The sequence below is a fragment of the Lithobates pipiens genome, unplaced genomic scaffold, assembly GCF_037356315.1.
Source record: "Lithobates pipiens isolate NorthernLeopardFrog02 unplaced genomic scaffold, aLitPip1_a1.2 Scaffold_18, whole genome shotgun sequence".
NCBI classification, from domain to species: domain Eukaryota; kingdom Metazoa; phylum Chordata; class Amphibia; order Anura; family Ranidae; genus Lithobates; species Lithobates pipiens.
The window spans coordinates 366,388,224-366,889,908 of NW_027507758.1; the positions used below are offsets into that span (position 1 = coordinate 366,388,224).

The 501,685-nt window shown below is 42.1% G+C and overlaps 2 protein-coding genes and 1 long non-coding RNA gene across 3 annotated transcripts; all 3 read right to left on the reverse strand.

Moving 5' to 3' along the window:
• Positions 1–34,015: 34,015 nt before the first annotated feature.
• On the reverse strand, positions 34,016–170,937 carry LOC143986724 (uncharacterized). Its single transcript, XM_077485130.1, has 62 exons — positions 170,883–170,937; positions 166,164–170,459; positions 158,841–158,948; positions 156,180–156,293; positions 152,738–152,860; positions 150,850–150,963; positions 150,637–150,759; positions 143,374–143,402; positions 143,113–143,246; positions 142,869–142,987; positions 142,563–142,781; positions 141,465–141,584; positions 139,197–139,405; positions 139,051–139,120; positions 129,374–129,637; positions 126,875–127,006; positions 124,430–124,614; positions 124,000–124,180; positions 123,782–123,907; positions 122,607–122,729; positions 122,348–122,467; positions 115,523–115,648; positions 113,514–113,630; positions 102,690–110,759; positions 96,760–96,900; positions 95,317–95,424; positions 91,995–92,108; positions 90,958–91,080; positions 89,754–89,867; positions 86,994–87,107; positions 86,788–86,910; positions 84,301–84,434; positions 83,997–84,164; positions 80,655–80,843; positions 79,970–80,103; positions 79,728–79,846; positions 79,422–79,640; positions 78,486–78,707; positions 78,272–78,391; positions 75,582–75,790; positions 75,433–75,502; positions 74,624–74,791; positions 72,544–72,657; positions 70,725–70,988; positions 68,067–68,198; positions 65,462–65,646; positions 64,647–64,827; positions 64,429–64,554; positions 63,181–63,303; positions 62,764–62,883; positions 59,319–59,444; positions 58,045–58,164; positions 54,185–55,984; positions 53,548–53,721; positions 51,202–51,317; positions 48,737–48,795; positions 47,053–47,258; positions 46,420–46,585; positions 42,883–43,056; positions 38,592–38,629; positions 37,175–37,266; positions 34,016–34,519 (listed from the first exon to the last, which is right to left on the reverse strand). The coding sequence occupies exons 1-62, from the start codon at positions 170,935–170,937 to the stop codon at positions 34,466–34,468; spliced, it is 22,236 nt and encodes a 7,411-aa protein (XP_077341256.1). The 3' UTR covers positions 34,016–34,465.
• LOC143988217 (uncharacterized) lies at positions 144,999–148,444 on the reverse strand. Its single transcript, XR_013276792.1, has 3 exons — positions 148,358–148,444; positions 148,057–148,224; positions 144,999–145,181 (listed from the first exon to the last, which is right to left on the reverse strand). It is a non-coding gene; the product is annotated as an uncharacterized LOC143988217 (long non-coding RNA).
• Positions 170,938–172,091: 1,154 nt separating the features above from the next.
• Positions 172,092–319,241, reverse strand: LOC143986725 (uncharacterized). Its single transcript, XM_077485132.1, is given in 58 exon segments — positions 172,092–172,096; positions 172,952–173,071; positions 173,410–173,526; positions 174,584–174,709; positions 175,627–175,746; positions 176,067–176,189; positions 177,067–177,192; positions 177,285–177,465; positions 177,718–177,902; positions 180,269–180,400; positions 183,160–183,423; positions 186,160–186,273; positions 189,372–189,539; positions 190,991–191,060; positions 191,140–191,348; positions 193,386–193,505; positions 193,596–193,811; positions 194,500–194,718; positions 194,806–194,924; positions 195,050–195,183; positions 196,843–197,031; positions 199,274–199,441; positions 199,578–199,711; positions 201,863–201,985; positions 202,076–202,189; positions 203,017–203,130; positions 207,028–207,150; positions 208,047–208,160; positions 212,032–212,139; positions 217,302–221,003; positions 230,129–230,248; positions 232,376–232,501; positions 235,872–235,991; positions 236,320–236,442; positions 237,412–237,537; positions 237,630–237,810; positions 237,998–238,182; positions 241,217–241,348; positions 244,423–244,686; positions 265,688–265,801; positions 268,051–268,218; positions 270,491–270,560; positions 270,651–270,859; positions 276,090–276,209; positions 276,303–276,518; positions 285,170–285,388; positions 285,476–285,594; positions 285,718–285,851; positions 289,072–289,263; positions 292,666–292,833; positions 294,308–294,441; positions 296,413–296,535; positions 296,626–296,739; positions 297,614–297,727; positions 301,225–301,347; positions 306,156–306,290; positions 309,338–316,288; positions 319,196–319,241. Coding segments are annotated over 58 exon segments (18,603 nt in total).
• Positions 319,242–501,685: the final 182,444 nt, after the last annotated feature.

Consider the following 501,685-nt stretch of genomic DNA (forward strand, 5'->3'; position numbering starts at 1 on the left):
GTGCCCACTGTCATACTCTCCACACTTCTCTCCTGTACATACTGCTCACTGTCATACCCTCTACACTTCTCGCCTATACACACTCCTCTCCTGTACATAGTGCCCGCTGTCATACACTGCTCTCCTGTACATAGTGCCCACCGTCATTCCCTCCACACTCCTCTCCTGTACATACTACTCACTGTCATACCCTCCACACTCCTCTCCTATACATAGTGCCCACTGTCATACCTCCAACATGTCTCTCCTATACATAGTGCCCACTGTCATACCCTCCACACTCCTCTCCTGTACATACTACTCACTGTCATACCCTCCATACTCCTCTCCTCTAAATAGTGCCCACTGTCATACCATCCACACTTCTCTCCTATACATTGTGGCCACTGTCATACCCTCCACACTTCTCTCCTATACATATTGCCCACTGTCATACCCTCCACACTCCTCTCCTGTACATACTACTCACTGTCATACCCTCCATACTCCTCTCCTATACATAGTGCCCACCGTCATACCCTCCCTCCACACTCCTCTCCTGTAGTTACTGCTTACTGTCCTACTCTCCACACTTCTCTCCTGTACATAGTGCCCACTGTCATACCCTCCATACTCTTATCTTATACATAGTGCCCAATGTCATACCCTCTACACTCCTCTGCTGTGCACACTGCCCACTGTCATACCCTTCACACTCCTCTCCTGTACATAGTGCCTTCTGCCATACCCTCTGCACTCCTCTCATGTACATAGTGCCCACTGTTAGACCCTCCATATTCCTCTCCCTCACCTGCACATACTTCCCACTTATATACCATCCATACTCCTCCCCTATGCCTCATACCCACAAAAACTGTTCTTTAAAATTATACTGAATATCCTCAATGTTACCAGCTCTGGAATGGACACTTTTGTTAGTTCAACTAAAGGAAATCTCACAGTCCTCATATTTGTTCTGACCCATTATTAGTACTTATTTAATTTTGTAATTACGATTGTGATGTATAGAGGAACATAGGGGATGTCAGCTACTCTAAATATAGCACTTGTAAAAAAAAGGGTCCCTGAAAATATTTTTGAAATGTTGACAACTATGCACTTAGGCACTTCCCAAGGGCCACAGGGTCAGTAGGGGGCCCCATAAGAGGCTCCTGTGATATTAAAGCGGTAGTAAACTTTTCTAACATTACTACTTTTAAGAGGCCCTGGGGTAGGTTATGCCATAATGTACAAGAATGCCCAGCATTTTAGCACATTAGGGTACACCTAAATTGTCAGACTGAGCCCTCCAGTGCTGTGCTGTGATCAATCCGGCGGGGCCCGGGCACTTCCATCTTCACCCGGTCTTCCTTCTGGGTTCTGTGCCTTCGGTCACTTGCCTTGGCCAGGCTGCATTGATGTCATTCCCACACATGCTCATGTGCATCCTCTCTCTCCCATCCCCCCCTTTCTCTCTCATCCTCCCTCCCTTACCCCTCACACCTCTTTCATCTCCTTTCTCTCTCTCTCGCGCTCTCTCGCTCTCTCATCCCCCTCTCTCTCTTTAATTTAATTTGTTATAACAAAACATAGTTTGCATTTTTATTTATTTATTGTTTATAAAAGGCCCCACCAAAATCCTCAGCACCAGGCCCATTATGTGCTTAATCTGGCCATGCCTTTGCCCTGCATCCACAGCCTTCTCCAGTACTCTGCGCAGGCCCTACAACTAAGACTGGACCCAGGGTAGGTGATCGCTAAAGATGGCCCTAGATTGCCCTGTCAAAACATGACTGCCCCGGTCACTACGTACTGCTTACTGACTACCCTGCCACTACATGCTGACCTAGCCTGACTCCACATACTACTAATCGACTGCCATACCACCACATATTGTTTGATGATGGCCCTGACACTACATAATGCTCAGTGACTGCCCTGTCACCACATACTGCTCACTGACTGCCCTGTCACTACATAATGGTCACTGGCTGCCCTGTCACTACATACTGCTTACTGACTGCTGTACAACTACATACTGCCCTAGCCTGGCACTACATACTACTGACTGACTGCCCTGCCATTACATATTGTTAAGTGGTGGCCCTGACACTACATACTGCTCACTGACTTCCCTGATACTACATACTGCTCACTGACTGCCCTGACACTACATATTGCCCACTGACCATCCTGGCACTAAACACTGCTCACTTACCACCTTGCCACTAAATACTGTCTGTCAGGGAAGTACTGTCCGTAATGCAATTGAAGCTCTGAGGTGAACACAGATAAGCATGTGCTCGGTGCTAAGTGGACTATATAAGTGTAGCAGCTGTACTAGTTAGTTACTGTTTGATCTACAGCATTCCCTGTGTTCCTTTGCTTGTTCCTGTATTTCACTTCTGTGATTGACCTGGCTTATCTTGATCATGGTTGAATGCCTCCTGCCCTGACCTTGGCTTGTCTCTGGATCACTCTTTGCTTTCTTGCTGATCTGTCTGCTGTGACGATACTGACCTTGGCCTGTACCCTGACCACTCTTCTGCCTGGTGTCCATGCCTGATCTGACCGTCTGCTACTGACCCAGCTCGTCTGACCATGCATCCTGTCTTATCTGCCTGCTCAGCATCTCCTGACCAGCATGCTGCCACAATCCCATGATTAAGCTCCGTGGAGCACAACAAAACGTGTTGGGGGCGTGGCCTGGTTGGAGTCCAGGAGGAGGTTGCCATTCTCATACTGACCATAGGCCAACACAGATGTGGGGCTATAGGGATCGCCCCCTTTACCTTCTTTGAGTCATAGCAGGAACTGGAACATGCTACATCCCATGCACTTCTAGCAGCGGATGCAAAGAATTCCCACACAGAAGGATATAGCCTACAACCAATAAACACTCATTGACCCATTGAGTTAAATAATACTAAAATGGGTGCAACTAGAGACCGGGTAGGCAGCATGCTGCGACCTATTGCACACCACGGTGCAATAGGAAACACCAAGCTGCCTACCTGGTCTCTAGTTGCACTATTTTAGTATTATTCAACTCAATGAGTGTTTATCGATTGTAGTTCTCTTTAGTTCAAGTATCTGTTTACTAATGCTTGCCTTGTTTGATTGCAATATTGTTATATTGCCCTAATACATTTAATTTGTTTTCTTCCAAGTTATTGTGGCCTATTTCATGCTCGTTATTATACAGTAGTAGCTCACTAACTCCTAAGTCGCACATGGATAATGTTTTTTAGCTCACAGCCAAGTATGTCTGGGGTATCGAGTAGTTGAAAGAGTTGGGGCAGAACAGAGAACATGTCATCACCAGCAGCTTACTTCTTAGTAACTAATCACAGTGTGCCTATACATTATCTCCGACATCATAATAAGGACCCTAAAGGCAATCAGTTTCTTCTTATAGACAAAAATACTGTATATCCCCATGGAGGGGGGGGGGGTCCCAGTAATAGAGGTGTTTCACTGTTAGAAACTTTATGGATTTATGAACTCAAATCTTATTGGCCATGTGGCATGAATGGGACATTAAAGTGGAGTTCCACCGAAAAAAAATTTTTTAATCAGAAGCTACAGATACTGCAGCTACTGACTTTTAAAATAAGAACACTTACCTGTCCAGGGCGTCCACTATGTCCTCACCCGAAGCCAAGCTGTTTCTCGGCTCCTGGTTGCAGGTGCCTGCATCTTCAGTAAAGGACTCAGGAAGTGAAGGCTTTGCGGATTCACAGACTGGTTCCCTACTGCGCATGCGCAAGTCGCACTACGCCTTCTGATTGGTCGCTGCTGTCTTCTGGGACCTGTGTGTTTCCCAGAAGACAGTGGGGGTGGTGGATGAGGGGTCGGACATGGTGGGAGCAAATATCTGTATTAGACAGGTATATGCTCCCAATCCCTCCCTGGGAAAGGTGCCAAATGTGATGGGGGGGGGGCGGGGGGGATCTGAAAAGCGGAAAGTTCAATTTTTGGGTACATTCAGCAATGCAACCATGTCAGGTCGCTAGCAATGAGATAAAAGTCTTAGAAGCCCCACCAGGCAGTTTTTAGCCATGGATTAGAGCTAAGAGGGGAACGGTAGTGGGAGAGGAAAGGGGTCAGTCATCCCTGCCCCTGGCACCCCTAATGGGTCGCACGCTCTGAGGTTAGCATTAAATATCTAAGGGGAGCACCAGAGTGAGGAACACCACGGCATGTTCTGGATTTTATAATCGCATGAACTTTATTGCACTTAGCGGTTTTATATTCGCATGAACTTTATTACATCTGGATAGACTCTTTTTGTATACCATACACTTGTACAAGAGCACTTTTTTGAACAACCCAGTAATGCAATATTGATATACTATACAGGCATACCCCACTTTTAAGTACACAATGGGGTTTATTTATTTACTAAAGCTGGAAAGTGCAAAATCAGGGGCTCACTACTGCGTAGAAACCAATGAGCTTCTAACCCCAGCTTGTTCAATTAAGCTTTGGTAATTAAACCTGGAAGCTCATTGGTTTCTATGAGGAGTGAGCCTGATTTTGCACTTTCTAGCTTTAGTAAATAAACCCCATTGTGTACTTACAGTAAAAGTGGGTTATGCCTGTATAATGCTGGACATGCACAGGAGCACTTTTTTATGCATTAGTAGGTCACTGATAATCTATACAGAATCATAAAAGTGGGAATTGCACCTCTTTGTACAATAGCACTTTATATCTATTATCATCATTGTTTATGATTTTATATACACATCTTTTATTTTTAATATATGTGTAATATTTATATTTATGTTTAATATATGTGTTCATTTATTGCACTATTGTCACTTTCCACTGTTAGGAAAGACGATTTCTTTCACCATTGGAGGTTTTTTATATGTTTCTTTTTATATTGTGTATGACTTTGGAAACCACAGCGTATATATTTATTTATCCACATTTGCATGATATATGAGGCATTTTGAACGCTTGCAGCTGATTTTTGATAATTAAGGCATTTTGGATTAGTGATTGCTGCAAAAAATGACGAGCCAAGATATGGAGCATCTCCAGTAGACAAGCTATCTGAAATAAGGTGAGAAGAAGAGAGGAGAAGAGAATAGAAGAAAAATAAGAAGGAGAAGAATATTTGCAAATCACTAGGCTATGTATGAATGTTGGCTGGGGAGAATACCGGGGGTAATTGAAACACCTACGAAAAGGGCCCAAGGTTCCCATATACTTTCAAATGTCTGGGTTGTGTCTTCTAGAATATCTGATAATTTTTCTTGAGACATTATCCAAGAAATGTTACATTTTGCTGCTGCTATGGAAATCTTGGGCTGTTTCCAGGCCCTGGCAATGGTGAGCTTTGCTCTTAGCAGACTAAAGTCAATTCATTTTTGCTTAGGCTTGGGGGTCTGTGGGATGTGAGCATTGAGTAGGGCAACTGATGGGAACCTGGGGCCCGTGGATTTAGTAACCTTGGATATAAGATTATTTTCAATCTTATTTTATTTTATTGAGATAAGAAAAAAGACATGGTAGAGAAAAAAAAAGAAAAAAAGAGTACATAATAATCCAACATATTTGTTTCACTGTGATGCATAGACAGATAAACATAAAAATCCAACTCTGCTACAATGGGGTGGGACCATCTCTATGTTAATAGGAGTTCTTGGTGTTCGGTTTGTGTAGTATGATGTAAGAGCCTGTAAGCCCACAGTGTCTATTACAAGGTAAAGTGAATATGTGCGCACCACTATCCTCTCAACGAGTGATGCCCACTCATTACAGTTAGGCTAGGGCTGTTGTTCCTATTCTGTCCACGTCCCCTCTTGGGGGGAGCACTGTATGTGCCACCATCCCGGTCTAATGAACTGGAGGTCTTGAATTAATTTATCAGGTGTTGTTGCCCCATGTATAAGAGAGGGAAGAAAGGGGGAAGAGATTAAAGGGAGAGGGGTCAGGACAGTAAAGAGCGTTAGGGTTAAAGAAACAGACATTCCACCCTGGTCACACAGGTGTATCGGTAGAATCCTCTGTGGCCCACAAGATAAATTCTGAGGAATATCGAAACATAGACCACAAGGTCCAGGTCTTGGAGAATTGCTCCTCCCTACCCGTTTCCTGCGACAACATTTGTTCCAAACTCTTAATTCGGTCCACTTCAATTGCCCAATCCCCCAAGGAAGGCACGTCCGTTGACCGCCAATGTCTGGGCAACACCGTTCTAGCGGCCGCCAAAAAGTGGCGCAGAACGTCCTGTTTGATTGACTTAAGTGGTCCCGGAAGCAGAGATAGCAGAACTAGCTCAGGAGAGGGTGTGATTGAGGTCGCCATGAGTCTGCAGTACAATTCTAGGATCTTTTGCCAGAACTTCCTCATAGGGGGGCATACCCACCAAATGTGAATTAAGGTTCCCCTAGATGACAAGCAACGCCAGCAAGTATCTGGAAGCGCCGAGTTCATCCGGTGCAAAGTCGAAGGGCACCTGTACCAACGGGTCAACAGCTTAAACCCCTTTTCTTGAGAGTTGGAGGCTAGAGACATTTTATGAGTCAGTATGAAGCACTTCTGCCAGTCTACAGGTGAGATGGAATGGCCCAGGTCTTCCTTCCATGCCTGTGTGTAAGGGGGAAGGTCAGGATTGTAAGCCGTATGCGAAAGAGAATACAGTTGAGAGACTACATGTGCAGGAGGGGTGGCCTGGAGCAGCATGTTTTCCAAGTCTGTTAAGTCAGTGAGTATATTGGGTAGCGATGGGAAGGTGTGAATGAAGGATATCACCTGTTGCCTCTGCAACCAATGCATCGAGGTATGAGCAGATAAGTCGGGGGGAATGCCTTGAGTCAGAGAAGGGTCTGAGCATAGGACTTGAGCAAGTCGCCTATGGTCCTCCTTACACCAAGGTCCAAAATTCGCTCCCCTTAGGGCCGTTGGAAAAGCTGGTGTCCCAAACAAAGGAGTCATGGGTCCCTTCAGGGGAGATAGGGTCTTGGAGGAATTAATTCGGGTCCATATTTGTATGGTTTGTCGGGTGAGGTCGCTCAGGGGTTCCTCTCCTTTCAGGAATTCAGTAGGCATCCACGGCAAGGCACAGAGATCTATTGGGTTAATATGGCTCTCTATCTGCACCCACAATTTGGAGGAGGAATGATGAAACCAGTTAAGTATACACGTGAGCACAGCTGCTCTATAGTATATGGAGGCGTCTGGAGCTCCTGCTTCGCCACGAGACTTGGGGAGCGATAAAGTCTCGTAGCGTATCCGGGGACGAGCCCCTCCCCAGATGAAGGAGGAGAATAGTTGGCGGAGCTTCTTAAAAAACCAGGAGGGTATGGAAATGGGAATTGTTTGGAACAGATAGAGAAACCGAGGGAGGACGTCCATTTTTAGGGCGTTCACTCTTCCTAGCCACGATAGGCATTTTTTTGCGTAGCTCGAGAGATCAGTCTTGGTTCTAAGCAGGAGGGCTGCATAATTCAGAGAAAATAATTGGGATCTCTCCCTGGGTATTTGGATTCCGAGGTAGCGGATGGAGGTAGAGACAGTTTTAAATGGATATCTATCGGAGATCTGGTGGAGGACCTCCTGGGACAGTGAGATGTTCAGGATATCTGATTTAGTATGGTTTACTTTAAAATTGCTCAACATGCCAAACCTCGCGAATTCCTGCATTATATGTGGTAATGATATGTGGGGTTGGGTTACAAACAATAGCAGGTCATCCGCGAAGAGCGCCAGCTTAGAATGAGTGGGACCTATCGATACACCTGAGATGTTGGGGTTATTGCATAAGACTATTGCTAGGTGTTCCATGACAAGGACATAGAGAAGGGGGGATAAAGGACAGCCCTGTCGTGTCCCATTATGAATGGCAAATGTAGGAGACAGTGAACCATTTACCCGAATTCTGGCGGAAGTTGAGGAGTAAAGGGACATAATTTGGGAAAGCATTTTAGGACCCAGACCTATCTGTTGCAGGGACATCTGAAGGAATTTCCAATTGACCCGGTCAAATGCTTTCTCGGCGTCGACCGTCAAAAGGCATAGAGGGATTTCACGGGTGCGGGCATAGTCAGTAAGAAGCAGTGTTTTCAGGGTGTTATCCCTTGCCTTGCGCCCACTAACAAAACCCACCTGGTCCAGATGTATAAGGCGGGGGAGTAGCGGTTGGATCCTAGTAGCTAATATTTTGGCATATATTTTCAGGTCCACTCCAATTAACGATATGGGCCTATAATTTGAACACAAGGTAGGGTCTTTGTCTGGTTTTGGGATAATGGTAATGTGGGCTTCGAGCGTTTGTGGAGGAAACGCTGAGCCTTCCGATAGGGAGTTAAACACCTTAGCCATAAAGGGGGTCAGTAGAGGAGCAAATGTCTTGTAGAATTTAGGGGTAAAACCGTCGGGTCCTGGGCTTTTACCGGATGGGGTGGCCGCTATCGCCCCTACTACCTCATCCGCTGTGATTACTTGCTCTAGCTCTTCTATAGTATCACCATCTAATCTAGGGAGCTCAGTTTCCTTGATATAGGACTGTCCGTCAGGTGCAGGGGTGCAGGATGGGATAGAGGTGACGTCGGATGGTGTTTGGTAGAAATCTCTGAATGTTTGCGAGATCCTGGAGGGCTCGTTAAGCATTTCTCCAGAAGGGGCCCGAATATGGGGTATAAAAGTGGAAGACGTGTTTGGGTGAAGGGTGCGGGCCAATGGTCTACCGCATTTGTCTCGGAATCGGTACTGATGTAGAGCCAGTCTGTCCGTATAAGTACGAGCTGAGGCCTCATACAGGTCCTTGAGTTGGGACCGGGCCAACGAGACCTCCGTCAGAGTCACCAGCATAGGGGCTCGTTTATGTTGGGTCTCAAGGTCCCAAAGCTTTTGTGTTGCTGCGGTTATTGCAGCTGAACGAGTCTTTTTCAAGCGGGTCCCCTCCTGGATGAAGATTCCTCGCAGGACAGCTTTAAGTGCCTCCCATTGTAAAGGTGGTGAGGTGGTGTCTGAGGCATGATCCGATAAGAAATTAGAGATGGTTTCTGAGACCTTGTGGGAACACTCAGGGTTCACGAGAAGGGAATCATTCAGCCTCCATGTCCATTCCCTTACTGGAGTGGAAGGGATAGACAGTGTCAAATAAATAGGCGAGTGGTCAGACCAGACCATGGAGTCTATTTCACATTCAGGTGACCAATCTAAGCAGCTGTGGTCAAGAAGAAAGTAGTTGATACGACTATAGGAGTGATGGACCTGTGAGAAGTGGGTATAATTACAAGTTGTAGGAAACAGTACCCGCCAGACGTCAATTAAACGGAGGTCGTACATAGCCCGTTTAAAAGCCCTCAACTTAGTAAAGGATATGGATGAGCGAGAGGTGGATGAGTCTAGAAGAGGGTCTAGGGGGGTGTTAAAATCCCCGCCCATGATTAGTTTACCCTCTGCGAATTCTGACAAGATCTTCATGTATCGTAGAGCAGTTGAAATTTGGTTAGTGTTTAGTAGGTATAGGTTGGCTATAGTGAATTTGGTGCCCCATAAGGAGATCTTAACGAACACATACCTTCCCTGAGGGTCCAACAGCTGGTCTATCAGGGCAATCGGGAGCGTTTTGTGAAAGGCAATAGAAACACCTTTAGTTTTCTGAGAGGGGTTTGTGCTGTGGAACCATCTGTTAAAGTACCTGTTGGAGCAGGAAGGGGTGGGGAGGGGAAGTCTGCGTGGAAATGTGTTTCCTGTAACAGTAATACGTTGACCTGTTGTTTATGCATTTGGTACACGATTTGTCCTCTTTTTGGATGCAATATTGAGGCCACTTACATTGTACGAGCAACACTTCAGGCGAGGACGAGATATTACTGTGTGGGCCATCGTGGAATGAGGATAGGAAAATCAGGGCATAGGCTGAGGGGTGGGGGAGGGGGAGGAGGAGAATGGAAGGGGGAATTTAAAGGGTAGCAGAAAGTATCTTGGTACAGAATTAAAGAGAGAAAGAAGGAAAGAAAAAAAAAAACTAAACGAAGGAGGGCACCTAGAGAAAGGAGCCTGGCAAATCTAAAGGGTCCCCGAGAACAGGACACCAAGTGAAAATTCACGAAAACATGCACTATTCCTGCCCAGCCTATTGAGGGTGAGGGGTCGAAGAGGAGAATCTGAGCAGTGGGCCCAGTAGCACGACAGGCATGTAAAACTTCACTGAGGCACATCAGTAGAACAAAACATTAATACAGAGCACACACCGGGTCCTCCATGAGGGGGGGCACCAGACCACATGGGCAAATAGCTCCACGCCGGCCCAGTCCCCCCCCACAGAGGAGACATCAGTCTGTGTGACACCTCACGAGAAGGGAGCAAACATTTTTGACATATGTTAACCACTTACCCCAACAGGGGGCCCTGGAATCTATCCGTGTAATACTATTGAGAGCGTGGTAGGGTAAAATTATCCGGTGTATAAGAAACCGTGACTAGATACCTATGGAAGCCCATGTGGATATTGACATGAGACTGTGGACCCGGCCAGTCCATCTGTCGCCTCTCCATCCACATCCAGGTGGGCCTCGACCGCTAAACATTCAGCAAGTAGACCTGTACAGTGAAGTATATTAGAAACACAACCTTGACATAGCGAAACAAACATTAGCAACCTGCCGTTCTATTGCCTCTCCCGAACCCCAGTCAGATCCAATACACTAACAAAGGGCATGGAGAAGGTCCATCTCTTTGGTGCACCAGCTATATTGAGGCATTAATGTATGCAACCGACCCCCCATCTCCCATTGTGGCATATCCAACAGGTTATATGGAGGGACAAGTAAGATGAGGGGAGGGGAGAAACAGCAAAAAAAGGAAAAACTGCCCCAAAAAGGAAAAATGCGGCCTGTCCAGGAGACAAGGGGTAGGCATGAAATTGAGATGGTGCTAGTCATAGTATGGGCATGGAGATAAGTATGAAAGGTTCCTTGGGGTTACTTTAGTCTTCCGGAGAGGTAGGGTGACGTGGTCCAGGATCAACAAAGTGTGATACATACCTCGGAAGTCTGCAGCATTGCGGAAGAGGGTCACGTGCTTGTACCCTAGTGCGGTTGTCTGGCGGGTCCAGCCAGCTAGGTACATCAGTTGGATCTTGCTCCAAAAAATTGAAAAAGGCTGGAAGTTGATCCGGATCAGATAGGAAAAACTTATGCTCGGCCCTGGTCACCTTGATACTGAAGGGGTGTCCCAAGGTGTAGGTTGCTCCAGCTTGACGCATCAGGTCTAGCAGTGGGCGGACCATTCGGTGCATGTGGAGGGTGTTGCGAGAAAGGTCTGGGTATAGGTGGATAGCTGAACCGTCAAAGTCCACAGGGCCCAGATGCCATGCTTTGCGCATAATTTCTTCTTTCAGGGTGAAATAGTGAACCCTGCATAAGACGTCACGTGGGCGGTCGCTGTGTTCCCTCCTGGGCCCCCCCACTCTGTGCACCCGGTCTATCTCAATAGGGGACAAGGTTTCTCTCCCCAGGACTATGTTGAGGGTGGCAGTGACAGATGGCTTCAAGTCCGTACCCGCCGTGGCCTCAGGTATGCCTTGTAGTCGTATATTATTCCTGCGGCTCCTATTCTCCCCATCTTCTATGCGCAGTTGATGTTGACGAATACGGTGCAGGTGGTCCTTGGAGGCTCGCTCAAAGGATGTAATGTGGGCTGCATGATCAGATTGAGTATCAGTTAGGGCAGAGATTGCTGTCTGATAAGTGGAGACCTGCTGTTGGATGGCCTGAAGGTCCCTGTGGAGTGAGGACTCCATTTTGACCGCCCAGGACTCAAACTCCGCTCGGAAGGCCGCTAGAAGAGTCAAAGCTTTGGATCTAGGTAAGTCTCCTGTCGTTGGAGGGGCCACCGCTCCAGGGCCTGCATCTGGAAGCGGGACAGTAGATGTGCCAGATCTGGACGCTACTCTGGAAGGGTCCGAGTGCTGGGTCGGGGGGTCATCGGATACCTCGCCACTGTCCGTTGCCGGATGAGTAGGAGGAGGAAGTTTGCTCTTCCCTGGGTTTCGTGCAGGTGCCATCTTGTCTCTGGGAGTGCGGGGATCAGACTGAGATGTGCAGAGCAGGTATCGCTGTATTGTGCCCTGTTGTAGGTCTGCTGACTCAGTAGATCGAGAGCTGTGCATGGACATGCTTTTCATGGACATGTAATGGCTGAGGTATAGCCTGTCTGCTACGGGGCGGTCACGGGCTCAGCAGGACATTTCTTAGTTAAACATAATCAATCCGTTTTTCTGCTGAGAGGAATGGGTGGAGACCCCAGATGGGCACTTATCTGTTCGGGCTGCTTTCGTGTATGTAGAGATCCAGGCTCATAGAAATGTGGAAGCTCAGGATTATGCGTGCATACAGCCGCCTGGGTAAAGCAAGATGGCCGCCTTTCTTGTGTTCTGTGGCCGTACAGCAGCCCGTGCATTAACAGGGGGGGGGGGGCAGAACCATGAGGGTATCCCCATCTATGGTAACAGACCGCCAGGCCAGGAATTCCAGGGGGTGAGGGAGTCTATGGCGGGGCCCAGAAGAGATGGAGGTGTAGCAAGATGGCTGCCTCTCAGAGTCTCAGTAACCAGGGACCCGGCTGCAAATACTGTGCAACACAAGCAAATGCCCCCTTAACAACCCCTTGGGGGGTCTCCAGCGATAGGGCCAGGGTGCTCTTGAGGGTGGATGGGGGCAGATTGAGCCCAAGGGGGACAGAGAGGCTGCCGGGTGCACCAAGATGGCCGCCGTCACTTACCAGGACCCTCATGGGTGAACTGCGGGCGGCCCAGCAATATTTTCAGGCCCCAGGTGGCGTGCTGGATGTCCCCAGTACTCCAGGGGTGTAACGGCTGCCCCTGGGCCCCAAATTCCGCCGGGGCTCGGCCTCCAGGTGGAGCAAGATGGCCGCCGCTCTTCTGTGCAGGCCGAAGCCTCAGACTTTCCCGCTGGGCAGCCGGAGCTCCGCGGACAGCGCGCCTGCTCAGCCTGTGTGCCCCAGCTTCCGCCGGCGTATCTAGGGTCTCCGTTAAGGTCCGTTTCGCTCCGGTGGACGTCAAGGCTCTGGGTGTGTTCTCTAATAGCCGGAGCTCACCCCAGGCACGTCCACTCGGGTCCCCTGAAGCATAGTGGGTCTGCTGAGGGGTAAAATGATGCAAGTCTAGTGGAGGTTAGGTACCATCTAGTTAGAACCTTTCAACTGGCCGCAATCAGGGAAATGTTTAGGATTCCTTTGAAAGATTTGGCGGACGTGGCCTGCCAGGTCTCCGGGTACCACTTATATTGGAAGTCAGTCTCCCAGGTTGTCATGTAGGAGGATTTGTCAGTTGGGAGAGTAAGTGACAAATAGATTACAGAGCTGCCTCCTCTTTGCTCCATGGCCTGCCCACACTAGAGTTCATAAGCTGTAAATTTGGGTAGAAACGGTTTGTCCATCCATAATTTGTGATATTTGCCTGGATCTGAAACTTTCAGAGTCAGGGAGTTCTAATTTGCTAATGCAGTGGATAGGTCCCTTGAAGGTGTAAAAGTGTCCTATACGGTACAGGTCTTTATCCAGCCCCCACTTGAAAGATTTAATATCTAGACCAGAGGGAAAGTCCAGATTGTGAAATAGGTGAGCAAGAGGATGTCCTGTGGACACCAGAGCTGGCAGGTTTCGGAGGTTGTCCCATAAAGCGAAGGAGTGGGATAAGGTAGGGGCTAGAATTGGAGGTGGATTTTTCTGGGGACACCAAAGTAGGAAGTCCAAAGTGAAGCAAGAAACTGCCTGTCTTTCCATTTGGACCCAGTCTTGTTTTTCAAATCGGGAGTATACTGTGGAGAGTTGGACAAGCCTAGCAGCTAAGTAGTATTTATGCAAATGTGGTAGTCCAAGGCCTCCCTTTCGTCTGTGAAGGTATAAAGTGTGTTGGGGGATTCTCTATCCTGAGTTTCCCCAAATAAATTTGAGTATCTTACTTTGAAACAATTTTAAGTGTTTTTTTCCCAATGGTAATGGGGAGGGAATGAAATAAGTAATAATAATCTCTGGAGTAAAGTCCTTTTAATAGAGTTTATTATGCCTAGCCAGGTGAGTTAATTTTTGGACCAGTTCTTGAGGTCTAATTCCAGTTTTCAATATAAGGCCGGAAAGTTGTTAGTGTAAAGGGATTCTGTGCTGGCTGTCAAGGTAATCCCTAGGTATCTGATTAAGAATTCACCCCATTCAAATTTAAAGTACTTCTGTAGAAGGGAGACTGTTGTGGATGGAAGAGTGACACGTAGGGCTTGCAATTTGGAGTAATTAACTTGAAGACCTGAAATCCTGGAGAATTCTGCTAGGACTTGGCAGAGGTTGGGTAGAGAGGTAAGGGGGAAGTAAAAAAACAAGAGGATGTCATCTGCAAAGAGTCCGCATTTGTGGTTTTGGTCACCACATGATACACCTTTAATGTTAGGATTTTGGCAAATAGCTATGGCTAGGGTTTCAATGGCAATGTGGCAATGGCAAAGATGAGCGGGAAGAGAGGACAACCTTGTCTGGAGCCTCTGGCTATGTCAGTCAGTTTTGAGTAGTAACCTTGTAGACAAATTTGTGCTTTTGGCTGGGAATAGAGGAAAAACCCACCTGGTCTTAATGTATATATGTACTAATAAAGAGGTAAGACGGTTGGCCAGAATTTCGGTTAAGATTTTCAGGTCATTGTTAATGAGGGAAATTGGGCAGGAGTTGCTGACTTCTTCAGGGTTTTTGTCTGGTTTGGGTATGACTGTGATGTAGGCTGTGTTGAGTTGGGTGTCTAGAGGGTTCCCCTGGGTTTTGGCATTAAAAAACATTGTCATGGGGGCATGGTCTGGACATGGCCGCATAGGGCCTTGCATACTGTGAGCTCCTGAACTTCTCCTATCTACCCTGGCTAATATAGCTCTCTTCTCTACGGTATGCTCTCAGCAAATAAATGGCAAAGGACATCGGCAAGGCCACCCGGTCAGTCCGTTCACCCAGATCAGGAGGGGAAAAACACAGATTTTTCTCAAACTCTCAGGTGGCCTCCCGGACCTCAAGATGGCAGAGCCACTTGGCCTAGGTCGTGAGTCACTGGTCATGAGTCACTGGTCATGAGGAGTCCCCATGACTTTCCGACCGCTTCTTCAGCTTTTGATGCTTTTTCTGAGACACCAGTGGTCTTTCACCCTGCATCACAAAGCCCATCACTACACTCACTAACTCAACCCTGCAGATGGATGATGATCGGTCGCTCCTCCAGGCCGTACCAACTAAGGCAGACATTGAGAACATCCTTGGCAGAATGGAGGAGAAGCACAGCCAGGACATTCAAGAAGTCAGGACGGATGTGCAATCACTTACAGAACGCCTGTTGTCTGAAGAGTCTTCCCTTACTAAACTGGGGCAAAGAGTCACAGTCTTGAGTCCCTACAGCACTCTCACGTGGAAGCTGTGGTGTCCCTGCAGCTACATGTGGAGGATTTAGAGGACCAGTGCCGCTGCAATAATCTGTGGCTCTGGGGGCTTCCAGAAACTACAGGATCGGAGGATCTGTCCACAACCACCGCTGAAATATTCAGCAGAGTCTTGGGGGAAGCAGCTCAGACCGATATGGAGTTTGATCGGATCCATAGGGCTCTTGTTCTTGCTAGATCCAAATAGACCGTGGGATATCATCTGCAGACTACACAGGTATACTCATAAGGAACTGGTCATCCAAAGGGCGTGGGAATCAGGCCCTATAGACTTTGACGATGCCACAGTTCAGATCCTCCCTCACCTTTCCCAGGTAACCCTTCAATGATGGGCCATGCTGCGCCCACTTCAGGACCTTGCGCGCCAACTGGGCTATACTTACAGATGGGGTTACCCGCTTACCACTACCTTCCCCAAGGGCCAGCAGTCATTCACACCCCGCAATTGAAGATCTTACGGCTCTTTTTGCCTTACAAAGAATTACCGCTCTAAGGTAATGACTTCTCCCAAAACAGCTGTCTCCACAATCCCACAGGGTGCTGGCTCTGTTTGCAACAGGAACTGAAATAGAAAAGATGTAGCTGGATAGCCGCACTCCGAATTATTCAACTTTATTTCAAAAATATAATTAAAATCATAGCATCTAGGCTGGTAAACAGACTAATTGCACAGCCGCTGACATGTTTCACACCGAACATGGTGCTTAGTCATAGCTAATGAGCAGAACATACATACTATATACACACACACACAAGTAATAGGACAAATGAATAAAATACGTGTATAACAAGATAGCAATTAAGGAAACACCTGTGAACATCCAAAGTCTGAAGATTAACATTTAAATGGATGAAAGGAAAAAGCCTTTTTCACCCAAAACACCAAAATCAAGCTGACGCGTTGAAAGCATACATAATGGTAATAAATGAATGACATGATAAATCTTATCCTTAGGTGAAGAGGTATAGGTGTAACCTAAAAAAATAAAAAAATGACATAAGTAAAAACATTTTTCATTTTGTATGTAAAAAAATATATATTTTCACACGCATAGGCAGACACACAAAAAAAAAAGAGGGAAAGAAACAAGCTCTCAATGTGTGTGCATGCCGATGCATGGGGCTCATTGAATGTTAAGACCACCAGAGGAAAACACACAAAAAATATTCCCTAAAAATATTCCCTAAAAATGACACATCCCAAAAAAGGTTTCATAATAAAAAGATTACAAATATCTCATTATTGGATGTGTCTACTTAGGTCTTCTCCTATGATACAATGCATAGATATAAAAAATAAAAGTAAATATAGGAATAGACCAAATAAGCGATCGATATCGAATGTTCTAATATATAATTAGAGGGTACTAGTGCGCTTCACCTTACTAATCTATGTATAACAAACCAAAAAAAAAATTTAAATCATATTAAAGTGTGGAAGCAGCCTGCAAAAATAGTGATCTCCACACTACTAGTGATACAGTAAATAATAAATAAATTGCGGCGCTCACCATAAAAGAATATCTAATCAATAATACACTAAAAAATAAATAGAAAGTGCAATAAGTGTGAATCACCTCACAAAGTGCAAATAGTGCAATTAAATAAATGCAATTCAAGTAATTGCTGCGATAATATATGTGCTCATATACTATATATATGTCCAAAATGCAAAATCCGAGAACATAAAAAAATGTGCAAAAAACAATTTTAAAAGACACAGTAAATATATAAATCATAAATGTTCATAAATTCCCGTTCATGCAGATGCTTTGTGAGCTATAAACAAAGTCCATGCATAAAAAGTGCCTTCCACGGTGTGTACTGATCCAGTGAATCAATTCAGTGCCAAGCCAGTGCACCACCTGTTTCCCCCAGCCTCTCACCTCCAATACTTGATAAAGAAGCACAATTTAAAAGCCAGAGCTATTTCCTCCACAATCATCCAGTGGCTAGTATCCAGCTGACTTTTTCTTTCCCAGGTTCTCCACCTCTCACATAAGTAAAGAACAGAAGGACAAGGGGGCTCTCATGTGTAGTATCCAGAAGAAACGATTTTAATAACAAACAATAGTAACTTACAGTTCAGTAAAAGACAGCGAGTAGATGTAGTAACAATCCGAACTTCCGGTCTCGGCCGCGACCGGAAGTAACAAGTCCAATACCACAGCTCCTTCCCTGACGCGTTGCGTCACGATCACATGACTTTTTCAAAGGGTAATGGGAGTGTGGTAAGTACGGAGCTATCTACTCGCTGTCTTTTACTGAACTGTAAGTTACTATTGTTTGTTATTAAAATCGTTTCTTCTGGATACTACACATGAGAGCCCCCTTGTCCTTCTGTTCTTTACTTATGTGAGAGGTGGAGAACCTGGGAAAGAAAAAGTCAGCTGGATACTAGCCACTGGATGATTGTGGAGGAAATAGCTCTGGCTTTTAAATTGTGCTTCTTTATCAAGTATTGGAGGTGAGAGGCTGGGGGAAACAGGTGGTGCACTGGCTTGGCACTGAATTGATTCACTGGATCAGTACACACCGTGGAAGGCACTTTTTATGCATGGACTTTGTTTATAGCTCACAAAGCATCTGCATGAACGGGAATTTATGAACATTTATGATTTATATATTTACTGTGTCTTTTAAAATTGTTTTTTGCACATTTTTTATGTTCTCGGATTTTGCATTTTGGACATATATATAGTATATGAGCACATATATTATCGCAGCAATTACTTGAATTGCATTTATTTAATTGCACTATTTGCACTTTGTGAGGTGATTCACACTTATTGCACTTTCTATTTATTTTTTAGTGTATTATTGATTAGATATTCTTTTATGGTGAGCGCCGCAATTTATTTATTATTTACGATATCGAATGTTCTAAAACCAAGGGCAAATTCAATGCGAATATCATTATACCGTCAGGTATGAGGAGCTGATGCACAAACCCAGTTGATTAATCACACACCCAATATAATACATCAGCTGTGTGATCATCAAACGAATGACAAACATGTCTAATAGGATATTAGACATCTAATAGGATATTAATTAACAGTGATTATGAATATCAGTATTAAAAAATACTGATATTCATAATCACTGCAGAGAAAAATGCTGCAATATATGCATACAGCCCTATTCAAAAAACAGTCTCAATCGAATAATTGGCCTGTCCTCAATGTAAAGCAATTATAATAAATGGAAAATAGTGAATAAACTCTGGCAGAAACATGATAAAATGAGCCCAGCAGAACCAGATGAAAAAACCTGTCAGCACCAGACCGACAACCAGTGACATGGGAACCATACACATTAGCTTAGTAAATACTGGGCAATCAATATGTGCAAAATTCACTCATAAAAGAATGAAATGTCCCACTCAAAGTTAAGGCCCATAGGCTGCTTTGTATGGAGATGGGATATCCAATAAACCTCCCTCTAGCATAACAGACTAAACCTATCACCCCCTCTTTTAGATAAAGTGACTTTTTCCACCCCCTGAATGCGTAAGCCACTGACATCCTTATCATGACAAAGATTCCAATGTTTCGCCACATTAGTGGGATGGTTTTTGGAAATGTCATAGAGGTGGTCATATAATCTGTCTCTCAGTCTTTGTGTTGTGCGTCCAACGTATTGTATCACACGTAACCATGTAAATAACAAATTTAGTGTTAAAGTTAATGAAGGCCATGGCTTTAAAATCCTTATTTAGGGACCTAGAAAGGATGGTATTGCCTCGTAAAATGTGGGGGCAACATGGACAATTATTGCCCCACATCGAAATGATCCCTTAAACTGTACCCAATTGGGGCGCTGAATGCTACTCGAATAGAGACTGGGGGACAACATGCCACCAATAGTTGGGGCCCTGCGGGAGACTTCGATATAATTTGAGCATAGACAGGATCGTTGTAGATAATAGGTAAATATTTCTCCACGATCTCTTTAATCTTACTAAACTCTAAACTATAAGGCGTGGAGAACACCGGAATTTTTATGGATTTGTCAGATACCCGCCTTCTCGCCAGTAGTCAGTCACGCCCCGCAATTGAAGATCTTACAGCTCTTTTTGCCTTCCTGGAGACAGTTCCCATCTCTGTCCCAAACTGGCTGCAACTTCTCCCACGGCCTACTGGCTGCATGGGACCACCAGCATCAGGGACATACCCTCTTCCCGGGGCACAGAGATCCAGGTGACAATCCAGAGCCTCCTTGCCGGAGGGGTCCCACGAATCATAATACACTCTGCCCACATATCCTCTGAGACTCCACATGGATGATGGCTTAAATGTCATTATTCCTCTGTATCCCCATGGGTACCTGGAGAATTGACACTATGGGTCCTCCACCGGGTGCCTGTTGAAGTGAGTCCTTATTCTCAGTGCCCTATCTGTATGTTCTAGAACAACAGCTGCATCTTTTGAGTAGCGGGGGCATTTTGATTCCTACTATTGGCAGGGGCAGGGTAGTATCTAGCTGTACAGTGGACTGGGTATATACAGCAGCCCCCTCCCTGCTGTGCTCCTCCCACGGTCTGACTTCTGAACTCATCCTTAACTGCAGATATCATGCTTCTTCGTTTATGATCCATATGCAGAACAAAGGATTTACATAGCTTTACAAATGTGAATATATGTATCTTAGCTCCACTGTTGGGGCAATGTTGCGGGATGCGGTGGGGGATCAGGGAAGTGGGGTTGTGGGCTACATGTGCGGTGAGGTTGTGCCCCTCGATCCCCTCACCCTTTTTTCGGGGGGCAACGGGGCTGGCTGGATCTTGTGGGGACTTACTATTTGAGTAGCCGGGGTTGCGTGGGGACTAACTATAATGGGTCAACCTGGGAACTTTTCTCCTCCCTTACTCAGTGAGCTCTGCAACCTGGAACTTTACTAGAGGGCTTTCCCTCTGGGAAATTCATGAGATGTGTTTACCAGGTCTGCGGGGCTCCCCCAGAGATCGTATGATGGCAATACATTGAGCTGAATTCTCCTGATTTGGTAGGTGGGAGCATCATGGGATGTGGACTGCCTGCGCTGGTCAGACTGCTCTGTCATCCCCTTATTATTGTGGGTATTCCTATTTTTAATCTGCCCTCCACACAATACACAGATCTGGGCGAATTAAGGTCTTGCTATAATACCTGTTTTTTTCTTTTATTACCATCCTCATGACCTGCAGAATTTTCATAAGTTATGCAAATAGCAGTGATTTCTTTATTAGCCTCACCCACTGGACTGCTTTACAGCATGTTGGGGATGGTGAGCTGTGAATTCCCTGTGGGGTGCCGCTGTGCCACAAAGTCTCCTTTCCCCCCCTCTTGGAGCGGAGGTGTTGGAGGGTCCACTGGACCCTATGGGGACTCTCTCCATAGATGACGAGGAATGGGTGGGGATATAGCATCTGTCCCGAGGTGGTCTAGAGATTTTTTTCTCCCTTTGCCATGGAAGTTCCATGGGCTGGATACACACCGGAAGAACTAACCCTCGGGGAATTTTAGGTAATATGTTCACCAGGTCGGAGAGACCCCCCTGGGATTGATATACAGTGCCTAGCGAAAGTATTCGTCTCCCTTGAACTTTTCAACCTTTTGCCACATTTCAGGCTTCAAACATAAAGATATAAAAATTTTATTTTTTGTGAAGAATCACCAACAAGTGGGACACAATTGTGAAGTGGAACGAAATCTATTGGATTTTTGAAACTTTTTTAACTAATAAAAAAATGAAAAGTGGGGCGTGCAAAATCATTCGGCCCCTTGCGTTAATACTTTGTAGAGCCACCTTTTGCTGTGATTACAGCTGCAAGTCGCTTGGGGTATGTCTCTATCAGTTTTGCACATAGAGAGACTGAAATTCTTGCCCATTCTTCCTTGCAAAACAGCTTGAGCTCAGTGAGGTTGGATGGAGAGCGTTTGTGAACAGCAGTTTTCAGCTCTTTCCACAGATTCTCGGTTGGATTCAGGTCTGGACTTTGACTTGGCCATTCTAACACCTGGATACGTTTATTTGTGAACCATTCCTTTGTACATTTTGCTGTATGTTTGGGATCATTGTCTTGTTGGAAGATAAATCTCCGTCCCAGTTTCAGGTCTTTTGCAGACTCCAACAGGTTTTCATCCAGAATGGTCCTGTATTTGGCTGCATCCATCTTCCCCTTAATTTTAACCATCTTCCCTGTCCCTGCTGAAGAAAAGCAGGCCCAAACCATGATGCTGCCACCACCATGTTTGACAGTGGGGATGGTGTGTTGAGGGTGATGAGCTGTGTTGCTTTTACGCCAAACATATCGTTTGGCATTGTGGGCAAAAAGTTTGATTTTGGTTTCATCTGACCAGAGCACCTTCTTCATATTTGGTGTGTCTCTCAGGTGGCTTGTGGCAAACTTTAGACGAGACTTTTTATGGATATCTTTGAGAAATGGCTTTCTTCTTGCCACTCTTCCATAAAGGCCAGATTTGTGCAGTGTACGACTGATTGTTGTCCTATGGACAGACTCTCCCACCTCAGCTGTAGTTCTCTGCAGTTCATCCATAGTGATCATGGGCCTCTTGGCTGCATCTCTGATGAGTCTTCTCCTTGTCTGAGCTGAAAGTTTAGAGGGACGGCCAGGTCTTGGTAGATTTGCAGTGGTCTGATACTCCTTCAATTTCAAAATAATTGCTTGCACAGTGCTCCTTGGGATGTTTAAAGCTTGGGAAATCTTTTTGTATCCAAATCCGGCTTTAAACTTCTCCACAACAGTATTACGGACCTGCCTGGTGTGTTCCTTGGTCTTCATGATGCTCTCTGCACTTTCAACAGAACCCTGAGACTATCACAGAGCAGGTGCATTTATACAGAGACTTGATTACACACAGGTGGATTCTATTTATCACCATCAGTCATTTAGGACAACATTGGATCATTCAGAGATCCTCGCTGAACTTCTGGAGTGAGTTTGCTGCACTGAAAGTAAAGGGGCAGAATAATTTTGCACGCACCACTTTTCAGTTTTTTATTTGCTAAAAAAGTTTAAAATATCCAATAGATTTCGTTCCACTTCACAATTGTGTCCCACTTGTTGGTGATTCTTCACAAAAAATAAAAATTTTATATCTTTATGTTTGAAGCCTGAAATGTGGCAAAAGGTTGAAAAGTTCAAAGGGGGCGAATACTTTTGCAAGGCACTGTATAGCTAACATTTAATCTGGGCTCTATAATGGCCCCTCTTATATGTTTTGCTTTTATTTTGGCTGATAAAAGTTTATGAACCAGGTGGCCCTTACCTCCCTATTGGGGGGACTCCCTCCTCCTTGGGCTATCATGAAGGGAGGAGGGGGTAGGCCTGGTGGGGAGCTGGGAACTTATGCTATAAGATTTATGTTTTAATCAATTTTTTAGGCTGTTTTTGTTTCTACTTCCCCCCACTGAAGACCATGGATGCCATACGGATGGTATCACTTAATGCGAAGGGCCTTAACATCCCAGAGAAGAGACGTATGCTGCTACATGATCTTAAACGCCTATGCGCTGTTATGGCATTTCTGCAAGAAACCCACTTTAGACTGGGCAAACTTCCTTTCATTAAAAATAGGTTTTATTGCACTACCTATCATTCGACTAACTCTGCCACTAAGTCTAAAGGGTTGTCCATACTTTTGTCTGGCAGGGTCCCATGGACCTGTCACGAGATGGTATCGGATCCTAACAGACGATTTCTATTTCTCCAGGGCTTAACTGGTGACGTACCGGTGGCTCGCTGGCTCTGGCAACTTTATATGCTCCAAACGCTCATCAGGATCTCTTAATTAGAGATACTCTAGGAGAAGCTCACAACATTTGCTACAGGTCAACTGATTTTAGGTGCCGATTTTAATGTCCTCTTGATTCCATCTGTAAACACCTCCTCAAGTGTTTCATCTTTCCCTCCTGGCTCCAGAAATCCAGTAGCACAAGCCTTACAAAAGGCGAAATGGATGTGTGGCATTTGCAGCATTCAGGGTAAAGAGACTACACTTTTTTCTCTTCCCCTCATAAAATATACACTTGCATAGACTTCTTTCTGATCCCCCATTGTCAACTACACGCCGTAAAAGATACCTCTATAGGTAACATGACATGGTCGGACCATGCCCCTATAGTTTTGATGTGTATGTGCTCTCGGAAGTGCACTCCTCCGGGACCCGAATCTGGAGACTAAATGAGAGTCTTCTCCAGACTCCGGAGATTCTGGAGGAGGTGACCAGGGAATTGCAGTATTATTTCCAAACTAATGACCAACAAGACTGTGATCCAGGCATTCTCTGGGAAGCACATAAAGCGGTAATCAGAGGAGTACTCATCAAGCATGGGGCACGCATTAAAAAGCAATGGACAGAGAAACTTGTGTCTCTTCTTTCTGAAATCCACAATCTTGAGTCCCAGCATAAACAAGACCCTACTCTGGAGCTAGAGAGAGATATCATGGCTCTCCGCTGACAAGTAACAAACCTGCTGAGCTATAAAGCCAAGACAGAATTACAGAGATGCCGCAAGATATGCTTTGAATGGGGAGAGAAGTGTGGCAAAGTATTAGCTAAGACAGTGAGAGACCAAAAATTGGCTTCATATATACCTCAAATTGTATCCCTGTCTGGTAAAACAGTGACAATACCTAAACAAATCTCAGGTGAGTTCAGGGACTTCTATTCTTCCTTATATAATCTGCCAGATCAATCTCCTTCAGAGGCCCAACTTGCTGAATATATTATCTCATCCAAACTCCCTCAACTACCTTCTCACATAGGAGATGAGCTGGATAACCCCATAACCCTAGAGGAAGTCAAACAGGCAATAGGCTCATCCAAACTGGGAAAAGCCCCTGAAGCAGATGGCTTCACCCTACAATATTATAAGCTCCTTCTCCCAGAATTAGGCCCCCACATTATGAAACTGTTCAATGCGCCCAGGACAGACACCTCCTGCCCTCATAACACCTTAAAAGCTCACATCTCAGTCATCCCTAAGGAAGTAAAAGATCTCACGTCATGCTGCAGCTACAAAGCCATCACATTGTTGAATATTGATTTGAAGCTTTTCACAAAAATGTTGGCCACACAACTTGCAAACCACCTGCAAACATTAGTCCACTTGGATCAGGTTGGATTCATTCTAACTAGGGAAGCCCGGGACAATACAGTAAAAGTTTTGAACTTAATACACACAGCTAAAGTGACCCATACCCCCAGTGTCTTTCTAGGGACTGATGTGGAAAAGGCATTCGATCGGGTGAACTGGTGCTTCATGTTCGCATCACATTGCATCACATTGGCCTAGGCGATAAGATGATACACTGGATTGCCAGTATTTACTCTACCTCGTCAGCTCAGGTGAAAGCTAATGGGGTCCTCTCCGACCCTTTCCCTATATCCAATGGGACCAGGCAGGGGTGGCCCCTGTCCCCTCTCCTATTTGCGCTCTCTCTAGAACGTTTTTTGTGTAAAGTCCGTTTAAATCCAGATATCATGGGATTGACTGGGGGGAACTCACAACATAAAATATCAGTATATGCCGACGATATGCTCTTTTCCATCTTTTACCTTATTTAGTAAAAGTCTACGGCCAAATCTCCAATTTGAAAATTAATTTTGGTAAGTAGGAAGCCTTGGGAGTAATTGAGATACCCCCATCCCTTCTTGGGACCCTGAAGTCGAACTTTGGGTTTCGATGGACGGAGACAGCCCTGAAATAAATGGGGACGTTTGTTCCTGCTGACTTGTCCCACACATTTGATTTAAACGTCCCACCCTTACTGGCCAAAACACACTCCCTACTAGAGACATGACATCAAGGTTTGCACTCGTGGTTTGGTAGGTGTAACCTCCTCACGATGTGCATTCTACCAAGACCTACCGATCGTCATACCGCCACTTTTGTTTAAACTAGTCCATTCCCCTTTCCTTAAGCTCATCTGGGCACATAAACGTCCTCGTATTCCCGGACGTCATATTACATTATGAGGAACCCCTTGGTGTTATCAAGACCTACCACCTACATTAAAACTACACACCTTGATTGGACCCACACTGCAAACTTGCTTGCAACTTCTCTCAAAAAGCCTCTCTGTCTACGCGTGACTCTCCCCTATTTCTAGCACTAGAGAACCCCCAATTCCTGCCAGGCTCCCATGATCGATGACTCCAGCACTTACTCCAATCTGCACATCACCAAGCATCTCACTTTTTGGCAAATGGCAGTTGGCTTTCCATTACATCCTTAATGGCTGTTACAGGCCTCATGTGCCTTACTTTATGAACCGCTTTACAGTTGCACCACTTCCTACTTTCTCTAACAAGCCCGAGAAGCTTTAGTTGCCAGTTGACCCCTTTTGAAGAATTTTGCTCTGAGGAAGAAACTCTTTCAAGGGTCCTCTTCAAAGCCTACAATTTACTGAACTGTCCTATTGAACAACCAGATCGACCCTGTCTGAAACACTGGGAAACAGATCTATGGCACAGTTTCTCGGTAAAGCAAAAATGCAACATTATAAGTTTCGCCCTTAAATCATCCATTTGCACGAAAACCCCAAAAAACAATTACAAAATCCTAACAAGGTGGTACTGCATGCCAGACCTTTAACATAAGTTCTACCCTACCACCATCAGTGATCAAAAAAGTAAATTCCAACAAAGGGAAAAAGCAAGGTGGCGCAATGAGGTCAGAGCTAATCACCAGGAAAACAACACCCAGGAACCACCTGTGAATCAATGATCATGAGTGTCTAGGTATGATACTTTTAAACAGGGGATGTCATATCAAAGTGAATTCTGATAGAAAACCGGATATAACCATAGATTGTTCAAATCAGAAAATATAGGAATTCCTCAGTCAGAGGTAGCCACAGAATAAGAAATTTGGCTATATATCAAAAGTAAAGAATCCAGATCTGGGTTGTTATCCAAGATAGATAAAGATACGGCTATGTAAGGAAAATCCCCTGGGAGAGAGCAGGACACTCTTGTCCAGAGGATGGATTTCTCTGCTTTTGTCATATGGGTTAAGTTCCAGTCTGGCTTTGTCTATTTGGTCTACTGTGGTGCTGGAGGGATTCTTTTTGTGTTGAGCCCGCAGAGCTGCATAAGCCTTCTCTAAGCATTCAGTGTCAGCCTTCCGTTCCTTCTTGAATTGGGTGGCAATCTGGATAATGTTACCCCTGATAAAGGCCTTATCGGCATCTCATAAAGTTTCAACTGAGAGTCCATCTATGTTGTTAAGCTTGAAGTAATCCTGCAGTGATTTATTTATCTCCGTGGCTCTGATTGGGTTAGAGAGAATGGATTAATTCAATCTCCAATGACCCAGTTTTTTTTTGAGAGCGAAGAACAAGTGGGAGAAGGGGACCAAGATATGGTCAATCCTGGCATATGAATTGTGTGGGTGGGAGTAATGAGTGAAGTCTCATTTGGAGGGGTTTAGTTCTCGTCAGGTATCGGCAAGATCCTGGGCATGAATTAGTTTGGCTATTTTGTGGCTTGCCTTGGTTGGTCGGGTCAATTGAGCTTTAGGGCACTTGGATTTGTCCACCCCCTGATCAAATGCTACATTTGAGTCCCAGAGATGACTGCGTTCTCCAAAAGAGGATTAAATGTATTCAAGAGAAGTTGTTCCTTGTCTTTTATTGGGGGAGTAATGGGAGACTAGGGAGTATAGGTGCCCCTCGATTGTGCCCTTCACTAGAAGAAACCTGCCCTCTGGGTCTTTGAAGTCAGAAAGACAATCAAATTTAAAGGATTTAGAGATGAGAATTGCTACCCCTCTGGTTTTATTTTCAGCATTGCAGAAGTTGGGAAAGTGTGAGGGGATGAATTTGGGGCTGTACTGTATAGGAAAATTAGTCTCTTAGCATGAGAATGTCTATATATAGATATAGGGATTTGTAGCTGTCGAAAATGTTCCTTTGTTTCAGTGTAGAGTAGGCCCTGGACATTATGGGTTGCTATTTTAAGAGCGTTCTTTGTGGGGTTAGCAATAGAGGTCAGAAGGGGCGATCCTGCTGTCTCTACCGCCACTTACCCATAGAAGTCTTCTCTCAGAGTGACAGAGGAAGGTGCTACTTTAAGATTGCACTGAGTCCCGATGTACATCGCTGGAAAGATGTAGTGGTTGGCTGCAACAGATGAAAGAATTAGGCACATATAGAGTAAGGAAAGAACAGCAAGGGAGAAGTAGGCAAAAGGGAATAGAGTAGAGAGGTGAGGATCTCCTAGTGCAAGAGAACAGGACCTGGGGGGAGAGAAACCCCCCGATATCCACTTCAAGAAAAAAACAATAAGGGTCTGGCCTGTATAGGCACAGACAACCTTGCCCCCAGAGGCCTTTGGGTGTCTAAGGCATAAGCGGAGGCACATGGGGTCTTGTCAGAAACCATGAATCGGACCAAGACAGAAGTAAAGTTAAATCACGCATGTTTACTAATAAAAGTAAATAGAACAAACGTAGTCAAAACATAGCCAAAGTTCGGTAACTGGAATGGATAGTCAGACAAGCCAGAAAGCCAGGAAGCCAGGAATCAGCGTAGTGGAACAGCAAGCAGGAGGAATGTCAGCCAAGCAAATCTTTAACAGGAGCGCAGGAGAAAGTCTCTGGAGATGTTGACCAAGTGAAGGCAGAGATCAATTGGCCTGGATGGCTTAAGTAAGCATGACCGATGAGCAGGATATCATCAACAGGCGAGCTACTATGTGGAGAGATAGGAGCTGGCAATTAGCTGACAGCTAACCGGCCAGCTCAGAGAGAGCTGTGAGGGCTGAGCCCAGCCCTGACAGGTACACCCCTGGCCAGGACACCTTGGTATCGTTGCACAAGAACTATAAAAACAGCAACCAGTAAAGTAAATATATGGGTAGAAAAAGGTAGCAAGGTAGCAAAAGGTCACAAAACTTGTCTGGATGTTCTTTCCCTCCTCCTCCCCTGAGACTAGAAGAAGGGAAGAGGCCCAGAGCTTCTAATGCTGAACCTCCCACACCAGGAAAGGAAACCTGCAAAAGTTAATGTGTCTCTGGGTCTCTGAGGTAAGAATGAGGACGAATTACCCCATCCGGGGACATCGGCTTCTTGAGTTGAGATGGAGGAAACCCTCCTAGGAGGCCTGCAGAATCTCTTCAGGGAAGTCCAGATTCTCTGATCAGTCTAAAGTGCTATGAGCACCTCTATGATGGGGTGGTGAGGAACTCCTGACTCAAGCGGCCATCTTCAGAGCCCTGCACATGTGCCTGTGTCGCTTAATTTAAATTTTTGTCATAATATATTGGTCTTGGAATCTATGTAAAGCGATTTCCTCCCAAATAAACCCCTAACCATTCAGTTTTTTGTGGAGGCTTTCTGTTGTTTCATGGATGCTGTTAACCATAAACCTACCAATGGTTCTGTGGTGAGAAGAGGTTTTTTACCATCTGGGACATTGCCATCATGATCCATATTCTCACATGTCGGGTCGAGGTTGCCTGAGGTGGCTCAGTTGAGGAGGAGGAGGAGGAATTGCACCACTCACTGTCCAGAGCTTTTATATCACATGCCTGATTGATGCTACCTTCTGGTAAGCATATTTAATCTTCTCCCATGGGTGGTAGATGCAGAGACGGTGGTGACTCCTTTAGTTCTCCTGGATTCTTTCCTATCAATGTATACTAATGGATTCATGTTTTCATCACCAATCGGGACTATACTGCCAATGTTGATTTACAATTTGTACAGTGCACATTTTTTAGAGACACTATCAATCAGATGATGGTGTTAGAGTTTTTTGTACATGCTAATCACATTTTTTTTGTATATCATAGTAGGTTGATAAGTCAATACTCATCATTTGATTCTTAGCGCTGCACTGTTTTCACTGCACTGACAGGCACTGATAGGCTGCACTGATGAGCACTGATGAGGAGGCAATAATATGTAGCACTGATGGGCATTGATAGACAGCACTGATGGACACTGATAGGTGGGATTTATGAGCATTGATAGGTGGCATGGATAGAGGGCACTGATAGGTACTGATTGGCAGTACTGATGGGCACTAATAGGTACTGATAGGCAGCACTGATTAGCAGCCACTTTTGGGCACTGAAAGGTAGCACTCACCAGCATCAGTGATGGGCACTGATCAACATCACTGATGTAGACTGATTGGCATCACTGATGGAAACTGATTGGCACCAATTGGCATCACTGCTGGGCACTGGTGGGGCTGCCCTGAGACCTGTCAGCGTGGGGAGAGAAATTCCGATAACCAGCATTTCCATGTTTACAGTGGACACAACCGATTACATGGGTAAAGAGCCTCATGATCAGGTCTTTACCGGGATGTGTGATGTACTAAGTTCCAAGAACAGAGCGCACCACTGATTGTCATATGATATCCTCCCAGTATGAGCGTGCTCAACATTTTCCCTTGTAGGCAGGTGCCTATAAGAGGGTTAATGTGTCTTCCCATGTGAGTTCTTGCTTTTCCTCTCTGTGCTCATGCCCTGATCTTAATTGAGCCAGCTAGGTGCAAAATGTTACAATGTCTTGATGTTGCACTGTGCCCTTAGCTTAACCTGTGAGATGGACGTAACCAAGCAGGAAGGGTTTACATTTTTCGCACAATTTTTAGCGCGGGTACTGCCCTGTACAGGTTAAACCGTATAAAAAGGGTCTCACTCCTAGCCTCTTGGAGTGAGCCTCCAGGGATATTGCCAAAATGTAGCCTGTTACTCTGCTGGAGTGATCACCCCCATGCGGTCTAAAGCCTAGAGACCCTCGTGGACTTATAGCTGCCATTCATGAATCTGTTGCATTTATGTATTACTGCTAATCATGGACTTTAACCACTTGCCTACTGGGCACTTTGGCCCCCATGATGACTAGGCCAGTTTTCATCACAGTTTTGTCGTACTTTGAATGACAATTGTGCAGTTTTGCTAAACTAATGAAAACATAAAAAAAAAATGTTTTCATAGTTTGTTATGAAATTTAGCAACGGTTAATTTTCTCCTTTGCTGATGTGCGTTGATGAGTCTGCACTGATGAGTACTGATGAGGCGGCACTGATGGGCACCAATGAGGCGGCACTGATGGGCACTGATGAGACAGTACCGGTAGGCACTGATAGGTGGCACAGATGGCCACTGATAGGTGGCACTGATGGGCACTTTTTGGCAGAATTGGTGGGCACAGTTTGGCAGAACTGGTGGGCACTGTTGGGACTGCACTGATAATCAGGACGCTGATAATCAGTGCCCTAATTATCAGTGTAGATGTCCCTTTTATGCCGCGTACACATGACCAGACTTTTTGACAGCAAAGGTCAGACGGAAAGAATCTGTCCGACAATTTGATCGTGTGTGGGCTCCATCAGACCTTTGCTTGCCAATAATCCGACACATTTTGGAAATAGAACATGTCTTAAATTTTCTCGCTGGAACTCTTCTGGACCCAGTTCCTAGCGGGAAACCCATGCTGGTCTCATGGACCAAATACGACACGTGGGCAGCTGCAGCACCTGCCCGTCAGAATGTTGGTTCTCGGCGACAGGGTAGTGTACATCTCACGCTGGCTGCAATAGGAAAAACACATTTTCCTATCGCAGCGAGCGCAAGAGGGAATGCCCCTACAAGGGCTGGTATGGATTTTAAGGGGAAGCCCCTACGCCGAAAAAATGGTCCCCCCAAAATACATACCAGACCCTTATCCGAGCACGCAGCCCAGCCAGTCAGGAAAGGGAGTCGGAACGAGAGAGCGACCCCCCCTCCTAAGCCTCAACATGGGGGGGTGGGTGCTTTGGGTAAGGGGGTTGCCCTGCGGGCCCCCCACCCCAAAAGCACCTTGTCTCCATGTTGATGAGGACAAGGGCCTCTTCTCGATAACCCTGGCAGTTGGTTGTCGGGTCTGCGGGCGGGGTGCTTATCCGAATCCGGGAGCCCCCTTTAATAAGGGGCCCCCAGATCCCGGCCCCCACCCTATCTGAATAAGTATGGGGTAAATCGTACCCCTACTCATTCACCTGGGGGGAAAAGTGTCAATAAAAAAAACACTACACAGGTTTTTAAAGTAGTTTATTAGGCAGCTCCTGGGGTCTTCTTCCGACTTCAGGCGTCTCTTCCGACTTCTCTGTGCTTTCCGGTTCTTCTCCCGCTCTCTGGTTCATCTGCTGGGCTCCTCCACTATCTTCTGCTCTTTTGGCGCTCTTTTGCTAGCGGTGGCCCGGCCTTCTCCTTCGTCATCATCGCCGCCATTGTTGCCATCTTCTTCTTCTTCCTTCTTCTGTTCTTCTGATGTTGACACGATGCTCTCTCCTTCTGTAATGCTGTGGACACTGTGCACCACGACTTATATAGGCATGAGGGGGGGGTCACCGGGTAATGTCATTACCCGGTGACCCCACCCCTTGTGACGTCACAGTCCCCGCATGCCCACTCATGTGACGTCACAAGGGGCGGGGTCAGCGGGTGACATCACCTGGGACCTGCCCCTTATGCCTATATAAGTCGCTGCGCACAGTGTTCACAGCATTACAGCAGGAGAGAGCGTTGTGTCAACATCAGAAGAACAGAAGAAGACGGCGACGACGGAGGCGATGGCAATGAAGGAGAAACAGGGCCACCGCTAGCAAAAAAGCATCAAAAGAGCAGAAGATAGTGGAGGAGCCGGATAGCAGAACCGGAGAGTGGTAGAAGAGGCCAGAGAGCGGGAGAAGAACCCGAAAAGTGCAGAGAAGTCGGAAGAGACCCCCGAAGTTGGAAGAAGACCCCCGGGGCTCCCTAATAAACTACTTTAAAAACCTGTGTAGTTTGTTTTTTAAATTGACACTTTTCCCCCCAGGTGAATGGGTAGGGATACGATGTACCCCATACTTAATTACATAGGGTGGGGGTCGGGTTCTGGGGGCCCCCTTATTAAAGGGGGCTCCCGGATTCCGATAAGCCCCCCACCTGCAGACCCCAACAACCAATGGCCAGGGTTGTCGGGAAAAGGCCCTTGTCCTCATCAACATGGGACAAGGTGCTTTGGGGTGGGGGGCCCGCAGGGTGCCCCCCTTCTCTAAAGCACTCAACCCCCATGTTGAGGGCATGTGGCCTGGTACAGCTCAGGAGGGGGGCACTCGCTCTTCCCCACCCCTTTTCCTAACCAGCCAGGCTGCATGCACGGATAAGGGTCTGGTATGGATTCTGGGGGGACCCCCGCACCGTTTTTTCAGCGTAGGTGCTTTACTTTAAAATCCATACCAGACGACGGGGCTCGCAAGGTGCCAATCTCGCTGATAAAAGCGGCAGGATTGACTTCCTTTTCTAGTCCCGTCCTAACTCATCATGTTCAAAATGAACGGACTTTAGTCCGTGTGAGTGCAAGTCCATTCAATTGGAAGTCCGCCGGAACTCCATCGGGAAGTCTGGTGGACCTAGTCTGCCGGAAAGTCCGGTCATGTGTAGGCAAGTCAGTTTGTTCGGTAAGTCTGCTGGAACTCTGCCGGAATTCCGTCAGAAGTCCATCGGACCCTAGTCTGCTGGAAAGTCCGGTCATGTGTACAGGGCACTAGAGAAGCCGTCAGCATGAGGAAAGGAGTGCCGATAACCGATTTCTATTTACATCCGTGATCAGCTGTGATTGGACACAGCTGATCACGTGGTAAAGAGATGCTGATTGACGCTTTACCTCAATATGTGAGCAGCAGTATCCTCCAGACTCTTTAATAACAGAGCCTGCTGCCTGAGACCCGTGCCATATGATGGCCTTCCAGAACTAGCTGTCTGTGCTATAGCCATCATTCGGCCATCTCTATGACCTTCAGAGGGCAGAAGTAACGCCATGACGTCACTTCCGGCGGTGGCAGATTTAATCACTGCCGTTTTTTTAGCTGGAAAGCTTGAGATTGTGTTTTTCTTTTAAATCTCAGGCTTTCCAACCTAGAGGAGAGATGTGGGAACTTATAGACCCCAGCTCTCTCTGTAAAGAGGGAAGGTCATGCCTTATTCCTTTTCCTATGTAAACATCCCTTGTAATAGGAAAAAAAAATTGATCTAAATTTTTTTAAAGGGAAGTGTAAAAATTGAATTTTTTAAAATAAAATAAACAATTAAAAAAGTTTCTTAAAGCGCCCCCATCCTTGTGTGTTCGAATGCAGAAGCGAATGTAAACTGAGTTCAAACCACACATGTATGCTATCGCTGCAAACGTTAGAGTGAGAACAAGAATTCCAGCACAAGACCTCCTCTGTACCTTTAAACTGGTAGCCTTTACAAATTTTAAAGCGTAGCCTATGGAGATTTTTAAGTACCAAAAAAAATTTGGGCTAACTTTAGTGTTATCTTTTTTCTTTTTTAATTCCTAAAACTGTTTAAAAAAACAATTGCTGCGCAATTACCGTCTGACTACCACCATTTTATTCCCTAGGGTCTGCTAAAAAAATCTTTAATATTTGGGATTCTACGTTATTTTCTAGCAAAAAAATTTATGATTTTTACATGTAGAAAAGGAGTGCCAGAATTGGCTTAGGTTGGATGTGGTTAATGCCATCACTCTTCTGCTTCTTTGTTTCTGTGTTTCATTACATTTATGTGAAAAACTGAAGTAGACAACAACAATAAAATAATAACTGATGATAATATTTATTAAGACTTTGTCAATAATCGCTATGTTAACAATATAAAGTGCAAATATGTGACATAGAAGAAAAGGTCACATCAGAATGCCATTGAATTAAAATAACAATCATTTCATGCGTAATATTAATATAAACATTGTATTGCAAAATAAATTTGACAGTCCAACAGAATCCCACCTTACATTTAAAGATGCAAGTCTACATCAAAATATAAGTCATATAAAAATAAACCTTTTCACAAGAAAATAATATATTTTTTTTCGAAAAAACTGTTTATCAACATGGCATTGATCAGAAGTTTCCAGACCACAATAGATTGGTACAATCCATGTCCTCATTTCTCGTGCTCTGTTTGAACATTCTAATTTCGATTTGCCAAGAAATTCCGAGTGCTTTCTTCTCCAAATAGACTGAACAAAAAGTTATTGCCTCATGGATCTGTGCTTGTCTGATGTTTTTCGAGAGATGGCCTTTGGATTTTAATCTAAAAGGAAGAAAAAAATAAAAGGGCAACTTGAAAGGAGGGACCTGATTTTTCTCAAATTGGAAGCAGTGGTGTATCAGGTAAGTGCATGTCCCTGGTGCAGCCATCTGTAAGGTGCTATTATTCATGAACCTCCAATTTCTCCTGTACATTAACAAGGAGTCCCTGCAACGCCAAGAGTAATGTTGCTAATAGCTTGGGTAAATGGTCTGGTAAATGTTTTGGGGGAAATCTTTGCTATGAGGAGGGAGAAATTTATTTACTATGGGGGAGGGGGGGATTTTTGTTAGGTGAGATAAATCTTAGCTTGTGGAAAAGGGGGATTTTATGCTTGGGGAGAGAGGGTGGAGGAATTTTTCTTGGGAGGGAAGGGAGGCTAAATTGGAACACATGGTTACTCAATTCAGACATCATTTGGTCAGCGTGCAGAAATTGTGGACCCAGCTACTTTACATATCCACCTCAACTTGGGAGAAAGGGGAAGGATCTTGTAAGAAAAACTAATACAGACCTGTATGCGTGTAGAAGATAATGCCTTTTTACCTAGCACTTTCCTTTATTATTTCTATCTGAGCCATTTAGTTTAACCACTCAAGGACATAAAAAGAGGAGCTATGCCCGAACACACCTCAACAAAATTTCTAGGGCATATCTCTAATGTTCAGCTCCTCTACCCCGACACAGATCCCCCATCACTATTACTGGCAAATACCAGCTGCCAAAATTACAGCCTAAAATCTCTATGTATGTCAAAATGCAGTATGCATCAAAATACGGCAGCTCTTGTTTAAAATGACACTTGTAAATAGTTGGTAAATGTCAAAAGTAGTCTGCAAGTGAAATAATTCAGTGTATTAGAACATTGTGTTTACTATTAGATTTATATGTAGTTCAAATATGGCATATGGCAGTTAGAAAAATAAATCTTAGAACTACTACATTTTTTTAAATAGAAATGTATTACTCCTTGTACACACGGTCGGAGATTCCGACGGAATATGTCCTATCGGACCGTTTTGTCGGATATTCCGACTGTGTGTGGTATGCATCAGACTGTTTCTGTTGGAATATCCGTCGGACCAAATTTTCCAACTTGCTGGAAATATTTTCCGACAAACTGCTCCGATCGGACATACTCCGATCATGTGTAGAGAATTCCGATCGGACAAAGTGCACGCATGCTCAGATCAAATTCCTACATCAAAGCTATTGGCTACTAGCGTGAACGTAGTCCCATCATAACGAAATTACGTCATCACATTCTGAAAGATCGGATTTTACGACAACTTTGTCCGACCGTGTGTATGCACAAGATCCGTCGGACAAAATCCGACGGATTTGGTTGTCGGAATCTCCGACCGTGTGTATAAGGACTTACTGTTTTTTAACCACTTAATAATATCTAGATTTCCTGTTTTAAAAATAATATTTATACTTTATTAATATATTATATATATATATTATGTATTTTAATCAAATACTATTTAAGCATTTTTCAGTTTAGTTTCACTGTTAGAATTATTCTATTTACTAACAATATGAGTCAAGATTTTTTTGAATATTTTTATGTATTCCTATTTAACTCCTTATTAAAATTTAGATTACCTGATTTTTTAAATTCTATTTTTTTATATTTAATATATTGTAATATTTTATATTGTAGACATATGCACTCATCTCTTCCTTTGAAAACATAAGGAACGTACATTTCCGAAACATGTAGGGTTGCTCGGTGAACATCCACAAGAAGTTTGGCCCTTTACCGTATCAGGGCTAACATGATGTTCTAATCTGAGCTTTAGGGTTCTCTAAGTATATGTATCTTTGATTTCCTCATGCAATGGATTTTATGATGTGATGTAGTGTAGACCACGTTGTCAACCTTCTTTTATCAATTCCAATAAAATTTTGTGTACTTTTAAAAAATGTTGTTACATATATCTTAACTGTTCTTCACATTCTGCCTTAAAAGTTCCAAGTGGGGTAATAATTTTCTACAATTAAATGTGTTTGGGATGTTGGCAGAATCCCCTTTGTAAAAAAGACCCATACTACAGTGGCCAATCCCCTTTCCTCTTATATGTAATATTTAAACTTTTTTTCAGGATCATTTGTCTTGTTTGTTATTTTTTCACTGTTAGATGTATCCTGTTTACTAACCATTCTAGTTAATTTTTTAGGGTATTATTTCTATAGGGATTATGTATGAATTAGAAGGACCTTATATGACTGGTCTCGATAGTTTTAATTGTCCAGGTTGAGAAAACACATAAGCATTATATATATACTTTATTTTTAATTTTATACGTTATACTTTATTTTTATATTATATGCTATATTTTTTATATTTATCTCTAGATTACATATAAAATTAAATCATTTTTGCAACACAGTATTGCCAAAAGAAAGCCTAGTTTGTCCCCAAAGTTATATATCTATTATTTTGTTATCTTAAGTAGTGATAACGTTATTGTGGAATAACCAGGCCTATTGTGGAAATATGTAAAAACATTGTCCATAAGTCACCAAAGCTAAAGTGTTTAAAAATAAAAATGATCAATGTGGCATATTGATTCATTAGAATGAGTTCAAATCAAATGAGATTTCTCCATTTTTTCCCATACGTTTGGTTTACTGAAGCAAGGAATATGTTACCTGAGGACCAACTGGAACATTTTCCAAGCGAGGAGTAAAGCTCTTGAGCTCAGGCTTCCCAGCCATGTCAGTCTCCAGCAGCCTCCCAAAAGCTGTATAAAGACATATGTGGGTTTATTATGCAAAATTAAACCAATAATAAACCAAATTAATAACAACAATAATAATAACAATAGATTGCAAGAGCATAATAATAATAATAAATGTAGACAAAAAACAAGATATCTAAAGCAGTTATAAAGCCTAAACATGTAAACATGTTTTGATTTAATGCATTCCTTGCATTAAGGAAAAAATATTTAGGCAATTTGTAGCTCTTCTCTCCCCTCACTTCCTGGTATCACTGGCTTTGCGGAGGCGTGCTCCCATGTCCACTGCACAGTGGGGGTGCCGATGCAGAAAGGCATGAGAGCCAGAACAGGGACGAATATGTGTAAACACATACTTCACTGTTCTGTTCTTAAAAGCGTGACAGATCGTGACTTCCTATTAACTAGGAATCACAATGGTCACTTCCTCTAGGTCAGACCCCTCCCCCTTCAGTTAGAAAGACAAACAGGGAACACAGTTAACCCCTTGATTGCCTCCTAGTGTTAACCCCTTCCCTGCCAGGGACATTTTTACAGTAATCAGTGCATTTTTTTTATCACTGATCGCTGTATAGATGTCAATGGTCCCAAAAATGTGTCAAAAGTGTCCGATATGTCCACCACAATGTTGCAGTCCTGATAATAATCGCAGATCGCCAACATTACTAGTAAAAAAAATAATAATAATAAAAATGCAATAAATCTATCCCCTATATTGTAGACGCTATAACTTTTGCCCAAACCAATTAATATACACTTATTGTATTTACCAAATATATTTTTTACCAAAAATATATAGCAGAATACATATCAGCCTAAACTGAGAAAAAAATAGCTTTTTTATGGCAAAAAGTACAAAATATTGTGTTGTTTTTTTTTTTTCAAAATTGTCACTCTTTTTTTGTTTATAGAGCAAAAAATAAAAACCGCAGAGGCAATCAAATACCACCAAACGAAAGCTCTATTTGTAGGAAAAAAAGATCACCAATTTTGTTTGGGTGCAGCATTGCTCAACCACGGAATTGTCAGTTAAAAAGATGCAGTGCCAAATCACAAAAAATGGCCCGGTCATTCAGCAGCCAAATCTTCCGGGGCTGAAGTTTTTAAAACTACTATATTTTTATATATATATATATATAAATATATATATATATATATATATATATATATATATATATATATAGTAAGTACAAACACTTTTGTTAAGATATCTTAAAAATCTGAGACTGGAAAAATAAAACAAAATTTTAGTATTTGGTTTAAATGCAGGTGTTTAGGTTTGGCATAACTCTTGACTGTGCTGGAAAGTTAATTCAAAAATAACTCACATGTAATAGGTTTTGATCCCCAGGAGAATGTTAGATCCCTTTAAAACAAAAATATTAAAATACATAAGTATAGCAATATTTGTAAATGTAATAATAAGCAAAAACATTTATTTTTAGATCATATTTCTTTTGTCTCTAGTGGTATCTACACTTAAAATTACAAGTAGTATATAAAGTATAATATAGGAATGTTTTGTCCCAGGAAATAGCTCTAATCACCATTTATGGTGTCAGGGAAAGTTTCCCCCTGCAGATCAATTTGGAGACAATTACCTGATAGATCACTTGGGTTTCTAGTTTCTCTGGACAATTCATAGATTTTATAGGAGGCACCTAATGGCCTATTTAACATATCTCTGTAACTAAAAATGATCTTACATCAAACATAACTAACAGTCATAATCATTGCCTAATAATGCCTGCTAAACACGACAGTAAAGATATTTTTTGCAATTTTTGCATCGCACAGCATCACAGCCGTAGCATATACTGTACACACACCCCTCCACTACCTTTGCAGCCTCCCAACCCCTAATGTAAACGAGGCCACATTTATACTATCCAACAACTGTATGGCCTGCCTATAAAGACAGTCACACATTATAATACAGGCTTCTATTATGTGATCCGTTTTCCAGAATTCCTGATAAGATGGGATTGGATTTAAAAAAAAATATATACCGTATATACTCGAGTATAGGCCGACCCGAATATAAGCCGAGGCCCCCAATTTACCCCCAAAAAACTGGAAAAAATTATTGACTCGTGTATAAGCCGAGGGTGAGACATGGCTGTCCATCCCTGTGTGTCCGTCCATCCCTGTGGGTCCATCCATCCCTGTGTGTGTGTCCATCCATCCCTGTGTGTGTCCATGCATCCGTGTGTGTGTGTGTGTGTGTGTGTGTCCATGCATCCGTGTGTGTGTGTGTGTGTGTGTGTGTGTGTGTGTGTGTGTTCATGCATCCGTGTGTGTGTGTGTGTCCATCCATCCCTGTGTGTGTGTGTGTGTGTGTGTGTGTGTGTGTGTGTGTCCATGCATCCGTGTGTGTGTGTGTCCGTCCATCCATCCCTGTGTGTGTGTGTGTGTGTGTGTGTGTGTGTGTGTGTCCGTGCAGCCTACCTGTGTCCAGCCTGCCTGTGTCCGTCCAGCCTGTGTCCGTCCAGCCTGTGTCCGTCCAGCCTGTGTCCGTCCAGCCTGCGTCCGGTCCGGCCCGTCCCGTCCCGGCCCGGCCCGTCCCGTCCCGTCCCGTCCCGGCCCGTCCCGAGCCGAGCCTCCGTCCTTCAGCTCTTCGTCGGCGGCCATTCTAGGATTCAAAAGCCGCGCCTCCGTCGGTGATAGGCGGAACACTCAATTTCCCACTGACTGCTGGGAAATTGAGTGTTCCGCCTATCGGATGTCCGTGATAGGCGAAACACTCAATTTCCCAGCAGTCAGTGGTCCGCCTATCACGGACGTCCGCTCATCATCATACTACGGATGAGGATGAGAGGATGTCCGTGATAGGCGGAACACAGACTGCTGGGAAATTCAGTGTTCCGCCTATCACCGACGGAGGCGCGGCCTTTGAATCCTAGAATGGCCGCTGTCTGTCTGCTCGACACGCTGATCGGGCAGACAGACAGCGATGACTCGAGTATAAGCCGAGGGGGGCACTTTCAGCCTCAAAAAAGAGGCTGAAAATCTCGGCTTATACTCGAGTATATACGGTACTTGTCAGCACAGTTTGAATCCCAACCACGACACTACCTTCCTGGAGTTTGCATGGGTTTCTTCCAGGTATCAGGTTTCTTCCCACACTCCGAAGAAATACTGGTAGGTTAATTGGCCTGTGTATGTATGAATGTGATTTAGGGACCTTAAATTGAAAGCTTCTAGCAGGCAGGGACCGATGTGAATGTACAATATATATGTAAAGCACTGCGTACATTGATGGTGCTATATAGGTACCTGTAATAAAAAAATACATGTAGTTGTATGGTGAGACTGATAAACTGCCTATACTGCTGCTAGCACAGATATCGCTCACTGTCTCATTGTTACCTGGGCAGTAGCAGTATGCCATTATCTCTTTTTTGGAACATACTCATTGTATGTGTATGCAGGGTTTGGGAAGGGGCATTGATTTGCAGTGATTCGTTTTTGTGTTAACCATTAACCCTCAATCTAACCTACTCAGTACTGACTCCACACTTAATTACATTTAGAGACATTCACACCACATGCAGTCCAGGGTGTTTTTTTCTGCATCAAAAACGCATGAAAAGTAGGTTACTGTATATGGTTTCCAATGGCATAGTTCACACCAGTGTGGTCAGTTCTAGGGCGTTTCAGTTCCAGAAAAAAAGAGTTTATCATGCTGTATTTTTCCTGCACTAGATTGTACTGGATCATGGTAAAATGCATCAAAAACACACCAGAATTTACTGGATCGCATAAAAAAATGCACCAGACCCCAGTACAGTGAAACTAAAAATCATCCAGAAACACATCAAAAATGCAACAAATACACACCAGAAACACATCAAAAACATTCACATGCAGAAACACATGCAGAACAGATTTGGAGTGCCTTTTTATGTGGTGTGAGCCAGCCCTTAGCATATGGACCCTTTGTCTTTCGTACACTTTGTAAATATTGAAGGTGTCTGGTCGGCTATTAATCAGTCTTTGAACATGTTTGAATATTGTCAGGCTGAATATTTTGTCAGATTTATTTATAACACAATCTGAGTAACACTTGTGTCTATATCCTTATTTACTATTAACTGCTTAGCTAAGGCCTCAGTATAGTCATGGTTTAGACTCTTTGTAGAATTAAAATTGTGACAGGAGGGCCCGCGGAACCCAGAATCCCTTGGCGAGATTGAGAAACCCTTCTTTCAGCTCCCCAAAGAGCTGATCACATTGGTCTCTGTATGATGTAGGGGACGGTCTGACTCCTACTGGAGCTTCTGCTATTGTGAGAAGGTGTCCTGCTCGTGTGCTGGTCGGGACCCCAACGAGTCAGGTTGCGGGTATACCCGTGATCGTCTCACGGGGCAGCTGAATGGAGAGATGCCATTGTAAACAGCATCTCACCGTTCTGCCTAGCAACTAGTGATGCTGATCTCTGCTCCATGTGATTGGAGCAGAGATCAGTGTTCACTAAATGAAACCCAGCCCCCAACAGTTAGTAACACACGCCTAGGAACACTTAACCCCTACACTGCCACCCACTGGTTAACCCCTTAACTGCCAGTGTCATTTATACAGGAATTACTGCATTTATATAGCAGTGATTGCTGTATAAATGACAATGGTCCCAAAAATGTGTCAAAAATGTCCGATGTGTCCGCCATAATGTCGCAGTCACAATAAAAATCGCTGATCGCCGCCATTACTACCGGTAGTTAAAAAATATAATAAATAAAAAATAAAAATGCCATAAAACTATCCCCTATTTTGTAAACGCTATAACTTTTGCGCAAACCAATCAATAATCGCTTATTGCAATTTTTTTTACCAAAAATATGTAGAAGAATACGTATCGGCCTAAACTGAGGGAAACATTTTTTTTTATATATTTTTGGGGGATATTTATTATAACAAAAAGTAAAAAAAATTTTTTCAAAATTTTTGTTTATAGCGCAAAAAATAAAAACCGCAGGGGTGATCAAATACCACCAAAAGAAAGCTCTATTTGTGGGAAAAAAAGGATGTCAATTTTGTTTGGGAGCCACGTCGCACGACCGCGCAATTGTCAGTTAAAGTGACACCATGCCGAATCGCAAAAAGTGGTCTGGTCTTTGACCAGCAAAATGGTCCGGGCTGAAGTGGTTAAGGGACGAGTTAATTAGCTCATGTTAATTTTTGTTTCTTGTTACAAGTGTATTGTTAGAGTAATATGAGCAGGAGGTGGGGGGGAACCTCCTCCTTCAGTGTATATAAGACTGTATTCTTGGTTTAATAAACAGTTCATGGTGAGCAACCAAACGAGTATTGCCTTGTTTGTGGTTGTTAGCGGTTGGAATATCTGATCTCTATATTCAGACTGAAAGCACTCAAGCGGAGTGTGGGACATTTTGTTACAAAATGTTCTAAATCATTTTAGTAATGCCCCTCTCTTCCCAGTCCTCCTTCTCATTCTGATACAGATGTCTGATATTTTTCATGTAAGGACATTTATGGTTTGGCAGTCAATAATATAATGGTATTTAACTTCAAAAACTAAACAAATAACGATAATGGTAAGTCACATATGCATTTTTGATTTTATATCCATAGAATAAATACATTCTGCTCATGTAATACCTGGACTTAGAGCGTCTTCTTTTTCGACAGCAATACACAATCAAAATGGTAAAGGCAATAACAAGGATGACAAAGGCGATGGCACCAAAAAGTATTCCAAAGAAGGCATTCAGGTTCATAGAAAGGTGCTGACAATTCTCACCATATGAGGCATATATGGTAAATGTAGTACACCTGAAACATTAAAAAAACAAATTTGGGTTGTTTACTGGGATAATTAATAAAGGGATATTTTCATATTCTAATACTGCCTGGTCCCCAATAGTATAAACAAAATTACTAGTGCATGTTCTGTGGGAACCAGAAGAACTCTATTTCATCTATCTCTCATCTTAGGCTGGGTTTACATTTATGTGGGTACGGGACTGCATGTAAATCGCTTTCTTTCCTGCACTGTTAGCAAACGCATAGGGAGGCTGGGTGACATTAATTATTAATGGTACCCCAATGCATTGGAAACTGCATTGCATTTTCCGGTGCTGGGAAACGCATCGCACTATGTAGTTTCCCTGTCGTGACTCTTTCTTTTTGTTTCCCACAGGTAATGAGTAGGCACTGCATAGTAAGAATTCTGCACTTCATAAGTGTGAACCCAGCCTTATGCCACGTATACACGATCGGAATTTTGGCCAGCAAAAGACTGATGAGAGCTTTTTATCGGAAATTCCGATCGTGTCTATGCAATTCCGACGTGCAAAAACTCACGCATGCTCAGATTCAACTACGAGATGGAAGCTATTGGCTACTGGGTATTGAACTTCCTTTTTCTAGTTCCGTCGTACGCGTTGCACGCGTTGTACGTATTGTACATGTTGAACATCACCACGTTCTTGGCGGTCGGAATTTGGTGTGACTGTGTGTATGCAAGAGAGCTTGAGCGAAATCCCGTTGGAATTTTCCGTTGGGAAAACCATCAGAGCTTTTTCTGACCAAAATTCCAATTGTGTGTACGCGGCATTAGAGTGTATACATATAAAGGATGTATTGCAGTTTTTAATCAATTTTATTTACATGTTGTTTTCTACTGCTTACATGTTGAAAAACAATGTTTTCATTGTTTTCTTTCCAGTAAGAATGGGTGCTCACCTTCTGACTGTCTTTTTCTAACTGAGATTTTATGTAACCATAGGAGTTAGGGAGAGAAGACATGCAATTCTTCCACCATGGTAGTAAAGGAATTAGGCTGGCCATACATCAGTCATTTTTTTTTTATTCAACCAGTGGGTAAACAGAAGGAAATTACTTGATTCCCCCATCCACACATTTAATGTGAATGGGGGAATCCCTCCTGCTGCAGCTATTGCATTCTGATGGTGGGAAGAGACCATCAGAATACACATAGCCCTTGTACACACGGTCGGACATTCCGACAACAAAATCTGTAGGATTTTGTCCGAAACTGGTGTTGCATACACACAGTCGGACAAAGTTGTCGGAAAATCCGATCGTTTGGAACGTGATGACGTTATTTAGTTATGATGGGACTACGTTCAGGCTAGTAGCCAATAGCTTTGGTCTAGGAATTTGATCTGAGCATGCGTGGCACTTTGTCCGATCGGAATTCTCTACAAACGATCGGACAAAGTCTGATCGGATTATGTTGTCGGAAAATTTTTATATCCAGCTCTCAAACTTTGTTGGTCAGACATTCTGACGGAAAAAGTCAGATGAAGCCCACACACGGTCGGATTATCCGACAACACGGTCCAATCGGACATTTTCCACCTGAATGTCCGTCCATGTGTACAAGGGCATACAAGCACCTGTGGCTTTAGTTCAAGAGAAAATATTTCAATAGGTTTGTTGTAACATAAGTCGATCGATAGATTGACTTGTGTACAACCAGCCTGCTCATACATGGATTGAGTCTCTGTCAAACTGGCTAAAATTTTATTCATGCACAGCCGGCCTAAATCTTCAGTGCCAATCTATCTGCTTTAAAGCATAACTAAAGTAAAAAAAACACTAAAATTATGTATATGCTTCAAGTTCAACTGTCAATTGTCTGTCTTGTTTCTTTATAATTATGTGTGCATTTAATCCCTATAAACGCCTTAACATTGTTCTAGAGCTCCCCTCTGTATCCATTTCCTTTATGCCTGTGTCTACTGTTTATTCTGCTCTCTCAATATCTCCCTTTGTAGCCACTCATTCAGAGTGTGGGGAGTGTAAGCGACGATGAATGATGTGCCCAAGTAAAAGAACACATCCCCATCATTCATTTAGATAAGCATGTTTCTCCCTCATGGTGACTTGATGGTGCACATTATAGCTGTGCTGGTTTCTTTAGCTGTGCTTTATTTCTGTTCTAAACACAGGTCTGATATAATGTAATCAAGTAACTGAGGGGCTGACAGCATAGCTAAAGTCTACACCATGCAGTGGTCAGCTCCATCAATGGAAGATATACAGGTGTCTTCCTCCCCATTCCTTTTCCATTCGCATTTCAACAATACTAATATGTTTTGGGTCATCAGTGCTGCCTGTCAGTGCCCATTAGTGCCACCTATCAGTGCCCATCAGTGCTGGATACCAGTGCCGCCTATTGGTGCCTATCAGTGCTGCATATCATTGCCCATCAATTCTACACATCAGTGCCTCCTCATCAATGCCCATTAGTGCCACTTTATCAGTGCCAACTCATCAGTGCCCATCAGTGAAGGGGAAAACTAAATGTTATGATAGAAAGTAAGAAAAACTTTTTTTTAGTTTGTTTAGCAAAAAATAAAAACACCAGAGGTGATCAAATACCACCAAAAGAAAGCTCTATTTGTCAGAAGAAAATTATAAAAATATAGTCTGGATACAGTGTTGCATGACTGTGCAATTGTCATTCAAAGTGCGACAGCCCTGAAAGCTGAAAATGGTCATGGGCAGGAATGGCCGAAAGTGCCTAGTATTGAAGTGGTTAAGGGGATAAATTCTTCTGGGGCTGAAGTGGTTAAGTGGCACCCTGATGGGTACATTTACATTAAGGGGCATGCTAATAGGCACATTTTGTTGTGCCTGTCAGCGTGCCCCCTAATGTTAAATGGGCCCATCAGCCTGCCCCTTAACATAAAATATGTCCATCAAAATGCCCCTTATTTTATGTTAAGGGTCACTCTGATGGGCACAATCTTTTGTTGTGCCCATCAGAGTAAACCTTAAAGTGTGCCCATTATCTGGCCCTGTAAACACCCCACATACTTTGTGGCAGGTAGGGATCGGGAGGTAAAAAGCTGCAGGGAGCGAGGGCTGCGCCAGGAGTCTTCCTGAAGGGGACGGGGTGCGCATATCACATATCACACTGGCGGCCTGGTGGTCCGGACAGGAGGATTGATTGGTCCGTGTTCGGACTGCGGCCTGCCATTCAGTGACGGCTGTTGTATATATTAGTGGTAAAAAAAAAGACACTACACTATATGACTAAAAGTTTGGCATTCAGACTAATTTCCAAATCTCTGTTTGGACCAAACTGGAAGCTCATCTCGATCATTAAAGTGCTGTGTAATATTAATCAAAGTTTAATAATAAATAGGTACTCGTTCCTATTACCTGCAGATGGGTCCACTCTCAGTTTGTTCACATGTTGCATTATTCTGGCAGAAACCCTTATCACATTGAGACACACAGGTAAATTCATTAGCTAAATAGTCCAGGGTATAACCTGAGAATCCTGTGCTGTTACAGCTGAAGTAGCTTTGCAATTCAGCTATTGTTTCTAAGAAAAAGAACATAAAAAAAGATTAATGCACAAGTCTGAGATTTTCTAAATATAAATACAGATATACACCTAAGTCTCTTGATGTAGAAATCATAATAGGTGGGGAAAAGGTGCCAGTTCACAATGGTATGCACAGGTCCGACTCCCACAGTGCACAATTTACATGAGCCACTTATATATAAATGTGTGTACTGTAGATGTGAAAGATGTGCAGAAACATAGGAAGACGTAGCAAAGGAAAGATTTCCTTTCTATCCAGACTCAAATATGTGCTGAACTTGTGCGGTTCTATGTAGCCTACAAGCAGTAGTGCTCATATTTTTGTCTCTTGGCTAGTTTGCCTTGACTATTTTAGAACAAAATGATTAAATAATTGCAGTGCATCCACTGAAAAGTTTTAGGAAATGGTATACTGGACTTTTAACACATACTAGATTATTATTCTACTGTCAGAAAATACTTACTGATTTGTATATTGGTAATATTATCTGTACTCATGACTTCAAATGAGACTGGAGACAATTCTCGTCTCCTACGGCCAGGCAGTTTGGAATTAAACAGTTTGATTATAGTCTGCACCAGATTCTCATTTAAGAATGTTATGAGTGTTCCATTGTTACTATATGTAAACTCTGAAATAATACTGGTTTGTGCTCCTCCATCCACATTGCTGCAATGACATAGAAAAAATGAGTGCAATCATAATGACACACATTGCCAGTTACTGTTTCACTGAACAATTTTATGGTAACACACACATATAATCATATCCCACTTTTATGCTATTAGTTTTTAATTCTAAACAATCCAGTACATGAATAGAGCTTTATTTGGCTTTGCCTAATACAACAAGCCTCAGATTTGGCAAGGGTAGGGCAGCACAGTAAGCTAGTAACACAGAAATGTAAAATCACATCAAACAACATGACAAAAAAAAAAGCGGCATAGGGTTCCCCCTACAAGACTATACCAGACCAAAAAAAAAAACGTGTGGGGTCCCACCCAAAATCTATACCAGACCCTTATTCGAGCACACAGCCCCCCAGGTCAGGAAAAGGGGTGGGGATGAGCAAGCGCTCCCCCCTGCACCATACCAGTCCACATGCCCTCAACATGGGGGAGTGGGTGCTTTGGGGCAGGATGGGCCCAAAGCACCTTGTCCCCAGGGTCTTGGCAATCTTTTTATAGCCTAGGCCAGTGATGGTGAACCTTTTTGGGACAGAGTGACACAAAACCAGCCCCTGCACAGGAAGCCGCTCTCCAAGCCCTGCCCCATGGCTATATAAGTAATGGCACACGGCTGCCCTAGCATTAGACCGGGAGAGAGCGTCGAGAGGACATCGAAGGAAGAACAGAGGGAGAGAGGAGACTTGGCAGACGGAGAAGACAGTGGAGGAAGGAGAACCAGTAGTGGAAGAAAACATCAGCAGAGAGGGTAGAAGAACCAGAGGATGAAGACATCACCGCAGGGAGAAGAAATCAGAAGGAGAAGAGACTCCAGAGCTGCTTTAATAAATTACTTTGTCAAAAACCTGTGTGCTGTTTTTATTTTTGCCACTTATTTTAGGTGAATAGGTATGGGTACAATGTACCCCATACTCATTCACATAGGGTGGTGGGGCCAGGATCTAGGTCTGGTATGGTCTTGGAGGGGGGCCCTATGCCATTTTTCCTTTGCTGTGGGGCTCTCCGAAGATCATCAGAGCACTAGTAGCATGCCAAAGTCAGATCAGTTAAAACGATCCGACTTTAATTTGACTTCAATAAGATTCAATGGGCTGAAATCAGACCAAAGTAGTGCAGGAACCTTTTTTAAAGTTGGACCGACTTGTGTCAGACCAGTTAAGACGGCTCTCATGGGAACTCATGCACGTCATGTGACTTGTGCTCCCAATGTCGAAGCGTTTGTTGTACCAGTGTGAACCCAGTCTGAAAGTAGCATGCATTAAGGCAATCAGACTGCAGATATTATATACATATATATACCTTGTTTGTCATGAGAGAGTCTGCTATAATGCCATAGGCATTTGGGATTTCATTAACCGCTGTCATAAATAATTTGTAAAGGATATGATCAATTCTAACAGCAGTCTTAGTAACTATCTATTGTTTTGCTTTATACTAGATCTTTCTGGCATATTCACTCACCTGAGAGAAACGTTACTGTTCATATAAAAAGCCATGACTGATTGTAGGTATCCCGTAGTCTACAAATAAATATAGAAAAGCACTTTACTAAGTCATGATGTTGATGGTAAATTCAGACTCCAGACATCACTGGATGATTGTTATTAAGGAAACAGTATTTTGCTTTATTTCATTTACTTGGTCAGCAGTACAATTTGTGCACACATATCTGTATCAGTTGAAAGGCCAAAATATAGCTTAGTGGTGGATTTAATCTAAAAATCTACTGTGACATAATGAAAGGCAAGGTAGTTGAGGGGCACTCTAGGGTTGATTTAGTAAGACTGAACAGTGAAAAATCTAGTGCAGCTCTGCAGAGAAACCAATAAGCTTCCATTTTTTTTTGTCAAAGCTTAAAGTGATTGTAAAGCTTTGTTTTTTTTTTGTTTTTTTTTTAAATAACAAACATAAAATACTTACCTCCACTGTGCAGCTCGCTTTGTACAGAGTAGCCCCAATTTCTTAATTTATGGGGTCCTTCAGCAGCTCTCACGGCTCCTCCCCACATCAGATAACCCCCTAGGAGAAGCGCTCTCCCAAGGGGGTTACCTTGCAGGCATGCTCCCGAGTCCAGCATTGGCCCCGCCCCCAGCATCATTGGATTTGATTGACAGCAGAGGGAGCCAATGGCTGCCATCAGATCAATCTATCCAATCGAGTACCAAGGACCCCGGAGAGATGCACAGCACGTCCTTGCTGTTGGAAATTCCAGAGCTCAGTTAAGTAAAACGGGGGGCGGGGGACAGTGACTGACAGAAGTTTTTCACTTTAATGCATCCTATGTGTTAAGGTGAAAAAACATGAGGGTTTACAACCCCTTTAACTGAAAAAGCTGATGTTAGAAGCTGATTGGCTACCATGCAAAGCTGCACCAGAATTTGCACTCTCCAGTTTTAGTAAATCAATCCTTATGTTTCACCTTGCATACTTTCTCAAATGGGAAACTAAGGTGGAATCGGGTCTATGTTTTCCGGGTTACCATGGCAGTGTGAGATACTGTGTTTTGCTTCCCGTTTGTGACCAGTAGCAGGTGGGATAAATAAAGAAGGGCTGGAGCAATACAATGCTCTGGCCTGGGACTCTGAAAAGCTATCTAAGAGAGAGCAACATGTGAAACTGCTCTGTAAAAGACAGAAAGGGTTTGCAAAACGCTTGTTTTCTTGGTGACTGGGAGAAGCCCTTCACCTATCAGAGAGGAATCTGTCCTTTTTAGATCTTTCACACTCACAGCGCCTGGGCGTCAGCGGTAAAGCGCCGCTACCATCATTTAAGCTGCACTTTTCAGCTGCTAGCGGGTTGCTTTTAACCCCTGCTAGCGGCTGAAAAAGGGTTACAAGTGCCAGTGCTTCGGCAGCGCGTCCCATCAAATTCAATGGGCAGGAGCGCTTTAGGAGCGGTGTATACACTAAAGCATCTCAAAGAGGCTGCTAGCAGGACTTTTTCTGACATCCTGCCAGCGCACCGCTCCAGTGTGAAAGCCCTCAGGCTTTCACATTGGAGTGACAGGAGACATTGAGTGACAATGGAATGACAGGAGAGACACTTTACAGGCTCTTTTCTGGCGCTATTTTTAGCACTATAGCTCCTGTAAAGCTCCTCTGTGTGAAAGGGGTCTAAGGCCGCGTACACACGGGCGGACTGTTTGCCCAACTTTGTTCGTCAAACAATCCGACAAACAGTCCGCTCAAAATTTGCATGAACGGATTGACCACACACGATGAACGAACAGTCCGCTGAAAGCGTGCGCGATGACGTGAACGGCACGTACGACGGGACGAGAAATACGACGTCCAATACACTGCAATGCAACCTTCGCCGTGTAAATCCTTTATGAGCATGCGCGAAACTTAGTTTGTCGAACAAGCCTACACACGAGCGGACTGTCCGCTGAAACCAAGTTTCAGCAGACTGTCTTACGGAAATTCCGAAAAACTTTGTTCGTCAGACTGTCCGCTGAAACTGTCCGCTGAAGCCCACACACGAGCGGACTGTCTGCTGAAACACTGTTCAGCGGACAAAGTTGGGCGAACAGTCCGCCCGTGTGTACGCGGCCTTAGTGTTTGGATGGCAAGGATTTATTTTCTAATTTGTTCTATTTGTTGTGGGTGCAACCTTTAAAAAAATAAAACAGACTACAAGTCAGACTTTTAGGAAAGACTTGCCATTTGGACTACCTTTTTCCCAGGGAAGGTGATCCTCACATGAGGTAACCCCCACACTGCCTACTGTCTGATGCCTATAACAAACATTAGTACACAATTGGTACTCTGTATATTGTAAGCAATCAAGCAGGACATTTTTCTGTTTTTTGTCGCATAAAGTATATTACTAATTTCTCAAGTAAGGACCATTTTCATGTTAAAAAAAACATATCTTGTAAAAATAATAAATACATAGATCTTTGTAACATTCTCTGTGATAGTTACCGTGCTATTCACTGCTTGCTGAAGGCGGACATAGTTTGTTGAAGATGTATCACTTAGCCCAGAACCATTTTCACCTTTGATCCACAGCTTAATTTGAACTATTCTTTTAGGAAGTTCTATGGGGACCAAATAAGATGACTAGTGTTAATACTGATAACATAATAATAAACATGTGCTGCATTTATTTCAATATCTGATATGTTCCACATTATTTGCCACTTCATTCTCTGCAACGTGTTGCAAGTGAAGCTAAGTACGGAAGAATCCTCTTACATATGCACACCCCATTAAATTTAGGAAGAATGTTGGCAATTCAAATTGCAGATGTGAAAACAAACTTAAATTTTTTTTTTTGGATTGAGCTTATCCTGTAGCCTCCCTAGCGGTATGATTATGTCAGATTTTTTAATCTCAAAGCGTTACATTGTTTTGCATAGAAATTTGGCGTTTTATCTTACAGGCCTGTAATTCTTAGTAATAACACACTTAAATCTGTCCAAAAAAGAGCCTAGTAGACATCTTGGGTATGATAAAGTTTGAAACACTAAATCATAAATTGAAATATAATAAATAACTATAATTATAAAAAAAAAATAATATAATAAAACCCCTTTTGACGTAAATAGACACATTTTGGTTGCCATGGACCTTCTCGAACAGAAGCACCAGGGACCAAACTGAGGTGTAATGATTTGATACAGTAATGTAATCTGTAAGATTACAGTGTACTGTATGTGTTATGTATTTTGCACTTTTTTAATTTGCCCCCGGGCTCCGCCCCCAATCGTTGCGATGCGCGAAGAGAATGGAGCTAGACATACAGAGCATCGGACAGATGACATGGGGACACAGCGGGGGGACATTGCAGGATCCTGGGGACAAGGTAAATATGCTGTACCAGGATTCTGCAATGCAATCCCTAGTGTGGCTCGGGGGTTACTGCCAATGGTACTGAAATTTAACCCCCAAGCCACACTCGGGATTACCACCAGGAGCATTAAGGTACATCTAATCCAAAATGTTTCCTAAATTGCAGTGCACTAGTTTATATACTAGGTAACTGATGTAGTCACGTGACCCGTGACGATAAGCGTCGCGATTGGCTAACAGGCGCAACCAGAAGTGACACTGGTGAGGAGCTCAGCACTCCTGGAGTTTTTACTTCCTTTCTTAGAAACAAATGTGAGTGTTACCTTTACTGTGTTTTTATGAAATAAAACTTTTTACCCCATCTGGGGTGTATGTGGAAGCGGAGTATATCAACCACTACCATTTGCTGAATTTATACAAGGGGACCCCCCCCCCCAGGAGATATAATCTACCAGACATCCATGAAAGGACCCACAGATTATTTTTATTTTATTTTTATTGGATTATTTTTATTGAATCCAGAGAACACCATTATTGCATTTTACATACCTTTCAAGCACTTTGTGATTTCATAGACTGTGTCGATAGAGTCACATCATATTTTGTGTATTTACACTGGACGTTTGAGTTCACTATTGCACCTCAAGAAGTTTTATACAGTGGTCATTGTATTTTCACTGCCATCTTGTGTTCATTTTGAGTAATACACTGTTGCATTTCAGAAGCTTTATGTAGTTGATACAAGTGTTCATTTGCTTATATTTTACATAGTTTTTGTAGTTTATTACCTAGTTTTCAACAGTGCAGCAACATTTACAGCATATCACATTATTTTTGGTTTTGAATTCACCTATCAGTGTTTGCAGCAGTTGTACTATTTATCTATTTTCATGTCCTTTATTGTGGTAGCACGGGAGTACCCTCTTTCTACAGTACTTTTTGAATTTTCTGCCGATGATCCGGTGGGAGATACAGCAGAAGGGGACATCACAGGATCCTGGTGACAAGGTAAGTACGCTGTACCAGGATTCTGCAATGCAATCCTGAGAGTGGCTTAGGGTTACCACTAATGGTACTGAAATTTAACCCAGAGCCACACTCGGGATTACCCCCAGGAGGGTTAAGGTACAAATATTCCAAAATGTTTCCTAAATTGCAGTGTATACTAGGTGGAATGCATGCCATTTTGTGTAACTTTTCAATAAATATTTAATTGAAATGAAGGTAAATCTGTATTTTTCCCCTAGAATGCACCACAAACATAATGTACTTTCCTTCATCATATATCCTGTTACCCCAGTTTTTCCCTGGAACCCTCAGGCCACATGCATTCTCCCCAGTTTTATAACTAACATGAATTATTATGTTTTTCACGCATTTATATAATTCTTAAAATTATATATTATCCCTGCAGAAGTATCTTTTTTTTGCAACACTTGGTTGAGTTATTAGTTATTATCTATATGTTATACGTACCTTTGTAAGGCTGAGGACTGAAGGTGTACCCGACAGTAGTACATTTACTGCCTGTGTATGGTAAAGAACATTTGCATTCTGGGCTGCAAGTTACCGTATTATAGGTACATGTTCCTCCATTGCTACAATATCCTAATGGGCAGGATGCAGAGCCGCAGCTAGAGGTTGTAGTGCCTAAGCAGAAAAAAATGTATCAGCAAATGTAACATTACATATATTAAGTAACATGTTATAAGCAGGGTATACATTAAAGTTTATGTCAAGCCATTTTTTTCCTTTTTTTTTTTAGAACCTCTGTCTAACTTTTGATTTCTTTCCTTTCTTTGACAATGGTTTTACCTGACCTAAAGTGAGGAAAATTTTGCAAAAGGGACACAGACAGAAATATAAATCTCAGACAGATTGTAGCCTTCCCCTTCTTTACACAAGGGAGGTATTCATATATTCATATTTCTGTATGTGTTGCTGTTGGAGATTTCTGTTCACTCCCTGCATTGTAAATAGCTGCCATCAGGGCAGGAAGTGAACAGCCCCCTTGATAGCAAAACCCAACAGGGGTTCTATTGCTTTGCCACTCTATCCAGAACTAACTTGTTATACACATTAGCATGCACAACCATGTCTGGTAGCAGCTCACCTTTAGATGTAGAAGTTACAGTGCTTGGTACACTGGTGGAAGTCATATTGTTAGCACTGGTGGATGCACGCGAAGTTTTGATAGTAGTTAACATACTTGTAACATCTACTACTGCTGCTGCTGTTGTTGCTGTAGTACTATTATTAGCCTCTGAGCTCTTGGTTGAAGAGTTTATCACTGTATACTTCGCCTTTGTAGTCAGTGCGACTGAGCCACTTGTATGTGATGCTGCTTGTTGTGCGGTTGTTGTAGTTGCAGTACTGGATAGAGCAGTGTCAGCCTTGGAGGTAGAATTTAGAGATGTTGTGACATTGGTCTGAATGCCACCCTTGCTTGTTTGTGTTATTGATGAACTTCCCGTTGTTTTAGTATTAGATGCAGAGTTCATAATTACATAGTCAGTCTGTGTTACAGCAGACACTTTGTTTCCTGTTGTTGCAGTGCTGTTTACTCGTGATGTTACATCCTTGGGAGTTGTAGCGTGTGCACTTGCGGAGCTTTCAATATTAGATTTTTGTGTGCTGGCACTTGAATAAACAGGTTTTGTAAAATTAGATGTTATAGCTTCTGTGGTCTTTTCTGTGTTCATATTTGATGTAGTTGGTTCTCTAAAGCTGGTAGTTTGAGTTGTGCTTTTGGTGTTACCTGTGGTTGAAATAGAAATCTCTGTTGCATTTAATTTTGTGCTTGCGGATGACACAGTGGTACTTAGAGGTGATGATGTTGAATGTACAGCATTTTCAGTTGGTGTGGTTGTTGAACTGCTGGTGGTTACAGTCATATTGTGATTAGAAGTTGACTGGTCTGCTACATTTAGTTTTGTGTTTGCGGATGACCCAGTGGTACTTAGAGGTGATGATGCTGAATGTACAGCATTTTCAGTTGGTGTGGTTCTTGAACTGCTGGTGGTTACAATCATATTATCATTAGAGGTTGAATGGTCAGTTACATTTAGTTTTGTGTTTGCGGATGACCCAGTGGTACTTAGAGGTGATGATGTTGAATGTACAACATTTGCAGTTGGTGTGGCTGTTGAACTGCTGGTGGTTACAATCATATTATCATTAGAGGTTGAATGGTCAGTTACATTTAGTTTTGTGTTTGCGGATGACACAGTGGTACTTAGAGGTGATGATGTTGAATGTACAGCATTTTCAGTTGGTGTGGTTGTTGAACTGCTGGTGGTTACAGCCATATTGTAATTAGAAGTTGAATAGTCTGTTACATTTAGTTTTGTGTTTGCAGATGACACAGTGGTACTTAGAGGTGATGATGCTGAATGTACAACATTTTCAGTTGGTGTGGTTCTTGAACTGCTGGTGGTTACAATCATATTATCATTAGAGGTTGAATGGTCAGTTACATTTAGTTTTGTGTTTGCGGATGACACAGTGGTACTTAGAGGTGATGATGTTGAATGTACAACATTTGCAGTTGGTATGGTTGTTGAACTGCTGATGGTTACAGTCATATTGTGATTAGAAGTTGAATGTTCTGTTACATTCAATGTGCTTGCTGTGGATCCAGTGGTGGTTAATTCTGAGGTTAAGTGCTGTGAAGCAGTTGATGAATTTGTTGTGCTAGCTGTATTGCTTGTGACTGCTGCTATGGAAATTCCTGTGCTAACTTCTGTTTTAATATTGTTGAAGGCTGAGGTCATAGATGAATTCACAGTTTCTGTTACATTGTATTGTGTCCTTGCAGTGGATATATTGGCGGTTAAAGATAATGTTGTAGGTCTCCCAGAACTTGTGGTTGGCATGGTTGTTGAATATTCAGAGGTGGTTCCAGCTACATTGCCTTTAAAAAACAATTGAAAGCATCTGTTACAAAGCATATGTTACACCGATTGTTGCGTTTGTTGAGGACGCTGTTGTGTTTTAAGGTGGTGTTGTATAGTCTCTAGCAACAATAGATGACAATGTTGTTGAGCTTAAACTACTGAAACAAACAACCCTGACCATGGACAATATTGTGAAACTTGCACCAATATTATTATATTATTTAGGGAGTCCAGCATGGTAGAGGTGATGATGTTGAATGTAACAGTTTCTAGCCGTCAATAATTGCTAAGGGAGCAGCTGCTGTTTACCGCATCCTTCACTAACCACTGATGTCACCCAACCCATTGATGAGAAATGGGCTTGAAATCGAGCTGGTTACATAATTGCCTAAAACTGGCTACACAGCCATATTTGGACAGTACTGTCAATGGTCGTTAAGGAAGCAGTGGCTGCCTAAAGCTCTCTACCAACAACTAATGTCAACTGGCCCATTCACTTACATTGCTGGGAATCCCCAGCCACATAAGTAAAGGGGTGGGGAAAAAAAACCTTACACCATTGTCTTATGGTCACATCACCACCACCCTCTGCCCATCTCGCTTATATAGCCAATGGCCGTTGAGGATGGGTGCATGCTCATTTCCCCCCTTTTCTGGCCAGCCAGGCTGCATGCTTGGATAAGGGGTCTGGTATGGATTTTTAGGGGGGCCGCATACATGGAGCCCACTTTAAAATGTATACCAGACCTAAAGGGTCTGGTATGACTATCCTTTGATTATATGTGTGAGGTTCCCACTTAAAATCCAAGCCATTTTTTGTACATTTTGTTGTAGGATGTGCTAAATAAAAATCACATTTTCAAAGAAAAAAAATGAAAGTTTAAATTCCCGGCAAATAACATTTATTCTTAAAAAAATAAATATAAATGATACAAACCCCTCCAAAGATCCCTGAAAATATGTTGAAGACTCTTTAGGGGGGGTCTGAGTGATTTTTTAAACAGAATCTGCCAGCAACAATGCGACAGTGTCAAAGTAATTTGCCAGCAAATGTTAAAACTTTTTAATTTCTAAATGTCAGTGTTAAGAAAAAATCTCTGCTTCTGGCTGCATGGAATTTGTAAAAAAAAATATATATATATATATTGCATTGGTACATGTTTCACAGGACAGTGAACAAACACATTTAATTTATTTTTTTACATCTCCTTACATATTAGCTCAGAAAATAAGTATTTTTAATTTGACAGATTTGGCTTCCGTCGATTTCAATCGCCACTTGAGCATCTTTGTAATTTGGTGAACCCCTGCTGAATCTAACTCTGAGATTAGATTATTTAGATCATCACTACTCAGCATGGGGCCATTAACTGAACACATTGGGGGTTATTTACTAAAGGTAAATCCACTTTGCACTACAAGTGCACTGCAAGTGTACTTAGAAGTGCACTGCAAATGTACTTGGAAGTGCAGTCGTCGTAGATCTGAGGGGGTCATGCAAGGAAAATAAAATAAATTTTTGCTTGCACATGATTGGATGATAAAATCAGCAGAGCTTCACCTCATTTTAGAGCTTCCCCTCAGATCTACAGAGATCTACTGTGACTTATAGTGCAAAGTGATTTGCCTTTAGTAAATCAACCCCATTGTATTTTTTTCAGTGAATTCAAAATTCCTCCTTTTCCCATCAGAAAACACATTGTATTCAATGAAATTGTTCTTGGTACAGTATTGAGCAAGTGCCCCTCTGTGATCAGTGTGCATTGGGGAAGCTTCAAAACTTCAACTTCAAAACTACGGCAATCAATACAGTAGCATCGACTTCTATAGTTATTGTCAGTTTCCACATCCATCAGGTTTGAGATGGAGAAATGTAAGTATGCATATAAGATCACAACTGGTGTTCAGCTTTAAGTTTAATTAGGTTTACAGAATTTTGCATTATTTTGTAACGAATTTACAAAAAAAATTATATTTTTGAAATGTGACCTCAATTAATATAGGTTTAATTGGGTTTATTTTCCAAATGCTGTCACTATTACACCACACGCTGAGCTAGAAGAGGGCTTTCCCTTACCTGTACAGTTGGGGCCAGAATATCCTGGGAGGCACTCACAGTAATAAGAGCCATTTCTGTTTATACAAAGAGAATTGCTTGTACAATTGTTGAGAGAAGGTGTAGCACATTCATTGATATCTGGAACAGAAATACATGCAAATAATCAAGTAAATTAAAGGAAATCTATACCACAGGACAACAAAAGACACTGAAATGTTATATACTTTGCTCAAATTTGTTAAGTTATATGTGTATAATGTTTTTTTGCCCTATATCTAACAAGTGTAAGCAGTGGACACATCTTTTTAAATCCATTATTTTAGTAAATCGCTTGCTAAATAAATAAAGTCAAACTTGTTGTTGTAAAGTTATTGAAAATATATACCCATTGCATGAAACCCTGGTGTTTGTATGATTACATTATTATATCAAAATAATATTGTTAATATATGTGTGCATCTCCATTATAGTCATTGACACATTGACAGATACAACTTCCCAGTTTGTTGTTGTTGAAAACAGCATTCTCTATACTTGATACCATTAAGCATTCACCCCACCCCAGAATGGGGCTAGGCCCCTAATGTCATCACATACAATTCAAGACCAGTGGCTGGCTCCTGGTTCCACATTACACATAATTATGTTGATGAGGGGACAGCCATTTGATCAGAGAAGAGAAGGAGCTTGAGGGGATCTGTCATCTTGCAGAAAGGAAGTCTGGGGATTGCAGAGTAAGGTAATATGCCCTATTAGAGCCTGCTATTGATCTCTCCCCTCCCTCTTTTTATCTTCCCTAGAATGTGGGCAGGCCCTAATGTCATCACAAAAAATACAGGACCAAGGGTGGCTGATGGTCCTGTTTTAATTTTTTAAGTGTATGTTCACTTAACTTGGTGAATATTGCAAAGCTGTGTTCACTATGAATACTCAAAAAGAAATAAAAACAAATTATTGGATAATTGAAGTAAGCACAGCAACACCTTATTTACTTGAACATTTACTGCTATTTTAGTAAATCATCCTCAATAGTTTATTGAAACAATATAGAATAATCTCTCTACAATAAAGCTGATAAAAAAAAAAGAAAAAAAAAAAGCTTCAGCTAAAGTGGAGCTATTACCTAAAAAGAAAAACAGATTTTACTTTCTAGGAAAACAAAATATTTGATTGGCTAGTAAAGGCATTGGTCCACCTTTGCTGAAGTTCCCATATAATACCATTAAACTGTACTCAGATGGATAATAAAAATATATTATTAATGGAATATCTGGTGAAACATAAGTTCTTACCATCACATCGGTAAGGATTTTGTTGGTTAATTCTGTAACCTTCATTACATGAGCAGTTAAAACTAGCTGGTGTATTGATGCAAATTTGCTCACAAGCAGCGATTCCTGCAGAACACTCATTCATATCTGAAAGAAAGATGATTTTTTTTTTATGTTTGAGTATGTAACTAAAGTTTTATATAGAACATACAACCTTCTAATGATGGTGTTGAGTTTGAAAATAGTTATACAAAAAATGGAATATACTGTAAAACCCCTTGAACAGCAATGTTTTAGCAGACCCTCATGCTAAATTACACTTTACTGTATCTATGCAGATACAGTTTTAGAAAAGAAGTGACTGAATGCACTATGATTTGTCTCTCTAAGCAAACATTATGAGATCCATCCAGCACCATGCCTTCCAGTATCAGGCAGATAAAAAGATTCAGCTTAGATGTCAGTTTTTTTTTAAATAAGAGAAAGGTATGCTTTTCATATGAAAATCTGGAACTTTATAGATTGTTAGGAAAAGACAAAAGACAGGTAGGTTTTTTTTTTTTTTTTTTTTGCATTTAGTATAGATTTACCCCTTTATTACAGATCACTTCACTGACACAGTATATATTGTGAATATGAATGTAGATGAACTCTCTAGTGTATTTTATAAGTCCAGCAAGTGAAGCAGCAAGCATTAAAATACATGTATTTATTTTATTTATTTATTTCAGGTATTTATATAGCGCCATCAATGGAGCTTACAACCTAAGGTTCCTACACACATTCATACATATGCTAGGGCCAATTTAGACAGGATCTGATTAACCTACCAGCATGTCTTTAGAGTGTGGAAGGAAACCGGAGTACCTAGAGGAAACCCACGCAGGCACAGAGAGAGCATGCAAACTCCAGGCAGATGGTGTCATGGTCAGGATTTGAACCAGTGACCCTTTCTGCTGCTAGGTGAAAGTGCTGGACAATGATTGAAGGCACTCTTAATAATAATCTAATGAAATCTAGCTAAGGCATCCAACCATTCACTTCAGATTACTATAAATAAGTGGATTTGTAAAAAGTATTAAGTGTGGGGATTTAAAGCCTACCAACTGCAGCACCAGCTGTGTGGGCACTGACAGCTGATCACCCACAAATGTAAGTACAGAGGGAACCAGGGGGTGGATAGGGTGTACAGTGTTAGTTCACCTTTTTCATTTTTTTTCTGAGAAGGTGAACTCCCCCTTTAAAGTAAACCACGAAAGTGAAAAAAAAATCAGAGCTACCATTACTGACTTTTCCCTGAAAATGCTAGTTGCCTGAGTGTTATATTGACTTTCTGACTCTTTAAAACTTTCTGAGTCACAGATTTAGTACAAGTCAACATTTCTAATCTGCCCACTTGTTCTGGTAAGTGACTTATGTTATTAAAACAATGGACAGACAAGCAAGTAGAATTTTGTGAATGAGAGCTCAGGAATAGCTGCCTCTGTGTTTTCCTCATGAGAGGTTTCCTTTAAGATGGTTAACAAGTTATCCTGGGAGTACCTGAAGCTCTCCAGGGTCTTACTTTGTTGGCACCTTATGACCATAGTAAAATAAATCACTTAAATTCTTTTTTTTTTTCCCATTCTTCACTCACATATATTGTAAAGCCATAGAATATTTCTTTCTTTTTTTGTTCAGCCAGTGGGCTGAATGAAACAAAAAACCTAAAAAACAAATGGATTCCCAAAAACAAATGCATTCCCCATCCACACAATTGAGATAACATGGAGGAATCCTCCTCATTGGCATATTGTATTTTGACAGTGGGACTCCTCTGCTATCAAAATGCACTGATTAGTGGCTGCAGCTGGTGATTAGTAAATGTTTTCCATCATTCCCATTCAACAGAAGTTGTTCTAAAAATGTACTTCTGTTTAACAGGGCTATCCATAAATGGATCAAAATCTGGTCAATTCTGGGTGAAATTGACTCCATCTATGGCCAGCTTTACAGTACAATTCACAATAAAATGACACCCTGAATTCTGGGGAAACCATCAGTGGGGACACAAACAGCATTTATTTGTTAACAGGGGTTCTAGCCTTCTTCGACCACTCTGTTAAAAGGTGCTCTTCTAGCTATGTGTCCCTGTTAGAGACATTTCCCCTCAATTCCTGTCCTGGTGACAGCTGGGCTACAGACAGCAGAAAAAAAACAAAAAATAATTGTAACCAATACTAAATCCAAAGCTAAAAAAACTGGTTTGATTAGAGGTGTATTTTAGGTATACAGACCTTATGTAAAGTAAATCGACTGCAAAGTTCATAGACTATAATAATACTGTATTAGTTTAAACTAATTTACATAACATTTATCACAGTTCCATAACGATTTATTGAAACTGATATTGAACAAAAACAATGTATGTAGGAATTATAAGGCTCATTCTATAGCAAGAGAAGAGGACATAAGAGAGGAGTAAAAGAAAGGACAATGTACGTCATAAGATTAGGGAAAAAGCAGTCATAATTTCTTGTTTATAGGAAGAGTACAGATACATTGAAGAAACACAGGCAAGTAAATCCAAACAGACCTATTTTGGTATAAAGTCATGAGCGCTATGCAAAGAGTCGGGCATCTAGTGAGATGGAAAATAAGCTTGGGTGTCTAATAGGGCTCTTGTCATAGGTAGACTAGAAGGAGAGGTAGGTAAGGTAAGTCTATTCAAAATGGGGAAGTAGGAGGTATAGGACAGATTGTTAAAAAGGAGGTTAAGGTGAACATGTAACAAAAAGGGGGAAAGGAGAGAGAGAAAAAAATGGGGGGTGTTAAGGGGGAAGGAGGGGGGGAATGAAAGAAGGAAAGAGGAAGAGGGGATGGGTAGGGGCACATGGGTTGGAAGGGGGGATCAACAGGGGGTTAAGAGCAGAGGAGGGAAGGAGTCTGATGCTGGAATCCACCCGCTCGAGCTGTCAGCTGCACTTCAGAGACATGGATGTTTAGGAGAAAATCATCCCCAGATTTTGCTGCAGGATTACTATCATGCTTGTGTTTATGCTCCCTTTGTGAGTAGTTTGAATTTAGAATTATCATTAAATGGTTTACCAATATTGCGCTGTGTTTCTTTTCCTCTGATGCTGGTGGGGTGTAGGTTTGTAAGTCCCACCCCCCAGTACATAATCGGTCCTAGAAATCTGGGTAACAGTCATCAAAAAAGGCTAATGTATTTAGGATGGTTTGCCCTTGAGCTGTGCATACTCCACAGTAGTTTGAAATTGAATCCAGTTGGATCAAATTTCAGATATTCTGCCTAGTCACTCTTCTAACATCTTCACTAGTCTAGTGAACCATTCTGGGACAGTCAGGGCTTGCATAACATTTCATAATATGATAATGGCAACATCATTTAAGTTTAATTGGGTTTATCTTCCAAATGCTGTCTCTATTACTCCCCATGCAGAGCTAGAATTGAGATTTTCCTTACCTGTACAGTTGGGGCCAGAATATCCTTGGAGGCACTCACAGTAATAAGAGCTATTTGTGTTTATACAAAGAGAATTGCTTGTACAATTGTTGAGAGAAGGTGTAGCACATTCATTGATATCTAGAAAAGTAGTAATGCAAAAAAAATAAAAAATAGTAATTTAAGTCAGAACTATAACCCAAGAAAAAAAAAGACGTGTGTTAAATTATGTATGTATAATTGTTTTTTCTCCTACTGTATGCAGTGGGCAAATGTTTGTAAATCCTCCATTTTAGTAAATTAATCACTATCACAAAATCAAACTCGTTCTTGTAAAGACATTGAAAATAGAAAGAAACCCACTGCATTTTCTGCATGTGTACATGTTACTGTGTTTGTATGATTACATTATTTATCAAAATAATATAGTTAACATACCTGTGCAGTAGATATGTGGATCTCCATTGTAGCCACTGGCACATTGACAGTTATAGCTTCCAGGTGTGTTGGTGCAAACAGCATTCTCAGCACAAATTGATTTGTTTATACATTCATCAATGTCTGGAAGAGCAGATAAGGGTTTAATGGTGATACCTTAAAGAGTTTCCACAATTGATAAGCTATTATATAAAATTAAAACATAAGAATTTATAGTTGAAACTACTCTAAACGGCCAATGAGCAGAAATGTCGGCATCTTGATTTCTCTTCAAGTGTCCTTGGACAGAAGTGATATATTTGCAATAGCCTGCATGTTAAAAATGAAGTCTTTGCCATGCAGGCAGCTGTTAGGGTGAACTCAGCCAGGGAGAGGTGTGATGCGAATTTCAGCATATCACATTGCTTCATTAAAAAAAAAAAAAAAATGTTGACGTTTTAAAAGTAGGCCCTTCATTCATGTCTTGGCCCAGTAGTTTGCATGTTACCGCAGCTCACCACACTACACATCACATCAGTTGTGATGTGAATGGGGGCACATGGAGAGCAATTGTTTTCTATGTGCCTAAGCAGTGACCAGCATTTATCCAGTCCAGAAAAATCGTAGTCATTGCAGCCATCTTTCCCCACACTGGAATATGGACAGGTCCTTGACATCATCACGTACAATACAGGATCAGTGGTGGCTGCGGGTCCTGCATTGCACGTGATGATGTTAGAAAGGGGGAGCCACGTGACCAGAGAAGAGGCTGGCAGATAGGAAGCCTGGGAGACTGTGGGGTGAGGTAAGTAATACATGTTATTTGAGCTCCCTTATAATAAACATGCAGTAAAAAATGTATAAGCTTGGGAAGAGGGCCTTATAGTATTTATTTGTGTGGCTTTCTCACAGTTATACTTAAAAAATTCTGACGTCACTTGAATTTTCTGACCTGCATGCATAAGTCAGTGGTCAGAAATAGTTTAAGCCAGAGTCAGCAGGCAATCAGTGGGAGGTTATCTATGGCAGTTAACATATTTCTCTCATGCCGCACTAGGCACAGACTTACATATATCATTTGGTAACATGACAGGGCATGTGGTACATTCACTTTATGGGCCTGGTTATAACATCTACTAGACCAAAATTGGCATTACCTGATTCATATCCATAGCCAGGCACATAGTAAATGTATTCAAAATGCTTCATGCTACTTCTGGGTACTTATGAGAAAAACACTGCCAAGGCAGTAATATTCTTAACACTTACCATCACAACGGTATGTATCAGCTGGATCAATTCTGTAACCTGCATTACAGGAGCAGTTGTACCCCTCCCATGCATCAATACATATTTGCTCACATTTGGATATATTAGCAAAGCATTCATCAACACCTGTAAAAGACATGAATTAAGTAAATGATATGGTAATGCATGCTAACATTTGAACTATACATATTAATGGTAACCTGCTATCTTATTCTCACCATAGCATTTTATCCCATCGCCAGACAGTCCATCAGGACAAGGTGAACACGTGTAGTTATTACTAGGAGCGGGATTGTCTATACAGGATGATATATTAAAACAGCTGTTCTCTAGACAAGCATTTAAATCTTCAGTACAGAACTCTCCTGTCCATCCAGAGGAACAATTGCAGCCTGCAGTCTGAATAGAAAACATTCATTACAATTATCGTTATAGTACAGTTATCAATAATAGGGAGTTTTGTAAGTTTGTGAAATTGTTGTGTAGTACAGTATGTCAATAATAAAGGTGATATAACAAGTATCATATGGTGATCGTGATCCACTTTGTAAAACAAAATCTGTTGATTGAATTTACAAATGAGCTGTATACAAGAACCTAAGATATTATACAGTAATGTTACTTTCACACTGAGGCGTTTTTCATGTGCTAAAGGGCTAAAAATAGCGCCTGTAAAATGCCTCCCCTGCTGCCCTAGTGTGAAAGCCAGAGTGCTTTCACATTGGAGCAATGCGCTTTGCAGGACTGGAAAAAAAAGTCCTTTGAGGCACTGCGGGAGCGCTGTATACACCACTCCTAAAACACCCCTGTCATTGCAATCAGCAGCGATGCTTTGCAGACGCTTTTGACCCTTTTTTGGCAGCTAGCGGGGGTTAAAAGCGTTAGAGGCCAAAAAGTGCCACAAAAATGACGAGAAAAGTGCCGCTAGAAATAGCGGCAGTTTGCTGATGATGCCCATCCCCCCCACCCCAGCGTGAAAGTTTTCTAAAGAAAAGTGTCAAGTCCTAATAAGGTTTATAAAAACAGTCAATACCATGAACTTGGAGTTGTTCATCTGACCCCTCAGCACGGTGTTCTCATAGTCACAGGTGGCGTTGTTGCTACAGTTGCACAATATTAATGTGAGGCCTTGCTCTGCGATGGCTTGGGAGTTGTTGGCTATTACAGTTGCAAATACGGGTGTGGAAGATGAAGGCAACCATGTGAGAGTGCCATTTGCTGTAAACAATAACAAGGATTTTAAACAATAAAGTTTAGTTATTACTTTAATCATGAAACTAGAAATGACATGCCTTTTGGGCTGAAATATGAAGGTAATATTTAGCTGCAAAAGCTGTGCACATATGTTCTCAGTTCTGATTGTTTATATCATTCACAACAAATTAACTACATATAGCCACAACTATGTCAGTGGCAGCATTTCATGGCTTAATGAAAACATGTAGCTAGTTTCACAGGGCAATGCAATAGCTAACCACTTCACCCCCAGAAGATTTGGCTGCTCAATGACCAGGAAATTTTTTGCGATACAGCACTGCGTCGCTTTAACTGATAATTGCTTGGTCGTTTTTTCTGGATATTTTGCAGCGAACAAATTGGACAATTTTGACACATTTTTGGGACCATTGACAATTATACAGCGATCAGTGCTATAAAAATGCACTAGGGGGCGATCAAGGGGTTAACTGTGTTCCATAGGTGTGTTCTAACTGTAGGGGGGATTGGACTGACTAGGGGAAGAGAGAGATTGGTGTTCATACTAAGTATGACTACATGATCTGTCTCCTCTCCCCTGAGAGAACCGGGATCTGTGGCCAAAAGGTGAAGCGACATAATGTCGATTTTCCTAGCCGAGCCAACCAACTGTGGCAGTTGGTCCAGAAGTGGTTAAATTAATATTATCGGCTCTGTACACTAATATACAAAATATATATAGAGGGCATGCAGCTGAAGACTATAATTGGCCAACTTCCAAGTACTGATGGAAAAAGTCCCCAACTCAATCAGAGAATCATAGGAAGTGATAGTTCAGTATAAGGAAATGGTGTCATAGTCTTTTGACTAAATTTCATTTTAGTTTTAGCCATATTTTAGTCATCTGAATTGTTTAAGTTTTAGTCATATTTTAGTCAGCTAAAATCGAATTGGTTTAGTTAAATTGTAAAAGAGTAATTTAGGAAATTGGGCTTTAAATGGCAATACCCTGATGATATAGCGTAAATGTACATAAATATAAAACACACACATATATATATATATATATATATATATATATATATATATATATATATATATAAAGGGTTGCTGGTTCGAATCCCAACCACAACACTACCTGCCTGGAGTTTGCATGCTCTCCCTGTGCCTGTGTGGGTATCCTCTGGGTACTCCAGTTTCCTCCCACACTCCAAAGCCAAGCAGGTAGGTTAATTGGCTTCTGTCCAAAATTGGCCCTAGTATAAGAATGGGGGCCTTGGATTGTGGGCTCCTTGAGGGTAGGGGCCGATGTGAGTGTGCAATGTACAGGGATAGGAACAATTGTAGACACTCATTTAGGTTGAACTGGATGGACTGGTGTCTTTATTCAACCTTACTAATTATGTAATATATGTGTCTCTCAGCCAAAATAACTTGTCGATAGAATCAGGGGGATGGGGCTTTAACATACAGATGGATCTCTGAAGAAAGTGGAAGTTCAGGTGGGTAAATATCCCTCCCACAAATTCAGTTTTCCTTCGTTGCCGAAAATTGGAATCGTTTTCGTCAATCGACTTAATTCAAATTTTATTTTTGGTTAGTTTTCACAACTGAAAACATGCAGCTGACGAAAACTATGATGAAAATATTTTCACTGACGAAATTAACACTGCTGCCGAGTCTACCAATGAAGTCCACCAGAGCTGCTTTCTTTGATGGAATGGTGTGACAACAATGCTTCACTGCTCCTGAATTCAGTTGCCACTCTCATGTAGACTGTATCTGCTTGCACTACATTGGGGGGGGGGGGGGGGTAACTGTTGAAGGGGGTGTGGCTATCAACAACGCCACTGCTGATTCACAGATCTGTAGTCTAGCCACACCTAGTTCTGCCCATTGATTTCTGGGTTGGTAGAACTGTCTCTGTTCCTGAAACCCTCCACTGTGATCAGCAATGTCTGGGAGGAGAAGCATGGGAGACATAAATGAAGGAGGATTTGGCTCAGTCAGGGAAGGTAAAGGAAGTTCTTAGTTTACTTTATGAGGCGTTTGCATTGCATAGTAACTGGATTTGATACTAGTGTAGAATGTCATACAGGAAACTTTAGCTATACTTGAACTGTAAAGTAAAGAAAAGCCATGTGAAATGAAACCATTAACCAACCAATCATGTGCAGGGGAAAGTATTAAAAAGCTTTCCTTTTATCCAATTTAGTTTTTTATTGCAGCATATTTTACAGCAAATAACATCTATAAATATAGTGTTGCAATTTTTTGAAATCTTCCTATAGATGCTGCCACTCTCACATTGGCCATTGTAACGACGTCATTAGGGCGTTATGATAATAATCCCTATGGATTTAGTGTACACACATCCAGTATAATATGTCTAGTAATGTCAAAAGGCTGTAAGAGAATTATTAATGAGTATAAGGATGTCATACCTGAAATGATGAGGTCACTGGATTCTGTTTCCAGACTAAACACAGAGTCTGCAGCCAAGAAGCTAATCAGGACTTGTTCACCCAAGGAGCTCATGATAGTTGCAGGGCCGGAGATATTTGGAGGAAAAATGTCTATAAATAAAAAAACAACACAACTGAAGCACAAAATATTATTAACATTATGATCAATCATAGCTAAAGATTTCATGTAAGTAACATGTTTTTCAATAATTTAATTCCTTCCAATCGTTTTTTTTAAATAGGACTATGGTTTCCCCCCATAGGGCACATGTTTGCCTATATTACAGTGGGGTGAATAAAAAGTATGCATGGTCCGTGGCTATCAGCATTATCACTGTTGATTCAGAAACCTGTAGCTTGTCAATAGGCACCTGGCCAGAACTAGTCCTGTTCACTGCTGTCACACAAGGTCCTACATTTGCAATTTATTTGCAATTTAGATACCTCTTGAAACAGTGCTTTACTTTTTTAAGTCTGCCATATGGGTCCCTTGTTGTTGCTGTTTCTGTGTGAAGAGACCAGTAATCTAGCAGACATAGCTGATATGTCTATGCCAGCCAGTCCCTGGCAGTCCCTTTATGCTGATGTCATTGCCTACAGCAATCATAACATCATCAATGAACAGGCATTAGGGAGTGTCCATATCACACAGATGGTGATGTAACCTGAATGTCATGTGAACATTAAAGTAGAATTATAGGCAAGGTTATTTTTTTTTTCATTTTGGATAGTAAGGGAGAGTTATAACCCCTGTCAGATTTTTTTTGCCATCTCTGTCCCATTTTGGAAATTTCTCTTCGCTTCTTGTCCCATTGCCAAAACAGGAAGTGAGAGGAAATCCCTGCAAATTAGGAGAATCTCTTGGGGAACCCCAATTCACCAGAACTAGTGTCCCTATTGGAAGATTTTCAGTGCTGTCTGTACAGTTTTCATTGCACAGACAGCAATGAAAACTGACAGGTGTTCTAATCCCTATCCCCTCTATCCAGAAAAAAGACGCTTTAGCTTTACTTTAATATAGGCACGTAAAAGGAGTATTGTTTTCTATATTCATGCCGGAGATTAGTAAGTGAGGGCCAGACATTAGCTTTAAGATATTTTAAATTTTAATATTCTTGGTGGAAGGTCAATAAGCACAATGCATATCTAAAACATATACAGTATAACCCAGTGTTGCAAGGGGACTGCAGACTTGGCTTGGTCTTAGTTATGATACATATTGTCATTACTACAATCAGAAATGTAGCTTGCACCTTGTGGGCCCTAATGCAAAAGTGGACCTAGGGTCCCCCCACTACCATCCACCAATTCCATCATGCCCCAAGATACTCCCAAAGTGTGCCAAGATACTCTGAGTGGCTAAAGAGTTATTTCAGATCTATATTTACATATTGAGAGGGTGATTCAAAAGATTTTGAAGAAACTGTCCACATTTTGACATACCTTTCCAAATCCTTTAAATACCTGCACACAGAGTTTGCAGAGGCTCGGAGAGACTGTCCCTCTTAGGACAGACCCTCATTATAGACCCCCCTCTCAACTAAGTATAAACCCCCCTCCTAAGTACAGACTCCCCTTGCTCATTACAGACACCTGGCCCTGCCCCCCTAGTACAGCCCCCCTGCAAGCCCATCCTCCCTCTGCTCTAAGGGCTCTATGAGGCAGCCAGAGGCGGTGTTGCAGTGCACATATAACAGGCAATTGCAGTGCCATTCAACAAACACACAAAAAAAATATTGATGGGTAGTCACTGAATAATGATTGATTAAGCCATATTTTTTGCAGGCAGTCCTATAGCACCTCCCAAGAACCAGCACCCTGTGCAGATCGTGCCCCTAAAAACCCAATTGGCCAGCTAAATTGTAATATCTCCAGACCAGAAGAGCTGCAGCATACACCTTCATAGTGGCTGTAGGCAGAATGAGGCAAAAAGGAAGTTCTGGACAGCTGCACTCCAGAATAAAGCCTTTGTTTGCAAAAAGTCCAACAGATACAAGCCCCAGAAAAAAATTGGACAAAGGAACTGACGCGTTTCACACTTAACAGTGCTTAATCATAGCTGGTGTTCCACTTCTGAGGAGAGTTCAATATCCACATTTCCACCTGGAGTGGTGATCCCCTTTGCTTCTCCTGACTGTGTGTAATGTCACTGAATAAGGAGCCCGAGCTCTTAAGAGTGGAGGGGTGTGGAAGGCAAAGTGGAAGCCGGGTAGGTGGCTACAGTACACAAACCGGATCCGAGCCGGGGCTCTGGGGTTTTGTTGAGTTGGGGGGTAAGCTGATATTACAGGGAGGTTGCACGGGTCCCCTGGAGCATGGGCAGGGTCACAATTGTGACACTCATTATATTGTGCCTATGACTACAATGATTTTGTCATTAGATTGAAGCAACATATGATCTACAGTGCTGGCTTCTCTGTGTCTTTGTACCTGTTTGTTAATGCCCTCTTGTCACTAGTGCATTCATGCTTTCAGAATCTGATGTGAGCATGGGAAACAGCTATTCAATAATTCCCTAAAAACCCTTCACCTCAGGGTTTTAATTATGTATAGTCTGACAGTTACCTCCCATCTGTATCTTTTGGAAATTAAAGTAAAGAAACTTTCTCCCGAGGTTTGCTTGATTTTTACACTTACCAATCTGAGATCTCCTCTCACTGTATACAGAATTACTAGTCATAGTGGCGGATCCTATAGCAGTGTTTCCAGTGCTCAGAATATCATAGAGACAGTCTGTATTTCCACCACAAGTGCTGTTTGCTTTCTGGAGAAATGCAGGGTCACTGGACAAAAGCAGATCATCAAGGAACATTGGTAGAAAACTATTGTTGTTGTAAGTGTACCAGGTTTCTTCCATAGTTGCATTGTATAGGAATATCGTATCTCCAGGGGTTGTTTTCCCTAAAAAAAATCAAATGTGCATAAAGATAATCAATTAGAAAATATACAAACAAATTACAGCTATACCCTTATCACACCTCAATCTGCTTTAGTTACTCTGGCGATTGAAAATTTACAGATTATAATGATATTTTGTTCTACATTGTATCACCAGCCAGGTTTTTAGGAGTAAAATTGAAAGTTATATTTTATTTATTAAACATAGAACACTCACTAAAAATATTGTTGAAATGACATCTATCTATCTATCTATCTATCTATCTATATATATATATATATATATATATATATATATATATATATATATATATATATATATATATATATATATATATATATATATATATATATACACGGAGCAAAAATTATAAACACAACACTTTTGTGTTTGCCCCTATTTATCATGAGCTGAACTCAAAGATCTCAAATATTGTTCACAAATCTGTCTAAATCTGTGTTAGGGAGGACTTCTCTTTTGCTGAGATCATCCGTCGACCTCACAGATGTGACATATCAAGATGCTGATTAGATGCTGATTTTCTTTATATATATATATATATATATATATATATATATATATATATATATATATATATATATATATATATATATATATATATATATATATATATTTATTCACTTTTGCTGTTCTTCATCCTACGGCAAGAATGATGAAAACGTTAACTTGTTTTGGATTTTAAGTGGGTACCCCATGCAAAAAAGCCCATTAGCTGGCTAGGAAAGGGAAGGGTGTAAGCATGCGCCCCATCCCTTCCTTCTAAACCATACCAGGCCCCGTTCCCTTAATGTAGGGAGGGTACCTTGCCAGGGGGGACCTCTCTGTCACAGGGCCTCTTCAACACAATCCTGGCCCAGTGGTTGGTAGCGATCTGCGGCTAGGGGGATTATTGGAATCCAGAAATCCCAGATACCCCCTCCCTCATGTGAACGAGTAAGAGTTAATAGTACCCCTACTGATTCACAAAAAATATTAAAAGCAAATAAACACACCACACATTTTGTAAAAAAAAAGCCTGATGATGTAAATTCATGCATAATCTGCTGTAATGCAGATCCTCATGATCAATGATGCCCTATGGAAATAAAAGCATCCCGATTTACCTGTTCTCTACATAATCTAGTACCTAATGACAGAACTAAGGCTCACGGCTGAATTGCAAGCAAAGGGGCAAAGATGGTGGAGGGTGTCAATGACCAAATATGGCTATAGTCCTTAGTCAAATATAACCATGGCCAGTGATGTCAGTCCCCATCTCTGCCCTATTTGTTTACACTTAGCTGTCAGAAAATCCCCAGCTGGCAAATTAATGGCAGGTCAGTTATTCGTCACTGATTGCATAGAAGCTGGTGGCCACACACCCAGTGAGGGTCTCCCATCCACCTTGAAAATATATTTCCTGTTAGGAAAACAATACACAGAAAAAATAAATGAAATACACAAATGTTGTGAAGAAATTACAGTACTGGCATCCTGTCCCTTTAGTGCCACCTTCTGTGTAGAACAAACAGTTATGACAATTAAATATTCTCTTACATGTCATGCCAAAGTCGAAGATCTGTGAGTCGTTTGGCTTTGTATTGTCATTATATGGCAATGTGTAGCCATAAGCAGTCAGGAAGTCATCATTTGGATTTCCATTTAGTACCCCTGAAATAAAATAGAAGAGGTAAATATACATTTGACAAATCATGAAATAACAAGGTGACAACAAAAAGGCTGTTCCTCCTCATGTGACTTTGTTTTAAATGACTCAGCAAGTAGATTTCTGCAGTGTGTGGGAAGATTGAATAGTTACCTCCCTATCAATAAAAGCAGTAACATTTCTCTAGTTAATTGTCAACAAGCCCTAAATAGCAATATAGTTACTTGTCAATTGGACTGTAGTGTCTGTCTGTACTAGCAAACTAGAATGGATTGTTGCATAGGCTGTGATTACTGCTAGCTGTCTAACTTTAAAATTCTCTTAGTCACTGACCCTGAACAGTTATAGAGATTGTGAGTTCTGACTTTACTGAATGCATGCTTGTTTTCTAATGTGTGACTCAGAGGACACTGAGATAAAATACAGCCAGTCAATTAGCTATTCTGGAAAATGTGGTATCCAATGTACTTTTCACAAAACAGGGTCTCTTTAAAGCATATGTAAAAGTAAAAGAAATAAAAAGAAATTATTTGTATATTTCTGGAATACGTACGCATTCTGTGCTGCAAGTACAGAAAAATAACTGTAGATGTACCAGCAATATACCATATTATATGCCGACTTTTTTCTTTTACATGACAGAACAGTTCTAAATTCCTAAACACGTGGTGTCAGTCCTGCCTACTTTATTTCTTATGGATTACAAGAAAAACAATCCTCTCTTCATCTGCAGAACCCCTCCTTGAGTCCAAGCACAGAGAACAGAAACTTAAAGGATTTCTGACAAAATTAACAAGAATTTAATTGTTTATTGTTGCACATGTAGCATCATCTAATGTGCTAGAAGTATAGTGTAGGTACATTTCCAGGGTTTCTTGTCTGTGCTTTGATTTGGGTTGGGAGTGACTCAGAGCAGAGCTGATGACTCACAAGCAGCATCACCAAGACCTCCCACCTCTTTCCAGAGACTTCTAGAATATTCTGGAAAGAAAAGTGGAGAGGGGAGATGGAGCTGCTTGGGGTGGTTTGAGGAGCCCTGACCAATCCCCAACTTTGATTGGCAGGGGGGCAGGCCTCCTTAAATACCCAGGGTCAGCCCAGCTTGGGGAAAAGTTGGGGTGGAAACTGGAGATGGAGTGCTAGGCTGTCTTGGTCTTTAAGGGAGCTCCCCAGTCTGGGGGGTGACCATGGGCCTGGGCTTGGGTGCGGACAGGACCTTCAAAGAACACGTGGAGGGAGCAAGGAGAAGACAGCAGGTGAGAGCACTGCTGGACAAGTCTCCAGGGAGAAACAACAGGTCGCAGCCAAGAGGGCTGGTGAGTGACACAAAGTCAAGAAGGACTGGGGATGCACACCTGAGAGGACTGGGAGTGCAGTCTGAGATGGGTGCAGAGCCAGTGGAGTGGACTGTGGTGGCATGGCAAGTGGAGAGAGGCAGCTGCAGCCAGGATGGCTGGCAGGGCCTGAAGAGGTGGTACTGGTACTGGGAGCAGTAGCCACATAGACAACTAGTACTGGGATTACCTGTGCCAGGCCTACAGTTCAGTGCTAGTTGGTCTGAGATGTGCAAGCAAGTGATGTGCTGGAGGTGTTGAGTAGAGATAGTCTACAAGCAAGTGATGTGCTGGAGGAAGAGATTGTATATACCGGGAGTGTATACAGTTCAGTCTTAACATTGACTTTCAATCACCTGGGCATCTCATAATTTTCCTATCCCTATCCAAGTTAATCCCCCTAAATAAAAACAACAAAAACAGTTCAAGGACTGTTTGATGCTTGAAATTGTGTGCTTTCCTGGGCAGGGTGACAAACAGACTAAAACACTCAGCAGCCCTCACAAGGGTACCGCTACACATACACTTTAACTATCACATGTTAATTATTTACATATTGTAGTCATGACCCACTATTCTGCACTAAGCTGGTGTGGACATATATATCCGATGGTTCATATTAACGCAAGTCACTTACCCAGGAGGCCTTCAGTCCTGTTTTGATATGTTGATTGTAATGTCACCACAAAACTCAAGATGCCCAGGTTAGCAGAACAAGAAACAGAGATGCCATTGTCAAACAGGACTTTCACTTCCCCGGTTTTTGTCCTTCCAAATCCCACATGGTCGACATAAGTAAAATTGTCTAAAAAATAAAAAAAATATATATATTTCCATAATGGATCGGTGAAATCCCTAAAATTGCATTCATATAGTGACAAATTGTAAGAATACTCAAATGAAAATGGTTAGATGGCATTTTTTCTAAATCAGTAAAAGAAAGGCAGAGGCTGATTTAATAATGACTTTTACCCCCTTCCTGACCAGGCCATTGTATGCGTTACTTTAACTGACATTTGCGCAGTTGTGCGACGATGTACCCAAAATAAAATGAATGCCCTTTTTTCACACAAATAGAGCTTTCTTTTGGTGGTATTTGATCATTTGGTCTGATAAAGGACATTAAAAAAACAACAGACTCACTTTCTGGATCAACAGGTGAAAATAAACTGAAAAAGCATAAAAAGGAGACTAATACAGCCACTGCATCTTTAAAAAGGTAATCTACAATATAATAAATGTATGGGTTTAATACTACTTTATTGTTACAATCCCAGCTTTGCCATGTCTATGTAAATAGATCACTAATAGCATATTTTTCACCCCCTAACAGCATAGGCTGTTATGTTCAGATGATATTCCATTCATTTCCTTTTCCAAGACTACAACAACAATGTGAGCTGAACAATCACCCATAAAAGTGGAATGGAAACTCATTTTACCCACCTGAGAGTTCAATGACGGTCCCATTGTAGCTCACTGTGGTTTCATTAGCATTCTTTAAGCTCCATTGAATCTGAAATGCAAAGTTTAATAATCAGTTTACAGGGGTTATTAAACAATTTTTTTGTAAATTTTCTTCTTGTGTTCATTACCTGGTCACCATAGTGTGTAGAGGCTGCCAATGACACAAAGTTGGTTGCATAGCTGGTTCCATTGCCAGTGCGGGCCGTGCGTCCTTGAAGTCTGAAGATAACTGTGTCATTTTCATCCTTTGCGTTGGCCAATATGAATTCACCCAGACCATTAAATGTATAGCTCAAACCATCCAGAGTGTTAATATGAGGGTCCCCATAGAAAAATCCTTCCAGTGAAAAAAATAAAAATATTTATAACTTTAATTTTTTAAACTATGCATATCTTCTTTGGAAGCAAAGAAAACTTGAAAAGCTTTAGGCCCTTTTCACAAGTGCGCCTTCACTGGACGGAATCTACTGGCTCAGAGGGAGATCGATCCACTATTCCCCGCTGAGCAGGTGGATGACAGGTCCGTCTACACTCACTGCACAGAGCGGGCACGGACACAGTCCAGCTCTCCTCTATGGGGAGTATGGGTGAAAACGAATCACCTGTCTATTTTCATCCAATCAGATCCAGTCCGATCCGCCAGTTGGATGGAAAATAGGACCACCATCCATCTGAATTTTGCAGACAGGATCGGAAAGGTTATCGGTGAATGTCAGCAGACATGTCCGCACTGAGATCCACCGCTCCATAGGGGAGAATAGAGGGTCTGATCAGGTCCACCTGAAAAACTGACTGGTGGACCTGATTTGACAGCCTGTGTGAAAGGGCCCTTAAAGCAAAACTTTACCCATAACAACTTGATAAAAACATAGTGTTTTTTAGCAGGGAACATTCATACCGCATTAATAATTAGGCTACCAAAAATGGTGTGTGCTGTAAATTGCATTCAGCATTGTTCCGGCTTCTTGTTGGAGGCTGCCATTTTGCTGAAGATCAGAGCCCCTGAGCAGCTGTAAATATTTAAGCTGTCAGCAGAGTGGCTCTGATTTTAAACAGATTGCTATAAATAGAGAGCATGTGCAATTTAGGGTCAGAGAATGAGGGAGATTTTCTATTTTTTGGGGGAAGTATTATTATCAAGTAGCAGTTTGTAAACAATAATTTCATGTTTTTTAGCCCGGTGGAATACACATATCTAATATTAATACTAATACACATATCACATACTAAAACTGTATTGATTACTAACCAATAAGCATCTAACGTCATCATGTTCAATTAAGCTTTGACAATAACCCCCCCCCCCCCCCCACCCCATTCATACTGAATGAATGCACTACTTCAGCGTGATTTCAAAGCTGCCAGTCAGTGCGATTTGATGCATAGATGTCAAAGCAAGTTACACAAGAAATCTGCAAAAATAATGCAGGAACCTTTCTGAAATGAGTGCAAGTCGGAGCCGTACCGATTTGAATGGTTCCATAGGCGCAAATAGAGTGCAACTTGTCATGCAACTTTGAACTGTCCAATCGCATAACAAGTCCCACCATTGGGAACGGGGGCTAAAACCTAGAATCTGATTGGTTACTATGCACAGCTGCACCAGATTCTGTGTGAACCAGTTTTTATAAATCTCCCCCAGTGTAGTACCTGAAGTGATTTAACAGAACTTCATTTTCTGAGTAAAATTCCACTTTAATATGCACTTGCTACTGCTATTTTATAAAATCCTTCTGGAAATGTCAGTTCAGGCCATGAATAATTATTTATAGGAAGGATAAATCAATCCCATTATGAGTTAAAACAAGCTATATGGTGAACGATTTACTTATAATGATTAATGTGTTGGGGGAATTTCATGTTTGTATCCCTGCAAGAAGAAAGATAAACCAATCTTGTTATAGGTGGAGACCATCTCAATATCATAGACTGCCTGAAGGTGTTAAGTGGTGAATGAATAATGCTGCTTTCCACAATAAGCATGTTTAATACACCTTTGAATTGACTATTATGTTGAAATTTGGCAAAAAAGCACTTTTAGTTGATGCTGGTGCAGGTCATATTATACCTATATAAAAAAGTACAATTATTTGTTGAATTTATGAAATGATATATTGGTTACCTAGGTTATAGAACTGTTTTTATATGTATGTTTACATTGCCTTTGGTGTTTGTTCTTGGGCGCCTAGGGGTTGATTTACCAAAACTGGAGAGTGCAAAATCGGGTGCAGCTGTGCATGGCAGCCAATCAGCTTCTAACGTCAGCTTCTTCATTAAGGTTGTGTTTATACTAGTGTGGATTGGATGCCCACATCCAATTCGCATGACAGGAGACTGTGACCGTCTCTCTATGGAGCCGGTTCACATATCTCCAGGGATTGCACAAAGGTCCTGTGCATCTTTGGCTCAGTTTCAGGGCCGAATTCAGGCAAAATTCAGCCCTGAAAAGGAGAACAGGGATGCACCGGACCCCCGCTGCGAGCCACATGGGGCTTAGATGTGAACCCAGCCTTAAGCTTTGACTAAAAGAACTGGAAGCTGATTGGTTTCTATGCAGAGCTGCACAATATTTGCACTCAACAGTTTTAGTAAATCAACCCCATAGATTGTGTGGAGGTACTTGGTGTGGTGTTAAAAAATATGTTTATATAAAAAACTATATATTTTTTTTACATTTTAATAAAATCAGATTGTGCCCATCCAAGTTGAGGAGCGTTAGCATCTGATGGAGAGGGTCTATTGTAGAAGGTTTTGTCTTTATTTATTTTTGTTTACAAAATGGGAATGAGGTCTTTAAGAAATTAGTGCTTCTACATACCTAGGCGTGGAGGGATATAGTTGTCACAATAATCCAGAGGTCTTTTCTGTCTGTAAAGGTTACACAGGTAAGTGGATTCTGAATATATGCAACAAGTGTTGTAGGGGTCAATCTCCTCAACTGAAAAATAAAGACATCGTGTTTATTTGAACAATTGATTAGTAAATTTAGCTATGGTATATTGTTTCATTATTATGATTATATCATGCAATACCTTTATATAGTTGTCTTTGAGGAGGAAGAACTGTATTCCAGAAGTAGTTTCTATAAGCTTCTGGATTAGAGTAATAATTAAAGGTGTTAAAGGAGGTCCATGGAGTTGGGAGGTATCGCTCCTTCTCACCGTAAACAAGGGCTCCACTCCTACTACTATAGTAACATCTATTCCCAGCCCCCTTTCTGGAGGGGAACATATTTTGTGCTGTCAAGTATTGTTCTGAAACAGACCAATTAATAGAAATAAGTTACACTGGTTACATTAATGCTCATTAGCAGGTCTATGAAATTGATATAAGTTGTCTATTAGCAGATATATGAATACGCCATTAAACAGTTTCAGTGTATAGTAATTAAATGACCATCATCCTTTCAAAAAAATGTATAGAAATTATTAAGCATAATAATGAATAAATATTTATGGCACAACAGTATAATTGGTGCAGTGGGACTCACAGACTAATAGCCACAAAAAAGATTCCTCTAACACCTAAAAGTTCTTTACAGTCCCTTGTATTTTGACTCATCTTATACCTTTGAGTAGGTTGAGACTTGATAAATGTGAGTTCTTCCAATCAAACAAGTAAAACTGCAACCAACGTATGCATGTAAGGGACTTATATGATGTTAAGGTAGACATACTGCTATGGGGTATTGCAGGTATTGTAATGTTCTGTGCTTTGCAATTTTCCTTTTCTGTGTGAATATCTGAATAAAGCTTGATTTTTAAAATTCAGCATTAAATGAATCTCGTACTAGGTAATTGATAAAACTAGAACAAATGTTATGCAATTTTATCTTCTACACATAGTCATAACCGTAATGTCATTTTAATATGAGACACATATACAACAGTTTGTTGGGGATACAACATTGAATTATTATCCACTGATTTAAATCGTGTCACAATTGAAAGGCAATTATTAAACCTTACCAGATGCCTTCTTGATATCAAAGCCATAGTACAAAATGTTAAATCCATCAGTGAAAGAGGAGTCCCAAGTTGCCTGATTGTAAGTACATGGACATGGAGATGTGCTGGAGAGCCAGTATGGAATTTCCTCTTTATGATACCACTGCAGACATTGTAGCCTTGAATTGATTGTGCTCTGACTGTTGCTGTCTAGACGATATGCCCATCTTCCTTTTTTACCTTGAAAAGTAAGGTAAAATGATAGAAATAAAAACTGTATCTGTTAAACTTACAACATTTTACCTGAGCGATGTTTTGTCTTCTCACCTGTGTTGTAGCCGATGTACTGATCTGGACGGTATCTCTGCTTGATGCTTACAGATGTGTCTGTCTGTGGATCATTGAAAGCTGGGAAGTTGTTGACATTACGTGCACTAGGGATACCACTAAGAAAAGAGAATATTTCTAAATGTGTTTTTAATATTTACATTCAGTTACCAATACTACTGTAGAAAGTAAAATGAGCTGAAAGAAGAGGAAGAGCAAGGTACGCTACTGAAAGACTTTACCTGTGATAACCCATTTTTGGCAGATGGAATGTGGAAAGAGAGTTGAAGATCCACTTCATTCCTCCATCATCAAACAGGATTAGTGCAAACGAATATATTCCATCAGTAACCAAGACAACTTGGAAAGTGTTTGTCTAAAATGAAGAAAACCAAAGAGAAAAATATTAAATGTTCTGGACCTCTTATTGTGTATCCATTACTGTAGTACTGGATTTCATTATGTATATTTGGTAATTGTATAATGCAGCACCTATTGCCATTACCATATCACACAGCTCTAGGCTGTTGCAGTATGAATGTTATAGTAGTTAACTGTGCGGTAAAACACCGGTCCCTGCAATAGTGTCAATTGGCCCCTTATGCTTCTTTGTTTAAGGTTTTTTTGTATTGTATTAATTTAAAAACCATAACAAGCAATCAACAATCTGTTTGCTGCTTTTAGGTACTAACTGCAGTTCGAATTTTGTATGATATTGTGCTACTAGATTTCATATTTAGATGCCCACTGACAATAACACCTAATATGCCTTTTAGGCAAGGTTTTAAAAAGGCCATTTTGCTTTACAAAATAATAATAATATCAAAGGTACAAGAGCCAAGATCCATCTACACACAGAGATCTTTCTATACACAGGGAATTCAACTCTAACAGGATGGGTAAGCACGAGCACAGTGCAACACTTACATTGTTGATTTGGGTGTTCCAATAAGCCTTTGAGTTATAAATCCCAGACGTGAATGGGGGAACATTGTCCCATGTTATTTTGAGAGCCCATAAAGCTTTAAACTGAGTTGAGTTAAAATATGCAGCAACCGTGCTTTCTAGTGATTCTTTGAATGTTGTGTTCCCATTGGAGGACTGGAAGTCATAAGCCTGTGATCAGAGAGTAAAATGGCATAAAATAATTAGAAAGTTACATGTATATGCTGATAGGACAGCAACATATAAATAAATGAGCCTAACTCATGATATGATATTACATATTGATACTTATATGATATTTATTGCTATATGATGTATCAATATTTAAAGTAAATAGAAGTGAACATGTGCTATATATTCTCTCAATAATCATTTCTGCTGTTTCCTTCTTACTAAATTATGCCTGAGCACTTCTGTTAAAAAACTGGTCCTGTCTATAGGACTAGGGTATCAGGCTGTTCACCTTATTCAGGGGGTGCAGGATGACACTATTTTCTAGGCTTTTAAAGATGAGGGAACATCATGAAATGTATAATGCAAAGGTGTAAATTGTATATGTCTGAGGGTAGTTTTTGTTTTAATCCATGTTGATATTGCCTTCCAGAACTTCTGTATCTTAGGGCTGGATCACCAGAGATGCCCACAAGTCCTCTGGTGGGCACTCTCTCCATCACGAGAAGCCTGAAAAGATTTTTGCCAGTATCCTTGGGGTCCTATAACAGTATGATGAAAAATCTATACCACATCTCCTGAGTTTTTGAACTGATGACGGAGACGTGTGATAATTGAATATTTTTTTGTAAGTTAAGAGGGAGTCATTTCCAGATCTAGTTCTACCCGCTTTCTCTTACAAAATACAGGATTTTCTATGAAGAGCGAGACAACAGAATTTTATACATGTGAAACAGGAGGTGTTGGGACTGCCAGTTTAGAGCACATGTGGATTCGAATTCCATAAGAGAAGTTGCTGTCTGTAACAGTGATGTCAGTGGTCCACCCCCAATTTTTGCTGTAACTGCTCTATAGAGAGCATACCGTTTGAGGGGGCCAGGTAAAGGCAGCCCACATTCCTTTCTCTGCCCCAAGTTCTGAAAAATCCTATATCCTCCTCTGGTGGGAACCAATGATACCCCGGAAAAGGGCTAAAGGTGATGTGTGTGGTCATAAGTCTCCGGTTATGTTCAATTTGTCCCATATCCTAAGCGTGGTTGATATGAGTGGTGATTTTACAGCTTGACAGACCCCACTGTTTTTCTGCTATTCATGGCACTGGATACCAGCAAAGACAATAGCAAGGCACAATTGGTAAGTTACGCCCTGCTATTGTCCTTTCTAGGGACACCCAGAGTTTAAAACCTGTGTTATGGTGCCAAATGAGAAATAGCACCATTGCCATTGTTTTGTAATATTGGTTAATGTCAGGGAGGCCCAGGTCTTTGTTCATTTTACTTTTTCATAAGACAGAATAAACCAGGCAAGGTTGCCTTCCCTTGCCAGTCAAAACTCATTATCAATCTACAAAACTGTTTACAGAACTCCGGTAGCAGTTCAATGGACATACAACATTCCATTTGACATGACCTGAAACCTTCAAACAGCAGACCTGTGAACAATTTTCGAGAGAGGGACATAAAGGGACAGCAAGATTATGAATGACAAATATCTGTTAATTATACTCTTCTTTAGTCTCTTGCTTGCAAATCATAAGATCTATGCTCAAAATGGGATTAATTACTAAAGAGGTAGAAGCTGTTCACTTTGTAAAACAAATGTTTTCATCGCTTGGTAAATAACGTGAACCTCTGTGCTTAGTTGAAATTGCTATAACAAATACTAAGCATTCATTATTTTTGAATAAAGGTGCATCTAAAGTCGATGTTTTGTGGAAGCCTGAACCTGGCCGTTCATTTACTGATGATAAATGGGGACACATTTTCATAAATACCCATAAACTGTCCATGGCCTGAGACACCCAAGAACGTGACTTCAAATTACTCCCAAGATGGTACCCTTCCCCCTCCAGAGTGTACCGTATTTTCCAAGCCCACTTGGATTCTTGTTGTTGGCTCTGTCAAGCCTCCCAAGGCATTCTTCCTCATATTTGGTGGGCATGCCCCCCCCCCCCCATCCAAAAGCTTTGGGGCTCTGTTCTGTTGTTTCTGCTCTACAATCTAGTTACCCAAGAATTTGCAATTCCAATTTACCTGAACTTGCCCTCCTAACCCTTTTACCTCAATCTCTAACTTGAGAAGAAAATCTCTGTTTTGCTTTTTCTTTTCTTTTTTTTTTGCAGTTAGACAATTGATGCCTAGACACTGGAAAGTTTACTTTTTATTTTTGTCCCTCTTTTATATAATGACTAGAATAGACCATGACCACGAGTGAACAACGACTATATACCTGACAATATAACCGGTCTCAATTGGAGGTGCATGTTTAGTGGGGTCTCTTAATGCTCCAGCACTCACCCAAGGAGTGGTGATGCTGTTCCATATGCTTAAGGTGGGTCCTATGTAGTGAATGCAGGAATGTACCAAAGTTTAATACATATGGATAGTATGTAATATGTTATTGTTTTATCATTGATAATTGCTGTAATGTCTTCATAAGACCTGCTAAAGCAAGTCTGGTGAAACGCGTTGGCGTATGAGGACTTATGATATCAGTATTTTCTTCTGGTGTATACATATACACAATGATCTGTTAGCAATAGTATTGTTTTAATAAGTAATATGTACATTGAATACAACTATTAACTTTTGTTAATAATAAACTGCATGATTTTTCTAGAACATTGTTTACGCCTTGTTTTTGGAAAGCATCACCTTCATTCCCTGAATGGCTTGAGACCAGCTCTCATTATTCATATGGAAGAATTGGTGGCTGAAAATCATGACATCTATGAGAAGTTCAAAGGGGTCTAGCTGGTATGGATAATGTTTAATGACTCTCCCTATGTTTTATCTAAATTCAATGTCTTGTTTTTTTTATTGTCGAGCTCTCTGTGTTTTGGGTTCCTGGGTCTGCATTACTGTTGTAGCCATTATGAGGGGTCCCAGTCTGTTCGATTTTTTTCCATTTATTTTATAATATGGGAAATATTAAAGCGATACTAGAAAGGTCAAAAATGGGTGGGAACACTAAAGGTTCAGAGTTGGAAATAGTGGCAGGAAGATTTCTCTGTTGGAAAATCCAAGATGAATAAAAAAGCCTAGAGTTTACTCAGTCAACTACGCCTATAAATAAATATCACTTTTTGGTGGACCAACCTTTTAAAGAGTATTGAATTATTTTGAAACTGTCCAATAGCCTACATGACATTACCTGATAAAAGATATCCCCGAAACCAGAGACATCAACATCAGCCCAGAAGGCAGCTAGAATTGGGGGGGTATATGGGTCATTGCTTTCGAAGGTCGTGTAAGGATAACTCAGTGCATAGGTGCGGTCATATATGTTGCGTTGAAAAACAATAACACCATTATCTGTGAACTGGAAAACACAAAGAAAATGATCACATCTTAACATTATCTTATATGGCTTGAGTTAAATAGATACATACATATGATAGGTAATTAAACAGTTGTCAGCTTTCACAAATACATCTTACAATAGATTTCATACTTACATATAGGTTGTTATAAAATGCGGAGTCAAATGGAAAACCAACAGGGACATTAATCAAAGGAGAAACAAAGTCTCTGAGGCGTTTTGTTGCTTTGCTGTCCCCTGCTGAAGGGCCATAGCTGAATAAACGTATTTCTGAATAAAAGAAATCACAGTGGAATCTTATTTAGTATGAATCCCCAATTTTAATTCATTACAGGGATTATCTCTGCAAAAACCATCTGCAATCCACAATCATGTTTCTGGAATTAAAGTGTATCTAAGGTCAAAATATAAACCATATATTCATTTTCCCATCATATTTCATTTTTTCTGGCCAACTCCTACAAATCTGAAGAATCTTGAAGTTTTTATACTTACTTTGTGAAGATCCCTACACATTTAATTCCTTGAATTTGGTGACACATATTCATTATGCCCTGTGAGTAGGCATTGCTGTGTCACACATTTCAAAGAGCCTGTCTTCTGAACTACAGAGGTGCTCATAGAAGGAGTTTTAGGAGGTCAAGTCAGTACAGAAATCACAGCTTGCAGGCAGCAAGGTACCATGGAACATATAGTCCTTAGCAATTGAAAGTAAACAGCATAAGAGAAGCTGTAAAGCATGCATTGACTACAGGAAGTTGTGGAAAGATATGCCAGTAGAAAGGCAGCACTCATATAATGAAAATATATTTTTCAAGGAAGCTTATATTTGACTTTCAAAAATAACTATTATTTGTATTGCTGTTACAATGCTGATGTTAGAAAATGAAAGCGTATGCTGTGACCAGAGATTTTCTTTAACCACTTGCCGACCAGCGCACGACGATGTACGTCGACAGAATGGCACGGGCAGGCAAATGGGAGTACATGTACATCCCTTTAAATTTGCCGCCCTGCCATCGGGAGCGCGCCGCCGGCGCTGGTCGGGACCCCCGTGAGTCCGGTCGCGGGACCCGCGGACTCGATCGCCGCTGGCATCCCCGTGATCGTCTCACGGAGCGGCCGAATGGAGAAGTGCCGTTGTAAACAACATTTCTCCATTCTGCCTAGCAACTAGTGACGCTGATCTCTGCTCCATGTGATTGGAGCAGAGATCAGTGTTCACTAAATGAAAGCCCAACCCCCCCACAGATGTAACACATCCCTAGGAACACTTAACCCCTACACTGCCACCCACTGGTTAACCCCTTCACTGCCAGTGTCATTTACACAGGAATCACTGCATTTATATAGCAGTGATTACTGTATAAATGACAATGGTCCCAAAAATGTGTCAAAAATGTCCGATGGGTCCCCCACAATGTCGCAGTCACAATAAAAATCGCTGATCGCCGCCATTACTAGTAAAAAAAAAAATAATAAAAAATTATTAATAAAAATGCTATAAAACTATCCCTATTTTGTAAACGCTATAACTTTTGCGCAAACCAATCAATAATCGCTTATTGCGATTTTTTTTACCAAAAATATGTAGAAGAATACGTATCGGCCTAAACTGAGGGAAAAAAAAGTTTTTTTATATATTTTTGGGGGATATTTATTATAACAAAAAGTAAAAAATAATGCGTTTTTTTTCAAAATTGTCGCTCTATTTTTGTTTATAGCGCAAAAAATAAAAAACGCAGGGGTGATCAAATACCACCAAAACAAAGCTCTATTTGTGGGAAAAAAAGGACGTCAATTTTGTTTGGGAGCCACGTCGCACGACCGCGCAATTTTCAGTTAAAGTGACGCAGTGCCGAATCGCAAAAAGTGGTCTGGTCTTTGACCAGCAAATTGGTCCGGTCTGAAAGTGGTTAAACAGTAGCTTCATTTTTGTTGAGAAAAAAAAAACAATAAAACAAACATTCCCATCTGGGTGATCTATATACATTGCAAGGATTTTAACAAACTTTGTTGCAGATTCCTACCTTTTGTTATTCTGAAGAAATCGCTGTTTGTTTGTCTTTGTCCATGTGCATAGTGAATATAAATGGAAGTGACTGTAATTATCAATCAACTGCTGTACTTGTGGGTTTCTAGTGAGGAAATCCGCGGCGTTTTCCCACATCGCATGCCTCCCGCTGGCAGTTCACACTGCCCTATGCGGACTGCTGGGAGTGTCAGTGAAATGTTAATGACACCCCCCAGATCAGTCCGCATATCGCAGTGCGATCTGCAAACTCGGACAGAAATCGGATCGCATGGTGTGAACACCCATGCAATCCGATTCTGCTGCGGACCAAAAAAAGGGTCCCGTGCGAGTTTGCGACGGGTGCGATGCAAATTCAGCCATACTATCTGTATGGCTGAACTCGCATCGCACAGAGATCGGATGTGATTTGCACTGCAGTGCGGTGCGAATCACATCCGGTTCTTGCTGCCGCAGCGGTGTGAACCCAGCCTTAAGTAGTTAAGTAACATGTGCCAATTATAGGAAAAAAATGTAACTAGTAGAAAAAAAAAATATTTATTAAATAAAAAAGCTGCATGCCCAGGCCAAGTAGGTGATCAGTACACTTACCAGTACAGTTAAAGCCGTCTCCTCTATAGCCACTGTTACAAGTACATTTGTAGGATCCAGGTGTATTGGTGCACATTGCATGCTGGTCACAATTATTGAGCCCTTGGGAACATTCATCCACATCTGGAAGAAACAAATACAATATAATTCTTGCTGCACAGCTCATCTACAACTACAGGTGAATAGAACATTCAGTATTCCCTTACCTGTAGTACAGTTGCTGCCAGTCCAGCCTTTCTGGCACAGACAAGAGTAAGCATTCACTTTTTTTATACAGACTGCACCATTCTTACAAGGGGCACTTGCACAATCATCAATTTCTATAAAGATATAAAAAGAAATGGCATTCTAAACAACAGGCAAAGCCTAGATTGCATGGAGGACAATAGAAACAATCATCACATGGCAGATGTTCTAATCACATGACCAGATTTTCTCAAATAATACCTTTTTGAATTCCAGAATGACAGCAGCGCTCAGTGCATGCTATCAATAGTGTTGTAGTTTGCAATCTTATAATCTTATCTTGTATGGACTCATATGCAGGGCTGGACTTACCATTGGGCTTGACTGGGCTCAAGCCCATGGGCCCCACCCAATAGGGGGCCCCGCCAAGATACATAGCCAAGTGTACTCGGATCAGCTCTGCTCACAGTCACGCCCAGTCCCGCCCTATGATGGACATAACACAGGGACTGGGCGTGACTGTGAGCCAAGCCGAGTACACTCGGCTACTCTCGGCTCTGCTTTGGACTGCAAGAGGACCCTTAGCCGCCGAGAGGACCCTTAGCCACCGAGAGCCGACGAGAGGACCCGAGAAGCCGTCGACATACACAGGACTCTGTATCTTGGCGACGCCATTTTTAAACTTCAAGACTGCAATGACAAGGCTGAAAATGACAAGGCTGCAAATGACACTGGGGCAAGGCTGCAAATGACAAGGCTGCAATGACATTGGACAAGGCTGCAGATGGATGGCCAAGGCTGCAGATGGACACTGATAAGGCTGCATTGATGGGCATTTAAATGTAATTTTTTTCCTTAAATTTCCCTCCTAAAAGTTTTCTTCCTTAAATTCCCTCCTAAAACTCAGTGTTATAAGCCAATAAATACGGTAATGTATAGAAGGTAGGGCCGAAAGTGACTCAAGCCCAGGGGCCCCCACCACCCTAAGTCCTGCCCTGCTCATATGTGAATGTGTGAGATTGCCTTAAACAGCACCTTCACAGTGACCTCCTTAAATTTATTTTTAGAATGCATAGGTAACTCCAGACCATGGACACTGCTCCTCCTACCTTTTTTTAGGCCACCGCATTCAATAGGTAGCCTCATGGGCTATCAGTTTATTGATTTATCTGCAGAACACAACCTGAGCTTTGACAAGTCAGGTCACCCATTCCAATTGGTGATCAGTAGGAATATGTCAGATGTAGAAGCAAATGAGATCTGGATCACCAGAAAAATCTGTGGTTGATATATGCATATTAGTATGCCCAGGTTTTGGATATACCCGAGCACCTGAAAATTAACCATAAATGAAAGCAAGCATGTGAATATGCTTGTTCTATGAATCTGGGATGCCCATATTTGCAGTGAGCCCACAGGTTTGTAGCACCCTCTAGGTTGCTAGATGGATGTAAATAGGGTTTTTTGGCTGAATAGGTAAATTTAGGCAGGCCTAGCTGGTAGTTAGGCCTGTTTGTTTTGATTTGGGTTGGGATTGGCTTAGTGTAGAGCTGGTGACTCACAAGCAGCATCGTATTTGTTTTGACGCCCATAAAAAGTTCTGGTGCAACCAATTACCTTCAGACGTCATAAAATTAGTGAAATGATGTCCAGCTGTGTGCAATCTAAGTGTCACATGATCTGTCATTACATATACATACCTTTTTGAAAAGGCCCCAGAGGCTGCAACACCTAAGCAAGAGGCACCACTAACCAAACACTGCCCTGAAGACCAAGGAACTCTCCACACAAGTAAGGGACAATGTTGTTGAGAAGTCAGGGTTAGGTTATAAAAAATATCCAAATCTTCGATGATCCCTAGGAGCACCATCAAATCTATCATAACCAAATGGAAAGAACATGGCACAACAGCAAACCTGCCAAGAGACGGCTGCACACCAAAACTCACGGACCGGGCAAGGAGGACATTAATCAGAGAGACAACACAGAGACCTAAGCTAACCCTGGAGGAGCTGCCGAGTTCCACAGCAGAGACTGGAGTATCTGTACATAGGATGACAATAAGCCGTGCGCTCCATAGAGTTGGGCTTTATAGCAGGGTGGCCAGAAGAAAGCCATTACTTTCATCAAAAAACAGCAAAAAAACAAATGGGTATTTTTTGAGTTTGCGAAAAGGCACGTAGGAGACTCCCAAAATGTATGGAGGAAGGTGCTCTGGTCTGACTAGATAAAAATGTTACTTTTTGGCCATCAAAGAAAACCTTATGTCTGGAGCAAACCCAACATATCACTTCACCCAAAGAACACCATCCCCACAATGAAACATAGTGATGGCAGCATCATGCTGTGGGTGTAGGTGTATATACGTTGAGTTCTGTGTAAATTACATTTCAATCGAGTGGGCATCCCATATTCCCTTACCCTATCCAAGTTTAATACCCCTCAATAAAATTACAAAAAACAAGTGCAAGGACTGTTATATCTCTCTGGATGCTTGAAATCATGTGCTTGGTTGGGCAGGGTGACAGATGGACTGCTATACTCAGCAGCCCCTATGGGGGTACCACTACCCTTTTAATCTCTTTGGACTTTTTTTCTGAGCTAGGCATCATATACACATAAATTCAGATTAGTTATACTATAAGTACGGTAATCACTTTTTTCTATAAAATTAGATCTAGAGATATAAATTACAAATTTCCAGCAGAAATACATTCTTGGGTGTTTCTTGTGCAATAAATGACATAAATAACACATAAAGTATATTCTGATGTACTCACCAATTTCACATATTTTTCCACTGTATCCCATGGGGCATGAACAGGAATAGGAATTCAGAGAACTTATACAAGTTGCACCATTCAAACAAGGATTGCTGAGACACAAGTTTATAACTGCCGAGAGAAAAAGACATTTCATACATTTTGTGTATTACATAATTGTTTTAAATTCTAACAAACTCCTAGCTGATACTGCTGGTACTTTTTGTTTTGATGAGAAAATATGCAAACACTTTGAGCACACATGTATAATTCTCCAGCCTATTTCTTTACATCTAAATAGGGACACAGAATATCAAGTTTCCTTAGCTCATGTTTGGGTGGCCACCATTATTTTCCAGCACTGCCTTAACCCTCTTGGGCATGGAGTTCACCAGAGCTGCAGATTACCACTGTAGTCCTTTTCCACTCTTCAATGACATCATAGAGCTGGTGGATGTTAGAGACCTTGCGCTCCTTCACCTTCGATTCAAGGATGCCCCACAGATTCTCAATATGGATTAGGTCTGGAGACATGCTTGGCCAGCCCATCACCTTTACCCTCAGCTTCTTTAGCATGGCAGTGGTCATCTTGGAGGTGTTTTTGGGTCATTATCATGTTGGAATACTGCCCTGAGGCCCATTCTCTGAAGGGAGGGGATCATGCTCTGCTTCAGTATGTCACAGTACATGTTGGCATTTATGGTTCCCTCAATTAACCATAGCCCCCCCAGTGCCAGCAGCACTCATGCAGCAAAAAATATTTACAAAAATATGAGGGGTGTACTCACTTTTGTGACATACTGTATATTCTAGTTTCTGAGGAAGATGTCTAAATGTTTTTTGAAGTTATTGATACTCGCAGCTAGTGCCACTTCTTTTATACTCAAACAGGGTTAACTACCTCCCGCCCGCCATCCTTTTACTATCCCTTCTTGTTCAGTGCCCTGATTACCAGTGCAGCCCCAGCAGTGCCCATAAGTGACACCAATCAATGCCCATCAGTGTCACCAATCAGTGCTGCCTTTTAGTGCCCATCAGTGCCTGCTCATCAGTGCCGCTCATCCAGTTCATTGGATGTCCAATGAAAGTAAAGTGAGTGTGCTGAATGGCATGATAGAGCAGATTCAGGTATTAATTTATAGTCCTGGCAAATTTATTTTCTAAAGGATTTTTTTTTAAATACAAAATAATATGTAATTATTGCACTGAATCCCACACTTACATTGACAACTTTGTCCAGTTTCTCTATATCCTGTCTTGCAGGTACATGTGTAAGAACCTCTGGTGTTAGTGCATATAGCTTTGGGGTCACATTTTGCAATTCCCAGGGAGCATTCATCAACATCTGAAAAGCAAAAAAAATTTAGCGATATACAGTATATCCATAGGAAACATCCGGTATTATAAGATTTCAGAACTGCAATAAATAAAATGTAAAATGTAGATGTACTAGTGGTATTTAACAAAGAGTTGGGCACACACAATGCTCAAACAACTCTTCTGAACTTAGAACATGCAACAGATGCTGCTTCTAATTAATTAAAGGGGAGCGGGCTCCTTTGTTAATTGGGGATGATCTGTTGTCTGTTTTGTGGCTCTGACAGGCAAAGCACACAGCACAGAAAACAGAGAGAGCTGGCGTTGCAGGCCACAGTCTCTGCTTGTCCCCATCCCCGCTTGGCTCAGATTAAAGAGGAGTAGGGTGTTAACCCTGTGCATTTTCTGCTCGTGTTGTGTGCTCACTACAGTGGCAGAGTGAGGAATGTGAGTGGTTGCACTTGGCGGTGATCTGCGGCAGTTTTCTGTTAATCAAATGCAGACCTGCGCTAGTTTCTATTTTACTCTGAAAGACAAACTGGAGCAGATGGTGAAGATAGCCTTGAAACAGGTCTCTGTGATCTAATGAACGCCACATCATTATAATGGCACAGGAAGCTTAGTTAATTCCCTAGACAGACTCTAAAAGAGATTTTAGGATAATTTAACTTCTTCAAACAAAAATCAATAGGCTCCAACCAGTGCATTGTACAAAATTGAGTGGCTACCAGCATAAGAACATGAATGGCAAAGCAAGTTGTCTGTTGCATCCTATTATGTTCTGTGTTGCAGGTGAAAAAAAGTATTACGGTAGATTGATTGTTGGGTAACACTTTTTCTCCTTACAGTTCTTTGGAAGTTCATAATAAGTTCACTCACTGATAAAAACAGAATTAAGAGGCAGAAATGCAATAACACAAATATGTATGCACATTTTCTTACCCTCATTGCATGTGCTTCCCTGCCACCCAGCTGGACACAGACAGGAGAAAGTATAGTATCCATCAATACAGGTGCTGCGATTTGTACATGGGCTTGAGGCACAGTCATCAGGGTCTGTAAGGAAACATCTGTCTATCACAAAGGTATTCAATTGCAAGAAAAGGGGGGGGGGGCAGAAGGGGCCCATCCCAGTGTTGATATGTGGAGGGGGTGGGAGAGGAAAATGCTTGGAGCTTTGACTGCTTTGTTCATCTGTCAGAAGAAGCAGGTGCCTTGATAGCTGTTGAAGAGAGGATTCTACTCTCTCCTCCCTCCAATTGCAGCCTGGTAACAGGTACCTACTGAGAACTCCCCTCCATCTCAGTACAATACCGCCAAGGAGGGCAGATTGCTCTTTTTCCCGTTTACGTTTGTCATGTGACATATTACATGATCTGAGATAGGAAGAAGGGGAAGCTGCCTTCATTCCACTTGGGCGCAGAGCTGAGAAGGTCTGAACTGAGTGAGTATACAGAGGGTGGGGGATAGCTCAATCCTAGACTTCACCTCCCCTCCTCAAAACCCATCAAAAATGTACCACATGCCAAGAGAAATTACATTGTTTTCAATGGTGCCCTTCTTAATCAATTGGACTTAGCAAAGTGCGATTTTGGAAAGGGCCCTTGTACTATTTTTAGCGCCACTCCAGTGTGATTTCAGCACAATTGACTTCTATGTTATCTCATAGAAGTTACACCATGATTAGATAAGAAGTGATCCCTGTGGGACCTAAATATTTTTTTTAACCCTCACCCCTGCTCCCAAGTCATTGCTTTCTAAGAACTCTTTACCCAAGCACATTCCATTCACACCTGAGCATAGTGAAAATATGTGTTCCCACTCATTTTTCACTGCCCCACCCGTGGCACACATAGGGCAGCCCATTCACCTGTATGGGTTGCCCTACATGCAACAGATGCCCCAAAGTAGCACCAGAACCTTTTCGGCCATGGAAAGTCACATGGTTTTCAGTGCACTTTTTGGAGAGATTGTAGAGCTTTGTGTTGCGTAGCAAAACATGGGTCTACCAACCATGACTGGGGTGTCATCAACAATTAGGATCCATTCGCAGCTCACAAAATGTGCATTTTGCCTCATGTTTCCAAACACGCATTTAGCTTGCATTGAAAATTAAGGCTGCATTCGTATCTGCACATTTCCGAACACAAAAACACGCACTTTGCTGCACATTTCAGAAATACGCTGCAAATGCACTTCACACTTGTCCTGCCATTTAGACTGCATTTGCATCTAAACATTTCTGAATGTAAATATGCATGCTTCACCGTACATGTTGCTATTTAGGCTGCATATGCATCTCTGCATTTCCGATTGCAAAAAAGCGTGCTTTTCCACGCATTTCAGAAATGTGCTGCGAATGTTATGCTTGTGTTGTCATTGAACTGCAAGCATGATGTGTCACACAACACTGGGAAACCAAGAGTAAAAAGGAAAAGGATTTATGTCACACTAGCTATTGTTATAACAGTGGCCAAAACCAAAAATCAAAGTTGCATTAAGTTGCAAGAAAGTTACACTACATAGTCTTATCAAAGTTGCAAGCACGTTGCATCAAAATTGCATCAAGTCGCAAGCAGAAATGCATCTAGATCGCAAAAGTGTGTGGTGTACTGGCACTGATGCAGCAGTTTTCTTCTTAGTCATACTACTGATGCGACAGTTTGTTTCCTTCCAGTGACACTACCAACGCAGGGTAATTTTTCAGTGACAGCACTGATGTGGGGAGAATGTTTTCCTTCTGGTGACATCACTGACACAGGGACTTTTTTGTTTCTTTCAGTGAAACCACTGACGCTTTGACATTTTTTCTTCACTACTGTTTGCCCCATATTTGTGCACCAATTTTAAGGAAAAAAATTAAAACTGTTACTCTAACTGCTTAAAATGTGTTAGCTTTTGTTAGTCAAGTCCATCTAAATCTGCTAGTAAATGTAATGCCCTGTACACGCGAGCGGATTTTCGCTCAAGCTTGGTTTGCAAACATACGGTCACACAAAAGTTCTCTGAACTCTAGACCGTCAAAAATGTGGTGACGTACAACACTACGACAAGCCGAATTTTGCGTGTTGGAATTAGTACAGACAATCAAAATTTCCGATCTGAACTTTTTTCGACTGAAAAATTGAGCACATGCTCTCAATCTTTTGCTGGCTGAAATTACGCCAGCAAAAGTCCGATGGAGCATACACAGGATTGCATTTTCCGACCAAAAGCTCTCATCAGAGTTTTGCTGGCGGAATTTTCGATCATGTGTATGGGGCATTACACTACCCTACCCACAGACTGACGATACCCCATCCAGAATGGAGACACCTAAAGTGTTACTGGCCAGATTACCAAGTAAAAGGAAGAAAAACAAAAAACAAAAAAATTAATGCAGCCACCACATTCAGGATAAACTGCAATATATAGAATTTTTATTTTTCGGTTCATTTATGCTTCAGTTCATTTTGCTTAAGATGAGATGTGTGCCCATCCAAAACTTAGTTTTTCTTAGTTTTGGATAGATTGGACAAAGATTAGAACACCTGCCACTGCTATTCAGGACTCCATCAGATAGATTTCCCTTCACTTACTATCCTTTTGACAACATTTTCCCAGACAGGAACTAGGAAGTCTCCAACAGTAGCACACACAAATAAAAATACAGCACAGTAGGGATTAAATCAATTGGCAGGTCAATGTCCCCTTTTTAGATTTTCCCTCTTTGTATCTGGTGAAACCATTGTTAGCAGGAAAGTAAATGAGGTAAAATCTCTCCCTAAAAGAACCCTAGATAGAATATGTACCAGACTGGAGATCATCTCCTTTTTAAGAATATCCAAAATATTAGTTTTGCAAGCAACTTTTTGCTTTATTTTTATTTTTTAAGGTAATAGAGTTGCTTTATAGGGATACAGATATTCATTTGTAGACTAATGCCGTGTACACACGACCTGACTTTTCGAGAGCAAAGTTCAGACGGAACAAATCCGTCGGACAATTAGATCATGTGTGGGCTTCATCGGACCTTTTCTGGCTAAAATTCTGACGGACTTTAGAAATAGAACATGTTTCAAATCTTTCCACCGGAGCCAGTTCCTACAACGCAAGGGCCTTTTTCTAGTCCTGTCATACGTCATGGTGTTAAACGATCAGACTTTGTTGCAATGCAAAAAAGTCTGTCGGAGTTCATTCCGGCGGAAAGTCCGGTCGTGGGTACGCTGCATAAGACATAACTACATACATTATACTCTCCATGTTACTTTATAATTTACCATACCTGTTGTATTAGTGGAAAGGCTCTGAGTTGTTATTGTTGTAGTTGCAGAACTGAGGCTTGTAATGGCTTTGGTTGTTTTAAGTTGATAGGCAGTTGTTGGTTTATTATCTGTTAGAAGAAAGGTAAAAGTGACCCTGTTAAAGCTGTTGTTATAGCCTTTATTCTAAAATTACTGTTGCCGACTTCACAGAAGAGTGATGTCAAAAAAAGAACCAAGTGGTGCATTGAGTCTACCCCCTTTTTTTTTGTTTTTTTTATTATTTTTGTGTTATCTTTTGTATTATTTTTTTTTATTGTACGCTTGTCCTAAATGTGTCTGAAGCCACTTACTGTTGACTGACTCACCACCTTTTCTGGAATCAGCTACTGTTTCAGTAAAATTATAACTTTTACTCCTGCCAGTTTGAGGTCATGTCCCAGAGTTCCTGATCTTAGCTCCATATTGAAAATACTGCCCTCCTGTTAATTGCAAACATTTTTTTTGTCGCTTTTTTCTTCTAGGCTCTTGCTTAAAGCTGAACTCTGGGAGAACAAATATTGTGTGAAAATAATGCTCATGTGCAATTTGAATCTTGGTGGGCTTTGTGAATCTCTTCCAGATGTGTGCAGTAATCCAGTTCTCTGTGCAAGGATTTCCTGCTGTGCTTTCTTCTTGTACAGGGTGACTGGTCTCTCCCCTTCTTGCAGTTTTCTGCAAGCAGCCTGCAGAGGGTGGAGCCTGCTGGGTCCCTCCCACATCTCTGCTATGTTTAGCACAGTGATGATGTCATTACTATTTTACATGGTAATCGATGGGTTTGTAAGCTTAGCTATCTTTTTTAATGTGTACTGGAATCCTGAATCTGTTTAACTTCCTGACTATGAATAAACCACTTTGGTTAAATCACTATGAAACACACTTATATCCTGTAGTGACTTAGTGGCTGGCAGATGAAAGTACATCATTTGATGGAACGTAGGAATCCACCATGCTCAAAAATGTAATACTGAAGATTGTGACAGATGATGTACTGTAGCTCTTAAGGCCGAAGCACACAGTAAAGTGAACATGTTTTTTCGTGTTCCATTTTTGACAGTCCATTCACTTCAGTAGGCCTCCAGATGTGTGTGAATGTACAAAAAGTACACGACTTTTAGCAATTGTGATGTACCAAACCACATGGTACTGCAGTATTTTGCAGTTTGGTGGCCACAAATGTGCTACATTTGGGGTGCAATTAACATATAATGGAATTAACAAATTATGGTGTCTAACAAAGGCAGGGCTGTGTGAATTGGTTTTTTAAGACAGTGAAGTGAGGACTTGCTTTCTACTGAAGAGTCATTCCCTTTTGCGGGCACCTTTCTTGGCAATCTTTTTTTATAGGTATACAGATATTTATTTTTGGAAATGCATAAACTTTTAACTCTCTCCATATTTTATTGTTTTGGTATATACTATACCTGTTGTTTTAGTGGTAGGCTTCAGAGTTGTTGCTGTTGTTGCTGTTGTTGTAGTTGTTGTAGTTGAAGTTGTTGTTGTAGTAGTTGCACTTGTACTGGCTTTGGTTGATTCAAGCAGATTTATGCCTGTTGATTTACTACCTATTAGAAAAGAGGCAAAACAGACCTATGCCGTTATAGCCTTCATTCATAAATGTAATTCAAAATGTAATTGTTATTCTTAATTTCCCCTCATATATACAGTATACAGGATAGATAAATAGATAGATAGATAGATAGATAGATAGATAGATAGATAGATAGATAGATAGATAGATTTTAACTCCATCTTTTTCCCTCATATACATATATATATATATATATCTATGTATACTCTCACCTAGCAGTAAAAAGGGTCGCTAGTTCAAATCCCAACCATGACACCACCTGCCTGGAGTTTGCATGTTCTCCCTGTGCCTGCGTGGGTTTCCTCCGGGTACTCCGGTTTCCTCCCACACTCCAAAGACATGCTGGTAGGTTAATTGGCTTCTGTCTAAATTGGCCCTAGTATATGAATGTGAGTTAGGGACCTTAGATTGTAAGCTCCTTGAGGGTAGGGACAGATGTGAATGTACAATGTATATGTAAAGCGCTGCGTAAATTGACGACGCTATATGAATACCTTAAATAATAATAATAAATACATAAATAAATATATATGTATATATATATATATATATGTTGGCGGGTTGTAACCAACCTAGTTATATGCTGCCCAGGATGGGGGGGGGGGGGGGTTCTTGTTTTCCCAGTTCTTTTCAGGGTTTTTCTTTAGGTCCGACCCACTGTGTTATAAGAGAGAGACAGTGGTCTGGAACAGTGAGCCCAAAGGGGAGAGAGTAGGAGAGCCATGTTTATGTGGAGTAAGAGAATGTCATCTGCTGCTATGACCATGATGTAGGAGGTCATCGGGACCCAGGGTTCATCCCCATAGACACCAGCCATTGAGGAATGCCTTACACAAGGACTCTACCTTTGCTGGTATGCCGGGACGTATGCAGCACGTAGCCTGAGTTAGGATTAGGAATGTAGGAGGAAAGACTGTTCTCATTGGACTTTGTAATATGTTGCACTTTTTTTTTAAATAAAGCTTTTGAAACCTTGTTCCCACCTGGTCAGGGGGAAGTAATGCAAATAACCAGCACATTTCTATGACTAAGAACACTAAGTCACCTTGGGGTATGAACAAGACTGGCACAAGGGTTGGGCGGGAGGGTAGTCTACCCTGGGCGCAATGGTTTACTGTAGGGATGGGGGCACCTTCCTTCTTTTATAAGGCTGCCTGGAGTAATGACAACAACATCTCTACTCCTGTCAGTCCAGCACTGTGAGCAGCAAAGAGAGGAGGAGAGAACCGGGAGGTGGTGCAGGTATTCTCGCTCCCACTCATTCTTCCTGTCAGTGCAGTACTCCTGTATTAACAAGCAGGTGGGGGTGTTGACAGACACACAGGACCTGCACCAGGAGGAAGGATGAGAGTGAGAGAAATCACAGCCCGCACCACCGAGTACAGAAGTATCAAGAAGAGAGCTGCGAGTGGAGGAGAGAGCCACGAGTGAAGGAGGGAGCTATTAACACATGAATGTGCTCAATGTTAAAACTGTGCTGCACAGTGATTTTGACAAGCAATTTACTGCTGGTTTTAGGACCCCCTAAGCTTGCACATCATGAAGGATGGGAGCGCAGTTTGACATCTTTGGCCTGGGCACTGGATGACCTTGTCCGGCACTGGGTATGAAGACATCAGTACAAGACTCCATACAGTGTGGAGATACAAGTGGTTATCAAGGGTAACAGAGGTTTGCCAAGCAGCCTGTTGTGAATCATGTGCCTATTGCAGGAGGGATAGCCTCTTGCAGGAGGGAGCTATTGCCAACACCCTCACCGTGAGCTGTGTGTCTCCCATAGCAAAAGCAGCAGACTCGCACTTCAGAGGTTCCTGGCCTGTGCACAGGTATAGAAAAGAGGGATCTAAGTGCTCGTATGGAGTCCAGGCTAGGTGCACAGTAGGACTCCATCCTTTTACTGGGAGAGAGGTAGCGGTGATATGCAGGACGGGTGGATGTGGACAAAGCTCAGGGTTTCCCTCCTAAATGCAAGCTACAGTAAGGTGTACATTGTCAATGGGACCCAAGAGTTAATTGGAGAACATTTATACTGCAAGTGTACATAATATACATTCAGTTCTAAAAGCATAAGTCTACCCGAAAGCGGTTGTAAACCTTTACATATTGTCAGGGCTGGACTCTCAGCCCTACGTTCTCAGTGCTCAGGTTGCTCAGCTGTTGGTTAATTGACAGCACTCATCGTTCCACAGTGGCTCATCTGGTGATCATTTCCTGATCGTCAGTCCAGCCTACAGCCAGTAAAATGCCTAGTTCATTCCTTGGGTGCCTTTGCCTTGGTCAAACATATCTGGAAAATCTCTGCTGTGTTCCTGTTGAATACTTGCCTGGCTGATGTCCCTTCTGGTTCCTGATCCTGCCTGCTGCCTCGGACTACAATGATCTCTGGCTTCCTGCTTTAATGGCGTGTTCTGACTTTCCGCTTTGTCTACCATACCCTGGCTATGTTTTGACTACGTTTACTATTTGTACCATTTTTACTATTATATTAGGTGTGATTTTAACTGCATTTCCTGTCTCCGTCTGATTCATGGTTCCTGTCACAAATACCAAGTGAAGTGATTTGCCTCAGATGATACATAGAGATGAAACAAATTCTCATAAGTTTTAATTGTATATCTGCCGTCTTCCCCTTTCTACACTCTTTGGAAAGTACAGATCATGATAGAAATCTTTCTTCCTCTTTCAGCAGTGGGTGGGGAGTCTGGGCTTACACTGTGTGAGAGCTGATTGGAGGGAAGGGACACATCCCCTCCACATAGGCAGAGATACATAGAAACATGCAGAGCTGTAGTCTGAATAGATAACCTGTATGATTATTTGCCCTCCCCAACACAAATTTTCAGATACTGTTATCTCCTGTGTCGGATAACTTGTCAGAAATGACTCATACTGATAACATAGCAACAGAGCACCAGAGAGAAATGGCAGTTATGGCTTTGGAGAGAGATAAGTAAACACTACATATATATGTGCTTAGGTCAAATTTCATGAATGGGGTTTACAACCACTTTAAAGTTGAGTATTCCCCCATGGCAGCATTGATAAAAACAGCACAGAAGTAAAAAGGATCCCATGTGTAATTAAATGATCCTTTTACAGGCGTCTAGCATAGCAGGGAAGAACCCACCTTGGGGTAGACCTCTTTTGTGACCCACTCTTGGCACTCAATGAGGAGTGGAATATGGAGGAGGTACCACCCACCTACTCTAATATATATCTCTGCTCTCATGCTTCCAGATAGGCCCTCAGACAGACTAGAAGCCAGATGTACCCAGGATAGGCCAAAATGAACATACACCCACCCAGTCAGCCATCCAGGTAACACAGAACACTGATCACCGGACTCCACCCAAATATAGAGGTTCTCCCAGCAGGCTACAGGGCCCAGGAAAACACATGCCCATTGGGTGAGACACCCCTTATACGCCTAATCTGTCCTTGCATCGTCTTTGTCTTATCTAATGTCACCAGGTACCCGGCCACCCAGCGACAGAAGAGAGAAGTGCAGCAATTCCAAATCAATTGATCCCTAACAGTTGGCCAAGGCAACCATACCTGGCAGGTAAATTTAGGAGCAACCCTGCCTAAATTTAAGTGTGCTACACCAACTTAACACAGTGTGGACACATGGGAAGATGGCATGGAACCAGAGGGCACAAGAAATGGGAGGGTGACTCTTGGAAACAGGGGAATAGAAATTAGAGAGTGTGGCTAGTTGTTGCTGTCAGAGGAAGGAGGGTACCAGGTAAAAGGGTGAAAGTTAGAAATATCCCAATAAGTTAAGAAAAGCAGGGGGTAAATAGGATGGAAGGAAGATTTATATAAACACACATGTCCCTAGACAGGAAGGCAGGAGTGAGGTTGATCTATATAAGCTGTGGAGAAGAGAAGAGGAATACAGGTGTATCACCTTCTGTGTCAGGTGCTAGTTATGGGAGTTAGAGGAAAATTTACAGTTTAGGCTCTGCTGTAGACAGTGGAGCTTGTGGATTGCTTTTGTCTACTGGTTCTGCCACTGCAGGCTTACCTGTCTCCACCCAGCTTTCCAGAACTTTCAAGAAGCATGGTGAGCCGGAGAGGGTAGTGTCTGAGCTGGCCCTGTATACAGACTCAGCCAATCCCTGGTCAAGAAGAGTGGCCAGCAGGGGGCTGAGAGTAGCATGACCAAATTTCCTGGATTTCCCAGGACAGTCCCTCAATTGGCAGGTCTGTCCCAGGGCCTGGGCACCTTCATTCTGGGACAATACAGTGTGCCAGAATTGTCCCCTGCTCCTGGGATCTAATGCCCCCTAAAATAGCCCTCACATCACTGCTTTCACTCACTGCCAGCCTGTGGTGGACCCCTAGCTGGCCAGGACCCCTTTTACGATGAAGTATAAAAGGCAAGTAAAGTATAAAGCACTCACAGATTAGAAATCAGGGTTGAAATCATCAGTCAGGTCTCCCCAGCAAGCAGCGTTCTGTGCTGAACTGTCAGCACTTCACAGCTGAGCCCAGAGAGTGTGTGTGTGTGTGCCAGCCTGGAGCCACTAGCAAGCCTCTGCAGTGCAGTGTGCAGAGCGGATGATCAGCACATAAGGTTTGGCAGATAAGTATGCTGGGAGAAGAGAGGACAGTGACATATGAGATGACATCTTGGGAGGGATGGGAGGAAGACATCTCTTTAGATATCCGGGCAGGTTTCATGTTGGGACTTGTAATCCTTCACTTTTTGGGGATCTGACCCCCCAAAAGTGAAGGACTACAGGTCCCAGCATGAACCCCTCAGAGCTGAAGATGTGATGCCCCCCCCAATTAGTGAAGAACTACAGGTCCCAAAATGATACCATGAAATCTATGGGGTCACATCCTTATTTCTCAGGGGTTCATGCTGGGACTTTTAGTCCTTCAATTTTTTTGGGGGGGTACATCATTAGATTTCATGGGTTCATGCTGGGATTTGTAGTCCTTCCCTTTTGGGGGATTACGTGGCCTCCCCAAAAATGAAGGACTACAGATCCCAGTGTGGGGGGTGTCCCTGAATGGTAGTTTGAAAATGTGGTCACCCTAGCCGAGAGGTATATACTGTATAAGGGTGAGAGCAGAGAATAGCAGGGTGGAGATTGACCCAGCCTGGAAATGCTGTTAAGCTTTTCAAGTCTTTAAATAAGCTTTCCGAAGCCCTGATGGTTCTAGCTCACCAAGAAGCTGACATATCACCCCTAATGCCAAAGGAGCACTCAAGGCTCTGGTCTGTGTACTACACAGGAAGTAGAGATTAAGGAAAGAAGACACTACTGTGAGAAGGAAAGAGAGAGAACATATTCCACAGTGGTGAGATTAGTAATCAGACTGGGGAGGAATGAGCTGGATGGGGTTCACTTACAGTCTGTCAGATGCACTGTAGTTTGTAGATACGGTCTTGTATATGCTTTAGATAAAGTGCAGTGTAAAAGTGTCAAACTGTTTAGTCTAGACCAAATTGCTTGAGTTTATGAAGAGCTGACATAGATGTTCTTTTTTTCCCAATCAGTACTATGAGGTTTAGGACTGACATTAAAAACTAAACATGGACATATTCAAAATGAATAAATATTATTGACTCTTAATTATTTTCTTTGCTACAAAGGCTAATACTTTCCAGCAAAAGCAAATGAGAAATAAATTTGGTAATACAAATGTGAAGGATCTCTGAGAGAAGCAATCTCAATAGATCAGCTTCAGCAAGGTAACCAAATAGGTCATAATTTTTTATGCATTTATTACATGAAAAGGTAAATGTACCTGTTTGTGGCGCTGATAAAGATGAATAACTCTGAAATGCTGTTGAATTCAAACCAGCAGTTTGTTCAATCAACATAGTTGTTTGCAATTTGGATGATGACTCATAAGTAGTGATTTTCTCAGTAGACGAGGAAGGAGATATACTGCTGAAATCAGAGGTAAATATGGGAATTGGCCTGGGTTCCAATGTGGTTAGAATAGTAGAGGTACTAGAGGCATCAGTAAAAGAGGCTATAGACATGCCGGGTTCTGATGTAAATGTAGATAATGTAGTCATCGGCTTTGAAGATGTAAAGTCAAAGGTTGTTTGATGTTCAGAGGTCGATAGCCCAGATTTGCTTGTTACTTCTGAAGCTGAAATCGCATTTGTACTCAATGTTTCTATTATTGTTGCCATTGGCGATGTTAGATGTGAAAAATCAGATGGTTTGTTTGAGGTAGTCTCAGATGGGATAGAATGTAATTCAGTAGACTGTTTAGTTGTTAGAGAATCCGGGGCGCTTTCACTTTTAGCAGTTTTTTCAGTCAACGTGGTTGTTGCCAATTTGGATGCTGACTCATAGGTAGTGATTTTCTCAGTAGAGGAGGAAGCAGATATACTGGTGAAATCGGAGGTATAAATGGGAGTTGGTCTGGGTTCCAGTGTGGGTAGAATAGTAGAGGTACTGGGGGCTTCAGTAGACAAGGATAAAGACATGCTGGGTTCTGATGTAAATGTAGATAAAGTAGTCATTTGTTTTGTAGATGTAATATTAAAGGTTGTTTGATATTCAGAGGTCGATAACCCAGATCTGCTTATTACTTCTGAAGCTGAAATCATATTTGTACTCATTGATTCCATTATTGTTGTCTTTGGAGATGTTAAATGTGAAACATCAGATGGTTCCTTTGAGGTAGTCTCAAATGAAATAGAATGCAATTCAGTAGACTGTTCAGTTGTTAAGGAAGCAGGGGGACTATCACTTTCATCAGTTTTTTCAGTCAACATAGTTGTTTGGAATTTGGATGACGACTCATAAGTAGTGATTTTCTCAGTAGATGAAGGAGATATACTGCTGAAATCTGAGGTATATATGGGAGTTGACCTGGGTTCCAATGACGTTACAATAGTTGCGGTACTGGAGGCATCAGTAGATGAGGATAAAGACATCTGGGGCTCTGATGTAAATGTAGATAAAGTAGTCAATGGCTTTGTGGTTGTAATATCAAAGTTTGTTTGATATTCAGAGGTCAATTTGCTTGTAGCTTCTGAAACTGAAATCATATTTGTACTCAATGTTTCCATTATTGTTGTCTTTGGAGATGTTAAATGTGAAACATCAGATGGTTCCTTTGAGGTAGTCTCAGATGGGATATAATGTAATTCAGTAGACTGTTCAGTTGTTAGAGAAGCAGGGGAACTTTCACTTTCAGCTGTTTTATCAGTCAACATGGTTGTTGTCAATTTGGATGCTGACTCATAGGTAGTGATTTTCTCAGTAGAGGAGGAAGCAGATATACTGGTGAAATCGGAGGTATAAATGGGAGTTGGTCTGGGTTCCAGTGTGGATAGAATAGTAGAGGTACTGGGGGCTTCAGTAGACAAGGATAAAGACATGCTGGGTTCTGATGTAAATGTAGATAAAGTAGTCATTTGTTTTGTAGATGTAATATTAAAGGTTGTTTGATATTCAGAGGTCGATAACCCAGATCTGCTTGTTACTTCTGAAGCTGAAATCATATTTGTACTCAATGATTCCATTATTGTTGTCTTTGGAGATGTTAAATGTGAAACATCAGATGGTTCCTTTGAGGTAGTCTCAAATGATATAGAATGCAATTCAGTAGACTGTTCAGTTGTTAAGGAAGCAGGGGGACTATCACTTTCATCAGTTTTTTCAGTCAACATAGTTGTTTGGAATTTGGATGACGACTCATAAGTAGTGATTTTCTCAGTAGATGAAGGAGATATACTGCTGAAATCTGAGGTATATATGGGAGTTGACCTGGGTTCCAATGACGTTACTATAGTTGCGGTACTGGAGGCATCAGTAGATGAGGATAAAGACATCTGGGGCTCTGATGTAAATGTAAATAATGTAGTCAATGGCTTCGTGGTTGTAATATCAAAGTTTGTTTGATATTCAGAGGTCAATTTGCTTGTAGCTTCTGAAACTGAAATCATATTTGTACTCAATGTTTCCATTATTGTTGCCTTTGGTGATGTTAAACGTGAAAAATCAGATGGTTCCTTTGAGGTAGTCTCAAATGGGATAGAATGTAATTCAGTAGACTGTTCAGTTGTTAGAGAAGCAGGGGAACTTTCACTTTCAGCTGTTTTATCAGTCAACATGGTTGTTGTCAATTTGGATGCTGACTCATAGGTAGTGATTTTTTCAGTAGAGGAGGAAGCAGATATACTGGTGAAATCGGAGGTATAAATGGGAGTTGGTCTGGGTTCCAGTGTGGATAGAATAGTAAAGGTACTGGGGGCTTCAGTAGACAAGGATAAAGACATGCTGGGTTCTGATGTAAATGTAGATAAAGTAGTCATTTGTTTTGTAGATGTAATATTAAAGGTTGTTTGATATTCAGAGGTCGATAACCCAGATCTGCTTGCTACTTCTGAAGCTGAAATCATATTTGTACTCAATGATTCCATTATTGTTGTCTTTGGAGATGTTAAATGTGAAACATCAGATGGTTCCTTTGAGGTAGTCTCAGATGGGATATAATGTATTTCAGTAGACTGTTCAGTTGTTAGAGAAGCAGGGGAACTTTCACTTTCAGCTGCTTTTTCAGTCAACATGGTTGTTGCCAATTTGGATGCTGACTCATAGGTAGTGATTTTCTCAGTAGAGGAGGAAGCAGATATACTGGTGAAATCGGAGGTATAAATGGGAGTTGGTCTGGGTTCCAGTGTGGATAGAATAGTAGAGGTACTGGGGGCTTCAGTAGACAAGGATAAAGACATGCTGGGTTCTGATGTAAATGTAGATAAAGTAGTCATTTGTTTTGTAGATGTAATATTAAAGGTTGTTTGATATTCAGAGGTCGATAACCCAGATCTGCTTGCTACTTCTGAAGCTGAAATCATATTTGTACTCAATGATTCCATTATTGTTGTCTTTGGAGATGTTAAATGTGAAACATCAGATGGTTCCTTTGAGGTAGTCTCAAATGAGATAGAATGCAATTCAGTAGACTGTTCAGTTGTTAAGGAAGCAGGGGGACTATCACTTTCATCAGTTTTTTCAGTCAACATAGTTGTTTGGAATTTGGATGACGACTCATAAGTAGTGATTTTCTCAGTAGATGAAGGAGATATACTGCTGAAATCTGAGGTATATATGGGAGTTGACCTGGGTTCCAATGTCGTTACAATAGTTGCGGTACTGGAGGCATCAGTAGATGAGGATAAAGACATCTGGGGCTCTGTTGTAAATGTAGATAATGTAGTCAATGGCTTCGTGGTTGTAATATCAAAGTTTGTTTGATATTCAGAGGTCAATTTGCTTGTAGCTTCTGAAACTGAAATCATATTTGTACTCAATGTTTCCATTATTGTTGCCTTTGGTGATGTTAAACGTGAAAAATCAGATGGTTCATTTGAGGTAGTCTCAAATGGGATATAATGTAATTCAGTAGACTGTTCAGTTGTTAGAGAAGCAGGGGAACTTTCACTTTCAGCTGCTTTTTCAGTCAACATGGTTGTTGCCAATTTGGATGCTGACTCATAGGTAGTGATTTTCTCAGTAGAGGAGGAAGCAGATATACTGGTGAAATCGGAGGTATAAATGGGAGTTGGTCTGGGTTCCAGTGTGGATAGAATAGTAGAGGTACTGGGGGCTTCAGTAGACAAGGATAAAGACATGCTGGGTTCTGATGTAAATGTAGATAAAGTAGTCATTTGTTTTGTAGATGTAATATTAAAGGTTGTTTGATATTCAGAGGTCGATAACCCAGATCTGCTTGCTACTTCTGAAGCTGAAATCATATTTGTACTCAATGATTCCATTATTGTTGTCTTTGGAGATGTTAAATGTGAAACATCAGATGGTTCCTTTGAGGTAGTCTCAAATGAGATAGAATGCAATTCAGTAGACTGTTCAGTTGTTAAGGAAGCAGGGGGACTATCACTTTCATCAGTTTTTTCAGTCAACATAGTTGTTTGGAATTTGGATGACGACTCATAAGTAGTGATTTTCTCAGTAGATGAAGGAGATATACTGCTGAAATCTGAGGTATATATGGGAGTTGACCTGGGTTCCAATGTCGTTACAATAGTTGCGGTACTGGAGGCATCAGTAGATGAGGATAAAGACATCTGGGGCTCTGTTGTAAATGTAGATAATGTAGTCAATGGCTTTGTGGTTGTAATATCAAAGTTTGTTTGATATTCAGAGGTCAATTTGCTTGTAGCTTCTGAAACTGAAATCATATTTGTACTCAATGTTTCCATTATTGTTGCCTTTGGTGATGTTAAACGTGAAAAATCAGATGGTTCATTTGAGGTAGTCTCAAATGGGATAGAATGTAATTCAGTAGACTGTTCAGTTGTTAGAGAAGCAGGGGAACTTTCACTTTCAGCTGTTTTATCAGTCAACATGGTTGTTGTCAATTTGGATGCTGACTCATAGGTAGTGATTTTCTCAGTAGAGGAGGAAGCAGATATACTGGTGAAATCGGAGGTATAAATGGGAGTTGGTCTGGGTTCCAGTGTGGATAGAATAGTAAAGGTACTGGGGGCTTCAGTAGACAAGGATAAAGACATGCTGGGTTCTGATGTAAATGTAGATAAAGTAGTCATTTGTTTTGTAGATGTAATATTAAAGGTTGTTTGATATTCAGAGGTCGATAACCCAGATCTGCTTGCTACTTCTGAAGCTGAAATCATATTTGTACTCAATGATTCCATTATTGTTGTCTTTGGAGATGTTAAATGTGAAACATCAGATGGTTCCTTTGAGGTAGTCTCAAATGAGATAGAATGCAATTCAGTAGACTGTTCAGTTGTTAAGGAAGCAGGGGGACTATCACTTTCATCAGTTTTTTCAGTCAACATAGTTGTTTGGAATTTGGATGACGACTCATAAGTAGTGATTTTCTCAGTAGATGAAGGAGATATACTGCTGAAATCTGAGGTATATATGGGAGTTGACCTGGGTTCCAATGTCGTTACAATAGTTGCGGTACTGGAGGCATCAGTAGATGAGGATAAAGACATCTGGGGCTCTGTTGTAAATGTAGATAATGTAGTCAATGGCTTCGTGGTTGTAATATCAAAGTTTGTTTGATATTCAGAGGTCAATTTGCTTGTAGCTTCTGAAACTGAAATCATATTTGTACTCAATGTTTCCATTATTGTTGCCTTTGGTGATGTTAAACGTGAAAAATCAGATGGTTCATTTGAGGTAGTCTCAAATGGGATAGAATGTAATTCAGTAGACTGTTCAGTTGTTAGAGAAGCAGGGGAACTTTCACTTTCAGCTGTTTTATCAGTCAACATGGTTGTTGTCAATTTGGATGCTGACTCATAGGTAGTGATTTTCTCAGTAGAGGAGGAAGCAGATATACTGGTGAAATCGGAGGTATAAATGGGAGTTGGTCTGGGTTCCAGTGTGGATAGAATAGTAGAGGTACTGGGGGCTTCAGTAGACAAGGATAAAGACATGCTGGGTTCTGATGTAAATGTAGATAAAGTAGTCATTTGTTTTGTAGATGTAATATTAAAGGTTGTTTGATATTCAGAGGTCGATAACCCAGATCTGCTTGTTACTTCTGAAGCTGAAATCATATTTGTACTCAATGATTCCATTATTGTTGTCTTTGGAGATGTTAAATGTGAAACATCAGATGGTTCCTTTGAGGTAGTCTCAAATGAGATAGAATGCAATTCAGTAGACTGTTCAGTTGTTAAGGTAGCAGGGGGACTATCACTTTCATCAGTTTTTTCAGTCAACATAGTTGTTTGGAATTTGGATGACGACTCATAAGTTGTGATTTTCTCAGTAGATGAAGGAGATATACTGCTGAAATCTGAGGTATATATGGGAGTTGACCTGGGTTCCAATGTCGTTACAATAGTTGCGGTACTGGAGGCGTCAGTAGATGAGGATAAAGACATCTGGGGCTCTGATGTAAATGTAGATAATGTAGTCAATGGCTTTGTGGTTGTAATATCAAAGTTTGTTTGATATTCAGAGGTCAATTTGCTTGTAGCTTCTGAAACTGAAATCATATTTGTACTCAATGTTGCTATTATTGTTGTCTTTTGTGATGTTAGATGAGAAAAATCAGCTGGTTTATTTAAGGTAGTCTCAGATGGGATAGAATTTAATTCAGTAGCCTGTTCAGTTATTAGGGACGAAGGGGAACTTTCAGCAGTATTTTCAGTCAACATAGCTGTTTGCAATTTGGATGCTGACTGATAAGTAGTGATTTTCTCAGTAGATGAGGAAGCAGATATAGTGGTGTACTCTACGATAGGTATTGGACCTGTTCTGGGTTCTGGTGTCGAAAAAACAGCAGATGAACCATGGTCCTCAGTAGAATGGTATAGAGAAATGGTTAGTTCTGATGTGATTATAGATGGTGTACTTGGTGGTTCTGTAGATATAATGTCAATGGTTGTTTGATATTCAGAGGGTGATGGAGCAGATTGGCTTGATGCTGCTGAAGCTGAAATCGTGTTTGTACTCAATGTTTCCCTTGTTGTTGCCTTTGGTGAATTTAGATGTGAAGAAGCAGATGGTTCATTTGAAGTTGTCTCAGATGGGACAGAATGTAATTCAGTAGACTTTTTAGTTGTTGGGGACGCAGAGGCACTTTCACTTTCAGAAGTTGATTTAGTAAACAAAGATGTGAGCACTTTTGATGATGACTCATGAATATTACTTTCTTCAGTGAATGTGGAATCAAATGTGCTGGAAAATTGTGAAGTATGTTTAATAGCTGTGCTGGGTTCTGTTGAGAAAACAAAAGTGGCTTTACTGTGTAGCTCTGTAGATGAGGATAGAGAAATGTCAGTCTCTGATGTATTTAAAGAGGATGTGGACAGTGGTTCTGTAAAGCTGAAGGTTTTTTCATATTCAGGGGTTGACAGCTCTATACTGCTTGTTGCCTCGGAAGCTGAAGTCATAAATGTACTTATATTATTAGTAGTTGTTGAGCTCATTGCTGGTGTTGTAGAACTAGCAGTAGTTGCGCTGTCAGTATTATTTGATGGAGAACTTGCTGATCTAACATCTGTTACATCATTATTAGCTGTTGGTCTCACTGATGAAAGTGTGGTTTCTGTTACATCTTGTGTTTCACCTGCTGTGGCATCAATTGTGGTTAGTTCCGATTTTAAAGGACTACCAGAATTTGTAGCTTGTGTGCTTGTTGAGTATTTTTCAACAACAGTAGTTGGTGATGACAGGAAACTTACAGTAGTGGTGGTGTTAAAGGCATTTGTTGTTGATGTTGTTGTTGTTGTTGCTTCCGTCAAACTTGTGGCACTTACTGTTGTAGAATTAGTGGTACTCATTGAGTTCAAAGATGTATTGTCAGTCTCAGTGGAACTTTTTAGCTCTGTTCTTACTGTGGATACAGTGGTGGCCAGGTGAGATGTTGTAGGTTGCTCAGTTGAAAGTTCAGAATCTGACACTGCTGAACTTACTTCAAATCCATTGGTGGACATTTGTGATGTTGTGAACACTGCAGTATTTTTAATGGGTGAGGTTGTTAACCCTTTGGAGCTAATTCCTGTTATGGGGATATTTTCATCATTGGTACTTAATGCTGTTGTCACACTGTCATTGCTAGAAAATGTAGTACTAGAATGTGAGCCCTGGGTTGAATGAACATTGTCTGTTGTGCTAGCTACAATCATAGTGGTATTAAGATATAATGCTGTTGTTCCAGCAGATGGTGCTGTGGGTGATTCCACAGTTTTGTTGCTTGTGATCTCATTTGTAAGAGCTGAGCTGGAAGCTGTAGGGTTCACACCAGATGTTAATCTATCAGTAGATTCAGAGGAGAGAGAAACTGATGTTGCTTCTGGAATATACGATGCAGGTGTCTGTGTCATTGTTATCTGTAAGACATCTGAAACAAAAATACATACATGTAAGATTTATAGAGGAATCCTTTACGAATGAATTGTAGAAATGTATTCAGTTGGTAATAAGTGACCATAAAAATTCGATGCTACCCACAAAGATAGCAGAGATCTTTGTAGTAGTGCTGACTACTACAGTGATTGTCAGGTTTCACAATGGTCCCTCACGTGTGAAATATACACACTTATATTGTTCCAAGCTAAATCAATGTAGGTATGCAGTTAAGATCATACCTGGAGTTCAGTTCTAATAAACAGCAAATATTCTTTTAATTCTTTAGGTTTGTACTGTGAAAGAGGAATGTGAATTTCCAGTTCCAACACCCTGCTAGCCTGTACTTACAGTAGGGGAGATGTATATTGCAGTGGGGACTATATGGTGGTGGCATTTTCACAGGTTTTTCAAATTAAATTATTATTTTCTGATCCGAAAAATGATCCGATCCGTGACTCTGATCCGAGGAACAATCTGATCCGTGAATTTTTTGATCTGTTGCACCCCTAGGGTCTTTTATATTTGCCCAAAGTCCAGTTACTAATGTGGTCGAGGCTAACACTATAATAATTAAAATACTACCCTTCCAATAATCTGCAATACATACCCTGCCAATAATCTGCAATACGTACCCTGCCAATACTTACTCTGCAATACCCTGCCAATACTTACTCTGCAAAACCCTGCCAATACTCTGCAATACTTACCCTGCCAATACTCTGAAATACTTACCCTGCCAATACTCTACAATACTTACCCTGCCAATACCCTGCCAATACTTACCCTGCCAATTCTTACCCTGCCAATACTCTGCAATACTTGCCCTGCCAATACTCTGCAATACATACACTGCCAATACTCTGCAATACAAACCCTGCCAATACTCTGTAATACATACCCTGCCAATACTCTGCAATACATACCCAGCCAATACTCTGCAATACATACCCTGCCAATAATCTGCAATACTTACCCTGTCAATACACTGCCAATACGTATTCTGCAATACTTACCCTGCCAATACTCTGCAATACTTACCCTGCCCAAATCTCCAATAATCTGCAATACCCTGCCAATACTCTGCAATACCCTGCCAATACTTATCCTGCCAATATTCTGCAATACCCTGCCAATACTTACCCTGCCAATACCCTGCCAATACCCTGCCAATACCCAGCCATACCCATCCATGCTCAGCCAATATTACATTAAGAGAGATGATGTGGATATTATAGTGGGGGAGATGTATATTGCAGTGGGGACTATATGGTGGTGGCATTTTCACAGGTTTTTGCAAATTCAATTATTATTTGCTGATCCGAAAAATGATCCGATCCGTGACTCTGATCCGAGGAACGATCTGATCCGTGAGTTTTTTGATCTGTTGCACCCCTAGTGTCTTTTATATTTGCCCAAAGTCCAGTTACAAATGTGGTCGAGGCTAACACTATAATAATTAAAATACTAATTGCAAGATGGATTTCTTGTCATTTTTGGGTACTGTGTTTGATGAAGTTCTCTATAAAAGATCTCCTGGCATCACCTGCACATTAATGTTTGCACACAACAAATGCACCATACAGTCTTCACTTTTTCATTAGCTTACAATGAATTTCTCCATAAAAAAATCTAGAGACACGTTTGCATTGTAAACATGTTTAAATAGTGAATTTTAGGAAAATATTTAAAAATGTTATTGAATATCTTCAATAAAACCTACTGGGACAATCCATTAAGCTATAACAATATTAGTATTTCAATCATAACTCTTTTCTCTTTATTAAGTACTTTTTACAACTGAAACTGAGTTGTCTGTTCATTACAGATTTTATTGCGTGGATCAGCTATATTTGTGATGTGTATTACAGTACTTTGTGGTATTTTGTATTTAACCACTTCGATACTGGGCATATTCACCGCCTTCCTGCCCAGGCCAGTTTTCACCTTTCAGCGCTGTCATACATTGAATGATAATTGCACGGCCATGCAACACTGTACGCATAGGACATTTTTATATTTTTTTAAAAACAAGTAGAGCTTTCTTTTGGTGGTATTTAACCACCACTGGGTTTTTGTTTTTTTTGCTAAACATATGAAAAATAACAGAAAATTTTGAAAACAAACAGCAGTGATTAAATAACATCAAAAGAAAGCTCTATTTGTCTCAAAAAATATAAAAATATAATTTGGGTACAGTATGGCATGACTGAGTAATTGTTATTCAAAGTGTCAAAGCACTAAAAGCTGAAAATTTGCTGAAAGTGTCCAGTACTGAGGTGGTTAAAGAGACAGCGCACCCACCCTTAATGCGTTAATATAGTAGTGCTGACTACTACACTGATATCAGTAAAACAGGCATTAGATATGTACCAATGTGAGGGCTGGACCAATGTAAGTATACAATTAGCATCATACCTGGTGTTCAATTTTAAGTTTAATATGGTTTACATATTTTTTGATAATGGAATGTATTTTAAACAAAGTAGTAATTTTGAAAGGCAACATTGATCAGTTTCAATTTAATTGGGTTTATCTTCCAAATACTGTCATTGTTACTCCCTATGCAGAGTTAGAAGAGGACTTTTCCTTACCTGTACAGTTGGGCCATATCTACCAAATAATGTCATTATTATTCCCTATGCAGAGCTAGAAGAGGGCTTTCCCTTACCTTTACAGTTGGGGCCATATCTACCAAATACTGTCATTATTATTCCCTATACAGAGTTAGAAGAGGGCTTTCCCTTACCTGTACAGTTGGGGCCAGAATATCCTGGGAGGCACTCACAGTAATAAGATCCATTTGTGTTTATACAAAGAGAATTGCTTGTACAATTGTTGAGAGAAGTAGCACATTCATCAATATCTGGAACAGGAACAAATGCAAAAAAATAGAAAGGCACTGAAATGTTGTTTATTTTGCTCAAATGTGTTAAATATATGTGTACATTTTTTTTTTTATTCCCCTATATCAGATTAGTAAGTAGTGGACAAATGTTTGCAAATCCACTATTTTAGTAGATAACTTACTAAATATCAAAGTCAAACTCGTTTTTGTAAAATCGTTGAGAATATAAAGAAACGCACTCCATTTTCAGCATGTGTACATGACCCCGTGTTTGTATGATTATATTATTTATCAGAATAATATAGTTAATATACCTGTGTAGAAGATATGTGGATCTCCATTATAGCCACTGGCACATTGACAATTATATCTTCCTGGTGTGTTGGTGCATACAGTATTCTCTGCATAACTTGATATGTTCATGCATTTATCTCCCTCCTCAATCCAACATTTTGGCAGGTCTTTGACATCATTAAGTGCAATGCAATGCAAGACCAGTGGTGGATGCCGGTCTTGCATTACACATGATGATGGTCTGAATACCCCTCCCACTTGTCTATCACCTGTCTGTCTGTATTGGGAGTAGCGGCATATCCCCAGAGCACTCTCTAGTGTCCTGTGCCAGCCTTGTTATGCCTTCTCCACTATGCACACCACCTGTTCTTGGGCAGGGCTACCCAGATCCCAGCAAGATGGCAGAGGGTGAGAGTCTTGAAGCATCATTGAGCACAAAAGGATTCTGCAGGAGATTGAGCACATGGCCAGGGTGTGTGTAAAGCCCACCATGCGGTGAGATATGTGTGTGTGTGTGTGGGGGGGGGGGGGGGGGGCGTGTCAGGTGCTCAGATTTCCTCCACTGTCTCCTCTGTGCCATTCTCCCCCCTCTGATCTGATGGTCCTGGTGATACTAGCTGTTGTACACCACAGAGAGGAGGGTACTCTGGCCCAGTGTCTGTTCACTGCTGAGATTTGAGGTCCTGAACACTGCTGGTGATAACACAGAGGGCATGGTGTTATCTCCACTATTATTATTATTGATCAGCAGATGTCACAGGAGGGGGCTGAGGCTGTGCTATAACATTAGATTGTAAGCTCTGTAGTCCACCCAAGCTGACAGAAACATCCGCCAGAAGGTGTGCGCCCACCCCCCACATAAGGGAGAGGCCTCAGCACCCAGCTGATGAAGCAGTACCAGCATGGGGTGGCAGGAAGATAGGAAGGTGGGCTTTCAGTACCAGCATGGGGTGGCAGGAATATGGGAAGGTGGGCTAGCAGTACTAGCATGGGGTGGCAGGAATATGGGAAGGTGGGCTAGCAGTACCAGCATGGGGGGGGGGGGGGCTGGAGGCTGGGTGGAGGGGTTGTGGGAGTGGGGGTCTACAGCAGTACCAGTGGGGGTGGCTGGCATGTGGGGGGGTGACCTAGCAGTACCAGCAAGGGGTGGCTGGTAGACAGGGGTGGGCAAGCAGTACAAGTTTGTAAGTTGTATGTTCACTTAGTTTAGTGAATTTTGTGGACCTGTTTTTACTTTGAATACTCAAACATGTGCAAGGGACATCAATTAATTTGGCTGCACAAACTCAGATAATTAAAGTAAGCATAGCATCACCTTGTTTACTTTGAACATTTACTGTTCTTATATTACATCATCCCCAGTGGTTTCTTGAAAGAATGTAGAATAATCTCTCTGCAATTGGGCTGATTAAACTAAAGAGAAAAGCACTGGGGCAAAAGTGCAGCTATTACCTACAACAAAAAAGGTTTTAACTTGTAGGAAAACAAAACATCTCAATGGCTGGTTTGAACATTGGTCCATCTTTGCTACAGTTCTTATAAAACACCATTAAATTGTGTTGAGCTGGATAATGATATAATAATAATGGAATATCTGGTAAAATATAAGTTCTTACCGTCACATCGATAAGGATTTTGTTGGTTAATTCTGTAACCTGCATTACATGAGCAGTTAAAACCTTCTGGTGTATTGATGCAAATTTGCTCACAAGCAGAGAGTCCTATCCTACACGTATCAATATCTGTCAAGAAAGAAAGTTCATTATTCTTAATATAGTTAGTATAAGTTTGTGCACAGTAAAAACATAAAACCTTTTAGTGACAGTTTTGAGTTTGAAAATAATGGTGCTTTGAATCGCATATAAAAACCCACTGAATAAGTTACTTTTCCATGAAAATGCCAAACAGCTTTAGAACAGTGACTGAAGGCATTCGGTTTGCTCTCTAGACAAGCATAATATTAGGAGAACCATTCAGCATCATGGCTCACAATGTCAGACAGGTACGCAGATTCAGCTTTAATAGCAGTTCATAAAGAAAGAGGGGAGAAATCTATGTTTTCCATACAGCAAATTATTACATTTTTAGCATTTTTTAACCCACAACTGAAAAATTACAAAATGACAAATGGAACCCGTTGTTAGGACAAGACGAAGACAAATAGTACAATTTTTCTTTGTTTGCATTTAGCATAGATTCGCCCCTTGGTTACAGATCATTCCACTGACATGTATACTGAGAATAAGAATGGGGATGAGCCCTCTAGTGTGAATTATGAATACCTCTCAGTAAGTGGAGCAGCAAACATTTAAATTAATGGATAAAGACTAAAGTCATTCTTAAATTGTGTGTTAACCCCCCCCCCCCAACAAAAAAAATATAGAGATCCTGTTCCCTATAAAGCATATTAAACAGCACAGTGCTGTGTAATCTGCCCCTCTCTAAACTATAAAAAAAACCTGGCTGGTCCTGCCACTTCCCGTGTTCCGCTCTCTGCGCTAACCATGAAAATCAGGGCTGCTGAGCCCTGACCACCATGGTCAGTGTATGTCCCTCTCTCATCCGCAGCCCTGCTCTCAGCTCTTCTCTCTCCCCCTTCTCCCTGTCTCTGCCTGCTGCTATTAGTACAAATTAAATTTTATATATGGTAACCACCAGCTCCTCTATTATAGTTAGGCATAAGCACATAGTATAAAAACGAGGCTTGCAAAGCCTAATTGGGATTCTGGGAGCTAAGACCCTAGTAAGGCTCGCTCCTCGCTGGAGAGCCTGTTTTAGTTTTGATCATTGGTTCTATATACTCTTTATTGTTTTTCTAGTTGGACCTCTAACGGTCCAGTTTATGTCCAGACACTGGACGGTTATCTGGGACTGGGGTGGGTGAGATGGGGGTCTCGTGCCACAGCAAGTGCCCTTTTCGGGGTGGTGGGGGATCCTCTGTCCCACCTCCCTTGTTCTCCCGCAATAGGGTGTAGGTGTGAGATACACTCTCATCTGTCTATGAGATTCTGGACCGGTTAATATTTATGCCCTAAATAATCCACCAATTTTCCTTTATTTGGGGTCTTTAGTTCTTGTTATTAGCCTCAGTGTTTGTGTGTTCATTTTGGATACCGGCCTCATTTACTAACACTGTTTGAAGTATTTTTAATCCGGCTGGACTAGTCAATATCATATGTTACTTGAATGTACGGTGTACTCTGTTTCTAAACGCTGTTTTACCACGTATTGATGTCTGGTTGCTGTAACTTGATTATCTTTCTTTCAAATTAATCAAAATTTATTGAAAATAAAAAACGAGGCTTGTAAATACTGATTTAGCACGATCTTCAGGCCGGGCACGTGACTCTGGGCCAGTTTACAGAGCTACTGCAGGAGGGGCTGAGCGGCCATGTGATTTCCCTGGCTGATGTCAGAGGGAGATCTCTGCCTTTCCTTCAGTAGCCATGTATCGGAGCTGTATAATGGCCATGAGTCATGTGACCAGCATGAAGATCGCTCTAAATCGGTACAAGCCTCTATTTTATTAAAAACGTATACAGTGTTTTATGCCTAACTATAATAGAGGGGCTAGCAGTGCTTTACATTAGGGATGAGCCGAACACCCCCCGGTTCGGTTCGCACCAGAACTTTAGAACGGACCCCAAATTCGTACGAACTTTAGAACCCCATTGAAGTCTATGGGACTCGAACGTTCGAAATTAAAAGTGCTAATTTTAACAGCTAATATGCAAGATACTGTCCTAAAAAGGGTTTGGGGACCTGGCTCCTGCCCCAGGGGACTTGGGTCAATGCAAAAAAAAGTTTTAAAAAGGGCCGTTTTGGCGGCAGCACTGATTTTAATGACGATTAAAGTGAAAAAAAAAAAAGTGAAATATGCCTTTAAATATCGGGCCTGGGGGGGTGTCTGTAGTATGCCTGTGAAGTGCCACATGTTTCCCGTGTTTAGAACAGGCCCTGCACAAAATGACATTTAACAGAAATAACGTCATTTAAAACTGCTTGCGGTTTTAATGTTATATCTGGTTCCTGCAATATGGTTGAAAATCATTGAGAAAAATGGCATGGGTAGCCCTCCCTGCCCATTACCAACCCCTTTGGGTCTAGTACGCATATGAAGGGGAACCCCATACCCATATTAAAAAAAGGAAATACGTGTGGCCCCCAGGCCCTATATACTCAGAACAGCAGTATACAGGTGGTGCAAACAAGACAGGGACTGTGTAGGTTTGTTGTTATAAGTGGAATCTGTTTGTAATTTTCAACTGGTACATTTTTAAAGTGTTGCTCCAGTCAAAAAAACAATTTTTAAGCTTTTTGGAAAACATAGGGAAGGGTTATCACCCCTGTATAATTTGTTTTGCCGTCAGCACGCACAATCTCCTACCGCTGACTGTAAGCTCTATTTAAAACGAGTAAGATAGTTAGCTATATAGGTGGATATAGCGGTGTATACTGCGTTCAGAGCACACAGACAGCACGCACAATCTCCTAACACTGACTGAAAGCTCTATTTAAAACGAGCAAGATAGTTAGCTATATAGGTGGATATAGCGGTGTATACTGCGTTCAGAGCACGCAGACAGCACGCACAATCTCCTAACACTGACTGAAAGCTCTATTTAAAACGAGCAAGATAGTTAGCTATATAGGTGGATATAGCAGTGTATACTGCGTTCAGAGCATGCAGACAGCACGCACAATCTCCTAACACTGACATACAGCTCTACTTAAAACGAGCAAGATAGTTAGCTATATAGGTGGATATAGCAGTGTATACTGGGTTCAGAGCACGCAGACAGTACGCACAATCTCCTAACACTGACTGCAAGCTCTATTATAAAAGATAGATATATCGCTAGCTATATAGGTGAATATAGCGGTGTATACTGCGGTCAGGGCACGCAGACAACAACCACTACAGAAGAGCAAGAATGAAAAATCGTCCGATAGCGATCGGTGTATACTGTTTTGAAGGTACACAGAACACCCAATAACTGCTACAGATGCCAACACACAACACAAGGCCGCCGCTCTGGCGGCCTTATATAGTGTGGGGCGTGTACTACACAGCCTGAGCTATGATTGGCCACAGGCATCCTGCCTGTGGCCAATCATGGCTCTCCTCACTGCCGGCGCTGTGATTGGCCAAGCATGCGCGGTCACCTTGCATGCTTGGCCAATCATGAGCCAGCAATGCACTGCGCCATCGCAGTGCATTGTGGACCGTGAGCGCCACGTGAATTTGGAGCGAACGGCCCATAACGTTTGGAATTCGCCGAACAGGCGAACAGCAGATGTTCATCAATACTTTACATATTTGGGTTCACAAACACTTTAACATTAACAGTGGGAAGTGAATGATAATACCATATCCTACTAAAAACTAGCTAAAGCTTCCCACCATTCATCTGAAATTACTATAAATTAGTGGATTTGGAAAAAGTATCATTTAGATATCACTTTCTTCACTTCTTTTATATGTCCTTTTATTCTTGCTGTCAGGAATTAAAGAAAACTGGACAATAGGGAAATATCATGGCTGACTTTACTGACCTCTCCCTGAAATTCCAGCAATATTTTTTTAAAGTAAACTCAGCACGTGGCTGCCTCCATATTTTCCCCATGTTAGCTTTTCTTTGGGATGCATAAAGTGGAAGTAAACTCCCATATCGTTTTCAGCCAAGGAAGTTGCCATCTTTGCCTCTGTTTAATCTTCAACTGCTATGGTGCTGCACATGTGATTCGTTATGACACCAGCCATTGGATGGTTTGATAGTTTGGCAGAGAGCACAGCCAATGTGCAGTTAGCATTCCCGGCATGCCTTTTTTTTAACTGTTTAAATCCATGGGTTTTCTTCCACTTTAACTGGTTAGCCTGGAATTGAATAAAGCCCTCCAGGGTGTTGCCTTGTTGGCACCTCTCATTCACAGTATGAAAAATCACTTGATTAAAAGGTTTTATTCCATTCTTCACTCATTATATCCAGGAAAAAAGAAAACGTTTTTTGGTGTGGGAGTACCAGGGATAGTTGCTTATGCTAATCCTCAAGGCAGATCCCACCCAAAAAAAAATTGAAAATTGGACTATATCGGTACTATAAAAAAAAACAAATAACATTTAAAATATCAAAAATATCGTCTTATTTAATAGACATATAAAGAACACAAAGGACAAACATCACCCTTATTAAAATACAAATTATACATATCACAATAGTAGCGTCTTTAACAATTTCTCAGAAAAAATGGGGAATTCAAAAGCGCATAGGGATCTCCTCTACTAGTTTCGCGGTGTAAAGACCGCTTCCTCAGGAGGATATCTATACAAAATATAGTAATTAGTACAGAACAATTAACAAGCAACAGCAAAATATAATAAAACATAGTAGTCAACAATAAGTCATTTTATGCAAAGGGAACAAAAGAATCAGTTCACCGTGAATTCAGGATAATGGGTTACACACAACGGAATTCCCATATATATCTCCCCCTTTTTTTTCTTGAAAAACCTTTCTAGGAGTTTGTTTTCCTCTCCTCCCTTAGGACCGTTGGGCCAATCCCCCATGTCCGCCGTAGGGGAGATATATATGGGAATTCAGTTGTGTGTAACCCATCCTCCTGAATTCAGAGTGAGCTGATTCTTTTGTTCCCTTTGCATAAAATGACTTATTGTTGACTACTATGTTTTATTATATTTTGCTGTTGCTTGTTAATTGTTCTGTACTAATTACTATATTTTGTATAGATATCCTTCTGAGGAAGCGGTCTTTACACCGCAAAACTAGTAGAGGAGATCCCTATGCGGTTTTGAATTCCCCATTTTTTCTGAGAAATTGTTAAAGACGCTACTATTGTGATATGTATAATTTGTATTTTAATAAGGGTGATGTTTGTCCTTTGTGTTCTTTATATGTCTATTAAATAAGACGATATTTTTGATATTTTAAATGTTATTTTTTTTTTTTTTTATAGTACCGATATAGTCCAATTTTCAATTTTTTTGGGTGGGATCTGCCTTGAGGATTAGCATAAGCAACTATCCCTGGTACTCCCACACCAAAAAACTTTTTCTTTTTTCCTGGATATAATGACTTGTGGATGATGGTACTAACTATTAATAATACCAACCAGAGGCGATACTCTTAATTTGTGCATTCTTCACTCATATATATTGTTAGAGTACAGCTCACAATAAAATTACAACCTGATGCCGGAAAAAAACATCAGCAGGGACACAAACTGCATTTCAATGTTAAAAGAGGCTCTAGCCTTCTTCCACTACTCTAATAAACAGTGTTCTTGTTGCTAATGTGTCCCTGTTAGCTAGATTTCCCCTCACTTCCTGTTTTGGTGGCAGCTAGGCTAAATGTGAGGAGGTGCAGAGTGGTGTGGCAGCTGTAAACACTCAGAGTCCAGCAAGAAACAGTATTAACTTGTATTAAAGTTAAAGTTCGCAATTCACAACAAGCCTGGCAGGAAGTCAACCAACCGGGCACACTCACAGGAAATAAAAGTGATGTGCAGCAGATCAGGTCTCAGATGACCTAACAGAGTCTGTCTTGAGGGATGGAATGCAGCCTGGCTGGTCCGTACCCAAGAGGGGAGTTCCAAGAAGAATGGCATGTCCCCATCCTTTCCATAATGCTGTTCACTTTCCTTGACAAACTCTTCCTGACCCAAGATGGTCAATAAAGTCACATGGGATGACAGAAGCCAACAGGGTAGCTTCGCCAGTGACCCAGGAAACCATAGAGGAACCATGTTGTTCTTCTCTTCCTCTGCAATGCCGCTGCAATTGAGCGTCACATGCAGTGGAGAAAGTAAGCTGCACCTGCTTACATAAAGACAGCAAAAAGCAAGAATTTTACCCAGTACTTACTAAATTCAAAGCTAAAAACAGGCTTGATTATAGATGCATGGCTAAAACTGTTCTGGCCTTATTTCTCCTGTGGGTTCCAGGAGTACATTTTCTTTTGTTCCTCTGTGAACCAAAGTAAGCTGATAGTGGATATTGCTTGCTATTAGCTAATGAAGCAGAGCTGTGCCAGGCTTGGAAGGTTCTCAACAATATTGTTGATTGGCCGCTGGCTCTTCAAACAATGGTTGAGAGTCGAAGCCAGTAATGCATGCCCCTTGGAGCAGACTGAGAACTTGTGAAGAGATTGCTCAGTTCTCTGTGTTAGAGTCGGCATTGTGTGTGTGTTTTTTTTTTTTATGCATCACATACTTCTTCTTTAAGCAAATATAAACCTTACGTGAAGAAATTGAGCTGCAACATTCATAAATTATAATAATGCTGCATATACTGTATCTGATTACTAACTTATATAATATTGCATTATATAGGAATGATTTGTAAACAAAATACTATTTTTGAAAGGTAACACCAATTATTTGAATTACTCCTGATGCAGAGTTAGAAGTGGGCTTTCCCTTACCTGTACAGTTGGACCCAGAATATCCTTGGAGGCACTCACAGTAATAAGAACCATTTGTGTTTATACAAAGAGAATTGCTTGAACAATTGTTGAGAGAAGGTGTAGCACATTCATTGATATCTGGAAAAGTAATAAATGCAAATTCAAACTCAATTCCCAAAATCATCGAACATATAAAGAAACCCACTGCATTTTCTGGGTCCATGACCCCGATGCTTGCATGATTACATTATTTATCAAAATAATATAGTTAACATACCTGTGCAGTAGATATCTGGATCTCCATTATAGCCACTGGCACATTGACAGTTATAGCTTCCAGGTGTGTTGGTGCAAACAGCATTCTCAGCACAAATTGATTTGTTCATGCATTCATCAATGTCTGCAACAAGAGCAAATAAGGGTTTAATGGTGATACCTTAATAAGTTGGCACAAATAATAGGCTATTGTATAAAATGAAGACATGAGAATTTGTAGTTGAACCTACTCTAAACAGCCAATGAGCAGAAATGATTGCATCTTGATTTCTATCCAAGTGTCCTTGGATAGAAGTGATATATTCGCAATAGACTGCATGGTAGAAACGCAGTGTTTTGCCATGCAATCAGCTGTCAGGGAGAGGTGCAAAGTGCATTTCAGTGCATCACACTGCTTAATTTTTTATTAAAGTGGAAGTAAACATATCCATTAAACAGTTTAAAAAAACAGTTGCATTCCTGGAACTTGCCGGAAATGTACCACTCCCATTGGTGGTGCTCTCAACCAAACTGTCAAACTATTCAATGGCTGGTGTCATCACTGACATGTGCAACATCATGGCAGTTCATTAGACATAGGCCAAGATAGCAGCTCCCTTGGCTGAAAACGATAGGATGGTTTACTTCCACTTTAACGTTTTTCTATGTTTTAAATATGGCAAATGTCTTGGCACAACAGTTTGCATGTTACTGCAGCTCACCACACTACACATCACACCAGTGGTAATGTGAACGGGGGCACATGGAAAGCAGTTGTTTCGTATGTGACTTAGCAGTGACCAGCATTTATCTATTCCAAAAAATTGGTAGTCACTGCACTATGGGTGAATGAGTCCTTAAGGAAGCTATAGTTAGGAAGCATAGAAGCTGCCATTGCAGCCATCTTTCCCATCAATTACACCATTAGCATTTTCAGGGGGAGGTCATCTATGGCAGTTAACATATTTCTCTCATGCTGCACTAGGCACAGACCTACATATATCATTTGGTAACATGGCATGGCATGTGGTACATTCACTTTATGAGCCTGGCTATAACATCTACTATAACAAAATTGGCATTACCTGATTCATATCCATAGTCAGGCACATAGTAAATGTTTTCAAAATGCTTCATGCCACTTCTGGGTACTTATGAGAAAAACACTGCCACGGCAGTAATATTCAGAACACTTACCATCACAACGGTATGTATCAGCTGGATCAATTCTGTAACCTGTATTACAGGAGCAGTTGTACCCGTCCCATGTATCAATACATATTTGCTCACATTTGGATATATTAGCAAAGCATTCATCAACACCTACAGGAGACATGAGATAGGTAAATTGTATAGTAATGCATGCTAACATGTGACCTATACATATTAATGATAACCTGCTATCTTATTCTCACCATAGCATTTTATCCCATCGCCAGACAGTCCATCAGGACAAGGTGAACACGTGTAGCTATCATTAGGAGCGGGATTGTCTATACAGGATGATGTATTAAAACAGCTGTTCTCTAGACAAGCATTTAAATCTTCAGTACAGAACTCTCCTGTCCATCCAGAGGAACAATTGCAGCCTGCAGTCTGAATAGAAAACATTAATTACAAATATTATTATACTACAGTTATTAATAATAGCTAGTTATATAAGTTTGTGAAATTGTTGAATAGTATGTTAATAATAAAGGTGATATAAGTATCATATAGTAATTCACTTTGTAAAAATAATTATGTTAGTTCAATGTACAAATGAGCTGTATTCAAGAACCTAAGATATTATTCAGTAAAGGAAAAGTTACAAGTCCTAGTAAGTTTTATGAAAGCAGTCAATACCATGAACTTGGAGTTGTTCATCTGACCCCTCAGCGTGGTGTTCTCATAGTCACAGGTGGCGTTGTTGCTACAGTTGCACAATATTAATGTGAGGCCTTGCTCTGCGATGGCTTGGGAGTTGTTGGCTATTACAGTTGCAAATACGGGTGTGGAAGATGAAGGCAACCATGTGAGAGTGCCATTTACTGTAAATAACAAGGATTTGAAACAGTATTTATTTAGTTTTATTATTACTTTAATTATGAAACCAGAAATCCCTTTGGGCTCAAATATGAAGGTAATATTTAGCTGCAAAAGCTGTGCACATATGTCCTCAGTCCTGATTGACTGTCCTATATCATACACAACAACATAACTACATATTGCCACAGCTGTGTCAAATCAGTGGCAGTGTATAACGGCTTAATGCAAACATGTAGCTATTTTCACAGGGCAGTACAATAGTTCAATTAATATCATAGGCTCTGTACAGTAATATACAAAAAATATTCAGTATAGTGAGTTTGCAGCTGAAGACTATAATTGGCCAACTTCCATGTACTGATGGAGAAAGTCCCTAACTCAATCAGAGAATCATAGGAAGTGATAGTTAAAGTAGAACTATGGCCTCCCATTGAACAAATATATGCTGCAGCCGTGCATATGTACTTAGAGCTGTCTCCTAGTTCCTCTGCAAAGCAGTGTTCATTTTGACATCAGATCTTGATTGGTTTTATTAATAGTCTTTTGACTAAAATGCCATTTTAGTTGTAGCCGTATTTTAGTCATCTGAATTGTTTCAGTTTTAGTCGTATTTTAGTAGACTAAAATCTTCAGTACGTTTTAGTCGACTAAAATCCAATGGGTTTGGTTAATTTGTAATGCATTATTTAAGAATTTCTCTAGAATTGCCAAACTCATTACTTACTCCTGGAATAACAATCTAATAATGCGTTATTATTTATGGTATTAAGGTTTGAACGTGCACTACAGACAAAGATTTAGCCATTGTGATATATAACGTCTTTATAAATAAAACCAAGTTTCATAAAGAAACAAAAATATGTCTTTTTGACAAATAGAAATACAACTTTAAAAAAAAAAAAAAAAAAACTTGTAAACTCTATTGGCTGTAATGCCTTTGCACATATTATCTAAATATATTACCAACGTTAAATATTAAGAAAAAAATTAAGAACAGCATTTTTCTTATATTTTCTTTTCTTTCAGCAGCTTAGTACTTAGTAGATGCCCCATACTTATTCTTATGGAGTAGTGCAATACATGTTTATGTGCTATTACTATAGGCTGAGGATAGAATTGTGTTGCCAATTAAGAAAAGGCCAGCAGAGGGCGCCAACGAGATTGTGTGAATGAGTGTAATGTGTGGAACTGCATAGGAAAGGAAACAGATTGATGGGGCCTGAGCCTCTCAGCCAATACAGCTTGTCAATAGAATCAGGGGGCTTTAACAGAGAAGTGGAACTCCAAGGATGTGCAGATAGGTAAACGTCCCTCCCTCACATTTTCGTTTAGTTCTTGTTTGTTGCCGAAAATTGAAATTCATAGTTTTCAAATCAAATTTTATTTTCCTTTAGTTTTCATTACTGAAAACATGCAGTTTGATGAAAACTACGATGCAACTATTTTCATTGACAAAATTGACACTGCTGCAAAGTACCTGCCTAGTCTACCAATGACGTCCACCAGAGCTGCTTTCTTTGATGGAATGGTGTGACAACAATGCTTCACTGCTCCTGAATTCAGTTGCCACTCTGATGTAGACTGTATCTGCTTGCACTACATTGGGGGGGGGGGGGGGGGGTGTAACTGTTGAAGGAGGTGTGGCTATCAACAACGCCACTGCTGATTCACAGATCTGTAGTCTAGCCACACCTAGTTCTGCCCATTGATTTCTGGGTTGGTAGAACTGTCTCTGTTCCTGAAACCCTCCCACTGTGATCAGCAATGTCTGGGAGGAGAAGCATGGGAGACATAAATGAAGGAGGATTTGGCTCAGTCAGGGAAGGTAAAGGAAGTTCTTAGTTTACTTGATACTTAAGGCTTTTGCATCGCATAGTAACTGGATTTGATACTAATGTAGAATGTCATACGGGAAACTTTATCTGTAGCTGAACTATAAGGTAAAGTAAAGTCACGTGAAATGAAACCATCAACCAACCGATCATGTGCAGCAGAAATGTATAAATAAGCTTTCCTTTTATCCAATTTTGTTTTTTATTGCAGCATATTGTACAGCAAATAACATCTATACATATTGTGTTGTGCTATATTTAAATCTTCCTATATTTGCTGCCACTCTCACTTATGAACCATTGTAACCGACGTCATTAGGCTATTATGATAATAATCGCTATGGATTTAGTGTACACACATCCAGTATAATATGTCTAGTAATGTCAAAAGGCCGTAAGAGAATTATTAATGAGTATAAGGATGTCATACCTGAAATGATGAGGTCACTGGATTCTGTTTCGAGACTGAACACAGAGTCTGCAGCCGAGAAGCTAATCAGGACTTGTTCACCCAAGGAGCTCATGATAGTTGCAGGGCCGGAGATATTTGGAGGAAAAATGGCTATAAAGAAAAAATAAAAAAATACACAACTGAAGTACAAAATATTGTTAGCATTATGATCAATCATAGATAAAGAATTTATGCAAGTACCATGTCTTTCACTAATTCCACCCCTTCCTTTTTTTTTTTAAATAGGACTATGGATGGCTTCCTATAAAAAGTTCTTCAGCACTTAATTATATCTGCCCTTGATTTTTTGTACAAAGTCCTAACATAGGGACCCAAATATGCTTATACTACAGTGGGATGAAAAAAATGATAGCCCTGCCTCTGTTTTGGCTTAACTACGCTTCCCCCCTTCCTTAGAGGATTTGACAGACAGCAGAAGGGGCCTACGGGTCCCATTGCTCTCATAGTCTCCTGTGAGAAAAGGAAGAGGGAGTAGTGTTGCTTCAGAGAGGACAGCGCTGGATCGGTAGAGAAGTCATGTAAGTGTTTAGGTGGTGGAAACTTACTGAGGTGTTTTTTTTTTTACCTTAATGTAGGGAATGCACTAATATAAAAAACAATTAAACTTGTAACCACTTTATTATGGCTTGGGCATTGTTGGTCTAGTACTTTTTGAGATGGCCATAGATATGTCACACAAGGTCCTACATTTGCAATTTAAATTTGAAATAGTGCTTTACTCATTTAGGTCTGCCATATGGGTCTATCGCTGTTGCTGTTTCTGTATGCAGAGACCAGTGATCCAGCACAGCAGTTGTGCCTAGGCCAGCCAGTCCCTGGCAGTCCTGTTGTGCTAATGTCATTGCTTGCATACTCACTTCTGGATCATGAGATGGCTCCGGCACTGAACAGACAGAAGAAAGAAGTTTTGGGACCTAAATGTCATGTGAACGAGTAAAAGTATTGTTTTTTTATTTTCATTTTTCAGTGATTAGTAAGTGAGGGGAGGAGGAGGCAAGAGATTAGCTTTAAGATATTTCCAATTTTAGTATCCTTGGTGGAAGGTCAATTATTGAACATCTTGAAGTTATTCTGCCTGCACAATGTAAATCTAAAACATATATAGCTTGGTGTTGCAAGGGGACTGCAGACCTGGCTTGGTCTTACTTATTGTCATTACTACAATCAGAAGTGTAGCTTAACCTCCCCCATGGTATGCTGAATGCAGTACATTGTTTTGCATTGAAATTTGGCATTTTATATTGTAGGCCTGTAATTCTTAGGAATAACTCGCTTAAATCTGTCCAAAAACGTGTCTAGTAGACATAGTAAGGTGAATATTCCCACGCTTTTTTCTGTGAGTCTTCAGTTCAAAAGGACACCCGCAGGTGTACTAACTTCTTACCTTACTGCTGTAAGGTAAGCAGCATTCAAAGGAAACAAGGGAATGGATGGTTATCCTAGGTAGAGAGGGGAAACTCTCATCGGTTCCTCCTGGTGAGTTCCAGAGCCTGGGGAGTGATGACTTCCTCCATGGCCAAATGAATAGCCAAGCACCACTATTTACCCACCCCACCGGGTTTTGGTACATTCCATTCTAAGCAGTGCTTGGCTATTCATTTCAGGTACCCCCTTGATATAGACCCCTTTTCAGTATAGACCCTCCTCAGTACAGCCCCTCTTCCCCTTAAGAGACTGCCCTTCCTTGGTACATAACTCCCTCACCACCTTAGTACAGACTCAACTCCCTTCCTGCTCCTATTCCCTAACATATAACTGTACAGATCTCCAGAATGGGTCTCCCTTGGCTCTGTGAGGCAGCCAGAGGCAGTGCTGCAGTGAACATACAACAGGCACTTACAGTGCTGTGACACACACACACACACACACGCACACACGCACACACGCACACACGCACACACGCACACACACAAACATATTGGGTAGTCTCTAAATAATGATAGGTCCCCCATCAACATTTGTTTTCAGGAAGCCCCATAGCACCTCCCAAGACCCAACACCCTACCCAAGCCAATGAGAGTGTAGGGGTTTGGAAGGCAAAGTGGAAGCCAGCTACAGTACACAAGCCAGATCCAAGCAAGGCTCCAGGATTTTGCTGAATGGGGGGTATGCTGATATTACAGGGAGGCTGCACGGGCCCCCTGGAGCATGCGCAGGGTTGAATTGTGACACTTATTGTTACGCCCATGACTATAATGATTTTGTCACTGGATTGATGCAACATATGGTCTAAAGTGCTGGCTTCTCTGTGTCTCTGTACCTGTTTGTTAATGCCTTCCTGTCACTAGCACATTCATGCTTTCAGAATCTGATGTGAGCATGATAGGTAGCAGGGTTTTAATAAACCATGTTGTTGTTGTGAATTATGTATAGTCTGACAGTTACCTCCCATCTGTATCTTTTGGAAATTAAAGTAAAGAAACTTTCTCTCGAGGCTTGCTTGATTTTTACACTTACCCATCTGAGATCTCCTCTCACTGTATACAGAATTACTAGTCATAGTGGCGGATCCTATAGCGAAGTCTCCAGTGCTCAGAATATCATAGAGACAGTCTGTATTTCCACCACAAGTGCTGTTTGCTTTCTGGAGAAATGCAGGGTCACTGGACAAAAGCAGATCATCAAGGAACATTGGTACAAAACTATTGTTGTTGTAAGTGTACCAGGTTTCTTCCATAGTTGTGTTGTATAGGAATATCGTATCTTCGGGTGTTGTTTTCCCTAAAAAAAAAAATCAAATATGCATGACAATAATCTATTAGAAAATATACAAATTACAGCTATACTCTTATCACACCTCAATCTGCTTTAGTTACTCTCTGGCAATCACAATATTACAGATTATAATTATATTTTGTTCCACACTGTATCACCAGCCAGGTTTTCTAGTGGTAAAATTTTAAAAAAAGTAATTAACCACTTCAATACCAGGCAATTATACACCTTCCTGTCCAGATCAATTTTCAGCTCTGTCACACTTTGAATGACAATTGCGTGGTCATTGTCAGGACCTGTACTTGAACCTAGGACCTCAGCTGTGTCTGGCAATGAGTCTTCTCTCTGAGCTATCTGAGATGCTGGACAGTTCCTTGTCAGATCCTTTTGACAACCCTGCCTTGTACCTTGATTTCAGCTGAACCTTGAACTCTTTGCTCCTCCCATGAACTTCCTGATATAAGCCATGTCTCTGCACTTCCTCCTTGCCAGAATATTGTGCCATCTCCAGCCTGTATCTCGCTCCCGTCTTCTCTGCTGCCGCTTATTTTTGCTACTGCTCGTTATCGACCTTTGGCTTGTTCCACGACTACGCTTCTGCCTGATCCCAATCTGCAACAACTCGTTACCGACCTTTTGGCTTGCTTTCTGACCACGCTTCTGTTTGATCCTTACCTGCTCATCCGCTACTGAACCCCGGCTTGCTCACCTCCTGGTGGGGCGATCCTGAGGACCGCGACCTGGTACTAACACGCAGCTAAATCCATCTCTACCATCTGGAGCTCTGGTGAAAACCGGTTAGTACTTAGACTCCGCACCTCAGGTGAGCCTGTGTCTTCTGCCAGGGTGACGGCCTGTGTTCCTATACTGCTGGTTAGTGGTAATCCTGCAACTGCTATAGCAATTGGTCTTCGAGCCTGGCCCCTTGATCGTGACAGAATATTCTGGCCAAAAACATGGAGGCCGCTATAGCAAATGCCGTGGCTCCGTTCAGGCAGCAAATTGCTGAGCTGCAGCAAGAAGTCCGCTTGTTTAGATGCACAGTACACCCAACCCCAGAACCGGTATGTCCAGAACTGTTTGTCTTGATGCCTGAGAAGTTTGATGGTAATCGTGCATCCTTCTTTTGTTTTAAGATGGATTGTGAGCGGTTGTTTTCCCTTAAGCCTAGGACCTATGCCACTGACTATATTAAGATTTGTGCTTCCATCAACCTGCTCACTGGACAATGCAAAACATGGGCTCATCAGCTTTTACAGGAAAGGAGTCCAGTCTTGGATAGCTGGGAGGCATTCATGTTTGCTCTGGACTCTTACATTCCTGTTTCTAAGAAAACCAGAGTTCCCAAGTCTACTCTTTGCTCACGTGACCTGCGGGCATCCAGGGACAGGAGTACCCGGTACAGATACGACTCCATGCCATCACAGTATGTTCCAAGTCATGAAGCTAAAATCTTTACCCCACAAAGCCTAGACGCTCCTAAGGTCACACGCACACCTTCCCTGGGAGACGTGGCACCCATGGAGATCGGGGCCATCCGGCCCAAGCTATCTCAAGGTGAAAGAGAGCGGAGGAGAGACTGTGGTCTTTGTTTTTACTGTGGGGGGAGAGGGCATCTTATCTCTCTCTGTCCAATTCGCCCACCTCGGCCAAAGGTTCTCCAAGTGGGTACTTCTAGGATCCTTCCTGCTGTCCCTGAATCTCTGCCTGCTATCCAGCTTGAAGTGTCGGTGCCTGTTTCCCCAGTTGAAGTTCCAGTGTCGGTGTCCCCAGTCACAGTACCAGTGTCGGTGTCCCCAGTTGTAGTTCCTGTGTCGGTGTCCCCAGTTGCAGTTCCTGTGCGGGTGACCCCGCTTGAAGGTCCTGTGCCGGTGACCCCGCTACCTCCTGACTGTACGTATGCCTCAAATGGCACCATAGTCCGTAAGCAGGACCTGAAGACTTTCGAAAGAGCCTTGCGAGCGACGAAAGTCTCCCCAACTGGAACTTCTAAAACTAATAAAGCCCAAAGGAAATAGAATGTTCATGCTCCTAGATTAACAAGAGAATTCCACCAGAGGTTCCCTCACAAACCGGGCCCTAAGACGTCCAGTGGAGGTCCTGGGAGGAGGGGAGTACTGTCAGGACCTGGACTTGAACCTGGGACCTCGGCTGTGTCTGGCAATGAATCTTCTCTCTGAGCTATCTGAGATGCTGGACAGTTCCTTGTCAGATCCTTTTGACAACCCTGCCTTGTACCTTGATTTCAGCTGAACCTTTAATGCTTTGCTCCTCCCATGAACTTCCTGATATAAGCCATGTCTCTGCACTTCCTCCTTGCCAGAATATTGTGCCATCTCCAGCCTGAATCTCGCTCCCGTCTTCTCTGCTGCCGCTTATTTTTGCTACTGCTCGTTATCGACCTTTGGCTTTTTTCCACGACTACGCTTCTGCCTGATCCCAATCTGCAACAACTCGTTACCGACCTTTTGGCTTGCTTTCTGACCACGCTTCTGTTTGATCCTTACCTGCTCATCCGCTACTGAACCCCCGGCTTGCTCACCTCCTGGTGGGGCGATCCTGAGGACCGCGACCTGGTACTAACACGCAGCTAAATCCATCTCTACCATCTGGAGCTCTGGTGAAAACCGGTTAGTACTTAGACTCCGCACCTCAGGTGAGCCTGTGTCTTCTGCCAGGGTGACGGCCTGTGTTCCTATACTGTTGGTTAGTGGTAATCCTGCAACTGCTATAGCAATTGGTCTTCGAGCCTGGCCCCTTGATCGTGACAGTCATGCTACACCGTACCCAAACTACATTTTTTATCAGTTTGTTCCCACAAATAGAGATTTCTTTTGGTGGTATTTTGATCACCTCTGGGATTTTTATTTTCTGCTAAACAAATAAAAAAGACCCCAAATTTGGAAAAAAATATGTTTTTTTTTTGTCCAGCAGACCCAATCGCCGCTGGTGTCCCACAATCGAGTCACAGAGCTGATAAACAAGGAGAGGTCTGTGTAAACAAACCTCTCCCCGTGCTTCCTAGTGTGGCTGTCACCAATCGTCTGTTCCCTTTCATAGGGAAGGACGATCAGTGATGTCACATGCCAGGCCACGCCCCCTACAATAAAAAACACACATAACATCACACATAACCCCTACACTGCCCCTAGTGGTTAACTCCTTCACTGCCAGTGTCATTTACACAGGAATCAGTACATTAAAATAGCACTGATTGCTATATAAATGACAATGCTCCCAAAAATGTGTCAAAAATGTCAGATGTGTCCGCTAATAATGTTGCAGTGACAATAAAAATCTCTGATCGCCCCCATTACTAGTAAAAAAAAAAAAATTAATAAAAATGCTATAAAACTATCCCCTATTTTGTAAATGCTATAACTTTTGCGCAAACCAATCAATAATCGCTAATTGCGATTTTTATTTTTTATTTTTTATTTTTTTACCAAAAATATGTAGAAGAATACATTTTTCATAATAATTTTTTTTCATAATTGTCGCTCTATTTTTGTTTATAGCGCAAAAAATAAAAACCGCAGAGGTGATCAAATACCACCAAAAGAAATCTCTATTTGTGGGAAAAAAAAGGGCGCCAATTTTGTTTGGGAGCCACGTCGCACAACTGCGCAATTGTCAGTTAAAACGGCGCAGGGGCCTGGTCCTTTGGCTGCAAATTGGTCCGGGGCTTAAGTGGTTAAATACCTTTTTGCAGGGGTCAGCAATAATGCCTCATTCTTTTAAAAAACAAGCCAGAGGTAGGTCTTAAAGTAACATAAATGTTTTCTTTTTTTATAGAATGCATTAAGGTAAAAAACCTTCCGGTTTTAGATCCACTTTAAACTTGTCTATGAAGTGACAAACCTGTATAATGAATACAGTGTACTACAGCAAAACTTAAAGATAAAAACTGTTAAATTTCCAGTAAAAAATAGCTCCCTATCAACTTGGCTTTACTTGTAAAAAATACCACACAGATCCCCCAATGTATATACTAAACCCCTGCAGGTCTGCTATGTATTTTGGGCGGACCTTTGGTGGTCTCTTGCCATTTTGTTTTTTAACAAAGAAAATATTTAAAAAATACGTTCATAGAAAAAATTTAACTTACTGGCATTTTTTACTTTCTTAGCTATCACTATTGCTGTTCTACATTCTACAGCAAGAATTAGGAAAAAGTTAACAAAAATTGTGGGGTCTCCTCAAATCTATCCTTAATAATGGCCTGTTTTGGATTTTAAGGGGGTACCCCACACAAAGGGCCTCTTCCCCACACCCTGACCCAGGGGTTGATTATTGGAATCCAGAAATCTCAGATACTGAATCCAGATATCACCTCCCCCATGCGAATGAGAAAGAGTTAATAATATCCCTACTCATTCACAAAAAATATTAAAAGCAAATAAACCCACCACACATTCTGAGTCCTTTGTAAAAAAAAAAAAATATATATCCCATGAGGTAAATCCATCATAATTCAAATAAAAGCATGCCGATCCACCTGTTCTCATAACCGTTACCTAATGACAGATCTAAGGTTCGCAGTTGATTTGCAAAGAGGAAAAGATAGTGGATGATGTCAATGACCAATTATGTCTATATTACTTAGGCAATAATAGCCAGGGCCAGTGACTCCGTTCAGCTGGCCATGCATGGATCAAACTTCTGACAATTCAGCAGAGAACAGAACATTTCCGATCTATGCATGGGCACTGTGGCTGAACAGAATTTGTTGATTTATATAGAACTGTCCTTTCAAATGTTTAGCCACTGGCACTCAAGCAATGCTACAGGCTATAGCCTACAGTGCTGATCAGGGTATTCTGATGGCAGGGAAGTATTGTACTGGCATTCTGTCACTTCAGTGCCACCTTCTGCGTAGAGCAAACAGCTATGACAATTAAATATTCTCTTACATGTCTTGCCAAAGTCGAAGATCTGTGAGTCGTTTGGCTTTGTATTGTCATTATATGGCAATGTGTAGCCATAAGCAGTCAGGAAGTCATCATTTGGATTTCCATTTAATACCCCTGAAATAAAAAAGAAGAGGTAAATATACATTTGACAAATCATGAAACAACAATGTGACAACAATAAAGTCTGTTCCCCCTGGTGTGTCTTTGTTTCAAGTTATATAGCAATAAGTAGATTTCGCCAGTGTGTAGGAAGATTGAATAGTTACCTTCCTATCAATGAAAGCAGTAACATTTGATTTACTAAAACTGGAGAGTGAGAAAACTGGTGCAGCTCTATATAGAAAACCAATCAGATTCCAGGTTTTATTGTCAAAGCTTACTTGAACATGCTGAAGTTAGAAGCTGATGGACTACCATACAGAGCTGCACCAAATTTCGCACCTTCCATTTTTAATAAATCAACCCCATTGTGTAGTTACTTGTCAAAAGGCCCTAAATGACAACATGAATTGAACGCTAATGTCTGCCTGTATGTGCAAACTAGAATAAATTGCTGGGGGCTACTATTACCCATTTCGTCCCAGTTAAAGAAAAAAAAAAAAAGGTGTTAAAGTGGTTGTAAAGGTAAAAGTTTTTTTCACCTTAATGCATTCTATGCATTAAGGTGAAAAAACATCTGACAGTGCCGGCACCCCCAGCCCCCCGTTTTACTTGAACGTGAGAAATACTTGCGGGGGGGAAGCTGAGACAGCCGCCGAGGGACCCCAGAAGACCAAGTATAACATGTTTGTTATTTTAAAAATTAAAATTCCCTTTACAATCCCTTTAAGAGAAAATCATAGGCTGTGATTACTGCTAGCTCTTTGACTTTAAAATTCTCTTAGTCACTGACCCTGAACAGTTATAGAGATTGTGAGTTCTGACTTTACTGAATGCATGCTTGTTTTCTAATGTGTGACTCAGAAGGCACCGATATAAAAGACAGTCAATTAACATTCTAGAAGTAGATGCAAAAGGACAACCAGTGTATTTTTTACAAAACAGGGTCAAAGAAAAAAAAAAAGAAAAGTACATTTATGGAATATGTAGAAACAGGGCTTTATTTCTCAGAGAAAGGGTGCAGGAACTCAACCATGCCTGCCACACACACATACCTGTCAAATGGCATCAACTTGTAGCTCTTCCCTCTGCATAAAACCTCTCCCTCCACTGCCCTCATCTTCTCCCCCTTCTTAAAAGCTCCACCATCTGCCATATGTCTTACCTTTGTTGCAATATTAAGCTAAAGCACCTATCCGGCTGTAGTACCTCCCAGCAGACTATACTACAGTCACTTGCATGGGAGATCATGCAGTAGGAGCGTCAACAATAGGTCACCAGGGAAAAAATGGTGACCACCTAGGGTGCAGCCTACCACGCACCCTCTCCTGCCCATGACCTGCCCTGGGCACCTGTTCTGTATCTCCCTTGTCCCTGTCCGGCACTCAGTGGAATCTGCGCAGGAGATCTGACCTGTGGGAGCTGCTGGGAGATAAGCTATCACATGTAAACCCAGAAGCTGGACTTCAGTGTTACCAAGTGATAGTGGTAAGCAGGGAGCAGAAGACCTGAGCCAGAGCTGGTGGCACAGAGTTGCCCCTAGTTCCTGCTGAAAAAAAGCCCTGTGTACAAATTTCCATGCTGCAAGTACAGAAAAATGAATGTAGATGTGCCAGCAATATACCATATTATATTCCAACTTTTCTCTTTGACATGACAGCACGGTTCTAAATTACTAAACACGTGGTGTCAGCCCTGCCTACTTAAATTCTGGTGGATTACAGGAAAAACAGTCCTCTCCAGAACACCTCCTTGAGTATAGGCAAAGAGCATGGACATTTATTAGGTCACAGGATTTCTGCCAAAATCACATGTAAATTTTGTGCTCATTGAAAAGCTAGGAAAACATTCTCAATGGTATAGACCAAGTAAAGGAATTTCATTGTTAGTGTTTAGTGTTGGGCGAGCAGTTTGGACTGAGCATAACTTCGGCCTGAACATTGCTCATTTGTCAGTTTGGCAAACACCCGAATTTTGGGGGGGCTCAGGAGGATGTTTCCCCGCTGGGTGCCCCACAGTGCACTGCATGCTTCACTAAGCCCTGATTGGGTAAAGCTTTGCCCGATCAGGGCACAGTTAATAGCTGATGGTTTAAGGAGCTTGGGTCTGGTATAGATTTTAAGGGGAACCCCATGGTAAAATGTAAAAAAAAAAAAAAAACCTGTGGGGTGCACCCCAAAATCCATACCAAACCCTTATCCAAGCAGGCAGCCTGGCAGGCCAGGAAAGGGGGGGACAAGCAAGTGTCCCCAAAGCCATATCAGGGCACATGCCCTCAACATGGGGGGTGCTTTGGGGCAGGGGGCAGTTTTGTTGAAGCAGGTTCCATACACGTTACAGATTCACCATGTTACATGCAGACTAAGGGGACCCTCTAGGTACTATATTTAAAATGAAATTTTAATTGTTGTTGTTGCACTTTAAGCATCATTAATATTACTGTTTCTGTAAAAACAAACTAAAAAAACTAGAAAAAATTGTATTGATACATATCTCCCAGGGCAGTACCCAGGCAGCCATATCCTTTTAATATCCAATAACTTGAATATAAGCCTTTAAAATTAGGACTTTTGATATTTCAAGTTCGGGTGCCATATCGTTCACGGCTTGGGTCTGAACTTTTTACATGTTAGGTGTTTGGATCATCACTATTAGTGTTACATACACTTTAACTAACACATTTTAAATATTTACATATTGTACTCTTGACCCAATATTCTGCACTGACCTGATGTGGACATATATATTAGATGCTTCATATCAACACAAGTCACTTACCGAGGAGACCTTCAGTCCTGTTTTGATATGTTGATTGTAATGTCACCACAAAACTCAAGATGCCCAGGTTAGCAGAACAAGAAACAGAGATGCCATTGTCAAACAGAACTTTCGCTTCCCCAGTTTTTGTCCTTCCAAATCCCACATTGTTGATGTAAGTAAGATTGTCTAAAAATAAAATAACAACCCCATAATGTATCAGTGAACCCTAAACATATTGCATTTACATAGTGACAAATTCTAAGAATCTTCAAATGAAAATGGTTCGTATTAGGTGGCATTTTTTCAAAACCAGTAAAAGAGAGGTAGAGGCTGATTTACTAAAGGAGTTTATAATTTTAGCTCAGTAAATTGTGTGACTATTTATTTGAATTATACAACCGTGTGAAATGCAAATTCCTGTTCTCTCTGAATAACCAATCATGTGCAAATAATATAGGTAAACAGGAATTTGCTTTTCGCATGATTGGATAACTGATGTAAATATTCACATAATTTTGATTATTTGTGAAGATTATAAAATCCTTCAGTAAATCAGCCTCATGAAATCCACATTGCATTACGATGTATCCTTCTCACATCCACACAATGGAGAACACCTTGCAATATGCCATATGAAATTGTTGATTAAACTGTCTATCTTTATTTAATTTCCAGAATTATAAATATATAATAATTACACAGAAAAAAGTTTTACTAAGGGCAACCGTCATATGGCTGTGTACAAGAGTGGTGCCATTGTGAAACTAAGAGGCTTAAAAGCTAATTTACTATTTGTGGTGGCATTAAACCCAAAAACAAAAATGTGTTGTACAGGCATACCCCACTTTTAAATACACAATGGGGTTTATTTACTAAAGCTGGAAAATGCAAAATCAGGCTACTTCTGCGTAGAAACCAATGAGCTTCTAACCCCAGATTGTTCAATTAAACGTTGGTAAAATAACCTGGAAGATCATTGGTTTCTATGTAGAAGTGAGCCTGATTTTGCATTTTCCAGCTTTAGTAAATAAACCCCATTGTGTACTTAAAAGTGGGGTATGCCTGTATATTGCAGTTTACCAAACCTTGAATGCAGTAGTTGGCAGTGTTAGTTGTACTAGCAGAGTTAGATGGACTTTACTAAGACTAAAGCTGAACTCCAGCTAGCGCTTTAGAATCAGTTAAAGCAACAGTTTTCTTTTTCTTTAGGGATAAATGTCTTACATGAATGAATAAAAGCTGATCACTAAAGGCACCTCTGTCATGTTTGTCATGTTAAGTGTTTCGTTCTACTCTCTGCCACTTTTGCTAGACAACTTGCTCTGATAAAGAACATTGAAAAATAGTAGACTTACTTGCTGGATAAACAGATGAAAATAAATGGCAGAGCATAAAAAGCAGACTAATACAGTATATAATAATAATAAATGTTTGGGTTTAATACTACTTTTTTTGTTACAATCCCAGCTTTGCCATGTCTATGTAAATATATCACCATGACATCTTTTTCACCCCAAAAATCATAGGTTGTTATGTTCAGATGATGTTAGATGCATCTTCATTCACTTCCTTTTCCAAGACTACAACAACAGTGTGAACTGAACAATCACCCATAAAAGAGGAAAGTTTGAAACTAATTTTACCCACCTGAGAGTTCAATGACGGTCCCATTGTAGCTCACTGTGGTTTCATTAGCATTCTTTAAGCTCCATTGAATCTGAAATGCAAAGTTTAATCAGTTCACAGGGGTTATTAAACAAAGCCTTTGTATATTTCCTTCCTGTGTTCATTACCTGGTCACCGTAGGAGGTGGAAGCTGCCAATGCCACAAAGTTGGTTGCATAGCTGGTTCTATTGCCAGCGCGGGCCGTGCGTCCTTGAAGTCTGAAGACAACTGTGTCATTTTCATCCTTTGCGTTGGTCAAAATAAATTCACCCAGACCATTAAAAGTATAGCTCAAACCATCCAAAGTGTTAATATGAGGGTCCCCATAGAAAAATCCTTCCAGTAAAAATAGAAAAAAAAAATGATTTATAACTTTCTTTAAAACTGTGTATATCTTCTTTGGAAGCAAAGAAAACCTAAAAGCTTTAATGCAAAACTTTACCCATAACAACTTGATAAAAAAGAATGTTCTTTAGCAAGGAGCATACATTCCACAATAATAATGATGTTACCAAAATGAGAGTGCTGTAAATTGTATCCAGCATTGTTCCTGCTTCTTCTTGTTGGAGGCTGCCATTTTTCCAAAGCCCAGAGCCCCTGAGCAGCTGTAAATAGCTGTCAGCAGATTGGCCTCTAGTGGCTCTGATTGTTAGCAGATTGCTATAAATAGAGTGCAACTGAACATGTGCAAAGCAGGGTGAGACAATGAGGGGGATTTACTAAAATGGGCACACACAGAATCTGGTTTAAATTTGCATAGTAACTAATAATCTTCTAACTTCAGCTTGTTCAATTAGGCTTAGACAATAAGCCCTCGTTCACACTGAATGCGGTTTTGCATACCTGCAAAAGGGACCTGCCTGAAGTCCGATGTAGCAGAATGTAATTTTCTGCGTAAAGTTCAACTTTAATATGCACTTGGTACTGCTATTTTATACAATCCTTGTGGAAATGTCAGATCAAGCCATGAACGATTATTTGTATTATTTCAGTTTATTTATTTGCAGGAAGAACCATCAAGCCTGACACTTCTGACCTACCACTAGAATGTTTGTTGCCTGGCTATCATGCTGAAGCAGGCTATTTCTCTTTTTTTGTACAGACTTAACTGAAGTAATTGTAATCTAATGTCTATGCTGATTATTTTAATTGTTTATTTAGTCTTTTAGTATATAGTATACTGTATACAATTATGTAATTTACTAAGTAGACATACAAACACTGCAAACTGATGTCTGCTATTTGGTAATGTGTGGAAGAGTGATAATGATCCCTTTGTTTGGATACAAATGATTTGGTGGGGTTGTAACCCACACCAAAAATGCTTTAGGCCAGGGATATGCAATTGGCGGACTTCCAGCTGTTGCAGAACTACAAGTCCCATGAGGCATAGCAGGACTCTGACAGTCACAAGCATGAAACTCAGAGGCAGAGACATAATGGACCTTGTAGTTTTTCAACAGCTGGAGGTCCGCTAATTGCATATCCCTGCTTTAGGTGCTTAACAAGGGTGATTACGTATATACACCAGATTTCAGAGGCATGAAATGGCAGATTCTCACAGTTGAGATGACAGGTGTATGCGAATAGGGATGGCCAATTGGTAATTACCAGTAACCACTGCTATTTGCATACACCCGTCATCCCTGCCACAAGAATGTGATGATTTGATCATGTATTTTATTTTTACAGTACGAAGGATAGAACAATCCCATTATGGGTGGAGTTAAAACAAGCCATATGGTGAATAATTTACTTATAATGATTTATGAGTTGGGATAATTTCATGTTTTTTTTCCCTGCAATAAGAAAGATAATCTAATCCTGTTATGGGTGGAGAACATCTCAATATCACAGACTGCCTGAAGGTGATAAATTGTGAAAGAATAATTGTGAATTTCCAGAAAAATAATTGTGTCTTTGGTGTTGTTTTTTGGACACATAAGGGTTGATTTACTAAAACTGGAGAGTGCAAAATCCGGTGCAACAGTGCATGGTTTCCAATTAGTGTCTAACTTCAGCTTCTTCATATAAGCTTTGACAAAAAAAAAAAAAAAAAATGGAAGCTGATTGGTTTCTATGCACATCTGTACCTGATTTTGCACTCTCCAGTTTTAGTAAATCAACCCCATAGATGTTGTGGAGGTACTTTGGTGGTAAAAAATATGTTTTTATAATCCCAACATTTATAAAAAAAAAATAAAGATTGTTTATATTTTCTTAAAATCAGATGCCAAAAGTCTATTATTTTATCACTTTTCTTTTTACAAAAGAAAGTACCCACCCAATTTGAGGAGAGTTAGCATCTGATCTATAGTAAAAGGATTTGCCTTTATTTATTTTTTTGTTTATAATATGGGCACTAGAGTTTTAATAAATCAGATCTTCTACATACCTAGTTGTGGAGGTATATAGTTGTCACAATAATCCAGAGGTCTTTTCTGTCTGTAAAGGTTACACAGGTAAGTGGATTCTGAATATATGCAACAAGTGTTGTAGGGGTCAATCTCCTCAACTGAAAATAAAGAGTTTATTTTAACAATTAATTTGTAAATTAGTTAGATATTGTTTCATTTTATGATTATATAATTCAATACCTTTATATAGTTGTATTTGAGGAGAAAGAGCTGTATTCCAGGAGTAGTTACTATAAGCTGTTTGGTTATATTTGAAGGTGTTAAAGGAGGTCCATGGAGTTGGGAGGTATCGCTCCTTTTCACCGTAAACAAGGGCTCCACTCTTACTACTATAGTAACATCTACTCCCAGACCCATTTCTGGAGGGGAACATATTTTGTACTGTCGAGTATTGTTCTGAAACAGACAAATTAATAGAAACAAGTTAAACTGGTTACATTAATGTGCTTTAGCAAATGCATGAATATGCTATAAGTTGTCCATTGGAATGTGTATGAATATGCTATTAAATAGATACAGTGTATAATAATTAAATGACCATCATCCTTTCAGAAAGTTATATGGACAACAATGAATAAGTCTGATAATGTATAAATATGTATGGCACAACTGTATACTCAGTGCAGAGGGACTCCAGTGATTCAGAGACTATTAACCACAAAAAAGATCTTCCTAATACCTAACATTTCTTTACAGTCCCCTGTATTGTGACTCATCCTATACCTTTAAGGTAGGTTGGTACTTGATAAATGTGAGTTTTCCCCATTAAACAAGTATAACTGCATCCAACTTCTGCATGCAAGGAACTTATCTGATGTTAAGATAGACATATTGCTATGGGGTATTGCAATATTCTGTGCCTTGCAATTTTCATTTTCTGCATTGATATCTGTATAAAGCTTGATCATAATAGGTAACTGATGAACACTAGGACACATAGTATGCAGTTTTATTATCTACACATAGTAGTCATAACCTTAATGCAATTTTAATATAAGACACACATGCAGCAATTTGCATTATTATCCATTGATTTAAGCAGTGTTCCAAATAAAAATGCAAGTATTAAACCTTACCAGATGCCTTCTTGATATCAAAGCCATAGTACAAAATGTTAAATCCATTAGTGAAAGAGGAGTCCCATGTTGCCTGGTCGTAAGTACATGGACATGGAGATGTGCTGGAGAGCCAATAAGGAATTTCTTCTTTATAATACCACTGCAGACATTGCAGCCTTGAATTGATGGTGCTCTGACTGTTGCTGTCTAGACGATATGCCCATCTACCTTTTTTACCTTGAAAAGTAAGGTAAAATGATAGAAATAAATACGGTATCTGTTAAACTTACAACATTTTACCTGAGCGATGTTTTGTCTTCTCACCTGTGTTGTAGCCGATGTACTGATCTGGACGGTATCTCTGCTTGATGCTTACAGATTTGTCTGTCTGTGGATCATTGAAAGCTGGGAAGTTGTTGACATTACGTGCACTAGGGATACCGCTAGAAAGAGAGAATGGTTCTAAACGTGTTTGTCATATTTACATGCAGTTACCAATACTACTGTGGAAGGTAAAGGATAGGCTGAAAGAAGAGAAAGAGCAAGGTACTCTACTGAAAGTCTTTACCTGTGATAACCCATTTTTGGCAGATGCAATGTGGAAAGAGAGTTGAAGATCCACTTCATTCCTCCATCATCAAACAGGATTAGTGCAAACGAATATATTCCATCAGTAACCAAGACAACTTGGAAAGTGTTTGTCTAAAAGGAAAACCAAAGAGAAAAATATTAATTGTTCTAAATGTGCTTATTGAGTATCCATTACTGTAGTGCTGGATTTCATTATGTATAATTGTTAACCATATAATGCAACTCCTATTGCGTTTACCATATCACACAGCTTCAGGCTTTTGCGGTCTGAATAGGATACAATTGCTTTACTTGTGCCCTAATGGGGAACTGTGCAGTATAACATTGGTCACTGCAATAGTGTGAATTGACACTTTATTCTTCTTTGCTTTCTGCATGTTGCATTATAATAAAAATTGACTACTTTTTACAAAAAGTTAAAGTGGACTTAAGCTGTTCCTTTTTTACGTTTTGTTTTGTATTGTGCTAGATTAATCACTTCACACAAAATATTGTACCTGTACTTCATTTGTTAGTGGTTATATTGGGGTGATGCCTGGTACTGGTACTTGGTACTGTTTTTTTAGAGCTAGCAGTTGGCTAGCTCTTGATAACAACCAATACGGCTAATGGCTAGCTCGGCAGTTAAAATAATGAGTGGGGGGGATGCCCCCCCTCCCACAGCCTTCTGCCGCTCTGCCTGGGTCTCCCATTCGGCACGTCTGCCTGCTGTGTGGAGTCCCAAAGGCTTCAATCAGGTCTCCGATGTATAAACACGGTAAGTAAGTAACGTCACAGCGTTTTGAATACTTTGAAGTGCAAAGGAGGTGTTTTGGGTCTTTTAGACTCCTGATACCTCCTAAAGAGTACCCGTCACTACCTATGTTTACATCCCTTGTGACAGTAATAAAAGTGATCAGATGTTTTTTTTTTTTTTTTAAAGGGACAGTGTTAAATAAAAAATTATAAAACAAATAAGAAAAAAAAGAAAGAAATTTTAAAGCACCCTCATCCCCGTAAGCTCACACACCAAAGAAAATGCATACGCAAGTCGCATCCACTAATGTAAACAGTGTTCAAATAACACATGTGAGGTATTTCCGCCATCGTTAGAGGGAGAGAAATAATTCTAGAAAATTCTACCTCCTCTCTAATTCTGAACAGGTAACCGTTAAAAAAAATGTTGTCTACCATAGATTGTCGTCATTCCATGAGTGTGTGCAATTTTAAAGCGCAACATGTTAGGTATCTATTTACAATATGAAAAATAACTTGGGTTAACTTTACTGTTTTCTTATTTTTTAATTAAAAAAAGTGTATCTTTTCCAAAAAAAGTTGCATTTCAAAGACTGCTGCGCAAGTACCATGTGACAATAAATATTGTAATGACCGTTATGTTATTCTCTAGGGTCTTTGTTATATATATATATATATATATATATATATATATATATATATATATATATATATATATATATATATATATATATATATATATATATAACTTTGGGGTTCTAAGAAATTTTCTAGCAAAAAATACTGATTTTAACCTGTAAGCAAAAAATTACAAAAATAGGCTTGGGGCTGAAGTGGTTAAAAACCATAACAAGCAATCAAAGATCTGTTTGCTGTTTTTAAGTACTAACTGCACTTTGGATTTTGTATTATATGACTACTAGATTCATATTTAGATGTGCACTGACAATAACACCTGATACGCCTTTCAAGCAAGGTTTTAAAAAGGCCCCACTTTGCTTTCAAAATAATAATATCAAAGGTACAAGAGCTGAGATCCATATACACACACAGAGATTGTTCTATACACAGGGAATTCAGTTCTGACAGTATGGATAATCACTGGCACAGTGTAACACTCACATTGTTGACTTGGGTGCTCCAATAAGCGTTTGAGTTATAAATCCCGGACTTGAATGGAGGAACATTGTCCCATGTTATTTTGAGAGCCCATACAGCTTTAAACTGAGTTAAGTTAAAATATGCAGCAACCGTGCTTTCTAATGATTCTTTAAATGTTGTATTCACATTGGAGGACTGGAAGTCATAAGCCTGTGATAAGAGAGTAAAAATGTCATACAATAATTAGAAAAATACATGTATGTGTGTATATATATATTAACATTTCATCCTAATGGTAGACTCATAAAAATATTTTATGTAAACTATTTTAATCATACAACATTCCTTTTTTATATTCTGTTTTTATTTTTTGCGATGTCATAATATGAGCAGAAATAACATGCACTACATCATATGCATTGTGATGCCATCAGTAGTAGACAGAATGAGCACGTAGGTATATCAAGGGCCATAACTTTGTTGCGACAGCACTAAGGATTAGACAGGGGTTGATTTACTAAAACTGGACAGTGCAAAATCTGTTGCAGTTGTGCACAGAAACCAATCAGCTTCTAACTTCAACCAACTTTTGGGGTAACTGCTCTGAGCATACAGCCTGAGGGGGCCAGCTAATTGCAGCCCACATTCCCTTATCTTCTCCAAGTTCTGAAAAATCCTATATCCTCCACTGGTGGGAACCAAGGATATTCCCTGAAAAGGGGCTAAAGTTGATGTGTGTCTCCAGTAATGTTCAGTTTGTCCCATAACCATAAGCTTGGTTGATTTGAGTGGTGATGTCCAGCTTGATAGACCCCGCTGCTTTGCTGTCATCCATGGCACCCCTGCTAAGTTTTGTCCTACTGTTGTCTTTTCTAAGGACACCCAGAGTTTAATACCCTGTATTATGGTACCAATTGTGAATTAGCACCATTGCCATTGATTTGTAATATAGGTTAATGTCAGGGAGGCCCAGGCCTTTGTTCATTTTATTTCTGCGTAAGATAGAATAAGCCAGGCAAGGTTGCTTCACTTGCCAGACAAAACTCATTATTAATTTACAAAATTGTTTGAAGAACCGCAGTGGCAGTTCAATAGGCATACAACATTCCATTTGACATGACATGAGACCTGCCTTCTAGGTGCCATGGAAGTTAGCAATTATATTATTCAACTGAAGTCAATTAGACAAAACCCTCAAACAGAAGACCTGTGAGCAATTTTGGAGAGAGTGACATAAAGGGAGAGCAAGATTATGAGTGACAAATATCTGTTAATTATACTTTTCTTTGGTCTCTCTCTTGCAAATCATAAGATGACAGTAATAAAAGTGATCAGATGTTTTTTGTTTTTTTTAAAGGGACAGTGTTAAATAAAAAGTTATAAAATAAATAAGAAAAAAAAGAAAGAAATTTTAAAGCACCCTCGTCCCCGTGAGCTCGCTCACCAATGAAAATGCATGTGCAAGTGGCATCCACTAATGTAAACAGTGTTCAAATAACACATGTGAGGTATTTCCGCCATCGTTAGAGGGAGTGCAATGATTCTAGAAAATTCTACCTTCTCTCTAATTCTGAACAGATAACCATTAAAAAAAAATGTTGCCTACCATAGATTGTCGTCATTCCACGAGCGTGTGCAATTTAAAAGTGTAACATGTTAGGTATCTATTTACAATATGAAAAATAACTTGGGTTAACTTTACTGTTTTCTTATTTTTTTATTTAAAAAAGTGTATCTTTTCCAAAAAAAGTTGCATTTCAAAGATTACTGTGCAAGTACCATGTGACAATAAATATTGTAATGACCGTTATGTTATTATCTAGGGTCTTTGCTAAATAACCCTCAAACAGAAGACCTGTGAGCAATTTTGGAGAGAGTGACATAAAGGGAGAGCAAGATTATGAGTGACAAATATCTGTTAATTATACTTTTCTTTGGCATCTCTCTTGCAAATCATAAGATAGATGGGGTTAATTACTAAAGAGTTAGAGGCTGTGCACCCAAATTTTCCATCCCACCTGGATTCTTGTTGGCTTTGTCAAGCCTCCCATGGCACTCTTCTTCATATCTGGTGGGCATGCCCCCCCCCCCCACCCTAAAGCTTTGGGGCTCTGTTGTTTTTTCTCTACAATCTATTTGCCCAGGAATTGGTTTCCAATTCACTTGAACTTTTTTCTTTTTTCTGTGGTTGCTTTTATGTAGACCTTCGCTGAAGTCCATTGTTGTGACCCCATCCATTTTCTTACTGCTTTCATATCTGCTTTTATATCGCTGTCTTTTTTAGCACTTCTGCTGTCACTAGAGGTTCCCTCCTGACATTCCCCACGACTGCACGAGATCCACTGCCAACTTTTACTTACAGACCTACGCCCTATCCCTGCTCTCCACTCTCTCTTGCCTTGCCTCTTTATCTGTAATTTCTTCTTCTTACCTTGTCCCTTGGAGAATATGATATTTCAATAGAGATTCACGGTACATTTGTTATTTTCCATCCCTCAAGATTACTATGACTTACTCAATTACATGGAATGTCTCCCTTCTGCTACTACAGTTTTTTCTTCCTGTACCCTTATATTCTCCCTGCAGTATACACCTGAATTACCCTTCAGTGGAGATATGGTATGCTACCTTTGTTCTTCATTGTATTACCCTTTTAAAATAACAATAAACAGTTTGTCTAAGTTTGATGGTTAATTGCTAGATGCTGGAGGGTTAAATCACCTGACATTTTTTTCTATGCCTTTGGTTTTCTATTGTTTGCTCTCTGTGTTTTGTATTCTTGGGTCTTCATACCTGCTGTAACCATTATGAGGTGTCCCAGTCTGTTAGATTTTTTAATGTATTTGAAAATAGGAGAAATACTTATGGAGATACTAGAAAGGTCAAAGGTGGGTGGGGACAATCAAGGATCAGAGCTGGAAATATGGCAGGAAGATCTCTCTATTGGAGAATCCAAGATGAATAGAAAAGCCTACAGTTTACTCAGCCATGCTCTACCAATAAATAAATATCACTTTTCGGTGAACTGACCTTTCAAAGAGTATTGAATCATTTTGTAACTGTCCAATAGCCTACATGACATTACCTGATAAAAGATATCCCCGAAACCAGAGACATCAACATCAGCCCAGAAGGCAGCTAGAATTGGGGGTGTATATGGGTCATTGCTTTCGAAGGTCGTGTAAGGATAACTCAGTGCATAGGTGCGGTCATATATGTTGCGTTGAAAAACAATAACACCATTATCTGTGAACTGGAAAACACAACGAAAATGATCACTTAACATTATCTTACATGGCTTGAGTTAAATAGATACATACATATGATAGGTAATTGAACAGTTGTTAGCTTTCACAAATACATCTTACAATAGATTTCATACTTACATATAGGTTGTTATAAAATGCGGAGTCAAATGGAAAACCAACAGGGACATTTATCAAAGGAGAAACAAAGTCACTGAGGCGTTTTGTTGCTTTGCTGTCCCCTGCTGAAGGGCCATAGCTGAATAAACGTATTTCTGAATAAAAGAAATCACAGTGGAATCTTATTTAGTATGAATCCCCAATGTTAATTCATTACAGGGATTATCTCTGCAAAAACCATCTGTAACCCACAACCAAGTTTCCAGAATTAAATCTTATCTATGGTAAAAAGATGAACCATATATGAATTTCCACGTTGTAGATCAATCCCCACACATTTACTTCCTTGTATTCTGTGACATATATTCATTATGACCTGTGAGTAGGCATTGCTGTGTCACACATTTCAAAGAGCCTGTCTTCCTAACTACAGAGGTACTCGGAGGAGGAGTTTTAGGAGGTCAAGTCAGTAGAGGAATCACAGCATGCAGACATCAAGCTACCATGGAACATATAGTCCTTAGCAATTAAAATTGAACAGCAGAAGAGAAGCTGCAAAGCATCTAGAGACTACAGGAAGTTGTGGAAAGAGATGCCAGTAGAAATGCGGCACTCACATAATGAAAATATATTTTTCAAGGAAGCTTCAATTTGCTTGTCCAAAAAAGTATTGTTTGTATTGCTGTTACAATATTGATGTCAAAAAATGAAAGTGTATGCTGCGACCGTAGATTTTCTTTAAGCACTTGCCGACCTTGTCACGCAGATATACTGCGGCACAATGGCTCTCCTGGGCGAAATTCCGAAGGGGGTATGTCCTACCTGTTTTTGGCCGCCGGAGGCACACACGCGCTGTGCATGGCCAGTGTGCACGATCGTCGCTGACCATGCACAAACACACAAATCCCTTTACTGTTGGAGGAGAGGAGCCATATCGTTGCTTCCTACGAAGTAGGAAAAACGATATGGCTCCTATCCTAGTCATCCCCACACAGTTAGAACATTCTGAGGGAACACATATATAACCCCTTGATCGTTCCCTATTTTAACCCCTTCCCTTCCAGTGACATTTACACAATAATCAGTGTATTTTTATAGCACTGATCGCTGTATAAATGCCAATGGTCCCAAAAAAGTTTCAAAAGTCTCCAATCTTTCGGTTACAATGTCGCAATACCGCAGAAAATTGCAGACCATCGCCAATAGTAAAAAAAAAAAAAAAAAAGCCATAAAAATGCCATAAATCTTTCCCATAGTTTGCAGACACTATAACTTTTGCGCAAAGCAATCAATATACGCTTATTGCGATTTTCTTTTACCAAAAATATGTAGAAAAATATATAAAAACTGATAAAGAAATTCGTTTTTTTTTTTTTTTACTTTTGGGGGTATTTATTATAGCAAAAAGTAAAAAATATTGTTTTTTTTTTCAAAATTGTTGCTCTTTTTTTGTTTATAGCGCAAAAAATAAAAACCATACAGGTGATCAAATATCACCAAAAGAAAGCTCTATTTGTGAAAAAAAGGACGCAAATTTCCTTTGAGTACAGCGTTGAACGGCTGCGCAATTGTCAGTTAAAGCGAAGCAGTGCCAAATTGTAAAAAGTGCTGTGGTCAGGAAGGGGGTAAAATTTTCCAGAGCTGAAGCGGTTAAACAGTAACTTTAAAAAAAAAAAAAAAAGCATTCCCCTCTTGGTGATCTATATACATTGCAAGGATTTTAACAGATTCCTACCTTTTGTTATTCTGGAGGAATAGCTGTTTGTTTGTGGTTGTCCATGTGCAAAGTGAATGTGAAAAGAAGTGACTGTAATTATCAATCAACTGCTGTACTCGCAGGGTTCTAGTGAGGAAAGTGGCAGGGTCTGAACCCCTTTGGATGTGATTAAACTTTTGGGAGTATCTCACCAAAACAGAAATGTTTGTTGCAGAGAATGGCCAAAATATGATTTGAAACTTTGTGCAGACTTCTGGGAAAATCAGTCCGCCAATCACACAAGCAGGAAATTGCATATCTGGGGGGGCATTCCGTACGCTGTCTATGTACAGAAAGCCTCCAGGTTGCTATATTGCCTTGCATATTACAGAATTGCAGATTAAAAAGGAAAGGTAATTAGAATTATGTTATTATACAATATGGCTTATTTTGCAATTGTATATGCTATATTATTTTGGAGTGGAGTTACACTTTGAGTAATTAACATGTACCACTTATAGAGAAAAAAAATAAACTAGTATAAAAAAAATGTAAAATAAAAAAAGCTGCATACTTAGGCCAAGTAGGTGAACAGTACACTTACCAGTACAGGTAAAGCCGTCTCCCCTATAGCCATTGTTACAGGTACATTTGTAGGATCCAGGTGTATTGGTGCACATTGCATGCTGATCACAATTATTGAGCCCTTGAGAACATTCGTCCACATCTGGAAGAAACATTGACAATATAATTCTTGCTGTCATCTGCACAGCTCATCTACTTGCTGCAGATGAATAGAAATTCAGTATTCCCTTACCTGTAGTACAGTTGCTGCCAGTCCAGCCTTTCTGGCACAGACAAGAGTAAGCATTCACTTTGTTTACACAGACTGCACCATTCTTACAAGGGGCACTTGCGCAAACATCAATTTCTATAAAGGCATAAAAAGAAATGTCATTTTGAATAACAAGCAAAGCCTAGCTTGCATGGAGGACAATAGAAGCAATCATCACATGGCAGCAGATGCCCTAATCACATGTCCAGATTTTCCCAAATAATACCTTTTTAAATTTCAGAACAACTGCAGACAACAGCGCTCAGTGCACACTGTCAATAGCGCTGTAGTTTACCATCTTATAATCTTATCTTGTATGGACTCATATGTGAATGTGTGAGATTGGCTTGAGAAGCACCTTCACAGTGACCATCTTAAATGTATTTTTAGAATGTGTAGGTATCTACAGACCATGGTCACTGCCCCTCCTACCTTCTTTTAGACCACCACATTCAATAGGTAGCCTAATGGGCTACCAGTTTATTGATTTATCTGCAGAGCACAACCAGAGCTTTTGGCAAGTCAGGCCACCTATTCCAATTAGTGACCAATAGGAATCTGTCAGATGTGGAAGCAGATGAGATAGGGATCATCAGCAAAACCTGTGGCTGATATTTGCATATTAGTATGCCCAGGTTTTGGCTATACCTGAGCACCTGAAAATTAACCATGGATGAAAGCAAGCATGTAAATATGTTTGTTACTGAACCTGGGATGCCCATATATGCAATGAGCCCACAGGTTCCACCGCTTTGGACTTTTGTCTGCACCAGGCTTCATATAAATATAAATTCAGTTTAGTTATACTATAAGTAATCGCATTTCTCTATAACATGAGATCTAGGGTTGTAAATGACCAATTTCCAGCAGAAATACATTCTCAGGTATTTCTAGTGCAATAAATGACATAAATAACACATACAGTATATTCTCATGTACTCACCAATTTCACATAATTTTCCACTGTATCCCATGGGGCATGAACAGGAAAAGGAATTCAGGGAACTTATACAAGTTGCACCATTGAAACAAGAATTTCTGAGGCACAAGTTTATAACTGCCGAGGGAAAAAGACAATTTATACATTTTGTGTATTAGATAATTGTTTCAAATTCTAACAAGCTGCTTGCTAGCTGCTACTGCTGGTATTTCTTGTTTTGATGAGCAAATATTGAAACACTTGTACAATGTATAATTCTCCAACCTATTTCTTTATAGCTAAATAGGGATAAGGGATATCACTTAGCTCATGTTAGTGTTGTCAGCTTTAAAGTTCTTATAAACTAAAGATTGGGTTAACATGATTTAGTTAACTACTATAGTGATTTTTACTTAGATCGAAAAGTTCTGTTTTGATCTTATTGGACCAAACAACTTACATAGTTACATACACATAACAGTTACATAATTTATAAGACTCAAAAAGGGTACAGGTTCACACAGTTCAGTCTGAGTGTGTGTTTGCGTGTGTTATGTATTCTCTAACAATTCCCATAGACATGTATATGCTACTTTCTGAGGAAGATGTTAAAAAATTTTTTTTGAAGTTGTTGGTACTCATAGCTGGTACCACTTCCTGGGGGACCAAGTTCCACATTTTTCCTGCTCTAAAGGTATAGAACCCTTTTCACAATCTAAGGTTAAACCTCCTTTCTTCTAACCTCAACCACGTGGAAAGGATGCATGAAGTCTGGCATTGGGGTGATTTGGGGATTGTTTGTCAGTAGTGCTAACACCATGGCTACAGAAGTATATTATGCACACTATGTTATTTATTGCATAGTAATACACAATTATATTGACAGCGCAACATCATCACCATTTCTTATACAAAATAATATGTAATTATTGCACCAAATCCCACACTTACGTTCACAACTTTGGCCAGTTTCTCTATATCCTTTTTTGCAGGTACATGTGTAAGAACCTCTGGTGTTAGTGCATACAGTATTGGGGTCACATTTTGCAGTTCCCAGGGAGCATTCATCAACATCTGAAAAGCAAACAAAGTTTAGCTATATACAGTATATCCATAGGAAACATCCAGTATAAACATATTTCAGAACTGCAATAAACAAAATGTAAAATGTAGATGTACTAGTGGTAATTAACAAAGAGTTGGGCACACACAATGCTTAAACAACTCCTCTAAACTTAGAAAATGCAACAGATGCTGCTTCTAATTAATTGAAGGGGAGCACACCCCTTTCTTAATTGGGAATGATCTGTTTTGTGGCTCTGACAGGCAAAGCACACAGCACAGAGAACAGAGAAAGCTGGCGCTGCAGGCCACAGTCTCTGCCTGTCCCCATCCCTGCTTGGCTCAGATTGGAGAGCAGTGGGGTGTTAAGCATGTGCAGTCTCTGCTCAGGTTGTGTGTTCACTGCAGTGGCAGGGAGAGGGATCTGAGTGGCCGCACTTGGCTGGAATAGGAGGCAGTTTTTTTTTTAATCAGGTGCAGACCTGTGCTAGTTTCTATTTTACTCTGAAAGGAAAAAACTGGGGTGAAGATGAACTTCAAAAAGGTCTCTGTTAATGTGACACACACCACATCATTATAATGGCACAGGAAGCTTAGTTAATTCCCTGGAGATTTCAGGATGGTTTAACGACCTCAAACAAAAATCAATAGGCTCCAAGCAGTGTATAGTACACAATTGAGTGGCTATCAGCATAAGAACTTGAATGGCAAAACAAGTTGTCTGTTGCAACCAATTATAGTATATTCATGTTGCAGGTAAAAGTAAGTATTGGAATCGTATTTGGATTTTTCTTCTTACAGTTAATACTTAATTCACTTAGGCCGCGTACACACGCGCGGACTGTTCGCCCAACCTTGTTCGTCAAACAGTTTGGGCAAACAGTCCGCTCAAAATTTGCATGAGCGGACTTGCCCACACACGAGCGGACTGTTTGACGAACAAGGTTGGGCAAACAGTTCGCTCAACTTTTGAAATGAACGGACTCGCCCACGTAAGGAGGAGGCAAATCCGCCCATTTCGAGCGCGTGTACAGGTAGGCGGGGCCCGCGAAGGAGACGTCGCGGGCTCCGCCGCCTGGAATGGGCTTAAAGGGGAACCCCAACGCCGAAAAAAATCGGCGTGGGGGTTCCCCCCAAGTCCACACCAGACCCTTGTCCGAGCACGCTACCCGGCCGGCCAGGAAAGGGGGGCGAGCGAGCGCGCCCCCCCTCCTGAGCCGTACCAGGCCGCGTGCCCTCAACATGGGGGGGTGCCTTGGGGAAGGGGGGGCCGCGCGGCCCCCCCACCCCAAAGCACCTTGTCCCCATGTTGATGAGGACAAGGGCCTCTTCCCGACAACCCTGGCCGTTGGTTGTCGGGGTCTGCGGGCGGGGGGCTTATCGGAATCCGGGAGCCCCCTTTAAGAAGGGGGCCCCGGATACCGGCCCCCCACCCTATGTGAATGAGTATGGGGTACAATGTACCCCTACCCATTCACCTGTGAAATAAAGTACAAAAAAAAACACAACACAGGGGAAAAAAATATTTTATTGCACAGCCGGGGGTCTTCCGTCTTCGGGGGTCTTCTCGCCGGACTCCTCCGCTATGTGTGTGTAGCTCTTTTGCTAGCGGAGGAGTCCGGCTTTCTTCCTCCCCGCCGCCGGCCTCTTCTCCCGACTTCGGGGGTCTTGTCCCCCTCTTCGGTTCTTCTGCCGGGCCACCGCGCCTGGTCCGGTGGCCCGGTCTTCTGTCGCCGTCTTCCGTTCTTCTGTCGCCGCCTTCGGTTCTTCTGCCGGGCCACCGCGCCTTCTTGTAGCTCTTTTACAGGCGGTGGCCCGGTCTTCTGTCGCCGCTGTCGCCGCCGCCTTCCGTTCTTGTTCTTCTTGTTCTTCTTCTCCTGGAGATGTTGACTCGACGAGCTCTCCGGCCGGAATGCCAGGGACGCGCTCCGCTGCCACTTATATAGTGACAATGGGGCGGTGTCACATGGTATATGTCACATGGGTTGGTCACATGGGTTGATGTCACATGGGGACTATGACATCGTAAGGGGGCGGGGTCACCATGTGACCAACCCATGTGACATATACCATGTGACACCGCCCCATTGTCACTATATAAGTGACCGCACAGCGCGGCTCTGGCATTCCGGCCGGAGGGAGCGACGTGTCAACATCTCCTGGAGAAGAACAAGAAGAACAAGAAGAACACGAACGGAAGTCGGCGGCGACAGAAGACCGGGCCACCGCCTGTAAAAGAGCTACAAGAAGGCGCGGTGGCCCGGCAGAAGAACCGAAGGCGGCGACAGAAGAACGGAAGACGGCGACAGAAGACCGGGCCACCGGACCAGGCGCGGTGGCCCGGCAGAAGAACCGAAGAGGGGGACAAGACCCCCGAAGTCGGGAGAAGAGGCCGGCGGCGGGGAGGAAGAAAGCCGGACTCCTCCGCTAGCAAAAGAGCTACACACACATAGCGGAGGAGTCCGGCGAGAAGACCCCTGAAGACGGAAGACCCCCGGCTGTGCAATAAAATATTTTTTTCCCCTGTGTTGTGTTTTTTTTTGTACTTTATTTCACAGGTGAATGGGTAGGGGTACATTGTACCCCATACTCATTCACATAGGGTGGGGGGCCGGTATCCGGGGGCCCCCTTCTTAAAGGGGGCTCCCGGATTCCGATAAGCCCCCCGCCCGCAGACCCCGACAACCAACGGCCAGGGTTGTCGGGAAGAGGCCCTTGTCCTCATCAACATGGGGACAAGGTGCTTTGGGGTGGGGGGGCCGCGCGGCCCCCCCTTCCCCAAGGCACCCCCCCATGTTGAGGGCACGCGGCCTGGTACGGCTCAGGAGGGGGGGCGCGCTCGCCCCCCTTTCCTGGCCGGCCGGGTAGCGTGCTCGGACAAGGGTCTGGTGTGGACTTGGGGGGAACCCCCACGCCGATTTTTTTCGGCGTTGGGGTTCCCCTTTAAGCCCATTCCAGGCGGCGGAGCCCGCGACGTCTCCTTCGCGGGCCCCGCCTACCTGTACACGCGCTCGAAATGGGCGGACTTTCCGAGCGGGAACAGTCCGCTCATTTCGAAAGTACAGCGGACAGGCCCACACACGGGCGGACTGTTCGCTCAAACACAGTTTCAGCGGACAGTTTTTCGGAATTTCCGAAAGACTTTGTCCGTCCAACTGTCCGCTGAAACTGTCCGCTGAAAGCCCACACACGAGCGGACTGTCCGCCCAAACACTGTTCAGCGGACAAGGTTGGGCGAACAGTCCCCGCGTGTGTACGCGGCCTTACTGATAAAAACAGGAACTACGATTCACAAATGCATTACCACAGATGTATATGTACATTTTCTTACCTTCATTGCATGTGCTTCCCTGCCAACCACTTGCACACAGACAGGAGAAAGTATAGTATCCATCAATACAGGTACCATCATTTTTACATGGGCTTGAGGCACAGTCATCAGGGTCTGCAATGAAACACATCTATTTGTCAGAAAGGAATAAAAATGCAAGGTAGCCATATAACAATATAATCAGGTCTGGAGGGGGGGGGGGCAGAAGGGTGATGTGCCCCTGCCACAGTGTTGATATGTGGAGGGGGTGGGGGAGGAAAATGGTGGGAGCTTCAGCTGCTTTGTTCTTCTTTCAGAAGAAGCAGATGCTGCTGAGGAGTGAGGGTATGTTGTTCTTCTACCTGTTTACCTTTGTCATGTGACATATCACATGACATGAGACAGAAAGGAGGAGAAGCTGCCTTCATTCCCCTTGGGTGCAGAGCTAAGAAGGAGGTCTGAACTAAGTGAGTATACAGAGGGTGGGGGATAACTCAATCCTAGACTTCCCCTCTTCTCCCCAAAACCCGTCAAATGCCCCTAACCTTCTCCCTTAGAGCACTTAAGCCACTTTCCTCCCTCAGAGTCCCCAAGATCCCTTTAGATCTATCCATGTTACACGGTTTTTGAGTGCACTATTTAGAGAGTTTGTAGTGCATTGTGTTGCATGGAAAAACACGCATCTGCCAACCGTGATTAGGGTGTCATTAACAATTAGGATGCATTCGCAGCTGTACATTACTGAACGCATGGCAACCGGCTCAAAAAATGTGCATTTCACCTCGTGTTTCCAAAAACTCATTAGCTTGCATTGTCATTTAGGCTGCATTTGCATCTGCACATTTCCAAAGACTCAAAAACACTTGTACTTTGCTGCACATTTCAGAAATGCTCTGCAAAATGCACATCACACTTGCGTTGCAATTTAGGCTGCATTTGCACCTGCACATTTCTGAATGTAAACACGTGTGCTTCACCGCATGTTTAGTAAACGTGCTGCAAACATGCATTGTGATTGTGCTGCCATTTAGGCTACATTTGCATCTCCGTACTTCTGAATGCAAAAATACTTTGCCACATGTTTCAGAAGTGCACTGCAAACGCACGCCATGCTCGTGTTGTCATGGAACTGCAAGTGTGGCATGCCACACAACACAGAGAAACCAGAAAGCAAAAAAGAAAAGGATGTATATGTCACACAATTGTTATCAGTGGCCAAAACCAAAAACAGATAACATCAAGGTTTTATTAAGTCACACGAAAGTTGCACTATGTATTCTCATCAAAGTCACAAGCAAGTTGCATCAAAACCGCATCAAGTCACAAGTAGAAAAGCCTATGGATCGCAAAAGTGTGTTGTGAACTGGCCCTGACACTGAAGTAGCAACAGTTTTCTTCTTAGTCACACCTTGCGGAAATTTGTTTCCTTCCAGTGAAACTACCAATGCAGTGTCTTTTTTCAGTGACAGCACTGATACGAGGAGAATTTTTTTATTCCATTGAAACCACTGACGCAGTGACATTTTTCCTTCACCACCATTTGCCCCATATGTGTGCACCAATTTTAAGGGAAAAAAAACACCTGTTGCTCTAACTGCTTAAACTGTGTTAGCTGATATAAGGCCATCTAAATCTGCAAGTCTATCTAATGCCACGTACACACGACCGTTTTTTGCATCAGAATAAACTCTGACGGTCTTTCAGATGGAGTTCCGCTGAAACGGACTAGCCTACACACGATCACACCAAAGTCCGTTTGTTTAGAACGTGATGACATACGACGGGACTACAAAAAGGAAGTTCAATAGCCAGTAGCCAATAGTTGCCCTTGCGTCGTTTTTGGTCCGTTGGAATAGCATACAGACAAATGGTTTTCCCGATAGGAATTGATTCAGTTGGAAATATGTAAAACATGTTCTTTTTCTAGGTCGGTCAGAATTTTTGAAAAAAAAGTCAGATGAAGCCCACACACGATCGGAATATCCAATGAAATGATTCCATCTGACTTTTTTTTGCCGGAAAGTCCGGTTGTGTGTACATGGCATAACACTACCCTACCCACACACTGACAATGCTCCATCCAGAATGGAGACACCTAAAGTGCTAAAGGAAGAAAAAAAAGGAAATAAAAAGACAACTAATGCAGCCACCGCATTCAGGATTACTAAACTGCAATATATTGATTTTTTTTGGTTCAATTATACTTGAGTTCATTTTTATTAGGTGTGTGCTTTGGATAAATTGGACAAAGATTAGCATACCTGTCACTGCTATTCAGGACTCCATCAGATAGATGTGCCTTCACTTACTGTCATTTTGACAACTTTTTCCCAGACAGAAACTGGGAAGTTTCTAACAATAGCACAGACATAAATAAAAATATGTATTTTTTATAAAGTACAGTAGGGATTAGATCCATTGCCAGGTCAATCTCCCTGTTGCAGATTTTCCCTCAGTATTTATCATGTGAAACCATTGACATTAGGTAAATCTCTCTAAAAGAACCCTGGAAATGTATCAGACTGGAAATCCTCTCCTTTCCCACTATATCCAAAATTCTAGTTTTGCAAGCAACTTTTTAGATTTTTGTTTTTTACGTGTCAGAGTTGCTTTATACGGATACAGATATTCATTTGTAGACTAAATACTATACTCTCTATATTACTTTATAATTTACCATACCTGTTGTATTAGTGGAAAGGCTCTGAGTTGTCAGTGTTGTAGTTGCAGAACTGAGGCTTGTAATGGCTTCAGTTGTTTTAAGCTGATAGGCGGTTGTTGGTTTACTATCTGTTAGAAGAAAGGTAAATACAACCTGAGAAAGCTGTTGTCAATAGCCTTCATTCTAAAATTACTGTTAGAGTCATAGAAGAGTGATGGCAGAAAAAGGACCAAGTGGTGCATTGAGTTTATCCCTTTTTTCTATGTTTTTTTAATCAATTTTAAGTTTTCTTTTGTATTAATTTTTTATTTTACGCTTGTAAAGCGCTACTGGAACCTACTTTGCTGGAAGTCATTACAAGCATCAGTTACCTTTTTAGTAAAATAATTACTTAAAATATCAGTTTTTACCTTTGCTCCTGCCAATTTGAGCTCAGACATCAGAAGGGGTGGGGTTAATCTGGTTACCCCACCGGGTGGCCCCACCCTTGGCTATATAACAGCTGTCACTGCATAGAGGCTGCAGTCGGTGGGACGCCTCCCATCGAGGCAGAAATTTTCTTTTTTTGGGGGGGTTTTTCTCAGGACTGTCGGCACCGTGATTGACGATGGATTTACATTGCAGGAGTTTTTTTTTTTTTTTTTAATAAAGTGATTGTCAAAAACTCTGCTGTCGTTTTTACTTTTTTACACTTTTTTGGTGAATGGTTAGGGGTACCTCCTACCCATTCACATAGGGAGTGGCTGGGATCTGGGGGTCCCCTTGTTAATTCCGATAAGCCCCCCACCCGCAGACCCCCACAACCACCAGGCAAGGGCTGTGGGATGGGACCCTTGTCCCCATCAACATGGTGACAAGGAGCTTTGGGAGCAAATTTCAGTGTTTTTGGATTTGATTACATTATTGAATTATTTTTATTATTATTTATTATCATTATTTATTATATTATAAACTTTTTCATACCCGGGAGGTCTACTAGACTCTGGTTTGGACAGATTTAAGAGAGTTATTCCTAAGAATTGCAGGCCTACAATATAAAACGCCAAATTTTCATGCAAAATAATTGTACCGCTTTCAGCACCTGAAATCAGAAATAATCATACTGCCATGGAGGTTAACTTCCTGACTATGATTAATCCCCTTTGGTTAAATCACATTTGAAACGCAATTATGTCCTGTATAGTGACTTATGGGCTGGCAGATGAAAGTATATCATTTGACAGAACGCAGAAATCCAACATACTCGAAAATGTAAGATACTGTACCCAGTGGTGTATTTAGGTTTTGTGCTGCCCTAGGCCTGACTAAACTTGTGCACCCCCCAATTTAAATATGAACCATCCCTTCCTGTCAAGGACACACCCCTTTCTGTTTAAGGCATGCCTCGTCATCTGTAAACCGCACCCCTTCCTCTTTAGGCTCCATCTTGTCATCTTAGAATTCCACCTCTTTTTATCTGTACATTAAAAGTGGGTACCAAGTGCTTACTTGTAAGCTCCTTGAGGGTGGGGAACAATGTAAATGTGCAATGCAGGGCTCAAAATGTCAAGTTCTGAGCCACTAGCCATGCTTTAAGAGTTACTTGCCACTACTTGCCCCACCCAACCCCTTCCCTGCCTTGCCCCTAAGTCAGCCCCTAAACACGCCCTCGTAAATTATCTCAGGAAATTACATTGTGAAATGTTTTATACAGAATTAAGTTCCAAAAATAAATATTAACAACAACTTTAACAATATTAACAAAAAGCATATCAGTACCCAGCAGTGCAGCCTATCAGTGCCATTCAGTACAGTCCCATCGGTGCCCATCAGTGCAGCATCATCAGTGCAAACTCATCAGGGACCACCAGTGCAGCCTAGCAGTGCCTATCAGCACAGCCTCATCGGTGCCAATCAGTGCAGCCCCATCAGTGCCACCCCATCAGTGCTTATCAGTGCAGCCTCATCAGTGTCCATATCAGTGCGGCCCAATCAGTGGCCACTAGTGCAGCCTATCAGTGCAGCTCTATCAGTGCAGCTTAAGAGTGCCACCTCAACAGTAGCAATCACTGCAGCCTCATCAGTTTCATAATATCACAGCTTAGTGTATACTAATCATGTATGGATTATAGCACGGGCCACTTTGCAGTACATGAACTTTCACTGAAGGTGCACTTTTTAATGGGTTTGTATCAACATGGGGACAAGGGGCTTTGGGGTTGAGGTCATGTGGTCTGGTATGGTTCAGGAAGGGGGGAGCTCTCTCGTCCTCTCCTCTTTTCCTGTGGCCTACCAGTTTGCATGCTCGGATATGGGTCTGGTATGGATTTTGGGGGGCCCTACGCCATTTTTATTTTTAAATTGGCAGAGGGTTCCTCTTAATTTCCATATCAGACCCAAAGGGCCAGGTAGGGATTTTAGGGGGATCCCCACGCAAATTTAAATTTTTTTGGGGGTTTGGGGTTCCTCTTAATATTCATACCAGACCCAAAGGGCCTAGTACTGGACTAGGGGGGATCCCATGCTCCTTTTTTCAATGAGTTTAATCCATATTGCTGAGACCCAACAATTCATTACAGCCGCGATCAGTTTTAAATGACAATTTTTTCCTTTAGAAATGTCATTTTGCTGTGGTATTGTTCTAAACATGGGAAAAATGTGTCACTTTTCAGGCAAAATATAGACACGCCCCAGGCAGGATATTTAAAGGAAGATTTCATTTTTATTGTTTCACTTTATGCATTAAAAAAATCACTGCTCCAGAAAAAATGGCCGTTTTTGAAAAAAAAATTGCATTGATACATGTCCCCTGGGGCAGGACCCGGGTCCCCAAACACTTTTTATGACAATAACTTGCATATACGCCTTTAAAATGAGCACATTTGATTTTTCCTGTAATGCCTCATACACACGGTCGGACATTCCAACCACAATTTTTTGGCCAAAATAATTGGTTGCACAAAGTTGTCTGAAAATCCAATCAAGGTGACGTTATACACGTACGATGGGACTACGTAGAGGCCAGTAGCCAATAGCTTTCATCTCCAAATTTTTTCTGAGCATGTGTGGCACTTTGTGCATCGGAATTCACTACACATGATCGGAAAAGTCTGATCAGATTTTGTTGTTGAAAAATTTTAGATCCAGCTCTCAAACTTTTTCCATCGGAAATTCCGACAGAAAAAGTCCGATAGAGCCCACACACAATCGGATTTTCCGACAACATAATCTGATTTTTTCCGTCGGAAATTCCCGACCGTGTGTATGGGGCATTAGTGTCCCATAGACTTTAACAGTGTTCGTGTGTTCCAGAAGCTTTGGAATTTGCCGCAAACTTTGCATATTGTACGCTGTTCGGCGAACAGGTGAACACCCAATGGGACTGACAATTCATTATAGCCGCGAGTACTTTTAAATGATTTTTTTTCCTTTAGAAATGTCATTTTGCACAGGAATTGTTGTAAACATGGGAACAATGTGCCACTTTACAGGCATACTATAGACAACCCCCAGGTCCGAAATTTAAAGGAATATTTCACTTTAAGCATTATTAAAATCACTGCTCCCAAAAAAACTGCTGTTTTTAAAACTTTTTTTTTCATTGATACATGTCCCCTGGGACAGGGCCCAGGGCCCCAAACTATTTATGACAATACCATGCATATAAGCCTTTACAATTTGTACTTTTGATTTCTCCCATAGACTTTTAAAGTGTTTTCCCGCAGCTTTCGAATTTGCAGTGAACACCTCAAATTGTTCGCTATTCGGGCGAACACCTAATGTTTGTGTCAAACTTACAATCAACTCAAACATTGGGCTCATCCCTAGTCTATTATTATTATTATAATGGAGGTATGGTATATAGTGCCAATAATTTACACTCTACTTTACAATGATTGTAGACTAGACTACTAAGCACCTTTGGTGAGCTCTTCTGTGTGCAGTGAGAGCAACACGTGTGTTCAGGGAGAAAAGAGTGAGCTGGAATGTTACCATTAACATGGATGTTAAAGTCATCAAGAATTATAGTTGATATTTCAGAGGAGGGTAATCAGGGATTTTTTTTCTCAGAGAATAGGTGCAGGAACACGCTCTTTCTGATCCACCCCTTTTCTCCACCACTACCCACTTCCGAGCACCGTTCCTTGGTTTCCTCCCCTACCCACCTCCCAGTACTGCCCTTTTAGACAATATAGAACCAAGTATAAATTTGTGGTGCAAAGTAATCCATAAGGAATTTGGTAATTATAACAAGAAAAGCAGTAAAATAGAACCCCTGCAGCCAGTAAGGATAAAGCCCCCATCAGCAACAATAGACCACCCCACCACAAAAAATCCCCCCCAGCAACAATAGACTCCCAGCAGCAACAGCAGATCTCCCCACAGCCAGCATCAATAGATTCTCCGGCAGCCAGCAACAGTATCCAATAGACCCCTCCTTCAACAGTAGATCTCTTCCATTAACAACTGACCTCCCAGCAATATAAGATCCATCCCCAGCAACATTAGGTCTTCCCCAGCAACAATAGAGTTTCTCAAAAACAAAAGACCCCCATGTAAAAATAGATACTATCCAGCTAGAATAGATCCCCTAGGAGTGAGTATCAATAGACCCTGCAGCACACCCCAGCACCACTTGCTGTCAGTGGTAAAGGTGCCGTAACTGCGTTCAACCGAGTTCCCACTGAAAAAAAGCCCTGGTAGTGAGGCAGAGAAGTCGTCAGGGAAGCATGCTGTCTGTCCAGAAGGCCAATAAATCACATACATTTTCAGATAAATGAAAGAAAAAAAAAGACAAATACAGTAAGTTTGAACAAAGGAGGTGGAGAGAGAGGGACATGTAGGAATAGTTTGAACCAGGTTTCAGTAATAGCAAGTTAAAGGAGTTGAAGACAAAGAGGTCATTAACAGAAGCAAACTTATTACAGACTGAGTGGACACCTGGAAAGATGGAGGCAAAGGATCAGAGGGCACAAGACTTGGGGATGGCTCTTGGAAACAGAGGAATAGAAATTAGAGTGTGTGGAAACTGGAAAGTTGCTGCTTTCAGAGCAAGGAAGGTGTCAGGCAAAGGGGTAATAGTAAGATAGAGGAGAAGAGGGTCAAGATTGTGTGAAATCTCTGCAGAAGTTAGGAAAAGCAGGGGGTAAATAGGATGGAAGGAAGACTTATATAAATACACATGTCCCTGGCCAGCAGGGCAGGACTGAGGGTGATCTATACAAGCTGTGAAGAAGAGAAGAGGAATACAGGTGGATCACACTCCTTGTCAGGTGCTAGTTATGTAAGTGTGAGTAAAATTTTGTGTTTAGACTCTGCTGTGGCCAGTGGAGCTTGTGGACTGCTTTTTGTCTACTCTGATTCTGCAACTGCAGGCTTGCCTGTCTACTCCTGTCTTTCCAGAACTTTCTGGAAACATAGTGAGCAGGAGAGGGCAGAGTCTGAGCTGGCCTTATACACAGAATCAGTCAATCCCTGGTCAAGAAGAGTGATCAGCAGGGGACTGAGAGGTGTAAATAAGGTTTAGAGCAGAGAATAGCAGGGTCCTTCGCCTGCTTGAGATTAGCCATGCCTGAAAATGCTGTAAAACCTTCCAAGGCTTAGAAGAAGCTTTCAGAAGTCATGGATGATTCCAGCTCACCAAGGAGATGAAGGATCACCCCTAAAGACAAAGGAACACTCAAGGCAATGCATTTTCCTGGGATGCTTTATCCCAGCATCAACTGAAGCTGAAAGAAGGCCTTCAGATTTCCTGGATCATGGTGAGTAGACTTTAGAGAATTCTCAGGAGAGAGACTGTTGTGATTACACCCCTTTTTGCTAGATGAATGGTTCCAGACCTGCTGCCAGGGCTGTGCCCTTAGAGGAGGCCCTCCTGTGCTGAGCTACTGTCTGTGCAGAATATTCTGCTCTATTTCAGTACTGTTGCTAGGAAGTGCAGGTCCATTTGCAGCCTGTTAGTTGCACTGTAGTTTATAGATACATTCTTCTTTTTGCTTTAGTTAAAGTGCTGTCTAATAGTTTCAAACTTTTTCCTCTAGACCCAAATTGCTAGATTTTATAAAGAGGGGACGTACATAGATATTCATTTTTCGACCCAGTTCTGTGAGGTTTATGACTGACATTAACCACTTTCAGACCGGACCAATTTGCTGGTCAAAGACCAGACCACTTTTTGCGATTCGGCACTGCGTCGCTTTAACTGACAATTGCGCGGTCGTGCGACGTGGCTCCCAAACAAAATTGACGTCCTTTTTTTCCCACAAATAGAGCTTTCTTTTGGTGATATTTGATCACCCCTGCGGTTTTTATTTTTTGCGCTATAAACAAAAATAGAGCGACAATTTTGAAAAAAACGCATTATTTTTTACTTTTTGTTATAATAAATATCCCCCAAAAATATATAAAAAAACATTTTTTTCCCTCAATTTAGGCCGATACGTATTCTTCTACATATTTTTGGTAAAAAAAATCGCAATAAGCGATTATTGATTGGTTTGCGCAAAAGTTATAGCGTTTACAAAATAGGGATAGTTTTAAAGCATTTTTATTAATAATTTTTTATTATTTTTTTTTTACTAGTAATGGCGGCGATCTGCGATTTTTATTGTGACTGTGACATTGTCAGGGACCCATCGGACATTTTTGACACATTTTTGGGACCATTGTCATTTATACAGTAATCACTGCTATATAAATGCAGTGATTCCTGTGTAAATGACACTGGCAGTGAAAGGGTTAACCAGTGGGTGGCAGTGTAGGGGTTAAGTGTTCCTAGGGGTGTGTTACTAACTGTGGGGGGGTTGGGCTTTCATTTAGTGTACACTGATCTCTGCTCCAATCACATGGAGCAGAGATCAGCATCACTAGTTGCTAGGCAGAATGGAAAAATGTTGTTTATACAGCATTTCCTCCATTCAGCCACTCCGTGAGACGATCGCGGGGATGCCCGCGGCGATCGAGTCCGCGGGTCCTGCGACCGGACTCACGGGGGTCCCGACCAGCGCGGGAGCGCGCCGCCGGCGGCACGCTTCCGATGGCAAGGCGGCATCGAATATTGGACGTACATGTACGCCAATATGCCTGCCCGTGCCATTCTGTCGACGTACATCGTCGTGCGCTGGTCGGGAAGTAGTTAAAAAATGATACATGGACATATTCAAACTGTATACATATTATTGACTCTTAATTATTTCCTTTGCTAAAAAGGCTAATACTTTACAGCAAAAGCAAAGGAGAAATTAATTTGGTAATACAAATGTGGAGTATCTCTGAGAGAAGCAATCTGAATATATCAGTTCCCGCAAGGTGAAAAAATAGTTCATAATTTTTTATGCATTTATTACATGAAAAGAAAAATGTACCTGTTTGTGGCGATGATGATGATGATGAAGAAGAATAACTCTGAAATGCTGTTGAATTCAAAACAGTGCTGGATGATGGGTCATAAAACAAGGCTGATGTTGCCTCTGAGCTAGTTGATGTGGATAAACCATTATTTTCAGTAAATGTGGTAGCAATATCGGATGTAGTAGTTGTGTTAGGCGTAGGTGCAGAGAAACTTTTTAATTGTGATTGTGTAGAGCTGCTAGGGATTTGTGAAGATGATAAATCATCACCACCTGATGGATTTGGTGAAGTGACAGTCGAGGAATATGGATATTTAAGTGTTGTGGTTTTAGGGGAACTTGAAGTCAATGAGCTAGAGTGTTCATTTGTGGAGCCTGCAGATGACTGGGATTGGGACATGCTGGGTTCTGATGTAAATGTTGATAATGTAGTCAGCAGTTCTGTAGATGTTAAGTCAAGAGCTGTTTCATAGTCAGAGGTTGATAGCCCAGATCTGCTTGTTGCTTCTGAAGCTGAAATCATATTTGTACTCAATGTTTCCATTATTGTTGCCTTTGGTGATGTTAGATGTGGAAAATCAGAAGGTTTGCTGGAGGTAGTCTCAGATGGAATAGAATGTAATTCAGTAGACTGTTCAGTTGTTAGAGAATCAGTGGCACTTTCACTTTCAGCAGTTCTTTTACTCAACAAAGTTGTTTGCAATTCTGACTCATAAGTAGTGATTTTCTCAGTAGAGGAGGAAGAAGATATACTGGTGAAATCGGAGGTATATATGGGAGTTGGTCTGGGTTCCAGTGTGGATAGAATAGTAGAGGTACTGGGGGCTTCAGTAGTCGAGGATAAAGACATGCTGGGTTCTGAGGTAAATGTAGATAATGTAGTCAATGGGTTTGTTGATGTAATGTCAAAGGTTGTTTGATATTCAGAGGTTGATAACCCAGATCTGCTTGTTACTTCTGAAGCTGAAATCATATTTGTACTCAATGTTTCCATTATTGTTGTCTTTGGAGATGTTAAATATGAAACATCAGATGGTTCCTTTGAGGTAGTCTCATATGAGATAGAATGTAATTCAGTAGACTGTTCAGTTGTTAAGGTAGCAGGGGGACTATCACTTTCATCAGTTTTTTCAGTCAACTTAGTTGTTTGGAATTTGGATGATGTCTCATAAGTAGTGATTTTCTCAGTAGATGAAGAAGGAGATATACTGCTGAAATCTGAGGTATACATGGGAGTTGGCCTGGGTTCCAATGTGGATACAATAGTAGAGGTACTGGAGGCGTCAGTAGATGAGGATGAAGACATCTGGGGTTCTGATGTAAATATAGATAATGTAGTCAATGACTTTGTATATGTAATATCAAAGTTTGTTTGATATTCAGAGGTCAATAACCCAGATGTGCTTGTTGCTTCTGAAGTTGAAATCATATTTGTACTCAATGTTTCCATTATTGTTGCCTTTGGTGATGTTAGTGGTGGAAAATCAGAAGGTTTGTTTGAGGTAGTCTCAGATGGAATAGAATGTAATTCAGTAGACTGTTCAGTTGTTAGAGAAGCAGTGGCACTTTCACTTTCAGCAGTTCTTTTACTCAACAAAGTTGTTTGCAATTCTGACTCATAAGTAGTGATTTTCTCAGTAGAGGAGGAAGCAGATATACTGGTAAAATCGGATGTATATATGGGAGTTGGTCTGGGTTCCAGTGTGGATAGAATAGTAGAGGTATTGGGGGCTTCAGTAGTCGAGGATAAAGACATTCTGGGTTCTGATGTAAATGTAAATGAAGTAGTCATTGGTTTTGTGATATTAAAGATTGTTTGATATTCAGAGGTTGCTAACCCAGATCTGCTTGTTACTTCTGAAGCTGAAATCATATTTGTACTCAATGATTCCATTATTGTTGCCTTTGGAGATGTTAAATATGAAACATCAGATGGTTCCTTTGAGGTAGTCTCAAATGAGATAGAATGCAATTCAGTAGACTGTTCAGTTGTTAAGGTAGCAGGGGGACTAACGCTTTCATTAGTTTTTTCAGTCAACTTAGTTGTTTGGAATTTGGATGATGACTCATAAGTAGTGATTTTCTCAGTAGATGAAGAAGGAGATATACTGCTGAAATCGGAGGTATATATGGGAGTTGGCCTGGGTTCCAATGTGGATACAATAGTATCCGTACTGGAGGCGTCAGTAGATGAGGATAAAGACATCTGGGGTTCTGATGTAAATGTAGATAATGTAGTCAATGATTTTGCAGCTGTAATATCAAAGTTTGTTTGATATTCAGAGGTCGATAACCCAGATGTGCTTGTTGCTTCTGAAGCTGAAATCATATTTGTACTCAATGTTTCCATTATTGTTGCCGTTGGTGATGTTAGATGTGAAAAATCAGATGGTTCATTTGAGGTAGTCTCAGATGGAATAGAATGTAATTCAGTAGATTGTTCAGTTGTTAGCGAAGCAGAGGCACTTTCACTTTCAGCAGTTATTTTACTCAACAAATTTGTTTGCAATTCTGACTCATAAGTAGTGATTTTCTCAGTAGAGGAGGAAGCAGATATACTGGTGAAATCGGAGGTATATATGGGAGTTGGTCTGGGTTCCAGTGTGGATAGAATAGTAGAGGTATTGGGGGCTTCAGTAGTTGAGGATAAAGACATGCTGGGCTCTGATATAAATGTAAATAAAGTAGTCATTGGTTTTGCAGCTGTAATATCAAAGATTGTTTGATATTCAGAGGTCGATAACCCAGATCTGCTTGTTGCTTCTGAAGCTGAAATCATATTTGTACTCAATGTTTCCATTATTGTTGCTTTTGGAGATGTTAGATGTGAAAAATCAGATGGTTCATTTGAGGTAGTCTCAGATGGAATAGAATGTAATTCAGTAGACTGTTCAGTTGTTAGAGAATCAGTGGCACTTTCACTTTCAGCAGTTATTTTACTCAACAAAGTTGTTTGCAATTCTGACTCATAAGTAGTGATTTTCTCAGTAGAGGAGGAAGCAGATATACTGGTGAAATCAGAGGTATATATGGGAGTTGGTCTGGGTTCCAGTGTGGATAGAATAGTAGAGGTACTGGGGGCTTCAGTAGTCGAGGATAAAGACATGCTGGGTTCTGAGGTAAATGTAGATAATGTAGTCAATGGGTTTGTTGATGTAATGTCAAAGGTTGTTTGATATTCAGAGGTTGATAACCCAGATCTGCTTGTTACTTCTGAAGCTGAAATCATATTTGTACTCAATGTTTCCATTATTGTTGTCTTTGGAGATGTTAAATATGAAACATCAGATGGTTCCTTTGAGGTAGTCTCATATGAGATAGAATGCAATTCAGTAGACTGTTCAGTTGTTAAGGTAGCAGGGGGACTATCACTTTCATTAGTTTTTTCAATCAACTTAGTTGTTTGGAATTTGGATGATGTCTCATAAGTAGTGATTTTCTCAGTAGATGAAGAAGGAGATATACTGCTGAAATCAGAGGTATATATGGGAGTTGGCCTGGGTTCCAATGTGGATACAATAGTAGCGGTACTGGAGGCGTCAGTAGATGAGGATGAAGACATCTGGGGTTCTGATGTAAATATAGATAATGTAGTCAATGACTTTGTATATGTAATATCAAAGTTTGTTTGATATTCAGAGGTCAATAACCCAGATGTGCTTGTTGCTTCTGAAGCTGAAATCATATTTGTACTCAATGTTTCCATTATTGTTGCCTTTGGTGATGTTAGATGTGGAAAATCAGAAGGTTTGTTTGAGGTAGTCTCAGATGGAATAGAATGTAATTCAGTAGACTCTTCAGTTGTTAGAGAAGCAGAGGCACTTTCACTTTCAGCAGTTATTTTACTCAACAAAGTTGTTTGCAATTCTAACTCATAAGTAGTGATTTTCTCAGTAGAGGAGGAAGCAGATATACTGGTGAAATCGGAGGTATAAATGGGAGTTGGTCTGGGTTCCAGTGTGGATAGAATAGTAGAGGTACTGGGTGCTTCAGTAGTCGAGGATAAAGACATGCTGGGTTCTGATGTAAATGTAGATAAAGTAGTCATTGGCTTTGCAGCTGTAATATCAAAGTTTGTTTGATATTCAGAGGTTGATAACCCAGATCTGCTTGTTACTTCTGAAGTTGAAATCATATTTGTACTCAATGTTTCCATTATTGTTGCCTTTGGTGATGTTAGATGTGAAAAATCTGATGGTTTGTTTGAGGTAGTCTCAAATGAGGTAGAATGCAATTCAGGAGACTGTTCAGTTGATGTTGCTTCTGAAATATACTTTGCAGATGTCTGTGTCATTGTTGTCTGTAAGACATCTGAAACAAAATTACATAATGTAAGATTTATAGAGGAATTGTTTATGAGTGAATTGTAGAAATGTATTCAGTTGGTAATAAGTGACCATAAAAATTAGCTGCTACCCACAAAGATAGCAGAGATCTTTGTAGTAGTGCTGACTACTACAGTGATTGTCAGGTTCCACAATGGTCCCTCAGGTATGAAATATGCACACTTATATTGGTCCAAGCTAAATAAATGTAGGTATGCAGTTAAGATCATACTTGGAGTTCAGTTTTAATAAAACACCAAATATTCTTTGAATTCTTTAGGTTTTTACTGTGAAAGCGGGATATGAATTTCTAGTTCCAACACCCTGCTAGCCTGTGCTTACAGTGAACGAAAAGTGAATCAATTAATATTACCGGGAACGTGAAGATCTTTGTGGTGCCTGCAATTACCTCTGTTTATCTTCAAATCAGCTGCTTTGTGCCTGGGAAAGATTATGGATCCCATGCCCAAGTAATATACCGGGTCCTAAATACATTATGCCTCCCTCCTAGCACTAACTCTATATTCAGGCTTAGGAATGTTAGTTTACATCTGTAGTTGTCAACTTATGAGGTATGGGCCCAAATTGTGGCTCTTATCATCACAAAAGGGCTTCATGTAATGTCCATGCTAGATAGGTCTGTCACAGACTGCAGACATACTAGAGGAATGATGATCAGAGACTGAGAACATACTATAGGTTTGAATGGAGGCTGATGATATGCTGTAGAAGATAGTGAGTGACTGGGAACATGTTACATGAAGTTCGTAAACATTACTATACACACCTGCAGTACATAGTTTGTCATCAGAGACCGGATCTGATTTTTCTTTGCTGTAGTTTCACTTTCATTTACAGGTCCCCCCTCCCCCACACCCCTCATTCTGTGACTGTACAATAAATGGAGAAAAGGCACACTGATGATCTCATCTCTGTATCCTCTTCTCCTATCGGCATGCTTCTTCCAGTACAACACACCTGATTAGCTCATTGTGCTTCTCCTCCCCACCCCCTTGAACTATGTTGTACAGATTGTACAGTAGACTGCAATAGGCTGAAATCAGATCAAATCCGGTCACTTACACAGCTTGGGTTTGCAAAAAATACATATAATGATCTATTATTGATTACAGTTCTGTAATAAAGTGGGATTGATTTACTAAAGGCAACCCCTTTCTGCACTATAAGTGCACTTGGAAGTGCAGTCACTGGAGATCTAAGGGGAAGATCTGAAATCAGGGGAAGCTCTGCTGATTTTATCATCCAATCATGTACAAGTAAAAATGCTCTTTTTTTATTTTCCTGGCATGTCCCCCTCAGATCTACAGAGACTGCACTTCCAAGTGCACTTGTAATGCAAAGTGGGTTTGCCTTTAGTAAATAAACCCCATTGTGTCTTTTATATTTGCCTAAAGTCTCGTTACAAATGTGGTCGAGGCTAACACTATAATAATTAAAATACTAATTGCAAGATGGATTTCTTGTCACTTTTGGGTATTGTGATTGATGAAGTTCCCCATCAAAAATTCTAGAGACGTTTGCATTGTAAACATATTTAAATAGTGAATTTTAAAAATGTTATTGAATATCTTCAATAAAAATCTACTAGGAATATTCATTAAGCTATAACAATATTAGTATTTCAATCATAACTCTTTTAACTCTTTATTAACTACTTTTTACAACTGAGATTTCTGTTCATTACAGCTTTTATTGTGTGGATCAGCTATATTTGTGATGTGCATTACAGTACTTTGTGGTATTTTGTATTTAACCACTTCAATACAGGGCATGTTCACCGCCTTCCTGCCTGGGCCAGTTTTCACCTTTCAGCTCTCTCATACATTGAATGATAATTGCGTGGCCATGCAACACTGTACTCATATGAAATTTTTATATCTTTTTAAAAACAGGTAGAACTTTCCTTTGGTGGTATTTATCCACCACTGGGGGTTTTTTTTTGTTAAACACATGAAAATTACTGAAAATTTTGGGGAAAAAAACAGCGGTGATTAAATAACATCAAAAGAAAGCCCTATTTGTCTCAAAAAAGATAAAAAAATTAATTTTGGCACATGACTGAGTAATTCTTATTCAAAGTGTCAAAGCACTAAAAGCTGAAAATTGGCCTGGAAAGGAAGTTAAAGTTTGGTAAGGTCTCAGATGGTAAGGTTAAAGAGACAGCGCACCCACCCTTAATGCATTAATATAGTAGTGCTGACTACTACACTGATTTCAGTCCAACAGGCATTAGATATGCACCAATGTGAGAGCTGGACCAATGTAAGTATGAAATTAGGATCATGCCTGGTGTTCAGTTTTAAGTTTAATTAACATATTTTTTGATAATGAAATGTATTTTAAACAAAGTAGTCATTTTGAAAGGTAACATCGATCAGTTTCAATTTAATTGGGTTTATCTTCCAAATACTGTCATTGTTACTCCCTATGCAGAGTTAGAAGAGGGCTTTCCCTTACCTGTACAGTTGGGGCCAGAATATCCTGGGAGGCACTCACAGTAATAAGAGCCATTTGTGTTTATACAAAGAGAATTGCTTGTGCAATTGTTGAGAGAAGTTATAACACATTCATCAATATCTGGAACAGAAACAAATGCCAACAAATAAATAATTAAATTAAGGAAGAACAATAACCCAAGACAAAGAAGGGCACTGGAATGTTGTTTAGTTTGCTCAAATGTGTTAAATGTATGTATACTGTACAGTTTTTATTTATTCCCCTATATCAAAATAGTAAGCAGTGGACAAATGTTTGTAAGTCCACTCTTTTAGTAGATAACTTTCTAAATATCAAAGTCAAACTTGTTTTTATAAAATCGTTGAGACTATAAAGAAACGCACTCCATTTTCAGCATGTGTACATGACCCCGTGTTTGTATGATTATAGTATTTATCATAATAATATATTTAATATACCTGCGCAGAAGATATATGGATCTCCATTATAGCCACCGGCATATTAACAATTATAGCTTCCTGGTGTGTTGGTGCATACAGTATTCTCTGCATAACTTGATATGTTCATGCATTTATCTCCCTCCTCAACCCAAAATGTTGGCAGGTCTTTGACATCATTAAGTGCAATGCAGTGCAAGACCAGTGGTGGATGCTGGTCCTGCATTACACGCTATGAGGATCCGAATACCCCCCACTTGTCTATCACCTGTTTGTATTGGGAGTAGCAGCATGTCCCCAGAGCACTCTCTAGTGTCCTTTGCCAGCCTTGCTCTGCCTTCCCCACTATGCACACCACCTGTCTTCGGCCAGGGCTACCCGAATCCCAGCAAGATGGTGGAGGGTGAGAGCCTTGGAGCGTAATTGAGCACAAAAGGATTCTGCAGGAGATTGTGCACATGGCCAAGGTGTGTGTGGAGCCCACCCTGCGGTGAGATGTGTGTGTGTGGGGGAGTGCTCAGATTTGCTCTATTGTCTCCTCTGTGCCATTTTCCCCCCTCTGATCTGATGGTCCTGGTGATACTAGCTGTTGTACACCACTGAGAGGAGGTCACTGCTAAGATTTGAAGTCCTGAACACTGCTGGTGATAACACGGAGGGCATGGTGTTATCTCCACTATTATTATTGATCAGCAGATGTCACAGGAGGAGGCTGAGGCTGTGCTATAACATTACATTTTAAGCTATGTGGTCCACCCAAGTTGAGAGGAATATCAACCACACTGGAAGGTGTCTGCCCACCCCCCACATAAGGGAGGAGTCTCATCACCGAGCTGTTGTAACAGTACCAGTATGGGGTGGCAGGAAGATAGGAAGGTGGGCTAGCAGTACCAGCATGGGGTGGCAGGAATATGGGAATGTGGGCTAGCAGTACCAGCATGGGGTGGCTGGAGGCCGGGTGCTGGGGTCAGGGTTTACGTCCTCTTTAAACGGAAGAGAAAAGAGCTGGGGCAAAAGTGCAGCTATTATCTACAAGAAAAAGCAGGTTTTAACTTGTAGGAAAACAAAACATCTCAATGGCTGGTTTGAACATTGGTCCATCTTTGCTGCCGTTCTTATAAAACACCATTAAATCATGTTGAGCTGGATAATGATATAATAATAATGAAATATCTGGTAAAATATAAGTTCTTACCATCACATCGATAAGGATTTTGTTGGTTAATTCTGTAACCTGCATTACATGAGCAGTTAAAACCTTCTGGTGTATTGATGCAAATTTGCTCACAAGCAGAGAGTCCTATCCTACACTTATCAATATCTGTCAAGAAAGAAAGTTCATTATTCTTAATGTTTACGTATTTAACTGAAGTTTTTTTAGTATAGTTAGTATAAGTTTGTGCACAGTAAAAATGTAAAACCTTTTAGTGACAGTGTTGAGTTTGAAAATAGTGGTGCATTGAATCGCATATAAAAACCCTCTGAATTCCAGCAATATTTTTTTTAAAGTAAAGTCAGCAGTGGCTGTCTCCATATTTTCCCCATGTTAGTTTTTCTTTGGGATGCTTAACTGGTTAGCCTGGAATTGAATAAAGCCCTCCAGGGTGTTGCCTTGTTGGCACCTCTTGTTCACAGTGTGAAAAATCACAGTGTGAAAAAGTTTTATTCCATTCTTCACTCATATATATTGTTAGAGTTCACAAAAAAAAAAACAACCTGATGCCTGAAAAAAACCATCAGCAGGGACACAAACCGCATTTCAATGTTAAAAGAGGTTCTAGCCTTCTTCCACCACTCTAATAAACAGTGTTCTTGTTGCTAATGTGTCCCTGTTAGCTAGATTTCCCCTCACTTCCTGTTCTGGTGACAGCTAGGCTAAATGTGAGGAGGTGCAGTGTGGTGTGGTGGCTGTAAACACTCAGAGTCCAGTTGCAACAAGCAGTATTAACTTGTATTAAAATTAAAGTTTGCAATTCACAAAAAGCCTGGCAGGAATGCAACCGAACGGGCACACTCACAGGAAATAAAAGTGTAAAAAGCAAATATAAACCTTACGTGAAGAAATTGAGCTGCAACATTCATAAATTATAATAATGCTGCACATACTGTATTTGATTACTAACTTATATAATATTGCAACATATAGGAATGATTTATAAACAAAATAATAGTTTTGAAGGGTAACACCAATTAATTGAATTACTCCTGATGCAGAGTTAGAAGTGGGCTTTCCCTTACCTGTACAGTTGGACCCAGAATATCCTTGGAGGCACTCACAGTAATAAGAGCCATTTGTGTTTATACAAAGAGAATTGCTTGTACAATTGTTGAGAGAAGATGTAGCACATTCATTGATATCTGGAAAAGTAATAAATGCAAAAAAAAACGAATTGTAATTTAAGTCAGAACTATAACTCAAGAAAAAAAATGTGTTAAATGATGTATGTACAAATGTTTTCCCCCTAAATCAAATGGATGTAAGCAGTGGACAAATGTTTGTAAATCCTCCATTTTAGGAAATCAATCTCTGTCACAAAGTTAAGCTCATTCTCAGTTATTCAAACTCAATTCCCAAAGTCATTGAAAATATAAAGAAACCCACTGCATTTGTTGCATGTGTACATGACCCCGATGCTTGCATGATTACATTATTTATTAAAATAATATAGTTAACATACCTGTGCAGTAGATATGTGGATCTCCATTGTAGCCACTGGCACATTGACAGTTATAGCTTCCAGGTGTGTTGGTGCAAACAGCATTCTCAGCACAAATTGATTTGTTCATGCATTCATCAATGTCTGGAACAAGAGCAGATAAGGGTTTTATGGTGATACCTTAATAAGTTGGCAAAAATAATAGGCTATTGTATAAAATGAAGACATAAGAATTTGTAGTTGAACCTACTCTAAACAGCCAATGAGCAGAAATGTCGGCATCTTGATTTCTCTCCAAGTGTCCTTGGATAGAAGTGATGTATTTGCAATTGCCTGCACAGTAGAAATGCCGTGTTTTGCCATGCAAGCAGATGTCAAGGAGAGCCGCAAAGTGCATTTCAGCACATCACACTGCTTCATTTTTTATTAAAGTGGAAGTAAATCTATCCATTTAACAGTTTCAAAAAACAGTTAAATTCCTGGCACTTGCCGGAAATGTACCACTCCCATTGGTTGTGCTCTCAACCAAACTGTCAAACTATTCAATGGCTGGTGTCATCACTGATCACATGTGCAACATCATGGCAGTTGAAGATTAGGCAGAGGCCAAGATGGCAGTTCCATTGGCTGAAAACAATAGGAGGGTTTACTTCCACGCCCCAAAAAATTGTAGTCACTGCACTATGTGTGTATGAGCCCTTTAGGAAGCTATAGTTAGGAAGCATAGAAGCTGCAATTGCAGCCATCTTTTTCCTGACAATCACGCCATTAGCATTTTCAGGGGAAGGACATCTATGGCAGTTAACATATTTTTCTCGTGCTGCACTAGGCACTGACCTACATATATCATTTGGTAACATGACATGGCATGGTAAATTTGCTTTATGGGCCTGGTTATAACATCTACTAGACCAACATTGGCATTACCTGATTCATATCCATAGCCAGGCACATAGTAAATGTATTCAAAAGGCTTTATGCCACTTCTGGGTACTAAGGCAGTAATATTCAGAACACTTACCATCACAACGGTATGTATCAGCTGGATCAATTCTGTAACCTGTATTACAGGAGCAGTTGTACCCATCCCATGTATCAATACATATTTGCTCACATTTGGATATATTAGCAAAGCATTCATCAACACCTACAGGAGACATGAGATAGGTAAATTATATAGTAATGCATGCTATCATGTGACCTATACATATTAATGGTAACCTGCTATCTTATTCTCACCATAGCATTTTATCCCATCGCCAGACAGTCCATCAGGACAAGGTGAACACGTGTAGCTATCATTAGGAGCGGGATTGTCTATACAGGATGATGTATTAAAACAGCTGTTCTCTAGACAAGCATTTAAATCTTCAGTACAGAACTCTCCTGTCCATCCAGAGGAACAATTGCAGCCCGCAGTCTGAATAGAAAACATTCATTACAAATATTGTTATACTAGAGTTATTAATAATAGGGGGTTATATAAGTTTGTGAAATTGTTGAATAGTATGTTAATAATAAAGGTGATATAACAAGTGTCATATAGTAATCCACTTTGTAAAAAGAATTCTATTAGTTCAATGTACAAATGAGCTGTATTCAAGAACCTAAGATATTATTCAGTAAAGGAAAAGTTACAAGTCCTAGTAAGTTTTATGAAAGCAGTCAATACCATGAACTTGGAGTTGTTCATCTGACCCCTCAGCATGGTGTTCTCATAGTCACAGGTGGCGTTGTTGCTACAGTTGCACAATATTAATGTGAGGCCTTGCTCTGCGATGGCTTCGGAGTTGTTGGCTATTACAGTTGCAAATACGGGTGTGGAAGACGAAGGCAACCATGTGAGAGTGCCATTTACTGTAAACAACAAGGATTTGAAACAATATAGTTTTATTATTACTTTAATTATGAAACCAGAAATCCCTTTGGGCTCAAATATGACAGTAATATTTAGCTGCAAAAGCTGTGCACTCGAGATGAGCCTGATGTTTGCGTCGAACGTAAGTTTGACGCAAACATCAGGTGTTCGCCTGTTTGCCGAATGGCAAACAATATGCAGTGTTTGCGGCAAATTCGAAAGCTGCCAGAACCTTGATAAAGTCTTGGGACACTAACATGAAAAATCAAAAGTGATAATTTTAAAGGCTTTTATGCAAGTTATTGTCATAAAAAGTATATGGGGACCCGGGTTCCGCCCCAGGCTATGAATGCAATTTTTTATTTTAAATGGCTGTTCTTTTCGGGAGCAGTGTTTTTTAATGCTTAAAGTGAAACAATAAAAATTAAATATTACTTTAAATATTATGGACTGGGGAGCCGCAGAGATCTGACAATTCATTACAGCCGCAATCAGTTTTAATGACAATTTTTCCTTTAAAAAATGTAATTTTGTTGTGGTACTGTTCTAAACACAGGAAAAATGTGCCACTTTAGAGGCATACTAAAGAAACCCCCAGGAGCAATATTTAAAGGAATATTTCATTTTTATTGTTTCACTTTAAGCATTAAAAAAATCACTGCACCTGAAAAAACTTCAGTCTTTAAAAGTTTTTTTGCATTGATACATGTCCTCTGGGGCAGGACCCGAATCCCCAAACACTTTTTATGACAATAACTTGCATATAAGCCTTTAAAATTAGCACTTTTGATTATTCATGTTCGTGTCTCATAGACTTTAATGGTGTTTGTGTGTTCTGCCAATTTTTTTGCCTGTTCACATGTTCTGCTGCAAACTGAACAAGAGGGTGTTCAGGTCATCCCTACTCTGCACATATGTCCTCAGTCCTGATTGACTGTCCTATATCATACACAACAAATTAACTACATATTGCCACAGCTGTATTAAATCAGTGGCAGTGTATCATGGCTTAATGCAAACATGTAGATAATTTCACAGGGCAGTACAATAGTTCAATTAATACCATAGGCTCTGTACAGTAATATACAAAAAATATTCAGTATAGTGAGTTTGCAGCTGAAGACTATAATTGGCCAACTTCCATGTACTGATGGAGAAAGTCCCCAACTCAATCAGAGAATCATAGGAAGTGATAGTTAAAGTAGAACTATGGCCTCCCATTGAACAAATATACGCTGCAGCCGTGCATATGTACTTACAGTTCTCTCCTAGTCCCTGTGCAAAGCAGTGTTCATTTTGACATCAGATCTTGATTCAGTTTTATTAAGTCTTTTGACTAACATGCCATTTTTGTTTTAGCCATATTTTAGTCATCTGAATTGTTTTAGTTGTAGTCTAGAGTCTCTAGAATTGCTAAACTTCATTACTTACTCCAGGAGTAAGAATCTAATAATGTGTTATTATTTATGGAATTAAGGTTTGAACATGCACTACAGACACAGATTTAACCATTGTGATGTATAAAACCAAGTTTCATAAACAAACAAAAGTATAGCTTTTTGACAAACAGAAATGCAACTTTAAAATAAACAAAAAACAAACTGTAAACTCTATTGGCTGTAATGCCTTTGCACATATTATCTAAATATATTACCAATGTTAAATATTACAAAAAAAATTAACAGCATTTTTCTTTTCTTTCAGCAGCTTAGTACTTAGTAGATGCCCCATACTTATTCTTATGTAGTAGTGCAATACATGTTTATGTGCTATTATTATAGACCGAGGATAGAATTGTGTTGCCGATAAAAAAAAAGGCCAGCAGAGGGTGCCAAAGAGATAGCATGAATGAGGGTAATGTGTGGAACTGCATAGGAAAGGGAACAGATTGACGGGGCCTGAGTCTCTCAGCCAGTACAGCTAGTCAATAGAATCAGGGGGCTGGGCCTTTAACAGAGAAGTGGAGCTCCAAGGAAAGTGGACGTGCAGGTGGGTAAACATCCCTCCCTCACATTTTCATTCAGTTTTTGTTTGTTACCGAAAAATAAAATTCATAGTTTTCTAATCAAATTTTTATTTAATTTATTTTTCACTACTGAAAACATACAGTTGACAAAAATGATGATGAAACAATTTTCATTGACAAAATTAACACTGCTGCAAAGTACCTGCTGAGTCTACCAATGAAGTCCACCAGAGCTGCTTTCTTTGATGGAATGGTGTGACAAGTGACCATTGTAACAGACGTCATTAGGCCATTATGATAGTAATCGCTATGGATTTAGTGTACACACATCCAGTATAATATGTCTAGTAATGTCAAAAGGCTGTAAGAGAATTATTAATGAGTATAAGGATGTCATACCTGAAATGATGAGGTCACTGGATTCTGTTTCCAGACTGAACACAGAGTCTGCAGCCGAGAAGCTAATCAGGACTTGTTCACCCAAGGAGCTCATGATAGTTGCAGGGCCAGAGATATTTGGAGGAAAAATGGCTATAAATAAAAAATAAAAAAACACACAACTGAAGTACAAAATATTGTTAGCATTATGATCAATTATAGTTAAAGGATTTATACAAGTACCATGTCTTTCACTAATTTCACCCCTTCCTTTTTTTTTTTTTTAAATAGGACTATGGATGTGTACAAGCGCTTGTGTTTATACAGATTGAGGATATAGGGCGTGAGTGTATAAACTACATTGAAGGACTATGGATGGCTTCCTATAAAAAGTTCTTCAGCACTTAATTATAAGTATATCCACCCTTGATTTTTTGTACAAAGTCCTAACATAGGGACCCATATTTGCTTATACTACAGTGGGATGAAAAAAAGTGGCTATCAGTATTATCATTGCTGATTCAGAAACCTGTAGCTTGTCAATAGACACCTGGCCACAACTAGTCCTGTCCACAGCTTTCTGGATTGATAGCCCTTCCTCTGTTTTGGCTCAACTATGCTTCCCCCCTTCATTAGAGGATTTGACAGACAGCAGAAGGGGCTTACGGGTCCCATTGCTCTCAGAGTCTCCTGTGAGAATAGGAAGAGGGAGTAGTGTTTCTGCAGAGAGGACAGCGCTGGATCGGTGGAGAAGTCATGTAACTGTTTAGGTGATGGAAACTTACTGAGGTGTTTTTTTTTGTCTTAATGCAGGGAATGCACTAATATAAAAAACAATTCAACTTTTAACCACTTTATTATGGCTTGGGCATTGTTGGTCTAGTACTTTTTGAGATGGTCATAGACTGTCACACAAGGTCTTACATTTGCTGGGTCTTGGGAGGTGCTATGGGGCTTCCTGAAAAAAATTCTTGGTGACCTATCGTTATTTAGAGATTATCCAACATGTTTTTGTCAAGAAGAAAATATATGGAGCTAGGGAGGGGTCCGCTCTCCGTCAGTGCCCACGTTTGGCGCATGTGCAGTGTGATGTTGACGTCACTCGCTGCCGGCGTCTATGTTTGAGCGCTGATAAAGTGGGGGGTATATAAGACCCTCCAGCCATAGGCTGGTTGCTGGCTCTTGGGGGACACCGTCTTGTTAAGCACACGGAAATAAGGTTAGTTATTAGGTTCAGGCTGACTTTGATCCACACCTTTTCAGCCTTCCCAGTTGTCGGTTCACCATAGTTTTCTGATTATATACATCTCTTTCTTTTGCATTAATAGGGGCTCTATTATTAAGCATAATGCTTACTGTGTAGCCACTGTTCAGGCTAGGCTTCCATGTTGGATATAAACCATTGTCTTTGGTTATTGAACATGCATAGAATTCCCTATCTGGGTTTAGGTGAGTTCATTTATAGACAATTTTTTTAATTTATAGTCTAATTCCAATTTTTGCACAGTTATTTATAATTGGCCCCCTTCATTATGGCTATGTCTTTTGTGCTTCTTTGTATTTTTGTGTGCATTTAGGCTGCCTGACAGTGTGTCCATCCCACCCCAAACTTTCCTAAACCTCTGGCGTTCCTGTTATATGTAGTACTCCTACATTAACCCTTTATTTGGTATGTACGAGGTATAAATTTCCCCCGCATATACCATTATTTGTATATCCAATCCTCTTATAAAAATTGTGTTGATCGGTCTCTCCTCTACCCCCTGCAGTCACCATCGGTGATATATAGGATTGGATGCCCTTTTCCTCCCCTCGAGAGCGTTTCATCAATTGTGGGCTTGTGGATGAGCCAGGGGTATGTACTTAAGTATAATACTTTTCTACCAAATTTAATCTCACTTTACATCTGCCTACCTTTAATATCGATTGCTGATTTATATACTTACCTTGGTTAAGGACCAGGCGGTATTCAATTAATTATAACTTGTACAATAATTGTTTGTTTATTTGTTATTATTTATAGTTATTGTTCGTCTCCCTTTGGGTCAAAAAAATGGTTCCTCTGAAGAAGCCATGGTAATGGTGAAACATGTTGGGACTCTTTTGACCAGCGATTAAATTTCGACTATACCATATTGATGGGACAACTATTTTATCAAATGTACTGTGTATTGCTGTGAATTAATTCTGACAATACATATTTTTATGACTATTTCTTCAAATAAAGAACCAATGTTTAATTTTTTTAAACTATGTACTGTACTTAATTGTCTGCAATTTTGTTCATTGTTATTTCCCATTATTATTAGGCACCGCAATAATCCCCCCCTCCCTAGCTCCGTATATTTTCTTCTTGACAAAAACATGTTGGGTAATCTCTAAATAATGATAGGTCACCAAGCATTTTTTTTCAGGAAGCCCCATAGCCCCTCCCAAGACCCAGCACCCTGCCCAAGCCAATGAGAGTGTAGGGGTTTGGAAGGCAAAGTGGAATCTGGCTACAGTACACAACCTGGATCCAAGCAAGGCTCCAGGATTTTGCTTAATTGGGGGGGGGGGGGGGTATGCTGATATTACAGGGAGGCTGCACGGGCCCTCTGGAGCATGCGCAGGGTTGCAATTGTGACACTTATTGTTACGCCCATGACTATAATGATTTTGTCACTGGATTGATGCAACATATGGTCTAAAGTGCTGGCTTCTCTGTGTCTCTGTACCTGTTTGTTAATGCCTTTGTGTCACTAGCACATTCATGCTTTCAGAATCTGATGTGAGCATGGGAGGCAGCAGGGTTTTAATAAACCATGTTGTTGCTGTGAATTATGTAGTCTGACAGTTACCTCCCATCTGTATCTTTTGGAAATTAAAGTAAAGAAACTTTCTCCTGAGGCTTGCTTGATTTTTACACTTACCCATCTGAGATCTCCTCTCACTGTATACAGAATTACTAGTCATAGTGGCGGACCCTATAGCGAAGTCTCCAGTGCTCAGAATATCATAGAGACAGTCTGTATTTCCACCACAAGTGCTGTTTGCTTTCTGGAGAAATGCAGGGTCACTGGACAAAAGCAGATCATCAAGGAACATTGGTACAAAACTATTGTTGTTGTAAGTGTACCAGGTTTCTTCCATAGTTGTGTTGTATAGGAATATCGTATCTTTGGGTGTTGTTTTCCCTAAAAAAAATCAAATATGCATGTAAATAATCTATTAGAAAATATACAAATTACAGCTATACTCTTATCACACCTCAATCTGCTTTAATTACTCTCTGGCAATCACAATATTACAGATTATAATTATATTTTGTTCCACACTGTATCACCAGCCAGGTTTTCTAGTGGTAAAAAAAAAAAAAAAATTAATTAACCACTTCAATACCGGGCACTTATACACCTTCCTGTCCAGACCAATTTTCAGCTTTCAGCGCTGTTGCACTTTGAATGACAATTATGCGGTCATGCTACACCGTACCCAAACTACATTTCTTATCAGTTTGTTCCCACAAATAGAGCTTTCTTTTGCTGGTATTTAATCACTTTTGGGATTTTTATTTTCTGCTAAACAAATAAAAAAGTCCCAAAATTTAGAAAAAACATTTTTTTGTTTTTTTGTTTCAGTTACAAAACTTTGTAAGTAAGTAAGTTTTCTCCTTCACTGATGGGCACTGATGAGGCCAGTCCTGAGCTCCGTGACTTTGGCCGCGGGACCAGTGGACCCGATTGCTGCTGGTGTCCCGCAATCGGGTCACAGAGCTGAAGAACGAGGAGAGGTCTGTGTAAACAAACCTCTCCCTATGCTTCCTAGTGTGGCTGTCACTGATCGTCTGTTCCCTTTTATAGGGAAGGACGATCAGTGAGGTCACATGCCAGGCCACGCCCCCTACAATAAAAAGAAACACATAATGTCATACATAACAACCTACACGGCCCCTAGTGGTTAACTCCTTCACTGCCAGTGTCATTTACACAGGAATCAGTGCATTTAATGGTCCCAAAAATGTGTCAAAAATGTCTGATGTGTCCGCCATAATGTTGCAGTCACAATAAAAATCGCTGATCCATTACTAGTAAAAAAAAAATAATAATAAAAATGCAATAAAACTATCCCCTATTTTGTAAACGCAATGGCTTTTGCGCAAACCAATCAATAATCGCTAATTGCAATTTTTTTTAACAAAAATATGTAGAAGAATATGTATCGGCCTGAACTGAGGAAAAAATAATGTTTTTTTATATATTTTTGGGGATATTTATTATAGCAAAAAGTAAAAAATATTGAATTTTTTTCATAATTGTCGCTCTATTTTTGTTTATAGTGCAAAAATAAAAACAGCAGAGGTGATCAAATACCACCAAAAGAAAGCTCTATTTGTGGAGAAAAAAAGGGCGCCAATTTTGTTTGGGTACAGCGCCACAATTGTCAGTTAAAGGGATGCAGTGCAGAATTGCAAAAATGCCCAGGTCATGAAGGGGGTAAAACCTTCCAGGGCTGAAGTGGTTAAGCACATCTTTTTCAGAGTGAATAACAATCTATGCAATTGATCCTCATAGCTTAGCTCCCTCATCTTTTTTATTCATTTTGTTGCCAATTTTGTTTGGTAGCCACGTCGCATGACTGCGCAATTGTCAGTTAAAGCGGCGCAGGGGCCTGGTCCTTCGACTGCAAATTGGTCTGGGCTTAAGTAGTTAAATACCTTTTTGCAGGGGTCAGGAATAATGCCTCATTCTTTTGAAAAACAAGCCAGAGGTAGGTCTTAAAGTAACATAAATGTTTTCTTTTTTTATAGAATGCATTAAGGTAAAAAACCTTCCGGTTTTAGAACCACTTTAAACTTGTCTATGAAGTGACAAACCTGTATAATGTAAACAGTGTATTAGAGCAAAACTTAAAGATAAAAACTGTTGTTTAAATTTCCAGTAAAAAATAGCTCCCTATCAACTTGGCTTTACTTGTAAAAAACACCACACAGATCCCTCAATGTATATACTAAACCCCTGCAGGTCTGCTATGTATTTTGAGTGGACCTTTGGTGGTCTCTTGCCATTTTGTTTTTTAACAAATAAAATATTAAAAAAATACGTTCATAGGAACAATTTAACTTCCTGGCATTTTTTACTTTCTTAGCTATCACTATTGCTGTTCTACATTCTACAGCAAGAATTAGGAAAAAGTTAACAACAATTGTGTGGTCTTCTCAAATCTATCCTTGATAATGGCCTGTTTTGGATTTTAAGGGGGTACCCCACACAAAGGGCCTCTTCCCCACACCTTGACCTAGGGGTTGATTATTGAAATCCAGAAATGTCAGATACTGAATCCAGATATTGCCTCCCCCATGCGAATGAGAAAGAGTTAATACTATCCCTACTCATTCACAAAAAATATTAAAAGCAATTAAACCCACCACACATTCTGAGTCCTTTGTAAAAAAAAGAAAAAAAAAATATCCCATGAGGTAAATCCATCTTAATTCAAATAAAAGCATGCCGATCCACCTGTTCTCATAACCGTTACCTAATGACAGATCTAAGGCTCGCAGCTGATTTGCAAACAAAGAGAAAAAGATAGTGGATGATGTCAATGACCAATTATGTCTATATTACTTAGGCAATAATAGCCAGGGCCAGTGACTCCGTTCAGCTGGCCATGCATGGATCAAACCTCTGACAATTCAGCAGAGAACAGAACATTTGTGATCTATGCATGGGCACTGTGGCTGAACAGAATTTGTTGATTTATATAGAACTGTCCTTTCAAATGTTTAGCCACTCAAGCAATGCTACAGGCTATAGCCTGCAGTGCTGATCAGTGTATTCTGATGGCAGGGAAGTATTGTACTGGCATTCCTTTCACTTCAGTGCCACCTTCTGCGTAGAGCAAACAGTTATGACAATTAAATATTCTCTTACATGTCATGCCAAAGTCGAAGATCTGTGAGTCGTTTGGCTTTCTATTGTCATTATATGGCAATGTGTAGCCATAAGCAGTCAGGAAGTCATCATTTGGATTTCCATTTAATACCCCTGAAATAAAAAAGAAGAGGTAAATATATATTTGACAAATCATGAAACAACAAGGCAACAACAATAAAGTTTGTTCCCCCTGGTGTGTCCTTTGTTTCAAGTTATACAGCAATAAGTAGATTTCGCCAGTGTGTAGGAAGATTGAATAGTTACCTCCTTATCAATGAAAGCAGTAACATTTGATTTACTAAAACTGGAGAGTGAAAAAACTGGTGCAGCTCTATATAGAAAACCAATCAGCTTCCAGGTTTTATTGTCAAAGCTTACTTGAACAAGCTGAAGTTAGAAGCTGATGGACTACCATGCAGAGCTGCACCAAATTTTGCACCCTCGTTTTAATAAATCAACCCCATTGTGTAGTTACTTGTCAAAAAGCCCTAAATGACAACATGAATTGAACTGTAATGTCTGCCTGTATGTGCAAACTAGAATAAATTGCTGGGGGCTACTATTCCCCTTTTCGTCCCAGTTAAAGAAAACAAAAAATTGTGTTAAAGGGGTTGTAAAGGTAAACGTTTTTTCACCTTAATGCATTCTATGCCGGCGCCCCCAGCCCCCCCCCCCGTTTTACTTACCTGACCCCTCAAAAGTCCCTTGCTTATCCCCGACATCCTCTTCGCCGCTCAGCATGGCCGTTGTTTGGCTGAAGTGGATAGACTGAAAGCAGCACAGCCATAGGCTCGCACTGCTGTCAATCACATCCAATGATGCGGTACAGCCGGAGCAGGGCCGAGTGATACAGTGAGTGGCTATAGCCACCGGCTGTAGCCACCGGCTGTATCATGGGAGCACGCCCGCAAATGCTTCTCATCATGCGAGGGAGCTCGCATGAATGTGAGAAATGCTTGCGAGGGGAAGCCGAGACAGCCGCCGAGGAACCCCAGAAGAGCAGGTTCAGGGCCACTCTGTGCAAAACGAGCTGCACAGTGAAGGTAAGTATAACATGTTTGTTATTTAAAAAAAAAAATAATAATTCCCTTTACAATCCCTTTAAGAGAAAATCATAGGCTGTGATTACTGCTAGCTGTCTGACTTTAAAATTCTCTTAGTCACTGACCCTGAACACTTATAGAGATCGTGAGTTCTGACTTTACTGAATGCATGCTTGTTTTCTAATGTGTGACTCAGAAGGCACCGATATAAAAGACAGCCAGTCAATTAGCCATTCTAAAAGTAGATGTAAAAGGACAACCAGTGTATTTTTTACAAAACAGGGTCAAAAAAAAAGAAAAAAAAAAAGAAAAGTACATTTATGGAATATGTACAAACAGGGCTTTTTTTTCTCAGAGAAAGGGTACAGGAACTCCACCATGCCTGCCACACACACACATACCTGCCAAATGGCATCAACTAGTAGCTCTTCCCTCTGCATACAACCTCTCCCTCCACTGCCCTCATCTTCTCCCTCTTTTTAAAAGCTCCACCATCTGTCATATGTCTTACCTTTTTTGCAATATTAAGCTGAAGCACCTATCCGGCTGTAATACCTCCCAGCATACTATCCAACAGTCACTTGCAAGGGAGATCATGCAGTAGGAGCGTCAACAATAGGTCACCAGGGAAAAAATGGTGACCACCTAGGGTGCAGCCTACCACGCACCCTCTCCTGCCCATGACTGCACTGAAGCCTGGGCACCTGTTCTGTATCTCCCTTGTCCCTGTCCAGCACTCAGTGGGATCTACGCAGGAGATCTGACCTGTGGGAGCTGCTGGGAGATAAGCTATCACGTGTAAACCCAGAAGCTGGACTTCAGTGTTACCAAGTGATAGTGGTGAGCAGGGAGCAGAAGACCTGAGCCAGAGGTGGTGGAACTGAGTTTCCCCTAGTTCCTGCTGAAAAAAAGCCCTGTGTACAAATTTCCACGCTGCAAGTACAGAAAAATGACTGTAGATGTGCCAGCAATATACCATATTATATTCCAACTTTTCTCTTTGACATGACAGCACGGTTCTAAATTACTAAACACGTGGTGTCAGCCCTGCCTACTTAAATTCTGATGGATTACAAGAAAAACAGTCCTCTCTATAACACCTCCTTGAGTATAGGCAAAGAGCATGGACATTTATTAGGTCACAAGATATCTGACAAAATCACATGTAAATTTTGTGCTTATTGGAAAGCTATACGAAAACATTCTCAGTGGTATAGACCAAGTAAAAGAATTTAATTGTTAGTGTGTAGTGTTGGGCGAGCAGTTTGGACTGAGCATAACTTCAGTCTGAACATTGCTTATTTGTCACTATTTAGTGTTGGGCGAGCAGTCTGGACTGAGCATAACTTCAGTCCGAACATTGCTTATTTGTCAGTTTGGCAAACACCTGAATTTTGGGGGTGCTCAGGAGGATGTTTGCCTGCCATTTGCCCCACAATGCACTGCGTGCTTCACTAAGCCCTGATTCGGTAAAGCTTTGCCCGATCAGGGCATATTGAATAGCTGATGGTTTAAGGAGCTTGGGTCTGGTATAGATTTTAAGGGGAACCCCATTTTAAAATGTAAAAAAAAAAAACAACCTTGTGGGGTGCCCCCCAAAATCCACACCAAACCCTTATCCAAGCAGGCAATCTGGCAGGCCAGGAAAGGGGGGGCAAGAAAGTGCCCCCCAAACCATACCAAGGCACATGCCCTCAACATGGGGGGTGCTTTGGGGCAGGGGGCAATTTTGTTGAAGCAGGTTCCATACACGTTACAGATGCACCACGTTACATGCAGACTAAGGGGACCCTCTAGGTACTATATTTAAAAGGAATTTTTAATTGTTGTTGCACTTTAAGCATCATTAAAATCACAGTTCCTGTAAAAAAAAAAAACTCATACCCTTTTAATATCCAATAACTTGAATATAAGCCTTTAAAATTAGGACTTTTGATATTTCAAGTTTGGGTGCCATATAGTTCACGGCTTGGGTCTGAACTTTTTACATGTTAGGGAGTTCTGGTGTGAGCCGAACTGAGGGGCGTTTGGATCATCACTATTAGTGTTACATGCACTTTAACTAACACATTAAATATTTAGATATTGTACTCTTGACCCAATATTCTGCACTGACCTGATGTGGACATATATATTAGATGCTTCATATCAACACAAGTCACTTACCGAGGAGACCTTCCGTCCTGTTTTGATATGTTGATTGTAATGTCACCCCAAAACTCAAGATGCCCAGGTTAGCAGAACAAGAAACAGAGATGCCATTGTCAAACAGAACTTTCGCTTCCCCAGTTTTTGTCCTTCCAAATCCCACATTGTTGATGTAAGTAAGATTGTCTAAAAATAAAACAACAACCCCATAATGTATCAGTGAACCATAAAAATACAGTATTGCATTTACATAGTGAAAAATTATAAGAATCTTCAAATGAAAATGGTTCGTATTAGGTGGCATTTTTTCAAAACCAGTAAAAGAGAGGTAGAGGCTAATTTACTAAAGGAGTTGATCATTTTAGCTCAGTAAATTGTGTGACTATTTATTTGAATTATACAACCGTGTGAAATGCAAATTCCTGTTCTCTCTGAATAACCAATCATGTGCAAATAATATAGGTAAACAGGAATTTGCTTTTCATTTGATTGGATAACTGATGTAAATATTTACATAATTTTGAATATTTGTGAAGATTATAAAATCCTTCAGTAAATCAGCCTCATGACATCCACATTGCATTACGATGTATCCTTCTCACATCCACACAATGGAGAACACCTTGCAATATGCCATATGAAATTGTTGATTACACTGTCTATCTTTATTTAATTTCCAGAATTATAAATATATAATAATTGCACAGAAAAAAGTTTTACTAAGGGCAACCGTCATATGGCTGTGTACAAGAGTGCTGCCATTGTGAAACTAAGAGGCTTAAAAGCTAATTTACTATTTGTGGTGGCATTAAACCCAAAAACAAAAATGTGTTGTACAGGCATACCCCACTTTTATGTACACAATGGGGTTTATTTACTAAAGCTGGAAAATGCAAAATCAGGCTACTTCTGCATAGAAACCAATGAGCTTCTAACCCCAGATTGTTCAATTAAGCTTTGGTAATATAACCTGGAAGATCATTGGTTTCTGTGCAGAAGTGAGCCGGATTTTGCATTTTCCAGCTTTAGTAAATAAACCCCATTGTGTACTTAAAAGTGGGGTATGTCTGTATATTGCAGTTTACTAAACTTTGAATGCAGTAGTTGGTAGTGTTAGTTGTACTAGCAGAGTTAGATGGACTTTACTAAGACTAAAGCTGAACTCCAGCTAGCGCTTTAGAATCAGTTAAAGCAACAGTTTTCTTTTTCTTTAGGGATAAAAGTCTTACATGAATGAATAAAAGCTGATCACTAAAGGCACCTCTGTCATGTTAAGTGTTTTGTTCTACCCTCTGCCACTTTTGCTAGACAACTTGCTCTGATAAAGGACATTGAAAAATAGACTTACTTGCTGGATAAACAGATGAAAATAAATGGCAGAGCATAAAAAGCAGACTAATACAGTATATAATAATAATAAATGTTTGGGTTTAATACTACTTTTTTTGTTACAATCCCAGCTTTGCCATGTCTATGTAAATATATCACCATGGTATCTTTTTCACCCCAAAAATCATAGGTTGTTATGTTCAGATGATGTTAGATGCATCTTCATTCACTTCCTTTTCCAAGACTACAAAAGTGTGAGCTGAACAATCACCCATAAAAAAGGAAAGTTTGAAACTCATTTTACCCACCTGAGAGTTCAATGACGGTCCCATTGTAGCTCACTGTGGTTTCATTAGCATTCTTTAAGCTCCATTGAATCTGAAATGCAAAGTTTAATAATCAGTTTACAGGGGTTATTAAACAAAGCCTTTGTATATTTTCTTCCTGTGATCATTACCTGGTCACCGTAGGATGTGGAAGCTGCCAATGCCACAAAGTTGGTTGCATAGCTGGTTCCATTGCCAGCGCGGGCCGTGCGTCCTTGAAGTCTGAAGACAACTGTGTCATTTTCATCCTTTGCGTTGGTCAAAATAAATTCACCCAGACCATTAAATGTATAGCTCAAACCATCCAGAGTGTTAATATGAGGGTCCCCATAGAAAAATCCTTCCAGTAAAAATAGAAAAAAAAAATATTTATAACTTTCTTTAAAACTGTGTATATCTTCTTTGGAAGCAAATAAAACCTAAAAGCTTTAATGCAAAACTTTACCCATAACAACTTGATAAAAAATAATGTTCTTTAGCAAGGAGGATACATTCCACAATAATAATGATGCTACCAAAATTAGTGTGCTGTAAATTGCATCCAGTATTGTTCCTGCTTCTTCTTGTTGGAGGCTGCCATTTTTCCAAAGCCCAGAGCCCCTGAGCAGCTGTAAATAGCTGTCAGCAGATTGGCCTCTAGTGGCTCTGATTGTTAGCAGATTGCTATAAATAGAGTGCAACTGAACATGTGCAAAGCAGGGTGAGACAATGAGGGGGATTTACAAAAATGGGCACACACAGAATCTGGTTCAAATTTGCATAGTAACTAATAATCTTCTAACTTCAGCTTGTTCAATTAGGCTTAGACAATAAGCCCTCGTTCACACTGAATGCGGCTTTGCATACCTGCAAAAGGGACCTGCCTGAAGCGATGTAGCAGAATGTAATTTTCTGCGTAAAGTTCAACTTTAATATGCACTTGGTACTGATATTTTATACAATCCTTGTGGAAATGTCAGTTTAAGCCATGAACGATTATTTGTATTATTTCAGTTTATTAATTTGCAGGAAGAACCATCAAGCCTGACACTTCTGACCTACCACTAGAATGTTTGTTGTCTGGCTATCATGCTGAAGCAGGCTATTTCTCGTTTTTCGTACAGACTTGACTGAAGTAATTCTAATCTAATGTTTATGCAGATTATTTTAATTGTTTATTTAGTCTTTTAGTATATAGTATACTGTATATTTACAATTATGTAAGTTACTAAGTAGACATACAAACACTGCAAACTGATGTCTGCTACTTGGTAATATGTGGAAGAGTGACAATGATCCCTTTGTTTGAATACAAATGATTTGGTGGGGTTGTAACCCACACCAAAGATGCTTTAGGTCAGGGATATGCAATTGCGGACCTCCAGCTGTTGCAGAACTACAAGTCCCATGAGGCATAGCAGGACTCTGACAGTCACAAGCATGAAACTCAGAGGCAGAGACATGATGGACCTTGTAGTTTAGCAATAGCTGGAGGTCTGCTAACTGCATATCCCTGCTTTAGGTCCTTAACAAGGGTGATTACGTATATACACCAGATTCCAGAGGCATGAAATGGCAGATTCTCACAGTTGGGATGACAGGTGTATGCGAATAGTGGTGGCCAATTGGTAATTACCAGTAACCACTGCTATTTGCATACACCCGTCATCCCTGCCACAAGAATGTGATGATTTGATCATGTATTTTATTTTTACAGTAGGAAGGATAGAACGATCCCATTATGGGTGGAGTTAAAACAAGCTATATGGTGAATGATTTACTTATAATGATTTATGTGTTGGGATAATTTCATGTTTTTTTTCCCCCCGCAATAAGAAAGATAATCTAATCCTGTTATGGGTGGAGACCATCTCAATATCACAGACTGCCTGAAGGTGATAAATGGTGAAAGAATAATGGTGAATTTCCAGAAAAATAATTGTGTCTTTGGTGTTGTTTTTTGGACACATAGGGGTGGATTTACTAAAACTGGAGAGTGCAAAATCCGGTGCAACAGTGCATGGTTTCCAATTAGTGTCTAACTTCAGCTTCTTCATATAAGCTTTGACAAAAATAAAAAAATAACTGTAAGCTGATTGGTTTCTATGCACAGCTGTACCTGATTTTGCACTCTCCAGTTTTAGTAAGTCAACCCCATAGATGTTGTGGAGGTACTTTAGTGGTAAAAATATGTTTTTAGAATCCCAACATTTATAAAAAAATAAATAAAGATTGTTTATATTTTCTTAAAATCAGATGCCAAAAGTCTATTATTTTATCACTTTTCTTTGTACATCTATATCTATATCTATATCTATAGTAAAAGGATTTGCCTTTATTTATTTTTTTGTTTATAATATAGGCACTAGAGTTTTAAGAAATCCGATTTTCTACATACCTAGTTGTGGAGGGATATAGTTGTCACAATAATCTAGAGGTCTTTTCTGTCTGTAAAGGTTACACAGGTAAGTGGATTCGGAATATATGCAACAAGTGTTGTAGGGGTCAATCTCCTCAACTGAAAAAAAGATACAGTGTTTATTTGAACAATTAATTTGTAAATTAGTTGTGGAAAATGGTTTAATTTTATGATTATATAATTCAATACCTTTATATAGTTGTATTTGAGGAGAAAGAGCTGTATTCCAGGAGTAGTTACTATAAGCTGTTTGGTTATATTTGAAGGTGTTAAAGGAGGTCCATGGAGTTGGGAGGTATCGCTCCTTTTCACCGTAAACAAGGGCTCCACTCTTACTACTATAGTAACATCTACTCCCTGACCCATTTCTGGAGGGGAACATATTTTGTACTGTTGAGTATTGTTCTGAAACAGACAAATTAATAGAAATAAGTTAAACTGGTTACATTAATGTGCTTTAGCAAATGCATGAATATGCTATAAGTTGTCCATTAGAATGTGTATGAATATGCTATTAAATAGATACAGTGTATAATAATTAAATGGCCACCATCCTTTCAGAAAGTTATGTGGACAACAATGAATAAGTCTGAGAATGTATAAATATTTATGGCACAACTGTATACTCAGTGCAGAGGGACTCCAGTGATGCAGAGACTATTAACCACAAAAAGATCTTCCTAATACCTAACATTTCTTTACAGTCCCCTGTATTGTGACTCATCCTATACCTTTAATTTAGGTTGGTACTTGATAAATGTGAGTTTTCCCCATTAAACAAGTATAACTGCATCCAACTTCTGCATGCAAGGAACTTATCTGATGTTAAGATAGACATATTGCTATGGGGTATTGCAATATTCTGTGCCTTGCAATTTTCATTTTCTGCACTGATATCTGTATAAAGCTTGATTTTAAATATCATAATGGGTAACTGATGAACACTAGGACACATAGTATGCAGTTTTATTATCTACACATAGTAGTCATAACCTTAATGTAATTTTAATATAAGACACACATGCAGCAATTTGCATTATTATCCATTGATTTGAGCAGTGTTCCAAATTAAAATGCAAGTATTAAACCTTACCAGATGCCTTCTTGATATCAAAGCCATAGTACAAAATGTTAAATCCATTAGTGAAAGAGGAGTCCAAAGTTGCCTGATCGTAAGTACATGGACATGGAGATGTGCTGGAGAGCCAATAAGGAATTTCCTCTTTATAATACCACTGCAGACATTGTAGCCTTGAATTGACGGTGCTCTGATTGTTGCTGTCTAGACGATATGCCCATCTTCCCTTTTTACCTTGAAAAGTAAGGTAAAATGATAGAAATAAATACGGTATCTGTTAAACTTACAACATTTTACCTGAGCGATGTTTCGTCTTCTCACCTGTGTTGTAGCCGATGTACTGATCTGGACGGTATCTCTGCTTGATGCTTACAGATTTGTCTGTCTGTGGATCATTGAAAGCTGGGAAGTTGTTGACATTACGTGCACTAGGGATACCACTAGAAAGAGAGAATGGTTCTAAACGTGTTTGTCATATTTACATGCAGTTACCAATACTGCTGTGGAAGGTAAAGGATAGGCTGAAAGAAGAGGAAGAGCAAGGTACTCTACTGAAAGTCTTTACCTGTGATAACCCATTTTTGGCAGATGCAATGTGGAAAGAGAGTTGAAGATCCACTTCATTCCTCCATCATCAAACAGGATTAGTGCAAACGAATATATTCCATCAGTAACCAAGACAACTTGGAAAGTGTTTGTCTAAAAGGAAAACCAAAGAGAAAAATATTAATTGTTCTGGATGTGCTTATTGTGTATCCATTACTGTAGTGCTGGATTCCATTATGTATAATTGTTAATTGTATAATGCAGCTCCTATTGCTTTTACCATATCACACAGCTCCAGGATTTTGCGGTCTGAATAGGATACAATTGCTTTACTTGTGCCCTAATGGGGAACTGTGCAGTATAACATTGGTCACTGCAATAGTGTGAATTGACACTTTATTCTTCTTTGCTTTCTGCATGTTGCATTATAATAAAAATTGACTACTTTTTACAAAAAGTTAAAGTGGACTTAAGCTGTTCCTTTTTTACGTTTTGTTTTGTATTGTGCTAGATTAATCACTTCACACAAAATATTGTACCTGTACTTCATTTGTTAGTGGTTATATTGGGGTGATGCCTGGTACTGGTACTTGGTACTGTTTTTTTAGAGCTAGCAGTTGGCTAGCTCTTGATAACAACCAATACGGCTAATGGCTTGCTCGGCAGTTAAAATAAGGAGCGGGGGGGATGCCCCCCCTCCCACAGCCTTCTGCCGCTCTGCCTGGGTCTCCCATTCGGCACGTCTGCCTGCTGTGTGGAGTCCCAAAGGCTTCAATCAGGTCTCCGATGTATAAACACGGTAAGTAAGTAACGTCACAGCGTTTTGAATACTTTGAAGTGCAAAGGAGGTGTTTTGGGTCTTTTAGACTCCTGATACCTCCTAAAGAGTACCCGTCACTACCTATGTTTACATCCCTTGTGACAGTAATAAAAGTGATCAGATGTTTTTTGTTTTTTTTAAAGGGACAGTGTTAAATAAAAAGTTATAAAATAAATAAGAAAAAAAAGAAAGAAATTTTAAAGCACCCTCGTCCCCGTGAGCTCGCTCACCAATGAAAATGCATGTGCAAGTGGCATCCACTAATGTAAACAGTGTTCAAATAACACATGTGAGGTATTTCCGCCATCGTTAGAGGGAGTGCAATGATTCTAGAAAATTCTACCTTCTCTCTAATTCTGAACAGATAACCATTAAAAAAAAATGTTGCCTACCATAGATTGTCGTCATTCCACGAGCGTGTGCAATTTAAAAGTGTAACATGTTAGGTATCTATTTACAATATGAAAAATAACTTGGGTTAACTTTACTGTTTTCTTATTTTTTTATTTAAAAAAGTGTATCTTTTCCAAAAAAAGTTGCATTTCAAAGATTACTGTGCAAGTACCATGTGACAATAAATATTGTAATGACCGTTATGTTATTATCTAGGGTCTTTGCTAAATATATATATATATATATATATATATATATATATATATTATTTTGGGGTTCTAAGTAATTTTCTAGCAAAAAAAACTGATTTTAACCTGTAAGCAAAAAATGACAAAAATAGGCTTGGGGCTGAAGTGGTTAAAAACCATAACAAGCAATCAAAGATCTGTTTGCTGTTTTTAAGTACTAACTGCACTTTGGATTTTGTATTATATGGGGCTACTAGATTCATATTTAGATGTGCACTGACAATAACACCTGATACGCCTTTCAAGCAAGGTTTTAAAAAAGCCACTTTGCTTTTAGAATAATAATATCAAAGGTACAAGAGCTGAGATAAGGTACAGTATGAATAATCACTGGCACAGTGTAACACTCACATTGTTGACTTGGGTGCTCCAATAAGCGTTTGAGTTATAAATCTCGGACTTGAATGGAGGAACATTGTCCCATGTTATTTTGAGAGCCCATACAGCTTTAAACTGAGTAAAGTTAAAATATGCAGCAACCATGCTTTCTAATGATTCTTTAAATGTTGTATTCACATTGGAGGACTGGAAGTCATAAGCCTGTGATAAGAGAGTAAAAATGTCATACAATAATTAGAAAAGTACATGTATGTGTGTATATATATATATATATTAACATTTTATCCTAATGGTAGACTCATAAAAATATTTTATGTAAACTATTTTAATCATACAACATTCCTTTTTTTATATTCTGTTTTTATTTTATGTGATGTCATAATATGAGCAGAAATAACACGCACTACATCATATGCACTTTGATGCCATCAGTAGTAGACAGAATGAGCATGTAGGTGTATCAAGGGCCATAACTTTGTTGCGACAGCACTAAGCATTAGACAGGGGTTGATTTACTAAAACTGGACAGTGCAAAATCTGTTGCAGCTGTGCACAGAAACCAATCAGCTTCTAACTTCAACCAAATTTTGGGGTAACTGCTCTGAGCATACCGCCTGAGGGGGCCAGCTAATTGCAGCCCACATTCCCTTCTCTGCTCCAAGTTCTGAAAAATCCTATATCCTCTACTGGTGGGAACTAAGGATATTCCCTGAAAAGGGGCTAAAGTTGATGTGTGTCTCCAGTAATGTTCAGTTTGTCCCATAACCATAAGCGTGGTTGATATGAGTGGTGATGTTCAGCTTGATAGACCCTGCTGCTTTGCTGGTATCCATGGCACTCCTGCTAAGTTTTGTCCTGCTGTTGTCTTTTCTAAGGACACCCAGAGTTTAATACCCTGTATTATGGTACCAATTGTGAATTAGCACCATTGCCATTGATTTGTAATATAGGTTATTGTCAGGGAGGCCCAGGCCTTTGTTCATTTTATTTCTGTGTAAGATAGAATAAGCCAGGCAAGGTTGCTTCACTTGCCAGACAAAACTCATTATTAATTTACAAAATTGTTTAAAGAACCCCAGTGGCAGTTCAATAGGCATACAACATTCCATTTGACATGACATGAGACCTGCCTTCTAGGTGCCATGGAAGTTAACAGTTATATTATTCAAGTGAAGTCAATTAGACAAAACCCTCAAACAGAAGACCTGTGAGCAATTTTGGAGAGAGTGACATAAAGGGAGAGCAAGATTATGAGTGACAAATATCTGTTAATTATACTTTTCTTTGGCATCTCTCTTGCAAATCATAAGATAGATGGGGTTAATTACTAAAGAGTTAGAGGCTGTGCACCCAAATTTCCCATCTTACCTGGATTCTTGTTGGCTTTGTCAAGCCTCCCATGGCTTCTCTTCTTCATATCTGGTGGGCATGCCCCCCCCCCCCACCCTAAAGCTTTGGGGCTATGTTGTTTCTTCTCTACAATCTATTTGTTCAGGAATTGGTTTCCAATTCACTTGAACTTTTTTCTTTTTTTCTGTGGTTACTTTTAGGAAGATCTTCGCTGAAGTCCATTGTTGTGACCCCATCCATTTTCTTACTGCTTTCATATCTGCTTTTATATCACTGTCTTTTTTAGCACTTCTGCTGTCACTAGAGGTTCCTCCTGACATCCCCCACGACAGCACGGGATCCACTGCCAACTTCTACTTACAGACCTACGCCCTATCCCTGCTCTGCACTCTCTCTTGCCTTGCCTCTTTATCTATAATTTCTTCTTCTTATCTTGTCCCTTGGAGAATATGATATTTCAATAATAAATAGAGATTCATGGTACATTTGTTCTTTCCCATCCCTCAAGATTACTATGACTTACTCAATTACATGGAATGTCTCCCTTCTGCTACTACAGTTTTTTCTTCCTGTACCCTTATATTCTCCCTGCAGTATACATCTGGATTACCCTTCGGTGGAGATATGGTATGCTACCTTTGTTCTTCATTGTATTATCCTTTTAAAATAACAATAAACTGTTTGTCTAATATTGATGGTTAATTGCTAGATGCTGGAGGGTTAAATCACCTGACATTTTTTTCTATGCCTTGGGTTTTCTATTGTTTGCCCTCTGTGTTTTTTATTCTTGGGTCTTCATACCTGCTGTAACCATTATGAGGGGTCCCAGTCTGTTAGATTTTTTCATGTATTTAATAATAGGAGAAATACTAAAAGAGATACTAGAAAGGTCAAAGGTGGGTGGGGACAATCAAGGATCAGAGCTGGAAATATGGCAGGAAGATCTCTCTATTGGAGAATCCAAGATGAATAAAAAAGCCTACAGTTTACTCAGCCATGCTCTACCAATAAATAAATATCACTTTTCGGTGAACTGACCTTTCAAAGAGTATTGAATCATTTTGTAACTGTCCAATAGCCTACATGACATTACCTGATAAAAGATATCCCCGAAACCAGAGACATCAACATCAGCCCAGAAGGCAGCTAGAATTGGGGGTGTATATGGGTCATTGTTTTCGAAGGTCATGTAAGGATAACTCAGTGCATAGGTGCGGTCATATATGTTGCGTTGAAAAACAATAACACCGTTATCTGTGAACTGGAAAACACAAAGAAAATGATCACATCTTAACATTATCTTATATGGCTTGAGTTAAATAGATACATACATATGATAGGTAATTAAACAGTTGTTAGCTTTCATAAATACATCTTACAATAGAATTCATACTTACATATAGGTTGTTATAAAATGCGGAGTCAAATGGAAAACCAACAGGGACATTAATCAAAGGAGAAACAAAGTCACTGAGGCGTTTTGTTGCTTTGTTGTCCCCTGCTGAAGGGCCATAGCTGAATAAACGTATTTCTGAATAAAAGAAATCAAAATGGAATCTTATTTAATATGAATCCCCAATGTTAATTCATTACAGGGATTATCTTTGCAAAAAAAATTTGCAACCCACAACCAAGTTTGCAGAATTACATCTTATCTATGGTAAAAATATGAACCATATATGAATTTCCACTTTGTAGATCAATCCCCACACATTTACTTCCTTGTATTCTGTGACATATATTCATTATGACCTGTGAGTAGGCATTGCTGTGTCACACATTTCTAAGCCCCTGTACACACGGTCGGACATTCTGCCAACCAAATCCGTCGGATTTTGTCCGTCGGATTTTGCCTGTCGGATCTTGTCCGAAAACTGTTGCATACACACGGTTGGACTAAGTTGTCGAAAAATCCGATCATTCAGAACGTGATGACGTAACGATGGGACTAGTAGCCAATAGCTTTGATGTAGGAATTTGATCTGAGCATGCGTGGCACTTGGTCCGATCAAAATTCTCTACACATGATCGGAGTATGTCCGATCGGCCCAGTTGGTCGGGAAATATTTCCAACATGTTGGAAAATTGGGTCCGACGGATATTCAGACGGAATTAGTCCGATGCATACCACACACAGTCGGATTATCCGACAACACGGTCCGATAGGACACATTCTGATGGATTCTCTGACCGTGTGTACAAGGGCAAAGAGCCTGTCTTCTGAACTACAGAGGTACTCAGAGGAGGAGTTTTAGGAGGTCAAGTCAGTAGAGGAATCACAGCTTGCAGACATCAAGGTACCATGGAACATATACTCCTTAGAAATTTAAATTGAACAGCAGAAGAGAAGCTGCAAAGCATCTAGAGACTACAGGACGTTGTGGAAAGAGATGCCAGTAGAAATGCGGCACTCACATAGTGAAAATATATTTTTCAAGGAAGCTTCAATTTGATTGTCCAAAAAAGTATTGTTTGTATTGCTGTTACAATATTGATGTCAAAAAAGGAAAGTGTATGCTGCGACCATAGATTTTCTTTAAGCACTTGCCGACCTTGTCACGCAGATATACTGCGGCACAATGGCTCTCCTGGGCAAAATTCCAAAGGGGGTATGTCCTACCTGTTTTTGGCCGCCGGGGGCACACACGTGCTGCGCATGGCCAGTGTGCACGATCGTCGCTGGCCATGCACAAACACACAAATCCCTTTACTGTTGAAGGAGACTAGCCATATCGTTTCTTCCTACGAAGTAGGAAAAACGATATGGCTCCTATCCTAGTCATCCCCACACAGTTAGAACATGCTGAGGGAACACATATATAACCGCTTTGTTTTTTGTTTTTTAACTTTTGGGGGTATTTATTATAGCAAAATGTAAAAAATTTTGTTTTTTTTCTAAATTGTCCCTCTTTTTTTGTTTATAGCGCAAAAAAATAAAAACCATACAGGTGATCAAATACCACCAAAAGACAGCTCTATTTGTGAAAAAAGGACGCAAATTTCCTTTGAGTACAGCGTTGAACGGCTGCGCAATTGTCAGTTAAAACGAAGCAGTGCCAAATTGTAAAAAGTGCTGTGGTCAGGAAGGGGGTAACATTTTCCAGAGCTGAAGCGGTTAAACAGTAACTTTAAAAAAAAAAAATAACATAGCTGTTTGTTTGTGGTTGTCCATGTGCAAAGTGAATGTGAAAAGAAGTGACTGTAATTATCAACTGCTGTACTCGCAGGGTTCTAGTGAGGAAAGTGGCAGGGTCTGAACCCCTTTGGATGTGATTAAACTTTTGGGAGTATCTCACCAAAACAGAAATGTTTGTTGCAGAGAATGCCCAAAATATGATTTGAAACTTTGTGCAGACTTCTGTGAAAATCAGTCCGCTAATCACACAAGCAGGAAATGGCATATCTGGGGGGCATTCCGTACGCCATCTGTGTACAGAAAGCCTCCAGGTTGCTATATTGCCTTGCATATTACAGAATTGCATATTAAAAAGGAAAGGTAATTATGTTATTATACAATATGGCTTTTTTGCAATTGTATATGCTATATTATTTTGGAGTGGAGTTACACTTTGAGTAATTAACATGTACCACTTATAGAGAAAAAAAAGAAACTAGTAGGAAAAAAAAATGTAAAATAAAAAAAGCTGCATGCTTAGGCCAAGTAGGTGAGCAGTACACTTACCAGTACAGGTAAAGCCGTCTCCTCTATAGCCACTGTTACAGGTACATTTGTAGGATCCAGGTGTATTGGTGCACATTGCATGCTGATCACAATTATTGAGCCCTTGAGAACATTCATCCACATCTGGAAGAAACATTGACAATATAATTCTTGCCGTCATCCACACAGCTCATCTACTTGCTGCAGATGAATAGAAATTCAGTATTCCCTTACCTGTAGTACAGTTGCTGCCAGTCCAGCCTTTCTGGCACAGACAAGAGTAAGCATTCACTTTGTTTACACAGACTGCACCATTCTTACAAGGGGCACTTGCGCAATCATCAATTTCTATAAAGGCATAAAAAGAAATGTAATTTTGAATAACAAGCAATGCCTAGCTTGCATGGAGGACAATAGAAGCAATCATTCCATGGCAGCAGATGCTCTAATCACATGTCCAGATTTTCCCAAATAATACCTTTTTGAATTCCAGAATGACAGCAGACAACAGCGCTCAGTGCACACTGTCAATAGCGCTGTAGTTTACCATCTTATAATCTTATCTTGTATGGACTCATATGTGAATGTGTGAGATTGGCTTGAGCAGCACCTTCACAGTGACCATCTTAAATGTATTTTTAGAATGTGTAGGTATCTACAGACCACGGACACTGCCCCTCCTACCTCCTTTTAGACCACCACATTCAATAGGTAGCCTAATGGGCTACCAGTTTATTGATTTATCTGCAGAGCACAACCAGAGCTTTGGAAAGTCAGGCCACCTATTATAATTAGTGACCAATAGGAATGTGTCAAATGTGGAAGCAGATGAGATAGGGATCATCAGCAAAATCTGTGGCTGATATTTGCATATTAGTATGCCCAGGTTTTGGCTATACCTGAGCACCTGAAAATTAACCATGGATGAAAGCAAGCATGTAAATATGCTTGTACTCTGAACCTGGGATACCCATATATGCAATGAGCCCACAGGTTCAATCGCTTTGGACTTTTGTCTGCACCAGGCTTCATATAAATATAAATTTAGTTATACATTTCTATAAAATGAGATCTAGGGATCTAAATGACCAATTTCCAGCAGAAATACAGTCTCAGGTATTTCTAGTGCAATAAATGACATAAATAACACATACAGTATATTCTCATGTACTCACCAATTTCACATAATTTTCCACTGTATCCCATGGGGCATGAACAGGAAAAGGAATTCAGAGAACTTATACAAGTTGCACCATTCAAACAAAAATTTCTGAGGCACAAGTTTATAACTGCAGAGAGAAAAAGACAATTTATACATTTTGTGTATTACATGATTGTTTCAAATTCTAACAAACTGCTAGCTGCTACTACTGGTATTTCTTGTTTTTATGAGCAAATATTCAAACACTTGTGCAAAGTATAATTCTCCAACCTATTTCTTTACAGCTAAATAGGGATAGGGGATATCACTTAGCTCATGTTAGTGTTGTCAGCTTTAAAGTTCTTATAAACTAAAGATTGGGTTAAAATCATTCAGTTAACTACTATAGTGATTTTTACTTAGATTGAAAAGTTCTGTTTTGGTCTTATTGGACCAAACAACTTATATTTATATGCAGTTATATACACACGACAGTTACATAATTTATAAGGTTGAAAAAAGTGTACAGGTTCATTCAGTTCAGTCTGAGTGTGTTTTTGTGTGTGATATGTATTCTCTGACAATTCCCATATCCATGTATATGCTACTTTCTGAGGAAGATGTTCCACATTTTTCCTGCTCTAAAGGTATAGAACCCATTTCACAATCTAAGGTTAAACCTCCTTTCTTCTAACCTCAAATTGTAACCATGTTTCCTCTTCAAGAACCTTAGAGTAAACAGTTTATTACAGTTATTGTATTCACCTTTGATATATTTGTACAAAGTAATCAAGTCCCCTCTTAAGCACATCTTCTCCAGAGTCAATAATTGTAACATATGTAATCAATCCTCATAGCTGAGCTCTCCCATCCCCCTATTCATTTTGTTGTCCTTCACTGGATTCTTTGTCCAATGAAAGTAAAGTGCCTGTGCTGACACACTAAGCACTGGCAGGGTAGCCATGAAGTTAGAACCCTTAGTAAATTAGATTACAAATGGATTTTCCTAATGGATACTCTCACACCTCATGTTTTGAACGTGGAACTTTGATTTCTAATTTTATTTTGTTACTGCCCCTTTAAAATGTGTTTGTTTATCTTTGTATTACATATAAGATGCTCCATGATCACATATATTTATTACCTATTTGAGGTATTTATTTACCACATCACATGTTTTATATAATTTATTTACACATTAGAAATCTAATATGTCACTTTTATTTATTTTTACTGTAGACTCATTTTATTTTAATTACTATTCCTTTGTTTTTTTTGCATTCATCCTTTTCGAATATGGACATATACATCGGTTCCCCACACACCTATGTGGTGTGGTCTGTACAAATATACTTCGGTTTATTGTATATACTTTTTATTAATGTGTTTGGATTCCTATGTTTGTTTTGTGGAGGGTAGGATGATTGATTACCTGAATCAATTCCCATTTTTTTTAGATATTTTGGAATAATCCCCATGTTAGTAATATTTATCCAATTAGTTCTATGGATTATTGAAGTTTTTTTAACGTAGTTGTTTGACATTTTTTAGTTAAATGGCTGCCTAAATATGTATAGAAAGATGTCCGCTATGGTAGGCTTTCATAATGAACACTTAGATAAGGGCTTCCATAATGTATTTCAATATGAGTCTATGAGAAAATGGCCACCGACTTAATTGTTACATGTGACGGGCCACAATAAAATGGTTGTTACAATACATTCTATTGGTAGGCTATGGGAAAATGGCCACCAGCAAATACTTACCTATCACACTATATAAGGACACCATTTCTATCTGTTGTTATGCCCAGATGGAGTCACATTATACGTGATGATACGCGTCGGGATTGAGCGTCAGATAGTCCGTAAGTGATGTAGGCGTACAAGCTCGATGCTCGTGGATTATATGTCTAGCTAATCGTTTATAATGTGAGTAAAACCACACTGTTTTTTATAATACAATTTGTTTGAGAAATTATATCACACTATTGGAGCCCCTTTTGTTTACCGCCATCACGGAGGAGACTAGGTGGAACCTCAGGATTACTTATAAGTAAGTATTGCCATCTATCCAGTCCCGAGGGCTGCGTCCATTGCAGAGAGATCCCCAGAGATAAGTGGAGGCACAAGGATCCCCCATGAGAGTTATCTACACCCAATGCTGTTATCTTACGTAAGGTGAGAGGCTTGTGAGCACTGAGGTGTCATATAAGCTTTAAGAAGAGACACCAATCACTTCTATTCACTGTTTGGAATGTGGAAGAATTGTAGCACTTTTTTATAGCTGCGCTGTTGGATTTATATTGTCATCACTGAGACTTTAGTTATTTAATCAGTCACTTTATTGGCATTTGAGTATATGTTTATTATAGAAACAATGAATATGTATTTGTCTTTTTTATGAAATGTTTCGTTTTATGAAGTGTAGCACACTCTACCAGAAGGTAGGTGCTAGTAAGGGTTGTTTTACTAGGTTTGTTCAGCAAAGGCAAATTTAGTCAGGCCTATGCTACAAGCTGGGCCTGTTTGTTTTGATCTTGGGCTGGGAGTGGTTAGAGTAGCAGTGGGTGTGACCACCTGGCTCCAGTTCTGAGGCACCTCCCCTGCTTTCAGGGAGAATGTTCTGGAAAAAAGAGGCTGTGCTTAGAGCTGGAGTGGCAGGCAGCACATGTGGGAGCTCTGACCAATCCCTAACTGGCATTGGCGGGGGGCGGGCCTCCTATATATATGCTGAGGCGACATGCTGCTGGGAGGAGTAGTCAACTAGGTGATGTGAGGAATGGAGTGCTAGACAGACGCAGGAGCACACCCCCATCTGGGGGGGGTGTGGAATTGCAGAAAGATGCCCGGGGAGAACTGGGAGGGAACATTGCCTTTACACGGTCACTGGCAATGTCTCTGTTACCACACTGTTAGTGGCAGGGAACTCCTGGAGCAAAGGGGCAGGAGAAGCTGTCGGAACACATGGTCCAGGAAAGTTCCTCATTGAGAAACCAGGGCTGGGAGGTTGGAAGTTCAGTGAGTGTTACCACAGTGGATGGCTGGAGGATATGCCAGGGAACTCTGCTTCTACACAGTCACTAGCAGAGTCTTTATAATGCACACGGTGGATGGTGAAGAGTCCTGGACCAGAGAAGAGACTGTGAGGATGTGTGTGTCAAACTAGTGTGGCCGGGGGACACATGGTTTGCAAGTTGGACTGGCTGGGAGCAGTAGTCCATTTCTTAGAATATAGACTTTGACCTACTAGGCCCCCGGGGAGAGGTTCTGCAGACCTCAGGCCTAGTAGCAGTGAGTCACCAGAGCCAGTATAGGTGCTTATTCAGTGTGAATTCTTCATACCCATTAGAAGAGGATGTGTTATACCTTAAACATAATTACAAGTTGTGCAGGAGGAAACCAAGGGTGCAAGGAGAAGCAAGTTTGGCAGGTGGTGAAAACAAGACCATTACTTTTACAAGGTCAAAAGTGATGTTTCTGTCCCTCACACGGTGATGGAAAACTCTTAGTAACAGTAGTCTGCATGGAGATTGTAGAGGGAGCAATAGTCTGCATGGAGATGCAGGGGGAGTAACAGTCTGCAGGGAGCTGCAGAAGAAGATTTCTACTTAAGTGTCAAGTGTACACATTCAATCTTCAGGCTCTGTAAATATGATGGCAATGATTATTTCTAAGGGCATCCCATACCTCAATCCCTATCCAAGTTGTACCCCCCAATAAAACAACAAAAACAAATCTTGCAAATATAGTTACATAGTTACATAGTTACATAGTTAGTCAGGTTGAAAAAAGACACAAGTCCATCCAGTTCAACCCTAAAATGACTGTTCATTGTCTCTGGAAAGGATGCATGAAGTCTGGCAGTGGGGTGATTTGGGGATTGTTTGTCAGTAGTGCTAACAACATGGCTACAGAAGTATCTTATGCACACTATGTTATGTAATGCATAGTAATACACAATTATATTGACAGCGCAACATCATCACCATTTCTTGTACAAAATAATATATAATTATTATTATTATTATTAATCCCACACTTACATTGACAACTTTGGCCAGTTTCTCTATATCCTGTCTTGCAGGTACATGTGTAAGAACCTCTGGTGTTAATGCATACGGTATCCGGGTCACATTTTGCAGTTCCCAGGGAGCATTCATCAACATCTGAAAAGCAAACAAAGTTTAGCTATATACAGTATATCCATAAGAAACATCCAGTATAAAAATATTTCAGAACTACAATAAATAAAATGTAAAATGTAGATGTACTAGTGGTAATTAACAAAGAGTTGGGCACACACAATGCTTAAACAACACTTCTAAACTTAGAACATGCAACAGATGCTGCTTCTAATAAATTAAAGGGGATCACTGTTTTTTGGGGAATGATCTGTTTTTTGGCTCTGACAGGCAAAGCACACAGCACAGAGAACAGAGAGAGCTGGCGCTGCAGGCCACAGTCTCTGCCTGTCCCCATCCCTGCTTGACTCAGATTGGAGAGGAGTAGGATGTTAAGCCTGTGCAGTCTCTGCTCGTGTTGTGTGTTCACTGCAGTGGCAGGGAGAGGGATGTGAGTGGTCGCACTTGGCCGGAATAGGAGGCAGTTTTTTTTAATCAGGTGCAGACCTGTGCTAGTTTCTATTTTACTCTGAATGAAAAAAAATGGGGAGAAGATAGACTTGAAACAGGTCTCTGTTAATGTGATGCACGCCACATCATTATAATGGCACAGGAAGCTTAGTTAATTCCCCAGATAGGCTCTAAAACTTCAGAGATTTCAGGATGATTTAACTATGTCAAACAAAATAGGCTCCAAACAGTGCATACAACAAAATTGAGTGGCTGCCAGCATAAGAACTTGAATGGCAAAACAAATTGTCTGTTGCAACCAATTACAGTATATTTTGCGTTGCAGGTAAAAGTAAGTATTGGAACGATAGTTGGGTTTTTCTTCTTACAGTTCTTCAGAATTAGTACAGTTCATACATAGTTTACTTACTAATAAAAACCAGCAATGACGAGAAATGCATTAACACACATGTGTATGTACATTTTCTTACCTTCATTGCATGTGCTTCCCTGCCAACCAGCTTGACACAGACAGGAGAAAGTATAGTATCCATCAATACAGGTACCATCATTTTTACATGGGCTTGAGGCACAGTCATCAGGGTCTGCAATAAAACACATCTATCTTTCAGAAAGGAATAAAAATGCAAGCTAGCCATATAACAATATAATCAGGCCTGGGAGAATGGGGGGGGGGGGGGCAGAAGGGTGATGTACCCCTGACACAGTGTTGATATGTGGAGGGGGTGGGGGAGGAAAATGCTGGGAGCTTCAGCTGCTTTGTTCATCTGTCAGAAGAAGCAGGTGCCGCTGAGGAGTGAGGGCAGGTTGTTCTTCTACCTGTTTACCATTGTCATGTGACATATCACATGACTTGAGATAGAAGGGAGGAGAAGCTGTCTTCATTCCCCTTGGGCGCAGAGCTAAGAAGGAGGTCTGAACTAAGTGAGTATACAGAGGGTGGGGGATAACTCAATCCTAGACTTCCCCTCTTCTCCCCAAAACCCATCAAACACCCCTAACCTTCTCCCTTAGAGCCCTTAAGCCACTTTCCTCCCTCAGAGTCCCCAGGATCCTTTTAGATCTATCCATGTTTTTGGTGACACCCATCTTAATCAATGGGATGCAGCAAAGTGGGATTTTGGAAAAGGCTCCTGTACTATTTAGGTGCCACTCCAGTGTGATTTCAGCACCATTGACTTCTATGTTATCTCACAGAAGTCGCACTATCATTAGATAAGAAGCGATTCCTGTAAGAATTTGATAGATATTTTTTTTTTTTAACCCTCACCTCTGCTCCCAGGTCATTGATACCTAAAAACTCTTTATCCAAGTACATTCCATTCACATCTGAGCGTAGCCAAAATATGCATTCCCACTCATTTTTTATTGCCCTATGCACAGCACCCATAAGGCAGCCCATTCACTTGAACGGGTTGCCCTACACGCAACAATGCCAAAGTAGTTTCAGAACCTTTTCGGTCATGGAGAGTCACACGATTTTTGAGTGCACTATTTAGAGAGTTTGTAGTGCATTGTGCTGCGTGGCAAAACACGCATCTGCCAACCGTGATCGGGGTGTCATTAACAATTAGGATGCATTCGCAGCTGTACATTACTGAACGCACGGCAACCCGCTCAAAAAATTTGCATTTCGCCTCATGTTTCCAAACACTCATCAGCTTGCATTGTCATTTTTCAAATGTGTGATATTGTGCTAATGTATTTGAATTATTTTAGCTGTTTTGGCTGGATTTGTGACGTCATACCAGTCTGGGGGTGGGGGGAGCTTTGGTTTATTTAATTTTTTTTCTTTTTTCTGTATTTTATGATTGGTTGATAGTTATTTAAATTATTTTCACTGTTACCCCACAATTTATCACATGCCTGACGAAGGGGTCCTGCGTGACTTTGCAACTTGCACTCTCCTTGTGTTGTGATCATGCAATAAATTATCCATTTGGACGCTATTTATGTCATTCCATGGTGTACTGGCAAATATCTTCATTGTGACTTGAACCAGTATCCAGCTGATTATTGTTGCAGTACCCAAAATTGAGAGCTCATCCCGGAATGTGTGTGATGGGCATATGATGAAGCTCATTTAGGCTGCATTCGCATCTGCACATTTCTAAACACAAATCACTTGCACTTTGCTGCACATTTTAGAAATACTCTGCAAAATGCACATCACACTTGCATTGCCATTTAGGCTGCATTTGCACCTACGCATTTCTGAACAAAAACATGTGTGCTTCACCGCATGTTTTGTAAACATGCTGCAAACATGCATTTGTTTGTGCTGTCATTTAGGCTGCATTTGCTTTACTTCTGAATGCAAAAATGCTTTGCCACATGTTTCAGAAGTGCACTGCAAATGCACGCCATGCTTGTGTTTCCATGGAACTGCAAGTGTGGCATGCCACACAACACAGAGAAACCAGGAAGTAAAAAGGAAAAGGATGTATGTCACACTATTGTTACCAGTGGCCAAAACCAAAAAACACATAACATCAAGGTTGTATTAAGTCGTACGAAAGTTCCACTACATAGCCTTATAAAAGTCGCAAGCAAGTTGCATTAAAACCGCATCAAGTCACAAGCAGAAAAGCATCTGGATCGCAAAAGTGTGCTGTGAAGTGGCCCTGACACTGAAGTAGCAACAGTTTTCTTCTTAGTCACAACTTGCGGAAATGTGTTTCCTTCCAGTGACACTACCAACACAGGGTAATTTTTCAGTGACAGCACTGATACGAGGAGAATTTTTTCCTTCCAGTGAAACCACTGACACAGTGACATTTTTCCTTCACCACAGTTTGCCCCATATTTGTGCACCAATTTTAAGGGGAAAAAAAACCTGTTGCTCTAACTGCTTAAACTGTGTTAGCTGGTATAAGGCTTTTGTTAGTCAAGTTAGTCATCTAAACCTGCTAGGACATCTAATGCCGCGTACACACGACCGCACTTTCCGGCAGACTAGGTACGACGGTCTTTCCGACGGACTTTCAACGGAGTTCCGACGGACTTTCAAACAAAAGGACTTGGCCAAACATGAACAGACTAATTCCATTCCTTTTGAACATGATGACGTATGACGGGACTAGAAAAGGAAGTTAGTTCAGTAGCCAATAGCTTCCCTTGTGTCGTATTTGGTCTGTCAGACCAGCATACAGACTAATGGTTTTCCCGATAGGAATTGAGTCCGTCGGACAGATTTGAAACATGTTCTATTTCGAGGTTCGTCTGAATTTTTTTAATGTAAAATGATCAGATTAGTCCACACACGATCGGATTGTCCGACGGACTGATTACTTCGAACCTAGTCTGCCAGAAAGTCCGGTCGTGTGTACATGGCATAACACTACCCTACCCACAGACTGACAATGCTCCATTCAGAATGGAGACACTTAAAGTGTTACTGGCCAGATCCCCAGGTAAAAGGAAGAAAAAAAAAGTAAAAAAATAAAAAAGACAACTAATGCAGCCACCACATTCAGGATTACTAAACTGCAATATATTGATTTTTTTTTATTCAATTATACTGGAGTTCATTTTTATTAGGTGTGTGCTTTGGACAAATTGGACACAGATTAGCATACCTGTCACTGCTATTCAGGACTCCATCAGATAGATTTGCCTTCACTTACTGTCTTTTTGACAACTTTTTCCCAGACAGAAACAGAAAAAGTTTCCAATAGTAGCACAGACAAAAATATATATATATATTTTTTTAAAGTACGGTAGGGATTAGATCCATTGCCAGATCAATCTCCCTGTTGCAGATTTACCCTAAGTTTTTATCATGTGAAACCATTGGAGTTAGGTAAATCCCTCTCTAAAAGAACCCTGGATATGTACCAGACTGGAGATACTCTCTTTTCCCACTATATCCAAAATTCTAGGTTTGCAAGCAACTTTTTTCTTTTCGATTTTGTTTTTTTAAGTCTTATGCTGTGTACACACGACCTGACTTTTCAGCAGACGAGGTCCAACGGTCTTCCCAATGGACTTTTGGCAGGGTTTCAACTGACTTTCCGAATGAACTTGGCCACATATGAACGGACTTAGTCGATTCGTGAGCCCGTTCGGTTTGAACGTGATGACATAAACAGGACTAAACAAGGAAGTTCAATAGCCAGTAACCAGTAGCCAACAGCTTCCCTTGCGTCGTATTTGGTCCGTCGGACCAGCACAACGATGAGCAGTTTTCCCGACTTTAGTCCATCAGAAATTGAGTCCGTCGGATAGATTTGAAACATGTTTTATTTTTAGGTCCGTCCGATTTATTTTTTGAAAAACTGGCTGAACACGATCAGATTGTCCGACGGACTAATCCCTTCGGACCTAGTCTGCCGGAAAGTCCGGTCAAGTATATGCAGCATCAGAGCTGCTTTATACAGATACAGATATTCATTTGTAGACTAAAATATAATTACATACATTACACTCTCTATATTACTTTATAATTTACCATACCTGTTGTATTAGTGGAAAGGCTCTGAGTTGTCAGTGTTGTAGTTGCAGAACTGAGGCTTGTAATGGCTTCAGTTGTTTTAAGCTGATAGGCAGTTGTTGGTTTACTATCTGTTAGAAGAAAGGTAAATATAACCCTGAAAAAGCAGTTGTCATAGCCTTCATTCTAAAATTACTGTTAGAATCATAGAAGAATGAAAAAGGACCAAATGGTTCATTGAGTTTATCCCTTTTTCAATGTTTTTTTTTAATCAATTTTATGTTTTCTTCGTATTTTTCTTTTATTTTAAGCCCCATACACACGGACGTTTTAAAAAACGGGCTGTAAAGCTAGTAACAACACCTGGTAAAAAAGGTATTGTCAGCGCTGTGATTGACGATGGATTTACATTGTGGGACACTTTTTTTTTAAATAAAGGTATTGTCAAAAACTGTCTGCTGTTGTTTTTAAATTTTTTACACTTTTTCGTTGAATGGATAGGGGTACAATGTACCCCATACCCATTCACATAGAGAGGGGCTGGGACCTGGGAGACCCCTTGTTAAAGGGGGCTTTCAGATTCCGATAAGCACCCCTGCCTGCAGACCCCCACAACCACTGGGCAAGGGTTGTGGGATCAACATGGAGACAAGGTGCTTTGGGGGTATGTGTTGAGGGCATATGGCCTGGTATGGTTCAGGAGGGGGGCACTCGCTCTTCCCCCCTTTTTCCTGTGGCCTATCAGGTTGCATGCTTGGATAAAGGTCTGGTATGGATTTGGGGGGGACCCCATGCTATTTAAAAAAAAAATAATTGTTGCGGGGTTCCCCAAACCTGAAGGGCCTGGTATGGATTTTGGGGCGACCCCCACGTCATTTATTTTATTTTGGTGCAGGGTTACCCTTAAACACTTCAGTACACTGTGTTATATAAACTACATTGCCTGCATTGACTGAATATAGAGTCTACACTGACTATATAGGCTACATTGAATGCAGAGTATCTATATATATATATATATATATATATATATATATATATATATATATATATATACCAGGCTCACATACACTGCCTGCACTGACTTGAATATAGAGTCTACAATGAATATATAGTCTATGCTATACAAGGCCGCTATGTAAGCAGCCTTATGTGTGGGGTGTGTGGGGCGTGGACTTAGTCCCCCTGAGCCATGACGGGCCAAAGGCAACCTGCCTTTGGTCAATTATGGCTCTCTCAGCAGAGCGCACTGTGATTGGCCAAAGCATGCAGGTCAGGGGCATGCTTTGGTCAATCCTCATACAGCAATGCACTGCAAACTCACAGTGCATTATGGGGCGCTCCGCAACGCTCAATTTTTCCTGCGAAAACCCCATATTTTCGGTCCATTTTAGAACAACGAACACCCAATATTCAAGTCAAACTTACGTTCGTCTCGAACCGCGGGCTCAACCCTAAGCTGAACGCTGGGAGAACAAATATTGTGTGAATATAATAATCATTTGTATTTTGAATCTTGGTGGGCTTTGTGAATCTCTTCCAGATTGGTGCAGTTCTCTGTGCAGGGGTTTTGTTTATGTTTAGCACAGTGATGATGTCATTACTACTTTTATATGGTAATAGCTGCGTTTGAAAAGGCATCCGAGGCACAAAAAGTGTATTTGCTGTATATCCTTTATGGCTAAAATTCGAAATAACTCATTCATCCCATTCTCCCCTTAGCTATCTTTTTGAATGTGTACTGGAATACTGACCTTTGGTTAAACCACATTTGAAACACAACTATGTACTGTAGTGATTTTTGGGCTGGCAGAAAATCGACATTATTTGACAGAAAGCAGAAATCCAACATACCGGTACTTTGATTTGATGAAAATTTAAGATACTGTACCCAGTGGTGTATTTAGGTTTTGTGCTGCCCTAGGCTTGACTAAACTTATGCACCCCCCAATTTAAATATGGCCCACCCCTTCCTGTCATCTGTAAACCACACCCTTTCCACTTTAGGCTCCATCTTTTCATCTTAGAGCTCCACCTCGCTGTACAATAAAAGTGGGAACCAAGTGCCTACTTGTAAGCTCCTTGAGTGTAGGGACCAATGTAAATGTACAATGCAGGGCTCAAAATTTCAAGTTCTGAGCCACTAGCGATACCAAGAGTTACTTGCCACCACTTTTCCCACCCAACCCCTTCCCTGCCCCGCCCTGCCCCTAAGTCAGCACCTAAACACGCCCTCAGAAATTATCTCATGAAATTACACTGTTAAATGTTTTATACAGAATTAAGTTCCAAAAAGAAATATTAACAACAACTTTAATAATATTAACAAGAAGCATATCAGTACCCATCAGTGCAGCTTATCAGTATCCATCAGTGCAGCCTCATTAGTGCCCATCAGTGCAGCCTTATCAGTGCCATTCAGTACAGTCCAATCAGTGCCCATCAGGGCAGCCTCATCAGTGCGGCCTCATCAGAGGTTATCAGTGTGTCCTCATCAGGGACCACCAGTGCAGCCTATCAGTGCCCATCAGTGCAGCTCCATCAGTGCCCATCAGTGCAGACTCATCAATGCTCATCAGTGCAGACTCATCAGTGCCCATCAGTGCAGCCCCATCAGTGCCGATATCAGTGCAGCCTAATCAGTGCCCACTAGTGCAGCCTAGCAGTGCCCATCAGTGTAGCATATCAGTGCAGCTCTATCAGTGCAGCTTAAGAGTGTCGCCTCATCAGTAGCATCAGTGCAGCCTCATCAGTTTCATAATATCACAGCTTATTAGTGTATATTAATCATGGATTATAGCACATAGCACTTTGCAGTACATTAACTTTCACTGAATGTGCACTGTTTAATGGGTTGCCATTGATTTCAGCATGCATGGAGCACTTTGCACATGCTGAAATCAATGCAAACTCGGTAAACAGTGCTCATTCAGTGAAAGTTCATGTACTGCAAAATTTGCAGTACATGAACTTTCACTGAATGTGTACTGTTTAATGAGTTTGTAGCACGAAACACTTTATTACAATTATGATCTATGATCTATGTATTCTAGTCTGTTGAATATTGAGCACTTTATATTTGATTGTATAAATAATAGCTTTATAATCGTGATTTGTATCTGCTGTACTGGGGGTTCCCCTCATCCTCCTCTCTCTCCTCCTCTGGACACAGACAGACCCCACCCTTGGGAGAAGTTGCACTGTGTAAGAATGTCGAGCGGAGAAGGGTAGGCGGAGTGTTAGGCTCCGCCGCCGCCAGTTCTATGGCCAGTCACCAGCCATCAAGAAGTCGGATTGCACATGTGCACGAGGCAGGACTTGGAGTACGGGGGGGGGGGTGCTTTTTTCGTGCAGGGGTGGCTTTTTTGCTGCTCATCCTGCAAAGAGATGCCCTAGGCCTGGGCCCTGTCCGCCTGGGCCAAGACACAGCACTGACTGTACCTCTTAAAGCTGGAAATAACAGAAAGTGCACGCGTCTCTTTTGTGTTCTGTTTTTGACAGTCCATTCATTTCAGTAGGCTTCCAAATGCATGTGAATGTGCATAAAGCACACAACTTTTAGCAATTGCGATGTACCAAACCACATGGTACAGTAGTACTATGCAGTTTGGTGGTCACAAACGCTCTGCATTAGGGGATGCTATTAACAATGTATTGCCTTAACAAATTTTGGTGTCTAACAAAGGCAGGGCTTTTCTGTGTTAATGGGGCTTTTAAGAAAGTGAAGTGAGGACTTGCTTTTACTGAAGTCATTCCTTCTTGTAGGCACCTTTCATAGGAATATTTTTTTATAGGTATACATTAGGGATGAGCCAAACACCCTCCTGTTGGGTTTGCAGCAGAACATGCAGACAGGCAAAAAATTTGGCATAACACAAGAACACCATTAAAGTCTATGGGACACGAACATGAATAATCAAAAGTGCAAAATGCCCCAAGATGTCCATTCAGCTTCTTCTATCACGCAGCCAACGGACTGAAAAAGAAAAAAAATCTGCAACTGATCCGCCTCCATGGAAGGCTCCCACTGTGTGATGCTTCTTCACTTGTGACAGTTCTTATATAACTGAGGGCGGGGCCACACGGTGATGTACTCGGGTGACCCTGCCCCCTCTGATGCCACAGGGACTTCCCCATGGCTTCCTCTTGTGCCAGAGGGGGCGGACCACCCGGTTACGTTAAACCTTCCAAGGTTTAGAAGAAGTTTTCGGAAGTCATGGATGATTCTAGCTCAACAAGGAGCTGAAGGATCACCCATAAAGACAAAGGAACACTTAAGGCAACTCCTAGAGGGGATTTTCCTGGAATGCTTTATCCCAGCATCAATTGAAGCTGAAAGAAGGCCTTCAGATTGCCTGGATCACAGTGAGTGAACTTTAGAGAATTCTCAGGAGAAAGACTGTTGTGATTACACCCCTTTTTGCTAGAGGGACTGTTCCAGGCCTGCTGCCATGGCTGTGCCCTTAGAGGAGGCCCTCCTGTGCTGAGCTACTGTCTGTACAGAATATTCTGCTCTATTTCAGTTAACTGTTGCAAGGTAGTGTCCTCCTTCAAGTTGATATTTCTGGGTATCCCAAAGTTATTTTCCAATACCTACCCTAGTTCTACAAAACAAATAAAAACTACAAAACAAATAAAACAACACTATACACTATTTGACTGATTACTGTCTTAGGACTAAGTGAGATTTGATGCATCTGGCTGACAATACCCTGTGCCTGGCTGCTTGCTCCACTAAGGAATTAGAACCTGGGATCAAACCGTTGGACCAACCTGGTCTGTGCACTACACAGGAACTACACAGAAAATAACGAGAGAAGCCACTACTGTGAGATGGAAAGAGAGAGATCATATTCCATTGTGGAGAAGAATAAGCTGGATGGGGTAGTGCAGGTCCACTTACAGCCTGTTAGGTGCACTGTAGTTTGTAGATATATTCTTATTTTTGCTTTAAAGTGCTGTGTAAAAGTGTCAAACTGTTTCCTCTAGACCCAAATTGCTGGAGTTTATAAAGAGTACATAGATATTCATTTTTTGACCCAGTTCTATGAGGTTTAGGACTGACATTAAAAGTGATACATGGATATATTCAAACTGAATAAATATTATCGACTCTTAATTATTTTCATTGCTAAAAAGGCTAATACTTTGCAGCAAAAGCAAAGGACAAATTAATTTGGTAATACAAATGTGGAGTATCTCTGAGAGGAGCAATCTGAATATATCAGTTACCGCAAGGTGAAAAAATAGGAAATTATTTTTATGCATTTATTACATGAAAAGAAAAATGTACCTGTTTGTGGCGATGATGATGATGATGAAGAGGAATAACTCTGAAATGCTGTTGAATTCAAAACAGTGCTGGATGATGGGTCATAAAACAAGGCTGATGTTGCCTCTGAGCTAGTTGATGTGGATAAACCATTATTTTCAGTAAATGTGGTAGCAGTATCAGATATAGTAGTTGTGTTAGGCGTAGGTGCAGAGGAACTTTTTAATTGTGATTGTGTAGAGCTGCTAGGGATTTGTGAAGATGATAAATCATCACCACCTGATGGCTTTGGTGAAGTGACAGTCGAGGAATATGGATATTTAAGTGATGTGGTTTTAGGGGAACTTGAAGTCAATGAGCTGGAGTGTTCATTTGTGGAGCCTGCAGATGACTGGGATTGGGACATGCTGGGTTCTGATGTAAATGTTGATAATGTAGTCAGCAGTTCTGTAGATGTTAAGTCAAGAGCTGTTTCATAGTCAGAGGTTGTTAGAGAAGCTTGGGGACTTATACTTTCAGCAGTCTTTTTAGTCAACATAGTTGTTTTCAATTTGGATGATGACTCATAAGTAGTGATTTTCTCAGTAGAGGAGGAAGCAGATATACTGGTGAATTCTGAGGTATATTTTGGAGTTGGTCTGGGTTCCAATGTGGATACAATAGTAGCGGTACTGGAAGCGTCAGTAGATGAGACTAAAGACATGTTGGGTTCTGAGGTAAATGTAGATAATGTAGTAAACGGTTTTGTAGATGTTAATTCAAAGGTTTTTTGATATTCAGAGGCTGATAGCCCAGATCTGCTTGTTGCTTCTGAAGCTGAAATCATATTTGTACTCAATGTTTCCATTATTGTTGCCTTTGGTGATGTTAGATGTGAAGAAGCAGGTGGTTCATTTGAGGTAGTCTCAGATGGGATAGAAAGTAATTCAGTAGACTGTTCAGTTATTAGGGAAGAAGGGGCACTTTCACTTTCAGCAGTATTTTCAGTAAACGTTGTTGTTTTCAATTTAGATGCTGACTCAGAAGTAGTGATTTTCACAGTAGATGAGGAAGCAGATATACTGGTGAACTCTGAGATAGGTACTGGACCTGTTCTGGATTCTGATGTGGAAAAAACAGCAGATGAACTGTGGACCATAGTAGAATGGGATAGAGAAATGGTGGGTTCTGAAGAGAATAGAGGTGATGTAGTTGGTGGTTCTGCAGATATAATGGTTGTTTTATATTCAGAGGCTGATGGAGCTTGGCTTGTTGCTGCTGAAGCTGAAATCATGTTTGTACTCAATGGTTCCCTGGTTGTTGCCTTTGGTGATGTTAAATCTGAAAAATCAGTTGGTTCATTTGAGGTAGTCTCAGATGCGATAGAATGTAATTCAGTAGACTGTTCAGTTGTTAGAGAAGCTTGGGGACTTATACTTTCAGCAGTCTTTTTAGTCAACATAGTTGTTTCCAATTTGGATGCTGACTCATAAGTAGTAATTTTCTCAGTAGATGAGGGAGCATTTCTGCTTGTTGCTTCTGAAGGTAAAATCGTATTTGTACTCAATGTTTCCATTATTGTTGACTTTGGCGAGGTTAGATGTGAAAAATCTGATGGTTCTTTTGAGGTCATCTCTGATAGGATAGAATGTAATTCAGTAGATTGTTCAATAGTAGAGGTACTGGAGGCATCAGTAGATGAGGATAAAGACATGCTGGGTTCTGAGGTAAATGTAGATGATGTAGTAAATGGTCTTGTAGATGTTAATTTAAAGGTTGTTTGATATTCAGAAGACGATAGCCCAGATCTGCTTGTTACTTCTGAAGCTGAAATAATTTTTGTACTCAATGTTTCTATTATTGTTACCTTTGGTGATGTTAGATGTGAAGAAGCAGGTGGTTCATTTGAGGTAGTCTCAGAAGGGATAGAATGTAATTCAGTAGACATTTCAGTTATTAGGGAAGAAGAGACACTTTCACGTTCAGCAGTTTTTTCAGTCAACATTGTTGTTTGCAATTTAGATGCTGACTCATAAGTATTGCTTTTCTCAGTAGATGAGGAAACAGATATACTGGTGAACTCTGAGATAGGTATTGTTCTTGTTCTGGGTTCTAATGTGGAAAAAACAGCAGACAAATCATGGACCTCAGTAGAATAGGATAAAGAAATGGTGGGTTCTGATGTGAATATAGATGGTGTAGTCGGTGGTTCTGTAGATATAATGTCAATGGTTGTTTGATATTCAGAGGGTGATGGAGCAGATTGGCCTGTTGCTGCTGATGCTGAAATCATGTTTGTAGTCAATGTTTCCCTTGTTGTCGCCTTTGGTGAATTTAGATGTGAAGAAGCAGATGGTTCATTTGAAGTTGTCTCAGATGGGACAGAATGTAATTCAGTAGACCTTTTAGTTGTTGGGGACACAGAGGCACTTTCACTTTTAGAAGTTGTTTCAGTAAACATAGATGTGAGCATGTTTGATGATGATTCATGAGTATTCATTTCTTTAGTGGATGTGGAATCAAATGTGCCAGAATATTGTGAGGTATGTTTAATAGCTGTGCTGGGTTCTGTTGAGAAAACAAGAGTGGCTGTACTGTGTTGCTCTGTCAATGGGGATGGAGAAATGTTTAGTTCTGATGTAATTAAAGAGGATGTCAACAGTGGTTTTTTAGATGTAAAGTTGAAGGTTTTTTCATATTTAGAGGTTGACAGTTCAGGACTGCTTGTTGCCTCGGAAACTGAAGTCATAATTGTACTTATATTATTAGTAGTTGTCGAGCCCATTAATGAATGTGTAAATTCTGTTGCATTCTTAGCTGTTATTACAGTAGGTATATTGGTGTTGGAATCTGACAATGCAGAAGTGCTGGTTGTCGTAGTTGCTGAATTTTTAGTTGAGGCTTCTGCTATGTTGCTTTCATAGGTTGCACTTTCAGCATTTGTTTTACTTAATGTAATACTTACTGTGGAATATGTGGTGTTTAACTGTATTATAGTCTGTTCTCCAGTAGAAGTAGATGGTGATACTGGTAAACTTGTACTGCTGGCACTGACTGCATTGGCTATGGTTGTTACTGTGGAACTTCCAGTAGTTGCTAATGTTGTAGAACTAGCAGCAGTTGCACTGTCAGTACTATTTGATGTGGAACTTGCTGATCTAACATCTGTTACATCATTATTAGCTGTTGGGCTCACTGATGAAAGTGTAGTTTCTGTTACATATTGTGTTTCACTTGCTGTGGCTTCAATTGTGGTTCGTTCTGATTTTGAAACACTACCAGAATTTTTATCTTGTGTGCGTGTTGAGTATTTTTCAACAATAGTAGTTGGTGATGACAGGAAACTTACATTGGTGGTGGTGTCAAAGGCCTTTGTTGTTGCTGTTGTTGTTGCTTCCGTCAAACTTGTGCTTTCATCATTGGTACTTGATGCTGTTGTCACACTTTCATTGCTAGAAAATGTAGTACTGGAATGTGAGCCCCGGGTTGAATGAACATCTTCTGTTGCACTGTCTGTTGCGCTAGCTACAATCATAGTGGTATTAAAATATAATGCTGTTGTTCCAGCAGCTGGTGCTGTGGGTGATTCCACAGTTGTGTTGCTTGTGATTTCATTTGTAGGAGCTGAACTAAAAGCTGTAGGATTCAAATGAGGTGTTGATCCACCAGCAGATTGAGAAGAGAGAGGAAATGATGTTGCTGCTGAAATATTATAGTTTGCAGATGTCTGTGCCATTGTTGTCTCTATTACATCAGAAACAATAATAAACAATGTAAGACTTTTATATGAATCATTTACCTTATTCTACCAGTGAATTGTATCAATTTATTCAGTCGTTATTAAGTCACCAAAAAGGTTTAGCTGTGACCCCAAAGATAGCACAGATCTTTAAAGTAGCACCAACTACTACAGCGATTGTTAGCTTCCATAGTGCTCCCCCAGTTATGAGATATGCATACTTATATTCATCTAAGCTAGACCAATGTAAGTATGTAGTTAAGATCATACCTTGAGTTCAGTTTTAATAAACCTCAAACATTGTTTTGAATCTTTAGATTTTAGCCATGAAAAAGGGATGTGAATGTCCAGTTCCAACCCCCTGCTATTTTTATCCTACAGTGAATCAAATGTGAATAAATTAACATTACTGGTAAAGTGAATATCTTTGTGGTGCCTGCAATTACCTCTATTTATCTTTAAATCAGCTGCTTTGTGCCTGGGGTGGATTATGAATCCCATACCCAAGTGGTATACTGAGTCTGAACTATTCTATAAGGTGACATTACACCTCCCTCCTAGCCCTAAGCCTGGATTCAGGCTTAGTAATGTTAGTTTATACCAGTGGTCAGGGGCAGACTGACAACTCATGGGGACCCCGGGCAATAGGAGATTATGGGGCCCCCAGGCAATCAGACATTATGGGGCCACACAGTATACACAAACACACACACACACACACAGTATACAATCACACAGTATACACAGACATGTTTCTATTGGCTGAGAAGGTACTGGAGAGGTGGGGCAATTATAATCTCGGGATTTTTAGACCAAAAGGATGTCGGTAAGGGACATTTCAGAGACAGATGTAAAAAAAAAAAAAAAAACACACATTTTTACATGCTGTCCCTGGTTTTACTGAGGCTGGCAATCCTTATGGGGCCCCCTAGTGGCATGGGGCCCTCGGGCAGTGCCCGAGTGGCCCAATGGTCAGTCCGCCCCTGCCAGTGGTTGTCAACTTATGAACTATAGGAGGCCCAAACTGTGGCTCTTAGAATCACAAAAGTGCTCCTGGTAATGATCATTATATGTAGTACTAAATAGGTCTGTCACAGACTACAGAGATACTAGAGGAAATTATGATTAGAGACTGGGGACAGGCTACAGGTTTGAATGGAGACTGGTGAAATGCTGTAAAAGACAGTGAGTGACTGGAGAAATGTGGTCAATGCTAACACTATGATAATTCTAATACTTCAGTGCAAGATGGATTTCTTGCCATATTTGGGTATTGTGATTTGCAAAATTCTCTATAAAATATCACCCAACAAATGCACCATTCGGTGCTTGCAATTTCTCCATTAAAAAATGTGAAACTAAAGAGTAAGTTATTGAAAATGGCACCACTGTATGGTGCATTTGTCAGGTTATATTTTATAGAGAATTTCACAACTCACAATACACAAATATGACAAGAACTCCATCATCTTGCACTGACGTATTTGACTTATCATAGTTTTATCATTAAGCACATTTATCGTAATGCTTTAGTGAATTATCCTTTAGTAAATTATCCTAGAAAGTTTTATTGGAGACTTTCAATAACACTTTTAACCACTTTCAGACCGGACCATTTTGCTGGTAAATGACCAGAGGTCTTTTTACACTTTGGCACTGCGCTGCTTTAACTGGTAATTGCGCGGTCATGCAATGTTGTACCCAAACAAAATTTGCGTCCTTTTCTTCCCACAAATAGAGCTTTCTTTTGATGGTATTTGATTGCCTCTGCGATTTTTATTTTTTGCGATATAAACGTAAAAAGACCGCAAATTTTGAAAAAAAATGATATTTTCTACTTTTTGTTATTAGAAAAATCCAATAAACTCAATTTTAGTCATACATTTAGGCCAAAATGTATTCAGCCACATGTCTTTGGTAAAAAAAAAGTCAATAATTGTATATTTATTGGTTTGCGCAAAAGTTGTCACATCTACAAACTAAGGTACGTTTTCTGGAATTTACGCAGCTTTTAGTTTACGACTGCCTATCTCATTTCTTGAGGTGCTAAAATGGCAGGGCAGTACAAAACCCCCCCAAATGACCCCATTTTGGAAAGTAGACCCCCTAAGGAAATTGATAAGAGGCATGTTGAGCCCATTGAATATTTTATTTTTTTGCCTCAAGCGATTGAATAATGACAAAAAAAAATTTTATTTTTTTTTTTTACACAAAGTTGTCACTAAATGATATATTGCTCACACATGCTATGGGCGTATGTGAAATGACACCCCAAAATAAATTCTGCTGCTTCTCCTGAGTACGGGGATACCACATATGTGGGACTTTTTGGGAGCCTAGCCGCGTACGGGGCCCCGAAAACCAAGCACCGCCTTCAGGCTTTCTAAGGGCGTACATTTTTGAGTTCACTTCTCACTACCTATTACAGTTTTGAAGGCCATAAAATGCCAAGATGGCACAAAACCCCCACAAATGACCCCATTTTAGAAAGTAGACACCCCAAGCTATTTGCTGAGAGGCATGTTGAGTTCATGGAATATTTTATATTTTGCCACAAGTTGCGGGAAAATTACAAACTTTTTTTTTTTTTTTCACAAAGTTGTCACTAAATGATATATTGCTCACACATGCCATGGGCATATGTGAAATGACACCCCAAAATAAATTCTGCTGCTTCTCCTGAGTACGGGGATACCACATATGTGGGACTTTTTGGGAGCCTAGCCGCGTACGGGGCCCCGAAAACCAAGCACCGCCTTCAGGCTTTCTAAGGGCGTAAATTTTTGAGTTCACTTCTCACTACCTATTACAGTTTTGAAGGCCATAAAATGCCAAGATGGCACAAAACCCCCACAAATGACCCCATTTTAGAAAGTAGACACCCCAAGCTATTTGCTGAGAGGCATGTTGAGTCCATGGAATATTTTATATTTTGCCACAAGTTGCGGGAAAATTACAAACTTTTTTTTTTTTTTTTTTTTTTCACAAAGTTGTCACTAAATGATATATTGCTCACGCATGCCATGGGCATATGTGAAATGACACCCCAAAATAAATTCTGCTGCTTCTCCTGAGTACGGGGATACCACATATGTGGGACTTTTTGGGAGCCTAGCCGCGTACGGGGCCCCGAAAACCAAGCACCGCCTTCAGGCTTTCTAAGGGCGTTACAGTTTTGAAGGCCATAAAATGCCAAGATGGCACAAACCCCCCCCCAAATGACCCCATTTTGGAAAGTAGACACCCCTAAATTTAGGGGTACACTAGTGAGACTAGGTAATAAATGGCGGGTGCCCTGAAACTATAAAAAAATAACTAACCAACCAGCGTCACCTGTAACAGTTATATGGTGATCACTGGTGAAAGGGTTAACTAGGGGGCAATCAGGGGGCTTTATGCGGTAGTATATGGGGGTCCCTGGCGCTATAAAAAGCTGCGGCGAACCTAAATACCTACCTGCCTAACTAGCGTCACCTGTGACACTAATACAGCGATCAGAAAAACGATCGCTTATTAGGCTGGGTTCACACTGGAGCGATGCGGGAACGCCACGAATGCGCGGCGGGTTCCCGCATCGCATGCCTCCCGGCGGCAGTTCACACTGCCCTATGCGAACTGCTGGGAGTGTCAGTGAAATGTTACTGACACCCCCAGATCAGTTCGCATATCGCAGTGCGATCTGCAAACTCGGATCGCATGGTGTGAACACCCATGCGATCCGATTCTGCTGCGGGCCAAAAAAAGGGTCCCGTGCAAATTTGCGGCGGGTGCGGCGGGTGTGGCGGGTGCGGCGAATGGCTGAACTCGAATCGCACAGAGATCGGATGTGATTTGCACTGCAGTGCGGTGCGAATCACATCCGTTCTCAAACCGCTGCAATGTGAACCCAGCCTTAGTGACACTGGCGACGGGGGGTGATCACGGGGTTAAACCTTTATTGGGGGGGTTAGGGGGGTACCTTAGAACTAAAGGGGGCTAACCCTAACTGCCCTAACAGTTATTAGTCACAAATGACACCCGCCGGGTGATCAGGGGGTTAAACCTTTATTAGGTAATAAATGGCGGGTGCCCTGAAACTATAAAAAAATAACTAACCAACCAGCGTCACCTGTAACAGTTATATGGTGATCACAGGTGAAAGGGTTAACTAGGGGGCAATCAGGGGGCTTTATGCGGTAGTATATGGGGGTCCCTGGCGCTATAAAAAGCTGCGGCGAACCTAAATACCTACCTGCCTAACTAGCGTCACCTGTGACACTAATACGGCGATCAGAAAAATGATCGCTTATTAGGCTGGGTTCACACTGGAGCGATGCGGAAACGCCGCGAATCCGCGGCGGGTTCCCGCATCGCATGCCTCCCGGCGGCAGTTCACACTGCCCTATGCGAACTGCTGGGAGTGTCAGTGAAATGTTACTGACACCCCCAGATCAGTTCGCATATCGCAGTGCGATCTGCAAACTCGGATCGCATGGTGTGAACACCCATGCGATCCGATTCTGCTGCGGGCCAAAAAAAGGGTCCCGTGCGAATTTGCGGCGGGTGCGGCGGGTGTGGCGGGTGCGGCGGGTGCGGCGAATGGCTGAACTCGAATCGCACAGAGATCGGATGTGATTTGCACTGCAGTGCGGTGCGAATCACATTCGTTCTCATAAACCGCTGCAATGTGAACCCAGCCTTAGTGACACTGGCGACGGGGGGTGATCACGGGGTTAAACCTTTATTGGGGGGGTTAGGGGGGTACATTAGAACTAAAGGGGGCTAACTCTAACTGCCCTAACAGTTATTACAGTCACAAATGACACCAATGCAAAAAAAAAAAAAAAAATGACATTGGTGTCACTGTGACTGGGGGGCAGGGGTAATTGGGGGGGTGATCGGGGGGTAAAGGGGGGGTGTGAGTGTGCCTGGCATGTTCTACTGTGTGTGTAGAGTGTTGGTGCAACTTACTGATCCGCTCTCCTCCGTGTCGGAACGAAAAATACCGACACGGAGGAGAGAATACATCACTTCCTCTCCTGTGTTTACATTACAGGAGAGGAAGTGATGTCACCGGGGATTTCTATTCGTCGGGAGCGATCGCGAGGGGGTGGCCATGAATGAATGGCCGTCCCCTCGTCCGGGATCGCTCCCGAACGAATACCGACCGCCGCAGGCACCGGGCGGGGGCCCGATCGGGCCCCCGACCCGCGGGAGGCAAGGGACGTACATGTATGTCCTTATGCCTGCCCGTGCCATTGTACCGACGTACATCGGCGTGCGGCGGTCGGCAACTGGTTAAATACTTACCTAAAATTCACCATTTAAAGAAGTTTACAATCCAAAAGTGTCTGTAGTTTCACAATTTTTTAATGGAGTAATTCAGACTCAGACACCTTTAGAGTGTAAACGTCTTCAAATAGTGAATTTTAGGTAAGTATTTAAACGTGTTATTGAATGTCTCCAATAAAACTTACTAGGATAATTCACTAAAGCATTACAATATTAGTATTTCAATCATTACCTCTGCATTACATTACTTTGTGGTATTTTATACAAAAAATTCAATGCACAGAGAATAAAGCATAGACTTACACTTGTTGAAATATTTCAATTGGGCACAAGTAACTCTCAGGTATGTAAATATGGGGCTTTACTAGGAAATATTAATTTTGCAAAGTAAATGTTCACTTAGCTTAATGAATACAGTGAAGATCTATTCACTTTGAATATCCAATCATGTGCATAGAAAATAAAAAAAATGTTTTTGTTTGTACAAAGTTTGAATTGACCACCTTATTTACATAGCCACCCTGGCGGTATGATTGTCATATTTTTGCGTCTCAAAGCGGTACATTGTTTTGCATAGAAATTTAGCGTTTTATATTGTAGGCCTACAATTCTTAGTAATAATTACACACTTAAATCTGTCCAAACAATAGTCTAGTAGACATCCCGGGTATGATACAGTTTAAAACACAAAATCATAAATTATATTATAATAAATAACTATAAATAATTATAAAAAATAATAATATAATAATAATAACATGTATTTCCTCACAATTCACTATCGCTCAATTCTGAAGGTGTTCTAATTTACTATCACTGTTTTCTAGCTGGTCTAAAACCACTTTTGATGTAAAGGGACTTTTTTTTGCTTGCTATGGACAATCTCAAGTTTCCAGGCAGAAGGAACAGTATATATAATATAAAACTGTAAACAGGGCATTGGACAAAGCATTAGGGACAAAAGGGAGGTGAAATTATTTGATACAATAATGTAATCTGTATGATTGTACCGTACAGTGTACTGTAGGTGTTATGTTTTGTGTAATTTTTTTAATTTGCCGCTGGGCTCCGCCCTCATGCGTTGCAAGGCTCGACGGGGCCCGGCACACAAAACTTCAGGCAGAGGACACAGCCCGCAGACACAGTGGGGGGACATCGCAGGATCCTGGTGACAAAGTAAGTATGCTGTATCAGGACCCTGAGATGCAATCCCAAGTGTGGATTGGGGTTACCGCTAATGGTACTGAAATTTAACCCTGAGCCACACTCTGGATTACTGCCAGGGAGGTTAAAGTGGATCTAAAGTCTAAAGGCTTTTTACCTTAATGCTTTCCTTGCATTAAGGTAAAAAACATCGCACTAGTTGTGCCTCCCAAACCTTTACCTGGCTTCTCCACCAATCCAGCACTGCCCCATCTGCAGCAGCACTGCTCTCTTTTTCTGCTCTCACAGGACACAGGCTGCTGTCAGTCAAATACTGTGAGGAGGTAGTGGGGGTGGGCTGGGCCACTCTTTGTGTGTCTATGGAAATGCACAGCCTGGCTTACGAGAGCACCTATATGGGTGCCCCCACAGGGCATGCTATGGGGACACACACGTCAAGAAGCAGCAGACAGCTCTAGCAGGAGACTCCAGAATGGTGGGTAAAGCACAACTGTGTGTAAAACAATTACACAGAGCAGGTAAGTATAATATGTTTTAATTTTAATGTAAAAAAAAACAACCTTTACAATCACTTAAAACATTTACTGCTACTTTAAAAAACAATAATAATTTCTTAAAATAATATAGAATAATCTCTTGGGAATAGGACTGGTTACCAAAACTGAGCAAAAAGAGTTGGAGCAAAAGTAACCTAGTTACCTACAACTTTAAGTTGCATCCAGTCTGATAATAATAAAATATTATTATTATTATTATCATTATTATTACTATCATTATTCCATTTTTTAGGCTTTATGTAACACCAATAGTTTGCTCAGCGCTTTGAAATTTAAAGGGGGATAGAATTACAATATAATTCATGACAAGATGGTTAGCAGGGCCCTGCTCATGAGAGCCTACAATCTAACAAAAGGGGTCAAGTGATAAAATAGGTAATGACTGTTTAAGGATGAGTTGATGGAGAATGTAGAAGTTCATCTATTAGGTAGAGGCAGAATAGGCTTTCCTGAAGAGATGCATTTTTATGGAAAGTTAGACAGAGTAGGAGATAGCTGAACAGACTGAGGCAGAGAGTTCCCAAAGATGAGAGAGGCTCTAGAAAATTGCTGGAGGTGAACATAATAAGAGGTGATGAGAAAGCAAGAGAGTAGGAGGTCCTGGGAGAATTGAAGAGGATGATTTGGGTGATATTTTGAGACAAGCTTGGTGATGTAGTTAGAGGCAGAGCTGTGGATAGATAGCTTTATATGTAGTTGTTAGTCATTTTGAATTTTGAAGCCAGTGAAGGGATTGTCATAACGGGTTTTGGAAGCTGAGCAGTAGGTAAGGGGGATGAGCTTGGCAGAAGCATTCATGATAGACTGCAGAAGAGATGGCTTGTGTAGAGGTAAATTAATAAGGAGGGGGTTCCAATAGTGAAGAAATAAAGGGAAAATTAATCAGTAGCTTGATGGTGTCATTGGTTAAGAAGAGCATATTTTTGTAATGTTACATAGGTCAAGATGGCATAATATAGACAGTGATTGGATATGGGGCTAAAAGGAGAGATCAGAATTAAAGTGTTACTAAACCCAGTAATATGAAAATAGTTCACCTGCCCACACAGTGCCCACAGCTTATAAATCTTCTTTTTACATAAAAAAAATGCCACTATATACCTTTGTGGCTGATCTGTATACCATGGTCAGTGATAAACTGCACAGTTTCTCCATTGCTGAGAGTTCAAGAAGGTGGAGATTCCCACATGCGTGATGCCAATATCATGTGACCTGGCTAGCTCTGAGAACAAGTAATTTGTCTCTCCAGCATAAAAGACACAACTGAGCATGTGCAGGTTGGCTACTCTGCCTGTGTTAGCTGGCTTTCCCCAGATAGACAGTGCAGGAGGGGAGGATCAGTGCATACAGGATAAAACAGCCTTTTACACAATGCAGAGGATTAACCCCTTACATTCCACAGTGAGTATAACAAGCATGCTATACTGCATATACAGACAGATTTTACTGTTGTGGGTTTAGTAACACTTTAAGGATTACACCTAGCTCTATGTGTTAACGGACCAATGTAAGTATGCATATCTCTAACCCGAGGGACCTCTGGGGATGGTAACAATCACTGTAGTAGTACGCACTATAACTGTTACCCCCATGATCTTCTGGGTTCTGTGCCAGGTGGTTGCCCTACTGCACACTAACCACATGGAATCACTGCTTGGAACTACCACCATTCACAGAACACTCAGATTTTTTTCAGTAAATACAGGGGACTCTCATATTCGATGAGGTTGAAATTGCAACATTACCTTCTATCTACCTATTGCATTAAGAGAACACTTTGTATTAACTAAAAAAAGTTATTTTGTGAATGACAGCAATGTTGAGTTGATAGACCCCTGTGGTCAGTGTGCAGTGGGGAAATTTGGAAGACTATGGTGATCAATATAATAGTGCTGACTACTACAATGAACATAAACTTCCACACCGGACTATCAGGTATGGGATATGCACCAATGTGATAGCTGGACCAATGTTTGCAATTCACACCTGGTGTTTAGCTTTAAGTTAAATTTGGATTACATCATTTTGCATTGTATTGGAACATAACAAAGTTATATTTTTGAGATGTGGCATCAATTCATTTCAATTTAGTTGGGTCTATCTTCCAAGTGTAGACCTAGAAAGGGGCTTTCCCTTACCTGTACAGTTGGGGCCAGAATATCCTGGGAGGCACTCACAGGAATAAGAGCCATTTGTGTTTATACAAAGAGAATTGCTTGTACAATTGTTGAGAGAAGGTGTATCACATTCATTGATATCTGGAACAGAAATATATGCAGAAAAAGTAAATTAAGGAAGAAAAATGAAAACAAACATTGCAATGTTTTTTTATTTTGCTAAAATGTGTTAAATTATGCATGTATTATTTTTTTTATATCCCTATATAAAATTAATTTAAACAGTGGATAAATGCTTGTAAAGCCACTATTTTAGTAAATCACTTACTAACTATCAAAGTCAAACTCATTCTTGTAAAGTAATTGAAACTATTAAAAAAAATGTATTTTCTGTACATGAGGACCCCAATATTTGTATGATTAGATAATGTATCAGAATAATTTAATTAACATACAGTACCTGTGCAGTAGATATATGGATCTCCAGTATAGCCATTGGCACACTAATAGTTAAAGCTTCCTGGTGTGTTGGTGCAAACAGCATTCTCTGCATATGTTCATGCATTCATCCAATTCCTCACCCCAAAATTTGCAAAGTGTATGTTCACTTGGGTGAGTGAATATTGTGAAAATGTCTTCACTATGAATACTCAAATGTGTGCAAGGGTAATAAATAATGTCATTTTGGCTTGCACAAACATATATCATTGCAATAAGTGCAGCGTCACATTGGGGGGATATTTTCCAAAAACTGGTTCACTCAGAATCTGGTGCAGCTGTGCATTCTAGCCAATCAGATTCTAGCGTTAGCTTGTTCAATTAAGCTTTGGCAATAAAAACTAGAAGCGCATTGGCTTCTATGCAGAGTTGGACCAGATTTTGCACTCACCAGCTTTAGTAAATAACCCTCATTGTTTATTTGAACATTTACAGCTCCTTTAGTAAATTGTCCCCAGTGGTTTCTTGAAAAAATGCAGAATAATCTCTCTGCAATATAGCTGATTAACAAAAGAGAAAAGCGCTGGGGCAAAAGTGAAGTTATCACCTTAAAAAAACAAACAGGTTTTATCTTGTATGAAAACAAAGCATCTGAATGGCTAATATGAACATTGGTTCATCTTTGCTGCAGTTCCCATATAATACCATTAAAGCATAACTCCACTTTTGTTGAGAAAAAAACATTACCCTCTGGTTGATCTATGTATTTTGCAAGGATTATAACAACCTGTGTTGCAGATTCCTACCTTTTGTTATTCTGAAGAAATCCATGTTTTTTGTTTGTTTGTGCCTCTGTGCTAAGTGGGTCTAATGGGAGTGGTTTCATAATTATTAGTCAGTTGTGGCACCTGCAGGGCACTAATGAGGAAAGCTGCTGGGCCTGCATCCCTTTAGACGTGTTCTTATTGGAAATATGTCACCAAAAAGTACATTTTTGTTGCAGGGGATTCCTGAAATCTGACTTAGTGCAGACTTTTGGGAAAATTGGTGAGCCAATCACACAAGCAGGAATTGATGTTTCTGGGGAGTGGTCAGTAAACACTCTGTGTACAGAACAACCCCAGGTAGCCATATTACTTTGCATTTATAGAAAATTACAGCTGCTGCAGATTGAAAAGGGAAGGTAATTTTTAATAACATTCAATTACAATATGACTTGCATCGCAATTGTACATGCATTATTATTTTTTCTTTGTTTGCTTTTTTTTTTCCCCACAAAAGTGGAGTTACCCTTTAAGGCCGAGTTCCAGCCACAAAATGTTTTTTTTTTTTTAAATTCAGCAGCTACAAGTACTGTAGTTGCTGACTTTTAATAAGGACACTTACCTGTCCGGGAGCCTGCGATGTTGCCTCCACCCCCCCACCCCCAAGGCCAATTCATCCACTGGCTCGCCTGCGGGTACCTTTATTCCTTCAGGCTTCACACTCAGTTTCCTACTGCGTATGTGCGAGTCACGCGGTGCTTTGTGAATGGCTAGCTCGTCTTCTGGGACACACACATGTCCCAGAAGGCAACAGGGGGAGAAGGAAGAAGGCTCGCCGCAGAAGAGGGCGCGACGTGTGCGCCAAGGCTGATCTAGGACGGAAGTAAATTTATTCTTTCTAAAAAGGTAGGTAAGAAAAAAATAGATATTCCAAAAGGAGGGGTGGTCTTTAGTTTAAGACCACCTTGTAAAAGTGTGTGGAACTCCACTTTAAACTGTACTTATCTGGATAATAATAATAATAATATATTAATAATGGAATATCTGGTGAAACATATGTTCTTACCTTCACATCGATAAGGATTTTGTTGGTTAATTCTGTAACCTGGATTACATGAGCAGTTAAAACTAGCTAGAGTATCAATGCAAATTTGCTCACAAGCAGCGATTCCTGTAGAACACTCATCAATATCTGTCAAGAAAAAAAAATCATTATTTTCTATGTTTGAGTATATAACTAATGTTTTTCTTGTACATTTAGTATTGATCTGTAGCACCAGTGCTCTTGTATGGGGCCCAGGCCAGCAGGGGGGCCCAGGCAGCAAGACAAATCATATGTGGGCAGGGAGTGTAATTGGTGCCATGGAGGGGCTTGTTCTCCTTTCCATCCCACTGTCTTTCAGCTGCTGCAGAGAGTACCATACGAGGGATTGGTTTCAGTAATTGTCCCCCCACCACTCCAATTACTTTCCATGTGCACCATACGTTACCCCCTGCTGCCCAGACTCTGTGTGTGCCCCCCTATCCCCACAGTGCTGCCTGTGTTCATCCTCTCCTTCCCACCAGCAACTACAAGCACACAAAAGGATCCTTTATGAAAGAAAGTGGAAAAGGGATCCAGTAAATATGTCATGTTTACCAGCCCCATTCTTTCCTGAATGAACACAGTAAGTGATCGGTACAGATTAATCACTGCGTTCATTCATATTATTTGGGGGTGGGCGGGGAGATTCTGTCAGGTTGGCTGTATGGGGTCCTGTGGTTTCTAACAGCAGCTTTGGTGAAGCAGCAAACATTAAAATTGACTGGTCAAATATTAAAGTCATCCTTAACACTAATGCCTTGTACACACGGTTGGACATTCCGACGACAAAATTCGTCTGATTTTTTCCAACAGATTTTGGACCAAACTTGTCTAGCATACACACGGTCACACAAAGTTGTCGGAAAATCGAATCGTTCAGAACAAGGTGACGTACAACACGTATGATGGGACTATAAAGAGGCCAGTAGCCAATAGCTTTCGTCTTGTAATTTATTCTGAGCAGGCGTGGCATTTTGTCCGTCGGAAATTTGTCTACACACAATTGGAATTTAAATTGGATTTTGTTGTCGGAAAATTTTAGATCCAGCTCTCAAACTTTGTGTGTCATAAATTCCGAAGGAAAAAGTCAGATGGAGCCCACACACGATCGGATTTTCCGACAAACCGAGCTGATCGCACATTTTCCATCGGAAAGTCCGACAGTGTGTACAGGGCATAGCAGTGGAGAGTGAATGATAATATCATATCCTACGGAAATCTAGCTAAAGATTCCTTCTTGAAATTGCTATATGTTAGTGGATTTGGAAAAAGTATCATTTAGATATCGCCTTCTTGACTTCTTGTATGTGTCCTTTTATTCTTGCTGTCAAGAATGAAGGAGAACTGGACAATAGAGAAATATCAGAGCTGACATTACTGACTTCTGCCTGTTTTCCCCATGACAGTGTTTTTGAGATGCTCAACTGGTTATTCTGGAATTGAGTGTAGCCCACCAGGGTGTTGCCCTGTTGGCACCTTAAAGAGGAAGTAAACCCTGATGGGTTTACTTCCTCTTTTTTTCCCTGCAAAGGTAAAGCATAATGGACTACTATGCATCGCATAGTAGCTCATTATGTGTCACTTACCTGACACAGGAGCCAGCGAAGTCGCCGCTGATCCCTGTAGTCCTGCGCGTCCATCTTGCTGGTGGCGTCTCGCAGCTCCGACCAATGACAGCGGCGAAGCCGCGATGACGTCACTCCCGCGCATGCGCACGGGAGTCGCGTCTCGCAGCTCCGACGCTGCCATTCGGCGAAGCCGCGATGACGTCACTCCCGCGCATGCGCACGGGAGTCGACAAATTAGGCAAATCCATTCTTGGACTTGCCGCATTTAGTGCGCCTGCGCGCCGCTGTCTACGGCGCATGCGCCGTAGACAGCGGTGCCCATTTTCGGGCAAATATCTCCTAAACCATATAGGTTTAGGAGATATTGCTTGGACCTACAGGTAAGCCTTAATCTAGGCTTACCTGTAGGTCAAAGTGGTTTGAAGGGGTTTACTTTCTCTTTAAGATCATAATAAGAAAAATCACTTGGCTAAAAAGTTTTATTCCATTCTTCACTCTCCTATATTGTTAGAGTACAACTCACAATAAAATTACAACCTAAAGCCTGGTAAAAACCATCAGCGGGGACACAAGCAGCATTTCAATGTTAACAGAGGTTTTAGCCTTCTTCTACCACTCTAATAAGCAGTATCCTTAATGCTATTGGATCCCTGTTAGCTAGATTTCTCCTCACTTCCTGTTCTGTTGACAGCTGGCCTAAATATGGGGAGGTGCAGCGTGTTACGGCAGCAGTAAACACTCAGTCCATTTGCAGGAAACAGAACAAGCACTGGCAGGAAGACATCCAACTGGCAACACTCACAATATATAACAGCAATGTGTAGCAGAGCAGGTCTTGGATGTGCCAACAGTCTGTCTGGAGAGGTGGAATATGACCTTACCGGCCCGTACCCAAATGTGAGGCTTCCAGGAAGGATGGCATGTTCCTATGCTTTCCCTACTTGTCTGGAACCTCTCCCTACCGCTGTTAACTGTCCCTGACAGAGAGGTTACCTGTGCCTACACTACCCAACCGCTAAATGCATGCCAATCCTGGGGGGCCAGGGTCTTAAATAGATCTTGCTAGACTAAAGATGGCCACCAGAGTCACATGGGGTGGCAGCATCCAACTGGATAGCTTCGCCAGTGACCCAGGAAACCATAGAGAAACCATGTTCCTCTTGACTTCCTCTTCCTCTGCAATGCCGCTGCCATTGAATGCCACCTATAGTGTAGAAAGTAGACATCACCTGCTTACATACAGACAGAAAAAGCTAAAATTTTAACCATTACTTATTAAATTAAAAGCTAAAAAAACAGGCTGGATTAGAGATGCATATTCACAACTTTTCTGGTCATACTTCTCTTGTGGGTTCCAGGAGTACATTTACTTTTGTTCCCCTGTGAACCAGAATAAGCTGATAACAGATATTGCTCACTATTAGCTGATGGGGCAGAGCTGTGCCAGGCTTGGGAAGGATCTCAGCAACACTGTTGGGATCCACCATGCTGGTTGAGTGGTAGCTGGCTCTTCATAGAATGGCTGAGAGCCGATGTCAGCAATGCCTGTCTTCATCCCAGGCTGGCACTCCAGAGAGCGCTTGAGGAGCAAAGTAAAGAGTGATGACTGACAGTCAATGCTCTCCACTTGGAACAGATTGAGAAGTAACCATCAGTGGCTATGTGAGCACACTGTTCTCGGTGTTAGAGTTGGCATGGTAAAGCACTATTCCTTTTCTTTAATGCATCACATTCTTAAAATATAATAATTCTGCGTATACTGTGTTTAATTACAGTGATGATTAGTCAAACTAACTTACATGATATTGCATTATAGAGGAATGATTGTTAAACAAAATAGTATTTTTGAAAGGTTACACCAATTATTTTAATTACTCCCTATGCAGAGTTAGAAGAGGGCTTTCCCTTACCTGTACAGTTGGGGCCAGAATATCCTGGGCGGCACTCACAGGAATAAGAGCCATTTTTGTTTATACAAAGAAAATTGCTTGTACAATTGTTGAGAGAAGGTGTAGCACATTCATTGATATCTGGAACAGAAACAAATGCAGAAAACAAGCAAATTAAGGAAGAACAATAATGCAAAACAAACAAACAAAAATGCTAAGTTTTTTATTTTGCTCAAATGTGTTAAATTAGGTTTGTACGTTTTTTTTTATATCCCTACATCAAAATAAATTAAGGAGTGGACACATTTTTGTAAATCCACTATTTTAACAAATCACTCACTAAATATCAAAGACAAGCACATTCTGAAGTCATTGAAAATATAAAGAATCCCACTGCATTTTCTGCATGTGTGCATGACCTTGTTTCTGTATGATTACATTATTTATCAAAATAATATAGTTAACATACCTGTGCAGTAGATATCTGGATCTCCATTGTAGCCACTGGCACATTGACAGTTATAGCTTCCAGGTGTGTTGGTGCAAACAGTATTCTCAGCACAAATTGATTTGTTCATGCATTCATCAATGTCTGGAAGAGCAGATAAGGGTTTAATGGTGATACCTTAATTTAGACCCCTTTCACACCACACCGCACCTTGCGTCGGCGGTAAAACGCCGCTATTTTTAGCGGCGTTTTACCGCCGGATTTGCGGCGGATTTGCAGCGCATTTCGGCTGCTAGCGGGGCACTTTTACCCCCCGCTAGCGGCCACGAAAGGGTTAAAACCGCCGGCAATACGCTGCAATAGCGGCGTTTTGCCGGCGGCATTACAGCGCTGCCCCATTGATTTCAATGGGCAGCAGCGGTGGAGGAGCGGTAAACACACCGCTCCTTCACCGCTCCAAAGAAGCTGCTGGCAGGACTTTTTTCTGACGTCCTGCCAGCGCACCGCTGTAGTGTGAAAGCCCTCAGGGCTTTCACACTACACACAATGGTGCAGCTTCTTTAGGGCGTTTTGCAGGCGCTATTTCTAACGCTATAGCGCCTGCAAAACGCCCTGGTGTGAAAGGGGTCTTAGAGTCAGCAGGCAATTAACATTTTCAGGGAGAGGACATCAATGGCAATCCAAAGACATGCAGGTAGGTTAATTGGCTTCTGTCCAAAATTGGCCCTAGGGGACCTTGGATTGTGGGCTCCTTGGGAGTAGGGACCGATGTGAGTGTGCAATGTACAGGGATAGGGACAATTGTAGACACTCACTCAGGTTGAACTGGATGGACTGGTGTCTTTATTCAACCTTAGCAACTATCAAAATGGCAGTTAATACATTTCTATCCTGCTCCCCTAGGAACTGACTTACATGTGTTATATAAATAACATGGAATGGCATACGACACAGTGGTTTTATGGGCCTGGTTATAATATTTCCTAGACAGAAAATTGGCATTACCTGATTCATTTCTTTAAAGACATAGTAAATGTATTCAGAATGCTTTATGCCACCTCAGGGTACTTATGAAAAGAACACTGCTGGGGCAATAATATTCAAATCACTTACCGTCACAACGGTATGCACCAACTGGATCAATTCTGTAGCCTGTATTACAGGAGCAGTTGTACCCATACAATGTATTGATACATATTTGCTCACATTTGGATACGTTAGCAAAGCATTCATCAAAATCTGTAAGAGACAGGAGTTAGGTAAAACTATATTGTAATGCATGTTTACGATTTAACTATACATAAAATGGTATACTGCTGTCTTATTCTCACCATAGCAATTTATCCCATCGCCAGTCAGTCCATCAGGACAAGGTGAACACGTGTAGTTATCACTAGGAGCGGGATTGTCTATACAGGATGATGTATTAAAACAGCTGTTCTCTAGACAAGCATTTAAATCTTCAGTACAGAACTCTCCTGACCATCCAGAAGAACACTTGCAGCCCGCAGTCTGAATAGAAAACATTAATTACAGTGTGAAATTGTAGTATGTTAATAATAAAAGCAATATAACAAGTATTATACAGTGGCAGTAAGCTTTAGTGCTTGTAATAATGAGCTGTATTCAAGAACCAACGACATTTTACTGTAAAAGAAAAGTTACAAGTCCTAGTAAGTTTTATGAAAGCAGACAATACCATGAACTTGGAGTTGTTCATCTGACCCCTCAGCACGGTGTTCTCATAGTCACAGGTGGCGTTGTTGCTACAGTTACACAATATTAATGTGAGGCCTTTCTCTGCGATGGCTTTGGAGTTGTTGGCTATTACAGTTGCAAATGTGGGTGTGGAAGATGAAGGCAACCATGTGAGAGTGCCATTTGCTGTAAACAATAACAAGGATGTTAAACAGTATAGTTTTAATATTACTTTTATTGTGAAACCAGAAATGACATCTCTTTGGACTAAATTTGAAGGTAATATTCCGTAGCATTAGCTGTGAACATATGTCCTCAGTTCTGATTGATTGCCTTATGTCATACACAATAAATTCCCTACATATTGAAACAACTGCGTTGAGTCAGTGACAGTGTATCACAGTTCATTGAAAACAAGTAACTAAATCCACAGAACTGTACAGTAGCTAAACCAAAACAACAGACTTCAAAAGGGAAGTGCAAGAATGGAAAAAAATGGATCAGACGTTGCAACTGTCCATGCTGGCTCTAAACAGCTGATCGCTCAGGTTTTTGAGTCTGCTCTGAGCACAGAGAGGTGTCTGTCAGACACTGCTCTTTTATCTGCCCCTCCAGCGCTCACAGGAGTGGCAGGCTGTGGAGGAGGCTGAGCTAGCTGCTGGTCAGACATCTAGATGACAGAGGGCTTTAGCAAAACGAAGTGCACGCCTGTGACCAGGGGCATATTTGCCATGAGGAAAACAAGGCGTTTGCCTTGGGCAGCATTTTTTTATGGGGAGCCGTGCCGCCCCCAGCAGATCTCTGAGAAAGGACAGGACCAGATGCACCATCAGCTGCCCCAGATTCAGTCCAGCACCAAGCTACTGGAACTCAGACTGGAGGAGCCTCTGGAGCTCCCGCTGTGCGCCCACACTCCACACCCAGCCAAGAACGGAGAGAGCCTCCATGAGGACTGCAGTGCTTCCTAGTGCCAGTGCCAAGGCACACCGTCACCTATGCTCCCCTCTCCAGCCACCGTTGTTGTTTCACCTTCCCCACTACCGTCGGGGTACAGCTACAACTGCTCATGGTGGAGGAGGAGGAGGATGATCTGGAGCCCCATTTTGTGTCCTGTAAGAGGCAGATCAGAGGACTACTGCCAACAGCTAGCTCCCTATGAACACTCTAAGCAGGCTTGCACTCATGGGCAGGTAGGCGGACTCTGAGCAGAACCTCTAGAGTCCATTTAGCTTTCTAGCAGGGGGACCCCACTCTGTGGCATGGATGGTTGGGGGGTGTTTAAAGGGCTCTGAATTCAGGCCTTATACAAAGACCTTGGAATTCATTTTTGCAAAGGAAGAGTGCCTATTTAATGATTTATTTTTTTGTTTTCTATTTTATTATTTTCTTTTAAAAGTGCTCAGTTATTAGTGTCACCCAAGGCAGAGGATGCCAAGGCGCACCATCCCCTGTGCTCCCCTCTCCATCCACCGCTGTTGTTTCACTTATCCTGCTACCAGCCAAGTGCAGGGGTTACAAACAGTCACATTTTATTTTTTTATATTTTTTTTTGGAGGTTCTCCTTAAAGCTCACAGGGTGGGCTGTAATGGAAATTCAGACTTCCACAACTCCACATGTGTTCTTAAAGGAGGAGTCTGCCTGTTATATGCTGGGTTTTAACTTAACTTAAGCCCATCCTTGCATGCATTTTTTTTCTGCTACAGTCCACCAGAGACCCCACATAGCTCCCATAGCTCTCAGAGACCCCACATAGGTCCCAGAGACTCCACATAGTCAACCAGAGACCTCACATAGCTCCCAGAGATCCCACACAGTCCACCAGAGACCCCAAACAGTCCACCAGAGAACCCATGTAGCTCCCAGAGAACCCACGTAGCCACCAGAGGTGGAACTTTAATGGGAAGAGGCAGAACCTAAAGAGGAAAGGGTGGAATTTACAAATTAAGGGGTGGACCTTAAACAGGAAGGGCTAAGACAAATTTAGATGGGGCACCCAACTTTAGTCTTGCCTAAGGGCAGCACAAAACCAAAATATACCACTGCCTGTGACCCAAAAGGAGTTTTGGCTATACTGCTCCTTTAAGAGGGTAACTTCTCTTTTACATGCCATGATGTAAACTAATGTTATCAAAAATGACCTTTCCTTTTCAATCTGCAGTAAACCTGAAGGCATTCTGTACACAGTAGGTGTACAGAATCCCCCCAAAAATCCATACCTTGGGTCTGGTATGGATTTTGAGGGGAACCCCTTCAAAATCCATACCGGACCCTTATAGGAGCATGCAGCCTGGCAGGCCAAGAAAAGAGAGGCGGGAGAGCCTTCCCCCCACATGAACAATACCAGGCCACATGCCCTGAACATGGGGGGGTTGCTTTGGGGCAGGGGGAGGTCGGCCCACTCTGTGATCACTGAGTCCTTTGGACTCAGCTGATCACAGATCGAGGTAATGGGCCAATCACAGCAGCCCTTTACCATGTGATCATCTGTCAGCCAATGACAGTTACATCACAGGATGTAAACACAATCCTGACATTGTGAGGAGAGAAGAAAGCCGATAACTGACTATGTTCTAGCTACATCGGCACTGATATCAGTTCAGTCCCACCAGTGCTGCCAATTAGTGGTCGCCAGTGCTACCAATCGGTGCCCACCAATGCTGCCAATCAGTGCTTATCAGGCCTCCTCATCAGTGTAACCTATCGGTGCTACCTATCAGTGCCGATCAGTGCCCATCAGTGCTGTCTATCAGTGCAGCTTTATCAGTGCCTCCTCATCAATGCTTCTTCATCAGTGCCTACCAGTTCTGCCTCATCAGTGCCCAGCAGTTCCATCTATCAGCACCCATCAGTGCTGCCTATCAGTGCCCACCAGTGCAGCCTCATCAGAGTACATCAGTGAAGAAGAAAAACAAACTTGGATGCATTAGGGTTAAAAAACACAAACCTTTACAACCCCTTTGAGGCTGTACCTATGTGCACTACAGTAGGATGGGAAAATGTTGCAGGGATCATGGCTATCAGTCATGTCACTGCTGATTTTTTGTTTACTTTATGAGGCTTGTGTGCATAGTAACTGGGATTTGGTACTAGTGTAGAATGGCATACAGGATAATTTAGTTGTACTTGAAATGCAAAGTAAAGTGAAGTAAAATGAAACCATGTTCACATCAAATAACCAATTATGTGCTGGAGTAATTATTCATTATAAGGATGTCATACCTGAAATGATGAGGTCACTGGATTCTGGTTCCAGAATGAACACAGAGTCTTCAGCAGAGTAACTAATAAGGACTTGTTCACCCAAGGAACCCATGATAGTTGCAGGGCCAGAGATATTTGGAGGAAAAGAGACTACATAAAAAGGGGAAAAAAAAAACACAAAATTGTGTTAGTATTACAAGTATTACAATCAGTCATAGTAAAAGCTTTCATGTTAAGTACTGTGTTTTTCAGTAATTCTACCCCCGCTATTGTGTTTTTTTTTTAAGTAGAACTGTGGATTCCCATAACAAATATGTTCTGCAGTTAAAGCGGATTTAAGCTTTAAAAAAAATAAATAAAAAAAAATTAAAGTCATCAGCTAGAAATACTGCAGCTGCTGACTTTTAATAATCAGACACTTACCTGTCCCAGGGTCCAGTGATGCGGAGGAGCAAAGCCCTGCTCGCCCCCCCCTTCTCTCTGCAGCGCTGTCATTATCACTGTGGGCACCTGGCTGTGGCTTCACAGCTGGGCGCGCACTGTGCATGTGCGAGACATGCCATGACTAGCCGGGCAATCATCTGGGACCTGTGATGTGTTCCAGATAATTGCCGAGAGGGAGGCGGAGAGGTGATCTCCCTTCTGGTGCCGCGGTGCACTGGGAGGAAGCAGGAGCTGGAATCCTCTAAAATGACATCTTTTTTTTCAATCACCTTCACTTAAAGCGGAATTTCCATTTTTGGGTTGAACTCCGCTTTAAGAATGTATGCATTATCTGCACTTTCAGTTTTCTGCAAAGTCCCCAAAAATGCCTACATATGTGAACATCCATGTGATCCAATTCCAGTGCAGGCCAAAAAAAGGGTCCTGCACCATTTTTGTCTAAATGTGATGTGAATTCAGCCATACACTCTGTATGGCTGAATTTGAATCGCACAGATATCGCATGTGATCTGCACAGCAATGCAGACAATCTCATGTAATGTCTCACATCGCAATAGTGTGAACCCAGCCTAATTGGTCCAGACTGTTAAGATTAGACAACATCACTCCTCAATGCTGATTCTCAATACAGGGGTGTCACAGGGTTGTATATTGAGTACTTTTTAGTTTTACTTTGTATACTTATAACTGTGTTTCCTGATTTGAGGCAAACTCGTGCATGACAACACCATAAGTAAAAATTAAGAACTGATAATACATTTTAAAAGAAGAGCGAGAGCTCAATTTTTTTTATAAATAACATATGCATTGTTATTTTTTTGCTATTGATGAGGGGCATATTTCAGTGGGTTAAAGTGTTTGTTACCCTAAAAAAAAAAAAAAAAGATCCTGTTCCTTCAAAGAATGTTATATAGCACAGTGCCTGTGCTGTGTAATTTGGCCCCCTGTATCACCTAAAAAACCTGGTTGATTCTGTCTGGTTCTGCCCTTCCCCTCTGTAAACTGAGCACGGTGTATTATGAACCTGCACCTAAATGTCACATCCCCGTGGACAGCACGAAATCTGAAGGGCTGACCGAGGTAGAATCCCCCCTCCCCTCCGCTTTGCTGAGCTTGATACCAGTTTACATCTTTTAAGTGTGTTTTATCCTTGTTTAATAAATGATCTTTTAATTTCTAAACTTAGGTGGTGCTTCCTTCTCTCTCCCCTGTTTGTTTTTAAAACAAAGCTGGCTATACTCTGAGGACAGCTGCCACCTTTATTTCTCATGAACTTTAATAACTACTGATGGACTGATGTATAGACTACATTAACTATTTACTATCCTTATTATCATATGGGACTTCCATTATGCTAATTCAGCAACTGACCTTGAGTCACTTCTCTCTCATGTCACCCGCAGCTCTCCTGTCCTCCACTGTCCATTCTCCCCCCACCTTCCCTGCCTGTCAGCTCTGTATCAAGTGCTCGCCCCCCCCCCCCCCGTCCTGCTGTTGAATTAACTTTGAATATCTTACAGTACTGTATATAATCCTCCTTGTTTCCTCATGGCAGGTGCTCCTGTCTCTGTTTTATAAAAAAAATGCCTTCTATACCTGATGCCACAGCGCCACACAACACTCGCGTGACCTGCCGGCTATCACCTCCTTTCATCCCAACTGATGTCAGGGTGGGAATCTCAGCCCCGCACACTGCAGCTGTCAGATGGGGAGAGGAGAGAGTTGTCCGGTCATGTGAGCGCCAAGCAGTGCTCTGAAACCAGGTATAGAAGGCATTTTTTTTATAAAACAAAGAGACAGGAGCACCTGTCATTAAGGAACAAACAGGGTTATATAAAGTTAGCAGAATGGGTTAAAGCAGAGTTCCACCCAAAAGTGGAACTTCCGCTTTAAGCACTCCTCACCCCCTTACATGCCACATTTGGCATGGATTTTTTGGGGGGGAGTGGGGGCTTCGTTAGGAGTGGGACTTCCTGTCCCACTTCCTCCTTCCGCCCAGGGACCGCCAAGGCGACTCCTCCTTTCACTTTAGGCGGCCTCTCCCTCTAGGCAATCTCCTGGCACATGTGACAGGTCCCAGGAGGTCGCCTGTCCACTCCGGGAGCCAAAAGCTGTCATGGCCGGGTGTCCAGAGTGGCAGTGGAGGCAACAGCAGAGAGGAGAAGAGCAACACTCCGTTCAGCCGCATCGCTGGACCATTGAACAGGTAATTGTTTTCTAAAAGTAAGCACCTACACTTTTTGTAGCTGCTGACTTTTAATAAACGTAAAAAGCCTGGAACTCTGCTTTAATAACCACTTTAATTATAGAACATAACTGGGAAGGGAGGGTAAGGCCGGCTTGGCTTGTTCTTACTTATGATATTTATTGGCATTACTACAATTTTATCACTGGATTTGAACAACATATGATTTACAGTGCTGACTTCTCTGTGTTTACTTGTTTTTTTTTTGTGTGTACCTGTTTTTTTCTTTTTTTTATTCTTTATTTAGACTAACACAAGACAGGGTTATACATCCAGTCATAGAAGTTGCATTGCAATATAACTATAAACCGTAAGAAAAACTGTACATAGCCAAGGCAAGAATGATCAAAAGTAGGTGTGTTATACCAGTGGAGTGCCACAAAGTAGCCCTGTACCTGCTTTTTCATGCCCACCTGTTACTATCACTCTCATGCTTTCAGCAACTGATGTGTCTGACAGCTACCTTCTATCTGTACCTTTTAGAAAAGAAGGTAATGAAACTTTCTCCCGAGGCTTGCTTGATTGTTACACTTACCCATCTGAGATCTCATCTCACTGTATAAAGAATTACTAGTCTTAGTGGCCAATCCTATAGCGAAGTCTCCAGTGCTCAGAATATCAAAGAGACAGTCTGTATTTCCACCACAAGTGCTGTTTGCTTTCTGGAGAAATGCAGGGTCACTGGACAAAAGCAGATCATCAAGGAACTTTGGTAGAAAACTATTGTTGTTGTAAGTGTACCAGGTTTCTTCACTAGTTGTGTTGTATAGGAATACCGTATCTTCAGGTGTTGTTTTCCCTAAAAAATCAAATGTGCATAAGGATAATTAATTAAACTGAAAAAAAAAATACAAAAAAAAGACAACAGTTATATAACCGTTATATAACTACAACTGTTATATAACAGAATATAACAACAATTATATTCTTATTACACCTCAGTCTGCTTTAGTTGCTTAGAGAGGATCAGAACATTACATAAAGATTATAATTATATTTTGTTCTACACTGTATTGCAAGCCAGGTTCTTAGTGGTAAAATTTGAAATAACTTTTTTTTTATTAAACATAGAAAACTTACTAAAATTATAGTTAAAACTACATATCCAGCAGCCTGAAGGTTCTTTTTTGTGCAAAGAGTATATATATAATATATATTATGGTAGTGTGGTACCCCACCAGTGTATGTACCCAGAATTTTCAACCAGGCGGGTTGAGGGGCTCCAGGGAGCTTGCAATATTGGGAGGAAACTGACTTTTCAGTTTCCTCATTATTTACTAAAATCTGTTTTGGGATCTGGAGCCCAGGGATTTCTTAGTGATCTGGGTGGGATGAAATCCCCAGTCCTGGGTCCAGATTTTGGGATTCACCAGCACACTGACTGGGCAGGTGTGTGTTGGACTATTTCTAGACACCTGACCATGGTTCTGGGCTACACCCTTCCAAGGAGTCCAGGATTGCAAGGGAGAAGCCAGAGAGTGCAGGTGTGCACTGTGTAAGCCAGAGACCTAAGTCTGAGGTTGCTGACAATAGTCAGGAGAGCTCCATGTGGGAGCCTGAGCAGTGGTGCATCGACTGCTAAAGAGAGCCAGGTGGCTTGGTATTTTTGCAATGCTGCATGTGTAAGCCAGGAGGCTGAACATCCTTTTATTTGTTGCTGTCAGTGAAAAACCCCTGCGAGGCAAACCACTTTTGTTTTCATTTATGGAACTTTGATTTTCTTTAATAAAAGTGGGCCAAAAAGCCCTGAAAAGGAATGTTCTGTGTGTGTGGACTGGTCTCCGCTAGCGGGTGCTACACTTGAGTTAAACAACCCCCAATATATATATTATATATATATATATATGTGTGTACAGTATCGCGCAAAAGTGAGTACACCCCTCACATTTTTGTAAATATTTTATTACATCCTTTCATGTGACAACACTGAAAAAAATTCACTTTACTACAATGTAAAGTAGTGAGTGTACAGCTTGTATAACAGTGTAAATTTGCTGTCCCCTTAGAATAACTCAACACACAGCCATTAATGTCTAAACCACTGGCACCAAAAGTGAGTACACCCCTAAGTGAAAATGTCCAAATTGTGCCCAAAGTGTCAATATTTTGTATAGCCACCATTATTTTCCAGCACTGCCTTAACCCTCCTGGGCATGGAGTTCACCAGAGCTTTGCAGGTTGCCACTGGAGTCCTCTTCCACTCCTTCATGATGACATCACAGAGCTGGTGGAGGGTAGAGACTTTGCACTCCTCCACCTTCCATTAGAGGATGTCACATAGATGCTCAATTGGATTTAGGTCTGGAGACATGGTTGGCCAGTCCATCACCTTTAAGAGCAAGAAGGGGGGGGTAAGGTCGCGCTATGGAGCTGTTGGGTATAGTTCTGGTAAGAGTGGCCTCTATTTAAATTTCCACCCAATGTGGGTGAAACAATGAAATGAAATGAGAGGGGAAATAGACTTGGCGCTATACCATTTTAGACTCAAAGTAAATAAATAATTACAATTTGCATAGATTTTCCAGCATGCTGGTAAGTAATAAAAAATTAGTAATTAAAAGTACACGAATAATAGTGAAAACCTCTCTGTGTAATGCCTAATAGTAATCTGTAGTAATTATTCTTATATATGTATGCTTATCAATAGATGTCAATAAACCATAAAAATCAATAAACCATAAAAATCAATGAGCCATAGAAAAACTAATGGAACATGCAATTCCTATATTACAATATTAAAGTGCAAGTGCCAGTGAACAAACTTGTGCCAGTGTTAGAATGCACAGAATTCAATTGCAAAAAAACAAAAATAAAAATAAAAATAAATAACCATTCAATTATCTATTTTGCATATCATATGTCCATTTGTGCACCTGTGACGAAACGTCCGTGAATGGATGGAATAAAAATATAAAAATTAATAATGAATATTAAAATGGAAAAAATGTGATAAAAAATTAATTATAAAATTGATGATAAAAATAGTGAAAAGAACTGTGAGAAAATGGTGAAAAAATAGTGAAAAAAATAGTGAAAAAAATGGTGAATATTCTTATATAAGTAAATTATAAACGTACTACACCATGGATATGCCTCTTCCTTGTTGCATATAACGTGGCACGCTATACCAATGGAGGAACGAGGGGCTCCCAGAACCACAGCAGAGGCAAGCCAGAAAGCAACACAGTGGCTTATACTGTGGAGGCTGATCCACCCCGGACGGGGCTATACCTCTGGTGAGAGCAATTACATAAGTGGTCACCGAGCACCGGGAGCAACAGTTTAAGTCACCCCCCCCCCCCCCACTTATAGAAGAATATTCACCACTTTTTTCACTATTTTTTTCACCATTTTTTCACCATTTTTTCACAGTTTTTTTCACTATTTTTATCATCAATTTTATAATCAATTTTTTATCACATGTTTTCCATTTTAATATTCATTATTAATTTTTATATTTTTATTCCATCCATTCACGGACTTTTCATCACAGGTGCACAAATGGACATATGATATGCAAAATAGATAATTGAATGGTTATTTATTTTTATTTTTATTTTTGTTTTTTTGCAATTGAATTCTGTGCATTCTAACACTGGCACAAGTTTGTTCACTGGCACTTGCACTTTAATATTGTAATATAGGAATTGCATGTTCCATTAGTTTTTCTATGGCTCATTGATTTTTATGGTTTATTGATTTTTATGGTTTATTGACATCTATTGATAAGCATACATATATAAGAATAATTACTACAGATTACTATTAGGCATTACACAGAGAGGTTTTCACTATTATTCGTGTACTTTTAATTACTAATTTTTTATTACTTACCAGCATGCTGGAAAATCTTGCAAATTGTAATTATTTATTTACTTTGAGTCTAAAATGGTATAGAGCCAAGTCTATTTCCTCTCTCATTTCAGTCCATCACCTTTACCCTCAGTTTCTTTAGCAAGGCAGTGGTCCTCTTGGAGGTGTGTTTGGGGTCGTTATGTTGGAATATTGCCCTGCGGCCCAGTCTCCAAAGGGAGGGGATCATGCTCTGCATCAGTATGTCACAGTACATTTTGGCATTCATGGTTCACTCAATGAACTGTAGCTCCCCCGTGCTGGCAGCACTCATGCAGCCCCAGACCATGACACTCCCACTACCATGCTTGACTTTAGACAAGACACACTTGTCTTTGTACTCCTCACTAGGGATGAGCTTCGTGTTCGAGTCGAACATACGTTCGACTCGAACATCGGCTGTTCGCCCGTTCGGCGAATTCCGAACATTATGGGCCATTCGCGCCAAATTCGTGTGGCGCTCACGGCCCACAATGCACTGCGTCATCGCAGTGCGTTGCTGGCTCATGATTGGCCAAGCATGCACTGTGACCCCGCATGCTTGGCCAATCAAAGCACCAGCAGCGAGGATAGCCATGATTGGCCACAAGCAGGATGCCTGTCTGTGGCCAATCATAGCTCAGGCTGTGTAGTACACGCCCCACACTATATAAGGCCGCCAGCGCGGCGGCCTTGTGTAGTGTGTTGGCGTCTGAAGCAGTTAGTGGGTGTTCTGTGTACCTTCAACACAGTACACACCGATCGTTATCGGCCAATTTTCGATCTTGCTCTTCTATAGTGGTTGTTGTCTGCGTGCCCTGACCGCAGTATACACCGCTATATTCACCTCACCTATATAGCTAGTGATCTATCTTTTATAATAGAGCTTGCAGTCAGTAGTGTTAGGAGCTTGTGCGTGCTGTCTGCGTGCTCTGTACCCAGTACACACCGCTATATCAACCTACATAGCTCTTCTCTATTTGAGCCCACTTGCCATCTGCAGGAGTTATGGGAAGTTGTGTGTGCCTCCAGCACAGCACAGTATACATCTGTATATACCCCTTTATCTCTGGTGTTCTATAATAAAGGCATCTGCAGGAGTTAGTGGGTTTTTTGTGCCTCCAGCACAATATACACCTGTATCTACCCTTTATTGCTGTTCTCTAATAGAGCCATCTGCAGGGCTTAGTGGGTGTTGTGTGACTCCATTACAGTATACCCCTTTATCTCTGGTGTTCTATAATAAAGGCATCTGCAGGAGTTAGTGGGTGTTGTGTGCCTCCAGCACAATATACACCTGTATCTACCCTTTATTGCTGTTCTCTAATAGAGCCATCTGCAGGGCTTAGTGGGTGTTCTGTGACTCCATTACAGTATACCCCTTTATCTCTGGTGTTCTATAATAAAGGCATCTGCAGGAGTTAGTGGGTGTTGTGTGCCTCCAGCACAATATACACTACCTAACTGCTGTTTTACCCAACTCCCTTCAGGCCATTACCATGTCTAGAAGGCCAGCAAGGAGAGGCAGACAGGCGCAAGCCAATAAAAGAAGGCAAGCAGGCTCTGTGTCTAGAGACAACAGTGCTGGTCATGGACACGGTGCATTGTCATCAGCACGTGGCCATGGAACACGCTTGTCCTTCTTTTCGGCAGCTGGACATGTTGAACCGCAACATGCCAACGACTTGGTAGAGTGGATGACCAAGCCCTCTTCATCCTCTTAATCCTCTCTCACCCAGTCTCAGGGTACTAGCAAAGCAGCTGCCAACGCATCGTCTTCCCTCCTCTCAATGTCATCATCAGTGACTCCTTCCCTAGACCCACCACATCCTCCTGAGGAGTCTCCTGAACTCTTTGAGCACAGTGTTGGGTACATGCTCCAGGAGGATGCCCAGTGTTTTGTAGGCTCTGATGATGACACTCAGCTAGAGGAAGGCAGTAGCGTGAATGCAGAGAGAGGGGATGCTCAAGAAGGACAGCAATCTGGCAGTCATGTTCCACAAGCTGCAGCATATTGCCAGGTTTGCTACAGCGATGAAGATGGAGGGGATGATGAGGGCACTGACTCCACGTGGGTGCCTGGTAGGAGAGAGGAGGAGGAGGAGTCACATGTCCAACGAGGCAGGATGCCCTCCGGGGGCCAGCTTATGGGCAGCACACCGACTGAATCACACCGCAGAGCTCTGCCTGTGCAGGGCGCTGCCTCTGCGCGTTATTCTAAAAGTTCTTTGGTGTGGGCCTTTTTTGAGACGAGTGCATCAGATCGCACCGCTGCTATTTGCAACATATGTCTCAAGCGTATCTCGCGTGGCCAAAACATCAGCCACTTGGGCACCACATGCTTGACCAGACATATGTTGACCTGCCATGCAGCTCGTTGGCAAGCGTACCTCAAAGACCCACACCAAAGAACAAAGCGGACCTCTCCTTGCTCCTCATCAGCTGGCATTTCCAACCCCACTAGACCTTCAGTCCTCTCTGAAACCTGCTCTGAGAGGAATGAAGGTGTAGAATTAGGTGTGTCACAGCCAAGTGCTTCCAGGCACTCTGCTAGCAGTACACCCACGTCCGATAATAGCAGGCAAATGTCCCTGCCCCAGCTGCTGGACCGGCGAAAGAAGTTCACTCCCAGCCATCCACATGCCCAGCGGTTGAATGCTAGCTTGGCTAAATTGCTAGCACTTCAACTGCTGCCTTTTCAGTTGGTAGACACGGCCCCCTTCCGTGAGTTTGTACAATGTGCGGTTCCTCAGTGGCAGGTCCCCAAACGCCACTTTTTCTCATGGAAGGCGATTCCGGCTCTCTACCGGCATGTGGAAGGCAATGTCCTTGCCTCGCTGGACAGGGCGGTCAGCGGTAAGGTGCATATTACCGCTGACTCATGGTCCAGCAGGCATGGACAGGGACGTTACCTGTCTTTCACGGCCCATTGGGTCACTCTTCTGGCAGCTGGGAAGGATGCAGGACAAGGTGCAGTAGTGTTGGAGGTTGTTCCGCCACCACGCCTCCAAAATGCTACTATTGGTTGTGACACACCTCTCTCCTCCACCCCCTCCTCTTCTTCTTCCTCCATGGCCTCTTCCAGTGCTCTGTCCTCAGAACCAGCGGTGCTCCGTAGGCGTTCCAGGGGCTACGCAAGTACGCAGGCAAAACAATGCCATGCCGTGCTTGCGCTGGTTTGTTTGGGGGACAGGAGCCACACTGGGGCGGATGTTTTGTCAGCTCTGCAGGGGCAGGCCGAGAGGTGGTTGATGCCACGCCAGCTTAAGCCAGGAATGGTGGTTTGTGACAATGGCACCAACCTCCTCTCCGCCCTCCGACAGGGACAACTGACCCATGTGCCCTGTGTAGCTCACGTCCTTAACCTGGTGGTGCAGCGGTTCTTGGGCAGGTACCCGGGCTTACAGGATGTCCTGAAGCAGGCCAGGAAAGTCTGTGTGCATTTCCGCTGATCATTTAATGCCTGTGCTCGGCTGGCTGAGCTCCAAAAGGAGTTGAACCTGCCCAAGAACCGCCTTATATGTGACATGCCCACCAGGTGGAACTCAACGTTGGCCATACCTGTGCGACTACGGCACCAGGACAGGATCAGGGGAGTAGTGATGGCCGAACGGTTCGCCCGGCGGTCGTTTCGCGGCGAATTTCCGACTTTCGCCGTCCGCGGGTTCGAACGCCTTTTTCCGTCGTTCGCCCCGGCGGACTTACGTGTTTAATGTATACAAGAACTTTAACCTTTCGTGACACGTTTATCATGTGTTACAGGACAACCAATTGAGACATGACAGCTCATGGACACTTGGACATTCCCCCTAACCTATAAATACACCCGATCCGGTGGCCATTTTACATTCTTTCTTCTGTCACTGTAGGGAAAGGATCCTGTGTGGAGTAGGGACAGAGAAAACGCTAGCTATTTGGTACACAAAAGTTCTTTTCAGGACTGGTATAGGTGTTAGGTCAGCAGCCTGAGTTTCTTTTGTCAGTTTAGATAAAGGGACAGAGCGCTGTATGCTGCTATTTTAGGGACAGCTCAGCCAGATTAGTCTTTCTTCATCATCATCATCATCATCATCATTAGCTGTTACTATCAGGTCCACAAAAGAGCTGTTCCAGCTAATCGTTCCAGCCTACTCTTTTTTGCCAATTTGTATAGGGACAGGCAGGAAGCAGTGTGTCAGGCAGTGAGGATAATTTTAAAGACTTGCTGTTACTATTAGTTCCACAAAGGTTCTTTTCAGGACTGGTATCAGTGGTACGGTAATAGGCTTGTACACGTATAATATTCTTTCTTCCAAATATAGAAAGAATATTATACTTGACTGCTGCCCTTCTGCTGCAGTCTGCTAATCATTCACAACTCACTTGTTCCACAAAGCTCTTTATCAGGACTGGTAACTTGGTCTGTCTAGGGTGCTACGGTACATAGGCTTGGGTGCGGTACAGTCTGCTGTTCTGTAAGGACCGCTATCGGTCCACAATACATAGGGTTGCCGTGCACTACTGCTGACCGCTGCCCTATACTGCAGCAGTCCTTCATTGGTATAGGGACTGACGTACAGTCTGCTAATCACTAACACACAACCTGCTTGGTCCACAAAAGTTCTTATAAGGACTGGTAACTTGGTATAGGGTGCTACGGTACATAGGCCTGAGTGCGTTACAGTCTGCTGTTCTGTAAGGACCGCTATCGGTCCACAATACATAGGGTTGCCGTGCACTACTGCTGACCGCTGCCCTATACTGCAGCAGTCCTTCAGCGGTATAGGGACTGACGCACAGTCTGCTAAACACTAACACACAACCTGCTTGGTCCACAAAAGTTTTTATAAGGACTGGTAACTTGGTATAGGGTGCTACGGTACATAGGCCTGAGTGCAGTACAGTCTGCTGTTCTGTAAGGACCGCTATCGGTCCACAATACATAGGGTTGCCGTGCACTACTGCTGACCGCTGCCCTATACTGCAGCAGTCCTTCATTGGTATAGGGACTGACGTACAGTCTGCTAATCACTAACACACAACCTGCTTGGTCCACAAAAGTTCTTATAAGGACTGGTAACTTGGTATAGGGTGCTACGGTACATAGGCCTGAGTGCGTTACAGTCTGCTGTTCTGTAAGGACCGCTATCGGTCCACAATACATAGGGTTGCCGTGCACTACTGCTGACCGCTGCCCTATACTGCAGCAGTCCTTCATTGGTATAGGGACTGACGTACAGTCTGCTAATCACTAACACACAACCTGCTTGTTCCACAAAAGTTCTTATAAGGACTGGTAACTTGGTATAGGGTGCTACGGTACATAGGCTTGAGTGCGGTACAGTCTGCTGTTCTGTAAGGACCGCTATCGGTCCACAATAGATAGGGTTGACGTGCACCACTGCTGACCGCTGCCCTATACTGCAGCAGTCCTTCAGCGGTATAGGGACTGACGTACAGTCTGCTAAACACTAATACACAACCTGCTTGGTCCACAAAAGTTCTTATAAGGACTGGTAACTTGGTATAGGGTGCTACGGTACATAGGCTTGAGTGCGGTACAGTCTGCTGTTCTGTAAGGACCGCTATCGGTCCACAATAGATAGGGTTGACGTGCACCACTGCTGACCGCTGCCCTATACTGCAGCAGTCCTTCAGCGGTATAGGGACTGACGCACAGTCTGCTAAACACTAACACACAACCTGCTTGGTCCACAAAAGTTTTTATAAGGACTGGTAACTTGGTATAGGGTGCTACGGTACATAGGCCTGAGTGCGTTACAGTCTGCTGTTCTGTAAGGACCGCTATCGGTCCACAATACATAGGGTTGCCGTGCACTACTGCTGACCGCTGCCCTATACTGCAGCAGTCCTTCATTGGTATAGGGACTGACGTACAGTCTGCTAATCACTAACACACAACCTGCTTGGTCCACAAAAGTTCTTATAAGGACTGGTAACTTGGTATAGGGTGCTACGGTACATAGGCCTGAGTGCGTTACAGTCTGCTGTTCTGTAAGGACCGCTATCGGTCCACAATACATAGGGTTGCCGTGCACTACTGCTGACCGCTGCCCTATACTGCAGCAGTCCTTCAGCGGTATAGGGACTGACGCACAGTCTGCTAAACACTAACACACAACCTGCTTGGTCCACAAAAGTTCTTATAAGGACTGGTAACTTGGTATAGGGTGCTACGGTACATAGGCCTGAGTGCAGTACAGTCTGCTGTTCTGTAAGGACCGCTATCGGTCCACAATACATAGGGTTGCCGTGCACTACTGCTGACCGCTGCCCTATACTGCAGCAGTCCTTCATTGGTATAGGGACTGACGTACAGTCTGCTAATCACTAACACACAACCTGCTTGTTCCACAAAAGTTCTTATAAGGACTGGTAACTTGGTATAGGGTGCTACGGTACATAGGCTTGAGTGCGGTACAGTCTGCTGTTCTGTAAGGACCGCTATCGGTCCACAATAGATAGGGTTGACGTGCACCACTGCTGACCGCTGCCCTATACTGCAGCAGTCCTTCAGCGGTATAGGGACTGACGTACAGTCTGCTAAACACTAATACACAACCTGCTTGGTCCACAAAAGTTCTTATAAGGACTGGTAACTTGGTATAGGGTGCTACGGTACATAGGCTTGAGTGCGGTACAGTCTGCTGTTCTGTAAGGACCGCTATCGGTCCACAATAGATAGGGTTGACGTGCACCACTGCTGACCGCTGCCCTATACTGCAGCAGTCCTTCAGCGGTATAGGGACTGACGCACAGTCTGCTAAACACTAACACACAACCTGCTTGGTCCACAAAAGTTTTTATAAGGACTGGTAACTTGGTATAGGGTGCTACGGTACATAGGCCTGAGTGCGTTACAGTCTGCTGTTCTGTAAGGACCGCTATCGGTCCACAATACATAGGGTTGCCGTGCACTACTGCTGACCGCTGCCCTATACTGCAGCAGTCCTTCATTGGTATAGGGACTGACGTACAGTCTGCTAATCACTAACACACAACCTGCTTGGTCCACAAAAGTTCTTATAAGGACTGGTAACTTGGTATAGGGTGCTACGGTACATAGGCCTGAGTGCGTTACAGTCTGCTGTTCTGTAAGGACCGCTATCGGTCCACAATACATAGGGTTGCCGTGCACTACTGCTGACCGCTGCCCTATACTGCAGCAGTCCTTCAGCGGTATAGGGACTGACGCACAGTCTGCTAAACACTAACACACAACCTGCTTGGTCCACAAAAGTTCTTATAAGGACTGGTAACTTGGTATAGGGTGCTACGGTACATAGGCTTGAGTGCGGTACAGTCTGCTGTTCTGTAAGGACCGCTATCGGTCCACAATAGATAGGGTTGACGTGCACCACTGCTGACCGCTGCCCTATACTGCAGCAGTCCTTCAGCGGTATAGGGACTGACGTACAGTCTGCTAAACACTAATACACAACCTGCTTGGTCCACAAAAGTTCTTATAAGGACTGGTAACTTGGTATAGGGTGCTACGGTACATAGGCTTGAGTGCGGTACAGTCTGCTGTTCTGTAAGGACCGCTATAGGTCCACAATAGATAGGGTTGACGTGCACCACTGCTGACCGCTCACCTATACTGCAGCAGTCCTTCAGCGGTATAGGGACTAAGAGTTTTGTCACAGGGTCATTTAAAAAATGACATGCAGAGGAAGAGGCAGGCCCTTCCGCAGGGGTGGTAGGGGTAGGGCAGGAGCAACAGGCTTGAGCCAAAGTGGGAAGTTGCAGAAGGTGCGTTCAATTACTTTAAAGGATGCACCAGACTTGGTTGAGTGGCTCGCTCAGCCTTACTCTTCTGCACCCTCCTCATCCTCTCGATCTGCACCCTCTTCTTCACTCTCTGCTATGTGCACCCCCAAAGACACTACCACCAACAACACGACCACCACCACCACCACCACATACCTTCCGCTTGAGTCACTGGAATTATTTTCCGATCCATATCAAGAGGACATTTCTGATGCGCAGCCACTCTTGGTATTGGATCAGGAAGAGGAGGTAGCAACAAGCGCTACTCAGCAGTCTGACGCCAGTACCCAGATCAGCCCAAGGAGGAGGTTGGTCCCCGGTGTTGCTGCCTACTCTACTTATAGCGGTGGGGAAGGTGACGTTGATGATGACGTGTCTAGTGATGTCACGTGGGTGCCCACAAGAGAGGAAGAGGAGGGGAGTTCAGAGGGAGATATGGACCAGCAGATAGGGAGGAGAAGCAGCAATGACTTACATTGCACAGCAGGGACAAAGCAGACTGCAAATGTATCAGGAGCGAGTCATCGACCATGTACGGTCACATCTGGCGCTCCCAGGACACCGGCACATGGCTCCGCAGTGTGGGCTTTTTTTAACGTGTCCGCTGCTGACAATAGCGTTGCCATCTGCAATCTTTGCAGTCAACGCGTTAGTCGCGGTAAGCCCAATACTCACCTAGGGACGACCGCCTTAAGAAGGCACATGAGCAGCCATCACCGAGCCCAGTGGGAGCAACGGAACACACAAAGCCACACTGCAGGCTCTCACCGTCCAGCCTCGTCTTCTACTTCTCCTTCTCCTCTCTCCTCACAATTGTCCTCCACTCCACCTTCCATCACGCCAAGCTCACATTTTTCTGCAAAAAGGCAGGCTTCCGTGGGCCTAATGTTTGAGCGTAAAAAAATGATGACGCCGGATAACCCTCTTGCCCAACGGTTGGCGGCTGGCTTGTCAGAACTCATAGCCCGCCAACTACTGCCATATAAACTGGTGGACTCGGAGGCCTTTCGCAAATTTGTGGCCATTGGAACACCACAATGGAAGGTCCCAGGAAGGAAGTATTTCTCAGAGAAGGGCATCCCAGAGCTATATGGCCATGTTCAGCGGCAAGTGAATGTATCTCTGGCACACAGTGTCGGTGCCAAGATACATCTGACCACAGACACGTGGTCTAGCAAACACGGGCAGGGAAGGTATATCAGTTTTACTGCCCACTGGGTGAACCTTCTGACGGCCGTCAAGCATGTAACCCGTGGCACCCGTGTAGATTTGGTTTTACCGCCACGGATTGCATGCAGGCCTGACTCTTCTTCTCCTCCTCCTACTCCATCCTCCTCCCTCTCCTCCTCAGCTGCCTCCTCCTTTTCCGCTGCTAGCGTCTCTTCCACTGCACCGCCCAAGCTCCCCAGAACCTATTCCACATGCCAGGTGAGACGTTGCCATGCCGTGCTGCGTCTGTTGTGCCTGGAAGCAAAGAGCCACACTGGCCCGGCACTCCTTTCAGCTTTGCGTTCACAGGCAGATGAGTGGCTAACACCGCTCAATTTGACAGTTGGTAAAGTGGTGTGTGACAACGGTGCCAATCTGCTTAGCGCATTGAAACAGGGCAAAATCACGCACGTGCCGTGCATGGCACACGTCTTAAACTTGGTCGTGCAGCGATTCCTTGTCAAATACCCTGGGGTCCAGGACATCTTGCGGCAGGCAAGGAAAATCTCGGCCCATTTCAGAAGATCTTACACGGCCATGGCTCGCCTTGCTGACATTCAGCGGCGACACCATCTGCCGGTCAGACGTCTTATTTGCGATTGCCCGACGCGATGGAACTCAACCTTCTATATGCTTGATAGGCTGCTCCAGCAGAAACGTGCAGTTAACGTCTACCTGTATGAACTCTGCGAAAGAAACGGTTCTGGGGAGCTGGGTTTTTTTTCACCGCGCCAGTGGCTGCTCATGCGCGACACATGCAGACTTCTGCGGCCATTTGAGGAGATCACCAAACTGGTCAGTCGCAGCCATGGCGCCATCAGTGACATGGTACCTTATGCCTTCTTTCTGGAGCGTGCATTGCGTCGTGTCATTGATCAGGCTGTGGAGGAGCAGGAGCGGGAAGATGAGGAAGTCGCAATGCTGGATGAATTCCCAGGGGGGGCTACTCTATCTGAGACAAGTCAACAACAGGAGTCTGATGAGGAGTCAGAGGAGGATGGTGCCGGGGCGGATGAGCAGGAGCAAGAAGAGCATGCTTTAAACCTTTCTGGGATCCCTGTTGTGCGAGGATGGGGAGAGGAGAATGAAGAGGACGACATTATCCTGGATGATGAGCAGGAGCCAGGCCACCACACCGCTTCCACTTTAGTGCAAATGGGGGCCTTCATGCTCCAGTGTTTTAATAGGGACCCCCGTATAAAAAGCATGAGGGTCAAGGACCAGTACTGGGTGGCAACGTACTTAGACCCCCGGTACAAACACAAAATGGCGGAAATGTTACCGCCGTCGCAGAGGGCTGTCAGAATGCAGCACTTCCAGGCCTTGCTTCGAGAAATGCTGCATTCTGCTTTTGCGTGCGCTGGCAGAGGAGCAATTCCCACTCCCAGAGAAGGATTTGCGGGTACCAATCCAACAGCGCCTGCAAGAAGAGGCCGGTTTGAAGATGTGTTGGTGACTTCGGATATGAGGTCATTCTTTCAGCCGACCCATCGACAGGTGTCATCCGGATCCAGCATCAGGGAACGCCTAGACCGTCAGGTGTCCGACTACATTGGGTTAACGGCCGATGTGGACGCTCTGAGGAGTGATGAACCCCTAGACTACTGGGTGGGCAGGCTTGACCTCTGGCCAGAGCTTGCCCAATTTGCAATCGAACTGTTGGCTTGCCCCTCATCCAGTGTCCTGTCCGAAAGGACGTTCAGCGCAGCAGGGGGGATTGTGACCGATAAGCGTACTCGCCTAGCTCACCACAGTGTTAACTACCTCACATTTCTAAAAATGAATGAGGCATGGATCTCGGAGGAATTCAACACATGTGATCAGTAGACCATGTATATGTCTATAAACAATTTTTGGAATCAAGCACACAGACCTTCTTAATTCATTTGGCTCACTTCCCTGACCCAAAAAAGCACACCGTACTATATGCCCCTACCCTCCTCTTTGAAGAGGTTGAGCGGTGTCATATTTCTACTGGGGCTGCTTATTATGAGGGGTTCCCACCATCCCTGTGCTGTGCTGACTTCCTCCTGGGTGTTCTTATTATGAGGGGCTCCCACCATCCCTGTGCTGTGCTGACTTCCTCCTGGGGGTTCTTATTATGAGGGGATCACACCATCCCTGTGCTGTGCTGACTTCCTCCTGGGGCTGCTTACGGTGCTGCTGTCAGCGCTGTATGTCACGGAGCTGCTGTCAGCGCTGTATGTCACGGAGCTGCTGTCAGCGCTGTATGTCACGGAGCTGCTGTCAGCGCTGTATGTCACGGAGCTGCTGTCAGCGCTGTATGTCACGGAGCTGCTGTCAGCGCTGTATGTCACGGAGCTGCTGTCAGCGCTGTATGTCACGGAGCTGCTGTCAGCGCTGTATGTCACGGAGCTGCTGTCAGCGCTGTATGTCACGGAGCTGCTGTCAGCGCTGTATGTCACGGAGCTGCTGTCAGCGCTGTATGTCACGGTGCTGCTGTCAGCGCTGTATGTCACGGAGCTGCTGTCAGCGCTGTATGTCACGGAGCTGCTGTCAGTGCTGTATGTCACGGAGCTGCTGTCAGCGCTGTATGTCACGGAGCTGCTGTCAGCGCTGTATGTCACGGAGCTGCTGTCAGCGCTGTATGTCACGGTGCTGCTGTCAGCGCTGTATGTCACGGAGCTGCTGTCAGCGCTGTATGTCACGGAGCTGCTGTCAGCGCTGTATGTCACGGAGCTGCTGTCAGCGCTGTATGTCACGGAGCTGCTGTCAGCGCTGTATGTCACGGAGCTGCTGTCAGCGCTGTATGTCACGGAGCTGCTGTCAGCGCTGTATGTCACGGAGCTGCTGTCAGCGCTGTATGTCACGGAGCTGCTGTCAGCGCTGTATGTCACGGAGCTGCTGTCAGCGCTGTATGTCACGGAGCTGCTGTCAGCGCTGTATGTCACGGAGCTGCTGTCAGCGCTGTATGTCACGGAGCTGCTGTCAGCGCTGTATGTCACGGTGCTGCTGTCAGCGCTGTATGTCACGGAGCTGCTGTCAGCGCTGTATGTCACGGAGCTGCTGTCAGTGCTGTATGTCACGGAGCTGCTGTCAGCGCTGTATGTCACGGAGCTGCTGTCAGCGCTGTATGTCACGGAGCTGCTGTCAGCGCTGTATGTCACGGTGCTGCTGTCAGCGCTGTATGTCACGGAGCTGCTGTCAGCGCTGTATGTCACGGAGCTGCTGTCAGCGCTGTATGTCACGGAGCTGCTGTCAGCGCTGTATGTCACGGAGCTGCTGTCAGCGCTGTATGTCACGGAGCTGCTGTCAGCGCTGTATGTCACGGTGCTGATGTCAGTGCTCTGTATTACGGTGCTGCTGTCAGTGCTCTGTATCTCCTGCACCCTCTTGTTTGCCTACCCTGGTCCCTGACCTTCCCTCTCCTCCATTGCCTTCATTAGCTCCATAGTCCTGAATTGTCAGAACAATTTCCCAAATAAAAAAAAAATGCTTGTAGTTATCGATCCCAAATTCACCTCATACATGTATTATGCTATTGTCCAGGTGGTGGGACTACGTGCTACCCCCTAATAATTACCCCGTGGCCGCAAATTCGACCTAAAGGTTTGCGAAATTCGCCTCCCATTGAAGTCAATGGAGCCCGCGGCGAACGGTCGTTTTCGCGAACGTTTGTGTCCGTTCGCGTTTCGCGTTCGCGAAACGTCCCGTCGGAAGTTCGTCCATCACTACAGGGGAGCTCGGTTTTTTCTCACCACGCCAGTGGGGCATGATCAGGGATGCATGCACTGTCCTGTCACCATTTGAGGAGGCCACTAGGATGGTGAGCAGTGACAGTGCATGCATCAGTGACACTGTACCTCTTGTCCATCTCTTGGAGCATACGCTGCATGGAATAATGGACGGGGCACTTGAGGCAGAACAGAGGCAGGAAGAGGAGGAATTCCTTGCCTCTCAAGGCCCCCTTTATCCAGACAGTGTTCCTGCTGTGCCACCCATCACACAGGAAGAGGATGAGGAGGAGGAAGAGAAGGAGGAGGATGATTGTGTCAGCATGGAGGTGGAGGCTGGCACTCAGCATCAGAAGCAGCAGTCTTGTAGGGATGATTTACAGTCCCAAGAAACACGTGGACTTGTACGTGGCTGGGAGGAGGTAGCTGCGGATCATGTTGCCCTTAGTGACCCAGAGGACTCCGGACCGAATGCCTCAGCTAACCTACGCTGCATGGCCTCCCTGATCCTGCAAAGCCTGCGGAAGGATCCTCGTATTCTTCGGATCAAGGAGAGGGACCATTACTGGCTGGCCACTCTCCTTGATCCATGGTACAAGGGTAAGGTTGCCGACCTTATCTTGCCATCGCAGAGGGAGCAGAGGATGAGACATCTCCGGGAGGCCTTGCAGAAAGGTCTGTGCAACTCGTTCCCAGAGACTGGGAGGTTACAAACTCCTGGTCCTGGACAACGTTTTGCTGAGGCATCGGTCAGAAGGAGCGGTGGAGAAGGTGGCCATCCGACTGATGCTTTCAGACAATTTTTTAGTCCGCAGCCCCAAGGTATGATCGGTTCCAGCAACCATCGCCAGCGTCTGATTTACATGGTGCAGGAATACCTAGGGGCAAGGTCAGACTTGGACACCTTTCCCACCGAAAATCCTCTAGCTTACTGGGTCTTGAGGATGGATCACTGGCCAGAGCTTGCACAGTATGCAATTGAGCTACTGGCCTGTCCTGCATCCAGCGTTCTTTCGGAACGCACCTTCAGTGCTGCTGGTGGCTTTGTTACCGATCACAGGGTGCGCCTGTCCACCGAATCAGTTGATCGACTGACCTTCATCAAGATGAATCAGTCTTGGATCACCCACAGCTACCAAGCACCTGAAGCTGATGTAACCGATATATATCACATCCCTTCAAGACTACCTATGCTGATGCTGAGTGACTGTCCTGTTATGTTGATTGTCTATCCTCTTCCTCCTCCGCTGATATGTTGGAAGAACATTTCTGGTTCTGGGTGATGCCATCAGCCCAATTTTTCTGCCCCTGTTTAACAGGGGAGTTTAAGTACAATTTTTGATGCAATGCTTTGCAGCAGGGCTAATTCCTGCAATAAAACTAGAGTATATGGGAGAGGTTGCAGTGTGGTGGCACCAGCACCAGTGCCTAAGGCCCAATTTTTCTGCCCCTGTTTAACAGGGGCGTTTAAGTACAATTTTTGATGCAATGCTTTGCAGCAGGGCTAATTCCTGCAATAAAACTAGAGTATATGGGAGAGGTTGCAGTGTGGTGGTACCAGCACCAGTGCCTAAGGCCCAATTTTTCTGCCCCTGTTTAACAGGGGCATTTAATTACAATTTTTGATGCAATGCTTTGCAGCAGGGCTAATTCCTGCAATAAAACTAAAGTATATGGGAGAGGTTGCAGTGTCGTGGCACCAGCACCAGTGCCTAAGGCCCAATTTTTCTGCCCCTGTTTAACAGGGACATGTAATTACAATTCTTGATATAATATTTCACAGGAGGACCCGTTCCTGTGCCCACCCAGAGTAACTGTGAGGACTTATAGTGTTGTGGCACCAGAACCACAACCACCAAAGGTCAATTTTTCTACCACTGTTCAACAATGGCATGTAATTACAATTCTTGACATAATCGTTCACAGCAGGGCGCTCCAGCGCCCACCAAGAGTCACTTTGAGGGCTTACAATGTTGTGGCAAAACCAACACCTTGTTCCGCCATTTCTGCAGAGCATATAGGGCAGGCCCCTACTTTCAAACATCCAACTTACAAACATCTCCTACTTGCAAACGGAAGGAGACAACAGCAAGTGAGATGAAAAAAGATGGACGACAAAACAAATTATACAGGGGTGATAACCCTTCCCTATGTTTTCCAAAAAGCTTAAAAATTGTTTTTTTGACTGGAGCTACACTTTAAAAATGTACCAGTTGAAAATTACAAACAGATTCAACTTAACACAACAATCCTACACAGTCCCTGTCTTGTTTGCACCGCCTGTATACTGCTGTTCTGAGTATATAGGGCCTGGGGGCCACACGCATTTCCTTTTTTTAATATGGGTACGGGGTTGTCCTTAATATGCGTACAAGACCCAAAGGGGCTGGTAATGGGCAGGGAGGGCTACCCATGCCATTTTTCTCAATGATTTTCAACCATATTGCAGGAACCAGATATAACATTAAAACTGCAAGCAGTTTTCAATGATGTTATTTCCGTTTAATGTCATTTTGTGCAGGGACTGTTCTAAACACGGGAAACACGTGGCACTTCACAGGCATACTACAGACACCCCCCAGGCACCATATTTAAAGGAATATTTCACATTTTTTTTCATTTTAATCGTCATTAAAATCAGTGCTCCCGCCAAAACGGACATTTTTAAAAACATTTTAGGCATTGACCCATGTCCCCTGGGGCAGGAGCCAGGTCCCCAAACCCTTTTTAGGACAGTATCTTGCATATTAGCCGTTAAAATTAGCACTTTTAATTTCGAACGTTCGAGTCCCATAGATTTCAATGGGGTTCTAAAGTTCGTACGAATTTGGGGTCCGTTCGAAAGTTCTGGTGTGAACCGAACCGGGGGGTGTTCGGCTCATCCCTACTCCTCACCTGGTTGCTGCCACACATGCTTGACACCATCTGTAACAAATACATTTTTCTTGGTCTGACCACAAGGTTCCAGTAATCCATGTCCTTAGTCTGCTTGTCCTGAGCAAACTGTTTGCAAGCTTTCTTGTGTGTCATCTTTAGAAGAGGCTTCCTTTTGGGACAACAGTCATGCAGACCAATTTGATGCAGTGTGCGGCATATGGTCTGAGCACTGACAGGCTGACCCCCCCCACCCCTCCAACCTCTGCAGCAATGCTGGCAGCACTCATATGTCTATTTCCCAAAGACAACCTCTGGATATGACGCTGAGCATGTGCAATCAACTTCTTTGGTTGACCATGGTGAGGCCTGTTCTGAGTGGAACCTGTCCTGTTAAACCACTGCCTCTCAGATTCAGAGTCTTGGTCTATAGCCTAGGCCAGTGATGGAGAACCTTGGCACCCCAGATGTTTTGGAACTACATTTCCCATGATGCTTATGCACTCTGCAGTGTAATTAAGCATCATGGGAAATGTAGTTCCAAAACATCTGGGGTGCCAAGTTTCGCCATCACTGGCCTAAGCCATCTTTATGTAGAGCAAAATTTAACCACCTGCTCCCCATTCACACCTGAAACCTTGCAACAGTCACATGACACTGGGGGGGGGGGGTGGCTAATTGGGCCCAATTTGGACATTTTCACTTAGGGGTGTACTCACTTTTGTTGCCTGCAGTTTAGACATTAATGGTTGTGTGTTGAGTTATTTTGAGGGGACAGAAAATTGACACTGTAATAAACCCTTTACACTCACTACTTTGCATTGTATAAAAGTGTAATTTCTTCAGTGTTGTCACATGAAAAAATATAATAAAATATTTACAAAAATGTGAGGAGGTGTACTCACTTGTGTAAGACACTGTATACACACACACATTTGAAGCTCTAGTGAATCTTTATATATAAACAGTGCAATTGCATCAAAAGCTGCCTCTCTGTGTACTTTGTTCTAATTAGGGGTGGTCTGAATATACCTGGGTTTGGTTCATGCGACATTTGCTGAAAAGCTCATAAGAACTGGATGTTAATCCGGACTCCAATGATGTCAATAGGAGCCAATTGTTTAACATCAGTTATAGCCATTTTCAAGGCTAATAGGTGATGGAAAAATCAAACAAATTGCATGGGGGGGGGGGGGGGGGGTCTGGGCAATTCCTGGGGGGGACATGTACCAATGAATGCATTTGTGTTTAAAATACTGTTTTGCAGGGGCAACAATTTTAATAATGTTTAAAGTGAAGCATCAAAACTGCCCGATTTCTTTGAACAAGCCTGTGAAGTGACAGACCTGTACATTGTATACAAAAATGATATTTACAAAGACAAAACAATGCTATTTAAATTGCCAGTAATTGATAGCTCCCTGCTAGCTAGTACCCCTACCAACAAAAAGATTAACAGTAAATAAACACACCACAAACCTTGACAAATTCTTATCGCTTGTACTGAATGACAGATCCCAGGCTATTGGCTGGATTGCAAACAAAGGGTTAGAGATGGTGGCTGAGGTCATTGGCCAAATACAGCCATATTTATTGACCAAATAGAGCCATGGCCATATGTGGTCAGTGATGCCAGTCACCATTCCGTCCTTTGTTTACATTCAGCTGTCAGCTGAGAATCCCCAGCTGACAACTAAATGGATGGGCAAGAATACATTACTGGTTGCTAGAAAGCCACAACCACATTGAGTGGGATGTTGTCACATTTAGCAGCACCAGTAATATCACTAGTAATTTGGCAGGTGGGCTAACACCCAATTTAGAGCACCCATTTTCTGAACGCTAAACATGTAAATTTCAAACTGAATTTAAATTCAGTATGAAATCGAATGCTCATCCTGAGTTATAATATAAAACATCCCACATTCTTCCAGCCAATGCACTCAAGGTTCCTGCTGTGAATGTTATAAAGTGTCCCAGGAGGTCATATGTCCACTAATTATGCCATGCTTCTAGACCGAACCAGTCTCTGACACATCCCTCCTGTATTTCACTTTCTTTGATAAAATGCTTTTATTGAATTTACACTGCATAACCGAAATCAAGATAAGGGCACGCAGCTGACTTAGTGTAGGATAGCTGAATAATCCAAAGTGCACTTACAGTCATACAGACGCTATCAAAGGGGACTTATTCTGGGGTATCCTGACTTTGTGTCAGCTGCATAGACTGCTCTGCATTGAAAATATTTGAGATATTGGTGGAGATTTTTATTTTCACTTAGGATTAAAATACACAGGAAAAAAAAAGAAAGCATGAAATACATGAATGATGTGAAGAAACTACAGTACTGGCATCCTGTCACTTCAGTGTCCCCCTCTGTGTAATACAAACAATTATGACAATTAAATATTCTCTTACATGTCATGCCAAAGTGGAAGATCTGTGAGTTGTTTGGCTTTGTACTGTCATTATATGGCAATGTGTAGCCATAAGCAGTCAGGAAGTCATCATTTGGATTTCCATTTAATACCCCTGAAATAAAATAGAAGAGGTAAGCACACATTTGACAAATTGTGATATAACAAAGTGGCAACAATAAAGTCTGTTCTCACTGACTTGTTTCCAGTTACACAGCAATAATTAGCCCCTGTACACACGGTTGGACATTCCGACAACAAAATCCGTCGGATTTTGTCTGACGGATTTTATCCGAAACCGGTGTTGCATACACACGGTCGGACAAAGTTGTCGGAAAATCCGATCCTTCTGAACGTGATGATGTTTTTTCGTTACGACGGGACTACGTTCAGGCTAGTAGCCAATAGCTTTGGTCTAGGAATTTGATCTCAGCATGCGTGGCACTTTGTCCGGTCGGAATTCTCTACAAACGATTGGACAAAGTCTGATCGGATCATGTCAGAAAATTTTATAGCCCAGCTCTAAAACTTTGTCGGTCAGATATTCCGACAGAAACAGTCCAATGGAGCCCACACATGGTTGGATTATCCGACAACACGGTCCGATCAGACATTTTCCATGTACAAAGGCTTAGATTTCTGCAGTGTGTGGGAATATTGTATAGTTACTTCCCTATCAATAAAAGCAGTAACATTTCCCTAATGGCTGAAGCATTGTGTAGTTGTGAACAATTGGTCTGTAGTGTCTGTCTGTATTAGAAAATTAGAATGAAATGTTGGGGACTGCTGTACCCTTTTTGTCCTAGTTAAAAAAAAAAAAATAGTGTCTAGAAAAAAACACCATGGCTCTAAAACTCTTTTAGTTGCTGACCCTGAACAATTCGATGGTGAGTTCTGACTTTGCTGAATGCATGCTTGCTTCCAATCTTTGAGTCAGAAAGTACTGAGATGGGCAGTCAGTTAACCATTCTAGAAGTAGATGCAAAATCACAACCAGTGTATTTTTCGCAAAGCATATGTCCCTTTAAAGCATATGTCAAGCTAAAATAAAACAGAAATAATTTGTACATTTCTGTTATAAAAGTGCAAATGTCCAAGTTTTATCTCTTTAACTAGTTGCTGACCGCCGGCCGTCAAATGACGGCCAGGTGGCGCACCTATTGTGGTGGGAGGCCGTCATATGACAGCCTCCCGTTTAAACATGCTTCAAATAACGTAAAATAACTGTTAATGGGGTTGATTTACTAAAGGCAAATCCCACTTTGCTCTACAAGTGCACTTGTAAGTGCAGTCTTTGTAGATCCGAGGGGGGCATGCAAGGAAAATAAAAAACAGCATTTTTGCTTGTACATGATTAGATGATAAAATCAGCAGAGCTTCCCCCCATTTCAGATCTTTCCCTCAGATCTAAAGTGACTGCACTTCCAAGTGCACTTGTAGTGTAAAGTGGAGTTGCCTTTAGTAAATTAACCCCACTGTGCCAGAAATATAGTATTTTTCTACCTTCCTCTTTGACAAGATAGCATAGCTCCTAAATTCCTAAACACACACGATAATAGCCCTGCCTACTTTATTTCTTATGGATTACAAAGAACACAGACCTTTCTTCATCTACATAACCCCTCCATGTATATAGTCTAATGCCCCGTACACACAATCAGTCTTTCCGACAACAAAACAGTGGAATTTTGTTAGAACTTGTCTTGCATACACAGGGTCACACAAATGTTGGCCAACAATTACGAACGTGGGAACGTGGTGATATACAAGACGTACGACGAGCCAAGAAAAAGGAAGGTCAATAGCTAGTGCGGCTCCTTCTGCTTAATTCTGGGCATGAGTGAACTTTTGTGCGTCGGACTTGTGTACACACAATCGGAAATTCAGACAACAAAGTTTTGTTGGTGGAAAATTTGAGAACCTGCTAGCCAACATTTGTTGGCAGAAAGATCGACAACAAATGTTCGATAGAGCATACACGCGGTGGGACTTTCAGCCAACAAGCTCACATCCAACATTTGTTGTTGGAAAATCTAATTGTGTGTACGGGGCATTAGAGTATAGGAAGTTGTCAGATCACAAGATTTCTGGCAAAAGCAACTATAGCAAAACATTTTCAATTGTATATTTAGAAGACCAAAAAAGAGCAAATAAGATAATTTAATTGGTAGTGCTTCCATACTGTTTAACTAACACATATTAAATATTTACAGATTTTACACTTGGCCCACTATTCTACATTGAACTGTACTTACTACAAATGTATCAGCATGTTCAGCTTTATTTCCTGACATCATATGTATAATGGATAAGGTTATATATATATATATATATATATATATCATATTAACACAAGTCACTTACCGAGGAGACCTTCAGTCCTGTTTTGATATGTTGGTGGCAATGTCACCACAAAAGTCAAAATGCCAAGGTTAGCAGAACAAGAAACAGAGATGCCATTGTCAAAAAGGACTTTTGCCTCCCCGGTTTCTGTCCTTTCAAATCCCACACTTTCAACATAAGTAATATTTTCTGAAAAAAACAAAAACAAACACAGTGGATTGGTGATCCCTATAATAGTGTGTAAGAATACTCAAATAAAAATGGTTTATATTAGGGGACCTTTTTTTAAGTTAGAAAAAGAGAGGTAGGAGCTTATTTACTGAAGGACTTGAGAATTGTATGAATAACATTCTCTTCAATTAGATAGTCACATAAAAGGCAAATTCCTGTTCTCTTTGAATACCCAGTCATATGCAGATGAACAAGGTAAACAGGAATATGCTTTTCACATAATTTAATGAGTAAAAACTCCCAAGTCCTTTAGTAAATCAGCCTCATGACCTCCACATTCCATTATGATTATGTTGTACCATTCTCACCTCCACATAATTGAGAACACCTTAGAATATGGCATTTTAAATTGTTGAACATCCCATCTATTTTTATTTATTTTCCAGATATGTGAAGGTGATTCAGTAAAAAATATTTTAATTACACAGAAAATAGTGATTGAAATTGATTGGTTGTGATTGCGATGCTTACTAGGAGGTACAGTGAAACCTTGGTTTAAGAGTAACTTGGTTTGAGAGCATTTTGCAAGACAAGCAACATTTTTTAATAAATTTTGACTTGATATACAAGCGATGTCTTGATATACAAGTAGCGTCATGTCACAACTGAGTATAAAAGAGAAGAGAGGCACCTCTAAGTGTAGCAATATGGTAACATTTAATGAAGGTACAACATTTATGAGTATGCTATCCAGTTCTGGGCACCAGTCCTCAGGAAGGATGTACTGGAAATGGAGCGAGTACAAAGCAGGGCAACAAAGCTAATAAAGGGTCTGGAGGATATTAGTTATGAGGAAAGGTTGTAAGCATTGAACTTATTCTCTCTGGAAAAGAGACGCTTGAGAGGGGATATGATTTTAATATACAAATACCATACTGGTGACCCCACAATAGGGATACAACTTTTTTCAAGACTCGTAACCACTCATTAAAATTAGAAGAAAGGAGGCTTAACCTTAAACTACGTAGAGGGCTCTTTACTGTAAGAGCGGAAAGGATGTGGAATTCCCTTCCACAGGCGGTGGTCTCAGTGGGGGGCATTGATAGTTTCAAGAAACAAATAAGCACCTGAACGACTGCAACATACAGGGATATACAATGTAATACTGACATATAATCACACACATAGGTTGGACTTGATGGACTTGTGTCTTTTTTCAACCTCGCCTACTATGCAACTATGAAATTATAATTTAGCAACATACTTAGGGGCGCCTCTCTTCTGTTTTATACTCTGTAGCTTCTGCTGGATTTTACTTCTAATCCCCTTGCGGAAGCTTCCATTTGTGACGGAAATTTTATGGTTACAAAATCTGGTCACATTGCTATAATCTTTTTATATGGACTATAAACTAAAGGACCTATGAATAAATAGCTCATCTAATCCATATGAGAAATGAAAGTGGATCAGTAGTCACTCTGTCTAGTTATACTATATGTGATATATGCATACAGTTTATAACATTGTGACCTTAATTCTTGTTAGACTGTGATAAAAAATCTTCCCTGAGGAAGACTTTTTTTAAATATAAGTTGAAATGTGTTGGAATTCTGCTACTACACCCCACTTTTTTGAATTTGTGGTGACCACATTTTATAGTATGATGTATCACTTTATCTATATATTTATTTATTCTCTTTAAACATGCATTATGTTTTTTTTAACATTATGAAATATCTAATGATGGCATTCTATTTATTCAATTTACATGTTAATAAATTATTTTTTTACTTAAATAAATTGTTTTCATTGCCTTAAAAATCCCAATTGGAGGTTTATGCACAATTTGAATGAATAAATAGTTGTGGAACGAATCATATGAGTTTCCATTATTTCGTATGGGGAAATATGCTTTGATATACACGTGCTTTGGATTACAAGCATCTTTCTGGAACAAATTATGCTCGCAATCCAAGGTTTAACTGTATTCAAATATCTGTGTACAAGGGTGATGCCATTGTAAAATTCATATTTTTAAAAGCTAATTTACTGGTTAATGCAAAACAGCTTTGCCTTATTTATTGGGGATTTTGACTGTTTGATGCTTCATTTGACCCATGACCCATAAATTCAAACATCAATGTAGCATCTTTCTCACCCCCAAAAAAGCATAGGCAGATACAGTTTAAATTATGTTAGATGCATGTTCATCCACTTACTTTTCCAAAACTACACCAGTGGGAACTGAACAATCATCAATAATAGAAAATGATATACTTATTTTACCTACCTGATAGTTCAATGACGGTCCCATTGTAGCTTACTATGGTTTCATTAGCATCCTGTAAGCTCCATTGAATCTAAAATGCAAGGTTTATTAATTAGTTTACAAAGCTTATTTTCCTTTAAACAAAGCCTTTGTATATTCTCTTCCAGTGTTAAAACATTACCTGGTCACCATATGATGTGGAAGCTGCCAATGCCACAAAGTTGGTTGCATAGCTGGTTGCATTGCCAGCGCGGGCCGTGCGTCCTTGAAGTCTGAAGACAACTGTGTCATTTTCATCCTTCACATTGGTTAAAATGAATTCACCCAGACCATTAAATGTATACTTCAAACCATCCAGAGTGTTAATATGAGGGTCCCCAAAGAAAAATCCTTTCAGGGAAAACAGACAAAAAAAATATTTATAATGTTCTCTAAAAGTACAGTATAGCTGAGTTTTACGAAAACTGGAGCCCACAGAATATGGTGTAGCTGTGCATAGTAATAATTAGCTTTCAACTTAGCTTGTTCAAATAAGCTTTGACAATTAGGCTCCTTTCACACTAGCAGACCGATCAGGTCTGCCTGTCAGTTTTTCAGGCAGACTCAATCGGACCCACCAGTTTCCTCTATGGAGCAGCAGGTGTAGACGGACTTGTGTCTGTTTACACCTGCCAAAATCTGATCCAATCCTATCCGCTAAAAACAGACAGATGATGTTCTCAATTTGTCTGGTGAATTGGATCGGATGGAAGTTATGTGTAAACAGACAGGCTGTCCGTTTACATCTGACCGCCCGTAGAGCAGAGTGGCCTGTGTCTGTGTCCACTCTGCATAAACAGAGCAGACACGGACCAGCCATCTGCCTACTCAGCTGGGATAAGCAGTCAGATTCCCCGCTGAGCAGGCAGACTCCAAGGGGCCTAAAACAGAAGCTAATGGGTTACTTTGCACAGCTGCACCAGATTCGGTATGCACCAGTTATAGTAAATCTCTCCCTATGTATACCTTCTTTGGAAGCCAAGAAAACTTGAAAAGCTGTAATATGCACTTGCTACTGCTTTTTCTAATCCTTGTGAAAATGTCAGTTTGGGCCATGGATAATTATTTGTATAATCTCAGTTTATTTAATTCAGCCTCTAAAAGGTAGCATGTAGGAAGCAATATTAAGCCCAGCATTGCTGATCTACAGTACCACTAAGCAGGTGAAGAGGGAACAGTACTCTTGAGTGTACAATCATTTTTTTACAAAATCTCTTCCTCTCCTGTACCAGTGGCCGCTACTCCCGCTGTTCCAGCCAAACACATTTTACACTTTCCTCCCAGTGTGCTGCTCTCCAGGCTTGAAAGGGCCAATTTGGCCTTGAAACAAATTGCCTGTTTATCCCTTGCAATCACTGTCCCAGGTGGATGTGTATATGTATCAAGGTTTGGAGATTTACTAAAACTGGAACACTCAGAATCTGATACAGCTGTGCACGATAACAAATCAGCTTCTAGCTTCAGCTTGCTCAATTAACCTTTGACAATAAAACCTGGAAGTTGATTGGTTTCTGTGTAGAGCTGCACCAGATTTTGCACACTCCAGCTTTAGTAAATCTTCCCCTATGTGTCTACATGCATACCATACAAAAGATTTTCTTCTGTTCCTCTCCTGTACTGTGTCATGGTCAACACACTCTACACAGCACATTGACAGTCTGTCATCACCGATCCCAGATGTATTTACAACACTGAGCTGCGTGTGGATCCTGGTTCTCCTCCTTACCTAGACCTGTCTACTTAACCCTTTTTGAGCCTGTGATCATGTCCTTTTTCTAAGCTGGATATACTGCTGTTTGTTTATGTAAGTGGATGCCACTTTTATTTCCAATGAAGTGAATTGTTATGCTCATATCACTCTGCACTCTGCATTTTGTCTTGCATATTTCTCTTAGCAAAGATTCCCATCAGTGAACAAAGTTGACTGATGCTATTCTGATCGAATGTCTATGCTGATTATTTTATTTGTTTATTTAATTTTTGCAGTATATGAATACAATTATGTGAATTACTAAGTACACTGGAAAACACTGCAGGCTATTGTCTATTACTTGGTAATATGTAAAAGAATGACAATGATCCCTTTGCAGGAGCGGACACAGACATAGCTCACTGCTCTCAATGGGTTGGTCGGCTGAAAATCGACTGCATCTCTGTTTCCATCTGATTGTCATCCGATCCAATTGGCCAGACAGATGGTAAATGTATCCCCATCCCTCTGTTTTTAGGGGACCAGATCGGATTAGGCGCTGGTTGGCGACAGCGGACACATGTCCACTGACATCCGATGCCCAATAGAGAACAATGGATGGTCCAATGAGGTCTACCTGAAAAACGGACCTGCAGACCCGATCAGTCCGCTGGTGTGAAAGGGGCCTTTGGGTATTCAGACAGCTAAGGACACTGTTACATAAAGTCTAATGATGTCGAATATAAGTAAAAGATATAATTATGAGGACTACATGTCCACATAAATATCATCAGAGATGGATCAACCAGTATACTAATTAACAAACAGCTTTATTGAGTTACAAAAAATGTCAGGGCCACGAAAGAAAAAATAGAGATGTGGCCTCATGGGATTGTCACCCCTAACACCCGTTTTACTCTTAATAGATGACTATAATTGTTAAGTACATGTCTCTCTATGAATGCTTTGCTGGTTCTTTCTGTTTTATGTTTCAGGTGACAAGCTGCCTGCTGTTGCTAGGAAGATTTACCTCAGCTGCTGAGCATTGGATTGGTGACCAATGCTTTGTCGGAAACATCTAGCCAATGAGTGTAATCATTTACTTATATCCTCTCCTGTCATTTGGCAGAGTCAGCATTTACCTCAGGTCTGTCAGCTGGACTTACCTCTGGATTCTGCTCAGCCTACCTTCTGGATCGTTTGACCGTCTCTTCCACCCTCCCTCCCCTTTGTTATTTCCCCTTGTCACAGTCCAGATTTATGTGGGTAATGTCGCCCACTTTGTATATGGACAGTGGTTGATATGCTGTTATTTGGTTGATATAAGATATTGCTGCTTGAGTCTTAGTGACTAACATGTTGGTCTGTTATTTTCCATTTTGCTTCTCCTAAGGGTCACAGGAGTGCAATTAGTTTTGCACTCCTGTGACCCGTTTTCAACAGAGAGCGCTTTGAAGTCTGCTCTCTGGTGATGTCTCTAGCGTCAGTCCAGGCACCTGGTGGATCCAGACTTCCCCGTCCCTCCACAGCTCAGTGCTCCAATGAGCATGGAGGAGCAGAGCAGAACAGATGCTGACTGATAGGCAGCAGTGCTCTCCGCTCGGGGAGGTGAGAGAACTGAGCCATCAGTGGTGTTCTGTGGCTCGGTTCTCAGTAAAGAGGCGGCAGGGGACAGATGCACATCCACCTAGGTAAGTATAACTCTGGGATTAAAAAAATCCCATACTTCTCTTTTAACAGCAGTTCTGTTTGGTATTAAAGGTTAAGGTTGATTTCATATTAATTTAAATTGCTTTATATCCAATAAAAGGGCCCCGTCCTAAACTTTTCCACAATCCTTGTTGTGTGTTTATTTTATTATTTAGGTATGTTCCTTATGGTATGATGGGTGTTAATGGGGTGTAAAATTTTCTTCATCATTTCTTGGACTGGGTTTTTGTTTGGTGTATGCGTGGATGCATGTCTGTAGCAGCTCCCTGTCCGGTATGACAATGTTGTCATTTTAATTCTTTGTAATGTTGGAGATGTACATGCATCCTTTTTTTTACAAATTTATTTTTTGTAACACAATAAAGCTGTTTTCTAATTAGTATATATTACTGGTTGATCCCTCTCTGATGATATTCTTGTGGACCTGTAGTGCTCTTAATTATATGCTGCTGACAATCTGCTGGCAATCTAGAGGATCACTTCCCTCCCACTTCAAATACCGCTACAGGGGCGATACTTTATACTATAAACCGTTGCCCCTATAACAGTATAAAAAGTGTGGGGAGGGGGATTCTCTAGATTGCCAGCAGCATATAATTAAGAGGACTACAGGTCCACCAGAATAGTTGAAGGGGTATGTCTGTATTATGCCGCGTACACACGTAGCCGGACTTTCCGAACGGGCTACTTGTCCACACACGGCACTCTTTCAGCGGACTAATACGGCGTACTAAGTCCGCCGGACTATCCGCTGTACTTTTGAAATGAACGGACTCGCCCACACACGCGGAGGAAAGTCCGCTCATTTTGAGCGCGTCTCCAGGTAGGCGGGGCCCGCGAAGGGTACGTTGCTGGCTCCGCCACCTGGTATGGACTTAAAGGGGAACCATCGGCGTGGGGGTCCCCCCCAGGTCCACACCAGACCCTTGTCCGAGCACGCTACCCGGCCGGCCAGGAAAGGGGGGGACGAGCGAGCGCCCCCCCTCCTGAACCGTTCCAGGCCATGTGCCCTCAACATGGGGGGGTGCCTTGGGGAAGGGGGGCCGCGCGGCTCCTCCGCTAGCAAAAGACCCCCGGAGCTGTGCAATAAACTATTTAAACCCTTGTGTGTTGTGTTTTTTGTACTTTATTTTACAGGTGAATGGGTAGGGGTACATTGTACCCCATACTCATTCACATAGGGTGGGGGGCCGGTATCCGGGGGCCCGCTTATTAAAGGGGGCTCCCGGAGTCCGATAAGCCCCCCGCCCGCAGACCCCGACAACCAACGGCCAGGGTTATCGGGAAGAGACCCTTGTCCTCATCAACGTGGGGACAAGGTGCTTTGGGGTGGGGGGCCACGCGGCCCCCCTTTTCCCCAAGGCACCCCCCCATGTTGAGGGCACGCGGCCAGGTACGGCTCAGGAGGGGTGGGCGCTCGCTCTTTCCCTCCTTTCCTGGCCGGCCAGGTAGCGTGCTCGGACAAGGGTCTGATGTGGACCTGGGGGGACCCCACTCCGATTTTTTTCGGCGTTGGGGTTCCCCTTTAAGTCCATACCAGGTGGCGGGGCCAGCGACTTCTCCTTTGTGGGCCCCGCCTACCTGGAGACGTGCTCAAAATTAGCAGACTTTTCTCCGGGGGGAAAGGTCAGTTCATTTCAAAAGTACGGTGGACTGGCATACACACGGCCGGATTGTCCGCCGAAATGCAAGTCCGGCGGGAAGATTGGAGTGCAAAACTACTTTCTAAGTCCGCCGCACTTTCGGGTAAAAAAGTACGCCTGAGGCTACACACGGGGGGGGGGGGGGTATTGTCCGGCGGACTTGAGTTCGCCGGCCTTTTCCACCCGATTGTTTGATCGTGTGTACGTGGCATTACAGTACCCTTTACCTATCTCCAGCTGAGGTGAGGTAGCAGTGGTATTTTTATTCTTTTTTTTATATGCATAGTTAAAGTAAAAGGACTGGTTGGTGGTAAAATGTTTTAGACCCCCAATATATATATATATATATATATATATTTAGTATTTTCATAAAATTAGATGGCATCAGGGTACTCATTTATGTACCCCTCCTCTTTTCTTTTTTTGGAAAAAGATAGTAACCACACGATTTGTTAAGTTTGCATCTGATAGAGGGAATCTATTTTAGAAGGATTGCCTTTTTTAATATGGGCACTAGGGCTTTAATAGTTCTACATACCTATGCAAGGAGGGACATAATTGTCACAATAATCCAGAGGTCTTTTCTCTCTGTAAAGGTTACACGGGTAAGTGGATTCTGAATATCCGCAACAAGCATTGTAGGGTTTAATCTCCTCAACTGAAAAATAAAGACACAGATTTTATTTAAACAATTAATTAGTAAATTAACTATGGAAAATTGTTTCATTATTATGATTATATCATTCAATACCTTGATATAGTTGTTTTTTGGAAGGAATAAATATATTCCAGAAGTACTTCAAATAAATTTCTTTGTTAAATTTGAAGGGTTTAAACGAGTTCCATGGAGTTGGGAGGTATCGTTCCTTCTCACCGTAAACAAGGGCTCCAGTGCTTAAACTATAGTAACATCTATTCCCAGCCCCATTTTTGGAGGGGAGCTTATTTTGTACTGTCAAGTACTGACCTGAAACAGACAAATTAATACAATTAATGTATATTGGTCCCATTGATGCCTCGTTAGCAGGTGTATGAATATGCCATTAGAAATATTCAGTGTGTAGCAATTCAATTATTAGTAGTCTTTCAGCAAGTTAAATAGACAGCAATAATTAAGTGTGATAATGAATAAGTATTTATAGCACAACTGTATATTTTGTGTAGACGGACTCCAATGAATCATAAGCTATTAACCACAAAGAGGTTCTCCTAACACCGAAATGTTCTTTAAGGTCCCATGTGCTTTGATCCATCCTATATCTTTCAGTAGGGAAAGGTTTGGGCTTAATAAACTTGAGTTTATCAACCACGTACAACTGCATCCAACTTCTGTTAAATGTGCTAAGAATTTGTATGATGTTAAGGTAGACATACCGCTATGGAATATTTCAGTTCTTATAATGCGCTTTTTTTGTGTAATGTTTGCATAAAACTCGATTTTAACGTTTCAGCAATAAATGTTTACTCTTGTACTAGGTAGCTGATGAAAACTAGAACACATAGTATGCAGTTTCATTTTCTACACATAGTAGTCAAAACCCTAATGTAATTTTAACCAATTCCTGACAAGTATATAGATTTGTGGCCTCACAGAAGTGGCGCTTAATCCTGTGGAGCCATATATATGTCTACCTGAGTTGGTGCAGGGAACGCGCTGCACAGCGTGCTCCCAGCACACAGACAGGCTATCACTGAGAACCCCAAGTCTCATACTCATACTATGAGGCCCAGATCTCAATCACCTGATTAGAAATTAAATAGAAGAGCTGTGCTTACCCTTGCAAATACATACATCCCCTTAAATAAACATCAAGTGCAGTGTGGATCCAATAGATTACTTATAATAAAGGTGCCTAAACATAAAAATATAGAACGTGTATGACAACAGTGCCTAAATAAAGTCCATTATAAAATTCTCCAGCCTAAAGTGCTTCACAACAGAGCTCAAATAAAGTTCATCATAATATGTTCCAAATCTTCACATATTCACATGAATGCATGCATGCATTCATCAAGTGACTGGCCCTTAAAGAAAATGCTGCATCGGTGCACTGTGCTATCAAAAAATGTCACCCTGACCATCCATTGCGCCCACCAGGGTATGCATTCACCCTCAGGAATAGACCCTACGCATATACTGAGGTGGGTCACACAGGCTTTAATGCAATGTATCCCTCAATGTGGTGTCACAGTGCAGGGAGCAACAATCCACTTGCCCATATGTTCATATAGAAAAAACTAATGGGAACATCATAGCAGCTTACCTTTACTTTATTAAAAGCAATAAAAACAAATGCACTCCTAAAGATAGTGCTCGAGCACTAACGGTGGTCTGCCAATAGCAATACACAGCACCACCGTTCCGGTTTACTCTGATATTGGCGTGCGTTCCAACTCAAAGAAGTGAGGCGGTGCCAGAAGTTCCCATCCCTACCTGTTTTGTGGTAACTAGGACATCATCAGGAGTCATGACGTTCACTGTCTCTTCCACCATTTTATATGTTGCCAATTGCTCTTACGCTAAACAACAATCCCAGCTGAGTACCAAAATTGTTACCGGGTATACATTAACTACTTTAAAAAACTTTGTCAGGTCAATAACAATTTGAAAAAGATCTAAACAATCCATAAAAAACAAGTGAAAAAATACAAATAAATATTAATGCCACTGTGGTTGAAACTCCCCAATAAAATTCTTAAATTTATAATCTGTGTACTACTGCCATCTTGTGGAAACATAATCTAAAGTAATCTGTTCCTTTATTACAATAACAGGGGGCATAGCCTAAGGCAAGGGGCTAAAAACCTACCTAAGGGGATACATAAATTAAAGAGGAGGTAAAAATACTATTAAACAGTTTAAAATATAATATAATATGCATACTAAAACTGATATTGGTACTTAAAACGAATGAATGAGACCTGCAGCCCACAATAACCCCATGCTACCTATTCTTAATAATCCATAATAAAATAATAGCCTTTTGGGGCTAGGGAATCCAGCTCAAAAATCCAACATGTCTCATTTTGTGAGATCTTCTTAACCCCCTCAATACAGGGCACTTACAACCCCTTCCTGCCCAAGACCAATGTTCAGCTTTCAGCGCTCTTACAGTTTGAATGACAATTACTCAGTCATGCAACACTGTACCCATATGAAACGTGCGTCCTTTTTTTCACACAAATAGAGCTTTCTTTTGGTGGCATTTAATCACTAGTGTTTTTTTTATTTTTTGTGCTATAAATAAAAAAAAGGCCGTAAATTTTGTGAAAAAAATATTTTTTTATTTTTTTCTGTCACAACATTTTGCTAATTAGTAATTTTTCTTCATACATTTTGGCCAAAATTTATACTGCTACATATTTTTGGTAAAAAAAAAAAAACAGATTAGTGTATATTATTTGGTCTTTGTGAAAGTTATAGAGTCCACAAACTATGGTGCCAATCACTGAAAATTGATCACATCTGATCAGTCCTTCAGTGCATCAGGTGTATGTAATTTCCTGAGACACTAACAAGTCGGGAAGGTACAAATACCAGGGCTGTCTTTAAGGCAGGGCAAAAGGGGCAGCTGCCCTGGGCCATGTCATTGTTGTGGGGCCCAAAGCACCTGCCTTGAAGTTTTAGTCCTGTGCTGTGTCCTGATATCTCAGTGTGAAGTGCTGCTACTAATGCTGCCCAGCTCTGCCCTATTGTTGTGTACAGAGGACTCACCAGCAAACCCTGTGTTTACATGTAAATAACTGTCATTCATATGCAAATAATGGCAACAGTCATATGTAAATAGCAGCAGCATTCATATGTAAATAGCTGAGGCGACTGCATTGATATGTAAATAAAGGCAGCATTCATATGTACATCATGCCCCCCTGCAGTGAGGAGAAGATGTGCTGTAACCTATAGCAACCAATCAGTGAGCAGTATTACTGTACAGTAATCTCTAGCAACCAATCAACAAGCAGAAATCATGTGCTTTAACCTCTAGCAACTAATCAGTGAGCCTTAATGTGTGCTGTAACCTCTAGCAACCAGTCAGTAAGCGGTAATGATATGCTGTAACCTTTGGCAACCAATCACTGCCTGATCTGATACAGTAAACTTATTTTATGTCTATCTGCTATTTATTGTATATCTCAGAGCAGGTGGAGAGCGAAATTGTATGGGGGAGGGCCCAAGAAATTTTTTGTCCAGGGTCCAGTCAATATTAAAGATGGCCCTGACAAATACACCCCCCACCAAATGACCCCTTTTTAGAAAGTAGACATGCCAAGGTATTAAGTAAGTATGTTTCAGAGGGACCCCAGAGGGAACAACCAAGCTGAGCAGGGTCGATATTCTCAGCACGCCTATGCACCTTCTGTGACGTCGCTGCTGTGCCAGAGATGAAGGGCAAAGGTGTCCTGAAGTCAGTTGTGTAAGCGTCCACTTCAGTGGTGGCTCACTACACCATCAAACGCAGCCACTGTACCATCAAACACAGACACTGTGCTATCAAATGCAGCCACTGTGCCCATCAATTGCTGCCAATGTGCCATGAAACGCAACCACTGTGCCATCAAATGCAGCCACTGTGCCATCAAAATGCAGCCACTGTGCCCATCAATTGTCGCCACTCTGCCATCAAACACAGCCACTGTGCCCATCAATTCAATTCCTGTCCCTTCACCCCTCAGATCAATCCCAATTCCTGCCCCATAAAACCTCAAATCCTGGTATATAGCATTTCTCAAAAATCCTGGTATATAGCATGTCTCACAAAGCCTGGTATATAGCATTTCTCACAAAGTCTGGAATATGGCATTTCTCACAAAGCCTGGTATATAGCATGTCTCACAAAGCCTGGTATATAGCATGTCTCACAAGCCTGGTATATAGTATTTCTCACAAAACCTGGTATATAGCATGTCTCACAAAGCCTGGTATATAGCATTTCTTACAAAGCCTGGTATATAGCATTTATCACAAAACCTGATATATAGCCTTTCTCACAAAGCCTGGTATATAGCATTTTGCACAAAGCCTGGTATATAGCATTTTGTACAAAGCCTGGTATATAGCATTTCACACAAAGCCTGGTATATAGCTTGTCTCACAAAGCCTGGTATATAGCATTTCACACAAAGCCTTGTAAATAGCATGTCTCACAAAGCCTGGTATATAGCATTTCTCAGAAAGCCTGGTATATAGCATTTCTCACAAAGCCTAGTATATAGCATTTCACACAAAGCCTGGTATATAGTATTTCACACAAAGCCTGGTATATAGCATGTCTCACAAAGCCTGGTATATAGCATTTTGCACAAAGCCTGGTATATTGCATTTCGCAGAAAGCATGGTATATAGCATTTCGCACAAAGCCTGGTATATAGCATGCCTCACAAAGCCTGGTATATAGCATTTCATACAAAGCCTGGTATGTAGAATTTCGCACAAAGTCTGGTATATAGCATTTCTCACAAAGCCTGGTATATAGCATTTTGCACAAAGCCTGGTATATAGCATTTCTCACAAATCCTGGTATATAGCATGTCTCACAAATCGTGCACAATTACCCCCCCAGTCTGCACAATTACCCCCCCCAGGTCTGCACACTTAACCCCCCAGTCTGCACAATTACCCCTCCCCAGTCTGCACCATTACCCCCCAGGTGCACAATCCCCCCTAGTCTGCACACCCCAGTGCATTCAGAAGGCTGGAGTGTGGACAGGGTTTGGGCGCCTGTGCTGAAACCAATGGGAGGAGGATTCAGAAAATGTCTATTGTGGTGACGGCCGGGCATCAAGCAGATGGTGATACAGCCTGACACAGTGCCATGACTGCTTGACTGCTGCGGGCAGCAGAATTGGTGCAGCCTTTACTGGCCATCAGAGTGGCTCGAGGGTGGGCAAATACATCCCTGCCCAGCCCACCACTGTCACCCAGCACTTACCTTCAGGTGCAGCTCCGCTTGTCAGTGAGTGTGACGAGTGCTCAGTGTCCTCTCCTCCGGTCCCAGAGTCGACTCCACCCCACATGATGATATCAGAACAGTGTTAATGAGGAAACACACACCGCCCACTGTCCTCTCCTCCAGTCCCCACTGCGCCAATCCTAGCCAGTGTTTGCAGGAGCATTGAGTGCGCCCCGACCACACCCTAAACACGGGCAAATCATCTTCCCAGCTGATTGCAGGCTGGGAAGCTTCCCATAGACCGCCGTAGGTCCGGCGCCCGGTCACTTCTTAAAGTGGCAATTTTTTTTTTTTAACAAATTGAGGTGGCGGTGCCTGAGTGCCCCCTATGGATAGGCCGCCACTGGTCCACTGTTCTGGTCCACTGTTCTGGGGTATTTACAACCGAATCAGGTGAATGGTGTAGGAATTACAACAGTTTGTATATGTGCCTCCCACATTTTAAGGGACCAAAAGTAATGGGTCATTTGACTGTTCAGCTGTTCCATGGCCAGTTGTGTGTTATTCCCTCAATATCCCATTTACAAGGAGCAAATAAAAGGTCCAGAGTTAATTTCAAGTGTGCTATTTGCATTTGCAATCTGTTGCTGTCAACTCTCAATATGAGATCCAAAGAGCTGTCACTATCAGTGAAGCAAGCCATAATTGGGCCCAAAAACAAAACAAACCTATCAGAGAGATAGCAAAAACATTAGGTGTGACTAACATCCTTAAAAAAGAAGAACGCATCGGTGAGCTCAGCAACCCCAAAAAACCCAGAAAACCATGGAAAACAACTGTGGCGAATGACTGAAGAATTCTTTCCCTGGTGAAGAAAACACCCTTCACAACAGTTGGCCAGATTAAGAACACTCTCCAGGAGGTAGATGTATGTGTGCCAAAGTCAACAATCAAGAGAAGACTTCACCAGAGTGAATACAGAGGGTCCTCCACAAGATGTAAACCATTGGTGAGCCTAAAAGCAGGAAGGCCAGATTAGAATTTGCCAAACAACATCTAAAAAAACCTTCATAGTTCTGGAACATCCTATGGACAGATGAGTCCAAGATCAACTTGGAACAGAGTGATGGGAAGAGAAGAGTGTGGAGAAGGAAAGGATCTGCTCATGATCCAAAGCATACCACCTCATCAGTGAAGCATAGTGGTGGTAGTGTCATGGCGTGGGCATGTATGGCTGCCAATGGAACTGGTTCTCTTGTATTTATTGATGATGTGACTGCTGACAAAAGCAGCAGGATGAATTCTGAAGTGTTTCAGGCAAAATACTTCAGAACTCATTGGACAGTGCTTCACAGTGCAGATGAACAATGACCCGAAGCATACTGAGAAAGCAACCAAGGGAAAGAAGTGCAATGTTATGCAAAGTCAATCACCTGACCTGAATCTGATTGAGCATGCATTTCACTTGCAGAAGACAAAACTGAAGGGAAAATGCCCCAAGAACATGCAGGAACTGAACACAGTTGCAGTAGAGGCCAGGCAGAGCATCCCCAGGGATGAAACCCAGTGTCTGGTGATGCTCTGCCTGGCCTCTACTGCAACTGTGTGTCTGGCTCTGCAACTGGCTGCGGACGCACGGGTTCATTGGGATATGTTCCAGCCAACAGGCATTCAGCAGTGAATAGGCATGCGCCAATGTGCATGCACATGCGCAGATCACGGACGCGCACACAGTAATGCAGCTTTGGCACCCAGTGACCTTTAAAAGGGGCCTCTTCAGAATGCATCCTTGCTGTCTGATCTGCAGCTTATCCCGTATGTGATCCTGAACCTGCAGCAGTGAAAGTTTGATGGATGAATGTTAATCTGTCCCATTACTTTTAGTTCCTTAAAAAGTGGGAGGCACATATACAAACTGTTGTAATTCCTACACCGTTCACCTGCTTTGGATGTAAATACCCTAAAATTAAAGCTGAAGGTCTGCAGATAAAGCACATCTTGTTTGTTTCATTTTGGTGGTATATAGAGCCAAAAAGATTAGAATTGTGTCAATGTCCCAATATTTATGGACCTGACTGTAGATCGCGATCTGACCAGCCACTAGCTCACTCCCGCGTCTGCCATCTCACAGAACAGAACAGTGTATATACAACCTGTAAAGCCAAGTACTTAGAAAGGGCAGGGCAGGGCTGGACAGGAATGAGAGAGACAGTGGAGGTTATTTACGAAAGGCAAATCCACTTTGCCCTGCAAGTGCACTTGGAAGTGCAGTCGTTCTAAATCTAAGGGGTAGATCTGAAATGAGTGGAAGCTCTGCTGATTTTATCATCCAATCATGTGCAAGATAAAATTCAGTTTTTTATTTTCCTTGCATGTCCCCCTCGGATCTACAGCGACTTTACTTCCAAGTGCACTTTCAGTGCAAAGTGGATTTTCCTTTAGTAAATAACCTCCATTGTCTGTAAAGGAAACTCTTTCACCTTGCTGGAGGAGAAAATTATAAATAAAAAATGTAGGTAAAATAAAAAAAAGAAAGTAATGAAAGAAAGAAAGAAAATATAGCTAGATCAGGTTTTGATCTAGGTCAGGGTTAGGGCTAAGGTTGGGTTCAAAGGTCATGGTCAGAGTCAAAGTTAGGGGTCAAACATTGGGGTCAGTGTATTGTCAGTGCATTTTAGGTAGGATAAAAAAAAGCAACATGCACACAAAGGTCAAAGGTCAAATACAAATGTCAGTGTATTTTAGGTAGGATAAAAAATGTTTTTTCATTTTATATAAGTGTCAGTTAGTGTCACTGTCAGTGCGTTTTAAGTAGGATAAAAAAGCAAAATGCACACAATTGTTTCTGGCCACCACTACAGGTACAAACAACAAATAACATAAACATATGTGGTATCGTTGCAATCATTAGGAGCAGGATAATTTGTGTTGTCTTTGGTGGAAGGTTATGATAATATCAAGAAAATTATATTTGTTTACCGTTTTGTGACAGTTTTCCTTTGATATATTCATTACTATTTACCACCAAATGTAAGTCAAATTTGTCCTGAAAAAAACAAGGTATAATTCACCTGGATAAGCTAAATAATTGCAATGATATGTCCAGTTTTACAAACAAGTTGCAAAACTGTTGAGGCATTAGGTTTTTTTTTTTTACCTTCATCATGAAGTGAATCATAAAAAAAGGGGTCGTTATTAGGGACTTTGAGGAAGCCATGGCTGGTAGGTCATGTATTTCCACCCCTAGGGACTTTAATTGAAGCCCTGACCTGGTAACGTCAGGCATTTTCATCACAATCTAGTTCAAAAAAGGGGGCTAAGCAAAGGGGGAATGGGACTTTGCATGAAGCACAAGACTGCAAAAAGATAATAGGTGAACCTAAGGAATTTTATTGGATACACAACGGATACACAATTATAGTGGCAATATCAAAGGTACATCATAGCATACAAATAATATTATTTGTATGCCATCATGTACCTTTGATATTGCCACTATAATTGTGTTTCCGTTGTGTATCCAATAAAATTCCTTAGGTTCACCTAATATCTTTTTGCAGTCTTGTGCTTCATACAAAGTCCCATCCCCCCTTTGCTTAGCCCCCTTTTTTCATCATGAAGTGGTCAGTATGAGACACACATTCAATAGTTTGTTAGAGTAAAACATTGCACTATTATCCACTGATTTAAGCAGTGTTCCAATCAAAAGTCAAGTATTTAACCTTACCACTTTTCTCCTTGATCTCAAAGCCATAGAGCAAAATCTCTAATCCACTAATGAATGAGGAGTCCTGAGTTGCCTGATTGTAAGTACATGGACATGGAGATGTGCTGGAGAGCCAATATGGCATTTTTTCTTTATAATACCACTGCAGACATTGTAGCCTTGAATTGACGGTTCTCTGATTGTTGCTGTCTAGACGATATGCCCATCTACCTTTTTTACCTTGAAAAGTAAGGTAAAATGATAGAAATAAATACGGTATCTGTTAAACTTACAACATTTTCCCTGAGCGATGTTTCGTCTTCTCACCTGTGTTGTAGCCGATGTACTGATCTGGACGGTATCTCTGCTTGATGCTTACAGATGTGTCTGTCTGTGGATCATTGAAAGCTGGGAAGTTGTTGACATTACGTGCACTAGGGATACCACTAAGTAGAGAGAATATTTCTAAATGTGTTTGTCATATTTACATGCAGTTACCAATACTACTGTGGAAGGTAATATGGTCTGAAAGAAGAGGAAGAGCAAGGTACTCTACTGAAAGTCTTTACCTGTGGTAACCCATTTTCGGCAGATGGAATGTGGGGAGAGAGTTGAAATTCCACTTCATTCCTCCATCATCAAACAGGATTAGTGCAAAAGAATAGATTCCATCAGTAGCCAAGACAACTTGGAAAGTGTTTGTCTGAAAAGAAGAAAAGCGATAATAACAATATTACATTTTATGGACCTCTTATTGTGTATCTATTACTGTAACACTGGATTTCATTATGTATGTTTGTTAATGGTATAACTTAGCTTTCCTGTATGTTGGGATGGTTAATTTGGTCCTTATATAGACCCCTACCTTTTCCTTCACGTTCCCTCAGTAAACTTACTAAAACTGTTGGGACCATGCAATCAAGCTCCAACATCCCTTTTGTTACTATTATACACAGTATATATATATATATATATATATATATATATATATTTTTTTTTTTTTTTTTTTTTTTTTTATTGAATCTTTGATAGTTTTTTTTTACCATCATTGTTATAAAAATTGATCTCTTGTTCCTTAATCACTTAAGCCCCAGACCATTTTGCTGGCTTAGGACCAGGCCACTTTTTGCGATTCGGCACTGCGTCGCTTTAACTGACAATTGCGCGGTCGTGCAACGTGGCTCCCAAACAAAATTAACGTCCTTTTTTTCCCAAAAATAGAGCTTTCTTTTGGTGGTATTTGATCACCCCTGCGTTTTTATTTTTTGCGCTATAAACAAAAATAAAGCGACAATTTTGAAAAAATGCATTATTTTTTACCTTTTGTTATAATAAATATCCCCCAAAAATATATAAAAAAACATTTTTTTTCCCTCAGTTTAGGCCGATACGTATTCTTCTACATATTATTGGTAAAAAAATCGAAATAAGCAGTTGATTGGTGTGCGCAAAAAATTATAGCGTTTACAAAATAGGGGATAGTTTTATGGCATTTTTATTAACATTTTTTTTTTTACTAGTAATGGCAGCGATCAGCATGGCTGATACATAGGACATTTTTGACACATTTTTGGGACCATTGTCATTTATACAGCAATCACTGCTGTACAAATGCAGTGATTCCTGTGTAAATGACACTGGCAGTGAAGGGGTTAACCAGTGGGTGGGAGTGTAGGGGTTAAGTGTTCCTAGGAGTGTGTTACTAACTGTGGGGGGCAGGGCTTTGTTTTAGTGAATACTGATCTCTGCTCCAATCACATGGAGCAGAGATCAGCGCCACTTGTTGCTAGGCAGAGCGGGGAGATGCTGTTAACAACGGCATCTCCTCGTTCAGCGGCACCGTGAGACAATCGCGGGTATGCCCGCAGCGATCGAGTCTGCGGGACCCGCGACCGGACTCACGGGGGCCCCGACCGGCACGCGAGCATGCTGCCAGCTGAATGCGTGCGATGGCAGGGGGGCATTTAAAACTGGATGTACCTGTACGCCAGTATGCCTGCCCGTGCCATTCTGCTGACGTACATCGGCGTGCGCCAGTCGGAAAGTGGTTAAAAACACACACATTTTTAAGCCTCCACAAGACTGTTACTAATATAGTACATTATCCATAAGACAAATTCCACATTATATAATAATAATTCCACATTATATTTAATTATGGTTCACAGTCTGCCCTAATTACCCTGTCCCATCTATATTTCTACATTCATCACTAGAAATCTGCATACAGAGCATTACTAGATCCCCAGTAAAAGCAGCACACAGTACACACATAAACACTTGTTAGGCATACATTTAACCCCTTGATCGCCTTATATGTTAACCCCTTCCTGCTCAGTGTCATTAGTACAGTGACAGTGCATATTATTAGGACTGATCACTGTAATAATTTCAGTGGCACTTAGTTCCTTCAAAGTCAGTTTGTGTCAGATTTTCCACCGCAGTCCCGTTATATGTTGCTGATCGCCGTCATTACTAGTGTAAGAAAAAAAAAATTCAGTATCTATCCCATAGTTTGTAGACTTTCATGCAAACCAATCAATATATACTTATTGGGATTTGTTTTGCCAAATACATGTAGCAGAATGCATTTTGTCCAACATTTATTAAGAGATTTTATTTGTTTATTTTTATAGCAGTGTTCTTTTTGTGTCTATAAAAAAAACAGAGGTGATCAAACACCACTAAAAGAAAGCTCTAGTTGTGTTTGGGTACAGTATTGCATAACTGCTCAATTGTCAGTTAAAATACCACAGTGCCGCATAGCAAAAAATGGATTGGTCGTGATAGGGGTAAAATCTTTCGGAGCTGAAGTGGTTAAAATGCATTTCAGATGTGTTGCATATGTGTTCAAATTATGTCAAGCAACTCTCCCCAAACACCTTCTGTTATGCCTAATAATAATAAAAAATGTACTGCTTTAGTATTGTGCTAATTTAACCCCCTCCCACCCAGCCTATTGTAATATGAAGGCAGACACATCCCATGGGGTGACAGATCACTGCATCTGTGATCTGAGGAGGGGGTGACAGATCACTGTATTGGCCCGCTGCTGGTACAATGTGATCACTGTGGCAATCATAGCAGATCACATGAAAATTGTGCACAATAAAAGGCTTTGATTGGTGCCGTTCATCTTTTTTTTCTACATGCTGTCACCAGTCAGTGTCTCTGATCACTGCCACACCAGTTATATCATAGTTCTGTACTGAACTGGTGACAGTTTGTAAACATATTTTAAAATTGTGAAAACATTTTTTATTTTTTTTTATTTTTTTATTTCTATACTTTCTAAACTATTGTGACAAAAAAAAAAAAATACAACTTTGTCTACTTTTCAAAAAGGGGTAATTTGGGGGATATCTGTGCTCTCCTGGCATTTTTAGACATCGAGAAATGAGATTCTTGTCCACCATCAGTACATCAAGATTGATCGATTTCAGATATATATATTCACTATAGTTTATTTAGCAAAAAAAAAAAAAAAAACAGCAGTGATTGGCGTGAATTTTTTTATAAAAACGTCATATTAGTACAATGTTGCATGTCCACACACATGTCATTCAAAGTGTGAAAATTGGCCTGGGCAGGAAGGGGGTAAAAATGTCTGGTATTGAAGTGGTTAAAAACCATAACATGCAATCAAAGATCTGTTTACCGCTTTTAAGTGCAAATTGTACTTCGAATTTTATACAATATTTTTTAATAAATACCCTTTGGCTACTAGATTTCATATTTGGATGCCCACTGACAATAAAACATGCTAGCCTTTTAGTTAAGGTTTTAAAAGGCCATTTTGCATTATCAAATAATAATACTATCAAGGGTGCAAAAGTTGAGATCCATCTACACTGAGATCCTTTTATATACAGGGATGTCAATCCCAACAGCATGGGCAAGCACTAGCACAGTGCAACACTTACATTGTTGACTTGGGTGTTCCAATAATCATTTGAGCTATAAAGCGCAGATGTGAATGGAGGAACGTTGTCCCATGTTATTTTGAGAGCCCATAGTAGAGCTTTAAACGGAACTGAGCTGAAATATGTAGCAACCGCTCTCTCTAGTAAACCTTTGAAAGTTGTGTTCGCTTTGGAGGACTGGAAATCATAAACCTGTGATAAGAGAGTAAAAATGCCATACAATAATTAGAAAATTCCATGTATATGTTGATAGGGCAGCAACATATCAATAGATGAAGGTAACAACTCATGATATCATCTGTTAATTATACTTTCCATTTGTCCATCTCTTTGTCCATCTCTTCCAAATCATAAGATACATGTGAATGGGGTTGATTACTAAATGGGTATAGACTATTCTCTTTGCGAAACAGATGTTCCTGTGGCTTAGTAAATAACGTGAAGCCTGAATACCTAACAAAGTGCAAAAGAAACAAAAAGCGACGTTTTCATGCACATGGCTGCTTACCTTATTCACTAAACTAAATTAATATACACTTTTTATTAATTAACATTTTTCGTTCCTTTAAGTACTGTGTTCAATAGTGTCAAATCTCTTCATACAGTGCCTTGCGAAAGTATTCGGCCCCCTTGAACTTTTCAACCTTTTGCCACATTTCAGGCTTCAAACATAAAGATATAACATTTTAATATTTTGTAAAGAATCACCAACAAGTGGGACACAATTGAGAAGTGAAACAAAATCTATTGGATAATTTTAACTTTTTTAGCAAATAAAAAACTGAAAAGTGGTGCGTGAAAAATTATTCGGCCCCTTTACTTTCAGTGCAGCAAACTCACTCCAAAAGTTCAGCGAGGATCTCTGAATGATCCAATGTTGTCCTAAATGACTGATGGATGAATGGTGATAAATAGAATCCACCTGTGTGTAATCAAGTCTCTGTATAAATGCACCTGCTCTGTGATAGTCTCAGGGTTCTGTTGAAAGTGCAGAGAGCATCATGAAGACCAAGGAACACACCAGGCAGGTCCGTAATACTGTTGTGGAGAAGTTTTTAAAGCCGGATTTGGATACAAAAAGATTTCCCAAGCTTTAAACATCCCAAGGAGCACTGTGCAAGCGATCATTTTGAAATGGAAGGAGTATAAGACCACTGCAAATCTACCAAGACCTGGCCGCCCCTCTAAACTTTCAGCTCAGACAAGGAGAAGACTGATCAGAGATGCAGCCAAGAGGCCCATGATCACAGAGAACTACAGCTGAGGTGGGAGAGTCTGTCCATAGGACAACAATCAGTCGTACACTGCACAAATCTGGCCTTTACGGAAGAGTGGCAAGAAGAAAGCCATTTCTCAAAGATATCCATAAAAAGTCTCGTCTAAAGTTTGCCACAAGCTACCTGGGAGACACACCAAACATGTGGAAGAAGGTGCTCTGGCCAGATGAAACCAAAATCTAACTTTTTGCCCACAATGCAAAACTATATGTTTGGCGTAAAAGCAACACAGCTCATCACCCTCAACACACCATCCCCACTGTCAAACATGGTGGTGGCAGCATCATGGTTTGGGCCTGCTTTTCTTCAGCAGGGACAGGGAAGATGGTTAAAATTGAGGGGAAGATGCAGCCAAATACAGGACCATTCTGGATGAAAACCTGTTGGAGTCTGCAAAAGACCTGAAACTGGGACGGAGATTTATCTTCCAACAAGACAATGATCCCAAACATACAGCAAAATCTACAAAGGAATGGTTCACAAATAAACGTATCTAGGTGTTAGAATGGCCAAGTCAAGGTCCAGACCTGAATCCAATCGAGAATCTGTGGAACGAGCTGAAAACTGCTGTTCACAAACGCTCTCCATCCAACCTCACTGAGCTCGAGCTGTTTTGCAAGGAAGAATGGGCAAGAATTTCAGTCTCTCGATGTGCAATACTGATAGAGACATACCCCAAGCAACTTGCAGCTGTAATCGCAGCAAAAGGTGGCTCTACAAAGTATTAACGCAAGGGGGCCGAATAATTTTGCACGCCCCACTTTCAATTTTTTTATTTAAAAAGTTTCAAAAATCCAATAGATTTTTTCGTTCCACTTCACAATTGTGTCCCACTTGTTGGTGATTCTTCACAAAAAATAATTTTTTTATATCTTTATATTTGAAGCCTGAAATGTGGCAAAAGGTTGAAAAGTTCAAGGGGGCCGAATACATTCGCAAGGCACTGTATGTTTTCAATTTCATTTTTCGTAACCACTTCCTGAGTGCACAGGGGCAGTGGCTATTCATCTCAATGCCATTTTAGTTGATCCTGCGTGTCTTTGCCAGCTTTTGAACTGGAACCATCGGCTGTCACAGATGGCTGGACTATAGCACTAAGCCCAGCAGCTGAAAAAAGAAAGCTTCTGGGCTTCTGATCGTGCTACACAGAGTGTTTGCAGCAAATCTCTGTAAACACAATACTTTGAATGCATTGTTTTTATATTTGAAGTGAATTGACATCCTAGCTTTCCACCGGCCTTGTCTTTCGCCAGGGAAATGTTGTGCTTTACATCATGGCTGCCTGACATTTCCTGGATGTCATCCATCCACCATGTTCCCTTTCCCTTTTTTCACCTTGCTCTCTTTTATATAACTCATCTTGAACCATCTTTTTAAAGATCCTCCTGTAGCATCATAGTTAAAAACTTGTGATCTTCTTTTTAGACACATTGTGAGAGAAAATGTTTCTGCTCCATACCTGAGAACCAGTGTGGCATTTGTAGCAGTCATTTCTTTGTGCTCAGAGGGAGATTTCTCCTCATCAGCTATTTGTGTCTCCTGGAAATTTTATTTGGCTTTGGCGATTTTAGCTATGGTGTCAATATCATCCCTCACATTTAAATGAATCCATATTAAAAGATATTGGAAGTTGTTTACTTACAGTACTCTATTCATTTGAAAGCATTTGTTTTATTGCTTTAGGTCTTTTGTTGGTTACAACCACACCTTATGTCTTTTGAGTATTTCCACTCAAAACCACCCTGGAATTTTTATTTTTTTAAGTCAACAGCTACAAATGCTATAGCTGCTGACTTTTAATAAACATTAAAAACATTTTAATAAACAAGCACTTACCAGTCAAGAGATCCAGTGCTTTCCTCACCCAGGCTGGTTCTTCAACAGCCTTTGGGTCCCTGACACCCTGAGCCACTGCTCCCAATATGCATAGCCCCAAATGCACCCAAGGTGCACACAGATTAAATCCGCTTTAGCTAGATGCTGAATAGTTAATTCATCTGAAATCATTTTCTATGTCTTGGTTTCTCTAATGGTGAGCTATGGGTTTCAGTTCCTGGGTGTGCACACCTGCTGTAGCCATTTTGATGAAGTCCTAATCTACTTGTTGGAAGTATCATGTATGTTGTCATATGGGAAATAGTAAAAGAGCTACTAGAAAGTGCAAGCAGGGGGGAAAAAACTCAATGATCAGAATTGGAAATTATGACATCAAGCTCAGAGTTTACTCAGTAAACCATGGTCTACCTATAAATAACTATCACTTTTGAATGAACCAACTTTTTAAAAAGTATTGAAATATTTTGGAACAATACATTACCTGATAAAAGATATCACCGAAACCAGAGACATCAACATCAGCCCAGAAGGCAGCTAGAATTGGGGGTGTATCTGGGTCATTGCTTTCGAAGGTCGTGTAAGGATAACGCAGTACATAGGTGGGGTCATATATATTGCGTTGAAAACCAATAACACCATTATCTGTGAACTGGAAAACACAAAGAAAATGATCACATTTTAACCCTTTAAAGTCCACATTTTTCAATGACTTAGCGTGACTCAAAATGTGCTCTACCAAACGGTGGAGCAGGACGTCAAAGGGTTAACATTATCTAACATGAGTTCTGTTAAATAGACACATACATATCATAGGTAATTAAATAATTATCAGCTTTCATTAACTCATCATGCTAATACATCTTAAAATCAATTTTGCATCAATAAACATTGTATGTTTTGTGCAATAAATAACTAATGATTTAACCACTTCCTGACCGGCGCACGCCGATGTACGTCGGCAGAATGGCACGGGCAGGAATATTGGCGTACAGGTACGTCCAATTTTAAATGCCGCCCTGCTATCTCGTGCGCGCCGCCGGGGGCGCGCTCGCGTGGCGGTCAGGACCCCCGTGAGTCCGGTCGCCGGTCCCGCGGACTCTGTCGGCACGGGGATCCCCGCGATCGCCTCACGGGGCGTATGAACGAGGATATGCCCTTGTAAATAGCATCTCCCCGTTCTGCCTAGCAACAAGTGATGCTGATCTATGCTCCATGTGATTGGAGCAGAGATCAGTGTTCACTAAAACAAAGCCCAGCCCCCCACAGTTAGTAACACGCCCCTAGAAACACTTAACCCCTACACTGCCACCCCCTGGTTAACCCCTCCACTGCCAGTGTCATTTACACAGGAATCACTGCATTTGTATAGCAGTGATTGCTGTATAAATGACAATGGTCCCAAAAATGTGTCAAAAATGTCCGATGTGTCTGCCATAATGTCGCAGTCACAATAAAAATCGCTAATCACCGCCATTACTAGCAAAAAAAAAAATTATTAATAAAAATGCCATAAAACTATCCCCTATTTTGTGAACGCTATAACTTTTGCGCAAAACAAACAATAATCGCTTATTGCGATTTTTTTTTACCAAAAATATGTAGAAGAATACGTATCAGCCTAAACTGAGGGAAAAAATGTTTTTTTATATATTTTTGGGGGATATTTATTATAGCAAAAAGTAAAAAATAATGCGTTTTTTGCAAAATTGTCGCTCTATTTTTGTTTATAGCGCAAAAAATAAAAACCGCAGAGGTGATCAAATACCACCAAAAGAAAGCTCTATTTGTGGGAAAAAAAGGACATAAATTTTCTTTGGGAGCCACGCCGCACAGCCACGCAATTGTCAGTTAAAGCGACGCAGTGCCGAATCGCAAAAAGTGGTCTGGTCTTAAGCCAGCAAAATGGTCCGGTCTGAAAGTGGTTAAATATAAGCTCTCATGAGCAGGGCCTTCCTAACCCTCTTATATAGAATTGCATTGTAACTATACCATCCACATTATATTGCAAAGCGAAGCGCAAATTGTTGGCATTATATAAATACTATATAATAATGAAAAAAATATATATTTTGCCAAATGCTGACATAAAATACTGTTTTTGAGAGGTTTCCATACATACTTACATATAGGTTGTAGTAAAATGCGGAGTCAAATGGAAAACCAATAGGGATATTAATCATAGGAGAAACAAAGTCTCTGAGGCGATTTGTTGCATTACTGTCCCCTGCTGAAGGACCGTAGCTGAACAGGCGTATTTCTGAATAGAAGAATCACATTGAAATCTTATTTAGTATGCATCCCAAGTGTTAACTGATTACAGGAATTGTATGTACAAAAACTAGCTGCAAAGGTGCAACAAAAAGCCACAATCATATTCCTTAATTAAGCAGTTAATGTGGTTGTAAACCCTAGTCATGAAATCTGAACAAAGCTCATATAACAGTAGTGTTTACCTGTCTCTCTCAAACGTTCTAAGTGTCACTTCTCTCTGGTACTTCATTCCTCTATTATAAGCATGAGTCACTTCTGATAAATTTTACCGACACATGAGATAAATTAGTGAGGGGAGGAGAGCTAAGCATACATCTTGTGTATTCAAAACACAGCTCTGCATGTTCCTTCATTCCTGTGCAGTGATTGGATTTGGGGGGAGGAGGGTGTCCCTTTCCTCTAATCAGCTCTCTCCTCCAATCAGCTCTCTCACACAGTGTATAAGAGCTGCAGCTGCAGCTCTCCCCGCCCTCTCTGCTCTGCTCCTCACAGATAAAGAAGGATTTTATCACAATTCTGAACTTTTGAATGGATGTAGAGGATAGGTGGCTGCAAGTAAAACTATGTAGGAGGACTTGTTTAACCTCTGTGTATCGTCTGAGGATATTCACTTCACCAAGAGTGTATGCAACCACTTTAAAGCGGTTCTGCACACATTTTTATCTTTTATTGTCATTAATTTCCCGCTGCTCCAAATATTACTCAATGCCCCTTTATTTTAATTTTATTTTCTCCTACCTTTCGTTCTCAGCTATTTTTGTTGTCTTCCCCCGCGGCTATTGGCGGGGTTTCTGCGGGGATCAGCATCACTTCCGCTGATTTCCGCACTGTCTCCTGGGATTTCGTCTAAGTAATCCCAGGAGTCATTGCTCCTATCAGTTGCGAAATCTCACGAGATTTCAACGACGTGACGTCATCACGCCGGCCTTTATCCTAGCAACATTGATCGATAACATCGCTCGGAGCTGTAGCTACTGAGCATGCGCGGGAACCAGAAAAGCATGCTGGTTCCTCACAAGGGAGGAAAGGAGGAAGTAATTGCTTGTGGGTTTCAAATGCCCACAAGCAAAACGACAATGGCCGAACAATAGGGATAAAAAGAAAACTTTGGAATAAAACATGGTTAGCAGAAAAAAAGCAGGAAAAGTAAGCGTTTTTATTTAAAGACATCTATTTTAAAGATTAAACCCAAAAAAAAAAAAATATGTTTTTCCTCAGTGCAGAACCGCTTTAAGAAACATGTACCAATTATAATAAATACATTTAAGTCAGAAGAAAAAAAATATTAAAATTTGCTGTATGCTCAGGTCAAGTAGGTGAACAGCACATTTGCCAGTACAGGTAAAGATGCCTCCCCTTATTATTATTGTTATTATTAGTAGTAGTAGTAGTAGTATTTCTAGCCTATTCCTAATAATCTGAATTTTCGAATAATCAGATTTTAATGTTTTTAAACTTACTTTGTAAAGATCCCCACACATTTACTTCCTTGAATTCTGTGACACACATTCACTATATTACATATTTCACAGAGCCTGCCTTCGGAACTACAGAAAGGAGGAGTTTCAGGAAACCAAGTCAGTTCTGGAATGACTACTTGTAGAAGCAAGGTACCATGGGGCATATAGTTCTTAGAAATTGAAAGTGAACAGCAGAGGAGAAGCTGCAAAGCATGCAGGAAATACAAGAAGTTGTGAAAAGAGATGCCAGCCAAAATGCAGCACTCACAACATGAAAGGTGATTTTTCAATTAAGCTTGCATTAGCAAGTATGAATATTGTTTGCATTGCTATTACAATGCTGGTATTATAAAATGAAAGTGTACAGTATGCTGTGACCATAGATTTTCTTTAAGTAGTTAAGTAACATGTATACATTTAGTCCAGTAGAAAACAATTATATTTATTACATTTAAAATGCTGCATTCTCAGGTCAAGCAGTTGAGCAGTATACTTACCAGTACAGGTAAAGCCGTCTCCCCTATAACCACTGTTACAGGCACATTTGTAGGATCCAGGTGTATTGGTGCACATTGCATGCTGGTCACAATTATTGAGCCCTTGAGAACATTCGTCCACATCTGGAAGAAACATTGATAGTATAATTTTTGCCGTCATCTGCACAGCTCATCTACTTGCTGCAGATGAATAGAAATTCAGTATTCCCTTACCTGTAGTACAGTTGCTGCCAGTCCAGCCTTTCTGGCACAGACAAGAGTAAGCATTCACTTTGTTTACACAGACTGCGCCATTCTTACAAGGGGCACTTGCGCAATCATCAATTTCTATAAAGGCATAAAAAGAAATGTCATTCTGACAACAGTCAATGCCTAGGTTGCATGGAGGACAACAAACACCATAACCATATGACAGATAATCATATGTCCAGATTTTCTTGGTAATAATATGGTCCTAGGCAAATTCCAGAATGACAGTAGACAACAGTACTCAGTGTATGCTTTCAATAGTGTTGTGATCTGCCATCTTAAATTGTATGAACTTATTACTGTGAACTTGTGAGATGGCCTTGAGCAGCACCTTCACTGTGATTCTCTTCAATTTATTTTTAGGATGCATAGGTATCTCCAAGCCCTAGGCACTGTGCATCACATTTTTTTGGCTACCAAATTAAATAGGTAGCCTCATAGGCAATCAAGCAATCAGTTTATTGATTTATCTGCAGAGTACAATCTGAGCAAGTCAGACCACCTATCACAATTGGTCACCAACAGGAATGTGACATAGGGATCAACAACAGAACCTGTGGTTGAAATTTGCATACCAGTGTGCTCAGGTCTTTTTATTGACCTGGGCACATGGAAATTGAACAGGGGCATGTGCAGGTTAGTGGATATGCTTGTTTTATAGACAACCGTATTCAAAGTGAGCCTACGGGTTCCCTTTAAATCTCTTAGGCCTTTTTTTATGCACCAGGCTTCATATATACTGTACACATGCATCCATTAGTTATAAGTTATCACTAAAAAAATGTCTGTACCTTTATAACAGGGGCACACTGACATGGGAGGTTTGTATTTTTTTGGATATAGGGATTCAAATGACTAATTTCCACCAAAAATGCCTTCTCATGTTTACTGCACAGAGGGATTTCTTCAGCAATAAAAGAAATAACTAGCACATATGTTTTGATGTACTCACCAATTTCACATAACTGTCCACTGTATCCTTTGGGGCATGAACAGGAAAAGGAATTCAGGGAACTTCTACAAGTTGCACCTTTCAAACAAGGATTTCTGAGACACAAGTTTATAACTGTCAGGAGAAAAAAAGACATTTCATAAATTTTGTGTATTAAAAAATTATTTAAAATGTGTTTTCTTTTGACGAGCACACATGCATTAACAACCCCTGGCAAAACACAATTGTCTAATTGTGTAGAAAAAAAAAATAACTAATCACAGACATGCCTCAAAATTATTTTCAGTTAGGCCTTTCACACTGAGGCGTTTTTCAGGCTCCACAGCACTAAAAATAGCGCCTGAAAAAAGTGGCTCCTTTCACTACAGTGTAAAAGCAGGCGGGCTTTCACACTGGAGCGGTGCACTGGCAGGACAGTAAAAAAAGTCCTGCCAGCAGCATCTTTGGAGCAGTGAAGGAGCGGTGTATTCACCACGCCTAAACCGCGACTACCTATTGAAATTAATGGGGCAGCATGGCTATACAGCCAGCAAAGCACCGCTGCAGCAGTGCTTTGCGGGCAGTTTTAACCCTTTTTCGGAACCTAGAGGCAGTCAAAACCGCCCCGCTAGTGGCCGAATACCGCCGCTAAAACGGCGGTAAACAACGCTAAAAATAGCACCGCTTTATCACCGACGCCCACACCGCCCCAGTGTGAAAGGGGCCTTAACATTCCAACCTTCTGGCTTAAAGAAACACCTAATAAAATAGAACAGAAAGATAGCTGTAGTCAATTGCAACTGTTTCTGCAGATCAAACAGAGGAAAACATATGAATCACGCAAGTCTGAGGAAACTATTATGGAATCATTAAAAAAAAAAAATACAGTACACCACTAGTACTTTGTTGCACCACCTCTGGATTTATAACAGCTTGAATTCTCTGAGGCATGGATTTAACTATCAACAAACAGGATTCTTTATCAATCCCGCCCTAACTTTCCCTTATTGCAGTTGCCACATCAGCTTTGCGAGTTGGAGCCTTGTCATGGACCATTTTCTTTCATTTCCACCATAGATTTTCAATTGGATTAAGGTCCGCTCTATTTGCAGGCAATGCCATTGACATTATATGTCTTTCTTAAAGGAAAGTTTTCACGGCTTGTGCCCTATAGCAAGATGCATTATCATCTTGAAAAATGATGTAATCATCATCAAACATCCTTTTAATTGATGGGATAAGAAAAGTGTCCAAAATCTCAATAGAAACTTTTGCATTTATTGAAGATTTAATGACTGTCATCTCCCCCATACCTTTACCCGACATGCAACCCCATGTCATCAATGATTGTGGATTTTTTTTTCTTCAGGCAGTCGTCTTCATACATTTCATAGGAAATGCACCAAACAAAAGTTCCAGAATCATGACCCTGCCCAATGCGAATTTGTGATTCATCGCTGAATATCACTTTCATCCAGTCATCCACAGTCCATGATTGCTTTTGTTTTACAGTAACACTGTAAATTGCACCAAAGTAGAACAGGAACCTTTTTTCCAAAATCGCACCATGATGAGACAAATTGATGAGAATGGGCACAGTTGAATATAATGTAAATTCCCTTGTCATATGATTCTGCCGACTCAAGTAGCATTGAAAAACACACTAGTGTGAACCAGGACTTAAAGTAGAACTATATGCAAAACTTTTTTTTTCCATTCTAAAGGATGATAACCCCTGTAAAAAAGTTTTTGCCATCTTTGACCCATTGGGGAGATTTACCTTCACTTCCTGTTCCATGGTCAAAATTGGAATGGAAAGTAAATCCCTGTAAATTAAGGGATACTCTTGGGGACCCCCAGGTCACCAAAACTAGTGTCCCCATTGGAATTATTCCCCTCTATCACTTTCTGGGGACAACCCACAATTTGAGATTTTCTTTTACTTTCTCCATCGACCCCGTGCACCTTGGATGTTTTTGGATGTTTTTACAGTGGCTGTTTTTGGCTGTAGACATTTTTTCTACAGTCAATAAACTCCCCATAATGTTATACTATGTGTTATCAACAGTTTTTGGTTGGGGCATTTTTTGGCTTTAAAAAAACCTCCAAAACGAGTGGGTTCTGACAGGAGTTTTTTAGCTGTTTTCAGCTGTAAAAACTCTCTAAGGTCAAAAAATGTATTGGCTGATAAACGCCAATAAGTGCTCAAAAATGCGTCTCACCAGCATTTTTTTTTTCATTTTTGATCCATTAAAAAAAAAAAACTTTTTTCCCACAAAGAAACACAAAAAAATGCTAATAAGTGCTAAAAAATGCTACAGTATTGTAAAAACGTAAATTTTTTTTTTGAAAAACTCACTGCAAAGCTACAGTAGCTACGATATTGTGTTTCCAGTGTGATAGGATCACACTGGAAATAACCGCTGCAGGCTGTGCTTCTCGCACTCGCCGCCACCACAAGATGGCGTGCATCCATATGAATGTATTGGGGTGAGAGGAGCGACATAGCTCGGCGCTGGCTCCCACGATGGGGCTCGCGGGTGTCATTGACACAATATCGGCGGCACCCACTGTACTGCCGTTTTTATAATGTTATTTTAACTTCCAGTGTCCATCTCCCTAATGGGAGCACACACAGCAATAACAACCAACAGTAGTTCTAATCCAACTCTCCACTAGCCAAAACTAAAACAAAAGTTTTGCCTTTGATTATATTTTAACCTGTTCCCGACCAGCCGTCGCAGTTTTACTGCGGCAGAATGGCACCGGTGGGCGAAATGACGTTACCTCACGTCGGTTCGCCTTTTGACCACTAGGGGGAGGAAAAAATGTGTTTTTTTATTTTTTTATTTGGGATATTTATTATAGAAAAAAGTAAAAGTTATAGGGGGTTATTTACGAAAGGCAAATCTACTTTGCACTCCAAGTACACTGAAAGTGCAGTTGCTTTAAATCTAAGGGGTAGATCTGAAATGAGTGGAAGCTCTGCTGATTTTATCATCCTATCATGTGCAAGCTAAAAAGCTGTTTTTTATTTTCCTTGCATGTCCCCCTCAGATCTACAGCGACTGCACTTCCAAGTGCACTTTCAGCACTTTTAGTGCTTCAGTGCACTTTCAAGTGCACTTGCAGTGCAAAGTGTATTTTCCTTTAGTAAATAACCCCCATTGTGTTTTTTTCAAAATTGTCGCTCTTCTTTTGTTTATAGTGCAAAAAATAAAACCGCAGAGGTGATCAAATGCCACCAAAAGAAAACTCTATTGTGGGAAAGAAAGGACGTCAATTTTGTTTGGGTACAGCACCACAATTGTCAGTTAAAGGGACGCAGTGCAGAATTGCAAAAATTCCCTGGTCATGAAGGGGGTAAAACCATCCAGGGCTGAAGTGGTTAAGCAAATCTTTTTCAGAGTGAATAACAATCTATGTAATTGATCCTCATAGCTTAGCTCCCTCATCTTTTTTATTCATTTTGTTGCCCTTCATTGAACACAATGAAGTCTAGTGACTGAGTGCACTGAATTACATTATAAAATAGATGCACTTAGCTTGTATAGTTCTGGCTAATGTATTTTCTAAAGGATTTTTTTAACCACAAAATAGTATGTCATTGTTGCACTGAATCCCACACTTACATTCACAACCGTTGCCAGTTTGTCTATATCCTGTCTTGCAGGTACATATGTAGGAACCTCTGGTGTTAGTGCATACAGTATTTGATTCACATTTTGCTGTTCCCAGGGAGCATTCATCAACATCTGAAAAGCAAACAATTTTTCATTGTATAAAGTATATCTTTAGGATGCATGCAGTATATTAATATTGCAGAACTGCAATACACAAAATGTAGATAAACTATATTGCCAAAAGTATCGGGACGCCTGCCTTTACACAAACATGGACTTTAATGGCATCCCAGTCTTAGTCCGTAGGGTTTAATATTGAGTTGGCCCACCCTTTGCAGCGATAACAGCTTCAACTCTGGGAAGGCTGCCCACAAGGTTTAGGAGGAAACACATACAGAATATTGGTATAATGTTCAGAGCTAAACCATCTGATGAAAAAGATTAAAAGTTAAACATTTTTATGAAAAAGCATTCATCTGCATGCTGATACATGAAGGTGCAAGCATGTGAATGATGAGTGGATTGAAAGTTCTGGGGGATGAACCCTTACAAATTAGTCTCCAAAAAAGTCTCTAAATGGAGGCTGTAAACAGATCAATGCTGCTTCAGGGAACCCGATCACTGTGAACAAAAGGAAAGCAAAAGGAGGCGAGAGAGGCGCCAAGCCAATCATTTAAACAGCTTAGGAAGGTATTCAGTATATAAGTAAACACAAAAAACTTGGGACACCTGCCTTTACACGCACATGAACTTTAATGGTATCCCAGTCGATATTGAGTTGGCCCACCCTTTGCAGCTATAACAGCTTCAATTCTTCTGGGAAGGCTGTCCACGAGGTTTAGGAGTGTGTCTATGGGAATGTTTGACCATTCTTCCAGAAGTGCATTTGTGAGATCAGGCACTGATGTTGAACGAGAAGGCCTGTTTCCACTCTAATTCATCCCAAAGGTATTCTATCAGGTTAAGGTCTGCACTCTGTGCAGGCCAGTCAAGCTCCTCCACTCCAAACTCACTCATCCATGTCTTTATGAACCTTGCTTTGTTCACTGGTGTGCAGTCATGTTGGAACAGGAAGGGGCCATCCTCAAACTGTTCCCACAAACTTGGGAGCATGAAATTGTCCAATATGTCTTGGTATGCTGAGACCTTTAGAGTTCCCTTCACTGGAACTAAGGGGCCAATCCCAACCCCTGAAAAATAACCCCACGCCATAATCCCCCCTGCACTAAATGATTTGGAGGGGTGGCCCAATACTTTTGGTAATATAGCATGGATGAGTGGATGAGTGGATGAGCACAGAGTACTGACCTCAACCCAATACAAGCGAGGTCTTCTTGTCCAACATCAATGCTAGACCTCACAAATGCACTTCTGGAAAAATTATCAAACATTCCCATAAATACACTCCTAAACCTTGAATGGGAAAATGTGTTGTTTGTTGCAACCAATTCGATTCACGGGGGCCACTTTTGTGTTGCAGGTAAAGGTAAGCATTTGAATTTTTGAAGGTAAAGCATGGATTGAATTCTGAAGGTAAAACTTTTCCCACAGTTCTTCAGAATTACGTCTACAAGTTCATAACTATTTCATAAAAAAGTAAAAAAAGAGTAGAGGGAAAAAAAAGAAACAATGAAGCAGAAATGCAATAACACAGATGTGTATGCACATTTTTTTTTTTTAACCATCATTGCACGTGCTTCCCTGCCACCCAGCTGGACACAGACAGGAGAAATTATGGTTTCCATCAATACAAGTCCCTTGATTTCCACATGGGCTTGAGGCACAGTCATCAGCATCTGCAAGGAAACACATCTGTCTATCACAAAGTTCTACAAGATGGCCACTGAGAAATGTAATGGGGGGGGGGGGTGGCAGGAGAGAGCCAGCTCCCACTAAGAGCACACCCCTGACTCACTGACTGCTCTTCATTCTGTCTGCACTTGTCATGTGACCTATCACATGACCCGAGGTGGGAAGAAGGAGAAGCTGCCTTCATTCAGCTGGGATGGAGGTCTGAACTGAGTGAATACACAGAGAGGCTGGGGAAAAATTCAGCCCTAGATGCCTCTCCTCCTCTGACTTCCTCAAGAGACTGCTCCCTCCCTTAGAGCCCTTCAGCACCCCCACCCCCCCTTTCCTCACTAAGAAATCTCCCAGATACTTTAGATCTATGGACCCCCACAGAGCCCATCTCTCAGCTCTTCTCCCCTATTTCATCTCACTGACATAGATGCCAAAGCAGTCCTCCGTAGACTGATGCCAGCAATGCAGGGGAATTTGTTCCTCAGTGACACCGATGCAGCACCATTGTTCTTCTTGTATTAGTATTAGTTATCTAATGTATTAGTTATCTAATACATTAATCCGGCAAGTACCTGGGTCAGTATTTAACTCACAGAAGGGCTTTTGTTCCGTAGCTGTGTTGTCCAGATCTCAGCGTGCATAAGCTTTGTTTCCGGTCGCCTCAAAGCCAATCCCTGACCGGTTTCGTCACTACGACTTTGTCAACGCCACTTTGATTAGTTATTAGATAACTCAAGTGGAGCGGGACATTACCGTATGCTATCTGGCTGTGTGATCTGCTCTGGGATCCGCTGTGCTTGGCAAATTTAATTGTTTAACGATTTATTGGCTATGTTAAGTGTCTACTGCATTTGCCAAAATAAGAAACTGTTTTGAGTGTGAATAAATTGAAACAAAAAGGATCTACTTGATGTGGAGCTTATTTCAATCTATGTGCTGCTGCTATTGCTGATTAACGGAGGTACAAATTTGGAGTGGAAGCGTGGGTTCAACACACATAACTCTCTGCTGCCTATTGCCGGAGGACGAAAGTGTAAATCAGAAGTGATTGTGCTGATATTGGGAGTAAGGCTCATTATATATGAATTTCTGGTGAGTTTAACCCCCTGGGGGAGTGTGGAGCACCGTGTGGAGGAGTCTGTGTGAAGTGCACTTACTTTCTATCTATACCCACTGGAGTCACCCACTACGGCCTTTTTACGGATTTGTCTAACTTCTCAGTTTTTGCTTCGCTCTCAGCATATGAACTGTTTGAGTAATTTTTAGCAACAATGATCGTTTGATTTCATTTATGTTTATTCATGCATTTTTGTAATTTTTTATACGATTTATGTAAGAATATATATAGATCAACTATGTTAATATGCAGAGTTGATGGGAGCGCTGCTTAGATTATTGTGAATGATTTTTCTACTTAAGTAGATTGAAAAAATCCCTATAATCTGTTTATTTTATTTTTTGTATATCTTAAAGTAGCTGCTGTCTCAGGTGCAAACCAATTATTACTATAATTTTATGTTGAGTGCTAGTTCTGAAACTTTCAGCACCGAGGTGAGATAAATAGAGGAAGCGCATTTTTGAGGTTTTCTCCCTTATTGTTCAATAGGGCATTTTTTGTATTTAGAACTGTGCTACTTTAACTGACAATTGCTTGGTCATGCAGAACTGTACGGAAACTAAATGTATATATTTTTTTGACACTGATAGAGTTTTCTTTCGTTTTTATAACAGGTATACAATTGCTGACAGGCCATAAGTAATCTCATATAGTCACTCATCTGGAAGTAGTGCAGGTGATTATCTAGCCCAGTAGTAATCTATCTAGAACCAGCTGCGGGGATGGCACCTCTGGGGAATTTAACCAGCTTTGCCAGATGTTTATAATTTTTTTTGGTGATTTCCTATGATATGTGTTTCTTTCTCAAGTGAGGATGTTGTTAACCGCTTTCATCCACTTCGCCTCCATCGGGACTTTTTCTGAAAGTCAAAGACAGGCAATCAGCTTTCTAGCTAGGTATAAAAGTCTTTTGAGGGCAATGTACACCAACAGGGCTGTAAAGTTCCTCAGTGGAACTCCCCAAAAGACACGTCAGTGGGTTCACCTCCACCCGGGTGAGCCTGACATTTTGGACATATGAGAGTGTCCTTTTGGTGTTTGTATCACCACTAGGTTTGTTTATTTTTTTTTTTATGACAATTTTCAAAAATACTAATGTTTCTTAGTTTTTTCAGGCAAATAACCTTTCTTCATAAATTTCTTTTGTAACCCAGATCAGTGTATATGTACAGTATATGTATTTGTAAATTGATCAATCCTGAAGTACCAATGGCGTATTTTATTTCTTTAGGCCCTAAAATGCCAGGACAGTACAAATACCCCCCATATATTCCCTATTTTGGACAATAGACAGTCCAAGGTATTTAGTAAGAGGCATGGTAAGTATTTTAAAGTTGTACTTTTTTGTCACACTCTTTTGGAAAATGAGGAAATTAAATAAAATCATTTTTTTCCAACAGCTATTTTTATACCGTCACCAGTGCAGTACAGCGTCATCATATGACTGGTGTGGTGGTGATCAGGGATATGGACTTGTGACAGTATGTACAAAAATTAATAACATTTTATTACAGTTTTTTAAACATTTTTAGCTTTTTTTTTTACATTTTATTTTACTATTTCTTTTGCATACTGTCATCAGAGTAGTTTGGTGTCACCATGCTGACACTGTACTACTCGGGGGGGGGCAGGGTTATCAGGGAATTTTTTGTCTTTACACTATTACTGCTTATAATATTGATGATCACTGCAATCATTTTAACATACAGGCTTAATTCACGTGAACTAAGTTTGTTTCTAAGATACTTATCAAGAGCACTCCTCTTTGGAATACATGTGCATATGTGCCTTGACTACTTTGACTACCATGCTGTCTTTATGGTGACTTACTCACAGTGGGTCTGGTTGGTTCCCCATTGGGAAGTTGGTCCTTTTATTTTAAGATTAAAATAGCTATTGTACTATTGTACTATTGTACAAAACTATTGGCTATTTATTGGTATAGAGATATTATTGGTGGAGTAAAATACAATCATATACTTTTTACTCTCTATATTTTACTGTTTGGTATATACTATACCTGTTGTAATAGTAGTTGGTTTCTGTGTTATGGTTGTCGTAGTTGTTGTTGTAGTTGTTGTTGTAGTGATTGTAGGCATTGTACTTGTACGGGCTTTGCTTGCTTCAGGCAGATGGATACCTGTTGAATCACTACCTATTAGAAAAAATGGAAAAACGTATTGATGTTGTTATAGCTTTCATTCATAAATAGCTGTGTACAAAGTAAAATGTTATTATTACCCTTCATCAACCTTATTTTGGTTTTTATTAATGCCTTCACCTTCTTTTTCCCTTAGGTATAAATAGATACTGGATATAGAATGCTCACTGATTTCTCTCCACAAAACAGAAAAGTAAATGTATAAATATAAGTTAAACAGTTGTAGGTTGATTTGGTATATAATGTGACAAAGGACTACAGGATGCGTTTCATACAGACAGCAGGTAAAGCGGAGGTTGATTCAGTGCACCATTTTACAGAGGATTGTAGGATGGAATATAAATATTCTGTGCAACCATGTCCTGTGGTCTGATGAGGCCTAAATAAATGAACTGGCAGAGTTGGTGGCAACCAAGTGAGAAGTACAAAGACAAGTGTGCCTTGCCTACAGTCAAGCATTGTGGTGGGAGTGTCATGGTCTGGGGTTGCATGAGTGCTGCCGGCACTGGGGAGCTACAGTTCATTGAGGGAACCATGAATGGCAACATGTACTGTGACATACTGAAGCAGAGTATGACCCCATCCCTTCAGAGACAGGGCAGTATTCCAACATGATAACGACCCCAAATATACCTCCAAAAACTGTGATATACTGAAGCAGAACATGATCCCCTCCCTTTGGAGACTGGGCCGCAGGGCAATATTCCAACACAATAATGACCCCAAACACACCCCCAAGATGACCAATACCTTGATAAAGAAGCTGAGGGTAAAGGTGATGGACCGGCCAAGCATGTCTCCAGACCTAAACCCTATTGAGCATCTGTGGGGCATCCTCAAATGGAATGTGGAGGAGCGCAAGGTCTCTAACATCCACCAGCTCTGTGATGTCATCATGGAGGAGTGGAAGAGGAACTCTATGCCCCAGAGGGTTAGGGCAATGCAGGAAAATAATGGCGGCCACACTAAATATTGACACTTTGGGCCCAATTTGGACATTTTCACTTAGGGGTGTACTCACTTTTTTTGGCAGCAGTAAAGACATTAATGGCTGTGTTTTGAGTTAATTTGAGAGGACAGCAACGTTACACTGTTATACAAGCTGTGCGCTCACTACTTTACAATGTAGCAAAGTGTCATTTCTTCAGTGAGTCACATGAAAAGATATAATAAAATATTTACAAAAATGTGAGGGGTTTACTCACTTTTGTGAGATACTTTATGTATGTACTGTATATTATAAATTAATATATTATTATATATTAAATTATTATTATAATATTTCATATTATAGCCGCAAGACTAAATATCTATCTAAAAAAGGAGCTAGGCTACCAAAGAGGCTTTTTGGCTGAGAAGTTACTATTAAATCATATTTCTCTTTTTGATGCAAAGGCCCAAAAATACCCATAAGCACGCAATAAAAACACATCACTTATTCTAGAGCAGCATATAACTATTATATGCAAAAAGCTATGTATAGCCATCAGGGAAGTAGGTACACAAAAAAAAACTATGGTAAAATGTTCCATGGCAGGCAGGACAACAAAGAAAGTTTTACTTCAGACCACAACTGCTGGAGTTTATTAAGAGTGGAACTTCATAGGTGTATCTTTTTTCAACCTAATTCTATGAGGCTTAAGACTAATATTAACCACTTCAGCCTCAGAAGATTTGGCTGCTCAATGACCAGGCCATATTTTGCAATTCGGCACTGCGACGCTTTAACTGACAATTGTGTGGTTGTGCGACACTGTACCCAAATTGACGTCCTTTTTTCACACAAATACAGCTTTATTTTTGGGATATTTGATTGCCTCTGCGGTTTTAATTTTTTTTGCGCTATAAACAAAATAAAAGCAACAATTTTGGAAAAAACACAAGGGGATTATTTACTAAAGGAAAATCCACTTTGCACTGTAAGTGCACTTGAAAGTGCACTGAAAGTAAAGTTGCTGTAGATCCGAGGGGGACATGCGAGGAAAAGAAAAAACAGCATTTTAGCTTGCACACGATTGGATTATAAAATCAGCAGAGCTTCCCCTCATTTCAGATCTACCCCTTAGATTTAGAGTGACTGCACTTCCAAATGCACTTTTAGTGTACTTTCAAGTGCATTTGCAGTGCAAAGTGGATTTACCTTTTCGTAAATAACCTCCGATGTCTTTTACTTTTTGCTTTAATAAATATCCCACATTTTTTATCAAAAAACAATTGTTTAGGCCGATATGTATTCTTCTACATATTTTTGGTAAAAAAACAAAATCGCAATAAGTGTATATTGATTGGTTTGCGCAAAAGTTATAGCGTCTACAAAATAGGGGATAGATTTATGGCATTTTTACTATTATTTTTACTATTAATGGCGGTGACCATCGATTTTTATCGGGACATTATGGACACTTTTGACACATTTTTGAAACCATTGACAGTTATACAGCGATCAGTGCTATAAAAATGCACTGATTACTGTGTAAATGTCACTGGCAGGGAAGGGGTTGACACTAGGGGGTGTTCAAGGGGTTAACTGTGTTCCCTATGTGTGTTTCTAACTGTGGGGGAATGGGACTGTCTAGGAAGAGAGAGAGAGAGAGATCGGCGTTCATACATAGTATACACACACAGATTCTCGCTCTGTCATTAGCCTGACGGTCATTGTGCCTGAAAGGCACTCGCATAGGGGTCGGAGAAATGTTGTGGGTGGCGCGCGCCCCTAGTGGCCAAAAGGCGAATCGACATAACATTTTTTTTCGCCCAGCCATGCCATTCTGCCGAAGTAAAACTGCGCCGGCTGGTCGGCAAGTGGTTAAGAACTAAACATGGTCATATTCAAACTCAATAAATATTACTTGCTCAAACTGAGAAAATACAACCTGCATAAAAAGGTAATACTTTCCAGCAAAAGCAAAGGATAAATTAATATTGATAGTGAAAATGTGGAGGATTTTTGAGAGAAGCAAGCTGTCTAAATCCCACCGCAAAAGATGAACAAATGGGTCATAATTTATTTTACATTTGTTTACATTAAAAGAAAAATGTACCCGTTTGTGATGATGAAGATGTATAACTGAGGAATGCTGTTGAATTCAAAGTAACTGTGGTAGGAGCTTCTAATTTAGTAGTTGCATTAGGGATAGGTGCAGATGAACCTTTTAATTGGGATTGTGTTGAGCTGCTAGGGATTTCTGAAGTTGAAAAATCATTAACACTCAATGATTCCTTATCTGACGGCTTTAGTGAAATCATGGTTGAAGAAGTAGAATGTTTAAGTGATGTTGTTTCATGGGAACTAGATGATGTTTCCATGTTTTTTGGCTCGTACAATGTGGTTTCAGGCATGCTAGAAAATGACACATTAGACTGTCCAGTTGTTGAGGTAGCAGGGGGGCTCTCAATTTTAGCAGTTTTAGTGATAAAATCACTTTTAGCTGTTGACTCAGTAGTGAGCGCTTTAGTAGGTGTGGAAACAAACATACTGACAAATTTTGAAATAGAAGATGAGCTAGATTCTGTAGCTGAAAAAATACCATTTGTACTGGATAATTTTGTAGATGAAGGTTCAGCGTTGACAATTTCTGAGGTAGATGAAGACATTGTTTGTGGTTTATTAGATGCAAAATCAGATGTTACTCTATGTTCAGAGGTTGAAAGTGTATAGCTATCTGTTTCTCTTGAATATGCCATGGGTGTTTTCACATTTGTTGCCGTTGGTAATGTGTTGGCTGAAGACGCAGAAGGTTGAAGTAAGCTAGTTGAAGATATAATAAACTCTGTAGACTGTTTTGTGGCTGGGAAAGCAGGGGTGCTTTCACTTTCAGTAGTTTTAACTGTGAATGTTGAGGATTCAGACATATTAGTTACTGTAGTGGATGTGGAAGTTTTGATACCAGAGATTTGTAAAGTAGATGTAGGATGTGTGCTGGTTTCTGTCCTGGAAAACATATCAGTTTTACTAGATGATTCTGTAGACAAAGCTTGGGAAGTGTCTGTAATAAATACAAATGGCATAGTTTGGTTTATGGTAGTGGTAAAGCTAAATGCATGTTCAGAGATGGCTTGAGTAGGGGTGCCTGTTATTTTTGAAGTAGAGAATTCCATAGCTTGTGGTGTTTTTACTTCTGTTGTCTGTGGTACTGTAACAATTGAAGAAGTAGGTGAATGAACAGGTGTGATTTCAGTGGTATTAGAATTCGCCAAAGAAGATTTTTTAGATGTTTCCCTTGTAGTTGTCTTTGGTGATGTTAGATGTGAAGAAGCAGATGTTTCATTTGAAGTAGTCTCAGATAGGAAAGAATGTAATTCAGTAGATGGTTCAGTTGTTGGGGATGCAGAATGACTTTCACTTTCGTCAGTTTCAGTAAATATAGATATGACCATTTTAGAGGATGACTCATGAGTACTAATTTCTTCAGTGGATGTGGAGGTAAATGCGCTGGAAAATTCTGAGGTATGTTTGGCAGCTGTGGTGGATTCTGTAGTGAAAAGAAGAGTGGCTGAATTGGATGGCTCTGTAGATGAAGATAAGGAAATGCTGGGTTCTGATGTAAATACAGAGGATGTAGTTAGTGGTTCTATAGATGTAGAGCCAAAGGGTGTTTCATATTCAGTGGTTGACAGCTCAGTTCTACTTGTTGCCTCTGAAGATGAAATCATATTTGTATGCAATGTTTCCCTTAGTGTTGCCTTTGGTGATGTTAGATGTGAAGAAGCAGATGATTCAGTTGAAGTAGTCTCAGATGGGATAGAGGGCAATTCAGTAGATTGTTCAGTTGTTGAGGATGCAGAATCAGTTTCCCTTATTGTTGCCTCTGAAGATGAAATCATATTTGTATGCAATGTTTCCCTTATTGTTGCCTTTGGTGATGTTAGATGTGTAGAAGCAGATGATTCATTTGAGGTAGTCTCAGAAGGGAAAGAATGTAATTCAGTAGATTGTTCAGTTGTTGGGGATGCAGAATCACTTTCCCTTTCGTCCATTTCCGTAAATATAGATGTGAGCATTTTGGATGATGGCTCATGAGTATTAATTTCTTCCGTAGATGTTGAAGTTACTGTGCTGGAAAATTCTGAAGTATGTTTGGCAGCTGTGCTGGACTCTGTTGTAAAAAGAACAGTGCCTGAATTGGATGGCTCTGCAGACGAGATTAGAGAAATGCTGGGTTCTGACGTAAATGTAGATGATATAGTCAGTGGTTCTGTAGATGCAGAATCAAAGGGTGTTTCATATTCATAGGATGACAGCTCAGTTCTACTTGTTGCCTCTAAAGATGAAATCATATTTGTATGCAATATTTCCCTTATTGTTGCCTTTGATGATGTTAGATGTGAAGAAGCCGATGGTTCATTTATGGTAGTCTCAGGTAGGAAAGAATGTAATTCAGTAGATTGTTCAGTTGTTGGGGAAGCAGGGTCACTTTCACTTTGGGCAGTTGTTTCAGTGAATATAGATGTAAGCATTTTAGATGATGACTCACTAGTACTAATTTCTTCAGTGGATGTGGAGGTAAATGCGCTGGAAAATTCTGAGGTATGTTTGGCAGCTGTGCTGGATTCTGTAGTGAAATGAAGAGTGGCTGAATTGGATGGCTCTGTAGATGAGGATAATGAAATGCTGGGTTCTGATGTAAATAAAGAGGATGTAGTTAGTGGTTCTGTAGATGTAGAGTCAAAGGGTGTTTCATATTCAGAGGTTGACAGTTCAGTTCTACTTGTTGCCTCTAAAGATGAAATCATATTTGTATGCAATATTTCCCTTATTGTTGCCTTTGGTGATGTTAGATGTGAAGAAGCCGATGGTTCATTTATGGTAGTCTCAGGTAGGAAAGAATGTAATTCAGTAGATTGTTCAGTTGTTGGGGAAGCAGGGTCACTTTCACTTTCGGCAGTTGTTTCAGTAAATATAGATGTAAGCATTTTAGATGATGACTCACTAGTACTAATTTCTTCAGTGGATGTGGAGGTAAATGCGCTGGAAAATTCTGAGGTATGTTTGGCAGCTGTGCTGGATTCTGTAGTGAAAAGAAGAGTGGCTGAATTGGATGGCTCTGTAGATGAGGATAATGAAATGCTGGGTTCTGATGTAAATACAGAGGATGTAGTTAGTGGTTCTATAGATGTAGAGCCAAAGGGTGTTTCATATTCAGTGGTTGACAGCTCAGTTCTACTTGTTGCCTCTGAAGATGAAATCATATTTGTATGCAATGTTTCCCTTAGTGTTGCCTTTGGTGATGTTAGATGTGAAGAAGCTGATGATTCAGTTGAAGTAGTCTCAGATGGGATAGAGTGCAATTCAGTAGATTGTTCAGTTGTTGAGGATGCAGAATCAGTTTCCCTTATTGTTGCCTCTGAAGATGAAATCATATTTGTATGCAATGTTTCCCTTATTGTTGCCTTTGGTGATGTTAGATGTGTAGAAGCAGATGATTCATTTGAGGTAGTCTCAGAAGGGAAAGAATGTAATTCAGTAGATTGTTCAGTTGTTGGGGATGCAGAATCACTTTCCCTTTCGTCCATTTCCGTAAATATAGATGTGAGCATTTTGGATGATGGCTCATGAGTATTAATTTCTTCCGTAGATGTTGAAGTTACTGTGCTGGAAAATTCTGAAGTATGTTTGGCAGTTGTGCTGGACTCTGTTGTAAAAAGAACAGTGCCTGAATTGGATGGCTCTGCAGACAAGATTAGAGAAATGCTGGGTTCTGACGTAAATGTAGATGATGTAGTCAGTGGTTCTGTAGATGCAGAATCAAAGGGTGTTTCATATTCATAGGATGACAGCTCAGTTCTACTTGTTGCCTCTAAAGATGAAATCATATTTGTATGCAATATTTCCCTTATTGTTGCCTTTGGTGATGTTAGATGTGAATAAGCCGATGGTTCATTTATGGTAGTCTTAGGTAGGAAAGAATGTAATTCAGTAGATTGTTCAGTTGTTGGGGAAGCAGGGTCACTTTCACTTTGGGCAGTTGTTTCAGTGAATATAGATGTAAGAATTTTAGATGATGACTCACTAGTACTAATTTCTTCAGTGGATGTGGAGGTAAATGCGCTGGAAAATTCTGAGGTATGTTTGGCAGCTGTGCTGGATTCTGTAGTGAAAAGAAGAGTGGCTGAATTGGATGGCTCTGTAGATGAGGATAATGAAATGCTGGGTTCTGATGTAAATAAAGAGGATGTAGTTAGTGGTTCTGTAGATGTAGAGCCAAAGGGTGTTTCATATTCAGTGGTTGACAGCTCAGTTCTACTTGTTGCCTCTGAAGATGAAATCATATTTGTATGCAATGTTTCCCTTATTGTTGCCTTTGGTGATGTTAGATGTGAAGAAGCAGATGATTCATTTGAAGTAGTCTCAGATGGGATAGAGTGCAATTCAGTAGATTGTTCAGTTGTTGAGGATGCAGAATCAGTTTCCCTTATTGTTGCCTCCGAAGATGAAATCATATTTGTATGCAATGTTTCCCTTATTGTTGCCTTTGGTGATGTTAGATGTGTAGAAGCAGATGATTCAATTGAGGTAGTCTCAGAAGGGAAAGAATGTAATTCAGTAGATTGTTCAGTTGTTGGGGATGCAGAATCACTTTCCCTTTCGTCCATTTCCGTAAATATAGATGTGAGCATTTTGGATGATGGCTCATGAGTATTAATTTCTTCCGTAGATGTTGAAGTTACTGTGCTGGAAAATTCTGAAGTATGTTTGGCAGCTGTGCTGGACTCTGTTGTAAAAAGAACAGTGCCTGAATTGGATGGCTCTGCAGACGAGATTAGAGAAATGCTGGGTTCTGACGTAAATGTAGATGATGTAGTCAGTGGTTCTGTAGATGCAGAATCAAAGGGTGTTTCATATTCATAGGATGACAGCTCAGTTCTACTTGTTGCCTCTAAAGATGAAATCATATTTGTATGCAATATTTCCCTTATTGTTGCCTTTGGTGATGTTAGATGTGAATCAGCCGATGGTTCATTTATGGTAGTCTCAGGTAGGAAAGAATGTAATTCAGTAGATTGTTCAGTTGTTGGGGAAGCAGGGTCACTTTCACTTTGGGCAGTTGTTTCAGTGAATATAGATGTAAGCATTTTAGATGATGACTCACTAGTACTAATTTCTTCAGTGGATGTGGAGGTAAATGCGCTGGAAAATTCTGAGGTATGTTTGGCAGCTGTGCTGGATTCTGTAGTGAAAAGAAGAGTGGCTGAATTGGATGGCTCTGTAGATGAGGATAATGAAATGCTGGGTTCTGATGTAAATAAAGAGGATGTAGTTAGTGGTTCTGTAGATGTAGAGTCAAATGGTGTTTCATATTCAGAGGTTGACAGTTCAGTTCTACTTGTTGCCTCTGAAGCTGAAATCATATTTGTATGCAAAGTTTCCCTTATTGTGTCCTGTGGGGATGTTATGGATGAAAAGGCAGATGGTTCATTAGAAGTTGTCTCAAATGGGATAGAGTTCAATTCAGTTGACTGTTCAATTGGGAAAGAAGTGACATTTTCATTTTGAGCAGTTGTATCAGTAAATGTTTGAAATGTTGTAGTGATTTTCTCAGTAAATGAGAAAGCAGATTTACTGGTGAACTCTGAGGTATATATCGGAACTTGGCTTTGTTCTAATGTGGAAACAATAGCAGATGTACTTCCAGTAGATGAGGATACAGACATACTGGGTTCTGATGTAAATGTAGATGATGTAGTCACTGGTTCTGTAGATGTAAAGTCAAAGATTGTTTCATATTTAGAGGTAGACAGCCCAGATTCGTGTGTTGCTTCTGAAGCTGAAAATATATTTGAACTCTTTGTTGTCTTTGGTGATGTTTTAAGTGAAGAAGAAAATGATTGGTTTGATGTTGTTTCAGATGGTACAGAATGTAAATCAGTAGACTGTTCAGTTGTCGGGGAAGCAGAGACCCTTTCGCTTTCAGCAGTTGTTTCAGTGAAAATAGATGTGAGCATTTTTGATGACGACTCATGAGTATTACTTTCTTCAGTGGATGTGGAAGCAAATGTGCTGGAAAATTCTGAAGTATATTTGGCAACTGTGCTGGGATTTGCTGTAAAAAGAAGAGTGGCTGAGCTTGAGGGCTCTTTAGAATGAGATAGAGGTCCTGATGTAATTAAAGAGGATGTCGTCAGTGGTTCTTTAGATGTAATGTTAAAGATTGTTTCAGAGGTTGACAGCTCAGGTCCACTTGCTGTTTCTGCAGCTGAAGTCATATGTGTACTGGATGTTTGTTTCACTGTTTCTTGTGGATCATATTCAGAGAATGAAAGCTCAGATCTGCTTGTTGCCTCTGAAGCTGAAATCATATTTGTACCTGATGTTTCTTTAATTGTTGCCTTTGGTGATGTTATATATGAAAAGTCGGATAATTCATTGGAGGCTGTATCTGTAAATTTTGATGATGACCCATAATTAGTAATTTTCTCAGTAGATGGGGAAGCAGAAGCACTGGTGAACGCTGAGGTATATAATGGAGCTGGGCTAGGTTCTAATGTGTAAACAATAGCTAATGTACTGGAGTCCTCAGTAGATGAAGATATAGACAAGCTGGGTTCTGGTAGAAATGTGGATGATGTAGTCATTTGTTCTGTAGATGTAAAGCCAAAACTTGTTTCATATTCAGAGGTTGCCTGTTCAGATCTGCTTGTAGCTTCTGAAGCTGAAATCATATTGGAACCCATTGTTTCAGTTATTGTTGCTTTTGGTGATATTAGAGGTGAAGAAGTAAATGTTTCATTTGAGGTATTCTCAGATGGTATGAAATTCAATTCAGTAGACTGTTCAGTTTTTGGAAAAGAAGCTGTCCTGGTTTCTGATGTTGATAAAACTGCAGAGGAATTAGGAGCCTCAGTAGATTGTGATAGAGAAATGCTGGGTTCTGATGAGAATAGAGGTGATGTAGTCAGTGGTTTTGAAGATATTATTTCATTGGTTGTTTTATATTCAGAAATGGCGGATGTTTTGGAAATGTCCAAAGCAGATGTAGGAAGTGTACTGGGTTCTGGAAAAAGAAAATGGCAGTGTTAAAAGATATAAGTTCACTGTGGTTTAACATGTTGATTAGCTAAACTTTAGTTGTTATAATAAAGTGTCACTATCATAGATTGTAATTGATATTGTTACATCTATAACTCACAGCAAAAGTGGAAAAGTGATGGTGCAGGGCTAATAACAATTTGAAATATAAATGAGTGATCTAAAGTGCATAGATAACCTGATACACATCTAAATGTATCAAAGTTAGAATATAATATATATTAATATGTTGGGTCGAGTCTGCTGTTCCCATTGCGTCATTTTATTGATTAACAAGTACTTATTTTACCTCTTTCAAAATGTGAGGGTACATTTTTTAATTTTTAATAAAAAAAATTGTGTTATGAAACCTTAGACATACTGGCTGGTCTCTGTAAGTATAGAGGTTTATGACATTGCTATATCTCCCTTCAGAAGGAAACTAATTCAACGAGGAGCCTTAAAATGAAGTTACTTCAAAGCACTAGAGCAGTGCCGATTGCCTAAACACTTGCATGTTTAAAGCAACCCTGTTTAAATCCTAAAAGAGGTAATTTGTGGATACCCTGTAAGAAAAACAGGCTAAATACTTAATTGTAGTGATCATGAATCTATTTGGGTGTGAGGTTTGGCAACTTTTATAAAAAATGTGGTTAACCCAAACTCACAGGCAAATCTTGAGGAATTATTAAGGAAGGGAGGTAGGGGGCAGTTGAATCTGTCTGCTAAAGTTTGGCCCCTTTTAGGGCTATTAGGCAAACTACTGTGAAAAAAGAAGACGTGCACCAGTACAAAAAATAAAAAATGAATAAATTGTACATCATTGAAAGAGTCTTTTCATGTGGCTTCACGGACAACATAGAAAAAAAACACAAATCCAATCATTAACTTGGGGGATGACTTAAAGTTGTACACAGTTTTCTGGTACAGTACAATTGTGAAGGACAGTATCAGCAAGAGCACACTGGCAGCTAATTTTTGGCCATGGTGCTGACTTTATCTTTTGCAGTTAGCTTGGCTTAATCTGGCCATAGATGGATCAAAATTCAGACTATCAGTTAGATCAATGTCATTTGATTGACTCATTAGACTGACTTCTGTGGAATGGACAAGTTGGAAAACTTTTGTCAATAAATTGTAAACTATTTGTCCAGGAAAGTGACAAATAGAAGGTTGAAACAAACCATTTAACCCTGTTAGGGCTGCTTACAATGCTTAGCTTTTATTGGTTTAAGTAAAACCTTTACACCAAAAGGAAATGAAAAAAACTGTAGCTGTAACTGCTTAAAAGTAGTTATCTTAAATTCTGATTTAATTTATTAGTCAAACTTAGTTCATTTATGTTTGCTAGTGCATTTAACACTACCCTTTCAACAGGCTGACAATGCTGCAATGCAAGTGTTGCTCTATGACTCCACCATATGGCAGTGGCAGACTAAACCTGGCCATACACTAGTAGAATTCGGTTCAAAAAGTTATTTTCTAAAAGCATTAATTCATTTTTTCTAATTGTTAGTGGGGGTCAAATTAATATTCATTTTTGACCATAGAAATGAGAAAATTCAAAAAAGCAGGATAGCTTTTTTTTTTTAATGAATGAATTTCTAACAGTGTGGTTTTTGGTCAGGAAAATCCATTTACTCCAAAATCTATTGTTAAATGCAAACAAAAGTTTGAAGTCACGCTGTGAGCTTTTTTGTACAAATGCTCATATGATTAGTGCTCATGCACACGGACGTTTTAAAAAACTGGCTGCAAAGCTAGCTCTGACGCCTGGAAAAATCGTCGTTAAAAACGTGATTTTTACCGCGTTTTGCATTGGCGTTTTTGCGCGTTTTTGCTCGTTTTTTAGCGTTAGCGTTAAGTAGCTTTTTTTAAGAAACACATCTCTTGGCTATAGGACTCAGAAAACAAAGAAAATATGTTGCGCGTTTGTGCGCGTTTTTGCGCGTTTTCCCGCGATTCACGTTTTTGCAGCTCTAGCTCCACGCCACGGAACGCACTGGTCCTGGGTTTTTTTTACAGCTTAAAAACGCCTATGCCATTTGCAGCTCAAAAACGCCTAGGTGGGCATGAAGCCATAGACTAACATGGACAGGCCTTTTTAAGCTGCAAAAAAAGCTCAAAAAAGCGGCTGTAAAAACGTCCATGTGCATGAGGCCGACAAGTAGAGGTGCAATTAACCAAAACAATAAACAAGATGGGAAAAAACACTCTAGTGGAGAAAAAAAAAACTCTCTATGACATTTTTACATTTTGAATGGAGACATTTTGAATGGAGATCAAAGTGATATTGAAGCTTTGAAGAAGGAGCACGGTCGCCTCCCCATCGCGACCCGTACGCTCAGGAAACACATCGCTGATTAGTGACGTCATCTTTCCGCATCGTGCTCGCACCTCAAGCCTCATTTTTGTTTGACAACACTGCGTCCACCATGGCCAGCAGCTTCACATTCAAATGGTGGATACATATGGAAAAGCTGCCAGGCAGATTGTGAATCGGCGGAGGTGATGACCGATCTAATTGTTTGGATGGATCTTAATGCTCTGAATTTTCATTGAAAATGTGAGTTTTTTTCACCAAAAAGTCTAAAAATAAAATCGTACTTTTAAAAAATCTGCACCCAGAGGCGTCCCTTTCTTTGTATTCATATGAATATTAGTATGAACGTTCATTCAAAGGTCTAGAAGTGTATGGCCAGTTAAGACAGGAAGTATCTTACTGGCTGAATCACCAGATTAAAATAAAGTAAAACAAGCCAAAAAATAAATATAATGCAGCCAGCACAATTTAGGACTGATAAGCTGTAATATATTACATTTTTTTTTGGGGGGGTTTTCACATGCTTTAAAGGAAAATAAAAGTGTATTTTCATTTGACTTATTTCTGTACGTTTCTGTAACTTCTGCTCTATCCATTCATATACAGATTTGTACATACTTCTTGTAGTGGTAAACTGAATGTTAAATGAATGGTATTAGCATCCTTTCCTCATGCAGAGTTAGAAGCAATTTTTTCACTTACCTGTAAAGTCAATAGAAGACATAGTAGACTCATTGGTATCTAGAAACACAATAAAAGAAAAATGGTAATTAAAACCGATAATACAAATGAGTATTCCAAAAAACACATGTACATTGTGGTACATTTACTTAAACTTGATGTAAGTGATAAACTCCTTCCCCCAGCACATTCAGAACAGATCATACTTATGTACATCCCCATTCCTCCAAAATCTTCACTATGTGGCCAGTCAGGCAATGCATAGCCCCTTCCAGGGGCATGAAGGTTTGGCAAGTGTGATTATGAATAAAGAAAAGCTTCAGGTTTTGGTTAAGGATGATTTCGACCCAAACCCAGCCTGCCTGTGGTTCAGCAAATGAGTGAACAAAATGACCAGATGGGGAAAAAAGCCTCCCCTCCACATCCTGTCCTCTTGAATGGATGTAGGGATCTGTAGAGGGGGATGTATCCGGCCGACTTATCAGAATCCCAAATTGTAATTTAGAACAAAGGGGCCCAGATATTTAACCCGCCAATGTATGGGCTACATATTTGCCCCTTATTTCACATTCACAAAGCAACAAAAGCAAAATCACTAAGTAAATAAAAACACATATACCATAGAAAAAAAAAGTTCTTTATAATAAGAACTACCCCAACCCAAAAAATAATGTCACACAATGTCAATCCAACTTCAATCACTTCATCCTGTGACATGGATTGAGCCTTGGTCACAATGAGCAGTGCCTGATGAGATGACAACCTGCCACACCTGAGTTAACCCCAACTACACTGGTCACAACCGACAGTTCCCCGCTGGCTTCATTCTACTTGTAAACAATCCCTGCCAGCCAGTTTGTTCACAAACAGAATAAAGGCTTCCCTCAGTTGGTTTCTGTTTGTAAACAAACTAGGTAGGATCTTTCATTTAGTAGCAGTACCACCACTTTACTGCTAGTGCCATGCTACCTCTGCTAAATTACTCATAGGAAATTAATCTGTTGCATCATTGCTTTTAGTAGTAACTAAGCAATAGGCTGTTGTGTATTGTATTTCTGTTCATGTAAACCTTTCAAATGCTTCTTGACCATGTGATGACTCCACCTTTGTGGTGATATTATAGTTGTAAGAGAAGAAGTCTGCACAAAATGGATTTAAAGGTGGTAGACATTGAACCTGTAGACTGGTAAATTATTGGTGAAACAGGAATACTTTTACCCTCTACAATCTAACAAGCTGTCCAGGAAAGTGGTAAATAGAAGGTTGAAACAAGCCATTTAACACGGAAAAGGGTACTTATATAAGTCAACTCTGTAACTGATACTTCTGCAAGATAGCTTGTTCTTACTTACTGGCTGGATCATCATATGAAAGCAAAATAAAGGAAGCCTAAAAAGGAAAACGAATGTAGCCATTGCATGTAAGAAATGGTAAGCTGCAATAAAACAAATGTGTGCTTTTTGGGTTAATATTGCTTTAGAAGATGATGCAAACATAGTTAGATTTTTTTGTATTTATAAAAACTGAGGTTGAATTTTCAGATGTTGATAGTGTGTATCTTTCTTCCGTTTTTGACATTGAGAAATCATAACCACTTGATGTTTTCATTCTAGTTGGCTGTGATGATGCAGCATTTAAGGAACCAAAAGACTAAAGTGAACTTGATGTATCAGAAATAAATGCCAAAGACATTCTGGTTTCAACAGTTGAGTTTATGGATGAGGACAAAGAAGAGCGTGATTCTGAACAGAGTGATAAAGACATAGTTAGCATTTTCGTACTTTGTAAGAATATTATTCCAAATTCATAATTCTGCACTTATAGGTGTTATATGATATTCATGGCAAGCTTGCAAAACATATTTGGTTTTATGATTAATCATAATAAATATAGTATGTGTGAATGACCTTGATAAATTGATTTGATACGATTCTTCATCTAAAGCTGAGTATTACTAGAAGTTTCTGGTGTATGAGAATGACATATAAGGTATCTTGGTATAGAATGTCATGAGAAGACAAAAATAGACACGTATCTACGTAGCTAGAGGAATAATACATATTTGTTTATATCCTGTTAAAGGGGGTGGTAAACCCTTACAGACCACTTTAACCTACAGGTAGGCCTAGATTAAGGTATTTCTGCCCATGGGAGCAGTTCAATGGGACAATGGTATGGGCAATGAGGAAGCAATTGATCAGCATACCTTTTCATCACAGACATCCCACAACTTGTAGTACTGTGGAGGCAGCTTTTCATATGACTGGGTAGTTACTACATCAACGTGGGGCTCCTTTATCAATAAAGAGATTATTTGATGAGGTTCTCTGCAATGTTCCTTGCAATGGGGGGGGGGGGACTATGCCCCCCAGTTAATTGAGGGATTATGGATAGAAAACCAAGGAATGCCCAGCATGACGGGGAATCTTAGGTGACGTAATCAGCTGAAAGTAGTAACATTTGTTTTGCAGTCTGTGCCCCTGTTCAGAAGATATCACTTCACTTTCTATCCCTGTGACAACTGGATTTAGAAAAAATTGGGTTGTTGTGGAAACAAGGATTGGTGATAAAGCTTCAGTGGAGACACTTTTTTTTCCATGATAGCTCTTACAAGAGTGAATTTCTCTTCCTAGTGGTAGATTTCCTCTCACTTCCTGTTGTCTCCCTCTGTTTGTAAGTAGGAGTCGTTTGTATGTCAGATGTTTGTAACCCAGGGACCACCTATAATGGAATTTATATGTTCAAGCACTATGCCATCAGTCGCAGCAATTGTTCTTTTAGCCTTGCTAGAACAATTAACTGTGTGATGTCCAGAGTCCCCACAATATAGACATAGGTTCTCCAAAGCAAGCCATAGATCAATCAATTTTCTTTTGGGAAATCGTTGATTCCTCCTTCAATGCAGTCAGTGTTGATAGGGGACAACCTTCCTGGCTGGCAGAACACAACAAGTACTGCTAGTGATTATAGCCACAGGCAGTAATTGCATGCTAAAAATCCAATTAGCAGGTTGTACACAAGTCAATTGATGGATAGACTTGGGTACAATCAGTCTGCCTATAGATGGATTAAATCTCCGCTGTTCCCTGCTGAACCAGATTCAGAGGCATAATTGGATGAAAACCTTTTACCAAATCAATATTGCATCAATCCCATAAGGGCAGCACAATGGTGTAGTGGGCAGCACTCTCGCCTAGCAGTAAAAAGGGTCACTGGTTCGAATTCCAACTTGATTGTACCCAAGTCTATCCATCAATTGACTTGTGTACAACATGGAGTTTGCATGTTCTCCCTGTGCCTGCGTGGGTTTCCTCTGGGTCCAGTTTCCTCCCACACTCCAAAGATATGCTGGTAGGTTAATTGGGTTCTGTCTAAATTGGCCCTAGTGAGTATGAATTTGAGTTAGGGACCTTAGATTGTAAGCTCCTTGAGGGTAGGGACTGATGTGAATGTACAAGGTATATGTAAATGCGTAAATTGATGGTGCTTTATAAGTATCTCAAATAATAATAAAACATTTATTAAGATCCAAGTAAACCACTCACATTTACAAACATCTTGTACATTTCATGTAAATGGTTAGGTGTCCGCTCGGCATCAACTCATCCCAGTCTTACCACCTCCACGCTGGTTTCAACTGTCAGTGTAGTCACCTTCCACACTCTCCCATGATCAACACATGAACCGAGCTCTACAAATCCACATCCCAAAGCTTTTTGTCATTTCTGACTTCATCAATGGGGAATCACTACTCTGGTGAGCTCATTTTTTACCTGTTCAGAGAGCCCTTGGTTAAACTGTTTTTTTGCACAGCTGGTGGTGTCTGAAATCCAATGTCGGATTTCAGATGTGTACTTAGCAACAGAGCGTCTACCCTGTTGCAAGCTATGCACCTTTGCAGAAGTGCAACTGTTGAGATCATTGAAAATTTGGTTCACTGGGGTCACAAAAGACTTGAAATTGTTCAGAATTGTCTTGTTCTGCATAAGGGAAAGTTCAAGCTAGGGCTGCCTCAGTCAGGAGGTTGATAACAAATAACAGCTTATTTTTCTCAGAAGTAAATCCAGCAGGTTACAACTGTAGATATATGCAACATTGGTTAAGGAAACCTCTAATGGCGACACTGAACTTGAGTGGTGGAGGCATATGTGCGTTAGCATCTTCTTAGGAACATAAGTCCAGCAGTTGTATCTGCAGAGCATGGATTTCCTCCTGTTGCACTTCCATCTAACTTTGCAGCTCAAAAAATGTTTGTTGGTAGGTAACCCCAAACTACTGCAGCTCTACAATTTGCTGCCTGAAAAGAGTCACAGTAGTTGCTAAAGCTCCCTCCATGTTCAGGCCAGATTATTCTATTAGGTCAGGGTTCAGGCTCAGAGGTCAGTAGCTATAGCACTATAAAAGTTCACAAAGAAACCAGGAAGATAAATGCACAAGCAGGTCCCCTTGGGGGATGACGCAAGCTCACCCTTGGAGCGGGGTCTAAGCTAGTCTTCAGCAGAGCTCCAGGAGGTGAGCAACTGGGGTCCAGTAGCAGATATAGAAGGTAGGGATCAAGCAGACGCCTAGCCAGTAAATAACCTAAAGCTGGGTTTTTCTATTGGCTCTGCACATAGAATTGGGGCTAGGCGTGTGCCTGTGCCAATAAGTGTGCATGTTCATTTGTATGCTTCACAGTGTGTGCACAGACGCATGTACATGCCCACACGCAGTATTGGTGTTGAATGGTCTATTTAAGGAATGCTTTAACTCAGAGTCAGTGCTGACTTGTCTTCAGCTTGTGTTCTGACCTGTGTCCTGGATTTAAATCCTGTTACTGACCTAGCTCCCCCCAGTCTACTAGTTCCTGACCTCAAATTCATCCATGACTCTGATTCGGCTTGTGATTCCATACCTTGCTGTATACTTTTTGCTGACACCAGTCTCCTATGAGGCATGTGAAATTTTGTTTCTCAAAAATTGGGACTGTGATTTTTTTTTTTCGTTGGGCATAATACCTGCCTGAGCACTTGGGTTTGTTGATGCACTCAGGCTTGACATTTTAGGAAACCTTGTACACAATACAATGTGTTCCTGAAAAGAATGTCACAACAAGCTATATACTATGTGACTTTTATACAAATTTGTATGACAAGAATAGCTTCAGCTTTTTTTTTTTTTAAGTATACCTTCCCATAGATTTTAGCTGTATTGACTCTGCTGTTGCCACCAATCTATTCTGGTCCTATTACTGCTACACAAAAATCTGTTGTTTTTTCAAAAACACCTAATAAAAATGTATTTTGTTGTGGAAATCAATAAGATTGGGTTGCTACTGCTGTATGTAAGTAAAAGAATAATGTAAAAGTGTAATGAATTTCTACATGAATTTCTACATACGCAATTTATATGTTGGCATAATTCAGTGTCACTAATATTATTCCTGAGAATTGTAATGTCCTGTAAATCCACATAAAGCTTTAAGGCATCTCCCAAGCATATTTTTAATATTCAGCAGTTCAGAATGCAAAGTACATTATACTCTGGCTGCCCCAAGGTGAAGAGGTAAGGTGGCAATCACCACTTCATACAATCAGGGAAAACTGCGTTCATTGAGAAAATGGAACCTGTCCTCTGAATGGCACCCATGCTGAGCAGGCAACCTCCTTAGTTCAGTAAGGAAGTTCAGAAGGTAGTGGCTTGGCACAGGATCCAGATGCTAGTGGCAGTCACTGTAGTATTGGTGCCTACTACAGTGTTTTCCAGCATCCTCAAGGATCCCACAGGTTGTGCACATACATACTTACATTGGTCCAAGCTGGACCAATATAACTATGTAAAAATTACCATGCCTGGAATTCAGCTTTAAACAATATGTAAAAATATTTTAAGTTAGTGTAAGTTTTACTGCTACGTTTGTATTTAAAATAAGGCACATTCAGGTTAGTGCCATGGGTGGCAGGGTTAGAGGTGACAGCAAGAAGCTTAAAAGTTAACATATTTTTCCTTGCTTTCCTTGACATTTTATACACCAACTAGCTGTAGTTGGTGTATATGAACAGAGATGTTAAGATTATTTCCCGCACAATTGATATTTTACCAGTATTTCTAATAGTCAGTCTTGGAGACTCCGGTGGCAAGATTGCCTGACTGGAATTTCCAGTCTAGCACAACCTTTACAAAGCCAAGTGTTTACGTCATGCTCCCTTGATGAATTCCTGATAATCGGAACAATTAAGGAGTCCGCAAAACCCTACAGCACAATGGTACGACCTTATGGGAGGAGAATGGATGCACAACTGTTGTGGGAAAGTCTTGTTACCAGTCTGAGAGATCTAAGTAGAAAGCTGAGGGTTCAGATGAGTGGTGCACTTTGAAAATTGCAATTGCAGTTTTTAGTGCATATAACCTTTAAACTAAACATTTTTGTACTCTTTCTTTTACAGTGAATTTTATTTAAGCAATATATTTAAGCAAGCAATCTAACAAATGTTTCAAACTAAACCAGAATAACATTTCAAAATTAAAGTGGTTCTAAAGCCTTAAGGTTTATTTTTTACCTTAATGCATTCTAAGATAAAAAAAACCTTCTGCGTCACAGACTCATCCTCTCTCCCCCCCTTATACTTACCTGAACCCCATTGCGATCCAGGGCTGTGCATGATCACCGCAGCTCTCCTGACATTCTGGCCCTTCCCTGGGCAGATCGATCCTGCGCCTGTCAATCAACTCCAGTGATGAGGGAACAGGGGGCAGGTCAATATATGCAGCAGTGGGGTTCAGGAACGAGACTGCACAAGTGCCCCCACAGTAATTAACTTCCTATTGGGAGCCAGGAGCGCCAGTGGGGGACCCGAGAAACAGAGGACCGGGACTGCTATGTGCAAATCTATTGCACAGAGTGGGTAAGTATAGACACGTATGTTATTTATTTATTTTTAATTCCCTTTACAACCACTTAAAGGGCACATTCTCACCTCTGTGTTTTCATGTTTTTTAACATGTTTAAAATACATGTAAAATGTATAAAAATGCACTAACACATCTAAAAAGCATTAAATGTCATTAAAAAGCACACTAAAACATGTCTTAACCACTAGCCGACCAGCTCCTGCAGAAACACTGCGGCAGGTCGGCTCTCCTGTGCGAATCGCCGTACCTGTACGGCAGCTTGCGCAGGTGAAGTTGCAGCGCACGGTTGTGGGAGTGTTTCCCCCGTGTCGGGTGGACTCGGTGTCCGCCGACGACCCGCGATCGCTTGGTACAAACGAAGAATGGGGTTTTGCCAGTGTAAACAAGTGGATCCTTGTTCTGACAGGGGACATGACAGAGATCTACTGTTCCCACTGATCGGGAAAAGTGATCTCTGTCATGCCCCCTATCAGAATGGAGATCCACTTGTTTACACTGGCAGATCCCCGTTCTGCCTCTGTACTAGCCGACTGCGGGTTGTCAGCAGACACCAGGTCCCAGTGAGCCCATCCCCCCTACAGTTAGAAAACACCTAGGGAACGCATATAATCCTTTGATTGCCCCCTAGTGTTAACCCCTTCACTGCCAGTGTAATTTTTACATTGATCAGTTCATTTTTCAAGCACTGATCAGTGTAATGTCACTGGTCCCCAAAAAGTGTCATTTGGGTCAGATTTGTCCGCTGCAATGTCGCAGTCCCCCTAAAAATCCCAGATTACCAGATCACAAAGACATTTTGGACAATTTCCTGCTCCCAACTTTGTGGAAACAGTTTGGGGAATGCCTTTTTCTATTCCAACATGACTGTACACCAGTGCACAAAGCAAGGTCCGTAAAGACATGGATGAGCAAGTTTGGGGTGGAGGAATTTGACTGGCCTGCACAGAGTCCTGCCCTCAACCCAATAGAACACCTTTGGGATGAATTAGAGGGGGGTCTGAGAGCCAGGCCTTCTTGTCCAACATCAGTGCCTGTCCTCACCAATGTGCTTCTGTTAGAATGGTCAAACATTCCCATAGACACACTCCTAAACCTTGTGGACAGCCTTCCCAGAGGAGTTGAAGCTGTTACAGAAGAGTTGAAGCTGTTACAGCTTCAAAGGGTGGACCAAATCAGTATTGAACCTTACAGACTAAGACTGGGATGCCATTAAAATGAATGTCTGTGTGTGTAAAGGCAGGTGCCCCAATACTTTTGGTAATATAGTGTATATATGGATACATGGTATTGTTAAACAGCCCATCCCAAGAAAGATTGCAGACTTTAAAAGTGTGTGGATGCCAGAAAAAACCTTTAATAAAATACATTTTTTAATATATATGTTATTTTTTAAGACTGAAGCATAAAGCGAGCTGCGCAGCGCATACCCCTGAAGGGATTATTATAAAGCCCACTGCAAAGTAAGTATAGTATAAAATGTGAAGATGTTAAAACAGTCCACATAACATCTCCACAATCCATATCAACTTCCCTTTTGAAATGTGATCCACTGTAGGGTGCTCTTCAGAGGGCAAAATCTGTATAAATAAGTGGTGGCAATGACCTTATTGGTGTGAATAAAAGGGTCTCAAGAAAATGTATGTGTGGCCATGTGGCAAACCATAAAAGATTGCTGAAGTTACAAAGTAAAAATACAAAGAAAAAATATAAAGCATTAGGTGGGTAACCCAATAGACTGTACACATTGCCACTGATTACTAGCTAGAAGGTGCAGCTTGAAGCAGTCATGGGTGACTGCTGTGACACTGTGAAAACAAAAGGGAAAACACAAGTGCAACCTCATCTCCCCCCACTAAGCACCAGGACCCCTCATTTCCCTCACTAAGCATTAGGACTCCCTTCTCCCCTAACTAAGCACCAGGAACCCCATCTCCCCCCACTAAGCACCAGGACCAAACCACTAAGGACCAAGATCCCCCATCTTCACCACTAAGCACCAGGACCCCTCATCTCCTCACTAAGCACAGGAACCCCCCATCTTTCTGACTAAGCACCAAGTTCCCTATCTTCCCCACTAAGCACCAGGACCCCCATCTCCCTCGCAAAGCACCAGAACCCCCATCTCCCCTCACTAAACAGCTTGACCCAACCGCTAAGGACCAGGACCCCACCATTCCCCCCACTAAGCACTAAGACCCCTCATCTCCCCCACTAAGCACCAGGAACCCCATCTCCCCCACTAAGCACCAGGACTACTTATCTCCCCCACTAAGCACCAGGACCCTCCATTTCCTCTCACTAAGCACCAGGACCCCCATCTTCCCCTACTAAGCACCAGGACCCAACTGAACACTAGTGCCCCCTTTTGTCCCCTCACTAAGCACCAGTACCCCCCTTGTCCCCCCACGGAGCACCAGTGCTCCCTGTCTTCCCACTGCACACCAGTGCCCCCCTGTCTCCCCACTAAGCACCAGTACTCTGCCATGAGCACCAGTGCCCCTCTTCTCTCCCCATTAAGTGCTAGTGCTCCCCCTTGTCCACTCACTGAGAAGCAGTACTCCTTGTCCCCATTGAGCACCATTGGCCCTATTGTCTACCCACTGAGCTCCAGTGCTATATGTGTCCCCCCACTGAGCACCTGTGCACCCCTTCTCTCCCCGTTCAGCACCAGTGCCCCCCTTTGTCCCCCCACTGAGCATCAGTGCCCCCTTGTTCCCCACTGAGCACCAGTGGTCCTCATCTCCCCCACTGATCACCAGTGCCACCTTTTGTCCCCCCACTGAGCACCCATAACTCCCATCTCCCCTCCCACTGAGCACCCAAGCCCCCTTGTTTCCCCACTAAACATCAGTGCCCCTATCTCCCCAACTGAGCAACAGTGCCCCTCTTGTCCTCCCACTGAGCAACCGTGCCCCTCTTGGTACCAATTACTCACTGTGTTCATTCATACACCTTGTGTACTATGCTTCAGTTTATGAATGAATGGGAAGCCGCTCAGAACAGAACACTTCCCAATCCTTTACTGTCCAGTGAAGCTGAGGCTGCAGAGAAAGGGACTAGGGAATCTATTTTTAGTACCTTTCTCTCTCTCAAAAGTGAGACATCAGGGGTCTATTTAGATATCTGATATCTCACCAAAGTCCCCCAACAGGGCTCCTAAAAATTGTAAAAAAATAATAAAAATGAAAACAAAAATACAAATATTAAAAAAAAAACTATTCACACAGTCCAATGCCCTACTGACACCAATCTCTGCCCTACTGATGCCGTCATCTTGTGTGGGGAACCAAACTATGTCTTTGCCCTGGGTGAGCCTCACCACGGGTTACACTTGGTATCTAAGAACAGGATCAGCTATGTTAGACCATGGTGAAGGGAGTGGCACAACAGTGGAATCCTATAGTACTAATCCAGAGGGAAGCAGGCAACCTATCTCCCCTGCAAAAATGACCCTCTTATTCCTGGCAGGATTCCTGTCACAATAAATTTGCAAGTACACAGAGGCAGAATTGGGAATGCAGAATGCAGAGGTCAGGCATATGTAATGCACATAGCACACAGGTCAGGGGGGCATAATGCAGAGGTTAATAGTACAACAAAAAAATTACTTCCCTCCTCAAATCAGCGCAAATCTCACCCCTATCAGTTCAGATCCCCTTAGTACAGACCCCTCCCAAGTACAGCTACCCCTTCAGTTCAGCTACCTTTAGTACAGATCTCCTCTCCATTACAGCTCCCCAATACAGATCCCCCAGTACAGTTCCCTCCAGTATAGCATTCTCTAGTACAGACCCCCAACCCAATTACAGATGTTCCCCCAGTACAGCTGCCTGGCCCAGTACAGATCTCTCCTTCCCAGTACAAATCTCCTCAAGTCCAACTCCCTGCAGTACAGATCTACCCTCTCCATGAAACACACTCACCAATCAAACCAGGTGTTTTAGAGGGAGGGGAAGTCCAAGGAAGAGATAAAGACAGCCTCCCTTGGTCTGAACTGTTGCTGTCTGTCTGACTAGCAGCATGTGGGGCAGCCACAGTGCTTCGAGTGTGAGGCCTCTGTCAGCTCTAGTTTCTTTGAATTTTTTTGTAGGCAAAATACTGTTTGAAAAAGCCAGTAAAACTATGCAAGAGAAATATAAAAGCAATTTTGAGTTGTGTTAGAAGTGACCAAAGCATTTTAGAAAGAGAGATGTACAGGGTCGGATATATCTATGGTTGTTGTAGGTGAAAAATTGATAGACATACCTCCAAATTACCAGATGGTACCATGGGAGGTGGCCATCCAGAAACTGGGCAGTCAGATTTAAATGCAAAGTTCAGACAGGAATATTCCTAAGTGGCAAGGACTTCTTGTGGAGAAGGTGAACACCTCCTAGGAGCCCTGTGTCCTAGAGAGACTGGCTCAACCATATATAATGAAAGCTGTGAGGCTATAATGCCCCACTGTCAGGAGTCAAGCAATAGAGTGGGAAAATCAAATGATTCCCCATTCAAGAACTGAAGGTGTGGATAAGAGAAGGACTAACTATAGGCTTCAGATGAACCTCATTAATGTATTAGAAAAGTATAAATTTGTAGGAACACATTGAAAATCCAGTGGTTACCCTCTTAATAGAGGCAAACTGGTTACTGCAGTGGAGTCCTGAAGAAAGATCGAAACAATCAGAAAACAACAAATTGCTGAATGACACTTGACATTTCAGGAGATGGATACCATTGTATTCTAGCAATGGTGGACCACTTTACCAAGTTTTTCATGGCAGTACCAATCAGTGACGAAAGCACCACAACCACTGGCTAGATGGTGGGTAAGCACTTCATCTTTCCTTATAGCTTTCCACAAAATATACATTCAAATCAGGGGACCTGTTTTGAAAGTAAGTTCTTCTAAGTGGTGCCAATGGTATACATTAAGAAGTCACACACTACCCCGTACCACCCAAAAGGCAATGGGGCATTTGAGAGGTTCAATGTCACACTGGTACTGCTGCTGAGAGGCAGTTAGGGACTAGACCTTTACTTAGCTGATGTGATCTTGAAATGCAACTATGAAGCAGATTCCTCAACAGGCTGCTCACCCTACCATGTTATATTTCTCCGTACTATCCACATCTCCAACACATTCTGACTTCCCACATAAAGGAGTATAAATGACGCTTGGCTGAATTCCAAAAGTTCATTAAAGACAGATTGTGCGTAGAGCAAGCAAAGCTGAAAAGGTCATCGTTTGATCTTCAACCTGGGTAATGTAGGCTAGTCTGACCAAAAAATTTGATCGTAGGAAGAAGTCCTTGGAGTGGTCATACAACACTTTATTTCAGGTGTGCCAGTCTGCAATATCCAGTGTGAATTTAAATACATTATAATATAAAATTACTCAAGCGCTGATATGAATGAGATTAATAATAATAATGACCCCCAAATAAACTACTAAGTGTGCTGAAAAAAGCTGCTTCCCTTGAGAATGTCACGTGACCTGTGACGCAACGCGTTGGGAGGAGGAGCCAAGTGGCGTAGAGCCTTCGGTCAGCAGGGAGGCTGTGAGGAGGAGTGAAAACTGACGCTCTATCAGCATCACTCTGTGCTTACAGTATCACACTATTGTGGTTTTTCTCTCTGTTTTTTTTCTTCCGCATATCCGCACCTGTTGAATTGGTCTGATTACAAGCTGGAGGGAGGATGAGACAGGGTGACCAGGAGATAAGCGTGTGTTAATCTGAAGTTTAAAGAGACTGCAGCATAATAGATCAGATTGGAGTTGATTGCAAGGAGTAGCGGTGTCAAAAGGAGTTTCAATCTATAATTGTTATTATGGCAATTCTATTGATCCTTATCAGTATTATAGCACCTTATCGTGAGTAACCAGGAGGATGAGCTGTTTAACACTTTGTAGCATGTAAAGTATTTGGTCTACCTGGGGTATTAGATTATACTGCTCTATTTTTTGGTGTATTAATTACACAATTCGTAAAGCGCAAGTGTGGGGTTTACATAATCTATGCACAAAGGCACTTTTTGTGTATTAAGTACATAATTTGTAAAGCGCAAGTGTGGAGTTTACATAATCTATGCACACAGGCACTTTATGAAGCATTTTTGTGGCTACATCAGCACTTCATGTGAGGATTTGGGGATATTTATTCCCTTTTTCAGCACTTTATTTCTAAGTTTTCATAAGTTTATCACAAAACGAAGTTTGCACTTTTTATGGACATTAGGCACTTTTTCAATGAATTGTATAATTGTATTGTTTTGCACATTATGCATGAGATGTGGTTATGGTTATATGATGGACCTAGATGAATCCATGTAAGGCATTGATACAGTGTACTTTCTGACCACTCTATTGATTTTAACGCACTAATATTTTATATTTCAATTTAAATACATTACCCCTGTATTAGTCAGCCTGTATGGCACACTGACTTTATGAAAGCTTATGGCAGTGTACAGAGTGTGTGGGAACCTAGACACCAAGGCCATAGCTCCCAACTGTCCCTGATTTCGATGGGCTGTCCCTGATTCTAAACAAAGTCCATCTGTCTCTTTTTCCTCCTCATTTGCCCCTCATTTTGGTCTGATCTTTATAGTTATATTTAAAAATGCACTATTTAGCTTTGAAATATTGTTTCACAGTGCTAAACCTTTCATACAAATTCTGAATTGCTGCATTTGTAAATGTGTAAATGTCAAAAGCCAGTATGAAGGAATAGTAGCAGTATTAAAAAAAAGAGAACTTGTGGGTTAACCTAATATTTTTTTTGCCATAATTCTCCTTTAAAGGGGCATGGTAGGGGGTATGTCCTATGTCTACATATGTTTGCTAATAGGTGTCCCTTGTTCCCATCTCAAAACGTTGGGAGGTATGCAAGATGATAAATGCGTTGTGCAAAGTCATTATTTCCTATGACTCTATAAAATATAAAATATATTACATTCTGCAGTATATGGGCATCCTATTTAAATGTGTAGTAATGCAAAGGGTTATATCCCTGACCTGAGGTTTTAACTAGAATGGACTCCATAATGTTCATAAAAATAATTTCCACTCAGCTTATAACTCCATTAGACATTTTGCCAAAAAATTGTTTTTTATTAATTCTTTCATCATCTCTTCAAACATCCAGTTGCAATCTTTTTATCCACCACTTAATCCAATATAATGTTTTATAGAGACACCTATATGTTATGCATATATAGTTTGGTCATCAGATAATGTATTGTTTATCAGTGTCTACTACGTTTTTCTATAAATTCACATATTATCGTTTGCTTATCTTTGTAACTGATTTTCAACAACAAAAAAAAATGAAAAAACTTTTATTAAAAATATTACATAATGTGATTAATTCACTACAGATAAAATATTGTATAACTTGCAAGGAAAGTTGCACGTTTGGAAATTTTCCCCAGCGCTTAGTCAATTAGGTCACACTCTTCTGACCTCCATTATCCAATCATGTGCAAGCAAAAAATCAGTTTTTATTGCTCTTGCCTGTTATTGGGTATTCTTTACAAAGTGAAATTTCACTGCATTTACTAAGCCTTTGGGGATTATTCCTCTTGCAACGTGCAACTTCCCTTGCAATATAAACAGACAATTTTCCTTAAGTAAATCAACCCACAATGTATACACAAAGGTACATTTATTACACACAATTTCAGAAAACTTGAGATAATCATTGCCTGGTTAACAACAGCTGACTGATTTAAGGGAAGTAGTTGCTATGTTGGACTTTTTTTTTTTTAGCTAATTAGGCCCCTTCTCTCTTTTCCACTGTATAAACATGCAACCTTGAAATGTGTGTATTAACACAAAGATCGTTCACAAGAATTCAGATCTTGTCCCTGATACCTTTTGGTAGCTAACATTTCAATAAAATGATTTACATTGTTTCAGTTAATTTAGCAATAAGTACTATGTTATACCAGTTGTATGGCATTGTTCCAACCTACTTATTAGTGCATCTACTGCAAGAAAGTTGTGACGCTGGGAATTTCCAGCCTATTGTTTGTGGCATTCTGTATGCTATGTCACAGCACAGGACTGTAAATGCTTTATTGTATCTCTGCAGAATAAATCGTTGTTTGATGTTTAACACATTTGGAATACATTTCTATTAAAAGAAGAACACGTGCAGAGACTGGAGATATGTGTAAGGAATGATAGCATTGCAAATGCATCATAAAATCATTAGTCTGCATTTATGATAATGTTCTCTTGTATGTAGACCCAATGTGGCAAACTAGAACAAAAAAGAAACACATTTGACATTAGATGATTACTTTTCCTTTCTATCTCACAATTCATATTTTATCTGAGATATGAGTTATTGTCATGAGCCTTTTAGTTTTGTGTGTAGTTATTAAGGCAGTTAACCTCCCACAACTTTTTTTTTGCTGAGAAAACATGGGCAAAGCTAGTTTTTTACTGACAGCCTGAAATATGACAGAAACTACTATTATAAATTAAGACAACTGATATTTAAAGTGGTTGTAAACCCTTACAACCAACTTTGACCTACAGGTAAGCCTAGATTAGGGCTTACCTGTAGGTCCAAGAAATATCTCCTAAACCTACACGGTTTAGGAGATATTTGCCGAAAGACAGGCACCGCTTTCTACGGCGCATGCGCCGTAGACAGCGGCGTGCAGGCACACTGAGCGCGCCACGGTCAACGGCGATATGCCACGAGTGGCGGCTCCCGTGCGCATGCACGGGAGTGACGTCATTGCGGCTTCGCCGAATGACAGCGGCGGAGCGGCGAGACCCACCAAGAAGATGGATGCGCCGGACTACAAGGGACAGCGGTGACTTCGCTGGCTCCTATGTCAGGTAAGTGACACATAATGGACTACTATGCGATGCATAGTAGTCCATTATGCTTTACCTTTGCAGGGAATGTAAGAGGAAGTAAACCCATCAGGGTTTATTTCCTCTTTAACCACTTGCTTACTGGGCACTTAAACCCCCCTCCTGTCCAGACCAATTTTCAGCATTCAGCGCTGATGCACTTTGAATGACAATTGTGCGGTCATACAATTTTTTATCATTTTTTCCCCCACAAATAGAGCTTTCTTTTGGTGGTATTTGATCACCTCTGTGGTTTTTATTTTTTGTTAAAAAAATTGAAAAAGACCAAATTTAAAAAAAAATTTTTTTTTTTTGATATTTTGTCATAAAATTTTGCAAACAGGTAATTTTTCTCCTTCATTGATGTACACTGATGAGGTGGCAGTGATGGGCACCGATAGGTGGCAGTGATGGGCACTGATGGGTGGCAATAATGGGCACTGATTGAGGTCCACGCTGTAGCCGTCATTCAGTTATGGCCCAAACCTCAAGTGGTTAAACAGTATAAATAATGTGTTAACATTACCAATACTCACAATGTTAAGTAATCTACCTTAGCATTGTCACAGTCAATCTGTGTGCCAAAATATGGTCACAACTAGGATTATGTAAGATTTGAAAACCCTGGGCTAAAACAGAAACATTCTGTGGTGTATGAATAATGAGTATGGCCAGATTTTGCCTAACAGAGGGAGGGGCTTAAAGGGTGATGTTTGAACAGAATATGTTCCTAGCAGTGTACACTGCACACATACAGTATATGCCACCCACTAATTACTGGACAACATCGGGCAGTTTCACAGACACAAAGACACAAATAAACCTCAGGACAAAGGATATTTTTTTTTAAAACGTATACGCTTTCATTTCCATTTGAAAAGATATCACTTTGTCTGACTAAGTCAACCCTGAAGAAGAATTTCATTAAAATCAACAACTGTTGAGACAATCAGCACTTTCAACAAAACTATTTAACATATAACAAAGTGTACAGCGTAATACTGATAAAAGAATCTAAAGCCAAGGCCTTACTCCAATCCACGTTGAACAACCTGTTAATACCCTGTCTACAGTAAACATACTGTATATTTAAACATATACTGTAACTATTTCTAACAAAGGATGCCTTTGTATGAAGCACAATGTTAAACATCACATATGTAAATGTAAAATAGCATTCCAATTCAGGTTAGTTCTAGTTGTTCAAAAGGAGGGCATTGTACCCATACATAATAATTATTATAAATGCTGGCTATTAATATTCAAAATGAAGTCACACTTAGTACTCCACTTAGATTAAGGACTGATATTCCCTGCTTAAATATCACAAAGTCATCAACATGATATAGCACATTTAAACCAGGAGTGTATCTATGGAAAATAGGAGTAAGCCAAACTACCTTTGGTTCAGGGTTCAGTGAATTTCAAAGATCAGTGCAGAACCCTAGCCCTATTAATATCAATGCGAGATGATCTTTCAAATTAAAAATCCCAATTTTCTGGGCTAATAGGCAAAGGGGTGAAAAAAAATTGCATAGTGGGCACTGCTATAGGGAACACGTATCAATGATTTAATTTTTTATTTAAAGAAATTCCATTCACCTAGGAGCAGTGATTTTTTAAATGCCTATACTGAAAAATTTAAATGGCAAATTCTTTTAAATAAGATGCCTGGGATTTCCCTAACCCAGTTTGCAACGGGGCACATCTCTGTGATACACAGAAAGTGCTGCAGCAACACTGATATTTACAAAGAAAAATATATTTAAAAAAGAAGTTGAGGTTTTTTTTTGGAATCTTACTTCCGAAGGTGGATGCAGCATCGGTCCAATGCTACATCTGTCCCCCATCTGCTTTAAGGCTGATTACAGAACAATCAAACACTGCTGATCATTCAGTTCTCAGTGCTCCGTGAGCAGAGAGCTAGTGACTGTCAGTTACTAGCTATCTACTCTTCCCCCAAACCCACTGGTGGGGAGTGGTGTGCTTAGGCTCAGGCTTGCTGAGAGGCTGAGCCAGGTGCCAGTCCAGGCATCTGGGTGAGTCCCGACCATATGGTCAGGCCTTGACTGGCTCTGTGACATCAGCCCGCTGTCTGTTGAAAACTGGTCACAGGAGTGCAGAACAATCTGCACTCCTGTAATCCATGTGAGAAATATCGCCAAACAAGCTTTGGATGTACTTCTCCTTTAAATTTGCTGGCAATTTACATTTCATTGACAGCTTTATTTATTTTTATTTTTTAAAGCAAAATGTCATACAGACCTTTTATGTATTTTGGGCACCTTTGAAGGGGTCCCTGTGCTTTTTTCTTTTCTTTAACCACTTGCCTAGAGGGCACTTACACCCCTTCCTGCCCAGGCCATTTTTCAGCTTTCAGCGCTGTCGAACTTTGAACAATTCTGTGGTCATGCTACACTGTACCCAAATTAATTTTTTAATAATTTTCTTCACAAAAATTGAGTTTTCTTTTGGTGATAATTGGTATTTAATCACTGCTGGATTTTTTACTTTTTACAAAAAAAAGACCATAAATGTTGAAAAAAATATTTATATATAGTTTCTGTCAGTAAATTTTGTAACTAAGTGATTTTTCTCCTTCACTGATGTGCGTTGATGAGGCGGCACTAATGGGTTCTGATAGGCTGAACTGGTGGGCATCGATGAGGTGGCACTTATGGGCACTGATGAGGAGGCACTAATATGCCTCACTTATGGGCACTGATAGGATAGGTGGCCCTGATGGGTGGCCCTGATGGGCACTGTTAGGTGGCACTGATGAGCATTAATAGACAGCAGTGATGGGCATTGATGGGCAGCACTGATAGGTGACATTTATAGCCAGCACTGACTGACATCACTCATGGGTACTGATTGGTGACACTTGTGGGTAGTGGTGGGCACTGATGGCATTGGTGGGCACTGATTGCTGAGTTTTTTTCTCAATCCTTACACATACAGTACACATTGGATGTTGGCATGGTGGGGGTCCTCCCTTTCTATAGAAGCTGATTGGTTACTATGCACAGTTGCACCAGATTGTGTTTGCACCAGTATTAGTAAATCATCCCCATTATGATATATTTACCTGTCATAAAGTACCCTCTAGTACTGTTTTTGTGGGTACCAGGCACTTCCACCTTTGCCTGAGATCCTTTCCAAGTTTCATCAGTTTGGCTGCTTGAATGGCTGGGCCATGGTGACATCGCTCCTGTACATACGCACAGGAGTCACATCATCACAGCACAGATTGGGCGCCGTAAATGTAAGCTGATCTACGCATGTGTGGCTCAGTGTATATGACAGCTAACAGGCAGGAGGAAGCATTTATGACAGAGGAGACCAGTAAGGTCTCTTCTGTCATAAAAAACCCAGCCTGTCAGCATTTTTTTTAAAACAATTAATTTAATATTGCTTTAATTATACAGGGGGCCTATGACAAAATCTGTATGGGTTCCAAGGCTCTCCAACATCTTAAATTGAATTCCAATCTCCTCTTAAACTTTAACTAACTGTTTTCATACCTGGCTTTCAATGCACCTAAGTGATTAATACACACTCATTTTATTTAAAAATACATTTATTTGACTTGTTGGCTGGTTATTTCAGTTGTGCACTAAGACAATTGTGACTGCTCTGTTTCTGAGCCTATTAGTAGTTACATTATCTGCCGTGGTCCTACTTTACTAGACTTATACCTTCACCAACATAACATAAACCTGGGTAATTCAAAGTCAATACAATACAATTGGTTAATATGCACTAAAAATGTGATATCTTCATGCCAAAACAATTTGTAGATCCATAGATGCAGGCAGATCAAGTTATAAAGAAATGTTGACTTTCCTATAAAAATCAAGCTTAGAGCTTACCTCCTGAGCCCCTGTATAGGTAAATGAGGCCATCCCTTAAGTTACATTTTCAGAAGCTGACATTGAAAGTTTCATATAACTTTGATTGCCTATATCTGTGGAACATAAAAGTGCCACTCTATCGGTAAAAGTTTAAAATACATTTTATTTGTATTTTTACAAGGTGAGTCAATGCTTTTAAGGGGCTATAAGGGTTCCCCTTTCATCAGGGCTGAAAAAATAAAGGATTAGGGTTTGAAGTAGGCTGAGATTTCAGTAAAATTAATAATTACTGTGGACTTCTATATCACCTGTTCCAGCTCAAGTTCACAGCTGACCAGGCAAGGTCGTTCTCTGTTTCCCCACTGGGGAGATTTACCCTACTTCTTTGTCCCGGTGACCATTGACACCAAGGCATATAGTGACGAGATTCCGAAACTGGACAGATATCACCAGCGCAGGAGATAAGGCAAAAGGGAAACCATGTTCTAAAGGGAAATCCCCCTCCCTTCACTCTAACTTCCTGTTAGGTTTTCAAGGCAGACATTGAAAAGTAATTTCCTCAATAGAACTCAAACAGCAAACAACAAAAACAAACAAAACAGATGTTCTAACTAGTCCCTACTCTATCCAAAGCTAAAAGAAAGTTTTTGCTTTAGATGTACTATAATTCATTTTTCATATTAATTCCCCTAGCACATAGGGGCTGAAATCTGCATGATTGCTATAATCAATGCTAATTAGGTCTGTTGGTTCTTCAAGTTTAGCATCCCATAAATAATACTGTTGTCTAAGCAAGACGTTTAGGCAACAAAAAAAGGTCAAATAAGGATAATGTAAAATTTCAGACTCCTGAAGAGCAAGAATGGTGTTTGGCAGAAACAGTCACAGATAACTGGCTCTTCTAGAAATGTCTGATGTGTGTTGCAGGTCTCTCAGCTACCAAAAACTGTACACAATACCCTGCTTCCAGGGGACAATTCCACACAATCCTGGGTGTAACAATGCCCAGGGCCAGGTCAAACCAAACTGTGAGAGTAGCAAACCCTATCTCAGCCTGCGGACAAATATTAATACATCAATTTAAATTGAACTGCTTCACAGATAAAACAGGTTTAAATAGCTAATACATATAAGACTATTTTTGAGCCAGCATGATATAGTTAAAGTGGTTGTAAACCCTTACAACCAACTTTGACCTACAGGTAAGCCTAGATTAAGGCTTACCTGTAGGTCCAAGAAATATCTCCTAAACCTATACGGTTTAGGAGATATTTACCCGAAGACAGCCACTGCTGGCTACGGCGCATGCGCTATAGACAGCGGCGCGCAGGCGCACTGGGCAGGCCACAGATTGCGGCGATATTCCGCGAGTGTCGGCTCCCATGCGCATGCGTGGGAGTGACATCATCGCAGCTCTGGCAAATCACAGCGGAAGTCGCTCTGAGATACATGGCAGCAGCGAAGAGGAAGATGGAGGACCGCTTCGGGGGCTTCGTTCTCAGGTAAGTTATTCATAATGAGCTAGTATGCTATGCATACTAGCTTATTATGCCTTTGCCTTACAGGGTGTGTTTTTTTTTTATTTATTTTTTTTGTCTTTACTTCCTCTTTAAGGCATTAGGCATAAATAATGGAAAACTGATATCCCAGACAGACAAGAAAGTCCAACAGTGAAAAACAAATCAATGCAATATCAGTTCTACAATAAAAACCATAAACGATATACAATACTATAGATAGATAGATAGATAGATATACAGATATACATATATATCTATATATCTATCTATATATCTATATCTATATATATATATATATATATATATATATATATATATATATCTATCTATATATATATATATATATATATATATAGAGAGAGAGAGAGAGAGAGAGAGAGAGAGAGAGAGAGAGAGATCTATATCTATCTATCTATCTATCTATCTATCTATCTATCTATCTGTCTGTCTATCTATCTATCTATCTATCTATCTATCTATCTATCTATCTATCTATCTATCTATCTATCTAATATATAGATAGATAGATAGATAGATAGATAGATAGATAGATAGATAGATAGATAGATAGATATCTCTTTTTCAGTAATCACATATTGCCAAATTTAAAAGAGGTAGTAAGATGTGTAATAATAAAAAAGGGCAAAGCAATAAGTGTTTGTAACAATACTAATTAAAATAAAAGCAAAACAAAACATGAATATGCATTATAAAATGAATACTGTAACTGATTATCTGTTTCCACCACTCTATTTGTTGCTTCCAACTCATGATGAAGATTTATAGTTTATGCAGTTTGCAAGGTAATATGCAGGAATACAAAATTAAAAAAAAAACAATAATTTATAAGAATGAGAATGTATAAACACAAGTAAATCACAATTGCAACATTCGACTGAAACAATTTAAATTCTAAATAAATGCAAAATGGTTCCGCAATATAAAAAAAAAGTTAAATGTATTGGGAATTTTGCAGTCTTACTTGAAGTAGGATCCGTAAATGATGTCTCAGCCCAAAACAATATCATTGTTAATAATATGAACATTTTATTCTTTTTCTTCATTCTGTCCCTTGGATTCGAGCTCTGTATTAAAGAAGTCCAAGTAGTACTCAGCAGGTGGAAATGTATCACACAGTGGGACTGATGACATGCAAACTGCTGCTTGGCTTGTTAGTAACATTACCTGAAGGTGTGAGAGGAGGAGGGGATTTGGCTGCCCATTGTGACCTGACTACCCTACAATTTACAGTACTGAAAAGGAGCCACTGTTACTGCATACTGTAATTAAATAAAACAATTTACAATATAGTAAAGACATTCAGTACAAAATATATATATTGATTCAAGTTTGTGGATGACATAAAAATTTAACTAGACATGTACTGAGACAGACAACAAACAAATGTATTTTATATTATTTATATGTTAAAAGTGCATGATTTTCAGATGTTATGTGTTTTTTTTTTGGAGTCAGATCTATGAATATATATATATATATATATATATATAGGCAGTCTCTGGGTTACAAACAAGATAGATTCTGTAGGTTTGTTCTTAACCACTTGCCGACCGCCGCACGCCGATGTACGTCCCTACTTTGGGGACGGATATCGTTGTTATCGCAGCACTGGCTGCCATAATCCCGGTATCACCATGTTCAGCCAGTGGTTGGCTACAAGATAAAAGTGGTCTCTGTGGCGGATTCACTGCGAGATCACTTTTATCGGTGGTGGGAGAGGGGCCCCCCTCCCGCCGCAATCCGGTGCCCTCCGCCGCTTACCGGAGCTGTCGGCAGTGGTAGAGGCGATTGCGTGTGTTTCCTTGCTAGGTATTGAGACGAGTGAGGGGAAGATGGCCCCCACCCGTCTCCATACCATAGACTGGGCAGAAGCGACGAAAAACGTCACTTCTGCCCATACTTCTTAAAGGCACATATATTTTTTTTGCATTTAAGTCCACATATGAGATCTGAGGACTTTTTGACCCCAGATCTCATATTTAAGAGGACTTGTCATGCTTTTTTCTATTACAAGGGATGTTTAAAAGCTCCCCGTCCTGCCAAGCTTCTGTGCAGAAGCGAACGCATGTGTGAGTAGGGCCCGCATATGAAAACGGTGTTCAAACCACACATGTGAGGTATTGCCATGATCGGTAGAGCAAGAGCAATAATTCTAGTCCTAGATCTCCTCGTTTTTTAAATGTCGCCTATGGTGATTTTTAAGGATAAAAGTTTGTCGCCATTCCACGAGCGGGCACAAATTTGAAGCATGACATGTTGGTTATCAATTCACTCGGCGTAACATTATCTTTCACAATATAAAAAAAATGGGCAAACTTTACTGTTGTGTTATTTTCTAATTCAAAAAAGTGCATTTAAAAACAAAAAAAGGCGCTTGTAAGACCGCTGCGCAAATATGGTGTGACATAAAGTATTGCAATGACCACCATCTTATTCTCTAGGGTGTTATAACAAAAATGTATAATGTTTGGGGGTTCTAAGTAATTTTCTAGCAAAAAAAAAAATTTAGCTTGTAAACACAGAGTCTGAAAAAGAGGCCTGGTCCTTAAGTGGTTAAATTAAATTAGTATGTAAGTTGGAACATGTACTTTTTTAAGTGTAACTCCAACCAAAAAAAGTTTTAAATTTTTTGGATAGCATAGGGAAGGATTAACACCCCTGTAACATTTGTTTTGCTGTCTGTGCCCCTGTTCAGAAGATTTTACCTCACGTTGTGTCCCTGTGACAATTGAATTTTGAAGAAGGTGGGTTGTTGTGGAAACAAAGATTGGTGCAAAAGCTTCAGTGGAGACAAATTTTTTCCCATGATAACTCATTCAGGAGTGAATTTCTCTTCCTAGGGATAGAATTCCTCTCACTTTCTGTTGTCTCCCTCCGTTTGCAAGTAGGAGTCGTATATAAGTCAAATATATGTAACACAGGGACTGCCTGTATGGAACTAAGAATCCTATAATCACCCACTTTCATCTAGTTACCTCCACATTAGGGAGTTTTCAGGTGATGACACATTGAGTTTAAACTACTGTATTTTAGAAGACTGGTCACATAGAAAAGTGAACGGTGAGCTGAAGCAATTTTCACTTTAAATATGCAAGTTATGCCGCGTACACACGGTCGAATTGTCCGGCAGACTTAGTCCAGCAAACAATTCGGCAAACAATCCGCCAGACTTTCCATGAATGGACTTGGCCACACTCCGAAAGTCCGGCGATTTCAAACGCGATGACGTACAGCACGTACGACGGGACTAGAAAAAGGAAGTTCAATAGCCAATAGCCAATAGCTTCCTTCTCGTACTTGCTTCTGAGCATGCCTCATTCTTAGTCCACCTGACTAGCACACTGACGAACGGATTGTCCGCTGAAAGCCAAGTCCGGCGGACAAATTTTGAGTCAAAACTAATTTCTAAGTCCGCCAGACTTTACGATGAAAAAGTCCGCTGGAGCCCACACGCAATCGAATTGTCTAGCGTAATGCTCTCCGGCGGACTTAGTCAATTCAGTCGTGTGTGCACGGCATAAGATTATCTAAAAAAAAGAATGTTTGATGGCACATAATCAGACATGTAAATCAAATACATCTTTTGCCCTTTTTTTTGATGAATAATGAGCATTCACTTTGCAAAGTGAAAATTTCTTACTCATTTAGTAAATCCATTGAGTCATATTGAGTGGTTTCTGGTTTCAAGATCATCTCTTTGTTGTGGTAATGGCTGGGGTTGCCTTTTCATCACTGAATACATGGATGAGTGGCAATGGGGATTCCTTCCCCTCCCTCTCCAGATGCTACAGGAGCTGGGATGGGCTCCGCTCCCCCACCAGCACTCCCGCAATAGCAGATGCTTTTATCCTTCATACTACTCTTGAGACTAGCTGAGCCTGAGCGGCACACTACTCCGTCCCAGGTTCATGATGTTGACTCAGAGGTAGATATGTTTTTAGACTGAGATCACAGCAGTAAGCACTTTGGTTTAAGGGTGTGGCAGCCCATTTTTATTCAAAGGAAGCAGAAATAAAGTTCTTACAACAGCAGGTTTTCAGGTTTTCCACACAGGGGTCCTTCTTCAGCAAACACAACTAATGAAAAATACTGAGACACCTGGCTCTAAGTCTCACTCAGCCTCGACTAAAGTACCTTGCTGCACAGGCTGACTCCTGGCCTCCAATTTTTGTTCTCCAGTCCCCCTAGGTTTGTCACTTACTCCAAAACGTCCAGAATTCCTCCAGCCTCTCAGGACTTGATAGCTGCCTCGGCTTTCCCAGCCTGCCAGACACTCTCTCGGTCTCCCAAGCCCATGTAGCCATCCCAACCTTCCCAGTCCTTCGGGCAAGAAGTCACCCTCACCAGGGATGCAGTCTCTGACAGAAAGAACCAGGTCTCCTGACTGGGATCTATCTCCAAATGGTAGCATCTGCCCTTAGCTTCTGGCTCAAATCTGGCTTATAACAATCCTGAACACCTGTGCACTCACACAGTCTGTAAGCAACTACCAAAGCCTGGACACAGGACTGGAGTCTCCGTTCCACCCAACACTCTTTGGGGTCTTCAGACTTCCAGGCCTGATCCGGAATTATCAAATCTAGGGAAATCCTAAGACACAGTTTTCTCCGCCCACAAAACATCTGCTGACACTCCTCAAACTGACTCTTTCAAACCCATTTATATATCAGGGACTCTCACTGTTACAATAGATATCCTACAGGTGTCTTCCAGCTGGTCTTGGGACTAGATGTGACTAGTGCTGTCCATTTCCTCTTCTCCGATGGTGGGCAGTCTTCAGTGCTGCATAAAATGTTGCTCATGTTGTGACATTTGAGTGAAATTCTCTGCAGTATTACATTGTAAACCCAAGCTGCATCATGATGCTGAGCCCTATATACGATATAATACCAAAAGTATTGGAACACCTGCCTTTACACACACATGAATTTTAATGGCGTCCCAGTCAATATTGAGTTGGCCCACACATCACAGCTATAACAGCTTCAACTCTTCTGGGAAGGCTGTCTACAAGGTTTAGGAGTGTGTCTATAGGAATGTTTGACCATTCTTCCAGAAGCGCATTTTTGAGGTCAGGCACTGATGTTGGACGAGAAGGCCTGACTTGCAGTCTCCGCTCTAATTCATCCCAAAGGTGTTTTATTGGGTTGAGGTCAGGGTTCTGTCCAGGCCAGTCAAGTTCCTCCACCCCAAACTCACTCATCCATTTCTTTATGGACCCTGCTTTGTGCACTGGTGTGCAGTCATGTTGGAACAGACAAAGTTTAGAGCCCGGACTGTGAGCCAGGCCTTCTCGTCCAACATCAGTGCCTGACCTCACAAATGCCCTTCTGAAAGAATGGTCAAACATTCCAATAGACACACTCCTAAACCTTGTGGGCAGCCTTCCCAGAAGAGTTGAAGCTGTTATAGCTGCAAAGTGTGGGCCAACTCAATATTGAACCCTATGGACTAAGACTGGTGTAGCACCCTCTAGAAGTGTGCTAGAGAGAGTAAGTGAATTTAGGCAGGCTTGGGTGTTTGCTAGGTCTGTTTGTTTTGATTCTGGGCTGGGAGTGGCTCAGTACAGTGTAGCAGCTGGTAACTCACAGAGAGCGTCAGTAAGACCTCCCTATTCTTTTGAGGGCTTTCTAGAAGGTTCTGGAAAGAGAGGAGGGAAGGAGAGGTGGAGCTGCCTGGGGTATTCTGAGGAGCCCTGTCAGAAACCATGAATCAGACTGAGACAGAAGTACAGTTAAAATCACACTTGTTTAGTAATAATAATAGTAGGAAATCAGGAAACTAGAGAATCAGCATAGTGGAACAGCAAATAGAACCAGGAACCAGAAGGGATGTCAGCCAAGCAAGTCTTCAACAGGTACACAGGAGAAAGTCTCTGGATATGTTGACCAAAGCGAAGGCAGAGAGGGACTGATCTAAACAGCTTAAGTAACCGGCAGGAGTAACGAACAGGATATAATTATCTGGTGAGTCACTGTGGAAGAGATTGGAGCTGGCAATTAACCGACAGTTGAGCGGCCTGCTCTGAGAAGGAAGGGCTGAGCCCAGCCCTGAGAAGCCCTGACCAATCCCCAACTTGGATTGGCGGAGGCAGGCCTCTTTACATTCCCAGGGTCAGCTCAGCTGGGGAGGAGTTGTTGGGTGGAAGAGCTGGAGTGTGGAGGCTGTCGGGGGCCTTTGAGGAAGCCTGGGCTTGGGTGCAGTCAGGACCAACTTCAAGAACATGTGAAGAGTTCCTTGATTGGAGGCACATGAGAGAACAAAGAGAAGACAGCAGGAGGGAGCACTACTACTCAGTACTCCAGGGAGTACAACTGGTCGCAGCCAAGAGGACTGGTGAGTGAGGCACAGTCAGGAGGACTGGGCAGGCATGCCTGAAAGGACTGGGAGCTTGCAGTCTGAGATGGGTGCAGAACCAGAAGAGTCAACTGTGGTGAATGGGGCAGTGGAGAGGGGCAACTGCAGCCAAGAGGGCTGGCAGGGCCTGAAGATGGGTTACTAGGCTCAGTAGCCGTGTGTAGGACATCTAGCACCAGAGACTTTTTATTTTGCTACCCTATAGGGGCACGTGGTCCCTGCCTGCAAAGGGCAATTGCTAAAGTCCTGGCTGAGTCAGTGTCAGACCTAACCACTTTGTGCTAGCTGTGCCTGAAGATTAGAGAGGAAGAGATGTGCTGGAGGAAAAAGACCTGATGATTAGAGTGGAAGTGATGTGCTAGAGGAGAAAGACCTGAAGATTAGAGAGGAAGTGATGTGCAGGAGGAGGAATGGAGAGTATATACTGGATTGTATATAGTTGTCCCAAGCAAGTTCTACCAATTCTACTGGGCATCCCATATTTTGCTTACCCCATCCAAGTTCAATCCCCTCAATAAAAAATAAAAAAAAGCATATGGACTGTTCTGTCTCTGAGTGTTTGAGAAGTGAATGCTGGGCTGACCCTTACTGGGGTACCACTACACTGGGATGCCATTAAAGGTTATGTGCATGTAAAGGCAGGCACCCCAATACTTTTGGTAATATAGTTTATATAATATAATGCCACAGGGTATACCATAGGCTCAGTGGACAGTGGGTTGTCTGAGAAGAATATGAGTATTGCAGTTAAAGATGCATTTTTATTTCTTTATTTCTGCAGATGTTAGACTTGTTAGAAAAAACGTTATTTTATAAGCTGTACTTGAAGTTGGGCATTAATTAAGTTCTGCACAGAGTACAGACAGCGAGCAGCAGCTGACTCAGCCAGTCACAAGCCCTGTGAGAAATATGTATAAATTACTATCTCATTCATTTAAGGGATAAGAAATCCAATATAAGGTGTAATTAATTAATAACAATCTGATAACTCATAAAACTAATCTATGCACTTAAAGTTGTATAATTCATAGCCCTAAAATGCATTTATCATTCATAAAAATGTCCTCTTGGTTCTTCATCTTTTCAGGTTTTCCTACAAATCATCAGCATTTAAATAAAAAGTAGATTTGTGTCCAGATATCTATTATTTTATTATTCTTTTTTGCTCCCGTATTCATTCAAGGTAATTGTATTAGATTATCTTTATGGTTAATATAAGTTTTTCAGGCCATTTTTCTGTGGCTCGTTCCCAGATCCCACACTTCTAAATTCAGGTGTGTGGAGACCTCCATCCTGAGTTTTCAAGCCATTTCTGGATGCTTCCCTTTAAAGCGGTTGTAAACTTTTGTGTTTTTCACCTATGCATTAAGGTGAAAAAACACCTGTCAGTGAATGGCCCCCCAGCCCCCCCGCTTTACTTACCGGAACCCTCAAACTTGATCTGGGGGGAATACGCCCAGGGTTCTCAGTTCTTTATTGGATAGATTGATAGCAGTGCAGCCATTGGCTCCCGCTGCTGTCAATTAAATCCAATGGTGCGAGCGCCGGGAGGTGGGGCTGAGTCCTGCATTCGGCCTCTATGAATGCTGAATGCTAGACTTGGGAACGCGCCCGCAAGGTAACTCCTTTGGGGGTAGAACTTCTCCCAGGGGGTTATCAGATGCGGGGAGGAGCTGCGAGAGCCGTCCGGGGGGACCCCAGAAGAGCAGGTTCGGAACCACTCTGTGCAAAATGAGCTGAACTGTGGAGATAAGTATGATATGTTTGTTATTTACAAAACAAACTAAAAATGTACCTTTACAATCACCTTAAGCTTCCATTCTTTGTCAGCCTTGTCAAAATGGGTGGAGAAAATTATTTCAGAGTAGGCAAAGGATGGAAATAGTATGCCCTGCCACTGCAGATATGGAATTTCAATTGAAACTACAGCACTTTGAAAATGATGTGTAAAACATTTTAGTGGACTTGGTGCCCACAGTAGTAATGGCACCAGAGGCCACATCCTATGTTGTTGAAAGCAACTATGGAATATTAATTATACTGTATTTTTTAAATGTATTTTCTCCAGCTGAATGACACATTAACCATGAGCCCATCTCCAAGCAAAATAAAGGTGTCCAAGGCTGTCATGGCTATGACTAAGTACTAATGTCCGAAAGGCGTAGGAGGTTTTTTACAGCGTTGTACATGTCTTTTTCAATAAAAAAAAATTCAATTTTTTGGATGTCATCCTGAGTACCCACCATCTCTTTCCTTACTCAGTTAGAACCTATATCATGTTTTTTTTTGTTTTTTTTTTGCATCTATCTTCCTATTGGGGATATGAATTCATGGGAAATCTCTTCAATGGGGACACAGAAAAAAAAAAAACACATTTTTTTTTGTAGAGTAGGGAAGGGTTAGAACTTGCGACAAGGTTATTATTTCTGTCTGTTCCATTCATGCCCCAATGACAAGTGAATTGCATTAGGATTTTATCAATTCTTACACTATGCAATGCTCACCAATATCTGTATATCTGTTCCCAATAGAAATTAATCAGAATTCCTATTAATAACCCTTTCCCGCAGGGATTCCTGCACTTGCATCAAACTAAAATCTCATTTATCAGTGCATCGGACAAGACATTCCTTCCTTGAACCCAGTCAGGTCAAACTGCATTGTAAAGATATTTGGAATTTTAAACACTGCTATATTTAGTCCATGGTCAGGTGTCCAAGGCATCTACAGATGGCCACACCCTGCAGCCAGCAATATACTGTGTAGTTATATATAGAAGGTCATTTTACAGTCCCTTAGTCACAGTGACAAAAATGAAAATATAGCATTGCTGTCTGATTGGATTGTGGAAAATGTCCTAGCATCCGTTTAACAGTAAAACCTGCAATACAGGAAAGATCTGATAGATTACGTCCCTCAAATCTTTTGTCCCACAAGTCAACACACTTTGATCTTATTGTACTTAAAGTTCACCTATTCATTTTCAAAAAAATGAATAGGTGAACTGACACCCTATCCCCCCCCATGTCTCCAATGTACTTACCTCCACGGGTGGTCAGAACATGCTGGTGCTGATCAGAAGCACTCTGAGCTGTTCCAAAAGCCCTCCAGAGTGAACAGGGAGCAGTGTGGGGATTTTAAATCCCCGGACCGCTGCACTGGCTGCGTGGGCACTGACATCCCATGATCATCTGAAGAGGTAAATACATCGGGACCGGGAGTGTAGGATGTTAGTTCACCTTTTTCATTATTTCTGAAAAAGTGAGTTCTGTGTAATAACATTGCCCCCCTGCTGGAATTCCCCACTGGTGCTGTCTTCTCCTCCTCTTCTCTGAGTGTCCCCCATAGCAAGCTGTGTGATATGGGGGCACTCATGCAAGCATGTTCCCAAGCCGGGCTGTGTGCATCCCCTGCTGCCTCTGAGAAGAGGGAGATTCAGCGTTGGGTTGAAAGAGGAGCCTAGTTAGTGTTTAAAGTGTAACTCCACTTTTGTTGCGAAAAAAACATTTCCCTCTGGGTGATCTATGTACATCACAAGCTTTTACAAACATTGTAGCAGATTCGTACCTTTTGTTATTCTGAAGAATTCCCTGTGTGTTTGTCTATATCTGTGTTGGAAAGTGAATCTAATGGAAGTGGTTTCAAAATGATCAATCAGCTATGGCACCTGCAGGGCCAAAAAGGACAACAATATAATATGGGTACTGTCGCGCAATTGTCATTCAGAGCCTAGGTTCACGCTGACATCGGGAATGAAATCAAGCAAGTTCAGCTGAACTATTGAACGATTTCATACTCGCATGTCAGTCCTGTGATTTCAGACATCTGTGTGGGTTCCTGTACAAATGCCTATTGAAATTGCACTCCGAAGTTGCCAAAAGTAGTACAGAAACGACTTTTGGGAATTGGTTCAACACCGCAAGTGGAATCGGTTCGGATTCGGATGGTGCCATCACCGGTAATTGCCACTGACTTGGCCTGTGATTTGACATATCAAATTGCATGCCAAATCGCTCCAATGTGAACCTGGGTTTAATGTGGGAGCACTGAAAATTGTAAATTGTCCTGGGCAGGAAGGGAGTGAAAGTGCCTGGCAGGCAAGAGGTTAAATGATAAGGCTGAGGGAGAGTCAGATTAAGAAGGAAGAGAGGGAGGAGGTGAGAGTCTGGTCAAAGCTCACCAGGGGTGGACTGACAACTGATGGGGCCCCCAGACAATAAGAGAAGATTATGGGGCTCCCAGGCAATAGATTATGGGGCCACACAGTATACACACACACACACACACACACACACAAACACACACATACAGTATACACACGCAGACACACAATATACACACAGAGAATACAAACACACACACACTGAAAAGGTACTGGAGAGGCGGGGCAGCTATAATATTGGAATTTAAAAAAAACACAGATTTTTACATACTGTCCCTGGTTTTATTGAGGCTGGCAACCCTGATGGGGCCCCTCAGTGGCTTGGGGCCCTCGGGCAGTACCCGAGTGCCGAATGGTCAGTCCGCCCCTGCAGCTCACTCACTTGCACAAGGCACAGTCCCAGCAAGAGTCTCACTGGCTCAGTCGGTGTCTTCATGTTTAGGATGGGACATTGTGGCTCCTGACTTTAAAGTTTCCCTCCCGCATATCCCCTTCACACAACACACGGGCTGCATCAAGTGTGGGCGGGCACAGGGAGAGAGGGGTGGGAAGAGGCAGAGCTGATCGTTCTCCCATTAATGTAGACTAGAGGAGGGCTGTACAGTGTACTTTGCAAGATGGAACACACACTCTCAGCCATGGCTGTGACAGGTGTAGCTAAGGACACAGGACACATCGTAGCTGCAGTACAGGATGGAGGGATCACTGTGTTGTGTTCTTTCACTGCAATTCGGACACTAATTCAGGATCCAGCCCTGTTAACCCCCCGCCGGAGCTGCCCGAGCATGTAGCACTTGGCCGGTCCGGAAACTGCACATGCGCAGTTCAGAGCTGGCCGCACAGCGGCCCTTTTACAGGGAATCAGAGCAGCCCGGGGGGAAATTGCCACTCTGCCCCCCGGCCCAGCCCGCCCCTGCCTAGGGGCATGTTTCTAACTGTCTGGGGGTGTGGCTGTGTGTGACACCACACTGATCGCTGCTCCCGGTGACAGGGAGAAGACGATCAGTGTGATGTCATTAGGCAGAACGGGAGATGCTGTTTACATCGGCATCCCCCTGTTCTTGAGCTCCGTGACAAGATCACGGGTATCCCCGCGGCAATCGAGTCACAGAGCTCGTGGCAGGCGTGCACGGGCATGGCGGGAAATTAAAAGTAACGTACGGGTACGTTACTTTGCCCAGCCATGCCATTCTGCCGACTTATAAGTACAGGAGCCGGTCGGGAACCGGTTAAGAGCTATGGGCGGAAGTGATGTTTTGATGTCGCTTCCGCCCTGCAATGGTATGGAGATGGGTGGGGCCATCTTCCCCTCACTCATCTCCATACCCGGGGAGGAGAAAGATCCGATCATCTCCGCCACTACCAACGACTCCATTAAGCGGCGGGAGGGGGGCCCCTCTGCGGCCACTCATATAAGTGATGACAGAGACCACTATTATCGGAAACCGGACCGCCCGCTGAAGAAGAGCATACCAGGGTTATGGCAACTAGCTACTGCCATAACAAAGATATCCCTCTTAAAAGTTAGCACATAAATCGGTGTGAGGCGGTCATAAAGTGATTAAAGGGACTGCACTTATGTGCACCACCTTAAAGACTGAGCCCCACTGACTAGCCATCTGAAGATTGCAATTCAGGAGCCATATACTTACCAACTGCCCCACAGTGAACCTGGACTGAGTTACTAATAGTCCGAGGTACCTCTCCCGGGTTTTATATATAGATATAGAACATAGAAACATAGAAAAGTGATTGTATAAAAAGACAGTACATCGAGTCTGCCCATTTTTTTTTACTTTTTTGTCGGGTTTTCCCTTTGTTTTGTCTTTTTTTTGTTATTTTCGTAAATTTTTTTGTCTGAGTATAAACCTATGTTTTAACAAGAGCCCTGAAAAGACCTTCATATAAAGTCCACCAACTGTAGAAGGTTTAAATGATAGAGATGATAAAAAATCCCTGCACCAATTGATGTGAAAAAGATGGCAAGTGCACTTGTCACAGCTGTGTGAGAAAGGGCAATCCTTCATATCAGAATAGATTGACGTTCAACTTATAGGGAGATCACAAAATGCACGTATAGAGACCAGGGCGAGAAGAATGGACCACTGGGTACCTGCTGTTAACTTCACTGTGGCTTCATAGGCAGATGTAAATAAAAATCCCAAGGCAGGAAGCTTGTACTCCAAATGATAAGTGCATAGAAAATGGCCATTTCCCTCAAAAGGATACAAGGGCAAAACAATGGTGCAGTATGTCTAAAAAGCTGAATATTTTTTTTCATTTTGGATAGAGTAAAGGAAAGTTGAAATCCCTGTAAGGCTTATTTTTGCCCTCTTTGTCCCATTGGGGAGATTTACCTTCACTTCCTGTCCCATAGCCAAACAGGAAGTGAAAGGAAATCCATTCAAATTAAGGGAGTTCCTTGAGGACAACCATGTCACCAGATCTAGTATCCCCATTGGATGTTTTCCCCTATGTTACTTTTCTGGGGACAACCCAAATTTTGAGATTTTCTGTTGCTTTCATTTTCAAGGATAATGGTAAACAGGACAAATTGAGAGGGTGGATCTCTTTAACGGGGGCACAGACAGCATTAAACACCTGACAGGTGTTCTAATCCTTCTCCCCTCTATCTAAAAAAGAAAGAAAGAAAAGTTTTGCCTTTGGTTGTACTTGAACACCAAATTTCACAGTAAATAATATGTAATTTTCTGTGCTGCCATGAAAACTTGCATGGTTCTGTGACTGGAAGCTATTCCACTATCATAGTTTTCATTTTAGGTGTAGAAGCTCTATAAATAAGCAATAAAGCCCTAGCATTTAAACAAAAATAAAAAGCTAAATCATGACTTTAATGTAAAATAATTGCACTCACAATCATTAAGTTAAGAACAAGCATAGCTGTATAGAAATGGCCATGACTTGTGGCGTGGTTATGTCATGTTGTCCTGTTTCCCGCTTACGCATTTCATCATAATATGATGTCACCTATATAGGGGAATCAGAACCTCCTTCCTCCCGCTGGTGATCCCTCTAGTGATGCATCTTAGAATTATAAGTAAAAAAAGGGGGGTAAAAGGTGCGCTAAGGACCCTGGACTATTCTAAATAAAACAAAACCAGTAAACAACTAAATTATGCCGAAAGTAAAAACCCAAAAGTGCAAACGAACTGTATGAAAAGGGGCTGCCACTACCTAATATAATCACCTAAAAGGTGAAGGACATAAATAAATGCTAGGGTGGTAGTTACGGCGCTCACCTGTTAATGATTGAACTTGCAGCAAACCCGCCTGATTATTTAAAGTAAAAAATAAATAAAAAATATACTTCAAACAACACCTTTTTAGTGCATTAAGTGCTATGTTAGCAGTACCTCTCCCAAAAAAACAAACAACAAATAATAAAATAATGAAATAGATGTGTATATCACTGCCACTAGAAGATATGCAAAGTGAAAAAAATACTCAAACAAACCACTTGTTACAATATTGAAGTACTTATGTGAATATATAAATATGCAAATAAAACCCCTTATTACAATACTAAAGTGCTGATATGAATTTGTGCAAACCGTACAGTAAAAAGTGCCACGTGCTTAATAAAGTGCCATAATACCAAAATTGGCTAAATAAAAAAGTGTCACGTGCTATTAGGGTTGCCACCGAACACAAATCCAGTCTTTTTTGTTCATAAAATTGCTAAATAGAGGCATGCGATTTTTTTAAAATCACTAAATGGAAATATTGGATTAATTCCATATTTGTAGTTGATATAAAACCACTCCAAAAGAACAATAGAAAGTTCTTCACAAAGAAAGTGCCAATGTGCTTCTGTATTGATGAATTCCTGGATAGCAACCGGTGCGACTTAGAATTATATTTGCTTTTCCCACTGCCTGGTCACACTGCTTGTTCATTTTGCAATCATCTGAAATAAGTACCCCCAAATCTTTTTCCTCTGTATTGCTGACCAACACTGTACCCCCCCAATGTTGAACTTTCTCAATGGATTATTTTTCCCTACATGCATTATTTTACATTTAGAAACATTGAACTGCAGTTTCCACTGCTTTGACTAATCTTCCAGCAATGCCAAATCATCTTCCATATTACAGACATCTCCAGAGACATCAACCCCATTACACACCTTTGTATCATCACAAAAAAAGACATACCTTGCCCAACAAACCTTTAGTTTTATCACTTACATAAATAGAACAGGACCCAGTACAGAGTTTTGTGGTAAACCACTAGTGACTGGTCTCTGTTCTGAATGAATCCCATTTACAACCACACTCTGGTATCTATCCTTTAGCCAACTGCATATCCACTGAACCATTCAAGGATCCAAGTCCTAGCTTGTACAATTTTTGTAATAGACCATTATGTGGAACTGTATCAAATGACTGAAACATAGCAATGCCCATACTGTACATAGTAATATATATATATATATATATATATATATATATATACACACACACAGAGTGCACTATGAGATTTTTTTCTAAATTTTGACTGCATAGGAACTACTGTGTGATTATTTATCACTGTTGATACTGTTCATTGCTGATACTGTTCGTTATTAATACTACCCATTATTGATGCTGTTTATTGCTTTAATTGCTTTGTTAATCTTGCTTTAGTAGTATGGGAAGTTAGAAGAAACTGCTATAACCTAATAACTATGTAATTTAGCTTACTGTGAGCAAGCAGTTTCTTTTACCTGCTCATTGATTTGAGTGTTGCTATTTACTCTCAATCCATGACAATATATATACTTTACTTACAGTTGAGTAGTTTGGTGAAAACCTATTTCCTGGTACCCTATATAGTTGTGTGTAGGACATTGATACTTCTGCTCACATAGGTATTTGTAGCAACCCATACTTAAACAGGTGTGTCAGAGGGGATAAGGCTGTTCACAATGTCAAGGCATAGGAACAGAGAACCTGATATATCAAGTGGCTCCTCCGGGGGTTAATCGCTACATGGGCAGGTTCTCATTAATGCTGCCCCAGCATGGTTTGTGTGCTCGTGTTGCTGCAATATTGTATTGTGTAATTAGAGCTCATCTACTCAATAATATAAGTGGACCCAAGCTGCTGCCAGAGGTTAGCCAGTGCACTAGGGTAAGAGCAAGTTGCCTGCAAGTACAGATAAGTATAAATTCAGGCCTGATTCACTGGATTCATCGGAGGTGTCTAGAACTAGAAAATCATAATATAATAGAAAGCAAGAAAATAAAAAAAGCTAGTTCCACAAACCTAGATATAGTAAACATAGCAGTGACATATTCCCAGAAAGAAAATTGCATTTTAATGTTATAAGAGAGATATTAATCTGTGAAGTCTGGTTCAATGGAAATGGACATGTTACCTGAGTAGACAAATCACAAGATCTTAAGCTTGTTGTTCTTACAGGTGGTATTTTCTAGACGTCATGGACTCTCTGTAAAGATGCAATTATAATGTCATACAAGGAAATCAGAGCAGCATTGTGAACTTGTAAAGCTTTAGCTCTCAGTTTGGAATGTATTTGTAACAATCGGTACAATGCTGGAAAAAAATATTACTTGCATCTGCATGAAATCTGATGAATGTCTAGAACATTCCAAATTGTTTTTATTGAATTGAAAAGAACAAGACCTAACATTACTATATAGTAGCTTTATATGGCAGCCAGATTTCTTAGATGCTTACTAAGACTATATACGAGAGACAGGTGCGAATAATAAACATAACTGAATTCCTATTAAGAAAATCTAATTTTGGCTATACACTTGACAATTTTGTAGCTATTTTTTTGCTTTCTAACAAATATATCTACCATTCAATAATTTAACCATTTCCTGGTTTTATCTGATGAAATAAATGACATTTCCACAGAAGTTAATTAAAAAAATCCCTTAATATGGCAACCCTGGCTCAAATATCAGCCAAATGAAAAAATATATAAACAGTGCTCGTAGGATATAAAGGAAAATTTATATCAAATACTTACCGTAATTTTCCTTTCCTGATGGGCTCCATGGCAGCATACGTGTGGGGTTAGTCCCGCCTCCATAATTACCCAATAGGACCTCTACTCCCATAAATCTTTGCTCCAGGCTGCTATCCGTGTTCCGTAACTAGCCTACTCCAACATTTGGGAGGGAACTCCTGCTGCCATGGAGCCCATCAGGAAAGGAAAATTACGGTAAGTATTTGATATAAATTTTCCTTTTTCCTGACAGGCTCCATGGCAGCATACGTGTGGGAAATAACTCGCCAAACACACCCGGGTGGGCTAAAAATGTTGAGCAAAGAAACTAGAATTTTATTTTTCATTGTCCACTGACAATACTTGTAAACCAAAATTAACAGAAGAAAGCGCAGCTGGCTCTACACAATAATGGGAAACAAAAGGTATTAATTGAAGACCAGGAAGCTGCTCTACAGATAACTTCTGGTGCGACATGTCGAACTGCTGCCCAAGGGATCGAGATGCCCCGAGTTGAATGAGCCGTCACTGCCTCAGGAGGAACCATGCCCTTTGCCTTGTATGCCCTTTGAATCGTTTGGACCACCCAAGATGAGATCGATCTTACTGATGCTCGCATCCCTTTATTTTTGCCATGAAGAAGGACAAAAAGAAAGTCTGTTCGTCTGAACGAGGCTGTAGCGTCCAGATATTGTTTCAAGGTGCGACCAACATCCAGGGGATGAATCTCTTGGTTGTCTGACATTCTAAACGTAGGTAGCACGATCTCCTGATTTTCGTGAAATACTGATGTGACTTTTGGATTTGATCCAAGCATAGGGATCAGGACCACTCTGTCCGGAAAGAAAGATAGAAATGGTTCAACTGACCCAAGATTCCTAATTTCTGACACTCTTTTGGCTGAAGTTATTGCTACCAGAAAAACCGTCTTGATAGTGAGATCTCCTAAAGACAGGGGAGCATCCAAACCTTTCCCAAGATCAGAAAGAAAGTCCAATACTAACGGAAGGTCCCATTTGGGAAACCTGGGCCTCTTTTGAGGCCTAAGCCTGATGGCTCCTTTAAAGAATTGTTGTATTAATGTATGATTCGCCCACGAAACTCCTGTAAAGGCTGAAATGGCTGAAACTTGTACTCTAAGAGAACTATTGCCAGAGACAAGTCTAACCCTGACTGAAGGAAAGACAAGATATCTTGAACTGCCGGAGAATTATATGAATTTGATCTAGAAGACATGTGGCCCATAAACCTGGCCCATATACGTTCGTACACTTTATTGGTACTCTTCCGTCTAGCACTAAGAAGGGTTGGAATCGCTTCTTCTGGGAAACCTAGAGCTTCTAGCCTTCCCCTCTCAAGAACCATGCCCTGAGGTGTAGACAGGATGGGCATGGGTGTAACAGTGTGCCTTGAGACAGTAGATCTGGCCTGAGAGGCAGGGGAACTGGGTCCTGATAGCTGAGGAGCAACAGCAGAGGAAACCAAGGCCTGTTGGGCCAGAATGGTATTATCGCAATGATTTCCACCTTCTCCCCTCTGAGCCTCCGAAGGAACTGTAGGATTACAGGAACTGGAGGGAAGGCGTAGGCTCTCTGGAACTTCCAACAATCCGTGAGAGCATCTATCCCGAACGCCTGAGGATCCCTGAACCTCGAGTAGTATCTGTGCATCTTGCGATTGTACGGCGAAGCGAACAGATCGACCTCTGGAGATACTCCCAGGGTCAGAAGCCACTCGAAGACATCCCTGTGAAGGGACCACTCGTTGTTGTCTATTTTGACCCTTGACAGAAAATCTGCTTGAACATTCTGGACCCCCGGGATGTATACAGCAGAAATGTTGACCACATTCTTCTGAGCCCAGTTCATTATCGGTTCTACTTCTCGTAGTAGAGACCAACTGCGAGTCCCTCCTTGTTTCTTTATATAGGCCACCGCAGTTGTGTTGTCCAGTCTCAGCATTACTGAAGACCCTGCCACCAGATGGCGAAATGCTATTAGTGCTTGAAATGCTGCTCTCAACTCCAGGATGTTGGAGACTACACACAGCGCCGGGAACGACCACCTTCCTTGAGCTACTTCCGTAAGGCAATGAGCGCCCCAACCTTTGTTGCTGGCATCTGAGGTTATTATCACCCAGGAAATGGGGACTATCGAATGATGGTTGCGTAGATTCTTCCCTTGAAGCCACTAGAGGAGAGACATCCTCATCGCTGGTGTAAGGAGTATGCGCTGTGATTGATTGGACGAGTCCCACTGTTGCAGAAACCCTTTCTGGAAGGGACGAGTGTGCCACTGGGCCCACTTCACCATAGGGATGGTGGCCGTCATTGGGCCGATCACTTTCAAGCATTGAAGAGCCGAAAGATGAGATGATTCCCAAGCCTTGTGAATCCTGTCCCGGATAACATAGATTTTTTCCTCTGGCAGAGAGATAGTGCCTTTTAATGTGTCGAACTGAGCCCCTAGAAACACGATCACTTGAGTTGGAACCAGATGGCTCTTCTCTAGGTTCAGGAGCCAACCAAACGTCTGTAGAGTGGAGATGACTAAACTCTTGTGAACCAGAATTTGATCTCTGTCCTGAGATAATAAGAGCAAATCGTCCAGATAATGATGGAGACGAACTCCTTTGACTCGTAAAAGAGCTACTATCGCTAGGAGTACCTTGGAGAAGACCCGAGGAGATGTTGTCAACCCGAATGGGAGACAGGTAAACTGGAGGTGTTGATTGCCAACTGCGAAATGGAGAAATTGCTGGAAATCCCTTGCTACTGGCACGTGAAAGTATGCGTCCTTCAAGTCGATTGAGATTAACCAATCCCCTAGCTGCACCGACTGTTGGATTGTAAGAAGAGACTCCATTTGAACTTTTCCTTGCGAATGAGGAAATTGAGGAAGGTCAAATCTATCACCGGCCTCCATGCGCCATTTCTTTTCTGAACCATAAACAGAGGAGAATACATGCCTTCGCCACGTTCGTCTTCTGGCACGGGCACGGCTGCGCCTTGATCCAGCAAACAACTTACGTAGGTCAATAGGACCTGTTTCTTTTTCCTCTGAGTCTGGAATTGTTGTGGGAATGAACCTTAATCTCGGAGTGTTGATGAAAGTCCACTTGTGACCCGAGGAAACCGTCATGACGGTCCAATAATCTTGAATTGAGGCCGCCCAAATTCAAAAGATTTGGTAGAATCTTGATTACCTGCGGAAGCCCCCTTTGAGGTTTTCTTAAGGGAGGATTGTCTGGACCTCCAAGATCTAGAGAACTCCCTGCCGGGTCTATAACTGCGCGCTTCTCTAGCACGATCCGAGGTCTGCCTTCTTGGAAAAATACGTTTTTGGTTTTGAAGGCGTCTGTCTTGAGGGAGGAACCCAGACCTCCCACCTGTGGCCCGGGATATGGCGATATCTAGTTTATTACCAAACAAGGAGGTTCCCTCAAATGGTATACGACACCATGCCTGCTTAGATGTTGGATCCGCCAACCAGGGACGGAGCCACAAAGCACGGCGTGCCGAGACTGCTGCCAACATAGCCCGAGACAGAAGGCGGGTAATGTCAATAGATGCCTCCCCCAAAAAGGCTGATGCCATTCTGATCTCCTGAATGGGAGAGTCTTTAGCCGTATTCACTGAGATACCTCTCAAGAACTCTTCAACATTGTCGGCCCATGTTTCAATAGCCTTTGAGACTGCGGCTAAAGCCAAAGTTGGTTTACAAGCCATCCCTGAAGTTAGATAAATTCTTTTCAGATCTGAGTCAATTCTTCTCTCTAACGGATCTTTGAAAGATACTGTGTCTTCCAAAGGGAGAGTCACGTATTTGACTAAACGCATAAGTGCTGCGTCTACCAGAGGAGCTGATTCAAGGTGCTTCACATCATCCTCCTTAAAGGGGTACAATTTAGACACCTTTGATTGCATGGAGCTCTTCCTATCAATCTTGCTCCACTCTTCAGTAATGATTTCTCCCAATTCAGGTAGGAAAGGAAAATGTTGCCGTTCCTTTTTGAGTTGTTTGAAAAACTTTCTTTGTTTGGGGAGAAGTAGTGGGTTCTTCCCATTTTAAAGCTTCTTTCACTGCCTTGACAAGAGCAGGTACTAAAGCATAATCAAATCCTACTCCTGGATCCTCTGGATCCGATTCGCTGTCAGACAAGAGCACAGAGTGGTGGCTTGGTTGAGAAGATTCCCCAGTCTCTTGTAAGAGCCCTTCACCTCCTGAAGGACATAATGGGTCTGAGGGGGATTCCATAGCGTGATGAGCTTCCCTCTGCTGCAGGGATTCTTTTACCACTCTTCTCACCATAGATTCCAAGCGTTGATCCGCACCATCTCTTTCATCTGCGACTTTAGAGAAGCAATGATCACAGAGCGATTTGTCTGACGAAATGGGCATCTTACAGCCCCAACATGAATTATCTGGTCCTCTGCTTGAATGCGAGTGACCACTGCGTTGTTCAGATCTGGAAGACCTACGGTAACCAGACTTTGACGATGATTTACGGTGGTGCGATTTTGACGATCCACTGCGACTATGCGCACTGTAATGCGGTTCAGACCTAGAAGGGCTATAAGGAAATACACAAGAAAAGAGAGAGATACAGACCAGGCTGGTATCAAATGCTAAGGAATACTCCACAAATACACAGCAATCCAGCCATGCACATACCTGTTACAAGCGGGCAGGTCACTGGTAGGCAGTGAGGCATCCATGACTAAGAACGCTGACTGTAACAACAATAGACCCTCATAAGCAGCCATACAAAACACAGGAGCAACAATACATCAGAGCAGATCATAAACCTACCTTACACCAACCAGAGAATAGCCCCGGGAAGTCGCTGAATCTCCTGCAATCATTCCCAAATTCTGACATCTCTCACTGTGTTTTAAATATGGCGCCCATGACGTCATCAGCGGCGTCAGACGCGAGATGCCCGCGCGCATGCGCGGGAACCAAGCCTCGCTTTGGATTTGGGTCCGCGCATGCGCAGAACGCAGCGCTGGACCCGGAAACAGGGGGAGAAAGGCTGCTGGAACGCAGAAGCGTCAGCGCCTATACACAAGAACCAGCTGGCATATGAAAAGACACAGGTAGAAAAGAAAACACATAAACACTGCTGCCATGAAAAACGGAATTTTTACAGCTCACCACTCCACCAACGATCGTCTGGCCGAACAGGTTCAAGCACACACCACCGATCCACCGGGCAGATAATGGCCACCTTACATAGCAGGTAATAAGCCGTGCGCACTTATCTTCGGATAAACAAAGTCTTCAGCGCTACTCTGCCATACACTCCATACCCATGCTTAACAGACAGGGCCTATCGGAGGAACAAAAGCTTGATAGTCGGCCAACTTGATCGTAGTGAAGATCTCTTCAGATAGGAAACACCTGTCCTATGGAGGAGGACAAAAAAGGAACACGGATAGCAGCCTGGAGCAAAGATTTATGGGAGTAGAGGTCCTATTGGGTAATTATGGAGGCGGGACTAACCCCACACGTATGCTGCCATGGAGCCTGTCAGGAAAGTCCAAATAGGCACACTGGAAACGAATATCAAACTCTGAAGTGAAATAAATACAAGTGAAAAAACTGCAGCAGCTATCACAAAGGTGCTAAACCTTATAGTATATTAGAATCAATAACAACAGTGCTTGCAGGCTATAGTGAATAAGTGCACATGAATGACCATATTGAACATCATACAAACATTTTTAATTTTTTTTCTGTATAATGTTCAATATGGTCATTCATGTGCACTCATTCACTATAGCCTGCAAGCGCTGTTCTTATTGATTCTTCTCTCAATTATCAGCCAATCTTCCATTTCACCACACGACTCATCCAACTTTGATTTGTGGGCTTGCTGTTTACGATCTTGGTTCCCTGTTTTAGCTGTTTTAGGGAATATGTTGGATATTCCCTGTGGCAAAATTCCTCTACTCTCTTTCCCTCCCTCATTTTGCATCTTTTATTTTTGGGCTCTCTTCCCCACCCATCCCTTCTCATACCCACACCCGATCTGTCTAATAAACCCTACAGCCATGTGAGTCTGTTCTATGACTCATCCATGTTGCCATTTGATGTACAAGCTTAGTACATTAATCAATCACCGGTACACATGATCTATGTCTTTAAATCATAGGACAATATTATTTGACACCTGGCATTTAAGTGTTTGCCTCTATGTTTATGATGTGTCAGGTAATCTTTCATTGTGCGTATATTTAGCTATGTTTCTACCTGTGCGTTTATATTGACTGGGCAACCGTGGGTTATACTATGGCATATTCTCTACCTGTAGTTTTTTTAATCCATTCCTCATATATTGGCACTTACTCTTGTATGTGATTTAATGTTTTGATAAAAGCTTTTTGGTGAAAGAAAAAAATCTATTTCAACAGGCATTTAATAAGTTCTCCAACCTGAACTATCCCACCCTCCTAGTAGGATAGCCCAGGCATGAGCTTATCTCTGAGCATGCATGAGCTTATCTTTATTATACAGTGTAAAAACTGGACTTGTGGACCCGTAAGTCAAAGGTCTTGCATACCGCTAGCTGCCACTGGAATTCAATGGCAAGCTGAAATAGTGGCTGTACTCATATATTAATGCACATTCCCATGTATGTGTACAGGGATGTAAACCCACATTAAAATGTCCAATGTGTCCACCCATCAATTGTCCCAAACAGATCATTGTTTATTGTCTAAGGGGCTCAGTTGCGCCCCCTACTGTGTATCCTAATCCTTTTGTGTTATTTACAGACCTCATTTGTTTTATTAAGAATCTAACGGTCAAAAGATTTTACTCCACCAACAAATTCAGTGAGAACCACATGACCACTACTCAATATGACATTCCTCCCCTAGACATTCATTGGCCAACCAGGATGCAGACACCCTCAATACATTGATCGATCTCCCAAATGATAAAAATAACTTTGATCCAGAGCTGTTCACTGAGCATACTCTACCAATTCTACACACTTCTTTGAAACCTGATTCTACATATTATCCTATGCAGGCAAAAAGCAGGTTATAGAAACTTTTTATCAGGTAGTATATACTGATCTCATTGATATTTGCAAGAACAGTTCCCATAAAATGAATAAAACATCTCTTAATTTAAAGTCAACAAGAGAAAATGGCACCTAAAACTTTTACCGCTAATGAAATTTTATCATCATCAAATTGTCTGATTAAAGATTAAATTGTCATCCAGAATACTAGTGATTACAAAAAGCTCCCAAAAGACCCCACAGATACTTACATCACAGAACTAAAAGAATTAGTGGATTTTGCAGTTAAAAGATCATTAACAAGAAAGAGGCAGCCTTTATGGTAAAATCCGGTGCCATATTTCTACTATCTACCAAAGGTGCATAAGGATATTCAGAACCCAGTTGGAAGACCTATTGTTGCTTTGATGAACAGTGTCACAAGCGACCTGTCACAGTACTTCTACATGTTTTACAACCTTTAGAATCTGAACTCCCCTCATATGTATGTGATTCCTTCCTTCTCATGGAAATTCTGCAAAAGTATACATGGTAATCCAACTACTATCTCTGGATGTTTCCTGTACACCTCTATTCGAGCACTTCAGTACTTTCTACTGTCTAAATCTGATTTGAATTATAAAACAAGCAGAATTCATCTTGAAGGTCACAGAATTTTGCTTGACTAATAACTACTTCACATTCAATAGCCAGTACTATCAAAATGCAAAAGGGACAGACACGGGCATGAATTTTGCACCTGCTAATCTTGCGATGGGACTTTGGGAGGTCCAGTATGTACTCAGCAGCAATGAATTTGCCATGCATATAATCTATTTTGGATGATATATATAGACAATATCATTATCATTTGAGACTGTCCACTCACATCCTTACCCGTTTGTTGCATACTGTAATGACAATACCTGTGGTTTCTCCTTTACATATGCTGCTGACATAGATTTAGCACTGGATTCACATGGTAATCAGATAATTTCCACCAACCATTTCAAACCAACATCCGGTCATCCTTAAATGAATGCAGCCAGCTGCCACCATCCCAGATGGAAGAAGAACATTCCTAAAAGTCAGTTCTTCAGGCCACGCCATAATTGCACTAAGAAAGAAGATTATGTTATACAAAGTCAATGTCTAAAAAGAAAATTTACAGAAAAAGGCTACCCTAAAAGTGAGATCAATGAAGTGTATCAGTCATACACTGATGAGATCGTCAGAAAGAAAGATAAGAATATCTTGAATAAAAAAATAAACCCCTGTTAATTGCTCAATTCCACACTACAGTCAAACCTACAGAATGCATTTACTTAACTAATTTTCATACCGCAGAGTTCTCAACCTGAAGAGCAAAATAGCCCCAGTAAACCTAAGGATAAAAACTATAATGAGAGGTATAAATATGTTTGGAAACCTTACTAGGATGTGCAGATGCAAGAAGAAGTTGTGTTTGATCTGCGCCTTTGTTACGCATGGCCAAAAGCACTTCCTCCATAATGGGAAAGGCATTCTCTAATAATAAGTTCTACAATTGCTCCACTGATCATGTGGTATACTGCCTCACATGCCTTTATCGACTTTTATATGTAAGTCATTTTACTGAGAGCCAGATTTGGTGAGCACAGCAGGGCTATTTACCAGGATGACACTGATCACAGTGTACCACACCACTTTAACCACTTGAGATCCGCGCTATAGTCAAATGACGGCTACAGCGCGGATCTCAATTTCCGGGACTACGTCTATTGACGTCGTCCCCTTTAAGAGCTCCCCGCGCCTTCCCGGGAGCGCGCTTTGGGGAAAATCTGTGTTGGCCGTGTCCCCTGGAAACAGCCAATCACAGATCGCTGTAAACGGCCAATCACAGTGGCCGTTTACAGCGCGATCGCCGCCTCCAATGGGTGATGTAAACAAATGAGATCATCACCCATTGCCAAATCTGTCTCCTCACACAGCGATAGCGTGTGAGGAGAGAGATAGTGTGAGTGACTGTTTTGTGCTAATATACAGTGGTGTGAAAAAGTGTTTGCCCCCTTCCTCATTTCCTGTTCCTTTGCATGTTTGTCACACTTAAGTGTTTCGGAACATCAAACCAATTTAAACAATAGTCAAGGACAACACAAGTAAACACAAAATGCAATTTGTAAATGAAGGTGTTTATTATTAAAGGTGAAAAAAAATCCAAACCATCATGGCCCTGTGTGAAAAAGTGATTGCCCCCTAAACCTAATAACTGGTTGGGCCACCCTTAGCAGCAACAACTGCAACCAAGCGTTTGCGATAACGTGCAATGAGGCTGTTACAGCGTCCTGGATGAATTTTGGCCCACTCATCTTTGCAGAATTGTCCTAATTCAGTTACATTAGAGGGTTTTCGAGCAGGAACGGCCTTTTTAAGGTCATACCACAACATCTCAATAGGATTCAGGTCAGGACTTTGGCTAGGCCACTCCAAAGTCTTCATTTTGTTTTTCTTCAGCCATTCGGTGGTGGACTTGCTGGTGTGTTTAGGATCATTGTCCTGCTGCAGAACCCAAGTTCGTTTCAGCTTGAGTACACGAACAGATGGTCGGACATTCTCCTTCAGGATCTCTTGGTAGACAGCAGAATTCATAGTTCCTTTTATCACGGCAAGTCTTCCACGTCCTGAAGCAGCAAAACAGCCCCAGACCATCACACTACCACCACCATATTTTACTGTTGGTATAATGTTCTTTTTATGAAATGCAGTGTTCCTTCTACGCCAGATATACTTGGACACACACCTTCCAAAGAGTTCCACTTTTGTCTCATCGGTCCACAGAATGTTGTCCCAAAAGTCTTGGGGATCATCAAGATGTGTTGTGGAGAAATTGAGACGAGCTTTGATGTTCTTTTTGCTCAGCAGTGGTTTTCTCCTTGGAACTCTGCCATGCAGGCCATTTTTGTCCAGTCTTTTCCTGATGGTGGAGGCATGAACGCTGACCTTAACTGAGGCAAGTGAGGCCTGCAGTTCCTTGGACGTGGTTGTGGGGTCTTTTGTGACCTCTTGGATGAGTCGTCGCTGCGCTCTTGGGGTAATTTTGGGCGGCCGGCCACTCCTGGGAAGGTTCACCACTGTTCCATGTCTCCGCCATTTGTGGATAATGGCTCTCACTGTGGTTCGCTGGATTCCCAAAGCTTTGGAAATGGCTTTATAACCCTTTCCAGACTGATAGATCTCAATTACTTTCTTTCTCAATTGTTCCTGAATTTCTTTGGGTCTCGGCATGATGTGTAGCTTTTAAGGATCTTCTGGTGGACCTTACTGTGTCAAGCAGCTCCTATTTAAGTGATGCCTTGATTGTGAACAGGTGTGGCAATAATCAGGCCTGGGTGTGGCTAGAGAAATTGAACTCAGGTGTGGACAACCACAGTTATAGTATGTTTTAACAAGGGGGGCAATCACTTTTTCACACAGGGCCATGATGGTTTGGATTTTTTTTCACCTTTAAAAATAAACACCTTCATTTACAAATTGCATTTTGTGTTTACTTGTGTTGTCCTTGACTATTGTTTAAATTGGTTTGATGTTCCGAAACACTTAAGTGTGACAAACATGCAAAGGAACAGGAAATGAGGAAGGGGGCAAACACTTTTTCACACCACTGTAAACCCTGCCAGTGCCAATATAAACCCTGCCAGTGCCCAGATCTACCCCACCTGTGCCCAGATCTACCCCACCTGTGCCCACCTGTGCCCACCTGTGGCCACCTGTGCCCACCTGTGGCCACCTGTGCCCACCTGTGCACCGCCAGTGCCCACCTGTGCACCGCCCGTGCCCCATCTGTGCACCGCCCGTGCCCGCCAGTGCCCGCCAGTGCCCACCTGTGCACCACCAGTGCCCGCCAGTGCCAGCCAGTGCCAATCGGTGCCCATCTGTACCAATCGGTGCCCATCTGTGTCTCAGCAGTGCCCATCTGTGCCGCCTCAGCAGTGCCCATCTCTGCCGCCTCAGCAGTGCCCATCTGTGCCGCCTCAGCAGTGCCCATCTGCTGCCTCATCAGTGCACATCCGTGCAATAAATCAGTGCACATCTGTGCCGGCCCATCAGTGCCCATCTGCCGACTCAGCAGTGCCCATCTGTGCTGACTCAGCAGTGCCCATCTGTGCCGACTCAGCAGTGCCCATCTGTGCCGCCTCAGCAGTGCCCATCTGCCGCCTTAGCAGTGCCCATCTGCCGCCTCAGCAGTGCCCATCTGCCGCCTCATCAGTGCACATCCGTGCAATAAATCAGTGCACAACTGTGCCGACCCATCAGTGCCCATCTGCCGCCTCAGCAGTGCCCATCTGTGCCGCCTCAGCAGTGCCCATCTGCCGCCTCAGCAGTGCCCATCTGCCGCCTCAGCAGTGCCCATCTGCCGCCTCATCAGTGCACATCCGTGCAATAAATCTGCACATCTGTGCAATAAATCAGTGCACATCTGTGCCGACCCATCAGTGCCCATTTGTGCCACCTCAAAAGCGCCCATCTGTGCCACCTCAAAAGCGCCCATCTGTGCCACCTCATCAGTGCCCATCAGTGCTACCATGGCTAAACGTGTCTTTTCCGCTGAGGAGGCGTACCAAATTATTTCCACGGCCGACGAGAGCAACGGGGAGCTCTCCTCTTCAGATTCCTTTTCGGATTTGGATTCTGAAGCCGGCGTAAATTATGAGCCAGTCCTCAGCAGTGAAACACTGACTGAATCCGAGGAGGAAGATATCCGGCCCATCAAGCGAAGGCGTTCTAGTGAGGCAGTGCCGTCCACCAGCACCGAAGTGCCATCCACCAGCACCGCAGTGCCGTCCACCAGCACCGCAGTGCCGTCCACCAGCACCGCAGTGCCGTCCACCAGCACCGCAATGCCGTCCACCAGCACTGCAGTGTCCCCCGGCAAGAAAGGCCAAGTACCAGTGGGGTGTCATCTCAGCCCCAAAGGGTTAGGAGCCACGCTGGCCTTCCCTATGCCCTTCAGAACCCCTTGTGGCTTCCTCCTAATTCAGGAGAGGCCAATGTTCCCCCTTTCACCGCCCAGCCAGGAGTCCAGGTGGACATGGAGAATTTTAGCCCTATAGATTTTTTTAATTTAATTTTTACGGAGGACATGTTGGCGTCAATTGTGGCCCAGTGCAACCTGTATGCACAACAATTTATTTTTCAAAATCCGACCTCTTATTATGCCCGTCCCTACGAATGGAGAGACCTAACGGTGGAGGAGTTCAAGGTTTTTTTAGGCCTCACATTTAATATGGGACTCAACAAAAAAAATCAATTACGTAACTACTGGTCAACCCACCCCCTCCACCACTCACCGCTCTTCTCCGCGGTAATGCCCAGAACCAGGTATCAGATCATCCTGAGGTTCTTACATTTCAGTGACAATTCCCAGTGCCTTCCACGAAATGATCCAAATTATGACCGGCTTTACAAAATTCGACCAATACTAAATTATTTTTCAGAAATATTCCCCAAATTGTTTACCCCGGACCAACACATATGTATGGATGAGTCCCTTATTAAATTTAGTGGCAGGCTTAGAATGAAGCAATTTATGCCCAGCAAAAGGGCCCGCTATGGGGTGAAGGTCTACAAATTATGTGACCGAGCCACAGGTTACACATATTCATTCAAGGTGTACGAAGGGAAGGACACCCAGCTACAGCCCCCTAATTGTCCGGACTACTTGGGATCCAGCGGAAAAATTGTTTGGGACCTCATATACCCCCTACTGGATAAAGGCTACCACCTCTATGTAGATAACTTCTACACATCTCTGCCCCTGTTCCACAACCTTCACCAGAAGAAGAAGCCAGCATGTGGCACTGTAAAAAAGAATCGAAAGGGCTTTCCTCAAAGTCTGGTGAACAAGAAGCTGCGAAAAGGAGAAACCGCAAGTATGAGAAACAAGGAGGTTCTGGCAGTGAAGTGGAGGGACAGAAGGGATGTATACATGTTATCTTCTATTCACAACGATACCTTCATGGAAATCCCCAGAAGGAATGGCCCCGTAAAGAAACCCAAATGCATTTCCGAATACAATTTGTTCATGGGAGGAGTCGACTTCAACGACCAAATGATGGAACCATATCTTGTCACAAGACGGACATACCATTGGTACAAAAAAGTAGCAATTTATTTTTTTCAATTGGCCATTTATAATTCCTATGTCATTTACCGCAACGCCACCCAAAACCCCAAACGTTTCTTTGGCTACCAGGAGGAAGTTTTCACTGCCCTTATTTTCCCAAACGGCCCACCAGAAAATATCAGATCAGACGTTGTTAGTCGACTCTCCCAGCGCCACTTTCCCGATAAAATCCCCCCCAAACCAACAGGCAAAAGACGCCAAAAAAGATGTAAGGTGTGTACCAGAGCAGGAGTCAGAAGAGACACATCTTATTATTGTGCACAATGTCCTTCCCAACCAGGCCTCTGTATAGGCGACTGTTTTCGGCGTTACCATACTTCAATACATTTTTAGTGAAGTATGGTAAACATAATCCTCAGTTCCTGCCTTCATACACCTTCACACCCCTTATGCCACTGCCTGCTCTGTAACTGACCCTGGCTTGTTATTTGACCACTCTTATGCCTGCCGATTCTGTACATACCGCTGCCTGATCTGGAACTGACCCTGGACTGTTATTCGACCATGCTTCTGCCTAACGATTCTGTACATGTCTCTGCCTGATCTGGAACTGACCCTGGACTGTTATTCGACCATGCTTCTGTCTAACGATTCTGTACATATCTCTGCCTGATCTGGAACTGACCTTGGACTGTTTGACCACGATATTTGCCTGCCTTTTTGACTGATCTTGTATTCTGCAACTGGACTAGTGGGATTCAACACAGGGTCTCACATATGTGAGGGGCTCCAGTATAGTTTTTCTGGAAGAAGAAAACAATTTTCTTTGTATTCTTATTCCTAGATTAGGGTCTGGAGACTCCGAGGCTTCAAAGAGATTTGGGAGGGAGAAGCCTCTACCCCTATCCCCATTCTGTCCTGAACGAGGCTCTACTTCTGTCTGCTGCCTGTAGGACTTACTGCCATCATGCCGCACTGACCACACCACAAGGACCTGCCTACTACCAGGACCAATATTTTTGGCACTGCTGACATCTCTGCACTGACCCTGGACTGTAATATGGACAGTATCCCTGCCTGCTGCCTAAAAAACTGTGTTCGCTGTTGCTGACCAAGTCCCTGCCTGCTGCCTGGACCAGTGATATCCTCCTGTGGACAACTGCGCTTCTAAAACCACAGGTAATCTTTTCTTTACCCTTTGCTCAACATAATGTATTTGGGGGTGTAATTCTTGGTATGTGCAGGCTATGTGTCCCTGGAACGCCAACGGTGTTTCTTGCATGTTGCGCCTCTGTATGTGACCAGGCTGTGTAAACGTCTCACACATGTGGTATTGCCATACTCAGGAGGAGTAGTAGAATGTATTTTGGGGTGTTATTTTTGCTATGTAAATGCTATGCGTTGGAAATATCTTATAAACGGACAACTTTGTGTAAAAAAAAAATGCGTTTTCATTTTTTTCCACATTTTCCGAAAACTTCTGGAAAAAAATGAACCATTGAAAAGACTCATTATGCCTCATAGATTATACGTTGGGGTGTTAGCTTTCCAAAATGGGGTCATTTTCTGGATGTTTCCATTGCCCTGGTGTTCCAGGGCCTTCAAAACTGTAATAGGTGGTTGAGAAATGAAATGTGTAATTTATGCTCCTAGAATGCCTGAAGGTGCTACTTCAAAATTAGGCCTCTGTATGTGGTCAGGCTGTGTAAAAGTCTCACACATGTGGTATCGTTATACTCAGGAGGAGTAGGAGAATGTATTTTGGGGTGCTATTTTTGCTATGTAAATGCTATGTGTTGGAAATATCTTATAAACGGACAACTTTGTGTAAAAAAAAATGCGTTTTCATTTTTTTCCACATTTTCCAAAAACTTCTGGAAAAAAATGAACCATTGAAAAGACTCATTATGCCTCATAGATTATACGTTGGGGTGTTAGCTTTCCAAAATGGGGTCATTTTTTGGACGTTTCCATTGCCCTGGTGTTCCAGGGCCTTCAAAACTGTAATAGGTGGTTGAGAAATGAAATGTGTAATTTATGCTCCTAGAATGCCTGAAGGTGCTACTTCAAAATTAGGCCTCTGTATGTTGTCAGGCTGTTTAAAAGTCTCACACATGTGGTATCGTTATACTCAGGAGGAGTAGGAGAATGTATTTTGGGGTGTTATTTTTGCTATGTAAATGCTATGCGTTGGAAATATCTTATAAACGGACAACTTTGTGTAAAAAAAAATGCGTTTTCATTTTTTTCCACATTTTCCGAAAACTTCTGGAAAAAAATGAACCATTGAAAAGACTCATTATGCCTCATAGATTATACGTTGGGGTGTTAGCTTTCCAAAATGGGGTCATTTTCTGGACGTTTCCATTGCCCTGGTGTTCCAGGGCCTTCAAAACTGTAATAGGTGGTTGAGAAATGAAATGTGTAATTTATGCTCCTAGAATGCCTGAAGGTGCTACTTCAAAATTAGGCCTCTGTATGTGGTCAGGCTGTGCAAAAGTCTCACACATGCGGTATCGTTATACTCAGGAGGAGTAGGAGAATGTATTTTGGGGTGTTATTTGTGGTATGCACATTCCGTGTGGGAGAAATAAGCTATTACAATGAAAATTTTGTGGAAAAAAAAAATCTTAATTTTGCAAAGAATTGTGGGAAAAAATGACAACTTAAAATAACTCACCATGCCTCTTACTAAATACATTGGAATGTCTACTTTCCAAAAAGGGGTCATTTGGGGGGCATTTGTACTTTCCTGGCTTGTTAGGGTCTCAAGAATGGAGATAGGCCTTAGTACATCAGATGTGATCTTTTTTTGCAAATCTTTATGATTTGCACCATAGCTTGTAGACTCTATAAATTTCACACAGATCATATAATATGCCAAAATTTGGGTTATTTTTTACCAAAGATGTGTAGTAGTATAAATTGTGGCCAAAATTTATGAAGAAAAATTGCTAATTTGCTAAATTTTGTCACAGAAACGAAGAAAAATTCATTTTTTTTTCAAAATTTTCTGTATTTTTCCTTTATAGCGCAGAAAATAAAAAACCGAGAGGTGATCAAATACCACCAAAAGAAAGCTCTATTGGTATGAAGAAAAGGACAAAAAAATCATTTGGTTACAGTGTTGCATGAGTAATTGTCATTCAAAATGTGAGAGCACTGAAAGCTGAAAATTGGTCTGGGACTGAGGGGGGTTTAAAGAGGAAGTAAACCCTGATGAGTTTACTTCCTCTTTTTTTCCCTGCAAAGGTAAAGTATAATGGACTACTATGCATCGCATAGTAGCCCATTATGTGTCACTTACCTGACACAGGAGCCAGAGAAGTCCCCGCTGTCCCCTGTAGTCCGCCTCATCCATCTTGCTGGTGGCGTCTCGCAGCTCCGTCGCTGTCATTCGGCGAAGCCGCGATGACGTCACTCCCGTGCATGCGCACGGGAGTCGACAAATGCGGCAGCTCCATTCTTGGAACTGCTGCGCTCAGTGCGCCTGCGCGCCGCTGTCTACGGCGCATGCGCTGTAGACAGCGGTGCCCGTTTTCGGGCATATATCTCCTAAACCATATAGGTTTAGGAGATATTGCTTGGACCTACAGGTAAGCCTTAATCTAGGCTTACCTGTAGGTCAAAGTGGGTTGTAAGGGTTTACAACCACTTTAAGTGCCCAGTAAGCAAGTGGTTAAAGAACTGCATGGACAGAGTATCAATAGCCTTAAGTCAGGGATTACTGTTACACAATCTTTGTGTGAGTACATCTATTAACCACTTGGCTACGGGGCATTTTTACCCCCTTCCAGCCTAGGCCAATCTTCAGCTTTCAGCTCTGTCACACATTGAATGACAATTGTGCATTCATGCTACACTGTACCAATATGAAATTTTTAATTTTGTTCACACAAATATAACTTTTTTGGGGGGTAATTTATCACCACTGGGTTTTTTATTTTTTGCTAAATAAACGGCAAAAGACTAAACATTTAAAAAAAAACAGTTTTTCATAGTTTGTTATAAAATTTTACAAATAGGTAATTTTTCTCCTTCACTGATGTGCATTGAAAAGGCTGCACTCATGAGCATTGATGACGCGACACTGATGAAGCGCACTGATGAGGAGGAACTAATAGGCCACACTGAAGGGCACTGATAGGTGGCACTGTTGGGCACTGATAGGTGGCACTGATGGGCACTGGTAGGCAGCACTGAGAAGTGACAATGATGAGGAGGTACTAATGGGTACTGATTGGCAGCACTGATGGGCACTGATTGGCAGCACTGGTGGGCACTGATAGGCAGCACTGATGGGCACTGTTGGGACTGCACTGATAATCAGGACAATTATAATCAGTGCCCTGATTATTAGTGTAGATGTCCCTTTCACACAAGCCAGTTATCAGCTCTCCTGAGGAAAGGAATGCTGATAACCGGCTTGTGTTTATATCATGATCAGCTGTCATTGGATGCAGCTGATCACATGGTAAAGAGCCTCTGTGATTGGTTACCCCAATCTGTGATCAGCTGTGTCCTAAGGACACAGCGATCACAGAGCATGCCACCCACGCACCACACGAGGAGCACGTCAGGCACGATCATTGGAGGATGTCATATGACCACCTCCTAGAACTGGACGACCACGCAGTTGCCATCATCAGCTATAGAGCCATCGCAAAGTGGTTAAAATGATTGTAAATGCATTTTTTAAAATAAAATGCCATGTCATACTTGCCTGTTCTATGCAATGGTTTTGCACAGAGTAGCCCGATTCTCTCTTTTCAGGTCCCCCTGAAAAGTATAGAAAAATACCCATATATATACTGCAAGAATTCAAGTGTCCTTGTAGCGTCCAGTGCGCTAAAAATGGAATCTCAAACAATGTCATAGCATACTAGCTCATTATGAATTACTTACCCGAGAATGAAGCCCCCACAGCCGTCCTCGTCTCCCCCTCCGTCTGGCGATATCTATCCCGGAGGTTACTTCTGGGTATCGCGGCTCCAACGCTGTGATTGGCTGGAGTCCCAATGACATCACTCCCGTGCATGCGCAAGAGCCGCCAGGAACGGCACAGTACAACTGAAGCGACGGCACGTACATACCATTGCTTCAGATGGCTTAAGTGCGCATGTGCCCCATGACGTCGGCACATGCAAATACATTACTAATTATAGGCTTGCCTGTAGTTTAAAGTGGTTGTAAAAGGTTTACAACCACTTTAAAAGCAGACATTTGATATGCATTTTTAACACTCCTCAAGTGTCTAATAAAGCAGTCTGCAATTGATAATATGGACAGTGCACAGAGCTGTTTACATTATCAAAACATGAAATGCTTGTGTTGCATCGCTGTTCTTCAAAAATAAAGCTTCTTGTTGAGTTTGCAAGAAGTTGGAGCTTCTCAGTTCCTTATTTTCTAGTCTATTGTAACATGCCATAAATGCACCTGTATGATTTTATGGCGTGTTTGCGGCTCATTAAAAACATCAGTGGTGTTTAAAAAAAATATCATACAGGAGTAATATTATATCTCAAAATGCCCTGTACTGATAGAGGAGATTATAGAGTGTATTGCAGTTACTTCCTGCTATTCACTTCCTGCGTGTTCTGTTTGAAGATAGATGGCATCAATGTGCCTGTGTTGATTCCGGAGGTTGAAAAATGCCTGGAATTATACAATACCACTGCCCCAAGTTATTGTGATGCATATAGATAGCAGAAGGTGTGGATAGAAATGTGTAAGCTCATCTGTGCAGGGAAACGGGAAACCCTTTCAGCAAGGGAGAGTGATAAGGAACGTACTGACAATTTTCCTATAGTTTAATCTTATAACAACATTTTCAATTCCCATGTATTTTTTAATAACATATAATCCAATAATATAATCCAATAATCCAAAAGTTTATTAGGTCTTTTGAGCAAATTCCCTGCACTTTTTCTGTGCCCAAAGTTCCGTACATTTGGCATTCAACCAAGTAAATGACTGTTCATGTCCAATGCTCTGAGAAATGCTAATTGCTTTGTCATCAGACTTTACACATGCATGTGCGTACTTTATTACTAGCTGCACAAAATATAACTGGATACTATAGGTAATAACACCAATTTTACTTGATCCAGTGAATATCTGATTGCCTTCCAGGGAATCTGGAAGTCCTTTTTATTTGCCCTGCTACAGAAAGTTGTAAAATACTTTATAGGGGATCTGTGTTTGCCTTCCTCTCGATCAATTGTGGGTATAGGATTGTTAATAAAACTATATTTTTTGTATTATAGCTTGAACTAGATCGACTTTTTTATACAATAGGAATCATCAAAATACGTTGGAAGCCCCTTGGGGACAAAGATCTATAAAGCCAGCTAAGCGGGTCTTCTGACAAAATAGATAAAACACATTGATAATTTAATAAACTGCCTTTCTTGAGGGCTGGAATAACCAGGAGACAGTAAGTGCATTTCTATGTTATTGTTAGCCTGCTGTTGATTTGGCCTTGATTCACTGTACATGGGATGCTGTATGTGGGCTTATTTCTCAGGTCTGAGCCCCAGTGACATGTCCAATTGCCACAGAGCTTTTAACATTTTTTTTCTTTTACACAGAATTTCAGGAAATATTTCTAAAAGTAGGGATAGTCAGGAAGTCTCAACATCAAATATGGATAACCCTGAAAATACCAATGTTGTAGATTCAAAATGCAGTGCTTCAAATTTGCCTTCCACCTCCACTGCTCCCAGCACATCAAGAAATGGGCATGAACAATGCTCTGCTTCTGTATGGAGGTAGAGAAAATCCAACTATAAAATCCATCCATCACAGTTTGTTTCCTTATGTCAAGAGATGAAGCTTCAAATGCAGGAGTCACGCAAAGATCAAATTACAGGAATCCTGATCTCTATGGCACATGACCTGATGCAGATTCAAGCACATCGCTTATTGGTCCTAAGTACGATCATGCAGCGCTACATGTGCATGTCATCTGCCCCAACCCCATCATAATCGGTGCAATTCTTCAATCCCACAAATACAAGATACACGTATTCACAGGACATCGTCCCATCATTTCTAACACACAACTCAAATGCAGGCATCAGAGTACAGTCCACATGCATCAGGCTTTACACCTACAGGGTCTAAAGCAAGTGACACCACTATACAGCAAGGGCATTTTACTCATGAAACTCACTGCTCCTCTGAGGCAGTATATAGGAATTTATCATTTTGACAAGTGTCATTTGGACCTTATTCACGTTGGCATGCACTGATCAGCCATAACATTTTGACCACCCACCTAATACTGAGTAGGTGCTCCTTTTGACTCCATAGCAGCCCTGATACATCAAGTCATGGACTCCACTAGACCCCTGAATAGGGATGAACTTTTTGTTCGACTCGAACATCATCTGTTCACTCGTTTGGCGAATTCCGAACATTATGGGCCATTCGCGCCAAATTGACCAGACGTATGTTGGCAAGCATACCTAAAAGACCCACACCAAAGAACAAAGCGGACCTCTCCTTGCTCCTCATCAGCTGGGATCTCCAACCCCACTATACCTTCAGTCCTCTCTGAAACCTGCACTGAGAGGAATGAAGGTGTAGAATTAGGTGTGTCACAGACAAGTACTTGCGGGCAATCTGCTATCAGTACACCAACTTCCCGGAAAATTTCCCTGCCCCAGCCATCCACATGCCCAGCGGTTGAATGCTAGCTTTGCTAAATTTCTAGCACTTCAACTGCTGCCTTTTCATTTGGTAGACTCTGCCCCCGGCTGTGAGTTTGTGCAATGTGCGGTTCCTCAGTGGCAGATTCCCAAACACCACTTTTTCTCACGGAAGGAGATTCCGGCTCTCTACCGGCATGTGGAAGGCAATGTCCATGCCTAGCTGGACAGGGAGGTCAGCGGTAAGGTGCATATTACCGCTGACTCATGGTCCAGCAGGCATGGACAGGGACTTTACCTATCTTTCACGGCACATTGGATGACTCTGCTGGCAGCTAGGAAGGATGCAGGACAAGGTGCAGTAGTGTTGGAGGTTGTTCCGCCACCACGCCTCCAAAATGCTACTACTGGTGAATGTGACACACCTCTCTCTTCCACCCCTCCTCTTCTTCTTCCTCCATGGCCTCTACCTGTGCTTTGTCCTCTGAACCAGTGGTGCTCTGTAGGCATTCAAGGGGCTATGCAAGTACTCAGGCAAAAAGATGTCATGCCGTGCTTGCACTGGTGTGCTTGGGGGACAGGAGCCACACTGGGCCAGATATTCTGTCAGCTCTGCAGGGGCAGGCTGAGAGGTGGTTGACACCACGCCAGCTTAAGCCAGGAATGGTGGTTTGCGACAATGGCACTAACCTCCTCTCCACCCTCCGAAAGGGACAACTGACCTATGTGCCCTGTGTGGCTCACGTGCAATCAAACTCGCAACTAAAGCAATCACATGCTGCTCTGCTGATTACAGCAAAGCCACAGAACTAAATTTGGCTAACCAAACTTAGCAACCTCTCTGGGAGGGTGCTACATCTATATGGGTGGCACAGGGGTGTAGTGGGTAGCACTCTCACCTAGCAGTGAAAAGGGTCGCTAGTTAAAATCCCAACCGCAACACTCCCTGTGCCTGGCATTCCTCCGGGTACTCTGGTTTCCTCTCATACTCCAAAGACATGCTGGTAGGTTAATTGGCTTCTGTCCAAAAATTGGCCTTAGTATATGAATGTGAGTTGAGGACCTTGGATTGTGGGCTCCTTGAGGGTAGGGACTGATGTGAGTGTGTGATGTATGTGTGGAGCACTGTGTAAAATATAACAGCGCTATATGGGTACCTTAAATACATAATAATAATAATATATGAGCATCTTAATGAGGCACAAAGTACAGGGATAGGGATAATTGTAGACAAAGCACCCACACAAACTCAGGTTGAACTGGATGGACTGGTGTCTTTATTCAACCTAACTATGTAACTATATAGTGAACTGTACCAATTCAATTAATGGTCTATTAATGTTCTATACTCCCAATGCTTTGGGAGTATGTAGCTCATACAATACATTATAAAGCAGTCCCCTATGTTAACCCCAGGAAGCAAAGCTCCCATGTTATTAAGTTCTCATTCAGGATTTAGATACTTTGTTCTTTTTTCTTTGAGATAAATTTCCTAGACACTGGACTGTTGAGAAACCAGTTCTTGAACCTCAAGCTATTCCAATCAACTTAACATGATTTGCATACGTCTGTATATAATTACCTATTTAAACATGACATATTTCCTGAATTTGCCCTTGAAAGCGACATACATGAAAAACTCTGTAACTAAAACACACTGCACTCTATTTTGCCAATAGTGTAAGAATAAATATGGTTAAAACGTTCTGCATATTAAACTGATTAGTAGAAAATATGTGAGAATTATATCTCAATATTCAATGCATTTTATTTCCCAAAATTGCCTCATGTTAGTATAGATATTGTTAATTGGGGAAGACATGTTGAATTTGCATCCTTTACTGTTCCAGTTCTAGTGGTTACCAGAAACTGGAGAGATTTCTCAATGGTGTCAAAGAGGCACCTATGTATAACAGGCAGAAGCAGAGCTAGTTTGAAGAGTTGCAACAGCAGAGTACCTCATTAGACCATCAGAGAATAAAGGGCAAATTTCTCCACTAGACTGTAGGGAATTTATTTTGGGGGGGAGTAAACGGGCACCAAAAAAAAGACAATAGGGGGCGCCACAATTTCTGATGGTGCCTTGGTTACAGGCAGTGACTGACCGCCAATTATGGGGGGGGGCTGCTCCAATCAGCCACTTACCACCAATGCTGAGGGTAGTTACTTTTAAAGGCAGCCACTAACCACCAATGCTTGGGAAAGAAGGCAATTCGTTTTACAGCCAGCCACAGACCACCAATAATTTTGACCATGGTGTTTATTGTCTCAACAGTTGCTGTTTGCTATGTAGTCACTGACTATTTTTCTGACGTTCAAAGGTAGTTTTTTTTTTCATATCAAAAATATAACACATAGCGTGGATGCAATCTCGATGTATCATCAATTTACACAATTTCTTAATACATTCTTATCACAAACCCCACCTCCCGACCCCTTCCCCCGCCTAGACCTACCCCCCCCCCACTCTATCCTTCTCCATCTACCTTTCTCGCTAAAAGGCTATCCTATTCTTTTCTGCTATTCCTCCTCTCCCTCTGTGTGTCTATCTTATTGATTCCTCTACTATGGTTTATGCCTTATGCCTCCGTTATTTCTGCAAATCTTATTGTTAACTTGTAGCCAACCCATTCCCGCCATTTCTCTTCATATCCCTCTATTCCCTCTCCATGGCTGAACCTTAGATATTCTAGGTTTTGGATTTCATTTATTTTATTACACCAGTTCTTCATAGTGGGCCTTTCTGGTTCCTGCCAATGTCTAGGTATAAGGCTTTTAGCCGCATTTAAAAGCTGCAGGAGAAACGTTCTTATATATTGCTTAGTTGGCATTCTTATCCCATGGAATAGGCACCCCCACGAGTCACCAGGGACCTCTATGTTGGTTATCTCTCTAGTTATCTGCCTAATCTCCTCCCAGTGTTTTTTTAATTTCAGGACAATGCCACCATATGTGGGTCATGGTCCCTATTTCTTTGCATCCTCGCCAACATAATTGTGATGTTTCACTTTGACATTTGTGTGCCTTATCGGGGGTGATGTACCATCGGGACAAACACTTGTAATTTAACTCATATTATTATCATTTTACTGTTGACTGAAGTAGCGTGTACCCGCCGCAATAATTGCCTAATCTCCGCCTTGTTTACTGATATTACCAATTCCCTCTCCCACTTCTCAATGAATGGTGGTATCTCCGGCCCTATCCCATCATTCAGCACTCTATAAATCCTAGAAATCACCTTCTTTCTTTCTTCCTCTATCTACACAGATTTTCTCCAAGGTAAGTAGATTTTCTGCCGATCTAATGGGCTGGGGCAATGACTCAACAAAGTGTTTCAGTTGGCTATACTGCCATACATCTATCGCCATCAGCTCCTTTTTATTTTTTAATTCCTGATAAGTGTGTATTTTACCATGTTGTATTATATCTTTTAATTGTGGGTTCTCCTGTATTATCCACTTGCCAAACAATGTCTTTATTCCTGGTGTGAAGTATTCTGTATTTTTTTCTGTATTAAAGGTGAATTATATTCCCACGTCTCCCTTCTGTGCAAGTTATCCCATATTTTTAGTGCATTACTAGTGATACTGTGTGTGTCATTACTAAGGTTCCTATATTGTGTCGGGATCCATATTATTTCCCCCAATGTGACCTTACTTATTGTGCTTTCCATCTCAACCCATCTCTTTTCATTTTTCTTTTTTGCCCATTCTATTATTCGTGACAATATAATTGCATTATAATAACTTCTAATATCCGGTGCCCCCCACCCCCCTCGCACCTTATCCTTAATTAACTGTGTCAACTTTATTCGTGATTTTTTCCTTCTCCATATAAACCTTAAGAACATTGTTTGTATTGTTTTAACAAACAAAACAAATGGAGAGGTATTGGGATCATCTGCATCTTATACATAACCCCCCCCCCCCCAGGATCGTTGTCCTGATGTAATTCTATTCAACTCTATTTTGATCTCATTTAGTAGTGGGATAAAATTTTCTTGATATAATGTCTCACTAGAAGTGGTTATCCTGACGCCTAGATACTTCAATCGTTTTTTTCCCAGAAAAATTTTAAATCTTTTTGATAAATAAGCACATCTTTTTTTGTTATGTAAAAAGTTAAGGTTTCTGACTTGGCTGGTTTCATCTTGAAATTGGAGATTTCACCATAATCTGGGAGGGTTATCATGGGGCGTGTTATATAAAATAAAATGTCGTCCGCGTAGGCTGCAATTTTATCGATTTCCTCACCTACTTTTATCCCCTTGATATCTGTATTCTGCCTTATCCTCGTCAAGAGGGGTTCCAGTGCCAGCACGAACAATAGGGGGGATAATGGTCACCCCTGCCTGGTGCCATTATACATTTCAAACGGTCCCGAAACTGTCCTGTTCACCTTCATCATTGCTGTAGGCCTATTGTACAATGCCTTTATCCATCCGATCATTTTCACTCCCAGTCCCGTTTCCTCCCACATACCCTGCATAAAGCCCCAATCTACCCTGTCAAAAGCTTTCTCAGCATCGATTGACAGGAGTAGTCCTGGGACCCTACTATCCTTGATCTTCTGTATTGCCAATAATGTTCTAGTTCCATTGTCCCTCGCCCCCCTTCCTGGGATGAAATCTACTTGGTCTGGGTGTATTATGTCCTGCATTATTATTTTCATCCTGCCTGCAAGGATTTTCACAAAAATCTTAGTGTCCGAGTTTAGGAGGGAGATGGGTCTATAACTGGAGCATAACGTGCTATCTTTCCCCGCTTTCGGGATGACTGCAATAACAGCTTCCAATGCCTCTTTACGCATCTCCCACTTTTCTCCAATCCCACTCATGTATTAACACATTTTAGGAATTAAAATATCTCTAAATTTTTTGTAGTAGAAGGTTGTCGGGCCATCAGGTCCAGGACTTTTCCCTGACGAGGATTCTTTTAAGATTTTTATTATCTCCTCCTCTATTATAGGTGCTTCTAGCTGACTAAGTTTATCCTCTGAGATTTTCTTTAATCGGGTATCCTTAAGAAAGGCTTTTTTCCTGACAGACTCCATGGCAGCAACGTGTGGGTTAAGTCCCGCCTCCACTACCCATAGGACACTACTCCCATAAATCTTTGCTCCCTGCCCCTGGCCGTGTTCTTTTTTTGTCCTCCTCCGAAGGACCCAGAAGTGGTCTTCCTACCTGAAGATTTATCATCCCCACGATCGAGGTCGGCCGGTCTGCGACTCTGGGTCTGGAAAGTCGCATTACTCCGCTAAGCCCTAGCTATTAGCAGGGTATGGAGTGGGCAGTGGAAGAGGCGCTGTGAAGAAGCCACATGTCCTGGCCACTGGCAGGCAGGCTGCGCATTGGTCGGATAGCCAGCTATTAGCAGGTGACCTGTTTTGCCCCCTGGAAAGTCCGGTGTCATCTTACCTTATCTTCGGCCGAGTGATCGATCGTGGTGGGAGTGGTGAGAGGTTCTAAAAGTTCTTTATGGCAGCAGTTTTTGTATCTTATTATTTGTCTTCGTTTGTTTCTGTTTGTTTGTATGTGCAGGCATGGCGGCTGGTTCTTCCGCGTTCCAGCCGCCGTTCTACTTCCGGGTTTGCGTTTTCGGCCGTACTGCGCATGCGCGAACGCGGTTGAGATCGAGGCTTGGTTTCGCGCATGCGCGATAGCGGCAAAATGCCGCTGTTTCGCGCATGCGCACAGGCACGGCGGTGACATCACAGGGGCGGGCTATTTAAATGTGGAATTTGTCTGCAAGCTTTGGGAATGCTTGCGGGCTGTTGCGGTGACTTCCCCCTGCCTCTGTGTTGCATCCACTGGTAAGTGGCATTCTGGGATAGGGAGGCTATCCCTTCCCTGTCCCTTGCACTGATCCCTTGTCATCTTTTCAGCGCGTATGGATATCGCTGAGGACATGGATTCCTTACCGCCTGCTTGTGGCCAGCCCTCTCATAAAAGGTATTTCTAATGATCACCTGAAGGTCTGGTGGGGGAGGGGTATGTATCTGTTAGCTCTGTCCTGATGTCTTGTATCTTGTGGTTTCTTGTCTTGTGTCTTTTTCAGCCCTTCCAGGTCAGAACAGCATCGCAACTCTCATAGAGGGAGCGACTCCTCCAAGTCGCATCACCGGCACTCCTCTTCCAAATCTAAACATTATGGTTCCTCCTCAAAATCAGGACACCGTAGTGAAGAAAGATCGCACTCCTCGAGGACTCAATCTAGTCACTCAGCTAGTGCCTGTTGGGGGTGCAGAGCTCTTGTACCGGCAGGAAAATCTTTATGCGATCCTTGCTATGCCAAGGCTTCTAATGAAAGGGGTGACGCGGATCAACAACTTAAAACCCTGGTGGAGAAAGTTGTTAAGGAGTCCCTCAGAAATATTGAGGGCCAGTCCTATGTTCCCCCGGCAGAGCTGCCACTTTCTCCAGGAAGGGAGACTCAGCTGCAGGATACTTGGGAATCCTCTGCGCATAGCCACCCCTCAGCTGCCATATCTGACAGTGACTCTGATAAAAGTGATCCCTGTGTGGGCTTTGATTTCGCTCTACTGCCTCCTCTGGTCAGAGCTGTTAAAGAGACACTGAACTGGGAAGATTCTGTGGCTGCTCCTTCCAAACAAAGAAAATTCTTTAAGCAATTAAAGAAGGAACGGATTAATTTTCCTTTTATTTCTGAGCTAGGTGAGATTATCACAGATGAATGGGGCAAGGTGGAGAAGAAAAATTCCATGCTATCAAAGGTTTCGAAACTCTATCCTTTCAATGAAGAAGAGGTGAAGCATTTGGAGTCAGCACCGTTGGTAGACGCAGCAGTCATGCGGCTGGTGAAACATGTCACACTTCCCTTAGAGGATACCGTGTCTTTTAAGGACATTCTGGACAGACGAATTGATGCTGATTTGAAGAGAGTGTATCTCACAGCAGGAATGGCCTGTAAGCCAGCGTTGGCTCTGGCCGCTATGTCCAAAGCAATGGAGATATGGACAGATAGTGTAGATGAGACACTTAGAAATATCTCTGAAGATACAGCTAAGAGCTCGCCTATCTAAGAGCTTAGGCTGGCCTCCGCCTTTCTTGGGGAGGCCTCTATCGACATTATACGCCTGGTGGCTCGGGTGATGCTTTCTTCTGTTACGGCTAAACGGGCTCTTTGGCTCCGCCCCTGGCTGGCAGACCCAGCCTCAAAACAAGTATGGTGCCGCATCCCCTTTGAAGGGTCCTCCCTTTTCGGCAATAAGTTGGATGAGGCTATTACCCGAGCCACTGGTGGAAAGTCGGGGTTCCTCCCCCAGGACCGGCGTTTGCAAGCCCAGAGAAGGTCTTTTCCAAAGAGACAGTACCAGGAACGAGCCAGGGAAGCTCGCAGTTACAGACCAGGCCGTGAATTTTCCAGGTCCTGGAAATCAAGACAATCCTCTTTTAAAAAATCTACAAAAAGTGATTTGAAGGGAGAGAGGGAACCAACTAAATCCTTTTGAGGTTGGGCCCGCTCAGACAGGGCAGGTGGGGGCTCGTCTTTTCCACTTTCGCCATGTCTGGGCGGCCTCGATCCAAGACTTCTGGACCATCAAGACAGTCTCCTCAGGTCATGTTTGGACCTTCAAGGAATCTCCCAGACTCAGATGGGTCCCCACCTCTCTCCCAGCCTCAGACGAAAAAAGGCTAATTCTTCTAGCCTACGTGGAATCTTTGTTGGCTCAAGGCGCCATTATCCATGTTCCAGTCATTCAGCGAGGCATGGGAATCTACTCTCCTTTGTTTATGGTCCGGAAAAAGAGCGGGGCCTGGAGGCCGGTCATAGATCTAACCCACTTGAACAGTTTTATCAAAAAAGAAAAATTCAAGATGGAGTCTTTATCCACAATTCAACAATCGGTCCAAGCAGGGGACTGGATGGTCTCCATAGACCTCAAGGACGCCTATTTTCATGTCCCAGTTGCAGAAAATTACCAGCAGTATCTCCGCTTCTCCGTGGGCGAAAGCCATTTTCAGTTTACTTGCCTTCCCTTCGGGCTATCAACTTCTCCTCGTGTATTTTCAAAAGTATTGTTGGCAGTGGTAGCTCTCCTGAGAACCAAAGGGATTCGTCTACATCACTACCTAGACGACCTTCTGTTGTTGGCTCAAGACAAGGATCAACTTCTGGTACACAGGAAGCAGGTCATCTCCACCCTACAGGAATTCGGGTGGATCTTGAACTTGGAGAAGAGCCAGCTGGTCCCATCTCAGCGGCTGGTGTTCTTAGGGGCCCTATTCAACACTGTCAGAGGCACCATCTCATTGCCAGAAGAGAAGTTGTCAGTGGTCAGGGACAGAATCCGTCCAGCCCTCTCTGCCTCTCATCTCCAGGCTCTCCAGTGCCTGAAAATTATAGGCACTATGGTAGCGACAATTCCGATGGTGAGGTGGTCACAGTGGAGGATGAGGCCCTTTCAGAGGGGTTTCCTTCTTCAATGGTCAGGCAGCAAAACCCAGCTGATTCGGATCACCTTATCCATGAGGAATTCCCTTCTGTGGTGGCTCCAACGGGAAAATCTCTGCAACTGCCATTCCATTCTCCCCATCTCATGGGTCACCATAACAACAGATGCCAGCAACAGGGGTTGGGGCGCCCACTGTCTGGCGGAAATGGCTCAGGGCACCTGGATTCTCCCCTCCAGAGGGACGGTGTCGAACATCCTGGAGTTAAGGGCAGCCTTTCAAGCTCTGCTAGCCTTTCGGCATCTGATTTCAGGAGCCTCGGTCTCTCTCAGGCTAGACAATACCACAGCAGTGGCGTACATAAGAAGGCAAGGGGGTACCCGAAGTCTATCCCTTCTCCAGGAGGTGGAACCGATCATGACCTGGGCTCAGAGGAACTTGAAGGATCTGACAGCATCTTATGTCCCAGGGATTCAGAACGTTCAGGCAGACTTTCTTTCCCGGATACTTCTGGACAACAACGAGTGGTCTCTCCACGAGGAAGTGTTCAGCTGGATCCTGACAATGGGGTTCTCCCCAGAAGTCGACCTGTTTGCCTCCCCTTGCAACAAAAAACTAGAGAAGTATTATTCAAGGTACAGGGATCCTCAAGCCTACGGGGTGGATGCCTTGACGGAGAAATGGTGGTTCCACAAGGCCTATGCCTTTCCCCCAACTCCTATTATTCATCAGTTCCTGAGGAGACTCAGGTCAGAGACAGCAGAAGTGATAGCCATAATCCCTTATTGGCCCAACAGACCCTGGTTTCCGCTTCTGATGCTCCTCAGTGTCAGGGATCCAATTCCTTTACCATCCGGGCCAGACCTTCTGTCTCAAGGGTCGAGATTACATCCTTGCCCGGATCACCTGCGCCTAAAGGCTTGGTTTTTGAAAGGGGACGGTTGAAGGCTTTAGGCTGTCCGGAAGAAGTCATTCCCACTCTTCTTAGTGCTCGAAGAAGCAGTACTAACCGGGTATATGAGAGAATTTGGGCGAAGTTTGCAGATCACTTGTCTTCAAGATCCAGTTCCTGTAATACCCTGACAGTTCGGGACGTCTTAAGCTTCTTGCAATCGGGATTGGATATCTCCCTTTCGGTTAGTTCTCTCCGGGTCCAGGTTTCAGCAATTTCAGCCTTTTCCGGAGTCGCATGGGCCAATCATCCCTTGGTCCAACAATTCTTCAAAGGAGCAGTCAGGCTTAGGCCACAAAGGAAGCCTAGATTCCCCAAATGGGATCTTCCATTGGTTCTAGATTTCTTCTCTCAACTTGACAGAACGCTCTCAATCAGAGAATTAACCCTTAAAACCTCTTTTCTGGTAGCCATAACCTCGGCGAAGAGAATCTCCGAAATTCAGTCTCTAGGTGCAAAGGAACCTTTTCTCACCTTCTTTCCAGATAGGGTGGTCCTAATTCCGATGTTGGGGACAAATCCCAAGGTGACCTCTGTTTTCCATGAAAACCAGGAAATCACTCTTCCTACCTTCAATTCTGCTGGAAGTCAAGATCCACATCCACTCGATTTGGGAGTTACTCTAAAACAATATCTGGATATTACAGCTTCTTTTCGTCAATCTGACTTCCTCTTCGTGCTATTTAACGGGAAAAGTAGAGGCGCCAAGGCCTCCGTTAGATCCATCGCTGCTTGGGTGGTTCAAGCAATTCAATGGGCTTATAGAGAGAGGGGCTTGGCTCCTCCTGAGGCGGTTACAGCTCACTCTACCAGAAGTCTCTCAACCTCATGGGCGGCTTCACGCCACGTTGCACCTGATGTAATCTGCAGAGCGGCCTCCTGGTCTTCTATTCATACTTTCATGTCTCACTATTGTGTTGAGCCAGCTTCTTTATCCTCTGTTGATTTTGGTTTGAAAGTCCTGTCGGCCGACAGTGTTAAATAAATCTTTTGTTCAGCATTTTTTGCCCACCCGGGTGTGTTTGGCGAGTTATTTCCCACACGTTGCTGCCATGGAGTCTGTCAGGAAAATGGAAAATTCCTATCAAAATACTTACCGTAATTTTCCTTTCCTGATGGACTCCATGGCAGCAGGAGTTCCCTCCCAAAATGGCTGGAGTAGGCTAGTTACCGAACACGGCCAGGGGCAGGGAGCAAAGATTTATGGGAGTAGTGTCCTATGGGTAGTGGAGGCGGGACTTAACCCACACGTTGCTGCCATGGAGTCCATCAGGAAAGGAAAATTACGGTAAGTATTTTGATAGGAATTTTCCATTATTTTCTCTTGTTTCCCTTCTACCTCTTATTTGGTACCCTGCTTGTTTATTGAGTAAAGTCTACTGTAATACTCTTGAAAGGTCTTAGCAATTTCGATTGCTTTCAATTTGTCAGCATAGACGTTCTCATGGAACGGGCATAAAAGTGGATAAAAAAGAATCTCCAACTGAAATTAACAGGTGGCCTGGAGCAGACCAAAAAAGAGATTGTTCTTTTTTGGTCTGCTCCAGGCCACCTGCTGATTGCAGTTGGAGATTCTTTTTTATCCTCTTTTATGCCTGTTCCATGAGAATGTCTATGCTAACAAATTTGGAAGCAATTGCTTGGATTACAGCATATGGAGAAGCATTATCTATCATGACTGGATTCAGGCAGACTCCCTAGCTATGGCCATTGGATTGATATAAGATGTTGCATAGTTTATAAATCTTTACTTTGCACTTTTTTTGTTTTTGTTTATGTATTAGAGTTTTATGGTCATTTTGATTTTTATTTATGTTGATTTGTATACACTATTGGAGATAGCATTGTCCAATATTTTTTATTAATTTGTTTAAGATTTTGCATCATATCGATTGCAGCTGCACTAAGAAAACTGTTTTTTTCATTCCTCCTTGGTACAATTCTGGTATTTCTTTTTTTTTATATATATTAAAAATAAAATAAAATGAACACAAAATTACCATTTGGCTATCACTGATATGGGTTTCCCACACCTAGCAAAAATAAATAGCAAACATGAATACATGGAGAAAGAGTTATTTTTTATTTTTTTACAAAACGGGTGTGCTGCATGTTTTACTTGTCTGTTGGACACTCACTTGTAATGTAGTATTTAATGCATACTATGAGTATTATATGCGTGCTGTGTATACAGCAAGTAGGTTTAATTTAACCAACTACAGAATGCGATTTCTTTAACCTCTATTACTAATTAGTACGTTTATATTATCTTAAACAATACTGACCTTGTGCCGCCACCTCTCTGTTCATCACGCTCAGATATCACAACCACCATTTGACTCACTATGCTGCTTTACTCCTCTCCTTTGAGGCTCAAGGGAGAGGGGGTGAGTACCTGCACCTATTCAATGATTTAAAAAAAAAAGCCTTGTTATCAGCAATGTTACATATGACTGGTTTTAACAGAGCAGAGAGCAGTGACTGTCCGTCACTGGTTCTATGTTCTGCACCTCCGGTGCTCACTGGAACTGGGCAATGGAGAGGGCAGGAGTGGCTGACTCAGGCTCTCAGCAGTGTTATTTGTATTGTAATTATTGTAAGAATACCTGCAGAACCTGGACCAGCAGTGAACTTTAACTCGCTGTTGGCTGAATCTGGGTCACAGGAGTGCAGAAATAAGTGCACACCTGTGTCGAGAAGAGAACTATGTCAAAACAAGCTTCATCCATACTTCTCTTATAAGGAATCAAAATACCTCAAATAAATCAGTGCAAAACACAGTAGTTATTTTTTTAAATAAAATGTCTCATTTTCACCAAAAATGTAAAATAAGTTCAATCCTAGTTTTAGAATAGTATACAAAACCATGATTCCAAAACCACTGGATACATAGAAATAGCCTAATATTATAAAGCCATTTATTCTGAACTGGATACAGCTTTTTAGGTTGATTGGCCATTGTAAATGAAGAGTATGAGAACCACCCTAATAACTGCATCCAGTACAAATGCCCCCTATTGCCTGGGCTTCACCCCGTGTTAGGCTCCCAGATAGGAGAGTAGGGGAAGGGGCTGATAAATATGTAATTTACCGGCCCCTTCCTTTTCTAAGTGAACACACTCACTCACTGTGTTTATTCATAACTGAAGCATAGTAAACAGTGTTTACTATACTTCAGTTTGTGAAACAGGAAGCTGCTCAGCTAAGAGCACTATCCTGCTCATTCACTGTCCAGTGCAGCTGAGACTGCAGATAAAGGCATGCATGTTTGAGCTTTGGGGTGCACACCCTAATGCAATAGGCCATGCACCCCTATGTCTTGGGGACAAATAAAGTATATCCACACTGGTTATGGTGAGATTGATTGAAAACCACCAGCTCTGCATACTGTCTTAAAATTATGATATACTTTATTTTAGATAACATTTGTGTAAGGCATGTGGATACTTTGTGTTTTCAAAGGGATCTATTGTGCTTTACATTTGGTATACAAAGGGATTGATTATTAACTTTAGATATTTCAAATATATCACACAATCCCTACAGTCATTTTGTCTCTCATGGCTATCCTGGCTATCTTTCATAAATCCCATGTCTTGTAGTTGCCAATTAAATGTTTCTTATAATAATTAATTGTCAATTTCTTGTGATAAGATAAAAGGTATTTTTCTTTTATTCAGAAACTGAAAATAGTTGTACAGCCCTCTATCTCAATATTAATCCATGTGTTATGCTGGCAGAACCCAAAAGGGTCTTGGAATGTTTTTCATATCGGTGTGATGCACCAAAGCAGTCTAAGTGCAGAATGCTATGCACTGACTGACTTTAGCAGTGAAAAGAGATATGTTGGCCTGGCTAAATGTTAGTATTGAATGGGTGCCAGCAATTTATCCACCAGATGACCCTGCCTTTTGGGGATGTTGGTAGAAAGTTTTCTCACATAATGTGGTAATGGCAGTGTCATGGCAATATTTATTAAAAATGTTGTCTGGTTTCATAATGGCTGCATGGGTGCAGCATAGCTGTAAATGGCTTATTTACAAAAAAAAAAAAGAAAAAGGATTAAAAGACAAAAGGAAGGTTACTTGACAGGCCAGATGCAGTTTGTCATACAATAACAAAAAAAATGGGATTGCATAACCTGACATTGACAATGTTGTCATAAAAAAACACCTTACTTAATGGTCCAGACCACACTCCTATTCCTACATCTTAGAAGTGGGAAACATTTTTCGCTGTGATTCAAATATCTATCATTTACTATAATTATATTATCAAAAATATCATTAAAAAAAATCCCACTAATATAATACCTGATATAATATATAATATAATACTACTTATTCACCTTACCAATTCCTAACATACAGCAGGATCGAAGAAGTAGGTAGCCAAGTAGCAGCGTCCTTTAGAAATAAAAGCATAGATTACTCATATTCAAAATGAATTACTGTCATAATTTATACAGATGAATGGAATGAAAGATGAAAGAACAAAACACTGTCCAATAGATAATATACTACATGCAGCTGAAATACAGAGTAACCTATTACTTAAACTGCTTGCAAGCCTCAGATATGAAAAATAAAGTACATCCTTCTATAGTATGTACTAGACTGAATCAAATGCACCAAGTTCACTGTTCCTCTTTGATCTCTGATCTCTCTGCTATCTACATAGCATAACTTTGACATGTTATCCCAACACAACAGCCTCCTAGGAGACAATCCCCCCCCCCCATTCCTTTAGCAAACAGCAGGTGACTCACAGCTTCAGCTGTCTATTATTTTATATGAGCCGGTTAGAGAGTAGTAAAGAAAGGACAGGTATGCAAGGAGTTAATGGGAGAAGCAAAGGGTTCAAGACAAACAAGACACAATGTAAGATTGTCCAATAAATTAGGTAGGGAGCTGTCCAAACTCCCTGGTGGCACAGTGTCTTTCTACATAGAATACAGTGCCTTGCAAAAGTATTCACCCCCCCCCCCCCCCCCCGCCATGTTTTGTGTTGTGTTGCCTCACAACCTGGAATTAACATGGATTGTTTGCGGATTTGCATCATTTAATTTACATGCCCACAACTTTGCAGATTTTTTTTTTTATTGTGAAGCACTCAACAAATAGGACAAAATAACAGAAAAAGTCAATGTGCATAACTATTCACCCCCCTAAAGTCAATACTTTGTAGAGCCACCTTTTGCGGCTATCACAGCTCCAAGTCGCTTTGAATAAGTCTCCATGAGCTTGCCACATCTTACCACTGAGATTTTTTCCAAATCCTCCTTGCAAAACTGCTCCAGCTCCTTCAAGTTGGATGGTTTGCACTTGTGAACAGCAATCTTTAAGTCTGACCACAGATTTTCTATTGGATTGAGGTTTGGGCTTTGACAAGGCCATTCCAACACATTTACATGTTTCCCCTTAAACCACTCAAGTGCTGCTTTAGCATTGTATTAGGTCATTGTCCTGCTGGAAGGTAAACCGTCCGTCCTAGCCTCAAATCACACACAGAGTGGTACAGGTTTTGCTCAAGAATCTCCCTGTATTTAGCAACATTCATCTTTTCCTCAACTCTGACCAGTTTCCCAGTCCCGAATGCTGAAAAACATCCCCACAGCACCTTCTTCCATACATTTTGGGAGTCTCCCACATCTCTTTTCGCAAGCTCAGAATGTGCCATTTTGTTTTTTGCTGAAAGTAATGGCTTTCTTCTGGCAACTCTGCCATAAAGCCCAACTCTATGGAGCGTACGGCTTATTGGCATTCTATGTACAGATACTCCAGTCTCTGCTGTGGAACTCTGCAACTCCTCCAGGGTTACACTTAGGTCTCTGTGCTGCCTGTCTGATTAATGCCCTCCTTGCCCTCCTTGCCATGTTCTTCCCATTTGGTTATGATAGATTTGATGGTGCTTCTAGGGATCAAAGATTTGGATTTTTTTTTATAACCTAATCCTGACTTGTTTTTTCAACAACATTGTCCCTTACTTGTTTGGAGAGCTCCTTGGTCTTCATGGCAGTGTCTGGTTAGTGGTGCTTTATGCTTAGGTGTTGCAGCCTTTGAGGCCTTTCAAAAAGGTGTATATATGTATGACACTTAGATTGCACACAGGTGGACATCATTTCACTAATTATGTGACTTCTGAAGGTAATTGGTTGCACCGGAGCTTTTTATGGGCTTCATAACAAAGGGGGTGAATACATACACACATGCCAATTATCCGTTTTTTCTTTCTGAAAAATAGTTTTATGTATGTATTTTTCTAATTTTACTGCACAAACTTAGACTATTGTGTTCTGAGCCATCACATATAATCCAGATTAAAAAAACATTGAACTAAACGCTGTAATGTAACAAAATAGGTAAAAGGCCAAGGGGGGTGAATACTTTAGCAAGGCACTGTAGCCAGCAAGATTATTTAAAGTTTCAAATACTATGAATTTCTTAAGATTTTGACTAGAGGTTAGAGAAATAGTTATAAAACTATTCAAAACTTGACAATGCAGTGAAATGACAACACAAATTCTGTTGAGCCACACATTCCTTTTTTTAAAACACACTGCCTTTAGTCATATTGATACCCGCGCATTTATGTTATTAATGTATTTTTGCTACATACCTTACTGCTACAGGTGTGCCTCTAAAAGTGTGACACATTTGTGGTTTTCCTTTCACAAAGAACAAAATTAATTTAATTTTTTCATAAAAAAGTTCCATTAGTAGACTGCGGGTCCCACCAGTGATGGAGTCCAGTCTTAATGTTATTAGAGAAGTGCTTCACCTGGCCTTTTATTTGAAGCTACCTTAGTCCAAGAAACATTTAGATTTTTCTGTTTGACTATAGCAGAAAATGGATTTTTTTTAAATAGGGTCATTACGGAAGAGTATCAATCAATTTCTTCTAGTGGAACAGATTCAGGTATCTATACTTGGTGATTAGAAGTGATGAGTTTATTTTGCTTAGGGTTTGGTGAATCTTATTTGAGGTTCAGTGAACCTAAACTTTGTGGAAAATCCCATTGAAGACTGTGGGAAGGGAATCCTGAAAAAAGAGCATCAAGAGCTGAGGACTGCTATGGGGAAATTTGAACGAAGCAAAATAATAAAATAAATAAATAAATAATAATAATAATATATTATTTTGTAAACGGGGTCCTTTCAATTTTCTTACAGGGTGACATGGAAAAAAAAAAACACTGATCCTTTAAATTGCGTGCTCGGGAAATGGCTTTAAGCTGTGATGTTACAGAACAGTACACTTTTTATGAACAGTGCCACTTAATTACAGCAGCAGCACCACAATCTGATTCATTTCAACTTGAATAGGTAGGTATGGCTGTGTTACTTGATTTTGTATCAAGTGGTAATAAGACTGGACTGACTATTGGAAGTTGCAGCAACACCAAATCTAAAAGCTATATAAATTCCTCTTAAAAAAAATAAAACTGAAGCCTCTTAACCTCTTATTAATTTTTCAGTGAAACAACAGGTTGATAGTATAGTTTGTGAGCATCTTTTTTTCGTTCACAGTTCCACATTGCATTGTCTTAAACATCAAAACAGAGTACACAAGAACACTTCAAAACCACAACTGTACATCCCTCAAATGTCCTCCCACCCCTGTATCTCAACTATTCTCAAAATATTCAAAATAAAGGTATGTGCCAGCAGCAGGACAGAATGCGAGTATTAAACAGCAAATAGAGGAAAGGCATGTGTGTCATCTTGCAATAAAAATGACAGTATATTATCTAAGAGACAGTAGCCACAAATATTTTATAGTGGCTGGACAGTATGTAAGCAACTTGGTTAACTATAGGGATGAGCTTCGTGTTCGAGTCGAACGTACGTTCGACTCGAACATTGGCTGTTCGTCCGTTCGGCGAAATCCGAACATTTTGGTCCGTTCGCGTTAAATTCGCGTGGTGCTCACGGCCCACAATGCACTGCGATGGCGCAGTGCATTGCTGGCTCATGATTGGCCAAGCATGCACTGTGACCCCGCATGCTTGGCCAATCGCAGCGCCAGCAGCGAGGAGAGCCATGATTGGCCACAGGCAGGATGCCTGTGGCCAATCATAGCTCAGGCTGTGTAGTGCACGCCCCACACTATATAAGGCCGCCATCGCGGCGGCCTCGTGTAGTGTGTTGGTGTCTGAAGCAGTGGGTGTTCTGTGTACCTTCAACACAGTACACACCGATCGTTTTCGGCCGATTTTCTATCTTGCTGTTGTGTAGTGGTTATTGTCTGCGTGCCCTGACCGCAGTATACACCGCTATATTCACCTCACCTATATAGCTACTGATCTATCTTTAATAATAGAGCTTGCAGTCAGTAGTGTTAGGAGATTGCGTGCTGTCTGCGTGCTCTGTACCCAGTACATACCGCTATATCCACCTACATAGCTGTTCTCTATTTGAGCCCACTTGCCATCTGCAGGAGTTATTGGAAGTTGTGTGTGCCTCCAGCACAGCACAGTATACATCTGTATATACCCCTTTATCTCTGGTGTTCTCTGGTTATTGTCTGCGGGCCCTGACCGCAGTATACACCGCTGTATTCACCTCACCTATATAGCTAGTGATCTATCTTTAATAATAGAGCTTGCAGTCAGTAGTGTTAGGAGATAGTGCGTGCTGTCTGCGTGCTCTGTACCCAGTACATACCGCTATATCCACCTACATGGCTGTTCTCTATTTGAGCCAACTTGCCATCTGCAGGAGTTATTGGAAGTTGTGTGTGCCTCCAGCACAGCACAGTATACATCTGTATATACCCCTTTATCTCTGGTGTTCTCTGGTTATTGTCTGCGGGCCCTGACCGCAGTATACACCGCTATATTCACCTCACCTATATAGCTAGTGATCTATCTTTAATAATAGAGCTTGCAGTCAGTAGTGTTAGGAGATAGTGCGTGCTGTCTGCGTGCTCTGTACCCAGTACATACCGCTATATCCACCTACATAGCTGTTCTCTATTTGAGCCCACTTGCCATCTGCAGGAGTTATTGGAAGTTGTGTGTGCCTCCAGCACAGCACAGTATACATCTGTAGATACCCCTTTATCTCTGGTGTTCTCTGGTTATTGTCTGCGGGCCCTGACCGCAGTATACACCGCTGTATTCACCTCACCTATATAGCTAGTGATCTATCTTTAATAATAGAGCTTGCAGTCAGTAGTGTTAGGAGATAGTGCGTGCTGTCTGCGTGCTCTGTACCCAGTACATACCGCTATATCCACCTACATAGCTGTTCTCTATTTGAGCCCACTTGCCATCTGCAGGAGTTATTGAAAGTTGTGTGTGCCTCCAGCACAGCACAGTATACATCTGTATATACCCCTTTATCTCTGGTGTTCTAAAATAAAGGCATCTGCAGGAGTTAGTGGGTGTTGTGTGCCTCCAGCACAATATAAACTACCCAACTGCTGTTTTACCCAACTCCCTTCAGGCCATTACCATGTCTGGAAGGCCAGCAAGGAGAGGCAGACAGGCGCGAGCCGATAAAAGAGGGCAAGCAGGCTCTGTGTCTAGAGACAACAGTGCTGGTCGTGGACGCGGTGCATTGTCATCAGCACGTGGCCATGGGACATGCTTGTCCTTCTTTTCGGCAGCTGGACATGTTGAACCGCAACATGCCAACGACTTGGTAGAGTGGATGGCCAAGCCCTCTTCATCCTCCTCATCCTCTCTCACCCAGTCTCAGGGTAGTAGCAAAGCAGCTGCCAACACATCGTCTTCCCTCCTCTCAATGTCATCATCAGTGACTCCTTCCCTAGACCCACCACGTCCTCCTGAGGAGTCTCCTGAACTCTTTGAGCACAGTGTTGGGTACATGCTCCAGGAGGATGCCCAGTGTTTTGTGGGCTCTGATGATGACACTCAGCTAGAGGAAGGCAGTAGCGTGAGCGCAGAGAGAGGGGATGCTCAAGAAGGACAGTAATCTGGCAGTCATGTTCCACAAGCTGCAGCATACTGCCAGGTTTGCTACAGCGATGAAGAGGGAGGGGATGATGAGGGCACTGACTCCACGTGGGTGCCTGGAAGGAGGGAGGAGGAGGAGGAGGAGGAGGAGGAGGAGGCACATGTCCAACGAGGCAGGATGCCCTCCGGGGGCCAGCTTAGGGGCAGCACACCAACTGAATCACACCGCAGAGCTCCGCCTGTGCAGAGCGCTGCCTCTGCGCGTTATTCTAAAAGTTCTTTGGTGTGGGCCTTTTTTGAGACGAGTGCATCAGATCGCACCGCTGCTATTTGCAACATATGTCTCAAGCGTATCTCACGTGGCCAAAACATCAGCCGCTTGGGCACCACATGCTTGACCAGACATATGTTGACCTGCCATGCAGCTCGTTGGCAAGCGTACCTCAAAGACCCACACCAAAGAACAAAGCGGACCTCTCCTTGCTCCTCATCAGCTGGCATCTCCAACCCCACTAGACCTTCAGTCCTCTCTGAAACCTGCTCTGAGAGGAATGAAGGTGTAGAATTAGGTGTGTCACAGCCAAGTGCTTCCGGGAACTCTGCTAGCGGTACACCCACGTCTGATTATAGCAGGCAAATGTCCCTGCCCCAGCTGCTGGACCGGCGGAAGAAGTTCACTCCCAGCCATCCACATGCCCAGCGGTTGAATGCTAGCTTGGCTAAATTGCTAGCACTTCAACTGCTGCCTTTTCAGTTGGTAGACTCGGCCCCCTTCCGTGAGTTTGTACAATGTGCGGTTCCTCAGTGGCAGGTCCCCAAACGCCACTTTTTCTCACGGAAGGCGATTCCGGCTCTCTACCGGCATGTGGAAGGCAATGTCCTTGCCTCGCTGGACAGGGCGGTCAGCGGTAAGGTGCATATTACCGCTGACTCATGGTCCAGCAGGCATGGACAGGGACGTTACCTGTCTTTCACGGCCCATTGGGTCACTCTTCTGGCAGCTGGGAAGGATGCAGGACAAGGTGCAGTAGTGTTGGAGGTTGTTCCGCCACCACGCCTCCAAAATGCTACTATGGGTTGTGACACACCTCTCTCCTCCACCCCCTCCTCTTCTTCTTCCTCCATGGCCTCTTCCAGTGCTCTGTCCTCAGAACCAGCGGTGCTCCGTAGGCGTTCCAGGGGCTACGCAATTACGCAGGCAAAACGATGCCATGCCATGCTTGCGCTGGTTTGTTTGGGGGACAGGAGCCACACTGGGGCGGATGTTTTGTCAGCTCTGCAGGGGCAGGCCGAGAGGTGGTTGACGCCACGCCAGCTTAAGCCAGGAATGGTGGTTTGCGACAATGGCACCAACCTCCTCTCCGCCCTCCGACAGGGACAACTGACCCATGTGCCCTGTGTAACTCACGTCCTTAACCTGGTGGAGCAGCGGTTCTTGGGCAGGTACCCCGGCTTACAGGATGTCCTGAAGCAGGCCAGGAAAGTCTGTGTGCATTTCCGCCGATCATTTAATGCCTGTGCTCGGCTGGCTGAGCTCCAAAAGGAGTTGAACCTGCCCAAGAACCGCCTTATATGTGACATGCCCACCAGATGGAACTCAACATTGGCCATGCTGCAGCGGCTGCACACGCAGCAGAGGGCCATCAATGAGTACCTGTGCGACTACGGCACCAGGACAGGGTCAGGGGAGCTTGGTTTTTTCTCACCACGCCAGTGGGGCATGATCAGGGACGCATGCACTGTCCTGTCACCGTTTGAGGAGGCCACAAGGATGGTGAGCAGTGACAGTGCATGCATCAGTGACACTGTACCTCTTGTCCACCTCTTGGAGCATACGCTGCGTGGAATAATGGTCAGGGCACTTGAGGCAGAACAGAGGCAGGAAGAGGAGGACTTCCTTGCCTCTCAAGGCCCCCTTTATCCAGACAGTGTTCCTGCTGTGCCACCCATCACACAGGAAGAGGATGAGGAGGAGGAAGAGGAGGAGGAGGATGATTGTGTCAGCATGGAGGTGGAGGCTGGCACTCAGCATCAGCAGCAGCAGCAGCAGCAGCAGCAGCAGCAGCAGCAGCAGCAGTCTTGTAGGGATGATTTACAGTCCCAAGAAACACGTGGACTTGTACGTGGCTGGGAGGAGGTAGCTGCGGATCATGTTGTCCTTAGTGACCCAGAGGACTCCGTACCGAATGCCTCAGCTAACCTACGCTGCATGGCCTCCCTGATCCTGCAAAGCCTGCGGAAGGATCCTCGTATTGTTCGGATCAAGGAGAGGGACCATTACTGGCTGGCCACTCTCCTTGATCCACGGTACAAGGGTAAGGTTGCCGACCTTATCTTGCCATCGCAGAGGGAGCAGAGGATGAGACATCTCCAGGAGGCCTTGCAGAAAGGTCTGTGCAACGCGTTCCCAGAGACTGGGAGGTTACAAACTCCTGGTCCTGGACAACGTGTTGCTGAGGCATCGGTCAGAAGGAGCGGTGGAGAAGGTGGCCGTCTGAATGATGCTTTTAGACAATTTTTTAGTCCGCAGCCCCAAGGTATGATCGGTTCCAGCACCCATCGCCAGCGTCTGATTTACATGGTGCAGGAATACCTAGGGGCAAGGTCAGACTTGGACACCTTTCCCACCGAAAATCCTCTGGCTTACTGGGTCTTGAGGATGGATCACTGGCCAGAGCTTGCACAGTGTGCAATTGAGCTACTGGCCTGTCCTGCATCCAGCGTTCTTTCGGAACGCACCTTCAGTGCTGCTGGTGGCTTTGTTACCGATCACAGGGTGCGCCTGTCCACCGAATCAGTTGATCGACTGACCTTCATCAAGATGAATCAGTCTTGGATCACCCACAGCTACCAAGCACCTGAAGCTGATGTAACCGAATAATTTTTTTTGAAATACCACATCCCTTCAAGACTGCCTATGCTGATGCTGAGTGACTGTCCTGTTATGTTGATTGTCTATCCTCTTCCTCCTCCGCTGATATGTTGGAAGAACATTTCTGGTTCTGGTTGATGCCATCAGCCCATTTTTTCTGCCCCTGTTTAACAGGGGCGTTTAATTACAATTTTTGATGCAATGCTTTGCAGCAGGGCTAATTCCTGCATTAAAACTAGAGTATATGGCAGAGGTTGCAGTGTGGTGGCACCAGCACCAGTGCCTAAGGCCCAATTTTTCTGCCCCTGTTTAACAGGGGCGTTTAAGTACAATTTTTGATGCAATGCTTTGCAGCAGGGCTAATTCCTGCAATAAAACTAGAGTATATGGCAGAGGTTGCAGTGTGGTGGCACCAGCACCAGTGCCTAAGGCCCAATTTTTCTGCCCCTGTTTAACAGGGGCGTTTAATTACAATTTTTGATGCAATGCTTTGCAGCAGGGCTAATTCCTGCAATAAAACTAGAGTATATGGCAGAGGTTGTAGTGTGGTGGCACCAGCACCAGTGCCTAAGGCCCAATTTTTCTGCCCCTGTTTAACAGGGGCGTTTAAGTACAATTTTTGATGCAATGCTTTGCAGCAGGGCTAATTCCTGCAATAAAACTAGAGTATATGGCAGAGGTTGCAGTGTGGTGGCACCAGCACCAGTGCCTAAGGCCCAATTTTTCTGCCCCTGTTTAACAGGGGCGTTTAAGTACAATTTTTGATGCAATGCTTTGCAGCAGGGCTAATTCCTGCAATAAAACTAGAGTATATGGAAGAGGTTGCAGTGTGGTGGCACCAGCAGCAGTGCCTAAGGCCAAATTTTTCTGCCCCTGTTTAACAGGGACATGTAATTACAATTCTTGATATAATATTTCACAGGAGGGCCCCTTCCTGTGCCCACCCAGAGTAACGGTGAGGACTTATAGTGTTGTGGCACCAGCACCACAACCACCAAAGGTCAATTTTTCTACCACTGTTCAACAATGGCATGTAATTACAATTCTTGATATAATCGTTCACAGCAGGGCGCTCCAGCGCCCACCAAGAGTCACTTTGAGGGCTTACAATGTTGTGGCAAAACCAACACCTTGCTCCGCCATTTCTGCAGAGCATATAGGGCAGGCCCCTACTTTCAAACATCCAATTTACAAACATCTCCTACTTGCAAACGGAAGGAGACAACAGCAAGTGAGATGAAAAAAGATGGACGACAAAACAAATTATACAGGGGTGATAACCCTTCCCTATGTTTTCCAAAAAGCTTAAAAATAGTTTTTTTGACTGGAGCTACACTTTAAAAATGTACCAGTTGAAAATTACAAACAGATTCAACTTAACACAACAAACCTACACAGTCCCTGTCTTGTTTGCACCGCCTGTATACTGCTGTTCTGAGTATATAGAGCCTGGGGGCCACACGCATTTCCTTTTTTTAATATGGGTACGGGGTTCCCCTTAATATGCGTACAAGACCTAAAGGGGCTGGTAATGGGCAGGGAGGGCTACCCATGCCATTTTTCTCAATGATTTTCAACCATATTGCAGGAACCAGATATAACATTAAAGCGGGAGTCCACCGGGACTCCGCGTTTTTTTTTTTTTTTTTAAAAGCCAGCAGCTACAAATACTGCAGCTGCTGACTTTTAAATAGTGACACTTACCTGTCCAGCGCGCCCGCGATGTCGGCACCCGAAGCCGATCGCTCGCTCGTGCCGCCGCCATCTTGGGTTTGGGAATCAGGAAATGGAGCCTTTCGGCTTCATTTCCCGGTTCCCTACTGCGCATGCGCGAGCCGCGCGGCGCAATCCGGACGGTCTCCGCTGCCTCTGGGAGCTGTGTGTTTCCCAGCAGGCAGCGGGGCACTTGCTGAAGGGGGCGGGCGCTTGCGGAAAGGGGCGTAACGTACGCCCCTTTCCGCAGAGAGCTAGCCCGGAAGTGGGTGCAGTTACCTGGATTATCCAGGTAACTGCACCCCCCTCCCCCCTGAAAGGTGCCGATTGTGGCGCCGGAGGGGGGGGGATTCCGATGAGCGGAGGTCCATTTTAGGGTGGACCTCCGCTTTAAAACCGCAAGCAGTTTTAAATGGTGTTATTTTCCGTTTAATGTCATTTTGTGCAGGGACTGTTCTAAACACGGGAAACACGTGGCACTTCACAGGCATACTACAGACACCCCCCAGGCACCATATTTAAAGGAATATTTCATTTTTTTTTTCACTTTAATCGTCATTAAAATCAGTGCTCCCGCCAAAACGGCCATTTTTAAAAACATTTTAGGCCTTGCCCCATGTCCCCTGGGGCAGGAGCCAGGTCCCCAAACCCTTTTTAGGACAGTATCTTGCATATTAGCCGTTAAAATGAGCACTTTTCATTTCGAACGTTCGAGTCCCATAGACTTCAATGGGGTTCTAACGTTCGTTCGAATTTGGGGTCCGTTCGAAAGTTCTGGTGCGAACCGAACCGGGGGGTGTTCGGCTCATCCCTAGTTAACTAAAATTGTATGACACATTTACAGTGCCAGAGCATCAGAATAGGCAACAAACCTTTAGGTGTAGCGTGGGATTTACCCTGTAGCAAGCATTATAAATTTTGCAAAGAAAATGTGATCGTAGAAAGAAGTCCTTGAAGTTGTCATACAACACTTCACTTCAGGTGTGCCAGTCTGCACTATCCAGTGTGAATTTGAATACATTACCCCTGTGCTGTAATAGTCAGCCTGTATGGCACACTGGCTTTATGAACGCTTATGGCAGTGTACAGAGGATATGGAAACCTAGACACCAAGGTAATAGCTCCCAACTGTCCCTAATTTTAAACAAAGTCTCTATGTCCCTCTTTCCTCCTCATTTGTCCCCCATTTTGGTCGGATCTATATACTTGTATATAAAAATGCACTATTTATCTTTCAAATATTGTTTCACAGTACTAAACCTTTCATTCAATTTACCGTATACATTGATACATATTTCTGCATTTGCTAATATCGCTTTTCAGAATGTATGTCACCTTTACAGTGCTGGAGTACCACCTGAATAGGCTGCAAACATTTGGCACATGCGGGATATACCTTGCAGCAAACATTGGAAATGTTGCAGCTGAGGCAGAGCTATGGGAAAAATTGTATGACAACTTTACAGTGTTATAGCATATGAATAAACCAAACATTCCGAGACATATTGAAGAATATACTCTGCAAAAAACTTTTACATTTTGCAGGGTGACCTGCAAAAAAAAAAAAAAATTGTATTGCATCTTTACAATGCTGGAGCAGTGGAGAATGCCATAACTTTAATGCACAAGGCAGGATTTACTCTACAGCAAACATTAAAAATGTTGAGCTCGATTTGTGGAAACATTGCCTTTACAGTGCCAGAGCACCAGAATAGGCCAGATGAGGTAGAAGGAGCTGGTGATGGTGACAGGTATCTTTTTTTTTGAAGGGGTGGTGGATGTTATTTAGTTACAGGTTGTGTGCAGTCCCATGTAAAATCCACAGCAGAATGTCATTGAGGATAAAGGTCTGCTATGAATTTTTAGAAGGAACCCATGCTGTTTTTCTGTGGGGTCCCTTCTTATAATCCATATTACACGCTCACCTAACATAAAGTGGAGATCCGCAGCCACAAACCCCCCCAGCAAAACATTAAAAGTCAGCAGCTGCACCTACTGTAGCTGCTGACTTTTAATATTACAATACTTACCCATCCTTTAGAGCCGGTTCACACAGCGGGCGATGCGAGGCGACACGACTCGCCTCGCCTCGCTCTCGCAAGTCGCCCCCGTTCTGTACAATGGAACCGTTCTGAGAGGAGCGACTCGAGTCGCTCCGACTCAGAAAAAAGGTTCCTGTACTACTTTTGGGCGACCTCGGGGCGACTTGCATTGACTTCTATACAGAAGTCATTTGCAAGTCGCCGCTGAGGCCGCGGCAGGTCGCGGCGAGGCAAGTCGGAGTCGCCTCGCCTCGCCTGCTGTGTGAACCGGCCCTTAAGGGTCTTGTATAGATGCAGAGGTGAATAACACCAGCTTTGTTTAAAAATAGAACAAAGCAGCCAAATGATTTCATTAATAATTTAAATTGTATTTTTTTTCTTTGTAAATGTTGCTTATGTTGTAGTACATTATTCAGGGGTGCAACTTCACAGCCAGGTTTAAGGCATACCCCGAAGCATGTTATATAAAATAACTGTACATTTATGTTGTTGCTCTTTAAGTGTTATCAAAAAATATGCCCCTTGCCAAATGATATATATATATTCTTTGTGCATTACTACATGTTCCCTCTGTCAGTGTCCTGATATGCATGCCTTTTGTTTGACAATTCCTTGCCTTTTAGCCTTGAACATGGAGAGAATTGATTTTCAAGATTCTCCTCCCTTTGACTTCAATAAAGTGCATTCATTAAAGTTCACAATTTGCTGATTTTTGGAAACGCTAGCCTGAATGTGCCTTTAAGTTGAGCCCAGGCAGATTTATCAATTTCTAGTCTGCAAAAAGTGTATGCTATGCACCCTGAAATAACAACAGACAATAAAAATAAACATACCTTCTCCGAGAAAATAAATCCTGAAACCCAACCTATGTTTTGTTTATCTACCAGGAAAAAATTGGCTATATGTGAAGAAAATAAAAAACTGCAAGGTGGACCATGAAGATAAAAATCAACTAGAGTTGCTGCTGACACACAGAAAAGGACTGATGGGACCCTGAGCTATGAACACAGTGGGTGGATGGGAGGGAGGTGGGATTCACAAGAATATGTAGCCTGCCACACTTCAATTCAGAGTAATATAGTGCAAACCCATCATACAGCGAATCAGAAGCTCCTCCCAAATCAAACATTTAACAGATTTCATTTTCCTAATTGCATTGTCATTAGGATCTCAAAATATCAATCAAGTGTTTCATTTGTGTAGCTTCCCCTACCCCAAATTCAAAATGCTAACTACAACATACAAGGCCATCCACAACATCGCCCCCAGCTATATAACCAACCTCATCTGCAGATATCGCCCAAATAGTCCCCTCCGCTCCTCCCAGGACCTCCTGCTCTCTAGCTACCTTGTTACATCCTCTCATGCTTGCCTTCAGGACTTCTCCAGAGCCTCTCCCATCTGGAACTCCCTGCCCCAGTATATCCGATCAGCCCCTAACCTGTCCACCTTTGGAAGATCCCTGAAAACTCACTTATTCAGGGAAGCCTATCCCACACCCACCTAACATCTGTCCCCAAGCCACCCCCATCAAATCATTCCCCGGATCTATTACCTTTTTACCACAAACCCCTCCCTTTAGAATGTAAGCTCTATGAGCAGGGCCCTCCTGTCCCTTCTGTATTGAACTGTATTGTAATTGTGTTGTCCCCCCTCTACATTGTAAAGCACTGTGTAAACTGTTGGTGCTATATAAGTTGTGTATACTAATAACAATTTGTGTGAAGGGAGTCCCATAGCAAATCCATAAAGATGCCATTTCACTAATGTTATAAAGAATGCTAAAAGATAAATTTATAAAACAGTGAACGTGATATTTACTAGGTGTATCCACCCGGTATATGTGTTTTAAATTACAGGTATTGATTCTTCTGCATTGATTCAACTAGTGATCATCACATTGACTCCTTTATGAATACGTCACTAACTGTTTTCCTAGCAATCATAAAACGATTCCCTATTATAAACTATAGATTCTTGATAAAACTGGTGTTATAAAAGATCTATGACAGTTGGACTGCTTGCCACATTTTCAGTAGAGTTCATTGAAATCTATTTGCAGAGCTGCCTCACTGACTTTTAATGCAACACAGGCACAAACAGCCACAATGTGTACTTTTTACTTTAAAAAGTAAAAAGATTCTTTTAACATCATGTAGATAATTTACAATAAAGCTTCACAATTTGTCTGACATGTTTGGTCAGAGATTACATTAAGTTGTACTAAAAAATTCAAGCTGTTGGGGAACTACTGTAACAATTACAGTTCTGCTGAGCTAAACCATTCTGCCTTCTAAACTATACGACCTACTGACACACAGAAACTCATTGAAATGAATCAGCCTGCAGTAGGGACTGTCCCACACACAGGGCCGGTCCTAGATTATTTTGCGCTCTAGGCAAAACCAGCTACTTGCACTCTAACCCAAAAAAAAAAAAAAAAAACCCTGTAGTTCTACTTCATCCCTCCTAGCACACATCCACATTTTCCACCCTAGCACATCCTTTCCCCCAAATCCTCCCTCTTAGCATAAACCCCCCCCCCAAATCCCTCCTCCTAGCACAACCCCTCCAAATTACCCTTCCCAGCACAAATCCTTCCTCCACACCTGAATCCCCCCTCCTAGCACAAATCCCAATCGCCCTCTCCTAGTGCAAATTTTCCCCCACCCCCTCTCCTAGCACAAATTCTACCCAATCCCCTCTCCTAGCACAAATTCCCACAAATCCCCCCTCCTAGCACAACCCACAAATTAAAAATGAATAATAATAAAAAATAAATTATTATTATTGTTATTTATTATTATTAACCACTTTCAGACCGGACCAATTTGCTGGTCAAAGACCAGACCACTTTTTGCGATTCGGCACTGCGTCGCTTTAACTGACAATTGCGCTGTCGTGCGATGTGGCTCCCAAACAAAATTGACGTCCTTTTTTTCCCACAAATAGAGCTTTCTTTTGGTGGTATTTGATCACCCCTGCGGTTTTTATTTTTTGCGCTATAAACAAAAATAGAGCGACAATTTTTTTAAAAACGCATTATTTTTTACATTTTGTTATAATAAATATCCCCCAAAAATATATAAAAAAACATTTTTTTCCTTCAGTTTAGGCCGATACGTATTCTTCTACATATTTTTGGTAAAAAAAATCGCAATAAGCGATTATTGATTGGTTTGCGCAAAAGTTATAGCGTTTACAAAATAGGGATAGTTTTATAGCATTTTTATTAATAATTTTTTATTATTATTTTTTTACTAGTAATGGCGGCGATCAGCGATTTTTATTGTGACTGCGACATTGTGGGGGACCCATCGGACATTTTTGACACATTTTTGGGACCATTGTCATTTATACAGTAATCACTGCTATATAAATGCAGTGATTCCTGTGTAAATGACACTGAAAGTGAAGGGGTTAACCAGTGGGTGGCAGTGTAGGGGTTAAGTGTTCCTAGGGGTGTGTTACTAACTGTGGGGGGGTTGGGCTTTCATTTAGTGAACACTGATCTCTGCTCCAATCACATGGAGCAGAGATCAGCGTCACTAGTTGCTAGGCAGAATGGAGAAATGCTGTTTACAACGGCATTTCTTCATTTGGCCGCTCCGTGAGACGATCGCGGGTATGCCCGCGGCAATCGAGTCCGCGGGTCCCGCGATCGGACTCACGGGGGTCCCGACCAGCGCGGGAGCGTGCCGCCAGTGGCGCGCTCCCGATGGCAGGGCGGCAAATTTAAAGGGACGTACATGTACGCCCATTTGCCTGCCCGTGCCATTCTGTCGACGTACATCATCGTGCGCTGGTCGGCAAGTGGTTAAATTGTTATGTTCCATTCGTTTGGATTCGTTATTTTGGATAATTCGTAAATTCAGATAAATTTGTGTTCGTTACATTCACTAACAGCCATATTTGAAAGTAAATTCCTATAATTTAATAGTTAGTAATAGTTAAGTTATTATCAGTTAATTATTATTTGCAGATTTTCGAATTAATGAATTTACGAATCTTTGAATTTGCGAATTTATGAATTTTCAAATATTCAAATTTACGAATATTTGGAAAAATGTGATAAAAGGGTTTTCATTAATTCTAATATTTCTGAATGAACTATTTTGTTGAAATTCATTAACCACTTCAATACGGGGCACTTAAACACCTTCCTGCCCAGACCAATTTTGAGCTTTCAGCGCTGTCACACTTTGAATGACAATTGCGCGGTCATGCTACACTGTACCCAAATGAAATTTTTATATTTTTTTTCCCACAAATAGAGCTTTCTTTTGGTGGTATTTGATCACCTCTACGGTTTTTATTTTTTGCTAAACAAATAAAAAAATACCGAAAATGTTGAAAAAAAAATATGTTTTTTTTGTTTCAGTTTCAAAACTTTGTAAATAAGTACGTTTTCTCCTTCACTGATGGGGCTACACTGATAGGCACTGATAAGGCGGCACTTATGGGCACCAATGATGTGGCACCAATGAAGTGGCACTGATGAGGTGGCATTGATGGACACCGATATGTGGCACTGATAGGCGGAACTGATGAGCACTGATAGGCGGCATTGATGGGTGGCACTGATGGGCGACACAGATGGGCACTGATAGGTGGCACAAATTGGCACTGATAGCTGGCACGGATTGGCATGGATGGGCGTTACAGATGGGCATGGATAGGCAGCACAGATGGGCATGGATAGGCGGCACAGATGGGCATGGATAGGCACTGATATGTGGCACGGATGGGCACTGATAGGCGGCATGGATGGGCACTGATAGGCGGCACAGGTGGGCACTGATAGGTGGCATTGTATTATGTTATACTGTACTAATGGATGCCAATTAGTGCCAAACAATAATGCATGCCAATCAGTGATGACCATTGTGGGCACTGATTGGCATCCATTATGGGCACTGATTGGCACCCATTGTGGGCACTGACTGGCATCCCTGGCGGTCTAGGGAGGATTACCTTGTGCTGGGCATCCCTGGTGGTCTGGTGGCGTCCCTGGTGGTCCAGTGTGGGCATCCTCGGGGGGGCTGCGCTGATAATTGATCAGCACAGACCCCCCCTGTCAGAGGAGCAGCCAATCGGCTCTCCTCTACTCGCGTCTGACATCCTATTTACACTGTGATCAGCCGTGATTGGACACGGTTGATCACATGGTAAAGAGTCTCCGTCGGAAACTCTTTACCGAGATCGTAGTTGCGGGGTGTCAGACTGACACCCCGCAACAACGATCGCCGCGATGCGTGCCCCCGGGGGCGAGCAGCGGCTCAAAATCCTGATCACGTCATATGACGTCCGGTCAGGATTTTGAAACCACTTTGCAGCCGTCATTTGCCTATAGGGCGGGCGGCAAGTGGTTAAAAAACTAATTCGGAATGAAAAGAATTGCACATGTCTAGCGGGAACCCTCCAAACATTTGCTTTAGATAGGTAAAGCTCAGACCGAATATATTAGGGCTGTTTATAAAGTGCCTACAATTTCTGACACTTGTGTCGATTTCTGCTTTTATGGCCTTTTTCCTATTAGGCCTTTTTGCCTGTAGACAGCAGAAAGAAAGGAGTCGGGGGGAGAAAAAAAAGACACAGCGTAAGGTTGTCCAATAAATTAGGTAGGGAGCTGTCCAAACTCCCTGGTAGAACAGTGAGAAGAGTCACAGCCAGACACCACAAACGCCGCAAGTTCAGACCCAGGTCCTGAAAGGGCCTACAGATGAGATCTCTCTATTTTTGAGGATCTTTCGGATAATGTAGAAGTAGGTATATTATATTGTTTAATATAAAGATATTTACATTAATTGTTGGCTACTAGACTGGCCTCTTTAGCTAGCTTCATTTTAAAATTGAGGATGGAAACTAATCTTGGGAAAGGGTTATTGTGTAGTTTCAAATAAGTATTTATATCTCCTATGTCAGTGGTCATCAACCCTGTCCTCAGGGCCCACTAACAAGCCAGGTTTGCAAGATAACTGAAATGCATCACAGGTGATATTTTTTACTGCTCAGTGATTGCAGTATTCTAGTCTGCATCTCCCCAAGGTAATACATAAAACCTGGCCTGTTAGTGGGCCTTGAGGACAGGGTTGATGACCACTGTCCTATGTGATACAAACGTGCATATTACAACACATGTGTAAACAGGGCCTGAATTTATTATTGTGATACAAAAAGATGCCACCTGCTCACACCTATAGCTGGCTATCACAGCAAGAAGCTTGGAAGGCTAACAACAGATACAAACAAATCCAAGGGTAAACTGAGGAAAAAACCAAGCCTTACTTACCATCACCCCCCAGACTACCAAATAACCTGTCTAACAGTGTGTGTTAAAAGCAGGGGTTTAGTCTGCACACATTTGCAAATGCATGCGTAAGCCACAGAGCCCCATCAAGGTACCCCGGTATCTGTGGGCTGGTGGTAAGTAAGGCTTGTTTTTTTCCTCAGTTTACCCTTGGGTTTGTTTGTATCTGAATTTATTATTACTGTATTTGTAATATTTAGCAAACAAAATCAAAATCTATTTGACAATAAATATAAGTATTAGTCAAGATAGCTAACAAGATCAGTTAAAGTACCAAATACTATGAATTTCTGAAGATTTTGACTAGAGGTTAGAGAAATAGTTATAAAACTATTCAAAGCTTGACAATGCAGTGAAATGACAACACAAATTCTGTTGAGCCACACATTCCTTCTTTTAAAACACACTGCCTTTAGTCATATTGATACGTTTATTTTATTAATGTCTTTTTGCTACATGCCTTACTGCTACAGGTGTGCCTCTAAAAGTGGGACACATTTGTGGTTTTCCTTTTACAAAGAACAAAAGTAATTTTATTTTTTCATAAAAAGTTCCATTAGTAGACTGCGGGTCCCACCAGTGATGGAGTCCAGTCTTAATGTTATTAGATAAGTGCTTCACCTGGCCTTTTTATTTGAAGCTACCTTAGTCCAAGAAACATTTAGATTTTTCTGTTTAGCTATAGCAGAAAAATTGCATTTTTTTAAATAGAGTCATTACGAAAGAGTTAGGGGTATTTGATTTGAGGTTCAGTGAACCTAAACTTTGTGGAAAGTCCCATTAGAGAAGTGCTTCACCTGGCCTTTTATTTGAAGCTACCTTAGTCCAAGAAACATTTAGATTTTTCTGTTTGACTATAGCAGAAAATGGATTTTTTTTAAATAGGGTCATTACGGAAGAGTATCAATCAATTTCTTCTAGTGGAACAGATTCAGGTATCTATACTTGGTGATTAGAAGTGATGAGTTTATTTTGCTTAGGGTTTGGTGAATCTTATTTGAGGTTCAGTGAACCTAAACTTTGTGGAAAATCCCATTGAAGACTGTGGGAAGGGAATCCTGAAAAAAGAGCATCAAGAGCTGAGGACTGCTATGGGGAAATTTTAAAAAACAAAAGAGTAAAAAAAAAAAAAAAATGTATATGATAATAATGTATATTGGAAACGGGGTCCTTTCAATTTGCTTACAGGGTGACATGGAAAAAAATACTGATCCTTTAAATTGCATGCTTGAGAAATGGCTTTAAGCTGTGATGTTACAGAACAGTACACCTTTTATGAACAGTGTCACTTAATAACAGCAGCAGCACCACAATCTGATTCATTTCAACTTGAATAGGTACAGTAGGTATGGCTGTGATACCTGATTTTGTATCAAGTGGTAATAAGACTGGATTGACCAGTGGAAGTTGCAGCCACACCAAATCTAAAAGCTATATAAATTCCTCTTAAACAAAATAAAGCCTTTTAACCTATTACTATATTTCAGTGAAACAACAGCTTAATAGTATAGTTTGTGAGCATTTTTTTTTCATAGTTCCACATTACATTGTCTTAAACATCAAAACAGAGTACACAAGAACACTTCAAAACCACAACTCTACATCCCTCAAATGTCCTCCCATCCCTGTATCTCAACTATTCCCAAAATATTCAAAATAAAGACTTCAAGTACTTGCCAGCAGCAGGACAGAATGCGAGTATTAAACAGCAAATAGAGGAAAGGCATGTGTCATCTTGCAATAAAAATGAGAGTATATTATCTAAGAGACAGTAGCCACAAATATTTTGTAGTGGCTGGACAGTATGTAAATAACTTGAGTAACTAAAATTATATGACACATTTACAGTTCCAGAGCATCAGAATAGGCAACAAACCTTTAGGTGTAATGTGGGATTTACCCTGTAACAAGTTTAGTAAATTTTGCAAAGAAAATGTGATCATAGAAAGAAGTCTTTGCAGTTGTCATACAACACTTCACTTCAGGTGTGCCAGTCTGCACTATCCAGTGTGAATTAGAATACATTACCCCTGTGCTGTAATAGTCCGCCTATATGGTTTACTGGCTTCATGAAAGCTTATGGCAGTGTACAGAGGGTGTGGGAACCTAGACACCAAGGTCAAAACTCCCAACTGTCCTTAATTTTGAGGGAATGTCCGGTTTAGGGCATACCCCGAAGCATGTTATCTAAATGAACTGTACATTTATGCTGTTGCCCTTTAAGTGTTATCAAAAAAGCTGCCCCTTGCCAAATGATATATATATATATATATATATATATATATATATATATATAAAACTATTTTTTTTTTTTGTGCATTACTACCTGTGGTCTCCGTCAGTGCCCAGCTATGCATGCCTTTTGTTTGACAATTCCTTGTCTTTTAGCCTTGAAAATAGAGAGAATTGATTTTCATGATTCGGCTCCCATTGGCTTCAATAAAGTACACATTAAAGTTCACAATTTGCTGATTTTTGGAAACGTTAGCCCGAATGTGCCTTTAAGTTGAGCCCAGGCAGATTTACCTATTTCTACTTTGCAAAAAGTGTATGTTGTGCACCCTGAAATGGCAACAGACAATAAAAATAAACATACCTTCTCCGAGAAAATAAACCCTGAAACCCAACCTATGTTTTTGTTTATCTACCAGGAAATGTAAAAATTGGCTATATGTGAAGAAAAAAAGAAAAAACTCTAATAAAAAAAAAACTGCAAGGTGGACCAAGGAGATAAAATCAACTAGAGTAGCTCCTGACACACAGAAAAGGACTGATGGGTCCCTGGGCTATGAACACAGTGGGTGGATGGGAGGGAGGTGGGATTCACAAGAATATGTAGCCTGTCACACTTCAATTCAGAGTAATATAGTGCAAACCCATCATACAGCGAATCAGAAGCTCATCCCAAATCAAACATTTAACAGATTTAAATTTCATTTGCATTGTCATTGGGATCGCAAAATATCAATCAAGTGGCTCATTTGTGTTTGGGGGGGGGGGGGGTCCCGTAGCAAATTCAGATGCCATTTCACTAATATTTTTAAATAATGCTAAAGGGTAAATTTATAAAACAGTGAACATGATATTTATTAGGTGTAGCTTCCTGGTATACGTGTTTTAAATGACAGGTATTGTAATTCATCTGCATTGATTCAACTAGCGATCATCACATTGACTCCTTTATGAATATGTCACTAACTGTTTTCCTAGCAATCATAAAACAGTTCCCTATTATAAACTATAAATTATTGATAAAACTGGTGTATTATAAAGGATTTATGACAGTTAGACTGCTTGCCACATTTTCAGTAGAGTTCATTGAAATCTATTTGCAGAGCTGCCTCACTGACTTTTAATGCAACACAGGCACAAACAGCCACAATGTGTACTTTTTACTTTAAAAAGTAAAAAGATTCTTTTAACGTCATGTAGATAATTTACAATAAAGCTTCACAATTTGTCTGACATGTTTGGCAAGAGATTACATTAGGTTGTACTAAAAAATTCAAGCTATGTTGGGGAACTACTGTGACAATTACAGTTCTGATGTGCTAAACCATACTGCCTTCTAAACTATACGACCTACTGACACACAGGAACTCACTGAAACGAATGAGCCTGCAGCAGGGACTGTCCCACGCACAGGGCCGGTGATAGACTATTTTGCACTCTAGGCAAAACCAGCTACTTGCACCCTACCACAAAAAAAAAAATCCCCTGTACTTCAACTTTATTCCTCCTAGCACACATCCACATTTTCCACCCTAGTACATTTTCTCCCCCACATTCCCCCTCCTAGCACAACCCCATTGCAAATTACCCTTCCCAGCACAAATCCTTCCTCCGCACCCAAATTACCCCTCCTAGCACAAATTGCCCCATTGTAGCACAATTCCCCCATCCCCCTCCTCACATAAATCCCAATCCCCCTCTCCTAGCACAGATTTCCCCCCACCCCCTCTCCTAGCACAAATTCTGCCCAACCTCTTCTCCTAGCACAAATTCCCACAAATCCCCCCTACTAGCACAACCCCCAAATTAAAAATAAATAATAATAATAGGTTTATATTATTATTATGTATTATTATTAACCACCTCGCGCCCGCCCTATAGCCGAATGACGGCCGTAGAGCAGGCGCGTTCGTCCGGGAGGCCGTCCCTGGACGTCCTAATGTTTACTTACGCAATGCGCGCCACCGCTGGCGCGCATCGCGGAAGTTCTGTGTTTGCCATGTCCCCCGGGGACAGGCAAACACAGATTGCTGTAAACGGCCAATCACAGCGGCCGTTTACAGCGTGATCGGCGTGTCCAATGGGAGATGATCTCATATGTAAACATATGAGATCATCTCTCAGCGCCACTCTCCCTCCTCACACAGACAGAGTGTGAGAGGGGAGAGATGAACGGCTGCAGAGGCAGCCGTTCTGCTTTGCTTTGTTTTGATAAAAAAAAAAAAGTAAAAAAAAAAGGGTCATCCTCCCCCAGCAGTGCCATCCATCCTCCCCCAGCAGTACCATCCATCCTCCCCCAGCAGTGCCATCCTCCCCCAGCAGTGCAATCCTGCCCCAGTGCCATCTGCCCCAGTGCCATCCGCCCCGGTGCCATCCACCCCAGTGCTACCTGCCCCCAGTGCCATCCACCCCAGTGCCACCTGCCCCCAGTGCCACCTGCCCCCAGTGCCATTTGTCCCCAGTGCCATCTGTCATCAGTGCCACGTATAAGTGTCATCTGGCATCAGTGTCACGTGTCATCAGTGCCACATAGTGCCATCTGTCATCAGTGCCACGTATCAGTGCCATCTGTCATCAGTGCCATGTATCAGTGCCATTTGTCATCAGTGCCACCTATCAGTGTCACGTGCCATCTGTTGTCAGTGTCACGTGTCATCAATGCCACGTATCAGTGCCATCTGTCATCAGTGTCACGCGTCATCGGTGCCATGTATTAGTGCCATCTGTCATCAGTGCCACGTATTAGTGCCACATGTCTTCAGTGCCACATATTAGTGCCACGTGTCATCAGTGCCACGTATAAGTGCCACGTGTCATCAGTGCCACATATTAGTGCCATCTGTCATCAGTGCCACATATTAGTGCCATCTGTCATCAGTGCCAAGTGTCATCAGTGCCACGTATAAGTGTCATCATTGCCACGTATCAGTGCCATCTGTCATCAGTGTCACGTGTCATTGTCCTGGTGCTTCAAAAGTGTAATAAATAGTCAACAAGTTAGATGTGTAATTTATGTTCCTAGAACACATGATGGCGCTACCTGCATGTTGGGCCTCTCTATGTGGCCAGGCTGTGAAAAAGTCCCACACATGTGGTATTGTAATACTCAGGAGGAGTAGCAGAATTTTTTGGGGGGTGTCATTTGTGGTATACACATGCCATGTGAGAGAAATAACCTATTACAATGACAATTTTGTGGAGAAAAAAAAAATGAAAAATATTAATTTTGCAAAGAATTGTGGGAAAAAAATGACAACATCAAAAAGCTCACTATGCCTCTTACTAAATACCTTGGAATGTCTACTTTCCAAAAAGGGGTCATTTGGGGGGTATTTGTACTTTCCTAACTTGTTCGGGTCACAAGAAGCGAGATAGTCCACCAGTACATCAGATGTGATCAATTTTGTGCAATTCGCACCACAGCTTGTAGACTCTCTAACTTTCACAAAGACCAAATAATATCCACTAATTTGGGTAATTTTTACCAAAGACATGTAGCAGTATAAATTGTGGCCAAAATTTATGAAGAAAAATTTATAATTTGCATAATTCTGTCACAGAAACAAAGAAATATGCGTTTTTTTTTCAACATTTTCGGTATTTTTTCATTTATAGCACAAAAAATAAAAACCCCAGAGGTGATCAAATACCACCAAAAGAAAGCTCTATTTGTGGGAAAAAAAGGACAAAAAATTAATTTGGGTACAGTGTTGCATGACAATTGTCACTCAAAGTGTGAGAGCACCGAAAGCTGAAAATTGGTCTGGGCAGGAAGGGTGTTTAAGTGCCCAGTAAGCAAGTGGTTAAGTTGTTAAGTTCCATTCGTTTAGATCCGCTATTACGGATAATTCGTAAATTTAGATAAATTCATATTCGTAAGTTCCAATACATATAATTCAATAGTTAGTAATAGCTAAGTTCTTATTAGTCAATTATTATTTCAGATTTTCGAATTAACGAATTTACGAATCATCGAATTTGCCAATTTATGAATTTGCGAATTTTCGAATATTCGAATTTACGAATTTTCGAATATTCGAATTTACGAATATTTGGAAAAATTTGCTAAATGGGTTTTCATTAATTCGGATATTTCCAAATTAACTAATTTGTCTAAATTCATTAAAGAACTAATATGGAATGAAACAAATTGCACATGTCTAGCGAGAACCCTCCAAACAGTTGTTTTAGACAGGTAAAGCTCAAAACATATATATTAGGGCTGTTTATAAAGTGCCTATAATTTATTATACTTGTTTTGTCGATTTTTGCTTTTATGGCCTTTTTCCTATTTTTAAAGCTCAATATTTTTTTCTTCCAGCAAAATTTATCGCTTTACCTTTTCTCCAGTTCATCTATATGATAACTATATGATAACTGTTTTTTTAAACTGTTATTAGCTTTTGCTTTATTTAAATTATTTATTTATAGAAACAGATCAGAGCATCCATCTGTACAGAACAGTAAAGCCTAAAAATGTTATCCCACATAAGATAAAGTCAAACCAAAGTGACCTATAATAAAAAACAAGTTATACAGATATCAAGAGAAAGATAAATGATGTCACTTTTCCGGTAACAAGAAAATAATTGTAGGAAATATGGCAGGTCTACACTAATTAATGTTCTAATTTTCAAAAGGGAAAATTAACCACCTGGCACCCACACTATAGCTGAAAGATGGGTACAGCTACAGTAAACATATGAGATCATCTCTCATCGCCGGCTCTCCCTCCTCACACAGAGGCCGCGTGTGATGAGGGAGAACGACCTCCGGCTGCAGCGTGAGCAATGAGTGTGTGAACACAAACACACACATGCCCACAGTGCCATCTGTCCCCAGTCCCACCTATCCCCAGTGCCACCTATCAGTGTCATCTGTCCCCAGTGCCACCTATCAGTGCCATCTTCCCCCAGTGCCACCTTCCCCCAGTGTCACCTGTACCCAGTGCCACCTGTCAGTGTCACGTGCCATCTGTTATCAGTGTCACTTGTCATCAGTGCCATGTATCAGTGCCATCTGTCATCAGTGCCACCTGTCAGTATCACGTGCCATCTGCTATCAGTGTCATGTGTCATCAGTGCCACATATCAGTGCCATCTGTCATCATTACCACATCAGTGTCACGTGTCATCAGTGCCATGTGTTAGTGCCACCTGTCATCAGTGCCACGTATTAGTGCCATCTGTTATCAGTGCCACATCAGTGTCACGTGTCAGCAGTGCCACGTATTAGTGGCATCTGTCATCAGTGCCACGTATTAGTGCCATCTGTCATCAGTGCCAAATCAGTGTCACATGTCATCAGTGCCACATATTAGTGGCATCTTATCACGTGTCCTCAGTGCCACGTATTAGTGCCATCTGTCATCAGTGCCACATCAGTGTCAAATGTCATTGTATTGGTGCTCCAGGGACTTCAAAACTGTAATAGGTACTCAACAAGTTAGATGTAATTTATGCTCCTATAACACCTGAAGGTACTCCCTGTATGTTTGGCCTCTCTATGTGGCTAGGCTGTGAAAAAGTCCCACACATGTGGTGTCATAATACTCAGGAGGAGGAGCAGAATGTATTTTGGGGTGTCATTTGTGGTATACACATGTCATGTGAGAGAAATAATCTATTACAATGACAATTTTGTGGGAAAAAAAAATCTTAATTTTGAAAAGAATTGTGTAAAAAAATGACAACATCAAAAACCTCTCCATGCATCTTACTAAATGCCTTGGAGTGTCTAAAAAGGGGTCATTGGGGGGGGGGTATTTATTCTTTCCTGGCTTGTTAGGGTCACAAGAGATGAGGCTGCCAGTACATCAAGTGTCATCAATTTTTTATGATTTGCACCACAGCTTGTAGACTCTCTAATGCCGCGTACACACGATCAAACAAGCGGGTGGAAAAGTCTCGCAAACTGAAGTCCGCCCGATAATTCCCCCCGTGTGTAGCTTCCGGCATACTTTTTTGACCCGAAAGTACGGCGGACTTAGAGAGTAGTTTTGCACTCCAATCTTCCCGCCAGACTCGCATTTTGGCGGATAATCCGACCGTGTGTGTGCCAGTCCGCCGTACTTTTGAAATGAGCGGACTTTTCCCGCCCGGAGAAAAGTCTGCTCATTTCGAGCGGGTCTCCAGGTAGGCGGGGCCCGCGAAGGAGACGTCGCTGGCCCTGCCACCTGGTATGGACTTAAAGGGGAACCCCAACGCCGAAAAAAATCGGCGTGGGGGTCCCCCCAGGTCCACATCAGACCCTTGTCCGAGCACGCTACCCGGCCGGCCAGGAAAGGGGGGGGCGAGCGAGCGCCCCCCCCGAGCCGTACCAGGCCGTGTACCCTCAACATGGGGGGTGCCTTGGAGAAGGGGGGGCCGCACGGCCCCCCCACCCCAAAGCACCTTGTCCCCATGTTGATGAGGACAAGGGCCTCTTCCTGACAACCCTGGCCGTTGGTTGTCAGGGTCTGCGGGCGAGGGGCTTATCGGAATCCGGGAGCCCCCTTTAATAAGGGGGCCCCCGGATACCGGCCCCCCACCCTATGTGAATGAGTATGGGTACAATGTACCCCTACCCATTCACCTGTAAAATAAAGTACAAAAAAAACACAACACACAAGATAAAATACTTTATTGCACAGCTCCGGGGGTCTTCCGTCTTCGGGGGTCTGTGACTGTGACACCATAATGGGCGGGGACATCATCCGGGATGTCCCTATATTAGTCGCCGCGTGCCCGGTCAGAGCCATTGTGAGCGGAGGATCCGACGAGGCAACATCTGAAGAAGAAGAAGAGAAGAACAGAAGGCGGCGGCAGCGGCGACAGAAGACCGGGCCACCGCCTGTAAAAGAGCTAGAAGAAGGTGCGGTGGCCCGGCAGAAGAACTCCCGGATTCCGATAAGCCCCTCGCCCGCAGAACCCGACAACCAACGGCCAGGGTTGTCGGGAAGAGGCCCTTGTCCTCATCAACATGGGGACAAGGTGCTTTGGGGTGGGGGGGCCGCGCGGCCCCCCCTTCTCCAAGGCACCCCCCATGTTGAGGGCACGCGGCCTGGTACGGTTTAGGAGGGGGGGCCGCTCGCTCGTCCCCCCCTTTCCTAGCCGGCCGGGTAGCGTGCTCGGACATGGGTCTGATGTGGACCTGGGGGGACCCCACTGCGATTTTTTTCGGCGTTGGGGTTCCCCTTTAAGTCCATACCAGGTAGCGGGGCCAGTGACGTCTCTTTCACGGGCCCCGCCTACCTGGAGACGCGCTCGAAATGAGCGGACTTTCCTCCGCGTGTGTGGGCGAGTCCGTTCATTTCAAAAGTAGGGCGGATAGTACGGCGGACTTAGTACGCCGTATTAGTCCGCTGAAAAAGTGCCGTGTGTGGGCAAGTAGCCCGTTCGGAAAGTCCGCCAGACTAAGTCCGTCGGATAGTCCGCCACGTGTGTACGCGGCATAACTTTCACAAAGACCAAATAATATCCACTTATTTGGGTTATTTTTACCAAAGATATGTAGCAGTATAAACTGTGGCCAAAATGCATGAAGAAAAATGAACGATTTACAAAATGTTATCACAGAAACAAAGAAAAATTAGTTTTTTTTTTCAAAATTTTCTGTCTTTTTTCATTTATAGTGCAAAAAATAAAAAACCCAGATGTGATCAAATACCTCCAAAAGAAATCTCTATTTGTATGAAAAAAAGGACAAAACATTCATTTGGGTACACTATTACATGACTGAGTAATTGCCATTCAAAGTGTGAGAGCACTGAAAGCTGAAAATTGGTCTGATCACGAGGGAGGGTTTAAGTGCCCAGTAGGCAAAAAACAGAGAGGGGATGGGGAAAAAATAAAAAAATAAAAAAATGAAGTGGGGGGGGGGGAGCCAGGGTGATGAGGTGTACTTACATATTAGTAAGAAGGGCAGAAAGACCTCAATCTCCAGAGTATCTCTCTAAAAGTGCCTTACCTTCATCTGAATATATGAACATGTTCTAATAAGACCACGTCTTAGTATATTGTCCGCTCCTGTTTTGGGCGATAAGAACTAGATTTTTTAGCGCATTAATGTTCCTGACTTTATTAAGCCACATAGCAATAGAGGGGGGTTAGGGGCTCTCCAGTGCAAGGTCTTGGCAGCATTAATCAAGTGACGAAGGATTGATTTCTTATATGTCTTAAGAGGGATTTTCAAGCAATGGAGCAGGAAGAAGGCAGGATCCTCCGGAATCGGGAAGTCTGTAAATTGTGTAGCAAGGTCTCCTGTTCCTCTTGCCATCTCCAGCAATGATCTGAAGCCACAGAAGAGTATTTACACAGAACTGATGGAGTAAGGTACCAGCGTGTTAATATGTTGTAATTAGTTTTTTGCACATGTTTGCAAATGGAGGATTTCAGGGCAAGATGTACGATTCTCTGACGTTGGGCAGGTGCAAAAGTTCTTTTGAGATCCCGCTCCCATTTACTCAGTGCCATCATAATATAATCCTCAGAGGGTGAGATCAATAGCTCGTACATCTTAGTACATCTTAGAGAGAGGATTCAAACATCATCAGCTGGCATAGAAAGTTCACCGGGGGTCCTATGGTTCAGGGAAAATTGAGAAATTGCAGTGTTAGCCAGAGATTTAATCTGAATTGTCCACCCGATTGTGTCAGTGTAGAGACCGGGGGCCAAGCATCAGAGCTAAAAAAATTAGACACTTGGAAGCAACCTCTCCCGAAAAGACCACAAAGTGGGCTAGGCTCTGTGCCCGGGAGGAAGCTAGGGTTCCCCAGGATGGAAAATAATGGTGATGGACTGGAGGAAAGCTTCAGATTTCGACAGGCCAGAGAGCAGACACGAAGCGTGGGGCCTGTAGTGGGGTGCGACTTAAGAGTAGTCAGTAGGGCATCGTAACACAACAGTGCTCTTCTCAAGGGAACAGGACTATACTGCTACTCGATGGTTGTCCAGAGTCTAAGGTCTCTATGTCTACACCAAGCCATCACCCGTCCATGGTGAGCAGCCTGTTAATATTTGAGTGCGTCTAGAACCGTTACTCCTCCATGGCATTTAGACAATGTCATGAGACGTCTACACAGTCTGGATCATTTATGGGCCCAAATTAGTAACAAGGGCGTTGATTTAACTAAAAAAGGTTGTTAGGACCTGGGCTTGAACCTGGGACCTCTGGTGTGTCTGGCAGTGACTCTGCTTGCTGAGCCACCTGGAATGCTGGACAGCTCCTTGGACAGCTCCTTGGACAATTCCTTTAGTGATCTTGTCTTGAATCTTGTTTGCCTTGAACCTTGAACCCTTTGCTCCTCCCATGAACTTCCTATATAAGCCATGTCTCTGCACTTCCTCCTTGCCAGAATATTGTGCCATCTCCAGCCTGTATCTAGCTCCCGTCTTCTCTGCTGCCGCTTATATTTACTACCGCTCGTTATCGACCCTTGGCCTGTTCCATGACTACGCTTCTGCCTGATCCCAATCTGCAACAACTCGTTACCGACCTTTTGGCTTGCTTACTGACCACGCTTCTGTTTGATCCTTACCTGCTCATCCGCTACTGAACCCCGGCTTGCTCACCTCCTGGTGGGGCGATCCTGGGGACCGCGACCTGGTACTAACACGCAGCTAAATCCATCTCTACCATCTGGAGCTCTGGTGAAAACCGGTTAGTACTTAGACTCCGCACCTCAGGTGAGTCTGTGTCTTCTGCCAGGGTGACGGCCTGTGTTCCTATCCTGCTGGTTAGTGGTAATCCTGCAACTGCTATAGCAATTGGTCTTCGAGCCTGACCCCTGATCGTGACAAAGGTAGAGGGAATATAAATAGATAATGTCTGCAAAAGGTACAGAAACGTTGGTAAAATACTCATTTTAATGATGTTACAGTAGCAGAACCAAGAACGTAGGCCTTGATGCCACTTATCTAATAGCACACGTACTTTGCTGAGCAAGGGTGGAAAATTCAAAGCAAAGACATCAGCCAGATTTGTAGAAATAAAAGTGGCCAAATATGGAGGATGTCCATTTAAAGTTAAGCTGCAGGGTATGGAGTAAAGGAGGGGGTAGTGCAACCCCCATGGCTTCAGACTTGGCAAAATGTATCTTTAAATTTTCATAAAGCTCCAAAACGGTCAAATTCCTCCATAAGTTTTGGTAGAGAGATATGACAAAGAAAAGAGCAGATCATCCACATAAGCTGAGATTTTTAAGGTGGAAATCACCCCCCTGTAGTCCTGAGATATCAGGGTTTAGTCTAACCATGAAGGGTTCCAGCGAAAGGGCAAATAACAAGGGCGAAAGGAGGCAACCTTGCCGGGTGCCATTTGATATGGTAAAAGATTTTGAAATCATCTTGACAGGGGCTTGTGGGCCAGAATACACACTGGAGATCCACTGAAGCAGCTGGTCCCCAAAGCCCTTGTGTCTCAGGACAGCAAACATAAAACCTCAATTCACCCTGCCAAAGGCCTTCTTAGCATCAGTACTTAGGAAGACGCAGGGGGAACCACTGTGTTTAGCTTGTGACCCAAACTAAGTACTTGATTGTATTAACTCTCGCTTCTCATGTGGGAATGAAGCCTATTTGATCTAAGTGGACCAGCTGAGGTAACTGTGATTGAGGACGGGAGGCAAGAAGCTTGGTGGAAATCGGTTGGTAACTGCCACAGGCAGAGGAGGGGTCTTTACTACCTTTGGAATGACTGAAATATGGGCCAAAAGGGTGGCCGTGTGGGAAAAAGGTGGACTGTCCCAAAGCATTGAAAACCTTGAGCATATGAGGACCCAGTAAGGGCAATAGATCAACTTCTTATAGACTAGAAGGCCTGACACCTTGAAATTAGTGAACCTTCCTGGTGTCTGCTCTTGTTGATAATGTTGACAAAAAATTACAACTTCCAAAATCTTGCCATGCATCTTACTTAATACCTTGGATTGACTACAAAAAAAGTGTGATGTGGGGGTTTTTTTGTACTGTCCTGGCATTTTAGAGTCTCAAGAAATTAGAGAGGCAGTCAGTACATCAGGATTGATCAATTTTCAAAAATATTGTAGACCCTATAACTTTCGCACAGCCTAAATAATATACACTGATTTAAAGTTATTTGAAGTTATTCTTGCCAAAGAAATATAGCAGACTATTTTATCTTGTAATACTGAATGATAAAGCCACCTGGGCCTAGTACTTTCCCAGGATTAGCAATCTGTACAGCTGTCTGTAGTTCCTCGACCGTAAGTGGAGGCTTTTGCTTTATTTAAATACTTCACATTTCTAATGGACTTTGAGAATAAAGAGTTTTCATGGTTAGTGTAGCACTATAAAAAAATGTTTAAGTAATTACTTTATGACACCCTCACCCTCTAAGGCTGGGTTTAACAGCTTGGTTCCAGTTCAGCAGGTGTTTGCTCACTTTTTACTGTAAATATGGCACTTGTCTTCCAGAAAATCCAGCACGTGTGTTCAACATTTTCAAAGGCTAGTTCTCTATTTTACCTGTACATCTGTTAGCTGCTTGATGATTACGTGTGGCACAAAAATAGACACCCCAAAGGCTTCAAAAAGTGGTGAAAAATAAAATGACATAAAAAATTTAGTGTACTGTTTGTTTGGTTATACATGTAGATGTGCATAGCCTATTGAATTAGGGTGTGCCCCCCAAAGCACAAACATATTTGTGTGTGTGTGTGCAGTGTATATATACTGACAGCAGAGCAGAGTGGTATATGTGTCAGCAGAGCAATGGATGGTGTCAGTAGGGCAGTGGACAGTGTCAGAAGTTTTTTTATTTATTTTTATCAAATTTTTCTATTTTTTTTTTAAGAGCCCCGTTAGGGGGCTTTGGTGAAATATCAGTGGTCTAAACAAAGGAAATCTGTGCCACACAGGGTAATTAGGGTGTGCCCTAGGCAACATTGGCACACCCTGTGTGCACACCTATGGTTATAAATATACACAAGACTTTCATGCTGGGGGGGGGGGGGGGGGTTGGCGGGGTAGGGGGAATTGTGATATATATATATAATTCTAGCTTTTATTTAAACTGTCACAAGCCACATACATGGAGAAATGTGCATAACGTAGTTCATGCACTCATACACAGGATCAGAGCTGTATATATGACAACCCCTGTCTGCCAATTCATATGAGCATTAGTGCGGATAAACGTGCTTGTTGAGCACTGGCATTTTGGTGCCCTAATGCCCTATTTAGAGGAGTTCAGAAGATTTCTAAGTCATTGTCAGCCTCCTGCAGCTTTACTCTAATGCAGCTTACTCTCTGACTCTGCTTGATCATAATATTCTGTTAATGACCCTGGCTTGTGACCCGGCTACTTCTTTTGTCAACTGATTTGGTACCAGTTCTGCTCATCTGATACTGATCTTGGCTTGGATTCTGATTCTGTCTCTGCTTTCCGAATGTGCCCCACTGCTGCCCAATTGTAACCGACTTCTGATTGATTGAATATAATTCTCGACGCTGTACCTGCAAGTTCCTCTGGCAGTTCCAGCATGACATCCAGTTCTGCGTGTATTTCTGCACTACCCAAGGCACTCCTCATCCTGTTTTTTTACCCGCAGGGTAAATGGGTCACGAGATGTAAGGAAAGCCCTCTTGTCAGCTCAGTTTCAACCAGGCAAAGGAAACACACCAATTTTATTAACAGGTCTTGCTAAATTTGCCAACTGCAGTCAGTGCATATAGAGTGTTTAAAGCTGTTCTTCGGGCAACTATTTTGAATAATGAATGTAGGTATGACTGTAATAAAAATCATTAACTGCATTTTCAATGCAACTTGTATGCATACCTGAATTTTACTTGGTTCTCCCAGGACTAGAACTCCCTGTACAGCAGCACTCAGTCCCTGGAGAAGGATGGACGGCATTTGCGGTCACTTGCATTTCATATGTGCAAACAGAGACATGTTGACAAGAAGAGAGAGCAGAGTAATGACTTCATTCATTTGTATCTGTTACTTTGCTGTCCAATCACAGGCTGGAGACAAGGGGGTAACTAAGTTGTGTTGCTTAACTACAGCAGAAATATTTTTGGTAACCATGCTGGTTGTTCTGTCTAGTAGGGTTGTATAAGGCCCCTTTCTGATGGACAGACTCCGCCAGAGGATCCACCAGCTCAGTGGGGAATCTGCCCACTGTTCCCCACAGAGCAGGTTGCCATGCTGATCTCTGTGATCACAGGCTGGAGATAAGGGGGTGACTAAGTTGTGTTGCTTAACTACAGCAGAAATATTTTTGGTAACCATGCTGGTTGTTCTGTCTAGTAGGGTTGTATAAGGCCTCTTTTAGATGGGGGGACTCCGCCAGCGGATCCACCTGCTCAGCAGGGAATCTGTCCACTGGTCCCCACTGAGCAGGCAAATGACAGGTCTGTGTTCATTCCGCTTATTCAGTGCAGACACGGACAAAGCCCGCTTTCCTCTATGGGTAGTCAGATGGAAATGGACTGTCTACCTGTTTCCAATCCGACTGTCATCCAATCCGATCTGCCAGACAGATAAGAAACATATCCACCATCCATCTGTTTTTCGCAGATAGGATTAGATTTAGGCGGGTGTCAACGGAATAATGTCCATTGTCATCCGCCGCACCATAGAGGACAGTGGATGGTCCGATTGGGTCCGCCTAAAAACTGACAGACTCTATGATTCTGCCCCTGTGAAAGGGGCCTACATATCAAGACTGCAAAGACAGAAATGCAAATCATTTGATAGAAGGACATCATATGTCCCTATGTGAATAAGTGAATGGACTTGCAAGCACCTACAAATAGTTGAACTGTTCGATCCAGACTAAAATTTATTTTGCTTTCTTGTGTCTTCATGTTGTCAAGGTAATAGACAAACATCTAAGCCCTTGTACACACGGTCGGACATTCCGACAACAAAATCCGTCAGATTTTGTCCGACGGATTTTGTCCGAAACTGTTGTATACACACAGTCGGACAAAGTTGTCAGAAAATCCGATCGTACTTAACGTGATGACGTTATTTCATTGGACAGGACTACGTTCAGGCTATTAGCCAATAGCTTTGGTGTAGGAATTTGATCTGAGCATGCGTGGCACTTTGTCCGGTCGGAATTCTCTAGACATGATCGGACAAAGTCCGAACAGATCATGTTTTCGTAAAATTTTATAGCTCAGCTGGAAAACTTGGTCCGTCGGATACTCCGATGGAAACAGTCCGATGGAGCCCACGCACTGTCGGATTATCCGACAACACGGTCCTATCGGACATTGTCCATCGGAATGTCCGACCGTGTGTACAAGGACTAAGGCTTAATATTGAACTGCATTTCAGCCACGTACAGATATACAAGCAATAATAGCTAGCATGCCCTCTTACTGTTTTCTATCTTTAGTACACAACTAGTATGTTACGGCATTTCAGCCTGTACCAATGTTTGTAAGCTGCTAGAACATTCTCAGGAAATCAGCTGCTAAACAAAAATTCAGCTAGCTAAAGTCAAAATTTTTTCCTGTCAAAGTCCCTGGGAGGTATTCAAAATTATGTACAGCGAAAACATGCATGGTTTAAGGTTATTTGGAAGGAGGTGGGCACATATGGGCTTTCAAGCAACAAGAAAAAAATGGTTTGGCTTTTGCTAATGGTTCCACTGACAAAATGCACTGCGTAATGTGTGGCACATGTCCTCTCTGTCTAGTGCCTATCTTCTGTACAGACAATATACAATTCTACATCATTGCAAAACCTGACATGTGATCCTTTTACAATAGCAATGAATCATTCTATTTACATGATCCTGTTTTGTAATCTTATTGTTATCCAATAGTTAGGTAAGTGTCACTGTCAATCTAAAATGGCCAAAGAACACAGAACACAGAAATACCACAAGGGCTGTAATTACACAAGCTCTTTATGTATGTTATATATGCTTATTGCATGAACTTTGTCTTCCTACTCAAGGGAAGACAAGAAGCAAACAGCAAGTACAAAGGAGTTTTATCAAAAGGTGTGTACTAATGCACTAACAAAGCAATCTGTGCTGACTATGAGGTATATACAAATAAATTGATAAAGTGCTAAATGGAAATAAAAAGCAGCTAAACTTCTAAAGTGTTACCAACACCCATAAAAAACTGTGTATAAAAAGTGAAGTAGCGCTAATTAAACCAATCTAGTAAACAGGTGAATAAATATCTGACCAATTATCAACAAGGGATATATGTATCCATAAACAGTGATAAGGGGGAAATGAGCTGGTGTGGAAGTCCAACAAATAGAATCATATAGTTCAAATAGAAAGAAAACAGAGTTCTGTCTCCAAATAGTCCTGCAATAATATCACTCTTTTCCTATGAAGACGAATGAAAGTGAAGGGGAAAAGAACAGATATGGGAGTCCATCAAAAGGCAAATTCAGAAATCAACTTTGGAATGTAGAGAAACCACATATAGCTTGATACAATCCTCCCCCAGTGGTACCAGCCCCTTACCTCACAAAAAGACCCCAGATGGGTCTAGTAGTGCATCAAAAGCCATTCGGGCTGTGGCTCAGGATCCTTCTCAAACATCCAGAGGGTCACTGTGCTGGTTACCAATCTTCAGGATTTCTTGTCCTAATGGGAAAGTCTCCAAACACCATGATATCACAGACAAACTAAAAATGGAAGGTCCTCCATGGTGTAGTATTGTTAAAAAAATATATTTTCATGTTAATAAAAAAAAGAGTTTACATAAAAATGGCGGCACAGGCCAGACAAAAAACAGCATGTAAGGAAGTGATTTCACAGAGCTCCTCCCGAAGCGTTGCGTCACAACACATGTGAATTTCTCAAGGGTGAAGGAGCTGAGTGAACTTAGTGAGCTTAAATATCAAAGATAATCACAATTAGAGGCAGATAATTGAATATTTAAGACTGAGAGATTGGGAAGCAAAGGATCATGAGAAGTTCTGGACCACAGATCACTAAGAACTCTCAATCTAATTAATGATGGACCCAGAATAGTATAAATATACTAAAACCTACACATTAAAATATATATAAAACCCAAGGTGAATGGTAAACAAAGTATAAAAAAAGAGTATAAAAACTCACATCAACAGAAAAAAAAAAGAAACTCTGTCTGTTGCCCCATAGATCGTTGTCCTGTGAGCTGGAAAATCTCTGTTCAGGGTAAAGCTCAGAGCACAAATGTCATATTCTGACAGCAGTAGTGGAAACTGTGACTGCCACTGAGTATTCACTGTAGCTGAATCAATCACTGTAACGTAAAGCACAGAAAGAAACATCTGCTGTGATAATGGTGAGTCACATTCACTTTTTTATAAATATACCCCTAATATTGAAGTTCATGCAGATAAATAACAGCATTGACAGAACCTGAGGACTTCTGCCCTTCTTTAACCTCCCTGGCGGTATTTCCGAGTCTGGCTCCGGGTGGAATTTCAGAACCAAAAGCGGTAACCCCAAGCCAGACTCAGGATCACATCGCAGGATCCAGGAAGAGCTTACTTACCTTGTTCCCTGGATCCTGCAATGTCCTCCCCGCAGTGCGAGCGAGCCGCCCTCCGCTCGATCCATCACGGAGCTGAGCTCCGTTCCCTGCGATCGTTGCGACATGGGGATGGAGAACGGCGCCAAATTCAAAGAGTGAAACACACACTATACATACAGTACACTGTAACCTTATTGATTACATTACTGTATGAAATTATTTCACATCCCCTTTGTCTCTAGTGGTTTCTCCAGTGTACTGCATGCAGTTTTATATTATAAAAAACAGTTCTTTCTGCCTGGAAACTGGAGATTGTCCATAGCAACCAAAACGGTCCCTTTACATCAAAAGTGGTTTTAGCTAGAAAACAGCGATAATAAATTGGAATCACTCGCAGAATTGAGCGATAGTGATTTGTGGGGAGATCCGTCATCAAACACCGAAAAGTAATGACAGTGACAATTCTTCAACTGAGCAAATTTCAGTGTTTTTGATTTGATTACATTATTGAATCATTTTTATTATTATTTTATGATTATTTGGTACAATTATTTATAGTTATTATATTATAATTTACGATTTTGTTTTTCAAATTTTATCATAACCGGGATGTCTACTAGACTCTTGTTTGGACAGATTTAAGTGAATTATTCCTAAAGCCGCGTACACACGGGGCGGACTGTCTGGCCAACTTAGTTCGTCAGACAATCCGACGGACAGTGCGTCATACTTTCGAATGAACGGACTTGACCACACACACCACTTTTTGAGCGGACTAATACGGCGTACTAAGTCCGCCATACTATCCGCCCTACTTTTGAAATGAACGGACTCGCCCACACACGCGGAGGAAAGTCCGCTCATTTCGAGCGCGTCTCCAGGTAGGCGGGGCCCGCGAAGGAGACGTTGCTGGCCCCGCCGCCTGGTATGGACTTAAAGGGGAACCCCAACGCCGAAAAAAATCGGCGTGGGGGTCCCTCCCAAGTCCACAACAGACCCTTGTCCGAGCACGCTACCCGGCCGGCCAGGAAAGGGGGGCGAGCGAGCGCCCCCCCTCCTGAGCCGTACCAGGCCGTGTGCCCTCAACATGGGGGGGCCCCCCCACCCCAAAGCACCTTGTCCCCATGTTGATGAGGACAAGGGCCTCTTCCCGACAACCCTGGCCGTTGGTTGTCGGGGTCTGCGGGCGGGGGGCTTATCGGAGTCCGGGAGCCCCCTTTAATAAGGGGGCCCCCAGATACCGGCCCCCCACCCTATGTGAATGAGTATGGGGTACAATGTACCCCTACCCATTCACCTGTAAAATAAAAGTACAAAAAGAAAACACAACACACGAGATAAAATACTTTATTGCACAGCTTCGGGGGTCTTCCGTCTTCGGGGGTCTTCTCGCCGGACTCCTCCGCTATCTTCTTGTAGCTCTTTTGCTAGCGGAGGAGTCCGGCTTTCTTCCTCGCCGCCGGCCTCTTCTCCCGACTTCGAGGGTCTTGTCCCCCTCTTCGGTTCTTCTGCTGGGCCACCGCGCCTTCTTATAGCTCTTTTACAGGCGGTCTTCTGTCGCCGCCGTCGCTGCCGTCGCCGCCGCCTTCCGTTCTTCTTCTTCTTCTTCTTCTTCTTCTTCTTCTTCTTCTTCTTCTTCTTCTTCTTCTTCTTCTTCTTCTTCTCCAGGAGATGTTGCCTCGACGATCTCTCCGGCCGGAATGCCAGGGACGCACTGCGTGGCCACTTATATAGGGACAATGGGGCGGTGTCACATGGTGTTATGTCACATGGGTTGGTGTGACCCCCGCCCCCTTACGATGTCATAGTCCCCATGTGACATCAATCCATGTGACCAACCCATGTGACATAAAGCCATGTGACACCGCCCCTTGTCCCTATATAAGTGGCCGCGCAGTGCGTCCCTGGCATTCCGGCCGGAGAGATCGTCGAGGCAACATCTCCTGGAGAAGAAGAAGAAGAAGAAGAAGAACGGAAGGCGGCGGCGACGGCGGCGGCGACAGAAGACCGACTGTAAAAGAGCTATAAGAAGGTGCGGTGGCCCGGCAGAAGAACCGAAAAGGGGGACAAGACCCCCGAAGTCGGGAGAAGAGGCCGGCGGCGAGGAAGAAAGCCGGACTAGCTAGCAAAAGAGCTACAAGAAGATAGTGGAGGAGTCCGGCGAGAAGACCCCCGAAGACGGAAGACCCCCGGAGCTGTGCAATAAAGTATTTTATCTCGTGTGTTGTGGTTTTTTTTGTACTTTTATTTTACAGGTGAATGGGTAGGGGTACATTGTACCTCATACTCATTCACATAGGGTGGGGGGCCGGTATCCGGGGGCCCCCTTATTAAAGGGGGCTCCCGGATTCCGATAAGCCCCCCGCCCGCAGACCCCGACAACCAACGGCCAGGGTTGTCGGGAAGAGGCCCTTGTCCTCATCAACATGGGGACAAGGTGCTTTGGGGTGGGGGGGCCGCGCCCCCCCCCCTTCCCCAAGGCACCTCCCCATGTTGAGGGCACGCAGCCTGGTACGGCTCAGGAGGGGGGGCGCTCGCTCGCCCCCCTTTCCAAGGGTCTGTTGTGGACTTGAGGGGGACCCCCACGCCGATTTTTTTTTTTTTGGCGTTGGGGTTCACCTTTAAGTCCATACCAGGCGCGGGGCCAGCGACGTCTCCTTCGCGGGCCCCACCTACCTGGATACCCGCTCGAAATGAGCGGACTTTTCTCCGGGCGGGAAAAGTCCGCTCATTTCAAAAGTACGGCGGACTGGCACACACACGGGCGGATTGTCCGCCGAAATGCGAGTCCGAGGGACAGTATTACGGAAATTCCGAAATACTTAGTCCGCCAGACTGCACGCTGAAAAAGTCCGCTGAAGCCCACACACGAGCGGACTGTCCACTGAAATGTGTTTCGGCGGACTAAGTAGGCCAGACAGTCCGCCTGTGTGTACGCGGCTTAAGAATTACAGGCCTACAATATAAAACACCAATTTCCATGCAAAATAATGGTACCGCTTTCAGCACCAAAAATCTAAAATAATAATACCGCCAGGGAGGTTAACAACCACCTGTTTTTCTACCAACCTTACCCCTTTAACACACCTCCTCTCCTTAAGCAAATACATGAATAGCTCTTTCAGATGGGGGGACCAATTGGGTCTGCCTGTCAGTTTTTTAGATGGACCCAATCAGACCATCTATTGCCCTCTATGAAGCGATGAATGCTAACAGTGACAGTTTACACCCGCCAACATCTGATCCTATCTGCTAAAAACAGTTGGATGGGCGATCCGTTGCCTATCCGCCGGGTTGATCGGATCTGATGACAGCAAGGTGTAAATGGACAGACGGTCTGGTTTGCATTCAACCGCTAATAGAGGAAAGTGGGCTGTGTCTGTGTCCACTCTGCATAAGCGGAGTGGATACAGACCTGTCATCAGCTTGCCCTGCTGAACAGGCAAACCCACTTATGGAGACTGTCTGTGTGAAAATGACAGTCACCATGGGGATGCTAGTTTGCACATCAAAAGAACATCTTCATGGTTCTCTTCCACTGCTGTCAGAAATGTTTGCAAATAAATTGCTTCACTACCTACGTGTGGATACAAGCTGTAGAGAAAAGAGGCCTTATGAGGAGATCTTTTAGGACATTATCACCTGATATGGGCAAAACTTGTGCCCTTATTGTCATCATCTCCGGATATCTATGTGGAGTGGCTGCAGCAGCCTCTTGTTTACATCCCCGTAAATAGTTTAAGGAGAAGTACAGCCAAAGCTTGTTGAGCTGTACTTCTCCTGTGGCTCACAGGAGTGCAGTTTGTTCAGTTTAGCCCCCTGTCGGCTGTCGTCACAGAGTTGGTCCAGGATGAGGAAAGATCGTGATCATATGGTAGGGATCCACCCAGATGCCTGAACCGGCACCTGGCTCAGCCTCTCGGTGAGCCTCTCAGAGCCTGAGCTGAGACAGCCACTCCCACCACCACAGCCTCGTGCACCAGTGAGTGTGGGGGAGCAGAGCAGAGAGCCAATGACTGCCAATTACCAGCTCTCTGCTCACAAAGCACTTAGAACTGAGCAATCAGCAGTGTTTGATCAATCAGTTCTCAGTCTTAGTGCCAGCAGGAGACAGATGCAGCATTGGTCTGATGCTGCATCCATCTTTTAAAAAATTCTACAAGTTACAGAGGAGGTCTAGGGCTAGAATTATTGCTCTCGCTTTACTGATCACATGTGTAGTTTGAATACCGTTTTCATATGCGAGCACCACTCACGTATGCGTTCGCTTCTGCACACAAGCTTGGCGGGCGCGTTTAAAAAAAAATCCTTATTTATTTTACCTTTTATTTTTTATTTTTACACAGTTTTTTTTTTTTTTTTTAATTGTGTCACTTTTATTCCTATTACAAGGAATGTAAATATCCCTTGTAATAGAGAAAAAGCATGACAGGACCTCTTAAATATGAAATCTGGGGTCAAAATTACCTCAGATGTCATATTAACACTTCAATGTAATATTTTATTTTTTTTAATGTCCCTTTAAGAGCTGTGGGCGGAAGTGACGCTTTGACGTCGCTTCCGCCCCGCATTGCTATGGAGATGGATGGGCCATCTTCCCCTCACTTGTCTCCATGCCCAGCCAGGGTGAAGATTCGATTGCCTCTGCCGCTGCCAATGGATCCGGTAAGTGACAGAGGGCACCGAAGCGGGAGGGGGTGGCCCTCTCCCACTGCCGATAAAAGTGATCTTGCAGTGAATCCTCCACAGAGACCACTCTTAGCAGAAACCAGAACGCCGGCCGAACACAAGGATACCGGGGTTATGGCAGCAGCTGTCAAAATTAAGATGTATATTGGCGAGTGGTGGTCCGGAAGTGATTGAGAGCACTAAATGTAATTTCTATCTGCTGCTTCATTTCTCTGCTATCTGTATAAGTCTCTTCTGACGAGTTTTCCTGACACCAAGAGAAAAAAAGTGACAGGGGAGGGACCTCCAGCTGATTAACAGCCTCAGTGAGGTGCTGGGTTGGGCTGCGTCCCCCAGATTTTAGTCATTCCTACCCAAACCCAACAGCCAACCCCTCCTGCCTCCAACCTGGGACACTGTGCCTAGCTCCCAACTTCTTCTCTCAGAGCCATGACAAGGAAAGTGGAGTGAATAGAGGCGGGGAGTATTGAGAGCTCCAACAGCCCCTTCTTCCTCTTCCTGTAAAAGAAGACAGAATACAGTGTGGAATTAAAGGAAATCTTCTCCCCTGATAAGAGAACTTTCAGTGTACACAGCCTTATGGAATTCTGGGTTGATTGTATTTTTGCACCTCCACTCTATACTGAACATTCACTGTCCACTGACAGTCAACTTGGCAGTAAAGAAAGCTGAGCCAGAAAGTGCAGTGATCAGTATAGAGTGGAGGGGGAAACACACAATCAGCAGCAGTAAATAAGGTTGTGTACACTGAAAGTTCTCTTATCGGGGAGAAAATTTACTTTAGTATAACCCTTTACTTCAGTGCAATTGTTTGCTTGGCTACTTTTAGGCAAGCAATACGTTATGCAATTTTCTTTCCTACAACCAGAGGTTGAAAGAAACAAAATTGCTTGGTTGCCCCATTAACAGATTCAGATTGTATTCTGAGAGTGAGAGTTGTGCCTGCCCTCAGAACACAATGATCACTACTGCTTGTTGCTACAGTTGCCGGCAGTAATTATATTAAAAAAAAAACCCAGACAGGCTTGAGTACTGATGTTGATTGGTAGATTGACTTCAGTACAACCAGCCTGTCCATACACAGATTATAGTTTTTTATCCTGTTTCTGCTAAACTTGCCAAATTTAGACAAGACCATCTATGGCTGGCTTTTGAAGCACCCCCTCATTTTATTTTTTATTCTTGTTGCTTACATTTTAAGAGGTACACATAGCACTTTCTTGTTGCTGATTATTTTAAAGTTTTTGGTATATACTGTGATATACCAGATTATCCCTTACACTAGCAGCACCAATTCCACTTACCCCCAATATTTTATTTTTGCAACATTCAAGAGGGCCTCTTAGGACCTTGATGTAAGGAGAAGGGGAGACCCTGGGGGCCTGATCTAACTAGGGAAACTGGGCAATCTAGTGTCACCCCCTTTAAGGGGGTGATGTAAGGGGGTGGGGGGCTATGGGGATCCTGACATAAGGGGGCTGGCTCAAGGAACCCTGATGTAAGGGTGATTACTCTGGAGACCCTGATGTAAGGGGGATTACTCTGGAGACCCTGGTGTAAGGGGGGGCTCTGGGGACCCTGAGGTAAGGGGGGCTCTGGGGATCCTGATGCAAGGCTGAGGAACCCTAAGGGACCCTGGTTTTAGGGGGGTGACTCTGGGGACCCTAGTGTAAGAGGGATTACTCTGGGGACCCTGATGTTGGGGGTGATTCTTGGAACCCTGATGTAAGGGGGAGGACTCTGATGTAGAGGGGGCACTCTGAGGGGGAATTATTTTTTTCTTTCTTTTTTTTTTTTTCAATCAAGTACTTTTTTTATACATTTTTTCATAATACAACAAAGAAACACACAAATACTATTGCTACATAAGACAAGACAAGAAATACTGTATAATGAGTATTGCAAGTTTGTGTGTTTTCTGGCCAATTACAAGGCACTCATCTTTAATTTCTTTGCTGACTTTCTATTTCTCCTTGAATATCAATAAGGATATGTCTTCTATTAGCCTTTTTAAAGACAAAGCTAATAAGCTATGGTATAAGGAATAAAGCTAACATTTACAACTATGCCTTCATGACCACTCAAAGGGGCGGTGGTTAGCGAACTTACTGGTTCTTCCTGCCAATCTTCATGTTAGTTAACATTAGTGATAAGCTGAACTGAACTAAGTTTGATTCAAGCAGGGTTCAGAAAGCATCAAAGAAGTTTGGTTGCCAAACCCAAATGCTATTGAAACCAGTGGGAGCTAAACCTGTTGAAATAATGATGCTCATTGTCTGGGCTAATAGCCATAGGGGTGTCAACAGTGACACAGGTGGGCACTGTCCTGGGGAACATGTCCTAATGCTACATTAGAAAAAAAAAAATTGCCCAGGAGTAGGGACGTTTTATTTGCTTAAAGTAAAACAGCACCAATGTTTTAAAATTGCTGGCAAATGACTTTGGCAATTGTCATTAACAGCTTTTTTGTTTTTGAAAAAACAGCACACGGACCCTTCCAAGGATCTGCTAGGAATTTTGGGGGATCTTTGCAAAGGTTTGTGTGCTGTCAATAAATGTCATTTGCCAGCAATTTAAACTGTATGACTTTTTTTTCTTTGTAAATTACATTTGCTGCAGCACATTATACAACAACAGAGAACATAAAAATTGAGTCCCACTCTCCAAAAATATATACCGGACCCTTTTAAGGGGTCCCTCACACACAAAAAAAGACAAAAATAAAACAACAAAAAAAAAAAAATGCATGAGGTCCCTCCTAAACACATTCCAAATATTGTAAGGTTTCATCCAGCTTTGCTGGGATCTAAATGATGAAAAGTTTACCTTGTACTTACAAGAACATTATTTTCCAATTTCCCATATAATTTTATTTTCCCAAGAAAGGTAGTTACATAAATATATGCAAAAAAATACAACCAATCCTTTCTAAGGCTGGATTCACACCTATGCAGTTTTAGCACTTTTTGCATTTTGCAGATTTGCACTACAGAACATGTTCCATAGGAAACCATGGTAAATGGACTGTAGTGCAAATCTGCAAAATGCAAAAAGCCCTAAAACTGCATAGGTGTGAATCCAGCCTTAATCCTTCATGTGTGCAGGTATTTTTTTAAGTAGTAGGACAATAATCTTTAGTCTAATTTATTTTCAAAGCACAATAATAAGAAATGTTCACTGAATTAGCACTGTGTCTATAACTACGATGGAGAAAAATAACAATATGATACAGGGCAAGAGCAAACATTTCCCCAATACATTGCTCTGACTGTAACTGATGGTGTTACTAAGCAATGGTGAGAAGAGTTTTCCAGCCCTTTGTGCAACCACAAAATTGCTTTCTTAATGTTATTTTGTCAAATTCCACACATCTATCTAATTGGCTGTGGGAAAATGCTAGAATGATCAATTATGTGCTTACTAAAATGTACACAAACACAATCGGCATTGTGGTGTAATGCTGGTTCAGATTTCAGAATCTGCATGAAAGACCTGTTGGATTTGTTAGATCTGGAATGTTCACCGGTCATCTGTTCAAAAGTGTTTCCAAAGCAAGTTCTGAGGTACCACTATCTGCACAAAAATGCTAATTTCAGAAGTGCCTCCAGGTCTTTGCTGACCATGCCTAAACTGGTCTGGGCAGTTGTTGCCCAATGCTCTAGACTGAAAAATGTAAGTTTTACTATAGTTACAGCATACACTGTCATGTATGTGTTTTATAATTTCAACATTATAATAGTAATACAACAATCCAATATAAGCTTACTAAAAAATCTCCTTTTATGTTGTGAGTGCTGCCTATCTGGTGGCCATCTCTTCCTACATGTGAATTAAAACTACTAAGCTGTTTTCCATATATGTAAAAGTGCACAAAATGAATACATAAACAACACCAGAGTATACCATTAATGTCTAATCTATCAGTAAGCCCCATTCAAATAATAGTTGCTTGAACAAAACAAAAGGTATATGAACAGATGCTGGTGTCATTAGTAACACATAAAAACGTGACCACTTCCAGGTGCTCCAAGTGACCCCCACATGGACATACACTCACCACACTGAATGGACCTTCTATTTCTAGATGGGTCTCACTGTGCTTTTTTGATTGTAACCACTGTGTATCTTGTCACCGACTTGACCATTCACATACCGTATACCAGGATATGATTCCTTCCAATGCCATACACTGCCACTCAAGAAACAGTATCAGAAAAAAAGGTTCCTTGCACAAAGCAGCCACATTTATTAAACCATGTAAAACCTTACAATTACACCACACTCACATGTATAGACTGTCACCAGGTACATACAACTTTTTGTTAAGTTGGCCATCTCCACCCCCCTAACCCCCCCCTCCCCCCCGCCCGGGAGCAAAAACTGACTTGAATTCAGGGATGGGCTATGATGTCGCCGGAAGCGACAGCCTTGAGGCAGTGTTCCCTAGCAGATACATCACTTGTAATTTTGCATCTTTTCTTACAACGTCCTGGTTTCTCTGCATGCTTTGGGGATTCTCTATTGCTGTCTCATATTCCCATGGAATTTTCTGCTTGCAACTTGTGATTCCTGTAGAGACTCTGCCATCTGAAACTCTTCCTCTCAGCACATCTGTAGTTCAGAAGGCAGGCTCTCTGAAATGTCTGTCACAGCAATGTCTACCCACAGGGCATAGTGAATACATGTTACAGAATTCAAGGAAGCAAATGTGTGTACAGATTCCAAGATATTTGATATGAATACGAATAGGCTAGATATACTTGAAATACAGTGTGGAAAAGAATATATAATTTTACACTTTGACCATAGATAGAATAGCATACTCCTGACCACTGCACTCTATGTTTTATGTTGTACATTACATACTCCTAATCCCTGCAATCTGAGTATGCAGTTTAAATAGTACACAGACTCTATTTAAAGTGAAATGACAGCCTAATTATATTTTATGTTTTTTTTGTGGAATATCTAAATACAAAAACATGACTGACAGATATATCAGGTACAGACAGACCTTTGGAAGCATTCTGTGTGACAAGAGCTACCTAAAACAATGGCCTTCCCATGACCAACATACAATAAATGGTACCATTTTACATAGGAGGCTCACACAGCCTCCTATGTAAAATTGTACAATTTGTACAATTTGTAACAGCAAGCAGAACTGCTGGCAGAATGTATGATAAGGACATACTGAGCATAGGAGAAAGAGAGCATAGAGGGTGGTAAATGTGTATGTACCATAAGCAATACAAAATAAATAAACGGAGCATCCAATTGGTCAAACCCCAGTAAGAAACACAAACCAAGGACATTTTTAAGATTTTTGGATAGAAAGGGTGGCATCCTAAGGCATCTAGACAGGGAAGAGAAGAAAAAAGAAAAAGGAGGGGGGGGGGGGGCAAGGGAGGAGGGAAAGGAAGGGAAGTGAGAGGGGATGGCAAGAGAAAGCACCACAGCATGGGCAACAGTGCAGAAGGGCTGTTTCCATGATGAGGAGGGGAGACTAATCAAAAGTATGCAAGTTATTCATTAGAAAATTGTAACAGGCTCCAGCAGAGCCAGTGTATGTTATGGTCCTCTGTTTTGTCCTTGAGGGTAGATGTCAGTTGTTCCATGTGTTCAATATCATTCACTCTGGCAAACCATTGGGGTATGGTAGGGTGGGTCTGTTGTTTTTAAATGCAAGAGATGCAGGCCCTGGCGGCATTCAATAAATTCTTCAATAGTGATTTGCAATATCTCTTATTAAACATTGGAGTCAAAATAAGAAGCGTGGTTGTTAAAGAGAGAGAGAGCTGTAATTTTGTGCACTATTTGCAAGACTAGTTGCCAAAAAGGGCGAATATTAGGGCAATCCCAGAAAATGTAGAGTAACATGCTGACCTGTATAACGCATCTCCAGCATAGTGGGCTGTGCTGAGGAAACTATGAAGCCAACACAGAGGGGTTTTGACACTTTTGTGTTCAAATTTTATATGTGGCCTCTCGATATCTGCTACATAGGGAAGATTTGTGGGCAAAGAAGAGTATGCAATTTTTTTGGTCCACAGAGAATGTTGTGTTCAGATCCCTCTCCCATTTTTGGAAATATGAGGGGTTCTGCTGTGAAGTAGAGTCAAGCAAGGTACTATATGAAAAAGAAAGTTACTTACAAATGGGTCCATCACCAATGCAGAGATCTTCAAAGGGGTAAGATATCTGCGGAAGTGTGTATGGTCTGGTAGGGATCTTACAAAAGAGGAGAGTTGTAGTAGTTTCCACCTGCGCAAAGAAGAGGTGGTAAGAGCACTGAAGAGGTCTGAAAAATAGACCCACCCCAAGGGATGCAAAAAAGCGTTATCCCTAACTAGGCGTGAGTCTGATTGGAGCTGGAAGACCTTGTCACTGAGCCCCGGAGCAAAACCTGGCTGACCGATGATGGGTGACAGTGGGGAGGTAAAACTAGGCATGGCCGCTAATTTGAACTACCTATTAATTTCAAATAGTGCTTGTTCTATTAAAGAGTGGGAGTGATGAATGCTAGAGAGTGGGTCACAAGACCAGGGTAGTCTGGCCAGAGGGAAAGGTACCAAGCCCTGTTCCAGGGATACCCAGAGCTTGTAAGGGGAGTGCCTGTACCAGTCAATTACATGGATCATATGCACTACGGTACAATATAGGGCAGGATCCAGAACACCTACACCCCGTCGGAGCTTGGGTCACTGTAACAGCGATCTATTGAGGCGGAATGGCCTTCCCTGCCAAAAATATTTGACAAAGACTGCTCTGAGCACTCAAAAATATTTCAGCAGTAATTAAATGGGGAGGGCCTGCAGAAGATATAGTAGACATGGCATAATATTCATCTTGAGAAAGTTAAACCAGCTGAACTAGGACACAGCTAAAGAATGCCATTTCTCTATTAGCAGTTATAGTGGATATTAACGTCTGGAAGGGAGAAGTTTCCCCAAAGGGACACAGATGGCATAAACATGATATAGGTTCTATCCCTATCCCACTCTATCAAATAGTAAAATGAAAAGATTTTGGTTTAAATGTGTAAACCATACTCTTTAAAACTGTACCCACTATTCAGTGTGATGTGTCCAATCCCACTGATTGTCAGTCTCTTCGGTGTGCTCTAGGGCTTATAGAATCTTAGTAACAGTACTAATGTGACTTCACACTAACATTCTCCTCCCAACAGAAAACCACAAAGGAAACTTAATAAGCATAAATAATGAATAAAGGCACAACCACACAATAGTTCAAATGCCTTTTACAATAGTTGTAGTATTTTATTTGAAGTTAAAATATATAACAATTGAAATGAAAAATAACTTTGAGTTAAACCTAAACAGACTTAGCAGTTAAAAATAGAATTTAAATTTCACTATCACTTTTAAAAGTACATTTCAACCTACTATGGAGTACTTTATCAAAATGATACATAAATTCATCAAGAAATAACAATTAATTTTAGGACCACTCCCAAACTATACATGTAGGTGGCATGTTCTCTTGAGAAACGAACGTGTGTCTAATCTATGTAAACGATAACAATTAACTTTTTTATTTGCTCCCTTTTGCTCTAATAAATCTGCCACATAATAAACCTTATTTTATAAGTGCAAAAAGATACTGTTTGGTCCTGCCTAAAATCTTGTGAACTCATAACTTCCTGTACACTCTGTCTCGGTTGTTATCACTTAGTATATTCCCAGTTCTCTCTGTAGACAGTTCAACACGTCCCACCTATGTTATGGAGACAAGGAGATGGAAAGGTGCTCTAATCTTTAAACAATCCCTATCCTAGTGTGACCATACTGCTCCTCAGTAGATACAGTACAGTGAGTAACTTGTTGTTGTAGGACAGGAAGTGTGTCAATAGTAAAGTCTCAAGGTGAAAATAAATGAAAAAAAAGGTCTGGAGTAGGGATGAGCTTCGTGTTCGAGTTGAACATACGTTCGACTCGAACATCGGCTGTTCGGCGAATTCCGAACGTTATGGGCCGTTCGTGCCAAATTCGTGTGGCACTCACGGCCCACAATGCACTGCGTCATCGCCAATCACAGCGCCAGCCATGAGCCATGATTGGCCACAGGCAGGATGCCTGTGGCCAATCATAGCTCAGGCTGTGTAGTACACGCCCCAAACTATATAAGGCCGCCAGCGCGGCGACCTTGTGTAGTGTGTTGGCGTCTGAAGCAGTTAGTGGGTGTTCTGTGTACCATCAACACAGTATACACCGATCGTTATCGGCCGATTTTCGATCTTGCTCTTCTGTAGTGGTTGTTGTCTGCGTGCCCTGACTGCAGTATACACCGCTATATTCACCTCACCTATATAGTTAGTGATCTATCTTTTATAATAGAGCTTGCAGTCAGTAGTGTTAGGAGCTTGTGCGTGCTGTCCGCGTGCTCTGTACCCAGTACACACCACTATATCCACCTACATAGCTCTTCTCTATTTGAGCCCACTTGCCATCTGCAGGAGTTATTGGAAGTTGTGTGTGCCTCCAGCACAGCACAGTATACATCTGTATATACCTCTTTATCTCTGGTGTTCTATAATAAAGGCATCTGCAGGAGTTAGTGGGTGTTTTGTGCCTCCAGCACAATATACACCTGTATCTACCCTTTATTGCTGTTCTCTGATAGAGCCATCTGCAGGGCTTAGTTGGTGTTGTGTGACTCCATTACAGTATACCCCTTTATCTCTGGTGTTCTATAATAAAGGCATCTGCAGGAGTTAGTGAGTGTTGTGTGCCTCCAGCACAATATACACCTGTATCTACCCTTTATTGCTGTTCTCTAATAGAGCCATCTGCAGGGCTTAGTGGGTGTTGTGTGACTCCATTACAGTATACCCCTTTATCTCTGGTGTTCTATAATAAAGGCATCTGCGGGAGTTAGTGGGTGTTGTGTGCCTCCAGCACAATATACACTACCTAACTGCTGTTTTACCCAACTCCCTTCAGGCCATTACCATGTCTGGAAGGCCAGCAAGGAGAGGCAGACAGGCGCGAGCCAATAAAAGAGGGCAAGCAGGCTCTGTGTCTAGAGACAACAGTGTTGGTCGTGGACGCGGTGCATTGTCATCAGCACGTGGCCATGGGACACGCTTGTCCTTCTTTTCGGCAGCTGGACATGTTGAGCCGCAACATGCCAACGACTTGGTAGAGTGGATGACCAAGCCCTCTTCATCCTCCTCATCCTCTCTCACCCAGTCTCAGGGTACTAGCAAAGCAGCTGCCAACGCATCGTCTTCCCTCGTCTCAATGTCATCATCAGTGACTCCTTCCCTAGACCCACCACTTCCTCCTGAGGAGTCTCCTGAACTCTTTGAGCACAGTTTTGGGTACATGCTCCAGGAGGGTGCCCAGTGTTTTGTAGGCTCTGATGATGACACTCAGCTAGAGGAAGGCAGTAGCGTGAATGTAGAGAGAGTGGATGCTCAAGAAGGACAGCAATCTGGCAGCCATGTTCCACAAGCTGCAGCATATTGCCAGGTTTGCTACAGCGATGAAGAGGGAGGGGATGATGAGGGCACTGACTCCACGTGGGTGCCTGGTAGGAGAGAGGAGGAGGAGGAGGAGGAGGAGGAGGCACATGTCCAACGAGGCAGGATGCCCTCCGGGGGCCAGCTTAGGGGCAGCACACCGACTGCATCACACCGCAGAGCTCCGCCTGTGCAGGGCGCTGCCTCTGCGCGTTATTCTAAAAGTTCTTTGGTGTGGGCCTTTTTTGAGACGAGTGCATCAGATCGCACCGCTGCTATTTGCAACATATGTCTCAAGCGTATCTCGCGTGGCCAAAACATCAGCCGCTTGAGCACCACATGCTTGACCAGACATATGTTGACCTGCCATGCAGCTTGTTGGCAAGCGTACCTCAAAGACCCACACCAAAGAACAAAGCGGACCTCTCCTTGCTCCTCATCAGCTGGCATCTCCAACCCCACTAGACCTTCAATCCTCTCTGAAACCTGCTCTGAGAGGAATGAAGGTGTAGAATTAGGTGTGTCACAGCCAAGTGCTTCCGGGCACTCTGCTAGCAGTACACCCACGTCCGATTATAGCAGGCAAATGTCCTTACCCCAGCTGCTGGACCGGCAAAAGAAGTTCACTCCCAGCCATCCACATGCCCAACGGTTGAATGCTAGCTTGGCTAAATTGCTAGCACTTCAACTGCTCCCTTTTCAGTTGGTAGACTCGGCCCCCTTCCGTGAGTTTGTACAATGTGCGGTTCCTCAGTGGCAGGTCCCAAAACGCCACTTTTTCTCATGGAAGGCGATTTCGGCTCTCTACCGGCATGTGGAAGGCAATGTCCTTGCCTCGCTGGACAGGGCGGTCAGCGGTAAGGTGCATATTACCGCTGACTCATGGTCCAGCAGGCATGGACAGGGACGTTACCTGTCTTTCACGGCCCATTGGGTCACTCTTCTGGCAGCTGGGAAGGATGCAGGACAAGGTGCAGTAGTGTTGGAGGTTGTTCCGCCGCCACGCCTCCAAAATGCTACTATTGGTTGTGACACACCTCTCTCCTCCACCCCCTCCTCTTCTTCTTCCTCCATGGCCTCTTCCAGTGCTCTGTCCTCAGAACCAGCGGTGCTCCGTAGACGTTCCAGGGGCTACGCAAGTACGCAGGCAAAACAATGCCATGCCGTGCTTGTGCTGGTTTGTTTGGTGGACAGGAGCCACACTGGGGCGGATGTTTTGTCAGCTCTGCAGGGGCAGGCCGAGAGGTGGTTGACGCCACGCCAGCTTAAGCCAGGAATGGTGGTTTGTGACAATGGCACCAACCTCCTCTCCGCCCTCCGACAGGGACAACTGACCCATGTGCCCTGTGTAGCTCACGTCCTTAACCTGGTGGGGCAGCGGTTCTTGGGCAGGTACCCCGGCTTACAGAATGTCCTGAAGCAGGCCAGGAAAGTCTGTGTGCATTTCTGCCGATCATTTAATGCCTGTGCTCGGCTGGCTGAGCTCCAAAAGGAGTTGAACCTGCCCAAGAACCGCCTTATATGTGACATGCCCACCAGGTGGAACTTAACGTTGGCCATGCTGCAGCGGCTGCACATGCAGCAGAGGGCCATCAATGAGTACCTGTGCGACTACGGCACCAGGACAGGGTCAGGGGAGCTCGGTTTTTTCTCACCACGCCAGTGGGGCATGATCAGGGATGCATGCACTGTCCTGTCACCGTTTGAGGAGGCCACAAGGATGGTGAGCAGTGACAGTGCATGCATCAGTGACACTGTACCTCTTGTCCACCTCTTGGAGCATACGCTGCGTGGAATAATGGTCAGGGCACTTGAGGCAGAACAGAGGCAGGAAGAGGAGGACTTCCTTGCCTCTCAAGGCCCCCTTTATCCAGACAGTGTTCCTGCTGTGCCACCCATCACACAGGAAGAGGATGAAGAGGAGGAGGAGGATGATTGTGTCAGCATGGAGGTGGAGGCTGGCACTCAGCATCAGCAGCAGTCTTGTAGGGATGATTTACAGTCCCAAGAAACATGTGGACTTGTACGTGGCTGGGAGGAGGTAGCTGCGGATCATGTTGCCCTTAGTGACCCAGAGGACTCCGGACCGAATGCCTCAGCTAACCTACGCTGTATGGCCTCCCTGATCCTGCAAAGCCTGTGGAAGGATCCTCGTATTCTTCGGATCAAGGAGAGGGACCATTACTGGCTGGCCACTCTCCTTGAACCACGGTACAAGGGTAAGGTTGCCGACCTTATCTTGCCATCGCAGAGGGAGCAGAGGATTAGACATCTCCGGGAGGCCTTGCAGAAAGGTCTGTGCAATGCATTCCCAGAGACTGGGAGGTTACAAACTCCTGGTCCTGGACAACGTGTTGCTGAGGCATCGGTCAGAAGGAGCGGTGGAGAAGGTGGCCGTCTGACTGATGCTTTCAGACAATTTTTTAGTCCGCAGCCCCAAGGTATGATTGGTTCCAGCAACCATCGCCAGCGTCTGATTTACATGGTGCAGGAATACCTAGGGGCAAGGTCAGACTTGGACACCTTTCCCACCGAAAATCCTCTGGCTTACTGGGTCTTGAGGATGGATCACTGGCCAGAGCTTGCACAGTATGCAATTGAGCTACTGGCCTGTCCTGCATCCAGCGTTCTTTCGGAACGCACCTTCAGTGCTGCTGGTGGCTTTGTTACCGATCACAGGGTGCGCCTGTCCACCGAATCAGTTGATCGACTGACCTTCATCAAGATGAATCAGTCTTGGATCACCCACAGCTACCAAGCACCTGAAGCTGATGTAACCGAATAATTTTTTTTGAAATATCATATCCCTTCAAGACTGCCTATGCTGATGCTGAGTGACTGTCCTGTTATGTTGATTGTCTATCCTCTTCCTCCTCCGCTGATATGTTGGAAGAACATTTCTGGTTCTGGGTGATGCCATCAGCCCAATTTTTCTGCCCCTGTTTAACAGGGGCGTTTAAGTACAATTTTTGATGCAATGCTTTGCAGCAGGGCTAATTCCTGCAATAAAACTAGAGTATATGGGAGAGGTTGCAGTATGGTGGCACCAGTGCCTAAGGCCCAATTTTTCTGCCCCTGTTTAACAGGGACATGTAATTACAATTCTTGATATAATATTTCACAGGAGGGCCCGTTCCTGTGCCCACCCAGAGTAACTGTGAGGACTTATAGTGTTGTGGCACCAGCACCACAACCACCAAAGGTCAATTTTTCTACCACTGTTCAACAATGGCATGTAATTACAATTCTTGATATAATCGTTCACAGCAGGGCGCTCCAGCGCCCACCAAAAGTCACTTTCAGGGCTTACAATGTTGTGGCAAAACCAACACCTTGTTCCGCCATTTCTGCAGAGCATATAGGGCAGGCCCCTACTTTCAAACATCCAACTTACAAACATCTCCTACTTGCAAATGGAAGGAGACAACAGCAAGTGAGATGAAAAAAGATGTACGACAAAACAAATTATACAGGGGTGATAACCCTTCCCTATGTTTTCCAAAAAGCTTAAAAATAGTTTTTTTGACTGGAGCTACACTTTAAAAATGTACCAGTTGAAAATTACAAACAGATACAACTTAACACAACAAACCTACACAGTCCCTGTCTTGTTTGCACCGCCTGTATACTGCTGTTCTGAGTATATAGGGCCTGGGGGCCACACGCATTTCCTTTTTTTAATATGGGTACGGGGTTCCACTTAATATGCGTACAAGACCCAAAGGGGCTGGTAATGGGCAGGGAGGGCCACCCATGCCATTTTTCTCAATGATTTTCAACCATATTGCAGGAACCAGATATAACATTAAAACAGCAAGCAGTTTTAACTGATGTTATTTCCGTTTAATGTCATTTTGTGCAGGGACTGTTCTAAACATGGGAAACACATGGCACTTCACAGGCATACTACAGACACCCCCCAGGCACCATATTTAAAGGAATATTTCACTTTTTTTTCACTTTAATCGTCATTAAAATTAGTGCTCCCGCCAAAACGGCCATTTTTAAAAACATTTTAGGCATTGATCCATGTCCCCTGGGGCAGGAGCCAGGTCCCCAAACCCTTTTTAGGACAGTATCTTGCATATTAGCTGTTAAAATTAGCACTTTTAATTTCGAACGTTCGAGTCCCATAGACTTCAATGGGGTTCTAAAGTTCGTACGAATTTGGGGTCCGTTCGAAAGTTCTGGTGCGAACCGAACCGGGGGGTGTTCAGCTCATCCCTAGTCTGGAGCAAGAAAAGTAATGTAGCCATCATAGCCAAGGACTGGTAAGCTGCAATATATTACTTTTTTCTTCTTTAGTTTAGATACATTTTACAATGATCCTGTTTTCTGAATTGTACTCATACATACCCTTCTAGGCAGAGACACCTGGCCTGGTCACGTCTGACCTTTCCCTGGCTGATGCAGTTTAAACTTAGTAATATTCCCCTCTGGCTACCGCCATGACAAAACAACATATAATTTAGTTGTGCAAACACTCTTTATCCCACAGTCTCTCTTTTTAGTTTTAATGTATAATGACTTTGAACAACCAGCACCTAAGACGGATGTATGTCAGCAGATATTGCTGACGTAATGTGTCCCTTATTTTTCTAGCAGCAGACCCTTTAACCACTTTCAGACCGGACCATTTTGCTGGTCAATGACCAGAGGTCTTTTTACAATTTGGCACTGCGCTGCTTTAACTGGTAATTGCGCGGTCAAGCAATGTTGTACCCAAACAAAATTTGCGTCCTTTTCTTACCACAAATAGAGCTTTCTTTTGATGGTATTTGATTGCCTCTGCGATTTTTATTTTTTGCGATATAAACGTAAAAAGACCGCAAATTTTGAAAAAAAATGATATTTTCTACTTTTTGTTATTAGAAAAATCCAATAAACTCAATTTTAGTCATACATTTAGGCCAAAATGTATTCAGCCACATGTCTTTGGTAAAAAAAAAGTCAATAACTGTATATTTATTGGTTTGCGCAAAAGTTGTCACATCTACAAACTAAGGTACGTTTTCTGGAATTTACGCAGCTTTTAGTTTACGACTGCGTATCTCATTTCTTGAGGTGCTAAAATGGCAGGGCAGTACAAAACCCCCCCAAATGACCCCATTTTGGAAAGTAGACCCCCTAAGGAAATTGATAAGTGGCATGTTGAGCCCATTGAATATTTTATTTTTTTGCCTCAAGCGATTGAATAATGACAAAAATTTTATTTTATTTTTTACACAAAGTTGTCACTAAATGATATATTGCTCACACATGCCATGGGCATATGTGAAATGACACCCCAAAATAAATTCTGCTGCTTCTCCTGAATACGGGGATACCACATATGTGGGACTTTTTGGGAGCCTTTCCGCGTACGGGGCCCCGAAAACCAAGCACCGCCTTCAGGCTTTCTAAGGGCGTTACAGTTTTGAAGGCCATAAAATGCCAAGATGGCACAAACCCCCCCCAAATGACCCCATTTTGGAAAGTAGATACCCCTAAATTTAGGGGTACACTAGTGAGACTAGGTAATAAATGGCGGGTGCCCTGAAACTATAAAAAAATAACTAACCAACCAGCGTCACCTGTAACAGTTATATGGTGATCACTGGTGAAAGGGTTAACTAGGGGGCAATCAGGGGGCTTTATGCGGTAGTATATGGGTGTCCCTGGCGCTATAAAAAGCTGCGGCGAACCTAAATACCTACCTGCCTAACTAGCGTCACCTGTGACACTAATACAGCGATCAGAAAAACGATCGCTTATTAGGCTGGGTTCACACTGGAGCGATGCGGGAACGCCACGAATCCGCGGCGGGTTCCCGCATCGCATGCCTCCCGGCGGCAGTTCACACTGCCCTATGCGAACTGCTGGGAGTGTCAGTGAAATGTTAATGACATCCCCAGATCAGTTCGCATATCTCAGTGCGATCTGCAAACTCGGATCGCATGGTGTGAACACCCATGCGATCCGATTCTGCTGCGGACCAAAAAAAGGGTCCCGTGCGAATTTGCGGCGGGTGCGGCGGGTGCGGTCGAATTCAGCCATACTATCTGTATGGCTGAACTCGAATCGCACAGAGATCGGATGTGATTTGCACTGCAGTGCGGTGCAAATCACATCCGTTCTCATAAACCGCTGCAATGTGAACCCAGCCTTAGTGACACTTGCGACGGGGGGTGATCACGGGGTTAAACCTTTATTGGGGGGGTTAGGGGGGTACCTTAGAACTAAAGGGGGCTAACCCTAACTGCCCTAACAGTTATTACAGTCACAAATGACACCCGCCGGGTGATCAGGGGGTTAAACCTTTATTAGGTAATAAATGGCGGGTGCCCTGAAACTATAAAAAAATAACTAACCAACCAGCGTCACCTGTAACAGTTATATGGTGATCACTGGTGAAAGGGTTAACTAGGGGGCAATCAGGGGGCTTTATGCGGTAGTATATGGGGGTCCCTGGCGCTATAAAAAGCTGCGGCGAACCTAAATACCTACCTGCCTAACTAGCGTCACCTGTGACACTAATACAGCGATCAGAAAAATGATCGCTTATTAGGCTGGGTTCACACTGGAGCGATGCGGGAACGCCACGAATCCGCGGCGGGTTCCCGCATCGCATGCCTCCCGGCGGCAGTTCACACTGCCCTATGCGAACTGCTGGGAGTGTCAGTGAAATGTTAATGACACCCCCAGATCAGTTCGCATATCGCAGTGCGATCTGCAAACTCGGATCGCATGGTGTGAACACCCATGCGATCCGATTCTGCTGCGGACCAAAAAAAGGGTCCCGTGCGAATTTGCGGCGGGTGCGGCGCGAATTCAGCCATACTATCTGTATGGCTGAACTCGAATCGCACAGAGATCGGATGTGATTTGCACTGCAGTGCGGTGCGAATCACATTCGTTCTCATAAACCGCTGCAATGTGAACCCAGCCTTAGTGACACTGGCGACGGGGGGTGATCACGGGGTTAAAACTTTATTGGGGGGGTTAGGGGGGTACATTAGAACTAAAGGGGGCTAACCCTAACTGCCCTAACAGTTATTACAGTCACAAATGACACCAATGCAAAAAAAAAAAAATTACATTGGTGTCACTGTGACTGGGGGGCAGGGGTAATTGGGGGGGTGATCGGGGGGGGTGTGAGTGTGCCTGGCATGTTCTACTGTGTAGTGTCGTGTTGGTGCAACTCACCGATCCTCTCTCCTCGGTGTCGGAACGAAAAATACCGACACGGAGGAGAGATTACATCACTTCCTCTCCTGTGTTTACATTACAGGAGAGGAAGTGATGTCACGTAGCATTTTCATTCGTCGGGAGCGATCGCGAGGGGGTGGCCATGAATAAATGGCCGCCCCCTCATCCCGGATCGCTCCCGAACGAATACTGACCGCCGCAGGCACCGGGGGGGGGCCCGATCGGGCCCCCCACCCGCGGGAAGGCAGGGACGTACAGGTACGCCCATATGCCTGCCCGTGCCATTCTGTCGACGTACATCGTCGTGCGGCGGTCGGCAAGTGGTTAAAGCATCTCAATGACTAGTATGAATTACTGCTGTATCAACAGACTTAATTTAGCAAATAGCTACATGTTACATTAGTGTCACTTCCTGTCTTCTTCCTCTTCAGTGCTGGCTGCCATGGCATCTCCCCCCATCTCTATAATCGCAGTGCCCCCTTTTACGTTCTGCCACCCCTGCACAGCCCTACCTTCAGCATAAACAGATAACTAATACTCTTAGCAATGTGTTTAAGTTTATGTACGAAATTGCAGACATACTATAAGAGATGGTTAGAGACGGCAGACATGATACAGGAGATGGTTAGAGACCGAGGACATGATACAGGAGATAGTCAGAGACTGCAGACATGATACAGGAGATGGTCAGAGACTGCAGACTTGATACAAGAGATGGCCAGAGACTGCAAACATGTTACAAAAGATGGTCAGAGACTTCAGACTTGGTACAAAAGATGGTCAGAGACTGCAGACATGATACAGGAGATGGTCAGAGACTGCAGACATGATACAGGAGATGGTTAGAGACTGAGAATATGATACAGGAGATGGTTAGAGACTGAGAATATGATACAGGAGATGATCAGAGACTGAAGACATGATACAGGAGATAGCCAGAGACTGCAAATATGTTACAGGAGATGGTCAGATACTTTAGACTTGGTACAAGAGATGGTCAGAGACTGCAGACATGATACAGGAGATGATCAGAGACTGCAGACATGATACAACAGATGGTCAGAGACTGCAGGCATGATACAAGAGATGGTCAAAGACTGCAGACGTGATACAGGACATGATTAGAGACTGAGGACATGAAACAGGAGTTGCTCAGAGATTGCAGACATGATGCAAGAGGATTGGGATCCATTGCAGCTCCTTCTCCTTCACAGTCATGGGGTAGTTTCTGTCCCCCGACCCCAACTGCTGAACCGAATAGGCAGCCAGTTGAGAGGCGGGGGCTGAAGGAGCGGCCCAGGTATTGCAGCTGCTTTGGGCCCCACATAGCCATACAATACCCCCCCCCCCGAGTTGGTATGCCACTGGTGGAATTATCTTGAGATTCATGGGATTATGGGATTTCCTTCACATTGTTGAACAGTACTGCCAAATCAGAGTCTCTTGAGAGTTATGCATCAGGTGTCAGTTGTCTTTTCTGAATTGGGCAGCTGGCCCTCTGATAATACAGCACCAGATCATACACATGTGCAGATGAAGAACCATGTCACTTTGTCTATAGAACAGGAGTGAGATACCATGTGATTTTGGGGTATGGAAGTTACTCCTTTTTTAGAATATTTGAAGTCATCCTCAATGAGGCAAGAAATAAGAAGTAGGAAGGTGGCAAAACTGTGAAGAAGAGGAAAAAAAAGATACTTCTCATTCATAGATTAAATCAGTTGGCATTTTTAAAAGGGGAAAGGGTAAGAAAGGTCATGGACATACAACTTTATTTTTTTGATAAAAGGTTCATTTTAATGCTATAGGACATTAGGCATGTAGGTAAAAACTTTGATATTTTATAGAGTATCTTATTATAAACTCTAAATGTCTGGCTAAACAGACCTCTGTAGATGGTGTCTCTGTCTATTGTGGATCTATACACATACATAGATTTAGGATTTCCTAGATTGTGTCACAATATTTGAGATTTGTATTCACAGGGTCTAAAAGAAGGGAACCTAAAGTAGAATTACAGCTTAAGCCTAACTAACCTTAAAACCGTCCCCTTTTTTCTTCTAACACCTATGTTAACTAAGATGTGTAAGACAAATGTATGTACTTACCTATTTTCAGGCTGCTCCAGTCCAGTCATGTGATCTGGCTCCCCTGTGTCGGTCAGTGCGGCAGAAAGGGGAGAGGAGGGATCTTTGACAATGGATGAACAATTAAAGCCTATGGGTAGCATCACCGCTCCAGGCTTTACTAGCCGTCATCTGAGCACTCTTCTTCTTCTTTCCTGTAGCCACTACTGACTGAAATTGGCTCAAAAGAGGTAAGTACCGTATATACATCTTTCTTACACAGGTTAGTTAGCATGGATGTTAGGAGGGGAAAGGGGCAGTTTTAAGGCTAGTTAGGTGCTGGAATTACACATAACGTCATTGCTGATTACATACAAAACCTGACCGTAAATGGCCTGTTTAAATTTTTTTGGACTTTGAATTGTCCATTAATACTACTGTAACCTTTTCTCTAGAAATAGTTGCAGTGTGAAGTTGGAAAAGTCCTTTCTGTTATTACCTTAAAAAATGAAAAACCAGAGACAGCTGGTTCTGGTGTGTTTGGGGCATCCCCTGGCTCTTAAAGAACTATTTACTCAGGTTGTACCCAGTTCTCAGTAGTATCCCACATACTGAAGCATATAAATTGGAGCCTCCTATGGTATTCTGATTAAGGCTAAGTTTACACTTGTAGTTGGGGGGGGGGGTTGTAAAAACAGATGGTTAAGATGAATAGGCAGTCACATGGGGTTGTGTACTTGCAGTAGCCACAATGCTTTGCTTCACAGTGTGGCAGGAATTATACCAACTGTCTAGTTTGGCGGGCAGTACTATTTGTCAAACCCCACTCATTTAAGTGAATGGGGTCAAACCCCAAGGTGACGTATCACCACCTGTCAAATTCCTTCTGAAAATCCATGACAGATCTTCAGAGAGCAATTCATTTGTAAATGAGTCCCTAGAGTTGCACAATTTATTTTATTTATTACAGGGGCTTATTTAGCACAGTAAATTTTTGCAGTGCTTTACACTTACAGTATATTGTACATACACATCAGTCCCCACTCTCAAGGAGCTTACAATCTAAGGTCCCTAACTCACATTCATACCTACACTTACTAGGGCCAATTTAGACAGGAGCCAATTACCTTACCAGCATGTCTTTGTAGTGAGGGAGGAAACCAGAGAACACCCACACAAGTTCAAGGAATACATGCTATGGGTGGAATTTGAACTGGTGACCCTAGCGCTGCCAGGCAAAACCACCACTTAGCCACAGTGCTGCCCAAAATTTTTGGATATAGTGGTTTAACCTGTATGAATCTCCTGCTGACTGTCAAACATTTGTTCTTATTTAATTTAATTATCCTTGGCATGTGCTAAATTGACAGCCATTCATACACAGAGGCTTATCACGGAAACTTGTATTGTGAGATTTGTACACTGTATATCTCCAGCTGTGAGATATACACTGCCCTGACAAACATCTCAGCCCTTGTCTGATAGGGCAGCAAGCCTGATGTAGAAGCAGAAGTCGCACAATGATGAGCTTACCTCTTTGTCAGTCTGCTCTCTCCTCCTAGGAGTATGCTCCATTTACTACATTTCCCTCTCTCAGTCTGAGCTCTGCTTTACAGTAGACTGCAAGAGCCTGATGCCAAGTCAAGTTCAGTTACTTACACTGCTTGCTTTAACAAAAACTTTTAATTATGTATTAATAAATTAAGAGCTGCAATAACGTATGTATTTTTTATCTGCCTGAAATTCAGCTTTTAAGCAATGTACCAAATAAAAGCCTGTCAGTGTGTCAAAAAGATAACTACCTAAAAATGTACATATTCTGGTAGGCAATAATTCATAGAGTCACAGTCAAGGTAAACGATCCACTCCTAAATTTGGAGTCTAGGCATCAATAATATCAGGTCATGAAATGGTTAAAGACTTTGCTCATGCTTTCCAAAAGCTTGTTGTATATGTTGAAGCTCATGTGTACATGGCCTAAGGGATTTTTGCCTTTGAATTCACCTAGTCGGTATATTCAAAAAACTCTCATCCATGTTTTGTACACATACATCAAGATGAAAGTCATAAGCTTATACTATCCAAAATTGTAATTTGCCTCTAGCAAATATTAGTAGGGTTTTAGGTCATATGTGTTTACATAGAACAAACTGCACCTGTTTATGTGATGACACCAAACACTATCTATACCACATCAATATAATGGAGTAGGGGGCTTCATCTATGTGATTTCTGAGTCCCTAGGTCAGGGGTTTAACTAAAACTGATGGGGCCCCATTTTGTTGGGGCCCCCCAGCAAAATCTCTCTGTGACACCTGACAATGTCAACTGGAATGTTGATCCTAACATAAAGTATGTCTAAAGCCGCGTACACACGTAGCGGTATGTCCGACGTACTTAGTCTGGCGGACTTCCCGCCAGACTGTCCGTCGGACTTTCCGAACGGGCTACTTGCCCACACACGGCACTTTTTGAGTGGACTAATACGGCGTACTAAATCCGCCGTACTATCCGCCCTACTTTTGAAACGAACGGACTCGCCCACACACGCAGAGGAAAGTCCGCTCATTTCGAGCGCGTCTCCAGGTAGGCGGGGCCCGCGAAGGAGACGTCGCTGGCCCTGCCGCCTGGTATGGACTTAAAGGGGAACCCCAACGCCGAAAAAAATCGGTGTGGGGGTCCCCCCCAAGTCCACAACAGACCCTTGTCCGAGCACGCTACCCGGCCGGCCAGGAAAGGGGGGGCGAGCGAGCGTCCCCCCCCCTCCTGAGCCGTACCAGGCCGCGTGCCCTTAACATGGGGGGTGCCTTGGGGAAGGGGGGGCCGCGCGGCCCCCCCACCCCAAAGCACCTTGTCCCCATGTTGATGAGGACAAGGGCCTCTTCCCGACAACCTTGGCCGTTGATTGTCAGGGTCTGCGGGCGGGGGGCTTATCAGAATCCGGGAGCCCCCTTTAATAAGGGGGCCCCCGAATACCGGCCCCTCACCCTATGTGAATGAGTATGGGGTACAATGTACCCCTACCCATTCACCTGTGAAAAAAAGTACAAAAAAAACACAACACACAAGATAAAATACTTTATTGCACAGCTCCGGGGGTCTTCCGTCTTCGGGGGTCTTCTCGCCGGACTCCTCCACTATCTTCTTCTAGCTCTTTTGCTAGCGGAGGAGTCCGGCTTTCTTCCTCGCCGTCAGCCTCTTCTTCCGACTTCGGGGGTCTTGTCCCCCTCTTCGGTTCTTCTGCCGGGCCACCGCGCCTTCTTATAGCTCTTTTACAGGCGGTGGCCCGGTCTTCGTGGAATTTGCTGCAGGGCACAATTATTTCTGGTTCGATAACCAGTTCTTCCGCCAGGACAAAGGGGTGGCCATGGGGGCGAAGTATGCCCCCAGTTTGGCCAACCTGTTCATGGCCAAATGGGAGGAGGACGTGGTCGATTCTCCAAGAAGACCTGAGATAGTGCTTTGGGCACAATATATCGACGACGTCCTCCTCCTATGGGATGGGGACGAACCGGAACTTCATGGCTATATGGACATGCTGAATAGCAACAATAGAGGCATTAGATTTAACTATGAAGCCAGTAGGGAGGAGGTGAATTTTTTAGATTTAAACATTAGGGTGAATAGTAATACCTTCGTCACCTCCACATTCTTTAAATCGACAGATTGAAATTCATTCATCCCGTTGAGGAGCTGCCATCAAGACTCATGGTTGAAGTCAGTCCCCCTGGGGCAATTTTTGCGCCTAAGGAGGAACTGTACTGAGGTTACCATGTTTGATGAACAAGCTACCGTCTTGTCTCAGAGATTTAAAGAAAAGGGATATGAAGCAAACTTGCTTACAGAAGCAGTTACCACTGCACGAAATGGGGACAGATCATGCTTGCTGGCGGAGGGGGGAGGTGACAGGGACAGAAATACGGTGGTCTTGCCTTTTGTCACCACCTTCTCTGTCCAGCATCAGAAGGTTAAACAACTGATTCGCAAACATTGGCATCTGTTGACTAACGATTGGGTTTTGGGTACTATCCTACCCGAGAACCCTAGAGTTATCTTTAAAGGGGCCTCTACGTTGGGGAGTAAGGTTGCCCCCAGTGTACAGAACCCTCCGGAAAGGAGTAGATGCTTCTTTCAAAATTTGAAAGGGTACTATAGATGTAAAAATTGTCAAGTTTGCTCTTTGAATAAAAATAAAAACTCTAAGATATGTGAGTTCGTCTCAACCAGTACCCAAAAAAAATATACAGTTGAACCTTTTGTTACCTGTTCTTCGGAGGCTGTGGTATATCTCATACAATGCCCCTGTGGACTCCAATACGTGGGGAGGACGAAGAGGGCCCTAAAAGTGAGACTAAACGAACATATCGGTAACATCAAACGTGGCTTCGATAAGCACCCTGTGTCTAGACACTACGATGAGGTACACGATAGGGATCCCTCTAATACCCTATTTATAGGGATAGACAAGTATAAACCACACTGGAGAGGCGGGTCATTAGTGAGAGAGATTTCCCGCTTAGAAATGTCTTGGATCTATAGGTTGAAAACGTATGCCCCCTTCGGGTTGAATATAGATACGGACGTCAATGCCTTTATAAACAATGCCTAGTCCAGAAATATGGGCGATAACTAGTGTCCTGAGTTTATGTGGTAACCCCCTTTTTTTTCCTCCCCTTCCTGTAGAGGGGAGGAGTGGAGAAGTGGAAATAGAACAAACCAATTTTAAGTTACCATTTGTATTGAAAATACATATTAATAGTCTGTTTGAATAAACGGATAGGACCTTGAAGCATAATAGATTCCTGTAAAAATAATAATATACAAGAGTGTGATTTCGACATGTCTTGTTACCGTAATATGTCATTTCAGTCTGGGGTTATAATCTTTTTCCTCCATATTATCCATTTTATTATTTTGAATATATAATTTTTCACAATTTTTATATTTCATTTAACATATTAAAAACATTTTGGTCTAGTGTATCCATAAAGTATACATAGGGTTAATAGGAATATGGGTCAATAGGTTCATTTATCTATTTTAAGGAACCCTTGGGAGTGTTGGATTGTGCCTTTGTATTGGACAAGATACTGTCATTTGCAATGTAATGTTTATTGATTTGTTGTCAGTAATATTGTGAATTGTTTGAGTGCTGGGGGGTGGGCTTCTTCCTCCATTGGAGTCACCCAGTGCCTGATGATATACATTTGGGGATACAATGTGTCCTAATGTGTCCTCCACCTTCATCCCCTCGATGTGTTGCAATCGGGAGGAATGTACGGTGGGCATTGGGAGAAATCGCATGTGTGTGGGAGGTGTTAAGTCACTCAATGCCTGATACATTGGGAATGAGGCTTGGTGTATACCGAGCTTTTTTTCCGATACAAGCGGAGGTGGGGCTTGGGTTTCGTTTGTGCCTGGTCATCGCCTTTCGATTGGTGCCATCGGCGGGGCGGAGTGTGCGCGCCTACGTCGACGTTAGTGCAGATCGAGGGCGAGGCTTGGTTGCCCATGGGCCGTGGGAAGGTTTCTTGCGGTTGGGCTTTACATCTTCGGGCAGTGACGTCCGGGAGTGTCCTCTTCCGCCCTTACATGATGTTGGGAGGAAGACGATAACAATGGACGTCACTTCCGCTTTAGTATAAATGTCACTTCCGCCCTCACATGTGCGGAGGACGGTAACGGCGGACGTCATTTCCGCCTGACCATTACGGGGATTCGATCTCCCGATTGGGCACAACGTATGAGGTGGGACCTTCCGCCCTTACGTGGGCGGAGGACGACGTTAGCGGACGTCATCTCCGCCCGGCCATGACGGGAATTCGATCTCCCGATTGGGTACATTACATGGGGCGGGATCTAGCTTCCTATAGATTACGCTTAAAAGATTTTAGATTGGCCGCCCGGCGTTAGCCGGAGGCGGCCATTGGGTAGCTATTCTGGATGTGTTATACGTCACTTCCGGTATAGAAGGCCTGGGCCTCCCATGGAGGAGGGGGCTTAGGCCATTGTTTGGCATATAAATATGAGGCAAAATGGCGTGTCACCCGTACCCCAAGACGACGTGATATATCACGAAACGCGTAGGGCAGTGTGACACGCTAAGATTTGCCTCTTGTTCAACATAAGGATACAAACTGTGGAATATTGTGTTCGGCCGACGCATCCCTTTTGTTATGCCTTCTTTTACATCAACACTGTAAGTGTATTTCTTCCTTTTTTATAATTTTAATAAACGGTATTTCACTATTTGGAGTATCTTTTCGTTTTATGGTCAACCCCTTTTCAACCCATTGGAACATCTTCGGACTGGGACCTGATCTAAGAGTGTTAACGGAGTTGGGGAATCGGACACCCATGGGGTTCGGTTTGATTTTTTAAAAGCGTGATCTACCAGGATATCTGGTAAGAAGCCATCTTATCCCTTTGGTGGTGGTGCACTATAGCATTTCCATAAGTTGGAGCGGCAACCAGAAAACTGAGGCGATTTGCTACACGTGGTGTTCCCTTCTTAGTTTTATTTATGGACTATAACTAATGACTATTTCCTGATATAATTAATTTTGCATCATGGTTTGCATTTCACTATAGAGTGGTACTTCCACTCAGGTCACTTGTTTGCACACATGATTTTGGCAATTTTGCTTTTGTATGTAAATGCATGTTTTGTATATGTAATAGATTTTTTTTGTCTATCAAGTTCCCAATTTACTCACTATTTACACACAGTGGTCCTTCAATCACATACTGGTCCCTGTATCAAGGGACATTGCATTTGTTCACTAGGGTGCTTCTTAATTCTAGTCTCTCGATTGGAGGGACCAGATACCCTATTTTAATTTTTAGGGATTGCGCGGTTCTCTTTGTTTTCTATAGTACACTATTAACCACTTAACAACCGGCCCATAGCTGAATGACGGCTACAGGGCGGTTGTTTAACTCTGGGAGGCCGTCATATGACATCCTCCCAGAATTCCGCTCTCGCGCACCCCCTGGGGCGCGCACTTGAGAGCATCCGTGACCGCCGGGTCCACAGGACCCGGCGCATCACAGATCATCGCTCATCGCTCGATCATCGCTCATTGCTCATCGCGGCCGTTTACCACGTGATCGCTCCGTCAAATGACGGAGTGATCACCTATAAACATGTTATGACGCCGGTTCCTCCCTCCCCCTCTCTGTACCGATCGGAACAGCGGAGGGGGAAGAGATCGGTGTCAGCAGCGATGTGGGCTGCATCTGCAGTACCCACATCGCTGCTCAACGAAAATTAACCCCTCAATTCCCTGCATTACTCTGTAACACTCTGCAACGCCCTGCAACACTCTGCAACGCCCTGCAACACTCTGCAATGCCCTGCAACACTCTGCAATGCCCTGCAACACTCTGCAATGCCCTGCAACACCCGCCAATGCCCTGCAACACCCGCCAATGCCCTGCAACACTCTGCAATGCTCTGCAACACCCGCCAATACAATGCAACACTCTGCAATGCTCTGCAACACCCGCCAATACTCTGCAACGCCATACTCTGCAACGCCATACTCTGCAACGCCATACTCTGCAACGCCATACTCTGCAATGCCATACTCTGAGATACCCAGCCATACCCAGTCATAGACATCCCCCCCCCTTCCCGCCGCCCTCCGGTGCTTCTACCGACTCGCCAATACGATCAAAGCCAGAATCTTATTATTATTTTTTTTTTCAGGCTTCCCAACTTAGAGGTGAGATGCGGGGTCTTATTGACCCCATATCTCATTGTAAAGAGGACCTGTCATGCCATATTCCTATTACAAGGGATGTTTACATTCCTTGTAATAGGAATAAAAGTGATCAAAAAATTTATTTTTGGGGAAAAAAATGTCAAACTAAAATAAATAAAGTAAAATGAACAATAACATTTTTTTTTTTAAAGCGCCCCTGTCCCCATGTGCTCGCATGCAGAAGCGAACGCATACGTAAGTCCCGCCCACATATGAAAACGGTGTTCCAACCACACATGTGAGGTATCGCTGCGAACGTTAGAGCAAGAGCAATAATTCTAGCCCTAGACCTCCTCTGTAACTCAAAACATATAACCAGTAAAAAAAAAAAATATTTAATCTTCGCCTATGGGGATTTTTAAGTAGGGACGTTTAGCGCCATTCCACGAGCGTGTGCAATTTTGAAGAGTGACATGTTAGGTATCGATTTACTCAGCGTAACTTCATCTTCATCACATTATGCAAAAATTGGGCTAACTTTACTGTGTTTTTTTTTTTAGCACAAAACTGTTTTTTTCCCAAAAAAAAGCATTCAAAAAATTGCTGCGCAAATACTGTGCAAGATAAAAAGTTGCAATGACCCCCATTGTATTCTCCAGGGTGTTTGCTAAAAAAACATATATAATTTTTGGGGATTCTATGTAATTTTCTAGCAAATAAATGATGATTTTTACATGTAGGAGAGAAATGTCAGAATTGTCCTGGGTGCTCCAGAATGCCTGATGGCGCTCCCTGCATGTTGGGCCTCTGTATGTGGCCACACTGTGTAAAAGTCTCACACATGTGGTATCGCCGTACTCTGGAGTAATAGCAGAATGTGTTTTGGGGTGTAATTTGTGGTATGCATATGCTGTGTGTGAGAAATAAACTGATAATATGACAATTTTGTGAAAAAAAAAAAAGTAAAAAAAAAATCTTGATTTTGCAAAAAATTGTGGGAAAAAAATTACAACTTCAAAAAACTCATCATGCCTCTTACTAAATACCTTGGAATGTCTTCTTTCCAAAAAGGGGTCATTTGGGGGGTATTTGTACTTTTCTGGCATGTTAGGGTCTCAAGAATTGAAATAGGCCATCAGTACTTCAGGTGTGATCAATTTTCAGATATTGGCACCATAGCTTGTGGACTCTATAACTTTCACAAAGACCAAATAATATCCACCAATTTGTACTTATTTTTACCAAAGATATGTAGTAGTATAAATTTTGGCCAAAATTAATGAAGAAAAAAATTACTAATCTGCTAAATTTTATAACAGAATCAAAGAAAATTTCATTTTTTTTTTACAGAATTTTCTGTATTTTTCCTTTTATAGTACAAAAAAAAAAAAAAAAAACGAGCGGTGATTAAATACCACCAAAAGAAAGCTCCATTTGTGTGAAAAAAAGGACAAAAATTTCATATAGGTCCAGTGTTGCTTGACTGAGTAATTGTCATTCAAAATGTGAGAGCACCAAAAGCTGAAAATTGGTCTGGTTATTAAGGGTGTTTAAGTGCCCAGTGGTCAAGTGGTTAATGAGTGGAGGAGGGCGGGGCAGAGAGGGCGGACATAGTCATCATTCTTGACGAGTGCCAATGACAAGTCCATTGATTTATATTAACCCCTGCAGCACTCAAAGATTACCTCTGTGGCCTGTGGGGGGTATGGGGGTCAGAGGAAAGAACATTTCAAATAAGACAGTAGGCACCAGTGCAAGGAGCACATCTCATCAGTGTTAGTTTTGTGGACTAAAACATTTTCGTTGACTAAATTAATACTATTTTAGCCGACTAAAATATGACTAAAACAACAGAGATTACTAAAATACGACTAAAACTAAGATGGCATATTCATTAAAAACTAAAATACGACTAAAACTAAGGTGCCATTTTAGTCAAAAGAGTATGACTAAAACGAAATTGAAATTTGATGTTGAAATTAACACTGGTCTGTAGTGCACGTTCAAACCTAAATACCATAAATGATAACATATTAGATTTTTCACTCCAGCAGTATATAATGAGTTTGAAAATTGTAGAGAAATGCTTAAATAATGCATTACAATTTAACTGCACTCATTTTAGACAATTAAAATGAGTTTTAGTCTACTAAAATGTTCTATAGATTTTAGTTGACTAAAATGTACTGGAGATTTTAGTCAACTAAATACGACTAATAATAAATCAATTGCAGAAGACTAAAATGGGACTAAAACTAAAATGTCATTTTAGTTAAAAGACTAAGACTAAAACTGTTCTGGAATAGAGACATCAGGCTGTTTACCTAATGAGGTAGAATGATTATTACACCTATGCCTGTGTAAACAACATGCTAATAGTGTTACTTCTAGTAATACTTCACTAAAATGATCTCTACTGCTTTAGAATATCAAAGATCATTTTTTCTTTCTTTTGGCACAAATCATGGCCCATGGATTATGCACGGTTCACTGGTCAGTATCTTACTATAGAGTTGGGCACAAAGCTCTTATTGTTATAAATACCATGGTTTCCTCTCTGTGAACTGTGAATATATTTGTTGGAAAAGTTGGAGTGGAAAAGATTTTAATATGTTTTGTACAGTATCATTCACTCTCCAATCTCTTTTTTTTTTTTCACTAGTCTTCACAGTGATCTGAAGCATAGATATGGGATCTTTTACATTAAAAACTTAAATAATAATCAGAGCCCTCCTACAATACTCAGGTTGTTTAGGGGTTGAATAAGCAAGAAGAATTAAGCCCGTAGTCATAAAATGCTTGCTGTTACTGTTCATATCTTTTAACATTATTTTTTTTCCAATGGGAGGCTCCGAAAATGCACATAGAAAACAATTTTTTTTTTGTTTGTGCACCATTCACATCACAATGCTTATGTGATGTGTGGTGTGTTGCAGACGAATGCAGACATGCTGCATTTTTGTATGCAGCACATTGGATAGCTTCATGGGTCACCACAGCGCATTGCACTGAGCTGATGTATGGAGCCTTTAATAGAGTGTACATTGTTACACTCTCAATAAAGCTTCCTTTTTTTTTAACAGTGCAATGTGCATACACCCCCCCCCCCCCCCCCCCCCAATGCCAGGCAAGATAGACATCAGTCCACATGCAAAAAAGGAGTGCTTTGGGTGTGCATAGTGTGAACAACCCTTTAAGGTATATTTAAGAAAATGTTTTCCAATTGGATACTCCAGTCTACTATTCAAACTAGGTTATCATATTTCCTTTCCATGTAAATGAAAGGTTTTGTTGGCAGTTTTTTCAGGGATGATGATGATGTTAAATGCATAGCACCCTTCTAGCTAGAGTATAGGATGCTAGGTAAATTTAGTCTGGTTTCTCTGTAGCCAGTAGAGCAGTAGTTGATTGCTTTAGCCTGCTCAGTGTTTCACAGGCTGCTGGTCTGACCATTGCCCCTGCATTCTAGATGGTTCTGGAATCACAATGGGAAAGGCGGAAGGGCAGTCTAAATATTTATAGGGACCCCGCCTGTCCCTGGGGAGGTCAGTAGGTGGCTGGAGAGTTCATAAATAGTCTGAGCCCTGGAGCACGAGTGAGTTGGTACTGAGATCCAGTCCTATAGGAAGAGACCCTAGCTTGAGGGGGCTTTGCCGCTAAGGATAGTTTGCCAGAATGCTTCTGTATGCTCAATGTAGGGATGAGCCGAACACCCCCCGGTTCGGTTTGCACCAGAACTTTCGAACGGACCGCAAATTCGAACGAATGTTAGAACCCCATTAAAGTCTATGGGACTCGAACGTTCAAAATGAAAAGTGCTAATTTTAACGGCTAATATGCAAGATACTGTCCTAAAAAGGGGACCTGGCTCCTGCCCCAGGGGACATGGGTCAATGCCTAAAATGTTTTTAAAAAAGGCCGTTTTGGCGGGAGCACTGATTTTAATGACGATTAAAGTGAAAAAAAAGTGAAATATTCCTTTAAATATGGTGCCTGGGGGGTGTCTGTAGGATGCCTGTGAAGTGCCACGTGTTTCCCGTGTTTAGAACAGTCCCTGCACAAAATGACATTAAACGGAAATAACACCATTTAAAACTGCTTGCGGTTTTAATGTTATATCTGGTTCCTGCAATATGGTTGAAAATCATTGAGAAAAATGGCATGGGTAGCCCTCCCTGCCCATTACCAGCCCCTTTAGGTCTTGTACGCATATTAAGGGGAACCCCGTACCCATATTAAAAAAAGGAAATGCGTGTGGCCCCCAGGCCCTATATACTCAGAACAGCAGTATACAGGCGGTGCAAACAAGACAGGGACTGTGTAGGTTTGTTGTGTTAAGTTGAATCTGTTTGTAATTTTCAACTGGTACATTTTTAAAGTGTAGCTCCAGTCAAAAAAACTATTTTAAGCTTTTTGGAAAACATAGGGAAGGGTTATCACCCCTATATAATTTGTTTTGTCGTCCATCTTTTTTCATCTCACTTGCTGTTGTCTCCTTCCGTTTGCAAGTAGGAGATGTTTGTAAATTGGATGTTTGAAAGTAGGGGCCTGCCCTATATGCTCTGCAGAAATGGCGGAACAAGGTATTGGTTTTGCCACAACATTGTAAGCCCTCAAAGTGACTCTTGGTGGGCGCTGGAGCGCCCTGCTGTGAACGATTATATCAAGAATTGTAATCACATGCCATTGTTGAACAGTGGTAGAAAAATTGACCTTTGGTGGTTGTGGTGCTGGTGCCACAACACTATAAGTCCTCACCGTTACTCTGGGTGGGCACAGGAAGGGGCCCTCCTGTGAAATATTATATCAAGAATTGTAATTACATGTCCCTGTTAAACAGGGGCAGAAAAATTGGGCCTTAGGCACTGGTGCTGGTGCCACCACACTGCAACCTCTTCCATATACTCTAGTTTTATTGCAGGAATTAGCCCTGCTGCAAAGCATTGCATCAAAAATTGTACTTAAACGCCCCTGTTAAACAGGGGCAGAAAAATTGGGCCTTAGGCACTGGTGCTGGTGCCACCACACTGCAACCTCTGCCATATACTCTAGTTTTATTGCAGGAATTAGCCCTGCTGCAAAGCATTGCATCAAAAATTGTACTTAAACGCCCCTGTTAAACAGGGGCAGAAAAATTGGGCCTTAGGCACTGGTGCTGGTGCCACCACACTGCAACCTCTGCCATATACTCTAGTTTTATTGCAGGAATTAGCCCTGCTGCAAAGCATTGCATCAAAAATTGTACTTAAACGCCCCTGTTAAACAGGGGCAGAAAAATTGGGCTGATGGCATCAACCAGAACCAGAAATGTTCTTCCAACATATCAGCGGAGGAGGAAGAGGATAGACAATCAACATAACATACAGTCACTCAGCATCAGCATAGGCAGTCTTGAAGGGATGTGGTATTTCAAAAAAAATTATTCGGTTACATCAGCTTCAGGTGCTTGGTAGCTGTGGGTGATCCAAGACTGATTCATCTTGATGAAGGTCAGTCGATCAACTGATTCGGTGGACAGGCGCACCCTGTGATCGGTAACAAAGCCACCAGCAGCACTGAAGGTGCGTTCCGAAAGAACGCTGGATGCAGGACAGGCCAGTAGCTCAATTGCATACTGTGCAAGCTCTGGCCAGTGATCCATCCTCAAGACCCAGTAAGCCAGAGGATTTTCGGTGGGAAAGGTGTCCAAGTCTGACCTTGCCCCTAGGTATTCCTGCACCATGTAAATCAGACGCTGGCGATGGGTGCTGGAACCGATCATACCTTGGGGCTGCGGACTAAAAAATTGTCTGAAAGCATCAGTCAGACGGCCACCTTCTCCACCGCTCCTTCTGACCGATGCCTCAGCAACACGTTGTCCAGGACCAGGAGTTTGTAACCTCCCAGTCTCTGGGAACGCGTTGCACAGACCTTTCTGCAAGGCCTCCCGGAGATGTCTCATCCTCTGCTCCCTCTGCGATGGCAAGATAAGGTCGGCAACCTTACCCTTGTACCGTGGATCAAGGAGAGTGGCCAGCCAGTAATGGTCCCTCTCCTTGATCCGAAGAATACGAGGATCCTTCCGCAGGCTTTGCAGGATCAGGGAGGCCATGCAGCGTAGGTTAGCTGAGGCATTCGGTCCGGAGTCCTCTGGGTCACTAAGGGCAACATGATCCGCAGCTACCTCCTCCCAGCCACGTACAAGTCCACGTGTTTCTTGGGACTGTAAATCATCCCTACAAGACTGCTGCTGCTGCTGCTGATGCTGATGCTGAGTGCCAGCCTCCACCTCCATGCTGACACAATCATCCTCCTCCTCCTCTTCCTCCTCCTCATCCTCTTCCTGTGTGATGGGTGGCACAGCAGGAACACTGTCTGGATAAAGGGGGCCTTGAGAGGCAAGGAAGTCCTCCTCTTCCTGCCTCTGTTCTGCCTCAAGTGCCCTGTCCATTATTCCACGCAGCGTATGCTCCAAGAGGTGGACAAGAGGTACAGTGTCACTGATGCATGCACTGTCACTGCTCACCATCCTTGTGGCCTCCTCAAACGGTGACAGGACAGTGCATGCATCCCTGATCATGCCCCACTGGCGTGGTGAGAAAAAACCGAGCTCTCCTGACCCTGTCCTGGTGCCGTAGTCACACAGGTACTCATTGATGGCCCTCTGCTGCGTGTGCAGCCGCTGCAGCATGGCCAATGTTGAGTTCCATCTGGTGGGCATGTCACATATAAGGCGGTTCTTGGGCAGGTTCAACTCCTTTTGGAGCTCAGCCAGCCGAGCACAGGCATTAAATGATCGGCGGAAATGCACACAGACTTTCCTGGCCTGCTTCAGGACATCCTGTAAGCCGGGGTACCAGCCCAAGAACCGCTGCACCACCAGGTTAAGGACATGAGCTACACAGGGCACATGGGTCAGTTGTCTCTGTCGGAGGGCGGAGAGGAGGTTGGTGCCATTGTCGCAAACCACCATTCCTGGCTTAAGCTGGCGTGGCGTCAACTACCTCTCGGCCTGCCCCTGCAGAGCTGACAAAACATCCGCCCCAGTGTGGCTCCTGTCCCCCAAACAAACCAGCGCAAGCACGGCATGGCATCGTTTTGCCTGTGTACTTGCGTAGCCCCTGGAACGCCTACGGAGCACCGCTGGTTCTGAGGACAGAGCACTGGAAGAGGCCATGGAGGAAGAAGAAGAGGAGGGGGTGGAGGAGAGAGGTGTGTCACAACCAATAGTAGCATTTTGGAGGCGTGGTGGCGGAACAACCTCCAACACTACTGCACCTTGTCCTGCATGCTTCCCAGCAGCCAGAAGAGTGACCCAATGGGCCGTGAAAGACAGGTAACATCCCTGTCCATGCCTGCTGGACCATGAGTCAGCGGTAATATGCACCTTACCGCTAACCGCCCTGTCCAGCGAGTTAAGGACATTGCCTTCCACATGCCGGTAGAGAGCCGGAATCGCCTTCCGTGAGAAAAAGTGGCGTTTGGGGACCTGCCACTGAGGAACCGCACATTGTACAAACTCACGGAAGGGGGGCCGAGTCTACCAACTGAAAAGGCAGCAGTTGAAGTGCTAGCAATTTAGCCAAGCTAGCATTCAACCGCTGGGCATGTGGATGGCTGGGAGTAAACTTCTTCCGCCGGTCCAGCAGCTGGGGCAGGGACATTTGCCTGCTATAATCGGACGTGGGTGTACCACTAGCAGAGTTCCCGGAAGCACTTGGCTGTGACACACCTAATTCTACACCTTCATTCCTCTCAGAGCAGGTTTCAGAGAGGACTGAAGGTCTAGTGGGGTTGGAGATGCCAGCTGATGAGGAGCAAGGAGAGGTCCGCTTTGTTCTTTGGTGTGGGTCTTTGAGGTACGCTTGCCAACGAGCTGCATGGCAGGTCAGCATATGTCTGGTCAAGCATGTGGTGCCCAAGCGGCTGATGTTTTGGCAACGTGAGATACGCTTGAGACATATGTTGCAAATAGCAGCGGTGCGATCTGATGCACTTGTCTCAAAAAAGGCCCACACCAAAGAACTTTTAGAATAACGCGCAGAGGCAGCGCTCTGCACAGGCGGAGCTCTGCGGTGTGATTCAGTCGGTGTGCTGCCCCTAAGCTGGCCCCCGGAGGGCATCCTGCCTCGTTGGACATGTGCCTCCTCCTCCTCCTCCTCCTCCTCCTCCTCCCTCCTTCCAGGCACCCACGTGGAGTCAGTGCCCTCATCATCCCCTCCCTCTTCATCGCTGTAGCAAACCTGGCAGTATGCTGCAGCTTGTGGAACATGACTGCCAGATTGCTGTCCTTCTTGAGCATCCCCTCTCTCTGCGCTCACGCTACTGCCTTCCTCTAGCTGAGTGTCATCATCAGAGCCCACAAAACACTGGGCATCCTCCTGGAGCATGTACCCAACACTGTGCTCAAAGAGTTCAGGAGACTCCTCAGGAGTACGTGGTGGGTCTAGGGAAGGAGTCACTGATGATGACATTGAGAGGAGGGAAGACGATGCGTTGGCAGCTGCTTTGCTACTACCCTGAGACTGGGTGAGAGAGGATGAGGAGGATGAAGAGGGCTTGGTCATCCACTCTACCAAGTTGTTGGCATGTTGCGGTTCAACATGTCCAGCTGCCGAAAAGAAGGACAAGCATGTCCCATGGCCACGTGCTGATGACAATGCACCGCGTCCACGACCAGCACTGTTGTCTCTAGACACAGAGCCTGCTTGCCCTCTTTTATCGGCTCGCGCCTGTCTGCCTCTCCTTGCTGGCCTTCCAGACATGGTAATGGCCTGAAGGGAGTTGGGTAAAACAGCAGTTGGGTAGTTTATATTGTGCTGGAGGCACACAACACCCACTAACTCCTGCAGATGCCTTTATTATAAGAGATAAAGGGGTATATACAGATGTATACTGTGCTGTGCTGGAGGCACACACAACTTCCAATAACTCCTGCAGATGGCAAGTGGGCTCAAATAGAGAACAGCTATGTAGGTGGATATAGCGGTATGTACTGGGTACAGAGCACGCAGACAGCACGCACTATCTCCTAACACTACTGACTGCAAGCTCTATTATTAAAGATAGATCACTAGCTATATAGGTGAGGTGAATATAGCGGTGTATACTGTGGTCAGGGCACGCAGACAATAACCAGAGAACACCAGCGATAAAGGGGTATATACAGATTTATACTGTGCTGTGCTGGAGGCACACACAACTTCCAATAACTCCTGCAGATGGCAAGTGGGCTCAAATAGAGAACAGCTATGTAGGTGGATATAGCGGTATGTACTGGGTACAGAGCACGCAGACAGCACGCACTATCTCCTAACACTACTGACTGCAAGCTCTATTATTAAAGATAGATCACTAGCTATATAGGTGAGGTGAATATCGCGGTGTATACTGCGGTCAGGGCACGCAGACAATAACCAGAAAACAGCAGAGATAAAGGGGTATATACAGATGTATACTGTGCTGTGCTGGAGGCACACACAACTTCCAATAACTCCTGCAGATGGCAAGTGGGCTCAAATAGAGAACAGCTATGTAGGTGGATATAGCAGTATGTACTGGGTACAGAGCACGCAGACAGCACGCACTATCTCCTAACACTACTGACTGCAAGCTCTATTATTAAAGATAGATCACTAGCTATATAGGTGAGGTGAATATCGCGGTGTATACTGCGGTCAGGGCACGCAGACAATAACCACTACACAACAGCAAGATAGAAAATCGACCGAAAACGATCGGTGTGTACTGTGTTGAAGGTACACAGAACACCCACTGCTTCAGACGCCAACACACTACACGAGGCCGCCGCGATGGCGGCCTTATATAGTGTGGGGTGTGCACTACACAGCCTGAGCTATGATTGGCCACAGGCATCCTGCCTGTGGCCAATCATGGCTCTCCTCACTGCTGGCGCTGCGATTGGCCAAGCATGCGGGGTCACAGTGCATGCTTGGCCAATCATGAGCCAGCAATGCACTGCGCCATCGCAGTGCATTGTGGGCCGTGAGTGCCACGCGAATTTGACGCCAACGGACCAAAGTGTTCGGATTTCGCCGAACGGACGAACAGCCAATGTTCGAGTCGAACGTACGTTCGACTCGAACACGAAGCTCATCCCTAGCTCAATGAGTCCCCAAGTGTAGCATAGCTGAGGAGGCCTATTTGAAGGTTTTCTTCTGGGATCTTGGTCTGAGAGATTGTGAAAGAGTGCCCTTGGGAAGTTGGAAGGAGATGCCCAGCTGTTCTGTGGCATTGTGAGCCTTGTTTCTTCCTCACTGAAGAGTGCCCGGAGGATATCGAAAGGAGGCAGCCAGTGATCCTGTGGCATTGTGAGTACCAAACTGAACTCAGAGCCCTTGTGTGCAGCTTTTTTCCTCAGATGGCCCCTTGTGACTGCTCTGATGGTGGGCTTTTACAAGAACTTAGTTTCAGCTAAGTTTCCTGACCTTTACTCAAAGATCGTCTAGGGAAGCTAAAATGTCCTCTTGTTAATTAGTGTTACTGCGGTATCCCATCCCCCCATCCAAGTCCCTCAGCAATAAAAATATATAAAAGAGATCCAAAAGACTACTCATGGAGCCAGAGTATGGAAAATTCTGTGTGCCTAGCAGCCTCTGCACCAACTTTTGGGAAAGAGCCCATCAAAATCTAGCAGCTCTTGCAGGGTTAGCGCTACAAGTACAGATGTTTTGATATTGTTTGTGAAGATGGAAATAGAATGGAACTCTTACAGTGCTATGGCATATTAGAAGACACCCATGCCACCTTTCATTGAGAATGCAGAAGGCATTTAACACATACAGTTTCTATTTACTTCTACTCTGGCTTGTGGGTTTACACATTTTATTTTTATTTTTACAGTTGTCAGCGCACTAACAGTATCATTGGACACTACATCTGGTTTGGTTTTATCAATTTATAATGGAATTTTGTATGTTAAAGTAAATTTAAAATAATCACATGGGTCATTTCTTCTTGAAAGGTCAATACTTTGAACCTGACAATAACTGTGTCTAGAAAGTGTGTATTGTTGATAGTAGTTTGAGAAGCTGTTTAAGAAGGTGGTAAAAAAGCAATTTATTATGCCCTGTACACACGGTCGGACTTTCCAACGGAAAATGCAACACTTTTTCCATCGGAATTTCCGACACACAAAGTTTGAGAGCTGGATCTAAAATTTTCCGATAACAAAATCTGATCGTTTAAATTCCCATCGTGTGTAGACAATTCCGAAGGACAAAGTGCCACGCATGCTTAGAATAAATTACAAGATGAAAGCTATTGGCTACTGGCCTGTTTATAGTCCTGTCGTACGTGTTCTACGACACCGCGTTCAGAAAGATCGGATTTTCCGACAACTTTGTGTGACCGTGTGTATGCTAGACAAGTTTGGGCCAAAATCCGTCGGAAAAATCAGACGGATTTAGGTGCTGGAAAGTCCAACAGTGTGTACAGGGCATTAGATAAAATACTGATTAACAAAATATTATGATAATAAAAAAAACTGTTAAATGTCCATAATGTGCATGTGAATTATTCCAAAGAGTGCAATAATACCTTTAGTGAAAAAATGTAATAATGTGTGGACTGGAATATTCCACATTCTATGCTTGTATAAGCTAATTGTAAAAAAAATAATTCCTATCCTCAGATGGGTGTGTCTAGTAAAGTTGGTATCACATGGTTTGAAAAGTTTAGAACAAAATAATAGAGTCTGGGGGCACCCTGAAGAGAAAGTGAAGAGAGTAAGATAGTCCTGTGTTTGGTGTCAGTGGGAATAAAAGAAGCCCTATCGTTGGTGTCAGTGTGGGCAAAATAAGACCAAAATCAGTCTTATTGGGAGTAAGTAAGTTGCATTGCTGGTTTCAACAGAATAAAACAAACTCCCTTGCTGATACTGTATCAATAGTATAATATAAGCCTCAAACATTGGTGCAACTGGGATAGAATTAGCCCCCTATTATTGGTGTCTAGTGATGGACGAACTTCCGACGGAACGTTTCGCGAATGCGGACTGTGAACGCGGCCGATAGTTCGCGAACCGGAACGTTCGCGGCGGGCCCCATTGACTTCAATGGGAGGCGAACTTCGCAAACCTACAGGTCAAATTTGCAGCCACAAAATAATTAATAGCTGTGCAAACATAGTCCCACCACATGGCCAATGACATAACACATGTATGAGGTGAATCTGGGATCGACAACTACAAGCATTCTTTTTTTATATGGGAAATTGTTGTGACAATTCAGGACTGTGGAGCGCATGAAGGCAATGGAGGAGAGGGAAGGTCAGGGTAGGCAAAGAAGAGGGTGCAGGAGATGATCACCAGCAGCGTGACATACAGCAATGATACCTGCACCGTGATAGAGTCATCTGACACCAGCACCGTGATAGAGAGCACTGACATCAGCAGCGTGACATAAAGCACTAACACCAGCACTGTGACATACAGCACTGACATCAGCAGCGTGACATAAAGCACTAACACCAACACCGTGATATACAGCACTGACAGCAGCACCGTGATAGAGAGCACTGACATCAGCAGCGTGACATACAGCAATGACACCTGCACCGTGATAGAGTCATCTGACAACAGCACCATGATAGAGAGCACTGACATCAGCAGCGTGACAAAAAGCACTAACACCAGCACCGTGATATACAGCACTGACAGCAGCACAGTGATAGAGAGTACTGACATCAGCACCGTGATATACAGCACTGACACCTGCACCGTAAGCAGCCCCAGGAGGAAGTCAGCATAGCACAGGGATGGTGGGAGTCCCTCATAATGAGCATAGCACAGGGATGGTGGGAGCCCCTCATAATGAGCATAGCACAGGGATGGTGGGAGCCCCTCATAATGAGCATAGCACAGGGATGGTGGGAGCCCCTCATAATAAGCAGCCCCAGGAGGATGTCAGCATAGCACAGGGATGGTGGGAGCCCCTCATAATGAGAATAGCACAGGGATGGTGGGAGCCCCTCATAATAAGCAGCCCCAGGAGGATGTCAGCATAGCACAGGGATGGTGGGAGCCCCTCATAATAAGCATAGCACAGGGATGGTGGGAGCCCCTCATAATAAGCAGCCACAGGAGGAAGTCAGCACAGCACAGGGATGGTGGGAGCCCCTCATAATGAGCATAGCACAGGGATGGTGGGAGCACCTCAAAATATGCACAGCAGAGGTACAGCCCCAGGAGGAAGTCAGCACAGCACAGGGATGGTGGGAGCCCCTCATAATAAGCAGCCCCAGTAGAAATATGACACCGCTCACCGCTCAAACTGGTTATTACCAGTCCTTATAAGGACCTTTGTGGAACAATTAGGTTGTGTGTGAGTGATTAGCAGACTGTACGTCAGTCCCTATACCGATGAAGGACTGCGACAGTATAGGGCAGCGGTCAGCAGTAGTGCACCTCAACCCTATGTATTGTGGACCTATACCAGTCCTTATAGAATAGCAGACTGTACCTCACTCAACCCTATGTACTATAGCACCCTACACCAGGTTATTACCAGTCCTTATAAGGACCTTTGTGGAACAATTAGGTTGTGTGTGACTGATTAGCAGACTGCAGCAGAAGGGCAGCAGTCAAGTATAATAATCTTTCTATATTTGGAAGAAAGAATATTATACGTGTACAAGCCTATTACCATACCAGTCCTGAAAAGAACCTTTGTGGAACTAATAGTAACAGCTACTGATTAAACTGACCCTCACTGCCTCACACACTGCTTCCTGCCTGTCCCTATATAAACTGACAAAACAGAGGCTACTGGAACAATAACTGGAATAGCACTTTTGTGGACCTGATAGTAACAGCTAATGACTAAACTGACTGTCCCTGCAGCACACACCGTCCTGTCCCTTTCTCTAAACTGACAAAAGACACTCAGGCTTCTGCAACAATCACTAGCACAGCACTGCCTATCCTGAACTACACCTAACACCTATACCAGTCCTGAAAAGAACTTTTGTGTACCAAATAGCTAGCGATTTGGGTCACTGCAACCTCTCCCTATAGTGACAGAAGAAAGAATGTAAAATGGCCGCCGGATCGGGTCTATTTATAAGTTAGGGGGAATGTCCAAGTGTCCATGTGCTGTAATGTCTCAATTGGCTGTCCTGTACCCTATGATGGATGTGTCATCATAGGTCAAAGTTCTTTTACACAGTAAACACGGAAGTCCACCGGGCGAACGGCGCCAATAGACCGCCAAACGGGCGGACCGCGAACAGCCGAAATTCACCGCGAAACGACAGCGGGGCGAACCATTCACTATTGGTGTCAGTAGGAGCAAAATAATTATTGATAAAAAAAAAAGTGTGTTGTGACTTCCTAGTGGTAGCCATATATATTATCCATAGCAACCAATTTGATTCTTCATTCCATTCAATGGCAGCATTAATTAAAGAGTCTGATTGGTTTAGGTAATGCAGATCAGTCTTCACAGACACTGACATCATAGTAGTGCTTAGCGCTAAAAAAAGTTTTTAAAATGACCATTTTTTTTTCAGGAGCAGTGATTTTAATAATGCTTAAAGTGAAATATTCCTTTAAATATCATCCCCCTTAGTCTGCCTGTAAAGTGGTGCATCTGTGCGATGTGTAGAACAGTACCACAGCAAAATTACATTTCTAAAGTAAAAAATTTAATTTAAACTTGCTTGTGGCTGTATTGTATTGCTGGCTCCCAGCAATATAGATGAAAAATCCACCCCAACCCCCCAAAATCCATACCAGACCCTTATCCGAGCATGCAGCATGCAGCCTGGAGAACAGGATGGGGGGGGGGGGGGGTGTGCGAGCGCCCCCCCCTCCCGGACCATACCAGGCCAAATACCCTCAACATGGGGAAGGTACTTTGGGGTCATGTTGATGGGGACAAGGACCTCTTCCCGACAACCGTGGCCATTGGTTGTCAGGATCTGTGAGTGGGGGGTCCCCAGATCCTGCCCCCCCCCCATATGAATTGGTATCGGGTACATTGAACCTCTACCTATTCACCAAAAAAGTGTCAAAAACCACTATAGACATTTTTGAAAATGTATTAAAAAAGAAAAAAAAAGTGCCTCGTGATGTCCATCCATCTTCAATCACAGCACCCAATGTACCCAAAAAAACAGAAAGAAATCTGCCTCTGTGGGAGGCCTCCCGATGACTGCTGTCTTTTGGCTTTGACAGCTGTTATATAGGCAAGGGCCAGGCCACTCGCTGACATAACCGAGTGACCCGGCCCCCTCTCATGTCACATGATGTCAGAAGGCAGAGTCACTCAGTTACATTACAAATATGACAAATCTATACTGAAGCAGTAGGTTCTGTGTAATCCTCCACTTGCTCCTTCCCTCAACCCCTCCCCATCCTATCAGCAATTGCAAGTCTTATTCAAAGTGCAGAGGATGGGAGAGCAGCTGCTCCTTCTCCCTCCCATTCCTTGGTGATCAAGCAGGCAAAGGACAAATGTAGTCCCCTCAGGAGCATGCTGTCATGGGGCTCTAAGCTACAATGCCTGCAAAACCTTGCTAAGAAGAGGAGGGGAGAACAGGATTTGCCGGGGTAAAAATATTAACTTGGAGTCCATTGTAGCATGGGGAGAGAAGCATAAAGGATCAGTCTGTAGGGACTTTCCTAAAAATATAGAGAATGAGCCATTGGAAAGCTGTTAATTACCACGTGGGGAAGCCTGACAGGACAGACCTGTGACCTGAGTGCAGACAGATGGAGCCACTGCCAGGATCCAGACCGTGCTACACACTGGAGTCACACTGACAACCAGAGTGAGCCAACACCTAATCAGAGGGACCACTGCTGCCATGTCACTGGGTCTGGTGAGAGGGCCTTGTGACCATTACTTGTTATTACCACTAAAGACTGAGCCATTAGGAACTACCTACACAACTACTTTATAGCTCTATTATGTATTATGGTCTGCAGGTCTTGTTGACAGTTCTTAAGCGCGCCAATGTTTATTAGGTCCCAACATTAGCAGACTGTATTTACAGAAGACTAGAGAAAAGGGATTCAGTTTGACCATATAATTGATTAGCGCCACATCCTTTAAAATAGTATTAAACTGATTTTTTTTGTATGCTAGAGTTTTTAAGGCACCCATCTAGAGATGTCACATGTGGAGACCTCATCTAGGTTTTAACCATCTAGATCTTCTGCAGGGTTAAAGTGATAGCCTTTAAGCTGATGAATGAAAGAATATTTGTAGACTGAAACAATTCATTAAATGTATTTGTTTAGTTTTTGTTGGATGACAATAATTGTGTGTGTTGATGATAAGGGATATGAGAGAGGTTTTATGGTTTTCTAACAAGTAGCCGTGTGCATATACTGTATCTCACAAAAGTGAGTACACCCCTCACATTTTTGTTAATATTTTATTACATCTTTTCATGTGACAACACTGAAGCAATTACACTTTGCTATAATGTAAAGTAGTGAGTGTACAGCTAATATAACAGTGTAAATTTGCTATCCCCTAAAAATAACTCAACACACAGCCATTAATGTCTAAACCGCTGGAAGCAAAAGTGAGTACACCCCTAAGTGAAAATGTCCAAATTGGGCCCAAAGTGTCAATATTTTGTGTGGCCACCATTACTTTCCAGCACTGCCTTAACCCTCTTGGGTATGGAGTTCACCAGAGCGTCACAGGTTGCCACTGGAGTCCTCTTCCATTCCTCCATGATGATATTACAGAGCTGGTGGAGGTTAGAGACCTCCATCTTCCATTTGAGGATGCCCCACAGATGCTCAATAGGGTTTAGTTCTGGAGACATGCTTGGCTTGTCCAACACCTTTACCCTCAGCTTCTTTAGCAAGGCAGTGGTCACCTTGGAGCTGTGCTTGGGGTCGTTATCATGTTGGTATACTGCCCTGCAGCCTAATCTTCAGTATGTCACAGTACATATTGGCATTCCCTCAATGAACTGTAGCTCCCCCGTGCTGGCAGCACTCATGCAGCCCCAAACCTTGACACTCCCACCTCCATGCTTGACTGTAGGCAAGACACACTTGTCTTGGTACTCCTCACTTGTTTGCCGTCACACACGATTGACACCATCTAAATGGTGGCCACACAAAATATTTACACTTTGGGCCCAATTTTGACATTTTCACTTAGGGGTGTACTCACTTTTGTTGCCAGAGATTTAGACATTAATGGCTGAGAGAGCAATAACACCAAATTTAAAACACCTGCTCCGCTTTCACACCTGAGACCTTGTAACACTAACGAGTCACATGACACCGGGGAGAGAAAATTGCTAATTTTCCCCAATTTGGACATTTTCAATTAGGGGTGTACTCACTTTTGTTTCCAGTGGTTTACATATTAATGGTTGTGTGTTGAGTTATTTTGAGGGGACAGCAAATTTACACTGTTATACAAGCTGTACACTCACTACTTGTAATTTCATCAGTGTTGTCACATGAAAAGATATAATAAAATATTTACAAAAAAGTGAGGGGTGTACTTACTTTTTTGAGAAACTGCATATGTACTGTACATTTGTTATACAGGTTGTCCCCCGGTTACAAACAAGATAGGGTCTGTAGGTTTGAGCTTAAGTTGAATTTGTTTTAAGTCGGAAAAGGTACATTTTTTAAGTGTAGCTCCAGCCAACAAAACGTTTTAATGCTTGAACATTTTGGGTTGTTGTGGAAACAAGGATTGGTGATAAAGCTTTAGTGGAGACATCTTTTTTCCATAATAACGCTTACAGGAGTAAATTTCCCTTCCATGGGGTAGATTTCCTCTCACTTCCTGATGTCTCCCTCCGTTTGTAAGTAGGAGTCGTTTGTAAGTCAGATGTTTTCAGCCCGGCGACCACCTATATGTGGTATTGTTTGCTATTTGCCTTGTCAAAGTATCACTTGCACTTTTTTGTAAAAACTTAATTGACAGTTTACAAGATTGCATGCATTTCTTTTTATTTTGATATACAAGCAAAAAAAGACAAATTAAGTATACTAAAAAAATATAGGGAGGGTGCATACGTTTGTTTCCAGCCTCGAGATATGGCCAGATGGGCCGCGATGAGCATATGAGTGATAATAGGGTGAAATTTTGGGGGCCAATCCGAGAGACCCAGCCCGCACAGGGCCATCTGCAGAGACACATCAGAGGGTATACCCGTGATTCCACGGATGAGGGTGGAAACGTCCGTCCAATATTTAATCATGGACGGACATTCCCACCAGACATGAAAGATGTGGCCCTCCATATCACAGTTTCTCCAGCATTTGTTAGATAGAGAAGGAAAAATTCTTGCCAATTTTGATGGTGTATAATACCATTTGTAGAGTATTTTCATTATGGTTTCCCAGTGGAAGATGTTTTTGGAAAAAATAGCCGGGAGGTGAATCGCTTGGTACCAGAATGATGGGGGAACTTGTATTCTCAGTTTAGTTTCCTAGAATGAAATTGCCGGGGGGTTTCTTCCTTAGGCGGCTTGATCAGGAGTCCATAATACGTAGAGATGCCACAGAGTTTTATGTTGTTTTTACTGAATACTTGCAGTATGTCCTTAGACAGAGTGTCCTATGAGGTTGGTATGGAGAACAGGATATGTCGTATTCGCAGGTAGATGTAAAAATCCTTGTTATTAAAGGGAAACTGGCCTAGCAGCTGTTGGAAAGAGAGGAGTTGATCATGTTGAAACAAGTCTCCAAGGGTTTTTATGCCCTGAAGAGTCCATTTATGAATTGGTAGATCTGGAGACAAAAGTGCAACAGAAGCCAGTGGCAGGAGATATAGAACTCGGGTGTGTATTCCATTTGAGGTTTGTATTATCGACCTCCAAGTATTCATGGAAGCGTTGACTGTTGATAAAATGGAGTGTGCAGGGTGCCAACCGAGCCAAATGGCAGACAAGCTAAGTGATGGGTGAGACGATAAGACTGCACCATGGTAATGATGGATTCGGGTCCCATAGTTTCCTGGTTTGATCTAGTATGATAGCTTTATAGTATGCTCTGAGGTTGGGGACTCCCATACCGGCGTACTTTGACGGAGTGTTGAGGAGGGAGGCTTTAACCCGTGGTTTATGGTCCACCCAAATGTAGTTATTAATGATCCATTGAAGTCCGGCTATGTCTGACTTTAGCAAAGGGATTGGTAAGGTCCTAAATAGATATAAAATCTGTGGTAGAAGGAACATCTTGGATAGAGCTATTCTGCCTGGCCCAAGAGGCCCTGACGGAAACCAGTGATGTCATAATGTCTTGGAGTTTCTGAGTAAGTGTTGCTACATTCGTCTTAAGAAGAAGAGCTGTGGGAGATTTAAGCTGCATACCTAAGTAAGTCATGGAGGAGCTGGGTGCCCAGGAGAATGGAGAGATTGTGGATACGTCTGTTTTGAGCTGGGGAGAGAGAGACCCCCAGCATAGCAGATTTGGAGTGGTTCGGTTTATGACAAGATATTTGAATGAAACGATGTAGAGGGTCCGTGAGCCAGATGACTATGTCATCGGCGTAAAGGCCGATCTTATGGGTGTGTTGGCCAATCTCAAGGCCGGCTATGCCCATATGAGTTCCGATAGCTTGTGCTAAGGGTTCAATCACTAGTGCAAAGATTAATGGTGATAGGGGACAGCCCTGGCGGGTCCCGTTGGTAATGAGGAAGGGGGAGGACAGGAGACCCGAGGTTAGGACCTTTGCGCTTGGGGTGGAATAAAGGCCCAGTATGGCTTGTCGGAAGGGGCCTTGTATGCCAAATTTTCGTAGGACCGCATCTAAGTACAGCCAATTGACCCTATCAAATGCCTTCTCTGCGTCTAGGGAGATCATCAGAGAAGGCATTTGATGGTGTTCCGCCCAATGGATCATATGTATAAGTCTGCGAGTTCCATCTAAGGCTTGTCTGGAGGGGATGAAACTTACCTGGTCTGGGTGAATGAGGTTGGGGGTATATTCAGCTAGGCGAGTGGCTAGAAGTTTTGCATAAAGTTTGGTGTCAGTGTTGAGCAGCGAGATGGGGCGATGGGGCGGTAACTAGCTGGGTCGTGTGCTGGTTTTCCCGGTTTGTGTATTGTAGTTATTACCGCTTCTAGGGATTCCGAAGGTATCTCTCCCGAGGTTAGGAAACTATTGAAAGAATTGCATAAGTGTGGAATTATGTGTTCCCGATATGTTTGGTAATATTCATTTATGTATCTGTCAGGTCCAGGCGCCTTGTGGCGGCGTAGGTCTCGTGTGGCTTTGATAATTTCCTTTTGGGTAAACGGCTGGGCTAGTAAGTCTAGTTGTGCAGAAGAAAGGGAGGGGAGCTGAAGAGGTGCGAGAAAGTTTTGGATTAGGTCTGGGGTGAGATGGGGTTCCGACGCTGATTGGGAAAGATTGTACAGTTTAGAGTAAAATAGGCTAAATTCGTCCACAATATCCTTTGGGTTTGTTAATTTGTGGCCCTTGTGATTTAAGAGGAATGGTATTCTATTTTGTTGGGCAAGAAATTTCCTGGCTTTGTTGCTCTGAGAATACCAGGTGAGGCGGATGCGTCTAAGGTAGAAGTCATCATTTTTATGTAGATAAGAGCTGAGGTTGTTCCTCAGTTCGGTAAGTTCTTTTGTCTTTGCCTGTGAGGGGTTTTGTTTATTGATAATTTCAGTGGCCTGAATTTTTTGTAGGAGGGAATTAATCGTGGAGGTTCTCTTTTTCTTCTCCTGGCACCCAGCTTCAGACACACTCCCCGGATAACTGCCTTGTGGGCATTCCATAGTGTGGATGGGTTGGATATAGAGCCAGTGTTAGTAGCAAAGAAGGAAGTAATCTCGGATCTGATCCGCTCCCAGGTCTCAGGGACACTCAAAAGTGTTGCATTTAAGCTCCAAAGTGTGTGTCTGGTGGATGGAGGGGATAAGGTAATGGTTAGAGAGATCGGTGCATGGTCTGACCACGTATTGAGGCCAATCTTGGCTTTAGAAACTTTCTGAAGTAGAATTTTGGAGACCAGGAACAGATCGATCCGAGAATATGATTTCTGGGTGTGTGAAAAAAAAGAGTAATCCCTCTCGGTGCCATGTAAGTATCTCCATGGGTCGTGGAGGTCTTCTAGGGAAACAACAGATTAGAAGGCTGTGGATTGCCTTTGTTTCGTATTGGATGAGTCTAGATGAGTGTCTAGGACTTCGTTAAAGTCGCCGCATAGGACAACGTGATCTTTTGGATATGGTTGGATCTTATGCATTATAGATTTGTAAAATGCTTTTTGGCGGGTATTGGGGGCATAAATGTTTACTATGACAAGTGGTTGATTGTTGAACATAGCCGATAATATCAGGTATCTACCTGCGGGGTCTTGCTCAACATGAGTGAGGGTGAAGGCTACGGACGAGCGTACTGCAATCATTACCCCCCTAGTTTTTTTGTCAGCTCAAGCGTGGAAGCAGTGAGGAAATAACCTATGTGAGCACTGGGGGGAGTTGGACTCAGGGAAGTGCGTTTCTTGCATGCAAAGTATGTCTGCTTTTTGTTGTATGGCTTCCCTCCATAGGAGTGATCATTTAAAGGGGCTGTTAAGGCCCTTGGCGTTTAGGGATACAATTGTAAGTGCCATTTTTATGGATAGGAGAGGCCAGGTGGGCAGGTCTCGCTACGGCACCGAGAGGGATCACCCCCAGTCACTTGTAGGTTAGGAGGGAAAGAGGGTAGGCCTGTCAGAGGAGAGAAGAAAAAATATAGAGAAAATTTGGTAGGATATGGAGTCGCAAATAATCGTATGTGCGGGCAAGATGAGCCAACGCTAATGGGTGGGCCCAGCCTGAGCGCACAAAAAAAATAAACAGTGGTTTGACAATTATCTATAAACAAGACAACAGCAATTCTAAAACTATAATTCCAAACTATGGCGTAGCACATCAAAAAGGAGTGGGGCGTGGAAGAGGTAACATATAGGCTTCCACTCCCCCACTTCAACATTCAGTATGTAAACACATAACAGGGCTTAATTAGCCAACGTCTGCTAGTTATGGCTTTGGCAGGGAAAGCTGCAGAAAAAAATGAACCATGTATATAACCGAATGGTGTCTCTTAGTTAGGTGAGAGCATGTGAATCCCATGGGTTGGGGATTTTAGATGGCGGTTTGACATTGGGGGTAGGAGGCGGAGATTGGGTGATTAGGCCCCAGTTATGGAGCTGCTTGAGGCCCTCCTTGGGAGTCATAATAGTGACATGTTGATTGTGGTAAGTCACCAAGAGTTTTGTGGGGTGTCCCCATTTGTATATGATTTTGTGGTCTCGCAAGGTAGTGGTAACTGGGGTAAAAGCCCTGCGTGCCTGAGACGTGGTTGCGGAGATGTCATTAAAGAGCAGCACTTTATTGAATGGGACAGGCAATGATCTCATGGACCTTGCTGCACGCATGATTTCTTCCTTCACATGGAAAAAGTGCACTCTTGTGAGTATATCTCTGGGGACCGAGGCAGGAAGGGGCTGCGGCTTGTGAATCCGATGAGCACGGTCTATAAGCATGTCTTGTGTTGTCAGTGAAGGGAGGAGCTTGCGGAACAATTGTTGTAGATATACGGGATGATTTCCGTGGGCGCCAATGATTCGGAGACCCCCCTTATTTTAATATTGTTCCTTCGCGAGCGATCTTCAAGATCTGCGATTTTTAGGTGGAGTCGGTTGATAAGGGCCGCTTGGTCATCCTGTATGTCCACCATAGTGTTATGCGCTTTAGTGGCGTCAGAGAGATGTTGCTTTATGTGATCAGTGCGTTGTTCTAAAGAGTCAACTTTCTGCTGTATTTGGTTTACAGATATTTTAAGCTCTCTATGCAACTCTGCTTGCAGGGACATTAGCATAGCTTTAATAGAGTGCTCTGAGGCTGGATTGTCTGTTGTGGGATATGCAGCGAGGGGTTGTGGGGCTGCTTGTGTTGCAGGTGGACTACAAGTCCCAGCGCCATGTTGTTTCTTGGTGGGGGGCTGTTTGTCAGGCGATTGTGCAGGGAAATCAGCCAGTCTCTTACCTCTGTCTCCCGAGGATGTTTCCTGGTTGTTGGTTTGATCCATGGGGTCAGGCTGAATCGAGAGTGTAGAGGCATCCCCTGGCTGTTCGTGTGGCGGAGGCTCAGGCTCTGTGTCTGTGTGATCCTGCTCGCGGCCAGCACCATCTTGCTTCCCCTGCTGTGCCGGTTTCATATAGAAATCAAGGGGCCTTTGAGCTTAGATTTTTTCCTGGACATAGTCCCGGGGTGTCCCGCAGAAGATTCTTCCATAGTGGAGGTGAAAAGCTTGGCGGGCGGTGGCTATATTCTGCTCGGGTGCGGCATGGAGTAGCGGAGAGAGCGGATTAAGTGGCCATCATCCTCAGCGGCCAGGCCACACCTCCAAGCCAAATTTTTGTTTTATCTGTAGATTTTCAGGTCTGGTCCACATAAAGAAAATATTCCAGTGCTTGTTGCAGAGAATTTTAATTAGTTGGCACATTTTTTAGACTCTAGTGGCTAGATTTTCCTTTTAGATTTTCTTTTACTACAGAAGTGGAAATATCGAGCATATGCTCTAGTTTAGTAAGAATGAAAATGTACATTGGGTGGCAAAGAGAGCTTGGAACTGTGGCAAGTAGTCCCTAGGAATCCTAAGACCCTGCCTATTCTAGAAATATCACTTTTTAAGTGGACTGAAGTTTCAAAAGTTCTCAACAGGGCCGGTACTAGGAGGGGGGAGGGGGGAGCTGCCCTGGGCGGAATGATTTAGTGCAGAAAGAGGGCGCAGTTTGCAGGGTACAACCATGCCTAGCACAGAATATGCTTCCAAATGCAACACAGGAGACAGAGAGTGGATTTGTTCCTGCCTACACTGTACAGTACTATTCCCTCGGCAGCAGTAGAGTGGAGCAGGCTGAGCAGATTGGGAAAGCTTTGGCTATCAGTGCTTTCCTGATTAATTCTATGCATACAACTTTCCTGCTCCTGAGCAGCGGCTGGGTTCCAATAGAAATTAATGGGACTGTGGCATAGGGATGCATGCAATGCCCGTGCATCCCTGTGCTGATAAAAGAGCCCTGCACAGGGCAGACACCTGCACTGCATGTGAATGGGCCCTAAAGAATCCATGTACACGGAGGCTTAGTGAGCTCCCCAGGCATAAGAAAACAACAGGGATTTTACACAGGAACTAATAAGGCTGGTCATAGATGGATGGAAATTCAACTGGCCCAACAAAGACCAGATAAGTTTCAATCCATCTTTGGCCATTCTTGCTAAATAGACATCAATTTAATGATCACCTTCTCTCAAACCAGCAAAAATGTTTCCTTCAATCTGCAGCGCTGACATAGCAGAAAGGATTCCATCATCTACCTTAGTTGTGTGGATGGGGAGATCCACTCCGTTTTTTCGATCGGACACTGACTAATTAAAAAAAAAACTGCTTCATCTGTGGCCAGCCTCCAGTTTACCATACATTATACAATCTGATTGTACAATATCTTTAGGATTTACCACCAACTATGTAGTACAAAGGCCTGCCTGATTGGAAGGACACTACTTAAATGAATTATACACAAATATCAATCAGTGCAATCAAACAATTATATTAAAAATGTTAATAATAGAAGTAGCTGCTCTCAATCACTTGTCACATATTTACAAGTGCTTTCACTCCACTTGAACTGGTATAAAATAATGGAAATAGTGCTGCGCTACTAAATGTGTGTATATATATATATATGCTTCTACTAGCTCCACCCCTGCAGGGGGGGTGCATTTTGGCATATTCGACAAAGCAAATCTGTTTCACACTGTCATACTTGTAATGCAGTATGTTTGAAGGCCACAAGGCCACAACCCAGCCTGACTAATGTTATGCTTGTGGCAGTTTCACGCTTGCCTCACACTGATATACATCGGCAGAAGGGTTCATTAAGGCAGAATCACGTACCTGTACGTTCCCCTTTAAGAGGCGGCTAGCAGGCACGCGCCCATGGCAAGCTCCGTGAGTCAGGTCAGCCCCGCGGACTCGATCGCTGTGGGGATACTCGCGATCGCCTGACGGGGAGGAAGAATGGGGAGATGCTAATGTAAACAAGTATCTCCCTGTTCTGCCTAGTGACAGTGTCACTGATCTCTGCTCCGCGTGATCGGAGCAGAGATCAGTGATGTGTCACATGTAGCCACGCCCTGCACAGTTAGAAACACGCCCCTAGGACACACTTAACATCTATACTGCCACTTAGTGGTTAACCCCTTCACTGCCAGTGTCATTTACACAGGAATCGGTGCATTTGTATACCACTGATTGCTGTATAAATAACAATGGTCCCAAAAATGTGTCAAAAATGTCCGATGTGTCCGCCATAATGTCATGATAAAAATTACTGATCGCCGCCATTTAAAAAAAAAAATATTATTAATAAAAATGCCATAAAACTATCCCCTATTTTGTAAACGCTATAACTTTTGCGCAAACCAATCAATAATCGCTTATTGCAATTTTTTTACCAAAAATATGTAGAAGAATTCATATTGCCCTAAACTGAGGAAAAAATAGTTTATTATATATTTTTGGGGGATATTTATTATAGCAAAAGGTAAAAATAGTGCGTTTTTTTCAAAATTTTCGCTTTTTTTGTTTATAGTGCAAACAATAAAAACCGCAGGAGTGATAAAATACCACCAAAAAAAAAGCTCTATTTGTGGGAAAAAAAGGATGTCAATTTTGTTGGGAACCTCGTCACACGACCGCGCAATTGTCAGTTAAAGCGGCGCAGTGCCGAATCACAAAAAGTGCTCTGGTAAGGAAGGGGTAAATTCTTCCGGGGCTGAAGTGATTAATATTTTCTTCTTATCTTAGGCTTCTGTTTAATAAAAAATAATAACCAGATTAAAATATTGGTGCAGGCAAAATACAATGCGTTACATCAAATGACATACAGTATGTGTAAATATGAATTTTAAATTTTTCTAACAACATCTCTAGTCATTGTGGCATATTTACAAAGCCTCAGAGAGTTAGGCCGCGTACACACGGGCGGACTGTTCGCCCAACTTTGTCCGTCCAACAGTTTCGGCAAACAGTCCGCTCAAAATTAGCATGGACGGACATGCCCACACACGACGAACGAACAGTTTGCTGAAACCGTGCGCGATGACGTGAACGGCACGTACGACGGGACGAAAAGTACGACGTCCTATACACTGCATTATAACTTTCGGCGTGTAAATCCTTTCTGAGCATGCGCGCAACTTTGTTTGACGAACAAGCCTACACACGAGCGGACTGTTCGCTGAAACAAGGTTTCAGCGGACAGTTTTTCGGAAATTCCGAAAAACCTTGTCCGTCAAACTGTCCGCTGAAACTGTCCGCTGAAAGCCCACACACGAGCGGACTGTCCGCCCAAACACTGTTCAGCGGACAAAGTTGGGCGAACAGTCCGCCCGTGTGTACGCGGCCTAAATGTTTGTTTTGTCTGACTCTATTGTTAATAATTTTTTAACAATCATTTTCTAGGTATACACAAATCAGCAAATTTATGGTAAGTGAATCTTTTTATTGAAGTTCATGGATGGATCTTGCAAAACACACTCCCTCAGTGAGTGATAGAGGATTCATTGGATGCATATTTCTTTAAAGAATTATTCTTTGTTATGTGCTTTCTTTTCTTGTTCTAGGAATAGACTTCAATGTAAAACAGCTAAAACTCTTCTTTTAATTTGCTAATATTATTGAGTAGATGTCCAAGTGTCCACCTTCAGAGCACCAACCCATTGGGATCCCCACAGCCATAGACACCTCTACTCAAGATTCTTCAAGGGAAAGGACACGTAATCTGTCATACCTGTTATGCAGAATTTAGTATAAATTTGTTAAGCTGCCATGAGCCTGGTCTGAAGTTATTCAAAGAGTGCATGTTGGGTGCTTCAGATTACGTGTCCTTTCCCTTGAAGAATCTTGAGTAGAGATCTCTATGGCTGTGGGGATCCCGATGAATCGGTGCTCCGAAGGTGGACATCTACTCAATAATATTAGTAAATTAAAAGAAGAGTTTTAGGTGTTTTAAATTGAAGTCTATGCCTAATACAAGAAAAAGTAATGTATACTGTATGTACACTATCTCACAAAAGTGAGTACACCCCTCACATTTTTGTAAATATTTTATTATATCTTTTCATGTGACAACACTAAAGAAATGACACTTTGCTACAATGTAAAGTAGTGAGTGTACAGCTTGTATAACAGTATAAATTTGCTGTCCCCTCAAAATAACTCAACACACAACCATTAATGTGTAAACCACTGGCAACAAAAGTGAGTACACCCCTCAAGTGAAAATGTCCAAATTGGGCCAAATTATGTGTCATGTGACTCGTTAGTGTTACAAGGTCTCATGTGTGAATGGGAAACAGATGTGTTAAATTTGATGTTATCGCTCTCACTCTCTCATACTGGTCACTGTAAGTTCATCATGGCAACCTATGGCAAAGAACTCTCTGAGGATCTGAAAAAAAGAATTTTTGCTCTAAATAAAGATCGCCTAGGGCCTAGGCTATAAGAAGATTGACAAGACCCTGAAACTGAGCTGCAGCATGGTGGCCAAGACCATACAGCAGTTTAACAGGACAGGTTCCACTCAGAACAGGCCTCACCATGGACCAAAGAAGTTGAGTGCACATGCTTGGAATGAATTCATTCTATTTGCTAGTAATTTTGTGAGTACTTTTAAATCATTATTGATGAGGGATATGAGTCTATAATTTTCTACTCTTTCAGGGTCTTTTTCTGGTTTTGGGATTACTGAGATATAAGCTGTGTTGAGGTGGGTGTCTATGGGATCTCCATTTCTTTTGGAATTGAAAAATTTAGTAAGGAGGGGGGGTTAGAGTGTCAGCGAAGGTTTTGTAATAGATATTGGGGAACCCGTCAGGACCCAGGGCCGAACCTCCTTTCAGATTTTTGATAACCTCCGGGACTTCTTCTGTTCAGAAGGGGGCTTCCATGAGATCTACGTGCTTTTTCTGGAGGGGGGGTATGGGGAGATGTTCTAGGAAGGCGTTTATGGATGATTCATCTACTGTCTTACCTTCTAGATAAAGAGTAGAGTAAAATTCATGGACATTTTGGAGTATACGTTGGGTGTTTTGGATCGAGGTGCTATCCGGTTATCTTATTTTGGGGAATGTAAAGGTGCGGATTTTTGGAGATAGTCTAGTTGCTAACATAGTGCTCATTTTATCCGAATGTAGGTAGAATTTTGCTCCAGTCCAACTAAAGGAACTCTCGGCTTTGACAGTGAGCGCCAGGTTTAAGGCTAAACAGGCTGCGTCTAGTTGAGCAATTTGGACCTCTGAAGGGTCTTTTTTGTGTCGTTTGGATAGAGCAGAGAATTCTATCTCTAGTTTCAGTATGTCCGAGGCTTTCTCTTTCTTTAATTGAGTAGTGATTTGGATTAGCTTCCAATAGAGCTGTTTCTTTAATGTAAGCTTTAGTTACTGCTGGAATATGGGATGAGGATATAAAAATGTGATTAATTCCAGAGTAAGACTGATGGGGAAATGAGAAGTGTGTGTAGTCCCTATTCGTCGGGATGAGTTCCCCCCAGAAATCGGTAAGGCCCTGTTGGTAAATTAGTTTCGCTATTTTGGAGCTAATTCTCATGGGACGGGTGAGTTGTGCTGCTTGAGGTTTGGATTTATCAAGGCTTTGGTCAAAAGCGATATTGGAGTCTCCTGCAAATATCACTGTTCCTTCTAATAGGTGCCCTAAGGTTTGAAACATGGAGGCGAAAAATCTTCCCTGGCCTTTGTGCGGGGTGTAATATGATATAAATGAGTACAAGTGGTCATCTATTGTACCTTTTACCAATATGAATCTTCCCTCGTTATCCCTGTGTACCAGTGTGGCTTTAAACTTGCAAGTTTTTGCTATGGGGATTGCTACCCCTTTGGTCTTGTCTTCTGAATTTGCTAAGAAAAATTGGGGATATTGGGCGTGGATAAAAGTAGGGCTGTATCGTATTGGAAAATGTTTCCTGTAATAAAACTGCAATTTTTTGAGATTGATATGACTGGATGACTTTTCTTCTCTTAAAGTGGTTGTAAACCCTTTGACCTACAGGTAAGCCTAGATTAAGGCTTACCTGTAGGTCCAACAAATATCTCCTAAACCTACACGGTTTAGGAGTTATTTACTGAAAGACAGGCACCGCTGTCTACGCGCATGCGCCATAGACAGCGGCGCGCAGGCGCACTGAGCGCGCCACCGTCAACGCCGATATGCCCCGCGTGGTGGCTCCCGTGCGCATGCGCGGGAGTGACGTCATTGTGGCTTCACCCAATGACAGCGGCGAGACCCACCGAGAAGATGGATGCGCCGGATTACAGGGGACAGTGGTGACATTGCTGGCTCCTGTGTCAGGTAAGTGACACATAATGGACTACTATGCGATGCGCGGGAGTGACGTCATTGCGGCTTCGCCCAATGACAGCGGCGGAGCGACGAGACCCACCGAGAAGATGGATGTGCCGGACTACAGGGGACAGTGGTGACATCGCTGGCTCCTGTGTCAGGTAAGTGACACATAATGGACTATGCATAGTAGTCCATTATGCTTTACCTTTGCAGGGAATGAAAGAGGAAGTAAACTCATCAGGGTTTACTTCCTCTTTAACTGCTGAGTTAAGGCCTTGCACGTTGTGGGACCCTATTTTGAGGGTCAGTAGGAACGTGTTTTTACTAGGCATGAATAGGGGAGGGAACATATCTATGTCAACTTCACTTACCCCTCCTGAAGGCTGGTGAAATGTTCTGTAGTTAGCTGTGGAACTGGACACAGGACCTGGAGCGATTGCACCTAGACACTGCAACTGCAAAAAGCCAACCAAAGAAAAGAAGTTATGTGGGAGGAAATAAAGGAGGGAGAAGAAGAGAAAAAGGGACCCGAGACGGGCCTGCGGTGAGAGGGGGAGGAAACTCCCCTCTCTCAATGCCATTCCATAAATAAACGGTAGTCCACAAAAGGGACTACTGGTCTATCCCCCAAAAATGAAAGTCTCATGATCGAGAGATGGATGGAGGCGCATGACTGCTGCCCCCTCCAGAGCCAACCCTGGATTGAATAAAAACTTTTGAAGACATAACATTGTATCTTAAAAGAAATGTAACATAGTGTAAATATTGAATCAAAGCCAGCAGGACCTTGAGAACTTAGTCCTTGTAATCTTATTGGGGAGAGGGAGGGGGGAGTGGGGAGATGGAGGGGTGGTAGGGGGGGGGGGAGAGGGTAGGGGAAAGGGAGAAGGAAGGGGAGTTAAGAAAATGTTAATAATTGCTTCAAATCCCTCAAACACGATAAATCATAGGAACTATATCCTTCTTGTATTCTGGAAGGAAACCATCTGGGTACTTGTCCCAATTGAACTGGCGAATCTGGGTACTGTTCCTTGAGGCCCGCAGAATGATGGGCAGTTTGGCGTCCTTTGCCTTCGTAGTGTTTATCCTCTCTGGAGGATTGCAAAACCGGGGAGAGTCCTCTTGAACCAGGAGTTTGTCAGGTGGAAGACCGCTGCAGCTCCCAGGCAAGAGAAAACGTACTCCTGGGAACAGGGCCGTGGCAAAGTACAGAAGGGCTTCCCTTTCAGGGGGGAACACCTTGAAACCTGTCACAAAAAGTGACATCCTGGGTGGATTACCAACATAGACTGAATATTGGGCAACTTCAGGTGAGTGTGGGATCCTTCACCCTTTTGCTTTTAATTGTTTTGCAACCGGGGGAGATTGGGATTTTGGGTGATGGACGTTTGGATGATCCTACTTGCAGATTTGAAGTGTCCATTGCGGGGTCTTTTGAGATCAATTTAAGGGAAATAAGTATTTGTTCACCCTCAGGGAAGGTAGCAAATGAGTAGGTTTTGCCTTTGTGGGCGAATTTCAGAGCGAAGGGGAAGGCCCACCAGTATTTTATTTCCTTCTGTGCAAGAATCTGCAGTAGTGGTTTGAAGGCTCTGCGCCTCTGAATAGTCATTGGAGAGATGTCCGCAAAGATCTGTATGTCCTGGCCCATTAAGGATATGCAGGATTGCTGACGTGAGATTTTCATGATCTCCTCCTTCATGCTGTAGTAGAGCGTTTTCACTATTACATCTCTCGGGGACCCATCTTTCCTGGGGGGCCCCAAAGATCTGTGTGCTCTGTCTAATTCCAATTTATGCAGTGTTATGGTGGGAACCAGAGATTTTGTGAGCTTCTGGGTCACCTTGGGAATATCAGTGTTAGATTCTGGGATACCTCTGACCCTGAAGTTGTCCCTTTTCCAACAATTTTCAAGGTCATCAATCCTGTTTAGAGCAACGTCCAATTGCTCTTGGACAATATGGATGTGATCAGTGTTCTGATTCGCTCTGGACACTGTAATGTAGGTTTTGGAAATCAGAGCGTACGTCGCTTGTGGTTTTGTTGGCAGTGTGAGATAATCCCCTTTCCAATAAAACAGACAATTTGAGGAACAAATCTCCTGCATTCTATGGCATATTAGGGCCTGGGCTCCCTGAGAAGGCCATGGTGTCCTGCAGTGTAGGGGTATTACACAGGGGGGAGAGCATGTAATTGTCCAATGACCACTCTATGAGTGATTCAGTAGATGCTGGTGATGGGGGCACACTGTGGGAGATGCTGGGGTTTGCCTGGGGTGTGTAGGCTAAGGTGGCTGGTGGCTTGCCTGCATTCAGATTGTCCCACTGTGTGTGTGTCTCATGGCTGAGATGCGGCCGCCATCTTGGATTCGGCCTGGGTTCCCTCGGCTGTAAACTGCGGTCCCAGGTCCCGGCGGACAGAGCTGCCTGGCATAGGAGGGGTGTGCGGTTTCTCCCCATTCGGTTCCCACTGTCTACAGGGGTCCTGCTGGCCTGGCTGGCTGGCTGGAGCAGTGCGGAGCTCCTGGCTTAAGCGGCCATCTTGGAAGTCCCACACATGCGCACGTGACCCAATCGAGATTCTAGCATTATTTAAACATTTTATATTAAATTTATATTTAAAAAAAGTATATAGATATGACACAAGAATCTTAGGCAGGTCCACATTTCTGTGTTTTTAGCCCTGTACATGTCTGGGAAATTGGAAATGCTCCTAATATCTTTAGATAGTATCCTATATTTTATTGCACATAGAATAAAACAATAAATTAAATGAGCTGATTTAAAAGAAAAGCTTTGTGCGTCTTTTTAATTTATGTAATATTGGTAACAAGCATAAAATCTTATAAAGATTGTCCAAAGTGATTGTAAAGAGTAAAGTTTTTTTTTATTATTTTATCTTAATGTATTCTCTGCATTAGGATAAATAAAGCTTCTGTGTCCAGTTCCCTCCCAGCCCCCCTAAATACTTATGTTAGCCTAATCTTGATACAGCCTTGTGCCCGAGAGCAACGGCTCTCTCCACTCTTTTTCTTCTCACTGGACATGGAGGGAACACAGGGAGCCATTGGTGTTCCTGTGTGATTCAGTGCAATGTGATTTTCAGACTATTCATTTTAATAAACTGAAATCTCACTGGATTGCACCAAAACTGGTGAATGTACTACCATTTAAAAAAAAAAAAACATTGCAACTTGATCGCATGGTACTGTGGTACCATGTGTAACACTGTGCATTGTTACTGAGAATTGTATTTAACTCAGATCAAAGACAGTGTCCAGATGTGACTATGGCCAAAGTGTGTACTTGTATTAAGGCTATGGTGAGGCAAAGTGCTGAGTGCTGTCATCTTGTGGTCAACTAGACACCTGCATCCTCAGGAACAATGCATAGTGATAACGTATTAATACCAGGAATAGCTCATCCAGGGAATATCCAATTGTCTCCTTGGCAGTATTAATTTCATTGATAAAAATATTTTCGTCATAGTTTTTGTCAGCTGCATATTTTCAGTGAGAAACACTAAGGGTCCATTCACACTGCCCTGACTTGGAATCTGACTTGTGAGACCCCAAGTCACGTGACATATGAAATCCCATAGTTGGCTTCAAGTCCGATCCTCATCTTAATTGATGTGATTTGGAACTGACATTACAGGAAGTTTACACAGGTATTTCCTGAAGTTGCTTCAAAGTCACACCAAGTCACACCAAAGTGGCCTGGCAAAGTTGCACTGTAAGTGCAGCACAGTGGTGTAGTGGTTAGCACTCTCACCTAGCAGTAAGAAGGGTCACTGGTTCAAATCCCAACCACACTACCTGCCTGGAGTTTGCATGTTCTCCCTGTGCCTGCGTGGGTTTCTTCCAGGTACTCTAATTTCCTCCCACAATCCAAAGACATGCAGGTAGGTTAATTGGCCTCTGTCCAAAATTGGACCTAGTATATCAATGGGGACCTGAGATTGTGGGCTCCTTGAGGGCAGGGACCCATGTGAGTGTACAATGTACAGGGATAGGGACAATTGTAGACACTCACTCAGGATGGACTGGTGTCTTTATTCAACCTTACTAACTATGAAACTACTACAAAGTCAGGTGACTTTCCAGTCGCAGCAGTGTGAACCCAGCCTAAATGAAAATAAAATTCTAAATGAAGTCAATTGACAAAAACTATGATGATAATCATTTCCAATTTTCATCCATGAGCGAAAACAACATGACATGTGAGGGAGAGATGTTTACCCACCTGAACTTACGCTTTCCTCAGAGCTTCGCCTGTTAAAGCCCCAGCCCCCTGACTCTATTAACAAGCTGGGATAGGGGAAAACACTGCGCTAAAATCAAATATACATAAAAAGCACAGCAGCCAACTGCGCTAAGATCAAATATACATGAAAAAGTACAGCAGCCAACACTCAAACAAACAAAGTTCAACAAACAGAAATAAAAAATAGTGTAGCGCTTCTAAGGTGAAAAATATGTTGAAGGAATGCTCCTATAACAAAGAACATATAGATGTGTAAATAAACAAAATAAAGTCCAAAGAAATGGATGTAGGCTTCCGTGGAAGGACCGGCACAATGGTAGTCAGACCGTATCACAATACGAGGCAAATCTCATTAAACGGACATGTCCATGTACGACAGCTTGTCTGGAAACATTGGGAAAGAATAGATGGGTACTTCTTACCAGATCTGTTGGACTCACACAGTCATATGACGGTTGAGTCAATAAGGCTTGGGGTCACAATCTGGGACCGAGGAGTGGATCAAAGTGGGTTCATCAGCCTGGTGGAGAGACTTCAAAAGACCGTATATCCAAATGATGAATCTCACCGATGACTTAGTGATCACAAAGCAATAAGGTAAAATTTAAAGTAAAAGCAATGTGGGGTGCCAACAGCTAGCCCGACGCGTTTCGACACATATGTCTTCGACAGGGGCATGAACTTATTGCTTTGTGATCACTAAGTCATTTGTTACTCTTTTGACTTTTAATAAATTACTATTTTTTATCGCCTGACCCGCACCATGTGGAGCTTTTTCTTTCTTTTTTCTTTTTTGGTCTAAACCCTTTAAATATCTTCCATTTGGGGTATTTGGAGTATCGGAGTGCAGTGAGCTATACCTGAGTTGGATTTCTTAACCATTCCGAAGTTCCATCGGTGAGATTCATCATTTGGATATACGGTCTTTTGAAGTCTCTCCACCAGGCTGATGAACCCACTTTGATCCACTCCTCGGTCCCAGATTGTGACCCCAAGCCTTATTGACTCAACCGTCATATGACTGTGTGAGTCCAACAGATCTGGTAAGAAGTACCCATCTATTCTTTCCCAATGTTTCCAGACAAGCTGTCGTACATGGGCATGTCCGTTTAATGAGATTTGCCTCATATTGTGATACGGTCTGACTACCATTGTGCCGGTCCTTCCACGGAAGCCTACATCCATTTCTTTGGACTTTATTTTGTTTATTTACACATCTATATGTTCTTTGTTATAGGAGCATTCCTTCAACATATTTTTCACCTTAGAAGCGCTACACTATTTTTTATTTCTATTAACAAGCTGTATTGGCTGAGATATGCAGGCCACCATCAATCATTTGCCTTTCCTATGCAGTTCCACACACTAATTTACACTATCTCTTTGGCGCCCTCTGCTGGCATTTTCCGAACTGGCAACACAATTCCATCCTAAGTCTATAATAATATGAAATCAAAGGAGAACAATTGGCAAAAACTTTTTTATGTTATTTTTGCTAATTTCCTACCTTCACTGAATATGCCATTTATCTTCTTGTTATAGCTTGGTAATTTTTAATTTCAAGTGCAATAATTCCAGTGATTATTATTATTATTATTATTATACAGGATTTATATATCGCCAACTGTTTGCGCAGTGCTTTACAACATGAGGGCAGACAGTACACTTACAATACAAATCAATACAGGAGGGACTAGAGGGCCCTGCTCGATAGAGCTTACAATCAAGAAAGAAATATATGATTTCACATGTAATACACATCAAAAGGCGATTAAGACAACTTTTTTTTTTTTTTTACTTAGCAGGGGTGGTGGAAACCTCTCTACAGATATTTGCAATACAAATTAACTTCAAGTGTAACAACTTTTTAGTTGGGAGGTTCATGCCATTGTGGCACTTTGGATTTTTTTTTTTTCTAGATTGTTACACTTGATGGTATATAAAGGGATTGTGTGTGGTTCCGAAATTTACAAGGTAGATAAAGACTTTAAGAAAGAACGGCTGTCCCTACAAAAATACTACCACCTGAGTGGAGTACAAATGGGTTAATTGGGGAGGTAATATTAAAGTGCTTATAGTGAATAAAGTGCTAGAAAATGTTTAATGAACCAATATGTAAATGTGTATAGCAACTTTAGCCTATAATTAAAGTGACTGGTGCTGGTGTGTTACACCCTCTGCAGAGCACAACGCTAAATGGTTTGATTGCCTTACGGGTTAATGCACTGTGGGCGCTATATAAATCCTGTATAATAATAATAATAATAATTAACCCTTAAGGCAATCAAACCCTTTAGTGTTGTACTCTGCAGAGGGTGTAACACACCAGCACCAGTCACTTTAATCATAGGCTAAAGTTGCTATAAACATTTACATATTGGTTCATTAAACATTTTCTAGCACTCTATTCACTATAAGCATTTTAATATTACATATCCCTAAGTTTCTCCAAGTGGAACAGCACCACAGCTACACCCTCCCCAATTACCTTGATTGTATATGTTCTTGTTACTAATATAACCACTTCACCATCGAGCCTCTTTTTTACACTTTTACAAGTTTACAAGTTAAAATCAGTTTTATTTTCTAGAAAATTACTTAGAACCCCCAAACATTATATATATTTTTTCTAACACCCTAGAGAATAAAATTGCAATACTTTCTGTCACACCGTATTTGCACAGCGGTCTTACAAGGGCACTTTTATTGGAAACACTTTTTTGAGTTAAAAAATAAGACAATAGTAAAGTTAGCCCAATTTCTTTTATATTGTGAAAGATAATGTTATAGTGAGCAAATTGATACCCAACATGTCACTCTTCAAAATTGCGCCCGCTCGTGGAATGACAACAAACTTTTACCCTTAAAAATCTCCATAGGCAATCTTTTAAAATTTCTACAGTTTACCAGTTTTGCGTTAAAGAGAAGGTCTAGGGCTAGAATTATTGCTCTCACTTTAACGATCGCGGTGATACTTCACATGTGTAGTGTGAACACCGTTTTCATATGCAGCCTCTACTCACGTATGCTTTCATTCTTACTAAGTTTCATTTTCTTATGTTTTATTTTCAGTTTGATGTGTATTATATATGAAGTTATGTTTTACAGAGACTGGTATTATGGTGATTTTGAAGTTTTTTGAGATTACCATACACTACAGGGTTCCACAATTATTGTTAAGTTATTTATTAGTAAGGTAGCTCTGCACTTTTTTTCTCATGCTACCATGTTACTGATGTAAAGCAGCATGTCCCAGCTCTCTCTTTCTGTGATGTGGCTAGGGATTAAGGATGAGCTCAGGCGTGTTTGCATGGTCCATGTGCAGAGCCCGCAAGGAAGTCGGCGCAGCTCTGTTCTAATCACATGAGACATTGCCCCGATGCGCGGCTCCAGAGATCGGGGCAATGTCTCACTGCCTGTGATTAGCGCAGCGCTGCGCTGACTTCCTGGTGGGCTCTGTGCGTGGAGTGTGCAAACACGCCTAAGTTCATCCCCATTAGGGATGTGCTCATATACACCATACAAGCACTGACTGATGTTAGAAAGATCTCAACCCTGCAGGAGGAGGAATATATCTAATACTTTTTTATTTTTTCTATTAGTTGAACTAGATGGATTTGTGCATTTTTTCAACCTAACTATGTAACTCTGTAACTATAAATTGCGGTGCATTGCATTAGAGCAGTCCATATATTTCAATGGGCTACCAATGAGCCATAACCAAATTAAAATTGCACCTGCAGCAGTTTTGTTAATGCAACACGTGGTTGAAAGGGGGCCTTTTAACTGGCTGTGGATCACCATCTTCATTAGTCTCATTAACCACTTGACCACTGGGCACTTAAACACCCTTAATAACTAGACCAATTTTCAGCTTTCGGTGCTCTCACATTTTGAATGACAATTACTCAGTCATGCAACACTGTACCCATATGAAATGTTGTCCTTTTTTTCACACAAATAGAGCTTTCTTTTGGTGGTATTAATCACCTCTCGTTTTTTTTTTTTTGTTTTTTTTTTTTTGTGCTATAAAAGAAAAAAGACAGAAAAACTCTGTAAAAAAGGAATTTTTCTTCGTTTCTGTTATAAAATTTAGCAGATTAGTAATTTTTCTTCATACATTTTGGCCAAAATGTATACTACTACATATCTTTGGTAACAATAAGTACAAATTGGTGGATATTATTTGGTCTTTGTGAAAGTTATAGAGTCCACAATCTATGGTGCCAATATCTAAAAATTGATCACACCTGAAGGACTGACGGCCTATCTTATTTCTTGAGACCCTAACATGACAGAAAAGTACAAATACCCCCCAAATGACCTATTTTTGGAAAGAAGACATTGCAAGGTATTTAGTAAGAGGCATGATGAGTTTTCTGAAGTTGTGATTTTTTCCCACAATTCTTTGCAAAATCAAGATTTTTTTTCCTTTTTTTTCACAAAATTGTCATAATATCAGTTTATTTCTCACACACAGCATATGCATACCACAAATTACACCCCAAAACACATTCTGTTATTACTCCAGAGTATGGCAATACCACATGTGTGAGACTTTTACACAGCGTGGCCACATACAGAGGCCCAGCATGCAGGAAGCACCATCAGGCGTTCTGGAGCACCCAGGACAATTCTGACATTTCTCTCCATCATGTAAACATCATCATTTATTTGCTAGAAAATTACATAGAACCCCAAAATATTATATATTTTTTTATCAAAGACCCTAGAGAATACAATGGTGGTCGTTGCAACTTTTTATCTCGCACGGTATTTGCGCAGCAATTTTTCGAACGCTTTTTTTTGAAAAAAAAAAACAGTTTTGTGCTTAAAAAAAAACAAAACGGTAAAGTTAGCCCAATGTTTTTGCATAATGTGAAAGATGAAGTTACGTTGAGTAAATAGATACCTAACATGTCACTCTTCAAAATTGCACACGCTCGTGGAATGGAGCCAAACATCGCTACTTAAAAATCCCCATAGGCGACGCGTTACATTTTTTTACTGGTTACATGTTTTGAGTTACAGAGGAGGTCTAGGGCTAGAATTATTGCTCTCGCTCTTCGTATTGCAGAGTATTGGCGAGTATTGCAGAGTATTGTAGAGTATTGCAGAGTATTGGCAGGGAATTGAGGAGTTAATTTTCGGTGAGCAGCACTGTGGGCACTGCAGATGCAGCCCACAGCGCTGCTGAGTATGGCAATTTATAGCAGAGTATTGGCAGGGTATTGCAGAGTATTGGCAGGGTATTGCAGGCTATTGCAGAGTATTGCAGAGTATTGGCAGAGTATTGCAGAGTATTGGCAGGTATTGCAGAGTATTGGCGGGCAGAGTATTGGCGGGTATTGCAGAGTATTGGCGGGCAGAGTATTGGCGGGTATTGCAGATTATTGGCAGGGTGTCAGGGAAGACGAGCTTTCCATGTAAGATCCCGGCGTGCACGCATGGGTACTAGCACTTTAAGACACATACCTGTCACTAATACTGAAGTCAGGCGGGCTATTTAAACAGGGCTCCTACAGAGGTTCATTGCTGTTTGGTCTGCAGCTTCTGTGTTGTTTCCTGTTTCCTGTGTGACCTCTGAATCTTATCCAGCTTGTCGTTACCTGTGATTGCCTGCTGCCTGTTCTGATCCCGGCTTCCCTTTGACTCTGATCCTGCCTGCTGATTCTGTCTGCTGATCTTCTGGTACTACTTGGCTTGTGACCTGACCTCTCTTCTGCCTACCGTCTATGCCCGATCTGCCTGATTAATACCGACCCGGCCTGTCAGACCCTGCATCTTGTTCATCCAGCCTGCTTCAGCTCCCAGCCCTGCAAACCAGCATCTGGTCCTGCTCGTGTGAGTTCATCCACTACCTGCCTGCTGATCACCACTACTACAGGGACTATTGAACTGTTTTACAGGCACTCATACCCCACCGTGCTCCTGTGGCTGCTGTATCAATACCAGTGGTCAATGAGCCGGAGTTGTACGAGAGGCCTTCCTCTGCACGTCAGGCTCACATCCCAGGTACGTAACAGTACCAAACAGCCATGTCTGAGCCTGCAAGAGGACCCTCTCCAGTGGATGAAATATGTCAGCACCTTGCTGCTCTTACACAGGCGGTTAAGTCGCTGCAGGAAGGATATGTGCGTCTGGAAGAGCGGGTACAGTCCCTGTCCATTCCAACAACTACAGCTCCTGCATCTGATCCAGCCTCCTCTACCACCCAAGCTGGGACTTCAGCCAGCCATACAGTAATGATGTTACCTCCTGAGCCCCGTGTACCTAATCCTGAGAGGTTTTCCGGTGATCGGAGTAAATTTAGAGCCTTCCGCAATGCCTGTCAGCTCTACTTTGCTCTCCAGCCACAGACTTTTTCCCTGGAAACCACCAAGGTGGGATTCATTATTTCCCTCCTCCAAGGGGAACCACAGTCTTGGGCCCACCGGCTGTTGGAAGAGAACAACGCACAACTAAACACCATGCAAATGTTCTTTGATGCTATGGTGCTGATTTATGATGACCCCCAACGTACCTCCACCGCTGAAGCCGCCCTTTATGCACTCCAGCAAGGCCGTAGAGCGGCAGAGGACTATGTCACTGACTTTAGACGCTGGAGTGCAGACACTAGCTGGAATGACGCAGCCTCGCGTCATCAATTTCGTTTGGGTCTCTCGGAAAGCCTGAAAGATGAGCTTGCTCGGGTCAGGGTGCCAAGCTCTCTGGAAGCCCTAATCACTCTGTCCATTCAGATTGACCGCCGCCTACGAGAACGCAGGTCTGAAAGAACCACACAGCACTTCCGTCCAGCCTGGATGTTACCTAAGATCCCTGCTCCTCCTAACCCAACTCCTGGAAACTCCGCTTTGCCCACTCCAGAGGCGCCTGAACCCATGCAATTGGGCCTGATTCGTTCTTCATTGACTCCAGAAGAACGCGAACGCCGAAGAGTAAATAACCTCTGCCTGTACTGTGGAGAAGCCGGTCACTTTGTACGTACCTGTCCTGCCAAGCTGCGTAAGTGTCTTTCCCTTTCTTCACTCAACCAGTCACCCCTGCCCGCCTTATCTGCCAGCTCAGCTCATATCTCTCTGCCTGTTTCCTTCCAGCTGTCGGGAAGAACCATATCAGTGACCGCTATTATTGATTCTGGAGCATGTAGCTGTTTCATCGACCAGTCCTTCGCAGCTCAGCAACATATTCCTCTACAAACCAGAGGACAGGGACTCACTGTATTTCTGGCCGATGGGTCTCGCATTAAATCTGGACTGGTAACCAAGGAGACCCCACCGATGCTGACCATCTCCTCCACCAACCATCGAGAGCTGCTGCGTTTAGACGCGATCTCTTCACCCTTGTACCCCGTCATCCTGGGCCTGCCCTGGCTACAGGCCCACAACCCACAGATAGACTGGGAATCCGAAAGTGTCAAGTTCCAGTCAGCATATTGTCAGAGACACTGTTTGGAAACTTCACCACCATCACCTGCTACCCTGCTGTGTATGGACGCAGACCCTGAATTATGTCGCATAGTTCCAGATTCTTACCACGAATACCTGGACGTTTTCAGCAAATGAGGAGCAGACACTCTTCCTCCACACAGACCTTATGACTGCCCTATTGAGCTCCTACCCGGGGCCGAGATTCCATTTGGGCGCATCTTTCCTTTATCTGAATGGGAATCAGGAGTTTTGAAGGACTATATTGATCAGAATCTGCAGAAAGGATTCATCCGTCCCTCTACCTCACCGGCTGGTGCTGGTATATTTTTTGTAGAAAAGAAGGATCATTCCCTGAGACCATGTGTGGACTATCGTGGCCTAAATAAAATAACAGTGAAGAATCGATATCCCCTTCCTTTAGTTCCTGAACTGTTCCAAAGACTCAAATCAACAAGTATCTTTACCAAGCTGGATTTAAGAGGGGCCTATAACCTGGTTCGTATACGAGAAGGGGATGAATGGAAAACTGCCTTCCGTACCCGATTTGGGCACTTTGAATATCTGATTATGCCCTTTGGCCTTTGTAATGCCCCTGCCACCTTTCAGTACTTTATTAACGATATTTTCAAAGACTTTCTAGATATTTTCGTGGTTGTCTACCTTGATGACATTTTGATATTCTCCGTATCACTAGAGGTGCACTGAGGGCATGTTAAAAGTGTATTGTGCCGGCTCCGCAAATATGGACTTTATGCCAAAGCCGAGAAATGCGACTTTGAGCAGCAGAGCATCCAGTTCTTAGGTTTGATCATCTCGACCGAAGGAATCAAGATGGACCCACAGAAAGTCTCAGCGATACTAGATTGGCCAGCCCCCACAG

Coding starts and splice junctions, on each gene's coding strand:
- LOC143986724 (XM_077485130.1), bottom strand. CDS start 170,937: ATGGGATCCATAATCTTTCCCAGGCACAAAGCAGCTGATTTGAAGATA. Junction 110,760..113,513: donor TTCTGGCCCCAACTGTACAG/GTAAGGGAAAGC, acceptor TTTTTGTTTCAG/ATGTCTTACAGATAACAATG. Junction 86,911..86,993: donor TGGCAGCAACTGTACTACAG/GTAAGGGAATAC, acceptor TGTTTCTTCCAG/ATGTGGATGAATGTTCCCAA.